Source organism: Felis catus, chromosome B3 (assembly GCF_018350175.1).
Source record: "Felis catus isolate Fca126 chromosome B3, F.catus_Fca126_mat1.0, whole genome shotgun sequence".
NCBI classification, from domain to species: domain Eukaryota; kingdom Metazoa; phylum Chordata; class Mammalia; order Carnivora; family Felidae; genus Felis; species Felis catus.
Window position 1 is genome coordinate 3,988,447 of NC_058373.1, and position 431,002 is coordinate 4,419,448.

Sequence of the window (431,002 nt, forward strand, 5' to 3'; positions counted from 1 at the left end):
TGGGTTGGAGAGCCGTGGAGAATAAGGGAGGGAGTCACGTCGACGGGACTCCAAGCCTTTAGCCCTCTTCCAAAGCTGTGCTGTCAGTGTGGCGGCTGTTAGGCACATGTGGTTACTGAGCACTTGAAATGTGGCTGATCAGTTTTTTTTTTTTTTTTAATGAAAGCATCACGGAAATAAAGGCCATGTTGGAAACACAAAAAAGGTTGAAAATACGGCATAGAATTTGGGGGGGCAGGATAGAAGGAGGTGAGCAAAGAAAGGAAAATGTCAGATCTAGAAGTCAGGAAGGGGCAGTCAACAGATATAACTGGGGTCCTGAAAAAGAACCCCCCCTCCCAAAATGGAGCAGAACAAAGATTTCAAGATAAAATGAAGAAAATATTGAAAAAATAAAATATGAATTTAAGGAATAAAAGGTGCGGTGTCCCAGGGGAAATACGGACAAATGGTTGACAAGGAGATACAACCTAGTAAAGTTCTCTGACTTCAAAAACAAAAAAGCCTACGGCCATCTAGACAAAAAGTTGAAGGCCTAGGAAGGGAGGGGGGAGACACACACATGTACACTCCCATTGCTAATGGGAATGTGAATTGCTACAGTGTTTTAGAAAATGTGGCACTTACTAAAAATACAGGTGTTCTAATCTAATAATCCTTTTTGAGAATGCCTCATAGAACACATAAAAGTGCCAGAGTATATGGGCAAAAAAAGGGTAACAATCTAAGTGTCTGCCTGTAGGAGACTCATCGTATAATCAACAGCAAATCCATACTGTAGAGTGTTATGCTATTAAAATTAGCTTTTAATCTATAGTTACTGACCTGGAGCGATGTCTATATTGCATGAACAATAATGTACGTGTCTGTGTGTGTGTGTATATGTGTGTGTGCACACACACACACATATATAATCTGTAATAAAGGAAAAATACATATCTAATTTATATATGGGTGGGCATGATAAAAGAGAAGTGTACACAACAGGCCATGACTGCTGGGTGAGCGCAGATCCTTCCTAGGTGTAGTGTTTCACTTTTTTATAACGTTTATTATTTTGTATACACACCGAACATATATAATGAAAGAAATTTTAAAATGAGAAAAACAGACTCAAATGAAAAAGCTCCGGCCTTTAGCAATGAGAGCAGCTTCATTTATGTAATTCAGAGCAAGGCGGGAGGGCCTTAGGGAGCTCAAGGCACGGGTGGTGGAAAAAACCATGAGATCATCATCACATCAGCCCTGAAGCTGTCTCAAGAGAAGCTGCTGAAACACGGAGAAAATCTAGCTGGTAATCGATACATAGGGCTCTGTGGGCCCTTAGGGACAGGAATGAAAACACCAACCGAATTAGCCTGCCAGCCCATGGAGACGTTGGCGAAGGACCTGCGAGCTACACCTCTTGCACCCACGTCGGCCCAGAGGTGCCCCACACCCCACTACTACTTCTGGAGGCACACGGCCGACACGGACTCACAACCTGTAACGTGCCCAGCCCCGTGATACATAGCGTGGAAGTGCTTTCACTTAGTCCTGCGAGGGGGCAGTCCGATGACATGTTAGCCTTTTGATGGAAGACGTCCTCATCACTAACCTGTTTCTCCCATACTGTCCGGTAAATCTAAAGATCTGGTGGTATTACCCACATCTCTTTTCCACTTTTCTGCACTGAGGGCACTGATAACCAGCTCCCCAGATCACTGCGCCTTGTGGCTTCGACAGTGTTCCAGGGGCTGAAGCTAATTCCTCTTCATCTCTGGCACATTCCTGATACCATGTAGCCTTATTGATGAGACCCATGCGGCCAGCTTGACCCGGGGCCATTCTCTCCCAGAATGTCCACGGGCTCAAGGATCTCTGTCACTGTCCCTATTTTCCTCAAAAGCTGGTCCTAGTAGAGGTCTAGACTTCTGGAAAGGAGGAAGTACTTGCTCAAGTCTACCGTGGAGTCCAGTGGTATAATCTATTTGAATCTAGTTGTTTATTCGGCTCTGTAATTAGGAGCCAGGAGAAATCTTGGTTTAGGTAATTCAGAATACAGAGAATATATGTGAATTCTGAAGTAGTAATCTAAAAACTAACATCACGAACTCCTACCAATGTCAAGAGTATTTACTCCTGTTGGCCTTAATTCATTCTAAATTAAAAGTGAGAGGACTGTAAAAGCACACATTTCTAAATTCATAAATAGAGGAAAGACACTGAGGGACCCATATAATTAGGTTTTTCACACAGAATTAGCCAAAGCCTATTTACTATTTCAAAATCCTTATCTATCTCAAATATGCTTCTTTGGTCAAAATACAAGATACTGAAAGAAATCCCAAGTAAGGTTTTCAGTGAATGGTTTGTGATAACTGAATTTGTCTAACATTACCAAAGGAAGCACTTTCACAAGTAATCTTTCCAACTGATTGAAGTTATTAAGTGGTACAAGTTGCCTCAAGCTGGGAGTATATTTCCCACATTTCCTAATAAAAAAAAAATCCCTTTCACTATAAACAGTGCTAATTAAAAGAAGTCAAAGGCCAGGGGTACAGATTTCCATACACAGCCAAATCTTGTTTGGGTTAAATGAATCAAACGGAATAGGTCTGGGAAAATTTTAAAGGTGTTAAAATAACTGTATTTGTTTTAGAAACAAAGTGTAGGGCTTTTATTAGAGTTCAGAATTATGATATCAATAATCTTCAGGGCCAAAAATCATTTCCTTCCATTTTAGTATTCTAAACTTAAAACTGACATTTCATTACTCTTAATTCTGTCACAGAGTTCTGTGTTTTCCTTTAGGCGAATCAATTACAAAGGGAAAAATTACATCCTGTTGAACATTATAAGGAAGGCAGCTTTGAAATCCAAAACCATGCTAGAAGTCTCACCAGATCTCTTTTTCCTATCTGGTTTCAAGAACTCAAACTGTACTCGGAGCTGTGACCGATGGTTATTAGTACTCTGGATAACCTCAAATCCCTCTAGCACTCAAGAAAGAAAATAAAAACAACCCCTCCATCTCAAGTCTCCAGCAAGCTGGTCTCAGTCAGTATTAACCTGATGTGCTTCCATCATCAGCATTCGACATTTTAAAATCAGGGATTTCCAAATAGCAAATGCTACTAATGTTTAGCTTAATGTTTATATACATTTGATATTTGAAATTTGTTATTTTCTGAAGCATGTAATTTCTTCTTTTGCTAGTTCGTGTATCAATTCACGTAAGAATCACAAGTCTTCACTCGCAGTGTCTCCTGCTCTTCCCCCATCTTCTGTCAGTTACTCTGCATGCTTCACAGCCGTGCTGTGATTCACCACTCACCACGTCCTTCCCTCCCGTTGACGGAACGAACGTTTATGCGGCACCGGTTACGTACCGCTGGGGGTGTAATGGTCACAAGCTCTGACTTCTACCTTAAGCCCTTGTATGTTTGCTCACTTCTTTTCACGATCACCCTGTGAAGAGTAGCAGGGTGAGTGTTCTCCTTATCCTGACAGGGAAGCAAATAAATAAGCTCCAAGTGTAAGTGATTTTCTCAAGGTCACACACCTTGTGAGAACAGGACTGGAAGCCAGGACTCCTTATGCTAATGCTAGATGCTGTCAACAACAGACGGTCTATTCGAGATTAATTCCACTTGACACGATTTTAATTCTTCTCACTCTTAAATTATCCTTTTTTAAATGTTACTTTCAGTCTCTCCCACATGAAGCAGAAACCGTGTCTATTATTTCCTCTCAGTTTTAAGCATAGAGGGGACAGACTAATGGTGACTGCTGTTTAAAAAAGAAAAAAAACCCACCACCATATAGGCTACTCTAGCAGAATGCAGAAATAACTCGCGTTAAAAGGACTCCTGTTTTCAAGCAGGGCCGAGTCTCAGGCCATCTGTGATCTTACCGTACTAGGATTAAGAGATTTAAATACTATTAGAAAATAACCTTTCCTTTGAGCTTCCTGAGACCCATCCCTCACTCCAGCCCTGCCCCGTGGGCCCATCGGTCTCCCTAATTAGGGCCAGGAGCCGGTACGACAGAGATCCTGTTGTAAAGCTGTGGCCAGTTACTATCCCGGGTGAGTCAGTGCCTGTGCTTTATCAGTTGACAGATATTTTTAATAACCTATCTGCCTTCAGACAGGATCTTGGGGTGCTGTGAGGCTATCCTTAACTCTCTAGGCTAAGTATCTGTGGTATCCAGATAAAGCTGTAACAGCACTGTGCCTATTGATGTAATTAGAGGGGTACAGGGAAAACCCTTATTGCTAAAATTTCATTCACATCTGAATGTGAAGATCTGGTCTTATTAGATCCTTTCCAATAAAAGTTACCTGAAAGGATGGCTCTTCAGGAAGGGGGAGGGGAGAGTTGGCTCCAGAGCATGGAGAAGTCAACCTCAAGGGCCTAGAGTGGAGTGTTAAGAGAGAAGGCAGCATGGCTGGGGCGCCTGGGTGGCGCAGTCGGTTAAGCGTCCGACTTCAGCCAGGTCACGATCTCGCGGTCCGTGAGTTCGAGCCCCACGTCGGGCTCTGGGCTGATGGCTCGGAGCCTGGAGCCTGTTTCCGATTCTGTGTCTCCCTCTCTCTCTGCCCCTCCCCGTTCATGCTCTGTCTCTCTCTGTCCCAAAAATAAATAAACGTTGAAAAAAAAATTTAAAAAAAAAAAAAAGAGAAGGCAGCAGAAGGCAGATTTAGAAGTTTTTTTAAACTTCTAAAGTTTAAAAAGTTTAAACTTTTAAGTTTAAGAAGTTGCCTTTAAATTCCTTTTCCCTATGATGAAACTTCTACTCTTAACATTACTCTTAAGCCAAATAAACTTTTCAACAGACATGAAGGAAAGAGCAATAAAAAACCAGAAGGTTCATCACATCAACTGCCAAAACTTGAGGAAGAAATTGTTTCATCTTAAGTATTTTATTAGTTGAATAACACCATTGTAGTGGCCATTAAAATGATCTGAAACAAAACGATCAGTGTAAAAGCAAGTTACAGCATCACTTTATTTATACAAGGGGAAGCAGCAAAGGTGCACATTTGGAAGTGGATAGAACACTGTTCAATCAGTCCACGTTAAATACCATGAAAGTAGTCAGGATGTAGCGTTATATACATACCATTGGAAAAGAAAGGGTTTACAGAGTTAAACTTTTGTATAACATGAGTTTTCATCTGCTATGTTTAAGTTGGCAAAAAGCCTTATAGTTTGTATGAAATGATCGTGTCCCCTAATCTCACCCACCACTAGATCAAGACACTGAAACCGAGAAGAGTTCCTTATTTTACGGCTTTATTCTTGACATCCCTCTAAAAAGAGACAAAATGATTGTGGAGCTGACTCATACCTGGAGTAATTATAAAGTACCACGGTCATAACAAAGGCCAAAAGAAGTATCTACAATTGTTTTACCTTTCAACTGCTGAGGTCACATACAACACAGTACAAGTAGGCATAATTGTGTTTCATGAGTTGACTGTACTAACCTCTGCAAAAACTTCGGAATGAGCATATCCGAGTAAATGGATACTTGCTTATCTTACAAAATAAAATCAAGGAGGAGTGCGTGGGTGGCTCCGTTGGTTAAGAATCCAACTTTGGCTCAGGTCATGATCTCGTGGTTCGTGAGTTCAGGCCCCGCATTGGGCTCTGTGCTGACAGCTCAGAGCCTGGAGCCCGCTTCGGATTCTGTGTCTCCCTCTTTCTCTGCCCCTCCCCCACTCCTGTTCTGTCTCTCTCTCATAAACATTAAAAAAAAAAAAAAAAAGTAAAATCAGGCATTTTCTACTTTAAAATTTTTATTTCTGTGTAAAACAAAGACAGAACTCCTAGAGGTCAAACAAAGAAAACACACAGCAAGTTCAAAGACTGTTAAGTCATGAAACAAAGAAGAAATCTGAGGTAGAAGTCAGGTAATAAATCCACAACCTTTTTAGAGGCATACTTATTCCCAGCAACCATAATGTCTCTGGTAAGATCTCATTTAAAAAAAAAAAAAAGTCAGAAGTGCCAAAAAGTTAATAATCCAGTCTCTGAAATCAAACGTAAAACTATGACCAACAGAAGATACAAACTTTTGTCATGTTAACAGAGTAATGGTTTTACTAAAAGCTGCTGCCGTTTCCATCAGTAGTAACCATAGGGAGGCCGTTGGTTGTAACCATAGTGTCCGTACTGGTGGGGGTAGTAAGGTTCTTGTCTGTGCTGCGGGTAATTGTTACCCCAGGATCGTCCATGCCACTGATTTGATCGATTGTCACTGGGCCACCCCCGTCTGCTATCCCTACCTCTAAACTGTCTGTTATCTTGCAACCTGCAACAGCAAAACAAAAAGATTTTTATATTTCTCTTTTAAAAAACACAAATGACAACTCTATCCCAGTGCATTTTATTTCAGTCTAATATTCCGTCCACAAGGGGGTAAAAAACATTTTTCTCCGCAGAATGTTATAGCACCAGTTGGTCAAAACATTCCCAAAATTTAAATCATTCTTCCACTATCACACTGGATACGCTTTGCAGAGAAATAGGCAGACCACAGCATGAAACCCAAAACAACAGAATAGTTCTCAAACTGAATTCTATTCGATTGTACAAAAGCAGTATGGTAATCTATTCATCTATTTTGAATTATTACATAGACATAATTTCTATTGTATAAATTTCTTTATCAAGTATAAGCCAAAGACAGTACCTTCTCTATGGAATCTAACAGAGTTTTATAGAAGACTCTGGGATTTTCAAGTATATTTGCAAAGAAAATCAAATGTCCACAGGAAGAACATTTTAAAGAAGAACATTAAGACTCACACAACTGAACAGCAAGGGAAAAATACCTGGTGCCGACAAAATACTAAGGCACACGTTTACTAGCCGCTTGCTCCGTGCAGGCAGGCGGTCGGCACCAGGAGTAAGTACCAAACAAAAACATCGGTCCCTGCCCTCGCTGGCCTCGGGGGCTAACGGATTAAAGCCGTCCTCTCCCACGTCAGCCATCCGCAGGTGTCCTCCCATGATACATACCGATTGCCTCTATTTCTCTGGTTCCCAGCGGCTCTGCTAGTCCACTCCTCGACGATCGGAGGGGACTCAGGAGGGCGCTTCAGGTATTCCTGGTATTCTTGGTCATCTTCTGTGAATCTACTGGCGAACATCTCTTCAAAATTTGGAACAGCTTCAGAAGCGTCTGTCATCCTGCAATTCTGTTGTTTTTAATACAGTGCTCTGAGAATTTTTTTAAAAAGTCACATTATCTTACCAGATAGTGAAAAACCAAGAGATGAACAATTTTAGGCAGGGTATTCATAAACGTCTTTGTGTACTTTTAAACTTCAGATAGTTTTAAACATTCAATTCAGTGTTTCTTGACTTCTGTAATATAGATGTACTAACTGGGCACCCAGGATACAAAGGTGAACAATATATCGTGGTCTCTACCTCCAAAGAACTCTTGGTCTACAGCGTAAGACAGACGTGGTATAAAGGGAGGACCAGTGAATGTCAAGAAATGAAGCTGGAAAAATAGGCAGGGATCGAATTATGAAAAACTGTGTATTCCACACAAACAACTGTGCACTTATTCTGGTAGGAAATGGGGAGTCCTAGGTGGTTTAAGCAGAGAAGTCTCCAGAGCAAGCCGACTATTTAGAAGGATCACTCTTCTAACCGGGCAGAGCACAGATCAGCTTACTGCACTGCTGTAGGGCTCAGTCTGAGGAAGCAACTGTGAGGACAGGTAAGATTCCAGGAGAAATTAATCACTCACTAGATGTTGTGTGGTGGCAGGGGAGACAAAGGATAACTTCCAGGCTTCTAGCCAAATGAGCGCATGGCCTATGGTGCCATGGGAACCGCAGGAAGAAGCGTGGGCAAGGGTACACAAGAGTTTGAGGTTAGTTACGTTATGCCCATCCACACGGAGAGTCAGCTCACAGTTACCTATTTGGGACTGAGAAGCAAGTTGATGATAAATACGGGAGACATCGGCAATTCTGATGGTGGTTAATGCTGTCAGAATGGAGGAGATTCCTCAGGAAGATTGTGGAATAAGAAGAGTATCAAGGAACAGAATCCTGGAGAACACCGACGTATAAGGAAGTTGAAGATAAAGAAGAAAACCGGTAAGAACCAGCAAAGTGAGCTTACCATAGAAGGCAAGACAATAAAGAGTGAATGGTCCTCAATGTTGAACAGTACAATGATAGAACCAAGAAGAGAAAACTAATTGGGTTTAGCCATTAGGAGGTGATTATTTTAGAGTACTAGGGATTGAAACAGGACTGCAGTTAATTGAAAAGTAACTGGAAGGTAAGGAAGTAGAAATCTACACTGACTACGGACTAAGTTTTCAAGAAGTTTTCAAGAAGCTTCGCTGAAAACGAGAAAAAGGCAGTAGCTAAAGGGTTACTGGAAAATTATCTCCTATTTTTCCCAGGACAGAGTACCTGAGGTTAGGTTTATAGGAAAAGAAAAAAGAACCAGTAAAAAAGTGAAAGACCGAAAATACAGGAGAGACACAAAAATGGAAAGGCAAATAGGCATTTAAATGAACAGCTACTCAAGTTTAGGGTACTTTATAATGGCATCCAATGCGCTCCTGTACTGTGACAAAATGAAAACTATAGACACTGTCTAACAAATCTGTATTAGTTGGGTTTCCCAGGCCCATTCTGGACTCGTTCAAGTAGTATTTCCTTACCCACATTCTCTGGGAGCCCTCTACCTCTAAGAAAAGATTTGGCTTAGGTGACAAAAGGCGTCATCCTCGAGACGCCAAGGGACAAAGACTTCGCTTCTTTTTTTTTTTTTTTTTAATTTTTTTTTTTCAACATTTATTTATTTTGGGGACAGAGAGAGACAGAGCATGAACGGGGGAGGGGCAGATAGAGAGGGAGACACAGAATCGGAAACAGGCTCCAGGCTCTGAGCCATCAGCCCAGAGCCCGATGTGGGGCTCGAACTCCCGGACAGCGAGATCGTGACCTGGCTGAAGTCGGAGGCTTAACCGACTGCGCCACCCAGGCGCCCCAGACTTCGCTTCTGTTAAACTTTATCCAAGACCTGGAAGCCAGCCAATCAGCGTGCTGTAGGGAGCTCCCCCCTTCCCAGTCTTCCTTGACCACATACCGGTCAGGACTCCCATCCCTGTCTTTCCTCACCCAGACTTCATCTTTCTACTCTTTGCCTCAAGACTCCTAACACCTGTTTTATGACTTGGGATGTATGTGACATCATACGAAAACTTTCAAATTGGACATCCTGCAATTATTTTTCTTACTGTATTACTTCAACTTACAATAAAACTTTTTGACAAAGACATGTGATAGTGGAAGACAATTTCTTCATTAGTTTGTTTCTCATCCAAATCCCCCAAAACATGTGCAAATATTTATAATTCTACCCTCATCCCAGCAACATTAAACCAAGACTACTGTGTGGATGCAAGAAGCAATACCTAGACGTTTTAATCTTTCTTAGGCTGCTGCTCTCAGACTTTCCACTTTCTCAGATATCAAATTCGCAAACCCAAGGTATGATTTGTAATAATAAGTTCAGCCAATGACCATGATGCCTGGGTTTCTATAGGAATCACAGAAACCACCAGAAGGATGACCCATACCCAACCAGATGGGGAGTAGAAACTACAAGACAAGGCAAAAATGCCACTCTATTTCTATGTTCTCCTACGGTCCCCTTCTCACAAGTAAACAAAAATCTCTATTGTTACTCACGACAATGAAATTTAAATATAATTTTAATCGATCTGAGCTTTACTTACCCCAGCACTTTGAGGCAGTTGTACTGTCTAATGTTTGTGTTGTTTCGATCTGGGGGAAGGGAGAAAAACGCTTGATTCCCTGGAAGGAAACCCTCAAAAGGTGGTGGGGAGGGCGAGGAACACAAGGGCCTCAGTGAGTGAAGGGGCTGTCCTAAAAGCGCTCCGGAGACTTGCCACGCCGGCTGGAAAGCGAGCGCGAGCGCTCGAGTGGCGGCGGAGAGCGCGGGGCCTTCAGGACCCAGAAGCCGGTTCAGGCACGACCGGCACAAGGTACGTGCCCCTCGGTGGAAGGCAGGGGCTCAGCCTTTCGGACCGGTCTCGAGCACAAGTAAAACCGCGCGGCGCAGTGGTGCAGGCGAGCGACCTTGGGGATGAATGACCACTGGGGGCTTCTGCTGCCCGGGGGGACGCGCACCGGCTTCCCAGTCCGCTGTCGGCGCGCACTGGGCTGGTCTCCCGCGGCCCTGGCAGGCCTGCTCCCTCCCCAGACGCGAGGGCGAGGGGAGGCCACTCGGCGCGGCCCGCCCGGCTCCTTGCTCCCCGGGGCCACGATCGCCCGCCGAGGGCTGCGTCTGCCCAGCTCGGGCCGCACCCCGCCGGCCACACGCGCAGGAGCACCCACCTCCGGCCCACAGCGCGGCCACGGGATCTCCCACTACTTCAGCTCTCCAAGGTAACGGAGCCACTCGGGCCACAGGCCGACTTCCGCTTCCGGCAGGCCAGAGCGGGGGGGGGGGGGGAGGGGGCCGGCCTGCCAAGTCTCGCGAGATCTCGGGGCCGTAGTGCAGGTTTCTCCTGGTTCCTCGGTCTCCCGAGCCCCGCGCGGAGGGCGGCGGGTGTCGCGCCGGAGGTGGCGGTGTCCCGCGTGCGCTTTCGGCCCGCTCTCCCTGGACAGGACACCGCTGTGCGTGAGGCCTCCTTAGCGAGGGGCCGGTGGCGGGCGGGGACGGACGCTGAGGAAATGTGCGGGGAGGAGAGGGAGAGGCCCCTTCCGGCCACCTGTTCCCGGGGTCGGGCGAGGCAAGGGCGGCGCCGCGGCGAGGCCACAGCTTTCACCTCCGCCTGGCCAGGTCCGGGTAGTAAGGTGTCCGCAGTCCGTCGGTGCCCGTTTTTTCCCGACACTTCCCCCCCCCCCCTCCCCGCAGCAGTGAAGTCGTCAGGGCCCAGCTCCGGGCGCCGTGACCTTTTCTTCTCGGAGGCCCTGCGGTTCCATCAGTGCCGGGTGTCCCAGACGTGACCCGCCCCCGCCCTCGCGACTGGCTTTCGGAATTGTGCGCCCCGCTTCTGTTAGGATTACCTCCCGTTTCTCCTTGGAAACTTGGACGTCCACAACTGATGCCCTTTTCCCCCTGTACTTGCTCCCGTCAGTTGACAGGTGCCATCGATTCTACCTCCGCAGTAATTGTGGCATCCAGCCACTCTGCGTACACACTGCCTGCACCTCCTCGAGGGTCTCGACCCCTCAACGGGGCAAGTGCAGTACTTTTCCTCTAGCGTCACTCACTCGCCAACCCTGTAGTCCTTTTCAAGCACAGCTGTGATCAGAAATCGTCACGGGCTCCCTGTTGCCTGTAGGTTAAGGACCTGATTTGTGAACTTGGATTCAAAACGAACGATTTTCTGCTGTTCCCCTTTCCTCCTCCCTTGTCGGTGGGAAACCAGACCGTATGAATCTCTCCCGACCTCCCTTTACCTTCTAAAGATTGCTCCTGGCTCTTTCTCCTTAGGAATACTCTTCCTTCCCTATCTTCGTACACTGTTGAAATTCTGCCCGTTGTTTAAAGCCACATAGTGACCTCGCCGTCTGGAAATAAATTTTCTTTCTTTGGAATGTCTGTCATACTTTCCAAACCATTCTTCATGTATTCATTCAGTTATTACCACTTCGTAGTTTCGAATTAAAACGGGGTGTACGATTCCTCCCCCTCCTAGACTGTAAACAGACCTCCATCACTTCTGCATCCTGGAATGTGTGACGCTGTGCTTTGTATAAAGCGAGCACTCCGTAAATGCAGAACGCATGTGGAGCTGCCAGCGTTCCAGGCCATGTTTTAGAAGCACCGACCTAGTAAAAGTGACTAGGACAGCATGGATGAGGAGCTCCGATAGTCATTACTCGCCTTGGATAGTAAAGGTGAGAGGGGAAAGAGCAAGGTTGCAATAACTGAGTAGCGCTCTCCTTAGTGACCGAGTGGATGGTGGGGGGAAAGGATTGTGAGCAACCAGGGAGGACTCCAGTTCTGTAAGCCAAGAAATCCAGACTGAATGCCCGTAGGGTGAATTTTTTAAACATATGTTTATTTTGGGGAGAGCGCAAGCGGGTGAGGGGGAGTGAGAGGGGGACATAGGATCTGAAGTGGGCTCTGCGCTGACAGCAGGAGCCAGACGTGGGGCTTGAACTCGTGAACAGCGTGTGATCATGATCTGAGTTGAAGTCTGACGCTCGACTGACTGAGCCACTCAGGTGCCCCTAGGGTGAGTTGGTTTCAAGGCAGAAAATGAGCTCAGATCTCAAACAGATTTGGAGACTATGAGATGGCTGAAGACAGAGAGGTTATGGCACAGTATACAAGTGTGTGAGTCATCCGTGAAGAAACAACAGTTGAACTCCTCGGTGTATGTGATCTTTCCAAAAGAGAAAGTATTTATAGAGAAGAGCAGAAGGCCAAGGCCTACGCCTCAGGAAATACTCCTATTGAGGAGGCAGGAATAGGAAATATAAACTTGGAAGAAAAGATGAGAATAAATACATGGTAGCAATGTCACAGTTGGAAAACTCAGAAAACTGCTTCCCCACCTGGTATCAGGAGGCAGGGAGGCTATTTGGGAAAAAGAGGGCTGTTGAGCAGTTTGCTGACTTCCTTCTGACTTTATTAGGGCATTACTTCTAGGTAATGAGGACTCGCACCGGAAAGAGCGTGATTTCTTTAATTTCGTAAGCGCTTAGGAGCTCCAAGCTTCTGAGAGTTTCTGGGAAGAACTGTAGATAATTCTGACCAATTTCAAGTGAGACTATTTCTGCGCATAATGTCTTCTTATATTCTGTCTGATATTTTATCAGTTTTATACCTCATTTTCTGGCATCGTTGGGGAATAATCTGTTCCATGAAAAGAAATTTTTCAGATAACGGACATTTAGCCTTTAAGCATTAAAACGTTTTCTCTGGAACCACTTTAAAAAAAATTTTTTTTATTTTTATTTTTTTTAATTTTTCAGAGAGAGAGAGAGAGCATGAGTGTGAGCAGGGGAGGGGCAGAGAAAGAGGGAGACACAGAATGCTAAGCAGGCTCCAGGCTCTGAGCCATCAGCACAGAGCCTGTTGCGAGGCTGAAACCCACGAGCTGTCAGATCATAACCTGAGCCGAGGTTGGGCGCTTAACCGATTGAGCCAACCAGGTGCACCTCACTGGAACCACTTTTGATAGAAATGTACACAAAACGTAGTACTTCTCTGCCATGAACACAGCAAATGGGACATGATTTAAACTACGCTTGGCAACTAAAGCTTACTGTCACAGCATCCGTTATTATGCTCTGCCGAGTAGTAAAGTCCTTGGCCCTGTTGACACATCTGGAAAAGACTGCCCTATGTTAATTGGCGTTTTTTTGGTCTCTGTTATTAGTGTTATATCTCAATGGCTTTTCCTCAAGCAGCTCTGTAAATTAACCTCATTTACCCATAATTTTAAGCCTCACATTGACCCAGTGATCTGGAGGCAAAATACACCAGCAGACATCCCTGGGGAATCCTGGCAGCTAAAGAGTCCTTCATTCAGAGGCTGTGAGTGACCTTGGACAATGACCACTGTATTTTTTTTATTTTAATTTTATTTTTTTAATTTACATCCAAATTAGTTAGCATATAGTGCAGCAATGATTTCAGGAGCAGATTCCTTAATGCCCCTTACCCATTTAGCCCATCCCCCCTCCCACAACCCCCCCAGTAACCCTCTGTTTGTTCTCCATATTTAAGAGTCTCTTATGTTTTGTCCCCCTCCCTGTTTTTCTGTTATTTTGCTTCTCTTCCCTTTTGTTCATCTGTTCTGTGTCTTAAAGTCCTCATATGAGTGAAGTCATATGATGTTTGTCTTTCTCTGACTAATTTCGCTTAGCACAATACCCTCCAGTTCCATCCACATAGTTGCAAATGGCAAGATTTCATTCTTTTTGATTGCCAAGTAATATTCCATTGTGTGTGTATGTATATATGTATACCACTATATATATATATATATATATATATATATATATATATACACATACACATACCACATCTTCTTTATCCATTCATTCATCGATGGTCATTGGGCTCTTTCCATACTTTGGCTGTTGCCAGTAGCGCTGCTATAAACATTGGGGTGCATGTGTCCCTTCAAAACAGCACACCTGTATCCCTTGGATAAATACCTAGTAGTGCAATTGCTGGACTGTAGGGTAGTTCTATTTCTAGTTTTTTGAGGAATTTCCATACTGTTTTCCAGAGTGGCTGCTCCAGCTTGCATTCCCATCAGCAGTGCAAAAGAGATCCTCTTTCTCCGCATCCTCGCCAACATCTGTTGTTGCCCGAGTTGTTCATGTGAGCCATTCTGACAGGTGTGAGGTGGTATCTCATTGTGGTTTTGATTTGTATTTCCCTGATGATGAGTCATGTGGAGCATTTTTTCATGTGTCGGTTGGCCATCTGGATGTCTTCTTTGGAGAAGTGTCTATTCATGTCTTTTGCCCATTTCTTCACTGGATTATTTGTTTTTTGGGTGTTGAGTTTGATAAGTTCTTTATAGATTTTGGATGCTAACCCTTTATCTGATGTGTCATTTGCAAATATCTTCTCCCGTTCCATCGTTTGCCTTTTAGTTTTGCTGATTGTTTCCTTCGCTGTGCAGAAGCTTTTTATTTTGATGAGGTCCCAAAAGTTCATTTTTGCTTTTGTTTCCCTTGACTCTGGAGACGTGTTGAGTAAGAAGTTACTGCGGCCAAGATCAAAGAGGTTTTTGCCTGCTCTCTCCTTGAGGATTTTGATGGCTTCCTGTCTTACATTTAGGTCTTTGATCCATTTTGAGTGTATTTTTGTGTACGGTATAAGAAAGTGGTCCAGGTTCATTCTTCTGCATGTCGCTGTCCAGTTTTCCCAGCACCACTTGCTGAAGAGACTGTCTTTATTCCATTGGATAGTCTTTCCTTCTTTGTCAAAGATTAGTTGGCCATACGTTTGTGGGTCCATTTCTGGGTTCTCCATTCTTTTCCATTGATCTGAGTGTCTGTTCTTGTGCCAGTACCATACTGTCTTGATGATTATAGCTTTGTAGTGTAGCTTGAAGTCCGGGATTGTGATGCCTCCTGCTTTGGTTTTCTTTTTCAAGATTGCTTTTGCTGTTTGGGGACAATGGCCACTTTAAAGATGACAAAACTGAGGCTCCAGAGCTTATGTAATTGGTTCAAGGCCACAGCTGTAAGTGGCAGCAGGATTTGGATCAAGTCAGTGATGATTCAGAAAGCCTTGCTGCTCTTTCCACAGTGAAACAGTTTTCTTTTCGTTCCATACTCCGCACATCATGAGCCACTGCCCAGACTCTTCCGCTCCAGGACGGATATGGAGCCACAGAAGACAGGACTCTGCCCCTGCGGCCTCCCCACCAAAAAGTACAGCCAGGGCTACATACCTATTTCCTCACATTCCTCACCGTTTAAAGAATTTATTTTTATTTTTAAATTTATTTTTATTTTTAGAGAGCGTAGGAGCAGAGAGAGGGGCAGAGGGACAGAGAGAGAATCCTAAGCAGGCTCCACACTCAGCACAGAGCCTGACTCAGGGCTCGATCCCACAACCCTGGGATCATGCCCTGGGCTAACATCAGGAGTTGGATGCTCAACTGACTGAGCCACCCAGGCACCCCACTTTTTTTGTTTTTTTTAACTAATGCCCTGAAAGATGAAATGACTTCTCCAAGCTCAAACTGGTCAGTGGCAGAACTGGAACTGTGAACCTCAGGCATTCTTCATTGGTTTAACAAATATCTTTTCAGTACACACTAGATGCCAGGTACTGTTCTGGGCCCTGAAAACATTCATGAATAAGGATAAAAGCCCTGCCCTCAGGGGGCTTCCATTCTCATGGGGAAGATGAACAAGTGAAAAAGTAAACACCAGGGAGCCACCTAGCCACTGAGCCACTAGCCACTAGCCACTGAGCCACCTAGGCGCCTGTGTCTTTCTATCTTTATAGTGTGTTATTTAAACGACCTTTCCCTGCCGCACTCCAAACCTCCCCACCCCATCCATAAGCACACTGACCATCTTGCACAGAGCCAAGCATATGAATGAAACCCAATAAATAAGTTCCTAAACAAGAATTAAATTATGATTGCCTTCTGCTCACTTTTTCAGACCTGGGGGAACGTCAGCATGTTTCCCTGCCCTGACTTTATCCTCTGCAAAATGGGAATAATAGTCCTCGCTGATTCTCTTCCTCATGAGGTTATGGTAAGAATTAATTAGCATATATAAAGTGCTTTAGGCTCAAGTGAAGAAAGATGCTATGTGGATGCTAGTGACAATTAGTTATTATGTGTTACATAAATGTTTAAGCGCCAAGAAAACATTTCAGGTTATATGAGGCATCGGTTCAGATTCACATCTGTAGCCCTGTGGCTTTAATTACACAGAATTGTTCTGATCAGAGATGACAAGATCCTAATGCAGTTCCGCCCCTCAATGTCCCCCTCCCATGTGACAAGTCCTTTGTGTAGGGGACTTCTTCTGTGGGGGGTAGGGAGCGAGCCAATGTTTGTTTGCTACCTGAGTTTTAAAATATTTTACAAATTTTTTTTAATGTTTACTTATTTTTGAGTGAGAGAGAGACAGAGAATGAATGGAGAGGGGCAGAGAGAGAGACATGCAGAATCTGAAGCAGGTTCCAGGCTCCGAGCTGACAGCACAGAGCCTGATGTGGGGCTCGAACCCATGAATCATGAGACCTGAGCCAAAGTTGGATGCTTAGCTGATCGAGTGACCCAGGCGCCCCTTAACATATTTTTTTAATGTTTATTTATGTATTCTGAGAGAGTGGGAGGGACAGCGGAAGAGAGAGAATCCCAAGCAGGCTCCGTGCTGTCAGCACAGAGCCCGGTGTGGGCTCTATCTTACAAGTCGTGAGATTATGACCTGGCCTGAATGTTGCTTGACATTCAACCAACCGAGTTTTACTACTGCCCCTAGAAGCCAGTTGGTATCATTGAAGAAATCACAGAAGGGGGAAAGACCGGCAATCTGGGGGAAGAAGAGGCTGTGAATTGGGCTTAATAGGTTGGGAGCACAGTCTCTTCCCGTTCTAAGATCTGTGATTGCGACGTGAAGGGTTTCTCCTCTCCTTTTCCTAATGCCTGTTACAGAAACAAGAGCACAGGCTGTGTTTTTCTAAGTGGAGGTGATTGGGATTCCAGTTGCGCAGCATCTGCCTGATTTTACTCCATCTGGCGGGGCCCGTGCAAGACCCCGTGATGGCTCTCGTCTCTAGCGTCCTTCCTTTGCTTTTCCTGGCTGCTTTCTCTGCCTGCCCCCTTGGCCAGCTCTCCTGACCTGCTTCAGGGTCATGTTCCCATCCACCTCTTCATCAGGCATGCATGTTACGCTCCAAAGGGCAATGTACAGAGAGGCCAAGAGACCTGACCAGAATTCACTCTCAACCACTCCTTCCCCCACGCCTCCATATGCTCTTCTCCAGGTAGTTTCCCAGAATCTCTTTCACCGAAGGAAAATCGCAGTTCTAAGCCCCTGGGAGTGGCACGAGTAAGTCAGGATCCTTATCTGAGGGTCAACTTCCGCTGTCTTCCCCATTTTCAGAAGGTCTCCATCCAGGGTCTTGACAAGCTTCTTGTCTTTGATGACAAGGCAGCCTGTTCTGCCCTCATATGAAGCCAGCCTTGTCTAGTGATCTTTCAAAAGAAAGGTCCAGGGGCGCCTAGGTGGCTCAGTCAGTTAAGCATCCAACTCTCGATTTCAGCTCAGGTCACGATTTCACGGTGTATGAGTTCGAGGTCCATGTCAGGCTCTGCACTGACTGTGCGGAACCTGCTTGGGATTCTCTGCCCCTCCCCCGAGTGCCCACGTTTTCTCTCTCCCTCTCTCTCTCTCTTTCTCAAAAAATACACTTAAGGGGCGCCTGGGTGGCGCAGTCGGTTAAGCGTCCGACTTCAGCCAGGTCACGATCTCGCGGTCCGTGAGTTCGAGCCCCACGTCAGGCTCTGGGCTGATGGCTCAGAGCCTGGAGCCTGTTTCCGATTCTGTGTCTCCCTCTCTCTCTGCCTCTCCCCCGTTCATGCTCTGTCTCTCTCTGTCCCAAAAATAAATAAACGTTGAAAAAAAAATACACTTAAAAAAAATTTTTTTAATGTTTATTTTTAAGAGAGAGCCAGAGTGTAAGTGGGGGAGGAGCAGAGAGAGAGGGAGACAGAATCCCAAGCAGGCTCCAGCCTCCCAGCTGTCAGCACAGAGCCTGATGCGACACTGGAACCCACAAACTGTGAATCATGACGTGAGCCAAAGTCGGACACTTAACTGGCTGAGCCACCCAGGCGCCGCCCCCCCCCACTGAAATAAATACACTTTAAAAAAAAGAGAAAAGTCCAAAAAGCCCCATTTTAACATATCTCCAAGTGACATAAGTATCTTCAACCTAAGTGAGTATAACACAGGGAATAGAGCACCAGGCAAGGAGTCAAGACACTTGAGTTAAAATCTTACTCCCCGTGGGTTATTGTTGGAGGAGGTCATAGAGAGGTTGTGACCGCCAGCTGCCCCTTGGGCGGTACCGGAGCAATCGGAGGCCCCTCACCTCTTCCCCAGCCGGGTCGTGTACGTCCTGCCGGCCTTCCCGCAGCCCAAGCTGTTTTCAAGGATGCAGCCTTGAGAGAGCAAGGTGTTGAGACCGTCTGTCCTGAATACGTGGCTGAACTCCTAAGACTCTGGCAGACGGTGTGGAAATCTGCTTGTCTTGCGGCCGCCCAAGATAAGCCTCAAATGTAAGCTCCCGTGTTTCTCGAACCCACCACCCACCAGTCTGGAGCGGCCTGCCTCTTTCTTTGGTCCCTCCCTGCCTTCAGTGTCCCGGGGACAGTTGGCAAACTAGCGGTTGTCATGCAAGTTACCACCTCTCTGGGCCTTACCTTCCTCACCTCGTTTCTCGTTTCACAGGTGAAGTTGAGGCTTCAGCCTCAATTCCCTCGATGTCCCAATCCCGTAACTGTGGTGTGACCACTTTCTGCCCCTTCCCACCTCTTGTCTGCCAGTATCTTGCTGCTGCTGTGTCTTTGGTCAGTGCACAGCCTGCTCTTCCGGTCCATGCTCCTGCAGTCACTCCTTCTGTCTTCTCTGTTGTCAGCTGCCCCCCTTTACCAGCTCCTCCTGCCCCCGCCCCCACCACGTAAATTTGCTCAAGTTTCTAAGTCTCACCGATACCCTGTCCTCAATCCTGTGTCCTCTGAACATCTCGGATCCCCTTTCCCCACACGGTGAGTCCCTGACAGAGAGCCCTCCGCACCTGCAGTAGTACATCACCCCCTTTTCTGTCTCCAGACGGGCCACTGAAACCACTCTGGCAAAGTTCACTGGGACAGAGTTGAGCTGGGGCCAAAGGCAGTGACTTCTCTTTATTCAGTATCTGTGCAGCTTCCGACACTTTCCTCTCCCTCCTCCCTTACACCTTCTCTCCCCTCGTTTCCAAGTTTCTCAGGATCCTCCTTGCCCCAGGTCACTGTTTCCTCTCTGCTTCCTACTTTACTTTACCTGAGCTCTAGACTCATAAATCCTCCTGCCTACTAGAAATTTCTATCTGCTTATCTGACCCGCATCTCCAGCACACGTCTACATGTGAGTTCATCTTTCTTCCTGGACCTGTTCATCCACCTCAGTCTCCATTTCCGGAGAATGCGTCCTTCCCAGTTACCCACACCGGAAGCTGGTGGTCACCCTGGACTTTTCCCCCACACCCAGTCTCCCCCCCATGTCTGGGGGACCTCAGTTCCTGACCAGCTCTTCAAACTCAGAGACTACTGCCACTGGTTCTGACTCTCATCCCTTCCCACGTAGACCAGGCGACAGCCTCTAACTGGTCCCTGTATCCATCTTTGCTCCCGTCAGACATCAGACACTTGTCCACCCTACTAGTGGGTGTTCTTCTGTAATTATTATGGAACATACAGAAAAGAATTGATAACGGTATAACCAATTCTTGTGTACCAGCCAGCTAAGAGTAGGTCCTTTCTATTTTTTTTTAAGTTTATTTATTTTGAGAGAGAGAGCAGGAGAGGGGCAGAGAGAGAGAGAGAGAGAATCCAAGCTGATAACACAGAGCCCAATGCAGGGCTCAATCCCACAAACCATGAGATCGTGACCTGAGCCGAAATGGAGTGTCAGACGCTTAACCGACTGAGTGCCCACAGTAGGTTCTTTCCAAAACAGAAACCTGATTGCATCTGTCCCCTGATCAATTCACCGTTCACAGGTTCCTAATTACTTCCAGGGCACACTCGAAGCTGCTGAGTGTAGAGTTCCAGGGTAAGAGTTCGCTCTGTCCTGTCTGTCCAACCTCATCCCCTGCCACTCTCCCCAAGTGAGCTAAATGCGTGACCATATCACACTGTTTCAGGTTCCTGAAAGACTTCGTGTTGTGTTGGATACTTGCTGTTCCTTCCGTTTACAATGCCCTCCCCACTCTGGTCCACCCGGGAAGCCTTAGCCCGAGACGGCATCCTCGGGTACCTTCCGCAATACACCCCTCTCTGTCCCCACCTCCAAGGAGAGCCGATGATCCCTTCCTGTATATCTTTAATGTATAGAGTCACATCTGGCTAAATTATAAATTCCTTGAGGGCAAAGCTGTCGCTTTCACATCTTTGGCAATTAGCATACAGTCTGGTGACCTGATGCGTCACTGGTGCTCAGTAAATGTTTACTGATCCGGCCCCTACCTTCCTCTCCAGTTTTATATTTGACTAATCTTTTCCCACTTACATTCTCCCCTGCTCAGTAAACACTCAACCATGTATAAAGTCTCCGCCCCCCTCCCGTGCACAGCGTATGTGTCCCTTGGACACCCCTTTATCGGGGCACCTGTGTCACCCTGTAGAATCTGATTTCCCTGCTGGAGTGTAGGTGCCGGGAGCCCCAGGACCTCATGAGCCATCTCTGCCTCCCCAGCACCCGGCACCGGGGCCGACACTCAAGGCGGAGCAGAAGCATTTGTGAGCCCGCAAGTGAAGGAGTTAGGCTTGCTGATTCCTAAGTCCTCCAACTCCAAAACTGTGTGATTTGAGGTTCCGAAAACTGTGACATAATCTGGAAGTTTTCTCCCAGCAGATGGTCAGAACAGTTGAAACACCGATTCCAACAGTTGGCAGATACAAAGGGAAACATTTAAGACAGTGAGTCAGAAGGAAGGTGAACCCTCCAACGGGATCGGGGACATCAGCAAAACAACGCGTGCACGTGGTCACCGGCGCCCGGCTGCACCCGGTGCCGGCCTCCACGCGCTCCCCCAGTGATACGTGCGCCTCGAGAGCTTCTCCGAAAGGTGTTTGGCAGCTTCCCTGTGACTGAGCCCCCATTGGCTGGACATGACCCAAAAGTTCGTTATTTCTCTGTAGTGAAAGTTACTTCCCCCGCCCCTTTGGTATTTCACTTTAATTTGCTCATTTTTTGTGAACTCTAACACAAAGTTTAGTCATTTATTTAACATGTGATTTCTGTTCAGATAGAACTCTAGGAAAAAAAACCCAAAAACCCAGATCTAAAGTCTTTCTTCGGATTTGTGACCTTGCTAATTTTTTTATCACTCCATGAGCATCTATCCATTTCCAGCATATTTCTGGGTTAAATGTTGGGGGGAATGGAGAGAAGTGAAAAAATGCGGAACACGGTCTCGGGATCTCATCGAAGAGTCAAGCAGAAGATGGTCGTGTCGTGGCATACACGTGATGGACAACAGCACAAGGGAACCCGATTGCAGTGCAGGGAAAGATGCTTCCAGCCAGACACCTAAGTGTAGACTGACTTTAGGATGAGGGAAAACTCAGAGCAAGTGAAATTAACCCGAACACATTTAGGGAAGGTGGCGGGTCTCCAGCAAGTGCTCAAACACGTGGACACACACACACACACACATGCACCATGCATTTTGGGTGTGGAGGATGGAGACAGGCTACTCTTTGTTGAATATTCTTCGGAGCAAGACTCCCAATGCTTCTCCATTTCCTTCAGGCCAACTTGCAGACCTCTTTACCACCCTCTGTCCCGAGACACCCCCCACGCCCCCGGACCCGCCGTGTAACATCATCCCTGTCATATTTGGAATGTGAGTTGTGACCTCTGCCGACTTGGGGAAATGCGTGTTCCTCTTCGACTTCAGCAAATTCCAGTTAGACGTTGTTGAGAGTTGACTCTGTTCTCCCTCCAGGCACGTGAGAGTCTGCCTCCCCCGCCAGCAGGTGACTGGAGAGCTTCTGCTCTACAGGGATCTTTAGCTTTTTTTTTTTTTTTTTTTTTTTGCTGTAACTTTTTTTCCCCTAATGTTTATTTATTTAGAGAAAGTGAGCAGGGGAGGGACAGACAGAGGGAGAGAGAATTCCAAGCAGGCTCTGAGCTGTCAGTGCAGAGCCTGACACCGGGCTCGAACTCACGAACTGTGAGATCATGACTTGAGCCGAAATCAAGAGTCGGACGCTTACCTGCCTGAGCCACCCAGGCGCCCTGAGATCTTGAGCACTTTTAGGTGGGAGGGGTACCGGCTTCCCATGCAGGCCAACCTGAGCGACCATCGCCAAGAACGAGGCTCAGCGTCCTTATTTCTAAAATGAGATGATAACGATTGATATTTTCCACCGCGGAGATGATAAGGATTAAGAAATGTTAGTGCCCCCTCGACTCCCTCACTGTTTCCCAAACCGAAGTGAAACATTCTGACCTCCTGGTTTGAGCAGGGACACGTTGTGATGCAAACATTGGGCGACAGGCTTGTGAAACCAGTCATGTCGAAACACCACTACCGTTGCTGTTTACTGAGCACGGACTACATGCCAGGCAGCGGGCAGTGCTCTGTACCTACATTATCTCCTTTATCCTCAGGATAACCCACCGAGGCAGATACCTGACTTGTCCAAACAAGGCTTGGAGATGACGGGTAACTTGCCCAAGTTCGCACAAGCATCAGGGCAAGCGAGATTGGAACCCACCCTCTCCTTCCCAGGGAAGGGGCACCAGAGAAGCTAAGGAACGAGACGTCTGCTCTGGAGTTTTGAGAAACGAGTTGTATGACAGGCCAGTCGAGATTGCCCTCTGTGGTTGAGAAAGGAGCATCCAGATGTTTGTGGCAGTGAGTGAGGCAAATGCCGTGTGTGTTCATGTGAGACACTGCTCGAGCCGGAACGCAGAGTCTGTCGGGTGTTGCGTGACAGTGGAGACATGGTTCATAGTTACTTTTACTTTGGTTTGTTTGTTTTTTCTCTTTGAGAGAGAGAGAGCATGAGCAGTCTCCACGATCAACGTGGAGCCTGACACCGGGTTCGATGTCATGAACCGTGAGATCATGACCTGAGCTGAAATCAATGGTCGGACGCTCAACCGACTGAGCCACCAGGCATCCGGCTTTGGCTTATTTCTGAAGCAGGAGGAAAGCAATGCAAGACGTACAAATGAGGAAAGGAATCAGGAAGCTCTTTTTTTGTGTGTGTTTAATTTTTAATGTTTATTTTTGAGAGAGAGAGAGAGAGAGAGAGAGATCGTGAGCAGGGGAGGGGCAGAGAGAGAGAGAGAGAGAGAGAGAGAGAGAGAGAGATCGTGAGCAGGGGAGGGGCAGAGAGAGAGGGAGCGCAGAATCCAAAGCAGGCTCCAGGCTCTGAGCTGTCAGCGCAGAGCGGGGCTCAAACTCACGAACCGTGAGATCATGACCTGAGTGGAAGTCGAACACTTAACCGACTGAGTCACCCAGGCGCTCCCAGGAAGTTCTCTGATGCCTGCCTCTTCCGTATCTCACCGAGGCGTGTCTTGCGAGCCCACACAAAACGAGATGTCCGCTGGGTCCAATACCTATAGAACCACGTTTACTGCTTATCACCCAGAAACAGCTTGTACCTCCATGTAAAGCTGTCTGTCTGCTACTCGGAGGAAAGCCATGTTACTTGGGCCCGATAGCCACATCCTAGGCCTTGAACTTCCTGTCTTGTGTGCTAGAATTCACAGCAATCTCCCTCTCCCTGCTCCTATACTGCAAGGCCTAACAATTTTCCGTTCATGTCCACTGCGCTGCTTTCCTTGGGCAGGTCTGGTCATGGCCAAAGACAGACACGCAGGCGTGAGGTTACATTCTGTTGTAAAAAATGGAGGAGTGCAGGGGTGCCTGGGTGGCTCAGTCGGTTGAGTGCCCCTCCCCCTCTCACAGTTTCTCTCTCAAACATAAATAAATATTTTTTTAATCTTTTTTAAATTGAGGAACGCAATTTGTATTCTTACCCAGAGGACCACCCCAGCTTCACGTAGAAGTATTTATGGATGGTCACAACCAAAACTGTGTTCTAAAAAGAAGCTCTGATAGAGACAGAAAGCAGATCAGTGATTGTGGGGTTTGGGTGGGAGAGAGAGACAGACTACAGGTGACAATGAAGGAGCTTTTAGGGGGTCCATGGAAACGTCTGAAGGCTGGATAGTGGTGGTGGTTGCACAGGTCCATAACTTTGCTAAAAATCCTGGACCATACAAATACAACGGGTGCATTTTATGGTGCGTAACTTACCCGTGAGAGAAGAAAAAACAGCGGCTTTGGGTTTGTTTGAACAGATGGCGAGCGCTCGAGTGAAAGCCCAGCGTTTAGGACCACAGAGCACAGAAGATTGGGGCCCGGAAAATGTTAGGGGCAGGAGTAAATACTTGGGATCTCAGCGTTCAAACATCCAACCTTGAGTCGTCTGCCTCCGGATGTGTCCCCTCGGAGAGATGACAATCGTGATAGGAATCATGGCTCTGGCAGCAATGGCTGGTTCCCCCCCCCCCCCCCCCAGTTCTCTCTGTCCACAGAGAGGGAGGGTTTTGAGTTCCTGGTCCAGAAGCGAACTGACTTGAGCAGAGTCAGATTAATAATACTAAGAGCCATAGCTTCTTCCAGGAATCCTTTAAAATCCATTTGAATATTTAAATAAATTCTCCACTGTAAGAGTTGTCACATCCAAAGAGAAATGTCAGGGTAAGACATTCTCAGTGCCACAATTACGAAAATTTGAAAAGGGTGTCACAGTAAAAAAAAAAAAAAAGACACCCTTAGTGTCTGTGCCTCCCCAACAGCATCTGTCCACCTCCCTCTGTGTGTGTGTGTGTGTGTGTGTGTGTGTGTGTGTGTCTGCCTGTCTGTCTGTCTCCACCTCCACCCACTCCCTCCATCCCCTGCCCTTGGCCACCACCTGTTCCCTCACCTGGTTCAGGACTGAGGGAATAACAGTGTTAGCACCAAGCACCAAGCACCCTGCCGGCAGGAAGGAGACCCTGGACCTCTTCTACCTGCCCCTCCCGCCCCTCCCCCCACCCAGGGATTTTTAATGACCTGCACCTGCGGCACGATCCAGGCCTCAGCTGAAAACATCCAGAGATCAGAGTTGCTTGCTATTGAGTATTGGCTTCTGTCAACCAAGCTGTGCAAGCTAGCACACCCCACACCGGTTTCTGAGTAAACCAGATGCTAGTTTGTTAATTGACAGTGAACAATACACGTTCTTTGCGAAGGCACTGCCTCCTTCATATCGATGACCCAGAGTGTCCTTTCCTGGCGTACCCGGGGGCTACCAGGGGCCACGGACCGTGGCTCTCCGCCTCTGCATCCCTGGAACACAGCTGGCGCTTGATAAACATTTGCCAGACGGAGCCGCATCCCGCCAGGGAGGAGACTTGTTTATCTGTAGCCATTTTTGGTCAAACGGGAGCTGGTGATGTTTCACTCAACAGACTCTCTCGGTCGAATGCTGCTTCTAACCCACGAGGATGCGCGCAAACACCGTGCGGCAAGATTTATGGAGTGGCCGTCTCGTCCGGTGTTTTCCCCCTGACACCGGGGACTTCGGGAGAAAGACATTCATCTCAGGAGATTTGCCTTGCAAGACAGCACTCCGCTTCATTTTGCATTTCCCCTTCTCCTTTATGTTTGAAACGAATGCTATAAAAGGCCCCGCTACGCCGCAGGTAATAATAGCACACAGCCGGAGACCATCCACTGCCCATCCCTGAAATAGATTCTTCGGCGAAAGAACAACGGTGTTGTCATTTACCGAGTTGTATGGGAAGCAGGGATCGGAACTGAAGACATAAAAAGACTTGTGAGTCAGTGGAGTCCAATTTAGCCGTGGTAGTAGTGTGAGGCCTATTATTAGGTCCATTTTCAGGGGAAACTGTATTGTTAGGGAAGGAAGAGTTCTGTGCATTTTTCAGGTCCCTGGTGATAGGGACCTCTTTTTAGGCCCTAAAACCCTTCTCCCCTGCTCTCCCCTCCCAAGTCCCCTGCTGATCCAGACATCCCTAAAGGTCCCCAAGCCCTCCTGCCAGCGCCGTCCACCCCGGGTCGGGCAGGAAGAGTTTCTGGGGTGGGGTTGTTGACGAGGCCGCGCTCAGAGCCCCGGGCTAGCGTGACACTCCCCACGCTCTCGGCCGCCAGCGTGCCCGGGACTCTGCCCTTGACCTCTCCTCATCCTCCACACTCTTCGCACGAGTTGGGACTGTTCCTGTGGATTCCACTACCACCTGCGCGCTGCAGCCCCTGCCCCAACACGTATGCCGTCCACGAATTCTCTTTCCGCATCCCAGGTGCCTCTCCCTCCGGCCGCGCGCTCCGTCCAACCCAGCAAACGTTTAGTGCCTAGGTTGGCAGGCGTCTCCTATAGTTACTGAGGAGACAGGGCTTCTATTCTATTTAAATAAATGTTCCTCTATTTAATATGCAGGGTTCTTAGCTTACTATCCAGTAACTGTTGGAATCCCCGAAGCCTTCATTATCAGCCACTGGTCTTCTCTTCATCCCCGAGATTATTCATTAATACGGTTTCTGTTTCGTAGAGATAATTTTCAAATATTCATACCTGGTGCCAAGTGTCTTACCTGTCTCATTTGGTGCATGGACTTAGATGTTTCTCTAGCTCCTTAAAATAAACATCTGATGTGGCTTTAGTTCCTGGATCTCTAAGATGCAGAAGTGAAAGCAGAGATAAGTTAGTAAGTTACAGTGTTTCAATGCAATACAGTTTTAAAGTTTATTTATTTTGGGGGGGGGGGAGAGGACAAGTGGGGGAGGGGCAGAGAGCCAAGAAAGGAGAGAATCTCAACCAGCCTCAGCTCAGTGTAGAGCCTGATGTGGGGCTCAAACCTACGAACCATGAGATCGTGACCTGAGCCAAAATCAAGAGTTGGATGCTTAAATGACTGAGCCACCCAGGCACCCCAATGCAATTCAGTTTTTTATTAAGTTTATTTATTTGAGAGAGAGAGAGCGCGCAAGTGAGACAGGGGCAGAGAAAGAGAGAGAGAGAATCCCCAGCAGGCTCTGTGCTCTCAGCATAGAGCCCAATGTGGGGCCCCATCCCACGTACCTCAAGACCATGACCTGGGCTGTAATCAGCGTTGGACACCCAACTGACTGAGCCACCCAGGCACCTCCCAGTACAATTCAGTTTTAAGCAGCTATTAAAAATGCTTACGGGGCGCCTGGGTGGCTCAGTCGGTTGAGCTTCCGACTTCAGCTCAGGTCATGACCTCACCATCTGTGAGTTCAAGCCCCACGTTGGGCTCTGTGCTGACAGCTCCGAGCCTGGAGCCTGCTTCGGATTCTGTGTCTCCCTCTCTCTCTGCCCCTCCCCCGTTCATGCTCTGTCTCTCTCTGTCTCAAAAATAAGCATTAACAAAATTTTTTTTAAATGCTTACAAACAACTCTGGGTAAATTTCTGCTTCTGTATGCTCTTCTCAATTTCCCCAAGAAGTCCTTTCTTTTCTAATCAGGAAAGAAGGGAGGACACAGGTGACATGATCAATTATGTCCTAGAGGCTAAGATGGCCAGCAATTCCCTGCCACCTTCACCAGCAACACCTGGAAGATCCCCTGGAGAACCCTTCCGAGGGCCCGTCTGCGGAGATAGCTCCGATGATGGTCAGCCTGAGGCAGAAGCCTCTGGTTTGTCTTTATTGCCCCCTTATCAAAAGAAAGTGCTTTTTAGACTCTGAGCTGGCTGGGAAAAGAGTTTCCAGAACCCCGAAGCACTTACCGCAGGGTGTGAAGCAGCCTGACCGTGTGGAGTACTATGCAGCTGGGAAAAAGGGAAGGCGCTGTTTGTGTTCTGTTACAGAATGAACCCAAGGTAAGTGATGGGGGAAAGGCCAGCTGCAAAGCGGTGTGTACAAAATGGTACCATTCTGGTGAACCAGGGGGGAGGGGAGGTTTAATCTCTGGAAGGGTGTGTGGGAAACAGATGCCTCTGGAGAGGAAGCTGTGTGCCACTGGGGCAGAGAGGTCGGAGGGAAGCTTTTCACTGCAAACTCTTGTGTACTTTCTGAATTTTATTTTATTTTTTTTCAACGTTTTTTTATTTATTTTTGGGACAGAGAGAGACAGAGCATGAACGGGGGAGGGGCAGAGAGAGAGGGAGACACAGAATCGGAAACAGGCTCCAGGCTCTGAGCCGTCAGCCCAGAGCCTGACGCGGGGCTCGAACTCCCGGACCGCGAGATCGTGACCTGGCTGAAGTCGGACGCTTAACCGACTGCGCCACCCAGGCGCCCCTTATTTTTTTTAAGTGTATTTATTCTGAGAGAGAGAGACAGAGACAGTGTGAGCAGGTGAGCGGCAGAAAGAGAGGGAGAGAGAGAGAATCCCGAGCAGTGTCCGAGCTGTTAGTGCAGAGCCCAATGTGGGGCTTGATCCCAGCACCCTGGGATCATGACCTGAGCTGAAATCAAGAGTCAGTCAGTCGCTCAACCGACTGAGCCACCCAGGGGCCCCTACACTTGTTTTTTTTGAGCTATAATTGACATAATGCATACTAGAAAATGGTTAAAATGGTGAATTTTACATTAAATGAATTTTACCATACTTATAGATATACAATTATATATATTATATGTAATTATATTTTTGAACGAGTGAATTAATGAATAAAATGTCTTTTATATTTACAGACTTACATTAGATGACCTCTCTGTGTAATGAGATGTCTCAGCCGTTTTTTTTTTAATGTTTATTTGCTTTTAAGAGAGAAAGAGAGTGCCATGCAAGTGGGGGAGGGGCAGAGGGAGAGAGGGACACAGCAGATGTGAAGCAGGCAGCTCCATGAGGGGCTCAAACTCATGAACCCTGAGATCATGACCTGAGCCGAAGTCTGATGCTTAACTGACTGAGCCACCCAGGTGCCCATGCAGTTTTATTTTTTTAATGTTTATTTATTTATTTTGAGAGAGAGAGAGAGAGAGAGAGAGAGAGAGCAAGCAGGGGAGGGGCAGAGAGAGAGGGAGAGAGAGAATCCCAAGCAGGCTCCACACTGTCAGCATAGAGCCCAACACGGGGCTTGATCTCACGGATCGTGAGATCATGATCTGAGCCAAAATCAAGAGTTGGATGCTCAACTAACTGTCTGAGCCACCCAGGTGCCCCTTAAAAAAGTTAAAAAAAATTTTTTTTAACATTTATTCATTTTTGAGAGTGAGAGAGACAGAGCATGAGTGGGGGAGGGGCGGAGAGAGAGGGAGACACAGAATCTGAGGCAGGATCCAGGCTCCGAACTGTCAGCACAGAGCCCAACGCGGGGCTCGAACTCACAGATGGTGAGATCATGATCTGAGCCGAAGCCGGACGCTCAGCCGACTGGGCCACCCGGGCACCCCGGCTTAAAAAGTTTTTTTAAGCAATCTCTACCCCAACTTAGGGCTCAAACCCATGACCCAAGATCAGGAGTCTCAAGCTCCACCTGCTGAGCCAGCCAGGTGCCCCGGCTTTGCAGAGGTTTTTTTTTAAATTTTTTTTTTTAACATTTATTTATTTTTGAGACAGAGAGAGACAGAGCATGAATGGGGGGAGGGCCAGAGAGAGAGGGAGACACAGAATCTGAAGCAGGCTCCAGGCTCTGAGCTGTCGGCACAGAGCCTGACATGGGGCTCGAACTCACGGACCGTGAGATCGTGACCTGAGTGAAGTCAGACGCTCAACTGACTGAGCCACCCAGGCGCCCCTTTGCGGAGGTTTTAATGAGAAATTCCAAACACATACCAAAGTAGAACGGTGGAATGAGCCCCACTGACCCCCCAGGTTGAGCAATTAGCAACTCATGGCCAATCCAACTCCATGTCTACACTGATCCTCTTCCCTGCGTCCCTAGATTGTTTGAAGCCAGTTGTAGCTGTTGGCATCTCTAACAGCCAAGGATTCCTTCTCAAAAACTTACTTACAACGCATCAGCATGTCTAAAAAATCAGGCTATTCCTTAATATCATCAAAGGGCAGTGTTGAAATTTCCCAGATTCCACAAGTATCCTTTTTGGAGTTGCCTCGTTGCGTTGTGGTTTTAAAGAGACCAAGTTGCTTTTGCCAGGACCGACCTGGTGAGCTCATTCTCAGCCATGATGAGGTTTGAGGAAGTCCAAGGTTCTTCTCTGAAGTCGCACAGGATGCTATTCCCGCTCAGATGTTTTCTGGAGGGTTTCTGAGGAACCGGTGTGCCTGCGTGGCCCAGTCACTGTGCCGCAGTGGCTGTCCGTCCTGCAACGCCAGTGAGGTGACTGAAATCCTAATTTGAGGGGTGCCTGGGCGGCTCAGTGGGTTAAGCGTCCGACTCTTGGTTTCAGCTCCAGTCTTGATCTCACGGTTTCGTGAGTTCGAGCCCCGCATCAGGCTCTGCACTAATGGTGCAGAAACTGCTTGGGATTCTCTCTCCTTCCCTCTCTCTCAAAATAAATCAATTTAAAAAAAAAAAGAAAGAAAAAGAAAGGGTAATATGAGAGCCCCAGCGAAGTGCTGGAACTCACCAGCAAGACCTCTCCAGTCTCCCTCTCGGTTATTATATAGCGGCCGCCCCGCTCCTCATCTGGGGGGTTTCCAGCCCCCAGCGGACGCTGAAAGCAAGAACCCATATATACCGTGTGCTCTCTGCTAACGCCTAATGTATACACCGGGCCCCGCAGGAGGTGAAAGCGGTAACTCACGGTAAAACAGAGTGATTGCGACAGGACTGAAACACAGGTTATGTGACTGTGCCCTCTCTGTCGTAGTGCTTCCTCCTGGGAGGATGTGAGGTGATAAAGCGCCACGTGAGGAGGTGACATGAGGGCACTGGAGCGGGCACGTGACTAACGTGGCGTTAGGCTGCGAGTGACCCTCTGAGGAGGCGTCAGGAGGACGACCATCCGCGCCGGGAAACCCGCGTCGGCTGCAGGCGACTGAACCCACAGCAAGTGAATTGTGGGTAAGGGCCGGGGTTGGAAGGGGGGGGCAAATGAATTGTGGGTAAGGGCAGCGGCAGGGCGGGGGGGGGGGGGGGGGGACAGTGGCAAGTGAATTGTGGGTAAGGGTCGGGGTTGGGGGAGCAAGTGAATTGTGGGTAAGGGCCGGGGTGGGGGTGGTGGTGGCAAGTGAATTGTGGGTAAGGGCCGGGGTGGGGGGTGGCAAGTGAATTGTAGGTAAGAGCTGGGTGTGTGGGGGGGGGCAAGTGAATTGTGGGTAAGGACCAGGATTGGAAGGGGGTGCAAATGAATTGTTGGTAAGGGCGGGGGGGGGGGGGGGGGGGGGGGGGGGGGGGGGGGGGGGGGGGGCGGTGGTGGTGGCAAGTGAATTGTGGATAAGGGCAGGGGTTGGAAGGGGGTCAAATGAATTGTGGGTAAGGGCGGGGGGGGGGAGGGCAAGTGAATTGTGGGTAAGAGCTAGGGGATGGGGGGAGGGCAAGTGAATTGTGGGTAAGGGCTGGGTGTGGAGGGGGCAAGTGAATTGTGGGTAAGGGCGGCGGGTGGGGGGCGGGGGGGTGGTGGCAAGTGAATTGTGGGTAAGAGCCAGGGTTGGAAGGGGGGGCAAATGAATTGTTGGTAAGGGCGGCGGGGGGGGGGGGGGGGGGTGGCAGGCGGGTGGTGGTGGCAAGTGAATTGTGGGTAAGGGCCGAGGTGGGGGGGGGGGGGATGGCAAGTGAATTGTGGGTAAGGACCGGGGTTGGAGAAGGGGGGCAAGTGAGTTGTGGATAAGGGCCAGGGTGGGGGTGGGGTGGCAAGTGAATTGTGGGTAAGAGCCAGGGGGTGGGGAGGAGGGCAAGTGAATTGTGGGTAAGGGCGCCGGGGGTGGGTGGCAAGTGAATTGTGGGTAAGGGCCGGGGTTGGAGAAGGGGGGCAAGTGAGTTGTGGGTAAGGGGTGGGGGGGGCAAGTGAATTGTGGGTAAGGGCCCGGTTGGGGGCGAGCTACTGTATCTCCATATTTCCCTGTCTTTGCTTAGTGCCACTCTGGATGCCCCTGTCCCCCTGTGACTCCTCAGTGACCTTCACACCCCCCCCCCATGTGGCCAGAGAGCTGTCCAGGTCATCAGCCTCCTAAGAGCGGGGTGATGGATACAGCTGGTGCCGTCCTAAAAGATATTTTGAGGTTTGATACTTTTCTTTTTTCTCCTCTACGTTTTCTTCTCTTTTTTTGTGTGTTTATAATGCATGTATTGACCCGTGTAAGTACATATTTCTATACGCCCTGTCTCAAGGTTGACTTGATTCTTTTCCTCTTTTTGCACATTTTAGGGATCCTTCCCCTCCCATCCCAAGCCCTGTGGTCCTGGCCTGTACGTCCGTATTGCGTCTCAGACGCTCTGGGTTTTTAGCTACAACTCCTCTTCAGTTAATTCTCACCCTTGCGTTTGCCCCTCCGTCCTGGTGTGCCGCACCTTCCAAAGTGACCACTAGTTTATCTGCGGGACCATCGAGCCCAGAAGTGGGCAAGAGGATCTCCCCTCAGGAGACTGGCTCTGTGGCTTGACAGTAATAGCTCAGGCTTTGTCTGTTCCTCACCACCACCTTCAAGAGAAGGTACCAGTGCTGCCCATTTTACAGACGGCAAAGTTGAGGCATAAGGAAGTTAGTTAACACGCCTAAGGCTGGTAAGTGGGGAAGCCCAGGTAAGACCCCAGACAGCCCACTCACTTTACTGTGTTCTATTGCTTAGCCCCAAGAAGTGAATTTTGTGGTTACAGAGAGGGATGCAACAGAGGGAGGAGGTATTCACCAGAGAACAAACAAAATAGCAAGGGCTTATTTCTTATAAGTCACCTCGGCCCTGGGTAATAGCATCTTCTATTTCAGCATTTGCCAAAACGTGGCCTCTGGAAAACTTACTTAAGGTTTCATTGTTAATAAATCAATTTTATTTAGAAAATACAGTCCATTGCATTTACATCTTGGGAGTTTCCTGTCTATACTGACATATTAAAGCTTCCTTTAAAAAAAAGAAAAAGAAAAAGGACTAGTAAAGAAATCTATTTCACTCAGTTTAGTCCAAACCTGTGGAGAACGGAAACTTTTCCTGCATCACACCTGTTGACGTTCCACGGAAACACCGAAACACCGCTTTGTGTAAACTTTCTGGAGTGAAGATAAACACAAAATTTCTGACATAGCTTCCTTGTAACTTCTTTGTTTTCATTTTTTTTTTCATTTTTTTTTTCAACGTTTATTTATTTTGGGGACAGAGAGAGACAGAGCATGAACGGGGGAGGGGCAGAGAGAGAGGGAGACACAGAATCGGAAACAGGCTCCAGGCTCCGAGCCATCAGCCCAGAGCCTGACGCGGGGCTCGAACTCACGGACCGCGAGATCGTGACCTGGCTGAAGTCGGACGCTTAACCGACTGCGCCACCCAGGCGCCCCTTTCATTTTTTTTTTTTTTTTAACATTTATTCATTTATGAGTGGGCAGCAGAGGGGCAGAGAGAGAGGGAAAATTTGTTGTAATGAAAACAAAACCTTCTGGGCTTCATTAACAGGAAGACACCTCTGAATTTCTAGCCTGTTGTGCCCTAACCCGCTCTGACTCACCGTACCCGGGAGTGGTTGTGGGAGAGGGTTGTCCTGTCTCTGTGATGCTCGTGGGCCAGGAGGCCCACCGGAGCCAGTCCAGTGTGCAGGAGCCTCCCAGGCTTGGTCCGGCGGGCATGTGTCAGGAGGGCCCCGAGGTGAAATTTCAGCTGTGACGATATGGTTGGTGTCCAATGTCTCCCTCTGTAAACACTGACCTCAGATTCGGTAGATACGCGCTTTCCGACTTCTTTCCGTGCGATGACCCAGCTGGAGCTAAAGGTGGACTGTGATGTCACCGGCTGTCTGTGGTCAGCCCCTAATTAACACCTGGCCATGACCACCTGGCTCTTTTGTTCTAAATTAGGACTAGGTCTCATTGTCCTCCCTCAACTCTGGGGAACCAAGCCAGAGGACGGAGCTGCCAGAACTTGGGATCGTGCAAGGCCTCGGCACAGAGGAAGAAACGAGAGGCGGCGCGTGGGCCCTGCGTATAGGATGTCGGAAGAGGAAGGCCCGAGCGTTTAGAAGCACCAGGCCCACGGGAGTCTTGGGGACTAGCAGCCTTGGGAAGGTTCTGGAAAGCAGCCTACAGCTCTGAATAGCTCTTGGGAGCATAAAGTAAGTCTGGCTGGGAGCCTTTACCTTCACAGCCCCAGGCGGCTAGGCTGGCCCCACCTTGCTGGTGGAACATTCTAGTTCATTCTTCCCAAATTTGTCTTTCATAAGAATCATGCCAGCCACTATTAAATATGCAGATTCCCAGACCCCACCCCAGAAGTACTGATTCGATCTCTTTAATGGATGCTCTGAGTGATCTCTGTGATGAGCCAAGTTTGGGGAAACACTCTTTTCTTTGTTCAAGGAGTCTCAGGAATAATGGGCTTGTCCATCTCTCCAGGTGCTTTTGTTGGCTGTCTCAGAAGAGAGGACAGGGTCTTTCCTCCTCCTCCCCATCTTCTTCGGAGGTCTTGGACACATAGACCGTTGGCCAGGGCCAGGTCATAGCTTAATGTAGGGACTCATCTAGAATAAACTTCTATATGTTTTCTACCTCTTTGGGAGTCAGTCTTCCCCTTCTTGTCTCAGTAAGAAGTCATTTTACTTATTAAAATTTTTTAAAAAATTGTTTTAACGTTTATTTATTATTGACAGACAGAGAGAGACAGAGCATGAGCAGGGGAGGGGCAGAGAGAGGAGGAGACCCAGAATCCCAAGCAGGCTCCAGGCTCCCAGCTGTCAGCACAGAGCCCGACGTGGGGCTCGAACTCACAAACTGCAAGATAATGACCTGAGCTGAAGTTGGATGCTTCACCGACTGAACCATCCAGGTGCCCCATATTTATTAAAAAAAATTTTTTTTTAATTTATTTATGAGAGAGCAAGCCGGGGAGGCGCAGAGAGGTGGGGGGGCGGACAGAGAATCCCAAGCAGGCTCCATGCTGTTAGCTCAGAGCCCAATGTGGGACTCAAACAAACCTCGAGACCATGACCTGAGTTGAAACAAGAGTCGGACACTTAATCGACTGAGCCATCCAGGTGCCCCAAGAAGTAACTTTAGAAGAGGTGGTTTGGGGCACCTGGGTGGCTCAGTCAGTTAAGCACGTGACTTCAGCTCAGGTCATGATCCCACAGTTCGTGAGTTCAAGCCCTGCATCGGGCTTCGTGCTGACAGCTCAGAGCCTGGAGCCTGCTTCGGATTCTGTGTCTCCCTCTCTCTCTGCCTCTCCTCTGCTCGTGCTCTGTTTCTCTCTCACAAGAATAAATAAAACATTAAAAATTTTTTTAGAAAAGATGGTTTGATAAGCTATTGGTGCCTGTTTGGGGCCTTTTATATTAAACCTCTTGTCTGTTCTAGTCAGCCAAGAGTATTTATAGAACACGTATTATACGTAGAATGAGGAATAAGTCAATTAAACATGTCCCTACTCGCCGAACATCGAGAAACTTGTTTGGATGTACTTAATTTCACCGAAGCTGTAGACCTAAACGTGATTAAAACAGATGTTATGTTACATATATTTGGCCACAATTCGGGGGAAAAAAAAAAAGCCCCAACCTGTTCAAGAGACAATATACCCAAGAGCCACCAAAAAAGGCATTTACAAAGCAATAAACCAGCAAATGTACAGAAGTGGATTTAAAGGGATACTTGAGTGAAGAAAGCCAAACACTCAGGCAGCTTTCGTGCTGGTTTTGAAGGAGGGATGGAATCACGATCCTGGGGGACAGCACAGGTGAAAGAGGTCACAGGGAATGAAGGCAGACTTTTAAAGGGGAGTGTCTGTGAGGAGGCAGCCCGCACACCCCCCCCACCCCAGGCTGGGTGAGGGACGTGTTTGCGGTGAGTGACAGAGTGAGGAATGACCCTGACACTTCTTGCTTCTAGTGAGTAGAGAGGCATGGTCTTGATTGGAAGGGATTTTCTCCTCTTTGGTATTACAACGCTGACACCCCCCCCTCCCCCCCGCCTCCGGGGGCTGAGCTGTTGGAGAGATGGTTAGAAATGGCCAGAAGAGGGGTTCTCACTCATTTCTGCACCAACTGCCGGCTCATACTTCTCTGCCCTGAGCCGCATGGGAAAGAGCCGGAGGTGGGGCCTGGCATAGAAGCCAGCTCCCGCTGGGGAGCCCAGCCCAGGCAAGGGCTTTCTGGAACCCAGAGCCAAAACCCGCCGGGCAGCTGATGAGAAACAGGTGGCTTTCAGGAACAGTGTTACTTGCCAGGAGGACCCCAGATTTGCAGGGGGGCCTCACTTAGAACAACCGGTGGGTGAGCCGAGCTTTATTGGAGGCAGAGGTGCTGGGACCCAGGGTCGCTGTGGCCTCCCCGAGGGGGCTGGGGTAGGGGGGGGGGCTAGGAGTGGGGCTGGGTGTCTGATAAGCTGCCATACCAGCCGAGCCATCTGCGGCTAGTCTGGCGCGTAGTAGGCGTTCGGTGTCTATTTGCTACACTGAAATGGATTGAAAACTCACTTGTTTCTATTTTGTAGGATTTTGCTTTTTGTTTGTTTTTGTTTTGTTCTTCATTTTCTACTAAAACGTTTCTTTTTTTAAAAAACTTAAGATATTTGTTTTTTTTTTTAAGGTTTATCTATTTTTGAGAGAGAGGAAGAGAGAGAGTGCAAGCGGTGGAGGGGCAGAGAGAGAGGGAGACACAGAATCTGAAGCAGGCTCCAGGCTCGGAGCTGCCAGCACAGAACAGGGCTCGAACCCGCGAACCGCGAGATCATGACCTGAGCCCAACCAAGAGCTGGACGCTTAACCAACGGAGCCAGCCAGGTGCCCCCCGCAAAAGAATTTTAAGATACTAGACTCAGCTAAATCAAGCTAAAGGTGGGGGGGGGGTCGGTCCACATCTAGAACAGGTGGCCCCCTGGGTGCTCAGGGCCACTCTTTTAGCCTCCAGGCTCCCCTCCCTCCCCTGGTGATGCCACCTGCCCTCCTCAGCCCAGCTCTGCCCCACCGGCTCAGTGTGCTCCTCCTGGGGTCCTCTGGGTTCGGCTCTCGAGTTCCCCTTCCTTGCTCCCTGCCTGCAGCATCCTGCTTCTCAGCGGGTCCAAAATTGCCCGACCCTCTCTCCTCTCTGCTGCCCGTCTCCCTCCGGGCTTCCATGTGCCCTCGAGAGCCATCGCCATCTGCATGATGTCTCCAGTTAGAAACCTTTCCAACTCACCCTGTCTTGTTGAGTTGGCTCTGAAGGCTGGCCCCACCTGTCTGAGCCTGCCCACCCCAGCTCTCCTGGATGTACAAACGGGCGCCCGTCAGGCTGTCAGGGGCTCCACGGGGCAGCTGTGGGCTTCGGGATTCATTCCTTCTGTCCTGTGCTCAGAGCAGGCGCTGAGCCCCACAAACTCCTTGGGTTTCTTAGTTCCCCTCCGGAGCCCTAAGTCTCAAGAAAGCCCAACCAGTGACCCAGTTCCCGCACCCCGGGGCTCTGTGTGCCACCTATCTATGCCCTCTTCGGGCACCTGAGGCTCAGAGCAGTGGTTCCCAGCCTTGGCTGCACGGTGGGATCACCTGGGGAGTTGACAGGATTACCGATGCCTGGGCACCATCCAGGCCGATTAAATCATCCTCTCTGGAGGTGGGGCACTGGCGTTGGCCTTTTGTCAAGGCTCTCTAGGTGATTTTAATCTTCAGGCAAGGTTGAGAATGACCAGTTTGCAACATATATTTCCACTCTTTTTTTTTTTTTAATTTTTGCAGCTCAATTCTGGGACTATGGGTTGAATTGTTGGGGAATTTACTAATTTCTTGCAATATATGCATGTGGGACCAGAGCTGGGAAGAGAGCTTATCTAAGAACAGAGCACAGTCAGAGCAAGGAAGACCCGGGAGGGATCCCGCCCTTGAAGGCCACTCTCTTCTTTTTTTTTGAAGATCACTCTTACGGGGAGACTCACTTGCAGATTCGTCCCAAAGGACAGTAAGGTGACAGGGTGCTGGCTCCTGGCAGCGAGGCAGCACAGCCTGGACAGCCCTGGGGCGCTTGCAGCTGGCTGGGCTGCCCAGCGGGTCATTTCCAGCTGTGCCTCTCGTGGCTGAACTCTGCTGGGAGGCAGCCAGGGAGGTCCGGCCTCTCCTCAAGGCTGTTGGGCTGTTGGATGACCGGCCCTCCGCCCACACCCGCAAGCGCTCCGTGGTCTCTCGTTTCGGGCTCCTATCCCTTACTGGAGGCTGATACACACACCTCCCCTCCTTCCCCAGCCTCGGCTGAACCCGCCCAACTTGGATCCTAACAAAATTCTGCCCTTAATCTCTGCTTCTCTGGCCCATTCTCCCCGCTGCTGCCAGAGCATCTAAGATGCTAATCTGACCATGCTCCAAAACTTGGATTTGCTTCCCGCGGCCTTCAGAATCAAGTTCAAACTCCTTAATGTGTCCCTAAGATCTTTCCCAGTGTGGTCCCAACCTCCCTCTCATCCCTGGCCACTTCCTACCACACACTACTGAGCCAACCACATGGACATTGCTGTCATTCCCTATGTGAGTCACGCTCTTGTGCTGGTCTATTTGCAGGAACTGGCCTTCTCTCCCATACATCCTTTAAGATCCAGCTGTGATGTCTCTCTTTTGAAGCCGAAGCCAGGCAAAGTCCGTATTTCATGAACTTTATTTATACCTCGGTTACACTATAGTTTGCTTATTAGGTTGTCTGAGGACACAGCCTGGCTTGTTAAGGTTCAGTGATTGAATGAATGCTTTCAGAATCCCCAGCAGCGGCTAGGACGGACAGACTTAGGAAGGCCCTGGATGGGACTGCTGGCAATCAGTTCCAGCTCGCCTTCCTAAGGGCAGGTCCTCGGCTCGACTGGAAACAAGGGTCTGGGCCTGGTGGTCCCACGTCCATCTGGTGTCATCTTAAAGAGATAGCCTGTAGTCTTCTCTGACCCTCAGGTGCCCTGCAGAAGAATCCTGAAGCTATGAGGAGTTTGGGACACAGGGTTGCAAAGTGTTACCGGGCAGGAAATGCGTGAGCTGTTTCCATACAGTTTCAGAATCCCCAAACCAATTCTAAATTTTAGTGTGTTGACTATATAAATAGCATTATAGCAGTATTAATTCAGTGACAATAAAGAATGAAAATTTCTCCCCGGTTCCACCATGATAGCCAGTCAATATAATGGTACTTGCAATGTATTAAGAAGGTACTATTCCAGGGGCTGAGCTAAGCACTTTACATGTCGTATCTCATTTAAGCTTTCAAAAGACTTGATTCTGAAGATTCAGGGAGCAAGCTAAGATCTGGTGAGGTGTCCTCACCTTACAGGGGAGTCAACAGAGAGGTTGGAGCTTGCCCACCAGCACAGAGATGGTCAGCGGCAGAGCCGGGACGCAGCCCGGGTCTGTCTGACTCTGATGTTGTGTTTTTACCCCATATTCCTTCTGCTGCCCCATGAACCAGACTTTTCATTTTCTGTACCTCCAGGCCTTCTCCCTACACACAAATAGCTTTCGCCTAACCAGAGTCCCAATGCAGTGAGTATGGGAACATAGATTCCTGGACTTAACTTTATATCAAAATCTACACCCAGTCCCTCACCAAGTCCTCCTGAGCCTACCTCCAAATACATGTCTGATCTGTAACTCACCTTCCTTCACCTCTGCCCTGACCTTTTGTCTGGGCTTGGTGTGAGAGCCTCTTAACCAGTCTCCGTATTTTTACTCTTGCCCCCTTCTTATCTCTCCTCCCAGTAACCAGAGTGATTTTTAAAATAATATAAACCAGGGGCGCCTGGGTGACTCAGTCGGTTGAGTGTCCAACTTCGGCTCAGGTCATGATCTCACGGTCTGTGAGTTCGAGCCCCACGTCGGGCTCTGTGCTGACAGTTCGGAGCCTGGAGCCTGCTTCGGATTCTGTGTCTCCCCCTCTCTCTCTGCCCCTCCCCTGCTCACACACTCTGTCTCTTAAAACTAAGTAAACATTTAAAAAAATTAAAGAAAACAAATGTAAACCGGATCCTAGCATTCCCCACCTGCCAGTGCATTTGGGCCTCACGAAACTCACACCATCCTAACCACGCTAACCTTGCAGCTCCGGGGAACTTCCTGGGTCTTGTCCACCTCAGCGCCTTTGACGCTCCTCTGCCTGGGACCTCTTGCTCCCACGCCATCCCTGGTCAGTGCCCCTCCAAAGAGGCCATTCCTACCCACGCTTCTCAACCTAAATTAGGACTCTTTTATTCACACAGATCACAGCTTATGTTGTGTGATTATTTGTCATATGTCTTCCACTCGATGTTCTAGTTCCGCGACAGAAGGACTGTGTCTCTTTGGCTGAGCACTTACTTTCTCCCTGATGTCCAGCTCAGCATCAGAGACACGGTAGGTGATCAGTATTTGCAGAAAGAATACGTGTTTTTCTATGTTACTATATGGTCTCCACAAACATAATCTAGTGGCTGTGTAACACCTGACAGATATCCATTTGATTAATGGCTTTAATGAAACGTTTGTTTCCTACGTCAAGAGCTGACCTTTCGTGGTCAGAAGAAAACAAAATGTTTGAGGTCCCTGCATCAGCAATATATAGCACCATATACATGTACACAGTAAACCTAATCTTGCTGTTGAAAGAGAAATATATATAGGTTGCAGGTTTTTGAAACCAGTGTGGTCGGTTGTGAACAGCGCTGCTTTTCAAAATAGAACAGAAGGGAAAACGGTGAACGCTTTGCAGGTGAGGGGGTAAGAATTGTTCTGTGTAACTTCCATACATATACAGAAGTCGTGTTTCCATTTTATGAGCTCTGCTTGCGCACCTCGCACGCACGGCCGGTGGCGAGACGGCACGCAGGCTTTGGTCTACGGGAGGCTCCCAGGGCTGCTTTCTTTTTCAATAAACGTTTTTATTCTGGACCAGTTTCAGATTTACAGAAAAGCGGCAAAGACAGTGCCGAGGTCCTTGGGTGCCTCTCACCTGAGTGTCCCCCGTTGTCAGGGTCTTACGTCGCCACGGGGCGTGTGCCACGAGGAACCGACGAGTGGCTCGTCAGTAACCAAACTCCAGATTTTAGTTTTTCTTCTTTCTCTTCCAGGACCGAATCTAGGATCTCGTATGCATTCAGTCGTCTTGTCTCCTGGGTCTCCTCTGCCCTGTGACAGTCTCTCAGTCTTTGTTTATCGTGACCTTGATGGAGGAGCACTGGTCAGGTATTATGTAGAATAATATTCCTCGTTGTGGATTTGTCTGGCGTGTTTCTCATGATCCGACTGGGGCGATGGGTGTAGGGGAAGAAACATCACACAGGGGAAGTACACGCCTCCTCAACACCCCATCAGAGGGCACGTGATACCAAAATGGCTCATCACTGGTGATGTTAACCTGCACCACTTGGTCAAGAAAGTGGTTTCTCCACTGTAAAGTTACCATTTTCCCCTGTCCATACTTTATTCCTGTTTGTTTAAAATTTACTTATCTATTTTGAGAGAGAGAGAGAGATCATGAACAGGGGAGGAGCAGAGAGATAGGGAGAGAGAACGAATCCCAAGCAGGTGACAGCCCAGAGCCCCAACGCAGGGCTCCAACTCACAAACTGAGATCGTGACAGGAGCTGAAGTCAAGAGTCAGATACTTAACCGACTGAGCCACCCAGGCGCCCACCCCACCCCCATACTCTATTCTTTAGAGGCAAATCACTAAGACCTACTCTCAGGGAGTGGGGGAGTGGGGGTGTTGAACTCTACCTCTTGGAAGGGAAGTATCTCCATATCTTATTTGGAATTCTGTACAGAGGATTTGCCTCTTTTCCACTTATTGAACAATTTCTTTAAATATGGACTCATGTATATTCATTTCTTATGTTGCGTTATAATCCTATACAGGGTCGTTTATTTTATTGTTCAAATCGTTCCAACTCTGGCCATCGGAAGCTCTTTCCTGTGTCCCTCTAACAAGCCTCCATCCTTTTGTTTTTTGAGCAACTGACTTCCTGGCGCACCAACACGTTCTAGCACATCTTGTATTTCCCCTGCCCCAGCCCACAGCCAGCCATCTCTCCAGGAGCTGGCACCTGACAGACGGGAGGCCAGAGCTGTGGAACGTCACCCTCTCAGGCTCAGAGGGTGCAAAGTGCTCTTCTGCCAAGGAAGCTTGGGGGGGTTTGTAGGCAACACAGAGGAAGGGTGTGTTTCCTTACTTCCTCAGCCCTCTGCACCTATAGCTCTCTGGTGAGCCACCCACGGTTGTCTCATCTGCCCTGGTGAGAGTGCAAAACTTTCTCGGACGGACTGTCCGTGCCTGGTGGTCAGATTCTGGAAGCCTCTGCTGCCACACGGACTGACGGGAGTCCCAGGTGCCCGAGTCTGTGCCGGTCAAGGTTTGGCTTCCCAGACTTCCGGGGGCACCTCCGCGCCGCCCACTCCCAACTCTGGATCCACTGACTCTGATCCTTTGACTCTCCCAAGGCTCCCGTTCCACAGCTGGCTTCCCCGCACCTTCCCTCGCTCGTGCATGTTCAGTAGGTGTCCTTGCTTCTCTGAGCGGAATGGAACCTCAACCGCCATCAGTTTTCTTCCCTAGACCCTCTTCTCTCCAAGGCTCACGCCTCTGCCTGGGGCTGGAGTCTCGTGCCCCCTCCCTGGCTCCTCATGCTCAGCCTAAAAGGACACTCGAGTCTCCTGGCCTCGTCTCAGCCTCCAGCCGGCAAGGAGTCTCTCTCCCCCCTTCTTCACATCAGGCCTCTTGCTGAAGAGACTTGCTCAATCCTTTTCCTCGACAACTGGGGCTGCACAGAGCATGTTGCTGGGAGGTTTTTCACAGAAAAGGGGTGACTATTGATTCTGATGAAGCAGGAGGCACTGGTAGGGACCCTGAGGGGCCCCACGCTCGGGCAGATCCCACAATGACAAAGTGCTCCTGCTGGGGGCCACCCCAGGAAGCTTACACACGGCTCTGGCGACCTCAGAAGGTTCCCAAGAGGCAGCATCCAATCTGGGCCTGGAGTTGGGGGCTGAAGGAGAGGGGGGAAGGCACTCCTCGCAGGTCCCCACGGGGTGGCCGCTCAAAGCTGGTGGAAAGGAGGGGTAGCTGTTTCCAGATCTTGTCTGATCCACACGTTTCCTCCTCCCCCCCCCGCCCCTCACCCTGTAGCGAGGGCCTTTGTCCAGAGGGATGGGCATTTTACTCATGGGGTCTTTATTTATATCTTTAATTTTATTTTAGTAGGTTCCATGCCCAATGCGGGGCTTGAACTCATGACACTGAGATCAAGACCTGAGCTGAGCTCAAGAGTTGGACCCTCAACCAACTGAGCCACCCAGATGCCCCTACTCATGGAGTGTTTAGCCTCACGTGGGCTCACACCTCCAGCAGTGCCCTGCTTCCCACTGTCTGTGGGAAGCAGCCCAAGTGATTCAGCAGCCCCACCTGTCTTGCCTCACTGCATCTCCCCGGGGGAATGTGGGTGTGCCCTTCCCATCAGCGGAACAAAAAGAAAGTCTTCTTCAGGATTTGGGAGACTGCTTGGCCCCACCGCGCCGTGAATCTGTCTTCTGATACTCCGACCCCAGCTAAGCTGACCTCTGCCATTCATTCCCCTATGCTGACTTCTCCCTTTGACGCTGCTGAGGGCAACCCTCACCCCCATCCCCCTCATCCCACTCCCCCCCCCCCCGCCCCCCAGCCGATCGATCTTTGGAATTCAGCTCGTGATAGAGTGAGAGATTCGTTTCCTCCCGGACCAAGTACCAGCCCTGGCTTTAAACAGACTCACTTGTGCTTACAGACTCTGGCAAATTTTGTGTGTCTGTGGCCTGGCTTATGCTAATTCATTCATTCAACAGGTATTTACAGAGGACTTTCAGGCACAGCTCTGAGCACTGGAGATACAACGATGAGCAAAAAGATACGGCTTCATAGAGTTTGCAGATGTGCCTGGGAGAACAGATATTAAACTGATAATTTCACAAATATTTATTACAAATAATAAGTGCAATAAAGAAAAAGGATGGGCGTTCAGTTTGTCTAGGGCATTAAGTAAAGTTTCCACAGAGAAGTGACAGTTTAACTGAGATCTGAAGAATGAGTAGGAATTGACTAGGGGCGACAGACACAGGAGAGGAGAAAATCTTCCCAGATGGCCGTAATAGCATGTGCAAAGGTCCTGAGGCTGAAAGGAGGATGGCCAGTTGGCTAAGGGCAGAAAGGATAATGAGAGAGAAAAGGCTGGAGAGGCAAAATGGGGCAGGGCCTTATAGGCATGTTTAGTGTCTTGGTCTTTATTCCAAGGACAGTGAAAAGGAAGCCAGTGAAGGATTTTAAGAAGAGTGATATGATCAGATTTGTGATTGAGAAAATTACTGACCACAGTATGAATTACAGGGGGTGGGGTGCACCCTGAGGAGACTTGGGGAGTTAGCAGGTAAAGTTGTGGTCCCAGAAGAGGTGAGGGTAGACTTCAGATGGTGACCCTACTTCATATGCTTGTTCCTTTACTCCCCCCTCACCCCCTCCCCCACCCCCCGCTGTCCTCAGATGGCAGGCTTATGTGGGCAGTGTGTTCTCAGCAGAAGATGATCTGGTGGGAGGCCCTCGGGGGATGGAGGTTAGCTTAGTCCCAGTGCCAGCCTTTAGTAGGGAATCAGGACACGATGTGTGGAAAGGGGATTAAGAGACTGCTCGTCTTTAAATTCCTCTTTTGCCATCTCCATTTCCCTTGCTCTAAGAATAAAACCAAGCTTAACTAAGCCTCCTTAAAAGCTATTACACTGTAATTGGGAGCCCTGTCCCACCTTCACGCTGGGAAGAGCCCAGAACACCTGCTGCAGGTGCCGGATCCTCCCCGCCACGTTGGCTTTCCGGAATTTCATGGCAGCGGGTACCCTGAGCCACCCAGCCTGGCAATGGGCGGCAACGCCAAGGTGGGCTTCCAGGAGGGGCGTGGCCGTGCCCATCTCTGATTCTGGAGATCTGAGCTCTGATCTGAATACGTGACCTTGCGCAACTCACTTCCCCTCCCGCGGCCTCAGTTCCCTCATCCGCAATCGCAGGGTGGCCCCAAAGTCCCTCCGGCTGCGAGCGGGGCTCCGGGTCGGACCGGCGGGATGCTCGCTGCGGGCACTGCGCCGAGCGCCCGGGGCGCGCCCACGCCGCTCGCCGAGGGAAGGGGGCCTCCCGGGAGGCGGGCGGGGAGCGCGCGGCGGCGCCGGGGGACGCCCCCCGCCCTCTGCCCGGCGCCGCGGCCGGGGGGCCCCCCGAGGTTACGTAAGGAGCCGGCGCGGGGAGCGGGGCGGGACGGGGCGGGGCCCGAGCGCGGCCGCCCAGCCCCCGCCGGCCCAGCCCCCGCCCGCCCGCGCCAGGCGGCGGCGGCGGCGGCGGCAGCGGCAGCGGCAGCCGCGCAGCCCCGCGGCATGGAGCGGCGCCGGGGCTGAGCCGGGCGCGCACGGGCCGCCGCATGTGCGGCGCGGGGAGCGGCTGCGGAGCGCGCGGAGAGCGAGCGCCAGAGGGCCCGTCGGAGCGGCCGCCGGAGCAGCGCCGGAGATGGGGTGAGGGAGCCCCCGGGGGGCCGGCGCCCTCTCCGCGCGTCGGGGGGTCCGGGGGGAGGGGGACGGGCGCGCGGCCGGCCGGGGGTGGGGGGGCCGTCGACCCCCGGCAGGGGCGGCCCGGCCGGGGCGCGGACTTGGGGCCCCCGCGCGGTGGCCCTCCGCCTCCGAGCCGGCCCCGGGCGCGCGGTCAACTCCGGGGCCTGTGTGTGCGGGCGCGCGGGGCAGCGTGTCGTGCTCCGCGGCGGGGTTCGTGACAAGCCGAATGGAAATAGAAGTTTTCCTGGAAGGGGAGCAGACCGAGTAATCCTGACCCCCCCGGCGTAGGAATAGTGGGTTCGGACTCTGCTTGGAGCGGGATGGGGGTGAGGGAGTGCGGAAGGAGCCGGGCTGAGGCTCCGGCCTCGGACCCGACGGAGTAAGAGGCTCAGGGGGAGAAGTTGAAATACTCTGTCGGAGTGACTAATGCTTGTGAGTATATAAAGTAATTTGAAAAAGCAGGATTGATTTCTCCTTGGCGTCTCCGTGAGCAGTAGGCGCTGTGAGTCAGGGAGCCACCGTGCTAATAACACGATTAACTCCTTGCATCTGCTCGCTCGATGGGAGCACAGGGCGGTGAGGGGCCGTCCGTTTTCAGGGAACAGTTATGTAGCCCGATTTACAGATGAGGAAACTGACGCCCTCGGTGGTCGGGCGACTGCCCCCAGGGGGGGCAGCCGACGGGCGTTTGTGAAGGGCCATTTGGTGCCTCCGCAGAGGGGAAGTCACAGCCTGCCGGGGGGCGTGGGGCTGGCGCTGGGGGTCAGGGAACCAGAGTTTCCGCGTCTCTGCCTCCTGCTGTGTGCTCAGCGCCCTCCAGACAGCCCTTCTCGGGACCCCCAGACCGCTGCTGGGTGCGTCTGGAGATGTTGGTTTTCTCTGTGGGATCGGGGAGGAGTGGAAGGGGCCACATGGTCCTGGTGGCCTGACCTAGCTCCCGTGGGTCAGCGGCTCCATTGCGCCTTACTCCAGGCCGTTTCTGGAGTCCTCTTTCCTGGCCAACCTCACCTGTGTGGTCTGCAGGACCCAGAGGCAGGCCAAGAGGAGTTTGGGTGAAGTGTGAGGGCTCTCCAGAGCTCCATGAGCAGGGCGGGATGGGGGTGGGGGGTGGGGGGTGGGGGGGTGGCGAGAGGGGCCTAGAGATTCGCCTGAGACGTTGGCCTCAGTCCAGGAGATTTCCCACACGGAGAAACTGGGGGTGATTTTGCCAGAGGCACGCCGGCTGGGAAGCGGGTTTTCTGTAACATTTCCAGTGACCTCTTGGTAGATTATGAAAAGGCCGCTCTCTGTGCAGTGGGAACCTTTGAGGCTCTCAGATTTCATACTTAAAAAAAAAAAAAAAAGAAAAGAAAAGAAATTGATGGGGAAAAAGGAGTTGGCAAATGTAGGTCTCCAGATAGAAGATAAAAGGGGTCTGATCATTTTAACTCTCTCCCTCCCTCCCCCAGACAGCACAAAACCGACTCAACACACTTGCGCCATCCAGAAACAAACGTTGGAACTCTGTTGGTTGCGATCAAATAGTTCTGTGGAAATGAAAGTGTTTACTCCTAAGAGCTGAAAGAAAATGTCAAGATAATTTTTGTTTGTGGAGCATCGGGGAGGAGTGGCTTGGGGAATCTTGTGAAAATGGAGTGTGGCTTTCACGGAGTTCTACCATCGTTCCGTAGGTGGCTGTTACTCCGTGTAGGTGAGGGCCGGTCTGCAAGTCCTGCCTACTTCTGCCGGTTTTGATATACGCGCTTCTTCCGTAATTGAAGTGTGCAGACAGACCAGGGCAGTAAATTGAAATGGAGCGAAGGCTGGATGAGCAGTTCAGGCAGAGGAGGGTGGAGGGAGCTATTTTCACCCAAAATAGAACCAATGTCATCCTTTCCGAGAGTGGAGTAGGACGAGGGGAAGGAGGAAAGGGCAGCCAGTAGAGAACCTCATCGCGGCCCTCCCCGTAGCCCTGTCGCGGCTCCACTGTGTAGACGTGGCCCAGACTTAAGGGAAAAAAAAAAAAAAAATCTGAGTTTACTTCTCTCACTTCAGATGCTTGTCCTCTTTCAGACACTCACTGTTTCCGCTTCTCTGTGAAGTGTTTTGCGTTAAGTGTGTGGTTTCCCCAGTAAGGTTGCGTTCTGACTCCCGAGGCAGCTGTCGGCACACTCTCTCTCCTCCTCAGACCTCTGTCTGTCCCCTCCCCACCACACCTTGCCTCCCTCCGCGAACAAAACAGGAGCCACGGACCAAGGAGAGTCTCATCTCCCTGTGGCCCCGTGTCTTGCCTCCCACCTGTTTCACCCACTTGTCCCACCGCCCTGTCCCCCTCTCACCTCGTCAGGCAACGTTGCTCTGTTCTTCCACATCCCTCCGCCCAGGCTCTTTCCCATCAGTATACAAACATGCTTTGGTTCAGGGCCGGCCAGTAGAACTTTCCACACTGATGGAAAAGTGCTGTGTCTGCATGGCCCAATTTGGCCGGCCCCAGCCACCTGTGGCTCTAGGGCACTTGAAACGTGGCTAGTGTGACCGAGGGCCTGGGTTTGTAATTTAACTTCCATTGAAATGGCCACATATGGTGGTGGCCGCCATGTTGGAGAGCACCACCATAGCTTCTGTCGTTTTGCATCTCTCTCCTGCTTCTTTGCTTCCCTTCCCCTGAAAACATCTGTCCCAAAGCCACTGCGTCCACTGGCTTTCTTCGCCTACCATTTGATTACCCTCCACACCCTGCAGTCCCACCCCGACTGTGGGGTCGCTGCTAGCCTGTGCCCTTGCCTTAGCCTCTTGGCCGTTCCCTCCCCCCCTGGAACAACTGCCCCACCCCCCTCCAGCCAGCTTCTGGCCGCCACACTCCCCTGCTTTTCTGCTCCCCTTCCTGATGGCTCCTGTCTTGTCTTGCACCTCTGTCTGACCTCTGAATGATGGGCCGCTTACGGACCGGACCTGCTTCCTCTGCGCGGTCAACACTCCCTTCCTAGGTAACGTTATCCACCCACCCCTGCTGGTGACTCCCACGTTTTTATTTCCAACACAGCCCTTCTGGGGGCCTCCGACTCTTGTCCATGAACGAGCTCCTGATGCCCCTTCCAGATCTGACCTTCCCTTTATCTTCTCCATCCCAGTCAGTGGCCCCACCGTCCACCCGCTTGCTACGAATCATCCTTGCTTCTCCTCTCCCTTACCTTCCACGTCCACGCTGTCAGTGGGCCCCGTGGTTCTACTTCCGGGATACTGTCTGGTGTCCACCTGTCCCCATGGTCATAGCCCCCACACGGGTCCTGGCCACCATTGCCTCTTTCCTGGACCAGCTCCCATTCTGGGTATCTCCAGTCCATTCTCCATACGGGGGCCCAAGTAGCTGGCTTTAAAAATTGCAAATCGGATCAGGTCACCTCGCACACCCTGCAGCCACAGGGGGATGGCTTGTGCCTCATCTCTAGTGTCCCCTGTCCATCCCTCACTGCCTTCTGCTAACGTGAGCCTCATTTCTTCTCTTGCCCTGCTCGGGGGTGGGGGGGGGGGTGGGGGGGCCATCTTTGAACTTGCTCTTCCCTCTGCCTGGGAGGTTCTTGTCCTAGCTCTGCAAATACCTTCCTCCTCATGCTTCAGATTCCCACATCAGGGTCACCTGCAGAGCCTCTCCGACCCCTGCCGTTCCTTGCGAACACAGCCACACCTATTTGTCTGCGATTACGATTACTCACCACAGCGCACCTGCAATCATGTGGGGTTTTTTTTCTTTCTTTCTTTTTTTTTTTTTTTTTAACTTATTTACAATCTGTCCTCCTTGCTGGCATCCCGCAAGGGTAGGGGCTTACCTTTGTCACCTGTGTCTCCTAACACCTGGCATAGTGACAGGCCCCTTGTAGGCCCCGGTACTTTTTTGATGGAGTTAATGCTTGAATGTGGTGGGCAGCCTTGCTTGGATGCTGGCCTGGGAGCTGTGATAATTTTGGGATCACCTTTTATATGGCTTGCTTAATTGAGGGTTACAAGGGCCAAGAGAGAAAGAAATCACATTTGGATGCAATTTTCTTTTAATGCTAAAGCAAGCCATTTAGCTTTTCTTATGACTTGGGTTAATTTTCAGGCTGTCAGCTGTCATCCGAGTATTGGGGTTATAAATTATCTTTTTACTCGCCTGCAAAAGGTAACAGAAAAGCCAGCTTGCCTGCTGTTGTGACTCTTGGCTGATTTTGTCAGTGTTTACAAACAAGACCGACTGTAGTCCTGTCAGGCTTTGGTTTACACTCCTTTATTTTGTCCGGCCAAGATTACGTTGCACCGCGCGATAACAATCGCGGTGATCTAATACCTTGGGCCTCCTTTCGGTAACCGATACCGGGTAGCTTTCCTTTGATGTTCATTCCTTCTCGTGTAATTTTCCATTCCTCCCGCAGAGTATGAACTTTGCTTTTGGGTTCGTGTTGACAAAAACAGATACGGTCTCTCAGATCTGTTGAAGGAACTTGTCTTTCTTGGTTCTGTCTTGGGCTTTCTAAACTTCACTTTACTAAGGTTCATTCGATCTGTTTGTCCGTAAGGCATTTATTGGGAGGGTCTGTTGGGAGATTCAGGATGAGCAGACCTACTAGGTCACTCCTGCCCTTAACAGAGATTGTATTTCCGAATCGGAGGTAAAGCCACGTGTAGAAGTACCAGCTTTATGTGTGTGTTTCAACGAGATGTTGTAACGCAAAGGGTGTCAGAGGCAGTGCCCGCCTATTTGGGACATGTAGGACAGATGCCCCCGTATGCTACAGGGACTACCAGGGTGCTGTTAGCATTGATGATCACCGTCCTCACGTACGTAGGCAGCCCTTAGTGTCACATTCCGTGTCAGAGTTGGAAGAAGATACAATGGAGTAGGCACTAACTAGGCGTGTATGGAATGAATGCATGCATGCATGCATGCATGAATGAATAGCAATGAATGACTACTCTTTGGGTTGACCTTCACTTTGGGGGACGTGCCATCATTCTTGCTGGAAAAAGACTCAGAGCAAAGCAGGTGGTTTGTTCTTGTCAAGTGGACTTCATGACTTGTGTCAATAGTGGGTTTATTTTCTGTAACGGCTCCCGGGGAACTAGAGTTAAATGTGCGGTCACCCTCGGCAGACTTAACAGCCCTTGTCCGTTACCTTTATTCCTTGTTCTGTCGGATGGCCCTTCCTTTGCTCTTACTTCTCTCTCTCTTTTTTTTTTTAACAAAATGAAAATAGCTTTGCTTTTCTTCCCCTAATTATAAAAATGTTGCACGTTCATACTAAAAAATAACAGCATGAAGAAGGAAGTGAAAATTACTTGTCATCCCACGTCTCAGGGATAGCCTCCCTGGGCAATCAGATGTCTGTCTTTGCAGATTTCTCTGCATGTACGTGTGTCTCTGTGTCTAGATGTAGGTCTACCTAGAACAAATGTATTTTTAACGAAATGGAATCATCTCCTACATCTGTTTTGTAACATAAGTTTTTCAACTTAAAATACCTTGAGTGGACATCTTTTCATGACGGTGACTATAAATATACATCATCTCTCTTTTTTTTTAACTTTTTATATGTTTATTCATTTTGGAAAGAGAGAGACAGAGCACAAGCAGGGGTGGGGCAGAGAGAGAGGGGGACACCGAATCCGAAGCAGGCTCCAGGCTCTGAGCTGTCAGCACAGAGCCCGACGCAGGGCTTAAACTCACGAACCGTTGTGAGGTCATGACCTGAGCTGAAGTCGGACACTCAACTGACTGAGCCGCCCAGGTGCCCCAAATATATGTCATCTTTTAAATCCACACCTACTTGTAATTTGTCGTTTTGCTAAATTTTATACATCTTTGTAAACTCGCTTAAGTCCTCTGTAGAACAAGGCAGGGTATTAAAAAAAAAAAAAAGACATTTTGACAATTCCTTCAAGCAATCGGTTGCTCTAAATGAATTACCAAAGGAAAGAAATGGTAGAGAAACCAGGATCACAATTAACATCGGGTAATTTGCAGTGGCTGCGTAATTTTGGGTGAGTCACTGCTCCTTAGTGAATCTTGGTGAGAACATCAAGAATTCATCGTTGTTGCTAAGGGTGGTTGGTGGACGAGGACCCAGCTGCTCAAACTATTTCTGCTTGTTTGGAAATATCAGGGCAGAGTGATTCCGCTTGCAGACCTGGACAGGAAGGTTCTCCGTGAGCAGAAAGCACGGTGCTTCAAAGCCCTTTGTCTGGTGGGCACCGCAGCCCCTCCTTTGGAGAATTCCCTTGGCGAGAGGGCTGGCAGGGACATATATACTGGAAGGACGTTCTATTCCCTGCTTCAGTTGTGAGGCAATTAACACACACACACACACACACACACAAGCTGGATAAATCCTGTGACATGTCTCAGCCAACACAGGCAGGGGTGCCTGGGTGGCTCAGTCGGTTGCATCCAGTTCTTTGTTTTCCGTATTTCTAGACACCGTGCACATAGGCTGCCCTCGGTCGTGTTATGGGTTTGGAGGTGAGCACTGGCATCGTGGCCCAGTTTCCTAGTGGGGCGCGCTTGTGTGGGAAGGTAGCGGGTTGGAAGTCTCTGCTCAACTACGGCAGAGTCTCCAGTAGTTCTGCCTCTGAGCGCTGTTAGTCATATGGTATCGTTCTGGGAGAATTTATTTAAACTATAGTTCGAATTAGCTCGTTAGAATAAAAATATGCTTGTGGGGAACACATTTAGACATTTGTCAACGACTAGAGAGATTTAAGGAGAAAAAACACATTTTTATTCACAACCCTGGTTGATAGTCGTATTATTATTATTATTATTATTATTATTATTATTCAGCTGGGGAATTGGGGACCGGGGTGTCACCACCAGCCAAAGAGTTTAGCCTGAGAGATGTGCATTGAGAAATCCCTTGGGGTGGGGGGGGGGCCTTGGGTAGCTCAGTCAGTTGAGTGTCTGACTTCGGCTCAGGTCATGATCTTGCGGTTCGGTTCGTGAGTTCGAGCCCCACATTGGGCTCTCTACTGTCAGCGCGAAGCCTGCTTCAGGTCCCCTGTCCCCCCTCTCTCTGCCCCTCCCCCATTCACACTCTCTCTAAAAAAATAAAACATCAAAATAATAATAATAAAAAATAAATCTCTTGGCGTGCAGGTGTCCTCCAGCCGAATGGAGGCTGGGTCCCGCTAAGGGAGGGGCTCTGGCAGGCCCCTTTCTTTGTGCCTTGTCCTGGGGAAGTCACAGGCAATGGCACCTGAGGCCATTTGGTGTGGGGGGGCGGGGACTGAGACCATTTGTCCTCTGGGTCTTGGGCGGGGGGGGCACTGTCATCTGTGGATTATTGGGTAGGGGGTGTCCACAGGGATCCAATTAGTGAGGAATATTGCAGACCCTGCTGCCTGGGTATTGGATTCCTTCTGGGATCTTTAATTGGGAAAACTTTTAATGGAGTTGCTCAGATACATGGAGGAAAGGAGAGGCGCTTTGACTTGTGTTGTCCTCGGGGAGGGAGGTGACAGAGAAGGTCCTCGTGGGGAAAAGGAGTGGAGCTGTTCTGGGAGGCTCCAAAGGGCCGGGAGAGGAGCTTCTAGTAGAGCACGTGCCCAGGCAGATTTGAGCTCTGAAGGTCGGGGAAGAGCTCTCTGACGCCTCCGAGTGACTCAAGAGAGAACTTTCATTCTTACATGGTGGCCAGTTCACTGTCATAGAGGGCCGCCTGTCGGGGGGGGGGTGGGGTGGGGGGGGACACGGAGGAGGGTTAAATGCAGTCAGATCCCCAGCCCCTGGCTGTGTGAGCTTGGACAAGTCATTTCATCTCTCAGATGTCACTGTCTTCATCTGTTTTTGTTTTTTTTTTTTAATTTTTTTTTAACGTTTATTTATTTTTGAGACAGAGACAGAGCATGAACGGGGGAGGGTCAGAGAGAGAGGGAGACACAGAATCTGAAACAGGCTCCAGGCTCTGAGCGGTCAGCACAGAGCCCGACGCGGGGCTCGAACTCACGGACCGCGAGATCATGACCCGAGCCGAAGTCGGACGCTTAACCGACTGAGCCACCCAGGCGCCCCCATGTCTTCATCTGTTAAATGCACAGTAAAGTGACCACAAACAAGGGAATGTGTGTGAAGCGTCCAGCATAGTGCCCGACACATAAGTACTCAGCATGTGGTGGCCAGGTCTGTGATTACTGTCATCGACATCACCATCGTTTCTGCTTTGGGTGGGGGTTTGGCAGCTGACCCCTGAGGAACCTTCTGGAATATGTGGCCAGAGTGTCCCTGATCTTTGATCCTCTCGGCTGCTTGCTCCCAGTCCTGAGCGGTGCTGGAGGCGTTTCCGTCATCGGGTGACCCTGACGATATGAAGTTTGCCCTCTGGAGCCTTGCTCGCAGCACAAAACCCCACAGGCTGTGTGGGTGGAGGGCAGTCACCGGCAGAGGATGGGCACGGTCAGGAGAGCCGACCCACATTTGCCAACAAGAATGCCAGGCTGCCGGCCGGTTGCTTTCACGGGGAGGTGTAAGCGTGGGCAACGAAATGAGAGGTTGCTCCCCATTGTGGGTTCAGACTAACGACTTACGTTGCTGGTCAGAGAGCCCGTCGTGTGATCATTCACTCGTTCCTTCAAGAAATTCAAGAGGCCATTCACTTTGGGGTGCCAGGAACAGAGTGGTGAATGTTTGTGGTCCCATGACGCTTACGGTGTAGCGAGGAAGGTGGACATTAAACAGACATTACCTAAGGGATCAATATGGGCCAGGGGGCCGTGTGGGCTACGCACCCGTGGGTTTCAGGGCCTGGCGTTTCGTGGCCCTCACCCGCTCCCAGGGGTCTGAACTCCCTCCTCATCCCCCCTCAACTCTTCATCAGATCCTGCCTGACCAATGACCACCACTTAGCTGCTGAGCGGCATCTCTGGGCCAGGAGCCGAGAAGTTAGAGGTTGTAGAACAGGGGCTCTGCCCTCCCAAGAGAGAAGGATGGTGAGCAGGACATTAGGGCAACGAGAGGAGCCTCGTTCTTGAAATACGAACAAGGATAACATGCTTCCCTCTGCGAGAGGTTTGAGAAGGCTTCTTGAAGGAGGTGACCTTCAAACTGGGTCTTGAAGGGTGGGTAGGAGTTTCCCAGGCAGAAGAGTAGGAGTTTGGGGTGGGCGATGGGAGACATTTAGATGGGGAGAGCTGCTCGTGCCCACGGGAAGCGACGAGGCGTGGAGGTCCAGCACAGAGACCCTGGACTCAATCCTCGCGTCCCGTTCGCTCGGCTGCATGACCCAGATGACCCAGAGCGAGACACTGCCTGCCTTCGAGCTTTAGTTTCCTCATCTGTGAAATTAGCATAATAATGGCACCAACATCATAGGGTGGTTGTGAGGGTTAAAGGCAACACATTTTGATATGCTGTAGCCGTGAGTTCTGGGCAGAGAGGGGAGGGAGAACGTCGAGTACACGGCCGGGTCCAGTGCTCAGAAGGTCAGGAAGGTGCAGGCATGAGGGAAAGGCCTTGGTGGCAGGGTGTTGGGACTTAATCCCGTGGGTGGCAAGGAGCCAGCCAGGGGCGAGGCCACAGGTAGGGGAGTCCTGGTACCAAAGAATGAGGCCTGGCAGAGGCGGCAGGCAGGGAGCTCGGGGAGCAGATGACTGGAGGCAGGAGGAGGAAGCGTGGTGTATGCCAAGGAGTTGTGGACTCAGCCTGCAGGCAATGAGAGGACATTTTTAGGCTTGAAGACGAGAATGATACTTGGGTGGAGAACATCGTTCCAGAGACAGTAGTGAGGGGGGCGGTGTGGAGGGTTAATGGATTGGGGAGAAGAGGCTTACCGGACCGAGCCGCAGTCTGCACGCAGAATGTCAGGAGGAGAAGGGGTGGAGGGAGAGAGAAGACGTGACACAGGTGTATGTGGTGTCAACCCCCTCCTGTTCTGTAACGGATCCGGGACAGGCTTGGGGAATGCACGTGATACGAGAAAACAGAAAATATATGCGAGGGGCCTCGCTGGGGCTGGGAGGGCTCGAGGATCTTTCCTAGAGAGTTGTTAAATTGGGGCACAAATGAAGCCATCCGTCCCTGAGATGCTGGTAGGTTGGAACTGTTGTGTTTATACTACATCCCATTGAACTCCTACAGCAGCCCTCGAGTTCGTCGTTGGGGAAACTGGCCTGGGGAGATCCCATGATCTGTTCAAGGTCCCAGAGGAAGGTGGCAGAATTTGGAAATCCAGCTTGAGTCTGAGAGCAAAGTCCGTGTTCTTGAGATGCGCTCCCTGGGGGCCAGATCCCCTGTGGAAGTCATGTGGCCAGTGGACCCACGGCTCTTGATTGCTGGGATGAGAGAAAGGGAGAGGCTGGGTTGCCAGCCGTTCAGATGTTTCTCGACTGTGTGCCATTGGCTGAGGTTGGGAACACAAGGGGAGGTGTACTTTTTTTTTTTTTTTTTTTTTTTGGTGGGGGGCAATTATGAGAGTTTAGTTTTGGGTGGAGATGATGAATTCCCATCTGTGGTGGGTCTTCCACAGGGTGGCCTCTCTAAGTAGAAATTCGGCTCTGGAGCTCAGGAGTCAAGGTAGAACCAGAGGCACAGATTTGGGAGCTGTCACCTCTGGATTCGGTCTCTCAAGGAGAGGACGGGTCAGGGAGATGACCCGTGCAGCTCTGGGTAAGAGTGACAGTTGAAGGGATGGAGAAGGAGCCAGTAGATGAGACAGAGAGGCCAGAAGAGAGGACACTGAGCCGGGCGGCTGCTCTTGGGCGGAGGCCTTGGAAAGCTTGGAGAAGGGTGGGGACCTACGCGTACCCCAACCACCACTGTGTGGGGAATGGTGTTAGGGCAGGGTGGATTCTAAGGGGAGCTCTAGCCCAGAGTAAAGCTCCAATCCATTTAAGGCCTTTCAAGGAGTGGGTATGTGGTGAGGAGTGGACCATCTGGCTGAAAATGCAGGAGAGCTTGTGGGCGAGTCAGGGTGGAAGGAAGCTTGACTTTGTGTGATAAACTGAGCGTGTTGGGAGCTGAGGGCAAAGAAGAGGAAGAGATTGAAGATACTGGAAAAAGCGAGAGCCGGTGAGGCTGGGGGCAGGAGGCAGCTAGAGCAGGAGCCTCAGGGGAGGAGTAAGCCTCCGGAGGGGCCCTGGAGGGTCGTCCCCTGAGACCAGGCGAAGGAGCAGGAGTGGAGGCATCCTGAGGCCACGGCGGGAAGGGGAACGAGGGGCTGGGTGAATCTGGTTGGCTGGCTGTTCCTTCTCAGCCTGAGCTAAGGAACCGAGCGGAGGGCCGGGGTAGATCGGGAAGAAGTAAATGGTTTGGTGCATCTGGTCGTGGAGGTCGGGGCCGGGAGTGAGCTGGAGGCACATCCACATTGGTGAGTAGCCTTGAGGGCTCAGTTGAGGGTCCCAAGAGTGTGAGTCTGTGAAGGTGCCAGTCACCACAGCTAGAAAACTCGCTAACACGCCCGGCGACCTGGGAGCGAGAGCAGAGGCAGGTGGTCCCGGCCCCAGACGGTGGGCGTTACAGAGACCGCCACCCTGTCTGGACTCCTAGTGCCGTGCCGTCCACGGTGGGGGGACGCTGCGCAGACGGAGGGGGAGCTGCTGTGTCCCCATCAGTCACCTTTCTGCCCTCGCTCCTCCGAGTAGCCATTGTTCTGTTGTAATAATTATTCCAGACCCTTTCTAAAAAACGCATTAAAATTCTTGCCAGCATGACCTCTTCGAGTAATGAGATCTGTAAGTTTATTAACCTCTGTGAGAAGTGGATTTCCTTGCTCCACAGGAGCAGATAATCTCTTGGAGGGACGAACATTAATGTGCTGACCCGGAGGGTGAGCTCGACGCCTGAGGGTTTGGAGGAGGGTGGTGGCGGCTTCTCGGTGCCCACTCACCCCCCTCCCAGCCCCCTCCTGGCCTAGCAGGTGTCTCGTGGAAGATGGGCTGGTTGCTCCTGCACGTCAGTCTCTGCTCAGCCCCATTCAGGGAGTCTCACCATGTCCCAGAGCCGAGATGGTCAGAGAAACCGAGTCATAAAAATACCGTGTTGCTTCAGATGAGCCTCATTCTTTAAAAAAGGCTTTTTTTAATGTTTATTTATTTTTGAGAGAGAGAGACAGAGCAGGAGCCGGGGAGGGGCAGAGAGAGAGGGAGACCCAGAATCCAAAGCAGGCTCCAGGCTCTGAGCTGTCAGCCCAGAGCCCGACGCGGGGCTCAAACTCACAGACTGTGAGATCATGACCTGAGCTGAAGTTGGACGCCCAACTGACTGAGCCGCCCAGGCGCCCCTTATTCTTTAAGAAGGGGAGAGGAGGAGATGGGAGCACAGAGTCTTGTGCAGACAGGAATGTCTAGACTGCGTGTTCTTTCACAGAGGACTGGGAATACACCAGAGCTGGCATGGGCATTAGGATATCTGCCCTGTGACCATGTTGAAACACGTCCTCTGTCATCCCGGTGTCAGCCTTCACCTGGGCACATGGATCGAACGGTTGACCTAAGCTCCTTGCAAGGCCTCCGGCTCGGTAGCAGTGGTCCTGTGACTTCTTCCTCCTTAGTTGGCATTTCAGGCCTGCTGTAACCTAGCCTGACCTGCCTGCCTTCTGGGTACACTGAGGACTTGGCCCATGCCCCCCTGTGTCGTTAATCACACAAAACATGTCATTATAATGCAGGGTTATGTCAACATATTACCATGATCTGCGTCTCCCCCATCGTGGTCAACCAGACCGGCACAGTCCAATAGAAACATCAGTGCCACATATGGAATTTCTCATGTTCTAATGTCCGCATTAAAAAAAAAGCAAAAAGAGGGGCACCTGGGTGGCTCAGTCGGTTAAGTATCTGACTCTTGATTTCGGCTCATGTCATGGTCCCAAGGTTGTGGGGTCGAGCCCCACATCAGGCTCTATGCTGAGTGTGGAGCCTCCTTAGGATTCTCTCTCTCCCTCTGCCCCTCTCCCCTGCTTGCACTCTCTTTCTCTCTCTCTGTCTTCTCGAAGATAAAATGAAAACAGTAAACACGCAAATAGAAACAGGTGAAATGAGTTCAATGTATTTTAAGCCAGTATACCCAAAACATCATCATTTCAACATGGAATCAATAATGAGTAAATGAGACCTGGTTTCTCTTACCACGGAATTTACATTTTGGTGAAGGAGAAAGACTCCCGTTGTCTCCCCATTACCAAAAAAGCAAAAACAAAGCAAAAGACCAGTTGTAAATGGATTTGCAAACAAAATGACTACAGGTTGTGCGAGGGAAAGCCGCAAGGGCTGAGACGGACTTGGGAGCGTGTGGCTCCACACGCCTCCCCGAAGACGTGACATTTAAGCTGCTGCCTCGTGTGAAGAACAGGAACAGAGCATTCCAGGTAGAGGGGAGAGCAGGTGTACAGACTGAGAGTGGGCAGGGGCTTCCTGGAGTGTTTGAGAAATTGAAGTCCGTGAGATCGGAGGGTTTTACCAGGGAGGTGACCCACTCCTCAGCTTGTAAGAAGATCCCCCCTGCGCTCTGTGGAGCCTGGACGGGCAGGGGGTGAGTGCTGAAGCAAGAGCTGGGGTTCCTGGGCTCCGGGTGACCGGTGACGGAGGGCACTGCCCGAGGTTAAGAAGGTGGCAGAGGAGAGGGGAAGGAATGGGAGCTTGGAGATGGGTTTGCCGGGACCTTCGGAGGGACTAGCTGTGGGGTAAGGGATGAGAGAGAGGGAGGAAATAAGGGGGACTCCTGTGGTTTCTGGGTTAAGCACCCAGGAGATGTGGGGAAGCCTGGAGGAGGAGCAGGTCAGGAGTGAGGCCGGGGGAGTCAAGGTCAGGGATCCACGTGTCCCGCTTGAGGTGGTGAGCGGAGCTGGGGAGAAGGCAGGTCACTGCACGCATGTGGGGCTCAGCAGACGTCAGGCTGGAGGTGGGACAAGGCCATGGTGGAGGGAGGGTGGGCAGGGGAGGAGGGGGCTGGGGGCCGAGCCCAGCGCACCCCTTGTCTCCTCGCTGGTACTGGACGAGGAGCCGGCCAAGAAGTTGGGGGAGGAGCGTCTCGGGAGGAGGGCTTGGACCCCCCACGCTGCACTGCTGAGAACTGCACTCTGAGCAGATGGCAGCGGCACCTGCTGATGGCCCTGACGTGAGCTGGGTCAGTGGTGAGGTGGGGCTGGGAGCCTCGTGCTGGGACAACGAAGGAGGCTGGGAAGGGGGTTGGCTGTTCAGGGAGCAGAGAGTAGGACGATCTCATAAGAGGCTGCCGGTGAAGGAGAAGTGTATTTAAGGGGCGCCTGGGTGGCTCAGTCGGTTGAGTATCCGACTTCAGCTCAGGTCACGATCTCATGGTTTGTGATTCCGAGCCCCCAGTCAGGCCCTCTGCTGTCAGTGCAGAGCCCGCTTCGGATCCTCTGTCTCCTGATCTCTCTGCCCCTCCCCTGCCCATTCTCGTTCTTTCTCTCTCTCTCAAAAAAAGCAAGCAAACCAAGCAAATGTATCTAAGGTAGGAGAGCCCCAGCACACGTGGATGCTGGCAGGGATGACAGGGGAGCCTCGGCCCTGAGAAGATGGCAGAGGTGGGGTTCAGCACCGGGGAAGGGCTGTGCCTTGGAGGGGCGAGGGAGGCGCCCTGCCACGGGAAGGAGGGGAGGGGACCAGATACAGCAGGTGTGCATTTGGCGGAAGATACCTGGGCTCTGGTGGTGCTCCTGGTTTCTCCAAGAAGCATGGGGCGGGGTCGTGTGCCGAGAGCCAGGGTGGAGGGCAGGGTGTGGGAACATGGAGAAGAAGGTGCGGGTTGTCTGGGAGTGGGTGGCGGGCCTGCTAGAGAGCCCCAAGCTTGAGCGCCATTGCTGACTGACAGTTTGAGGTCAGAGAACCGGAATTTACAGGGAGACGTGTCCGCCCAGTTTTGGGGATGTTGCCCGGTGGCCTGGGTGTGGGCCTGGAGGAGGTGGACGGCAGGGCACGCCAGGCTGGGGCGGAGGGTGTTCACGCGGGACGGGTGGCAGGGACAGACCCCCCCAGGCTGGGTAGGGGGTGCGGAGGGAGAGCGTGAGGCCAGGAGGTGGCTGGTGGAGAGCGAGCCGGGCAGAGGATTGGAGGAGTCTGTGGGGTGGGAGGTACCTCCTGCTGGAAAGTCGCCCTCGGAGGGGGCGTTCTCCCGGTGGCGAGGGGTCCCGCCGACGGCTGTGGGAGAGCGCCCTGAAGGGGCAAAGAGGGCCTTGCAGCGGAGGACAAGGAGCTGAGTCCGGGGCGTTGGGGGTCATCCACGTGTGTGGTGACAGTGACAGGAGGTGGGCAGAGGGCGAAGCTGGGCCGGGAGCTGAAGCCCCTGATCAGTGGCAGGAAGTGACGTGGAGGCTGGTGAGCTTGGCTGCAAGGCAGGTGGCGGGGATGGCCGGGCTCTGAGGCCATGGTGAGAGCCACGTGTGGGGGCCACCAGGGCCCGAATCCTCTGCCTCCCCTGTATTCTCCTTACCTGCAAGGCAAGAGGCACAGAGCGGTGTGGGTGCGGGTGTGTGCGTGGCCTTGCGGCCTTCAGGGACTGGCCTGGTTTCGGGGAAGGCGGGAAGGTGCGGGGAACACCCCTGCGGCTGGGCTGCCGGTGCCTGCCGACCTCAGGACAGATTTCGGGGAGTCCCTGGAGAAGGGGGCGGTGCGGGGAGGAGCCTGGAGCCTGAGTGGGGCCGAGTGGCCGAGAAAGGGGGGAGTGCTCACGTCCTGGGTTGTGGTCGTGGGCACATCTCCCCGGGCCTGGGAGGGACTCAGGGCCTTCTAGTGGGAAGGTGAGCTCCGTGTTGAGTCCGCCCTGAAGATGCATTCGTCCCAAACGCTGATGGACGCTTTGAAGACCTCAGTCAAGTGTGACGCGGCAGGAATAAAGGAGGTGATGGTCTCCTTTGCTCTGCAGCTGGATGCTGGGTTCTGGCACCGGAGTTCATCCCGGTTTAGACATGTGCAAGGATGTCTTCAGGAGGAGCGGAGCGGGAGCGGTCTGGACACGTTCCGAGAGGGGGGTTTGAAGGAGGCTGTCTTTTGTTTTTTAAAGTTTGTTTATTTTTGAGAGAGTGTGTGTGCGAGGGGAGTAGGGGAGGGGCAGAGAGAGAGGGAGAGAGAGAATCCCAAGCAGGCTCTGTGCTGTCAGCACAGAGCCCGGCGTGGGGCTCGAACTCATGAACTGAGATCATGACCTGAGCTGCAACCAAGAGTTGGACGCTTAACCGACTGAGCCGCCCAGGCGCCTGAAGGAAGGTGTCTTAAAGAGTGGTCTCTCCATGCAGCTCGGGGGTCCGTGAACACCCCTTCCCCAAACTCCATGGAGAATTCTACGAATGTGCTTTTCTGGGGAGGTTTCCATCGTTTTTATCAGATTTTCAAAGGGGTCTTTGACCAAAAAGAGATGAGAGCCACTGTTGAAAAGACTTGGGGGTGCATTTAACTGGCGAGGGAGAACTGGGGCCGGAGGGTGAGGGTAGGGGGAGAGGAGAGCACTTTCCATGCAGACAGCCAGCCATCCTTCGGGGCTCGCTCCGTGTGGACTCAGCTGCCGGAACCTGGCTCAGTGAGAGGGAGGCATAGGGTTTGGCTCTGCGGGCATCTGGGGGAACCTGTGAGCACCTGTTACAGGTGGGGTACGCATCGGGCTGGTGACAGAAGCTGGAGGTCGGGGGCTGTGACTGGCAGAAACTCTGTCCAGATCTTCTGTTCTGATGAAGAATGGCTTGGGGTGTGACCGGGTTTTCTCCGTCCTCAGGGAGAGCATCTCATGGGCTGAGCTTTGCTGGGGAGACGAGGCCCCCGTGGGTGCTCAGGTGTGCAGCTCTGGGCTGCAGGGGCCCCCGGAAGCCTGCCTTTCTGGAGCCGCGAGAATTAAAGATCATTCTGGGGAGTGGGCCCTCCACCTGTTCGGGGGCCTCAGCTGGCTCCTCTGTGGTGTGGGGACTGTGTTCTCCGTGGTGGTGTCTGAGCTTACCCCCAAGTCCCATTCAGGGTGGGGAGCCCCCCTCGTGGGCCTCGTCACGCACCCACGCGGTCTGTGGCACTGGGCTCCCTTCCCCCGTGTGGCATCCTGTGGCACTCGTGGGCCTGGGTTGAGCACAGCTTTCTCCCCTAGCGGGCCCAGCATGTCCCGAGGGACGGTTGGACTCCTGCCCTACTTTGGCACAGACAAGTGACTCCTGTGAGACAAAAGTGATGATTAATTGAGTTTGGCTTTGTCAGAGCTTCCTCTTTTTTTGTTTTTATGTTTTGTTTTCTTCTTTCAATCTTTTTTTTTTTTTTTTCCTAAAAGCAGGCATGCCTCACCAAGGATGGAATATTCTGGAAAACTGGAATTGGAATCCCACGAGTCTGATTGAAAGCCATACCACTCGCTTTAAGGAAGGGAGCTAAAAAAAGCCACTCCTTGGCTTCTCCCATGAATTTTAAATGTTCTGGAAGCTTTGCCCACAAAGGAAACAATGTCTCATTCCTTAAATAATTAAGTAGAGTATCCTGAGAATGGGGTGTCACCCAGGCCTGGTCACGCTGGAGCCCTCAAGGGGAGAGCCTGGTGGGCGCCCCCGGAGGTTCTCCTCAGGAGAATCAGAAAATCGGTGCGGCTTCCGACAGCTGCCTTTCACGCATTCGGTGAAATTGGCACCACCCTGGCGATGTCCTGAAAGAGGATGACGGTGGCCAGCTTTGCCCTGAGAGGCTCCGTCCGTCCGTCGTTTGTGTCACGGTCTTATGTGTAGTTGGCCTTCTGTGTCCCCTCACTGCCACGTGACTGCCCACGAGAGAGGACAGTGGCCTCAGGCCAAGCCTGTATCCTCGCAACCACTGTCGTATTGGCACTGGCTTCTGTGTGTACTTGGTAGAAATTTCTGGAAAACGTGTGTAGGGGAAGAGAAGGCTACTCCTGGCGGAAAGCCTTCCCTCCAGGAGCAGCGGTGGGATCTCAGCACTGGCCGGCTATTCCCCCGCTGTCTGCCCCACTCTGTGATCGCCCAGGATCTATGTCACCGAGGCCACAGAATGGCACGTGCCGGGAAGACGTAGGGTCATGCCAGACGGTCATTGTGGCATCTTTGTCTGTTTCTGTAGAAGAGCGAGTTCAGCCAGGGTGAGGGGAACTATCTTTATTGCGTATTTCCCTAAAGGTTTATGATTTATGGGTGAGGAAACCGGGGTTCAGAGAGGTTCAGTTGGTGAAGGGAAGACCGCTGGGCCAGATCTGGTGGGGCTGGTGACCAAGATGTGTCGTTCGACCTCTGAGGCTCACGCTCCGCGAAACTTCTGCAGTTTGGCCAGGAAGACGGCCTTTGTTTCAAAAGCTCAGCTTATGGTGGGGCGCCTGGGTAGCTCAGTTGGTTAGGCATCTGACTTTGGCTCAGGTCATGATCTCGAGCCCTACATCGGTCTCTGTGCTGACTGCTCAGAGCCTGGAGCCTGCTTCACATTCTCTGTGCGTCTCTCTCTCTCTCTGTCTCTGCCCCTCCCCTGCTCACACTGTGTTTCTCTCTCAAAAATAAATAAACATTAAAAAAAAAAAAAGTACAACTTGTGCCCTAAACTTTGGTTTAGAAGGACATGTCCCCGGGAAGTTCTGTCAGTACACCTGTATCTTTTTTTTAGGTTTATTTATTTATTTTGAGAGAGAAAGAGAGAGCAGGCATGGGGGAGGTGCAGAGAGAGAGAGAGAGGGAGAGAGAGAATCCCAAGCAGGCCCCTCGCTTTCAGCACAGAGCCCGATGTGGGGCTCGATCCCATGAACTGCGACATCATGACCTGAGCCAAAGTCAAGAGTTGAGTGCTTAACCGCCTGAGCCCCCCAGGAACCCCAGTGAGTACGCCTTTAAAAGGGAGGGTTCAAAACAGGGATTTGCTCTGATGTGCCCTCACAGCTGTTCACACATCTGTCTGAGTGTTCCACAGATTTCTTCCGCCCAGAGTCTACTGAGCCGTCGTTTTTGTCTTTCCTTCCTCATCCTTCTGCCTCCCACTTTCTCCCTGGGTCCTTTTATTCTCAGATTTCAGTGGACATTCTCAGAAAGATTTAATTCTTTAGTGTCGTTGAAATGAACGTTGTGATCACATCTACCGAGACGGGTTTCAGATCACGCGATAGGAATCTACATTCTGCGTCTCCAATAAGTAAGTCCCTGTGGGCCTCCGTCTACATGTGATCAGTTCTGTGGGCCTCCGTCTACATGTGATCAGTTGTATCCGTATCAATCTCGACAGGAGCAGGGCTGTAAGTTCTGCAAAACCCACGTGCTCACCCTCTTCGTGGCAGCAGGTCAGGATCTCTCAGATTTGTCCGTGGTTCTTGCTGTACGTGGTTGTCTGCTCTCTTTGCCTCAAAGATGCATGAGAGCCCGTCCGCCCTTCCTTCCTTCCTTCCTTCCTTCCTTCCTTCCTTCCTTCCTTCCTTCCTTCCTTCCTTCCTTCCTCCATTCCTTCCTTCCTTCCTTCCTTCCTTCCTTCCTTCCTTCCCTCCTTCCTTCCTTCCTTCCCTCCTTCCTTCCTTCCTCCCTCCCTCCCTCCCTTCCTTCCTTCCTTCCTTCCTTCCTTCCTTCCTTCCTTCCCTCCTTCCCTCCCTCCTTCCCTTCTTCCTTCCCTCCTTCCTTCCCTCCCTCTTTCCTTCCTTCCTTCTTTCCTTCCTTCCTTCCTTCCTTCCTTCCTTCCTTCCTTCCTTCCCTCCTTCCTTCCTTCCTTCCCTCCTTCCTTCCTTCCCTCCTTCCTTCCTTCCCTCCTTCCTTCCCTCCTTCCTTCCCTCCTTCCTTCCTTCCTTCCTTCCTTCCTTCCTCCCTCCCTCCCTCCCTCCCTCCCTCCCTCCCTCCCTCCCTCCATTCCTTCTTTCTTTCCTTCCTTCCTTCCTTCCTTCCTTCCTTCCCTCCCTCCCTCCCTCCCTCCCTCCCTCCCTCCTTCCTTCCTTCCTTCCCTCCTTCCTTCCTTCCTTCCCTCCCTCCCTCCTTCCTTCCTTCCTTCCTTCTTCCTTCCTTCCTTCCTTCCTTCCTTCCTTCCTTCCTTCCTTCCCTCTCTCCTTCTTTCCTTCCTTCCTCCATTCCTTCTTTCCTTCCTTCCTTCCTTCCTTCCTTCCTTCCTTCCTTCCTTCCTTCCCTCCTTCCTTCCCTCTCTCCTTCTTTCCTTCCTTCCTCCATTCCTTCTTTCCTTCCTTCCTTCCTTCCTTCCTTCCCTCCCTCCCTCCCTCCCTCCTTCCTTCCTTCCTTCCTCCATTCCTTCTTTCTTTCCTTCCTTCCTTCCTCCATTCCTTCTTTCCTTCCTTCCTTCCTTCCTTCCTTCCTTCCTTCCTTCCTTCCTTCCTTCCTTCCTTTTCCTTCTTTCCTTCCTTCCTTCCTTCCTTCCTTCCTTCCTTCCTTCCTTCCTTCCTTCCTTCTTTCCTTCCCTCCTTCCTTCCCTCCTTCCTTCCCTCCTTCCTTCCTTCCTCCATTCCTTCTTTCTTTCCTTCCCTCCTTCCCTCCTTCCCTCCTTTCCTCCTTCCCTCCTTCCCTCCTTCCTTCCCCTCCCCTCCCCTCCCCTCCCCTCCCCTCCCCTCCCCTCCCCTCCCAAGTGCTCTAGCTGTGATGTTGTAGCTGAGACTCTCCCGCCTGTAATAGAAGGTTTTGCCCATGAGACCTAACTGGGAAAAGTGCCTCAGTGATGGGGTTTTCAGGCCTGGTTTTCCAATCAAATGGTACTTGGTCTCCATAGAAGTTGAGGGTTTCAAGCCCCTTCATCCTAGGTAAGGGGTCAGACTGAGTCTGAAGTAGTGAAATGTGGTGTTCTCCATGCATCTTGTAAAACTTGTTTGGTTTATTCATCTGCCCCTTTCCCTGGAGCCGGTCTCTCACCCACGAATGGTTAAACTGACCCGGTGAATGGCAGGTGCAGCTTGAAGAGGAAGAGACAGGCTGGAAATTGACCTGATACCTAGATGGGACCTTGTTAAGTGTGGGTTGTTTTTTGTTTTTTTTTTGTTTTTGTTTTTTGTTTTTTTTTTCCCCTAGAAGAAGTTCATGGTGAGGGTCTTCTAGGTAATCGGGTTTTAGAATGAAAATTTTCAAGTGATCTCTGGAGCTGTTCTTGGTAACTGATACCATCAGTTTCCCCTCATCTGTAAGACCACATCTTTGCATGGCAGAGACAGAAACCACTGTATGTGCTCCTGTCTCTGTGTCCAAGGGCTTCTGGTGTGTCCTTGGGTTTATCAGAGCCAACAGCTTAGTTTAGGTCGCCTGGGTCAAGGTGGCAGCCAGCGGGAGCGGAGCTGAGCTCCAGGTGGAGGTTACCTTGTAAACAGCAGTTAGCCCAGCAGTGAGTGCCTTACATCCTACCTGTGCTCCAGCATCCGGTCAGTTAAGTAATATTTGTCGAGTACCTCCAAGAGTGGCTGAGATGGATTTGGCCCTGTCCTTGTAGGGAAAGTGGATGTTGAGTAATTACAAAACAGTTCATTATAATTCACTAATTCAACAAGTATTTGTTTAGTGTCTATATTTGCACTAAGAGCTCTTCACTTATTGAGGATATCGGTAACCAGACAGACGAGGAACCCTGTCTTCATGAAGCTCATGTTTGAACGACACGTACAATAAGTTAAAATAGAACAAATAGGGGCGCCTGGGTGGCTCGGTTGGTTGAGCGTCCAACTCTTGATTTCGGCTCAGGTCATGATCTCACAGTTCAGGAGTTTGAGCCCCACATGCTTTGGATTCTCTTTCCCTCTCTCTCTGTCCCTCCCCTGCTCACTTGCTCTTCTCTTCTCTTCTCTCTCTCTCTCTCTCTCAAAATAAATAAACTTTAAGAAATGAGTCAAATATAACAAGTAAATTTTGTGGTGTAAGGGAGGAATACTTTTCCTCTCTTCCTTTTCAGATTCTTCGCTGGTCTAATAATTTAAATGGACATAAAACAGATTAAGAAGAGAAAATGTTAACTATGTACGGGAGCCCCAAAGATACGGGGCTCGAAGAAGTGACCAAAGCAGGCAGCCTTTTCACCTTTTAGACAAAGAACCAATAAACTTGGGCAGAATTGAGGAGACAGGTTTGAGCTTGGTGTGCTGGATGAGTGAAGAAGTAACAGGGTTTGGTTACACAGCCTTCGAGCCTTGGATTTCCTGTCTCTGGTGATAAGGATGCCCTTCGTCCTCCTGGTCCAGGGAGGACATCTTCACATGGGAGATTCACCTCCTGCTTTTAGGGAGACAAAGAAGACTCAGATTATCCTTCTGGAACCTGATGTTTCTAAAGTAACTTTAGGGGCACGTGGGTGGCTCAGTCGGTTGAGCATCCGACTTGTGATTTCGGCTGAGGTCATGATCTCACTGTTCGTGAGTTCAAGCCCTGCATCAGGGTCTATGCTGACAGTGTGGAGCCTGCTTGGGATTCTCATTCTCTCTCTCTCTCTCTCTCTCTCTCTCTCTCTCTCTCCCTCTCCCTCTCCCTCTCCCTCTCCCTCTCTCTCTCCCTCTCCCTCTCTCTCTCTCCCTCTCTCTCTCTCCCTCTCTCTCTCTCTCTCTCTCCCTCTCTCTCTCTCTCTCTCTCTCTCCCTCTCTCTCTCTCTCCCTCCCTCCCTCCCTCCCTCCCTCCCTCCCCCTGCCCCTCCTCCCCTAAAATAAATAAATAAACTTAAAAAAAAATAAAGTGACCTTAATTAAAAATAACAAGTATGCCAAAGCGTTGTATTTGGGGGCGGCAGGTGTTAAGTGCCATGGGAAACCAGTGGGTAAAGATGGCTGGAAGTATGATAGGCTGGGCTGGAGGGGGTGTCTGCTTGCAGAGGGAGAGGCAGGAAATGAAGATTCTGGATAGGCTGGAATTACAAATACCGGGCAGGTTATGACTGAGGGTTGCGGGGCTGAGGGGAGAGAAAAGGTGGGGGGAGGCTCATCTGTGTGTGTGTATTGAAATGACTGAGAAGGCTGGAGTCATGTAGGACAGAGGGATGAGGCCTAGGAGCTAAAATCATGGAGAAGTGACCAAGTGACACGGGGGTTGCTGATTGGCTGCGCTGAGGGGTGGTGGACTGGGAGGGGTAGGGGGTAGGGTGGACGGGGAGGGATAGGGTGGTGGCTGGGGAGGGGGAGGGGGTAGGGGCGGATAGGGAGGGGGAAAGGGTAGGGGGGTGGATGGGGAGGGGTAGAGTGGTGGACTGGGAGGGGTAGTGGATGACAGCCGGAAGAGGAGAGATTGAAAGCTGGGGAGTTTTGGGGGGAGGGAAAAGGTGTCTGGAGGGGCAGCGAGGAAAACAGTGGTCCGGCCGGGTGCAGTGCTCGAAGGGGGAGTGACAGGGCGGGCAGTCGGGGTCTGGGGGCTGCTGTGATACAGTATTTTATAATAAATATGTATTTGGTCTTCTTCCCATCCCTGGCACAGAGCTCCTAAAACCTTTGGAATTTCCCCGAGCTGAGAGCCAGAAAGGTGTCTTTTGTTATGTTAACGAGGTGGCTTTTGGAAAGGTCTCGAGGAAGGCGGCTGGCGGGGAGGGGGAGGGGGGTGAGCCAGCCCTGTGGGGACGTGGTTGGAACTTTCAGTCCCTGCCCCCTTCGAGGAGTAGACCTGGCTGGAGTCTGCCTCAGCTGGCAGTAGCCAGCGATGTCATCAACTATGCCCACGTAACGAAGCCTCCATGAAACTCCAAAAGGGTGGCTGGGAGGGCTGCTGGGTTGGTGAACACATGGAGATTTTGGGATTGTGGCGCACCCCGAGGGCATGGAGACTCTGCACCCCGTCCCCACGACGTGCCCCGTGAGTCATTTCCATCTGGCCGTTCCTGAGTGACATCCTTCCAGAACGAGCTGGTGATCTAGTGAGTACAGAGTTTCTCCGAGTTCTGCGAGCTGCTCTAGCAGATTGATGAGCCCAAGAAGGGGGTGTGGGAACCTCCTAGGTACAGCTGGTAAGTCAGGAGCACAGGTGACAGCCTGGACTTGCAGTTGGCGGCAGAAGTAGGAGTGGGTGGGTGGTCACGTGGGCTGAGCCCTTGCCCCGTGGGGTCTGAGACTGCAGGTGGACCGTGTCAGAACTGAGGTGGATTGTAGGACACCCAGCTGGTTGTCTCCGAGAACTGCTCGGTGGTGGTGGTGGTGGTGGGGGGGGGGGGGGGAACCACACATTAGGCAGCATCTTAGCTTGCCTGAGGAAGTGCCATTTGAGAGGGTGGCAGGTGGGAAGGTGTGGTCCAGGGACGGCCAAAGGGAGTAGGTACTTTCAGGGCCGCACTCAGAAGGAGGCCTGCCTCACGTTGGCGCCGGGAGTGGGGGTGGGGTGCATGGAGCTTGGGAGAAAAGGAGGTTTCCCAGGGTATTTGTTTAGTGCTGTGGGAAGAAGAGATCTGTTTTGGTATTGGGAGGCTGCAGAGAGACCCTGGGGGGCCCAAGGGAGGTTTTCTGTAGCCACCCAGGAGGCGGGCTATTGAAACAACAGGTGAGCCCCACCTTACTGGTCTGGTGGTTGGTTGATCAACATGGTCCAGACGGGCCTCAAAGGCACCTTTCGGGTCTGTGAGCCCTTGGTCAGGAACTGGAGCTCAGACAGAATTTTCTGGACTCTCTGCTGCCTACTGGGACTTGGGGAAGGGCTGTGGGGATGCTGCAGGAAGGCAGCCTATGTGAGAGACAGATAAGGATGAGTGTGTTTGCTCAGGGACCTGCCGAGTTCCTCAAGAGCGTCTCAGCCTGACCGTGGTGGGGGAGAGAGGGGAGAGTGGCCGGGCCATCTAGGGCGGGGGTCAGTGGAGCACGGGTGTGGGACATCACTGGGAACACGCAGAATAGACTGGCATGAAGGGTGCCTGAAGCCCCGTGTGTTGGGCTCAGGCACTTTAGGTGACTGTCACTTAATGACTATGGCATCGGGCAGGTTACTGTATCGTGCCCCCCTTTCTGTTTTCCTCTGTAAAGTGAGCAGTCAGATGCCGATTTCTCAAGGTTGGTGGGAAAATCAGGTGAGCTATGACGTCAGTGCCCAGCAGGATCAAGGCACACGGTGGGAGACGGCACCTGCTAAAGCCTCCGGAAGTACCTCCAGGAGGTTCTGCTGAGACGGGAGGGGAGGATTGAGGCATTGCTGTGTGACCATGGAAAGGTATTTCCACCTGAAAAAACACACAGAGGAGGGGGGCATGAATTTCGCTCGAGATGTGAGTGTGCACACAAACCCGCGCCTCTGAGAATGCAAGCTTGATGCAGAGCACTTGGAGAAGATGAAAATGAAGTGGGGAGAAGTCTACACACAGCCATCTGGCCCTTTGGAGGAGACGGGCGACGTGTCCTTGGTGCAAGGGAACAGGCACGGGCTGTTCTGGGGCCAGACTCTGGGCCGCACACACGGGCCCCAGCTGGCTGGCACCTGCCGGCTGCCTCATTCTGCTAAAAGCCGAGCATCAGACCTTTTCTGAAAGAGAGAAGAAACCAGAGAAGACCCAGTTCTGTAGTCCCACATTGGGTGGGTTATGACCTGGAGCCCACACACAGCAACCAGAGCATTCCACAGAGTGACGGGGGACACGACATGCTTCTGTTAGGCATTTATTTCTGTCTGTTGCAGACCTGCCGGGACTCTGGACGTTTTCCTTCCAAACCTGAAGAAGTAGGACGTATTTGCTGGGTGCTTGCTCCTGTCCTCTCTTGTTCTCTCTTTCTCTCTCTCTCTCTGTTCTCTCTTCTTCTTCTTCTTCTTTTTTTTAATGTTTATTTTTGAGAGGGGGGGGGCAGAGAGAGAGAGACAGAATCCCAGGCAGGCTCCAGGCTCTGAGCTGTCAGCACAGAGCCCGATGCGGGGCTTGAACCCACAAACCACGAGATCATGACCTGAGCTGAAGTCAGACACTCAACCGATTGAGCCACCCAGGCGGCCCTCTCTCTCCTCTGTCGAGACACATTTACTGCTGCCAGGTTCTGGCTGTGACACGGCACAGAAGGTGTGGTCAGTGGCCATCGAGCTCACGCTGGCAGAGTTGTGCTTTCAGGCCAGGCAGGGCACATCGGAAGAGGTCACCTGTGCCGCACACTGGGGATTAGGGAGGAGGTTGCCGGTAGGGAAGCCGTATCGTATGCTGGGCCTCCAGCCCTGGAGCTGGGGCGGTCGATGCGTCTCGGGCCCATGTGTGTGCGCGTGCCTGGGAGGAGAGCGTTACCTGCCAGGTCTGCTGTAGAGAGAGTTTCCACTGCGGTCCAGCAAGGACCTGCCTTCCTACCCTGTGGAAGTGCCAGGATCCCGCCAGCTGGCAGCTCGTCCCCCGGGCCCTCTGCTACTTGAGTTCACTCAAAGCTCCTGGCTTCAACTTTGAGCTCTTCCTCTGTCAAGGCCCTGCGGGGCCTTTGGAAATGAAGACCAATCCCTGCTCAAGGGGGGCTCCTCCCCCAGTGTGGGGGGTATGGCACACGACTAGGTCCCCCCCAAACGAGACAGAGTGGGAGGGTGCAGAGAGTTGGGCTCCAGGGAGAGAATGCGGTCTGGTGGTGGAACCAGGTGCTTCAGATGGAAGAGGGGACTGGTTTGCACTTTGCCTTGACGGATGAGAGGATTCTGACCGGTGGGGGGGGGGGGGTGGACACACACGAGAGGCATCGCCTGAAGGCACAGGGACTTCTGTCAAGCCTGGAGGTTGGGTACAGGGATCGACGGGGAGGAGACCACAAAGTCAGGTGGAGACAAAGGCTGGTGAGGATTCGAATTCCAGCTCCGGGGGCTGCCTTCAGAGCCTGTTGGTGAATAGCTGGACAGGGCGGACGCCTGCGGTTGGTTTGAATGGGATGCGGCCGACACGGCGTAGTACAAGGGGATCCGGCACAGAAACGGCTGCCTTCATTCGTGGGTCATCGTTTGAGGTCTGCAAGGGCTAACTTTCCGTGGACCGCGGCCTCTCGCTCCTTCCGAGCCCGCATATGCCTCGTGCTGTAAGGCACTGTGGGCGCAGACTATTTCTGCACTCCTTCAAACGCCCGTGTTTATTTTTAAACTTGGGCCTTTGTGAAACAGGGATGTATCCTGCGGGCTTTGCTTTTGAGTAAAAAGGTTCTCTTGGACTGATGGAACCAGCAAAAGATGTGCTCGATTTAAAGCTGTCCATTCTTTTCATTTAACGCCTCCACGCATGCATCCGGCATTAGAGGGAAGGCCACCGAGGCGCTTTGCTTGTTTAAAAGACAAAATCCTGGAAAGAGGAAACTCGCATGCCGTTTCCCACTTCCTCCACATGCACCGGCAGATCTGCGCCTTGAGCAGCGGAGCTGGGACAGGGAGGGCCGGCAGGAGTCGGAGGTCGGACAAGGTGGGCTGTGAGTCTGAACCCTGCTGTACCGCCCCCCCCCCCCGCCCTCCCCACTCAGCTCCCACCAAGAGGAGTCAAGGACGAGGGGCTTAGAATAGAATGTCTGTTATCTCTTCAGCATATGCAAGTTGTAACTGAAAAATTAACGAGAGTAACTCAGCGTCCAGGATGGGAGATTCAGCACACACGACTTCCCTCCGCCTTCCCTCCGCAGAACCCATTAAAATGATAATAAAACGATTACTAGCAGCATAATCCTACGGCAGGGAACTGCAGGGAATTAGCAGGAGCTGAGAGATTGCAGCACATTTCCGGATGATAGAAAGCAGGCTGGGGAATGGTAATGCCAACGGTGTGTCAGAGGAGCCTGAGTACGGGGGCGGGGGCTGGGGGGGTGGGGGTGGGGTGGGGGGGGGGGGGGGGGGGGGCCAGTCCGCCCTGCGGACTCCAGAGGGCCTCTTGACCAAGCCCACAGGTCCAGCCAGGGCAGGAATGGGAAGTCGTGCTAAAAGCTGGAACTTTAACACTTTTTTTAAAATGTTTATTTTTTGAGAGAGAGAGAGCGCAAGCAGGGGAGGTTCAGAGAGGGAGGGAGACACAGAATCCGAAGCAGGCTCCAGGCTCCCAGCTGTCAGCGTGGAGCCCGATGTGGGACTTGAACTCATAAACCCTGAGGTCATGACCTGAGCTAAAGTCAGATGCTCAACGGACTGAGCCACCCAGGCAGCCCTGGAACTTTCCTTGGCACTCCTACAGACACTGTGTTTAGTAGGAGAGAATGAGGATGAGCGTACTTACTGGCAGAGTCCAGGCTGGGAGTGCGGGCCGGTTGGTGTTGTGGGAGTGAAGTCTGCGCTGGTCTGGCGTGGCCCCGGGGCGGGTGGATGGTGTTCCAAGCTGTGGTACTAGGGGTGACCAGCTGGGGCGGGCATGTGGAGTGCCAGAGCATCAGGGAGTCAGGAGTCAGGAAGAGCCAGCGAAGTAAACTTCTCATCAGAACGGAGGCAGGATACTAGTAAGGCTCTGAGCGAAAAGCATTTGTTAACTATTGAAAACAAAAATTTCATATCTGGTGTGGTCGACTGAAAAACGCCCCCCCGCCCCCGGTAGATATTCCATCCCAGTCTCTGCAACCTGTAGATGTGACCATGTATGATAAAAGGGTCTTTGCGGATGGGATTAAAGTAGGGTCTTGAGATGGGGAATTACTTGGAGATGCTAAGCGGAGGGCTTTGAGCCTGGAGGAGGGTGGACATTGGTTCTTCCCCAGAGCCTCTGTGGGGAGCACGGCCCTCCTGGCATTGCAGTTGTAGCCCGGAGACATTGACTGCGGCCGTCTGGCCTCTTCACTGTGAGAAAATAGGGTCCTGTTTAAAGCCACCAAGTTCTGATTTGTTGCAGTGGCCCTAGGGAACTGACACACCTTGCCAAACCAGTCAGGTATAAAGGCAGTTACATTTAAAAAAAAATTTTTTTTCAACGTTTTTTTATTTATTTTTGGGACAGAGAGAGACAGAGCATGAACGGGGGAGGGGCAGAGAGAGAGGGAGACACAGAATCGGAAACAGGCTCCAGGCTCTGAGCCATCAGCCCAGAGCCCCACGCGGGGCTCAAACTCACGGACCGTGATACCGTGACCCGAGCTGAAGTCGGACGCTCAACCGACTGAGCCACCCAGGCGCCCCTTACATTTTTTTTTAGTTTATGTTTTGAGAGAGAGAGAAAGAGCACGAGCAGGGGAGGGGCAGAGAGAGAGGGAGACACAGAATCCAAGGGAGGCTACAGGCCCTGAGCTGTCAGCACAGAGCCCGACGTGGGGCTCGAACTCACAAACCGCGAGATCACAACCTGAGCCAAAGTCGGACGCTTAAACCACCTGAGCCACCCAGCCGCCCCATAAAGACAGTTACAGATGTGCAGGTCCTTAAGGGTTGCTTCCCACTCATTTTGAGTGTCCACACCAGCAAAACAAGGGTGAAAACAACCCTGAAGGAGGCAGTGGGAGGCAGAGAGATTTGGTGGCTTCCAGGAGTCCAGAGAAAAGAGCTCCCAGACAGACGGCTGTCAGCAGGCCTCCGCAGCACCTGGTACAAGTTAGAACTGAGAGTCGTTGGTTCCAAGAATAATATCTTCAGGACAGACACTGAAATGGATTCCAGACGATGGACAGAACGCACAAGAAGCTGGAAGACAGTAGGGTTGTGGGGGATGGGCTATGTTTCTTTCTCTCAGTAGGAAAAAGAAGGCAACAGAAAACCCCACAAAAAAATAAAAACAGCCACCAGCATGTCTTATTCCAAATATGAGGCACACTAAGATATTGCCTGCTTTTATTAAAAAAAAATTTTAAGTAAACTCTCTGCCCAGCACAGGCTTGAACTCACGACTCCAAGATCAAGAGTCGCATGCTCTACCCACTGAGCCAGCCAGGTGCCCCTGTACTGCCTGTGTTTTGAACGGTTGGGAGAGCACGAACAAGCTTCTCTTTGACCTTGATTCTGGGAGCCTTTTTTCTTTGAGGAGCACTTGGCTGTTGACATTGGAACTGTACGGAAGAAATATGAGCCTAGCACATTTCTTGGCTCTGCAGGGAACAATATTTGTATAGTCATAATGTTCTCTTTTTCAGGTGGTTACACCGTACTCTCGTGTTAATTTATTGACTTAACGCTTCCGGGTACTGGCCGTTCCATATAACTTCTGGTTGACCTTTTTGTAAACAAGGCTGGAATCTGAGGTCCACTCGACCCATGGAGCCTCTTTGCTGGAAGAGTTGGAGAACTGAATTGTTGCCCTAGGAATGTATCATCATGCATGGGGAGGGCAGAGGCCTCCCGTGCAAGAGTGGTGGCCCAGTGCTGAAGGGAGGGTGGCTCCTTACTGTGCTGGGCACCAGGCCAGCCACCCAACGTGCCCGTGGGCCTCCCGATCCTGTATTGCTGAGAGCGGCCTGGTGCTTTCCGGAGCAGGGGCCTGTGGGCGAGAAGGAATGTTGGGGGGCGCTTGGGGGCTGACTTGTGGGTCTGCGGGTCCGGTACAGATGGGAGAGACCTGAGCTTATTTATGTACCGACAGAAAGGATCCAGACACAGAAAGACGCTATACTCATCCAGTTTGGCGTTTCCCAGTCTTTTTTTCACGTCACGGACACATGGCATGTATCTGAATGGCACACGGGTAAAAGGGCGAGACCAGTCATGGTCAGAAGTGACCCCCCGGGCATTCCAGTTGTCCCAGGCTCAGCTCTGCACCCGGAGGCTCGAGGAGATCTCCTTGTCAACAGGCTCTTTGCTCTCAGCCCAAGGACAGGCGAAAGGCGCTCCTTTCTTCAGATACCTTCTGCATATCTGCCGTGTGGCAGCTACTGGGCGCAAGCATGCAGGTGTTTCGTGACCACCCGGAGATGGACGCCCTCGGGATTGTACGCTGCACGGTCATTGGCAAGCCGGCTCAGCGCGGCCGTGCCCCGTTTGAGGACACGGCTCGCGAGGAGGCTGAGGGCCCCGGCTGCGGGGTGCCGCGGGTCCCCGGGTCTCTGGCTTGCGGGTGGATCTGCTGGTGGGAGTCCCTGAACAGGGCTGCCAGGAGAGCTGCGGGCAGAGCTCAGCCGAGGCACCTGGGCCGCAGGTACAGATGCCTCTCGATGCCCTGGAGGTGAGCGTGTGGAAACAGTCCCTGGAGAAGAACTGGGAAGGAGCAAGCCCCCTGCTAAGAGGGGCCTGGTACTCGAGTAGTAAACGGAAACGAGGCTGGGGTGGGAGGGCCATCTGAGTGCCCCAACGAGATCGCGCCGCCCTACAGGGTCCCTGGCAAACACCTCTGGTGGCCACACCTGAGTCCCCGTACCTGTACCCTCGGGTGCCGGCTTTCTGTGCTCCGTGCTCGCCTGGAGTGGGCGCGGTGAGCGCGGTGGGGGAGGGTGGTACCGCATTCACGTCTTGTCCCCCCCGGCCAACTGTTGGATCTTTGAAGGGCTCTACGAGCGCAGTGGGGTGGACGTGTGGATGGCGCGGGCTCCAACAGCCCTGCCAGCTCCCGGCCCCCTGGGTTTTCTTTGGGGATTCTCCACGATACCCGCAGGGAGGGTGGTGCACCTGTCCTGCAGGCTGGCTCCCTCCTGCAGAGCTTTGTCCTCAGCAGCTGTCCCAGGGCTGACCCCAGGGACCAGAAGAGGCCTGTTTTGGGGCCCCACCCCTGTCCTTTTGAACCAGACAAGCTGGTTTACACTTTTGCCCTTGACGATTGTGGGACATAACAGGGGTTTTGCCTTGCTGGGCACGAGTGATAGAATTTCCACGTCACATCAAAGCCAGAGAATGTAGTTTAGCAAATGTTTTCGACCTGCCGCACGCGTGGGACTGCAGCAAAGCAAGGGCTGGGGGGGGAGGTGCCCTGTTCCTGTGCATCCATGTGTCCGAATAAGCTCCTGCGGCTCTAGAACAACGGGTTTATTTTTATTTTCTAGATTTTCTTCCCTCAAGACATCCAGTGCTTCAGTCTTGTAGTTAAGTTCCGAAGGTGTCATTTTCTCCCGTGTGTGTGCACACGGGGGCCTTGTTCCTGCCCCCAAGGGACAGATCCACCCCACCCCTACTGCCCCTCCCCCTTCACCCACCCCACCCCTCCCCAGTCCCTTTCCCCTCTCCCTCCCCCTACCCCCACTGCCCCTCCCCCTTCCCCACAACCCTTCCCCTAGTCCCCTCCCCCTCCCCTTCCATTCCCCTTTCCCCCCCTCACCCCTCTTCCCCACTGCCTGCACCCCCTGGGTGCACCTTCAGTGTCCTTGGGCACAAAGGGAAGTGGCTGTCCAGCCATTCCCGCCCGGGGGCCTGGGAGAGCAGGGACAGGTGTCCCCACGTCTCATTATTTCCCCGAGACAAAGGGCAACTGTTCAGCCCTTCCCACCACTGGAGCTGGTAACTAATGTACCTTGTCTTTGGCTGGAATCCTATCAATCCTTGAGGCCACCTTGGTGAAATCCTGCTGATTAGAAAGCTATTTGGCAGTTTTATGTGACTTTGATCAATAAGGATAAGAGAAAACAGATTTTTCTTTCATAAATACTGCCTGGAAGGCCAAAATCTTTCAATAGATGAGGTCCACGGGGAAGATACAAATAATAAATGACTACTTCCTGGTCACGAGGTTGGAAACCAGTGAGTTAACTGTGAGGTAGAATCAAGCCCAAATAATAACGAAAAAATGAGGGCTCTGGCTTTTTCTAGAGCAGCCCATGGTTTGAGAGATACTCAGCCAAACACCTGGGGGCTCAGAGGGCACCTTGGGGGCTCAGTTCCCTTGGTGCCAAATTGCCAACCAGCTTCTGTCATCTCTGTCCCCTTGCTATCTAAACTTTTTTAAAAACCACTTTGTTGGTGGGGCGCCTGGGTGGCTCAGTCTGTTAAGCGTCCGACTCTGGACTTCGCCTCAGGTCATGATCTCATGGTTTGTGAGTTCAAGCCCCAAGTTAGACTCTGTGTGGTGCAGAGCCTGCTTGGGATTCATTCATTCATTCATTCATTCATTCATTCATTCATCAATCTCTCTCTTCTCTCTCTCCCCCCTTCTCTCTCTGCCCCTCCCCGGGTCATGCTCCCTCCCCCGCCCCTGTAAATAAACTTAAACCAACCACTTTACTGAGGTATCATTGACCTGCAAGAAACTGTACATATTTAATGTATACAACTTAATGAGCCTGGAGATACATACACACCATGGAACTGTCACCACTGTCTGTGCCATAAATATTTCCATTCCTTCCAAAAACTTCTTCCTTCGTCATCATCATCATCCTTATTATTTGTGTGTGTGTGTGTGTGTGTGTGTGTGCACGCACACTAAGAAGTTACCGTAAGTCTACCCTCTTTGCAAATTTCCAAGTCTACAATGTCATATTGTTAACCACAGGCGCTGTGCTGTAGAAAGTTCTTGCCTGGCTCCATCTGTCAGCTGGTGCTGGGGCCCTCTCACACCTGTCTTATTTGGTCCACGTGGTTGTACATTTGACCTTTGGCTGGGGAAGCAAGAGACACCATTTCACATTGTGTGCAGTCAATAAACCTGTTCTCTGTCCTGCCAGAGAAGACTCCAGATGCATAGCCACCATGCCACAGTCTTTCTCCTGCGCACACAGGTGCTCCAAACACAGACAGGTAGGAGCTCCCTGGATTCTGAGGCAGTGGCCGTGACTTGTTTCCTGGGGGTATTCTTAGTGCCCAGCCCAGCCCTCTTACGTAGCTGCAGAGTAAATATTTGTTAAGTAAATATGTATTTATATTAGTATTCGTATTTGTAAGAATGGGAGCACAGTATGATGCTGTTTTGTGACCTTGTCTTTTCTCTCAATACTGTGTCCTTAACATCCACAGTCCTAGTATTGGCTAGCTTTTGTGGGAGTCCTGGAACCCATAAGGTTGTTGGGGTTTTTTCCTTAATTTTCTTTTCTCTTCTCTTTTCTTTCTTTTCTTTTCTTTTCTTTTCTTTTCTTTTCTTTTCTTTTCTTTTCTTTTCTTTTCTTTTCTTTTCTTTTCTTTTCTTTTCTTTTCTTTTCTTTTCTTTCTTTCTTTCTTTCTCATTGTTTTCTCTGAAGCAAGAGATTTTGAGTGACATTCAAATCCTCCAAGGTCTAGATAGTTCTGTTCAGAAGGATCTGGGACTCTGCCACAGTTGATGGCCTCCTGATTTTGTAACTTCTGGGTGTAAATCATTGAACTGTGATGAAATAGAGAATGAATCATAATGGATAAAGAAAAAAGGAACATCTTTCCATCTTAGTAAGTAGGCACTTACGGCTTGTAAAGGTTGAATGGTATTTGTTGCATGGATATGTGGTTCTTTATTTAGCGAGTGCCTTGCTCTGGAGCCTGTGGATTATTTACAAGGTTTTTTGCATGTATGTGTGTCTATTTTCATTTTCCATAGATAGTACTTCAGTGGCCTTCCTTTTGCCTGAGTATCTTTGCATACCCTCCTTCGTTGCCCCTGAGCAAATTCGTAGAAGCGAATGCTTGGCTTCTGGAGTGGACAGTTTTAAGGCTTGGGCTGCATGGTGATAAATTGCCTACCATCAAGTTATACGCAAAAGAGACAGATGGATTCCACTCTGACAGCCTGGATTTTTAACAAAATCTTTTATTATTTTTAAAATTTTCTAATAAGTTTATTATTTTTGAGAGAGCATGAGCACAAGCAGGGGAGGGGCGGAGAGAGAGAGAGGGAGACACAGAATCCAAAGCAGGCTCCAGGCTCTGAGCTGCCAGCGCAGATCCCGATGCGGGGCTCCTTAACCATTTTTAGGTGTGCAGTTTGGGAGCGTGACACACATTCATTTTGCTACGTGACCGTCACTACTGCCCATCTCAGAACTTTGCAGCCCGTGATTGATTTTTTTTCCCCTATTCTTTCTAATTTGTCGCTGAAAGGCTCTCGTTTTCATTCACTGTGCCTCTTTGACCGAGAAGGTGTAACTTGTTACCACGCGCTGTGGACGCGTGTCTCTTCGGGCCGTCTTCGGTCCTCGTCCGTGGCTCCGTGGAGCCGTTCGATGCCGTGGGCCATCCCGCCTGGAACCTCCGTGCCCACAGGCGTCGGCCTTAGCCGCCTTCTTCGCTGCTTTCGTCCGCCCCACTCTGCTTGCTCGGCTTCCGCACTTCACCTGCCCGTCGGTGCGCGCTGTTCAGTTTCCTCTGCGACTTTGCGCGGTTCTCCACCCGCTGTTCCCACCCCGTCCTCCTAAAGACACCATTCCCCACCCCTCCAGCCCCCCCCCAGGGGCCGTGCCTCACACTCTGCGGTCATGGCAAAATAGGATAAAGTTCACCATTTTAACTATTTCTAAACGTATTTGCAATTCAGCGCCGTCGAAAACATTCACCGTGCTCTGCACCTGTTACTACCATCCGCCTCCAGGACTTTTTCATCTTCCCAGATGGAAATTCTGCCCCCAGTAAACAGTAACTTCCACCCCTCTCTCCTCCCAGCCTCTGGCACCCACCGTTCTACTTTCTCTCTTGATGAACTTGACTTTTTTTTTTTTAATTTTTTTTTTCAACGTTTATTTATTTTTGGGACAGAGAGAGACAGAGCATGAACGGGGGAGGGGCAGAGAGAGAGGGAGACACAGAATCGGAAACAGGCTCTAGGCTCTGAGCCATCAGCCCAGAGCCTGACGCGGGGCTCGAACTCCCGGACCGCGAGATCATGACCTGGCTGAAGTTGGACGCTTAACCGACTGCGCCACCCAGGCGCCCCTGAACTTGACTTTTTGATTCACATAAGTGGAATCATACAGTTTTGTTTTGTTTTGTTTTGAGAGAGAGAGAGAAAATGAGCAAGGGAGAGGGGCAGAGACAGGGAGAGAGAGAATCCCCAGCAGGCTCCATCCACAGCACGGAGCCTGATGTGGGGCTCGATCCCACCACCCTGGGATTATGACCTGCGCCGAAATCAAGAGTCAGATACTCAGCTGAGCCACTGAGGCACCCCACAGTTTTTTAGCGTGTTGCGTCTCGCTTAGCATAACGTTTTCAGGACTCGTCTGTGTTGTAGCATGTGTCAGGACTGCGTCCCTTTTATGTCTAAATACTGTTCCGTTATATGTTCATCCACTCATCTGGTGGTGGACACTGGGCTGCTGCTTCCTTTCGGCTGAAGCGAATAACGCTCCTGTGAACACTGGAGTACGAGGGTCTGTTTGAATCCCTTCTTTCAGTTCTCCCGGGTGTGTGCCTAGATGTGGAGTTGCTGGGTCCTGTGATAATTCTACGTTTAACTTTTTGGAGCAAACCTTTTTCCACGTGCTCTGCACACTTTGTGAATAAATGGCGAAAAAAGAGATGGCAGCTGAGACCTCCCAGGGCACCAGGCTTGAGGGACTGTGCTGCGCGGGGACCCTGAATGTGGGAGTCTGGACGAAGGGTCCAGGCAGGGGTGGGGGCAAGACCTGGTTCCTAAGGCTGCACAGCTTGACTGTGTGATCGTCTGTCAGTCCTTAGTTTACTCTTCCGAGCAGTGGCTTCTGTGTCTCTAAGGAAGGTGGCCCCTGAGTGCTACTTGCCAGGATGAAATACCAGAAGCGAGGACAGTCGCCGAGATGAGGGGATGGGAGGGCTGTGTGCTCTGGGCTGTGGGTCCCCGCTTAGACTGTTGGGCCCTGCTGGCAGGCACCTTTGGCCAGGAGCAGCTGGGGCATTTCCAGCTGCAAAAGGGAGGTTCTAGAAGGATCTGGAGCTCTCCTCTCCTTGCGGCTCAAGCCTCCACACGATGGTCAGAGTAACTTCGAGGCAAAGTAAGAAAAGTGGAGGTGCTCCCTGAGCACTGGGTGCTTCTGTCGGTCTCCCTCCCCAGGGCACAGGGATATGCTGAGCTGTAACTCTGTCCAGGCCACTCCAGACCAGCAGAGAATGGCAGCACCCGGAAGGGCATCTTCCTAGCCTTGAGATGAGGCCTCCCCGCCGTCTACAGGTTGGCCTGCGTGTCCCCAGGTTGCCTTATGGAAAAACCATTGGCTGCACTGTTTATTCAACTCCTTCCTTGGCACTCTCTAAACCCTGCCTCTCTGTGTTTTCCGTGTTTCTAAAAGCACGCAAAAAAAATTCTCCTGTTAATAAGAGACTTTGAAATAGGCAGTCTGGCTCCTTCCTTGGCCACCAGCAACCAAGAAAGGCAGTGGAGTAGGCACACCTCTGTCTCCTCAGGGTGGATGTCCACGAGTATCCTTCTAGAATGTGCTAAGTATCTGTTAGCCTCTACTCCCACCCACTAGGATGACTGTAATCAAAAAGGCAATAACAGGTCGCCTGGGCGGCCCAGTGGTTCCATGTCTGACTCTTGATTTCAGTTTAGGTCATGATCTCACGGTTCTTGAGTGGGAGCCCCGTGTCGGGCTCCATTCTCTCAGCAGAAGGCTCTCTGAATTGCAAGCTCTCTGCTTGGAATTCTCTCTCTTCCCGTCTCTCTCTCTCTCTCTCTCTCTCTCTCTCTCTCTCTCTCTCTCTCTCTCAAATAAATAAATAAACTTAACAACAACAACAAAAATGATTAAAAAAAACACCTGAAAAAGGCAGTAACAAGTGCTGGGCAGGAGGTGGACAAATCGGAACCCTCCTACGCTGCTGGCGGGGGCCGCAGGATGGTGCGGCCTCTTGGAAGTCAGCCTGGCGGCTCCTCAAAGAGTTAAGCATAGCGTTACCCTGTGACCCTGCAATTCCACTCCTAGATGCGTATGTACCCAGAGCCAAGAACACATATGCGCATGTAAACGTAGGACCCAAGCAATTCCTAGCGGCGTTATTTATAAGGGCCGAAAGGTGGAAACGGTGCAAATGCGCATCCACCGATGAACGGGGAAACAAAATGTGTCCGTGTCCATACAGCGGATGAACGTTCAGCCAAAAAGACCAATGAAGTATTGATGCATGCTACAATATGGGTGAACCTTGGCAACACTGTGCTCCGTGAAAAAAGCCACACACCGTATGATTGGATTTATATGAAATGTCCAGAACAGGCGAATCCATGGAGACAGAAAGGAGATGAGCGGTTGCCTGGGGCTGGGAGGAGGGACAATGGGAGAAGTGAGGACGGGATTTGGGGGGAGGGTGACGGAAATGCTCTGAAATGAAAGAGCGGTGATGCTGTACAATCCTGTGAATCAGCTAAGACCCCTGGAACTGTGCACAGGGGGAGTGTTACGGTGTCTGAATTACAACTTGATAACAATAACGTAAAAACTATCCGTTGTTTATATGAAATTTAAATTTAGCCAGAAATCCTGTAGTGTGTGTGTGTGTGTGTGTGTGTGTGTGTGTGTGTGCGCGCGCGCACGCACGCACGTGCATGTGCACGTGTGCTTGCCAAATCTGGCACCTCTATAATTGCCACCTGTTTTTCTAGACACAGTTTTTTGTAATACACGAAATATCTAATAGCCTGAGAGACCAATTGATAGTATAAATGGAAACATCACAAATGTGCTTTTGAGGTATATCTGCACCTTAATTTTATTTTTTTTAATTTTTATTTATGTTTTTTTAAATTTTTTTTTCAGCATTTATTTATTTTTGGGACAGAGAGAGACAGAGCATGAACGGGGGAGGGGCAGAGAGAGAGGGAGACACAGAATCGGAAACAGGCTCCAGGCTCCGAGCCATCAGCCCAGAGCCCGACGCGGGGCTCAAACTCACGGACCGCGAGATCGTGACCTGGCTGAAGTCGGACACTTAACCGACTGCGCCACCCAGGCGCCCCATTAATTTTATTTTTTAATGTTTAATGTTTATTATTATGTTAAGAATAATGTTATTATTAATGTTTAATGTTATTTATTTTGAGAGACAGAGTCCGAGCGGGGGAGGGGCAGAGAGAGAGGGAGACACAGACCCTGAAGCAGGTTCCAGGCTCTAAGCTGTCAGCACAGAGCCCGAGGTGGGGCTCGAACCCACAAACTGTGAGATCGTGACCTGAGCTGAAGTCGGACACTTAACCGACTGAGCCACCCAGGCGCCCAACCCCCCAGTTTTAATGTTATTTATTTATTTCTTTGTTTGTTTGTTTGTTTATTTATTTCTAATTTTTTTCTAATGTTTATTTTTCTTTTTTTTCTTTTTTCTTTTTTCTTTAAAAAAATTTTTTTACACGTTTATTTATTTTTGAGACAGAGAGAGAGCATGAACGGGGGAGGGTCAGAGAGAGAGAGGGAGACACAGAATCGGAAATAGGCTCCAGGCTCTGAGCTGTCAGCACAGAGCCCGACACGGGGCTTGAACTCATGGACTGCGAGATCATGACCTGAGCCGAAGTCAGACGCTTATCCGACTGAGCCACCCAGGCGCCCCTAATGTTTATTTATTTTAAGGAAATAGAGATAGAGCATGAACAGGGAGGGGCAGAGAGAGACACAGAATCTGAAACGGGCTCCAGGCTCCGAGCTGTCAGTGCAGATCCCAACGTGGGGCTCGAACTCACAAACCACGAGGTCATGACCTGAGTTGTAGTCGAATGCTTAACTGACTGAGCCACTCAGGCGCTCCCCCCCCCAGTTTTAATTTTAAATAGGAGTAAATCCTAAGATAACAATAGCTTTTTTTCTCCCAAACCCGAATTCAGAGGAGTAGCCACACATTCAGCGAGGGTTGGCTTCTTGAGCTGGTCCTAGAATACTGACTTTGCTACCTGGGAACGTGAAAGGGAAATGATGAACCATTCAAGCAGTTTGCCAGGACTCAGACTAATTGACCAGTAAAGGAGAAAACCAGTCTCAGACTCCTACATTTTTTAAACTTGAAAACGTTTTTTAAATTGTGAAAGCACACAGTCACTCTTTTTGAAGACTTTTTGTTGAATTTGATGATCACAGGAGAGACAGCTAGGTTCCGTTTGGGCGAGCGGAGCTAAGGTGGAAAAGGGATCATGTTCCCTGCATCGTTATATTCAGAGTGAGGGGACTCGTCCTAGGTCCCACGGACAGGGCCAGCAGCCCCTGCTCCAGGGCCCTCGCCTGGTCCCCCTCCTGCCCCGTAGGAAGAGAGACCGCCCAGTCTGAAGTTTGAAGGAGCCCCTCTACTTTCTCAACACTGTCCCCTGACGGGACAGAAATGAGATAAAATCCAACGCTATTATGTCCCTGAGACAAATGAAGATACTTAAATCTTTTCAGTCCACCGTTCAGATATCTGTCATTTTGCTTTCCTTTCCCAGAAAAGGTGGGGCGCGTGGTAGCTCTCAATAGACGTGAAACCAAATGGTTGTGGGGTGACCCCGAGGACTTTTTTTGAGCTCCAGGACTTTGCTGCTGCCTCCCTGCTTCCGTTGTCTGTGTCCTCCTTTCTCCCTGTGGGCGTTCTGAGTGCTCTCGTCGACCCAGTGGGCTCCCCAGCGTAGTCTAACCCTGCAGTGTCACCCCGAAAACGGAGCCCGTCGGCCTTCCAGCGTCTCGGCCAGATGGTCCGCGGGCAAGGTGCTCAGCACAGTGCAGACATCCCTCAACTGCCCCAGCCAGGAAACTCGGCCTCTGGGGCGTCCTTCTCCCTGTTTTCTTCCACATTTGATGTTGAAACAAAACCGAACCGATAAACAAACAAAAAAAAAACCCAAAGCAGTGGTATTGCAGTTTGAATCGGGTATGGTACAATTCAGTTATATAAAATACACAATTCATTGATTTTTTTTTTTTTTTTAATATTCAGAACTGGTACAGACATCCACACCATCTAATTTTAGAACATTTTTATCCCTCCTTAAAGAAACCCAGAACCCATGTGGGGCACCTGGGTGGCTCAGTCGGTTAAGTGTCCAACTTCGGCTCAGGTCAAGATCTCCCAGTTCATGGGTTCCAGCCCCGCGTCGGGCTCTCAGATGAGATCTGTTAGCACAGCGCCTGCTGCAGAGCCCGCTTCGGATCCTCCGTCCCTCTTTCTCTCTCTGCCCCTCCCCTGCTTGTCCTCCCTCCCTCCCTCCCTCCGTGTCTCTCTCTCTCTCTCTTTCAAAATAAACTTAAAAAAAAAATGTTAAAAAAAAAAAAAAAGAAACCCAGAACCCATTAGCTGTCACTCCACATTCTCCCCATTTGTACTATAGACCAATAAAAAAGCCCTCAGCATTTAAAATTGAGGACGCTGTTCTTCCCGTCCTTTAAGAAAGATCCCATCTGCCGTGATCGGGCATAATGTTGCCAAGTCATATCCTCATACCAGGTGTGGCGTGCAGCCTCCTGTATTTTGTTTCCATCGCGGTGTAATATGGGACTCTGTGCGCAGATGCATTATAGCGAAGGGAAGAGAAACTGCTGCTTCGGCAGTATTTTGTGCTCTCCTGGATTAGCTGTCCCAGGGTTCATTAATCGTTAGGACTTGGGCAGCTTGCCACCTGGCTTTTTAGAAATCATCACTTGGATGTATTCCGATTCTTGGCTTGGTGTTCGCAGTACATGAATCACAGAACTCTGCTTTTTTGTTTAGAACTCCCTTTTCTCCTGATAGATTCAGACGGGGTGGGTTTTGATAGCACAAATGCTCCCTCGGTATGCCACATAACGGAATAAAATCGCGAATACGTGTTAAAATCCTCAGGCAGTGTTACCTTCCAGAGACAGAATGTGAACAGAAGGTGCCCATCGATGTGAAGGCCAGTTTGCAAGCGGGGGTCGCTCGCTCCCATGTGGTTCCAGTGACGGACACTGCTGCACTCACAGCTCCCAGGTGACGTCCAGCAGTCTGGGGTAGAGAATACCGTTTCTTTTTTTTTGTTTTAATTTTTATTTAAATTCCAGTTAACATACGGGGTAATATTAGTTTCAGATACACAATAGAGTAATTCAACATTTCCATGCACCGCCTGGTGCTCATCACAAGTGCACTCCTTTTTTTTTTTTAATGTTTATTTTTGAGAGAGAGGGAGACAGAGCACGAGCAGGGGAAGGACAGAGAGAGGGAGACACAGAATCGGAAGCAGGCTCCAGGCTCTGAGCGGTCAGCACAGAGCCTCGTGCGGGGCTCAAACTCACTAACTGAGAGATCATGACCTGAGCCGAAGTCAGACGCTGAGCCAACTGAGCCGCCCAGGCACCCCTAGTGCACTCCTTAATCCCCATCACCTATTTTACCCATCCCCTCACCCACCTCCCCTCTGCTACCCAGTAATTTGTTCTTTAAAGTCAGGAGTCTCTGGGGCGCCTGGGTGGCGCAGTCGGTTAAGTGTCCGACTTCAGCCAGGTGACACGATCTCACGGTCCGTGAGTTCGAGCCCCGCGTCAGGCTCTGGGCTGATGGCTCAGAGCCTGGAGCCTATTTCCGATTCTGTGTCTCCCTCTCTCTCTGCCCCTCCCCCGTTCATGCTCTGTCTCTCTCTGTCCCCAAAAAAATAAAAAAAATGTTGAAAAAAAAATAAAGTCAGGAGTCTGTTTCTTGGCTTGTCTCTTTTTCTTTATTTTCTTTCTTTAGTTCCATGTATAAGTGAAATCGCATGGTGTTTGTCTTTCTCTGACTTATTTCGCTTAGCGTAACACTCTCTAGGTCCATCCATGTCATTGCAGATGCCAAGGTTTCATTATTTTTTGTGGCTGAGTAATACTCCATTGTGTTTATACCACACCTTCTTTATCCGCTCATCTGTCGACAGACACTTGGGCTGCTTCCATAGTTTGATAATGCTGCTGTAAACATTGGAGTGTGGGACGCCCGGGTGGCTTAGTCGGTTGAGCATTCGGCTCTTTATTTCTGCTCAGGTCATGGTCTTGGAGCCCGTGGGATTGAGCCCCGTGTTGGGCTCTGCGCTGACCGTGGAGCCTGCTTGGGATTGTCTCTCTCTCCTTTGCCCTCTGCCCCTCCCCTGATTGTACTCTTTCTCTCTCTCTTTTTCTCAACAACAGCATCGGAGTGCATGTGCCCCTTCAAATCAGCATTTTTGTCTTCTTTGGATAAACACCTAGTAGTGCGATTGCTAGGTCGTAGGGTGGTTCATCAGTGTCTTAGAGTTTTCAGAGAGGTGTTTTTGTTTTTTTTCTTTTTTTCTGTAACAAGATTTATTTCTGGGGTATCATCATTTTTGTCAGCTTTGCCTATGACACATTTTTAAAGTAAATTTTTTCAGTTATACATACAAAAAAGTGCATACATAAATTATAAGTGTAAAACCCAGCTCAGGGAGTTTTCACAAAGTGAGCACAACCACACATCCATCACTCAGATGAAGATAGAGAACATCTCTTGCACTCCAGAAGCTTCTCTCGTGTCCCTTGCAGTTGAGAGCCGAGTGAGTTTTGTTGTACTTTCTGTCTTAATCCTGCCCTTGGTCTTGTCTTCCCATAACCTGTTTTCCTGCCCTGCACCCCAGAGAAGCTCCCCACCCTACCCCATGCACACATTTGACTCCCACACCAGCTCTGCTTTTCTGAAACTCTGCCTCTTCTCCTCACTGGCGAGATCCCCACCCGCCGCTCGGGACCACCACCCCTCTCGGAGACTCCTGACCCTTCCCCAGAGTGGATCCGATTGTCCCTCTGGGGCAGCCCACAGCCTGTGAACCAGTCCTGGAACTTCGTCAACCCCACATCACAGGGGGACCCACCGAGAACGTGTGCGGAGAGCCCCGGAAAACCGTCAAGCCCTCGGGGATATAAGGCAGTGTTATTAAGAAAGCCTGCCAGCATTCGTCAGGGTCACTTGCCTCATCTCTGATGTAAATGTGACCCAAAAAGGGAATCCCCAGTCGGTGGAGGAGGAGGGTTTGTGACAAATGTGACTTACATGAGATCTCTCGTTTATCAGGTTTGTTAATCCGGGCAGTTTGGGGGCAGGCAGAAATAACTTGAATAGAATGGGTCCCCTGTGACCCGCTTGTCAGTGCTCAGACCAGGCGAGGACACAGACTTCTGGCTAGCGTCAGCAGGTGCACGTTCACCCCAGGGAGCCCCTAATCCTTTGTCGCCGTGGGGTAACGGGGAGCGAGTCCCATGCCCCCACTGATGAGCGATTCTGCCTGCATCATGCTTAATTCCTCGGACTTCTGTTTCTTCCTTTTAAAAAAAAATTTTTTTTTTAATTTTATCTTTTTAATTTACATCCAAATTAGTTAGCATACAGTGCAACAATGATTTCAGGAGTAGATTCCTTGATGCCCCTTACCCATTTAGCCCATCCTCCTCCCCCCACCCCTCCAGTAACCCTCTGTTCTCCATATTTAAGAGTCTCTTCTGTTTTGTAGCCCCCCTGTTTTTATATTATTTTTGTTTCCCTTCCCTTATGTTCATCTGTTTTGTCTCTTAAAGTCCTCATATGAGTGAAGTCATATGATATTTGTCTTTCTCTGACTAATTTCACTTAGCATAATACCCTCCAGTTCCATCCATGTAGTTGCAAATGGCAAGATTTCATTCTTTTTGATTGCTGAGTAATACTCCATTGTATATATATATATATACCACATTTTCTTTATCCATTCATGCATCAACGGACATTTGGGCTCTTTCCATACTTTGGCTATTGTCGATAGCACTAGCTGTAAACGTTGGGGTGCATGTGTCCCTTTGAAACAGCACACCTGTATCCCTTGGATAAATACCTAGCAGTGCAGTTGCTGGGTCATAGGGTAGTTCTAATTTTAATTTTTTGAGGAACCTCCATACTGTTTTCCAGAGTGGCTGCACCAGCTTGCATTCCCACCAGCAGTGCAAAAAGAGATCCTCTTTCTCCGCATCCTTGCCAACATCTGCTGCTGCCTGAATTGTTCATGTTAGCCATTCTGACAGGTGTGAGGTGGTATCTCATTGTGGTTTTGATTTGTATTTCCCTGATGATGAGTCATGTGGAGCATTTTTTCATGTGTCAGTTGGCCATCTGGATGTCTTCTTTGGAGAAGTGTCTATTCTTGTCTTTTGCCCATTTCTTCACTGGATTATTTGTTTTTTGGGTGTTCAGTTTGATAAGTTCTTTATAGATTTTGGATGCTAACCCTTTATCTGATATGTCATTTGCAAATATCTTCTCCCATTCTGTCGGTTGCCTTTTAGTTTTGCTGATTGTTTCCTTCGCTGTGCAGAAGCTTTTTATTTTGATGAGGTCCCAGTAGTTCATTTTTGCTTTTGTTTCCCTTGCCTCCAGAGACATGTTGAGTAAGAAGTTGCTGCAGCCAAGATGAAGGAGGTTTTTGCCTGCTTTCTCCTCGAGGATTTTGATGGCCTCCTGTCTTATGTTTAGGTCTTTCATCCATTTTGAGTTTATTTTGTGTCTGGTGTAAGAAAGTGGTCCAGGTTCATTCTTCTGCATGTCGCTGTCCAGTTTTCCCAGCACCACTTGCTGAAGAGACCGTCTTTATTCCGTTGGATATTCTTTCCAGCTTTGTCAAAGATTAGGTGGCCATACGTTTGTGGGTCTATTTCTGGGTTGTCTATTCTGTTCCATTGATCTGAGTGCCTGTTTTTGTGCCACTCGGACTTCTGTTTCTAACAATGTTCCGTTGCATCAATGTGTTTCTTTGCTCCATACCTCCTTGTTACATGGGCTGTAACTTTATAATAATATATTTCAATATCTGATGGGGCTGAATCTCCTCATTGCTCTTCATTTTCAGGATCTGCTTGGCTGTCTTCATACGGTGAGTTTTCCACATGAATAACCCTATCTAGTTCTAAATATATTCCTGTTGATAATTGTGACAAATGTGTGTATTAATTTAGGGATGACAGACAGCTTTATGTTCACTTGTCCTATTTAAGAGCAGAACGTGTCTTATTAAAGTTTGCTTTTGTGTGCCTTTAGAAGTTCTTGGGATGCCTGTGTGGCCCAGTCAGTTGGGCGTCCGACTTTGGCTCAGGTCGTGATCTCACAGTTTGTTGGTTCGAGCCCCATGTCGGGCTCTGAGCTGACAGCTCGGATCCTGGAGCCTGCTTTGGATTCTGTGCCTCCTTTTCACTCTGCCCCTACCCTGCTCACGCTCTGTCTCTCTCAAAAATAAATTAAAAATTTTTTTTAATTAAAAAAAAAGAAGTTCTTAATTTTGTTGAGGGGCAGAAAGAGAAAGAGAATCTTAAGCAGCCTCCATGCTTGGGGCAGAGCTTGACCCTGGGTTCGATCCCACAACTGTGAGATCATGACCTGAGCTGAAATCAAGATGCTTAACTGACTGAGCCACCCAGGTTCCCCTAGAAGTTCTTAATTTTTTTTAATACACTTTGTGCATACCTCTTCAATAGATTCCTACACATAGTATGCTTTTGGTTGCTACTGTCCATGGGATCTTTAAAAAAAACCCATTATACTGTGTCTCCCTCTCTCTCTGCCCCTCCCCCGTTCATGCTCTGTCTCTCTCTGTCCCAAAAAATAAATAAACGTTGAAAAAAAAAAAAAAAAGGGGCGCCTGGGTGGCGCAGTCGGTTAAGCGTCCGACTTCAACCAGGTCACGATCTCGTGGTCCGTGAGTTCGAGCCCCGTGTCGGGCTCTGGGCTGATGGCTCAGAGCCTGGAGCCTGTTTCCGATTCTGTGTCTCCCTCTCTCTCTGCCCCTCCCCCGTTCATGCTCTGTCTCTCTCTGTCCCAAAAAATAAATAAACGTTGAAAAAAAAAAAAAAACCCATTATATCACCTATGTGGTAAGGCTGTTGGTTTTATTTTTTGACAATTTTATAATTAGTCATCTTGCTGAATTTTATTATTCATATTCACTTGATTTTCAGCTGATTCTCCTGGGTGTTCTAGGTGTGCAGTCATATTATCTGCAAACAACAATCACTTTACTATGTTATATTTACTGTGGGGCTTTTGTACGAAAGTAGAACCATGGGATGCCCATGAGTTAGAGTCTTTGCGTGGAAGAATGCACTAGAGGGACCTTTTGTCCGTTATCTCCTTTTTTACCCTCTCTGTGTGCTAGGCTTTGGAAATTTGAGACTGCCAGCTAGCGCCTTATGAACCATCTAGAGCAAAGTCTAGGAGCCAAGTGAGCCAGTTCTGCTGGTCCCTGTGACAGATGCTCAGTCCCGAGCCCGTGTCCTGGGGCACAGATGAGCCGTCTCACGGTGCTCTGATGGGACTTGACGGATGAATAGAAGCTTCTGGCCAGCCAAGCAGGGGAGGAAGTATGGGCTCGAGGCAGGTCACATGCACATGCACATTGGAAATGCAGGTGATTCGGAAGTGCCCGCAGGAAAACAGCAGGGCCGTCTGGGGTGGCTCATCGGGGGCTTGCAGACCACGTTAGCACAACTGGAGTGGGTCCGAGGGAGCATAGAACCGGGGAAGGTGTTTGCATCGGGGCAGACCCTACCTTACTGTCCGCTGAGCTTGAGGTCAGGCCTTTCTCTTGGTGTTGTGTGAGTGGTGTTGCAGGGGTTCAAGACCCAAGGTGGCTAAACTAGTTAGGGCATCCTATGAGACTCTGAAACTGTTTAAATAGCTGTAACATAATGCCTGGATGCTTTGTTTTCATTCAAATCAAACAGAAGTAGGAATAATAAGAATCATGAGGTTTTACAGATTCATCTCAGAAAAAAGCTGAGCATTGCCAGTGAAGGATTATGATACATTAAAACATAATTTTTCTTTCTTTCTTCCTTTTTTTTTTCTTGCAAAAACTGGTCCTGCCAGTTCTTTGCAGAATTATCTTACACGGAGCCAGGAATTGTTCAAAGCGGGAGTCTCTGCTGAGTGGGTTTCATATCCCAAACATACATATGTTGCACAGAGTGTCTAATTATTCTTGGGGACAATTACTGTCAGGTTCCAAAATGTGTTCAATGAGCAGCAATTGGTGTTTATTCAGCTCTAAAAAGACTGTGCGAGGGAACAGTAGGTTATATTGTCTGCCTAAAGAAACGTTTTTGCCATCCGGAAACATCTGCTTTCTATTTAAAGCGCTGGAGAACGAATGGGAGTATTTTTGAAATACACTCCCTAACCATGGAACACCAAAGAAAGGAGAATAAAATTGGGTATGAAGGTAGTTTCTGTTCTCTGATACGCACTCCCCTCAGCTTTTCCCTGCTGGGAGGGAAAGGCGGCCTCCCGGGTTGGAAAGTTCTGCTTCTCTTGAATTTTTCTATTTATACTGATTTGCACACTTACAGGAACTGACTTCTGTGCCCTAGTTCCAGCATTTTCGTTTTTTCAGGGATCTCTCAGAGCTGGGGTCTGCATTTCTGAATTCTATGGTCAGGTTTATAGACTCCCCGGATTTTGCCCATAAAGATGTAAGGATTTGTGGTATATAGTAAACTTTCTATGAAGGTCAATGTATTAGTTACCTTTTGCCGTGCAATAAGTTGTCACAAACTTAGCAGCTTAAAACAAAACCCTTGCTCTGGATCTAGAGGCTGGGCATGGCTTAAGTGGGTCCTCTGGGTCTCTTAGGAGATGTCATTAAGGTGTCAATGGGGGCTGAGATCTCATCTGAAGACTCAACCGTGGAAAGATCTGACCTCAAGCTTCTAAGCGGTTTGGGCAGAATTTTAGTTCCCCGGGCATGTTGGACTGAGAGCCTCATTTCTTCTCTGGCTGTTGGCTGAAGGCCACTCTCCGTTCTGCAATTGGGGGTCTCCCCAGCACGGCGACTTGCTTCACCAATGCCATCAAGAGAGTCAAGAGAATCTGCTAGCAAGACAGAAGCTACGATCCTAGGTAGCTTACTTGCACAATGATGTCCCATCACCTTTGCCATATTCTTCTGGTTAAAAGCAAGTCACAGGTTACCCTCCCTCCCCCACCCCCACTGTCCTGTGCTCAAGGGAAGGGGCTTACATAAAGGCGTGATTACCAGGAGGTGGGGATGGTTGGGAACCACATCAAAAGCTGCCTCTTAACAGGGGTGCCTGGGTGGCTCAGTCGGTTAAGCGTCCAAATTCAACTCAGGTCTTGATCTCACAGTTTGTGAGTTCAAGCCCCACGTCAGGCTCTGTGCTGCGAGCTCGGAGCCTGGAGCCCGCTTTGGATTCTGTGTCTCCTCCTCCTGTCTCTGTCCCCCCCATGCTCATGCTCTGTCTCTCTGTCTCTCAATAATAAATAAACATTAAAAAAAAAGTAAAAAAAAAGCTGCCTCTTGCAGACAGCTATTATTTTAGAGAGTGTGGCATAATGATTAAGAGGGAGGGTGACCATGTTACTTAGAGCCGACTTCAAATCTCAGGTCTGCCGCTTACAGTGTAGCCCAAGGCAGGTCCTTGGCCTCTCTCAGCCCCCATTTCCCCACCTGTGCACCGCCCCCCCCCCCCCCCCAGCCAGAGAATTGCTGTGCTCCTAAAGGAGAGGTCACATGTCAAAACCAGCAGATAGTAAGTAGTCATTAATGTTAACTGCTGGCTTTTTTTTTCAATCCTTCCCTGCCCCCCCCCCCCCGCCTTTTTTTAAAATACCATTAGATTTTTGAATTTTAGAAGAATTAAATGGAACTGCCCACTGGCCTCAGGCTTGGTTATTCACGTGGAAATCTCAGTATCGTGGGTAGTTTCCTGGGTGTAAAGCTGCTCCCAGGCTGGCTGGCTTTCCCAGGACTGAGGAAGGCAGGTCCTGGGCTCTCCCCGCTCTGCCCTGCAGAGACCTGACCACGGCGAGCCGGGCTGTGGCCACTGAGGGCGTGGCCAGCTGGGTCCACTGTGCATTTCCGACACACTTGGGGTTCTGGGTGGGGCCCCCAGAGTGACCCACGATGGCTGTGGCCCATCCCCAGAGCTGAGCGGGCAGATGTGGAGTTGGGGCATCTTCCTGTCCGTGTGTTCACCTTGACCTGAATCACGCCACGCACATGACTCTCCTCTGCTTATCCCTGGTCAGGAGCTCTCCCGTCTCTTGTCTGTCTGTCCCTCCCACCCCGCCTCTGTTCGCTTTGCTCTCCTCACTTCCCCTCTCCTGCAGGCCTCAGGGACACCGGGTGTTTGCAGGAGATCACTGCTTGGCCACACAAGCTGCACCCCCATCTCTGCCCAGAGCACTCCTGCCTCACCGTGCATCTCCCCACCCTTTGCACCCCAAGTTCCTGTTCTTGGTGTCACCGTAGTCCCCTTCAGGCTGAGGGAGGAAGTGTTCGAGTCATTCCGTGTCATTCAAAGTTAGCTGTGTCTTTCTGGAGGAGAGATGCCAGCTGTGGGGTCACTTTTTCCATCTTTATCTAGATCACCTGCTATGTCTGATGTGCGTATCTCCCCATTTTCTTTGGGGGTAAAAATCACCTGGAGCTCTTGTTAAAAACAGAGCTACCCAGGGGCGCCTGGGTGGCTCAGTCGGTTGAGCGCCCAACTCTTGATTTGGGCTCCGGTCATGATCTGACAGTTCCTGAGTTTGAGCCTGGCATTGGGTTCTGCTCTGAGAGCACAGAGTCTGCTTGGGATTCTCTGTCCCCTCCCACTCACCCTGTCCCCAACCCCCCGGCTGCCTCTCCCCTGTTCATTCTCTCTCTCTCTCTCAAAATAAACTTAAAAAAGAAATAGACCTACCTAGCTCCTCCCCCTAGAGCCAGGTTTCTGGGGGGTGGGGAGTGGGGTAGGTTGGGGCTCAAGATCTTGGTTTTTTTTTTCATTTTTTTTTTCATCGTTTTTATTATTTATTTTTGGGACAGAGAGAGACAGAGCATGAACGGGGGAGGGGCAGAGAGAGAGGGAAACACAGAATCGGAAACAGGCTCCAGGCTCCGAGCCATCAGCCCAGAGCCCGACGCGGGGCTCGAACTCACGGACCGCGAGATCGTGACCTGGCTGAAGTCGGACGCTTAACCGACTGCGCCACCCAGGCGCCACTTGGTTTTTTTTTTTAATGTGTATTTATTTTTGAGACAGAGACAGAGCATGAACGGGGGAGGGTCAGAGAGAGGGAGACACAGAATCTGAAACAGGCTCCAGGCTCTGAGCTGTCAGCATAGAGCCCGACGCGGGGCTTGAACTCATGGACTGCGAGATCATGACCTGAGCTGAAGTCAGATGCTCAACCGACTGAGCCACCCAGGCGCCCCGGGGATCTTGTATTTTTATTAAGTGCCCCCAGCTAATTTTATCAGAGGTTTAGGAAACACTGGTCTAATGGTGCTAAAGCCCGGACCCAATCCCTCTTCCTCAGTGTGGAGGACACGAGGGCAAGTCTGAAAGCCGAGCCCTTCCCCAGCGAGGGCTCCTGCCTGACCCCCGGGCCCCTGCCCGCTTGTTCCCCCTCGGTGCCAGGGAGGCGCGGACTTCAGCGCAGTGTGGTCATTTTCTCTTATCGAAGTACAGTTGGCATATCGCACTGTGTGAGTTTTAGGTGTATACCGTGACTGGATATGTGTACACATTGCATGATTTCTTTGAAAACCTTTTCTGTGGTTTCTGCCCTTTCCGTCAGCCCCTCTTCTTGCATATGCTCGAGAATGCCGTGTGAACAAGGGTTTTCCTTTATGGTGTCGTGCTTGGATGATTCGCAAAACACGGTGCCGGGGCCGACAGCACAGCTGGGGGATCCAGATGTCAGACTTCCCCACGTGGACGCGATTAGCAGCGCTCGCAGTCGGGTGCACGCGCACACACTCCCCCGCAGGCTGGCCCCTGGTGACAGCAGAGGCGGGAAATTGCAATGAGAATATCCCTTTTGTTTCCACACGCAGTCCCCCTGCCGCTGGAAGGGTGTCGGTTTGGGAATGGGGGTGGGGGGTGAACTTAATCACAGTTGAGGGAAGACAGATGTCCTAGTAATCCACACCCCCAGGGGCACATGTCCTGCTCTGGGATCTAAAAGGGAGGTTTCTGGGGGGGGGACAGTGAATGCTTCTGTTGGTTCTTCTGGAAAGTTGGCCTCTCGATTAACAGGTGCATCGAGGTGGCATGCACAGCATGCCCTTGGCTTTTATTCTCCCAGAACAACAGTCATGAAAATCTTTCTGCGTTAGTCTACAGTCGATGGCCGATGCTGATATTCATGGTGATGTTCTGTATTCTTTGCATGAGGCTCAAGTAGTAAATTGCTTTTCTAGGAAGAAGTTTCTCTTCTAAGAAAGAGCTTTCTTTCCAGTAATGAGCCTTCTATAGGCAGGATGGATTCAAAGCCTGCTTTGCCTGAAACCACTCTGTCTAGAGACCAGACTACTTAAAATTCACTTTCTCCTTTTGATTTTTTTTTTTTTTTTTTTTTTTTACCCATTTGTCACGTCCTACTGTTTTGTGTCGTCTCTTTTGGCATTGTCGGGATTTTGAAAACTCGTCCTAAGTTACCTTTTGGTTTTGTTTTTATCTCTAGTAAATGCTTATTACACTTGTAGCATTTTATGAAATGATGGGGCTATCTTTACATCCTACTGGCTTTTTCCCCCATCTTATTTTAAACACTTAAAGGATTTTTTTTAAGTTTATTTATTTTGAGAGAGGAAAAGCATGTGTGCATACATGAGCAGAGGAGGGGCAGAGAGAGAGAGAGGAGAGAGAGAATCCCAACCCCATGGGTTTGAACCGTGAGCCAAATTAAGAGTCAGATGCTTAATCGACTCAGCCACCCAGGCGCCCCTGAACACCTTAAGGATTTTTGAGCCAGTTTGCCTGAAGACCGTTTCTTTAAAATTAGGTATATTCTGCAATGAGGCTGTGTTTGATTTTTACCTTACTTTGTGAGGCAGATATCTTAAAATATGAATTGCAGTATAATACGTTATGGTTTTTATCCATCTGCCTTATTTCTTGATGCTTATTGTCAAGATCGAATTAATTCCCCACTTGTCAGAAAGAAACCTGGATAGTGTGCTCATTTGGTTAATAATCACATTAGGGGCGCCTGGGTGGCTCAGTCTGTTGGGCATCCGACTTCGGCTCAGGTCATGATCTCGCAGTGCGTGGGTTCAAGCCCCGCGTCGGGCTCCGTGCCGACAGCTCAGAGCCTGGAGCCTGCTTCAGATTCTCTCTCTCTCTCTCTCTCTGCCCCTCTCCCACTCACGCTCTGCCTTTGTCTCTCTCTCAAAAATAAATAAAGATTAAAAAAAACATGCAAAGAATCACATTAAAAATTTACAGACGTGCAGAGGGAAAAAGCAACAACAGTGATACGGAGGCAAGAATAGCAAAAGAGCTGGGTTTCATGACTTTAAAACTCAAAAAGGTTTATAAGTTGGAAACAAAACTTGAAGGCTCAGTCCATTACGAATGAAACCATCATTCATAAAATGCTGCGGATTTGAGAAGTACTCACTAGAAATGTAACAACCAAGCTGCAAGTGGATTACAGAATGCTAAAATGGTGGCAGAATCCCCCAAAATAAATGTGTCGCAAAATCCCCAAGAGGCCAACAGGCTGTCAGGAAAAGAGCCGGCCTGTGGCAGGATGCAAAACACTGGACTAGGAGTGGCATTTAAGGCAAATTGTTCGTTAGGACAGTCGCCCTGAAGCCTCAGTGTGCGGGGTTTCAGTGCCTCCTCTGCTGGGGTCTCTTTTTCCTCTTATTTTCATTGTCCTCATGCATATGTATCTTTGCCAGTAAGCTGTGAAAGTCTCTGGGGGCCACAGGGGGGGCCAGCAGTCACTAGCGATACACGAAGCCGTCTTCCCTCAACTCACGCGCGCTTCTCTCCTCTCGCAGAGAACAGCCTATCTTCACCACGCGGGCGCACGTCTTCCAGATCGACCCCAGCACCAAGAAGAACTGGGTGCCTGCAAGCAAGCAGGCGGTCACCGTTTCCTACTTCTACGATGTCACCAGGAACAGCTATCGCATCATCAGCGTGGATGGAGCCAAGGTACCACCCCAGAGGCTGATTTTAACATCCTCCATTCCTCCCTTCTCATCAAAGGCAGATAGGTTTGAGAGTGGAGGGGAAAGGGTGCACCGGATCCTAATGCTTAACGCAAATGCTGCTGTTAAAATCACGACGTTGGTATAGTCACACAGCCTGCTTTTTTTTTTTTTTCATTTAAAATTATGGTAAGTGAAAAAAGAAAAAAAAAAAGATTTCCCTGTTACCACATTGGCTTTGTAACTGGTGTTTTAATGCCCGTGTAATGGCTCCACTGAGGTCCCGTAATGTTCTCAATCTCTCCCTTTCTGGTTGCATATGTAAGTAGCTTCCAGTTTTTTACTGTTACAGATAATGAGCATCTTCTTTTTTTTTAATTTTGTTAATGTTTATTTATTTTTGAGAGAGAGAGAGACACAGAGTGTGAGCAGGGGAGGAACAAAGAGAGAGGAAAACACAGAATCCGAAGCAGGTTCCAGGCTCCAAGCTGTCAGCACAGAGCCTGACACGGGGCTCGAACTCACAAGCCGTGAGATCATGACCTGAGCCGGAGTCAGATGCTTAACCAACCGAGCCACCCAGGCGCCCCTAATGAGCATCTTTATGCAACAAATACTCTCACTCGTTCAGCACATACCTAGTGCTTTCTTGTGGATATTTCCTTAGGATGGATTCCCGAAAGTAATATTATAGGCCGAGATATTAACTATGGCTTATGATGGACGTGACCAAATTCCTTCTGAAGAGTCCCTTCTTCCGGCACGCACGAGAATGCCCGCGTGTTACACCCTTACCAGCATTGGGTTTCATATCTAGTCTGGTTTTGGTGGTGTTATTCCCGGAAGTCGAATTTTATTATAAGATTTTGTAGTATTTCTTGAAATACATTTTTTTTTCTGGATGCTTGTATTATTCTGCTGTCTTCCTTGATATTTTGGCCACATTGCTATGGGAGCAGGATAAAGAAGGCTTGTCAGCAGTATCACCAAGTTAACAAAAAAAGTAGATTTGATGCTTTGTGATTTTTTTTTTGTTTGTTTTTAATCTCTGTTCATCCCACTGGACAGTTTTAGAATTTACATGATCTGCTGCACCAGAAATTCAGTCTGTCTGGGCGCCTGGCTGGCTCAGTCAGTAAAGTGTGCAACTCTCTCTCTTTTTTTTTTTTTAATGTTTATTTATTTTTGAGAGAGAGAGAGAGAGAGAGAGAGAGAGAGAGGGACAGAGCATGCGCAGGGGAAGGGCAGAGAGAGAGGGAGACACGGAATCCAAGGGAGGCTCCAGGCTTCGAGCTGTCAGCACAGAGCCCGACACGGGGCTCGAACTCATGAACTGTGAGATCATGACCTGAGCCGAAGTCGAACCCTCAACCAACTGAGCCACCCAGGCGCCCCTAGAGTGTGCAACTTTTGCTCTTGGGGTCATGAGTTCAAGCCCCACGTTGGACGTAGAGTTGACTTAAAAATTTTAAATAAATAAAGTCACTTATTAAAAAAAAGAAAGAGAGTCAGTGTATCTGAAGCTGAATTCCCCTATTTGCCCTCTAAACCACCTCTCCATTTTCATTCCCAATCATTTGGGCTAAAAAAAGAAAAGAAAAAAAGTAGAAACTCATTCCCTTTTTAGTTGGTCAAAAGAATCTGCCTTTGAAGTACCTCACATTTATGCCTACTGTTTTGTTTTATGGCCACAACTTGTCCTGAGACCGTCTTTTTCTTTTAATTGAAGTGTAATCAACATACGATGGTGTGTGAGTTTCAGGTACATGACATACTGGCTCACTGACTCCACGCGTTACTTCGTGCTCAGCAGAAGTGTCACCACCTGTCACCAAACAACGTTTTTACAGTATTATTGACTGTTCCCTGTGCTGCACTTTTCATCCGCATGCCTTATTTATTTTCTAACCGGAAGGTTGGGCCTCCTGCTTGCCCTTATGCATTTCGTCCACCCCCCCACACCTGCCTCTCCTCTGACAACCATGAGTTTGTTCTCTGTTTTCTGTTCATTTGTTTTTTCACATTCCACTTGTAAGTGAGATCATACAGTATTTGCGTTTCTCTCTCTGACTTATTTCACTTCGCACCGTACTCTCTAGATCCAATCATGTTGTCACGAATGGCAAGACCTCGTTCCTTTTTTCACGCCTGAGTGACATTCCATCGCGTACACGTACCGCATCCTTACCCATTCGTCTGTGGATGCGCACTTGGGCTGCCTCCGTGCTTTTGGCTGTGGTAAATCACACTCAGTAAACGTGGGAGTGCGTCTTTTTGAATTAGTGGTTTTGTTTCCTTGGGTGAAGGCGGGGGAGGGGCAGAGAGAGAGGGAGACAGAGGCTCAGAAGCAGGCTCTGTGCTGTCACCGTAGGGCCTGATGTGGGGCTCGAACTGACGAACTGTGAGATCATGACCTGAGCCACCCAGGCGCCCCGAAATTGTTTTTAATGTTTATTTATTTTTGAGAGAGAGAGAGAAAGAGACAGAGTGCAAGCAGATGAAGGGCAGAGAGAGAGGGAGACACAGAATCTGAAGCAGGTTCCAGGCTCTGAGCTGTCAGCACAGAGCCCAACACGGCACTTGAACCCATGAACCATGAGATCACGACCAGAGCCAGAGTTGGCGCCCCGATTCTCTATGCTTTTGAGCTGGAATCCCCTTGACTCTGGCCAGGATTCTCTGATAGGGGTGGCCAGTCAAGCTGACCCACTTTATTTTATCTGTAGACACTGTCACTTCATCTGCTGTCCTTGAGCTGGGCTTACCCTTCTGTCAGCTGTTATCCAAGGATATACTGGACGTAAATACAGATAAAACCACTTTTCTTAGAGAAAGTGCTTTAGTCCTATTAGCTGGGCTTTCAGTAATTTGTCAAAGTGTCAGCCACTGTATTAGACAGCTCTGCGGCTCCTGAAGGGCCAGGACGGTGTGGTGGGGAGTGAGCTGGACGTGCCAGTGGTGTGTGAGGAATCACATGGGTGCAGGGGGGCCGACACCCTGGCTGCAGAGTGGAGCCAATTCAGGCTCGGTGCCGGGGACCTGTCAAGTTACGGGGTCCCTTACAGAGTGGGAATTGGAAACCTGGGCCATGGGACACTGCCGGAATTCAGAGACGGAGCCCGAGGATCTTGGGCCACCCCTCCTATGGTGCCTGGCCTCCTGGTGTTCGTAGAGCCCACCCAGGGCTCCCACTTTACCCCTGCGGCACGAGAACCGTGACAGGGCCTGTCCTGCAAAAGGGGGTGTCCTGTGAGGGAGCAGGAGGCCCAGGGTAGTGGGCATGTAGGGACCTTAGTCATTTAATTACTGTGATTAGCGCTCAGGGAAGAGGTGGGGGTGGGGGGGAGGCAAGTTTCCTGCCGTGAGAACTGGGACAGGACACAGATAGCAGTCACTGCTTTGTTTTGGGCCTTTCATCCCAAATGTTGATCCGAACCAAGGTGGCCGATCGGTCAGATGTTTTTAGCCTTTGGGGCTGAGTCTTGGTGTGTGGGTAATTGCACCTCAGACCTCGGGCAGGTCTAGGGCCTGGGTCCTGCCTCTGTCTGTTGGCCTGGCCAATCAGGTCCACAGCCTTGAGCCTCTTATTGGTGCTTGTCAGCCAGCTGTCCCTCCCAAACCATGGACTAGACATGCAGGTGTGGAAGGGACTTGAGGTCGCTGTGAGCAGAGGCCACAGCAGACTCAGCGTCCGAGTGAACCGCGGCCGGCCCGCAGCGCACAGGCCCCATTAAGGGAAGGTGGTGGCTGCCATTCCACACCAGGACACGGCAAGTGCTGGGTCCCATCCAGGCTTTTGTCATGATCCATTTGGGGAAGGATTTGGAAGGCCTCTCCTTCCCCTGAGAGCAGTTGGTGCTGTTCATCCCAGGAAAAACCTGTATTCAGACCCGTTCTTCATTCTTCCAGAAACAGTAGGCCCTTTCTTCTTCTCAGGGAAAAGGCTTTGCGTGTCAGCCCCACCCACTGCCAAAGGCACGGCTGGGCCGGAGTCTGGTGCATCATCTCGGCGTTGCTCGATTCTGGGGGGTCACATGGGTCCTTTTCTGTGTGTGGGCCACCAGGGTGCCACGCTCTATCTGAGGACCGGGGACCAGGACTGGCTCATCGTTGGGGTCCCGGGGCCAAGCCGGACCGGGCCGCACCACAAGGTGGGTGAGATAGTCAGTGGGTGACAAGGCCGGGCCTGGCCGCATCCCCTCTGGCTCTGGGGCAGGTGTGCCGAGAGGGACCCAGGACCCGCACCTCAGTGTCACCTGTGCGTGGACAGACAGGTAGGAGCGAGGGCACCCAGAGCGGCGGCCTGAGCCATTCCATGGCCACCAGCTGCACACCAACAGTGGGACGATTTGCGGGGAGTTTGGGGGCAGAACAGCCACCTCCGTTATGCGGGAACTCCGTTCCCAGAGCCACAAGGGCGCTGGATTTCATTGTGCCCCTGGCCCTCTTTCCCGACCGAGCTCAGCACCGCCCCCTTGTGAGGTGTCGCCTCACCTGTGGGCGGCAGTTGCTCGGAACAGGTGCTTCTCTCAGGTGCTCTGGATGGCTCTGCTGCCCTTGGTTCTGTTATTTATAGGATCACAGAAACCTGTGTCAGAAGAGACCTCGGAGGTCATCCATTCTGCAAGTACTTAGCAGCGTCCGCTGCATAGTGAGGACTGCCTAACCATGAAATTTCGGAGGATGTCAGCATCTGAAGCCCTGACTCGCTGGTATTTTCTCCTGGGAATGCGAAACTGCTTTCAAGAACGCAGCCAGGTCCCCTCCTCCCCCGTCATTATAGTTTCCTCTTTCGGATCCGATCACCTTCTGTTAAAGGAGCTGACATATGGAAGGGTCTCGGCACACAGTAGGTTTTCAATGAACGTTGGTTTCTTTTCTTCCCTGATTGGGGTTGAAAAGAAAAGAGAAAAAGCATCTATTAATCCCTGCTCTGGAAGCAGGCAACATGTCTGTCAGTTGCTGTAACTCGGTCCCAGCCTCTTGTAGAAAATTTGCGGGTTCTTCCAGCTTCCAACACCCTGGATTTGGGGACAACTCTCAATGGAGAGGAATCCAGGGATGTCTGCCATTTTGTGCCACAACAGCATCCTCTGAGATCCAGAGCAAGGCCGCAGGCCGGGGGTTGGGGGCGGTGGACACATTTGTGCCTTCTCCAAAAACGTGGTTCCAGCGACCCGCAGGAGCTGGGTCTTTTACCACGGAGTCTTTTTTATTTTTCTCTGTGCAAGTTCCAGTGATAACTCTCTAAAGAGGAAGGGGGTGGGCGCAGGAGACAGGAGCTCACATTAAAGCCTATTCCCCAAGATGCTTTATATAAAGTATCCTTCTGGACTTCACCTTCTCCCCCCAGACAACCCCCCGCCCCTCACGGAGGCACTGCTGACTCATTCTGCTGCTGCATTTACCACCCACGGGGTACCCTCCTGCCCACCGCCCAGGACCTCATTCTCTTGTTCCCTCTGGATTGTCCCCACTGCCTCCTGCGTCCTTCTCCTCCTCCTCTTGGTGCCACCGGGGCCTCTTCTCTTGTTCTTTTGTCCCCTCCTGCTGGGGACACACCCCACTCCGGTAACCCCACAGTCTGCTAAGCCCCCCTCTCCCCTGAGGCCGGAACCCACAGGCCCAGCCCCTTCCTTTGTCCCCAGCACAATTCCTCAGTGTCCCTGAGTGTAGGGCTCCACCTCCCCATTCGAGAAGCTTCTGCTCACAGTGAAGATTAGCCTCTCTGACAAGTTTAATTTTTTTTTAATGTTTGTTTATTTTTGAGAGACAGAGCATGAGCCGGGGAGGGGCAGGGAGAGAGGGAAACACAGAATCCGAAGCAGGTTCCAGGCTCCCAGCTGTCGGCACAGAGCCCGATATGGCGTTCAAACCCACGAACCGGGAGATCATGGCCTGAGTCAAAGTCGAACATTGAACTGACTGAGCCCCCCACGCGCCCCCAACTTTGTTATAACTGTTTATTGGTACCGTTGAATGTCTGAGGATAGAGCCAACACTCTTATACCCAGCCGCCTGGGTATAAGGATTTTACTGCTCCTTCAGAAGTCCCTTTATGGGCTTGTCCCTAATTATATGCCTTTCAGAAGGTTACCACTCTCCTGAAATTTGCATTAAGCGATCTCTTAATTTTCTTTATGGTTTTGCCCCCTGTGTGTATCCCTAAACCAGAGGTTGGCAAAATTTTACTCTAAAGGGCCTTGTAGTAACTTTTTTAATGAACTGTATAGTCTCTGTCTAGCTATTCAACTTCTCTTGTGGCAAGAAAACCACTGTAGCCCAGTATGTAAATGAATGGGCGTGGCTGTGTGCCAATAAAACTTTATTTACACAAATAGATTATGGGCTGGATTTGGCCTGTGGGCTATATTTTTTTTGATCCTTGCCCTAAATAATATATTATTTTTTTATGTTTTTTATCTTTATATAAATATCCTACTGGTGACCTATACTGTGTATCTCCTTTTGTGACTTCCTTTTTATTATTTTGCTTAGCGTTGGGGTTTTTTTGCCCAATTTAATTGGGACATATCTGACACACATCACTGTGTAAGTCTAAGGCATACAGCATAGTGGTTTGATTTACAAATATATATGTATTTTTTTTAATGTTTATTTTTTTATTTTGAGAGAGAGCACACACAAGCAGGTGAGGGGCAGAGAGTGGGGGGGAAAGAATCCCAAGCAGGCTCTGTGCTGTCAGTGCAGAGTCCGATGTGGGGCTCGATCTCACAAACCATGAGATCATGACCTGAGCCAAAATCAAGAGTCAGACTCTTAACCGACTGAGCCACTAGGTGCCCCATACATATATATATTTTTAAATTTTATTTAATCTCTACACCCAACATAGGGCTTGAACTCATGACCCCGAGATCGAGTTGCATGCTCCTCCCACTGAGCCAGCCAGGTGCCCCTGATTTACATATATCGTGAAATGATTTCCACAGTAGGTTTAGCTACATTGATCTCATATAGATACAATAAAAAGTTTCTCCTTGTTTTTTTTTTCCTTTTTATTTTTTTTTTTAAGATTATTTATTTTGAGAGAGAGAGGGAGAGAAAGCATCCCAAGCAGGCTCTGCACTGTTAGCACAGAGCCCGATACAGGGCTCAAACCCACAAACCACGAGATCATGACCTGAGCTGAAACCAAGAGTTGGACACTTAAACAGACTGAGCCTCCCAGGCACCCTGAAAGGTTTCTCCTTGTGATGAGAGCTCTTAGGATCTACTCTCTGTCTCTCTCTTTTTTTAATGTTTATTTATTTTTGAAAAAGGGACAGAGAGTGTGAGCGGGGAAGGAACAGAGAGAGAGGGAGACACAGAATCCAAAGCAGGCTTCAGGCTCCGACCTGTCAGCACAGAGCCCAATGCAGGGCTCGAACCCATGAACTGTGAGATCATGACCTGAGCCGAAGTCTGACACTTAACCTACTGAGCCACCCAGGTGCCCCAGGATCTACACTCTTGATGACTTCCCCATATATCATTCAGCAGTGTTAGCTGTGGTCATCATGTTGTACCTTCTGTCCCTAGTATTTATGTATCTTACAGCAGGAAGTTTGTACCTTCGATCACCTTCCAGCATTGTTTTTGCGATTCATCCTTGTTGATGCCTGCAGCCTTGGTTCATTTTGACCGTGGGATATATTTCGTTGTAGGAATATAGGAGTTTATGTGTTCTGCTGGCAGTGAACATTTGTTTTTGCAGAACTGGTACTGAGAACATTCTTGTTTCTTTCTCCTGCTAGACCTGTGCAAAGATTTCTTTCATGAGTGTCTTTAGTGGTGCAGTGGCAGAGTGAAAGAGAATGTGCATTCTTCTTTACGTATTTACTTATTTTTAAAATATATTTTAAAAGTTTATTCATTTTATTTTGAGAGAGAAGCAGAGGGAGAGGGAGAGAGAAAATCCCAAGCAGCCTCTGTGCTGTTCAGCAAACACGTCAGATCTCACCACCTGAGAGATCGTGACCTGAGCCGAAACCAAGAGTCAGGCACTCAGGCAGGTGCGCTGAGAAGGTGCATTCTTAACTTGAGAGAGAAAGCCACATTGTTTTTCAAAGTGACTTTGGCAGTCTGTGAGAGCCCCCATTGCCCCATGCCCTTGCCCCACCCTTGGTATCATCAGACACATTTTGGGTTTGGTGAGTAGATACTGGTAATGGGCATGCGGTTTCCATATTACTAGTGAAATGGAGTTTAAACTTCTGGCTGTGAAACTCACCCTACCTCATTGTCTCCAGGCTCACGAGAGAGGGGTCCATTCGTCAGCCCAGAGCTGAGCCTCCCTTGGGGACTGGGTCCTCCCTGCACCCCAGGGCGTCCCTCCTACCCCACAGCTGCGCAGGGCACTCCCCCCGCAGACCCGAGCAGATTGATGGGCTTTTCACGGGCGTCCCCTTCCTGTGCTCCCTCGTGCAGGCTGAGGAGGGCGAAGGAGCCTCGAGAGAAGCAGAAGCATTAAGGTGAATTCCAGGTACGAGACCACGTGGCCAGAGGTGACCTGGGGGCCCAGGAGGAGTACACGCACGAGGCGTGTCTTCCCGGGAGACTAGTCTTGCTGGGCTGCCCCACGTACAGCACAGAATGAGGTTCCCGTGTTGGTGGAAAATGAAGGAAGCAGGCTGGGGGCTTGATCGTGTTTGACAATGTGATTGCTCCCACTGACTCTCGCGCTGGGTGTCCTGGGAGCACAGCCAGCCACTTGTCTCACTGGTTACAGATGGACTCAGCAGTATGGCCCGGAGGTGGGTCAGACCAGCTACCTCCGGGGAGCTGTGGCAGCATAATGGGTAACGTGGAAGTCAATGATAGCTTTCCTTCCCATTTCTTCCTCTCTTCTGAATCTGGAAAGTTCTTTTTTTTTTTTTTTCCTCTTTGAGAGAGAGCGCGTGCCCACGCGTGCACAAGCGGGGTAGGGGCAGAGGGAGAGGCAGACACAGAATCTGAAGCAGATTCCAGGCTCTGAGCTGTCAGCACAGAGCCCGATGTGGGTCTCGAACCCACAAACCATGAGATCACGACCTGAGCCGAAGTCCGACGGTTAACCAACTGAGCCACCCAGGCACCCCAAACATTTTCTTTTTTTTTTTTTTGAGTTTGTTTGTTTGTTTGTTTGTTTGTTTGTTTGTTTTGAGAGGGAAGCAGAGACAGCAAGAGTTTGGGAGGGGTAGGGAGAGAGGGAGGGAGGGAGAGAGAATCCCAAGCAGGCTCTATACTGTCAGCACAGAACCTGATGAGAGGGGCTCAAACTCACAAGACCGTGAGATCGTCACCTGAGCTGAAACCAAGAGTCGGAGGCTTAACCCACTGAGCCATCCAGTGCCCTGCGAGCATTTTCAGTCATTGTATTCGTGATGGTGATCTGTGATCACTGACTCCAAGTCACTGGAAGCTCAGATTATGGTTCACATTTTTAGCAATAAAGCACTTTTTAATTAACGTGTGTACTTTTGGGGGATGCCTGGGTGGCTCAGTCGGTTGAGCATCCTACTTCGGCTCAGGTCATGATCTCACTACAGTTCGTGGGTTCGAGCCCCGCATGGGGCTCTGCACTGACAGCTCAGAGCCTGGAGCCTGCTTCAGATTCTGTGTCTCCCTCCCTCTCTGCCCCTCCCCTGCTCATGCTCTGACTTTCTTTCTCAAAGATAAATAAACCTAAAAAGAATTTTAAAAAATGACATATATTTGTAAGCATAATGCTATTGCACACCTAACAGACTACAGCACGGTAGAAACATAACTTTTATATGCATTTAGGAAACTGAAAACCTCGCTTACCACACTTGATTGTGACATTTACTTTATCGCCGTGGTCTGGAACTGAACCCAAAATATCTCTGAGGTGTGCCTGCAAATACTCCAAAGAATGAATCTCCTAGCGGTTTTCCTTATGAAGGAAATGTTTATTCTCCAGGGCCAACTCAGAACGCTTTTCTTTCATCTGCCAAAGCAGGGAAGAGAGGACACTGAACAGGTACTCTAGAAATAGAAGTGTCGTTGCTGTGCGTGTGTGAACATGCCTACTGGGTTTTCTAGTGAGGCATCAGCTCACGCATAAACCTTGCCTGCTTGGCACAACAGCCTCTAGAAGTTAATACGAAGAGAACGACCGTTTATTGCCTCTGTCAGCTCACGGAGGCCTGGGGCTAGGCTCTCACCTTGATTTCACAGGACGAGAAAATGAACCGGTGAGGAGCACAGTCTAGCGGTAAAACTCAGGTTGTCCGACTCAAAAACCTGTATTCGGAATTTCTATACAACGTTTCTCCTTCTGTGCGTGACGACCTCCCTTCTTACCCCGTCTGTGGACTAGGGACGCCCCCCGCTGCACTCTTGGCTCCCTTCCCATCCACGTGGTAACTCTCCTGGGGTACCAAAGCCCATGTGAGTTCGGACACGTTATCAAGCATTTTTCAGATAACCAAATTTGATACAGCTGGTCAAGAGCTCTGCCTGCTGTCACCGGACGCTGTCGGCGATGGGGGTGGAGGAGGGGAGTGGGAAGTGCGGCCTAAACCAGGGGCGAGTATAAAGGAATGCTTCTGGGGCCTCGGAGGTTGGCTGGGGTCTGGCACAGCTCCGCTTGGAACTGATATGGTGGAATCAGAGCAGGCCTAGGGCTGGTGTGTGGCTGGGCTGCTCGATCAGCGTGGATCCCATGATCCCAGAAAGCCAACCCTGGTCACCTCTCAATTACCAGGATGCTGGGAAGGGCAAAGCCATCACCAGACCCATTCGGAAACCTGATTCATTCTAGATCTTTCTGCTTCTTTACAGCAAACCTGTACCTTGAGGTCAGCCTCCCCAAAACCCTCTTGATAGTCAGAGGACAGAGGCTGAGCAGAGTAGAGGACATACTTCTGAAGCTCACCCCAAACAGGCTCTTCCAGAGTCAGGCTGGAATAACATAGGTGAAGTCCCCTGGTAGTTCTTTAGGATGTAACAGATCCTAAGGCACTTTTTCATACAGTCTTCTATCTAATTCCCATTTTACAGATGGGAAAACTGAGGCTCGACAAAGTCACGTTTATCAAATGACATGTTCAAGGTCATACAACTAGTAAGTGCTGAAAAGGAACGTAATGTGCGTATTACTTAGAAAACAGTGATTAACTGGCTTTAAGAGCTAAATCTGTCTCCTGCTTGGGGATTCATTCAGCTTCTCAAATCTGTGGACTCAAAAAAATTTTTTTTTCTTTTTGATTCTCAACCATTCTATGAATATCGCCTCGCCTCGCCTTCTGGGACTCTGGTTACGTGTCCACTAGACCTCCTGAGTGCATCCAACATGGTTTACATTCTTACCAGCTTTCCACCCCCTGATTCTTGGTTCTGTTTCAATCTTGATATTTTCTGTCAATCGGTCTTCCGGTTCCCTAATCCTGGCTATTGATGTATCCAATCAGTAAACCTACTCACTGAACTCTTAATTTTAGACTTAGTTCTGGAATGTCCGTTTGATTCCTAAAAACAAAATTCAGGGGTGGCTCAGCTGGTTAAGTGTCCGACTCTTGATCTCGGCTCGGGTCACGAGCTCACGGTTCGTGAGATCAAGTCCCAGGCCGGGCTCTGTGGTGGCAGTGCAGAGTCAGCTTGGGATTTTCTCTCTCCCTCTCTCTCTGCCCCTCCACCCTCAAAATAAATACATTAACTCAAAAACTCCTGAGTCCCTGGGGATATCCTTTTTCATCTACATTGTCCATTTTCCCATTTCCTTGAATATATTGAAAAACATTTTTTTAATATATTTTATTTATTTTTGAGAGAGAGAGCGTGCGTGCACAAGTGGGGGAGGGGCAGAGAGAGAGGGAGACACAGAATCCGAAGCAGGCTCCAGGCTCTGAGCCGTCAGCACAGAGCCTGTCGCTGGACTCGAACCCACCAACCGTGAGATCATCACCTGAGCCGAAGTCGGAGGCTCAACCGGCAGAGCCACCCAGGCGCCCTGTGTTTTGCTTCTCGATATAAACGGCAGCCCCATGCGAGGCTGCATGTTTCCGCCGCAGAATGTGTCACCTGAGACACGTGGTGAATTGCAGCCCTGCGAACTTCCCACGGCGTCTGCACTTGCACTTTTGCGTAAGGTGTATAAATTCTGGCAGGCAGTGGCCACGAGCAGAACCTGGGTAAGATGCTTAAAGGCATCAGAGAACTGTAGAAACACTATGGACGTGAGGGACTAATATTCCGGAGAGGAGAGGACCACTGGAGAGGTCAGTGGCAGGTGGCAGCTCTTTCTGTGTCGGGAGCATTTGCCAGGCCTGGCTGCCGGCCGGGGCTGCTGGGGGGAGGAAGGAAGCGCACAGAACGGGGAACAGCGCGCAGGGCCCGGGGGGCAGCCTCGGAGGCCGGCGGGCTTCAGGCCCACGGCTGGCCTCCCCGCAAGACAGCGGCTGAACGGCAAGTCTCTGCGGGTCTGGAGGTAGGCTGGACGTTTGCAAAAGGCCGAGTAAAACTTCCCTCGTGTTTACGGTGCTAAGAAGTGGAGGCCTGCCAAGGGGTCTGGAGAAGAACCGCGAAGGCAGGAAAGCTCCAGAGGGAGCGGGGACTGGCGCTGGCATCTACATCCCCCCCTCCCCCGGGGCACTAAAGGGTGTGGGGAGGAGCTGGAGCCTCAAAGTCCGTGTTTGGCCCCTGGGGAAAAGACAGACCAGCAGAGATGTGGGAGCCTGCGTGACAGAACTGGGGACGAGCAGCCCCAGACGGCACGGCCTGTTTCCCCTTCAAGGTTTGCCAGATTTGAAGGTTAAAATCTGGAAGGCTACGGAACGAAGCTGAAGACCTCAGACAGAATGGGATGATCTCCCAAAGCCTTTCGGGGAAGAGGATATAAAGACGTGCCAGGCTCACAGCTGAGCGCCGTGGAGGGCCTGCCCTAGAAACAGAAGTGAAGCAGAGGGGGACTGAGCCTGACCAGAGCTGGAACTGGGCCCCGACCCAGTTCCATGCCTGCATGGAACATGGATTTACTATACTCCCCGCTTGCCCAGCAGACGAAGAGGGGAACTTTCTCTTGTAGGTGATAACGTCACGTGGAACCCTAACAGTGTGTTCATACCCATTTCCCACCATACAGTGGAGAGTGAGTAGACATGCTCAGTCGGTTAAACGTTCGACTTCGGCTCAGGTCATGATCTTGTAGTGTGTGGGTTCAAGTCCCGCGACGGGCTCTGTGCTGACAGCTCAGAGCCTGGAGCCTGCTTTGAATTCTTTGCCTCCCTCTCTCTGCTCCTCCCCCACTTACACTCTGTCCCTCTCTCTCTCTCTCTCAAAAATATTTAAAGAAAATTGTTTTAAATAATTGAAAACATTTGCAATATTGCAAGAATCATCAAAATGTGACACTGAAGTGGGCAGACACTGTTGGAAAAATGGTGCCGATCGACTTGCTTGACGCCGGGTAACCACAAACCTCCAGTTTGTAAACAACGCAATTATCCGTGACAGGCAGTAACGTGAACCCCAGCAGAACGAGGTGCGCCCCTACTCAGCATGCTGCCGTTCCTGCTCAGATCATCAAAAGCTATTTGATGAGGAAGTCAGCAGCAAGTTTTGTCACTCCTGCCTGTTAACAAACGTCCAAAAATCCCTTATTTCCAGGGACCTTTTTCTTGATTGTTTCTTAGAGCCTCAGGGCTTTGAAGGATTTCTGCCAGAGTGAGCCTTAGTTGCTATTTCCTAACACTTCTCAGTTGTTCCTTGATTATTTATTTACATGTCTCCACCCTCTTCCTGACTTCCTGCAACTAGAAGATGAGGAATCTTGACTCATTCATCTCGTATTCGGTTAACAGAATGCCTGACAAGTAAATGCTCAGTATATGAATGTATGAATGTAGCGTGTGCTGGGTTTATCATTCCAGGTTCGTTCTCTCCCCTTCCTACCCTGCTGTGGCCTCCCAGAGGCTGATCTGCAGACCGCAGCATGGGTCCCCGGGGGCCTCCGGCTTCTGGTTGGGTCTGGCCAGTGGCAGGAGATCAAGGGGAGAAGCGAGGGTATTTGTGCCCCCGGCTCCCCTCTGGTGGGAAGCCATGCGTATCCTGGGATGTCTCTCAACAAAAGGTCACCTCTCTCCTCCAGGCAGCCAGCTCTACGTGACTCTGGCCTTCCTCAGTCTATAGCCTCTTCCTCCCTGATCCTTTGAGCCAGAGAAGGGGGCCACATCAAACACCAGGTCCCCCGCACCACCCCCTACAGCCTCCCTCCACCCAGCTCATGCCTGTATTGTTACCTCCTTTGTAAATTAACCCTCAGCAAATTACCCCCATTAAGTATACCTTCACCTTCTTGTTGGGAAACAGCAAGCCCCAATAGGTTACGGAGATTTTAAGTTGTTGGAGCTGGATGCTGGGGCTCCGGGTGCTTAACAAGGGGCACAGCGCTGGTCGTCAGAGTGTGTGGTGTGGCTGGCCACGAAGGGCCGTTGGATGCGCGGCAGCTTTGAGGAAATAAACAGCAGTTTTGGAAACTATTCTCCACTCGGGGCAGACTTCTCTCCCACTAACTTGTACGATCTTATTTTAGACCGACGGTCTGTTTTTAAGTCTCTGAAATTACCCCTTATCATGGTTTGTGTATCTGACTCAGCACGGAATGTGCCAGGAGAGGAGGAACTCGGGACCAAAAAGAACAGAGTGGGGACGCGTACGTTAGGCACCAGCCGTGCCAGATGAAGACTTTGTAAGGAGTTCCGTTGGCGTCGAATTCTGTGGTTCACTTCCTGCTCTCCTGGGTTTTCTCCTGCAGGTGATTATAAACAGCACCATCACACCCAACATGACCTTCACCAAGACGTCGCAGAAGTTTGGGCAGTGGGCGGACAGCAGAGCCAACACGGTGTTCGGCCTGGGGTTCTCCTCGGAGCAGCAGCTGACAAAGGTAACGAGGTCCCCTCGTCCGGACACTGTCACCCAGTCCCTGGGTGCTGAGGGCCTGAGTGGCCCCGCTGGTGAGCACGATTCCTCTTCAGCCTTTGATTTCACCCTGGCTGGCCCCGCAGGGCTGCCCAACCAGATGGATGACCTTTTAGAAATCCCAGGTCCCTGGAAATGAAGCTGTTGTTGGGGAAGGAAACTCACAGGACACCTGCTCCTGCAGAGCCTGAGATCCCAGCCCCAGTGCGCGGCTCTGCAGGCGGTTCCTTCCCCGTGTGTCACCCCAGGCCTTGTGCCCAGAGTGCATGCGCCTGGCGGCCACCAGCGTCAATGACCCCCTGGTTGGAGCCCTTAAGGAGAGAGAGGTCCTGCTGACTACTCACTAGCAAATAGCTCCTAATCTGGAGGCACTGTGCCCCTTAAAGCGTCACACCGTGTTTTGTCTCACGGTTTCTGGGGAAAGGATTCGTAGCTTAGGTTTGATTCTCCGAGGGGCCCAGGACATGCTCTGTGGACAGTCAGAAGGTGTTGAGGAGCACATCGTGGCCGACCACAGGCTTGGAGAGCCCCAGGGTCTGCGGGAACAAGCTGACTACTTCTGAGAGGCTCACCCGCTGATGGATGTGTGAGCAAGTGGGCTTCCCTGGAGGATGGGGAAGGAGCCCTGTGTGCGTGTTCAGAACGCATTGCTTGAAAGCGAGACTGGCTAGTTTACATGACACAGGAACTTACTGGAAGGTCAGAGGGCCTCAGGGAACCCCGGGGGAGAGTTGAAAGGGAAGGGCTGGAGCCAGGCTGGCTTCAGGAGGCTAGGCTCTGGGAGTTGTGTCTCTCTAGACCATTGCTGTGAGCATATTCATTGAGCTATGGCTGGGAGGACCCCGCGCGAGGCGCTGAGCACGTGGAGCTGTGGTCCCGTCCATCCCCAGAGGCATTTACAAAATTCCAGGTTCGGGGGACTTGACAGGGCCACTTGGTATGGACTGGGATGCTTGGATTTCCTGAGTACACGGGGGACAGCTTTCAGAGGAGGTTCAGACGAGCCAGGAAGCCGCCCCGCAGGGGCCCACGGATTTGTACCTCTTCTCTGTTCAACGTGTGTGCGTGTGCTGTGGACACACGCACGCACACCTCGGCACACGCACGTGCACACTCAGGCACACACGCATGTGCACACTTAGGCACATGCACACGTGCATACTTAGGCACACGCATGTGCACGCTTAGGCACACATACACGTGCACACTTAGGCACACACACGCATCTCTAAGGAGGCGTGCAGCCCACAGACCCAGCCATCCTACCTCCAGCCAGACATGCGACCCCGATGGAGGGCACCCCAGGCCCTCTGTATCCCCAGGTCCTTACATGGACGCCACTCCCTAAGAAGCCTAAGAGACCCAAAATGACCTGGTGGCACTTTGAGCATCTCTTTTTTGCCACCTGCTCACAGGAGCATTCTTTCCTGGGTCCCAACACGTCCAGCTCACCAGGGCTGTGAAGCACAGGGAAAATCCTTGAGTCTAGGTCATCGGGTATCATCGTGGGAGGCGATGTCCCTTGGTCCCCGGACTCGCATGCTGCGCCTCTGGGGAGAAGCACCACGTGCTCCCACCCGGAAAGCCTGGTGCTCCCGCAGGCAGCACAGCAGGCGGGAGGGCCCACAGTCCTAAGGTTATCGGACACTGCTTCGTTTCGTCGGCGCAGAAGCGGGTTGGCTGGTTTCGGGCTGTGTTGTGTGGCACAGGAGACCTTCAGGAGGCCTCCGGGCGGCGGGGCTGGCCTAGCCACGACAGACCATGGCATCTGTCAAGGGAGGAGGAGTGCTCCGGAGGAAGGGCCCCCGTGCGATCCGCTTTCCACCGAGCCGCTGGCCGGTGGCCTGAGGGCGCGGTGCAGATCTGGGGGCTCGGGGTGGATCCCTGTTGTTGGCAGTTGGCGCTCAGCAGGTCAGAGGGTGGGGCGGCCCTGGAGTGCAGGGGTATGGGTCATCTAGGTCGCGAGGGGCCTCTCTCTCTGGTGCCCGGCGAGTGTGTTGGCAAGCCTTGTGGGTGAGCACTGGGCTGCCTGCAGGACCAGGGTGGGGCGTCTGGTTTTAAGGATTCTCTCTGGTGTGAAGGTGGGGACTTTGGAAGAGCATAGTCTGTTCAGGCTGTTACAGCAAAATGCCACGTGTTGGGGTGGCTTACAGGCAACAGAAGCTGACTTCTTGGAACTCTGGAGGCCGGAGGTCTGAGATCGGGATGCCGGCACGGTCAGGTTCAGGGGTAGGTCCTCTTTCTGGTTGTATCCTGGCAACTTCCTACTGTGCTCTCACGTGGCCCAAAGAGAGCAAGAGAGCTCTATGGGGTCTCTTAATAACTTCTTATTTAGTGTTTTTATTTGAGAGAGAGAGAGAGAGAGAGAGAGAGAGAGCGCGCGCGCACGTGCGCGCGAGTGGGGGAGGGGCAGAGCGAGAGAGGGACACAGAATCATCGGAAGCAGGCTCCAGGCTCCAAGCTGTCAGCACAGAGCCCAGCACGGGGCTCGAACCCACAAACCGCGAGATCATGACCTGAGCTGAAGTCAGACGCTGGACCAACTGAGCCACCCCGGCACCCCAATCAGTGGGGTCTCTTATAAGGGTACTAATCCCTTTTATGAGGGAGCCACCCTCATGACCTCATCACCTCTCAGTGGCCCCACCTCCTAATCCATCACATTGGGGGTTAGGACCTCAACGTAAGAATTTGAGGGGGGCACAGGCTTTCAGCCAGTTGCAGCCATTCATGCAGAATATGAATCTTTCAGACTTGGGTTCCCTCTGGGCTCAGTGGGTTCCCCTGATGTAGCCGTTCCCAAATCTTTGTCACTAAGCTTCCCACTTTGTTTCTTCCAAGTCCCTACCCAGACAGCGAGGCCCCTCACCATTTCCCCAGGGTTCAGTGTAGACCCGACTCCAGGCGACCTGCCCCGTGCACACCGGACAAGGAAACACTCCAGCTCGTGCCCACAGGGAGGATTTTCCTTTTCCATCATGGTCCACGTCACGGGACCCGCATGGACAACCCCATGACAGCGTGTGCCGGGGGCTGGTCATGCGGCGTGCGGCTTTGGGGGTGGGCCGGGCTGGTAGAGGCCGGCCCAGACGTGAAACCGCAGCCTACGAAGGGTTTCAAGCCAAGGATGAAAATGGTCGGATCCGCACCGCAAGCAGATCTTTCCAGTGTTGAGGGAGACGGGGTTGTTCTGGTCCAGAATGGAGATGGCGAGGACCTGCGTGAGTGGACGTGGGAGGCAGGGGCTCTGGGATGAGGGCGGGCACATGGACGGATGGACAGAGCTGCCATTTTCTGAAACGAGGAAGAAGAGGGGCTGTGAGGATCAGAGAGGATTTTTGTGAATTGGAAGCAAGTATGATCGTGGTTTGGTGAATGAATGATTCCAGAACCCCTGTCTGGGGTGGGCACCACGGCTGCCCGGAGGAGGCGGGGTGGGGGAGTTGGGAGCAGCCCCTGCCCTGCCCCCCATGCCCCCTTCCCACACCCGCTGGGGTCCTCAGACCCCTGGGGACGCAGCGATACGGGGAGGCTCCTGTGGGAGGCAGGGCGTTGGCGGGGCCGTGAGGCCTTGTGTCCCTGACCCCGCCCGAGGCTCCAGGCCTCCTGGAAGCCCAGGCAGAATCCCTCTCAGCTGCCCGGAACAACTTCTTCAATCTTTGGAGGAATCAGAGTTGCTAGGAAGGATAAACAGGAGAGAGTTTAACGGAAAGAATCGAAGGAAGGGGGAACTCAAAAATCAGAGCAAGTTGAGAAAGTTCACTTCTTTGTCCGCCGAGACCTGGGGGGACCTCAAGCCATGCCTGCCTCCACCCTCGGCCACTTTGCATCCTTCCCAGGCAGAAGAAAACGTCCTGTCATTAAGGAGCAGTGTCTGGTCTTCCCGAGTCACTTGGTCTGTTCCGGCAGCGGAGTCTCGGCTCTGTGACTGTGACCTGCCCTTGTCACAGAGGCTTATCAAAGAAGCCCTCGGATGTCTCCTTTGTTCAGAATGTTTCCAGCCAACTTTTCCCCTTCCCTGTGAAGGGAACGATTAACCACACACGGATAAATTACCATGAAGTGCGGCTGGAGGTCTCGACAAGTGGCAATTAGCTAGCAGAAAGGAACTTGGACCTGAGGGGACAGCTGTGGCCGAGTATTTCTGACTCCACAGAGCAACCACCCACAGTCCTGAGACAGGAATCTGTAATCAAACCCTATAACTAGGCTAGAAAAAGGAACAGCAGCGCGGCTATTTTCATTTGAGAACACTTTCTACGCACGTCTCTCTCTACCCCCCGGAAGGAAAATAGAAACCTTGGTCTCCACTGTTCCCATTATAAGGGCCACTTTACACCACGGTCCCAAAAGTCCTACAGGGGCACTTTCTGCTCTTTAGACAGGCTTTCCAAAAATAACAGCAGCTGTGTAGTCCCAGAGGTAAGCTGGGACTCGGCTGTCCACCCACCCGAGGGGACGTGACAGCGGCCTACTGAACGTTAAAAGGGATTTGCACATTCTGGTAGAAGGAGGAGCTTCGGAAAAGAGACAAAAAGGAAGGAAACCCAAATGTAAAAGTGAGCCACTTGCAAAAGTTCAGATTCTTTCTGGTATCTGACCTTAGATGTCACTGTTCTGAGTTTGGCTCTGAGTTTGGTGTCATTTATCCCAGACAGAAGGAAGCACTTCCTGCCACGAAGGCAGTGACCCAGGGTGGGGTTGCTTGTGCCCTGCGATTGATTCGTCTGAACCCTGACACACACACACACACACACACACACACACACACACACACACACACACAGCATTTGCTCTTGACCCTTTTTAATTATTTCATCTGTAATTCATATTTGTATCCTTATCCTCACTTAAGTCTGTGTAGTTGTAAGAACATTGCTCTATCTGCCACCTTTCTGATTTAAGGGCAGTCGTTTTAAAGTAGGAGATAGTAGTCATTCATTCTTTTGATGTTTTGGTGAGAATGCCTTTGGCTGCAAGTAACAGGGAACTAGTCACAAGGCTGAAACAAATAGAGTTCTTCTTTACACACAGAAGAGAAGTCCTAAGGCAGACAGTTGCCAGCAGGATGCAGTGGCCCCACGATATTGGGTGTGAGAGCTCTGCATGTTTGTTTCTTTTATTGGCATTTTCCTCATGGTGCTAAGATGGCTTCTCAAGCTCTATCCATCACATCTGCATTCATTGTAAGAGGGAGAAGGTAGAAGGCGGTGCTACAAGACCTTCCCTGTGAGGTCCTTTGCAGACTTCTCCTTGGGTCCAACTGTCAGTCCCTGGGCCACCTTCCCACAGGGGAAAAAAAAAAAAGAAGAAGTAGGTCACTATGGCCAGCTCAGAGTGGTTCTCATTCTCTCTCACCTTGGAAATTTCCTGCTCCAGTCAAATTTGAGATTTTGTTAAGCCAAGAGAAAACAAGAAATGGATTTTGAATGGAGCAAATAGTGTCTGTCACAGAGTCTTCACTGGCCAAGGCCGAAAAAACAAAAAAGCCACAAATAAGATAATAGTCTTTCATTTTCTAGCAGGATAATGATGAAAAAGATGATGATTTTAACTTTTAAAAAACTATTACTGCAAGTTTAAAAACTGCAGAAAATGATGAAGCACCTGGGTGGCTCGGTTGGTTGAGCACCCGATTTCGGCTCAGGTCATGATCTTACGGCTCATGAGTTTGAGCCCCGCATCGGGCTCTGTGCTGACAGCTTGGAGCCTGGAGCCTGCTTCGGATTCTGTGTCTCCCTCTCTCTCTCTGCCCCTCTTCCACTTGTGCTCTGTCTCCCTCTCTCTCAAAAATAAATAAACACTAAAAATTTGTTTTAATTTTAAGGGGCTCCTGGGTGGCTCAGTTGGTTAAGCATCCAACTTCGGCTCAGGTCATGATCTCGTGGTTCGTGGGTTTGAGCCCCGCGTTGGGCTCTATGCTGACAGCTCAGAGCCTGGAGCCTGCTTCGGATTCTGTGTCTCCCTCTCTCTCTGCCCCTCCCCCGTTCATGCTCTGTCTCTGTCTCTGTCTCTCTCTCTCTCTGTCAAAAATAAATAAAAAACATTTAAAAATTTTTTAAAAACTGCAGACAATTATCCTAACAAGTAAAGACGTGAGAATTTGGCATACATTTTAGAAAGCTTTATGCTTGGAATATCCTTTGATCCACTGTTTTCATTAACTGGCTTTTATTCTAAGGAAATAATTATAACTGAGTACAGAGATTGAGCTTTAAGAATTTGACTTGAAATATCATTTATAACGGCAAAAGCAAAAAACCAAGACACCAGCCAAATGTCCAACAGTAAGAAATTAGGTGAAATACATTCCAGTGTATCCTTCAGGGCAAGATACTGCATAGCAATTCACATGCGGTAATAGAAAAGCATATAATTGCATGGGAATATTAATGTCCTGTTAATTTCAAAAGTGGCTATAAAACGAGGTGTACCATATCATTCTGTTTCAAAGATAAATGTGTGTAATGGATGCATACATAGAGATAGGAAAATATTGGAAGTTTATGTGGTGGTGGGACCATAGGTTTGAAGAATATTTTTTTCTAAACTGTACTTTCTACATTCAGAAGCTTGTGCTTTTTTTTTTTTTTTTTAAATGTTTATCTTAGGGAGAGATCCAGCGTGAGCGGGGGAGGGAGAGAGAGAGGGAGACACAGAATCCGAAGGAGGCTCCAGCCTCTGAGCTGTCAGCGCAGAGCCCGACGCGGGGCGCGAACTCGTGAACCGTGAGATCATGAGTTGAGCCGAAGTTGGATGCTCAACCGACTGAGCCACCCAGGCGCCCTGCGTGTTCTTTTTTATAGTAAGGGGGAATGTTAGAAAACTTAAGCCTTGGAGATAAGATTTTTCACCGGTGGACAATCCCCTGGCTCCTTGGTTGCTTCTAAGTTTCCATTATTGTATTGAGGCCTTTTTTTTTTTTTTTTCACGTTCTCAATTATTTTCGTAGAATAGTTTCCCTGAAGTGATATCACTTAGGTCAAGGGGTATGAACGCTGTTTTCACTGATGATCTGGAAATGTCTTGCCCGCCCTGGGTATTGTAACTGTATTTACTGTTTGCTAATTTAGCAAGCAAGAATAGTACCTCATTATTTTGATTTGCATTTCCAGTGGGACTGAACAATTGTTTTTATCAATTGCTTACTTACTGTGTTTTATATTTGTGCATTTTGCTGTTTATCTACTGGGGTTTTCACGTTTTCCTTCTCAGTGTGTACGAACTTCCTCTACTAAAGATATTGGCCCCTTCTCTGTGATACCAGCCTAGCAACGGATATTCCCCCCCAGGCATTTGTTTCCCTACTGATTTAGTTTTTCTTCCCCTTTTCTGCTGCAAAGCTTTCACCTGTTTTTTTAGACAAATCTGTCTCTTCTGTGATTCTCTTTTATTTCTTCCAAGTTGAGAACATTACGTTCTTACCCCTCAAGCAGAAGTTTGGTGAACGTTCAATTCTGTTTGCATCCAGATTTTTAAAAAATGCCCCGACCCCGTTACCTCACTGATCATGTATCATGCCCTTCTTTGTAGTAAAGGTTTAAATTCATTTCCCCTGTTTACTAATGTTGTGTCACTCCATCTCTGTGGGGTAACCTTCCCTATCAGTGTATCGATTCCTCGTTTGTCACAAGATGATGTTTATATAAGAGGTAGGGCCTGTTTCCCTTACGCGGCTACTGATAACACATCTTTTAAGATGATTATTTATTAAATTTTTTTTAATTTAATGTTTATTTATTTTGAGAGAGAGAGACACACACACACAGAGTGTGAGCAGGGGAGGAGCAGACAGAGAGGGAGACACAGAATCTGAAGCAGGCTCCAGGCTCTGAGCTGTCAGTCAGCACAGAACCCGATATGGGGCTCAAACCCACGAGCCGCAAGATCATGACCTGAGCCGAAGTCAGACGCCCAACCGACTGAGCCACCCAGGCACCGCCCCTACAATGATTATTTTTGTTCCAAATTGGTCCTATAGGGTTTATCCTACTTGGTTGCATTTTAGGCTTACTTTGTGAAATTTCCTTTTTTATTCTCACCCATTTGAATGTAAAACAAAATCCTCCAAAAACTCAGAGTTTCTCTGAGGACAGAAACCAAATCTTAGGTATTTCAGTGTCCCCGGCACAGTCCCAAGTACATAGAGATCACCACTTCCTAGTTCTGAGTGAATGAATTCACCCTGTTTTGGCACTCTTTTACTAACGTTCATGGTTTCCAGGCTCTCACTTTTCTTTTACTTGAAGAAACTAGTCAGATCGAGGCCAGAGATGCCACAGTTCCCTGTTTGAACCCCTGTCACGTGCCCAGCAAAGCCCTGTCCTTTTTCTCCAGTGATCCACAGGGGTAGTGTTATTGCCCACATTTTATAGATGAGGAAACCGAGGTTCAGAGTGGCTCATTTCCCTGCATTTGAAAGGCTGATGAGCAGCTCACCCAAGCTAGCAGTTAAGCAGGTAAGTCTTAGGACGCTGTAGTGTCCAGTGCTGGTGTCAGATGGCCTGTGTTCAGTCTCAGGGTGACCGTGGCGGTTACGAAACCCGTGTGTCCCCATGTGGATACTGAGCACCTAAGGGTCGCTGGGAGTGCACGGCCGGACGAGACATTCCAGCTGCTCTCCTCTTATCCCCGTGAAGCCAAGAATAGGTGTCCTTCTTTTTCTGAGATGTTCTAGGCCGTTGTTATTTTTTTTTTTAATTTTTAATGTTTATTTACTTTTGAGAGAGAGAGTACAAGTGGGGGAGGGGCAGAGAGAGAAGGAGACACAGAATCTGAAGCAGGTTCCAGGCTCTTCTGAGCTGTCAGCACAGAGCCCGACGCGGGGCTCGAACTCACGAACCACGAGATCCTGACCTGAGCCGAAGTCAGATGGTCAACCAACTGAGCCACTCAGGCGCCCCAGTAATTTTCTTTTAAAGAGGGTGTGTGTACAACCGTGTTTTACATCTTAAGGTAATGGAGTTCTCTCTGCAAGTGGAAAACCTAATCAGTTAAGTATTTAACAACTGCCTTGGGCAAGACTCTTGGCATTCTTGTTGGCACAGGAAGGTAACTGGGTGTGTGGAAGACAGATCTGCGTCCAAGTTCAGGTTTATCATAACTAGCCGTGTGACCCCGGGCTTTAACCAGCCTCCCTAAGGCTGCATTTTCTCATCGGAACACTGTAGAGCTATCCCGCCATACAGAATGGTGGGGAGGAACCAAAAGAGAGAACGTGTGTTAAGAAGCCATTCCACTCCTTCACATATAGATGTGTTGTGCTCAGGGCCCAGGGGAAGTGGGGGGTAAGTACGCCTACCCAAGGCAGCGACTGTGGGACCACTGAGGGGCCGCCATGATGGGTGTCAGGGGACAAAGAAAGAAGCCGCCACTGGAATGGAAGGTTTGCGCCTTAGGCTGAGAGTCTCCAAGAGCAGAGCTAAGGTCTTCACCAGTTAGGGATGTTAGAGACAGAGCGAATGGAGGCCCCGAACTCATCCAGAAGTGACTTGGTCTGTCAAAGCCTGGAAGAACTTTATATACTGACTTGGTTGCCACTGACTTCTGTTACTCAGCTCTTGGCCTTCTGGGAGGCAGAGCGGTTTCTGGTAGCTGCACCAGATATCTGAGTATATCTGAGTATATGAGTATATCTGAATATATGAGTATATGAGTGTATATTGAGTATATGAGTATACCTGAGTATATGAGTGTATCTGAGTACATGAGTATATCTGAATGTATGAGTATATCTGAGTACATGAGTATAGGAGTATATCTGAGTATATGAGTATATCTGAGTATATGAGTATATGAGTATATCTGAGTACATGAGTATATCTGAGTATATGAGTATATCTGAATATATGAGTATATGAGTATATCTGAGTATATGAGTATATCTGAGTATATGAGTATATATCTGAGTATATGAGTGTATGAGTATATCTGAATATATGAGTATATGAGTATACCTGAGTATATGAGTGTATCTGAGTATACGAGTATACCTGAGTATATGAGTGTATCTGAGTATGAGTATATCTGAGTATATGAGTATATCTGAGTATATCTGAGTATATGACTATATGAGTATATCTGAGTATATGAGTATATGAGTATACATGCCTCAGCGCCCAGCTTCCTGCAGGGCCCAGCTCACACATGGTGGCCGGGGGGGCGGGGAGGGGAGGGGTACCTCTTCACCGAAGGGCTGAGTGCTGCTTGGACCATGTGTTTTTGACTGAATGAGTATGACGCTGGCTAATGACATTTCCAGTCTAGTTTAAAAACAGCTTCCCGTGAGACAAGGGGCAGAGACAAGACAGAGACAAGAAAGGATCCATGAGAAAGAGTGCCCATTTGGTTTGGTAGCCTGGCAGAACATCGGCCTGCTTGTAGGGAGAGAGGCGTCCCCCTCCTTACTGAGTGCAGCACGGGCGAGACCCGGCAGGGCTGTCTGTTGGGAACAGTTTTCTTCACATCACATTTGACTTTTAATGGATACTGGACAAAAGCACTTAAAATGATGCGTTTCGAAAATAGAATCTTTGAGGGGTGCCTGGGTGGCTCGGTCCCTTAGGTGTCCGACTTCATTTGGCTCAGGTCATAATCTCCTGGTTCATGGGTTCGAGCCCCACGTTGGGCTCTGTGCTGACAGCTCAGAGCCTGGAGCCTGCTTCGGAGCCTGTGTCTCCCTCACTCTCTGCCCCTCCCCCACTCATGCCCACTCGCTCTCAAAAATGAATAACCGCTAAAAAAATTAAAAAATTGAATCTTTTAACGTCTTAATAGGATTGAAAGGTCTTTATGGTGCCTACACAAAATCTCTTCTGGGATAACGCTCATATTCTGAGGGATGCCCCACCTAGTTGGGTAAGCGTAGGAGGCGGCCAGATGGGGCAGGATGCCCCCAGACGCTCACCGCAGTTCCTCGCAGAGTGTGCGCTCATTGGTCTAGCAGAAGAGAGCTGTGCCTTTCTCAGGCTCCACTAGCACCTTGGACGTGATTTGTTTTTCAAGTGGCCAGAGGGTGTGTGAGTCTGGAACCCAGAGTTCATTCATTCACTGAACAAACTGATTTGTGCCTGCTCTCTGCAGGTGCTGGGTAGGTGCTAAGAGAAAGGCATGGACCCTACCATCAAGGAGTTCTGGCATGATGTTTTGACTTTAAGAGTCCCCTAAGAGGAAGCAGGGAGGGGAGGGCTTTGTCTCAGGCTGGACCTCACGTGGTTTTTTTTTTTTTCTTTTTTTAATGTTTATTTTTGAGAGACAGAGCACGAGCTGGGGAGGGGCAGAGAGAGAGGGAGACACAGAATCCGAAGCAGGCTCCAGGCTCTGAGGTGTCAGCACAGAGCCCGACGCGGGGCTCAAGCTCACAAACCGTAAGATCATGCATGACCTGAGCCGAAGTCGGATGGATGCTTAACCAGCTGAGCCACCCAGGCGCCCCTGGACCTCACATGTTTTAAACAAGTAATGTGATTTTCCTCTGATTGCTCTGGGATGGTTAAATATGAAGCCCCGTGGCTGGGCTTTATTTATGGTCCTGCGGGAGCAACATCGGCCGGCACAGAAGGGCTGTCCTTTCCTGCTTCAGCCGGGGTGCTTTGTTCACAGTGTCTGTCATCTGGCAAGGTTTTCCCCAGCGGGCCACTGCTGCCTGCGTTGTAAACGTGCTCCCAGAGTAGCCTGTGCTCCGAAATTAACGTGTTCTCAGCAAAAGCCTCCTCGCAGCCTTGCAACTTGCTAGCTCTTTGTGTTTTGCAGCGAGCACATTTAGCTCTCTCTTGCTTTGTAATGCCAGCTTTATCACAGAACGTTCTCTGCTTGAACAATGTATTTGCTAATTAAAATCAGTTGCCTTGTCAGTGACTATAAGCCAGTGATTGATTTGATTGCTCCGGCATTGTAAGAAATGTTTTATTATGAAAATATTAAAACATTTTTTAAAAGTAGAGAGCATAGGATAAAAAACACCATATACACGTCACCAGACTTAACCCTTGTTTTGCCACATTTCTTCATCTATTTAAAAAAAATTTTTTTTTAATGTTTATTTTTGAGAGACAGAGACAGAGTGTGAACAGGGGAGGAGCAGAGAGAGGGAGACACAGAATCTGAAGCAGGCTCCAGGCTCTGAGCTGTTAGCACAGAGCCCAACGCGGGGCTTGAACCCACGGACTGTGAGATCGTGACCTGAGCTGAATTTGGACGCTTAACCGACTGAGCCAGCCAGTCGCCCCCTTCATCTATATTATTGTTGCTGAAGTATGTTGCAGACATCCAGACATTTTAGGATTTATCTCTAAAAAAATAATGACATTTTCCCTCATAACCATGACATCACGGGCATTTCTAGTAAAATGAGTAATTCCTTGATGTCATTTAAATCCAGTCTCTGTTCCCATTTCTTCTGTTTTTTGCATTTTGCTGTTTTACGTCTTAAAGTTTTAAAGTCTAGACCAGTTCCTTCTCCCCAACTCACTGGATCTTCTTCTTCCTTTCCATCATATCGTACAAGTTCTTGGACCTTTCAGGTCTTTTGATAGAGGTGAAGTTTTTCATGGACTCCTTCTGTGGTATAGCTACATTTTATTTTCTTGCATTTGTATTAGTTACTTTTAACTGGAGGTGTTTGTTTTTAATACTTTAGTATTAACGTTTATTTTTGAGAGAGCAGAGCGTGCGTGAGCCTGAGCAGGGGAGGGGCAGAGAGGAAGATGTAGAATTGGAAGCAGGCTCCAGGCTCTGAGCTGTCAACACGGAGCCCGACGCGGGGCTTGAACCCACAGACCGCGAGATCATGACCTGAGCCAAAGCCATATATGCTTAACCAACTGAGCCACCCAAGTGTCCCAATACTTCAGTATTAAACTGGCTTCAGCAGCTTAGAAAATTATTCCGATCTGACCTAGGCCGGGAGTTTACTGGAGGAGGCATTCCTTGTATCATTTCTTTTTAGTCTTGAATAAAATTATTCTTCTGGATTTATACAGATTTTATTGACTTGAAATGAGTGCAAAGTCCCGAAGGTGGGTCCTGGAGACCAGCTGTGTGTAAGGTTGAGAACAACCTCAGTAACTCCTGTTCACGTTCAGTTTGCAGAGAAATTCCAGGAGGTGAAAGAAGCCGCCAGACTAGCCAGAGACAAGTCCCAGGAGAAAACCGAGACTTCGAGCAATCATTCCCAAGTAAGTGATTTGTCCACAAAATAAATCTGAGTGTGATCAGTAATTGAGCCTCTTTGTTCCTTGTCACTTGTGACGAGAAGTAGGGACTTCCAGCATTAGGGGCGTTGTGAAGGCTTTTTCCACTCTTAGCCTGCTCGCACTGAGGTGTGAGGACGTGTTTCTCTGAGAGTCTTGAGTTTTCCAGATGTGCTGATGTATTTTTGGCGGAAAGCACTAGATGAGGTTAGAATTACCGCATGCCTCTGGCCCCTAAGAGGCATTCTTTGTCATTGTGTTTAAATACCAGAGGCAAAGCACCGTGTTTCCCTTCAGTGCTGGGGGGCGAGTCTGCGTGAACGATGTGCGGTGACAGTACCGGTGGGTACCTCGTGCCCACAAGAGAGAAAACTTGGCTGATGCCGGAGAACCCTTGTCTCTGCTTCTCTGTTTTAACAAAGTCAGATGGGAGATGGTATTCCAACGGCTCTGGTTTAGCAAAGGAGATACGGCTTTGCCAGAAATTGAGTTGTCTACTTAAAAGTGTGACGATTGGGGCGCCTGGGTGCCTCAGTCGGTTGAGCGTCTGACTTCGGCTCAGGTCATGCTCTTGCGGTTCGTGGGTTTGAGCCCCATGTTGTGCTCTGGGCTGACAGCTCAGAGCCTGGAGCCTGCTTCGGATTCTGTGTCTCCCTCTCTCTCTGCCCCTCCCCTCCCCCAATAAATAAAAACATTAAAAAAATGTCTAGTTTCTGAGGTCTAGTTTGGTGTATATAATGGTGGGTGGAAGCCTTGATCTCGTGGTAAGGTTATGTGCACAGAGACAGGGAGAGGAGACGTCAGGGGCAGGATTCGGGGTTCGGAACAAGCACGATGCAACAACCAACACAGCCGGGAGTCTGCCTGGCTGGGAACAAGATGCCCTGTGAGAGGAATTGGAGCTGCACTTGGTGATCCTGCAAAACACCTGGAATTCTTGACTAGCAGTTTATTATTTGTTGTCTACTTATTGTTGGGTTGTTGTGGTAGACGTTGGAGGTGTTCCCTGACTGTTTCTCTGGAATTGATGTGAGGGTTGTACTCACATGGGGAGGAAGTCAGGGAGCCACAGACGGTCGGTGGATCGGCGAGGGCACAGCTGCAGGGGTGAGGAGGAAGGGAGGGACGTTGAAGACAGCCTGTAGGAAGAGAACCAGGGGACTGGGCATCTTGAGCTGTCAAGACTGACATTCTAGACTTGACAGTCAGCCTCGAAGAAGTAATAGCTGAAGGCTTGGCCTTTCCAAGAAGCTTTGGGGAGAGGAGGGCAAAGCTAGAGCCTTGTTAAATTTGCCCAGCTATGGGAAGGGGCCCAGCGAGGAAGACAGAGGAGAAATCTCCCCGTTACTGACCTGAGGCAGGCGCGTGCTGAGGGAGTCAGTGCTGCAGAGCGGAGGGCCCCGGGTTTGGCCACCGGGTGACTGACCCTCAGGACCGGGATTTCCCAGTGCCGGTCCCGGCTCATCGTATGAAAGATGCCCCGTGTGAATTTATGGAAATGAATGCGTATTAGACTTCAGGTGGGCAAGAACTTTCCTGACTCTTTCTGAATAATCTTTAATGTAATCTGAGTGATCCTGTTAATTTCATATACTGATTACCATAAGTAACCACTGAGCACCTATGAAATTGGACCCTGAAGTGAAATTGGACCCCCAAAATGGTCCACAATCTAGAATTTCTAATATACAATCTTTTTCTGGACACCACATATTATAGCTATACCTTTAAACTTTAATATCAGAATTTCTTTATATAAGTGTTTTATTTTAATCTTTGTTACCCACCCCCCCACAAAAGGTATTTTAAACCTTAAATCATGTATACCCATCAGATGCTATATTATGTGTGTGTATTAATTACCTATCAGGGTTTTGTTTTGTTTTTTATCTCTAAGGTTTAGTTTTTATTTGTCCTTCTTGATGTGTCCCCAGATGTAGAGACCACTGTACATTTTCTTTCCATTTTTATTAGAAGTCATACAATTGCTTGCTTTCCTGAATCTCCTGGGGAATGAACACTTTGGCCCAGTGTTCCAAATATTTGAAGATTTTAAACATTTAATAGGGGTTTCATCCTGACCGTGAAAGCAGTATGTATTTATTATAGAAATCAAAACATTGCCATTCTCTAAAGAATAGAGTCCGCACCACACAAAGATATATGTTAAATATCTAGTATATATTTATATTGTTCTTTTTAACCTTTTTTACTTTATGTTTCGTGATCATTCCCCTGTGTTTTCAAATATCCCTTTTCAAAACTATCTTAATGGCTAGACAACATTCTAGTATTTGTCTGTATCACACCTTACTCCATTAACCTCTACTTTGGGACATCTACGTGGTTTCTGATTTTTCATGAATACAAATGACACTGTGATGAACGTCCTCGCACATCTTTGTGCGTTTGATCATTTCTGCAAGATAAATTCTTGGACTGGAAGTACTGGGTTAAAAGGCAGGGACATTTTAAAAGGTTTTGATAAATACTGCAGACTTAGCCCACAGAAATGGATGCTTCTCACTACCCCCAGCAGTGACTGAGAGCGAGTTTTCCTCCCACACTCTCACCAGCAAAGCTTTGTTGACTTGACAGAAGAAAAATATATTCTCTTGGCCTTTTCTCATTTTGTATTTCTTAACAGTGAGATTAAATATTTTTTGTGTTTATTGATTCTATGCATTTCTTTTTCTGTAAATGTCAATTATGTATTTTTTCCTTTTTTTTTTTTAAAGTTTATTTATTTATTTTGAGAGAGAGCATGAGCAGGGGAGGGGCAGAGGGGAAGGCGGAGAGAGTCCCAAGCAGGTATGATCTGCTGAGAGCGACGAGCCCGATGCGGGGCTCCAACTCACAAACTGTGAGATCATGACGTGAGCCGAAATCCAGAGTTGGATGCTCGACTGAGCCATCCAGGTGCCCCTTTTTTTCCTTTTTTAAAAAACATTAAAGTGTTAATCTTTTAGTGTAGATTTCTAGGAATTTTATTTTTTTAACGTGGACGTTTTTGAACCTGTTCACAGCTTGGCAGAATTGTAAAACGAACCTCCGTGGGACGCATAGGTCAGCTTTAACGATTAAGAATTTATGACCTGTTGTTTCATCCATCCCCCCACCCCGGACCCTCCTCTCCCCCTAAATTTTAAAGCAAATCCCAGAGATCATTTCATCTGTAAACATGTCAGTGCGTGGCTCTAGAAGACAAGGCCTCTGAGAGTTTTCCAGCACAAGAAAAGTATTAACATCTTGTTTTTCATATATGCAAATGTTCAGCAGCAGATATGTTCCCACATTTCTTGTGTGCATTTTAATTTTGTTTATAACACTTTTTTTTTTTTTTTAAGAGAGAGAGCAGAAATTTAAAGTCAGATGTACACATCATTCCCTTTCGGGTCCCTGCCTTTGCCTTTATGCTTATTGGAGGCTAAATAAGGTCTTATCCTAGACCAGATGAGATGTCACCCACGGTTGGTATGACTTGTTACACAAAGCAGCTCAGAATATTCATGTTCATAATAATGCTGACAGCAGTGGAGGCCACAGCCACATCCGAGTTCTGCATGTTTAAGGAGTGTTGGTCTCTCTGTGGCCCCAGGGGGTTTTAAGTTCCAGCTTCTAATACTTTCTCCTCATTCCCTCTTTCTTGTTCCTTGTTGTGAATCCCTCCCCCTGTTTTCGTCCGTGGCTTATGTGTTAAATAAGGGAGCCCCGGTGTGCAAGCTTGTTAGGTTTATGTATAAAGTTGAGTAAGTGATCCTGAGTCAGGGCCCCGGGTGGACTCTTTTTCTCTGTAAAGTGCACAGACTTTCTGAGCTTTTGAGGAGACTCCTCTGGGCCTTTTCCTTTGTTCTTTTTTTTTTTTTTAATGTTTATTTATTTCAAGAGAGAAAGAGTGCAAGTGGGGGAGGGGTAGACAGAAAGAGGGAGAGAGAGAGGGAGAGAATCTCAAGTAGGCTCTGCACTGTCAGCACAGAGCCCGACGCAGGGCTTGAACTCCCAAAGCCACAAGATCATGACCTGAGCCGAAATCAAGAGTCGGATGCTCAGCTCGACCCACTGAGCCGCTCAGGCGCCCCTTCCTTTGTTCTTGATATCTCTCCACATGCTAGTCTTTGCCGCATCCCGGTCCCATGACTTGCTTCTCCCCCGCTCACTAACACGCTTTCTCGTTATGCCCGATTTGCTGCTACTGTGAACAGTAATGTGTGAAGGGAATTCACTTTGGCCAGGAATCTGGGTGTGAAAGCCCGTCTTCTACTCAGGCATCCAGCGTCAACGGGACGGACGATGAAAAGGCCTCTCACGTGGGTCCTGCTGACACGCACCTGAAGTCTGAGAACGACAAGCTGAAGATTGCTTTGACGCAGAGGTGAGGGTGTTTGAAATCCAGACGCTATTTTCTCCCGGCTCAGTGCCTCCCTGCAGCCTTTCCTGCTGCGCAGGGTTTCCTGAGGAGACGGGGTCCTGCTCAGAGTGTCTGGTCTTGTCTCCGGGCCAAAGGAAGGCCAGCTGGCTCTGTGGCTATTCTCCGTCTGGCTGACCAGACTGGTGTCAGTTCATGTGTGTGAGTGTGCAAGTGTGTGTGTGTGTGTGTGTGTGTGTGTGTGTGTCTGCTTACGGTGAGAGCACAGAGAACGTGAAAGAGGTTTGTGTGAGTGTGACAGAGATGTGTGCCTGCGCTTGTATGTGGTTTTTTTTGTGTTTTTTTTTTTTACATTTTTTAAATGTTTACTTAGTTTTAAGAGAAAGAGACAGGGTGTGAGTGGGGGAGACAGAGAGGGAGACACAGAATCCAAAGTAGGCTCCAGGCTCCGAGCTGTCAGCACAGAGCCCAGCGCGGGACTAGAACTCACAAACCTTGAGATCGTGACCTTAGCTGAAGTCTGACACTCAACCGACTGAGCTACCCAGATTTCCCTGTTTTGTTTTCTAAGGACCCAAGTTTATCATTTACTTGTATATAAGATTGCATCTTGAACACTCAAGAAAAACCTGTGAAAATCTAACAAACTATGAAAAACTATGAAAAATAATGTAACATCTCACAAAAATCAATAGCTTCTCTATATACAAACATCACATAGAAAATATGTATTTGAAGAAGAGATTTCCTTTAACAATAGGAGCTAGAACCATAAATTACACGAGCCAGAATCATAAAATACAAAAACTTCAGAAAATACAGTATCTCTGTAAAGAAAGCTTTAAAATGATTTTGAGGACTATAAAGAATAATTAAAAAATATATTTTCTGTTGTAAAGTAGTAGGAAGCCTTGATATTTTAAAAAGAATCAATTTCCAGGGCGCCTGGGTGGCTCAGTCGGTTGAGCATCCGACTTTGGCTCAGGTCATGATCTCGCAGCTCGTGAGTTCGAGCCTCGCGTCAGGCTCTGTGCCGACAGCTCAGAGCCTGGAGCCTGCTTCTGCTTCTGTGTCTCCCTCTTTCTCTGCCCCTAACTCACTTGTATTCTGTCTCTGTCTCTCTCAAAAATGATGATAGATAGATAGATAGATAGATAGATAGAAGGAATCCATTTCCCCTAAACTGATGTATAAATTATTTAACACAATCCCCATAATAATATCAACATGACTTTAATTTGTAATGACTACACAGGCTATGTGTATGTTTTTGTATCTTGAGATGGCCCTTTTCTGGAAGGCTGGGCTGATCTGACCCCGTGAGCATATTCAGAGCTGCTATCCTTGGGAATCATCCCGTTCCCCCGGCGGGGGGTTTGGCCAGCTTCCCCCAACCTTCCTGTGGCTGAGAAGGTGCTCTCCTCAGACTTGCCCCCATTAAAAAGCTGGGTCATATGAACTCCATTTTACAGATGAGGAAACTTAGTCCCAGGTGGTAAAAAGTGAGTCCTTGCCTGAGGTCCCATGGCTAGTAAATTTTTCCATCGTGCCACCTGCTTTTCACTCTTTCGTGGTTTTAACACAGCACTGCCTGGATGAAAACGTTTCACCCCTAAAAATAAATGTTTTTAAATCCCCACTTAATGAACAAGTGAATTATAGGAAGAGAGCATGAAACCATTTCTCTAAATCAGCTTACATTCTCGATCATTACCTCTGAAATTAATCAGATTATATTTTACCTTTTTTTTTTTTTTTGCTATGGTGTTTGAAAGCTTATCTTTTCCAGTGAAGTTCCTAGATCCTTGAGACTAGGATGAAAGGTGACACAGATTATTGAGATACAGTCCTATTTATTTACTGAAAAAAAAAAAAATCTCCCCCCCCTTCCCCCCATCAAAAAGCATTTAGAGACAGAAGTCTGGTTGTTCACCCAGGCAGGATTGATAAGAATCCCGGGCTTGCCCTGTGTGTCCTGTGCGGCTCAGCCCTCGGGGCACCCACGACACCCCACGCTGGGCTCCAAAGCCAGGAGACAGAGGAACATGAAAGCCAACAGTACCTGAGGGGAACCTGATTCCAGTTTGCTTCTGGTTTTTTTGTTTGTTTGTTTGTTTTTAAATGTTTATTTTTGAGAGGGAGAGACAGAGCGCAAGTGGGGGAGCAGCAAAGAGAGAGGGAGACAGAATCCGGAGCAGGCTCCAGGCTCCGAGTTGTCAGCACAGAGCCCGATGTGGAGCCCGAACTCGTTGAACCACGACATCATGACCCGAGCCAAAGTCAGATGCTCAACTAACTGAGCCACGCGGGCACCACCCTCCCGCCAAGTTTGTTTTTTGAAGCTCCTTCAGGGAGCACAGAGGATGAAGGGCAAGCACGAGGTTGTTTTGGTCACATGGAGGTGTCCCGCAGACCTGTGGTCGTCCTCTGCCCCTGACGTCAGGTCAGCCTGGGCCCCCTCTCTCACACGGTCCCTGTGTCCTCTGCCCTCTGGTCTCTGGCTCTGGAGTCCTCTTGGGGCCTGGAGGGGACACAGGGGCCTACTATGGCCCGGAGCCAGTGTCTGTCATACCTGGTGTCCTCAGGTGTCCGGGATTGCTGGAAAGGGCCTGGCTGTCATGACACTCCTTCAGGAAGGGACGCGACAGGACACGACGCAGGGCTCTGGGGCCAGGGCCCAGGAGGGAGCGAGGGGGTCTTGCCCGCACTGCCGGGGTGGCAGGTGGGGTGGAGCGGGGCGGAGGGCACACGGCCACCCGGTCACCTCCCGCGCCCCCGCAGCGCCGCCAACGTGAAGAAGTGGGAGGTGGAGCTGCAGACCCTGCGGGAGAGTAACGCCCGGCTGACGGCAGCGCTTCAGGAGTCGGCCGCCAGCGTGGAGCAGTGGAAGCGCCAGTTCTCCCTGTGCCGCGAGGAGAACGATCGGCTCCGGAACAAGGTGGGCGCCGGGACAGCGGCCGTGGTCGCGGGCTGCTTTGTTAAGTTCAGGACCGGGCGGGGGGGGGGGGGGGGGGGATCGCACGGAGGCCGGTGTTCACTTGGCTGTCGCTCCCCCGTTGGCCCCCTGCCCGCCCGGCCTGGATGGACCCGCAGAGCCGCCCCCCTGTCCTTTGGTACGGGTGGCGCGGAGCCCTGCCTCGTGTTGTCTTTTTCATTCCGGCGCCGTAAGTGCTGCTGGCCAGGGCGCCAGGCCAAGTGCCACTCCGCGTTCCCTCCCGAGGCCTGGCCCAGTGGCCTGCCAGAGGGATCGGTGGCCCTTTGCTGCTCTTTCCAAGCAGGGAGTTGGTTTCTGTTTGCGTCTGAGTCTCAGACCCAAACCCGGGAGGAGTCCGCTCCCCTCAACGAGAAGCATTGGGAACCTCCAGGGTGCAAGGTAGAAGTCAGTGGGGTCCCCAGCAGCTCCTGTGGCTGGGGGTTCAGACCCCGAGAGCTGGTGTGCCGGCCACCTCTGAAAATGTCCTCGTGGTGACCGCCCAGTGCCCTTTGCCTCGAGGCCTGCCGCTTGTTTGCGGGACCCCGTCGGTGTGGGGTTCTGTGTTACCAGCGGGTTGCGTTTCTACTGCGCACGTGCGCTCTGGCCGCTGGGAAGCACTCAGCATCAGACACACAGCAGTGCCAAGGTGGTGAGGCCTTTGCGTCCCTTCTGAGGGGGTCAGGACTGGGAAGGGGAAAAGAATGAACTCTGGGGACTCCCCAGTTCAGTCTGCACGTCTCCTGTCTCCAGGAGGGGGCTCGCGGGCCAGGCCCTTCCTGCCGTGCACCGGTAAGGAAAGGTCACCCTGATTTAAAATGTTGGCAATGTCCCTGTGTCCCATTTGGTGGCCATTGTCCCACACGGCTGATTGGTTCTCTTCCCTGCTGGCTTAAACCTTTGAGATGAAACAGAATGATCCAGGACCTGGTTAAACGATGTACCGATCATTATGGGGAGAAGTAGATAGATTCATGGGACATCCGGCCCCTATACTTGTGAGGAATCCTTTAAAGCAAACCTGAAGTTCCTATCCCGTGGCTGAGAGAGAGAACCGGAAGTCTGGCTCGTCCTGAAGCCAGGTTTGGTGACGGGACTGGGCTCTGCCAGGGGTGAAGGAGGGCAGCCGCCCGGAGTTGGTTCGTAGACGTGAGGAAAGATGCGAAAGGGGGTTAGTTTGTGGTTCTGTTTGGAAAGACAGCATAAACAGCCGTGGTGACCTTCTGTTTCACCACCGAAGTAACGTCGCATCCCTGCTTTGTTAAAGATTGACGAGCTGGAGGAGCAGTGCAGCGAGATAAACAGAGAGAAGGAGAGGAACACGCAGCTGAAGCAGAGGATCGAGGAGCTGGAGTCCGAAGTGCGGGAGAAGGAGACGGTGAGTGGGCCGGAGGGGCCGTCCATGCCTGGGACACGGCAGGTGTCTGGGGAGCACGTGACTTGCCTGGCAGCTGCCTGGGCATCCGCGGGGGACCGCCCAGAGCTGCATCGAGGCACAAACGCTCAGAGCACGGGGCCGACCCTGCCCTGCGCAGCCCCCACACCAGCTGTGTCACCAGGCCACGGCTCCAACCCGTGGGGGAGCTGGACGCTTACGAAACACTCGGAAACTGTGACAGGTGATCTGCGATCAGGCAGTTGGGGCGGGGGTGGGAGGGGTTGGCAGGACAGCTGAGGTACCAAACCTCCCAGCCTCAGTTTCCCCATCTGCAAGTTGGGGATCGTAAGAGCACCTGTCTTTTCTGTGGTGGTGTGCAGACTTCACGCGATAACAACACCTAACACACCCGGCCGCGCGTTACGTGTTAACTTCATCCCCGTTGTCGTTACGCAGACGGTCCGGACTCAGCACAGCTGCCTCCGTCGGCTGCACACGGGTCGTGGACGTTCACGAGGGCTTTTTTTTTTTTTTTGATCTGACTTGCTTTCACGATTTTTTTTCAAACCTCTGTCCCCCGTAGGAGTTGAATGACCTCCGCAAACAAAGTGAAATCATACCTCAGCTCATGTCAGAGTGCGAATACGTCTCTGAGAAGTTAGAGGTAAGGAAGGGCGCATCTGCCTTGGCTCCGACTGGAAGGTGTTCGTGGGGGCTGCCCGTTTCTCCAGGCTCCCCCTTTTCACACCTCCCTCGGTAAAGAACAGTGACTTTCTAGTCCTGAAAAGCCGTTGGTAACCACCTGCCAGATGCCATCTGTGACCCCTCCCCAGGGTGCAGACTCAGCAGTGTTTGCCTTCTGGTTTTTCCACTTCTGCGAAGGTGTCTTGTGAATAATCATCGTGCGGTGACTGATTCCCACCCACAGAAGTCTCTGCAGAGTCTTTGGGCGGTGAGGAGCCCAGCAGAAGGGAGGGCGGAGAATATAAGACCCCGGTGCTAGTCCACCTTGCCCGTGACCTTGGACTTAACCTTGGGCACCCATTCCCCCCCCCTCCCCCCCGCCACCGCACTGGCCTCAGGTTCCCGATCCACAGAGAGGGGTTTCCACATCCCCTTTCACCTCCAAGGGTCCCCCCACTTCAGGAACGACCCCCATATTAGTCGGTGGTTCCTGTACACGTGAGCAGAACACTCCTGATCACGTCCATAAGATGAAGCTCTTACTGGATGTGAAGAGCACAGGCTTACACCTTGTTTAAGGACTCGCAGCCACCAGACCCTTAGGAGCTCGACTGCCCCCTTGGTCACACCACCTGATGCCGGTGCCCAGACCGCTGTGCCTGAGTCTGGCACGGCTCCGACCTTCCTCATGGACCCCAGAGGCTGGCCCGGGAGCCTCTCCGTAGAGCCGGGGAAACAAGTCACTGTCCTGTTGGACCTGCTTCTCTGTCTCAGAATGGAACTAGCATGTGGTCTCTGCTGACCGTTCTGGGACTGGGGCGGAAAACCCCGTGTGCTAGGCCTGCGGGCTTCCTCCCCTGGGCACTCTGTGAGAAGGCCCTCTTGCCTCAGGCTCCCCCAGGCAGGACCCAAGCTCTGCGTCCTGTGTGGAGCCGCCCTTTATCAGCTCAGGTGTTGGTCACGCACTCTGCCAGGGAACCATCAGGAAAGAGGGTGCACCGGAGAGCCCCGAGTTCTGTGCTGACGTCAGCAGGCACAGGCGTGGGTGCTGGGGGACTTAGCTAGGGATGCGGGCCCCCCAGAGGGAGGGGGTCTCGGTGACCGGTCCCCTGGTGTGTCTTCCTTCAGGCGGCAGAGAGAGACAATCAGAACCTGGAGGGCAAGGTGCGGTCCCTCAAGACGGACATTGAGGAGAGTAAGTACCGCCAGCGCCACCTGAAGGTGGAGCTCAAGAGCTTCCTGGAGGTGCTGGACGCGAAGATCGACGGCCTGCACGACTTCCGCCGCGGCCTCTCCAAGCTGGGGGCCGACAGCTAGGGGCCGTGGGCCGAGGGCTGGGGCGTCCTCTCGTGTGCGTCGCTCTGTTAGTGCAGGTGTGGTTTGTTGCGCCTCCACACCCGTGGTGCCGTCCACTCTCCCCTCCGGAACACACGCCTCCTCTCGCCTCCCTGACCTCGCGAGGCTGCGGACATCTGGAAGGTTCTGACTCAGGAATCCCGCGCTAGGTCTCCCTTAAACGTTTACGTAGTCAGGGCAGGGATGTTTGTATCTTTCTTAAGGGCTGTTGCGACCATACCAACTGAGCAAAGGATTTTCTATTACAAACAGGAACACGCTTTCCACCTCCTTTTTTTGGAAGAACGTTCAGAGCATTTGAACGTCCACCAGGCACCCGTGCGCGGGGCATGGGGGTAATGCCTTCCCTCTCGGTAAGAATCAAGATGCTTTAAAGCAGCCGCTTAGTAGAGACTTGTCCGGAGAGAGCAAACAAGTCTGGGTGGGCTCACAGGCACTGCCTGCACCCACTCTGCCCCCCTTCCACCCACCCCCAGTTCGTAGGGTTGCGACAGTGTTCCTTTCCTGGGTTTTAACTTCTGAGCAGATGACTGTGCTGTGGGGACAGCGTGCAGTGAGGGCGCCTAGCACAGTGCCTGGCACAAAGGTGCTTAATAAATATTTGTTTAACTAAACAGATAAACAGCACTTAGTGTTTTAATCGACACCCCCCCCCCCCCCTTCCCAGCCTCCTGCCAGCAGGGTCCATTGGATCCTGTTGAACAATCCTTCCTTTTGCTGATCTGGGCGAGTATCAGATAGGAATTTGACTCACTGTGTGTGGTCAAGCTTCTGGATGGGCTCGGGTGGCCCTGGGGCAGGGCAGGTGGCCACGGAAGCAGCAGGAGCTGGTCTGAGGCCCCCCAGTGGTCCATTCATGGTGCTGTGTCCCTGGGCCCTTTTGAACTGGGACCACCCTTCTTCTCCAGGCTTGGGATGTAGGCCAGGACCCTGTGTGGGGAAAGTGCTCGCCCAAGCCCACGAGGGAGAGTCTGCTCAGCCTGGCTGAGCCGTGACCTTAGCAACAGGGGAGCCCTGCCTGCCTCCCTTCCTGCTAAGGGAGGGACCAGAGACATTCAGCTCTTCTCTCTTACAGAGTTTCTCGGCGGGGCCAGGGACATCTGGGTGCCCTGCACGTGCCTTGGCTACAGGCATTTCGAAATGCCTTTCGGGATGTTGGAGGCCTTACTGCCTCCTTGCCTCCCTCTGCCTGCTTTGAGAACCACCAAGAGAGCATCCCCTTCTAGAAAGAGTTTCTAGAACTACCCCCTGGTGAATCTGGATAAACAACAAAACAGCCCGAGGAGGCAGTGGGACACACACACACGCACGCACACGCCCACACGCGCGCACACGCCCACACGCGCGCACCCTATGGTGAGTCCTGCCACCGAGACCGTCTCTGAGCAGAGAGGTCTTATTTGGGAGGAGGGAAGGCCGGTCGTCTGGAGCACCGAGGCACCTCGGGGCAGTGGGGGATGGGGGCCTGCAGGCCGAGTGGGGCAGCTTTGCCTGAGCATGCCGGGCTCGTGGCGCACGGGCAGTGGCAAGCGTGGGCAGCCCTCTCGGTGACAGGAGGTAGGGTGCTGCCGTCCTGCCCTCCCCAGAGCTCCGGATGGCACAGTGGGTAGCAGCTCCCTACTGGTCAGGAGACCAGAAAGCCAGGCTGGCCGTGGTTTGGCCCAGCAGTGGCTGAAAGGGGGTTCTTCTCAGGCCAGGTCAGACCACCTGGCTGCAGACTGGACCTGGGGCTGCCTGGGAGCAGCCGGGATTCCGAGACCTCAGCCTGGAGCCTTCCGATGCCCAGCACTCCTGCGTGTTAGGTCACTTACTGGTCTGGAAGGGACCCTCTTGACTGACGGGAGTGTGCTCGGGTGACCTGTTCACAGGGAGGTAGAGTTGCCGAAGCCCCTGTGCATTGCATCTTGCCGTTGGTAGGAGACGTTGGCAGAAGTTGCACCACGACCGCTGTGTCCCTCCCTGGTCAGGCCCCACGATCCCTGCCCAGCCATCCCTGGGGAGTTGGGTGAGGACCCTGAAGGTGGGAGGTGAGGACCCGCGAGTGGCCTCGTGCGTTGCAGCCCAGGAGCTAAGAGCGGGACGGGCTCCTCAGAGAGCGCTGGGTTTAGCAGGGAAAATACAACAGCCGTACAGAAGCACTAGCCTCGCCCCTCCTTCTGCTTTTCTCGGAAGATCTCAGTGCTTCTTCACCGACTTTATTTAAAAAAAAAAAAAAAAAGTCCTGGGGACAACCTGGAGGGTCCATGAAGACACTGCCTGGTCACTCACCCCTGGCACTGTGCGTGTGGGCTCTGTATAATGAAAATGACCTGCTCAGTTCGCCCCAGTCTCTGCCTGAGCCGGTGTAACACGTCCTCACTTATGAGGGCGTCAGCTCCACTGATGTCCTGTGCTTGGCATCATGGAAAGCCAGCGTGGGCAGCTCAGCTCGCCCGCCTCTCCGCCCCCCCCCCCCCCCGCCCCAGCCCCATGAGCACGTGGCCCCGCCGTGCTGCTGGGACACGTATCGCCAGCCTGCCCTTCGTTTCCAGATCAGGCCTCCTCTGATTCCAGCACGTCCAGGGCTGGCTGCCCAAACCCGATTGGCTTTTGTCTGCGTCTGTTAAAGCTGGGGTCCAAAGCGGGGGACGTGCAGCACAGAGCCCTGTCATCGTAATGGGCCTGAAAAATAATTTTCCTTCTGAGTAGAGACCCAGTTGGCAAGGGGAGGAGAGGTCTTCCTAGTGACAGGTTGGGGCAGTATGGTCATGCCGTGAAGGGAGAGCGAGCCAGCATCCACGTGAGACCTGGAATGTGTGTGGCGCGTCAGTCCCACGCCGTCCAGCACGCTGTCACATTAGACTTCAAGTGGGTGAGAGGGTCTCTCAGGGTCATTCCCCACTTTGCAGACAGTGACACGCCTGTCACCCAGCTAGCGATCAGCCCCAGGGGGCGCTGCATCCAACTCTGCCAGACCTCGGTCCCGCCTCTTTCCGGGAGTCTTGCCACTCTTCTCCCTTGGTGACCTTTTGGCGCTAAGAAAACAAATTCTCTTGTGTCCTGATGAGACCACACTGTGGTCATATGGTCATATTATTTTAACGTGAGTCCACAGCAAGCGATGATTTATAAATGAGCGAACTAGAATTACATTTGCGTTCATTATAGACAGTAAGGTCCATTTGGCAAAGCCAGAGTCATTCCGAGACACTCCTGGTTACAGTGATGTCCGTGCTTTGAGAGGCCGGATCTAGGAAACACGAACACGTCGAGTTCTTTGTTGATGGCTCTAGTGGAGACAGAGCAGTGGGTGCACAGCAAGCGAGAAGCCCTGAGATGTTAGAGCGAGAGGTAGCGCTCTGGCTGGGAGGTCCCCCATGGGAAACGTGGACTCAGGGAGGACAGAGTATAAGTCGCGTGCTCCCAGAAGCATCGCCATCTGCCCGTTTTAAAGGACTGCTTTTCTGTAGAAGTCGGGGCAACGCGGGATGAGAGCCAGCCACGGGGCACGGCAGGGACCGTACCGGGGACCTCATGTGTGGCCAGGTGCACCCTTGGAAGGCAGACTTAGCCTAGGCCTTCGAAAGACGCTGCCCTGTGAGACGGAGCCAGCCCCGCTCTTTGCTGATCCCTGAAAGTGGGTTGTTGTGCCATCGGTCCTTCTAAAAGTTACGATTCTTTCTTTGAAATACCATTGGATTTTGAAGTGCTGACCATTTAAACTAGAAGCTTGTAAATCAATGTCCGTACATATTTTTAAATGATATGCATGGTTTAAGAGGAACCTAATTCTGGGTACGTGGTTTCCTCCAAAAGAAAACATTATCTATTCCGGGGGTGGTGGGGTGGCATCATGGAGAGGGAATCCTGTACAGAAATGTATGTTCTTTAAGTGTCTTTTCCATACACCTGCCTCAAGGATTGTTACTCTTTAAATGCCAGCCAGGCAAGAGGGGGACTTTGGTGATAATTTGGCAGCTGGATGGAACATTCTAGTGAACTTAGGAGTGTGTGTGTGTGTGTGTGTGTGTGTGTGTGTGTGTGTGTGTGTTGGGGAAAGAGATGGGAGAAACTACAAAGAACAAGGTTTTAAATGAAAAATACGTACACCTAAGAAAGAATAGCCTTTAACACTCCTGGTGGTGATACTCCGTGTTCTGGAATCTATGAGAAGATGAGTTTCTGGGTCTTTCGTTTCGAGTGGGGTTGTACAGTGCCCTGCGCTCTCTGATGATGCAGAGCCTTGTAAAGAGGGGTCCCCCCCCAGTCACACAGACCCCTGGTGCCCCTGGCCGGAGCCCAGAGAAACCACAGTGGAGGTCAGACTGGTACATTTTGGCAGGTGGTTGACAGGTCTGATGATACACAGCTGCGGGGCGTGTGTCACTGTTGTTAGGCTGTTGTCCCACTTTCGGTATCAGGTCCTGACTTGAAATAGTCGTAGCGATGTCTCGTGATGTAGCAGGCCATTAGGCATTTCTTACATCGAATGTAAGAATTTAATCATTAGTATGAAGTGGTCAAGTGGGCTCTCCCAGGAGTACTAGGGTTTGTTTGGATTTTTTTCCTTTTTAAGTGCATTTTTGGTACATGAATAATCTATACATTTTTTTTAAAAAAAGGAAACTACAGATGAGTGAAAAGAGAAAAAGTCACCTATCAGACCATCTGATTATAACCACTGTTAACATTTTGATAGATATCTTTTCAGACTTTTTTCTGTGCGTTTATATGTTTTATTACTTTTTTCGTGAAATACAGTTATGTTATACATACTGTCTTAGCACTTGCTTTTTTCCCTTGTGGCAGCGTATTGTGACTCGATTTCTATATCACTAAAGATATAATTCCATCATTTTTAATATCTATAGAGGTTGTCCCTTAGGTTACTTAGGTTTCTGAATTTTTACTGTCACAGTTGATGAAATCCTTCATTCTAACATCTTTGTAAACTTTTCAGAATATTTAGGATGATTTTCTACAGTTGGGCTTACCAGCTCAACAGCGTGGTGGGCAGTCCACCCAGTACTGCCCTGTGCCTCCTCCTGTCCTTCCTGGGCGTGTGGGAGACTACTTTCCAGCCCCCTTAAAGTCACGCGGGGTTCCATGACATTCTGGCCAGTGAATTGTGAGCAGAAGTGACGTGCGAGACCCCCAGGCTGAGACTGTGGGATGCTCTAGCCTCTGTCCCCTCGCCTCAGCACGGGGTGATGTCCGGCGATGGGGCCTCTGTCCGCCTGGCTCCTTGAGTGACTGTGGAAGAGCCCCCGCTCCCCTCAAGACACCCACCCACCTGCATGGACGTGGGGTGTGGGTAGACAGTAAACCTTAGGTGTTGTGTGTGCCCCTGGGGTTTCAAGGTTGATTTGTTACTGCGGCATAACACGTCCTATGCTAACAAAACACGGTACGCATATTTTTAGGACTTTTAATATGTATTGCCTCAAATTGCCTTCCAGAAAGACGATACCAAATTAGACTCTTACCAGCAGCGTGTGAGAATGTCCTACTCCCCCTTCAACACTGGTGTTACCGTGGGGGCTGGTGGCTAGTTTTGATATGCATTTTTTCATTAGAGTGTGACCCTCCCTAGCAAAAATATTCACTGGACAATATACTTTTGTACTTTACCTATTGATCCCTTCTGGCCACTTTTCTCATTAACATTCCATGGTAACGATACTAGAATTTTTAAAAAGTAAAAATAAGTAAACTAGGCCAATCAATAAGGAATAAAAATAAAATGAAAAAAAAAGGTTAAATCTATGACCCATCTGGAATTTTTTTACTTAAACTGGGAAATCTGTCTTTTCTCTACAGATATGAAATTCCATTTTTACTCTGTCCCCAGTCCTCACACACGGTTCAGTGCTTCTGAACTTTCGTTGTTCACGTCCTGGCACTGGTACGACACTGTTTGATCATCCCATATTTAGAGTAAATGCCTCCATTAATTAAACCTTTTCAAAAAAAAAAGTCCCTTTTGTATATTACTATTTCTAAAAGAAATTTGCTATCGTTTGTAATGTTTTGAAGAATCAGAAACTGGATCATGTAAAAATTTATAGGTTACTCCTACAATTCTTCAGCGAGAATTAACATCTTTATAATATTTAAACTCTGACCTCAGTAAATTTATGAAATCGTATGTTCCTCAGTATATTTCTTCTAGTGTAGATAATTTCTGCGCCTGTGCTTGTAAATGAGCTCTCTTGTTCATTATATTTTCCAACTGCTTATTCATATAAAGCATTAAGAAAAATGAAAATTAGGTCCATTGATTTTTCTGATCTAAAGTATTATAGGAGAGTTGTATAAAGTGTACCCATTAGGAAAAAACATAGACTGAAAGTCCCCCATAATGAAAATCTCTCTGCCCCAAGATAGTCCGTATTTACAGCATGTGCCTCATTTTTTTTCTAAAAGTCTTTTTCTCTTTTTTCTCATTTTGACCACATGCTACAACTCTTGAACTACTTGAGTCTTTTTTTATTTGGCTGTAGATCTCAGGCGTCTTCCTGTGTCAGTCCGTATCAATCTACCTCATTGGTAACTGTGCACAGAGAGCAGCGTGTGTGTGTATTGGTTTATTTAACGTGGCAGTTGGTGGTTTATTTTTTAACTAGCCAATCACTGAGTTTTCTTTTGTTCTCATGTTTTTCTGGTTGTTAATTCTTTTGCCTTTCTCAGGTAGATAATAGTTGTGGGTGGTGATGATAATTTCACCTCCATATTTTTATCTTATTTCACTTCCTTATCATATTGACCAGCACTCTTGAAAGAACATTAAGTAACACATATTTAATTGTGCTGGCATTTTACATTCTTTTATACATACATATATATATATAGATATAGATATATATATACACACACACACACACATATGTACATATATGTATTTGTATATATATATATATATATATATATAAAGATATATATATACACACACACACATACACATGCATATACTTAGCAAGAATACTTCTAGTGTTTGTCTAAAAGTACAAATTTGAGGGGGCACGCGGGTGGCTCAGTAGGTTAAGCATCTGACTCTTGATTCCGGCTTAGGTCATGATCTCACTCTTCACGGGATGGGGCTCTGCACTGACAGTGTGGAGCCTGCTTGGGATTCTCTCTCTCTCCCCTCTCTGCCCCTCCCCTGCTCGTGCACACACACACTCTCTCTCTCAAAATAAACTTAAAACAATTTTTTTAAAAATAAAAGTACAAATTTGACTCAGTGTAAGATATTCTTAATTTATATATTATAAAGTTATATCTTCTCTTTCTAGTTTGCTGAAAGGTTTATCAGTGATGGATGTTAGGATTTTATTAAATTTCTTTTCTGCACATCTGTCGAGATGATGAAATGGTTTTTATCATGACCTAAGATGAATCATTTTAATAGACTTACTGATGTTGAGCCCTCTGTGCATTTCTAGAGAAACCTGGGTTAGTCATGGTATATTACTCTTTTAATGTAGATCTGCACTCAGTGTTAACAGTGGTTATTTATGATGGGTTAGTTTATGGTAGATTTTTGCTCTGTGTTCTTATCTGTATTTTCTGATTTTTCTACAAGTCTTGTGTATTGTTTGTATAATAAAAATAAGAGCTTTAAAATAAGAAAAATATCCCAAACTTGGTTTGCTCATATCTTGGAATTTTTCATGTGTTAAGATGGATAGTTGTATAATTGTTTTTCTCCTTTGTCAGGTACTGGTGTTGGGTTTATGTTAACTTCTTTTAAAAACAAACAAAATGGCGCCTGGCTGGCTCAGTGGGTAGGACATGTGACTTGATCTCGGGGTTGTGAGTTTGAGCCCCACATTGGGCATAGAGCTTACTTTAAAACAAACAAATAAGAACTTGGAGAGTTCTTGCTCTCTTTTTTTTATGCCCTGGACACAGTTTAAATACTATTTAGGATTTTTTGCTCCTTGAAGTTTTTATAACCTGTGTAAAACTGTCCCAAGTCTAGTGCCTTTTTAGGAAATAATTCTTTGACATTTTTTCCAGTATTTTCCAGGCTCATGGGTCTCTTCAAACTTTCTTCCTATTCTGTGAGTTTTGGGCCATTTAACTCCTAAATAAAGATTGTTAAGATTTTCCTATTTGCCAGTGTGGAGTTGTTGTATTCTTCTTTCTCATTCATGACGTTGGGTGTCTGTTCTTTCCCTTTATTTGTACGCATGTTCCCAGGATTATTCTATTTCATCAGTCTTTTCAAAGAACTTAAATCCTAATTTACTCCACCATTTTATGATTTTTTTGTTATTTCCTTTATTTTTTCACCTCATGAATGCCATTTTAATTTTTTCTTGTTTAAATAATGGACACAGGTACTAGCAGTTGTAAGGCTGTGACTTCTCTTCTGAATATTTCCTTATCCATATCCCTCAAATTTTTAGGCAGGGTGTTCTAAGGTATAAATAATTTGTAATTTCAGATTTGACTTTATTTTTTACCGGAGAGTTATTTGAAATTATGTTTTTTTAATTTCCAGATAATTTTATATTTGCTGTTGTTGTTTTTAACATTTGTTACAAATTTCAAGTTTAACTGCTTTGCTGTCAAAGAGGGGATGGCCTGTACAATTTCCGCATTTTGGAGTTTTATTGATATCTTCTTGGGACCCAGCAAATTGTCAATTTTAATATTCCTAGGAAAATGGAAAAGAAGGTATGTTCTCTGAAGGGAACAAAATTCAGTCTGTATGTGTTAATTTGACCTTATTACTTATAATATCATGGACCATTAATTTTTACTTGATTCATTAAAGACTAAGGAAAATGAGTCTCCCACTACTGTCGAATTTCTATTTTTCTTCTGTTTCTAATGGTTTTTGCTTTATGTATTTCAGTATGATGTTATTCGGCAAATTATCTTTTTTATATTTAAGGGGGAATTTTTCCCTTTGAAGACTTCTATACCTTTGTGAGTTTTACCTGATTTTGTTGTAACGGAGTTGTTTACGTAGAAATACATAGTTCAGTAAAATGTTTGTGTCTGTTTTTCAGTCAACAAAAATCTTTCAGGATTTCAAAAATCCTTTGTGTCTTCAGAAGGTATTTTGGAAGCTCTTGATCTCCCCAAGGATAGGTTTATGTTCTCCGGGGTCAGAATGAGAGCTTTTGAGTGCGCCAACGTTTCCGATTCTCGGTTTGGGGCAAACGCATACTTGGATATGCTTAGCAGACACCTTCCCTTCAGGGGGTCACATTTTGCCTCCATGGGGCCCCTAGCACAGCTGTTCTCAACCCGAGAGGCACGTTTCTTCTGCGGGGCTAGCCTTCGGAGCAGAGGGCAGCAGAGAGTAGAGACGCTTGTGTTCCTGGCCGTTTGGGGGGGCGGGGGGTGGGGGGCGCGTGCTAATCTCAGAGACTCATTCTGTCAGAAAAGATTTTTCCAGAGCAGTTTGAACAGATTACTCACATGGCAAAGTCTGTGTCAAGCAGAGAACCAGCTTTTCCCAAACAAACGTAGGAGGTGTGGATCTCAACCCACAGCTCAGGAGCGAAATTAGTAAGACCTTCTCTCTTTTCCCTTCATTCAAGTTAATGAATTTCTGTTTTGAGTCCCCATTCTGTCGAGCCCATGCAATTTGATCTGGGTCAATTCCGGGACCCCCTTTGCTCCAGTTTGAGTCTTCAGAGGTTTTGGGGGGGGGGGGCTTGTGTATCTTTCAAGGTACTGGGGGGGGGGCTAGTGTTCCTGCCCCTGCCCCACTCTGCCGCGCACCCCGCTCCCTCTGTGACATGCTTGCGTGCTCGGGAGTTCAAGAATTACGCAGACGTTCCTGTGCGGCAGAAGTCTCCCCGAGGCTGTCCTGGGCCCTGTCTGCAGCCATCCTATTTGACAGCCAGGGTTTCGGGTAGAGGGTGGCTGAACGTGAAGGGTCCGCAGGACAGGCCAGACGTGTTGGCACGGAGTGCGCTGCCGAGCGGAAGCGGCTCTGTGGCTCCTGGCGCCTGCTTGTTGGCTTGACGGCCTGTCTGCAGGCACCGGCAGTTAGCTTGTGGGTTAGCCCGAGACCCTGACCGTGACCAGAGCCACCTCCCGGAGGGGCCTCCTGCTGCCGCATCAGGTCCTGTGTGTTCTCTCTCTGGGGCGTTTGGCCAGGTTGGCCTTGCTCTTGACTTACTCCTCCATGACTCTGAGGTTTTCTCTCCCGATCCTGTCTTAACTTCTCACTGTTCTACCTCCTTCCTCTCCTCCTCCCGCTCTGGAGTGTTGGGGTCTCCACGGATCTGGCCCAGACCATCTTCCCTCGAGACTGTCCCCCAGCGTTTCAGGGCGTCCGTGGTTGATTCCGTCAGCCGCTGCTGTGCACCTGGCCTGTGTCCCCGTGGCCCCTGCACAGGTCAGCTGCCGTCCTCCAGCACCGCCATCCTCCCCTCCGTCCCGGCCCCTCTCATGATCTTGGGTTCCTCCCTCGGGCCAACCAGCGTCTTCACCCCTGCCCTGCTGCTGGTCTCCTTTGGCCCAGAGCTCCTTCATGCTCCGGTTTCTCACATGGGCAGGTGTCCAGAGGCCTCTTCCCAAAGCTGGAGGCATCGGTTCTTACCCCACCTCCCCACATCTGCAGGGCCTCCCCGGGCACCTGGCCCGCCTAACTGTGCTGTTCCTGTTCTTCCTCTGCTGCCTGGAACCTTCCCTGTGCCCACCCCCCTCTTCCCGTAGCCAGCCCGCAAACTCAAAGGTGGGACTCACAGACCTCCCACAGGTGTTCCCCCTGGTGGAGGGAAGACCATGTGTTGCGGTGCTAATGGAACCCAGCCGATGGGGGGTCTGTGTCGTCAAGAACAGGGGCAAGAGCACAGCCAGCTTGTCTAGAAGCGGAGGGCCCAGGCCACTCTGAAGACCCTCAGACCCCTGAGACGTCAGGCTCGAGGGCTCCCCGCTTGGAAGGAACCCGCAACGACTACACCTGCTGCACGCCTCCCTCCCCACAGCCTGTGAGCGCTGGCCGCCTGGTTTGCAGACCGCACGCTTCTGGGCTACCTGGGCTGTCCAGGCCATCCCAGAAGAACCTCCTGGATGAGCACCTTTGCAGTCTGGGCCTGGCAGCGTGCATTCCAGCAAGCTCCTTGTGCTGGACAAGACGCTGGCTCCCCAAAGACGGCCTCATCCTAGTCCCTGCCACCTGTCACTGTGTGGCAGAAGGGACCTTGCAGATGAACCTCGGATGGGGAGATTCTCCTGGACTATCTGGGTGGGCCCAGTCCCATCCCACGAGGTCCTAAAAACAGAGACCTTTCCTGGCTGGGGTCAGAAGGAGACGTGATGGCCAAAGACTCAGATGAGGTCCTGCCGGCTTCGAAGAAGAACGAAGGGGCCACAGCCCGCGAGCGCAGGTGACGCAGGCCAGGAAACAGCCTCCCCTCTAGAGCCTTCGGAAAGGAACACGGCCCCGCCGACACCCTGGTGTTAGCCCGGCGAGGCCCCTGTCGGACTTGGGACCTACAGAATGGTAAGATGCCCTGTCTGTGAGTCTCCAGGTTTGTGGGGGTTACGGCAGCAGTTGGTATACTCCTCCCGTGAGTTTCCTTAGAATTGAGAACCTTTGCTCTATACATTCAGTCAACTGCATGGTTTCGTGTGGTGGGTGCTCCTTAATCAAAAACCTCTTGATTCTGGCACCTGCTGCCACCTGCTTGAGTCCCTGCTCAAATTCCAGAGAGGAAGCGAATGAACACGTGAACAGGTAAGTCTGGCCCAGCTCCTGTTTCGCTGCAGGACAAGCCATGGGATGCTTGTCACCAGGATGGACTGGCTATGGGACCAGCTGTGGCCAGAGGGCCCATCCCGGGTAGAAAATGTGGCCTCGGTGGGCTGCCCGTGTAGCGGGGGCTCTGGATGTAGAGGCAGCATGACTGGTGTCTGGGACCTGTCATCTGGGAGGGAGGGGGCAGGGAGGACTCAGGAAGATTCCTGGGGCTGACTCTGCAGGATGGTGCGGCCTTGCCGGCAGGTGGAGGCACAGAGTTGAGGCAGCCGAGCACTTAGGCTTTGGTCGGCCTCTTGGTGCTGGAGTGCAACCCGCCGTGGCGGAGGGGCTGCCCAGGGGATGGAGGTGAGGTCCCTGAGGACTGGGTGCCCAGCGCCAGAGGGGCTGGGGAGCTGGGAGGGACTCTACTTGGGGAGGGGGGAGAGTGACGGGGGGCACTCAGGAGAATGGGTTGGAGTTTGGGACTTAGGCCCTGGGAGCTAACGCTTGTCCTCCTCTACGGTTCTGAAATCCCTGAGGGCAGTCTGGGCTTCATTCAGCAGCTCGGCTGGAAGAACGGGGAGAAGGGAGGGTTGGGGGGTGGGGGAGTTCGGGAGAAGGAGAAGGTTTGATGCACAGAAGACAGTTGAGTGAGGAGCTTTAATTGGCAGAACTCTCTTCCGAAAAGGATCCTGTTTCGAAGGCTCTTTGGCAGACCTTAGAAAGCAAATGCTGAGAACTATCCAAGCCCGAGTGCATCTCAGAATACTGAGATTACAGTAATGACCACAGTACTGATCTGCAAAGTAAGCATAGGGAAGGCCAGTCAAGCTCTGACCTTGCCATTTTTTTAAATATCAAATTCTTGGGGCGCCTGGGTGGCTCAGTCGGTTGAGCGTCTGACTTGGGCTCAGGTCACGATCTTACGGTTTGTGAGTTCGAGCCCCGCGCCGGGCTCTGTGCTGACAGCTCAGAGCCCGGGGCTGGCTTCAGATTCTGTGTCTCCCTCTCTCTCTGCCCCTTCCCCACATGTGCTCTCTCTCTGTCTCTCCGAAATAAATAAATGTAAAAAATAATAATAATAATAATTAAAAAAATAAATAAATGTCAAATTCTTCCCCGAGAAACGTTCTGGGACTGAGCCCGGCCTGTCTGTGGTGGGGACGGGGCTGAGGCAGATCCGGCTGCAGAGGCTGCACGTGCGTGCGTTCACAGTTCTAGATTCGGGGAAGGAAGGACGGGTGACGGACCTGTGAGCCACCTGGCGGCCACGCTGAAATGTCTCCAGCCACTCGTGGAGGTCCAGGCTGCAGCAGTGGAAGGAGGTCCCGGATCCCTCCCGGCTGCAGCCCCTCGGGCCAGACTCACTCGGGGTGTAGTTAGTGAAGAAGAAAACAGAAGTACAACAGGTTTTGGTAAATCGCTTTTCTCTGGAAATAAAAGGAGGTCGGTTCATATTGTTCTGTGGAAACCCTGGACTGCTGTGGCCACGGCGAGGGTTTGAGGTTAGTGCGGATGCCCTGCGGTCTGAGAAACGAGCAGACGGACCGCCTTGCGTTTGCCCTTCCCCTTCCCGATTGTAACACGACGTGAGGCGGAGGAAGGATTCCAACGTGAGACTTTAGTTCCTGAGGCGAAGCATTATTCCCTCATCCTTAGTATTTGCTTAAGCAAATGTTTATCTAAAATCTTGTTAAAGACTTGACCCCCTCCTGCCCCCTGCCAGGCAGGGCCAGCTGTGTTCAGACAGTGTCTCATTTCCTCATGAATCACACTGATGCGTTATAAATAGTTCTTTATTACAAGTTTATATATGTGCTTGATACATAAAATATATTTCATTTAAAATATTTAAAAGAATTCCTGAAATGAAGCGGTTTATTCTGATTCTTGCTAAAACCATCTTCACATTCGAGCCTTTATCTCGTTTTGTTTATTTATGAGAGAGTGTGCAAGTACGTGAGCCGGGGAGGGGCAGAGAGCAGAGAGAGGAGGAGGATCCCAAGCAGGCTCCATGCTGTCAGCACAGAGCCCGGCACGGGGCTTGATCCCGTGACCTTGAGATCGTGACCTGAGCCGAAACCAAGAGTCGGACGCTCAGCCGACTGAGCCACCCAGGCGCCCCCACGTTCAAGCCTTTAAATGTGGGGAGGCCACTGCTCCACACAGACAGGAGGACACGGTCAGTAGCACAACAGCGCCGCTAAACGTAGTAGCATCACCTTTTTTTGGAAGAAGGGAATGATTCTAGATCACCCTCGGTGAAAAACAAGTACTCTTCTCTTACGCCGCTAATACTGTGGGTTCTTAGATCCCAACAGTTTGGTGTGTGCATGTCCCCACGTCTCTACGTCCCGCCCTGATTTTAGGAGCCACAACATTGAAGAAAGGCCGCAACGTCACACGAAGCCCCACTGGTCTCTGGGGCTGTTATGTGGCCGGGCCACCTGTTCACATGCCTTTACAAGAACAGACCTTGGGCCTGCGTCTCATTCAGGCGCTCGGGCGGTGCCGTTGGCCGTGGAGGAGAGCTCAGCGGTCCCACTCGCTGCCGGGGCTCGGCTCGTCACCGTCCTCCTCCTCCGAGTCAGCAGACACTCTCTTGATTCTCTGGAGTGCCGCCTTGATACTTGTCTCCAGGTCACTGGTTGGTTTGCTGCTGGGGCTCAGGTCGAGGCCGGAGTGAACTTTCCTCAGTTTGACCCCCTGCCTTATGGCAGCCAGAAGTTGCTCGTTGAACGAGGCGCGGGGAGGGGGCGAGGCGGTCACCTCCGTTCTCTGCAGAGGGGTCCTGCGGCTCCTTAAGGAGGCCAGCACTTCGTCCATAGATCCTGAAATTGAGCGGACAGAGCAAGGACCGTCAGAACCCACACTCTCTCTCCCCAAGGCGCCAGGGCGTTTTTGTACCAGTTATGGGTTACGTCGCACATAGGTTAATGACGCGGTTTCAGCAGATAATCATTCCGTGAAACAAATGCTTTGAGCACCTGCGAGAAAGGTCAACCGCTAGCTGCCTATTTGAACACAGGGTGGCTTAATCGCTAATATTTCACTTCGGCCACTCGCTGCCCGCCACTCCCTCAGAGTCACAGCAACTCAGGCACAGTCACGCACACCTTTCGTCCCAGTGGCTGTTTTACAAGATGCAGGTGTTGTCTTTTTGTGTGATCCTGAAGAGGGGTGAAAACCTAGGGTGCAGATAACCTGATCCAGTAAGCACGAGAGCTGCACACAGTTTCATTCAGTAAGTTGTATCTTCTCCGTGTTCCTTCCCTACAGTGGACCTGCTGTATTTCTCTAATTTCACCACTCTTTTTAAAAAATGTTTTAAGGAGTATTCATTTTTTCAGAGATAGAGACAGAGCACGAGCAGGGGAGGGGCAGAGAGAGACACACACACAGAATCCCCAGCAGGCTCCAGGCTCCTGGCTGTCGGCACGGAGCCCGACGCGGGGCTTGAACTCCCAGACCACGAGATCACAACCTGAGCTGAAGTTGGACGCTCAACGGACTGAGCCCCCCACGCGCCCCCTGACTTTGCCACTCTTGGATGTTAGTCAGCGGTGACTCATTCTGTGGCGGTGACGGGGGGAGGTCTACGCACAGGAAAAGGCTGGAAGTAGACTTTAGTCAGTGGCTCTGTGAGCCTGATGGGGGCCATGCTGGTGCATCTCTGCTGGTACCGGATAACTGCACCCGAGCGAACGTATGCCTTCTACCTGAGGGTGCACAATGCTGTCAAAACACAAATTCAATCAGAGTTTCAAGGCCTGGGTGAGGAGGAGCTATTTTCTCCTCAGGCACCTTGAGACCCCCGAGGGGGTAAAATCTTTGACCTCTACCTGCTGGAGATGGGGGCGCGACCGTGGTCACTAATGTAGAGGTGTCCGGGTGAGGCTTCAAGACGGGAGTCGTTTCTGGTTCAGGATTGAGAGGCCGTGCTCTAACAAAATACTAGTTCAGCCTGGATTTGAACCCACGACTTCTCATCACAGCTCCCTTCCAGGAGTGACAAAGCCTCACACTTGGTCAGTTCGGGTACTCACACTTTTTTATTCTTTGCAGTGAAACGGGGCAATGTGTGGGTGTGTCGAGGGCCTCCCAACACGGTGTGCGTTAACCCTGAACCGGGATGAGTCCCCCACAGAGGTCTGCTCACATCCAAACTCCAGGCCCAGGCATGTGAGCTCTTGCTTTCGCTACACTACGTTGTTGCAGACCCTGTGGAAATGGGCCAGCTGGGTCTCCTCCTAACAGTGTGGACGTTTTCATTGGTACCTGGTTCTGGATACAGTGACCCGTGAACTCCAAATAACCAGAATACCGGAACCACAGTTTGGAACCGTTTTTTTCCCACAATTCCCATCACCTACTGCAGAGATCTTGCGCGTTCTAGGTGGGGGCGCTCAGGCGTAGTCTTTGTAACAAGCGCACACGTTTGTCTAACACCCCCCCTCCCCTAAGCCGTAGGTTCTGAGTCTGGGCAGATTTAAGCCAGTCTCAACGGTCAGTGGATCAGACCAAACGAGAGCTGCAAGTCAGAGCTTCAGCCCTCCTTAAACAGAAGATTCGTGTATTCAGTGTACTGTACTTGCAAAGGCAAGACGTGGGCTGCTTTTTTTTTTTTTTTTTTTTTAACCACTTCATTTTAGAAAGCTCTCCCTAAGTAAGGTTTCTCAGTCCACCAGTCTGTGGAACAGCCAGGAATATTCTAATATTCCTCTGCAGTCAGTGCCAACCAATATTCTACTTAAGCCGCGACAATTTCATTCTGTAAATGACTCACAGACTCAACAGGAACACGGAGAATTCCAGGGGCCGAAGTCTTAAGAACCTGAAACAGGTGATGCGGCAACAGAGATCCCAAGTCACGTGACCACGGAATGTGTAGACCTGGTTTCTTCAAGGCGAGTTCGCATTTGTGAAACTCAGACTGTGCTGACTTTGCAGTCAGACAGCGACACTAAAGGCAGCGAGCACTGGGGAGTTTTAAGACCGGAGAGAATGCTGACAAAGCCTGATGGGAGGGGGACTGATTGCTTCCCCCGCCCCCCACCCCCACCAGCGCCGAGTGGGGGGAGCAGCAGCGGTTACCTGGGCCTCGGGGACCGGCTACGGCTGCGCAGTGGCGCGCGCTCACGGCAGGCGGTTCGCCCCGCAGGGGAAGCGGCTCCTCTGTCCCCGGAGTCCTCAGGGCCAAGTTCTGGCGATCTGCGTACGGACCAGGGAGGGGCGGCGGTGGCGGCGGCGGTGGTGGTGATGGTGGTGGTGGTGGTGGTGGTGGTGGCGGCAGCGGCGGCGACAGTTCCTCACTGGATTTGGAGCGTGTTTGGTCACCAGCTGGAACAGAGCTCTGGTCGGTATTTCCAGAACAGTCCCGATCCTCGCGGGTTTTCGCATCGCTGCCATCAGGTGTCTCCCCTGGGGATGCAGCCGTCTGCGGGGCGAGCCCAGCTGGCAGGTGCAGGGCCGCAGCCCCCGAGCACGGCGACGTTGCTGCAGACCCGCCCGGGCGCCTCTGGGGAGGAAACACGGGGTCAGAAAGCGGCCGCAGACTCGAACCATCCGAAGGGTGACGCTTGGTGCAAATGCTCTCGTTCAGAGTGGCTCCTCGTCACCCTGGATGGCCAGCCTGCCTACGAAGGCCGTTCTTACAGAGGAAGCATCCACATCCCTTGATAGATAATGCTTGCTCTGTGACAAAGACAGGCCAGTGTACATGCAGATGAAAACACTCCTAGTGTTAGTATGAACAATAAAACTCGAAAGAGCAACAACAGGAAGTTACTTCAGAAAACTATGGTGAACTTATTTAAAATAGTAGGCAGCAATGAAAAACCGTAAATAGTATGAAGTCATGAAACATCCTAAAAGAATACAGATGACGCGGTGTTAAATTCACAACCACGTAAAACAGCTGTCTGAAAAACTCCCCTGGAGTGGACCTCAAAGTGATGGTTATCACGTGTTTCTTTTCTCTAAGTTTTAGGTTTACAGTAAACTTTATAATTTAAAAATGTGAACTTAAAATGTTCTGGTCTCAGGGCACCTGGGTGGCTCAGTCGGTTAAGCGGGGGACTTTTGATTTTGGCTCAGGTCATGATCTCACGGTTCATGAGTTCGAGCCCTGCATCAGGCTCTGCACTGATAGCACAGACCCTGCTTGGGATTCTCTCTCCCTCTCTGCCCCTCCCCTGCTCATGCTCTCTCTCTCTCAAAAATAAAACAAAACAGGGGCGCCTGGGTGGCGCAGTCGGTTAAGTATCCCAACTTCAGCTCAGGTCGTGATCTGGTGGTTCGTGGGTTCAAGCCCTGTATCAGGCTCTGTGCTCTCAGGACAGAGCCCACATTAGATCCTCTGTCTCCCCCGCTTTCTGACCCTCCCCAACTCGCCCTCTCTCAAAAATAAACATTAAGAAATGCTAAAAAAGAAAAACATAATCTTATAAACGAATCCCGAGTGGTGGGAACGTGGTCCCTACTGTAGGCACTGACTAGCCAATAAAACACATAAAATGTTAATACTATGTAGCCATTAAAATGAACTAGATCTACCTATCTATCTGTAAATAAGAACACATCTCCAGGTAATTTAAGTGAAAAAAGAAACTGGCAGAGCATGTATACAATGGGATAATACTAATGTAAATTTAGTAGTAATACACCAAAAGGGCAATTCATGACAGAGTACAAGCATACCTCATCATATTGCCCTTTATTTTGCTTTGCAAAAATTGCATTTTTTTTTTAAATCAATTGAAGGCTCATGGCAACCCTGAGTCGAACAAGTCTGTCAGTGCTATTTTTCCAGTAGCACTTGCTCAGTTGGGGTCTCTGTGTCACATTTTGGCAATTCTTGCAATATTTCAAACTTTTTCATCGTTACGGTGATGATCTGTGATCAGTGATCTTTGCTGTTACTATTACAGTTGTTTCTGGGGCGCCCAAACTGTGCCTGTATAAGGCAGTAAACTTCACTGTTGTCTTATTCTAAGAAATGGCCACGGCCTCCGCCTTCTGCAGCCACTGCCCTGATCAGTCAGCAGCCATCGACATCGAGGCAAGACCCTCCACCGGCAGAGATGTTACAACTTGCCAAAAGCTCGCCGGATGGCATTTTTTAGCAATAAAGTATTTTTAAATTAAGGTATGTACTTTTTTGTAGACCTAATGCTATTCCTGCACACTTAATACACTGTAGTATAAACACAGTTTTATACGCGCTGAGAAACCAAAACATTCATTCGACTCGCTTCATTGTGGTGGTCTGGGGCAGAACCTGCACAGTCTCCAAGGTGTGCCTGCATTTCTCTCTCCTCCACATTTTTCTTCTTTTTTATTAAAAAAAAATATTTTTTAATGTTGATTTATTTTTGAGAGAGACGGAGCGTGAGCGGGGGAGGGGCAGAGAAAGAGAGGGAGACACAGAATCCTAAAACGGGCTCCAGGCTCTGAGCTGCCAGCACAGAGCCCGATGTGGGGCTCGAACTCGTGAATCACGAGATCACGACCTGAGCCAAAGTCGGACGTTCAACAACTGAGCCACCCAGGCGTCCCTCTCCTCCACATTCTTCTAAGCCTTTCCACGACAGAAGAGCGATGGCGGTAAGCCCCAAACCTCACGGATGCGGCTGCTGGTCATGCAGCCACCACACTGTGCCTTTCCGTCACCACATGCCGGGAGAATCAGAATCCTGGAGACCCTGCGCCAGACTCGGGAGGTCATCCAGCCATCCCCAAACCCCGAGGACCCCGCCTCGGCATCCGGGCACCGGCATGTCGCTGTGACCCTGGCCTGCTGAGTTCTGCCTCATGGTGCTGGGCAGTCCGTGTCCCCAGGGCTCACTCAAGACACACTAAATCCTTGACCTCCTAAGAGCCCAACCTATCTGGGCTCAACAAGTGTCACATAGCAAGTGATTCACTTCCCGTCTTCTCCCTCTCCTACTTTCCCCCTTCCAAATGTGCTCAGGTTGGCTTTGTCCCTTTGAGGGTGGCACTTCTTGGTAAACAGACCCCCCTCATTCTACAGAGGACTCATCTGTTCGTACATCTTAAAAAGTCCCGGGCTTTTCTCGAACTTCTTCACAAGTGACTGCTAGGAGGCTGGAAGAAACTCCATTCTCGAGGTTCTTGCCCCTACGTTTAAAGCCCACACACTCCATCCTGCCACCCTCTGGAGAAATCCACACCTCCAAAGGCCAAAAAACCCTCAGCTCGCACACCTTGGAGACAGGTTCCGTTCCAGACCACCACCAGTGTGAGGTCAACGTGTTAGATTTTTAAATTCATCCTTCTAGTCTATTGAAAGCACAGGTGGCCTGATTCTGTCCCCTTCCTTCGGTCTATCCCTCCCAACTCCAGATTTGAAAATTTGACCCTGATCGGATGCTTCGGGGCTAAAGAGCCGGACTTGCACCCCCAGACCCGTCCTCCATCCAGGCTCCATTAACCAGTGCCCTCGGGCGAGAGCTGACCAACCAGCTGTCCTGCGCCCATTCGCTCTACCTTCACCTGGTTTCACACAGCGTCCCTCCGGCTCACCCTCCCTCCTTCTGGAGGTGGGGTCTAGGCATCAGCAATTCTGATGTGCTGCCCAGGCAGGAGAAGGCCTCTGCGGCTCCAGAGTTAGGAGACAAGCGGCCGCACACAATCCCGAGCGACGCTGTGCCATCACGCGGGCCGCAGGGTTAAGAATTAAATGAGAAAGAACGGGAAATGTCTAGCACCGGGCTGGTATGCAGTTAGGCGCTGGTTAATGAGCACATCAGAAAACAAGTTGAGGTCAGCATGTCATGATTTATCACTCCAGGGGCCCCATTCCTTGGTAGCACAGCACACCTTCAAGACCTTATCCCGGAGTCCTGCCTGGGAGTGGGATGTTTTCCCTTGTGGGGCAGCTACGAACGTGGATCTGTGTGATGCAAACAGATTTATGTTTTATATTCAGCTAGTTTAACGTTATTTTTAAATGAGTAGCTACTTGTTTTTAAACCTATACACTTTTAACAGAGTACTTAACTATACCAGGTCACAGGGATTCCTTGGCTGCATTTCATTAAATTTTTGTTAATGTTTATTTTTGAGAGAGTACACACAGGGGAGGGGCAGAGGGAGAGGGACAGAGGATCCGAAGCGGGTCTTGCACTGACAGCAGTGAGCCTGACGTGGGGCTTAAGTTCACAAACCGCAAAATCGTGAGCAAAGTCGGGCGCTTAACCGACTGAGCCACCCAGGTGCCCCTCCTTGACTGCGTTTTACAGAATGTTAATAAAGTCAGGAAAAAGCAAGCGAAGGCTGAGGGCAATGTAACTGTTTTCAGTTTTTCTGGCTGGTCAACAGCATGGTGGGCAGAGTCAGCACCACTGGGTCAGGAGGAGAGAGCAAGAACCCTGGTGTCTTGCAATGTCAAAAATGTTAACATTTTCATATTCTTGTTTTTTACTTCTATACTAAAAATGATGGCATCTGAGGAACATTTTGTGTTCCAAATTATCGGTTCATAATACTTTATACTTTTCTCCTAGGATGGGCGGTCTTCATTTCTCCAGAAAATGGAGGTGAGGGGTAATTATTTGTAAAACTTACACCTTTATTTATCTTTTAATGTTTATTTTTGAGAGAGACAGAGAGAGAGACAAAGCTGAGCAGGGGAGGGGCAGAGAGAGGGAGACAAGAACCCGAAGCAGGATCCAGGCTCCGCATTGTCAGCATAGAGCCCGACGCGGGGCTCCAACTCACAAACCGCAAGATCACGACCTGAGCCGAAGTCAGACGCTCAACTGACTGGGCCACCCAGGCGCCCCTAGAACTTACCTCTTTAAATGCTCTCAATCGTTGGAGTGTCTTCTTGCGTTCCTGGTTTATCCATTCTTTTTTCTTTTGCTCCTCTTCTCTTATCTTGTCTCTTTTCTATATTTAAGCAAACGTGTATTTGTAAATTTCTCAAACTAAAAGTGTTGAGAAAGACAGGGTGTGTGATGCAACGTTACCCCCTCCCCGGGTCTCACCCCCATGTCCCCTCCCCAGGCTGCAGGACTGGACTGCAGTCTCCCCAGGATCAAGGCTGGCACCTGCCAGCCCCGGGCAGTGGAGCCCCAGTTTCTAGAGATCTAAGCCAGTGTGTCACATTATGCAAATATAAACCATGTTCTCTACAGCCACTTACCATCTGGATACTGTGATGCTGATGAAAGTGTTTCATACTTTCTGCAGCCAGTTGTAGTCGGAGCCGATGATTCTCTTTGCACTGATCCTGGGAGAATAATACAAGTCACGTACATGGTTTTTAATATTACTGTGGGCTCTAGCAAAGAAGTTTAAAAGAAGGCACTGTATTTGTGCTGTCACGTAAGGCGTTTGTTAATACGAGTTTCTGTGGTTCCAGGATCCTGCCTCCGCTAGCCTTGTGATATGTGCTGACGGGCGCCTTACAGGAGTCCACGGTACCCACTCATAGGACCACAGCTGTGATTCAGCGCCACGAAAGATGAAAAAGCAAATCCTCCAAGTGGAAATGAGAGGACACACAGGCAGTCCCCCGTTCTTAAATGGCACGTGTCCTAAGAATCTGTTTCAATGTGATTATTTTAAACTCAGCTCCTCATATTACAATAGTATTTCCAGTCATAACTGCATGACCATATGCAACCTACAAACACCTGAAAAATTCTACTAAAAACTGTATTTTAACTAAACTTAACCATTCTTAAGGTGTGTTACCTTTTTTTTTCCCCTTTTTTTTAATTTTAGAGAAAGTGTGAACAGGAGAGGGACAAAGAGAAAGAATCTGAAGCAGGTTCCATGTCAGCACAGAGCCCGACTCGGGGCTCCATCCCACAACCCTGGGATCATGACCTGAGCCGAAATCAAGATCAGACACTCAACCGACTGAGCCACTCAGGTGCACCTTTTATGTATTAATGAAGTTTTGGGCGGTTTTTGTTTTTGTTTTTTTAAGTTTTATTTTTGTTTCTTTTGAGAGACAGAGCACCGGGGAGGGACAGAGACAGAGAATCCCAAACAGACTCAACACCATCAGTGCAGAGCCTGATGCGGGGCCCAAACCTCCAAACGGTGAGATCATGACCTGAGCCGAAATCAAGAGTCGGATGCTTAACCGACTGAGCCACCCAGGCACCCCATATCGCAGAGTTTTTAAAAATTAAGAAAAAAAAAAAAAAACACTCACCAAATACAAGGATTGAAATGAGCTGAATATTATTTCTAATATTCTACAATCAACGTTTACAATAAATTTTAGAAACAAATTTTAGAATTTACTCCAGCTGATTATGAGAAGCTTCTACCTATTGTGATTTTAAAAATACCTGTGTATGTAACAGGTATTCAACAAACAATTGTTGAACAGATCGATCAAAATCTAGAGATTGTGGTAAATGCTTAAATCCCAAAAGACACAGAATCCTTTTCAAAAGGATTATACTTTTAAAAAGTATACTTTTAAAAAGTATACTTTTAAAAAGTATTTTATTATACTTTTCAAAAATATATATATTTTTTCTTTAATTGCAGCCATTGGTATCTATATAAACACGCAAGAAATGAATCACTGTGTGGTCGAGAGCCTTATCTTGAGTGGAGGAATCCTTGAGTGGGGAGAGGAGAGCCGCCGGGCTGCCCACCCGTCTGTTCCTGAGACAGGCCCTCCGGGCGCAGATCCTGCCCCGCTTGCGCTCCAGGCGCTGGTGCTGCCGCCTCAGCTCTGCCGCCTCCAGGTCCTCGTCGCCAGGCAGCCCCGCCACACAAGCCACGGCCTCAAGTTCCTCTGCACTCTCACATGGGTCGTAATAGACAACTTCCCCCTCTTTATCTAGAAACATAGTGGTGACATTTAAAACGTGTTTGGTATAAAAAATAACACATGAAGATACCTTCAGTGTAAGGGAAGTACGGGAGACTTGTAACCCCGCCACCCAGGGAGAGCTGCTGTTAGCACCATGTGTGTGTGTGTGGGGGGGGGGGGGGAGGGGGTGTAGACAGACAGACACACACACACACACACACACACACACACACACACACACACACCAGTAACAGTGCTAAGAGGACATTTTCCATGTGATGGAAAGAGAACTTCAATGGCAACACAGTATTCTCTCATTGAAGCACTCTGTATCGTTAGAAATATTCCAAGTTCCATTCTTATCAAATTCACCGTGATGAACATCTGAACATAAAGTCTTTGTGTACATTTTTATTACTTCCTTAGAGATGAATAGTCAAGGCTCTTGGCAGCTAGCACTCGATCGCCCTCCAGAAAGGAAACCCACATTCTGCCAGCAGTGTCTCATTAAGGTGCCTTAAAGACATTTAATCGTGATTACGTACATATCTTTTAAAAATACACGCTAATTGTGACAAATCCTAGCTCTGCAGAACTAAATAAAATAGAAAGTGAAATTTTCTTCTTCCTTTCCCAAACCTTGGGGAGCCCATTCCCAAAGGAAAACATTATGAACAATTTGGCATGCATCTTTCTGGATTAACTCTTTCGGTAGGATTTTTTCCTAAATATGTAAAATGCTTATAACCTGAAATTACTGCAAAGTTTTTTGAATACTCAGGATTCAATTAAATGTTCAGATTTGGTATGGCTTAACCCAGTGAGCCACCCAGGAGCCCCAAAGAGATTTTTTTTTTTTTTTTACTCACAAACATACTAAAAGAAAACATAAGTAAAATATTGATATAATTTGGGGATGAGGAGCATTTTGCCAAACATAACAACAAACACGGGAAGACTTCACCAAAAGCAGATAGGACTTCATAAAAATTAAGTATTTCTGCAAGGCAAGAGAAAGCAAATGACAAGGAGAAGTTTTTGGCAACATTTGACAGACACTAGAGTAATAGCCTTAGTACAGAAAGGGAACATTCCAAGAAAAATGGGCAAAGACCACGGATAGGCAGTTAATGAAAGAAATACAGACAGCCAGTACACATACAAAAATGTGCCTACTATACTTTTTTTTAAAATTTGTTATTAAGAGACAGAGTCAGAGCATGAGCAGGGGGGAGGCAGACAGGAGGGAAGACACAGAATCCAAAGCAGGCTCCAGGCTCTGAGCTGTCAGCACAGAGCCTGACATGGGGCTCAAATTCACAAACCATGAGATCATGGCCTGAGCCTAAGTCGGAAGCTTAACTGGCTGAGCCACAGGCGCCCCATGCCTGCTACACTTACAATTAAAGAAATGAAAACTACAAGATGCCATTTTCTTCTATCAGGGAGGCAAGAATTGAAAAGAATGCTGTTAAGTATGGGGAAACAGGTGCTTTCATAATCTGCTGCGGGGAGCGTCTTTCTGCACAACCTCAACCCACAAGGCCATTGTATAGTATGGAATTTAGAAGTCAGAAAATATTAGAGGCCAGGAAAAAATGTATACTGAAGGACTATTACAGTGTAAGCAGGTACGTGTCAAGATGTAAAATTTGCACTGTCCTTGACCCAGCAATTCCATCTTAGGAAATTTATTCCAAAGAAACTCTCTCTCTTACATGCAAAGACGTGTAGAAGAAGGCTCCCCACTACACTACCGTTTGCAAGAGTGAAAAACGAAATCACGGTACGTACACATAATGAATGCTGTGCAGTCATTAAAATTTTTCATGTTTTTCTTACTCAAATGGAAAGATGGTTTTTAGGCATTAAATGAAAAGTGGCTACTCTACAGGGTATATACTTTTGGTTTAGAAATTGATATTTACTCCTACACATCAGCATATAACCAAGGCTATGTCAGGATCTATAGATGATGGAACTGGGGTGATAACAGTTTCCTTTGTTTTGCTGTGTGTTTAATGATGAATTTATCATCTGAAAAACAAAAATGCTAAAAGGAAACTTCAGGAAATTTCAGCAGATGTTTTAGACAACTTATAAGAAGTGGTAACACAGTCTTGGTATTTTCTTGAAGGCGTGATTTAAACATTTTCACATACCCATTTAAGTATAAATCTTACCTCTTATAAGCCTTTTAATTGAGTCCAACTGTGTAATAAGCAGTATTTCTTCATATTTTAATATCTCGAATTTAACCTCATACAGTTCTAATTGGACTTCATAATACTGTATTTCTAATTCATCGACAACGTCCGTATTTTTTTCTTGTTCTGGAAGATCTTCCATCTGGTTTTCATGGAAAAAGTAAGAGCAGGTTAAAATAACTAGCACATTAAAAGCAAACGTTAGATGCATTTGAGCAATATTCTATTCTTTGCTTAATACCAAATATAAAACTAACAGAGAGGAAACCTTTTTCCATTTCATTTAATAAAACAAAAATGCCTTACTTGATGTTTGTTACAAATATTTTAACTTACCCTTGAAACATATGAAAATATTTAGGCTTTTGAAAAAGTAAATGACCGTGAGGCATTTGCAGCGTTTCCTGCTTCACACTCCTACCATTAGAGGAAGAAATTTAAGTGGCTATGATCCTGGGATAAAGTACCTTTTTATTACCCTCAAGTCATGCTGAAACACTGCTTGATTGATTTAAGTATCTCATCTACTTCAGGGCTGAGCTCAGTGTTATTATCAGGAGCACCCTACAATATATTTCAAAAACATCTTGACCGAAAGGAAGTTTCCTGCCAACCTCCCACGGTCTACATTCACAGCCAGTAGAAGATGTGCAGTCAGTGCAGCCAGGAAGCTCTAACCGTGTTTGGAAAGAAAGGCACTATCTCAAAGTGTTTTTCTGTTACTTTAGATTTTTTTTAAGTTTATTTATTTTTGAGAGAGACAGAGCAAAGGAGCGAGGGGCAGAGAGAGAGAGAAAGAGAGAATCCCAAGCAGGCTCTGCCCTGTCACCAGAGGGCCTGCCGTGGAGATTGAACCCACAAACTGCTAGATCATGACCTGAGCCGAAACCAAGAGTCAGACCGACTGAGCCACCCAGGCGCCCCTAAAAGTATGTTTTTTTAAACCAAGTTTCATTTGTCTTTATCTTACCTTTCCCTGAATTTCAGCTCTTTTGTGATTTAAACACAACTCCTTGGCCCTCATGAGCTGCAGGGTCTCTTGGGCCAACATCAACTTGAGTTTTTCTAACCTGGGAGCTGCCGTGGCCCAGGCAGCTTGGCCAAACCTCTTCTCATCCTGTTCCATTTGTTTCTGCATTCCTGTCGGATTGGAATTAATAAAATAAAACATAATTACAACTCACCAAAAGGAAGAAAAATGTATCCCGAGCTAATTCTTTGTTTACTGCCTCCCACGTCACTTACAAAACATCCCTTTTAAAAGAAAATTTGTTTTATTTTAATGACCTTTTATTGTCACAAAAATAAAACATACATAAAAACTTTAGATACTTCATTTTAGAAAAAGAGAAAAATAATAAATCCTGAATCTCACCTAGTAGAGGTGATTATTTCTTACATTTTGGTGCATATACTTCCAGACTGTTTCTATGTCTGTCCGGCTAGACAGGCAATTTGAACCAAAACCAAAAAATAAAAACACCCCACGAGATCATCATTCCTTTTTGTATTTTATTTATTTCACTTGATAGATAGTGGAAGTGTCACCATTCACAAAAAACAGATCTAGAGAAGCATGCTTAATAGCTACATGGCATTTCACTTTACGGATGTAACTTAAACTGGGAGACGCTCGGTGTCCCGTCTGGAGCCATCATCAGCGACTTACAGATGAGACAGAAGTCCTTGTCCCCCACCCCCATCCCTGCCGTCTGCCGCATTCTTTCCCACCATGTTCCCCCGCTCATCTCTGCTCCAGCCCCGAGACTCGACGTTCCTCACACTTGCCAAACTCCCTCCAGCCAGAGCACCTCTGTGAGTGCCCGTTCCTCCTCCTGGAACACTCTTCCCTCACTGTGACGCTCTCTCCGCTCCCACTGACCCTCCAGATATCAGGGCAAGGGCTATTTCCCAGAGGCCTTCACTGACCTAGTGAAGGAGCCTCGTTCCTCTCGGTGGCTCTCAGAGCCCCGTGCTTCTCTCCTTCATGTGGCCAGTTGTTAACTGCCATTCTCCATGTGTTTGAATGAATATATAAATAGGATTTCTCTGCCCTCACCAGACTGTGCAGTGTCTGTTTATACTTCTCCTTACACTGAATCCCCAGCTCCTAGAAAACACAGCGCCTGGTGTTCAAGAGGCACTCAAATGTTTTTTGAACAAAATGAAAATGACACACGTCTTAGTATTTTAAATTGTTACCTGCTAGCGCTTTTACTGTTTCTTTAAAATAATTCACTGTGATGTCCTGAATAGAGACGACAGCTTCTTCAGCCCTTCTGCTCCATTCTTTGGCTTCCTTCTGCAAGGCCACTATCCTTTTAGGACCCAGATCATCCTCATTCAAGGATTTCTACAAAAGAAGGGAAAACTGTATCAGTAAGAGAAAATAGTAATGTAGAGCCGTAGGAAATTGAAGGGAAATTGGACACATGGATGATTTCAGCTACTTTTATTACCACTACTTAGTTGATTCAATTTCATTCATTCAGCAATTCCTTACTGAGTATGAATAAGGCTCTAAGCTAGGCACCACCTGGAAGACAAAAGGATACTCTGGGGCATAAAGAAAAAGAAAAACCTACTTTCAATGTGCATTACTAGAATAACATTTTCTGGAGAGGCATGCTATCAAGTTATGTTTCTCTAACACACAATTGTTTAGGGGCGCGTGGCTGGCTCAGTCAGTGGAGCATGCAACTCTTGATCACGGGGTCATGAGTTCAAGCCCCACGCTGGGCGTACAGATTACTTTAAAAAATAAAATAAATGTGGGGCACCTGGGTGGCTCAGTTGGTTAAGCATCCGACTTTGGCTCAGGTCATGATCTTGCAATCTGTGGGTTCGAGGCCCACGTCAGGCTCTGTGCTGACAGCTCAGAGCCTGGAGCCTGCTTTGGATTCTGTGTCTCTGTCTCTGCCCCTCCTACAGTAGCACTCTGTCTTTGTCTCTCTCTCTCTCTCTCTCTCTCTCTCTCTCTCTCAAGAGTAAATAAACACTAATAAATAAATAAATAACACCTTGATACAGCCCCACTATCATCTAAACAGAAGGGTGAACCCAAAGTGCAAACACAGACTGAAATCTTAAATGTGATGAAAGAAACAACATGTGACAAATAGTAAGTCTGATAATATAAAAATATAAAGAAAACATACCAAAATATCAAGCTTACATAAGGTTGCAACTTCTCTCATATCCCTAAACGGCTGCAGCAAATACTGGAAGAACATGGTTGCCACCGTAACTAATTCCTGGTAGCCTTCATCTTCCTCTCGATAGACTTTCATTAATGCCACCATGGTGTGGGCTTTATCATGCTCCTGAAGAACCTAGAAGACAAAATGTAAATAAAGCTCAGTATGGACAGTATTTATAAGCTCATAACAAACAAACAAAACTAAAGAAACCTTAATGTCCTAAAGTTTAACTTTTTTTTTAAGTTTATTTATTTATTTTTGAGAGAGACCGAGACCACACCAGTGGGGGAGGGTCAGAGAGAGAGAGAGAGAGAGAGAGAGAGAGAGAGAGAATCCCAAGCAGGCTCTGTGCTGCCAGCGCAGAGCCCAACTCAGGTCTTGAACTCACGAAACCATGAGATCATGACCTGAGCCAAAACCAAGAGTCAGAAGCTCAACCTACTGAGCCATCCAGGCGTCCCAATGTCCTAAACTTTAAAAATTTAAATACCGATTAAATATTAAAAAGCTATTGTCCTCCAACCAAAATGCCCAATAAAACAAGAATGGGTAAATTAAGCCATGGTATATCCACGGTAGAATATCATTACTGTAATCATCCAGTAGTCGACACCACTAACAAACTCCTTTTATAAAATCATTTTAATTGTAAAAGTTCATTCTATATGTAGCTTGAGAAGATGTAATTAAGATTTTGAAATGGGACTGAATTCTCCTCTCACACCCCTCTTCTGCAAAAGAATGCACAGAGAGGCCGCTCAGTCGGTTAAACTAACCTTAGGCTCTTGATTTTGCTCAGGTCACATCCTCACTTTTCCTGGGTTTTAGCCCTCCCTCCCACCCCACTGGACTTTAAGCTGCCAGCCCAGAGCCTTGTTTGGGATTCCCCCCCCCCTCCCCCTCCCCCGACTCACTCTCAAAATTAGACATTAAGTAAAATTCAAGAGAAGGCACAGAAAAATCATCCAGATTAAGAATGGCCTATAATGAGAACGGACAGGGGGTCGGAGCACTAAATCTTGGCTACCCACAGTAAATTGTGGATACACACGCCACATTGTCTCCTAAACCCTTTGGTGAACTCGTGTCCCCCTCCCCTTAAGTTCTGTAAGTCTGCCAAAGAATGAATTCTTCGGTTTCCCAAATGACCTCCTTCAAGCTTAGAACAGCACTCCTGTTGCTATTCCAAATCGATGAAGCTCACACACACCCCCACCCCCCCCAGCCCCGCTTTCCATTTGACCGAGTCTGCGTTATTTTCACCACCTGTCTCCTAGAGGCCCCTTGATCTTCTAAAACACTAGGTCTCTGTTATTCCTGTTCCCTCTTTCGCAGAACCTGAAAGTGGTTACATCTAGTCCGTGTTGTCGCCTCCCCCGTGTACTAAGGGACGTTCCCAGTTCCGCTTTCGGTATTCCCCGAATACGACCGCCGACTCCGCCAGCGATCTCAGAGAACTGGCTCCCCACCTGGGATGAACCCCGACCCGCCTGCGCACGCCCGCTCCCCGAGCCTCGCTGCTCCCCTGCAGGTGACGCGCGCCTGCACACCTGCGCGCGCCCCGCCCGGTCCCCGCCCACCGTCAGCTGGCTCCCCCGCAGCCGGGCTCCGGGACAGCCCCCACCCCCACGCCGGCCGCACCCCTGCAGCGACCCCTAACCCAGCGCGGCGGGAGGAGGCCGGCGCGTACCTGGCACAGCCGCGCGCCCGCCGCGGCCCACCGCGCGCGCAGGGCCCGCTCCCGGAAGTTGCGCGGACTCTCGCAGTCGGCCGCGCCGCCCTCCGCCGGGAAGAGCGCGTCGCGCACCGTCGCGCCGCCGCAGCCGGTGGCCGCCTCGCCCAGGTAGCGCTCCAGCCGCGCGCACAGCTCCTGCAGCGCCGCGTCGCCGGGGCCCGCGCGCGCCGGCCACACCAGCGCCCACAGGCCGAGCCCCAGGCCCCAGGCCCCGCCGGCGCGCGCGTCCAGCTCGGGCGGCAGCGGCGGGAAGCAGCGCTCCAGCGGCGGCCACAGCGCCGCCAGCTGCCGGTGCGCGCCGCGGAGCCCGGCGGCCGACAGCAGGCCCGACCAGCTGGGGGGGGACGCGGCGGGCTCGGGCTCGGGCCGGCTCCCCTCGCGCCGCCGCCGCCGCTGCGCCGTGCGGTCGTGACAGGTCACCGCGAACTTGCCCTCCGCGTCGTTCCAGGCCACGAGGAAGCGCAGCTGGTGCCGCTCGGGCACGGCGAAGAGGTCCTCGCGGACCGGCACCCAGCCCTCCAAGCTGTCGGGCTGCTCGTCCTCCATGGCCGGCGGCTCAGCGGCCGGAGGGCTCGGCTCGCGCGGGCCCGGCCTTCCCGCACCCCCGGCGGCCCGCCGCGGACCGCGACATTCTTCTCCAACTGTGCTGGCGTCAGCTCCCCGACGCGCAGCCCCCTCCCCCTGCGCCTCTGATTGGCTGTCGGCGGCCTGGGCGGGTTCTCGGCAGCCAGTGAGAAGGTCAGAAGCCCGTGTCTGTCCGGGCGGTCGGAATCCAGCCCTGTCGCAACCCTGCCCGGAGCCCGAGAATTACCTATCTTGCCTCACCTTTTCCACCTTTGTACACAGTGAATTAGGAAAAGCGACCGAGTTATCGCCATCGCCTCCTGCGGTAAACTTCGAACCCGTTGAGAACGGGGACCGACTGTGGTCCTCGCTCACCAGGGCGCTAGAGAACACACGCGCCCAAGAACGGTGCAAACTTGCTGGAGGCCACACGTTACATCAGACGTTAAGAGTTATTTACTGAGGGCCTCTGAGCGCCAAGCACTGAGTAGCAGCCACACATTTGTTATTATCAATTCAACAAGCTTTCATGGAGCGTGTGCTGTGTGCAGGTTTGGGGGCGGGGGCGGTGCCGTGGGGCATACGCAAAAATCTCTCTCTCTTTCTGTCTTCAAAGCATCCCATCTCCCAGCCAGCATGTTTAACTACGATCTGCGTTCCCACTCTTCATTTTACAGCCAAGGAGACAGACCCAGCAAAGAAACTTGTCCTAACATGCACAGTCAGGCTGGTAAGTCCACCCGGCTACCAAAGACCTGTTTAAGGAGGTCGGGGTGTCTAATTTGCACGTGGGGATGGGATGTGACCTGGAGCTCATGCAACAGGCAACAAGACGGCCCTGGTCTCTCTGTCCAGGAAACGCACAGTGTAGACGGAGAAACAGCGTCTGTCAGCTTCCATCCTGTGAGTGCGCCAGGAAGAGGGGGTGGTTGGGGAGGGGCGGGGAGATGCCCCGGAAGCCGCGAAGCCGCGAGGAGGAGCCCTTCGCCAAGACAAGGCTCCTGCGGGCTAGATGCGGGAACCGGAGAAAGAGCTTTGAAGGTTGCGAGCTGGGAAAGCATGGAATTAGGTTTGCACTTGCTGTTATGCCCAAAGGAAAACAACGACGAACCAGGGCCAGCCTGAAGCAATGGTTAGGACATCTCTCCCCACGAAGATGATCCAGGGTTATCTAGAAAACCGTGTGGAATGTAGCTTTAAGGTCTAAAGTTGCCTCTGTTCAAGCTCCTCACCTTGACTGCCCCGGTAGACTCACAACCGCTGGGCTTGCCATTCTTCTTGGAGAGAGGAGGGATTTGTTTTTCCTCAAAGCATTTTTAAGTATATTATCTTAGTTAATACGATTTACTTACAACTCTTTTTTTAATTTAAATTTTAGTTAACATGCAGTGTAGGTTTCAGGAGTAGAATTCAGTGATTCATCACAACAATAATTCTTTAATAGTCTCTTTTAATATCTTGTATATTCTTTACAATATGTCTTTTCACTGCATTTGTTTTATGCTATTTTATCCTTTTGAGTAGCCTTTCCAATTTATTTGCTTTGTCAAAATGACACTAGCAGGCTTTCTAATTATAAGAGTAATTTCTATTTTTGTGTGTGTGAGGGAAGGATGTTTGTATATTCTTAGAAAAAAATATGGACAAACCTAATAATTGTTGTTACCAGGATACATGCCTGCTTTATATTCACTTTATGGTTCTTTTGGAGTATTTACCTTTCTCTGAGCCAAATATCATATATTATTAATAAAAAATGAAGATTCCAGGGGGAACCCGGGTGGCTCAGTCGGTTGTGTTGGACTCTTGATTTTGGCTCAGGTCATGATCTCACGGTTCTGAGTTCCAGCCCCTCGTCTAGCTCAATGCTGTCAGTGTGGAGCCTGCTCAGGATTCTCCCTCTCTCTCTGCTCCTCCCCTGCTTGTGCTCTCTCTGTCTCTCTCAAAAATAAACATTAAAAAAATATATATTTTAACTATATATATAATTGTTATTAAAATAGGTACCATCAAAGACATAAAGAAAAAAGTAAAATAGTTCAAAAGAGATAAACCCTGCTCTTATTTTTTGTGTGTATCATTATATATAATGTCATATGTATTTCTATATTATGCTACGTATTCTATATTCATGTTATATATCGTATATTTATATATTTATATTATAGATTATATGTAGCATATTTGTATATTTCTATGATAAATATATATCATCTGGATAATATATATATGATATACTACAATGAGATTTTACAAACTCTTTTTTCTAATTACAGATATATTGTGGATATTTTCCACATAAAAAGTAGACATCTACATTATTATTTTTTTTACAGAGAAAGAGAGAGAGTGCACATGGGGGAGAGGGGCAGAGGGAAAGAGAGAGAGAGAAAATCCCAAGCAGGCTTCGCACCGAGCATGTCTCAATCCCCCGACCCCGGGATCACAACCTGACCTAAAATCAAGACTTGGGCCAACCGAACCACCCAGCCACTCTACGTTATTTTTTTTACTACTTGCCCAAACTGAGTTGAGCCAGGGGAAGTAGCTGCACTGGGTCCCTCTGCATCCCAGAGTTTGCCGGGACCAAGGATGGGCCTGCCCCCTAAGATCCAGATGGGAGCCAGCATGAAGACAGCATCAACAAGGAGTCATCTAGATCCCGCCTAAGAGAGCCAACTGCATGGGTGAGGAGACCTCATTTGAGAGCTCTTGGAGGTGGCTCACCGGGGCCCAGAAGGGGAATGCAAGGGACCCCCCGGAACAGAAGGGTTTTCAGCCTGGTTGTGGGAACTCAGGAGAAAGGTCTCCGTGATGGGAAACTCCAGAGATGTACAAAAACTCCCCATGAGGGAGGGAGGGGGTGCATGGGAGAGAGAGGCGTGTACATACAAGTGTGCAAGAGAGAGCTCTAAGCACCTGCCAGCCCAGAGAGCCTGACATTAGCACTCACTGTGGCATCAGCTCCGATAGGAGCTGTCTTATCACCTTGGCGCCTCCGGCCCTGGCGTGCCACCAGCAGCTCAGGGAGGAGGTGCGGGGAGAAGAGGCAGCCCTTGTTCCCCCTTTCCCGGGGCAGACTTCCAGCTGAAGAGGCCCAGGCTGGGTAGGAGAGAGGATTCTGGTACTGGCTAAATTAAGTTTGACTTTTCCATCAATATTCCAGACTGTATCTTCAGTTACCCAATGAAGACTGTGCCTTCAAACGACCCTAGGACTGAATGTCACCGAAGAGAGAGCAGAAAGTTCTGGGTCTGCTGGATTTTTAGCCGGAGAGGGGAATAATTCCCACCATGAGTAAACGGTAAAGGAATGGCGAGAGGGGAACAAAAACGAAATTGCGTCCGATTACCGTCAGAGTTGTGCTTGTTCAAAACATTTTGGACAAAGACCCTCAGCCCGCGAGGAGGGTGCACAACACGAGGGCTCTCGGAAGCCCCCCTTCTCTGTAGGGCCTGTGGCGCCCCCAGCGCTCTGTACGTGACCAACCACCTGAGCAGCTCGGTGGGGCTGCAGGCCTCAAGTCCTCACAGTAAACGAAGAAGCTGGGGGGGACAGCACGTGACCTCGCCCGGTGTCACTTGAGCAGTAAGAAGTGGCAGGACAGCCGGGGCAGGTCTATATTTGGGCTCTCGCTCACGGCAGGCGTTGCTATTTGCAGTGGGAGTCAGCTCGTGTTACCCGGCTTGCAGAGTCCCCGCTGTAAAACGGGGCCTTCGGGCACGCAGAGGTCACCCGGAGGGAAATCCCATCCCCACCGAAGGCAGAGCAGTTTTCTAGCCCTTCCCCGGAGTCCTCAGAGGTAAAAAAAAAGAAGAACTACGGACCCTTAAATCAGCAGGCAAGTTTTTGGATAATCGTTATTTTTCTCAAGTGAAAGGTATTATTAGAAACTCAGCAACTTAATGCCACAACGTGAATGCAATATCTTTCCTTCAGGGGAAAGAGGTATCATCTTCAATTGCAGGTGTGTAAATGACAGTAAACAGTGTGAATATTTCCTGTGCCTTCCTGTGGCGTAGACTCGCCTTTACTGAATGTGGTATTGGTACAGGGTGTGAAAGCCACTCGTGCAGATAGAGGCTGGCGATGCTTGCAGTGTGTCCTTAGGGTATTTTTAGTGCAGGGGCCCGTTTGTAGGACACTTTGGAACCCTAAATAGTGTTATCATCTGGCTGTGGTAGCGGGAGGATAAATACATTTAATTTTAATCTGCATGCGCCTCCCAACAAATCATAATTTCGTGTTTTGTTTCAAATAGGGAAAAAAAAACGGTATTGTAATCGTTTTTCACTCACTATTGCAAACCCCCTCCTCCCACAGAAAGTTTCCGGGTTTGGACTACGTCTGTAAAAGCTGGTTTGAATTATTTTGCATAACCGTACGGCCAACACTTAAAAGCAAGTTTCTGAAATTATAGGCAAAATTCTGTTTGTGCCCTTCTGGGCTCCCTTTGGGGGAAAGAATTCACAGCTTTCCGTAGATTCCCGGAGGCGCTCAGGTCCCACAGAAGGTTAAAAACCATTTTTGTTTTTTTAAATTTTTTTTTTCAACGTTTATTTATTTTTGGGACAGAGAGAGACAGAGCATGAACGGGGGAAGGGCAGAGAGAGAGGGAGACGCAGAATCGGAAGCAGGCTCCAGGCTCCGAGCCATCAGCCCAGAGCCTGACGCGGGGCTCGAACTCACGGACCGCGAGATCGTGACCTGGCTGAAGTCGGATGCTTAACCGACTGCGCCACCCAGGCGCCCCTAAAAACCATTTTTGTAGGGGACTTTTCTAATTAATGCACACCCCCTATCTAAGATTTAAGCCAAAGTCTTTTTGTTGTTGTTTTGACCGCAGCTCTATGGCAGAGAGTAGAAGATGTCTAGCCACCGTATTCTTTATAGGCTGCGACTTCCTGCTTTCTCTAAGCTTCCATTTCATCATTTATAAAATGACAATTTAGTGTTACCATTCCTTTCTCCCCAAATTTTAAAGGTTTTGTTAAGAAACTGGAAGAGTCCGGACGCTGAGGAGGAAAGCAAGTGTCAGCTCTGGGGGTGTGTTGCAAACTCCTGCTCTGGTGCAGAGTGCCCAGACCGGTGTGTGTGTGTGTGTGTGTGTGTGTGTGTGTGTGTGTGTGTGTGTGTGTGTGTGTGTGTGTGTGTGTGTGTCTAAGGGGGAAATGCTGGCATGGAAGAATTCATCCCCATTAAGATTTATTCTCAATGTTTTCCAGTCTTCTTACTTGTGTAAAAGTCCAATTTGGTGTTTCAATCTCCAGCTTCCGGTTGACAGAAGTTGTCAGCATGATTTATTGGCAATACAGAATTCTGGTTTTCTCCCTTTAGGTAGCACACAGAAACGTGTTATTTTTAGCCAGCTGATCCGGGGTCTGTAGGTGAGATGGTTTAGTGGAAAACTGGGTCTGATCCAACTCTTTATCTGCCTGGCAACATATCCAGCATCCAGCCCCGGGGCTGGACACAGAGGAGCCCCAGATCACCCCTTGTTAAGTGAAATTGGCCACGGCAAGTCCTTCATGTTCGCGGAAAGTCAATTTTGCCATCCTAAAATCAGGGAATTGAATTAGATCCTCTCCAAGGAACCCTCCATCCCTAGAGTCCTACACCTCTCCCTAGGCCCCTTGGAGGCTCTCGCTGTGAGGACAGGCAGCCTCACAGCCAAGGTCTGTGCCTGGGTATGAGGCTGTCCTGCGTTCATGCCTTCTCCTAGCTTTTCAAGGGACAGAATGATCCTACTGTGGCTGCAGGTGGCTCCACCAGATGGCTGACCCTGGTCCTCACCCTTTGTGAGTGACCAGGTGCAGGACTCCTAACCTCACCCAGATGAGAGAGGCCGAGGTCCAGATAATGATAATAGCAGCCACCACCACAATAATGACAACAGGTGACCTGTACTGGGGACTTACTTGGAGCCATGTGCTATGGTAAGCATTTTACATACCTTATGTTATTTCTTCTAAATGCTAATTTTATGACATAGGAACTGGTAATAAACCCATCTCATGGGCTCATGAACGTAAGGCCCAGAGAGGTGATTTTCCCAAGGCTGCACTGCTAGGACGTAGCAGGGACAGAACTTTCTGAATCCAGAAGGCAGTGAACTTAGAGAAGGGAGAAGGGTGGGTGTGGGGAGTGTTATCAGGAGATTGAATTGGTAGAACCAGAATCAGCATTAATTGGGCATTAATCACATTGGGTGATGGGGCGCCTGGGTGGCTCAGTTGCTTGAGCGTCCGACTCCAGTTCAGGTCGTGATCTCACTGTTGGTGAGTTCGAGCCCCACGTTCTGCTCACTGATGTCAGGCACAGAGCCCGCTTCGGATCCCCTGTCTCCCTCCTTCTGCCCCTTCCCCGCTTGTGCTCTCTCTCTCAAGAATAAAATGAAGTAAAACATTAAAAAAAAAAAATCACACCGGGTGATGTCAGGGATGAGCTCCTGGTCTCTGGTTTGGGTGCTAAAGGGAATAGGCGTCGTGCTGTGCTTTATGGATGTTATGCGTGCGGCAGCCCTCGTGAGGGTGTGACAGGCAGTGGCCACGGTGCAGGTGCAGTTGGGTGGGGAAGGGCAGGTGGCCGTCAGGAGGAAGGGCAGCCCGCCAGGGCCTCAGATGGGACTTGCATGGGAGAAGCCCGGGCGCGGTCAGAAGCAACCGTGGTGTCCACTGCGGAAGGCGAGGCTGTTTGGGGACGTGGAGCTAGGGCATGGGGGGGGGGGTGCCCGGTGCCCAGGGGAGTTGAGACTTGGCAGTAATGGAGCCCTCAGAATGCGGGACATGCCGACTTACCACTTCTGCCAGAGTGGCGGGCAGGCAGCTATGCTCACGCTGGGCTGCCATGCTCCCGAGATGCTGGTGGGACACACGGCCAGCAGACGGTAGAGACGAGGTGGCTTTGAGAAGATCCCTGCCTACGAGGTGGCACTCAGCTGTGACAGCGGGGCACCACAGCAGGAGTATTTTATTTAATCCACACAACAAGTACCCTCCACTTACAGATGAAGGAGCTGGCTCAGAGACGCTGAGAGATGAGGTCAACGTCGCATCCTGAGACCGGCATTGACCCCAAAGCCCGTGACCTTTGTGGCCCGAGCCGTTACCGCCTTCAAGCGCTTCCCCTGCCGGGAACTTTGCTGGGCGTTTACTCATTCAGCGTCTGCTGTAGCCAGGCTGCGTGTCAGACACCCCCCAGGCCCCAGCTCCCTGTAGCAGCGGCACGCGCTTTCCATATTCCCCCCGCTTCGCTGAGATGCAGCTGACAGGTGACCTTGTGCGAGTGTGAGACAGACGCTGCGGTGACGCGATGCGCGCGTACGCTGGCAGATGGTGACCACGACCAGGTCGCTTGCCTTCAGGAAGGTCCTTCACCTCCCGTAATCACCCGTCTCTGGTGCACGGTGGGAACATGAAGCATGCGGCGCGGTGTCGTCGACCACGGTCACCACGCGGCAAATCAGGTACCGCAACTCACTCGTCTTGCACCCGGAAGTTTGTTTAGTCAACATCTCCCCGTTTCCCCCACTCACCAGCCCCTGGCAACCACCGTTCCAAGCTGTTTCTGTGGACTCAGCTTTTCTAGATTCCGCACGTAAGTGAGATCATACGCTCTCTGCTGTATTTCTCTGCCGACTCATCTCCTTTAGCTTAATGGCCTCAATGTCCATCCGTGTTGTTGGAAATGGCAGCATTTCCTTCTTTTTATGGCTCAATAATATTCCATTGTGTATCTTCTTTTTCCATTCATTTGTTGGTCGACATTTTGGTTGTTTCTATGTCCTGCCTATTGGGAATAGCGCTGCAGTGAACATAGGAGTAGAGATATCTCTTTGAGATCCTGATTTCACTTCCTAAGAAGTGGGATTGCTAGAGCATGTGGTAGTTCTGTTTTTAATTTTTTGAAGCCCTTCCGTACTATTTTCCATAATGGCGGTACCAGTTTATATTCCCACCAACAGTGAACAAGATCCCGCCATTGTTTCTGATTGTTTTTCTGATCCCGCCATTCTGCCAGGTGTGAGGTGCTTCTCATTGTGGTTCTGATTTGGGTTTTTCTGATATGAGTGATGTTGAGCATCTTTTCATGCACCTGTTGGCCATCTTCGTGTCTTCTTTAGAAAAACAGGGCGCCTGGCTGGCTTAGTCGGTTAAGCGTCCGATTTCAGCTCAGGTCACGATCTCAAGGTTCATGGGTTCGAGCCCATGTGAGGCTCTGTGCTGACAGCTTGGAGCCTGGAGCCTGCTTCAGATTCTGTGTCTCCCTCTCTCTCTCTGGCCCTTCCCTGCTTACACTCTGTCTCTCTCTCAAAAATAAATAAACATTAAAAAAAAAGTTAAAGGAATGTCTAGAAAAATGTTTACTCATGTCGTCTGTCCATTTTTCATCAGATTATTGTGGATTTTTGCTTTTGACTTGTATGAGTTCCTTACATATTTTGGATACCAACTATCGTGTAGACAGCTTGCACGTATTTCCTCCTATCGCATAGGCTGCCTTTTCATTTTGTTGATCGTTTCTTTTGCTGTGTGGATGTTATTTTCAGTTTGATGTTGTCCCACTTGCTTATTTTTGCTCCTGTTGCTTGTGCTTCTGCTGTCACATCCAAAAAGTTGTTGGCAAGACAAACGTCGAGGACCTTTGTCCCTTCTTTTCCTTTTCTTCTTTTTCTTATTTCTATTTTTTTTTGGTCCCTTAATTTTTTCTAGGAATTTTACAGTTTCATGTCTTACATGTAAGTCTTTAATCTATTTTGAGTTAATTTTGGTGGGTGGCATAAAATTGGGGTCCGATTTTACTTCTTTGCGTGTGATTGTCCAGTTTTCCCAGCCCTGTTTACTGAAGATGCTGTCCTTCCCCACAACGGGATAGTTCGGATTCTGTAGGCAGCCAGACGTGCGGGAGAGCGAAGGCAGTATTCCGAGCCCCCGAGGACACAGGCCCTGGCTGTTTTGTTGACCTGTAGAGGATGTGGGGTCACAAGACGGATCGGGACTGGGAAGAAGGCAAAGTGGTGCTTCCATAGCTGGACGGCCCCATTGGCCTTGGGAACCATTCCAGGGAGACGTGAGCCAAAGTAGGGGCAACGCACATGCTACTCGGGAGTGTCTCGCACACGTGGGTGCGGGTGTGGAGGGAAGGCTTCCTGGTCCACCTCAATGCTAGTTTTGCTAGGTTGCAGACTCATTGTAGGGAGATGTGTCCGACTTCACTTGGAGCCACACCCTTCTCTCTGTCCCTAAAAGAAGCCACGTTGTGAGGACATGCCAGGACTGCCCCCGCCAGTGTGATGGTGGGCAGGTTCTTACAAGTGACCCAAAAGAACATCCGGGCTCTGGGGTCTTCATAAATCATGGATGCTAAGGAGGCAAAGCCCCGGCCCCGGAGCCTCTTGCTTTGTGATGCTGCCTCTGGGCGCAACCTTCGTTCATCCCCTCCCCCAACCCAGGGGGTGGACCAGGTCCCCACGGACTTGTGGGTCGTTCAGGACATGGTGGCACTAGTGCCCTGTGGGGTCATGGTTGGTGCTCAGCCTCCGCAGACGTTACTGAAGTGATGCTTACCATTGTCTTCGGTGTAAGAGTTTTGGAGCATCAGAGAATGGGACTGAAGCTTTCGTGACCCTTCAGTGTGATGTGCCCAGCGTTAGAGCCTCTGGAGTAAAGTTTCCTTAGGCGGATCCCAACCCCAGAAACTAATCGCCTGCATGGTATGAGGTTAGGATAGCAGTGCCTTTGTCCCTAATGGCTGCCCAAAGTCTGCCTCTCCGTGTGGTGCTGAGGGCCAGTGGAAAAACAGCATCCTGTGTGAACTTCAGAGAGAGAGAGGGAAGAGGCTGGATTCCCAGGGGCTCCCCAGGGCCGAGCCTGTGTAGTTCACGCCACACAGAAGGCCAGCAGTTGTTGTGTTTAGTCTTGCCATCAGCAAAAGCCGAGGTGAGCCCGCTGGGGGATGGGTGAGGGGCTTGCAAGGAGGGTTATGGCTAGGATTCAGTTGGAAGAGTGACGTTTGTTACAGAGCCCAGATGAAGAGAGGTGGTTGGGGGCTTCCCCAGGTTAAAGGTAGAGCAGGTCTCCATTATTGGGATCCAGAAACTACTATTAGCCTTCTTTTTTTTATTATTATTAAGTTTATTTTAGAGAGAGGGAGGGGCAGAGGGAGAGAGGGAGAGAGAGACTCCCAAGCAGGTTCCATGCTTAGCATGGAGACCGACATGGGGCTCTATCCCATGACAGTGAGATCATGACCTGGGCCAACATCAAGAGTTGGACACTTAACTGACTGGCCACCCAGGTGCCCCCCCCCCAACCTTTTAGTAATTTCCACGCATAGTGTGGCTTGAACTTACAACCTTGAGATCAAGAGTCACATGCTCTGCTGACTGAGCCAGCCAGACACCCCTACTGTTAGCCTTCCTAACACAAGGCCAGATGCAGGACAGGGTCAGTCCTCTGCGTCCCTCATCACCACCCTTGGCCTTTCCCTGTGCTCACAGGACAGAGCTGGGAGGACGTGAGGCACACAGCACGAGGAGTCTGGTGGCCGTGTCCATGAGTAAGGAGGGAGGACTGGGCCACGAGGGGCAAAGTGGCCTCTCTGACCAGAACACGGGCCGAGTTCTTTTCCCTGGGGGAATGGGAGAAGAGCTCAGTGATCCTTGGTCTCTGCAGACAGAGGCTGAGGAACAGGGAAGAAACTGAAAGCCTAGAGCAGGATTGTGCAGCGAGGGGATCGGGACCAGACAGTCATCACAGGCGTTAAAGGTCAGAGCACAGAGGGGCGCCTGAGTGATTCAGTTGGTTAAGTGTCCAGCTTTGGCTCAGGTCATGATCTCAAGGTTCGTAAGTTCGAGCCCCACATCAGAGTCTATGGCGTCAGTGCAGAGCCGGCTTCGGATCCTCTGCCTGCCCCACCCCCCTCAAAAATAAATAAATAAGTAACAATTAAAAAGGATAAAGGCCAGAGCATGGAGAAGCAAAGGAAAGTGGGTTCTCCGGTTGTGTTCCAGGCCACTGGGCCTTCAGGCATCTCCTGGCGTGGCCTGTGAGGCGATGGCAGGCATGTGGCTTGGGAGATAGGTCGCGTGTCCCACCACACATCAGGGTGGAGAAAGCGAGAGGCTCTGAGCTCCACGGGGCAGTGTCAAGTCTGGGGAGGCCAGCGGTGTTCAGGAAGGCTGCGGCCCCTACAAACCTCTGCCTGTGCCTGGAGCAGAGATTAGGGCCAGAGATGAGGATTTGGAGCCACTGGCAGAGAGGGGGCCGTGGAGCCGAGACAGTGGACAAGATCACCTGGGGCAGGTGGAGGGGGAAACAGGCGCTGGGCTGGAAGTCTGGGGAACGCCGGCGAGAGGAGCGGCCGCGGGTGGGTCTGGGAAAGAGGTCAGCCGTCCCACAAGGAGGTGGCAGGCTGAGCTGGGTCAAAAGGATGGAATGTCACAGAACAGCCAAGAAAGCGCGGGCCAGTGTCCATGGATTTCACAATCAGGCCATCAGAAAATGCTCTGTTTTTAAAAAGGCAATCAAAAACGGAGAAGGAAAGAAAAACGAATGGCATTTCAAAACAAATTTTTTTTTGAGAGAGAGAGAAAGAGAGAGAGTGCATGAGCACGTGTACAAGTAGAGAGAGGGTCTCAAGCAGGCTCCATGCCCAGTGCAGAGCCCAACGAGGGGCTCAGTCCCACGACCCTGGGATCCTGACCTGAGCCGGAATCCAGAGTTGGACCCTTAACCGACTGAGCTACCCAGGCGCCCCCAGCATTTTTTACCACTTGGAATGGTTATTAAAAGAACAGTCTGGGGGCACCAGCGCGGCTCGGTCAGTTGAGATCTGACTTCGGCTCTGGTGGTGATCTCATGGTTCGTGAGTTTGAGCCCCGTGTCGGACTTCTCACTGTCAATGCAGAGCCCGCTTCGGATCCTCTGTCCCCTTCTCTCTCTGCCCCTCCCTACTCATGCTCTCTCACTCAAAAATAAATAAAACATCTTAAAAATAAAAAGAGCGGTCTGTCAGCAGAGGTCACAAAGTCCCTCACTGCCGAAAGACGAGCACTGCTTATAGGGGAGGCCACTGAACCTGACTCCTGGGCGCAGCTGCGGAACAAGGACTTAGACAAACAGCTGGCAGCTGGCTCTGATCCCACAGGTGGACATGGCAGGGGCTGTTTGGATCGTAATAAACGTTATGACTGGGGGACAGGGGAGAGGGAAGTGCTAAACTGTGTCTTTAAATTTGTGTTTGATTTTGTTATTTTCCTCAAAGACTGATGGCATGCGTGTCATGTTGGAATGTTTAGTAATAGTAGTTTGTTAAAAAAGGCATTAGGTTTACCACAATTCTTTTTTGTTTTTTAAGAGAGAGAAAAAGAGAGAGGGCACAAGTGAGCAAGGGGCAGAGAGGGAGAGGGAGAGAGAGAGAAGCAGGGCTTGTGCTCACCCAAGGCCGGGCTCGAACTCTCTCTCTCTGTGTCTCCCTACAGACACAGACTCCGAAGCAGGCTCCAGGCTCTGAGCAGTCAGCACAGAGACCGATGCGGGGCTTGAACTCACGAACCGTGAGATCATGACCTGAGCTGAAGTTGGTGGCTTAACCGACTGAGCCACCCAGTCGCACCCCCCCACACACACACAATTTATTTTTAACGGAGGCATTAGGAACTGGATTGTGGTGATAGTTGTACAACCTGGGGAATTTACTAAAAATCATTGAATCGTGTACTTAAAGCAGGTAAATGTTATGGTATATAAATTATATTTAAGTTATTTTAAAAATAGATTAGAGAGTAAGATAAGTAGCTCACAGAATTCCTGGTTTTATGTAGGAATATGTTGTTGATAAAGCGCATTGTGGGTTAATTCCAATAGTAGAACAGTCTGGTGGATAGACATTTAGGCCGGTATTTGGACATCAACTGCACCCGTTGTGATTTGTGCCGTTAAATGAAACAAGCAAAAGCTTCTCTAAACTAAAAAAATGATGCTTTTTTCTTTTTTTTTTTTTTTTATTTTTTTTTTTTCAACGTTTATTTATTTTTGGGACAGAGAGAGACAGAGCATGAACGGGGGAGGGGCAGAGAGAGAGGGAGACACAGAATCGGAAACAGGCTCCAGGCTCTGAGCCATCATCAGCCCAGAGCCCAACGCGGGGCTCGAACTCCCGGACCGCGAGATCGTGACCTGGCTGAAGTCGGACGCTTAACCGACTGCGCCACCCAGGCGCCCCAATGGTGCTTTTTTCTGTGTGGATTAGTGGTATTCAAACTTTTTTTGTTCGTGAACTCCCTTAGAACATTAACATTATCTAAAAATTTTCATCAAAAATTTAAATAACCTTGGATTAGGTAAGTTTCTCTGATATGATGCCAGAAATACAAGCTAAAAGGGAAAAAAAAATAGATACATTGGACTGCATCCAAATTAAAAACTCCTGTGCTTCAAAAGACACCTTTAAGAAAATGAAAAGATCGGGGTGCCTGGGTGGTTCAGTCGGTTGAGCGTCCGACTTCAGCTCAGGTCAGGATCTCGCAGTTTGTGAGTTCGAGCCCCACGCCGGGCTCTGTGCTGACAGTTCAGAGCCTGGAGCCTGTTTCAGATTCCGTGTCTCCCTCTCTCTGTCCCTTCCCTGCTCATGCTCTCTCTCTGTCTCTCAAAAATGAATACACGTTAAAAAAAAATGAAAAAAAAAATGAAAAGATCATCTACAGAATGGGAGAAAATATTTGCAAGTCATACATCTGGTACAGGACTTGTATCTAGAACATGTAAAGAACTCTTACAATTCAACAATAGACAACTCAATTTAAAAATGGGTGTATTAGGTTCTCCAGGGAAACCGAATCCAGTAGGGAGGTGCGTGTAAGTGTGTAAAGAATGCGAGAGAGACATTTATTTTAAGGAACTGGCTCATGCCGTCGTGGAGGCTGGCAGGCGCAAAATCTGCAGGGAGGGTTGGCAGTCTGGAGACCCAGGGAAAAGCCAGTGCTGCAGTTCAAGTCTGAAGGCCATCTGCTGGCGGAAGTCCTTCGTGTGTGAGAAAGAACCACCTTTGTTCTGTCAAGCTCTACAGCTGATTGGATGAGGCGCACTCACGGTACGGAGGGCAATCTGATTTACTCAGAGTCCACCAACTTAAATGTCAATCTCATCCCAAAAACACCCTTCCAGAAACATCCGAAATACTATTTGACTAAATATTTGGACACCATGGCCCCACCATGTTGACACATAAAATTAACTATCACAATGCACAAAGGATTTGAATAAACATTTCTTCGAAGATAATCTACAAATGCCATACGTGCATGACAAGATGCTCTACATCATTTGCCATATGGGAAGCGCCCATCAAAACAACAATGAGCTATCGCTTCACATCTGCTAGGATGGATCCAATCAAAAAGATGGGCAGTAGCAAGTGTTGACTAGGACATGGAGAAATTGGAACCCTCCTACACAACTGGTGGGAACGCAAAATGGTGCAGCCACTTTGGAAAGGAGTTTGGCGGTTCCTCAAAAGTAAACATATGGGGGCACCTGGATGTTTCGGTTGGTTAAGTGTCTGACTTCGACTCAGGTCATGATCTCACAGTTCGTGAGTTCGAGCCCTGTGTCGGGCTCTGTGCTGACATGTCGGAGCCTGGAGCCTGCTTCATATTCTGTATTTCCCTCTCTCTCAGCCTCTCCCCCCCCATCAAAAATAAATAAACATAAAAAAATTTCTTTAAAGGTTAAACATAATTACCACATGACCCAGCGATTCCACTCCTCAGATACACCCAAGAGAAATGAAGACATATGTCCATACGGAAACTTGTACATGAATGTTCGCAGCAGCATTATTCATAACAGTCAAAAAGTAAAACAACCCCGGTACCCATCAACCGATGAGTAGATAAATAAAATATGTTATAGTCCTACAATGGAATATTATTCAGCTGTAAAAGGACACGTTGTACAACATGGATGAATCTTTGAAGTGTTATATTCAGTGACAAAAAGCTAAACACCGAAGACCACGTATTGTGTGATTCCATTTACATGAAATGTGCAGAATGGACAAATAGAGACAAAGTAGATAGTGTTTATCAGGGGCTGGGGGAGAGGGGAATGAGAGACTGCCAAGGGGTATGTGGTTTTTTGGGGGGTCATGAACATGTTCTGGAATTGGATAGCAGGGATGAACACGTAACTCTAAGTTGCCTGAAAATACTAAATTGGTAACTTTAAAAGTTTAAACTTATGGTGTATAAATTATATCTTAATAAAGCTGTTAATTGGGGCATCTGAGTGGCTTAGTCGGTTGAGCGTCCAACTCTTGATTTCAGCTCAGGTTGTGATCTCAAGGTTATGAGATACAGCCCTGTGTTGGGCTCTGCGTTGGGCGTGGAGCCTCCTTAAGATTCTCTCTCCCTCACTCTTCCTCTCCCCCCGCACTCACACACCCACTCTTTGAGTCTACAGCATCTGTATGTAAGGGCTTTCCAAGGGGTACATGGACAGTGATAATTTTAAGAGCATTAGATTCCAGATGCTTAACATAATAATCTAATCTTTCCCAGAGCTGCTCTCCTTTGAAATGGGCCAGCAGTTGAGACTTCATGCAGGTTCCGTGTTCACAGAATCCCTTCCTCTCTTTGTTACAAAAGTGAACCTGCCCCTCTCACTTCTCCTGAATATTGCATTGCCTATAAGATTTCATGGCCTTGGAATTTAAAAACCTCCAGGGGCCTAAAGGGAAGGACAGTTTGAAGTATTGGTATCAGTGTTACTAGGGATAAACAGAGGCATTTGATAATGATAAAAGGGGCCAATCCAGCAAGAATATATGACAGTTACATATGCACCTAACAACAGGGCACCAAAACACATGAAACAAAAACTGACGTAAATGGAAAAAGAGACTAGTTGGAGATTCCAATACTCTACTTCTGATAACTGATAACAGATAGAACAACTAAGAAGAAGACCAACAAGGAAATAGAGGACACGAATAATACTATAAGCCAGGTGGACTTCACAGGCATCTAGAGAACACCCCCCCCCCCAACGACAGCAGAGTGCACATTCTTCTCAAGGCAATAGAACGTTCTCCAGGATAAATCAAATGCTAAGGCAAACTTCAATAAATCTAAAAGGATAGAAATAATACAAAAACATACTCTCTGACCACAACAGGACGCTATCAGAAATCAATATGTGGAAATTTAAAGTACGCTCCTAAACAACCAACATATCGAAGAAGAAAGCAAAAGGAAAGTTAAAAAATAGTTCAAGGTAAATAAAAGCAAAGATAAAACACACGAAAAGTTTTGCCGTGTTATTGGGATGTAGCAAAAGCAGTGCTTAGAGGGAAACTTATACCTATAAATGCCTGTATTTAAAAAGAGGATCTTAAATCTGGGGTTCCTGGATGGCTCAGTCAGTTGAGCATCCAACTTGGGCTCACAGTTCGTGAGCTTGAGCCCTATAAAGGGCTCACTGCTATCAGTTCAGAGCCTGCTTTGGATCCTCTGCTCTGTTCCCCCCCTCTCTTCCCCTTCCCTGCTCACACTCTGTTTCTCAAAAATAAATAAACTTAAATCAATAACCTAACCTGCTACTTTACACTGAAAAAAGAAGAGGAAACTAAACAAAGCAAACATAAAGCAGGCAATCATAAAGATTATAGTGGAAATTAATGAAAAAGCGAATAGAAAAACAGTAGAGATCAGCAAAACTGACAAGCCTTGACTTCGACTGACCCAGAGAGAAAGAGAGAAGACTCACATCACTAGAATCAGAAATGAAACAGGGGACATTATTACCAGCCTTACAGAAATAAAAAAGATTAGAAAGAATACTATGAACAATTGTATTCCAATAAATTAGATCACTTAAATGAAATGGACAAATTCTTGGAAGGATACAAACTACCAAAACTGACTCAAGAAGAAATTGACAATATGAATAGGCCTATAATAAATCAAGAGACTGAATTAATAATAAGGAAAAAAAACCTCACAAAGTCCAGATACCTTCACTGGTGAATATTACCAAACATTTAAAGAAGAATTAATACCCATCCTTCACAAGTTCTTCCAAAATATAGAAGAGAAGGGACATTTCCCAAATTATTCTATGAGATGAGTATCACCCTGCTACCAAAACCAGCCAAAGATATTACAGGAAAAGAAAACCACAGGCTAATCTTTCTCAGGAATCTAAATGCAGAATTCCTCAAAATTTAGTAGCAAACTGAACCCAGTCACATATAAAAAAAATTCTATATTATGATCAAGTGGTAATTATCCCAGGAATGCAAGGTTGGCTTAACCTCAGAGTTGGCCATGAGTTCTTAGATACAACACCAGAAGCACAAGTAACGAAAGAAAAAATAAAGTAGACTTCATCAAATTGAAAACCTTTTGTGCTTCAAAGGTCACCATCAACAAACTAAAAAAGCAACCTACAAGATGGGAAAAAAAATCTGCAAATTTTTTATCTGATAATGGACTAGTCTCTAGAATATATAAAGAAATCTTACAAACAACCAATTAAAAATGGGCAGACTATTTGAATACACATTTCTCCAAAGAAGATATACAAATGGCCAATAAATACATGAAAAAATACCTGACCTCATTATTCATCAGAGATCTGCAAATCAAAACCACGAGAATTTATTTCACACCCACTAGTATGGCTACAATAAAAAAAAAAATCAGAGGGGCGCCTGGTTGGCTCAGTCAGTTGAACATCTGACTTCAGCTCTGGTCATGATCTCATGATTCGTGAGTTCGAGCCCCACGTCACACTCCGTGCTGACAGCTCGGAGCCTGGAGCCTGCTTTGGATTCTGTGTCTCCCTCTCTCTCTACCCTCCCCTACTCGTGCTCTGTCTCCATCTCTCCCAAAAATAAATAAACATTAAAAAAGTTTTTTTAATCAGATAATAACAAGTGTCGACCAGGATGTGGTGAAATCAGAGCCTTCATACACTGCTGTAGGAATGAAAAAATGGTGCAGCCCCTTTGGAAAGCAGTCTGGCAGTTCCTCAGAAAGTTAAACGTAGAGTTACCATTTGACCTAGCAACCCCACTCGTAGGTATCTACCCAAGAGAGATGAAAACATACATCCACACAAAAACTTGGACACAAGCATTTTAGAAGCGTTACTCATAATAATCAAAAGGTGAAAAACGACCCAAATGAAAAGAGAAACATGCAAACAAGCTGATGCACGTATAAATAAAATACGACATACCCATACAATGGAATATTATCTAGCTCTAACAAGAAATGAAGGGCACTTGATTCACACGCTACAACATGGATGAATCCTGAAAACATGATGCTAGGAAAGAAGCCAGTTACCAAAGACATATATGATTCTATTTATGTGAAGTGTCTCGACAGGAAAATCAATAGGGACAGGAAGCGGATTAGTGGTTGCTTAGGGCTCGGGAAAATGCAGGAATGTGATGGTAGCTGAAGGGTATAGCGTTTCTTTTTGAGGTGATGAAAATGGTCTAAAATTGACTATGGTCATTGTGGCTCCTTTTTTGTGAATCTACTAAAAATCGTTTGAATTCTACACTTCTGACAGGAGAATTGTAGGATACGTGAATTCTGTGTCAGCAAAACTATTATAAAAAGTAATCTAACATAATGGCGGTTGTGCAGCAAGAAGAAAGCAGGGACTTTGGAGTCCAATAGACTGTGTAATCCAGGTCCTCCTAGAAGCAGGTACCATATGGGATTGGATAGATAAGAATTTTATTAAGGGAAGCACTTGTGTGAGATAAAATGGGGAGGGAGCTAGGAAAGGTTGAGAGAGCTGTCAGACCATGATGCAAGTCTGACCCCGGGTGACGGAGACAGGGAAGGATGGTTTAGAGGAATCACCCTAGTCTGCCATGCACCCCAAGAAAGTTTTGGCAAGGCCGTCGAGGAGTCTTCCGGCCAAAGTTTGCCGTCTGAGGAGTTTTGTGTCACACAGAAATGGATCTGCCTTAGTGTCCCTGCTACACTTTGTCATTGGACGGAGATGCCCACGGGAGATGTGCCCTCCATGCAACTGTGATGATGGATTGAAGAGTGCAGCCGAAACATCTGGTCAACTGAGCTCCCCTAGAGTTGGACATGTGTCAGGCACTGTCTCACGGCTGCCACACAGACTGGGGTTCAAATCCCAGTTCAACAACTTACTAACCATATGACCTTGCACAAGATACCCTCTCTGAGCCAGTTTCCTCATCGGTAAAATGGAGATAATAGCAGTGCCTAACACACAGGGGTATGTATATAAATTGCCAAGCACAGAAAAAGCACATAGTAAGTGCTCAGTAAGTCGTAGCTGCTACTAATATTGTATTTACTACTTCGACCATTATTATTTCTCTCTAGATTTTACATACCTCCACTAAATGATAAATATCACAGTCTGTATATAATGAATATTCTGTTTATTTTACTTAGTATCATATTGTAAGTCTTCTTCCAAGTAATCATTTGCTCTCCCTAACATTTTAAAGTTTGCATTATATTCTGGAGAGTATACATAACCTAGCTTACTTAACTCTTCTCCTAATCATTAGGGGTTTACAATTATTTTTTTTGGTCATAAAATATCTTGTGGAGTACACGGGTGGTTCAGTCAATTAAGCATGGACTTCGGCTCAGGTCATGATCTCTCAGTTCATGAGTTCAAGCCCGGCATTGGGCTGTGTGCTGACAGCTCAGAGCCTGGAGCCTGCTTCGGATTCTGTGTCTCCCTCACTCTCTGTCCCTCCCCCACTCAGGTGCTCGCTCACTCGCTCTCTCTCTCCCAAAAATAAGTAAACATTTAAAATTAAAAAAAAAAAAAAGAATATTTTGTGATGGATATTTTTATATAGAAATATTTTTGCCCCTGTATTTGATATTTTCCTTCAGGGTCCTGATGAGGATTATTAGCTTAAAGAGTGTGAACATTTTTAAGGCTCCTGATCCACATCGTGCAGTTTGCTGTGCAGAAAGCGGGGGCTGGTGTACATTCAAACCCACAGCATGTGAGAGTACTGACTTCTTTGTACCCTTCCCCAGCCTTGGGTCTCGTTCTTATATTTCTAAATATTTGCCTACTGGGAAGGCAAAATGGCATCTTATTTGTTCTCTGTGACTCATAAGGATGAGCCATTTCCCAAATGTTTTTGCACAAGTGATTATTTTGTGAATTGTCCTCGCACGCTAATTTATTGAGATCTTAATTTTTTTTCAATCCATTTATACAACTTGTCTGATAATAATTGCCTGAGACGCTTCCCATGATTTTGCCTCTGTTTTAACCGTGAGGAGTCTTGTGTGGGTGAAACCTATTGGCATTTCTTTATTTCTGGTCTCCTTTAAGCCTAGAAACCCTCCTTCCTGGAGAAAGCAAACCTCTCTTTGCAGATGGTGCAAAGTAAAACCACGGCTTAGCTGCTCAGATGATTTTTTTTTTTAATTGTGAATGAGTCGAGCCCAATCTAGTGAGTGACCAATTGCTGGGATGGCCTTCTCAGAAACAGGGTTTCCTCCTCTTTCTGTGTTCTAGGACCCAGGACACCCACTAGGAGGCGCGCGTGCGAGGAACTCTGTGGGTGCAGAGGCGCGATGGACGGGGAGGCTGGGGGGGCGCCCGAGGTGCACAGGTCCCCGGCTCCCAGGGACTTCCACTTCTGTCCCACGGATCTGTATGACTCCGAAGGCCGGCTGCGGCTCTTCCCAGAAGAACACACGCGGACGGGAAGACAAGTGCCCGCCGAAATGACCAGCGAGCCGGGGGGGGCGGCCCCAGGTAAGGCCCAGAGCGACCTGGAGGAGGAGGTGCAGGAGCTGGTGGATTTGTACGCGCTTGGAGGTGGTGGCGAGTGGGGCGCGGAGCTCGTGGATGGAAGCGCGCCGCGCGTGGAGGTCTCGGAACCCCGGCTGCACCTGCCCGCGGCCGGGGCGCAGAGGGACTGGCGGCTGGGCGCCGAGGCCGAGGACCCGGGCTGCTTGGGCTGGGGCGCGGCCGGCCGGGACCTGCGGGAAGCCTACAGGTACGCGCACGGCCGGGCCAGCGAGGAGTACGAGTGCTACGTCATCCCCGAGGAGGAGGACGAGGACGAGGCCGCCCTGGTCTTCTGTGTCACTTGCAAAGCCCCAGTAAGGGCGTGCGAGGTTTCGGATGCGCACGGAGAGCATGAGGTGACCCCCCTCAGCAAGGCCCTGGAAAGCGCCAAGGTAAACGGGACTCCTTAGTTCCCCTGACAGTGCGTTTGTGTCTCAAGTAGGCGGGCAGGGAATGAATTTAAAGCGCCTCCTACGGAAGAGAGCAAAGAGCATTAATGTCTCCTTGGGATCCTCTGTTTGCTAGGACGAAATTCACAAAAACATGTTCAAACTGGAAAAGCAGATTATCGAGATGGAGAATTTTGCAAATCACTTGGAGGAGGTTTTCATCACCGTGGAGGTAAGAGCAGGCGCCGTGAGGCCCTCAGACACACGTGGCTTCCGCCACGGCTGGGTCAGCAGCTGTGACTGGTGTGGGTTAGAGAACTGCTCGCTTCTCGCCCTTTCCCCTGCCCTCCTAGGGGACCTTGGGCATCTACCTGGTGGAAACTACCTGTCCTCATCCCCTGCTGAACCGGGAGCTCTCCTGGGGAGGCAGGGTCTCCTCTGTCTTTCTATCCTCAGTCCTGCTGCGAGGGTGGGGCTCCCGCATGGCCCAGCCTTGACGAGGCGTTGCAAGACACCCGCCCTTCCTGATTATTTTCCCCAGCTGTTATGTTTCTCGTAAGATTAATACGCTTCTGTGCCTGTCACCCAACCCGTCACAGTCCCCTGGGTGTACCGAGTAGCATGTCGTACACTGCTGTGATGCCTGCACTCAGCCTCCCCGTCCGGATGAGGCTAAGGACCAGGACTCTGCACCTGCCTTCTCTGCCTGTGGGTGCTCTACCTCTATTAATACAGCCTCGGACTGTATCTCCAGGAACACCTCGTATGAATTAGCTAAGCCCCAGGCCCCTGTCCCAGGAAGCTGGAATTTCTTCATCCCCAGTCTTAAGAGGGAGGACTATCCCTAATCCCGTCTGCAGGGCACAGGGACGGAACGAGGGACAGAGGTACAGCCACCCGGACAAAACTCTTTACACTCTGCCCACTCATCTCAGGTCAAAGTACCCTCACCCTCGGTGAGGACTCTGACTTTTCCCTTTTACACCAGCACTGGGGAGTCCCGCACTGCTTTCCTTCTCTGCTGCCATTCTGAGCAAGTCTTGGACATGTAGATGTTCAGCAAATACTCCCTGAGTCATCGAGAGAGCCTCTGCTTTGGAAATGTCTCCATTACCTGGCGAGGGTGACATCAGTCACAACCCACGAAGCTTTCCCAGGCTTCGAATCTAAGAGGACCAGTAGTCGACAGGATTTAATTAACATTGCTCATCCCCTGTGCCCCTGGATTAAGTACCGTCGCATGGCTCCCTCTGCCTCCCTACGTTTTCTCATCTATTGGGCGGGACCATCTGGCCACGGCCCCCACTCCCCTCCCCCCTCCCCTTCCCCCTTCACCTTTCTCTTAGTTGATGTGAGGATCTGTGTGATCCTGGCGTTTGTAGGATGCAGGCATCAGGAGGTGGAGGTGAGTGTCGTGAGATGCTGGGGGCTCAGGAGGGAAGGCTAGGTAGGGCTTGCCCAGGACAGACATCTCCGTGGATGTCTGCAGTCCAGGGATACGGTGGCAGGTTGACTCATCTCTGACCATCTTCCTGGGAGGTGGCCACGACGGAGGTGGCGTGGGGCTGGGGACGGGGCGGGGGAGGGGAGGGAGGATTGCAAAGTGCTGCCAGGAGTGAAGGCAGTGCTTCTCGTTAAGGTTATCCCAGGGGCTCGGGTGCCTGGGTGGCTCAGTTGGTTAAGCGTCTGACTCTTGATCTCAGCTCAGGTCTTGATCTCAGGGTTGTGAGTTCAAAGCTCACAACTCTGTTGGGCTCTGCGTTGGGCTCCATGGCTGAGCGTGAAGCCCACTTTAAAAAAAAAAAAAGATTGGGGCGCCTGGGTGGCGCAGTCGGTTAAGCGTCCGACTTCAGCCAGGTCACGATCTCGCGGTCCGTGAGTTCGAGCCCCACGTCAGGCTCTGGGCTGATGGCTCAGAGCCTGGAGCCTGTTTCCGATTCTGTGTCTCCCTCTCTCTCTGCCCCTCCCCCGTTCATGCTCTGTCTCTCTCTGTCCCCCCAAAAAATAAATAAATGTTGAAAAAAAAATTAAAAAAAAAAAAGATTATCCCAGGGGCTCTAGCCATAGACTCCTGGTCCCAGCTCCCGCTGTACCCACCCCAGCATCCTGGCAAGCGATGATAAGAAAAGGGTGGGGTGACTAAAACATCTCTGGGTAGGTATATTTTCATGCCTCAAATGACTCTGTAGTCGACACACCACGTTCGCTAAAATAACGGCTGAGGTCAACCGTCTTGCAGGAGAACTTTGGAAGACAGGAACAAAATTTTGAGTCACATTTCAATGAGATTTTGGAAACACTTGCTCAAAAATATGAAGAAAAAATACAAGCTCTCGGAGAGAAAAAGAAAGCGAAGTTGGAAGCCTTGTATGGACAACTGGTCAGCTGTGGGGAAAACCTGGATACCTGTAAGGAACTCATGGAAACCATAGAGGAGATGTGTCACGAAGAGAAAGTCGACTTCATAAAGGTCAGTCAGTCATGAGGTGAAATGAGATCATGAACCGAAGTGACAGTATGGCGGGGGTAGGTTAGATTGTCCCCTCTCTGTCTGGAGGTGTTGCAGTTGACCTCTGTGGGTCAGCATCCATTTGGTTCCTGGATGTTCACGAACATCCATTTTGTTCCTGGATGAGGTGGTCACCCGTGTCTCTGTGCGCTCCGCCATGAGTGGCCGAGCAGACTCACGCACGGCTGACGCCTTCCCTCCACCATTACTCAGACAACACCAGCCTTCGTTCCTCTGTCCCAGAGACCTGTCCCCTCGCCAGGGAGCTGAGCAACATCAGCGCTCTGAGAGTTTTCTGGTCACCTCAGATGGCCTCTCAGAGCTCTGAGGAGGAGGCAATCCAGGCTAAAAAGGCACCTCCAACTCTCCAGTTACCAGGGCACCAATTTTAAATCTTTGTAAAGTCAAACATGCAAAAAAAAAAAAAAAAATTCATTTCTTAATTTTCTTGAAATCCAATTAAATCTGACCTCAAGGCCCCATGCTGCTGGGATGTGGGAATTTCGATCTCAGTCAGAGCTGAGGTCCTCTTTCTTCACCATGTCCCACAGGAATATGGCGCGGTTGTGGTGTCCAGGATGTGAGGGAGGGGCCTTCAGCCTCTGGAGCTGCCCCGTTGCCAAATATGGCTTCCACACTGACCCCGCCCATAGTGGTCCCTCAAAGCCCAACAGCGCTTCCTTCCTGCCGTGCTTGGGGCAAGGGACCCGTGACAAGCTGGAAAGCAAGTGTGCAGACACCATTAGAGCCTTCAATACTCAGACCTTCTGAACCACTGGTCCCACAACGTCGCTGTATCCCAGAGACATAACCCCGAATGTGGAGAAAGTGATACGTGTGAGAATGTTCTTCTCACTGTTATTTGTGATGATGAAAAATTAGAAACAACCAAAATGTCCCTCAACAGAGGAATGGTTAAGTAAACGATGGAACTTCCATTCCGTGAACGGTTCTGCAGTCTTTCGAACTGGTGGGCCGAAAGACCATTTGTGACGCGGGGGTGCTTCCATAACGTCCCTGGGGGGACGCAGTCGTCCGGAAGAGACCCACAGGCAGCCTGAGAGTGGTTTTGTTAGTGGGGGATATGGCTGTTACTTTTTTTCCCCCTAATTTCCAAGTTTTAAAATGTGCTTATATCACTATATAGTTTGAAAAATAAATTTATTTTCAAAGTCAACTGAGTATTTTCTCCTTCCCCTCCTCCTTTTTAGGATGCCGTGGCTATGGCTGACAGGTAATGCTTTCGTTCTGACGCACATCTTCTTTCCCGTCTCTTGCTCCTCTAGATACAGATAGACTCAGCTCCCCTTGGGAAGATGCTCCCGGTTACAGTTTTCATGTCTGCCCCTGCGACCCAACAGCACTGGCTTCGGGGGGATGATGGTCACTAGGACCCGCTAGTACCAAATCTCAGACGGCCCAGCCAGCAAGCCTGTGGCCAGGTCACCCCGAGAGCCCCTCCTTTCACCAGGAGGAACCAGGGTCCGGTGCCTCCCCCATCCCCGAGCTGTGCCAGGACCCAGACTGTGTACTGCAGAAAGCACACACGTTGTAGAGTCAGACAGGAGTTCAAATCCCGTTACCCCCATGACCCTGGGCAAGTCCAACCAGTCTAGGACTCACCTTCCTTATCTACAGACAGGGATAGTTTTATGGGAATTAAACGAGACAGTGTCTGTAAAGCCACATGAACATTGAAGCTTGATGACATAAGGGGTAAGAAGCAAAAGACAGACCTGGTTTCAGAGTCCGCCCCTGCCACCTATAAACCCTATGACTGCCAGGAAGCAGGTGCAAGAAAACTCATAGCCCCAGTCTACCGTCAGCGGGTTGAGTACGCTCGGCCCCACGGAGAAGAAACCCCAGAGTGTGTGCGTGTCGGGGTCTGGGGCGGCGGGGGGATGGCAGCTTCCAGGTCAGCACCGGAGAGGTCTTCCAGAGGGTGGAGATCTGGAGCTGTTAGGCACTTGCCCCCCAAATGGCCCACCCCTCCCCCTCCCCTCTAAGGCACAAACCAATTCCTCCATCCCCACTGGGGACCCCCTGGGTCAGTCACCAAAGCAGGTGGCAGCCAGCAGCCAGCAGCATGTCAAAGAAATAAAACTTCAGCAAAGAGGCCCTTCGCATTTATTACCGGTGACCCAGCACTGTAGACACACACCCTAAGGGGCATGTCCCTTCGTTCTTGTGAGCATGGCTTTTTATACCAACAGACTGGGAAAATTCTTGAATACGGAAACAGACGTGGAAATCTCTGCGCAGCCTGACTTTGAAGACCAGACCTTGGACTTCTCTGATGTGGAGCAGCTAATGGGCTCCATTAACACCATCCCAGGTGCATATTTCGCCTGTGTGCATACTTCATAGAAAGTTCCAGGTCCCTGAGCTTTGAGTTAGAAATTTTGATGGCTAAAAAAAAACCCATAAATATTTAGAAACAGGCTTTTTCTTTTCTTTTCTTTTTTCTTTTCTTTTCTTTTTTTTTCTTTTTTTCTTTTCTTTTCTTTTCTTTTCTTTTCTTTTCTTTTTTTTGCTCTAATCTCATGTCTTCATAGCTTGCAATGGTGAGCACAGAGGTGGAGACCCCTCCCACCGGGGGGGAGGTGCCCACCCTCACTTTCCAGGGAGCCAACATCTGGCGCTGGGCAACCTTGAAATATTTTTTATTCATAGCCTGCCCAGATTCATAAACCCCTGTTCTCCTGGCTGAGTTACTCCTGGCAAGTAGCCCGAGTACTTATTTACTTAGCACAGTGGCTAAGAGATGAGCTTTGGGATCCCATGGAGCTGGTAAGAATCCCAGCCCTTCCACTTCCTAGCTGTGTGACTCTGGACAACTTACCTAACTTCTCTGAGTCTTGGTTTCCTTGTCCACATAATGCCTCATGGGGATATGGTGGGACTTGCACGAGGCAATGCATGTAGAGCACGTCACGTGGTACAGGTAGCTCTTAAAATATTATTGTGGAGGCGCCTCAGTGGCTCAGTCAGTTAAGCATCCAGGTCACTTGGTTTCAGGTCAGGTCATGCGTGATCTTGTGGTTCATGAGTTCAAGCCCCGTGTTGGGCTCTGTGCTGACAGTGCGGAGCCTGCTTGGGATTCCCTCTCTCCCTCTCTCTCTGCCCCTGCCCTGCTCACTCTCTCTCTCTCAAAATAAACTAATAAACTTGAAAAATATTCTTGTGATTACTTATTTTTTTAAAAATGTATTAATTTTTTAAGTTTATATATTTATTTTGAGAGAGAGAGAGAGAGAGAGAGAGAGAGAGAGAGAGAGAGAGAGCATGCTCAAGCAGGGGAGGAGCAGAGAGAGGAGAGAAAGAATCCCAAGGAGGCCCCACACTGTCAGTGCAGAGCCTGATGCTGGGCTCAAACTCACAAACTGTGAGCTCATGACCTGAGCTGAAATCAAGAGCCCAATGTTCAACTGACTGAGCCACCCAGGTGCCCCTACTGTGATTACTTATTTCTAAGAATAATACTGGAATTCAGCTTTTTTTTTGTTGACTGCTCACCATTTCCTCATCAACACCCAACTACATTGTAAAAATGTTGTACGTATCATTTTAGATACAGATTTTTATACAGATTTTTTTGAAATAGGGAATTTATTCTGTTTTGTAACCTGCTTTTTAATCAAAATTTTGCTTAATATTTCTTGTACTGTAAATCCTTCTGTAACATCATTTTAATGGGTATATACCTTAGTTTGTTTACTTGATTCTCAACTGGACTGGCTGCTGGGATGTTTCTAGGTTTTTCACCACTAGAAACCACACTGTAATGGATGTCCTCAATTAGAAACCTTGGAGGCCACTCTTAGACTCATGATTCACAGAGTGATCTCACTGAACTTCGATGTCCATTGGATGATCCTTCCCCTTCTAAGGGGTGGTGCTGCCCAGATAACCAGGCCCAGGTATTTGGAAGGAAAGGCATGATCACCCAAGTCGGTGCTTGAGAGATGCTTACACGTCTCTTCACCGCCCCCCCCACCCCAGGTCCAGGTCTTGTGCAGACCATCACCTGGAGCCTCCCGGTGGGCTGCCAAGCCCAGGGCCACCCCTCTTCTCACCGCAGCTCCCACCCTTCTTGCTACAGGGCTGTCCCTTGAGGGTATAGACGGGCACCCTCTGTACATCCTGGATTTCGTCGTTAGGTTCTTTCTCTTCCTCCTCTCCTTTGTCCCGTTAGGACCTTCCAGGTCCTGGCCAGAGAGGAAAGGCTGAGCTGCAGCCAGGAAACACCTTCAAGTTTAGTTGTGCTCTTTCTTACCTGGACGGAGCAATGTCAAAATCGGAAGCCAAGGTTGTTCCGTAAAGTCTGGGTTGCAGGCAGGCGCTGCCGCGGGAGAAGAGTCCGTAGAGGAGAGACAAGGAGGGTTTCTCGGTTGTGTGTGAGTCTGGGGAGGCTGAAGTATTAACCTACAGAGAATAAAGGAATTAACTCGGGGTGCCTGGGTGGCTCAGTCAGTTAAGCCTCAGACTTTCAGACTTTGGCTCAGGTCATGATCTCACAGTTCGTGAGTTTGAGTCCTGCATTGGGCTCTGCGCGGACAGCTCAGAGCCTGGAGCCTGCTTTGGATTCTGTGTGTGTGTGTGTGTGTGTGTGTGTGTGTGTGTGTGTGTCTGCCCTTCCTCCACTCACACTCTGTCTCACTCTCTCTCTCTCGAAAATAAATAAACATTAAAAAACGTAAAAAAAAAAAAAAAAGAATTAACTCAGTAGGTGGATTCTCAAGATGGTTCTCGGGAGCACATTTGGCCCAACCCAGTCTTCTCCCCTTATAATGAAGACATGGCTGGTGGACGGTTCCACCAGGGAAAGCAGAGTGAGCTTTCCCCGTGAAGCTTCTGCTCTCCTTTGTTCCCCCCGGGGCCTGTGGGCGGCACTGCTGTGGTCCCGGCTGCCTCGTCTCTCCGGAAGGCGTGGAAGGGGTCAGAGGACCCATGCCTAGGGCAGGTCTTGCACACGCCCCCCAGCCCGAGTCCCTATCACTGACCCCTCCTCCCCCAGCTTGCGTGGGTTTGTCAAAGCAGGAATGGACATGCTGGTTGTCACCTGCAGGCTGGCCATTAGGAGGTGTGGCCTTCCTGACCTTGTCCAGTCTGGGCAAAGCCCACGGATGCCTCGGGGGACAAGGAGTCCTACAACAGGGGCCGCTGCATCCCACACCTCTCCTGGAGGCTCCTCACTCGGTTTTGGTTTTCTCCCTTCTCCTCGTTCCAGCTCCTTCTGCTCCAGTGATAAACCCACAGGCCCCCAACTCGGCCACGGGCTCCTCTGTCCGCGTGTGCTGGAGTTTGTACTCTGACGACACGGTGGAGAGCTATCTGCTGTCCTACCGGCCGGTGCAGGACGGCTCGCCTGGGAAGGACCAAGCAGGTGAGACTCTGCCAAGATCACACGCACGCTCTGGAACGGCTAAGGGCCCTCAGAGGCCAGGGAGCAGTTCCGATTGCTTTCCCAGTAATCGGGAGGGCAGAGGTGGGATGAATCTACATATTCAGCTCCTTGGAGATGTCATGATCTGGGAACTACCTGGAACATGGGATGCCGGCAAGTGAGCACGGCAGAGAGGCAAGATGGGGCCTCATTGGGGAGGGCCACAAGGCCAGGCTAAGGTGCCTGGAGTGTAGATATAGCCCTCAGGCCAGAGTTGTCCATGGGATGAGTCCCTGGCGGCACTGTGTGCAGGAAGGGTGGGGACGCCCCTCCTTGAGGAGGCCTGGCTGAGCTGTCTGGATACTCGTGGGCTGGGCACGTGAGGGCAGGCTGGGCCTTCTCGGAGCAACCTCGTGTCAGGAGAAATTGGAGGGTTAACCTGCAGACCGCTGTGAGGGGTGATGGGGCCTCTGCAGCCTGAAAGGGCTACAGCTGATCAGACCCACATGCTCAAGTCGAGCAAGCTCCTGGGAATGTCCCCGAGCCTCCAGCATGGGCAGCTCTGGGCCCATCCCCTTCCCAGAGAAATGGAGCTGGCTAGTGTGGGGCCAGGGCTGGGGGCAGCTGCCTCCCCCCTCCCCACATGATAATTAAGCCATTCACCTCTTGGGAAGAGAGGGCCTTGGGGATTTCCACTTCATGCAGAAGGAGACTGAGACCCGGAGAGAAATGAGCTGTCCATGGGGACACAGCGGGTGATGGATGGCAGAGCAGGACAGGAAGCAGGTCTGCATGCTCCCTGCACAGAGCTCACTGCTGCACCAGCCTGGGCAGGGGGAGGGTCTGTGTGCTGAAGGTAAGGGCAGATTTTCTGTGCAGGGACCAAGAAGGAAGGGAAATGCTTGAGAAAAGTCAGAGTAAGTTTAAGTGATGCTGAGGGAGGTTGTAACAAGGTGAGCAGATGATGAGGGTTATCTGAACAAAGACTAAAGGGGGCACCACGGGGAAGGAGGAAGATTGTAAAAGGGAGGTCGAGGGGGTGCCCGGGTGGCTCAGTCGGTTGAGTGTCCGACTCCTGGTTTCAGCTCAGGTCATGATCCCAGGGTTGTGGGATCGAGACCTGTGTCAGACTCTGCACTGAGCGTGGAGCCTGCCTGGGATTCTCTCTCTCCCTCTACCCCCCTTCCCTGCTTGTGTGCCCTCTTTCTCTCTCTCAAAATTAAAAAAAAAATTATGAAAATAAAAAAATAAGTAAAAGGTTGGTCAGGGTCCAAGAGGCCAGGTCTGATTAACCACAGTCCGTGTCATGAATCAGCCCTGTTGGCACTCTCTGCAGACACACAGAAGAAGCCATTGCGTTTGGGCTGTGTCATGACACTCTATGAAGATTTTTTTTAATGTTTATTTATTTTGAGAGGCAGAATATGAGCAGGGGAGGGGCAGAGGGAGAGAAGGAGAGAGAGATTCTGAAGCAGGTTCCAAATTGTTAGTACAGAGCCCGACCTGGGGCTTGAACTCACGAACTGTGAGATCATGACCGGAGCCAAAATCAAGAGTTGGACTAACCAACTGAGCCACCCAGGTGCCCCTCTATGAAGATCTTTTAAATGGACCCCTTTGTGATAAAGGAACTGATATCAGAGGGTGGGTTAGTGAGTTATCACTGCCTTTCAAGAGTCTGAGGAGGTTTAGAGGTGTATCAGTTAGGTGTTTCTGGGTAACAACACCCTATCCTGCCCTACTCTGCACACATATACGTGACTTATTGGCTTAAAATGACAAACATTTCTTATTTCTTATAATTCTGTGAGTTGTCTGGACATTCTTCTGGTCTGGACCAGCTTGGCTACAAAGAGCTGGATGGTGTGGGATGGCCTCACTTACAGATGTGGGGATACGGCAGGGAAGGCTGGGGCCTCTGTCTACTGGGTCTCATTGTCCAGGACCCTGGCTCGGGCTTGTTCACATGAAAGTGGAAGGTGTTCCCAGCAGCAAGAAGACAAGCCCCTGTGCACTAGCATTTCCCAGGCCTCTGCGGGCATCATGTTTGCTGCTGTCTCATTGGCTGAAGCAAGTCACATGGCTCAGCCCATCAATGACGGGAAAAATGAACCTCTTGAAGGAGTAGTAAGCCATACTGCAGAGGACGCATACAGGGATGGGAGGAATTTATGGCCAATGTTGTGATCTACTACAGGGAGATTCGACACAACTAACTCGGAGCCACTTGGCCTATTTTTAGGGTTGAATTCTTGTCTTTTTGTTTGTTTGTTTTTCAGAGTTTACAATGACTGTCAAAGAAACATATTGCTCAGTGAGAAATCTTGTGCCAAACACCCAGTATGAATTTTGGGTCACAGCTCAGAACAGGGCCGGCCGCAGCCCCGCCAGTGAGCGTGCAATGTACATGACAGGTAACGGGGGCCACAGGAGTCACGGCTTTCGAGGTGTGGCAGGACACTTGATTTCATGTGGAAGGGCAGGAGTAGCTGTCCGTTTTTCTCTGTTAGTACACCAAACCAGTGTTCCTAGGATGGAAGGGACGTTTGCTCAGAGTTGGTCTCAAAATGCCCCAAATGACTGCTCACGATCGTAGCGTCATTTAACCTTTCAGCCGCCTTCTGCTCCAGGAACGTCTGAAAGGCGTTCCCGGCGTCTTAGTCCATGTGGGCGGCCATGACAGAACACCATAGACCCAGTGGCTTATCAATGACAGAAATTTAATTCTCACCGTTCTGGAAGCTGAAAGGGGCCTCCTTTTAAGCTGCCAGCATATTCAGCGCCTGATGTGAAGCCTTCTGGGTCCGTAGACATCTGGCTTGGTTTCGGCTCTGTCCTCACACAACAGAAAGAGGCCCAGGGCTCTTTGGGTTCTCTTTGACGAGAGACGCCCTCCTCTTCATCTCCCAAAGACCCCACCTTCCGCCACTTTGGGGCACAGGCTTCAACACACGAATTCTGGCGGGGGGGGGGGATGCAAATACTCAGTCTCTTGCACCTGGTTTCCTTTTTACGGCATCGAATGTCTTCTGTGGGCAGACAGTGGTCGTGCTGGGTTGGCCGTGCTCTGGACAAACTGGCTGGATAGGAGCAGAATGGTCATTCCTTCCCCCCTTTGTCCCACACCTAGCCCCCTCCCCTCCCGTTATAAAAAGCAAAGAGATACGGAGCTGCGAAGAGGCTGCACTGATCTGCTGGGAGTCTGGGAACCTGAATCCCGTGGACTCGTACACAGTGGAGCTGACCCAGGCGGAAAGTCCCGAAGCCTCGGGAGTAACTGAGTAAGTCATAGTCATGGGGCGGGGGTGGCATGACACCTGACACAGTGACACAGCGCAGGAAATGCACGGGGTCTGGAGAGAAGGTCAGCGTTTGGAACCTTAATTTCGGGTGCTTGGTTTTCATGAGAAGTTTCTTGAACACGGTCACTGAAGGTGCGTGAGGCGTGAGTAAATGGTTTAAACCTCAGGTTTGCTTTTCTAGTCCAGCGAAGGTTTACCGCTCATTCGTTCAACAAGTGTTGTGGGCCTGGACCTGGGCCCGGGCTCTGGGCGACTAGGCAGGCAAATTCCCTTCCCTACGGAGCTGACCGTCAAGCAGGGGCAAATAGAAAACAAGAAGACAAACAAATACATAAAATGCAAGGGGCTCTGAAGGAGAAAGAAATGTAAGAAGGAGGCTGGGGTGGAAGTAGGGACCTCCGTGGATGGAGTGAACTTTTCAAATGAGACCCGGATGGGTAGGAAGGACTGAGCTCTGAGGACAGTGGGTCAGCGGCGTGGCCCCGGGGCGGGAGCGAGGCAAGACCCAGGCAGTCCGGGAGCAGCCCCCACGTCCAGGGGCTGCCCAGAGGCGGAGCACAGAGGGCGCCCGCCTGGCTCTGGAGAAATGGAGGAGGTGGGCTTGGCGTCACCTGTCAGGGACGACAGATTCTTCTGTGCTCAGGGCTGGGCTTGGAGCCTGGCCGTCTATCCCACGCACCCTCTGTTCCAGGTAGAATCCACGTGTCCACGGCCACATGAGGGCCGACCTTGGTTATTTACTCCCACGACACTCAGGAGTGGGGCAGGGGAGTCCAGTGGTTCTGGCCACCTGATGATCCAAATTTCCTTTGCGCTTTGTGCTGATGCTTCAGGAGCGCCTGACACCTGGGACCATAATGATGGGGGTCACCGGGAGGCTGGTCAGTGACGTGGGGTAGCACCTGCTCTCCAGATCTAATCATCTTGAAGAGGAGAAAATTCCTTCCCAGACCGTACCCCTCTCCGGCTTCTCTAGCTCATGCCACACCGGCTTCCCCTCCCTGTCTGGCTGCAGCCACACCGGTCGGGTTTAGTTCCTCCTGCTTCCCGTGTTCCTTCCTGCCCCGGGCTGCTTCTGTGTAGGAGACTCCTGTCCCTGCTTCATCCGGTTACTTGCAAGTCATTCTTGAGAGCTCAGCTCCAAACTCACGTCTCCGGCATCATCCACTCTGCGGGGTGCCTCTCTACCCATCTGGACCATGAGGTCTATGAGGGCAGAGACTACATTCAGTTCTCCCCAGAGCCCCCCTCTCCAGTGTCTGGAACCTAAGGGGCTTGGTTAATATTCATTGGACGGATGCGTGAAAAGCGCCCCTCTGGCCTGGAGCTGCAGCCTTCGGGATCACCTGGACACTCAGGCTTGTGTAATGGGGGTGTTGCATCCGTAAACGGGCATCACCCCAAAAGCTTCTCCTTTCCCCTGGACTGAAAGGGCTTTAGCAGTTGCAGGAACAGACAGTGGCAATTACAGGCTTGTACTCGTGTGCGGTAGAATTTCAATAAGTTAGGTTCCCAGTGGGCTTCTGCGCTGCCCTTCCAGCTCTTCTAGAGATGTCTGTTCATAAACACAGGCCGAGGTACCTGCTGCGGGCTCAGCGCTGGGCTGAGGCAGGAGGTACTCAGCCGCTGCCCTCGGAGAGGTTCTCAACTGTCAGACAGCTGGGGGCAGAGCGGGAGACAGACGCCGAGCATGGTGCCGGGTGCCGGGGACACCAGGGTGGGGAGCCCCGAGGCCGGAGGGCCACGGACACGAGGAGTAACGAGGGAACGAGGAAAGTGGACCTGCGGGAGGAAACCCACTGGCCGTGCCGCTGTGGGTGAGAGGCTGGGGGTGCGAGGGTGAGTTTAAAATCCCAGCTCTGGGAGGCCCGGTGCCGGGGCCTGGCTGCCCGGCCCCTCCCCTCATGACTGTGGCTCCGTTTCTTTGCCCAGGTCGGTCGTGGGCATCCCGACCCGCGAGGCCTTGGTGCAGCTGCAGCCCAGGCAGCGCTATACCATCTACGTGCGAGCCCTCAGCGTGGGGGGCCCCAGTGCAAGGAGCGACCCTGTGACCGTCTACACCACAGGTATGTTCCCCGGGCCACACGCTCCCCGGGACCTCAGGGAGCCACTCTGAGGCAGACCAGCACTGCATAACTTCTCTGGAAAATGGACCAAGTCAGGCCGGGGAGGGGCTCAGGGGAGATCAGGGCCCTGTGGTCCCATTTTACAGACAGGGGGACTGAAGGCCCAAGCCAGATAGCAGTCTGGCGGCAGAGTGAGAATCAGAACTTAGGGTTTTTCTCCGCTCCCTCAGGCAGACCAGAGGCTTGTCGCCCTGGACCTGGGTGGCCCAGACGCCTCGTGGCTCACACAGGCTGCACGCCACCCTCGGGATGATGTCTTTACGAAATTCCCAGGAGGGGTTGTTGGCTTTGCTCATCTCCGTTTCTGCTATCAGCCCAAGCGTCTCCCACCCACAGGCCCAGTTTGGACCCGGCTGCTCAGCCTCTTCCCAGGCCCTGTCTGGCCCTGGCGGGCGCCCGCATCCCTAGGTCCAGCCCCTTTCCCTTCTCCCTTGCCGTCATCCGTACAACGGTCACACATCCTGTCCAGACCCTGCATGAGCAGAGACATCACCAGAAGCTTTGCATGCACCCACTTTCCTGGCACTCCTGGCACTGTGGGTGTGCGCTTTGTCACAGCACACCGGGGGCCGGTGACCCCTCCCCCACCTCACAGCCAGTCCAGCTCAGGCCGGCTGACGGGTGGAGGGCAGGTAGGACACAGAGGCAGGGAGTCTGAGCCCAGGCTCTGGGGACGACGTATTCTTAAGTGGGGTCGTTTACTGAGGGACACTGTGTCACTTTGTCCTCATTTCCAATGCCAGGAGCAGAGGTGTGTGATTAATTCCCACTGTGTTCCGTCCACACAGATGGGAAAGACAGGTTGGGTGGCCACCACAGGTCCCAGAGGGTGGGGGCTAGTGCTGGGATTAGGACTCAGGTTTTTCTTTCGTATTGAGCCAGGGCCTGCCTTTAGTTGGCTGGCACTCCTCATTTTCTGTGCTCACCTGGTGTTTTGAAATGTTAAATTCCGGCAGTTTCAGTCAAAAAAAAAACAAAACAAAACAAAACAAAAAAACAGAGCCAAAGGTACAGCCAGCTCTTGATTATTCAGTCATCTTGGAATTAATTTGTTCATATGATTTTTTGAAGAGTGTATTTATGAAGGGGCGCCTGGGTGGCTCAGTTGGTTGAGTGTGTCTGACTCTTGGTTTCGGCTCAGGTTGTGATCCCAGGGTTGTGGGATGGAGTCCCGCGTCAGGCTGTGCACGGAGCACGGAACCTGCTTTGGTCTCTCTCTCTCTCTCTCTCTCTCTCTCTCTCTCTCTCTCCCCCCTCTGCCACTTTCCCCCCTTGCATGCTCGTTCTCTCTCCCTCCAAAATAAATCAAATGGAAGAAAAGAGTGTATATATGAAAAACTTAAATGAACACAAATCAGCAAAAATCATTATATTTTCAAAAATGATCCTCGGTGGGAACTGGCGAGGGCCCACGTGTTGCATCAGTTAGGTGGTGGGAACCTGCCTGCCCCCTTGCCAGTCAGCGCAGACAGCGAATGAAATTTCCGGCAGCATCAAACTGTGACAATAATTGTGAACAGCTTGATGGCGAAGCTTGAACCCAGGTGTGAGACAAGAGAAGTGACAGAATAGGAACTCGAGAAAAAAGCACTTAGCTAGGACACAGTAATGAGAATGAGTTATTATGTTCTTAATTAATGGATTTTTTTACTAAATAATTTTTTTTTTACTAAGTAACTTTGTATTCAATCTATTCTGTACCATTGTTGGATGAGATTTATTTTAACCATGATTTGGCTGCAACATCCTTCCCTCTCCCCCGCCCCATTGCCCTCATTGAAATGTTGAATTCCACTTCCCTTTGTCAGATTGGTCCTTAAGAATCTCAATAACTATTTCCCTTGGCAGGTGGGTTAGAAATTCTTGTCCGTGTGCAGGCACTTATAGCCTCCCAGCTAAGAGCAAAGCCTGTGGAATCAGAGAGTTTTGGGGGTTCAAATGTTAGTTCTGTCATTGCCAGTTGATTTTTTTTAAGTTCGTTTATTTTTTTTTTAATTTTTTTTTAACATTTATTTATTTTTGAGACAGAGAGAGACAGAGCATGAACAGGGGAGGGGCAGAGAGAGAGGAAAACACAGAATCTGAAACAGGCTCCAGGCTCTGAGCTGTCCGCACAAAGCCCGATGCGGGGCTCCAACTCACAGACCGTGAGATCATGACCTGAGCTGAAGTCGGACGCTTAACCGACTGAGCCACCCAGGTGCCCCACATTTATTTATTTTGAGAGAGAGAGAGTAGGAGGGGCAGAGGGAGGGAGTCACAGTATCCCATACAGGCTCTTTGCCGTCAGCACAGAGCCCGATGCAGGGCTCGAACTCGTGAACCGTGAGTTCATGACCTGAGCCGAGATCAGGACTGCACCACCCAGGTGCCTTGCCAGGTGATTTTTTTTTTTTTAACCACCTGGTGCGTCAGTTTTCTCCTCTCCAGATGGAAATAAGAACGCGTTTCTGAGGGTAACTGTGAGGCTTGAACGAGGGCAGACTTGCAAACCGCTAGCTGGGGGCGAGGGACAGTGGCTCCCAGCGCATGCTCGCTGCCACCATCATTAGTGGCAGGAGGGGTGGGGCTTTGCGAGGCCCCGGGCTTCCGGCTGGCGCCGGGGTGGAGAAGGCAGGGGGACTGGCGGGGCTCCTCGTGTGTTCTGCCCGCACAGGCAGCTTCTTCCACCTGAACCAGCACACCTGCCATCCCGGGCTGACCATTTCTGAAGATGGGTTTACGGTCGTGCGGAGCGAAAGGAAAACCCCAGCAAAGGAGCCGCTCCCTGGCAACACCCGGTTTACCAGGTACTTGGGCAGCCGCTCGCTAGAACATTCCGCGGACCCCCTCTAAGACACGTTGTTGCTCAGATAAAAAGTGGGTTATGACAGACGCTGCCTTGAAGAGGTCCCAGAGATGGATGAGAGGCTGGGGTGGGGGTGGGGGGGGGTGGGGAGAGGAGGCGGTGGGGGCGGAGGGGAGGCTGGGGAGCTGGAGTCGGGGGAAGAGTCTGGCTGGTGTGGACGGAAGATACCTGTTGTGGCTTCTGAAGTCGGGTCCCCCGCCGCTGGAGGAGTCAGACCCTGAAGCCACGATGAGGGGCACACTGACAGGCGTCGGGAGAACGGAAACAAGGCTGTAGGTCTCCCAGTGCTTGGCCCGGCGCTCCTCTCCTCCACGGGGAAGCCCTGTTTAAAAACCCCTGCTGAAAACCGGTGGGGTTAGCCTGTGCGGAGCCGGTGGGGGGTGGTGCTAGTGCATGACCTGAGGGAGGGGTGGCCCCCGCAAAGGCGTGTGCGCCGTCTGTCTAGAAATGTAGCTATTTCCAGACCTTGGTGCTCAATCCACATTGAAACGATTTATCTGTGCCTCACTTCTTTCCAAAGACTTAAAGACTTAAAATAAGGCGCAGATATACACTGCTGAAATAGAAAAGTCAAAGCAATGGGAGAAAAAGAACACAGATAGGTTAACTCCAAGAGCGCATTCCATTTCCGGGATTACAGGTGGCTCTCAGCTTCCTGGTCTGGTCAGGACAAGAAGAGTTCTCGGTCGGTTGGTTTTAGAGTCAGAAGGATCTTCTAAGGAGAAAAAGGGGCTCTCCAACGGAGCTGCAAGGGCCACGGATAGAAACTTCATCCAGGGGCGCCTGGGTGGCTCAGTCTGTTAAACATCTGACTTCAACTCGGGTCATGATCTCACGGTTCGTGGGTTTGAGCCCCGCATCGGGCTCTGTGCTGACAGCTCAGAGCCTGGAGCCTGCTTCGGATTCTGTGTCCCTCTCTCTCTCTGCCCCTCCCTTGCTCGAACTCGCTTGCTCTCTCTCAAAAATAAGCATTAAAAAAAAAAAAAAAGCTGAAAGAAAGGAAGAGAAGAAAGAAACTGCATCAGCCTCCCTGCCGGGGTCCGAGACTATCCCAGAGCTGGCTCTTCCTCTGACGTTGGCTCCCTGCCGGCCTTTTTACTGTGTGTGTGTGTAGCACCTACTGTATGTAAGTGTTAGCATGCAGTAGCCCAAGTGCGCAGGGTACAGTGGAAAGCAACTTGATCCTTTCCCACCTCTGCCCATTCTACCCAGGGTTGCAGGGCATGGTGAGGGACATGGAGAGATAAAGGCCTTACCTGTGTTAAAAAAAAAAAAAAATTCAACTGAGTAGAGTTTAAAGATCTTATGGCTGTATTCCAGGAGTTATGAGCCGGGCATCATCCAGTCTAACAGGTAGACGGGAGCCCTCAGGAGCTGTACAAGATGAAAGACGCTTATGGGCCAAGTTACAGTAGGCAAAGAAGCGGGCGGTTGTGGCGAGGTTCCTTTCCTGCAGGGGACAGCAGGGTCTGCGAGGCACATCACCTCCCTGGTGCTCGTCAGGCGATTCCTGATTGGTTTAAGATCCCATTTCTGGGAGAGTCGAACTGTAACAGAGGTGTCTCGGTTTGGAGACGTGGGGCTTAGCGTGACGGGCTCCATTTGGGGGCCTGTTGTCCTGTTTTTAGCCTGGGGGTACCTGACTGGTACCAGTGTGATGTGGGAAGCTGACTCTCTCTCCCCGGCGGTTCCCAGGTGAGCCCCTCACAACCCGTCCACCTCCGCACCCAGTGCTATGGTTCTCGCTCTTTCTGCCGAGCCCTCCTGGGCCCTCACAGGCAGCTCTCTTGGACAGGATCCCCCCACAAACAACGCAGAGGCAGCTTTCCTGCAGTGGGTTCCGTTCACACCCGGTCCTCTGAAGGCACACACCTCTGACCAGGCCACTGCTACCTCACCGTGCCTGTGAACGCTCTCTGGGCAGACACAGCCTCGAGCGTCTTCAGCCTCGGCCGCTTGGTGTTGCACTAAAAGTTACAAAATGAGTTTTTGGTCACCAAGTCCCGCAGAGGTGGTCCAGCACGTCACCTGGAAATATGGGAGAACTCACCACCTGTTGTTGTGTTCTTGGCTCTTTGGGGTCCAGCCAAGTTAGTCCCATTTCAATATCCTGTCACCAGTATATCCATTGTCCCGTGAGGACCATGCTGTGCCCTGGAGGTAAAGAGAGGAAGATAGTGTCCCTGCCCACCTGACTCAGACCAGGCAAGTGGGGGAGATGCATGTGTCAAAAACACACCTGTGAAAGATTCGGTAGAAGTATGGCCAAGGCATCGTAGGAGCCCCCAGGAAGAAGGCTTTCTGGGGAAGCAAGGGCTTGAAGGATAAAAGGGAGTTCTCCAGGCCGACCAGGCAGATTAAGTGCCTCATACATGTACAAACGGCGGAAGCCAGGGAGACCACGTGTTTGGAGAACTGCTATCGGTTAGTGTGTCTGTGGTGTAGGGTCCATAATGGGAAGAAGGGGAAGACGAGGCAGGAAAGATGGAAAAGTTCTAGGGCAAAACAAGTTTGGATCTTATCCTTGGAGGGGTGGGAATTTTTGGAGGATTCAAGTAGGGGAGGTGACCCGATCAGATTTACATTTCAGAAGGATCACACTGGAGGGTCAAGTGTGAGCTGGGGAGGAGGGGGAGAGGCAGGTGGGGAGCCAGGAGACCAGAGGGGAGGCTGTGGACGCCTTGAGTAAATCAGCAACACACAAAACTAACAAGGAGAGAGGCCAACTGGTTAAGGGGCGAGCAGGGGAGGGATGGGTCAGGGACTGTAATTTATGGCGTGTTTACCAAGTGCTAGACATCTTCCAAGTGTTTGACATGGATTAGCTCATTGAATCATCACGACAGCCTGTGACATCCATATCATTATCAGTCCAATTTGACAGATGAGACCATTGAGGCACAGAGAAGTAAAGTAATTTGCCCAAAGGCACACTGCTGTTAAGGGCTGAAGTCAGATTTAAGCTAGAAGTTGAGCGTGTAACCACTACATTATCCTTGGGTTACTGTTTTCTGCCTTGGGTTACTGGGTAGATCATGAATCTATTAACCAAAATGGAGAAAACACGGGGAGTAAGTACTCCTTCCCACCACAGGCAAAACACTAAGTTTGGTCGGCGGTGGGAAGGGTAGGAATGTGGTAAGTTCCGTTCGGGACATTCTGAATGAGAGACAGCAGGTGGGTGGAGATGTGGGTCCGACCTAAGAGTAGAGACGGCTTCATTTTACAAAAGAGGAGCTATTTTCTGCGCAGTCTCCTTCCCAGAGCTTTGCTTGGCCTCCAGAACTTGGGGTTTGAGAGTAGAGCTCTCGTGTTAATAACAGCTAAACAAATCTGCCCAGGGGTTTGGCAGGGGGTGGGCACTCAGTTTGGCTAATGCAGAAGTTTCCTGCAGGAGGCAGACTGTTCATTTCGGAGATACTGATGTGGTCTGGTTTCCCACGAGAACCTTCCTCTGAAGAATGCTGTATTGTTGTAAAACAAAACATAACTGTGACCTTTGTGAGTGTATTTGTTTCCAGTGGCTTCTTGGAGGTCGATTTTGATCATTGGTGAGGGATTTGCTATTTGCTGTTCTCAGGTTTGCTTCTGAGATTCAGATCCTCGTCTTCTGCCTGTAGCCACCCCGCAGATATGCGTCACCTCAAAGCCCCCCATGCTAGTGTAGTATCAGCAGTGCTGGCTGGTTCCTGAACTTCAAGTACATGGTTCCCTTGACTGTGCTGAGTTTCTGTGAAGTTTCAGTCCTTTTTGTTTGTTTTAATGTTTATTTTTGAAAGAGAGAGAGAGCGTGAGCAGGGGAGGGGTAGAGAGAGGGTGGGGGGAGACACAGATCCGAAGCAGGCTCCAGGCTCCGAGCTGTCAGCACAGAGCCCGACGTGGGGCTCAAACCCACAAACAGCGAGATCATGACCTGAGCCGAAGTCAGATGCTTCACCCACTGAGTCACCCAGGCACCCGGAGTCCCTTTCTTTTTTTATGAGCAAGTGAACCAAATCTTTATTTTTGTTACCAAAAAAAAAAAAGAGCCCAATCATTTACAAATGCCAATAGAGCCTTTTCTAACTCGCTCCCATTACCGGCAGGGTAAGAACCCTCCCACAAACTTCGGCATCTGTCAGGTGAGCTGAGGGCGAGCCGCTTCTCAAAGGAGGTGTTCGGAACACCGTTGGGCCGACCCCCACGGCTGTCCCCCCCCCCCCCCGCCCCCGCACGGCCAGGCTCGGGTCGCCCCCGGTGACGCATGCTTCCACTTTCTGAACCCAGGTGTGTTGCCGTCATGGGGAATCTCATTCCAATCCGAGGGCGCCATTACTGGGAGGTGGAGGTGGACGAGAGGTCCCACTACACGGTGGGTGTGGCCTTTGAAGATGTCCCTAAACAAGAGGACCTGGGAGCAAACTGCCTGTCTTGGTGCATGAGGCACAGACTTGCATCATCACGGTAAAGTAGAATCTGGATGCCTGATACTAAAATTGGCCCTGAAAGAAGAGAGCACGAGGTTTCACTGGCAATAATTAAGGCCTAGAGTAGGTTTCATAAAATATTCTAAGATACCTCAGGGCTCTTTTCCAGCCCTTTCCCCTAAAGTCCAAATGAGACGAGAAAAGAGCAGCTTTGGGTACTTTTCTTTCAGACAGAAATAGCTACAATTCACGGAGAGCTTATTCCGTGCCAAGCGCTGCTCCCATGTCCTGTTCTGTTTACTTCTCACAATTCTATCACCCCATTTTAAAAATCAGCTATGCCTCCCAGCAGTCGGATAATCCGTTCAACGTGGATTTTTGGAGCTTGGAATCCAGTCCAGGCAGTCTGGCTCCAGAGACAGCATTCTTAAGCACTAAGTGATTGGCTTTTCGTTCATGCTCAACTTGTGTTATTAAATGGTTACAGTTTGATCTGAAGCCCCAATTCCATCTTTGCAAGTAGGCAGTGGCTTAATAGTCATGGCTCATTCTGTTTTGCTTCTGGTGCCAAGCACTCTGTCCTCTACGCGTGGATCAGTTCTAGAAAGCTGGGAAAACCTGATGAGGTGCAGTCCCGTGGACGTATTCAGACTTGGGAAGCCACTGTTACAACCTCCCTTCACCTCAAAAATTACAAAAATTCACACCGTCTCCCCAGCATCTCTTGTACCACGGGGCCTCTGACCCTTGTTGGCTTGCTGTATCTTATGCATGTTTGATCCTGTGTTCTCTGCTGGTGAACCTCCATCGTGGTTAATTAAACACTACCCGTCATGTCCGCGCATACGTGGGAAGACCCCCCCCCCCCCCCGTACGGTAGTTGGACTAGAATGGACTCTACCAATCCTCAGACCCAGTCTGAGAAACACAGGAAATAGTAGGCACTGAGCCGAATAGTTTATTTGGAGATTCTGCCCGAAGTATAATGAGGCTAAAAATCAAAGTATCCTCTCCTAGAGAGGGAAGAACGAAGGGCAGAGGAGAACGGGGAGGATAAAGGAAGAGTAGGAGTCTGTGTACGGTGGGAGGGTTGGGAGGTCAGAAGACAGAAGAGGATGGAAACCTGAGACAGCGTGAAAAAGGATGGGCAAAAAGCCAGGCACTAGGCCTGGCCGCTTCTGTGGCCCCACCTTGGAAAGACAGAGGACAGACAGGATACGGAAGGTATCCTAGCTGACTTGCAGTTTTTGCTTTCGTCTGGTGCTGTAGTGGGAAGAAGGTGGAGGGCAGGGCCTTCCTGGCTTCTGGCGGCTGCTTAGCTAAGGAAAGGAGCTGAGGGGAAGATGAGGCGAGCAGGGCCGGAGCCAGGCTGGCTCTCTCTGACACCGAGACCGTATCCCAAGTGCTCCTCCCAGGCGTGTGGCCCAGCTTGCCGGCACCGTGCTCTGCAGACGTCTGTAGGTAGCAGGGGTAGGAAGTTCCCGTGGCTGCTTTGGGTTCCAGCCATTTTTTCAAAGCACCCAGGCTACAGAGCACGGGGAGAGGGTGCTGGGCTAGGCTGCGGGGGCGGTGACGGCCCCGGCTGGCCCTGCTGAGTCGGAAGGTCTAAGGATCATGCCTGAGTACCTGTGCCCAGGTTATACCAAAAGGCACATTTTATTACATGAAAGATCGTGGGGGCTCCCCGGTTCAAACATCTTTATTACGAAGGCTTTATACATTTGAACCTTAAAATCCCAAGTTTTAAAACACCAATTTCTATACAAACTTTGATGCAGTAAGAGTGTATGTAAGTCTCTTAGGTGAAGAAATTGATCAAAAATAAACGGTGTTTAAAAAGAGAGGTCTCTTAGGACAAATTTTAGAAAAGAGATAGATATGTTGGGAAATGAACCGTTACTTTGGTAGCCAATTAAAAAAAAAACACGATCGCAGCATTATTTGAAAACTAATATGAAATGTTCTGTAAATAGCGCATCTACAGAACTTCTGAAGCTGTGTCCTATCAACATTTAATTTCTAGGCATAAGTATGAGTTCCTGCACAACGGGACGACTCCAGATATAAGAATAACTGTCTCCCCGAGGAAGATCGGCATTCTGCTAGACTACGAAAATTCAAAATTGTCATTTTTCAATGCGGACATTTCTCAGCATCTGTACACATTTAGTTGTCAGCTTCACCAATTTGTGCATCCCTGTTTTTCTTTGGAAAAGCCTGGGTGTCTGAAGATACATAATGGCATTTCAATGCCAAAGCACGTCACTTTCTACTAGACCATTCTGATGCCAGCTCCCTCTCTTCTGTACCCACCCCTCCAAGCCGGCCACCCCTCAGCTGGTTGAACTTGGCGTTCAAGCACAGGTTTCTAGCCCTGCGCACTGCCGCCCGTAAGATGTTAGGTTAGTCATTAGCAGGCGCGGCTGTAAAATGAGGGCTCAGACAAAATGAACTCCAGGCCTTTCAGGTGGTCAAACTGTATCGGTCTGTTTGTTTATATGCAAAGTATCTGAAAGTCCAAGGCCTACAGAGCGTGGGGGCAGGGGCAAGGGAGGGAAGAGATACATAAGTACTAGTGGCCGCGGCACACCCGGGACATCTCGCGAGTCAGCCGGGAACAGACTCCAGAAGGCAAGAGGCTGTCCACAGAGAACCAGGGAAGCCACGCGCCTTCTGTTTTCCCGGGAGTTAATGGCACTGTGATGCGGTTTCTGGCACTGAGCACGCTGTCACACCTGTTCCCCTCGTTCACAGAACTTACCCCACTCAAACTTTGAAATGACCTCTACCGTGCGCCCTTCCATGAAGGCAGGGACAGTGTCTGTCTTGTTCATCATTCGGTCCCTAAGGACTAACATGCAACAAACGGTACACACCAAATACTGAATAAATTAGTATCTTCCTCATCCCACCACCGTTGTCGGGCTCTCTGCTCTCCGTGCGAGGGATGGTGGGGCTCTTTCCAAACTACAGCAAAGGACGTACGGCAGGGAGATGGAGAAAACCTGGAGGGGAGGCAGTCTGCAGGAACAGAAGGGCACCTGCGGCTTGACGGCAAGACTGGGCAAAATGGAACGCTCTACTGCGCACTTCACGTCCCGCAGCGGCCTACACAGAAACGTGGCACTTTCAGCGCGTCGGGAGAGGGAGCGGGGGCTAAAGCGGGGAAAAAACAGAGAACGTTAGTCACAACTGATTCTAGGAACTGTCCTGTCACGTGGAGAGAACCAGACTGGAAATCAAAAGACCGAGGTTTGATTGCTCCTCTGTAGCTACTCTGCAAGGAGTCACATGGTCTTCCAGAGCTCCCGTGTCCCTTTAAACAAAGAAAAAATAGCACTAGCCTCAATAGACTAGACTCAATAGACTGGGAGATTTAATGATGAACACGGGAGCGCACGATATAGAACGTATGGCAAATGCGTGGCAGTTTCGGGAGAGAGAACCTCGCCCGCCAAAGGCCAAAGCTGAGCACCGGTGTGCAAAGCGGCCCCTGGGCCAGCAGCTCTGGGGCCTCCTGCCTCTCTGCTGTCATGCCCTCCTGTGCCCACAGCACCGGCCCCGCGGGCTGCCTTCCTGGTTCTCCGCTCGGCTCTCCAGCTGCCACCTAAAGCTCTGCACGCTGCGTCTTCGAGCTTGGACGTGTGGGTCCACAGAGCAGGGGACTCTGCCTGTGAAGCAGTTCTCAGACCGTTTTGTTCCGCCCCGCGGATGCCCCTCTGCACAGATACGCCCGTGTCTCATCACTCATGGTTTCGTGGGAACTGAAAATCCCGTGATCTAAAACTTTAGTGTTTTCCAGCACAAAGTCTGATGCGATGAACGCCTCTCAAGTCGCCTGTCTCAAAACCCTGCCTGTTGATACACATGGCGGCTCGGATTCCTGAATTAACAACTTGACAGTCTTACTACCCTGAGATAAGGAAGGGACGGCCAATGTAAACACAAAGATGGTTCAAGTTACAAACAGAACATACATGTGTGCATATTCAAAATCAAGCTTAGCCACTGCAACAGAAACTACCAAGCAGGAGGTAGGCTATCACGGATACGGCAAATTTGAATTCAGCACTCTAAAGGCTTTATGGAATATTTCACATGTAACCTGAACGTGGATAAAACGATTAAAAACTCGACACCTGTAAGGTTTGAGTAAAAGTTTTATTGATCAAGGAAAAAAACATCTAGAATTTGTGTTGACATATAAAATTCACTTACTTTAAAATGAGGCAGATGACCAACTTAAAGCATCATAGTTCTTCAGCATAGTGAAGTTTTGTTTAAACATGGTTCTTCTAGGAGAAGAAAAAATAAGTCTAGAACAGAACCAAATGAAACTTTTTTTTTTTCTGTAAAATATTCCAGTTCCTAAATTACCATGAATAATCTGCTGAAATCAAATTTCAACAGGGGCAGGATTTACCTCAAGGCCATGTTCAGCTGCAACCTGCTGATATATCTGTTAAAAAACAAAACAAAAAACAAAACGGATCTTTAAAAAGTCAGAATATTGTAGCCACAATCCCTGACGCTGCAGATAAAACAAAAGATACCAATCTGTTCTTTTCCTAGCTTTACCTATATTACTTTCTAACTCTTGAGTAGGTTATTAACATAAGTTTTGGCTTCCATCAACAAAGGGGAGACTACGTAAAATAACCACAGAATCTTAGTGTAAACTAACATGGGCTTAGTAATTCAGAATAATCAGAATTTAAGGCACCCTTAGATGGGACTGGAAAGTTGGTCAGAGACACCGGTTTCCGATAAAATGAAATTGCCTTTTATTTGGAAAAGTGTGTTTAATGGACTTCCTGCTGATTCAGACAATGATATGCAATCATTGCTTGTACACACCCAATAAAATCTTTCTGAAGCACAAGCATGGTGACCAGTATAAAGCAGAGTGATTGCATGGGCAATGAGGCCTTTTCCTTAATGCTTCTCATCCTCTCAATATTTGTCAGAATCATGGCTCACACTGGCAGCTGCCCGCAGCACAATTCACCATGACATGGCATTCTGTAAATGAGATCCGCTTGTCTCTGTCCAAGGAGGCTTAGCTACCAGAGAACCTGCTGGACCCTCCGAAGGCTGCACTACGGGAAAGGTCCCGTCCTCCGCTTTCCTGAACAACTTCTCCAATTTCCAGCCACCTTCCTATCAGTTAGTACAGGAAGAGTCTTGTGGGTTCACTGCCTTTTCCCACCCTTTCTAATCTCTCAATTTACTGTTCCTATTTTCCACAGCAAGACCACACTATACGTATAAATGCTGTTGGTAGATAAGTAGGTCTTGAATTTGTTTTGTAAACAAGACCTGTTCTATCTACCTTTTCATTTAGGAGGCTAACAGCAGAGTCGGCTTGACTTCAAGGACTCTATTTTCTTAGTCTCCAGAAGACCAAGTCCAGCCTTTGAAACACTGTCCTCTAGCACGTCAAGACACGAAAGGAATGCTAGTTGATTACTTTTAGATAACTAACTACTTTTCGAGTGTTCAGAGACTGGAACGCTAGCATACACGTGCTTCACTGCAATCCAGGGTTAAGGAATCTAAATGCAAGATGAGAGTTCAGGATTTGCGAAGAAGCTTCCGGCCAGTCAGCACCTTCTCCGTCAGCAAGTCTCCTAGAAGGAGCGTGATGATGAGCTGGGCACGATGGATGCCCCGAGTGAGTAATTACTTTAGAGCTGCTAGTGCACAGGCGCCAGTTCTTGTCACGCCTGTCGCGTCTTCCGCTTCACTGCTTGTTTTCTGCTAGTCCCAGTCCCAGAAAAAAATTAAGCCCGATTCACTGATTGATTGCTTTTTCGTCATTCTCCCCAGACTTTGACAGAATCAGGTTTTTCTGCCTAGTTCCACCTTCATCGGATCCTAGTGGAATTAAACTATCATTGATTTGAATGACAATTCAACTACCCAGCTTGCAGGTCAAACAACACGCAGTCACTCAGTTATAGCCAACAAAAATGCTTTTGTAGTATGAACTTGGGTTCTGATTTTGCTGCCTCCCCCATGCTCATTCCTAGGCCTAGATGTGGGCTTAAGAGAGGCCCCTAAATTCGAAAAGACTGGATTAGAGACAAGAATATAACCCATTCACTGGGAAAGCAATCAATCAACAAAATTGAGGTTTCCCAGCTGTGCATTTTAACGAAGCAGGAACGCAGTTTTTAGAGATGGATTTCCTGAGTACAATCATTATTTCTTGGTAAACCTGTCCTATTGCTCTGCCACTCAGAAAGATGCCTCCCCTCTGACTTCTTTTCTATCCTCAACATCCATCTAATTAAGGGGAAGAAGGACAGGGAGAGAGAAGGAAAACAAGAGGAGCACTATCCTCAGAAGGACAGACCTCTGAAGAAAGGCAGAAGACACTTGACCCTGTCTTCTGTGTAATTCACAATTTGTAAACAAGCCACAGATCACAGATCCCTAGGTACCTGGAATGGACCTACCCTTTCTTGTCCTCCTAATGCCTGTATAGCTCAAAAGTCACTTCCCGGAAGCACTTAATTCCCCCCCCTCCCCGGCCTAGTTAAGTTGCACACACTCACCTCTTCTTGAATGCTTAAGTGGCACACTGACCATTGACCTGTATCTGCTCGACTTAACTGTATGCAAACCAAAGGGAGGAACTGTATCTTCATAATCTCTGATCAGATCATGGAAGCAAAGGCATTCTGCTTTCAAACGCTCACATCCCTGAAAAGAGATAAGAGGCATCGAATTGTCGTCCAAATTAAAAGAAAATTTCTTCATCAGAAAGCAAAGCACTTTCATGGGGCGCCTGAGTGGCTCGGTCGGTTAAGCGTCTTTGATTTCAGCTCAGGTCACAATCTCACTCATGGTTGGGCTCCACACTTGCATGGAACCTGCTTAGGATTCTCTCTCTCTCCCTCCTTCTGCCCCTCCCGCTGACCCTCTTGCTCTCGTGCTCACTCGCTCTCTCTCTCTCAGAAGAAAAAAAAAAAGCAAAGCACTTTCAAATTGTGTGTTGAGTGGGGAGAGGGAGATAAAAAATAGCGAGTGATTCTCAGCCTTTCTTCTGTCCCCATACACTTGAGAGATCTACCACAGAACCCTGTTAGTAACAGTGACTTCTAACTTGGGAGGAGTGGGAGGGGTTTATGGGAATCTGAGGAAGATGTATGTGGTTTAGCATGTTTCCTTCCTATCCCTGCAAGAGATCTTTAACACATTTAATATTTATTATAGTTTTGATGATTCTCGAGAGAGCCCAAAGTGTACAACATACATATTTTAAATGTTCTCAAACTTCAATCTGGTTTATATGTTTGGAGGCTGATGAGTGGAAGTTACCCCTTGGCCCTGATAGCACGCCACACCATGACTCTCTGCTGGTCTTAGAATCTAAGACTTTCATGGAGGAAATCATATGCTGTAAAGGTAATGACAAACTCAGGTGATACCTGAGAAGACCACCACAGGTGATACCTTCTCAAATGTCAAGTGTCTTTAAAAAGTCATTTTATGGGAGAGGCTTCCTCACCCCACCCCCCAAAATTTTACCCAAAGTTCCATATCAGATGTAGGGGAAAATACTACATATATGGAGGCACCTGTCATTCTTGAAATCTCATCCTTTCCTAAACAGTTTATGGAATTTTCAGAGCCTAGGCTTCATTATTTTAAATCAAAAAAATATGTTCCCAGCTCTTCAAAGAACCTCAAGCCAATCTCCCCCAAATAACCATATAGAACTACCTACCAAGGATTTCTGTAAAGTATAAGGCATTTTAAACACCTACTCATGTAGCAATAATAATAAATTCAATAGTGGGTCCGTTTCTGTGCAGTTACTAATCCACTGAAAAGTCTCGAGTTCTAGAAGTGAGAGAAGGGAGATGTGTAGCCTGCTGTGGTCACTGATGGAAGCAGGAGTTAAATGGTCAAGAGGAGTGAGTGAAACAGAAACTGCCTACAGGGGCGCCTGCGTGCCTCAGTAGGTTGAGCCCCTGACTTGGGCTCAGGTTACGATCTCACCGGCTGGTGAGTTCAAACCCGGTGTCAGCCTCTGTGTTGACAGCTCAGAGTTGGGAGCCTGTTTAGGATTCTGTGTCTTTGTGTCTCTGCCCCTCCCCCACTCACACTCTCTCAAGAACATTAAAAAATTTTTAATAAAAAATAATAAAATGTAAATAAATGACACATTTCTAATTCCTGACTTTCAGCCTGTCTCCTCTCACTATGCTTCCATTAAAAACTGAACCGTGGGGGATGACCCAGATGGCTGTCCCTCCTCTGACACCCAATGACTTGGCTGGCAGATTCAGGAAGCTTGAAAATCACCCGCCTGTGTGCATGTTTTCAAATTAATGCAACAGGTGCTGCTGCCTCAAGCAGGAGTCACCGATTCAGAGGGCCTGGCTATGCACAGGCCCCGGAGTCACATCCCTTAAGGGACCACTTATGTTAAATTCACCTCCTGAATTATTTTTCCTTAAACTTTACTCCTCCCTTCCACATATATTCCCCACCGCACCTCCGTGAACTACCAGGCTTGTTTTTTTAGACGGGGTCGAAAAAGCTGAGCAAGAGTTAGGTATGAGACGGATATGTGGTTGGGTGACGAGGACCCTCGCGACAGATACGCCGACCTCTCACCTCTACTCCGGGTCCCCGCCATACTGCCCGAAACCCGACACGCCAGCCAGCCAGCCTGCCCACTAGGACGATATCGTCGCCCGCCCCGCGGGTGGCCCGAGATCAGCCTTGCTCTACGCCACAACCACACCCGGCCCTCCGGGATCCGACCCCGACAGCAACCGCACTCTCCTTCCGGCGGGAAAGAGCTCCTTCCGGTTTCCGGGTGTGGGGAGGAAGTCCCTCCCCCCATGCAACAGCGTAACAGAGCGGGACGCGTCCGCGGAGGTGAGGCGGCGGCGCGGAGCGGGGCAGGAGGGGCTCCTGGACTGGAGGTGGCAGTTGCTGGGTTCCCGGCCGTGGAGGGTGGGGAGAGGACTGGGCTGTTCGGCGGGGTCTGGAGAGCGGCTCGGAGACTCCCGTCTCGAGAACTGCCTTCCTCCCTGGTCGCTCTCCGGGGAATCGAGGCTCTTCCTTCTCCGGCTGCCGCGTGTTTCATTTAGTTTCTGGCTTCCGTTCGTCTGCGTAGCCGCTTGTCTTACAGTCACGGTGCTTACTTACCACTTACGAGCATTGGCCGTTGGTCGCCTCCCAGCAGGAGCTCATAAGGTCTGGCAGTTCCTGACTGCTGCTGCCGGAAGCCCACTCGTGGAAGGATTTGAGTACCTACATAGTTCTCAGCTGGACTAGGGACATAGCGCTGTTGGGGTTAGGAAGATAAATTAGAAATTTAAATTGCCCTTGCTTTCGTTTCCTAGGGCTGTGATAACCAAGTATCGCAAATTGGGTGGCTTAAAACAACGCGTTTATTATCTTACAGTTCTGGAACCAGGAAGTCCGAATTGAAGGTGTCAGCAGGATCACGCTTCCTCTGAAACTCTGGGTAAAATACTTCCTTGCCTTTTCCTAGTTTCCGGTGCTGTCCACCCATCCTAGGAGTTCTTTGACTTGTAGCTGCATCTTTTGGATCTCTTGAAGTTTCTCCTATGGTGTTTTTCTCTGTGTATCTGTGTTTCTTCTTAAAAGGACACAGCCCTCTTGGACAAAGGGCCTACCTTACTCCTGATCTTAACTAATTACATTTACAATAACTATTGCCAGATAAAGTCACATTCTAAGGTTCTGGGAAGGTCGTGAATTGGGGGAGGGGGGCGTGACACTGACCAACATAGTACAGCTGTCAGCTTAAGGAGTTGGCAAGCCAAAAGCTGACAGTAATTTGCTGTATAGCACGTGTGAACTCAGACATAGTTCAGTTGGATCTGAGAACTTTTCATGGGTATTTGAACTATTCCCTTGATAGGTGGGTAGGATTTGGATGTGCCATTGTAGATCATATATAGCATTCTAAGCAAACAAAAATCACAGGAAAGCACAGGTTGAAATGTAAAATAGGTTAAAGTTGGAAGGATTTTGGGGCGCCCCGGGTGGCTCAGTCTGTTGAGCGTCCGACTCCAGCTCGGGTCACGTTCTCACGGCTAGGCTCGTGAGTTCGAGCCCCAATTCGGGCCCTGTGCTGACAGCTCAGAGCCTGGAGCCTGCTTCCGATTCTGTGCCTCCCTCTCTCTCTGCCCCTCCCCCGCTCGTGCTCGCGCGCGCTCTCTCTCTCTCTCTTTCAAAAATAAACATTTAAAAAATTTGTAAAAATAAAGTAGGAAGGATCTTGAACGTTTGGAGTCTGTTCTGTATGTAAAATGAGCAGTATATCAAAGTGTTTGGCAGAGGAGTTGTGCTTGAAGATTAATTAGCAACTGGAGTCAAACCTACTTGGTGTTACTTAGTCCATTTTAAGAAGTCTTGAATCCTGGGGCACCTGGGTGGCTCAGTCGGTTAAGTGTCTGACTTCAGCTCAGGTCATGATCTTGCGGTTTGTGAGTTTGAGCCCCACATCAGGCTCTGCTGACGGCTCAGAGCCTGGAGCCTGTTTGAGATTCTGTGTCTCCCTCCCTCTCTCTGCCCTTCCCCCACATACGCTCTGTCTCCCTCTCAAAAATAAATAAACATTAAAAAAGAGAAAAAGAAGTCTTAAATCCTATTCTCTGAGCATATCCTGTGCTTTTTCATCCTGATCTTTGCTCATGCTGCCCCTTCTTCCTGGAGTGCTTCCATTAAGGAGAGTTGTTCAGCTCATAATGTTAGCATCCCCTTAATACCAAAACCTGACAAAGATAGCACCAGAAGAAAAAACTGCCCAACTCCCGTCAATACAAAGCCCTAAAATAAAATAGTAGCAAATTCAGTCATGCCCTCCATCTGGAATGAAAGATTTTTATCCCAGGAATGATTTAACGTTAGAAAGCCTGTTGCTATAAATCACTGTATTAATAGTTTATATGAGGTTAAATCTGTATGATCTGTATGATCATCTCGAGCGGTAAAGTGTTTTTTGCAAATATTCAAAACCTACTTTGATTTCAAAGAAAACATTGAGCAAAATAGGAGGGGTGCCTGGGTGGCTCAGTCAGTTAAGCGTCTGACTCTTGATTTCCACTCAGGTCATGATCTCATGATGGTGAGGTTGAGGCCTGTGTCAGCCTCTGTGCCGGAGCCTGCTTAAGATTCTTCCTCTCTTTGCCCCTGCCTGCTCGTTCTCTCTCCCTCTCTCCTTCCCTCTCTCCCCCACCTCCCAAAAATAAATAAATAAAACACTTAGCAAAATGGGAATAGACAAACAGCAACTTGATAAAAAGCACGTAAAAGAAATCTGTGGTAAATGTCATACTTAAATGATAAAACAATAGAAGCATTGTCTTTAAACTCAGGAAAAAATGGAGTATTTACTTTCACTTCTAATATTCAACATGGTGCTAGCTTTCTAGCCAAAGTAATAAAACAGGGAACAGACAAAAATGTTAGGAAAGGAAGAAGTGAAAATATTATTTTTGGATAATGTAATTTTGTTTCTGGAAAATGGAAAAGAATGAAATTACAAAATTATTAGAATTAAAAGGTTCAGCAAAGTGGCTAAATGAATACAGAAACTTAAATTTTTTTGTATATCAGTTATAAAATGGCGGGGGGAGAACCCAATATGAATACACTGCACAAAAGAGACTTCTTTATGAGAAATATGAGATATTATTAAAAGACATTAAGGGCAAGTAAATGGACATTTCATGTTCCAGTATGGAAAATTCAGTGCTTTTAAATATATCAGTGTATCATAAATTAAAAGGTTTTGGTACAGTACCTGCTAAAATACTGATAGAATCTCCAAGTAATTCTCTTTGATCCAGTATATTATTCTTTTGATACACTGTTGGGTGCCATTTATTGATATTTTATATAGAATGTATCTTTTATTAGTGACACTGACACGAAGGGGAGCTTTTTTTGGTACTGTATTAATCAGATGTTGATATTTAAAATTATACTAGATCCCTTAAAATAACTTGAGGGGGCATTTTATATTTTACTACGTTCTGAAATAATTTAAGTGACTTTGGAATTATCTGCTCTTTTAAGACTGAGTAGAGAAATCAATTGCAAAATCCTATTATATAGTTTTACATGGTAGAATTTATATATAATGTGTCCACTCTCTTCTGTGATCATTTAAAAAGTCAACTTTTTGGGTTGCTTGGGTGGCTCAGTTGGTTGAGCGTCTGACTTGATTTGGGCTCGGGTCATGATCCCAAGGTCATGGGAACGAGCCCCATGTCAGGCTCTGTGTTGAGCATGGAGCCTGCTTAAGATTCTCCCTCTCCCTCTGCCCCTCTCCCCAACTTGGGCACGCGCTCTCTTTCTCTAAAAATTAAAAATTAAAAAAAATTAAAATTCAACTTTTCTGTGGGGGAGGGATCAACCTTAATTTGTATTTTGCTTGGAAGTCCTCCATTTTCAACAGATTTTCCAAATTAGTTGTCATTGTATTGTGTATAGAATTCTCTTGTGATTCTTACAGTCTGCTCTGCACATGAGGTTGTTTTCTCATTCCTAACCTTACATATTTTTGTTTTCTTTTTTCTTGAACCAGGCTTGCAAGAGGATTTGTCTCTTTTTGAATGCTTTTCAACTCTTACTTACTGTCTTCTGTTTTCCAGTTTAAGTTTTTGTCACAGTTCCTCTTCCTACTCTCTTGTTCTTTTCCCATTTCTTAATATTAGTCTAAGAGCTTTTATTTTTTTAAGTTCTTTTTTATTTCATTTTTGATGAAGACATTTTAAGGCTATAAATTTGCCTCTAAATACAACTCGTTCCATAGTTTTTGGTATAAAGTGTTCTCTTTTTCATTGCTTTTTACATATGTTGTCATTTTTTTCTTTGACCTAAGAGTTATCCAGGATTGGATGTCATTTTTTCAAATACTTAAGCTTTTCAATCCATTTCTTTCTTCAGTTTTATTGAGAGATAATTGACATACATCACTGGGTAAGTTCAAGTGCACAGCGTGATGGTGGTCATGTTTGTATTATTTTCCAGTTTTGTGGTGACCAGAGAATTAGATTCAGTATGTTTTAGTTAAGATTTTCTTCTTTGGCAAGTACATAATCAATGATTACACATTTCATGGGTGTTAAAATATGTATATTTTCTACTTAGAATTAAAAGGTTCTATGCTATAAATAAGTATGTACATAAATAAATAAAAGTTCTATGCGGGGGTGCCTGGGTGGCTCAGTCAGTTAAGCATCTGACTTGGGCTCAGGTCATGATCTTGTGATCTGTGAGTTCGAGCCCCCTCTTGGGCTCTGTGCTGGCAGCTCAGAGCCTGGAACCTGCTTCGGATTCTGTGTCTCCCTCTCTCTCTGCCTCTCCCCTGCTTGTGCTCTGTTTCTCTCTCTCAAAAAGAAATAAACATGAAAAAAAAAATTTTTTTTTTTAAGTTCTATGACTCTGTTTCATCAGGTTTACTGGTTTTAGTATTCAGGTTTATTGATTTTAGAATTTAGTTCTCTGATACATTTCCTAGGTCAGTCTAATTCTAGAAGAGGTGTGATTAAGATTTCCACCTTAAATGTATTTTAAACAATCTTTTTTGCATTTCTGGAAGATCTTTTTATGTATGTAACATTACATCACTGGTTCATACAAGACTGTGCCCTGTCTTTGTAAATTATGCCTTCTATAAGATCCTTTTTATCCTGTTTAATGCTTTCAACTTATGTCTGACCAATATCCCTTTCTCTGATGTTTTTGTTTTTTTGTTTTTTAATTTGAGAGAGAGAGCAAGTGGGGGGGGGGGGGATACGCAGAGAGGGAGAGAGAATCTTAAGCAGGCTCCACACTGTGGAACCCAGCACAGGGCTTGATCCCATGACCCTGGGATCATGACCTGAGCCAAAATCAAGAGTGCACAACCGATGCTCAACCGACTGAGCCACCCAAGTGCCCCTCCCCGTATCTGATGTTAATGTTACCATTCCTTCTTTTGTTTACTTCTGTCTGGTAAACTCATAGCTCACCTCTTTATTTTAAATCTGTTCGTTTCTAGTAAAAGAAAAAATTGTACATGTAACAAATGATCAATCTGGGTTAGTTTTTCCACCTAAAAGCCTAGCAGTAACTATGCAGAAGCCAGCTGCTGTGCTGAGAGGATCTGCAGGTGCATGGAGGCTTAGAGCTTGTACAGTTTTACGTTTCAAAAGGAAACTGAATGTCACGTTGATGTCAAACAGTAGTTCGCCATAACATGATAGCGCTGTTGTCAAATACTAATTTTATTCGAGGAAATCACAAGCGGATTTGCGGGAAGTCGTGGATTATTGGACTTGGCCTTAGTAAAGATTATTTTCCTTCCATAAGTATTTCAGGTGTCCTGGGAAAGGTTCTGAGGTTACTAAAACCCAGGCCCGCTATCTCCTTGCTTTCCCTTTCTCCCCTGCCAGAAATCAGCCTGCCTCTTCACATCCTGCCTCTGGGCTGCCCGCCTATAGTTCTGAGTTACCAGAAGCTAATATGGTCTGAGGCCCAGCTGGGGCTTTTGCGGTGCAGGAGAGGAGGTTGTTATTTGTACTGGAAGCCTGGAGGCGAGAGGGTGAGCTCGGGAGGGCTGAGAACAGGAGGCAGAACATCTCCATTCGTGTTAGTCTCCGGTCCTCCCAGAGATAGCCGGCTGGGACTTCCGGGACCAAAAGCGCGTGGGCCCTCTTCACAGCTTCCCTCGGTTTCCCACGGAAGAGGCTGCAGGTTAGGACCAGTGCCGCTTCCCTCCCTCCCGCGGCTCTTCTTTCTACTTCCTGCCTCCGTCGGGAATCACGTGGTGGGGTTTGAGTTCCTGTGATCCACCTCCCTTCCATCCTCTGTAACTCAGAGACTTGGAGTGGTGAGAGAAACGTTGGCATCAGGCTTAGAAGACTTGCTTTGTAGAGAGCAAAGCGGAAACGCAGAATTACCTCTACCCCGTGACTGCGTGAGCTTTGTGGAAAGTGTTCCCATAATTCGTTACCTGTAAACTTGAATCAGTGTTTGTGTGATTTCCCTCAGTGCTGAGTAGAATCTGAGAACAGGAGTGACACCCGGATGAGTAAAGGTGGTGCAGACGGGGCGCCCGGGTGGCTCGGCCGGTTAAGCGTCCGACTCTTGGTTTCGGCTCAGGTCACGATCTCGCAGTTGAGGAGTTCAAGCCCTGCGTCGGGCTCTGCGCTGATGCCACTGAGCCTGCTTGGGACTCTCCGCCTCCCCTGCCCCTCCCCCACTTGCACGTCTCTGTCTCTAAGTAAATAAATTAACTTTAAAAACATTAATGAAAAGAAGAGCACCTTTCCCCGTGTGAGAAATACTGGGGATGGTGCCCGGATGCTTGGTGTGTGACAGTGTTTTTCAGATGAATTTCAGATACTTGTGTAAACGTGGGGGCGTGAGGGAGACGAGAACAGAGCCCATTTTGACAGCAGGTGCTGCCAGTGCGTGGGAAGAGCACTCAGGCAAGTGACTTAAGTGCCGCGTCCTTGTTGCAGTGATGCTGAAGACGGGCGACTCCCGGCAAGCCGCCCCTACCCTCCCCTCACCACGAGAGGCAGCCTCTGCCTCCCCTGGGATTTCAGTGTCGCACCCGCTGTCTACGCTGCTTCCACACACACCCTTCCCTCCTTCACCCTGTCGGAGGGTAGTGGTCTTCTCTCCGTCGGAGGCTAGCTTTTCCTTCCATGCTCAGATCCGCTCCTCGCCCTTGCTTCCTCATTGGGCTTTGTTTCCTCACCTAATACTTATTTTCTTGTCCTCCAAGCCCCATCCAAAGAATATCTCTCTCTAGATTTCTTTTAGGCATTCAAAGTGACTAATCCCTCCTTTAAAAAAAAATTATTGAGGGGAGTGCCTGCGTGGCTCGGTCGGTTGAGCGTCCGACTTGGGCTCAGGTCATGATCTCACGGTTGGTGGGTTCAAGCCCCGCATCGGGCTCTGTGCTGACAGCTCGGAGCCTGGAGCTACTTTGGATTCTGTGTCTCCCCCTCTCCTCCTCTTCCACTCATACTCTGTCTCTCTCTCAAAGATAAACATTTTTTAAAACTTTTTAAAAAACTCTCTCAAAGATAAACATTTTTAAAAAATTAAAAATCTCTCTCTCCCTCTGCCTCTCTCCCCCACTTGCACTCTCCTCTCTCTTTCTAAAATAATAATAATAATAAACGCTAAAAAAAAAAAGCCCATCAAGAGTTGATTCCAATATGCTCTTCATGGAGCAAAATACTAGGCATTCATTAAAAGTGACATGAATCTATTTTGGGCATCAATAACTTGCCAAGATGACTTTAAAAAAAGTTACAGGGGTGCCTGGGTGGCTCAGTCAGTTAAGCATCTGACTCTTTGTTTTCAGCTCAGGTCATGATCTCCTGGTTCATGGGATCAAGCCCCACATCAGGCTCTGTACTGCCAGTGTGGAGTCTGCTTGGGATTCTCTCTCCCTCTACCCCTTCCCTGCTTGCGTACTCATACACACACATGCTCTCTCTTGAAATAAGCATTAAAAATAAATAAGTTACAAAGCAACGAGTTATGAAAGTATAGGTATATATACGTGACCGAGAGAAGAGCCCAATTATAACACTGGTTAATTCTGACAAGTAATATCCAAAGCTTTTTGTTTCTGTCTCTTTAAAAATCTCTGTGTTTTCTCAACTTTTTAAAAAGTATGTTTTACCTACCAGAATATATATAAATTGATCTGTGAAGCAATATCATGACTGCCCTTATACATAAACTTTTGCGTACATCTTGACGTTTTTAAGTAGCCACGTTTACTTGCTGAGGAGAACACATACGAGAAGCTTTAAACATGTATTTTCAGATCTCCTCTCTGGAAGGAATGCAGATAAATATTCACCAGCAGTATTTGACCATGCTGGTTCCCTAGGCCCTCACTGGACCCTGGGAGTGATAGATACATCACTCGTCGTTTCCCGCTTGGCCAGTTTGATAGGTCATCACTTCTGGTTGCTTTCTGTGATGTGTGTCTCATCTGATTGGCATTCAGAGAGTCACCCCTTCCACACTGGTGTTTGTAAACTCCTCAGAGTTGTGCTTTCCTCTTAGTCTCTGTTGTCTGCATTTTTTGGGGGTGGGGGGGTGGGGTCTGGTTTCTTTTTTTATTTATTTATTTTAATCTTTATTTTTAAGAGAGACAGAGACAGGGTGCAAGCGGGTGAAGAACAGAGAGAGAGGAAGACACAGAATCCGATGCAGGCTCCAGGCTCAGAGCTGTAAGCACAGAGTCTGACACAGGGCTCGAACTCAAGAACCTCGGGTTTATGAAGTCGGACACTTAACTGACTGAGCCATCCAGGCGCCCCTGTCTGGTTTATTTTCTTATGAGTAGTTATAAAAAGAATCATTTTGATATTTGGAGCCCTTCTGTACCCAGTTCAAAAGTGTGATAACTAAAATAGTAAATTCCTGAATTCACTTGTTCAGATCTCAAAATCATTTTTCCTCTAGTTAAGGCAGAACAGGGAGAGAATTAGGAGTTTGAGCTTTACTGTTAGGCTGCCTGGGTGAAAATCTTAGTGCTACGACAGCGTACCAGCTGTGACCCTAGTCTAGCTAAAGAACTACGCCCGGTTCCCTCACCTGCATGTGACACAGTGCCGGCACAGAACAAGCTCTCGAATTATGTTTGTTACTGCAATCATTACTGTTATAAGAAGGGACACTCTTGAGTAGGTACAATAGACTGGAATGTGCCCTCTCCCCCAAAAATGTATATGTTGTTTGTGTGCTTGCTTGAAATGTTTTATTTTATTATTTAAAAAAAAATTTTTTTTAGCGTTTATTTTTGAAACAGAGAAAACAGAGCATGAACGGGGGAGGGTCAGAGAGAGAGGGAGACACAGAATCTGAAACAGGCTCCAGGCTCTGAGCTGTCAGCACAGAGCCCGAAGCGGGGCTCGAACTCACGAACCTTGAGATCATAACCCAAGCTGCGGTCCAATGCTTAACCAACTCAGCCACCCAGGTGCTCTGGGAGATAGCTGGTTTAAATGAGGTCAGGAGAGGGGGGACCTTATGAAGGGATTAGTGCCTTTATGAGAAAAGACACCAGAGGTCTCTTCTCCGCAACCTTGTGAGGAGACAGGAAGGAAGCTGTCTGCAAACCCGGAGGAGAGTCCAGCAAAACTCAGTGATGCTGGCCCTCTGATCTTACAACTTGCAGCCTCTAGAACCGTAAGAATTAAGTGTCTGTCGTTTGAGCCAGCAGTTCATTGGTATTTTGTTAGAGCGGCCTGAGCTGATTAAAACATACAGTTTTGTAGGGTGCCTGGGTGGCTCGGTCGATAAGCGTCCAACTTGAGCTCAGGTCATGATCTCACTGTTTGTGGGTTGGAGCCCTGCGTCAGGCTCTGTGCTGCCAGCTCGGAGCCTGGAGCCTGCTTTGGATTCTGTGTCTCCCTCTCTCTCTGCTCCTTTGCCGCTCGTGCTCTTGCTCTGTCTCTTCTCTCAAAAATATAAGTAAACATTAAAAAAAGAGAAGTACAGAATTTCCTAAATCACAAAATCATCTTTCAAAAAAAATGTAAAAAAAAACCCCAAAACCCCATACAGTTTTGTTATCACTGAGCGTGCAGCCTGGAGTTGTAGGTGAGAAATAAAAGGAGTAATGATGATAGAGCACGAGGTGTGTTTGGAATGCAGGTGAAGTACAGAACACACAGTGACTGACCTCCACGCTTCTCTTGTGCCTGTGTTTGCCTTCTAGACTGTTCCTCATTGGAAAACAGCAGTGAACTAGTGTTTTCCCAAGGAGCAAGAACTTGATCCACCTGAATTTGACTGCTAATTTTGTGGAATATTATGGAATGAAGCTCCTGTGAGGCTTTGAGTCATTTTGACTATAAAATGCAGGATACGATGCAGACTGTGTTCTGCAGCGTTGCATCTAGGTGGCATTTAGAATGTAGGGATTCTGTTAATGGATGAGAAAGCTGGAGTCCGTATCTATTTAGAAAAGGTTCAGTTCTGAATGACGCGTTTTTTCTAGTGGAGTTTTGAATAAGTCTTTTTATTTTTTTTTTATTTTTTTTTTTTTAACATTTATTCATTTTTGAGAGTAAGAGACAGAGCATGAGCAGGGGAGGGGCAGAGAGAGAGAGAGGGAGACACAGAATCCAAAGCAGGCTCCAAGCTCCGAGCTGTCAGCACAGAGCCCGACACGGGGCTCGAACTCACAGACTGAGAGATCATGACCTGAGCTGAAGTCAGACGCTCAACCGACTGAGCCATCCAGGCACCCCTGAATAAGTCTTGTCATCGTTCTAATACTAGTTTTTCTTCCACCAAATTCCCCCTGATTTTTTTTTTAATTAAAGTTTTTTTTAATGTTTTTATTTATTTTTGAGACAGAGAGAGACAGAGCATGGGCAGGGGAGGGGCAGAGAGAGAGGGAGAGACAGAATGTGAAGCAGGCTCCAGGCTCTGAGCTGTCAGCACAGAGCCCGACGCGCAGCCCAAACTGGACTGTGAGATCATGACCTGAGCTGAAGTTGGATGCTTAACCGACTGAGCCACCCAGGCACCCCAAAGTCCCCCTGATTCTTGAGAGATTTCTTATTGTGTAAAAGTGCTTCCTTTTTGGTTAGTAAATCAGTATTAGAGTATTATGAGAAAAATTAAAATGTTTCAACCCACAACTTCCTTAGATTAATACCAACTATTTTAAGGTTTATTTGTTCTGTATGTGAACAATTTCATACTCTTGTTTATTAATATTATTGCAGTGACTCATTTTAATATTTCTGTGTAAAATATCCATATAATCTATAAAGCCACATTATCTCCAAAAGAGTGTTGGTAATATGCAATATGTGTGGCCAGTGGGTGCCAGTCTGACCATTCAAACCAGGGCCCAGGAGAGGATCTGGTCTGTCCACCAAAGTCTAAGGTCCAGCCTTCATTTTTAGGCTAATAAGCTCAAGGTTTACAGTTATTAGAGGGGATTTTATTTTGAGAGATTGATTGTAATTAAACAATTTGGCAAGACAGGTGTAAAAATTCTAGACTATAAATGAATGTAAATAGAAGGGAGAGGAGATTTGGGATATTTTAATTTTCTGATTAAAGTCATTTTCCTCTGGAAGGAAAACCTCCTGGGAACTTTGGGGTGACTAGATGATCATTTACTTAGGGGGAGAGTTTGATGATTTAATTTTATTTTTTTTTTAATTTTTTTTTTCAACGTTTATTTATTTTTGGGACAGAGAGAGACAGAGCATGAACGGGGGAGGGTGAGAGAGAGGGGGACACAGAATCGGAAACAGGCTCCAGGCTCTGAGCCATCAGCCCAGAGCCTGACGCAGGGCTCGAACTCCCGGACCGCGAGATCGTGACCTGGCTGAAGTCAGACGCTTAACCGACTGCGCCACCCAGGCGCCCCTGAGTTTGATGATTTTAAACATAGGCCATAAAACTGCAACATACAAACACATGTAATAAAGACTGTTGATCAGAGACTCTTGGGGTCTCTTCCCCCCCTGCTGCCTGAGATGTTCACCAGGATTCTTCACTACTTCCTGGACTGATTGTTTTCCCCACAGTGGTAATGAGTTGGGAACTTACTAGGAGATACACTAGAGTACAAACTATAGCCTGGAAGTTTTACAAGTGTGAACTTAGCAGGTGTGAAGTCTTTCTTCCCAGGAATATCTCCAAGAGGGGCAGACTAAGAGCGGCAAACGAAGCGGCAACAGGATTAATAGGAAAGGGTAACTGAAGGACAGGACCTAGAGCCAGTGTGCTGGTTGATGCAGAATGACCAGGTTCGCTGCAGCCATCACTCAACTAAGCCTACATGCAAACAAAAGCTGGAGGACTGTTCCTGGAGGAAACGTGAATGAGCCGCTTGAGGAGGGCCCCAGTTTGCAGCAAAGGAAAGCCCTTCTCACTTGGGCATTTGGAAGGCTCCTCCTTCCTGCTCTCTGCCCGTGTACCCGTAAGTGAAGTCCCCCATTTGATAGTCCTGTATGAGTGCGTACCTCACGTTGTCCTTCCCATTCCTCGAGGAGGCCCGCTGGAGAATTCTGGAGAATTTGAACTCCCAGTGGCAGAAGAGACTCAGCCAGCCACCCAGAAGCCGGGTCCTTTGTTTTTATGTAATTTCTTTTAAATGTTCAACTGAGATTTACTACACCTGAAGAAAACCAATGGCAGGTAAGAAAAAGACCTTATTGAGCAAAGAGCTGGCCCAAGAGAGTAAGTGAAAAACTTTAGTATCTACAGAAAGATTTGAAGATACTGCACCATAAATCAAGAATAGGTTACCATGGAAAAGGCATAATGAGAAAGAGTGGTTAGAAATTTAAGATGATTGTCAAAATAAACATTTACTAGTACTGGAATAAAAAATACAGTTTTCCCAAAAAGATAATTAGAAAAAAGATAAGATGTCAGTCTATAAATCTACCAAATAACTGAAAGAATTTAAGAAGGAAAAAATCGGGAAAAAATGGAGGAAAAGAAATCATAGAAGGATGATAGTTTGGATAATTAGAGATACACATCTTTTTTACTGAAAAGTTGCTAAGCATAGTGAATTTAAGCATTGTCTGTCTGTCTCACACACACTGCAAATCCTTGCAAGATTTTGGAATACTAAAGATAATAGCCTGAAAGCATCCAGAGAAGGAAAACAGAAGTTACCTAAGAAGGAGTGAGAATCAGACTGGCATCTGTTTTCTGGTCAGAAATGTGTGCTAGAAGATACTGCAGCAGACGTTCAAAGTCCAGACAGAAAGGGTTTTTGATACAGAATTCGACACCCAAACAATTAAGTAGAAAATTGAAAAAGATATCTCAGATATGCAAAAATTCACATTTACTTCACATCTACATCTTTGTGCAATTACTTAGTATACTTTGGAGAGAATAAGACATCTAGTAAAAAGGACTCCACCCTAGGAATGCGGTGGAAAAAAAGTCCTAGGATATCGGCTATGTAGCAAGCCTGAAAAATAATGGGTTCACATTAGAACAGGATACCAAAGGATCAGAATTCCTTGAAACAAAAAGCGGATTCCTGTTAAACAGTAAAAGTAAGAGGCTGGATGATCATCACCAAAAGAGGAAATAGCATATGCTTCGTTTTGTCAAATAAAAGGTTATTAGAAACTCCAGGGAAAGCAAAGTTTTATAAGGACATGTTAGTCCGAGTACAAAAACTAAAGTGTAGCATGATTATCAGCAACTGCTAGAGTGTAAAAAGATTTCGATTTGACCTTGATCCTTGAAGTGGTCATTTTTGTGCATGTGGCACAAGTTTAGTGACAGAGGATTACATTTCTTTCTCTATGGATCTAATTCCTTGGTTCTGCAGTGAATCATACAGAAGTACAATCTCAAATGCTATACACTCAATTTGAAATTTCAGAATCTATATATAAAATACAGGAAACAAAATGACTCCACTGTGTAAAGATCAAAGTAACATAACCAATAAGGATAAAAGAGGTGCACAAAAGTTGGAAGATGATTTCCTCATATAGAAGTTGACAGATCCAGGGCACCTGGGTGGCTCATTAGGTTAAGCGTCAGGCTCTTGATTTTGCCACAGGTCATGATCTCATGGTTCATGAGATCAAGCCCCACAACAGGCTCTGCACTGACAGCATGGAGCCTGCTTGGGATTCTCTCTCTCCCTTTCTCTTTTCTCTCCCCCCTCTCTACCCCTTCCGCCCGCCCTGTCTCTCTAAATAAATATTTTAAAAAGTCAAGAGGTCCATCTACTGTCATATCAAACTGAAGTATTGAAATGAGAAAAGCAGTGTAAAATAGTTTGGGGTGGGGGTGGGGGAGCCTCAGTGGACTCACTGAGTTGAAGACACGGTGCTGAGAGTCTCAGGAGACCAAGGCAGCCAGATTTTACGGGACCGCGAGCCATGGAGGAGAGGACTGGGTAGTTAAATGTAGAGATCGGCAGACGGTTCATACTGAGTGTTCACAGTACTGATCAGCTCGTGTGTGAGGAAACCTGATGCCAGAAAAAGAACAACCTGAGAGGGTTTGACATCAGTGCTACAGGGCCCAAAATAGCACCTGTTCCCACCACCAAGACTGGAAAAACCCATTAGGCATTGGGGAGAGTACTGAAAGTCTCGCTTTGGGGCACCTGGGTGCCTCGGTCGGTTAAGCATCCAACCCTTGATTTTGGCTCAGGTCATGATCTCACAGTTCATGAGATCAAGCCCTGTGTCAGGCTCTGTGCTGACAGCATGGAGCCTGCTTGGGATTCTTTGTCTCTCTCTCTCTCTCTCTCTCTCTCTCTCTCTCTCTCTCTTATCTTCTCTGTATCGTTCCAATTTTAGTATATGTGCTGCCGAAGCTAGCACTGTCTCTCTCTCTCTAAATAAATAAGCATTTTTTTAAAGGTCCTGCTTCATTAGTGGAGAATAATTATCCTTAGGCTAAATACAGTTCTAGTCCCACCCAACAAATCTTAAAAATAAGATCAGAAAAGGATCAGTTTCCAAATAACTACATCTTAAAACTGCTTCAAAGCTCTAAAAATTTTGTAGGAACAAAAATATCCAGCAGTTAATGTAAAATTCACAATGTCTGGCCCGGCTGGCTCGGTCAGAAGAGCACGTGACTCTTGATCTCAGGGTTGTGAGTTCAAGCCCCACATTGGGTGTAGAGTCATTTGGGTGATTCAGTCTGTTGAGCATCCAGCTCTTGCTTTTGCCTCAGGTCGTCATCCAAGGGTCATGGGATCAAGCCCCCATTGAGCTCCATGCTGAGTGTGGAGCCTGCTTAAGATTCTTTCTAACTCTGCCCCTCCCCCACTTGCACATGCTCTCTCTCTAAAGTAAAAATAAAATTCACAATGTCTAGCATCTTATCAATGATTAACAGGCTGAACAGTATCAGCTATCAGATAACTTTGAATGGCCTAATATACTTGTAATTTGAATTCCTAAAAGAGATAAGAAAGAGGGGAGGATATATTTGAAGAAATAATGACCACAGTTTTCCCAAATGGATGAATATTATAAACCTATAGATTGAAGCTCAGTGAGCACCCAAGAACAAGAAATACACAAAAATATATACCAACCACATCATAATCAAAATTTTTAAAACCAGTGAAAAAAATCTGAAAGCTGTCGGGGTCAAGGGGTGTGGATAGGGGCAGATCCTACATATAGAAGAACAAAAGAAAATAGCCAAGTTAGACTTCTATACCAATTCTATACCTTATTTCAAAAACAGGTGAAATGAAGACTTTAAATTTTTTTTTTTTTTTTTTTTTAATTTTAGAGGGCACATGTGAGCAGAAGAGAGGGACAGAGAGAGTCTTAAGCAGGCTCCATGCTGCCGGTGCACAGCCAGACACGAGGCTCGATCTCACAATCCTGGGATTATGACCTGAACTGAAATCAAGAGTCAGACACTTAACCAACTGAGCCACCCAGGTGCCCCAAGACTTACTCAGACATACTAAAGACATAGCAGCATACCCTCCCTACGACAAATATCGAAGTCATTCAGGCACAAGGAAAATAGCACCAAATGGGAACCTAGATCTCCTTGAAGAAATGGAAGAGCATGGCAGCTACGTGTGTATTTTTTTCTGAAACAAAACCTGACCTTTTTTTAGAAAGAGCCAAGCTGTTCATATGTCACTACAAAACTGAAACAGGGTTCTTCTTGATTTCTGTTTGGAATAAGGTATGGATCATTGTATCCTGTGGTGTCACCTCCTTAACTGAGCAGAAACATCTAGAAAGTCCTATCTGTGACTTCAGCTACCAGTTAGTGATACCCACCCCTTCATGAACCTGGAGTATAAATAGTGGTGGGAGGCAAATGTTTTCTCTTAATATTTTTTCATTGTTTTAGTTAACTTGTTTCTGTGATAACGAAATGGACAAATTATCTCCTCTTCGCTCCCAAGTGATAATTTTTTTAATGTGTATTTGCTTTTGAGAGAGAGCAGGGGAGGGACAGGAAGAAGGGGGCACAGAGGATCTGAAGCAGGCTCTGCGCAGTCAGCAGAGAGCCCCACAGGGTCTCAAACTCACAAACCGCAAGTCATGCCCTGAGCTAAAGTCAGATGCTTAACCGACCGAGCCACCCTAGCTCAGATAAAATTTTAAAATAATCGGTTCTGCAACGTTTCTGGGACCCCCAATCTGTTCTGTCCGTCATTTTGTTTAATCTTGCACCAGTACCATACTGTCTTCATTACTATGGCTTTGGACTTGGTATCCAGTGGGATAAGTCGTCCAACCTTATTCTCAAGAGTCCCTTAGTCGCTCTTGGCCCTTTGCTCCTCTGTCCATGTTTTGTTGGAGTCTGACAGTTTTCACAAAACAGAGGTGGAGTTGTGAGTTGTGTGTCAAATAGGATTAGAGGGAAATTTTCTGCTTAAACTATTTTTTTAATGTTTATTTTCAAGAGAGAGGGAGAGAGAGCATGAGCAGGGGAGAGGCAGAGAGAGAGGGAGACACAGAATCCGAAGCAGGCTCCAGGCCCTGAGCCGTCAGCACAGAGCCCGACGTGGGGCTTGAACCCACCAACCATGAGATCATGACCTGAGCTGAAGTCGGACGCTCAACCCACTGAGCCACCCAGGCACCCCTTAAACTGTTTCTTAGGTGCAAATAGTGTATGTGTACTATAAGCTTTATTTATTCTAGGTTTGTCTTTTTTAAGATTTTCACAGGGTACTCCATTTTGGGTTCACATACGGTTTTTCTGATTACTTTCAAGACTTTATTTTGGGTCATTGCTTACCTGTGTGTCTTCACTGAATGTTTGAGGGACGTTTTGCACTTCTGATTGTGACAAGTTTGCCTCTGTTCTTAACCACAAACAAAAATCTCACAAATACAAAGGTGGCCCAGAGTACCTTGGAGCCTGAAAGGCTGGCACATTTGTATAAGGCTTTGAATCGCCCAGAGTGTAACCTGTGCATACTCAGGTAAGTCCCAGCTGTTGCCTCTGGAGAATGTCTCCAGTGAAAAGGTGGTCACAGTCTTACAGCGGCCCGTCATGCTGACGGTGTCCTCTGGGGGTTGCAGTGGACAATCCCCTCCCTTTGTTCCTCCCTCCGGTAGACTGGCCAGTAAAGCCAGGTCGATAACAAATAGTTAATGGGCTTTAAGAAGAGGAGATAAACTTATTAAACAAATGTAAAACCTACCTCTCAGACTCCAGGATCCCTCGTTTCACTCAAAACCCAAACATTCAGAATTTTAGCATTCAGATGTTCTCATATGTGTGCAGAGAAGATCCAGGATGGTAAAGAGTTCTCTGTCCTCCTGAGACCTCAGAGGCACAAAAGCAAATGCAGGAATTCCACAGAAGCACCCTGAAGGTTTCCCCAAGTTCAACACAGATGAATCAGTCTATTCAGATACACATACATTCACGGTGAGTTACATACAGATAAAAGCTCATTCTCTTTTGAAAAGACCAAGTGACGGCAGTTGTTTGTGATATAACACTGTTGTAGAGGAAAGGTGGTTTTTAGTTGCTTTAGCTTGTTCCTTGGCTGGGCAGTGGGGGGTTCCTGGCATTCCACTGGAGGCAGGAACCAACGGTGGGGTGAGGAGAGTAACTCAATCAAGATAAGGGGATAGACAAATCCTCTGTGCTTGAGAGGCTATGAGAAGGGTCACTTGGTGAGAACAAACTCCGCAGGTTTGTTTGGATGCTGTGAAGTCCCACCAGGGTGCCTGGTGAGTCAGTTGAGCGTCCGCTCTTGATTTCAACTCAGCTCATGGTCCCAGGGTTGTGGAATTGAGCCCCGAGTCAAACTCCACACTGGGCATGGAGCCTCCTTAGAATTCTCTCTCTCTCCCTCTGTGCCTCTCCCCTGTTCATCCTCTCTCTCAAATTAAAAAAAGAAGTCCCACCTGACTATTGAGGAAGATACTGGTGATGATCTTCCTGATTTGAAGGCCTCTAAATGTCTTCTCTTGGAATGATTCTGGATAGAGATGAAATGAAAGCTAGAAATGAAGCTTTATCTGTAACAAGCCAGGACCGAAACCTCATGAAGGTGTATGTTGTGCTCTCTCAACAGCCCGATCAACCAAATGGACTGTAGTTGCTCTGCATTGTTACCCATGAGGTTCAACCATCGGAACATTTGGGGTTTGGTCCTGGCTGTGCCCTTCGAACCTTGAAAGAGACCCTTTAAAGTCATTCTAAAATGCTTGCCTGTACTTACTCTTTGAGAGGATCAAGTAAGTTAATGTTCTAGCACTTTGAAAGAGTATAAGGTGGTATTTACCCTTGGACATGAATCAAGAACTGGAGTAGAAGAAACTTTAACCCTTAACCGACTTTGATTAGGAAGGGAGATTTGAAAGGATGTCCGGGCACAACCCAATTACAAGGATTCTCAAGTGTCAGTCACCTCAATCTCTCCTTTATGTCTCTTTTTATTGTGCCTGGCACGGCCTTAGTTAACACATTGATCTCTTAATCCATTTGCCTTCATCCAGCCATCCCCAAAAGCCTGCTTTCCCAGTTTCCATTATCTTTCACACTGGCCACTAGTAATTCTCTAGAACTTATTTAATTACAAAATTCCTATTCCAGTAGCTCCTTAGGGGACTACGAGATAGATCACATTCTCTCCGTGGTATATAAGGCTTCTTCCCGTCTACCTGTTGGGTAGTTACAAACGCTAAGTTAATATGTCTGACACCTAGGATTTAATATATCTAGTATGATGACTTACATAAGAGTAATAATGATTTGTTATAAATGATTATAGGCATATAGAGAATATATACTTTAATATACAAAAATATATAATATATAAATTATGTTAAGTATAAATATATTTTTAAGTTTATTTATTTTGAGAGGGAGAGGGAGAGAGAACAGGGAGGGGAGGGGCAGAGGGAGGGAGAGAGAATCCCAAGTAGGCTCTGTGCTTGATCCCACGAACTGTGAGATCATGACCTGAGCCTAAATCAAGAGTCAGATACTTAACCTGCTGAACCACCCAGGCACCCCTAAATATAAATATAAATATTTAAAAATTTTTTTTCAACGTTTTTTTATTTATTTTTGGGACAGAGACAGAGCATGAACGAGGGAGGGGCAGAGAGAGAGGGAGACACAGAATCGGAAACAGGCTCCAGGCTCTGATCCATCAGCCCAGAGACCGACGCGGGGCTCGAACTCATGGACCGCGAGATCGTGACCTGGCTGAAGTCGGACGCTTAACCGACTGCGCCACCCAGGCGCCCCTAAATATAAATATTTTAAATAAAAATAAGTTATATATATAATTAACTCCATTTTCAAGCCCTTTCCTCTCTGTGGAGAATGAGAGATGGGGCTGAAATGTCCAAGCTTCTAACCATAGCCTGGTCTTTTGGGGTGACCAGCCCCCCTCCAGAAGGCCACCAAGATTCACCTCATTAGAACAAAAGACATTGCTATCACTTGTGAAGGGATCCAAGGGATTTAGGAACTGGAGTCAAAGGCCAAATATCAAAACAAAATACTTGTAGTTCTCTCACCACATAGGAATCCACAAAAGGATTTTAGGAGTGCTGTGTCAGGAATGAGGGACAGGGACCAATATATGTCCTTTCTGTTATCTCACATTTACCGTTTACTAACACTTAGCCCAAATCCCTTTGTCTTGTCAATTCGTGACAAATTTAGTATTTCTTTGTCTAAAAGACTTAAAGCTTCCCTCCCTGGTCACTTTTTCAGGTCTCCATTCTTTTGTGAAGGCCCCCTTGTACATGTAAAAATGTAATAACGTTTGTATGCTTTTCTCCCGCTAATCTGTTTTATATTAGTTTTAATTTTTCGGTCCAGCCAGTGACCCTAAGAGGGTAGAAGAGAATTTTTTCCTCCCTTACACTAACATCTTCAGTACATTGTTGACTAGAAGCAGTGATAGCAGGCATCCTTGTCTTGTTCTGATTTTGAAAGGAAGCTATATTAATTCGCTGCTGTAACGAGGTACCACAAATTGGGTGGCTTAAATAATAGGAATTTATCATCTCGCATTTCTGGAGGCTGGAAGTCCAAGAGCCGGGGGTCAGCAGGACTGGTTCCTTCTGAGACTGTGAGGGGCAATCTGTTCCATGCCTCTCCTGTAGCCTCTGGTGGTTTATTGGCAACCTTTGGTGTTACTAGGCTGTAGACACATCACCCTGACTTCTGCCTTCATGTTCATGTGACGTTCTCACTGTGTGGTTGTCTGCCTCTGTGTCCACATTTCCTCTTTGTGAGGACACCAGTTCTATGGGATTAGGACTCACCCTAATGGCCTCCTATTAACTAATTACATCTGTAATGACCCCATTTCCAAATAAGGTCACGTTCTGAGATATTGGTTTGAACTTCAGCGTATTAATTTTTGTGGGACACAATTCAGCCCATGAGAAGCTCTGACACTTTGCTATTAAATGTATTTGCCACGATAACCTTTACTAGGTAAGTTCTTTTCCATTTCCAGCTTGCTTAAAAGCTGTTATCATAGATGTTAACCTTTAGTCAATGTTTTTATGTAATGAGATTTACTATATGGCTTTTCATAATCTGCAGTGATTTATTCTAATAGCTTTTCTATTTTAGTCCATGCCTGACTTTTCAGAATAAACCCAAATTGATCATGATTTTAATACATTATTGCTAATAATATTTTAGAAGACAGTTTCTGCATCTATGTTCATAAGAAAGATTGGCCTATAAGGTTTATTGTTGTTATTATTGTTATTGGATTGCCTTTGCTTTTTATATTGTTAAAATGGCCTCATGAAGTGAGGTGGGGACTATGACAGAGATTGTTGGTTGTTTCACGTTGGGATGATGAAAATGTTCTGGAGATGGATGGTGATGATGGTTGCATGACAGTATGAATGTACTTCATGCCACTGAACTTACACACTTAAAAATGGTTAAAATGGTGTGGTGCCTGGGTGGCTCAATTGGTTAAGCATCTGACTTTTTTTTTTTTTTTTTGGCTCAGGTCATGATTTCAGAGTTCATGAGCTCAAGCCCTACGATGGGCTCAGACAGCATAGAGTCTGCTTGAGATTCTTTCTCTCTCTCTCTCTTTCTCAAAATAAATAAACATTTAAAAAAATAGTTAAAATGATAAATCCTATGTTATGTATGTTTTACCACACACGCATACAAAAACCCTATCCACAGCTAACATCCTACTTAATGATGAAGGACTAAAAGCTTTCCTCTTAAGATTGTGAATAAAACAGGCACGTTTGTTCTTGCCATCCTTATTCAGCATTGTACTGGAGATTCCAGGCAGGGCAATTATGAAAGAAAAAGGCATCTAGATTAGAAAGGAAAAAACAAAACTGCCTCTATTTAAAGATGACATGGGGCGCCTGGGTGGCTCAGTCGGTTAAGCGTCTGCCTGTTGATCTCAGTTCAGGTCTTGATCTCAGTGCTGTGAGTTCAAGCCCCGCATTGAGCTCCATGCTGGGTGTGAAGCCTACTTTAAAAAAAAAAGTGACCTGATTTATATATAGGAAATTCTAAAGACACACACACACCCACACACCTAATAGCTAATAACCAAATTCAGCAAGGTTTCAGGATATAAGATTAATGTACAAAAATCATTTGTATTTCTGTACACTAACAGTGAAAAATTTGAAAATGAAATTTAGAAAACAGTTTCATTTACAGTAGTATCAAAAAGAATTCTTAGGGATTATCTTTTTACAGAGAAGTACAGGACTTATACACTGAAAACCACAAAATATTGTTGAAAGAAATTAAGGAAGACCTAAATAAATAGAAAGACATCCCATTTTCATGGATTGGAAGACAATAATAAGATGGCACTACTCCCCAAATTGATCTAAAAGTTCAACACAATCCCAAGCAAAATCCCAGATGCCTTTTTTTTTTTTTTTAAAGAAATGGACAAGCAGGGGTGCACGGGTGGCCAGGCCAGTTGAGCGTCTGACTCTTGATATCAGCTTGGGTTATGATCTCAACACGTTCATGAGTTTAAGCCCCACATCAGGCTCCATGCTGACAGTGCAAAGCCTGCTTGCGATTCTCTCTCTGTCTCAAAATAAGTAAACTTAAAAAAAAAAGGACAAGCAGATTTTAAAATTCATATGGAATTGCAAGGGACCTTAAATAGCCAAAACAGTCTTTAAAAAGATCAAAGATGGAGAACTCACATTTCCCTATTTCAAGCCTACTACAAATCTACAATAATCCAGATAGTGTGCTATTAGCATAAGGATAAACATGTAGATCAGTGGAATAGAATCGAGATTCCAGAAGTAAACTCATCAACTATGGCCTATGGATTTTCAACAGAAGTCCCAAGATCACACAATGGGGAAAAGATGATTTCCACAAATGGTGCTCAAAAAACTGAAAATCCACATGCAAGAGAATGAATTAGATCCCTGCCTTATACCATATACAAAAATTAACTCAGTGGATACAAGGCCTAACTGTAAGAGCTTAAGTTAGAAAACTCTTAAAACATAGATGTAAATCTTTGTGACTTTGTATAATGCAATCGTTTCTTAGCTATGACATCAAAAGCACAAGCAACAAAATAAAAAATAGATCAATTGAACTATACCAAAGTAAAAAAACTTTTATGTGTCAATATGTATATCAAGAGAGTGAAAAGACAATACACAGAGTGGGAGAAAATATTTACAGACTACAATTGGATAAAGGTCTAGTATCCATGATATATAAGGAATTCTTACAACCTAAAAATTAAAACAGCCTAATTAAAAATGGCGAAAGGTATTGAATAGACCTTCTCCAACAAAGATCTACAAATGGCCAGGAAGTACATGAGAAGATGCTCAACATCATTTGTCATTAGAGAAATGCACATCAAAACCACAGTTAGATACCACTTCACTCCTACTAGGATTGCTGTAATGAAAAAAGACAATACAAGTGTTAGTGAGAATGTGGAGAAACTGGAACATTGCTGATAGGAATGTAAGATGGTGCATTTGCTTTGGAAAATAGTTGGATGGTTCCTCAAAACGTAGAATTATCATATGACGCAGCAATCTACTCCTAGATATAGATCCAAGAGAACTAAAAACATATGCTCCAACAAAAACCGGTACATGAATATTCATAACAGAATTACTCATAATACTCCAACAGTGGGAACAACCCAAATGCCCGTCAACTGATACATGGATAAACAAAATATGGTATAGTCATACAATGCAATATTATTTGACCATAAAAACAAAGGATGTTCATAAAAACAAATGCTACACATGGATGAAATCTTGAAAACATGCTAAGTGAAAGAAGCCAGACACAAAAGGTCACAGATTATATAATTCCATTCATATGAAATGTCCAGAATAAGCAAATCCATAAAGGCAGATTAGTGGTTACTGGGGAGCTGAGAGGGGAGGGGAATCAGGAGTGACTGTTTCATGGATATGAGGTGATTTTTTGTTAAGTTTTTTTTAATGTTTATTTTGATTTTTGAGAGAGAGAGTGCGAGTAGGGGAGGGGCAGAGAGAGGGAGACACAGAATTCAAAGCAGGCTCCAGGCTCTGAGCTGTCAGTACAGAGTCCGATGCGGGGCTCAAACCCATGGACCAAGAGGTCATAACCTGAGCCAAAGTCAGACGCTTAACTGACTGAGCCACCCAGGCCCCCCAATATGGGGTGATTTTTGAGGATGATGAAAATGTTCTGCAGTTAGTTAGTGGTGATCGTTGCTCATATTTACGAACAATCTAAAACCCACTAAATTGTACACTTTAAAATGGTGAACTTCACCAAAGAGATTATATAGATGAAAAGTGAGCACAGGAAATATGTTCAACATATTAAGGAAATGCAATTTAAAGCCATTGTGATAGGGGCACCTGGGTCGTTCAACCAGTTAAGCGTCTGACCTTGGCTCAGGTCATGATCTCACGGTTCGTGGGTTCGAGCCCTGCGTTGGGCTCTGTGCTGACAGCTCAGAGCCTGGAACCTGCTTCGGATTCTGTGTCTCCCTCTTTGCCCCTCCCCTACTCACACTCTGTCTCTCTCTCTGTCTCTCTCTCTCTCAAAAATAAGTAAACATTAATAAAAAATTAAAAAAATAAAGCCATCGTGATAAGAAAGAGGAGCCCAAAAAGATAGGATGCCTAAATGTTATATGATGTCTGGGAAGGGATCCTGAAACAAAAAGGACCTTCGCAAAAATCTAAGGAAATCTGAATGAAGTATGGAGCTTAGTTAATAATAATGTGTGAGTTTTGGTTCATTAGTTGTCCCAAGTGAACCATGTTAAAAAGGGTTAGTTTGGGGGGATGATGAAACCGTTCTTCATCTTGACTGTGATTAATCTATACATGTGTTAAAATTCATAAAAATGCACAACAAAAATAGTGAATTTTACTGAATGTTAATTAAAAAAAAATAAAATGTTTAAATGGCTTGGAGTAATTGGAGAGTAACTAAGAATCAGTAGAACCCAGACATTTGATCCTTGAAAGAAGTGAACTGCACTGGATGAGATCCGTCTTTCCAAAGCTTTCTCCTTAGGACACTCCCCAGTCCGCAAGGTGTGGGATGGCTAGAACTCATGCAGAAAGCCACAGACTTCTTGGCTTAAGATAGAAGTGGACTTGGTAGGGGAGGGGTGGGGGGATGGGTGAAGGTAGTCAAAAGGTACAAACTCCCAGTTATAAAATAATAAGTCCTGGGAATGTAAAGTACATATGGCAACTATAGTTTTTTAAGAAAAGATATTGGTGGATAAAGTTCAATGCTGCCAGAGCAGCCGGATATTGAGGGAGAAAACCCAGAGAGGAGGAAGCTGAAGAGAAGAAATCCCCTAAATCTGCATATGAAATCCCTCAATTCCTTGTCCAGTGGAAAGCAACAGCTCAAAGGCAGGAAGCAAAAGGCAGATATTTCAACTGCTGCCTGCCACAAGAGAGACAGAATTTGTAGTTTGATTTTCATAAACTCAGAAGAGCTTGGACTGTCCACTGAAATCCCAAAAGGGCCATGTTCTGGAAGACCAAGTGGCAGGACTAAGAAATTCACTTTAATAACAATAGGGAAACTTAAACTACCATGACGAAGGTTGAACCAAAACTATACAAATACAAGGTCAAGTTCAAGCTATTTTTTTTAATTTTAATGCTTTTCTTTTTAAGTGTTTATTTTTGAGAGAGACAGAAGTGAGCAGGAGAGGAGCAGAGAAAGAGGGAGATACAGAATCTGAAGCAGGCTCCAAGTTGTCAGCACAGAGCCCAATGCAGGGCTTGAACTCACAAACCATGATCATGACCTGAACCGAAGTCAGACACTTAACCGACTGAGCCACCCAGTTGCCCCAAGTTCAAGTTACTAATTTGACTGTCTACTAATACAAAAATCAATGTTCTTCAGAAGATAAAAGAATCCAGAATCTGTGTAATGTATCATCCCCAATGTCCAGTATAGAATTTTTTTTAAATCCTAGACTGCTCCCCCCCTGCAAATGTAATTCAGTGTTAATAGAAAGGTCAGACAGTAGCAGTAAATACTAAGACCACCCAAATGTTTGTGGGGGAGAGGTGCCTTTGAAGCAGCTATTATAAATATCTACAAAAGAGTTTAAGGAAAAGAGTGTTAATGAATACATGAATGAGAAATTTTAATACAGAAAAAAATATTTAAAAAATAGAAATCAAGAACTGAAAATAAAATTAAAAATTCAGTGAGTGAGTTTAACAGCAAATTAACGATGTCCAAAGAAAGGGTCAATGAAAGAAAATATTGAGAAGAGACTGAGAAAAAAATATTGAAAAAAAATGACCTATCAATATTTAGGTGATGGCATTAATTGGAACTCTGGGAGGAGAGGAGAAAGAAATCAGGGTAGAAAAAATGTGATGAATTAATGGCTACATATATAGGTATGTATGCATATATAATTTGTTTCCCTATATCTTGTAGACAAAAAATTTCAGATTCAAAATCTCAGGGAAGCATAAGATAGATAAATATGAATAAAACCACTCTTAGGCATGTCACAATCAAACTGCTGAAAAGAGAGATAAAGAGAAAATATTGAAAGTGGCCTAAGATGACAACCACATGACATGTTGGAGAACAATGTTTTCCGTTCTCATGGACTTCTCACCTGAAACCATGAAGGTCAGGCGATAGTGGGGGAATCTTCAAAGTTCTGAAAGAAAAACCCATTAATACGGAATTCTGTATCCAATAGGATGAATGAAAATGATATCAGAGAAAACCTCAGACCGTCATGAATGAATAAAGAGGACAAACAAAAACCAGAACAGTTCCAGTGGCTACCAGAGAAGAGGTGGATGGAAGGATGGGTGAAATAGATAAATGCGATGAAGAGTATACTCACCTTGACGAGCCCCGAGAAAGGCACAGAATCGTCGGATCATCATGTTGTACGCCTGAAACTAATATAACATTGTATGTTAAATATACTTCAATGTGGTATATGTCTGAGTAAATATAGAAGACTATTTTTTTTAATGTTTATGGATTTATTTTGAGAGACTACACGCATGTGCGTGTGCTGTGCTGTGCAGGGCTCGATCTCACGAAGTGTGAGATCATGACCTGAGCCAATATCAAAAGTGGGATGCTTAACCGGCTAGGCCACCCGAGACGCCCCAAGATAGGACACTTTAAGGCAAAAATTATAACATTACCTTGTGGCTTATAAAGTATGTAAGTATAAAGTATGTAAGTATAAAGTATGTAAACTATAACATATATAACAAATACAGCATAAAAAATAAAGTAGGGGATAGTGGTATTGGACACTTATGTTTACAAATCTACATTTTATATGAAGTTGTTTGATATTATCTCTCAGGTAGTTTGAAAAGTTAAGTAGATATGTAGCAATACCTAGAGACACTACTAAAATACAAGACAAAGGTAGAGCTATTAATAGATAAAATGGAATTCTTAAAAAATACTTGAATATGTTAAAAGAAGACAGGAAAGGGAAAACAAAGGAACAAAAATCAAAAGGAGAATTAAAAAATGGTAGACCTAAGTCCAACCATATCAATTATTATATTAAATATCTATGGACTAAACAGTTTAAAGGCAGAGATTGCCAAAATGAATTAAAACAAGACTCACCTATATTCCGTCTAAGAGATACACTTTAAATATAAAGACATAAATTGAAAGTAATAGGATGGTAAAATACAGAACCTGCAAATAGCATATCAGATGAAATAGACTTCAACACAAAACGTATTAGCAGAGATAAGGAAGGACATTCATAACGATGCAAGGTCAAGTCATCAGAAAGACATCACAATCATAAAATGTTTATGTATCCAACAGAGTTTCAAAATCCACAGAGCAAAACTCAGCAGAGCTAAAGGGAGAAGTTGGAAGTTTTAATGTTCCTCTCTTAGCAATCAGTTGGAAGTTTTAATGTTCCTCTCTTAGCAACTGGTAGAAAAACTACACAAAAAATCAGTAAAGATATAGATGATCTGAACAGCATTAATCAGCCATGTTGACCTAACTGATATATCTAGAATACTGTACCTAAATGTGCAACATAAATATTTTTTAAATGCACATAGTATATCCACCAAAATAGACCATATGTTAGTGGATAAAGCAAGTCTCAATAAATTTAAAGGGAATATATAGAGAGTTTCTCAGACCGCAGTAGGGTGGGGATGGGGCACTTGGGGACCCTAGAGGCCAGTGAGGGGATAAGTACAGGTCAGCTGTGGGGGGAGGGGCAGAACACTGGGAAGAAGAGAGAGAAGGTGAATGAGGGCACCAATAACCCACCCCAGACCCCAGCCTCCCAGTCATTGGCTGCCACCTGCCCCCTGCGTTGCCAAGGGGGCGAGCTGCCATCAGACTGGCCAAGGCCTCAGTGCGCAGAATGGGGTGCCAGGGCTTCCTGCTTGGCTCCCTTCTCTGCCGGAGGGACAGACAGCTTGTCCACTCTGCTCTGGCCGCAAAGGAGAGCGCCTAGCGAGGTGGGTGTGCCTGCAGGGTAAGCTGCTTGGGCTGGGGGCTGGGATCCAGGTGGGATTACTCTGTGCCAAGAGGGAGGGGAGTGACCAAAGCCTTTGTGAGGGAAGGGTGGCCTGGAGCAGAGTGTGCTGGGGGCTCCAGGGAAGGGCCTGCTCGGCCCCAATAAGGAGCCCCGACCCTTGTTCTGACTGAGATGGCCAGCTGAGGGCAGTGACCCCAAAACCTTGCTTCCCACAGAGGAACTCTGTCCAGGGCTAGACTGAAGGGGGATGGGAGGGGCCAGGAGTTCACAGAGCCTAGGGCCACCACGATGGCCCCACAGTGTCTGTGCTCAGTGACAGGACCCCGTTGGGTTGAGGTCGTGAAGGGGCCTCGGAGAGACTGCCCGGTAGGCCCACGTCCAATTGCAAGGCTAACATCCTCATTCTGTCTCCCCGAAGCCTCAGTGGGGCTGAAAGGAGGAAAAGCTCGGGCCCCCAGCAAAGCCCCCACGGGGCAGGCAGCGTTGTTGGGAAGGTGCCAAGAGACTGAGCTGTTTTGTGCCCTGGGCTCTTGCTCACAGCTCCAGGGGCCTTGCTCCTTTCTTCTCCTACGGAGAGAATGGTGGCGTGGCTCTATGAAAGTCAAAGGGAAGGGCGGCCGCTTCTCCAGCTCAGGAAGCACACATGGGGTCGGTACATCCTGGGGCAGGGGGAACACTCGTGCGCAGCAGCTCGAGAGAGGTAGTACTGTGCAGTGGTTAAGGTCAAGGGCACTAGACCAGATCATCTGTGGTTGAATCCCGGTTTCTCCACTTACTAGCTTGTAACCTTGACAATCTTTGCGAGGCTTGGACCCCCCATCTGTAAAACGGGAACGAAAACAACAGTATCTATTTTATGACCGTCGTTAGGGCTAAATGGGGCTTTAGCACAGGTTTTTAGCAATAGATATTTATTATTATTATTATTATTATTACTATTACTATTACTATTATTATTATTATTGATGGAGCACCACATGTAGACCCAGATCCACTATCTGAAGGGGCATCTCCTCATCCAGACCCTGACTCAAATTCCAGGGCCTGGCTGATGGTGGCCAAAGTGTCCCCATCCTTCCCACCACCGCCACCACGGGGAACTTTTCAGAGGGAGAGTCAGAGGTGGGGCCCTGCTCGCCAAGGACTTTCCAGCCGGGTGATTCCCTGAGAGCTCTGGGGCAGGGGTCACGGGGAGGCAACAGCCTCTGAGGGCCCATTGTTCTCCTCTGAGCCGAGAAAAATGCATTCTCTCCACCTCTCTACCCCTCACGCCAAACTCTGCACCCTCACGGGCGGACCAAAGAGAAGCCAACACTGCCCGGCTCTCCTCGTCCGGCTCACAAAGAGCTCTCTGTGCCTCACAATGGTCCTGTGAGGCCCAGCCTTCTGGGCTTACTATCCCCAGTTCACAGATGAGGAAGTTGAGGCCCACAGGGAGGAAGTGGCACACGTGATGTCCCACATAGAGGTGGCTCAGTCGGGACTCTGCCTCCCAGTCCCAGGACTGCAGCACAGAGCTGTGGGCACAAACAGGGCACAGCCTAGGGGGATCTGTGGGAGGGGCAGTGGCCTGGCCCCTCCCTCCTGAGCGGCCAGGTGGTGATAGCTGGGTTTTGGGTTTTTTCTCCCTAGATGAGCTTCACATCCCAGGTAACTGGAGCAGAAGTCCTCAGCGTGTCTTGTTTTCTCCCCAGGTGGGATGTCTGCTGTCCCAATAGGGGCCAGGATCCAGCTGTGACGGCTCCTTGGCCTAATGACAAAGCGGGAGAGGGAAACAGGAACCACGGTGCCTTCCCTGTTAGGAGGATTGCAGGAGAGCATGACCTAAGGCCACAGACTGTGCACATGACTGTGGTCTCCTGAAGTCAAGGCAGATGGAAAGGGAGAGACCTGAACCTAGGGTGATGAGTCATCCAGGTTTTCCTGGGTTCGGGATGTGTTTTAAAACCTGGAATGGGGGCGCCTGAATGGCTCAGTCGGTTAGGCGTCCGACTTCGGCTCAGGTTATGATCTCACCATTCGTGGGTTCAAGCCCTGCATCAGGCTCTGTGCTGACAGCTCAGAGCCTGGAGCCTGCTTCGGATTCTGTGTCTCCCTCTCTCTCTGCCCCTCCCCCACTCACACTCTATCTCTCTCTCTCAAAAATGAATAAACGTTAAAAAAGAAAAAGAAAAACAAAAAACAAACCTGGAATGTTCCAGGCAAACTGGGATGAGCTGGTCACCTGACTCTTTCACAGCTCCCAGTCTGGGAAGATGAGACTCACCCAGGAATAAGTATAGGAGACTACAGACTGGGACCAGGAAGGAAATGAAGTGTTGGGGGATGGGGAGCCATGGCCACATTGTGGTTGGCACTACATAAAGCAGCCTGGGGCAGCCCGGCTCCTCATTTGCATATGAGTCCTTCCTCTCCAAGTCAAATCTGTTGGAGTCAAGTCCCTCCCTTCCAACGAAAATACCCAGACATGGGGGGTAGGGGAGCAGAGGGGGAGCTGGGGGCCGGGTGGGGAGGGGTCTACTTCTTTCTCCCAGGGCTTCTGCAGCTGGGACCTCTGGGCACTCACCAGGCCCTATTTTCGCCCCCTTTCCAGGCACTCTCTGAAGCCACATCTCAGGCACAGTCCAGGGGGCCATCTTTCCAAGTCCCCAGGGCACTCTCTTCCCAGTAGATAGGACAAATCTGAACTAAATGGGTTTCTTACTTCCTTCTAGAAAGGAAGGTAAAGGTGATCAGACACATACAGTCATGCACACCTACATTAAGCTGTGTGCACTCCAGCGATGTGGAACCTCCGTGGACCTCAGTTTCCTTATCCTGGAAACAGGGATCCTGTACCTATCTTGTAGAATTGTAGTAAGCATCAAATGAACAGTTGCTCCATAGATATTTGTTGCTGGAGGGGACTCGGTCCACTCAGGCTTGGGAGGAGAGGCCTCTCTTGGGTCCAGATGTCACCCAGGTTTCTGTTTCTTCAGGGCTTCTGCTCAACTCAAGTACATGCAGTTCTTGGTGTTGCCTCCAGGGAATGGCAAGGTGGGAGATGTTTGAGGAAAGGGGCGGAATGGAAAGGCTGGAATTTAAGAGGAGAAGAAAACATTGGATGAGGAGGAGGTCCCAGTCGCTGGGAACTGAGTTCTTAGTGGTGGCTCAGGGCAGGATTTGTCCATCGGCGATGTCCAGGCCTCTGGAGTTCTTCAGCACATGGAGGCAGGTGTGGGTTAGTGAAGCCTAGCCCCTGGAGCATAAGTCCTCAGCGTGTCTTGTTTTCCCCCAGGTGGGATGTCTGGAGAAGACAGGTCTCCACTGATGACCGGCAGAAGGAACTGGCACCCCCCCCTGCGCAAACAGGTCTGGTCCCTGTTTCCTCTCAGGCCCTGACTGGGGCGGTCACTACCATCCAGTCCTTCCTCTCTGAGGCTTTCCTGGGGTAGCACTGGGAGGCTGTGGAGTTAGAGGGCAGCGAGCCTGAACCGCAAGACCTCTTCCTGTTCAGGCTGTTGTCCGCTGCTGGACACTGGTGCGGGGCCCACGTGGGCGTGTGCTGTGGCCATGGGGAGATCGTCCGCCTCGAAGGTGAGCATCTCTGGCTGAAACATTGGCCCTAGTCTGCCAGAGAGGCCGCCCATCCAAGCCCTGTTCTACCAGTGGGCAGGGCACACGAGAATGAAAACTGCAGGCCCCCAGCTGGAGGGGTGAGTCTCTGAAGATGGGCGCTTGGGCACCCAGGGAATGGGGCTCAGGGCCCCGGGGTCCTGGGAGATTTGGGTGCAGGATCACGGCACTGGAGTCACAGGACCTAACTGGCTCTGACTTGCACCCATCGGGTGATCCCTGCAGGCAGGAATGTAATCAGCCACAGGCTTCACACGTCTCTGTGTTCCTGCAAAGCCGTTGTATCTAAACGGGCAGTGCCTGCTGCTACACCCCCGCTCTCTGCTGTGGCGTGTGCTGCGTAGACGTGGTGGCCTTGACCGTGGGTGAGGCAATGGACTCAGACCCACCCCCCCATCACCCCATGCGCAGCAACTGCTGCACTTTACACTGGGTCTGCTCCGACTCCGGGGCCCATCCAGATCCCTACAGATAGATGGCAGTCCTATTAGCTGGGTGAGTCTGGCCCAGCTACCCACGTATGATCCCAGCCCGCCTCCAGAGCTAACCAGTGTGCTCCTGCAGAACTGGTACTGTCTCTCCCCACCCAGGCTATGCTCGTCAAACTCAAGATCCACTTTACTCTGGCAGACCCAAAGCACCCAGAAGCACACTAGCCTGCCAACTTGGTGAGCTTCTACTTCTCTGAAAGTCTCTTGGGACCATCCAGGAAGGCCCCAGCTCACAGATCCTAGGCACATCTATTTCCTTCAGCCTACCAACTTCCAAACCTAGGCACTGCCCTGGTCCTTGTTAACCCCCATGCCCATTCGCCCAGTGGAACCTACCTATAGAGCCCTCTTTCTGTGCCCACAAATTCTGATTCCGGAGATGCTGAGATCCAACACTCAGCCCTATAAACTCTTCCACTTTCCAGGTCAAGCCCTCTCACCTCCTCCAAGCCCAGTCAAGAGACCCAGCCATCCAACCTGATGTGCCAAACTCAGGGCCAACTAGATCCCATCCCTTTCTCCAGCCTGGCCACTACTTTCTCTCTAGATCCAGGCAGCCTTTCCTCAGGGAAAGTGTGTGTGGGGGGGGGGGGGGTGTGCTTCACGCCTTCGGATCTGAGTTGGAAGCCTCACATGATCCGGGAGTCCTGGCTGTCACACCAGACCCTAACCCAGCCCTATCCCTTTCTTCCTAGGTGTCAGTGGACCTGAACTTGACTGTGGATAGGTGTGACCTCAGGCCATCCTGAGTGGGCATGGCGGCTTCAGAAATGGTCATTAAACTATATTGCAAAGCTGGATTCGGGGTTCACTGCCCCTTTTATTCGGTGTCTATTTCTCTACCCGAAGCCTGCTGTACGCTCCTCTCTTGGGCCAGACTTAAATTGTCACCTCCAGCTAGCCTTCTGGCTTCCTGATAAGAAAGCAAGACACCATCAGAGGGGCCCAGATTTTGTAGGCAAGATGGAGCTGGGAGAGGGAGCGTCTTTGGTCTCCGAAGCGGGTCTCCCAGTGCAGTGCCTCCTTCCTGCTCTAGGACCCCCAACCCTGTGGCACAGCCTTCTCTTCAGTCCCCTGCTTTCCTTCCACTGCGTGGGTGAGCATCGGTGACCGTGTCGGGAATGAGCGGAGTCCCTGGAGGCCCTTCCACCGAGACCCTGTGGTCGGGGGTGGGGGTGGTGAGGGAAGGCGTTGTGCGTCTCCCGGAAGGCTGTCCCATCCTCAGTCCAGCGGCCTCCACCCACCCCCGGAACAGTCCCTCTAAGGGACAGGAACCTCCCTTACCGGGAGGGGGAAGGAAGGCGGGGATTTCCGAGGGATTCGGGCGGGGCCAGACCCTGCGGCACCGCCCCGCCCCCTCCGCGGACACGCCCTCCGCTCCGCAGGCGCCGGTGCCTTTAAGAGCCTCCCCGCGCGGCCCTGATTGATAAATCCGCGCGCTGCCTCCGCCCGCGCAGATTGCGGCCTCCGCGGAGCCGGGCCTGCGCTCGCCTCCTCGGTCCCAGCAGCACCCCGGCCGCGCGGCCTCCGCCCCCGCGAAGCGCTCTCTCCGGCAGCCCCATGTCGGCCGCCCCCGCCTACGGCGAAGACAAGGGCGGCTCCGCCGGCCCCGGGGAGCCCGAGTACGGCCACGACCCCGCGAGCGGCGGCATCTTCTCCTCCGACTACAAGCGGTGAGGGAGCGCGCGGCGCGCCGGCACCATGGACAGCGGCCCGGCCGCGCGGCCCGGAAGCCCGCCCTGCCCCCTCCCGCCGCCGCCGCCGCCGGGCCCCCGCCCCGCCCCGCCCCCTCCCGCCGCGGCCCGACCCTCGCGGCCCTGTCCTCCCGCGCCGCGCGCCGCCCGAGGGCCCACCCGGGACCCGGGGAGGGGCTGGAGGCTGGCGGGGGATGGGCGCACCCTCCCGCCCCAGGCGTGCCCGCTGGGTGTGGGTTTGCATCACCGGTTCCCCGCCTTTTTCGCGCGGGGCGAGCGGGCTCCTGAGGACCGCGCGGGAGGGGGCAGAGGCCGTGAGGTCCAGCTTGGGGCCTCTCCGGGAAGGCCGGCCCGGGGTGTGCACCCAGAACCTCCACGGCCCGGCCCCTCGTGCAAGTCCACGTCCCTCATTCTGGCCCCACGCTAGCACCCCCAGGCCGCACCCTGCTTCCCACTTTGCCCCTGTACTTCAACCCCACCTGGGCTTCCCACTCTTCCCCTCCACCTTTGGCTCATTCGTTGGTTCATTCGTTTATTTGTAAATCCTGAAACAAGCATTTTTCAGGGACTGCTGTGTCCGTTCTCATCCCAGTCACTGTGAATACAGGCGTGAACCTGAACCGGTCCCCACCCTCTAGTTGCTCTGGAGGGTTGCCCCAGAGGGAGAATCTGTGTTGGGGGGTGGACAGCCGGACGGGTGCGAAGAGCTGGTCTCTGGCCCTGGGGAACAGGGAGAGGGGGGAGTGAGGAATGTTCCAGGCAGAGGAAAAGCTTTTAGGTTTTGTAGGTGCTAGTACGGATGGCCAGAATCAAATCGGATGGCCAGAATCAAATCGCTGCGCCAGGCCTCCGAGTGACCAGAAATGAGGGTGGGAAGGTGCCAAAGTGTCGAGGAGTTCTAAGCAGGGGATATCAGATTTGCATTTTAGAAGGATTCTAGGCTGGATTGTGGAGAGGAGATTGGAGGTGTGCTGGTTTAAGCAGGAGACAAGGCCTGGGGAGGGGGGTTGAGTGTTGGGGGAGGGAGACATGATGGTGGGCTAGACTATGGTGGGGGCAGAGGATCTGAGGGCTCTTGAGGGGATAGAAGTCACAGACTGATGATTAACTGGGGGGAGAAGATAAGAATAATACTCAGGTTACTATTTCTTGTAACTGGATAGATGGTGGTTGCTGTACAGTGTGATTGGAAATAAAGATGTTACAAGCAAATTCGGGAAAATAATGGTGAGGCCAACTTTTGACAGGCTGGGATTATAAACCCTGAGGGATATTCAAGCCTAGGAGGTAGCTGGATTTTAGGATTTGGATTCCAGGAGAGATTATTAACATATGTATGTTAATCAAAGCCACAGAAGGAAGTTAAGATAACCCAGGGAGAGTATATAAAATGAGTTCAGGGGCGCCTGGGTGGCTCCGTGGGCTAAGTGTCAGACTTCAGCTCAGGTCATGATCTAGCTGTTGGTGGGTTCAAACCCCGCGTCGGCTCTTTGCTGACAGCTCAGAGCCTGGAGCCTGCTTTGGATTCTGTGTCTCCCTCTCTCTCTCTCTCTGCCCCTCTTCTGTGCACTCTCTCTCTCTTTCTCTCAAAAGTAAAGATTAAAAATTAATTAATTAATTAATTTAAAAAATGAGTTCAGACGGCACACGGGTATGAACCCTAAAGACACCTCAGGGATGACCAGAATGCAGGGGGAAGTGTTTCAAGGTTACTGAGAAAAAGTAAACCAAAGGCTGGAGGGAAACAAAATGTTTCAAGAAGGAGGAAGCAATCAGCAATGTCCACTCAAACAAGGGAAGACGACCACTGATTTGACAAAGAGAAGGTCAACCCCTCCTTGCTCCAGGTCCCACCTCCTGTCCTGGGGGACAAGTCTGACAAAATCAGAAGAGGAGGAGCTAGATTATTTTTCCCCAACATTCTATCATGAACAGCTTAAAACATACAGAAAAGTTGAGTGTGTAATGTGAGGAATACGTACGCCCTCCACCTAGATCCAACTGATGTTGACGCTCTGCTGTATTTGCTTTTTCTAACATCGAGCCATACAGATTTTTGGCTGAACCATGTAACTTGCAGACATCATGGCAGCCCCTCAGCCTTAAATTCTTTTTTTTTTTTTAATTTTCTTTCTAGTGCTTATTATTTTTTTGAGAGAGAGAGAGAGAGCACAAGAGAGACAGAGCGTGAGTCGGGGAGGGGCAGAGAGAGAGAGAGGGACACAGAATCCGTAGCAGGCTCCAGGCTCCGAGCTGTCAGCACAGAGCCTGACGCGGGGCTCGAACTTACCGACCACGAGATCACAACCTGAGCTGAAGCTGGTCGCTCAGCCGCCTGAGCCACCCAGGCGCCACCTCTTTTCTTTTTTTTTAAGTTTATTTATTTACTTTGAGAAAGAGAGTGAGTGGGGGAGGGGCAGAGAGAGGGGGAGAGAGAGAATCCCAAGCGGGCTCTGTGCTGTCAGCCCAATGCGGGCTCGATCCCACGAACAAGGATGAGATTGTGACCTGAGCCAAAATCAGGAGTCGGACGCCTCCCAGGCGCCCCAGCCCTGAGTTCTAATCAGCATCGAAAGCCAGATTGGAGTGAGTAGAGAAGCAAATAGTCGGTGAATAAATAAAACCCAGAAGTTGGGAAATTTGCTTTCAAGAAGTGTGTACAGGGGAGAGAGAGAAAGAGTTGCTGGAGGAGAGAATTCGTTCAAGAAGCTTTGTGTATTTTATTTGTGTTGTTATCTGTCTTCACTGTGAGGGTGGGAGGAGCTGGAACAAGTCTAACTGCTGGTGGGAAGGAGCCAGCAGCCCGGAGAGGGAGAGGGCGAGGCTGAAGGGAGCTACGGGGGCCTGGGCCGCTGGGTGATGGGAGCACCACCTGGCTTGGAGGAGGATCACTCTGCCCCGGCGGAGGGGGGCAGGAGGAGAGGAGACACAGATGCCTGGAGCTGCAGGGGATGTTATCTAAGGCCTCTCATTTTCTGTGAGACGCAAGTGGTAAGGTACGAGCCAGGCCGTGGGTGGGAATTTGAGGCGCGTCGAGGGGATCTGAAGCCACCTGCTCCTGGCAGGGGAGGGGCGGTACGGACGGAAGGCCAAGGGTGTGAGTGAGAGGGCAGCTGCAGGGATGGACCTGGGGGGCCTCGGCCAGGGAGGGGGGAAGCAGAGGGAAGACAAAGCTGATAGGAAGGCAGGAGTCCGGGACCTGGCTCTGGCTTCGGTCCGAGTGGGGAGCAGGCGTGCAGGATTTCTGAGGAAGAGCGGTTCTGGGGAGGCAGAGGTCCAGATGCGGCCGGAGAGTGGAGGTGAGGAGTGGGTCCCTCACCCCTGTCTGGATCAGCTCCCCTGACCACGGCCCCCCCGCCCCCTGGTGGGAGATTGGGGTGGCTTAGTCCCCCGTCGCTGCCTTCCTCCCCCTCTCAAGTCCTCGTCTCTGAGCAGTGAACGGGAAACCGGAGCCTCCCTGCCTGCCAGTGTCCGGTTACTGAGTCTGGGAGGCGGGCCGTCTGGTAACAGGGACAGGCGTCCCCAGCTCCCTGGTCAGCTGGGTCTCATCTCGGAGCAGGACCTGGTGCCCGATGCAGCGATTCCTGCAGCTCCCGGGGGCCGTGGTGAGGCCGGGGGGCCGGGGGGCCTGTGGAGCTGACCGGGAGGCTGCCAGCCCTGTGCTGGGCCCCGAAGGCGGCCCCCCACCCTGGTACCAGGCCTTGCAGCCTGAGGAGCTTCGGTGGCTGCAGGCCCCAGAGGAAGACACGGCCCCAGAAGCACCTCTGGAAGGGTCTTGCCCGGAGCCTGGCCGGAGCGAGAGCCAGAGCCAGAGCCAGAGCCAGCCGCTAAGGTACAGAGGAACTCCCGGCGACCCTCACCCCGACGCCCGGAAGGCCAGAGGCCAGGCTGAGTCCTTTGGGTCCCACCTGCTCCGGAGGAGGACCGGGCCGGCGTTGGGGTCCAGGCTGGAGGGGGTGGCAGGGGCACCGGGTGGGGGCTGAGGGTACGAGGGGGGCGAACTTAACTTAAGGGAGCTGCGGGCTCTCTGGGGAGGAGGGTAATGAAATGTTTGAGGGTCCAGGGCCACCTTGACTTTGCCCGAGGTCCTGGCTCCAGTGGGCTCTGAGTGGGGTTTGGAGACCGGCTAAGGCACAGGGCTTGGCCAGCCACCCCCGTCAAGTGGGCTGGGACCCGACTCGTATGGTGAGGAGAGGGACTCGTATGGTATCGGGGGAGGTGGGCCTGTCTGGCCTCCGTGCCATGTTCTCCCCCGTGACTGGCTCTGGCCACCCTCCCCACCTCCCCAGAGTCCCTCAGGCCAGGCTGGGGGGTCAGGTGGGAGCGATTGCGGTGTAAGGGGATCTGACCGCGGGAGGCTAAGGTTTCGGGGCTTTAGAGCATTGCCCTGTATCTCCCGCTTCCTCTTCCTCTTGGGCACACAAGCTGGTGGAGACACGGGACCCGGGGCGGTCACATCCCAGGAGGGAGCTGCTCCGTTAACGGGCATTTGACAATCCAGCCTGGGCTGTGCGTGCTGCGTACCCACAGTCCCTCCACCCCTGGTCCCCCTCTGCCCAGGGCCCTGGGGTGTATGCGCTAGGCTGGGAGGGTGGGGGTAGTGTGGGCGCCCCCGTGCAGGCCCCGGGGTGTGTGCGTTTGACACAGGCCTGTGGCATTTCTGGGAGCGGTGAGGACGCCCAGGTGTGAGCAAGTCTGCTTTAGAGAACACCCGGAGTCAAAAAGGACCGGGCAGACTCCCGCTGCTCCCCGTGAGGTCACCCCAGGCTGACCCCAGGCTGATCCCTTAGAAGGTCGGAGGATCCACGAGGCTGCATATGTATTGGATCCTAGCAGCCTACACTCGCCCTCCAGAATCGCAAATAGGAGTCCCCTGGACACTGGGGAATGAGACCGAGTGACAGCTCTGTCCAGAGGGTGTATGTGTACGTGGTGTGTGTTGGGGGGCGGGGTGCTCGTGCAGGGTGTACATGTCTAGATGAAGACGTGGGGGGCTGTGGAGAGGACTTGTTGGCGATGTGTGTGTGTTTGCGGGTGTCTGTAGGGATGTGTAGTTGAGGTGTGTGTTGATGGCTGTGTGGGTTTATGTGGACAGTGTCTGAATGGTGTATGTGTCTGTGTGTGTTTCTCTGGAGGTTGTGGGCATGTGTCTGCTGGGGCTTTTTTGTGGGTGTGTGTGGGTTTACGTACAAATCCTATGTGCCTGGGAGATGCAGGCGTGTCTGGGGGTGTGCGGGGGTGTCTGTGGGGGTGCAGGTGTCCCTGTGGGGGTGTGGGGGTGTCTGCGGGGGAGATACGGGAGTGTGTGGATGGTGCTGGCGTTTGGTGGGGATGTTGGGGTGTGTCGGTGTCCCTGGGTGTGAGTTGACTGTGAGGTGTGTGCGTAGGGGCACCTGGCAGTGGTGTGTGTTGTAGCCCGGGGGTGGTGGTGCCCGGCTTTCATTCTTCCTGCAGCCCCAGTGCCTCCCAGGCCCGGCTGACGGTCTGTACCTCTTTCCATAGACAGTTCCCCCCCCCCACCCTGCCCTGTCCTGAGCTCCGCCCCTTAGGAACTGGCCACAGGGTGGGTGTTGGGCAGAGTGTTGGGGGCCCTGGCTCGGCCATGGGAAAATAGCCTCTGATTTTGCAGGCATCTCCCAAGTGATCAGCATGACCGGGGCTGGACATCTTCTGCCCTCATCTAACAGCTAGCACGTCCGCTGTGTTCCAGAAGGCATCATCTTTCTGCTTTGCTTTCCATCAAAAAAATCTGTTCGGGCAGGACGCTTTCTAAAACCCTTGGAACCTCCGTTTCTTAGCAGCCCTTCCGTCCCTTCTGAGTGTGTGTTAGGCACTCAGGCATCTGCAAAATGCAGCCCTAGGAATAGGCGTGTGCCGTTCCGCGTTCTCCTCCTCTTAGCCTCTGCCGCTCACTCGTCTCTCCACGTCAGCCACACAGTCACGTTTGCCTCTGTGACTCTCGTCACGCTCTTCCCTGCTGACACTGCTCCTTCCGATTTCTGGCCGTCTGTTGTTTCTAAATGTTTCGCTGCCTTTTTCTTTTTCTTTTTTTAAAATTTTTTAACATTTATTCATTTTTGAGAGACAGAGAGAGACAGAGTGTGAGTGGGGGAGGGGCAGAGAGAGAGGGAGACTCAGAATCCAAAGCGGGCTCCAGGCTCCGAGCTGTCAGCACAGAGCCCGACGTGGGGCTCGAACCCACAAACTGTGAGATCATGACCTGAGCCAAATTTGGGCGCTTAACCGACAGAGCCACCCGGGCGCCCCTAAATGTTTCACTGCTTTTCAATTTCTACTGTCAGTGATACCTTTCTAGACTGGGTTCTCCTGCCTGGGCCAAAAGTTGTGGGTTATCCGAGTATCATCTGGGAAATGGGAGAACCGTGCAGGACTGCACACACAGCTGCTCACCATATTTTGGAACTGTCTTGGCAACACATGAGTGTATCCCTTGTCCCACAGCTCTCTGGGCTGCGGATAGACACATTTTTCCATGGGCTCATTCACAGTTCTCTGTTCACTTCTTTGACCACCAGCCCCTGCACCTCTGAGTATGGTTGGGCAGGTTGTTCATTGCACAAGGGCACCTGGCCGAGGAATAGCAGACTGTACTCCGCTCATTGAATGGGGAGCAACAGCTCAGGGCTGTGTCCACCTGGAGGGACAAGCAGATGGTGGATGTGCTTGCAGCAGCCCTGACAGCGAGTGCTAGAAACAGATCTTAAATCAATAGCAGTACTTAATTTTGAATATTGAACTTGTATTTGCCACATCCCAAATAATGTCCTCTCTGTTGCTATTATAGGCTGGATTGTGTCCCCTTCAAGTTCCTATGTTGAAGTCCTAACCCCCACTGCTTCAGAATGTGACTATTTTGAGTAGGGGTCTTTAAAGCGGTGGTTATGTTAAAATGAAGTCATTAGGGTGGGCCCCAATCCTAATCCAATCTGGTGTCCTTGTAAGAAGAGGAAATTCGGACACGGGGACACCTGGAGGGGAGACCATGTGAAGATACAGGAAGCTAGGGGTGCCTGGGTGGCTCAGTCGGTTGAGCGTCTGACTTCAGCTCCCGTCATGATCTCACGGTCTGTGAGTTCGAGCCCCCGGTCGGGCTCTGTGCTGACAGCTCAGGGCCTGCAACCTGCTTTAGGTTCTGTGTCCCCCCCCCCCTTGCCCCTCCCCTGCTGGTGCTCTGTCTCTGTCTCTCTCTCAAAAATGAATAAGCATTTAAAACAAATTTTAAGATACAGGAAGACAGTCATCGGTGAGGCCAGGAGAGAGGCCTCGGAAGAAACCATGCTTCCTGACACCGCCTCGACTTCTAGTCTCCAAAATTGTGCGAAAATAATATAGGTCGTTTAAGCCTTCCAGTCTGTGGTACTTTGTTACGGCAGCCCTAGGGAACAAGTACAGTCGCCTTATTTGCTTTCATTTTTATTTTATTTTATTTTTTTTAGTTTTATATACCAAAGTTAAAATAAAGTTGAACCCAGCCATCTGGTTACTGATAACTTTATGAACTTGAATGTAAAAATTTCCCCTTTATAACTTATATATTTAAAAATAATGTCACTAAACAGGGTGCTTGGGGGCTCAGTCGGTTAAGTGTCCAACTTCAGCTCAGGTCATGATCTCACAGTTTGTGGGTTCGAGCCCCACGTCGGGCTGTGTGCTGACAGCTCAGAGCCTGGAGCCTGCTTCGGATTCTGAGTCTCCCTCTCTCTCTGCCCCTCCCCCACTCGTTCTCTCTCTCTCTCTCTCTCTCTCTCTCTCTCTCTCTCTCTCTCTCAAAAATAAATAAACATTAAAAAAAAATAACCGGTGCAGGGTTTATTTAGGTGTGAGATGCATGTACAAGTTAAAATCTTTGCTGCATAGCAGTTGTCCCAGCGGTGTTTATTTACAGGAAAAAATGGTTCTCCCTTCCATTGGTGAGTTCTTGTTCCTAATGTATCCATTTAGATCCATTTGTGAACTTGTCCCCTATGACCTTTGACTTTCTATCTTTTAACCTGGTACCACGGGGCTTTTGGTCACTGTCATGTTGTTTTGTATCTTGAATTTCAGGAGGGTGTGTTGTCTGTCACTGTGGCCTTGTTCTCTTCTTTCCCCAAACTATTCTTTGGGGTTTTTGCTGCCATTTGAGGAGGTTTGACCAAGTGCCTTCACTGAAATTTCAATGGACATTGCATGAAATTTGTGTATTGGCCTGAGGATTACCTGTATTCCCTTCAGCCACGTGCAAGGGGACATTTGTTCAGATCTTCATTTATTTCTCCCATTAGGGTTTTTTTCACTTCCTGTAATCACTGTTGAATGTTAAGTGACGGGTCTGGCTTTTGTTGGGAGGCCATCTCAACAGATTCTGGAGTGACCGGGACCCGTCCAGTCCGGTCCTGGAGTCGGGGCCTGGGAACACACTCGTGGGGCAAGGACAAGGGCATCCTGCTGTTGTTCTGACACCGCCTCCTTTGCACTGGCTCCAGATCCTTCCCATCTACCCAACTGGCCCTTCTCTGGGCGGAGTCCACACCTTTCCCACCCCGAACCCTTCCTCTTGTCTTCTGGCTCTGGGTCACTGGCTGTATGGGTGTCCTAGGGCCTGCTGTAACGAAGTATTGCCAAGTGCATGGTTTAGAACAACAAAACTTTACGGTCTCACAGATCTGGAGGCCGGAAGTCCGAAATTAAGGTGCCTGCAGGGCCGTGCTCCCTCTGAAACCTGTAGGAGGATCCTTCCTCGCCCCTTCCTAGCTTCTGGTAGTTTCCTGGCAATCTTTCATGGATCACTCCAATGCTCCGTCTTCACGTGGCATTCTCCCTGCGTCTCTGTCTCTTCACGTGGCTGTCTTCTTACCAGAACACCCGACAGACGGGATTAGGGGCCCTCCCTACCCCAGTGTGACGTCATCCTAACGAATTACAACTGCAGCGACCCTATTTCCAAATAGGGTCACATTCTGGAGTCCTAGCGGTTAGGACTTCGATATATCTTTTTTGAGGAGGACCCAGTTCAACCCATACCACAGGCTGGCCCGCGTTTCTCCTGACCCCAAGTCCCCTGCCCGTGTCCCTTCTTTCTGCCTGTATCCTCCCGGTGGATACCCCAGCCCCACCCTCGTACCCTCCGCTGACCCCCTGTGCCTTCCCCACCCCCAGGCATGATGACCTGAAGGAGATGCTGGACACCAACAAAGATTCCCTCAAGCTGGAGGCCATGAAGACGATTGTGGCTGTGAGTGGGGGAAGGGGCCTTCCTGGTCTGCGGGAGGGGTCGAAGAGCAGCCCTTCTTGGCTCCCGATGGACCTTCTCCTAATAAGTGTGGGCCTCCTCCCTTCTCCCCCTACTGCGACCCCCCCCTCAGATGATCGCCAGGGGAAAGAACGCCTCCGACCTGTTTCCCGCCGTGGTGAAGAACGTGGCCTGTAAGAACATAGAGGTAGGCAGCGCGGGGTGAGGGGGCTCACGTGCCCACCCCCACCGGGAGTAAGCGCCAGCCGGTTGGGGTGAGGAAAGGCACCATCCGGCCCCCGGGGGCCCGACTTGCTCGGGATGCCCTCGGCTCAGGAGAAGACCCTGTTTCTGCGTCCCCCAAGCAGACGTAGATCCTAGTGAAGGACCCTGGGGCGCACTCGGGACCTCAGCTGGCCAGGCGGTGACGTCTCATTGGGTGGGGGCGGCAGTCCTGCTGAGAAGCCCTTCTGCTCCCAGGTGAAGAAGCTGGTCTACGTGTACCTGGTGCGCTACGCCGAAGAACAACAAGATCTGGCCCTGCTGTCTATCTCCACCTTCCAGCGCGGCCTGAAGGTCAGTTCGCCCCCCGGGCCGGGTCTCGCGGGCGCCACGTTGGAGGGGCAGCCCAGGGAGAGGCCTGTGCGTGGGGGACGGTCTTGGAGGCCCTTTCCTGTCCGCCTAGACTTGGGAGGGTCAGAGTCAGACAAGAGGACCGGTGCTGCTGTGGTGTTAAGTGTTGGGGGTGGGTGGTCCAAGCCAACGGCCAGGAAGGAACTCTTGAGACGTCTTTGGTGCAAAACGGTGATTTTATGAACACACGGGGACAGGACTCGTGGGCAGAAAGAGCTGCACTGGGGCTGTGAGGAGACACTGGTTACATACGAAGAAGTTGGGGGGGTTTGTTAAGGAAAGAGGGAGGTTTCCAAACGGACTTTCCTATGCTAAAGAGGACTCTTCAGATACTGGAGGCCTTGCTATTGTTGAGCTGAAGTTATTTTTCCCTCTAGCAAAGCATTCACATTAAGACAGAAGGGAGTTCCTGCAGGAATGTTCTACTCTGCCTGCCTCGAGTATTTGTCAGTGGGCTGCAGGTTGTAAAGAAATGTAATTTTATTGGGGCTCCTGGGTGGCTCAGTCCGGCAAGCATATGATTTCTGTTCAGGGCATGACCTCACGGTTCCGGGAGTTCGAGCCCCGCATCGGTTGAACACGAGCCCCACTTTGGGTAGAAACAGAGGCCTGCTTCTCTCTCTTTCTCTCTCAAAAAAAAATTAATTTAATTTTAATCTACATTTTCTTCTTGTCTTTGTTTCCCCCATCACCATGGAGGGGAGGGTGATGTTAGGGCTCCAGGAAATTGAGTCTATAGGATTCTGGAGACTGCCCTTTTTTCTTATAAATCATTAAGACAGTTGCAGACTGATGGAGACCCACGTCCCGCGGGACCGTGATCGCCATCAGTTAGCTATTTGTTTTTCCCTTTCCTGTGTCCTCGGGCAGCCAGGAGTGTCTGAGGAGTGTCACACGTGTCCCACCTGGTGGGGAGGGGGGATGGCTAGCTCTAGCTCGTGCTTTGCTCTCAGCTTGCCTTTGGCTCCCTCATTAGTGGGACCCCCAGAGGGTGGAGGCCAGCTCAGAAGGGGCTTGAGAGATGAGGTGGCTGCCCAGAGACCGTGTCTCTCCTCCTCTGAGGAGCCTGTGATAATGGCCGCCTCAAACATAAACCACTTGCGTCCCTGAGAGCAGAGAGCCCTGGGTCTTGCCCCCGTTGGTGTGAAGGAATCGTGGTCCACAACCGGGCAGAAGTCGACGTCCTTCAGACAGGGTTCTGGGCAGGGGACAACTGACCTGGGTTCCTCACCTCCGTGTGTCACAGCCTTGGCACTAGGAGGTTCACCAAGTCTGGGTTTCTGTGGAGAACGATGACTTTGGAACTTGGGGAGGACAGAAGGGTTTACTGAAAACAAATGAGCTCTGTGGAGAGGAAGACACCAAGATTCACCCTGCGGGAGAGGTTGGGTTCGAAGGTCAGCGCAGACGCCATAACACCCGGCTGCCCGTTTTCAGTGAGTTCAGTACAGCGGATTATTCCTCTAGAGTTGAAACAGGTGATGAGTCTTCCGTTTGGCACCAGAAGTAGCTGACTTGTGTTAGATGCCCCAGTGTCTGCAAAACACCCACTTTGAAAGACTGTTGTCAGTCTGTTGTACTGAAAGGCTTTTTGGAGCATGTCGAAATTGAAATCACTTAAGGGAAGGGGCAGGAAGATTTAAGTCCTTTAAATCTTTTTTTTTTTTTTTAAGTTTATAGATTTCTTTTGAGAGAGACAGAGACAGCGTGAGTGGGGGAGGGGCAGAGAAAGAGGGAGAGACAGAATCCGAAGCAGGCTCTGCCCTGTCAGCACAGAGCCTGATGTGGGGCTCGAACTCACCAAATTGTGAGATCATGACCTGAGCCGAAACCGAGATTGGACGCTTAACCGACTGAGCCACCCAGGCGCCCCTCAAGTCCTTTAGAATAGAGTGGGGGCTGAATCCCTTCTCACTATTTCAGCTGAATATCCTCACCTTTTGTTTTGCATATTAAACGTATGCTTGATGGTCTCCGCTGTGTGCCCTTCTGGTCTGTATATGTCAAGGATACAGAAGCCAATATCACTGCCAGATGTCAGATGTCAACCACTAACTCCCCTCCCTAGACTCTCCACATATTTGGTTCACATTCCTTTGAGAGTGTCTCTGAAAGGTCCAGCTCAGCTTTTCATGTCCAGCTGGTTCTGTGGGTTGCTGAGCAGGGGGGAGGATTGACTGCCCCCCTGGGTCACTATGCTTGCTATATGGCGAGCAGGAGAGGCCGACAAGGTCTGCTTCTCTGAGGTGGGGTAGGAAGCGCAGGCACTTGAATATACCCATCATTCATTCGGCAATACCGGGGTCTCTTTAGACCACACGTGGTGCTATGTTAACTTTTAAAGTCAAAACCACGGGATCAATCCATTGATCTGTCTAGATTGGCAAGTAATCTTTTGGTTTGAATCAGGGTTAAATCATTTTGGAAGAACCATTCTGGAATTAAAAAAAAATTTTTTTTAATGTTTATTTATTTTTGAGACAGAGAGAGAGCATGAGCAAGGGAATGGTAGAGAGAGAGGGAGACACAGAATCTGAAACAGGCTGCAGGCTCTGAGCCGTCAGCACAGAGCCTGATGTGGGGCTCGAACCCACAAACTACGAGATCATGACCTGAGCTGAAGTCGGATGCTCAACCAACTGAGCCACTCAGGAGCCCCCCATTCTGGAATTTTTGGCACAGGTTTTACATTTAGCTGTAGTTTCTACAGTCTGCCCCTGAATTTCCCCTTTGAGAAAACCAGAGGGGCACCTGGGTGGCTCAGCCCATTAAGCGTCCGACTTCGGCTCAGGTCATGATCTCATGGTCCGTGGGTTCAAGCCCCACGTCGGGCTCTGTGGTGACAGCTTGGAGCCTGGAGCCTGCTTCGGATTTTGTGTCGCCCTCTCTGTTCCTCCCCTGCTCGTGCTCTCTTCCTCCTCTGCTTGTGCCCACTGAGCCCATTCAATGAAATGATTTTTCTAGAACAGTGGTCAGCAAACTTTTTCTGTATCCTGCCAGAGAGTAATGTAGACTTTTTAGGGCCATACAGCCTCAATCTTGCAACACTCAACTTTGCCCTTGAAGTGTGTAAGAAGCCATAAATGAGTGGGCATGGCCAGCTTCCAATGAGTCTTTATTTTTAAAAAAAGGCAGAAGACAGATTTGGCCTGAGGGCTGTAGTATGCCAACCTTTGCTCTAGAACATGACCCTCTGACAGATCATCTCTAGTGATAGAGACGTCACCCCTTCATAAGGCAACTCGCCCCATTTTTAGACACTACAACTTTTTTTTAAGCATTATATCGTGTCAAAACCTCCAGAGCTATAATTTTTTTAAATTTATTTCAGACTCACAAAAGGCACAAAGAATAATAAAGTGAATATCTGTATACCCAGCATAAGAAATGAAACATTTATCAACAGCCAAAGCCCCCTGTGTATCTTCTGTTTATAATTCATGTGCATGTATTTATTCTTTTATGGCTTATTTACACATTTGTAAATAATATACAATATTGTTTTGTAAATGGTATCATATGGTAGATGTGTTCCTCCAAAACTCATTTCCTTTCTGTTGTTGTTAATGATTTGGGGCTCTCCTGCACATTAGAACCATTCATTTCCCTCCAGTTTTCCCCCTTCTTTTAATCAAGCCAGTCTGAGACTGTTTTCTTAGCAGCCCACTAATGTGGTTGGCTCAATTCAGACAAACCTCCAGTGAGCAGCCAGATAATCTAGGTCTCCCTACATCCTGTCTTTATGCAGTTGGTCCCCGGAATCCCTTATGAAGCCCTATTATATTTCATTTTATTGGTTTAGCATAACATCCAATTCGGGGCGATTCTAAATCTTAATTTTGTCCTCCTGATTTTGTGTCTTCCAACATGTTGATAGATGGTACAGACCAGGGCATCAGATTGTGAGTCCCCTGGCATATCATGTTTCCAGGTTGACACCGATCTGTTAATCAACCTTCCCCAAGCACAACGTTTTACCAAGTTGTGGATCCATCTAATTATTACAGTCAGCTGGCACTTTCTTATCTTGTTAGAAAGGATCTTATTCAATAGCAGAAAAATTTCTTAACCCCTTTCATGTGTAAAGGGCTGTGGTGATACAGAGACAAAATAGATATGAATTCTGCTCTTAAAATGATTATATATTAAGTAAAACACAAGGCCTGCATCAAAATGGCAATCTAGGCAATGCTAGGAGGCTCCCCCCAGTGCCTTGCTGAAATCGACATACACAGTGTTAATATCGACCAGCCCAGTTACCCTATCAAAAAGGAAAAAAGAATTTTTTCTAGTAGCCTCCTGTGAATCCATAATCACTTCCAAATAAAAGGGGGGAGAAAAAGAAATACAGGTTATAGCAGTGGATATGGTATGATTTGACTCTGAGAAAATACAGACTCCTGCCTTTTAAATACGTGCTTCTAAAGCATGTGTTTAAAAATCAACTGTAGAATTTTGACAGGGGTTACCATCATCTTCCCCTGTCGTTTTGTGGATCTTCTCCTTCTCCATTTTAGAACATCAGTGAAGTGTCTGCTCTTTAGTGTCCAGTTACCTCTCCCCTTGCCCAGCATTCTGTGAGATTCACAGCAGGGGCGCCTTGGGGGGCTCAGGTGGTTAAGCTCCGACTAAAGTTCACGATCTCGAGGCTTGTGGGTTCAAGCCCCGCGTCGGGCTCTGTGCTGACAGCTCGGAGCCTGGAGCCTGCTTCGGATTCTGTCTCCCTCTCTCTCTGCCCCTCCCCTGCTCATGCTCTGTCTCTGTCTCTCTCTCTCTCTCAAAAATAAATAAACATTAAACAAATTTTTTTAATAAAAAAAAAGATTCACAGCAATTTACAGCTACTGCTGCCCCTCGTGCACGATTACAATACACTGTGTCTAATGCTCTTCTCAGGTGTGGATTGGAAGCATAGGAACAAAGAGAAGGGGCCTACACACCTATTCTGTTTTAAACACTGGAGGAAGAGGAAGAAGATCAACTTTTGGGAGGTTGCTGGGAGAAGGGAGTGTTAACCAACTCTTTGGAAGGCAGGCCAGCTTGCATTTGCTGGCAGTCAGCTCTCGCATCAGCACAAAGACCGCCCCACCCCCACCCCCACCCCCACGCAGGGACCAGGAGGTGTTTCAGGAACTTTAGGTATTCTGAAAGATTCTTACCCTTCCCGAAAGTGAAGCAACCCATCGCCCTAACTGTTGGGGCGTCAGATGTCTGCAACAGGGGCCAACAGTTCCCTCAAGTAGTACCCCCCTCCCACCCCGGGTACCTAGCAGGGGCACATCACTCAGGGAGTCAGGGAGGCAAGAACGGGTGGTAGGTAGCTAGGGACAGTGAGTTCCACGGGCGTGGCCTTTCCATCAGGCCACTGTGCCCTCTCATGGCTCTGCCTCCACCTCTGCCCTTAGGACCCCAACCAGCTGATTCGGGCCAGTGCCCTCCGCGTCCTGTCTAGCATCCGGGTGCCCATCATTGTGCCCATCATGATGCTGGCCATCAAGGAAGCTGCATCGGACATGTCACCCTATGTACGGAAAACAGCTGCTCACGCCATCCCTAAACTCTACAGGTACGCCCCAGCCGCGCCCCTAGCTCCTCAGGGGAGTGTTTCCCAACCCCGGGGCCCACCCCTGGCCTCTCCCAAGCCTTGCAGATTGCCCCTTTTTTGTACTCAGATGGTTGAAGACGGTTTGGGGAAGTGAGAGAGATGGAGAACTGCGGTGGTGGCAGCTCACACTTCTTAACGAACAGGGTTGGGGTAGGGGAGGTGACCACAGTTTGGGCAAATATTAAGAAGGTGGGAGGTGGGGGGGGGGCAAATCCCTCTTAACAGTTTCTCCCACAGTTTGGATTCGGACCAGAAGGACCAGCTGATCGAGGTCATTGAGAAACTTCTGGCCGACAAGACCACGGTGTGTACATGGGCGCACAGGGATGGGTGGTGGAGAGGAGACGAGGCAAGCACCCTCTGCCCTTCCGGCTCACCCTCTTGCCACCGACCGTTCCCCAGCTGGTGGCGGGCAGTGTGGTGATGGCCTTCGAGGAGGTCTGCCCCGAGCGCATCGACCTGATACACAAGAACTACCGGAAGCTCTGTAACCTGCTCATCGACGTGGAGGAGTGGGGGCAGGTGGTCATCATCAGCATGCTCACCCGCTACGCGCGCACGCAGTTCCTGAGCCCCACCCAGAACGTGAGTGGGCCCGGGGCCGGGCCTCGCTGTGGCAGCGTGCGTAGGAGGGCGGCCAGGAGGAGGTTTCCACTGCCCCCGACACCCCCTCCCCCTGTCTCCGCCTGCAGGAATCTCTGCTGGAGGAGAACCCGGAGAAAGCCTTCTACGGCTCGGAAGAGGACGAGGCCAAGGGCCCGGGCTCGGAGGAGGCGGCCACCGCTGCGCTGCCCGCCCGCAAGCCCTATGTCATGGACCCCGACCACCGGCTGCTGCTGCGCAACACGAAGCCGCTGCTGCAGAGCCGCAGCGCCGCCGTGGTCATGGCGGTGGCCCAGCTCTACTTCCATCTGGCGCCCAAGGCGGAGGTGGGCGTCATCGCCAAGGCGCTAGTGCGACTGCTGCGCAGCCACAGGTGCGCGTCCCGCCCCGCCCCGCCCCTCCGACACAGTGGGCGGACTCACCCGGCCTCGCCCCGCCCACCCCGTGGGCTGACCAGTCCGGCCCCGCCCCGCCCACACCGTGGGCTGGCCTACCCAGCCCCACCCGCACCGTGGGCCGATCCGCCCCGGCCGCGCCCCGCCCACACGGGGAGGGGTGGGTGGGCTAGCCCGCCCCGCCCACACCGGGGGCTGACGTACTTCGCCCCGCCCTGCCCATGATGGGTGGGCTGGTCCTGCCAGCTTCTCTCAAACCCTGGGCGTATCACGCCCCGCGCTTTCACCCCACCCCTCCACCCTGTACGGACCCCAGTCTTGCCCTCCTCCGACCGGTGCCCTCCCCGCCCTCCTGTTTGGCCCACCTCTCTTCCCTCCACTCGCTGCCCCTGGGCCCCGTCGAGGGGCCCAGATACCTCTTTCCTGTCCTCTCCGTAGTGAGGTGCAGTACGTGGTGCTCCAGAACGTGGCCACCATGTCCATCAAGCGCCGGGTGAGCAAGTGACCTAGTCTGCCCTCGCATATTCCGAGGGGTGGCTCCTGCGAGTGCAGGGCTGTGGGGGGGGGGGGGCATTGGGGACAGGCAGGATGGGGAGTGCCTTCGCTGTGGAGAGAATGCAAACGGGAGACCCCCAAACACGGAGGAGAAGCAGGGTCTGGGTCCTGAAGGCCGCCGAGGGAGGAAAATCTGGCGAAGAAAGTCCTGGTCAGATCTGAGAGGGGAGTGGGAAGGGCAGCGATGAGGCAGGAAGGATTCTGGGCCCCAGAACGGGAGAGGTGGGGTAGCTCTGGAGAAGCCCCAGTCTGGGGCTGCGGTGGAGCTCCTTGGGGCTGCTTCTCTCACAACAGGGTATGTTTGAGCCCTACCTGAAGAGCTTCTACATCAGATCCACTGACCCCACCCAGATCAAGATCCTGAAGGTGAGCGATGGACAGAAGTGCCTGCGGCCTTTCCTCCCCCTTCCTGCCCCCACCGACCCTCTGGGATATCCACAGTGGCCACCTTGGGGCCTGCCTATTTCTGAACCTGTGGCCACTCCACCCAGGAGTATTGGCCCAGGAAGCTGGGCTGATGGGGGCCGGGGTGGGGGAGGGAGCTGCCCTTTGCCTGTTATCCAACAGATATCTGCCACTTTTCATATGTGAAGTAACCTGATTTTCATAATAACCTCAGGAAGTGTGCATTTTCTCCATTTTATAAAAATGCAGACCCCAGGAGGTGAGGTTGCTACCCCAGAGTCAGTCCTGCCGATTCCAGAATTCATACTTTGCTAGCTACGGTCTCTTGTCTTCCACCCACGGTGTTCTCGCCCCCACACATCTTCCCCCTCAGGCTTTCATGCAAACATACACCCACAGAAAAAGTGTCAGAAGCCCATACCCACATTCCATTCGGGCTCTGCCTGCTCTTATGGAGTAGTTTTCATTCAGCACCAGTTAATCGCGACTCTCTGAACATCTACTCTGTGTCAGTTACAGCTAGATCTAGGGGTACGAGCCGTGGCAAACTCATCAGACACCTTGTCTTTGGGGAGCTGACGGTCTAGTTGGGGTGAGAAGGAGACACTGAGCAGCCAATCACAAAACAAATGTAAAAAGCCACTTGAGAAATACGGTAAGAAAGAGAAGTGCAGAGGGCTGTCAGAGCATAGACTAGGACGGCGTCTAGTCTTGTGTCAGGGAAGCTTTCCTCTAGGAAGCAAGGCTTGAGCTGAGGCCTGAGAAATGAATGTGAATTGTCTATGCAAGTGCAGGGGCAGGAATGGCAAGAATTGCTCCCCACAGAAGAAACAGTATATGCAAAGGCCCTAGGCAGGAAGAGGTCTGACAAGAGGCCAGTATGACTGGGGCATAGAGGGCAAGGGGGAGAGTGGTGTGAAAACAGAGGTGGACAGCGGTCAGATCCCACAGGGGTTTATAGACCATGGTAAGGACGTTGCTCTTTAGCCTAAAAGCAACAGGAGGCTTTGTTTTCCATGGAGGTGGAGAGGTGACAGGATCATTCTATAAGCGTCCTCTGTCAGGGCATTCATTTAAGAGACAAACTGGTCCTCCTGCCTTTTGGGAAAGTTTCCCAGTCTGTCATCTCCTTCATCAGTTTAAGGATGACGCAGGGCCGTCCGTGGGATTGTTTTCCGGTCTGTGAAGTGTGTTTGGAATGAGGGGTTTGGGGGCACAGAAACCCTGCGGGCCACCCTGCCCGCTTTCTGTCTCCCTGCAGCTGGAAGTGTTGACCAACCTGGCCAATGAGACCAACACCCCTACTGTCCTACGGGAGTTCCAGGTAGGGCCGGGGCCCAACACCCCTACTGTCCTAGGGAAGTTCAGGTCGGGCTGGGGCCCACCTGCCTGCCGGAGGGTCCACGAGAGGTGCCCGCAGCTCCTTGTGCTCAGTGAGAATCGTCCCGATGGGCCAACTTTCTCTTATGAGCCCAAAGTGGAAAAAGTGTTGTCTTAGGCTCCCTCCCAGAGCCTTCTGCTGGCTCTGGGCTAAGGGACACGCACAGTGGCTGAGGGCGTCACTCTCTCTCCCAGAGTTTAGTTTCTAGCATGATGAGTGATTGAATGAGGGGTGACAAGCTTCCCTGAAGGTCACCCGCAAGCCGGCAGAATCACTGAGGGTCACCGCCTGCTGGGGATCACTCTGTTGTGGTGTCCCACAGACGTACATTCGCAGCATGGACAAGGACTTTGTAGCAGCCACTATCCAGGCCATTGGACGCTGTGCAACCAACATCGGCCGAGTCCGTGACACCTGTCTCAACGGCCTGGTGCAGCTGCTGTCCAACCGTGACGGTCAGTGCTTGTCTGCGTGTCCAACTTGGATGACCAGAGGGTGTGCGCCTATCCGTCCAGGCACAATGCGTGTTCGTCCCTCTGTCCACCTCCATGCGTGTCTTAAGTGTTCCTGCGTCCCCGAGGGCCACCAGAGGAGTGCACAGGGTTGTGGAAGAGAGCCAAGGGTCTGGGGGCATTGCAGGGGTGTCCGTCTACCTGCGTGTGGTCATGTGACCGCCCCGGGCCCACACTCTCCCTTCCCGCTCCGCAGAGCTGGTGGTCGCAGAGTCGGTGGTTGTCATTAAGAAGCTGCTGCAGATGCAGCCCGCGCAGCACGGAGAGATCATCAAGCACCTGGCAAAGCTCACGGACAACATCCAGGCGAGGGAGGAACCTCCCGTGTTGCCCTCCCATCCCGGCCTCCTCCCCATGATTTTAAAACCCCGCGATGAAACACGCTAGCCCTAATGAAACCAACTTCCACACCTTCCGTGCTGGCTCTGAAAGGGCCTGCAGGTGGAAAAAGGGAAAAGATGGGACCAGGCAACCCTGACTCGTTGCCCAAGATTCGCTTTCCCCTTGAGGGTCCCTTGCTGAGCTCCCTGACCTGTACCGCCGCTCATGTTTTCTCCAAAGCTCTGGCCGAGGGTGGCCGATGGTGCACTGGAAAAACCTAGCGTGTTGCTGTTGCACCAGTAACTTGAAGCACTAAGATAAGGTATTCCTTGGAGGTTCGGGAAGAATAGCATGGAACTAAAGCACGGAGGGTACAACGGATCTAGGAAATCGGTCTTTTAGACAAAACCAGGACGGACTTTGGGGTTTGGAAGCTCTGCGCTTGCTAGCGAACCCCCAGGGCAGAGGGGGGGATGCTGCTTAGGAAACGTTCACCTTCTAATCTGTCCCACGGGACAGGGGTGTGAACCCTGCAGTTCCTGGCCCAGCACACACGGGAGGAATGCCATTTCCCTGGCAGGCCACATGCCCACCCACATCTCCACACGAACCCCAGTCCTGACTCCTCTTACGCACCCACAGGTGCCCATGGCCCGGGCCAGCATCCTGTGGCTCATCGGCGAGTACTGCGAGCACGTCCCCAAGATCGCGCCTGACGTCCTGAGAAAGATGGCCAAGTCCTTCACGGCAGAGGAGGACATCGTCAAGCTGCAGATCATCAACCTGGCAGCCAAGCTCTACCTGACTAACTCTAAGCAGGTAAGGCTTGAGAGATGCCCCCTAAAACACGCCGGGCCCCAGAAATGGCCCAGGGAGGAGTCAGTGGACCCTCACCAGGTAGGTGTGAACTCCAGCCTCTCTTTCTGATGAGAGAGTTCAGGGCAAACGTCTGGTCTCTCCCGATAACCAGTGTCCCCGTGTCCACGGCTACTCTCAAGGGCTGGGTGGGGGTGGTGGCCACAGGTGAAGAGGCTGGGTGGGGGTGGTGGCCACAGGTGAAGAGGCTCTCTTACGGGGACCTCCAGTCCACCTGTGGGAGTGTTCCTACCTGCTGCCTTTGGAACAATGGGGCCCTAAAGAACCACAGCTGAGTGGGAGCGAGGGAGGAGCCAGCGATGACACGCGCCGGTGGGAGAACATGTGTTCCACGAGATGTGATCTGTCCTTACTCCCAAAGCTTGGTGATGTTTGGCCAGTCTGTGCCAGGGATATGAGGGCAAATCTCTGCATAGCCAAGGGCATGGCTCCACTAAGCTGGAATATCAGGATATAAGAAGCTTCTTGGGTGAACTCCTGAGATGGTCCCAGGAGATTCTCCTAAGAATTAAGTGTAACGTGCAGAGCTTACAGGGGTTGGAGACACCAAGGGCCAAGACCATTCCCACACTCACTGCCCCACTCAGTTAAGGGAAGTGGAGGCTGGCAAACTATATCGCCCGTGGACCAAATCCAGCCTGCTGTCTGTGTTTGTAAATAAAGTTTCATTGGGGCACAGCCATCTTCATTCACTCATTTATTGTCTATGGATGCTTTTGTGCTACAACAGCAGAGTTGACTAGTTGCAAGAGTCTATATGGTGCACAAAGCATAAAATAGTTACTCTCTGCCCTTTCTAGAAAAAGTTTGGCAACCTGTGGAGCAAAGTATCTGCGCAGGTGGCTGGGGTCAGCAGCTTGGCTACACCCTGGAGATTGTGACGTCCCTGCTGGCCTGCAGGTGGCCTCTTTGTCGTCCCATGGAGTCTTTGGATGGGGGCACCTGTGCTTCTTCAGTGTTTCCTTTGATCCGTGGTGACAAGGGTGGGCCCAGGGATTCGAGCTGGGGAGGCAGGGCCATCATGGGCTGGGATACTCATCAGGAGTTGGAATAGGCACCAGTCACCCATGGGAGCAATGAGGGACCTAGTCTGCCAGCATCAGTATCGTGGGCGAAGCAGGTTGCAAAATGGCTGTGGGGAAGCATTCAGTCACTGAACAAATATTGGTGTGCCTCCTTTCTTCAGAGGGGAGGAAGTAACAGGTGGGAGGAACATTTGAAAAGATGAAGCCGTATGGGCGGGGAGCCACCCAGTTAGGCTGAGGACCCAGCAGGAATCCTGAGCCCCAGAGTGGCGATGTGTGATGTCCGCGTGTTCTCATGAGTCTGGGTGTGGCCCACGCGGCGTTTCCCCGAGTTGTCACTCTTAGCTATGTGTTCACCTTTTCATTGCTTTATCTGGTGTGTATTTCCTGAGTGCTGACCTGTGAGTTATATGCCTGGCACTGAGCTGTGTCCTGGGATAGTGGCCATCAGCGAGACATGTTTACTGACCTCCAAATGCTCACAGCCAAGTAGGGAGAACAGTACGTAACGCAGAGCAGTGAGAACTGTCATCAGGGTTGGCACAGAGAGTTCAGGTGTGTTCAGCTGAACCCTTCTCCTCGACGGGCCACAGGGGTCCCAGCCCCAACAGGGCACCCAGGGTAGGCTGTTCAGGCAAATGGATACTGACCTTCAGGCACCCTTTATCTGAAGGTGGGTCCTCCCAGGCACAGGCCCTTTAGAATGGTTCTTGGATTCAATAAAGAGAGTTTTCTCCTCTCTCCCACCCTCCCTTTTTCCATTTTTGCTTCCCAGCCTGTTCTCAGCGCGGTGGAGAAAAGGGAATCCTTGGCATTCTGGGAGGATGTTCTTGCAAAAACGGTGGTGATGCTTCCCCCTGCCAGTATTATGGGTGACATTCTGGGCCTGCTACGGGCCACAGCAATCCCAGTCATTCCCAGCTTACTGACCCCCAGCGCATACCAGATCCCGGCCCAGGCTGAGGCCTGGGCCGTGGCCAAGATGAAGTTCTGCCCCGCTCTGATTCAGCGGATAATCCGGTTCCAGGCCAGAGGTCACAAAAGCTCTGATAATAGATGGACTGACAGAAGGCTTGATGTGAAGGTGGTCATTATAGCACCTGGGGGTGTGGCACCTGGGGGCAACTGCCTGGAGTTCTTTTGGGCGTGAGTTTGCTTTTTGTATGTCAGGTGAGATGTGTGGGAGGAGGCCTGGTGGGGGCCTGGTGGGGGCTCAAATCTGTAGTGGATGGAATGTTTTGATAAAGTTCTGCAGAATTAAAAAAAAAAGGTTAACTTTTTAAAAAAATATCATAAGCGTAATGCATGGTCATCATAACACGTTTGGAAAACCCAGAAAAATAATAATTAAAAGTTTAAATTAGCCATAGGTCTACCACTTAGAAAAGACCACCATCAATCTTATAATCTATTTCCTTAGCCTTAGGAAACATTTCTGGTCCCTGTATATAGTCATCCAGAAGTTGCACATCTGTGTCTCCTTTAATGTGTTAATTTTTTCATTTCTGTTTCCGATGGCTTCGTATTTACAAAGTTGTTTCCCCATTCATGTGTCAATTAAATACTTCCCATATAATTTCCTCTAGATTTATTTTCTATTTTTGTATTTTTTTAATCCATCATAGTTTTCTCTTGCTGTGTAGTAAGTTAGCATAAACTTAGTGGCTTAGAACGACACGCTTATTTTCTCGTGACTTCTGTGGGCCGAGAGTCTAGGCCTGTCTTCACTAGGTCTTTTGAAGGCTGTGGCTGACCTTTTGGTAGAGGCTGGACTCTCACTGGGGGCTTTGCAGGGAACGGTTCGCTTCCGAGCTGGTTGGTGGCTGGATGCAGTTCCTTTGGGTGGTAGGATTGAGTCGGTCACTCAACCAACTGAGCCACCCAGGCGCCCCTAGAGCTTGTTTTTATATGTGAGGTCAGGAGGTATTTTGGTTCAGGTTTTTGAAGAGCCGCTTTCCCAGTATGATTTAACAGGTGGTTACAAGGTAGCAGGTATGTTGGCATCAGTTCTTGAAAAGGAGCCCGTGTGGGGCACCTGGGTAGCTCAGGCCTGTTGAGGGGCCAACTTCAGCTCAGGTCATGATCTCACGGTTCGTCAGTTCGAGCCCCACATCAGGCTCGCTGCTGTCAGCCTGTCAGCGCAGAGCCCGCTTTAGATCCTCTCTCCCCCTCTGTCTGCCCCTTCCCCACTTGTACTCTCCCCCAAAATAAATAAATATCAAAAAAGAAAGAAAAAAAAAGGGAGTCCATGTTCCTCACTTAAAATTCTCCCCTGGAAGAATTCCCACCAGTCGTAGGAAACTTGTTCTGTTCTTGGTGCACTGAAGCGTGTCTCACAGGCCCTCTTGAGCCACCCATAAATCCTGCACATCCTGGCTGAACGAGGTGAGGGTCTGGGTGGTGCAGACTGGATGCCATCATTTCTGGTGAATGGGTTCTTGGGATGGAGAAGCGTAATGAACTGTTATAAGCAAATGCTGCAGTGTTGTGGGTGAACCAGCCCCTTCCTATGTTGACTGCTGATATGCATTTAAGTCTGTGCACAGATGGAGGCAGATCTTTAACACTTCTTTCCAGAACTAGCCAAGGACTTGGGGGAGGGAGAATGTCTGATCAGCCGGCTGGGAAGTCTGTAGAGGGGAATCAGCAGCATCTTGATATCAGACCATGTTGATAAGGACATCTGCCCGCCATGACTAGTCAAACGATGTCTGGCCCAGGGAGGGGAAGGTCTGTGATGAAGTCCATTGCGAGGTGTCCTACGTGGGAGAGTATGGAGTTGAGACTACTTTCCTGTGATGGGAACAGTGTCGCAGGTGCTCCTATTGTTGGACGGGACTGAGCTGAAGGCGAGGCCGCTGAGATCCCTGCGGGCCATGTTGTAGGCACCTGAGAGTCACAGTGGCTCTCTAGTTTTGCCACAACAGCAGCTCTGATTCTGGGTCAGCAACTGGGGGCTAAACCCCTCCTGGACGTCTTTCTGACGCTCCCCCTGGGTTACCTGAATCAGCCATGTCCGTGGCTGGATGTCCATAAACCTCAGGAAGACCAAGGTTGGTTCCAGACTCCTCCTTTGGGTCCTGCTACCCCAGGCACTCTGGCTGCGCGGACATGAGATGCATGTGCTTGGTGGAGACCCGGATGGGGCAGCCCCCTATGTCAGCAGGTAGGCAGTGTCGGGAAGCAGGTGGATTGCCGGCTCAGGCGGGCCCAGGTCTAGAAGCAGCACTGACTGGCTCCTTAATCTGAGAGAAGTCACTTCTGACTCTGCTTCTCTGTAAGTGGGAGCAATTGCACATACCTCTCGGGAGAGTTGTGGACATTACACGGGATCGTGTGAAGCTCCTTACATAGCACACAGAGCTAGAATGACAGCTGCTACCTGTCATGTCATAAAGGCAGGTTAGAGCAGGCCAGGATCAAGGCAGAAATCAAGATTTGGGGTTCTAGGATGTGGCCGCCTTGATTGCAGACAGTGGACCCATAGGCAGTTTGCGCTCTAGAACCTTTCAGGGGAGGTCATGGCCTCTGAGACTCTGGGCTGCTCAGAATGTACCACGTGGATCAATGGGCATGAGGACAGCCCCTACCAATGGGATCCCCATGTGCCCCTCGCCAACTCCTTCTGTTGTCTAGTTTTCCTCTGTGTGGTGGAGGCTGAAAACTGTGAGATTTCTGGCAGAATGTTCTAGACCTCCTTTCACCCTAGCATCCTAAAGAGGCTGGCCCTCCCTGGAATGGGGGTAGGAGCTGGGCCTGGGACAGTGGGGACCACGGACTCAGGAAGAATGAAGCTCACGGCCAAGAGGGAGGAGATTGCAAAGGGGCGACCTCTCTCACCAGGCCCCCGGCAGCTGTCAAAGCTGGGGTCGGGAGTCAGGGCCAGGGAGGGGAGAGGAAAGGCAGGGTGAAGGGAGGGCAGGTGGGAGAGGAAGAGGGTGGAGGCAGCCGCCCGTCAGCTGGGAGAGAGACACCGCTTGAGGTGGGGGCTTACAGAATCTGCTGCAGGGCCCCCTGTGTCCCCGCCGTCTCTGACCGCTGCTGACCCACCTCTCGTCCCCCAGACCAAGCTGCTGACCCAGTATGTGCTGAGTCTGGCCAAGTACGACCAGAACTATGACATTCGTGACCGAGCGCGCTTCACCCGGCAGCTGATCGTCCCCTCGGAGCAGGGTGGGGCCCTCAGCCGCCATGCCAAGAAGCTCTTCCTGGCACCCAAACCAGCCCCAGTGTTGGAGTCATCCTTCAAAGGTGGGAGCTGAAGTCAAGGGTAACCTCCAGGGGCGGGGGGTGGGGGAGGCGGGGTGGAAGGAGGGGAACTGGCCAGGACCCCATACCCAGATCTTCCCCCTGAGGTCCCAGTCTTAGCCAGACACCAGGACTTCGGGAGAAATGCCAGTCTCTCTGCCCCTCACCCCACCCCCGCCCCCACCCACAACCACCACCAGCATCATCTCACCTGAGTCCCTGCCCTCCCAGCCAGCATGGCTCCTGCTCCTCTCTTGTCTGGTGCCCCCGTCCACCTCCCTCCCTGAACCAGCACTATGTATCCAGATTTAAATACCAAGGACCCCAGAAGGTGGGAAGTCAAACAGCATTCAGAGGAGAGGTATAGATTTGTTAAGAGTCCTGAGAAAGTTGCCGGTGCTCTGGGCTGCCACTGGAGCTCTGCCCAAAGGCTGGGCCTTCAGCTTTGCCTCTGTCCTTGGGCTCGTGTCCTGTGATAGGGGCCCTGAGAGAGGCTGGGAGGGGACAGTCCGCCAGCTGGCTCCCTGGACCTCGGAATCCTGAAGGGGACCTGGCTCCCTTACAAAGCTCGGTTCTCCTGGGTGTCTTTTTGTTCATTTTTTTTCTCTTTCCTGGACCTCAGGAACAGGGAAATTCTGAGGGATGGGGCGGATTTGAACGTCTGCCAGGAAGGAGGAAGTCCCTTTCTCCTTCCCAACCCATCCCCGCTCACAAGTCTCCAATACACAGCCTGGACCTCTGGCCTTGACTTCTTCCCACTCCCGTTCAGACTGCTCACCTCTCCCCACGGGGCCTGACCAGGCTGCCTTCCCCTCCTCGCCCCGGCCTGGCCAGCCTCTTCTTCACAGGTGCTATCCTCATACCATCTAGGCCTCCTTCCCAAGCCTGGCCGTGCTGAGGCACACAGCCCCCGCTGCCTTGGAAGAGAAGCCTCACTCACATGTCTGCTTCCCCGTTAGGCAGAACCAAATAGATGGGCCTGCAGCCTCTCCCCACACCATCCCCCTACCCTCCCTCGCAGTCCCACCTGCCCCATACCTCAGCTCCTGCTTGAGCCAGGCCAGACAACCTGACCCTCTGGCCTATCTTCCTGAAGGTGGAGGAACCCGTACAGGACACACCCACCCCTTTTGTCTACCTCGATAAGGGATCCCAGCCAGAATCACCACCCCACCTGGGAGACAACTCCCAGGACATTTCCTAACACCTACTCCTGGCCTGACCTCTAACCCTACCCCCAGACCGGGACCACTTCCAGCTGGGCTCACTGTCCCACCTGCTCAATGCCAAGGCCACAGGCTACCAGGAGCTCCCAGACTGGCCAGAGGAGGCTCCAGACCCATCTGTGCGGAACGTGGAGGTCAGCGGGGTGAAGGGTTCAATTGTGTGTGTGTGGGGGGGGTTGGGCACAGATAGCAGAGAGCCCTGGCCGTGCTGGCCCAGCCCTCCTGACACCCTCCCCCCATGCAGGAAGAAGATCTGTCCCTTATCGAGACCCACGTGGGCCTGTTGGGCGAATACACGGAGGTCCCCCTGCCCGTGTGCCGTGTGCCCTCTGCTCTGTGTGCAGTGCTCTCTCTCGTACCCTGTGCTGCCCCTCCCCTCCACCTCATCATTCCCTCTTGGAGACAGGGCCAAGCAGGGCCCAAGAAGAGGCAGGGTGAGAGGCAAAGAGGCCCTGTGCTTTCCTTCCTCCTCCCCAGCCATGATTCAATGCTCCTCTCACCCCACCCCCACTTCCAGGTACCAGAATGGACCAAGTGCTCCAATCGAGAGAAGAGGAAGGAGAAGGAGAAACCCTTCTATTCTGACTCAGAGGGGGAGTCAGGCCCCACAGAGTCTGCAGACAGCGGTGAGGAGAGACCAGAGCTGGGGACTCTGTGTGCTTCACATGGCCTCATGTGCCCACGGGGGCATGCACCAGTTTGTGGGCATCTGTGTGTGAGTCGGTGGTCCGGAGGGATTGCACGTGCCATACACATCCACCTGTGTCCTGGTTGGTCCGGTTGGTATCTGGGGCCAGGGGCAGCTCAGGGGGCTGCAGCTTCAGTGCTGAGTCAAGCTGGGACCCCAGGGCACCTGCTCTGGACCCAAGGAGGTCTGCACCCAGGGAGGGGGTCTGAGACAGTTCCTCCACAGACCCTGAGTCCGAGAGTGCCTCGGACAGCAAGAGCAGCAGTGAGAGCGGCTCTGGGGAGTCCAGCAGTGAGTCTGATAGTGAAGACCAGGAGGAAGAGAAGGGGAGGAGCAGTGAGAGGTAAGAGGGGAGCCAGCCAGGTGGCTGGTGGGGTTCAAGGGTCTCCTCTGGAAAAGGAGGGGGAATGCTCAGCCTTAGCCACTCCAAGAGCCCCTGATCTGGTGGGGCCTTCAGACCCCCAGTGCATTCCCATGATGGCTGCTGTGGCTGGCTACAGGGGGTCTCTGTGCTGAGCCTGCCCCCTCATGGGAACAGCAGGGAGAAGCATTGGGGGACCAGGGACCCAGGCCTGTTTAGAGTTCTTACTGGAGCCCAGACATAGGAGCCCAGCTGGGCTCTACTGGCTCAGGCTCCCTCCCCTCCCCCCACTTTCCTGGTCTTTTCTTGCTCTTCTGTGAGGCAAGGGCAGGTGTGTCCGGGCCGGGCCTGAGCCCCATTCACCCCCTCTCCTCCAGTGAACAGAGTGAGGAGGAAGGTGAGAAGAGGAAGATGAAGAAAAAGAAGAAGGTGCCCGAGGGACAGGGAGAAGGTTCATCCTCAGAGGAGGACAGTGATTCCAGCAGTGGCTCATCAGAATCTGAGAGAACATCAGAGACGGAGGAAGAGCAGGTGGAACCTGCCTCTTGGAGGAAAAAAACAGTGAGAGCCTTGGGGCAGAGAGGGGGGTGGGCTCATGGGGGCTCAGGGGCTTTCCCACATCCTGAGGCAGGCCAGTCGCCTCCCCACCATCTAGAATAGACCATGGCATCATCTACCCAACCCAGAACAGGCCAGGTGCTCTCCTCCTGCACCTGTATCCCATTTTTGTCTTTCAGCCTCCCAGTGGCAAAAGCGCCCCGGTAGCCAAGGAGATCTCCCTGCTTGACCTAGAGGATTGTGAGTTTGGGTAGAAGTCACCGGGGGGGGGGGGGGGGGGGGGGGGGGAAGACCTTGGGAAGGTGGCTTAGGAAGGTCCCTAGGAGCTCTGGATTAGGTTCCCCAGGGCTCCGGGGTAAGGAGAGCAGACGGAACACACTTTTGGGGCCAAGAGGACAGAGGGACAGCCTCCCCAGGTGTGGGGGGTTGGGATGCAGGACCTGGTGTTCCCCTAAGAGCCCCCAGGATGCCACGTGCTTCGCTGTCCATGGTGCTGAACCGTCTCCTTCCCTGAGCTTTGGGTTCCCTGCTCAATCCAAGCTGATTCCACGTTGCCTCCCTCATCGTAGCCTTCCTCATCTGCTCCCACAGTCACCCCTCCCAGTGTCCAGCCTGTGTCTCCCCCCACGATCGTGTCCACCAGTCTGGCTACTGACCTGGAGGGCCTGACGCTCACAGACTCCCCGCTGGTGCCCTCAGTGAGTGGGATGGGGGAGGGACACATGTCTGGGGTGCATCTTACAGTGTGGATTTGTGTGTGTGGAGGAGGGGTGTGATGTAGGGGATAGCTTTGAGTCCCCATTGCTGGGTGACCCCAGGTGAGGACAAGGCAGGGACAGGCTCTCTCCTTGTTCATTTCCATACTGGCCCTCCTCCACCCCTCCAGCTGCTGAGTCCAGTGGTAGGTGTTGGGAGGCAGGAGCTGCTGCACCGTGTAGCCGGTGAGGGGCTGGCCGTGGACTACACCTTCAGTCGCCAGCCTTTCTCTGGGGACCCCCACATGGTATCTGTGCACATCCACTTCTCCAACAGCTCTGATACCCCCATCAAGGGCCTGCACGTGGGCACCCCCAAACTGCCCGCCGGCATCAGCATCCAGGAGTTCCCTGAAATCGGTACGGAGGGCCTTGGACATGTTGGAGGAGGGGGCTCCTGGGCAGTGTCAGTCTTTCTGTGGCTGCTGATGCCCCCTCTGTGCCAGGCCAGGCCATGAGGGCACAAAGAGGGCATCTAACATGATCGTGCCCTTGTAGATAGTACAAACTAGGAAACCAGCACGGTTGTATCAGGGCAGAAGGTGCTTGAGGCAGACAGTATGGGCCTTGCTTGTTTCAGGACTGACTTACATGGGGTAAGGGTGGGTGGGAAAAGGGTGTTTAGAATTCAGAAGAAAACCAGGAAATACTCCAGGGACCTAGAAAGCCAGGAGGGCATAGAGGGGTGGTCAGCTCTGGCAGTGGAGGAGAGAATGGGTCTGGGTTCCAGACCCATCAGGTGACAGTATCTTTCCCTGTCCCCCTTTCCCTGCCTCATACCACTGCAGAGTCACTGGCACCTGGAGAATCTGTCACTGCTGTAATGGGCATTAATTTCTGTGACTCAACCCAGGCAGCCAACTTCCAGCTGTGGTGTGTATCCAACTCAGGGTGGGAGGGTGGGCTGGAGAGGGGAGGGGGCAGAATGTCAGGGATACATCGTGACCTGCTGGGTTCAGAAGTCATCCCAAGCTCTCAGATCTTCTCTCACTCTTTGTTGCCTCCAAAGTGGGAGGTGAGGGGAAAAGGTGCCTCACTTCATTTCCTCTCCCTCCATTTCCTCCCACCCTTCCCAGTACCCAAACCCGGCAGTTCTACGTCTCCATTCAGCCACCCGTTGGGGAGCTGATGGCTCCCGTGTTCATGAGCGAGAATGAGTTCAAGAAGGAACAGGGTGAGTGCTCCCCAGGGTGGAGAGGGAAGGGCTCGGCACCACCCACTGGGGCCCCGGAAGCTCGTGGTGCAGTCCTGCTGGAAGGGCCTCGGCATCGTCAGAGCGTGGGCCTCTGGCAAAGGCTTCACAGAGGGTAGGACACTTCAGTGAAGCTTTGGAGAGAGCAGGACTCAGCCAGGCAGAAAATTCTAGGCCCGCATTCCAGCTTGGGAAAATATCATGAGTACGTGTTGGTAAAAGTTTGCAGGAACTGAGGAGAAAGACAATTTGGTTTGGAGCTTAGGAGTCTGTAGTACACAGAGGTAATGAGAACAAAGCTGAAAATGAGATGTTTGGTCCAGCATCTGGAAGTCTTGAATGCTGTGCTAAAGCATTTCAGTCCCAGAATTTCAGAGCTGGAAGGGGTCACCAAAGTTATCAGGTCCACCTCTGCTGTGAGAGAGATTAGGACTTCATTAGACTTCATCTTCCTAACAGTGCAGAGGTCGCCAAAGGTGTCTGTCTGAGGAAGGGGCCAGCTTCAGGCCTCTGCCTCAGCAAGGGGGATCTGGCAATACCCACAGCAAGGACTGGACTGGGGGGAGCCTGCAGTGGGGAACAGAGGCGGGACAGCCTAAGCAGGAGAAACACGGGGCTTTGTGAGTCCTGGCTTGAAATTCTGACCCCACCACTCACTTGGTGTGTGACCTTGGCCTAAATTCTGTGACTATAAGGCTATTGCAGTAGATCTGGTGAGAGAAGGTGGGAACCAGATGAGAGCCACAGCAGAGGGAATGCGGGGCTGGGTGGGTAGGGGGAAGGGGGCGGCCGTGGGCAGCTGCCCTGAGAAGAAGAGGGAGGCATGTGGGGATGGCAGGGAGAACTCGGTGCCCTTCCCCTAGACCAGGACTCGGCAAACTTTTCTCTGTAATGGGCCGGAAAGCAAACGTTTTAGGCTTTGTGGGCCACGTGGTCTCTGCTACAATTACTCGGCTCTGCTGCTATTAATGCAAAACAGCCCCAGATAACGTGTAAATGAACGAGCGTGGCTGTGTTCCAATAAAATTCTATTTATGGACACTTAAATTTGAATTTCACATAATTTTCATATGTCACGAAATATTAATCTTTTGATTTTTCCCCCCAGTGTTTTAAAAATATAAAAACCACTGTGGGCCGTACAGCTGGCAGGCTGGATCTGGCCTGTGGTCTGTAATGTGCCGAGCCCCGATCTGGAAGAAGGAGGAATGGGTTAGGCAGGGGAGGAGGGAAGATCATGGTTGGTTTCAGATAAGAGGACTGTGAGGTGCATTTGGGAAATTCAGGAGGAGGTGTTTAATAAGCCACTGAAGATGTGGGTCTGTGCCCCAGAAACACCTCTAGGCCAGAGTCATGAGTACAGAGGTGATGGAGGTGACAGCCAAAGCTGTGAGTATGAGTCAGATCCCCCTGGCAGAGAGATGGGTGGGAAGATAGGAAGGCCAAGGAACTTCCTTGTGGGAAACCCGCATGCTTCCGGAGAAGAAGGAGGGGAGGGATGAGAGAAGGAACAGAGCAAGAGGTGGAAGGGGAACCAGGAGAGATGAGAAGGCACAAGGGTGCCCTGGGGTGGTCTACAGGCCAGGATGACCCAAGACCTTCAGCTCCAGCAGACAGGAGGCCGCCCACATCAGAGAGCAGGCCATCGCCCAGGGAGACAGAGGCCATCTGCAGCGGGTTGGAGGAGACCAGGGCTTGAGGAAATGGAGCCCTCTTGGGAGGACTTTGGCCACGCAAGGGAGGGATGCACGGCAGTGGCATGAGGCGGGAGTCTTGCTTCCAGAGGGGACTTTTTAGGGACTTGGAGACTTGGACATGGGGAGAGTGAAGGGATGGGGCAAGGAAATGCCACTAGTCTGGAATTAGGAGAGGCAGGGGCAGCAGGAGAGGGATGTCCGTTCTCAAAAGGAGGAGAGGGGAAGCAGCAGGGAGGGGACAGAGGGGGTGAAGAGGAGGTGGCAGGAGGGCAGACAGGGTGTCGCACGGCTGGCCTAGAGTGTGTGAGTGGAGAGGAGAGGTCAGCCCTGTAGAGGAGAGGTTGCGGATGCTGGGGGCTTTGGGAGCCCTGGCCAGGTACGGAGCCGTTGCCTCCTTGAGCTCCTCTCCAAGCTGACTGGCCACCACGTCCACTGGTGCCTCCCTCCCAAGGGGATGGTCGCCCGGATGTCTGACGCCGGGGAAGTGCCAAGTCAGTCTTTGGTCAACAACACGGATAGAGCCCTGGGTGGGGTGGGCTGGGGAGGCTGGCTTCCCAAAGGAGGGTGCGGTCCAGGAGGAAAGTAGCCCCTGCTCAAGACAGAGAGAGGTTCACACCTGCTCTTAGCATGAGACCTCCCAGCCTGAGGAGAACTTGGTGAGGATACCCCGTGGTCAGACTCAGGAGCCAGCCTCTGGACCGTGTGGCCTCCGCCCTCATCATGACCTCTGTCCTCAGGAAAGCTGACAGGCATGAGCGAGATCACAGAGAAGCTCACACTGCCAGACACCTGTCGGAATGACCACATCGTGGTGCAGAGAGTGACTGCCGTTGCCAACCTGGGTCGTGTCCCTTGTGGGGCCTCTGATGAGTACAGGTACTCAGCCCCCAGCAGAGGGGAGAGGCGGGCTTTAGGGAGGCCTGCTTTGCAGGAGGGTCGCATGCCCAAAGGCCGAGACCCTTCCTCTACCCTCACCGCAGATTTGCGGGGAGGACGCTGACCAGTGGGAGCCTGGTCCTGCTGACCCTGGACGCCCGGCCCACTGGAGCCGCCCAGCTGACCGTCAACAGCGAGAAGATGGTGATCGGCACCATGCTGGTGAAGGACGTGGTGCAGGCTCTGACCCAGTGATTCCCGAGGGCTGTGACCTCTTTGACCCCTGCTTCTCTCTCCCTCGTGACATCTGGGCTGTTAGCCCCACCTGTCTTTGCTCTCTCTCTCTCTCTCTCTCTCTCTCTCTCTCTCATAGCAGTTTCCTCATGCCAGAGAGCATCGGTGGGGGGGGGGACTCTTGCCCTCTAGTCACTACCAGGCTCCCCCGCAGCCCCTCCCCCGCCCTGTGGGTCCCCTAGCGGCCTGTGTGGGGGGAGCCGCTCCCTCCAGTCTTCCTGGCTTTCTGTAGCTATTTCTGCAGCAACATCCCAATAAAGTGTCTTCTCCCTACGTGCTGGCTCAGCTTTCCTTCCTTCTGAGGGGATCCAGGGGAGACAGCTGCTAAGTGTGACCATGTGACCCTTGTGAAAGATCATTACTTTCTAGGGACGGCTGTGACTGACTCTCATAGGTGACTCTGGTTGTACCCCAAGGTGATGATCCCTTAGTCCCCAGGCATGTGTGCGGAAGAGACATCCAAGCAGGGATGGGAAGGCCAAGCCGGAAGAACTCCTTGGTCCTGCAAAAGCAAGGCCTTTCCGGTGATTATTGGTCCCCCTGGATTTCCCTCCTGGGCCTCTCTTTGGGAGAGACTCATAATGTGGGGGACTCCGCAAACATAGGTGCGAAGTTCAGAATATGTCAACTGTGGAGCCCCCACCTTGCTGGGGAGATGACCCGACCAGCCCTCCCGGAAGGGGAAGAACGGGAAAGAGATGGAAAGTGCTTCTCAAACAGCCCAGCATCAGATCACTTGCAGATTTCGTTAACATGCGGATTCTGATCAGTGTCTGTGGTGGGGCCTGAGAGCCTGCATAGAGAGTGCACACGGGTGGGTGGGGGGAGTGCAGAGAGAGAGAGAGAGGGAGCCAGGATCTGAAGCAGGCTCTGCGCTGACAGCCGACAGCCGGATGGAGGGCTCGAACTCAAACCATGAGCTCATGACCTGAGCTGAAGTTGGAAGCTTAACCGACGGAGCCACCCAGGTGCCCCCAGATTCTGCATTTCTAACAAGGTCCCGGTGGCAGATGCCGTCGCTCTGTGGATACACGTGTGCGGTGAAGATGTGGAGGGAGCCCCTGCCCCTGGGACAAGCCTTCTGGAGGTGGTCGTCAGGGTCATGGCCCACCTCGATGCCTTTCCTGGTGAGGAAAGAGGCCGAGTGAGCAGGGGTCCCAAAAGGTGTAAAAAACAACACAGTAGTATGTATTCCAACAACAACAACAAGAGTCTGTGATCAATAAGTTTCAGAATAATGGGTTTAAATGAAACAAGGTTACTTCCCACAGGCCTTCTCAGAGCCTTTACCATGACAATTTGCACTGTGACCTAACCATCCCCAAAGGGGCTAGGAAAGTGTTACCCAAACTCAGTTCTGACTTTGGAACACTCTCCTCCCCGCCCCCCCCCCCCCAGCACTGTGACTGCCTGGGTTACAAGGAACACACTCAATGATAGTTTGAGACGTGATGCCTCAGCTTCTGATCCTCTGTGCTTCAGACTCGTCCCTTGGCGGTATCTTCTCACAGCCCTGTTGCCCCATCCCCGAGCGAGTCTCTGCAGGGTAAAGACAGGTGCGGCAGGTGTTCCATCCTCCCATAGGGGACACCCAGGGGACACCCCCGCCTCTGTCTCTGGGGACTTGCCGGGCTCCATGGCACCAGAGAGCAGCTGCAGCCACTGCTTCGTGAGGAGCCTTGGAGCCCCACAGTCTCCCTGGGATCACTGTTTTTTGTCACTGCAGGTTTGGAGATGGGACTGATCTGCCAGTCAAGGGCCACTCGAATGGTCTTGTTCTCACTTCTGTCACTGAATCAGCACTGCCCACAGCATAAGAAGGTGAGAGCAGTTTCCCAGGGAATTTGAACAGGACCATCAGAGAATTACCAACGATTCTGTGCTTTACAACAAAGGTCCCAGAAGGACTCTGTTAGGAGCCGGAAGTGTACCCCTTGACCCCTCTCCAGGAGCTCACAGCCCGGACTCCCACAGCCTCTGAGAAAGGGGAGCTCCAACCCTGAGCGAGAATCCCGAATGCTGGAACTTTTAGCAACCACACACCTTCCCAGCTTCTCCCTGGTACCTGGAAAGAAAGAATGCTTGTCTTCTGTCTGCGATCTGGGAAGACGCAAGACACATACGTCCCTGTCTGTATTTTTAAGGGACTGTTTTAAAAAATACTATTTGAGAAATGTAAATGTAAACATAATATTCATGTAGAAAATTGTACAGATCACAAGTGTGCAATTTGATGAATAACCCGTGTAAACAAGAGACTGAGTGTGACGGCACGCCCACCTCAGGCTGCCTTCCGGTTTGCGGCAGTGTTTTGTTTTGCTCGGAGGTCACAGAGCTTCGAGACGGTCTGACACCAGACTCCAGTTGTCAGTGGGATCCCAGAAGGCCGGCGTGGACTTGTGTCAGGCAGTGCCGACGTGCTGGCCCGTGCTGCTCTCTGGGGCTACGAGGGCACCGACCACCCCCCGTGGCAGAGGCACCGACCACCCCGTGTATGTGGAAATAAGCCGGATTGTCTTCTTGCTTTAACTGAGGGAGAACGTGAGGGAGCAGCTCTGGGAAAGAAGGAACTCGTCAGGGCTTGGGCAAGGTGACCTTGATCTAGGCCTTTATGTGCCAGAACCCCAGCACCTGCACCTGCAGAGGGAAGGCACGGAGGAGGGGAGGGTGGGCGAGGCTGAGGCGTGGTCCTTCTCCCCAGGACAAGGCCAGACTGAGGCCCCGGGATCCTGACAAGAGCAGCTGCGTTCTCGCAAATAAACCCCTAAACTTGGTTTCCTTAGCTGGAAACCAAGCCCAGGGCCTCTTGGGTTCTCCTGGTGCTGAGACCCCGGGCATCTCTGACCCATTTACAAGTGGCTCAGGACAACCAGCCCTCAGTGTGATCAGTGTGGCCGCTGACCTCCAGGACGGCCCCCAGGGATCCCTGCTTCCTGGCATCCTCGCCCTCGGGCCATCGCCTCCCACCTTCCATCAGGCTCCGTGCGCGTGCACGCCAGCCGGGATACTGCCGCAGTGACGGTACGTCCTTTCTGAGATGAGGTTACACAAGTCAGCACGCCTCCATCCCCGCATCTTTCTCTCTTTCCCCATCTGGTCATTTGCTCTGGAGAGGGCCGGGAGCCATGTCTTGAGCTAAAGCCAGCAGCCCTGTGGAGAGATCCACGTGACCAGGGACTGAGGCTTTGCCAGGGGCCGCTGGAGCGAGCCACGAGGCAGACCTGCAGCTCCAGGCACAGCTTCCGATGACTGCGGCTCTGGCGGACAGCCCAGCTGCATCCCTGGGGCGGGGGGATCCCGAGCCAGAACCACCCAGCTAAGTCATCCTCGGATTCCTGACCCGCAGAAATTGTCCGAGGCCATACACTCTTGTTGTTTCAAGCTGTTGTTTGGGGTTCACTTTACAGCCACACATGAAGACAATCCAACCCCGACCCATCTCCTAGGGCGTTGGAAAAGTCCTTAGAGGCGGCCAGGGCTCCGGTCTCTGGCCTTCCAAGCACTTTGCTCTGACATTCAGCGTCAGTGCTGTGCTGGAGCAGGCTGGCGCTGGCTCAGAGCACCGACTGTCACGCCTCCAGGAATTCTGTGAGCTGGGTAGTGTCACGCTGGTAGTTTGAAATCAGCTGTGGTGGGAGTATTTACGCCACAGAAATAGGTGAATACTGCAGATCGATGGCCCTCCCCACAGCCAATTGTCAGACGTCTGCCAGCACACCTCTGCCTTTAATAATCTCTGTCCCTCACTGCTTTGAAAAAGTGTGATATTTATTTTTTTCATGTTTATTTTTCAGAGAGAGAAAGAGCACGAACAGGGATGGGCAGAAAGAGAGGGAGAGACACAGACTCCGAAGCAGGCTCCAGGCTCTGAGGTGTCAGCACAGAGCCCGATGCGGGGCTCAGACTCGTGAACCACGAGATCATGACCTGAGCCAAAGTCAGATGCCCAACTGACTGAGTCACCCAGGCGCCCCCCCAAAAACTGTGCTGTTTAAAGACTAAAGTAACAACCACTAGTGTACTGATTCCTGGCCTTAAGGACTGAAACATTTATCAATCCAGGCAATACTTCTCATACTCATTTCACAGACTCTTCCCTCCTCACCGATTTGGAATTTTCCATTTACCAATGCCATGCATTTTTGTTTTGTACTTTTACTACATATGGATGTGTCCCTAAACAACATGTGATATGGTACTTTGTGATAACAGTGTACTACGTGTTTTATTTTTTATGTTTTTTTATTTATTTTGAGAGGGGGGGAGAGAAAGAGAGAGAGAGAGAGAGAGAACAAGCAGGGGAGGGGCAGAGAGAAGGAGACAGAATCCCAAGCAGGTTCCGCACCATCAGCACGGAGCCTGGTGTGGGGCTTGAACTCACGAACCATGAGATCATGACCTGAGCCGAGATCAAGAGTTGGATGCTTAATCAACTGAGCCACACAGGCGCCCCTAAATTTTTACATAAATGGCATCGTAAAGTATGTATGTATCCTTCCTCCTGCTTTGTTCACTCAATATTATTTCTGAGTCATTTCTGTTTCTGTAACTGGTTTTATTTCATTTACTTTTCCTTATATATGATATTCCATTGTATGACTATACCACAACTTATTGGTCCATTCTCCTGCTGGTGGGCATTTAAGGTGGTTATTTTATTTTTGCAATTGTACATGATTCAGCTATTGGCATTTTTACTCCTGTCTCCTTTAACACATGCAAACATTTCTCTATGTTTCCCTAGGAGTAGAATCGCTGGGTCATAGAGCTTACACACCTGCAGCTTCACAAATCATCAGAGGAGCTACACTTGACGTCAAGAATGGTCACAGCACTTCTGTTCATGAGTCCCCAAACTAGAAACAACTCAAATACCAATCAACAGGAGAATGGAGAAACAAATTCAGTATAGCCGTACCAAGGAATACTACTAAACAATACAGAGGACTGAACTATTGCCACATGCGACCACATGGGTGAATCAATCGCACAGATATCACATTGAGGGGAAGAGGCCAAATCTTATATGAAGTTCTACAACAGGCAGGATGAATGTCAGGAAGTCAGTAAGAATAATAGTTACCCCGAGGAGTGAGGTATAAAGTGGGAAGAGCATGACGGAACCGTATAGGGTTCTGTAAAGATTCCAGGCCTTGATGTGGGTGATAGTTACCTGTATATATGTAGGTAAAAAATTAATGAGCTGTACACTTAAGATTTGTGCATTCCATACAATCCGTGTTATCCCTCAATTCAAAACATGTAGAAAAGAAAAACAAAAATCAAAGTCGGGAGCCAGTTTATATCCTCACTGGTGGTGATCCTGCCACTGGGATAGTGAAACTTTGTCACTTGGTCTGTGTGAGAGGTGTGAATGGTATCTACTGTGGTTTCATTTGCATTTCCCTGGTTATTGCTGAGGGTACACATCTAGTGATGTGTTTGTTGGCCATTTGGGTTTCCAGTTTCTGTCCATTGCCTCTTCCCATCTTTTGTCCTTTTTTCTATAGGGTTGTCTTTTTTCCCCCATTGATTGTAGAAGTTCTTATGTATTCTGGAAACTAGTCCTTTATAGATCTCACATTGCTGATATCTCCTTCAAGTCTATGACTTGTTTTTTTAAATTAAAAAAAAAAAACTTTTGTTAAATCAAAGTTTTAAATTCCAATGTGGCCAAATTTATCAACCTCCCTTTATGTCCTGTGGTTTTTGTTTCTTATTTACAAAATTCACCCATACTCTGAGGTAATAAAATATTCTAATATTTTCTTCTAGAAAATTTCCAGTAAAGCCTTTCACGTTTATATCTTTAACCCACTTTAAATTTACATTTGTGTATGATGAAAGGAGGGGCTGATCCACATTTTTAAATCCCACTTTAAAAGACATAAACGACAGCGACAACAAAGAACATGCTTACTTCTGCGCGGAGCATGGGAAAAGTCTAGCAGAGGCCTTGTGCTTACGTTGTTACCTCATGGTCTTGAGTTCCTCAGTAAATCCCCCTCCTGATCTTTTGCAACCGGAAAAATTGTTCTTCCAGCACTGTCTTTTGTTCTTTCAGCTCTCTGCTGTGGAAGCACTGAGCACCTGAGCATATAAAGGACTGGAGGGTCCCTCCTGTCCTCCTAGCATACGCGTTTAAAACTTAGTCCGGCCAATTACCGTTACACTTAAAACCTGTATTGTAAATCTTGGGCTTGACTACAGAGACGGTGCCAGGCATAGCTAGGCTCAAAAGCCTGTTTGTTGACTCTGAGAATGGATAATGCTGCCTATTTGTTCCTGCTACTTCTGCCAGTGACCAGCTGTGGAGACTTAACGGAGTCATTTAATATCTCCACCTCTGCTGCTTTCCACATCCTACCCTGTGGATCGTGGACACCTTCCAGTCAGAGGTACTGTTCTTCCTGTTCTACCTGTAGGCATGGCCAAGTGTGGGCAGGGAGCACAGGGGCATGGCCACACCTGAGGCCATGACTGTATTTTGACTCAGCCACCCCTTCCTTCACTATGTAAGGAGGTCTGGGGTCAGTCTGAAGGAAGCGCACACATCAGGGTGCTGGGAATCTTGTTCTCATCTGGTAGAGACTTCAGGCTCTGGAGCAGGAAGGCTGTCTGGGTTTGAGCTCCCACTCTTCCATTTCTAGCTGGGAGTCCTTAGGCTAGTTACTTCGTGGTTTTTTTTTTTTTTTTTTTTTTTTTTTTGCTTCCATTTTCTCATTGAACACAGGTAAAACACTTAGAACAGTGCCAAGTGCACAGTGAGTGCTCAGGGAAGGTCAGCTCTTATTATTGCAACAGCAAGTTTAGGAAGAGGGATTTTAAGCAGCAGCAATTTCTGTTCCAAGTCACCTGAAAGATGCATTCATTTTCTTATGGCTAGGAGCTTTAAAATATGAAAGAGCTCCCAGATACTTATTCCCTTGGGCACTAGCCCAGGTTTCAGATTCTTATCTTGTTCAGCTTTGGGCCAAGGAGGAGGAAGGATGCACACAAGTTTGCCGCAAGAGGGCTGGATGGGACCCCTAGACGTATTGGGCTTGGCTCTTTTAATTTGAATTAGTGACCAAATTTAAAATTGGGAAGATTTCACATTAAAACAAAAAACCTAAGACAAGCCGGATTGTCCTAAAAGATCCAGCTAGGCTGGGACCTCCTTCCTGCATGGTATCCACCAGCGAATTGCCCCTTCGGATGTGCCTTGGGCCTTTCCGGTGCTCTCACCCGCCCTTACGTGGGCTCCTGTGATATATATATGTAGGTGTCTAGGTTGGCATCCCCTAAGACAAGCAAGATACACCACTTCAGACCAGCTGTCCTATGTTGTCGGCCAGAGTAAAACTTGGGGGCGGGCTGCTCCCCAAGAAGGAAGGGCTCCAGGAAGGAACCCCTGAAGGAAGGTCCCAGTGCCGCTGAATCACAAGGTATGGTTTTCTGGGTAGCTGGAATGGGCTGCCTTGAGGATGGGGGCTGGTGGCTAATCAGGAAGAGGGTAGAACAGTTATGGGTAGGGGAGGCCAGGGCCCCCTTTTGTCCTACTCCTGCAGCCATCATCCTCTCTGCCCGTGACCCCAGCAACCCAAGGAAGCTCCCCGCAGGAGGATGTGTCTGAGACTGGCTAACTTTCACTGTCACTGAGTCCTCCTGTGCGCTTCCACTCCATCTGTTCTTACCCTGGCCACCTTCTAGGGTAATCCTCCTGAAACACTAGGTTAGGCCCTTGACTTCCTCTCCATCCACAGAAACCTACTGTTACCTACCCCCCCCCCCCCGCCCCCGCCTTAGCCATTAGATCTAGGCCAGCCTCACCAGCCTGCCAGGAAGGCAGCAGTCCTGTTTTCCCAACTGCCAGGAGGAGCCTTGTGCATAATAAATGCTTTCTAAACAGTGTTAGGACGATGAGATAACATGTGAAACACTCAGTAATGTTCTGCGAACGCTGGTCCCTCTCCTCCTCACTCCAGTCCCTGTTTCTCCCCAGCCGCTGCTAAGTCTCCAGTAACATCTTAAGAGACCTGATACTGCCATTCTCCTGTTTACAATTCTTAATAGTTCCCTGCTGTCTGCAAAATAAAGGCACTTCACAAACTGGGCCCAGGCTTCCCTCCTGTGGTGTCGGCACATATTCCCCTTAAGTCCTGCTCAAATTGAGCCTCTCTGTTCCATTCTCCTCCCTGCCTTTGCTCGGTCTCGGTCTCCCGCCTGGAATGCCATCTCCGCCTCTGCGCTTGCTTGGGGGCTCCAGACCGCTCCTGCACCAGCTACCCCAGGTCGCCTTTCCTGACGACAGCCGGGATCACGGTGGTTTCTCCTGCCCCGTGGCCGCCGCCCTGTCCCTCGTCCCCACTCCGTCAAGTCCCATCACAGTCCGGCAGGAGCGTCGGGATTGGTTTCCCCAGGGAACTGCGGCCCAAAGAGGACCCCGAGTGTCTTAGGAAGTTTCCGGAATCCCCCGACGCGCCCCCCTTCCAGCCCCGGGAGCAGCCGTTCTAGTGTGAGCACGCGCCTGCCTGAGTCCGGGAACAGGGGCAAGGGCACGGGCTAGGGCAGGGGCGCGCAGGGCCGGCTCCCGCCCTGGAGGGGTCCTTGGAAGAACAGGAGCACCGGCACGGGGCTCTCCTGACAAACCACACCGCCGCCGCGTCGCAGCGGCTTGTAAGTCCCACACGGGGAAAAGTGAGGCCCCGCAGAGAAGTGACTTGGGCAGGGTCACTAGGTGAGTAGCGCGCTCAAGCGTGGGCCTCTGGCCTCCCGGTCCTGGAGCCCAGCTCCGGGTGGGCGGCCGAGCCCTCGGCCGGGCCTGCAGGGAGGGGCGGGGCGGGCGGAGGCGGGGGCCCGGGCGGGGCCGACACAGGTGCTTCGCATCCGGCCGGGGCGGGGGGGGGGGGGGGGGGCGCGGCTCCGCGGGGCTTTATAAACGGCCCGGGGCGCGGCGCTGTGTGCGGCTTGCTGCAAAAATAGTGCCCACGTGTCTGCGCGTCCTTTGCCGCGCCGGCTCGCCGCCCGCCGGCCGGCCCGTCCGTCCCGCAGGGCCACGCCGGCCCCATGGCGTTCCCGCTGGTAAGAGCCGCCTGCCGCCCGCCGGGGCGGGGCCGGGCGGGGCGCGGTCCCGGCCGCTGCAGCTAACGGTCCGCGCGCAGCCTCGGCCGGCTCGGCGGTCCGCTCCTCCCCGCCCCCCTCCCCCCCGCCGAAGGAGCGCGAGCCCCGGGCGGGGCGCGGGTCACGTGCCCGCGGGCGTGGGGCCTCGTGGAGGAGTGTGTGCGAGGGGGGGGGCAGGGAGCCTCCTCGTGACTCAGGGCCTTTGGGCTTAAAGGCGCCGCGGCCCTCCGGGGGCGGCCGGCGGGGCCTCAGGCTGCACTGCGGTCGCCCGGTGGCCTCGAGTGTATGTCCAGACGGGAGCCGACCGGACGGAAAGGCGCCTCGGCGCCGGGAGCACTTCCTTCTCCCGCAGCCGTCGCACGTGAGACCCGAAGCCGCCGGCGCAAGGAGCTCACGCACCTCGGAGGGCCCCACGCAAGTCTCGTTCGTACCCAGTGGGCGGCGGGGGTGAGTGGCCCGGTGGGGCGGGGCTGCCGGCGGTGGAGACCCCCCCCCGCGCCGGACCTACGCCGATCTGAGAGTGCCACGACGGCAGCGGGCACGGCTCCTTTAAGGCGGAGGGATCAGGCCCCTCGTGCGGACCGCGCTTCCCGGCCCGGGAGGTCACGTGGCTTCACACGTTCGATTGTGCCGGAGCCGCGTTCTGGGGGCGGGGCTGGCGGGGTAGGGTCCCACGCGGGTGGTCGTCGGGCACGTGCGCCCGGGCTTCGCGCCGGGGAGGCTGGCGGCTCTGAGGTGAGGTGGGTCCTGCGGACGCCGGCGGGCGGCCGTGCAGGCGTGGGGGCGGCGCGGCTGTGGAGGGAGCGTAGGCCGCACCTGCCTCGGCTTTCCCCAAGGGCGGCCGGGGGAGAGAGGCCCCGGCGTGCCTGTGGCGCCCCGGTTCTGTCATTCTCTCCTCAGTCCAGGTTCGGGCCAGTTGCACCAGCTGGGGGGAGGCGGGGGCGGGCAGCTGGCTAGAAAGGCCCCGGTGGGGCCGACGGGACCCAGACCGAGGACAGGCCACTCACCCCCTGGCGGTCCCACTCGGCGTCGTTCCCCGGGCTTTTTCGCGGAGTGGGCGTTGTGTGTCGTGCGGCCGCCCCTGACTTTGTAGCCCTGTTCCCGGGGGGCGGGAGGCCGGGCCGGAGCCCTCGTGAGCCGCCCAGCGCCGCCCGAGGGCCTGCGACAGGCCGAGAAGCCGAGGCGCACCCGGGCCCGGGAGCGCAGCCCGGTTTCGCGGCCGCGTGCACCTTGCAGGCCTCGCCCCGCTGCGCGCGCCCCGCGGGAGCCTCGCGCCTGGGGAGGGAGGTCGGCCGCCGCACCCGTGAGGACCCGGCGGCGGCCCCTTTCCCCGGCCCCCCCCCCCCCGGTCCCCCCCCACCGCCGGGCGCCGCAGCTCCGCGGCAGCTGCCGCCTCTGGTCTCCCTGGCTACCGCTCCGCCGCCTCCCCGCCTGCCCGGGCACCGAGTAAACTCTGCGTCATCCGTCGGGGCGAAGGGCCAGCGGGGCGCTTGGCGCCCTGGGAGGCGCAGGTGTGCGGCCGGCCGCTCCCGGAGCGCAGGTGACGGCCAGCTTGCGCCCTCGGGCCGGGCCCGGGGACGCGCGCGGCTGACGGGGAGGAAGGGCTCCGTACGGGCCGCCCGGAACCCGGGAAGCTCAGGTCGGTGGGGGGGGGGGGGGTTCTGTCGGGGTGAGGAAGGGAATGCCAGGAGGGTTGGTTTCTGGAGCTCGGGGTGCTCCGGGCTACGTGTGGCGGGGGCGGTGAGGACGGGAGCGCCCAGGCCCCCCCCTCCCCTTCCCCCCCCCCCCCCCCCCCGCTGCTCTTCTCCCCTTCCCGGTGGCGCTGGCTTTGAGCCGCACGTGCTCCCAGAGCACGTTGCCGTCGGGGTTGGTTTTTGTCCCAGCGATCGAGTTCGAGCCCGAGTCGGCCCGGCGGGGGGATTTGGAAGTCGGCTTCCCTACGTGAAGGGTGCGTGTTCGTGAGCGCAAAACGCTTGCCATCCCTCCCCCCGAGGCGCGTTCTCCAATCCTCGCCCGGGCCCCCCGTGTGGAGGGGACTTTGGGCCAGCTGTACGCGAGCCGGTGCGGTGCACGGGGTGGGCGACCGTGGAAGCACGCCCAGGGCACGCGACGCGGCCGTGGTGCTGTGGTTTCTGCCGCCGTGGCACGCCTCCTGGCAGGGTTCACGAGGCAGAAAGTGGAAGAAGACCCCAGGCTTAACGCCCAAGGTGTTAGCCAGTGAGCTCTTGCTAGTGGCTCGGTATCCTCATGAGTCATCGAGCTGTTGGTTTTGTTTTAAATCCTTAAAGCTGGTTGTGTGCTCCCATCCCTCCAGGGGCCCGAGGTAATGTAAAGGAGCGAAGTGGGGAGAGGAGGGAAAGAGTTGTAGTGCGTCCGGAACCACAGAATTTCCGTCTCTCTGAAGGGAGCAGCTGGTTGCTGCCACGCAAAAATGTGGGCCCAGGTTGATGGATCTTTGATTTTTTTCTTGCTAGCTAAAGCTGCCGGTCTGTCTTAAATGCAGCAATTAAACTGAATAGTGTAGGACCAAAGGTAATCTGTCTCTGAAGAGCAGATTCAAGGTGAGGACTAGACTAGTTTTGGGATCTCGGTCTTCAAATGTTCCTTTTAGGTGTCCCCCCCCCCCATTTTGTAAATGGGGAAACAGGCTCTGAAATCACGTTACAGGGCTATTAAGGAATAAAATTCAAGTGTGAACCTAGGTCTTTCTGGTGCCGTAGCTCAACGTGATAGTCTGTGTATTCCGGTATGTCCGAGGGGGTCAAGGCTTACTGGTGATGTAGTTTGTAGAGAAAATGCGGTGCTTTATGCTGGAGCCCCATTTGCAGGCAAAGTGAGCCTTACTTAACTGCGTTGGAGGGAATGTCTGGTTGTGGAAGTCAGTGTGGGTCTTCTGAGCATTAGTGCAGCGGCGTTGCCGTCGGGAGGAATGTGCTGCGTCTATCATTCCACCATGTGTGTCAGAGCGGTTCGCTGATCTGAGAGAGCCTGAGGTCTGGAGAAATCGGGCTCCTCCCACTGGGGCGGGGGTGACCCTCCCAACCCTCTGCACAAAAGACTTTCCTTTTTCAGGACAGCTAAAATTCTAATAACTTTTGAGATTAGGCAAATGTGAAATTAGATAATTGTTTGAAGACTCCAAAAGGAGAATGTGGCTTATTAAGTCTCACCTTTTCTCTCATAGCTAAGGTTCCCAAAATCATGCCTCCTAGATTTCCAGGAAGAATTAATAGGGGTTTTAGCAGTACTTACTGAGATCTTCTTGAATAAGCTTCCAGGGCGTAAGATGCCTCTCTTTGCCAGGAATGAGAGACTGGGTTTTCATTCTGGGTAAAACTGAGTAAAATTTAGACTGGCAGCAGTGTACAGAGCTACACTAGCAGAGGTAAAGGGATTTGTACCTTTTCTGTATTTTATTGCCAAAGGGTTTAAAGCATAAAGCAGTAAAGACCATTTTGCCAGAGGGATTTTTCTGTGAAAATTCACAGAGAAATATAGACTTGATAGCCTTTTTTTTTTTTTTTTTTTTTTTTTTTTTTAAACCTGTGGTCTGGACAGTTTTTGGAAGGTTGGAAGCTTTAAAATGTTACCTGTTTCCAGCTGCTTTTCTAGCAGACCTTTTTAGCCCAAGCACTCAGGAGTTTAGTGTTTGTGAATTTGGGGGTGGGCAGGAAGAGGGAGATGACTAAAGTAGCTTTCTGCTGGTACTTTAGTGTTTACGTGATAGGCAGTATCTGTGCAGATTTTCTCATTCATTGGTTTCAGGTCCCTTGTCTAAATGACCGTTCCCTAAAATTATGTGTTTGTTTGAAGTGCAAATTAATTAGTGGGCTTGTACCTCTGGCTTGAAGTTTGGGACAGGAATGCATACCAAACCTGGATATTAAGGGTAGGCTGTTATCTTCAGTAGCTAGTGGTGGAGTGAGTAAAAGAAATCATAGGATCAAATAACAAATTATTTTCTTTCCTATGGGAGAGCTGTGCTAATCCCATCCTGTTTTGCAAATCTGCTTTTCCTAGGCAGTATCTAAGCTGTACTGACTCTGGGGAGAACTTGCCAGAAAGCCTGGGGATAGAGGGTGAGGGGGTTAGTAAGGGGGTTGGACCCAGAGGTTGGAGTAGAGGAGGCTACAAGAATTTTTGCTTCAATCTGTTGTTTGATTTAAAGCCAAGAATCCTTGATCGCACCTGCCTCCTTGGCCCCCCACATTGCTGCTTTGGAAGTGCTTTGTTTTCTTTCCTGCCATTGTTGCAGGCTGCTTTGGTTATACCTCCTCATGAGAGCTCAGCCACTTCAGTGAGCACAAATTTTAAGTGCTGAAAGTTTTTATGTTCAAGGTAGGAGCCCCCCCCCCAACAAGACATATCTGTTATAATAAACTATCTGAAAAGGTGGAATGAACCAAGGTACATAATGTGTGTTAATATTTCCTATATTTTATGGGGAAAATTATCTGACTTTCCATAAAAAGTCCGTAACTAAATTTCAGTATTAAATTTGCATTGTAAATATGATTTTCAGTAAGTTTTCTTATTTGGGATTTAAAAAGCCTCCAGTCAGGGATTATTTTGCTTCCTTAACGTATAATATGTTTTTAAATAACAGGCGTGGGGGGGGGGGGAGGGAGAAATTCCTGACTAGTTGGGGTAGAGCTTTGCTTTCAGTAGCGCAGAAGAACCCTTAGGCATGGATAACGTTTGAATTCTACTTTGTTTTTTTAGTATTGCTGTATGGTTGGAACACTTGTTGGATTATAGTGAGTGAACACTCTTTGTTTTGATTTTTAAGGCATTTTGTGATTACTTGCCTTGAGGTAATTGTAGAATCCCTAGAGGGCAGGTCTAAAGATTGATTTGTGTGTGAAAAATGGGTCACGGTTGTATCTAGCTGTTGATTCTGGGAGTAACTTAGCTGTAATAGCGTTACCGGTTTCTTTATTCTTGGCCAGCGTTATATGCTGATATGTGTACCATCCTGACGGATTTAGCACGATGGCCAGAAGTCTGTCTCCTTGGATAAAGGTATGGGAGTAGCTTTCTGTTGGAGGAAAGCAGTTACCTTGAGCTGTTTTTGTGTTTTTTGTTTTTTTCCTTTTGACAGAACACTTAATCTCTTACTACTTAACACCTGTGCTCTCTGCATTCTGGCTTTGTGCTCCTGGCTTCTGGCTCTGATACCATCTGTCTCCCAAGTCTGTCCTTTCTCCTGAGACTGTTGTGCTTGTTTGTTTGTTTTAAGCTATAATTTTGGAATGGTTTTGAAGCTTAGAAGATATTAGAGACCTGTCGGTCTCCCAGATGTAACTTGGAGTTGACAACGCAGATCCTTATGGCTATTTTCACGGATGAGAGAATTAAGCTGAGAATGAAAAGTGGTTGTTTTAAGTCCATTCAGCGAGTGGATGATAGAGCCAGAACTTGAACTCTGGTCTCTTCCTTTCCAGATGGGTATTTCTAGAATTCAGGCACCTTGACCTTTGCTATATTGGTCTCTGAGACTTAAAATCTCAGTCTCATGAGACTCTATAGCTTTCCCCTTGCCCTGTCTGGTCTTTTCTTGTCCTGGCACTTACAAGCTTTCTCATCCCCCTGAACGCCACATTCCTTATGGTTCATTCTGTTGGCTCTTTCTTGTCCCTTTATACAGAGGGCCTGTATATTCTTGCAGCACTAGTTCTCTCTCTGTGTGACCAGGTTTGAGGTTGTTCTCCAACTGTAATAGCGTTACTGGTTTCTTTATTCTTGGCCAGCATTATATGCTGATATATGTACCATCCTAACAGGTTTAGCAGCATGGCCAGAAGTCTGTCTCCCTGGATAAAGGTATGGGAGTAGCTTTCTCTTGGAGGAAAGCAGTTACCTTGAGCCCAGCCCTGATTGTTCTCAGAATCCATAGTTCTGACTGGCTTACTGAATGAGTTCTATCTTGCTGAAGTACCGTGAACCCAGTAGTTTTAAAAACAGAACCATTTTTTTCCCCTTACTTCATCTCCTGGGGCCAATCTGATTCTATCCCCTCTACCCAATTAGTCTCTCCCCCCGCCCCCCCCAACTAGACTGTAGTATCCTCTAGGGGGAGAGAATGTGTTTGGGTGTTCTGATTTTTGTTAAAAAAAAATTTTTTTTTAACATTTATCTATTTTTGAGACAGAGACAGCATGAACAGGGGAGGGTCAGAGAGAGGGAGACACAGAATCCAAAACAGGCTCCAGGCTCCGAGCCGCCAGCACAGAGCCCAACGCGGGGCTTGAACCCACAGACCGCGAGATCATGACCTGAGCCGAAGTCGGACGCTCAACTGACTGAGCCACCCATGCGCCCCTGATTTTTATTTTTTTAATGTTGATTTATTTTTGAGAGAGAGCACATGCAGGGGAGGGGCTGAGAGAGAGAGACAGAGGATCTGAAGCAGGCTCCACACTAACAGCAGCAAACACCATGGGGGCTCAAACTTAGGAAATGTGGGACCATGACCTGAGCCGAAGTTGGACTCTGGAACTGACTGAGCTACCCAGGCACCCCCTTTCTTTAAAATTTTTCAGTTACTGGAGGCCCTAGTACAGACACTAGGTAAATACATATTTGCAGCTTTCCTTTGGAAACTATAAAGCCTTGATGTGGTCTAACTCTGTGTCTCTCTTAGCCCCTGCCACCTTTCCTTCCTTCTCCCTTACCATGGCCACTGCTAGTTCAGGCCTCCCTTCAGTATTTTCAGTCTGGTCTTTACCTTTTTCCTCAGTTCTTGGCTGCTCACACCCACCACTCTGGAGCGCTACTATACTAGTGGTCCTGTTGCTCCTCAGACCTATCCTCCTGGGATTGCAGAGCAAGAAGAGTAGAGTCACTTCTAGTACAGTTTATTGGCATTGCCTTGATTCCTGCGAAGGTGCCAGTTTTACCCACTCGTTACTTTTGTATCATCGTTGCAGATGTTAGCATAGTGAAAAAAGAAATTGGTATTTTAAGGTTATGAAAGTAGTTTTAGCCGTGTGGGCTTCTGAAAGGGCTTTGGGGACCTTCATGAGTGCACAGACCTCACTTGGAGAACTGCTTCCACACAGTAAGGGCCAGTCCCCTTGGTAGCGTACGAAGCCCATCATGGTCTGGCTTCAGTCTAGTGGTCTACTGGTCTCCTCCTTGAATCTTTTTAAAATTGAGAGAGAACGTACATATGGTAAAAGGCACTAATTGTAAGTGTATAGCTTGGTTAGTTTTTACGTGTTGATGTTATTTTTATATACCTAAGAAACTGCCACACAGATGAAGATCTAGAATGTTCCCTTCACTTGTTAAGATTCCCTGTGCCCTTTGCCATTCTGTATCTCACCCTTGACCCCCCCCCCCCCCCCAATGAACTACTGTTCTGACTTCTGTTGTCATCGATTGGTTTTGCCCATTTTTGAACTTACAAATGAAATCGTGTAGCATGCACTCTTTGGTGTCTGACACCCCCCCCCAGCTTAATTTAATATCTGAGATTTCTACAAGTTGCAGTGGAATCCCGAATTGATTGCTATAATCCTACCATTTCCAGAATTAATAGAGTGAATTACTACACCTAAACTGTGCAAGCAATGTGATTTATGCTGAATACCTGCTTCCCTCCTGGAGTCTGGAATTTGGGTGTATTCCAGGCAGAGGCTGCCTTTGTGACCACCCCTCAATAAAAAACCCTGGGAGCCAAGTTTCTAGCAAGCTTCCCTCGTTGGCAACATTTCAGGTGTGTCGTCACAACTTGTTGCTGGGGGGAGCTAAGCGATTAAGTTTATCTTCTATGACTCTCCTGTAAGAGGACTCTTGGAAGCTTGTACCTGATTTCCCCCAGACTTTGAACCATGTGCCCTTTCCCTTTGCTGGTGTTTCTCTGTATCTTCTGGCTGTAATAATTAGCTGTATGTGCTGAGTACCACTCTATGCTGAGTCCTGTGAGTCCTCTTGGTAATTGATCAAATCTGGGGGTGGTCTTGGGGACCACCAGCACTGTGGGTGTTTTGTTTCTCTTCAGAGTTTGAGTATAAAACTGCTGTGACTATTGTACCTGCCTTTTTATAGTCCTGCATACTTCTTTCTCTTGTGTATGGGAGCCTGAGTGCAACTTCTGGGTCATAGCATAGTGTCCCTTGCAATTAAAATTCTAGCAACAGCGAACTTCTAGTTGCCTGAAAGCACCCATTTCATCCCCCCTTGCCCTTGTACATGTTCTTTTTTTGCCAGACTGCCTTCCCCACTCCTCCTATGACTGTATGGTAAAACCTTTCAATATTTTCACCTCCCTAATACCCTTGTTATTTCTTTATATATTTATTGTTGAGCTTACAAAATAGCATGTAACATACTCGATGTGCTTGTGTTCCCATTAGACTAACTCCTTGGGTGCAGGGATTGTCTTATTTACCCTCTGTCTCCAGAATGGCTCCTGGCATATGATGAGAATACAATCAGTAAATGTAATTGTTTTTTTTCCCAACATTTATTTATTTTTGGGACAGAGAGAGACAGAGCATGAATGGGGGAGGGGCAGAGAGAGAGGGAGACACAGAATCGGAAACAGGCTCCAGGCTCTGAGCCATCAGCCCAGAGCCCGACGCAGGGCTCGAACTCACGGACCGTGAGATCGTGACCTGGCTGAAGTCGGACGCTTAACCGACTGCGCCCCCCAGGCGCCCCCCAATAAATGTAATTGTAATCTTTGGGTCTGCAATCACCAGGTTATGTTGTTATGGGTTCTTTATTTTTTGTTCATGTAAATTGTCTCCGGTCTGAGGGGTTTAAAACTCCCAACTGCTGAAATGACTTTGAGTGGGTTGGGGCTTTGACAGTGACAGAGCTAGAATTGGTGACTAAATTTTTATTTTTCATCCTGTCTTAACATTGAAGAAAGGAGTCACTACCATTTATGGAGGTTGTGATTGAGGTGGTCGAACATGCCTGTGAAAGGCATGTGATATGGGTCTGCCTTCCTGTGGTGTCTGAATTGAGTACCTGCAAATGTGGCAGATATGATACTGAGTACTGCTTCAATGAAGGTTTTTGAGGGCCTTACCATTTATAAAATGCAGAGCTAACAGTGCATATGGCTAACAGTTTGATAGGTAAGGGTGACAAGAGCTACAATTTTGGTGGCCATGTGTTCTCTATATTCTTGAGCAGTCATGGTATTAAATATTTCCTTCATGTTCTCATAAACCTGTCCTGGAAATTGTAGGATTTCCTTTTCCAGACTGAGTTTATAGTGTGTGTGTGCGTGTGTGTGTGTGTGTGTGTGTGTGTGTGTGTGTGTGTGTGTATGTATGAGAGAGGGAGAGGGAGAGAAAGGGAGAGGGAGGAGGGAGAGAGAGATGCATTAGATATACTCTGTGGAAACTGAAAACTAATCAGAAAAGAGAGATCCAGAAGAAAGGGGTTCCTGAAGTAAATGAGTGGAGAAGAGTTAAGGATCAGATCCCCCCAAATAGCAAGTAAGATGAACTTGAAATGTTGGTTGGGTTTGGCAACTATGAAGTCCTTAATTTAGGAGTTCTGTGGTGTCTTTTTGCAGCTTTGTGCCAGCAGGATATCGTGGGTTCAGGGGACAAATGGGTTAAGAAGTATAGCACCTTTTTAGAAGGTTGGTAGTAGAGCAAAAGAAAGAAGGCAGTGACTTGGGAGGATGTTTTAAGTTAAGGAAGATTTTTTTTTTTAAAGATGAGAGAGCCTTGGGCATACTTACAGATTGTTGGGAAAGAACCAGTGGAGAAGAGAGGAAAGTCAGGTCATGAAGGAGAGGAAGAAGGGGTGGTATCTTGAATTTTGTATCTGGTGATGGATTTATTTTGTCTCTCTGTAAGGACCTGCAGCCATTTCTCCTTTATTACTGGTGAACCTCCCTATCCAGCCCTATTCCTCTGCTTTCTTTCATTGAATTTACTGTGTTCTGTATCCACTCTGTGTTTATTCTCTGCTTGTCTGTTCTTCCCACACTTACGGAAATTCTGATTTTTCATTAGACTCTAGCTTGAAAGTCTGAATTATCACACTATTCCAGGTACCTTAATTTATTTTTCTCCTGTGTGTAGCATTTTGTGCTTACCTCAATCTCCATTTACCTAACTAGATTTTCTTCTCCCACTTAACTAATTCTCCTTTGGGCAGGGATTATGTTTTATCTGTCTGTAATCTCAAAATCTAATGTAACAGGCTTTTAGTACTTATGAAATACTAGATTGAACTCTGTGAAGCTGCCATTTTGTTGGTTGCAAAAGGTTGAGTATTGGCAGTTTTGTATGGACCAACATAATAAATTTTAATTCCTTCCAGTGTTGCACAGAAGACTCGAGGTGGAATTTCAGTTAAGAATGGACAAGTAAGGGTCAAGGAGAAAGTCAAACATAGAGAAGCACTTCTTAGCTACAGACTCATTGAAGTTCAACCAGAAACTGGCTTTGAGTGACCAGGTGACCAAAGCAAAGGTGGAAATTTGGCTAGATGATTTACATTCTTCATAAAGATAACCTGTCAATTCCTCAGGTGAAACTGTAGCCATTTCCTAATCTTTGGTCTGAATAACATTTTTGTAAGTGGTTGTTCATATAAGGACTGTTCAGAATTGTGGTTAAACAGTATCCTCAGAATCATGAGTGTAAATCCTATAGAGGTTTTTTTCAGCTTTATTACTATAAAGATAAAAGCAAATCGCCGAAGTACGTCTGTGAACTAGTTCTTCAGGGGCATCTAAGTATATTGCCCCCAATATACTGTTGGTGTATCTTAATTAAACAAAACCTAAATGTTCAAGATGAATGCTTTCAACTAAAAAAGATGTAATTAGAAAATCTTATCCTCAAAATTTTTTTTAATCTTAATTTTTTCAACCTAACGCTTTATTTTGTTTTAATTTACATCCAAATTAGTTAGCATACAGTGCAACAATGATTTCAGGAATAGATCCCTTAATGCCCCTTACCCATTTAGCCCATCCCCCCTCCCATACCCCCTTCAGTAACCCTGTTTGTTCCCCATATTTATGAGTCTCTTATGCTTTGTTCCCCTCCCTGGTTTTATATTACTTTTATTTCCCTTCCCTTCTGTTCATCTGTTTTGTCTCTTAAATTCCTCATATGAGTGAAGTCATATGTGTCTTTTCTCTGACTAATTTCACTTAGCACAATACCCTCCAGTTCCATCTACGTAGTTGCAAATGGCAAGATTTCATTCTTTTTGATTGCCAAGTAATACTTCATTGTATGTATGTGTAGATATATACCACATCTTCTTTATCTGTTCATCCATCGATGGACATTTGGGCTCTTTCCATACTTTGGCTATTGTCGATAGTGCTGCTGTAAACATTAGGGTGCATGTGTCCCTTCGAAACAGCACACCTGTATCCCTTGGATAAATACCTACTGGTGCAATTGCTGGGTCATAAGGTAGTTCTAGTTTTAATTTTTTTGAGGAGCCTCCATACTGTTTTCCAGAGTAGCAGCACCAGCTTGCATATCCACTCAGAAAATTTTTTAATGTGAACACAGTTTTGTTGGAAGCTTAGTAGATTGCGATCTGTGGACCCCAGGTTAAAATTCCGTCTTGAAGAGTAAAGTGTGTGCCCTTCAGAGAGTCTTCCTTAAATCTCTCAACTGGCTTTCATGAATCCATAGTAAATGATTAGCAGAAATGGTCTTGAGGTCTGCAATATAGGTATTGTGTTTTTGATTAAAGGCAAATTATATCAACCCAGAGATGGTAAAGTTGGCATTCATTATGACCATTAAATAACCCCAGACCAGGATTTTGACCTAAAAGAATGGCCATCCTATTACCATGTTGATCCTGGATTGTATGGCATCTGAAGGCAAGATCAGTATTTCCAATTAGACTGTTCTAGCATACAAATAAGTATAAAATTTGGGCATACTATTCTTTAATTAGAACACATAGCTATGTGGTATGGGTTCAGACTTTTAAAGTGTTATGAGGGACAGTTTCAAACCACAAACGGAGAAAAACCTCCAGTTGTGTGCTAAACAAGTAAATAAGCTTCTTGGTGAATTTCATTGGGATGAGCCTATCCAGACGCTTTATAGATTTCTCATTACTACAAAGTCTGCGAAGTAGGTGGTACTCCACTTGAATACCCAAGACAACCAAGGCTCCTAGAACATACCTAAATGGTAGATTTAGTATTTGTACTCCAGAGGCTGTCCTGTGTTCTGCTTTGTGAAACAGTGATTCAGTTTTGGGGGAAGATTCTTCCCTTCTGGAAAAAATGAATGCTTTTTTTTTTTTTTCTGTCGTCTCCCTGTCCCAACCAGTTGAGAATTACTGGTGTAGGAGACCAGTGTTGGTTCATGATGGGAGTGTCCATTTTCACCTATTGACCAGGAGAACATTGAGGCCTGCTATAAAATAGCTTGTATCCATAGAGATTCATCATGAGCCGTTCATTCTGACAGTAAGTAGGTACAACTAGTTTTATCTTGACATCAGTTTTAGTCTCTGACAGTAAGAATTCCTGCTTTTCATTTCTAGCTTTGCCAAGTAATTTGCTCCGTTGATCCATAGTTGTCAATAGTGTTAAGATTTGCATTCTAAGCTTCTGATCTGTCTTAAAGCCTCCTTTCCTGTTCATCATGAAAGACCAAATAAAGGTTTTAAAAAAAAAAAAACACCTAGCAAATGGTCCCATTTAAGGGCAAAATATGCCAGAAGTAACTGAAAACTACCAGACAAGAGTGGTATAACCCAGGGAGAAAACTGTTTGTATTTATGGTAAAACATTGGTAGGAACTCAGACCTATAAAGTGATCAGTCAGGATAGAATATACAGAGTAATGGGTGTGTAAGTATGGGTGTGGATAAGAGATATGTGTTTTGAAGATGAGACACTGAATTCATTTAGCTGAAGAGTTTAAAGGATTGCTAAATTCTGCAGTAGGTACAGGTTTTGGGCAGTTTGATTTGTGTCTTGTCTTAAGTCCTTTTAATTAAGCTTTCTGAATCAAACGATTAGGAAAATTAGGCATAGAAGGGCCTGGGGTCTTCAAAAGAGTAGTTTGCCTGAGTCTTTAGTACATTATTCTCTTTTAATGAGCAAATAGTCTTTTATTCAGGGATCCTTGTGGTGGCCTCTGAGCCCTTGGTGCAGTAGTGATACTACTGATAGTGAACATTCATCTGTTCAGCACATAATTATGTTCCAGGTACTGTGGCAAGCATGTTATATGCATTAATTCACAAAGAGCTCTGCGAGACCTTGTTACTACTTTTATCCCTATTGTACACATAAGGAAAGTAGATCTGTTCCCCATATGATATTGCTGGCTTTGATTTTTTTTTTTTAATTTTTTTTTCAACGTTTATTTATTTTTGGGACAGAGAGAGACAGAGCATGAACGGGGGAGGGGCAGAGAGAGAGGGAGACACAGAATCGGAAACAGGCTCTAGGCTCTGAGCCATCAGCCCAGAGCCCGACGCGGGGCTCGAACTCACAGACCGCGAGATCGTGACCTGGCTGAAGTCGGACGCTTAACCAACTGCGCCACCCAGGTGCCCCATGATTTTTTTTTTTTTTAAACCCCCTTCCAAATTGGTTATTCAAGGCAAACCACTGGTACTTACTAATTAGGCAGTTTGGGGTATTAATTGAACACTCCATTTACTTGTGTTCTGATTACCTGGACTCCTCTAGATAACTGGCTTGGCAAACCTGAGAGGAGGAGAGGGAGGGAGACATTCCAGATAGCATTAGCCTTGAGTTTCAGAGTTACGGTGCATGTTCGTAACGGGATTGGGAGTGGGGCAGAGTTGGGTCAGGCCTAATTTTTTTTTTCAGGCTGCTTGAGATGGTACGATTCTTAGACCTTGCCCTACTCCTGGGGAAGCAGGTTTCTCCCAGAAGGCCTGTGGGCCTGCATCATCCCCTCACCACAGTGGCACTTTGCTCACAGGCTCTGCCTCTCTTGTTTCACATAGCTGCTTGAGGTCTTCTGAGACTATTAGGGTGCTACTTCTTGTAAGTGTGGCCAGGATCTGGGAATCCATAGATCTACAGCACATCTGTACTAGTAAATAAAAATCAGATTGTGTATTAAGAGAGGCCCTTTAAAGTTTTGAAACCTTTGATATAGGAGGTTGTTCTAATCCTGAACCTGGCATGAGGCCTTCTTTCCAGTTTGCTGTCTTCTATACCCAGTGCCCCACCACACTGGACCGCTTCTGATAATGCCCTTCTGTTCTCTGTGTGCTTCACACCTTCTTTCTACCTTTACTTTCAGGCACATTGTCTTCTTCTGAGCTCCCTTGGCTGAGAGGACAGTATAGGATTACAGCCAACTGTAGCTTATGTCGTAACTGTTAACAACACGACCAGATCTTAGCTCCCTTTCCAGACTTCAGAAATCTCTTTTTGGTTGGATCTCTAATCTGCCTCCCCTTTGGGTGCTCACTGTACATAGCAGGCAATTGGTTAAAGTTTATTAGGCAGTGAATGAGGGAGGCATGTAGCTTTAAGATCTACAGATTGATTGTAAATGCTTGCATCTTAGCCTTTGTGATGTTGCCTTAGTGAGGTTGAGAATCATCTTAGAAATCTACAGTTGTGAACAGGGCCTTGTGTCTATGGGTTTAGCTGTTCTCAATGGTGGCTTCTGGAAGGTTTGGGAAAATGACCCAGGGAATATGCAGGACTGTGTGTTCTGGTCATCCTCACAGCTTCCAACGGATACAGTCTTTTCAAGAGCTTGAGAATGATACGGGATTCAAGTTTGTCCCTTTAAGACCATCCTATAGAGTTGATAAATTCTGTGCTTCTGCTCCTTCTCCTGCTTACCTGAACATTAATAGGCACCCAGCTTTTTAGAATTTTGTTTTGAAGTGACCAGCTGTGAGATCCTAGGTGCTAGTTTCCTTACTTGGTCTGCTTTTTGCTGATTTTCCCCAAGATCATTGGGAATCCTAGAGCTGGTGACTCTGTCAGCCATTATCTCATTGCTTACTATGTCAGGCATCACATGTGGTGAGGGAGACTGAAGAGTGAAGAGATTTCTGTCTGGGACACCTAGCAGATGGTGGTGTTATCTACTGAGATACCACATAAACCATTCCCTTTGGATGGTGTTTGGTGCTTATTGTGTCTTCTGTAGTTGTATCTTCAGGTGTAAAAATAGCAGCTACCATATACCAGGCTCCATGCTAAGTGCTTTAGATATCTCATCAAAAGGTTGGTAGGTACTCTTCCCATTTCAGAAATAGGGCAACTGAGGCACAGAGGTTAAGCAACTGACAATAAATGGCAGAACCAAACTCTTTAACTCTATTGAGATACAATTCACATAAGCATAAAATTCAGGAATTTTTAGTGTACAGTTTTGTGATTTATCACCCTAATCTAATTTTAGAGTATCTTCATTATCTCATTATCACAAACCTTGTACCCATTAGCCACCATCCCCAAACCTTCTTCCCTGTCCACCCTGAGATGAAGACAACTCATCTCCTATAGATTTGTCTGTTTGGAACATTTCATATTAATGGGCTAATAATAGGTGGTCTTCTGTGACTGACTTCTTTCACTTAGCATAGTGTACTTGAGGTTTATCCATGTTGTAGCATGTATCAATATTTCCTTTTTTTAATGTTTATTTTTGACAGCGAGAATGAGTGCAAAAGAGGCAGAGGGGGGAGACAGAGGATCCGAAGTGCCTCTGAACTGACAGGGTAGAGCTCTGTGAGGGGCTTGAACTCACTAATAGTGAGATCATGACCTGAGCTGAAGTCAGACGCTTAACCGATTGAGCCATCCAGGCGCCCCAGTCCTTCATTTTTTTAAATTGCCAAATAGTATATAGATCAGCCTCCAAGATGTGAATCTCATATTTCTGGTTCTAAAACTCCTGCTGCTGCCACACCATGCTAATTCCTATACATGTCCTATTAGATTAGAAAGTTCTGGGGCAATATCTTGTATTTAGGTGTTTTGTTGTTGTTTTACCCCTCTTTTAGTTCTCTCAAGATACCTCACTCATAATAGGACTCCTCAGGTATTTTAGTATATAGGTAAGAAATTCAAGTCCTTGTTACTTTATCTAACTCACAGTGTTGGATTTAGGAGTAAGGGAGTGTAGAAAAACCTAAGTATCTTTTCTGGTGTCTAGGAGGAAAACCTAAATACCTTTTTTCTGTGTGTAGGAAGAAGAAGCTGGAAGGATAAAAGATTGTTGGGACAACCAGGAAGCACCCGCACTCTCCACGTGTAGCAATGCCAATATCTTTCGAAGGATAAATGCCATATTGGATAATTCTCTGGATTTCAGTAGAGTCTGCACTACACCCATAAACCGAGGAATTCATGATCATTTGCCAGGTGACTTAGATTTGAAAATTTAGTGTGTGTATGTATGTATGAAAACCTACACTAGGCATGTATGTAGAGCTGTTTCTAGGAAGCTTTCTTGTGAAGCTTGTAAAGAATGACCTTGAATCTCTGGTGATACTTGCCCCTTTTCATAGCTTACTTTGTGGATTGGGTTCACTTCTGAGTGAAGACTGGCTTTGATTTATAATGTACAAGTCTATTTTATGACACATAAAAAGATAAAAAAGGATAGGTCAAAGATATCAGGACTATTTGTATATAGAATTATAATAGGAGTCATATATGTAATTAAATTTTCTGGTAGCCACATTTATTTATTTTTTTTTAATTTTTTTTTCCAACATTTATTTATTTTTGGGACAGAGAGGGACAGAGCATGAACGGGGGAGGGGCAGAGAGAGAGGGAGACACAGAATCGGAAACAGGCTCCAGACTCTGAGCCATCAGCCCAGAGCCTGACGCGGGGCTCGAACTCACGGACCGCGAGATCGTGACCTGGCTGAAGTCGGACGCTTAACCGACTGCGCCACCCAGACGCCCCTCTGGTAGCCACATTTAAAAGGTTTTTTTTTTTTTTTTGAAGTGACATTAATATTTACCTAACCTAACAAAATATGTGAGTATGTAATCAGTGTAAAAACTGTTAATGAGATATCCTATTTTGTTAGTACTAAGACTTCAGTATATATTTCACATTTACTGCACTGCTCAGTTCGAACTAGCTGCATTCCAAATGCTTGTGGCCACATGATTAGTAGCTGCTGTATTGGACAGTGCATCTCTTGAATAATTGCTTTTACACATGAATGTGGGTCAGCAATCATTGAGATTTTTTTTTTAATCTTATTTTTGAGAGAGAGAGTGCAGGTAGGGGAGGGGCAGAGAGAGAGGGAGACACAGAATCTGAAGCAGGCTCCAGCTTCCAGGCTCCGAGCTGTCAGCACAGAGCCCAGAGTGGGGCTGGAACTCACAAAACGTGAGTTCATGATCTGAGCCGAAGTCAGATGCTCAATCGACTGAGCCACCCAGTGCCCAGCAAGCATTGAGTTTTCATGATATTTAGGATATTCCATGGGATAGTGGACGGAGAGGGCAGCATCCCCTGAAGGTGGTATTTCACAAGGAGACTCGGATGTCCTGACAGTGCTGTGTCATAATCATTTGTAGAAGTTGCAACATGTTGATGGAGTGTTTGTTGTTGGGGTTATTTTAGTTGAAAGTTGAACATATTTTTAATTCTTTAAGTGGATCTTGAAGAAATTTGGCAATAGTGGGATTTGCAGAATAAGAACTGGCAATTGCTGCTCTTTCATTATAAATTCTTTGATTTACTTCCTAAGTTGACGTTGGAAATCATTCCCATAAAGATGCAGGCATATTGAACATAAAGTAGCTAAATGTCTGAAGGAGAGATGTCCTCACAAAGGAGTCTGACCTGTGGTAACTATAGAATTTATTTCTAGTACATTGTTCTAACTGGAGGGCAAATGGGAGAAGGACATAGGAGGAACTAGGAATGCTGGTAGGTCTGGTCTCTTCAAACTTCCAATAAAGTACATGTGTATTTTATATTAATTGGTGTACATCATGAGCTAATAACAACCCTTACTCTCCTGTAGCTTATGTCAATTTAAAAACTCAGAAAATCTCGATTCAACGTATGTGTTGTTTTTCTTCTTTGAGAAGATTTCATGAATTATATTTCAATATGAATGACCCTCAACAATGGCATAAATTTCACTGGGTTGCCTCAGACATGCTGGGAACTTAGGCATACCTCAGAGAAATTGTGGGTTGGGTTCCAGACTGCCACAGCAAAGCCGATACTGCAATGAAGTGAGCCAAAGGAATTTTTTGGTTTCCTAGTGAATATGGAAGTGATATTTATGCCATTCTGTAGTCTGTGATGTGTGCAATAGCATTATATATGTAAGAAAACTGTTCATACTTTAAAAATACTTAATTGCTAAAAAAAAAAAAAAAGGCTAACCATCATCTGAACTTTGAGTGAGTCATAGTCTTTATGCTGGAGGAGGGTCTTGCCTTGAGGTCTATGGCTGCTGACTGTTCACAGTGGTGGTTGTGGCAGCTTCTGAAAATAATATCACCCTTCTTTTAGGAAGGATTCGGTTCCATTTTACGATGAGAAAACGAAGTCTCAGCTAGGTTAGAGGACTTGGGCAAGGCTACCTACTAAGTGGCTAATCTCAGGCTTAAATCAAAGTCTGCTGTCACTGTGGTGTTTGGTCACTTTCTAACACTCAGCTCCCACAAACAGCACATCTTCAGGTGCATGCAGGTTTATGCCCAGGTTTTGACTCCTGTGTCTGGTGTGGTCTTGGTTTTATTGGGGCTCCAATGGATGCTGTGACTGCTGCAGCTCAGATTTCTCTTGAGCCAGGCACGCCATAGATGGAGTCCTGGCCTTAGAGCCTAGATCATGCTGCTCTAACACTGGGATGATTGGTTGTCTGTGCAGCTAAGCAGACACTGGTATTTCATTCTGAGATGTGCACAGGTTCCAGGGATGAAGACATGGACATCTTTGGGAGACCTTTAGCTACCACATCAAGGAAAGCAGATGAACCCAACCTTGAATCTGTAGCTCAGGTCCCTCCCTCCAAACTCTGTCTTTAGATTCCTCCTACTTAGATTACTAAACACTTGGTCCCACTTCCACAGTTAGCCAAATTCGCCAGAAATTCAACAAATAGTTATGGAATGCGTACTTCATGCCAGTCACTGTTGTTAGGCTTCAGGGAGTCCTGACTTTATGTGGTATTCTCAGAACCTGCTCTCCCATCATGGATAATGGGAGAAACTCAATAGAGAAATAAGTAAAATCATTGCAAGTTTTAGTACTATGAAGTAATGATGTTTTGAGTGACATGGTCAGGCAAGAACTCTCTGGGGAGGTATGTTTAAAACAGTACTAAAGGAGGAGAAGAAGCTAGATCTTGTAAAGAGTGTGGGGAAAACATTTCAGACAGAAAAGGTTGGACTAAGGCTTCTTAGAGAGCTTGGCATGTTTTAGGCACAGAATGGGGGAGTAGGGAAGGGGGAGTGCCCACACCGTGGCTGCAGGGGTGTTGGGCTAGATGGGGTGGATGTTGTGGGCTGTGCAAAGTCCCTGGATGTTCTTGTGAGAGTTGTCAGAGGTCCATGACCAGTGACATTAAGGAACTGGTTTGTCCTCCAAGATCTGATTACCAGTTTCTCCCAACAAGATGGAGAACAAAGTGGAAGTCAGACCTCTAAGCGGGCTGCCATCCCATGACAGGAAAGGGAGGATCGACTCACCATTCATCTTTGCACTCAGGAAGGGTTCCTGGCATTGCTCCTCTGTTTGCCACTGCAGCTTCTTCACAACTCGGCCTCAAAGATAACTTCTTAGCTTTTAGAAATCATCACGCTCTTTGACTCAGTATGTCGAGATCTGAGAATCTCTCCTACAGAGTAGTAATCAGTGCAAATAAGGATTTATGTAAACGGATACTTAGAGCATCGTTACGGTGGTGAAAATTTGAAAAAGCTTAAGTGTCTCCCAAGAGGGAAATATTTATACTGTATATTCAAGCAATGGAATGTCATGTAGTTAATAGAATAATACCTTTCGAGAATAATCTTTTTACATGTTTAGCTACATAAAAATCTTTGTAATGTAATATGTGAAGATAAAGTATTAATACATATGTATGCATATACATACATACGCATTCTTAGTTTTTCCTGAGACCTGTAAAATTCTCAAAAACATTTACAGTGGGGGAAAAAAATTGGAGTCCATCCTCTCAAACCCTGCCTCTGCCTTCTTATCAACTGAGTATAGGTAATATTCTAAATCCTTTGTTGTCATTTCAGCAGTCTTCCCAGCATCTCCACTTTCTATGCTCATCCATAAGAAGCAACCCCCCGTCTGTTACAGTTTGATCGTGAGATTTCATCAATTGAGTCCCATCTTCAGGCTCCATTTCTAATTCTTTTTCTCTTGCTGTTTCTACCACATCTGCAGTGACTTCCTCTCCTGAAGTCTTGAACCCCTCAAAGTCATCCATGAGGGTTGGGGTCAGTTTCTTCCAAACTCCTATTTATGTTGGTATTCTGACCTCTTCCCATGAATCATGAATGTTTTTATTGGCATCCAGAATGGTGAATCCTTTCCAGAAGGTTTTCAGTTTACTTGCCCAGATCCATCAGAGGAATCCCTATCTATGGCAGCTATAGCCTTACAAAATATTTCTTAAATAGTAAGACTTGAAAGTTGAAATTACTTCTAGATCCATGGGCTGCAGAATGGATGTTGTGTCAGCAGGTGTGTAAACAACATCGATCTCATTGTACATCTCTGTCAAAGCTCTTGGGTGACTAGGTGCATTGTCAATGAACAGTAATAGTTTGAAAGAAATCCTTTTTTTCTGAGCAGTAGGTCTCAACAATATTTGGGTTTGCAATATTTAGTGTACCACATTGTAAACAGAAGTACTGTCTGGACTTTGTTGTTCCCTTGACAGAGTCCAGGCAGAGTAGGTTGAGCATAATTCTTAAAGGCCCTAGGGTTTTCAGAATGGCGCATGAGCACAGGCTTTGACTTAAAGCCAGCAGCTGCATTAGCCCCTACCAATGGAGTCAACCTGTCCTTTGAAGCCAAGCACTGACTTCTCCTCTCACGCCGTGGAAGTCCTAGATGGCATCTTCTTCTGATTTAGGCTGTTTCATGTGCCCTGAAAACCTTCATTAATTATCTCAGACCTTGTGGGTAACTTCCTGCTTTATTTTGCGGTTTTATGGTATAAAAATGGTGTCTTTCCTTAAACCTCATGAACCAATCTCTGTTAGCTTCATATTTGTCTTCTGCAGCTTCCTCCCCTCTCTGTCTTCACAGAAGTGAAGATAGTAAGGACCTTGCTCTGGATTAGGCTTGGCCTCTGGGAAGGTTGTGGCTGGTTTGATCTTCTCTGAAGACCATTAAGACTTTCTGCGATCAGCAGTTAGGCTGTTTGTCTTACGTGTTTGTTGACAAGTAGCACTTTTAATGTCCTCCGAGAACTTACCTTTTGCATTTACAACTTGCCTGTTTGGGACAAGAAGCCTAGCTTTTGGCTTATCTCTGCTTTCAACACACCTTCCTCACTGAGCTTAACCATTTTTAGCTTTTGATTTAAAGTGAGAGACGTGTGACTCTTCCTTTCCCTTGGACCCCTAGAAGCCACTGTAGGGTTATCAGTTGGCCTTATTTTGACACTGTTGTGCCTCAGGGACTAGGGAGGCCAAAAAAGAGGGGGAGAGCAGGGGAACAGCCAATTGGTGGAACTGTGTGAACACATAACATTTATCGGTTAAGTTTGTCATTGGTTAAGTGGGCGCAGTTTGGCACCCCAAAGCAATTACGGTAGTAACATCAAAGGTCACAGGTCACTGTAACAATTGCAATAATCATGAAAAGTTTGAAATATTGCAAGAACTACCAAAATGTGACTGGGAGACACAAAGTGAGCAAATACTGGTGGAGAAATGGCAGCGATAGACTTGCTAAATGTGGGGTGGCCATAAATCTTCAGTTTCTGAAAATGCAATAAAATACTTGGAGTACCTGACAAATGCAATAAAATAAGGTATGCTTGTATTTGCCATTTTCCATGTATTACATTTGCAGTGTGTCCATATTGACATTTTAAAGTCAAATCAGTGGGTTTTAATTACTGTATAGTAGTAGCATTTTACATAAATGTTATTTATCTGATCCTCTGTTGGAAAATGATTTTTGCTGTTAAAAACAGTATTTTGGTGAACATCTTGTTTGTATCTCCTTATGTGCATATAACAAGAATTTCTTTAGCATATGAACCTAGAAGTGAATTGCAGAGTAATGAGTATATAACTGTCTTCAAAGTGATTTTTATCAGTTTACAGTCCTGCCAGATTTTCATGAGAGTTGTCCTCTACATCTTTGTAGACCCCAGGTATTGTGATACTGCAAAGTTCAGTCAGTCTGGGGGCACCTGGGTGGCTCCGTTGGTTAAGTGTCTGACTCTTGATGTCAGCTCAGGTCATGATCTCCTGGTTTGTGAGATTGAGCCCCAAGTCAGACTTTGTGCTGACAGTATGGAGCCTGCGTGGGGTTTTCTCTCTCCCTCTCTCAGATCTGCCCCTTCCCCACTGACGTGCGCACACTCTGAAAATAACTAAGCATTTGAAAAATTTTTCAGTCTTGGTGTAAAGCCTACTTAATTTTTTGTCTCTACTGTGAAAAATTTTCTACAGTTAAAAGAATACATGAGGCATATATGGTCTGGCATCATCCAAGGAAAGATCCCTAGAACTGGGCCCCAGGGGTCTTTTCTTTTATCCTGTTCTGTCTGGTGTGTTTCTTGAGATTCCATTATATAATTAAAGTCACTGGCTTAGATGAAATCATGCAGGAAATGCTGTTCTGCTACATAGCTGAACTGTTAAGCAGGATACTAAATTGAATATTCCCTGCCTAGAAAAATCCTTGTCTTGTTCAAGAATGGCTTGGTTATCACCTCTGAAAACTTTTTCTCACATTCTCCTGCCTCTGTTACCGGTAGCGAGATCATTCTTGGCTATTTCAGATTGTTCATTGACCTGTGTGGTGGTCTAAATGTATTCTCAAAACAGAGTAGATAAGAAGAAGCCTATTCAATTTGCCCATTTCATTATAAACCTACACAAAAAATGCAGGCTCTGGATGCAGATGAACTTGAAAATAGATCCTGGATGTGCACCTTGACCTAATTTTAGCTAATTCTCTGAGATTAAGTTGCCCTAACTATAACACAGGAGTAGTAACAGTACCTGTCTATAGGATTTGGGGAAGGTTGAATAAGACATGTATCTTGAATATGTAGAATAGTGCCTGAAACTGCACTTACTTGTTATGTGATGGTACTGATTGTGATGGTGTGGATATATAAAGAACACAGTTGTGTGAGAGCATTGCTGGGGTCATGATTTTTGAAGTTGAATTCCTGGTTTCTGGTCTAGACTACAAAGGACAGGGTCTTAAATATCCTTGGGTTCCTAATCGTCAGTACTGCGTCTGGCACGTGGTGGGGGTCATTGTACAATTGCTTGATGAATACATTCTCACAAACTGGGTACTGAAACTGAAAGAGGCCCTAATTTTAAGTTTAAATAAGTTCTCTCCCCCACATTCTCTCCCCCACATCCCCTACCTATTAATGTCTAGGATATTTCTTTATTGTAAAAGAAAATTTACCATCATAACCATTTTTCTAGTGCACAGTTCAGTGACATGATGTACATGCACGTTGTTGTGCAGCCATTATCCCTATAATTCATCATCCTGTAAGGCTGAAACTCTGTACCCACTGAACAGTAACTCCCCATTCTTCCCTCATTGCCACCCCCTGGCACTTGCCATTACACCTTATGTCTTTAAGATTTTGACTGTTCTAACTAGAACATGTAAATAGAATCCTACAGTATTTGTCATTTGTGACTAATTATGTCACTTAGCCATGAAGGTTCATCCACGTTGTAGCATTTGTCACGATTTCTAAGTGAATAATATTCCATTATGTTGTATACATTACATTTTGCTTATGCCTCATACATTGGTGGATACTTGGTTGCTTCCACATTTTGGCAGTTGTGAATATTGTTGTTATAAACATGAACGTACAAATCTCTTCAAGACTGTGCTTTCGGTTCTTTCAGGTATATGCCAAGAGGTGTAATTGCTGGATCACATGGTGGTTCTGTTTTTAATTTGAGGAACCACCATATTGTTTTCCACAGTAACTGTACTGTTTATATTCCCACCAAGAGTGCACAAGGGCTCCAGTTTCTCCACATCCTCACAAACACTTGTTTTCTGTTTTTTTGTTTTTTACAGTAGCTATCCTCATGAGTATTAGGTCTGGTATCTTATTTAGTTTTGATTTGCATTTCCCTAATGATCAGTGATATTTAGCATCTTTCCATGTGTTTACTTGCTATTTGTATATCTTTGGAGAAACATCTATTCCACTCCTTTGTAGGTTTTATTCATTAGGAAGGTAAATAGTTTTTTTTTTTTAATATAATTTATTGTCAAGTTAGCTAACATACAGTGTACATAGTGTGCTCTTGGTACATTTTTAAATCAAGTTGTTGGTTTTTTGTTCTTGTTGCTAAATTTTAGGAGTTTTCTATATGTTGTAGATATTAATCCTTTATCAGATAGATGACTTTTGGGAATATTTTCTCCTATTCTATGGGTTGTCTTTGTACTCTGGAGTGTGCCTTTTGATGTACAAAACTAAAATTTTCATGAAATCTGGGGCGTGTGGGGGTAGCTCAGCTTGAGTGTCCAACTCTTGATTTTGGCTCAGGTCATGATCTAACAGTTCATGGAATTGAGCCCTGAGTCAGGCTCTACGTTGACCGTGCGGGGCCTGTTTGGGATTCTGTCTCTCCTTTCTCTGCCCTTATCCCCCTTGTGCACATGCGCACGTGCTTTTTCTCTCTCTCTCTCTCAAAATAAATAAACTTTGAAAAAAATTGAAAAATTTTCATAAAACCTAATTTGTCTTTTCATTTTAGAGAGAGTGAGCAAGGGAGAGGGGAGAATTTTAAGCAGCCTGCATGCTTAGTGTGGAGCCCAATGTGGGGCTTGATCCCATGACCCTGGGATCATGACCTGAGCAGAAATCAAGAGTCAGATGCTCAACCAACTGAGCCACCCAGGTGCCCCTAATTTGCCTATTTTTTTTTTTTTTTGCCTATTACTTGTGCCTTTTATTTCATATCCAAGAAATCATTGTTACATGCAGTTTCATAAAGCTTTTTGTCCTGTGTTTTCTTCTAAGGTCTTAAATTTAGGTCCTTGATTTATTTTGAGTTAATATTTATAAATGGTCTTAGCTAAACATCCAACTTTGTTTATTTGCGGGTGTATATCCAGTTTTCCCAGCACCAGACCATCCTTTCCCCATTGAGTAGTCTTGGCACCCTTCTCAAAAATCATTTGACCATCTATGTAAGGATTTATTTCTGGGCTTTCTAGTCTGTTAGTTTATAGGTCTGTATGTATGCCAATACCACACTGTTTTGGTTACTATAACTTTGTAGTAGGATTTGAAATTGGGAAGTGTGAATCTTCCAACTTTGTTATTTTTCTTGAAGATTGCTTTTGTTTTTCAGGGTCACTTGAGATTCCATATGAATTTTAGGATGCCTTTTTCCATATGTATTTTGGACAATAGCCCTTTATCAGACAAGATTTACAAATATTCTCCTTTGGTAGGTTACCTTTTCATTTTGTTGATGGTTAGATGGTTTTTAGTAATGTAATCCCACATGTTTATTTTTGCTTTGGTTCCTTAGCTTTAGCGTCAAGGGTTTTCTACTTTTGCAACAATGTCACTGGGATGTTTAATAGGCATTGCATGGAATCCATAGATTGCTTTGGGTAGTATTGACATTTTAATAACATTAAGTCCTCCAGTCCATGAACATTTTTTTTATGTCCTCTTTAATTTATTTCATCAGTGTTTGTTCATTTTCATTGTGTAAGTCATTGACTTCCTTAAGTCAGTTCCTAAGTAATTTATTCATTTTGATGCTATCGTGGATGGAATAGTTTTTGTAATTTCCTCTTCAGATTGCTCATCGTGTATAGAAGTGCATCTGGTGTGTATGTGTGTGTGTTGACTTTGTTGCCTGATACTTCACGTTTAATTTCATTTATTCTAATAGGAATTTTTTCGTGGACTCCTTTAGGGGTTTCAGCATACATTCATCTACAAACAGGGATAATTATACTTGTTCCTTTCCACTTTGGATGCCTTTTATTTTTCTTGATTAAATACTCTGGCTAGAACTTCCATTATATTGAATAGAAGTGGTAAAAGGTGGGTATCCTTGGTTTTTTTGTTGGTTTGTTTTTCCTGATCTTAGGGGAAAAGCTTTTAGTGTCCCCTCATTGAGTATTATGTTTGCTGTGGGTTTTTCATGTAATGCTTTTATTATGTGAAAGTTTTAGTTTCCTCTTATTATTTTGGTGACTGATTTTTATCATGAAAGGTGTTGAATCTTCTCACATGCTTTCTCTGCATCAATTGAAATCATCATGTGGTTTTTTTCCCCCTTCATTTTGTTGATGTGGCATATAAATTTTTTGTATGTTGAACCATCCTTGGATTCCATGAACAGATCCTATTTGGCCACAATGTATAATCATTTCAGTGCACTACCTGAATTCTGTTTGCTAGTATTTTGTTGAGTATTCTTGTCCAACTTTTGTTTTTGATCAGTGTTCATAAAGAATGTTGGTCTGTAGTTTGCTTGTACTGCCTTTGGTGTCAAGATAATGCTGCTTTCATAGAATGAGTTGAGAAGTATTCTCTCTTCAGTTTTTGGGAAAGTTTGAGAAGGGCTGGTATTAGGTCTTCAAATGTTTGGTAGAGTTTACCAGTGAAGCCATCAGATCCAGGGTTTTTCTTTGTTGGGAGATTTTTAGTTTTGATTCAGTCTCCTTACTAGTCCTATGTCTATTCAGATTGTATATTTGTGATTATAGTCTCAGTAGGTTTTGTGTTTCTTGGAGTTTGCCCATTTCATCTAGGTTATTTATTTTTTTGGTGTATGGTTATTCATACTCTTATAATCCTTTTTATTTTTGTGGAGTACATAGTATTGTCCCCACATGTTGCTGATTTTAGTAATTTGAATCTGTTTTAATTTAGTTCATTTAACTAAAGATTTGTCAATGTTGTTGATCTTTTCAAAGAACCAGCTTTTAGTTTTACTGACTTTTTTTCCTTTTGTTCTTTATGTTATCTCTGCCCTTCTTTCCCTCATCTGCTAGCTTTGGGCTTAGTTTGTTCTTTTGGTTCTTACCTTGTAAAAAAGTTAGGTTGTTGATTTGAGATCTTGATTTTTTTTTTTTTTAACATTTATTCATTTTTGAGACAGAGTGAGAGAGGGAGGGAGGGAGGGAGGAAGGGGCAGAGAGAGAGGGAGACACAGAATCTGAAGCAGGCTCCAGGCTCCGAGCCATCAGCCCAGAGCCCGACGCGGGGCTCGAACTCACGGACTGCAAGATCGCGACCTGAGCCGAAGTCGGACGCTTAACCGACTGAGCCACCCAGGTGCCCCGATCATTGGTTTTTAAAAAAAAATTTCATTTCCAGTTATGTGAATTTTCCAGTTTTCCTTTGTTGCTGATTCCTAGCACCATCTTGTTGTGTTGTTTTTAATCTTTTGAAATCTGTTGAGGCTTAATTTGTGGTTTAACATATGGTCTATCCAAGAAAATGTCCTATGTACACTTGAGGAGAATGTGTATTCATTGTTCTTGGGTAGAATGTCTGTATATGTCTGTCAGATAATTGGTCTATTATGCTAAGTCTTGTATTTCATTGTATAAGTAGCTTCTTTCTGGTTGTTCTATCCATTATTGTGAGTATGGTATTAAAGTCTTGAACTCTTGTAGGACTCTGTCCTCAGTTCTGTCAGTTTTTGCTTCACATATTTTGATGGTCTGTCATTAGGTATGTAAACATTTATAATTTTTCTATCTTAATTTATTGAACCTTTTATTTACATATAACATTCTGATCTCTTATAACCTTTTTGGGTTTACATCTCTTTTGCCAGGTATTAGTAGAACCACCCTGCTCTCTTTTGGGTACTATTTGCATGGAATATATTTTTTTCTGTCATTTCACTTTCAGTCTGTCTTTGTGTGTTTGGATCTCGAGTGAGTCTTTTGTGGACATCGTATAGGTGGGTCACGTGTTCTTATTCATTTTGCCAGTCTCTTTTGACTGGAGAATTTAATCCATTTATGTATCTTTTTTAAATGTTTTTAAATGTTTATTTTTGAGAGTTAGAGACAGCGTGCAAGTGGGGGAGGGGAAGAGAGAGACAGGGAGCCAGAATCCCAAGCAGGCTTCATGCTGTCAGCTCAGAGCCCTACATGGGGCTCGAACTCAGGAACCATGAGATCATGACTTGAGCCAGAATCAAGTGTCGGATGCTCAACTGACTGAACCACCCAGGTGCCCCATGATCCATTTACATTTAATTAATTATAAGGAGGGACTTCTGTCATTGTGCTGTTTTTGTCCTGTGTGCCTTACAGCTTTTTTTGCCTCTCGTTTCCTGCATTAATGTCTTCTTTTGCGTTTAGTTGATTTTCCTTTTTTTGTAGTGAAATATTTAAATCCCTTTTTTGTTTCCTTTTGTGTGCATCATATAGCCTTTTTTTCTTTGTGGTTACTACTAGGGGGGAGTTACATTTGACAACATAAAGTTATAACCCTCTACCTTGGATTTATACCAACTTAATTTCAATAACATACAGAACCTCTGCTCCTTTACAAGTCTGTACTCCTCCCTTCCAGTTGTTGTTGTGACAAGGTTTATATCTTTACATAGAATGCAAGATGACAGTAATACTAGCTTTTACATTAATAGTGTAATTTCTTTAAATGCAGTAGCCTTTGAAATCATGTAGGAAACAAAGCACATTTACAAACCATTATTAAAATGATTCCTGCTTTTTTATTTTAAACTGCAGCATAGTTAACATACAGTGTTGTATTAGTTTCAGGTGTACAATGTAGTGATTCGCCGATTTCATACATTACTTAGTAATCGTCATGGTAAGTGTAGTATTAATCTCCTTTATGTTTGACCCATTTTCCCCAGCCACCTCCCATCAGGCAGCCACCAGTATATTCTCTGTATTTAAGTCTGTTTTCTTGTTAGTCTTTTTCTTTTTTAAATTTTTTTCATTGTTTCTTACATGCCATATATGAGTGAAATCCTATGTATTTGTCTTTCTCTGACTTCTTTTATTTAGCATTATATCCTCTAGCTCCATCCATGTTGCAAATGGCAAGATTTTGTTCTTTTTTATGGCCAGATAATATTCCATCAAAATGATACCTGATTTTGTAATTGCCCACATTACCCTTGTGGAGACGTTCATATCTCTGTGTAGCTTCAGGTAACTGTTTAGTGTTCTTTGATTTCACTGTGCAGAACACCCTTGAGCATTTTGCAGGTCCTACCTAATGGCCGTGAACTTCCTTAGCTTTCATTTGTCTGGAAATGTCCTAATGTCTCCCTCACTTTTTCAGGACAATGTTAGTGGATACAGGATTCTTAGTTGGCTTTTTTTTTTTTTTTTTTTTTTTTTTTTCTCCTTTAAGCACTTTGAACTTACTGGCCCACAGTTTGCTGGCCTCAAAAGTTTTTGATGAGACTCTCTTACGATCTTCCTAAGGATCCTTGAATGTGATAAATGGCTTCTCTCTGCTGCTTTCAAGATTCTCTTTGTCTTTTGAAAGCATTATTATAATGGATCTCGGTGTGGGTCTCTGAGTTCATCTGACTTGGGGTTTTTTTTGTGCTGCTGCAGGATTCATATTCATTTTCATATTTCAGAAATTTTCAGCCATTATTTCTTCACATAATCTCTGCCCCTTTTTGTCTGCTCTCCGGGAGCTGCCATGATGCATATGTTAGTCTTTCAGCTGGTGTCCCACATCTGTCCCTGAGGAGCTGTTCTCTGAAATCTTTTTTCTTTCTTGGGCATCGATAATTCCCATTGCACTCTTAAAGTTCACTGATTCTTTCTTCTGCCTGCTTGAATCTGCCTTTGAATCCCTCTAGTAAAATTTTCATTTCAGTACTACATTTTTCAGTTCCAGAATTTTCTTTTTAGTTTCTCTGTAGCTTTTCTGTCTCTTCATTGACATTTCCATTTTGTTCACCCATTGTTTTCTTGACTTAAATCCACCTCTTCCTTTGATTTCTTGATCATCTTTAAAACCACTGTTTTAAAGTCTCTGTGTAGCATATATACCAGGGTCTTTTCAGGGACAGTTCTTGTTGATTTCTTTTTTTCCCTTTGAATAGGCCATACTTGTTTCTTTGTATGCCTTTTGATTTGTTTGTTGAAAACTGGATAATAATGTGGTAACTCTGGAAAGCCTTTCCCAGCATTTTCTGGATTTTGTTGTTGTTGGTGTTGATGTTTTTGATGGGTTAAAAAAAATGTTCTTTTTTGTTTTGTTTTGTTGATGCACACGGTTTCTGTGTTGAGGATCAGCCTGAGACATGTTTATACTTGGACATCTTCTCAGGTCTTTCCTGGGCGGTTACCTGGGCATCTGCAGTCAATTTATAATTTTCTCCATATGGGGCACCCAGGTGGCTCAGTCCATTAAGCATCTGACTTCAGCCCAGGTCATGGTCTTACAGTTTGTGGGTTTGAGCTCCGCATTGGGCTCTGTGAGACAGCTCAGAGCCTGGAGAATGCTTTGGATTAGGTGTCTCCCTCTCTTTCTCTCTCTGCCCCTACCCTGCACGCGCACGTTCTCTCTCTGTAAATAATAAACATTAAAAAACTATAATTTTCGGGGCGCCTGGGTGGCGCAGTCGGTTAAGCGTCCGACTTCAGCCAGGTCACGATCTCGCGGTCCGCGAGTTCGAGCCCCGCGTCGGGCTCTGGGCTGATGGCTCAGAGCCTGGAGCCTGCTTCCGATTCTGTGTTTCCCTCTTTCTCTGCCCCTCCCCCGTTCGTGCTGTGTCTCTCTCTGTCTCAAAAATAAATAAACGTTAAAAAAAAATTAAAAACAAACAAACTATAATTTTCTCCACATATGTGATTGTCTTAGCATGTCCTAGCCAGTGTCTGACTCCTGTAGGGGGAAAATGGAAAATGAAAGGGGGAAGTGGTACCTGCCCTCTAGGGGAGGTGCAACAATAATGGTTAACTTTCTGTGTGTGCATCTCTGTGATCAGAAGTAATAATCAGTGATCAGAACACACATCCCCAATATTTGGAAGATTGGGTCCTTTTTGCTTGCCTTAACTCCCCTGTAGTAGGATTCTTGTATAGAGAGTGGTGACCCTGAGGCTTTTTTTTTTTTTTTTCCTTCCAGGAAGCAACTTTTTTCCTGCTGGCACCACCACTCAGTTGGGTTTGTACCCAAAGAACTGAGCCCCGAACACCACGTGGCGTGGTTCTTTATATATTTTTTACTTCTTGGTCTGCCATGTATAGTAACACACAAACATGCAGTCTGATTAAGTAGTCTCGTTACAAGGTCATGAGGGATGTTGTCACATGCACAGATAGCCAGGTTGCCTTGAAGTTTTTTTTTTTCTTACCTTAGGGAGGGGACCCTGCCACACCCCAGACCCTCTGCAGGCTGCTTCAGGAACGAATGCACAGCTGATGGCTGGGCTGAGGGATGGGTAGCTGCTAGCTGCTCCGCCTGGAGGTGAAATTGACAAAAATTCATGCAGTTTACTCTTAAGTTTTCTCCTGGAATTTGCAAGCTTGCAGCAGACTCCAGAGTTCTGAAATAGTTGCATCCCACAGATTACGCCAGTATAATTTCTGGTGCTTTCTACACCTCCATTGTTCCAGGATCCTCCTAGTATCTAGGGTTTTAGTTTTGTACGTTTACATGTCATCACTTATTTGAACTTTATTGGTTTCTTAGGTTACTGTTGTTTTTTTTTTTTTGACTAGTTGGCTTGACTTTTCAAATCACTAAGCATAGCATACATGTACAGCAAGTTGCTAAACATGTAGTTTTACTCTGATAAATTATATAGTAACCCCCCACATTACCATTACCTAGGTCAAGAATTCTTTACCTCAATACTCCAGAAGTTCCCCATGTTTTCTTCAGTAATCCTAGCTCTGTTTCTCCAGATATGGCCATTGTCTTCCTATGATTTTCTCTAATGTTTCATCCTTATGTATATATCCGTAAAAAGTATATACATTTTGAACTTTATTCCATACCGTATTTTTTCCAGCCTTATTTATGAAATTCATCCATGTTGTGTGCAAGTATAGTTAAAATTGATGGATCTATATTATATCATAAAATACCTCATGATGTATCAATTCTAATGTTCAGCATTTGAATGGTTTCTAGTTTTTGGCTGTTAAACAGTGGTGAAAATCTCTAATATCTAGGAATGAGTATCTCCAAAATTAATAACTAATGCCCAGCCTTTCCCAAAGAGGTTGTACCAGTTTACTTTGCCACCAGCAGAGTATATCAGTGCCAGATGCTTTATGTCCTAACCAACTATCGGTACTGTCACTCTTCCATGGAGCTGTTCTTATGGAGTGTAGTGATACCTTGTATGGTTTTATTTTTTGTATCTTCCTGATTTCACTGAGGTTCAGCATTTTCAGATCTTTATTGGCCATTTTGAATATTATTATGTAATGTGCTTGTGCAGGTTTTTGTGCCTTTTTTTCAGTTGGGAGAAACAGATTTGTAGGCATTACTTATTACGGAGTAGAGCCCTTTGATCTGTGCATTGCTAATACTTTTTTTTTTTTTTTTTTTTTAGTTTTCTAGCTTTGTCTTTTGACGAACATAAGTTCTTGATTTTTAAGATTGTTCCAATTTATTGAGCTGTTTTTTTTTTTTTTTTTTTTTACCACGAGCATTTTCATGCCATAGTTAAGAAACCATTATCTTTTTTTTTAGGAAATGATGATACTATGAGAAGTTTTCTTTTTTTTTTTTTTTTTGATAATTTCATAAATGGAATTAAATTCTAATTGTTATTACATAGAAAGAATAGCTTTTTGTGTATCAGTAATGTATTCTGTGACCTTGCTGAATTTACTGACAGTAAATTCTAAAGTGTCCTGTAGATTTTCTGTATAGACAGTTGTCTGCAAATTATGAATGTTTTGTTCTTTTTTTCCAGTCCTTCTACTTTATTCTTCATAATTTATTTCGTTGGGTTTTTTGTAATGTTTATTTTTGAGAGAGAGTACAAGCAGGGGAGGGACAGAGAGAGAGGGAGACAGAATCTGATGCAGGCTCCAGGCTCTGAGCTGTCAGCACAGAGCCTGATGTGGTGCTTGAACTCACAAACTGCGAGATCATGACCTGAGCTGAAGTCTGACCCTCAACTGACTGAGCCACCCAGGCACCCCTTCAAATGGTTTAGATTACACAGTAGAGCGTTGAATAGAAATGATAATACAAGCATATGTGTCCTATTTCTAGTTTTGTGGAAGAGGTTATAGGAATGGAAGTCTTCGGCATTTCATTGTTTTCGCTGAAAGTTTTGAGATATTCTTTATCTGATTAAGGAAATTCTTTTCAGAGTTGGCAGAGAATGTGTTTAAAAAATTGTTTTTAATGTTTATTTTTGAGAGAGGAGAGTGAGAGTAGAGGAGGGGCAGAGAGGGAGGAAGACAGGATTTGAAGCAGGCTCTGTGCTGACAGCAGCAAACCCAATGTGGGGCTCGAACTGTTGAACTGTGAGATCATGACCTGAGCTGAAGTCAGGTGCTTAACTGAGCAACCCAGGTGCTCTGTGTTCTTTTTCTTCTTCTTTTTTTTAAATCATGAATGGGTCCTAAATTATTATATTTTTTTTCTGTCTCTATTCATTTGACTTTTTGCATTTATTGTATAAACATGGGGGATAACATTCAGGAAAGAATACCAAAGTAAAATCAACTTGGCATTCCCAGCATAAACCAATTTTGGTCATAGTATATTTAGTATATAAATAAAATTTAGTTTGCTGGATTTGGTTTACAAATATTTCTCTTGGGATTTTTGTATCCATACATGTAAGAGATAAGCTTGTAATTTTCCTTCCTTAAAATATCCTTGGGGGGCGCCTGGGTGGCGCAGTCGGTTAAGCGTCCGACTTCAGCCAGGTCACAATTTCGCGGTCCGTGAGTTCGAGCCCCGCATCGGGCTCTGGGCTGATGGCTCAGAGCCTGGAGCCTGTTTCCGATTCTGTGTCTCCCTCTCTCTCTGCCCCTCCCCCGTTCATGCTCTGTCTCTCTCTGTCCCCAAAATAAATAAACGTTGAAAAAAAAATAAAAAAAAAAATATCCTTGGTAACAAGGTTATGCTAGCCTCTTGAAACAGGGAAGTTTTTTTTGTTTTGTTTTGGTTTTTTTTTCCCTGTTCCTTGGAAAAGCTTTTGTAAAACTTCAGTGTTACTCCTTAAATTTTGGTATAATTTACTGGTTAAGCCACATGGGCCTGGAGTGCTTGTTTTTTTGAGGAAAGGGTTTAAAATTATGGGTTCAGTTAATAGGTATAGATGTAAGATAATTTAATACAGGATTTTTAATTTTTTTTAATTAACAAAATTTTTTTTAACATTTACTTATTTTTGAAAGACAGAACATGAGCAGGGGAGGGGCAGAGAAGAGGGAGGCACAGAAACTGAAGAACTGAAGCAGGCTCCAGGCTCTGAGTTCTCAGTGCAGGGCCTGATGCAGGGCTCAAACTCCTGAACCGTGAGACCGTGACCTGAGCCAAAGTCAGAAGCTTAACTAACTGAGCCACCCAGTCACCCCTAGAATTTTTAATTTTAATAGATATGGGATTATTGATACTTTGTTTCTTTTAAGTTTTGGTAAGCTGAATTTTTCTAGGAATTTTTCCATTTCATTTAAAGTTTCAAATTCTTTGGCATAAATTTATATGTATATAACAGCATCTTAATGTTTTAGATAAGTTTTTTTTCTTTCCCTTTTTTATTGAAATACATTTGATATATAACATACTAGTTTCAGGTGTACAACGTAATGATTTAATATTTTAACATTGCAAAGTGATCACAGTAAGTCTAGTTAACATGCATTACTATACATAGAGTTTTTTTTCCCTAGTGATGAGAACTTTTTTTAAAAAAAATTTTTTTTTCAACGTTTATTCATTTTTGGGACAGAGAGAGACAGAGCATGAACGGGGGAGGGGCAGAGAGAGAGGGAGACACAGAATCAGAAACAGGCTCCAGGCTCTGAGCATCAGCCCAGAGCCTGATGCGGGGCTCGAACTCCCGGACCGCGAGATCGTGACCTGGCTGAAGTCGGACGCTCAACCAACTGCGCCACCCAGGCGCCCCGAGAACTTTTAAGATTTACTTAACAATTTTCAAATATGCAGTACAGTATTAACTATAGTCCCCATGCTGTACATTATATCCCCATGACATTTTTTGCTTTATATATGTCATTGACTTTTTTTCTTTTCTTCCTATAGCTTTATTTTGCTTTCATTTACTGTTCTTTTTCTAACTTCTTGAAATGGAAGTGCTTAGGCAATTTTTCTGGAGGTAAAATTTATATACAGTATATCTATCACTTAAAACTTATACAGGGGGCGCCTGGGTGGCGCAGTCGGTTAAGCGTCCGACTTCAGCCAGGTCACGATCTCGCGGTCCGTGAGTTCGAGCCCCGCATCGGGCTCTGGGCTGATGGCTCAGAGCCTGGTGCCTGCTTCTGATTCTGTGTCTCCCTCTCTCTCTGCCCCTCCCCTGTTCATGCTCTGTCTCTCTCTATCCCAAAAATAAAAACAAAAACAAAACTTTTACAGTTTAGTGGTTTCAGTATATTCACAAAACTGTGAAACTATCACCACTAATTTCAGAATCTTTTCATCTTCCCACAAAGAAAACTCATACCCATTAGTCATGACTCCCCTCCACCATTTCCCTGTTCCCTGGCAGCTAACTAATCTTTTGGTCTCTATGGATTTGCCTGCCTTGGATATTTCATGTAAAAGGAATGATGTAATATGCAGTCTTTTATGTTTGACTTTTTTTTTCCACTTAGCAAAGTATTATCCATATTTACCATGAATCCATACATAATTCCTTTTTCTGGATAAACAATATTGTATTATATAGATATGTCACATTTTTTTAATCCATTCATCAGTCAGTGGACATTTGGGTGTTTATATTTTTTTGGCATAATATTATGAATAATACTGTTAACATTTATTATGGAGGTGCGCGGGGGGGCTCAGTTGGTTAAGTGTCTGACTCTTGATTTCTTCTCAGGTCATAATTCCTCATTTGTGAGTTCAAGCCATGCATCAGGCTCCACACTTCAATGTTTTTTAAACATTTGTTTTTTGATTTAGGAAAAAAATTGACAAGTCAGTCTTAAAAGTGATTAGGAGTTGTGAATGACTATGAAACAATGACTATAAAACAGCCTGTGTTGGAATACTCAAACTTCCTGATTTCAAAACTTAAAACACAAAGCTATCATGGTCAAGACTGTGTGATACTGGCTAAGGACGGACATAGATCAATGGAACAGAACTGAGAGCTCAGAAATAAATCTGTACATTTACGGTCAGCTGATTTTCTACAAGGGTGCCAAGAACATTTAATGGGGAAATAATATTCAAATAGTTCTTGGACAACTGAATACCTAACAAGCAAAAAAAATGAACTTAAACCCATACCTCAGACCATATATGATAATTAACTCAAAATGAATCCTAGAGCTAAATGTATAACTGAAATAAGAAAACTCTGTGCTACAGGGAAGACACTATCAAGAAAAGCTAAGAGACGACCCACAGAATGGACAGAATATTTACAAATCATATATCTGATAAGGGTCTAATATCTAAAGTAAATATGGAATTCCTATAGCTCAGCAATAAAACAACAACAAAAAACCAAATTACCCAACTTTTAAATGAGCAAAGGATTTAAAGACACATTTTCCAAGGAAAATACACATGGCCAATAGGTTAAACATCATTAGAGAAATGAAAACCACAATGTAATACCACTTCACCAACCACTAGTTTGGCTATAATCTAAAAGATCATAAAAACTGATAAGGATATGGAAAAAATCCAAACCCTCCTACATTGCTGGTGGCAAAGTAAAATGGTTGCAGATGCTTTGGGAAGCAGTTTGGTAATTTCTCAAAAAGTTAAACACAGATACCACATGATCCACAAATTCATTCCTATGTATGTAACTTCCATAATATTTTTTTAAGTTTATTTTATTTTGAGAGTGAGAATGTGCTCACTTGCAAGGGGAAGAGGGGAAGAGAGAGAGGGAATCCCAGTCCATGCTGAGCTTAGAGCCTGACATGGAGTTTGATCTCACAAACCACGAGATCATGACCCGAGCCAATATCAAGAGTCAGATGCTTAACTGACTGAGCCACCCAAGTGCCTCTCGACCTGTCAATTAATTTATGAAGAAAAGACCATTGAGACTTTGAATCTGTAGATCAGTTTAGAAACTATTGCCCTTGTAATCTAAGTCTTTCAGTCAGTGAACATGAGGTGTCTTTCAATTTATTTACTTTCTGTCAAGAATGTTTGTTTTGGAGTTTACCATATACAAGTCTTGTACTGTTTGTAAGTATGTTTATTCTTTTTGATGCTGTTGTAAGTTAAGTTGTTTTCTTATGAAAGTTTATATAAAAATATCATTGATTTTTGTTTGTTGATCTTGTACCCTGCCACTTTACTGAACTCCTTTGCCTGTTTCATGTGTGTGGATTCCTTAGGATTTTTTTTTTATGTCCAGTATTGTGTCTTTGAGTAGAGTTGAATATTTTTCTTTCCAATCTAGATGGTTCCTATTTTTCCTGTGTAGTTTCCCTGGTTAGAACCTTCATACCGTTTTTGAGTAAAAGTGACAAGAGTAAAGGCGGGCACCTGGGTGGCTTAGTTAAGCCTCTGACTTTTGATTTTAGCTCAGGTTGTGATCTCACTGTTGTGATATTGAGCCCTGCATGTCGGGCTATGCAAGTAGGAGCTTTCTTGGGATTCTCTCCCTTTCTGTCTGCTGCTTGTGTGCACTCTCACCTCTCTCTTAAAAGGTGACGAGAGTAGACATTCTTGTCTTATTCCAGATATATGGGGAAAGCTTTCAGTCTTTGATCACTAAGTATGATGTTAGATACGAGGTTTTATAGAAGCCTTTCATCAGGTTGAGATTGTTCCCTTCTGTTTATTGGGTTTTGTTTTGATCATGAAAGGTTGTTTGAAAGGTTTTTTTTCAAAGACTTTTTATATGTCTGTTGAGGTAATCATGTAATGTTTGTCATTTATTAATACGGTGTATTTAACTGATTGAGTTTTCTATGTTGAACCAGTCTTGCATTCTAGGGAAAAGTCTCATTTGGTCATGGTATGTGCAATCCTTTTTATATACCATTGCATTTGGTTTGTTAGTATTTCATTGAAGATCTTAATTTATATTGATAAGGCTATAGGTCTGTGATTTTCTTGTGATGTTTTCATCTGCTTTTGGTATCAGGGCATTCCTGGCCTTATGACTGAGTTGTAAAGTGTTCTCTCTTGCATTTTTTTTTTGGAAGATTTTGAAGAATTGGTAGAATTTATTTTTTTTTTTTAAGTCTGGTAGAATTCACCAGTGAAACCGTTTGGTCATGGACTTCCTTTGTGGGAAGTTTTTGATCATTTGTGTCAATCTTTGCAGTTTGTGTTTTTGTAGGAATTTGTTCATTTCACCTAAGTTTTCTAGTTTGTAGGCATAAAATCTGCCCCTTTTTTTTAAAGCTTATTTTGAGAGAGAACACAAGTTGGGGAGAGGGGCAGACAGAGAGGGAGAGTGAATATGCCAAGCAGGCTCTGTGCTGTCAGGACAGAGTCCAACGTAGGGCTCGATCCCTTCAACCATGACACGATGCCCTGAGCTGAAATCAAGAGTTGGAAGCTTAACTGACGGAGCCACCTAGGTGCCTCTCTCCTTTTTATTTTTGTAAGGTTGATAGTAATGCCCCCACTTGAATTTCTGATTTTAGTAATTTGAGTGATTTTTTTTTTTCATGTTCATTCTAGCACAAGATTTGTTAATTTTACAGATGTTGTCAAAGAACCAACTTTGGGTTTTGTTGCTATTTCTCTATATAGTTTTTCTAGTCTTTATTTCATTTATTTCTACTTTAATCTTTCTACTTGGCTTTTTGTTTTTACTTATTTTTTTTCTAGTTTCTTAAGGCAGAATGCTTAGGTTATTGATTTAAGATCCTTTTTTTTAAATATAGCCACTTACAGCTCTAACTTTCCTTCCAAGTACTGCCTTGACTGCATGTCATATATTTTAGTCTGTTGTATTCATTCATCTCAAAGTATTTGCTAATTCTTGTGTGATTTCTTCTTTGATCCATGATTATGTTAATTTCCACATATTTGTGAATTTTCCAGTTTTACTTCTATATTGATTTTTTTTTTAACGTTTATTTTTATTTTTGGGACAGAGAGAGACAGAGCATGAACGGGGGAGGGGCAGAGAGAGAGGGAGACACAGAATCGGAAACAGGCTCCAGGCTCTGAGCCATCAGCCCAGAGCCCGATGCGGGGCTCGAACTCACGGACCGCGAGATCGTGACCTGGCTGAAGTCGGTCGCTTAACCGACTGCGCCACCCAGGCGCCCCTATTGATTTCTAATTCCATTGTGATCAGAGACCATACTTTGTTTGATTTCAGTCCTTTCAAATTTATTTAGACTTGTTTTATGGCATTACATATGGTCTGGCTTGGAGAATATTCAATATGCAATTAAAATTGTGTATTCTGGGGCGCCTGGATGGCTCAGTCAGTTAAGCATTCGATTCTTGATTTCGGCTCAGGTCATGATCTCACGGTTCATGAGATTGAGCCCTGCATTCCGATCTACTGACAGTACAGAACCTGCTTGGGTGTGTCTGTGTGTGTCTCTCTCTCTCTCTCTCTCTCTCTCTCTCTCTCTCTCTCTCTGCCCCTCACCTGCTTGTGTGCACTCTTTCTTTCTCAAAATATATAAATAGTGTATTCTGCTGTTGTTGGATGGAGTGTTCTATAGATGTCTTTAGTTCTAGTTGGCTGTTTAGTGTTCAAGTCTTCTGTTTTGTTGCTTATCTTGTGTCGTCTTATTCTATCCATCATTGAAAGACACTTGTTTCCAACTATTACTGTTGAAATACCTGTTTTATCTCATTAGTTCTGTCTTTGTATGTTTTGACGCTCTGTTCTTAGGTTCACCTGTGTTTATAATTGTTACATCTTTGTGGATTATTTCTGGGGACAGTTTTAAGATTTATTTTGTCTGATACTAGTATAGCCACTCCATCTCTTTTGGTTATTGTTTTCAGGGTATGTCTTGTTCTATCATTTTACTTTCAACCTATTTGTGTCTCTGAATCTCAAATGTATCTTCTTTATAGCATGTATTTGGATCATGGTTTTTAAAAAATCCATTTTGCCAATCTCTTCCTTTTTAGGTGGAGAGTTTAGTGTATTTACACTTAATGTAATATAAAATGTAAAATGTAAAAGCATTTTAATTTATAACAGTCTGGTTCAGATTAATACCAATTTAATTTCAATAGTATACAAAAACTTGGCTCCAGTACTGCTGCATTCCCTACCTTCTTTGTGCCAATAGTGTCCAACGGATGACCTCTTTATACATTGTATGCTGATCAACCCAGATTTATAATTAATACTTTTATTTAGTTCTTTCAGTAATCTAGAAAAAATTTGTAAACAAACACACGTTTGTATTGTCTTCATTTACCTGTGTGGTTACCTTTTGTGGTGGTGTCTTTGTTACTTTGTGTGGATTAAATTATTGTTTTATTGGCCATGTAATTATTTTTTTAATATTTATTTATTTTGAGAGCAAGCGAGAGAGAGAGAGAGAGAGAGCGTGAGCAAGGGAAGGGCAGAGCGAGAGGGAGACAGAATCCCAAGCAGGCTGCACACTGTCAACACAGAGTCCGATGCAGGGCTCAAACCCATGAACTGTGAGACTGAGACCTCAGCCCAAATCAAGAGGAAGCTTAACTGAGCCACCTAGGTGCCCTTGGCCATAGAATATGTCCCAGTGTGACTCTTTGTATTTATCCTACTTGGACTTTTTTGAGTTTCTTGGAGGTGTAGATTGATGTTTTTAATCAAATTTGGGAAGGTTTTTTTTTTTGTTTTTTTTGTTTTTTTTTGTTTTTTTGCCATTTTTCCTTCATATACTCTTCCTTCCCTTTTTTTTCTCTTGGGACTTTTAATTGTGTATATTGGTACACTTGATTATATCCCGGAGGTATCTGACACTCCTTCACTTCATTCTTTTTCTTTCTCTTCCTCAGACTGAATAATCTTAACGTACCTGTCTCTTGGTTCACTCATTTCTTCTGCCTATTTAATGCTGAGATGCTGTACTGATTTTTCATTTCAGTTACTGTACTTCTCAGCTCCAGAATTTCTAACTGGTTCTCATTTATAATCTTAACTCTATTCTGTTTGATGAGACATTGTTCTCCTACTTTCCCTTAATGTTTGGGATGTGGTTTCCTTTAGCTATATAAACATACTTAAAACAGCTGAGGGAAGTCTTTGTCTAGTACTTGGAATGTCTAGTCTTTGTCAGGTAATTTCTTTTGATTGCCTTCTTTCCCCTGTGAATGGACCGTATTTTCTTGTTTCTTTGCGTATCTTATAAATATTTTGTTGAAAAGCAGGTACCTAATTTAATATGAGAGGTGTGGAAATCTGATTATCCCTCTTTCCCAGGGTTTGTTCTGTTTGTTGTTGTTTAAAGGCTTTCCTCAACTACTTTGGCAGAATCTCTACTTGGTTATGTTTTTGCTGAACTAATGTTTGCAAAGAGATTTCCTTATATGCTTGGAAGCAGTAAGTTTCTAGCCTTTGCTTTTAAGGGATCCAGTGTATCTTCCACACTGAGCCATACAGTTTAAAAGGACTCTATAGTAGCTTTCGCTTCCCTACTACTTCCCTACCAGTGCAGAGCCTTAACCTTAACCAGAAGTGAGATCTCAGGGCCGCCTTAGGTCTTTTCTGAGAATGCATGTGGCCTTCTAGATGCCAGAACTATGTTGAGCTTTTTAAATCCCCTTATAGGTATCTCATTCCCTAGTTTTTCCTTGTAAGCATTTTTTTTTTTTTGTAATCTGTTGTTTGCCCAAATTGTTATTTACTACCTGAGGCACCAGATATGTAATAATTGACTTTGATTGTTGAATAAGCCTTCCCCTGGAGAAAGGCTGTTAATACTGGTTGAGATCCAAGGCAAGTCAAGCAAAGATAGCTTTAATAAAAAAGGGAACTTGCAGGGAAACACCAGAAAGGTCAAGTAATGACAGTCTCTGGGGATGGGATCTGAGCTCCAACCTTATTCTGCTTCTTCCAGTGGCTGCCAGGCTGCTAATTTTCACTGTGATTGTGGGCTGTTCATTTTCAAGGTTACTGCAGAGCTAGGGAGGAGATGGAAAAGTGCAAGATAAAAGGCCATAAAGCATACTGTTTTTACCAGGATCCAGCTGATGTTCCCCAATTACTGTAATCCTTTGTTTAATTCACAGAGTCCTGAAAAAGTTCATTCTGATAGTTTTTGCCAGTGTTTTCACTGCTTTGATGGAGGAAAGAATTTTTTAGAGGTCCTTAATTGACCATTTACCTGACATCACCCTGGTCATTGATTTTTTTTTTCTTTTTTTTTTTTTTAGTCTTTCCAGTACATGCAGAGACTATAAATTTCCTTCTCAGTATGGATTTACGTGCATTCTATGACTCGTGATGTCTTTTTAATGATTATTTAGTTAAAAATATTTTCTGATTTCCATTTAGATGTCTTGACCACTGAAGTGTAGGGTTTATTTTCAAAATATTTGGGACTTCTTGTTTTTTTGGAATGGACTTTTTAATCTTCATTCGATTATGATTATAGAACGTTTTCCATATGATTTCAGTCTTAAAATATTTTGAGGCTTTCTTTATGGTCCAGCATATGCCCTAGTTTGTTAAATGTTCTGTGTATACTTGCAAAGAAACTTACATGGGGCACATGTTGATGCCTTGTTTTTGTTTATGTGAGTCATGTCCAGTTCGTTGGTTTTATTTTTTTTTATTTTTTTATTTTTTTAAATTTTTTTTCAACGTTTATTTTTTTTTATTTTTAGGACAGAGAGAGACAGAGCATGAACGGGGGAGGGGCAGAGAGAGAGGGAGACACAGAATCGGAAACAGGCTCCAGGCTCCGAGCCATCAGCCCAGAGCCCGACGCGGGGCTCGAACTCCCGGACCGCGAGATCGTGACCTGGCTGAAGTCGGACGCTTAACCGACTGCGCCACCCAGGCACCCCTAGTTTTATATTTCACATCTTCTGTACTTAATTTTGGTCTTCTTATCCCATTAGTTACCAAGAGAAATGTATTTTTTTGTTTTATAGATTTTTGCAGATAAAGATTTAGAATTACGGCCTTCTTATGGATTGATTGCTTTATACTTAGAAAATACTCTGATTTTATAAACTCTTCTTTTACCTTAAAGTTCACTTGGTTTAATTACAACAGCTTTCTTTGATTAGCTTTGGGATGGCCTGTCTTTAACATTTTTCAACATGCCAGTGACCTTATATTTTTAAGAACTGACTCTGATAAGCAGCAGAGAGTAGAAATTTTGATTTTTTTTTTTTTATCAGTTCTGCCAGTAATTGTCATAATTGCAGTTTTGGGTTGTTTTTTTTTTTTTAAACCTCTGTTAATGTTCTTATGCTTAAATCTGTCAAGTTTATTGGGTCTTCTTTTTGTTCTTCATGTCTTGTCTTCATGTCTTTTAGATTAGGCAGGTATTCTTGATTCAGACTTCTTCCTTCTGTTGTTTGATTAAACATTCTTCTGTTCTATCCTAGTTTTTTCATCACTTGCTGGAAAATGCAGGAAGCTTCTAGAACACCAATTACCCTGGCCCCACAGCTTTTGTGGTATTGTTCCTATGCATTTTAATTGTGTGTTTATATGTTTTTAAATTCCAGAAGGAAATTATTTTATATAATTACTATTTACTTAGTCTTACTCACATACATCTTTTTTTAATTGTTCTTGTTGGAATATACTTGGGTTGTCTTTTCTTTTGCCTGACAAATATCTTCAGTGTTCTCTTTAGTGTGAGTCTCCTGGCAAAGAATTTTTAAAAATTTTCCCTGAAAATGTATTTCACTTCCATTTCTTAGGACACAATGGTTATAGGATTCTTGGTTAGCATTTATCATTCCACTCTGTAAATGTTGATTATCTTAAGGCTTTTCAGGTTTTCGTTTTTGTTTTGAGAAATCTGTTGCTCTTTTGAAATCTTTTGTTATTTGTCTGTCTCTCCTACGGCTTGTTCTAATTGTCCCTGTGTTTTCTGCTGTTTCACTCTGAGTCCACATACAGTATCTTTTTTTTTTTTTTTCTTTGTGAGTTCTTGGGCTTCTTATATGTATGGATGGGTATTTTTCCATGCTCAGTTTATAGTCATTCTTCATATATTTCCTCTGCTTCATTCTTCTTTTTCCCTGTGACTCTAAATAAACATTTACTCTACTCATTCATTCCATCATTTGTCTCTCATCTTCTCTCTGGTATTTTCTGTTTTTGTTTTTGTTTTTGTTTTGTCTCTCCCCTTTGTTTTGGACATTTTAGCCTTATACTCTAGTTTACTTCTTGTCCTGTACTGTGCCTCATTTGCTGTTAAGCTCCACCTTTGAGTTTTTAATTTCTGCCATTTTGGCAAGGGGTTTTGGTCCCTGACTTCATTCTGGCTCATTTTTACCTTGAGGTGCACTTGGAGTCTAACAGGACACCCTGTCGCTAAGGTAAGACTCCTTGCTGGGCATGCTAGGAATTTTAACCTCTTTCCCTTTGTTTCTTCAGGTCTTAGAGCCAGACCCCAACGTTGTTGCTGAACAGGCAGATACCTTCAGAGGGTTAGTGATTGTGGTGCTCTGGTATTTTGCTTTCTCTTCTGGGTTCCTGCTTTCTTTCAGAACTAAACTGGTAGTTCTCTACCATCTTCTGTGATCTTAGATGCTTGTAAGATCATGTCATCTTTCTTATTCAGCATTGTTTATTTTCTGGACTGTTAGTCTGAATAACCTTGTCAGCCACAACTGGAAATGAAACTTGAATGGTTTTAAATTTTCATTTGACCTTTGGTTTAACTCTTCTCTAGTACTGGTATCTACCGTGAACGGTTGCTGTAAAGAAATGGAAAGCGCTGGCACATGTAAAGAGCTTAGGATGCATCCAGTTGCACAGTAGTGAGTAGTTTTTCCAATTTCATTTTTCAACATTTTTGTCCTCAGTATAATTCTGGGAAAACTACTTTTTCTGCTTCAATATCAAGTTTTTTAGCTGTGTTACACCAATCATACCATTTATTGGTTTTATTTACATAATCAAATTTTAACTTTTAAGGTCTCTTCTAGTTTCTGGGCATATTTATTTTAAAATCTTGTTAGCCTTATTAAGCCTTTATTTCCTCAAGTATAGGTTTTATGTTAAGCTTGCTGCCTCATGATTCTGTTGATCTTTTGAAAATATTTGGTCAGTATTAGGTGTAAGTTTTTATTTTTTTTTAATGGCTTTTATATTTGAGATTGCTTGACAGCCAATGTGCAGATACTGTAGAAGTTTACTCCAGCCTGCCCTTAGGATGGGAGAGCACTTCTTGGGTGATAGTGAGCACTTCTGTAAAGTGGCCATAGGCACCACTGATGGTCACCACCTGGATGCATTAATTCATTAATGGTTGCCAAAGAACACTTTTCTAATTCGTGTGCCTTTATTAGCTGATAGGCTTTATAAGTTTACTTTTACAAAAGCAAACTTAGATTCATTAACTATTTGATTTACCTGGAAGAATAAAACAGTAAACCACATAAATGCTTGATTATTTTTTTCATATACTTATTTTTTAATTATTCAGTTTTGAGAGACCATGAGCTGGGGAGGGGCAGAAAGAGAGAGAGGGACAGAGAATGTGGAGCAGACTCTGCACTGACAGCAGCGAGCCTAATGTAGGGCTTAAACTCAGGAACCATGAAATAATGATCTGAACCAAAGTTGGACGCTCAACTGATTGAGCCTCCCAGGCACCCTCATATACTTTCTTTCATAACTTTGAGCTGATTCTCCAGCATTGTCTGAGGCTGGTCAGTAAATCATTTTCCGTTATCACTGTGAACTCAAGGATGTGATGTGTTTGATGTGTCTTGACCTGTTGCACTTAACCCTTTTTGTTCAGATTGTCAAGTCTTGAACAGTTGAGCTGCTCAGACCCAGTAGGGTGGCTGTAAGAAAATAAAGCAGGCAATAACACTTGTAGACAAACTAGAGCCTTCATGCATTGCTAATACGAGATGTTACAGCTGATTTGTAAAACAGTTGAGCAGTTACTCAGAAGGTTAAACAGAAAGTCACTACTGTAGGACTCAGAAATTTGCTCCCAGTATAGACCTAAGAGAAGTGAAAACAAGTGCACATGGAAATTTGTACATGAATGTTTATAACTTGTTATTCATCATATCCAAAACGTGGAAAACATTTAGATGTCTGTCAACTGATGAGTGGGTAAACTAATGTGGTGTATCCATACAATGAACTATTTATTTGGCAATAGAAAGGAGCAAAGACCTGCTTGATGGTAAAACATGGATGAACTTTGAAAACAGTAAGCTGGGGGCACCTGGATGGCTCAGTTGGTTAAGTGTCCGACTTCGGCTCAGATCATGATCTTATGGCTTGAGTTTAAGCCCTGCATCAGGTTCTCTGCTGTCAGCATGGAGCTTGCTTAGGATCCTCTGTCCCCACCCCCTGCCCATTCCCTGCTGGTGTGCTCTCCCTCGCTCTCTCAAAAAATAAATACTAACAAAAATTTTTTTCTAAAAAAAAAAAAAACAAAAACAGTAAGTTAGAGTGAAAAAAGCTAGCTAAAAAACTTTGTGTTACATAATTTCTTTTCTGTGAAATGCCCAGAATAGGCAAATGCATAGATACAGAAAGTGGATTATTGGGTTTCTTTGGGCTGGGAGAAGTTGAAGGGAAATGGGAGTGAGTGCTGAAAGTACCCATTTCTTTTTGGGGTGATGGAAAGTTCTAAAATTGTGATTGCACAACTCTGGAAATAACAAAAACCATCGAATTGTGTGCCTTTGGTGAGGGAACATGTGAAGAGAAGGGAATATTTGCAGTACATAACAGAGGTTAACTTCTTAAATTACAGAGTGTTCTTATGAATTAGACTAAAACCTGTTTTAAGATGGTTAGAACACACATGAAGAGACCATGGTTTTAGTCACCATATAATAAACTGCTCTAGGTGCTGGGAATACAGATGTAGAAAAGATCTGTGAACTGTATATGTAACTACAGGAGTGTAGCAGGGAACACCAGCAGATCTTCAGACGGTGCTGGCTGAAGCAAGGGAGCATGATAGAGAAGGGCAGCATGAGGAGGGCTTGTGATTGCATGGTTTCCCCACATAGGATTAAAGGAGATCCTCTTTCTCAGGAACTGGCACTAAGCTTAAGACCCGAATGATGAGCCAGCCATACAGAGGAAGTGGTTTAATACCAGGGTAAGATTGTTGTAAGCAGAGCAAACAGGAATGAATGTCCTGGGGTAGGAGGGCTGGGTCTGAAGTTAGCAGAGTTAAGGGGTGGAACTCTTAATGGGGTGGGAAGTGTTAAGTGGTAAAGCAGAGTTAACAGGAAGCTATTTCAGTAGTCTAGGTGAGTGAGAAGTGTGTTGGCTTGGACTGGTATGGTAACAGTGGAGACCAGGTAAGTGAACAGATTTAGTGTGAATTTTTCTCAGAAGTAGGTTTACTAGCACTTGCTGATTGTGGCGGATGAGGGAGAACAGAATCAAATTTGTTTGGCAAACTTAGATGGAATGGTTTTCTGAGATGGAAAATATTAGGGGGGAAAGGGGGACAATGAAAGAAAGCATGTTAAATCTTATAAAATTAAAGAGCTAGGATAGGTAGACCTTTGTCATTCAGTCTCAGAATTTTATCACAAATTTAAACAATGGGTTCTAATTTTTACCTGTTAGATGCATAAAAAGTAAAGTATGGTAAGGATGTAGAGCAATAGCCCTCATATAGTTAGGAATTCAAACGAATTACTCTTGGGGCAGTTTTGGCCAACATCTGTCAGTTTTAAAATACTGGATCATAAGGTATATGCCCTTACCAAGCATGTTTGTCTAAGAAGGTGAAAATAAATGTAGAAGGATATATGTTGCCTTACTGTGTGTAGCAGAAGAAGAAATAACTACTAGGAGAAACCCAAGCATCCATCAGTAGAGACAGGGTGAAATATATTAAGCGCATGGAAGGGGCTGCCACAAAAACAGTGAAGTTGATGTGGGTGCACACATACGGACGTAGGGACAGATCTCCAAAACACAATACCTGAGGAATGATGTGAAATATTGTATCTGACTCTGTGGACACTTTTTAAAAAGCTGTGCATTTACATGCTTTGTGCACATGAAAGAATCTTCTAAAGGTGCCTCCAGGCTCAGGAATTTGAGGAAAGAGATAATTCTCACTTTATGTTTTCCTTTCTTACTTGAAGGTGTGCACACTGCTTTCATTAGCTTTGAATGTGGCAGTGAACTTCTGTGTAGGAGAAGTTTTATTTTTCTTTAAGAGGCAGATTGAGAAAGCATGAGTAACGGGAGTGGCAGAGAGGGAGAGAGAGAATCTCAAGCAGGCTTCATGCTGTCAGAGTGGAGCCCGACGTGGGGTTCACACTCATGAACCAAGAGATCATGACCTGAGCTGAAATCAAGTGGGCTGCTCAACCGACTGAGCCACCCAGGGGCCCCTATGAGAGTCTTTGACCATGTCTCCTTCTCATGATAGCATCCTACAAGGACTGGACTGCTAACATCTGTATAGGGTATAAGCACAAAGAGACTCTTGATGCATGTGACCAAGAGTATCCCAGAAGGTTTACCAGATTCTTTTCTTAAAAGACAGTTTATTTTTATTTAAATACACTGTTGTTGAATGTATCATGAATTCCTTTGACAGAGAACATACCCAGATTTTAAATTCTTAAAAACCATTTTCTGAATTTTTTCTGTGTGATTTATATTTGTTACAGAGGATTTGGGAAATTCAGTACCAGTTTATATATTCTCCCTATAGTCTACTTGGGCTGTTTGGATGACTGTTTGTCTCTGTGTGCTTCTGGACATTTTCACGCAGTTGTAGTCTTGCTTTGTGTGGTTTATTCTCCCTCCCAAACTTCTTACGCATTCACCTGTATCATGTGCGGAGAAAGGAATATTACTGGCTAAGTCCCTACCTCTTCATGAGAGAAGTAGTTATTTTCAGCTTCTCACCATTAATAGCTTTGTGACAAACATCTCTATAGGCAGGCATTTCCCTGCATTAATGAGTATTCACTTAGAGATTCTTAGCAATACAGTTACTAAGTTGAACAGTTTTAATTTTTTAAGCTCTGATGATTTATGGGAATGCTTTCCTTTTACGGTCCCTCCAGCAATTGGAGACTACTTGTCTTATGTATTATGCAGAGAAGAAGATTATCAAAGTGACTCCACCACTGCGTATTATACCTTTAATTTTTCTGATTTGGTAAGCAGAATTCTTAGTTGAATTCCCATTTGTTTTAAAGTGGAACAACTTTTGTTTTTTTTTTCCCTAAACACAGTATTAGTCTTTTATCTTTTCTCTTGTTGAATTTCCTACTGACCTTCTTTTTCTCTTTCAGTGGAAATTCCACCAGGTACTCTGGAAAAACCAAAGGGCCTGAAAAACCATTGTCATTCCTTTCTTTATAGTGAAGTTAAAAGAAAATATGTAGCTTTTTAATTCATTGTCACATAGTTCCTGTGAATAAAGTCCCGTGAGGACATTAAAATGGGCTTGGAGGGGCACCTGGGTGGCTCAGTCGGTTGAGCGGCCGGCTTCGGCTCAGGTCATGATCTCGCAGTCTGTGAGTTCGAGCCCCGTGTCGGGCTCTGCTGACCGCTCAGAGCCTGGAGCCTGTTGCCTGTTTCAGATTCTGTGTCTCCCTCTCTCTGCCCCTCCCCCGTTCATGCTCTGTCTCTGTCTCAAAAATAAATAAACGTTAAAAAAAAAAATGGGCTTGGAGTGGCAAACACTCCTTATAGGCAGTTTTAAACTCTTGAGGACATGCTGATGGCTAGGAATAGGAATAGTAATTGACCTGAATTCACACTTGTGTCACTCCACATCTCTGCCTAGGAAGGTGTGTGTGCAGGTACAGATCCAGATTTGGGATAGCTGTGACCCCACTTTGAACCTCTGTCCTTGGACTCTTTCCCACTGAATACAGAAGCACAGGCTAAGGGTCTCTTGGGCAGCTCAGTCAGTTGAGTGTGTTTAGGTCATAGTCTGATTGTTCGTGAATTCGAGCCCTGCATCAGGCTTAATGCTGTCCGTGCGGAGGCTGCTTCAGATCCTCTGTCACCCTCTCTGCCTCCCCCCCATGATGCTCTCCCTTCCTCTCTCTCTCTCTCAAAAAAAAGTACAGACTAACTTGTAAGTGTTCATCCTGAGGCACATCAGTTGACTTTGTGGTTTTACCAGCAATCCCTCTGTTTTAGACAAAATTTAACTTGGATAACTTCTTACTGTGACCAAAATTCGGAGAGATTTGTTTAATGTGCCTTTTTTCTTTTTAAAGGAAAATAATACGTGAAAGTAGAGGTCTTTACAAATGGTGCCATGGATTAAAGTGCTTTAAATCTTTTTATTTTTTTTGTTTTTTTTGTTTTTTTTTTTTTTGAGAGAGAGAGTGAGTACAAGCATGGAAGGGGCAGAGAGAAGGAGGGAAAGAATCCCAAGCAGGCTCCACACTATAAACACTGGCTGGCTCAGGTGCCCAAAAAATAGTCTTAAAAAAAAAAAAAAAAAAAAAGGTTCCTGTCCCAGTAGGGGAAGGTTGGTTAACATTTCCCTGATGAAGGATACTTTTCAAGTGTATTGTTAAACTGATTTACAACGTGAGCCAAAACCTGAGAGTTGGATGCTTAACTGACTGAGCCACCCAGGGGCCCCTAAAAATTCTTATGAGGGGCACCTGGGTGGCTCAGTCAATTAAGCACCTGACTCTTGATACTGGCTCAGGTCATGTTCTCACAGTTTGTGAGTTGGAGCCCTGCATTAGGTTCTGTGCTAACAGCGCAAAGCCTGCTTGGGATTCTCTCTCTCCCTCTCTCTCTCTGCCCTTCTCTCAAGCATGTGTGCACACTCTTTCTAAATAAACTAAAAAAAGTTCTTACTGAGATATAACTGATGTATAATGTATTAGTACTAGGTGTATAGCATGATTTGATATACATTTATTGCAAGATTATATGCAGTTTATTCTAATGACCTACATTAGATTTCGCATTCACAGCCTGTCTTGATTGGAATGTAAATTCCCATCAGAAGTAGTTGATGTGTACTTAGGTTTCATAATACATAGTCAGAAATGTAGATTTACATCCTCAAGTTCTGAACCTTACTTAAAAATGTTCCAATAACACCCAAGTTACCAGAATTTTTATTTATTTATTTATTTTTATTTAAAAATAATCTCTACAGGGCCTGTTGTAGGGCAGGATCACAGATGTGGAGTGGAGAGCAGGCACACACTGGATGCCAGCACCTTTATGTCTGTCCCTTACTGTGTCCAACTCTGCTCCCTCCTGCTCTTTTACTTTCTCAGCCAGTTCCAAGTGATACTGTCTGCAGAGAGAAGGCAGAACAAATGCTTGGACTTGAGGTATAGAGTTGAGTACAGAGGTGCTCTGCTGAGAGGGGGAAGCAGCCCTGACACTCCAGTCCGTGGAAGGAGAAAGGTCCTAGGAGAGTGTTCTAGAGCCTGTCCATGAACTCTGCTCTTCTTGTCACTTTATGAAGTAGGGAGTGTGACGTTTCATTTCTGCAAGGCTTGGCCTGTGTGCTACCATCCCCATCTGCTGGAGGGTCAGGGCTTTGCTGCTCAAAGCTAAGTCTCCATGATGTTTTGATCACAGGCAGAATTACTCCCACTGTAGTGTGTGCATCCCAACTTCTGAATGTAGGTGTTGTACTCATTTCTTATTAAAAAAGAAATACAGCTATGGTATGAAAGGGAACTGTGCAGAGGTGAATGGTTAAAGCCAGAATTCACACTTGGAGAGAATGTTACTGCTGTGAAGTGAGGGGCTTGGACTAAGTGGATTCCAAAGTCCCTTATATCTTTAATGTTCTATGGCTTATTGTATTTTAAATTATCCTAATTTTGTATTGTCCTCGGACTCCTAATGTCGAATTTAAAATCTTTTAATAGGGATTTTTCTTTGTAAAAATTCTTAGAAATTTTTTCAAATTTATTTAGGGGATATTAAATTTTAAGTTACCTTTACCCTGTTTAATAAGCTGTATGTTTTCCTTGTTTAAATATGTTCATTGTAAAACATTTTGAAGGAAACAGAAAGAAGGAAAAGAATCCTGTGTAATCCCACTAGTCAGAGATAACGGTTAACATTTTAGCATATCCAGTATTTTTCTAACATAGATACAGTATATGTTTATTAAAACGAAAGCTTTCTGAATACACTGTATGGTGATTTGCCGCTTTCTATTTCTTTTTTTTTCCTATTTCTTTTAATGTCATTAATTTTCTATGTCTCTGTCAAGGTTACATAGCGTTTTACTGTGTAAATAGATGCAATAGGAGATTCTTACCCTAGGTTCTTGGATAGAACTCATGGAGTCTAGTAACATGGACAGGTGAATAGATCTTTATTTTCACCAGTGTTTATCTGAAATGTAGCATTTCTTGCTGTTGTAAATGTTGGCAACAAATCGCAATAATATTAACAAGGCCTAATACTTTGGTAATGATAATCTTCATTAGGATGGTCAGACATTTTATATTTGACTTCTTTACAGTCACTGAACATATTTTAAAATGTTTTTTATATTCATTACTTCAAAAATTATCACTATTTTATATATTGAACAACATTAATCTTAGTATCGATAGGCTTTAGCAGACTGCCAAATTGTTCATTGTATGCAAAAGTTAAGAATTTCGAACTATTAGAGATCATTTGCTTAAATAGGTGTCTGTTTTAAACACTAGTAGAAGTGCCTAAAGTTAAATCTTTTGTCTGTATCCGTGGTTATTTGGACACAGAATAAATAAATCTCTAGAAGTAAAATTCTTTAATCAAATAAGTATCTTTCAAAGCTTTGAGTGCACATGTCAGATTACCTTCCAGAAATGTACCAGTTTACTTTTCCATAGTATATGAAAGCACATGGTTCTTTTCACATCACTAGCTTTTATATTTTCTAGCTCTGTTGTGGTTTCGCACTGTAAGGGGTCTCCAGTCTGGTGTCATGTTTAAGGAACTTAAGGTAAACCCCAGATTTGAACAGTATAGCATCATTTCATCGTGTTTACATGAGGCTAGTTTTATATACAGTTGGACACACCCTCTGGCAGCGTGTGGTATTCTGGACTCAAGCCTCCGAGAGCTGGAGCACCTGCCAAACTGGGAGCCATAGATGAGGTGGAGCTGGATTTGAATAAGGTGGCCTCTTTTCATTGGGAAGAAGCTAAATTGTCACTTTCAAAAATAATACACACACCTGGCAGTGGAATCTTGGATGCACCAGAATGTGACCTTGACATTTTGCTGAAGAAGTGAGAGATTGGGGGAGGGGGATGGTAATAAGAGCCGAGAGAAGCTAGTTGTAAGAATTGATCTCTTGATAGGAAGAGGTGGCTTTAGTACAAAACTCCACAGGGGCCTAAGTGGAAAATGAGAATACAAGTTGTTGTTGTTGTTGTTGTTGTTGTTTTTAATTCTCTTTTTCAAAAATTTTTTTAACGTTTTTTATTTATTACTGAGAGAGCATGAGCATGGGAGGGGCAGAGAGAGGGGGAGACACAGAAGCCGAAGCAGGCTCCAGGCTCCAAGTTTTCAGCACAGCGCCCGACACGGGGCTGGAACCCACAAACCTTGAGATTATTACCTGAGCCGAAGTCGGATGCCCAACCAACTGAGCCACCCAGGCACCCAAGAATTTGAGTTGGGACATGTATGAGTGCAGACCTGGGCCTAAGGAAGTGCCCCAGGGTAGGAGAGAAGCAGTAGAGCAGGTTCATCCCGGATTTGGATCCCACCTCTTCCACTTAGTAGCTTTGTCACTTTGACCCTCTCTGGGGCTTGTTTGCTCTCCAGTTGGGGGGTGGGAGATTTAACCAAGTGTGCTTTTAGATCCTTTGTGATTGATTCGCTCTCATCTGGTGGCAGGGAATTGGGGGCATTTGTCCCAGAGTTCTCATCCTGCATGTAGTAATTATTTGTTTGGTCAGTCCTTGATAAAGGACCTGAATTATGCAGAGCACTCTTCTTAATCTTTTTTTTTTTTTATTTTTTATTTTTTTAACATTTATTTATTTTTGAGACAGAGAGCATGAACAGGGGAGGGGCAGAGAGAGAGGGAGACACAGAATCCGAACAGGCTCCAGGCTCTGAGCTGTCAGCACAGAGCCGGACGCGGGGCCTGAACTCACGGACCGTGAGATGATGACCTGAGTCGAAGTCGGACGCTCAACCGACCAAGCCACCCAGGCGCCCCTTCTTAATCTTTTTTAAATTTAAATTTTTATTTTTGAGAGTGAGAGATTGAGAGAGCATGGGCAGGGGGAGTGGCAGAGAGAGAAGGGGACAGAGGATCTGATGCAGGCTCTGTGCTGACTGCCCGATGCGGAGCTTGAACTCACGAACTGTGAGATCATGACCTGAGCCGAAGTTGGATACTTAACCGACTGAGCCACCCAGGCATCCCTGCACGGTGCTCTTATTTGCAATGGATCAAACACCTGATTAGAACTAACTTTGGCAAAATTTGAGAATTGTTGGAAGTCTTTTGGTATATACTTCGTGGAATAGGAAGAAATAACTGGGAAACGAAGTAAGGACACTGAATCCAGGGCTTTCAATCTTGCCAAGATCCTGTCTGTCTGTCTCTCCCAAGTGTGGGTTTTATTTTCTCCTTTTGCACAATTGCCTATTACCTGAGTAAGGGGTTATGTTCACATCCTCTAGCATCTTGAAGCTAGGAAATGGTTCTTCCTCCGCTGTATCTAAATAGGAAAATTCAAAAAAGGACTCCCAGTTAGCTTGGTGTGGGTTGTCCCTCTGCCTGGACTCATCTGTATGTCCTAGAAATGGGTTATTCTGGCCCAGATTGGGTCACATGTTCATCTATGAATCATCTCTGTGATCAGTGAAGCAAAATCCTGTAGGAAGATGGCATTTGCCTTGAAGGACCACTTGGTTGGCATAGGAAGAAAAATTGTTCAATAAAATCCTGGTGTGGGGGAGATTTTTTTTTAAACGTGGTCTAAGGGATTCATGAACTAGGCAGCAACAGCATTCAAACAATTGTTTATACACATCCCATTAATTAAAAATGGTATACCTCACAATGAGATACCATCAATTCATCCCCATAAAGATGGTTGTTGAAAGAAGGAAGGAAGGAAGGAAAGAAAGAAAAAGAAAGAAAGAGAGAAAGAAAGAAAGAAAATAGTGTTGGTGAGGATGTGGGGAAATTAGAACACTTGTGCACTGTGGAATGTAAAATGGTGCAGCCACTATGGAAAATAGTATGGTAGTTCCCCAAAATAAAAAAATTTAGAATTACCATATGATCCAGCAGTTCTACTTGGAGGTATATACAAAAGGAAATTGAAACCATATTTGTACACCAGTGTCCGTAGCAGTGCTATTCACGATAGCCAGAAGGTGGAAATAACCCAAATGTCCTTTGACAGTTGAGCAGGAAACAAAATATGGTCTCTACATACACTGGAATATTATTCAGCCTTAAAAAGGAAGGAAATTTTGATACATGCTTACAACATGGATGAACCTGGCACATCATACAAAGTAAAAGAAGTCAGCCACACCAGGACAGATAATCTGTGATTCCATTTCTGTGAGGTACTGAAAGAGTTGAATTCATACAGACAGAAAGTAGTTACCAGGTACTGGAGATGGGGCTAGTGGGGAGTTGGTTTAACAGGGACCGAGTTTTAATTTGAGATGAAGTTCTGACAATAGATGGTGGTGGTAAATGCATAAAAATATGAATGTACTTAACTGCCTCTGAACTGTATACCTAAAAATGGCTAAAATGGTAAAATTTGATGTATAGTTTACCACAGTAATTATTTAAAATAATTTAAAGTACAACATACAAAAATACAACAAAAAAATTTTAATAATTTAAAATACAACATACAAAATGTAAAAATACAACATACTTCTTGCATGTTTAATTTGATATCTAAGTAATCATTTAAGTGAAAATGTATCCAGTGGAAATCAAAGGTATTTGATACTTCCTCTCTATTTAAAAATGTGTAAACCCATTCTTTAACAGTAGAAAATTTTTCATTATTCCTTTTCTCCTTTCCTCATATTTGTAGTCTGCTTCTCCCACAGAATTTTATCCTAATGTAATATTGCACACTTACGGCTCTTTGGCTGATTACATTATACTTGTCTGCAACAAAAACAGTACATAAATAGAAATCTTAAATTATTTTCTGTGAGTAAAAGGCTATAGGTGTTCTGGATTGCTGTGGCCTTTGATTGCTGGGGCAATTAAGACCATCTAAATGTTACAAATTTTCATAAAATTTTCTTTGTTTATTGGAAATGCTTCTTAATGAGATAGATGGGACATTTAAAAACCCATGTAATTTTGGACGACTCACTTATTGCTGGAATGACTCAAGGTTTTCAACACGATATATATTCCTATTTTTTGTTTTTCCAGGTCTGTGTTCTGAGTAAACTTGTTCACATAAATAGATGGGAAATGAAGGAGTTAATTGGAGCAGCATGTCTCAATTGTTTGAACTCCTCAAGTTCCAAGCAAAAAGTTAGACATCTGTCATTATTTTTAGTCTTGTACTTGCTGGCAGTTCGATTTACTCCTTCATATTTGTGACAAACAAGGAACTGGAAACCATCTAATTTGCAAAAAGATTTACCCAAGTCATCAGTCACTGAATTTCTCAGTTTTTTGAAAGTGTACCAAGAGAGCTTCATGAAGATTTTAGGTAACAACTATGTCTATCATGCTTTGACTTAGAGACCTTGTTTACCTTAATTTACCTAAAGGATTGAGAAAATTAAAATAATGTTAATTTAAAAATACACCTTTGCCAGCACAGTATCTTAAGATGTGTTTTACCTTCTCACATAAAGTATGTATTGTCAAAAACTTTAGGTCTGTAGATTTTAACTTGCTGTACTTACGGAAAATGTCAACCATAAAATCTAATGAAGTCTGTTCTTATTGTCAAACCAATCAGTTCAATCAGACTTGGCCTTTTGTCAGAAAAAGCCTGACTTTGCTTTCACCCGGTATTTTTATGAATATTTTCCAACATACATAAAAGCTGAATGATTTATGAAGTGAACACCCATAAAGCCCTTCACCTAGATACTATGGTAAACATTTTGTCAGTTGGCTTTACAACGTATTCGTTTATTTACCCCCTTAACCATTTATCTTTTCACCTGTTTACCTTTCACAATTAGTTTTAAAGTAAGTTGCCAATGTGAATATAATTCACCTCTAAATACTTCAGTGTGCAGGGGCGTCTGGGTAGCTCAGCTGGTTAAGTGTCTGACTTGGGCTCAGGTCATGATCTCAACAGTTGGAGTTCGAGCTCCATATTCGGCTCTGTGCTGACAGCGTGGAGCTGGCTTCGGATCCTCCGTCCCCCTCACTCTGCCCTTCTCCCTCCCTCCCTGCCTCTCTCAAAAACACTAAAAAAAAAAAAAATACTTCAGTGTGCATATCATTAATGTTCAGTATTTGCTGATCATATTTTGAGGTAAAATTTATACACAAATGCACAAATCCTCTGTGGATCATGAGATTCAGCCTGACAAATAACACACACCCGACTTGGACTCCCGTCAGTTGTAGTGCATTACCCTCCCCTCACAAAGGTCATCCTTCCTACCTTTTCCCAGTCAGCTCCTTCCACGGCCCTGCTGCCTCTCCCAGAGGCAGCCATCGGATTTCATTTCATCATATGAGTTTTGCCTGTTCTAGAACTTCAGGTAAAAGTACATTTACGTAAGGCTTCTTTTAGTGTTAAGATTCATCTATGTTGCATGTATCAGTCGTTTATTCCTTTAGATCGCTGAGTCATATTCCAGTATATACATGTGTCACACTTTATTCTTCTGTTGATGGTCACTTGGGCTGTCTCCAGGTTTGGTGATTATGAATAAGACCATCACCATTCATGTACAGACCTTTTTGTAAAAGCATACTTTCATCCCACTTGGTTGAATACTTTGGAGTGGAATTGCTGTGTCCTAGAATAGTCTGTTTAGTTGTGTAAGAAATTCACAGACCTTTCTCAAAAGTGATTGTACTGCATGTATGATGCATGAAAGATCTCATCGGCAACACTAAATGTTGGCAAAATGTGGAGCCAGTCTTTCTAAATTTAGCTGTCTGGTGGGTACGTAGTGGTTTCTTGTGGTCCAATTTGCATTTCTTTGACTAATGATGAGCACTTTTTCAAGTGCTTTCTGACCTGTTGATTATGTATCTTTTTGAAATGCCTTTTCAATATTTTATGCCTTTCTGAAAATATTTTTCCTTTACTTTTGAGTTAAGATTTCTTTTATATTGTCCATACTAGCTATTTATCAGATATGGTTGTGGATATCTTCTCCCATTTCATAGCTTGTCATTATTTTCTTAATGGAGTCTTGATGAGCAGAAGTGTTTAATTCTGGTAAGACCCATGTATCAAAAGTTTTTTCTAATGACCATTACTTTCTGTGTCTTCCTTAGGAAACCTATGCATCTGTGTACTCCTCAACCCTAAGTCACAAGGACAGTTGATGTTTTCTTAGAGTAGCCTTATGGTTTTACCTTTTTTAGATCTCTTGGATTCATATTGAATTAATGTTTGTATATGGTGTCAGGTAAGAGGTTAAGGTTCATTTTTTCTTTTTTTTTTTTTTTTTTTTTATCCCATGTGGATGTCTGGTCAGTCGAGGACCATTTGTTAAAAACTCTTTCCGTACTGGGGCGCCTGGGTGGTGCAGTCGGTTAAGCGTCCGACTTTAGCTAGATCACGATCTCGCGGTCCGTGAGTTCGAGCCCCGCGTCAGGCTCTGGGCTGATGGCTCGGAGCCTGGAGCATGTTTCCAATTCTGTGTCTCCCTCTCTCTCTGCCCCTCGCCCGTTCATGCTCTCTCTCTGTCCCAAAAATAAATAAACGTTGAAAAAAAAATTAAAAAAAAAAAAAAATCAGGCCAATGTATCTTAAAAAAAAAAAAAAAAAAAAAGTCTTTCCGTACTGAATTGCTCAAAGGCCAGGTATTTCATTGGGATTGCACTAACCACATAGATCACTTTGGTGGGAATTAACTTTTTAACAATATTGAATTTTCTACTATGTGAACATGGTATATGACATTTTAGAATCTAAACATTAATGTTTAAGGAATATTGTAGAAATCACTTTTGATTATTGAAACAATTTGTGGAATTTGAAGATTATTAAAGACAGTCAAGACTAAAATAAGCCAATGATCCTATTTTTCTGATGGGTCGTAGAAAGTAAATCAGTTGTCTCTCATACTTTCATCTGTAATGTAATTTAATGCATAGGTAAGATCATGTGTAAGCTTTTCCAGAGTATCCTAGCCATCATGCAAGCTCTCTCATCTGACCTGTTGTTTCACTTATCAGCACATAGATTAACAATAAATTATTTTCTGAAGTGTGAACTTCTGAGGAATTGTGATTAAATCTAGCTTAGCCTTTAATGTTTGGTGACTAGTGTAAGAGAAAGTTAATAAGCCAGGGCCTGAAGATTGGCTTTGATACGAGAGGCATTAGGGAGCCAGTGAAGGTACTTGTTTAGTAGAATGAACACCATGAAGGAAAGTGGTGTTGGGTAAGAATGGGGTGAGTAAGAATTACTTGGAAGAGACCATCTGGAGTAGAAAAACCCTCTTAAAATTGTACTGCTCGGAGTGTGGCCAGCATACCAGGAATGTCGACATAATATGGGAGTTGATTAGAAACGCATATTCTAGGCTTGACCCAGACCCACTGAACCTGAATCAGTGTTTTAAAAAGATTCCCAAGTCATTTAAAGTTTGGGGAGTGCTGCTTTGCAGAAGCTTGCAGTCTCCCTGGCATACGAGTAGTTAAGGGCCGAAGTACAAACAGAGCAGTTGAAATGATCTTGACAGATGTCTGACTTCTTGCACGTTTGTTCTTTCTCTTGAAGTTGCCAAGATGGATTTCCAAAATCATCATTTTGGTTTTTTTGATTTTGTGTGAGAAAATTGTCTTTCAGACAGTCTTTTTAGAAATACATTCTTAGAAATGCTACTTTATAGGCTTGTTAAAACCTTAAGAACCATAAATCATTGATTTAAGTAGATTCAGCTGACTATAAAGCTAGTCTTTTGAAAGAATCTAATGGGAACAAATAATGCAGTGTCCTATCTCTGCTATTCCCAGAGCCTGGAATTTGGGGATAAAGTTGAGATTTTGTAAAAGAGCTCGAGTGTGGTTGCTAAACAAACTATAATAGTGTGCTGCTTAGGTTGAAAGAGGGAAAAGACAGGAGAGGATGGATTTTATTCTGCATTGTTATAATTGTACACTAACTAAAGGAAAATCCATTAGTAGTCTGCTGACCTTATACAGTAGCTGTTCATATTTTTCTGTTTCTTTACCAAAATTTCCATCAATGGACAGAATTTTCACATTGTTCTAATCATGGTATAGATAGATGCAGCTTTGTAGTCTGCTTGTGCCATTTAACATATTTCCCTTCAGCTCTTCTTCCCTCTCATCCCTGGCCTCCCTGATGGGCCTTCTGAGCTCCGATCTCTGGTTCATCTTGGACCCTTCAGCCTGTTATTTCCTGTTTAAGAGTCCATAGACATCCTTCACTTGGTGCCTTGGTTCCACTGGTACAAACACACCTTGCTGACCTTACCTCCTCATGGAACTAGATCTTTTTCCTAGGATCAGCTTGTGATTCATCTGTTCTGTGAAGCCAACCCAGGTGTCCCATGGGCCTCAACCAACTTCTGGCAGTCACCATCTGCCTTTGTACAGTGGAGCCTCCTAACTTAACGGCTTCACAAGTGAGGGCCTCATAGCACAGTTCTTGTCTTCCCTTAGTCTCCAGATCTCAAGAATGGTGGCAGCAGACGACCCTGAGCAATGCTGTGCTGAGTTTTGCTGGCAGAGGAGTCATCAGAGGAATGACAGCCTCTTACGAAGATGGAAAAGATAAGAGATGAGGCCACTTTGAGCCCTGGAGCCAGGGTCCCTGGTTCACCTCTGCATTTTGAGTCTGCCAGGGGATGCTCTAGTTGAGATTGTGGCTAACTTTGAACTTTGGGTCAATTTACTTATTTCCCTGAGTTGTTTGCCAGCTAAGAAATTTGGGGGATTAACTGTAAAGAAGATAACTGATAGTTTCAAAGGGAAATGATTTTTAAAATTTTGAACTAAATTAAGAAACTTAAGTCAGAAGCTTTGTTACGGGTATGGATGAAGGAAACTTGTAGGAAAAAGCGTTTAAACTGAGAGTCATTGTTCATTAGATTGCCTTAGAATAAGAATTATCACATCATCTTGTGCCAGTTATCAGCTTTTAGTACTTGAGAGTACGTAGATGGAGCTGGACAAAAGATTATAAATAATATCCTCCAGTAAAAAGGGTCACATCCCTGTCCAGCATCTGCTGTGAGCTTGAGAAGCAAAGAAAAGCTTTTGCTCAGTACAATTAGCCTTTGCTTTTCAGACCTCTTACCTCACTGCATGTTAGGCTGTGTTGACAGTTTACTTCTCAAACTTTCTTTCAATACACGGAGAAGAGGTGGACAGCAAGGGGTAAATTTGGATAGAAGGGATCAGTTAGTCATTGGAAAGGAGCGTTTTTGGGTAACCTGTTTCTGGAGGGGCAACTGGATGGCACAGTTGGTAAAGTGTGTGACTCTTGTTCTCGAGGTCATGAGTTTGAGCTCCATGTTGGGTGTAGGGATTACTTCAGAAAAAGAGTCTGTTTCTTGAGTAAAATGTTTCTGAACACAAAGGCTACAGATAAGAGTGATCATGCCTACCAGGTCTACCATCTCTGAGATTGCTGTCCTGCTATGATTTTCTTAATTGAAGCGTAGTTTAACGTACAATATGATGTTAGTTTCAGGTGTACAGCATAGTGATTCGACAATTCTGTATTTGACCCCGTGCCCACCACAGTAAGTATAGTCACTGTTGGCCACCATATGACATTACTACAGTATCACTAATTCTTTACCTTATGCTCTTTGTGCTTTACATCTCTGTGACTTCTTTTAGAACTGGAAGTTTTGTCCTGGTACGATTATTAAAATTTGCCTCCTTTCTCTCAAAAACGTCTTGGTTTGGATGATAAATTACATGGTCACCCTACTGAAAACTGATAAAATGCTTTGTGTTAGACAGTGTACCAGATGTTTTATGTGATCCTGAAAGAATCAGGATCTGCTGTTGCCACCTTACAAAGATGCTCAGAAGCTAAGTAACTTGACCGAGATCACACAGTGGCAAGACTTGGTGAGCAAAGTAAGATCCTCTTGGACTTTTAAAGCTACTTAATTTTTCCCAGTCTGCTACACTAAGCATTTAATGGGTATGGCCTTCATTGATTTTAGGATCTAGTGAAGGAACCCTGCAGTGGTTGTGAAAGCCTTTTTCTGGAAGAGAATGTGGGATGGGGGATGTCTGGATAAGGATAGAGGTGATGTGATGCCTATGGTGGGGATGCTGGGAGTGAAAGTAGAGTTGTGTTCAGATCACAGAGCTGGATGCACGTAGCCATCAGTATCCTTAAACAGCCCTGCTGCTGAAGCCTGGGTCTGTCAGCTTGGGATGGGAAGGTTATGGAAGTTGTATAGATACTATTGCTCAAACTGGTGTGTGCATACATATCAGCTGGTAATCTTGTTAAAATGCAGGTCAATTCCATAGATCTCGGGGGTGCTGAGATTGTGTATTTATAACAAACTCCTGGTGATGCTGATGTTGCTGGTCTTCCTCACTAGACTTTGGGCAGCAAGAGTACAGTCGATGATTAGATCCTTCCTGCCAGAGGCTTGGGGGTAGTCATGCACACAGATACCCTCATTTTAGAGGTCAGGGTGGGGTGGGGGCAGTTGTGTCTAGGCAGAGGTGGCCTCGCTGTGGGGTGGAAGGGACTATATAGATAGCTGGTTTAGTGGGCACAGGTACTGAAATATAGATGTTTTTAAAGGCAGCATTGTTTTTGTAGTTAGTACACGTAGATTATTTTTAAAGTTTGTCCTTAGCTTGTGTGAGGGTGGACCTAGAGAAGCAGGAGGGAGTGTTCTGGGGTGGGGACAATGCCAACATGGTGCAGTGGTGAACAAGGTTTTAACAAACACAGACAGGGAGCAAGCAGAGTATCTATAGCCAGACAGGAATAACGTGGATGGATGACACAGCAGCAAAGCTCTAAAGAAAAAGGAAGGGAAAAAGAAAAAGAAAAAACCACCTCTAATGGGAGGAGTCTCTCCCACAGACTGGTCATTTCTCCCCTCTCAGCTCTGCCTGAGTGCCCAAGGACATAGGGGTATGTACTGCAGGTGGTTCTCGCTAGTTTATCCTGTGGCTAATGGCATTTTTCTTGCCTCTGCCCACCTGGGACCCTGTCTATATTGGTCACTGCCCGTATGACATGGGAGAACAGGTGAGGCGGAGTACTGCCACCAGCATGGTTTAGGTGTGAGCAGCCTGCCTGCTGAGGCTGGGACCTTTGCTCTCTACCCTCTTTTCTGGGGAGGAGGCCTTGTGACTACAGGTCATGATGGCAGAGGACTGATACGGGAGAGCACGTCACCAAAGAGGAAATGGCGGAGGTTCCAGAATATCTGGGCAGAACTGTACTTTGTTGCTGGAGCTGTGAGTGGTCACAGAAGTGGGGCCTTGGTCCTGAGCAGGACCCCTGAGCGAGGGCCCCCGCAGCCAGAGGCATCGGTGAGCCTCCCAGCTGGCTAGCTGGGAGGCTCAGAGTGCTCCTGGAAGGCCGGAGACAGGGCGTTGGCGGGGCCGGCTGGTGGGAGCTCCTGAGCACTGGATTTCTGAAGGGGCAGAATAGCACTGGGACTGTTGCTTTTCTTTCTGTTTGTCTGAACTGTTTAGCAGTGTTGCCTCAGTCTGTCCCTATGTCCGGCCGCCCGAGGGAAGGGAGGCTGGACCTGACAGAGCTGCTCATGACTCATGCCCATCCTGTTGGGGCGAGAGGAACCAGGGACAGGGATTGTCCTGGTCAGGGCAGAGCTTACTCTGGCCTGTGGGTGGTGGGACATACGAGGGCAGCCTGGCGACTCCATTCCCTCTGCTGAAGCTGACCCCTTTTCTCTGTGATGTGCTCCAGACAAGCCTGGAGCACCAGGTGTTGTTTCTCAGGGTCCAGTATGCAGTGTTTTCTGAAGGTTACTCCATCCCTCAGTGGTAAACACTGCTGTGTCAGGGTGCTGCTCAGGGGCCACTTGGAGCACATAGATTTTTGCTAGCAGGATTGTGAAGCTTTGCATTGGGCTGCAAAACCAGGGCTTGAGCAAGCAGCTGGAGAGAATCCAGGACTAGAGTGTTTTTGGGTTTGGGGGTGGAGAGCAGAGGGAGGGGAAGGGAGGGGCAGGAGGGCAGAGCTACACAAGCAGGCAGTCACTGCTTTGGCTTTGCTGTCAGCGGAGAGGACTTCAGTCGTGCCTCAGGGCCGCTTGGCCACCATTGCTGGAGACCGGAGGGCGCTGCCTCGGAACCCTGACTTACCGGCACTGCACCCGGACTGTTCCAAGTAGCTGTTGTGCTATCTTTTCCCGGGGAGGCAAGTCTCCTCCCTGTCGTCCCCTCCTGCTCCTCCCCCATTCTGTGAGGGATGATGCCGCTTTCTATTGCACAGCTCAGCCGGCTGATGTCACTGGCAGCGGGAAGCATCAGCAGCCTGATCACATGCTGGCCCAGTCTGTAATGCAGACGGGATAGGGGTGTGTATGTGGGGAGGGGGGCTGTATGGCAACCGCTCTTGCTCTGACGCCCCCAAAAGTGCAGAGGCAGCGGCCGCAGCATCCGGCCGACTTGGATGTCTGCTCCTTGAGCTCGGGGAAACTATTATTATTAATATTTATTGTTGATAATACTGGGGAAAACAGCCCTTAACTCTGGGGTTTCTGCTGTCCTCCTGTCCAAAGCAGACTTCCAGGACTCAGAAGAAACAGTTACGAGCAGGATGCTTTTCCCCACCTCTGCGCAAGATTCTTCCCGGGGCCTCCCAGATGCAAATGACTTGTGCCTTGGCCTGCAGTCCCTCAGTCTCACAGGCTGGGACCGACCCTGGAGCACCCAGGACTCCGATTCCTCAGCCCAGAGCAGCACACACTCGGGTGAGTGCCAGAAAATGAGTTGGCTGGGGGAGGGGGACGCATGGGGTGGTGAGCAGAGACATCCACAGCAACAGTTGTTCTCTTCCCCTTTGCATCACCTCCCCCCCCCCCCCCCAATACAACATGGAGCTGTTTTGCAAGAGATGGAAATGCTGGCTGTGAGCGTGGCAGGACAGATGGTTGCTCGTAAAGGCAGGCATGGCTTTTCCACTTACCCTGATAAATTCCCTGGAGTTGTTAGTGTGCACCTGGGGTGGCCCTGAGAAGGGTCCCCAAGGTGACAGTCTTATGCAGAAAAGATCCAGCTAACCCCCCGAGTGCCCAGGCCTGTTTTGGAGATGATGAAGCAAAACACTTTTCAGTGGGGGAGGGGACTTCAGGGGCTGATCCCTGGATGTCCAGATTCTGTTTCTCAGTGGTTTTTATAACTAGGGACCTGTATATGAGGATGGGTGAGTCCCTAAATCATGGCAAGGGAGTAATTTTAACCTCCAGTGTGGCTGGGTGGTATTAGAATATTGGAATTGGCTTTAACATACGGGTAAGAACATTGACCCTGGAAAGGGACAGGCAGGGTCAGTGGGGTGGAGTAACTCTCAGCTGCGGAGGCTTTGTTTTTCTTTGTGTGAAGGGTAACCAAATGGATGGAGGAAGAGCCACTCCCCTTTAGGACCCCTTGTTGCCTTGGGAGGATTTGATGGGGACAGCCTGAAGGGGCTTCCAGGCCAACCCCGTGAACTGCTTCTGCTGAGAACTTCCCAGTGCCCGTTTCTTTCCCTCTTGTACACGGGGGAGGGTTGGCCAGACCCAACCAAATCTTGGAGTGTTCAGGAAGAAATGGGAACTTCAGAAATACTATAGGTAACTTAAAACCCATGTATTTTGCTTTATGTACATTATCCCTTAATAAAAAGAATAGCAGCAGATACTTAGGGAACATGGAAAGTTAGTGGGGGGCAGCCATTTCCTATTGGTGCTGACCGTGGGATTCACTGAGCCTGCCATCCTTCCCTCACCTCCTCAGCTCCAGAAACTGGCAGTCATGGTAGCCAGGTACCGTCTTGCTGATTTCTCTGGCCTCCACCCTATTTGGCCGCAGGTCTTTTTTTAGAATGCTTTGCAGAGCCCGGGATTGTTGTCTGTTGGCATTATCCCATTTGATTGGGGGTAGGGGGTTGGATTTTTTTTTTTTTTTTTTTGATTTGAGGATGGGGAAGAGCTTTGTCTAAGTAACTACCTCTGGGTTAAGGTAGAATTTCTTGAAGTACTGGCCTTCAGTTGACTCAGGTTTTTCCAGAAAGATTGGTAACTGCCCTGGGGCAAGGAAGTGTGGCATCCTGTGCCTGGAGATCTTGGCTGGAAGGCCATGGTTGCTTCTTTTATGTGGTACTCTGAAGTTGACCCAGATGGCCTGTGAAGCTGACCTTGTCCTCATTCCCACTGTATCTGAGCAGAATAACAGAAGAGCTTATGTAGGAGGTGGGCACCTGTCTGTGGTGACCAGTGTTTGACTAAGGCACTATCTCTCACTGGTTTCAGATTGGGGCGTGGCCCTTCTTTGGCTCTGGTCTCTGTTAGCTACAAGGGTCCTTCTGAAAAGTACTACTGCACACAGGTTGCAGGAGGGCTCAGGTTGGGGCTTGGAGAGCGTAGCCTGAAAGTTACTGTGAAATTAGGCTGTAAAAAAACAGCTTGGACCCAGTCGTAATTCCTCCAGCTTCCTTGCTGCCTGAAAGTCCTGTGCTTGTAGCTATTTGTCTCCAGAGTGGGGATGAATTTATTTCTTCACCTTTCATCTCAGGCACATCAGTGATAAATATCACATGATTTTGTGGATCAGGGAGGGACTGCAGTCTGTGGCCCTAGCATTCACAGGGACCAGAGGGCTGCCCCAGTGCTGTCATCTGGCTATGGGCAGGGTTAGTGTGGTCGTGTCTTCCTTTCTGAGGGTTAAGGACACACCCATCCCTCACATCCATGATGTCCTCGAATTTTGGAGCTATGATGACGGCCATCTCTCTTCTTTTCCCTGAGCTCTGGGCCTTCTCAGCCCACACGAGGGTACTGCCTACTGGAGTAGGATGCAGCCCTCCCACCAGCCAGCTGCAGTGCCAGATCGGGCACCCTTGCCAGCAATGCGGGAACATGCGGCCCACATTCCAGTGCCTACACTGCCTTCCCTTCTGAAGACCAACTAGCTCAGTTTCTTTAGGGAGGGAGGGAGGTGTTTCAACATCTCTGGGCAGTCTGGGAGTTATCCATGCTGTGTTTTGTGGAGCACAGGTGCAGCCTTGCTCCTTGGGCTCTGCTTGGTGACACATTGCCCCAGGCAGCTGTGGCTTCACCACTGACCACCTTATGCCATCGTATGTGTTCATCAGTGTTGGGGGTAGGGGAGGAAGATGGCAGGGCCCTTGCCTGAAAATCTTGGTTAAATGTATTCAGCAAGCATTGAGCCCTGGCTATGTGCCAGGTACTAGATTAGGCTCTGGAGGTCCATCGATGAATAAAATTGTTGCCCTTACAAATCCCTGTAGCTACCAAGGGTAAACAGATGAGAAGGTATACCAAAGGCAGTGTGATAGTTGCTACAACAGGGGCTTCCATTTTTTTCCACTAAGGATTTTTTTTTTTTTTTTTTTTTTTTTTTTTTTTTTTTTTTTTTGCACAGGGACAACTTTTAACTGGGTTCTCAGCATAATACTGGTACATGGAGACCTTTCTTAGGGGGCTAGGATCCTTCTGCTACATGGGCTCCATTGGCCTCAGAGGCCTGCTTTTGAAGCCCCTGGGGTGGAATCTGGTTTTGAGATTAGTGCCTGCAAGGCCAGCATCGGTTTGGTTATGGAGCTTTGTGGGGTCCCTCCTTCTAGAAAGACTGGGCCTACCCTGAGGCCTCACCTCTTGCTGGGAAGAAAGCCTTTTGGGGAAAGATGAATGTTAGACATTGGTTTTTCCCTGAGACCCCAGTGGCATGTGTCCAGCACTACCTTTGTTGTCCTTGTAGTGTGTCTGAAGTCCCGTAATAGAACAGTAGAACCACGAAAGCTGTCCTCAGTATCTTGGGATGGGGGATGGAATGACTAATAACTACCAGTTGTTGACCGCTTCCTATGTGAAGTCCATCATGTGACTTTAATGCTTGTACAATCCCATGAAATGGGTAGTCATTACTTCTATCATAAAGATGGGTAGGTAAGGTCACAGGTTGTTAAGTACCAGAAGTCACACAACTGCCAGAACTCAAAGTGCTCTTTGGTTCCAAAACTCTTGTGCTTTCTATTATACCTGTGTTCCTATGAGCAGAACTCTTAACGTGTTGGACAAGAACACCTATGTTAAGGTATTTCCACATACTGCCCTGGGGCTGTCCATCCAGGGGTGATGTATTCCCTAGCTGAGACCCCTCAAAGCTACAGTGTGCCGTGGACAGTTCTGACTCCCCTCTACCTGAGTCTCAGCTCATGAGCTGTGCCCACCCAATGGATCTGTCTCACTGACTTCCCCCTGGGGACTCTGTTGCAGGCAGTATTACTCAGCATGAAGGGGGTGACTGAGAATCTACTTTGGGGAGGCCTGGAAGCAGGGACTCTTAATGACTGCCTTGTATCGAAGCCCAGTGGGTAGACCAGATGTTCTGTCTGAGGATGCCAGAGGCCATGCCCTGTTTTCTCCCACTGTCCTCTAGAAGTCCCCAGGGGATTAACCTGTCCACCTTCTCTGGTTTCTGCCCTGACTGCTAACCAGTCAGGTTATGAATGGTATGTTCCCATGCTTTGTTACTTGCAGGCTCCCTGTTGGTGGGCAGGCTGGATCAGCCTGGAGTGAGAAGGGGGACCCTCGGCATTTTGATTTTGCTGCTGCTATACTTCCAAAACAGCCTTTCTGAGGTGATACTCAAAACAGAGTTGGGCTCCTCATCTGTGGAACATGGACTTCTTGGCCTGGACCAAGTTCCGCTCCTGCAGATCTCCTTCAACCATCCACTTCTCCACTACTGTGTCCCCAGCATGCAACACAGCACCTGGCTCATGGCTTTTTAATAAGTATCTGTTGAATGAATGATGAATGTCGAGCCACTGTGTTGTTAATCCTGGGTAGTTTTGAACTGCAGAGTTCAGTCAAGGTCCTCCCATTCTTCTGCCTCCCACGTGTTTTGATCAGCTGGATGGATGGATTCTTCAGAGATCAGTATCTCTGAACCTCCATAGCTTCTAAGGCACGAAGATGCATTTACAGAAAATTTTGTCATACACTGGAACAGGAATTCTATCGTGGACTCAGGAAGTCTACTGAGAAATAGCATTTAGTGCAGAGATGAGGGAGGGCCTGGGAAGCAGTATGATAATAGGGTGCCTCCTAGGCAGGAAAGAAATTGGGTACAGGGGGAGCATGTGTGCTGACCTTACGTGGGACTTGGGTATGTCGTTTCTTCAGGTAATGAAACTTGTGCAGTCATCTCCTCTCTCTAGAGGAGAAAGGCTCTGTTGGGTGCCACATTGGGTCTGTGGGATCCAGGGTCAGTGAAGGCAGCTCACACTCAAACGATAGCCTACCACCTGAATTGGAGTGTGGTGTAGACTGCAGGGTTGGGGTTCCAGGCAAAGAGCAGTCTGTTGTTATACCTGGAATGAGTGCTGCCCCCCCACTTCCTATCTGTGTGCCTTCAGATGGATTTTGAGCACAAACAACCTAGAGCTAAGGGTTGGGAGAAAGAAGGAAGGGTTCCAAGTATGTGGCCCTAAATCTCAAGCTAGAAATAATGGCTCCTGGTGTGGGTTTTTTTCCATGATTACTCCCAGGAGTTAGCAGGCATCTGACTCTGATGTCTTGGGCCTAGTCTCTCCCGAAGCTGAGCTCGAACTCAGGGTCTTGGCAATACCCACATACAGTTCCAAACTCTTGCTGCTGCCACCATCAGGCTCTGGGTGACTTTGTACTCTTGGGGAAGGCTTCAGAAAATTCGAACAGTGACTCAGCTGTAAAAACCCACAGGAGCTGGCATAGAAGGGTGAAAGTGGAGAAAGTTAACAATCGGTCTAAAAATATTCCTGCTGATTTGGTCTCTTGTACCCTCTGAGGTAGCATTAATGAGCTGGAACCCTCTGCCAGGTCTTCTCTTCCCCGTGACTTCCCTGAGAGCTGTCTGTAGCTGATCCTGATTCCTGCCAGCATGTGAGTGGTGAATGGTGCCTCTGCTCCAAGAAGAGCACACTGCTTTTCTTAGTCACTTTTGGAAGATACAAGTGCCATATGCTTGGCCACCAGGGCTGGAGGTACTTGGTAAACGCCAGACTTCCTACGGTCCCTGAGTTGTGGAGTTCAGGAGTAGAGCAAAGGTCTAGGGCCCTGGATCCCATTGAAAAGTGACTGTGGACTTCTCTCCACACTTACCAGCCCCCAAGCCATATAGGTTAATGCTTGACATCTGGCCTTGGGGAAACTCTGTGCCCTGTGATGGGGAGTGGACTTCAAGATACTGACCTGCAGCATAAATGACCTAGCACTTGCCGTGGATTTTAGATTGTGTAGCTTAAAGAGCGTGCCTTTCTAGTAGATACGCTTACTACTTCAAGTTACGAAGAGGGAAACCATGGATTGCTAGCTTTTTGGCTCCTTCCCTCCTGATTCCCAGCTAGTGGGAATCAGTGCTAGTCACACCAGGGGAAGTATGGTGTCATGGGCTGAGCCAGGAGTAGGACAGGTTCCATCTCTTGAAATGAGGTTCCATCTTCCCTAGAAGCTTTTCCTTTGATCTGTAGATATTCAAAGAACTACCTGCTCAGGTGCCATGTGAGTAGACTGTATAGGGACACTCAGGTCACTCTAGGGAATCTGACCACAGGTGACAGTTTCTAGAAACCTAGCTCCTTCTTTGGGTTGAAGGAAATTTCAAACCACGTGGAAAATCATAAGCCTGTTGATACTAGGTTTTTTTTGTCTTCCCCATATCTTCTAATCAAACTCCTACTGTATTCTTGGCCCTCCCAATGTAACATTTGCAGGAAACTGCTGCAGTGGAGGTTCTGATGTGACCCAGGTGTGTGAATCCTGGGGCATCCTGATTTTTTGTCTGCTAAATGACATTGTCCCTTTCCCTTTTTCTTCTGTGTGGTTAGGATAGTTTTCAGTGAAGCACTCTTTCCTGCTTTTAGTACTTGAATGTGGAAGTATGTACACATAGCTGTGAGGATCCCAGCAGGTTACCGGGAGGATTGAGCAGGGAGGTCCTTCTTCTGTCCTGCCCTTCCTCAAGCACAGAGTAGGCTCTCTTCAGCCTGTGCCTATATGTACTTAGTTCTCTTCGAAGAAAGTATTTGAAACTAGTGGAAGCAGTATTGTCACAATTTGATGTGACAAGTAACTCTACTTCTCTCAACCTCTGTTTTGGTGATGGGCTGGGTTGGGATGAGCTAAGATTTTTTTTGCTCCAGTTCTGAGTTGCTGCTAGGTCAGTATTGTGTCCTTGAGTTGAATAACCTTGATCGAAAGGGTGCGGCCTCAGTGAGCATACTGGCTGTAAGGGATGTGATGTTTCTTTCCTTTTAGTACTGCCCAGCAAATACTGATCACCTGCTCTCTGCCAGATGTTGAGTTAATTACTGTCGGAGTGGCTTGGCATGGTTGGTTGAGAAGGCAGAACTTTGTCCACATGTGTGCCTGCAAATATCCATACAAATGTTTTTGAGGCTTTAAAAAGCTTGTTTAAAAGAAGATTATTTCTTCTTATAGGCAGAGACTCCAAAGGTACTTAGTTACCATTCCCCACCCCCTGGGGATTCTAGGCCCTGTTACTTGTGCTTGATTCTCCTTTTCCGGTTAGATCCGGTTACCTTGAAAGAGGCAGAGAAAGTCAAATGGGAACGGACTAGTTTCACTTCGTGTCATTTAAAAAAGCCTTTTTGTTTGGGAATAATTTCACATTTACAGAAGTTACAAAGTTATACCAGGAATACATGTATTTCCTTTATCTGGATTCTCCTATTATTTTTTTATTTTTAAGTTTGTTTATTTTGAGAGAGAGCGCTAGCGAGCCTGCATAACCAGGGGATGGGCAGGGAAAGAGAAAATCCCAAACAAGCTCTGTGGTATCGGCGCACAGAGCCTGACAGGGGGATCAATCCCATGAACTGCAATGTGAGATCGTGACTCGAGCTGACCAGCTGACTGACTGAGCCACCCAGGCGTCCCCAGATTCTCTTATTGTTGACATTTACCTTTATCATTTGCGCATTATTGTACTTAAATATGTTCATAAGTGACAAAACAGTTCTCAACTCCATTCAACTTAAAGTTGATCTAATAAACTGTTGTTCATAGTCCAGTTTTGTCAGGTAACCCAGTTGATCCTTCATAGCACTTTCCTCTTCCTTCTTCTGTCTTAGCAGGTGGTGTCTGCCCCAAGCAGTAGGCCTTACCTCCCTTGGTTTTTGCTCAGTATGAGCTTACAGAGAATTTTGGTTGTCTTGAATATTTTTCACAATGTTCGCCTTGTTCCGGTCATCACTCTTTCTGAGACTATATTACCACAATCTATACCGCTCTTTTATACTCTATGTTTGTTCCTGCTTACTGTCACTCTCCCTCTGTCCTCCCTACTCACCCTGTACCCAACTAGTGTTTCCCGAGACCAGACTCTTTGGGAAATGTCCTATAGCCGCCTTGCTTTTTTTCTTTTAGGTATTAGTTGCCATTATGCTATAAGAGCTGTGTTTAAATAACCTGCAGAAATAATGATATATCAAAGGTTTTTGGGGCATGGTAAGGGGAACTGATTAGAAGAGTGATGTAGCAAGCCTCAGGTTTTTCTAGATGAGTGCTTCTCACACTTTAATGTGCACACCGACCTCCTGGGGATCTTGTTCAGAGCACAGGTTCTGATTCAGTAGGTCTGGAGTGGGGCCCACGTTGCATTTTTAATGAGTTCCTACAGTGGCAAGGTTCTAGAGAAGTTTCAAGGCCTGGATGATTTAGATCCCAAGGCACTGACCTTTGGTAGGCGAGAGAGCTTTGTCAGTAGTTGATGGTCTTAAAAGGAATTTGAACAAAGAGAGGTGTCAAGAACATGAAGACAAAAAGATGTAAGTCCTGAGTATTAAAGGTAGCTAGTGAATGGTGCATTATAGGAGATACAACTCAGAATCAGAATTAGGTCCCACTCTGTCATTCACTAGCTGTTACTTATACAAATGCTTGCCCTTTGAGCCTTGATCCTTGATCCTCTCTTTAAGATGGGGTAATAGTACTCACTTCTTAGGATTCAGTGAAGATTATTTACCTTCAGGTAGAAGTGCTTCTAACAAAGTGTCTAGCACATGCTATATGTGCAGTAAATGGAAGTTGCTATTAGCAAGTAGTAGGAGCTTGATGGAACCTGGTCCAGACTGTAGAACAGACGATTGACTATGAGCCACGGGCATTTAAGGAAGTGGAGTTCATTAGTGGCCAACATGGGTTGTCATGCCTTTATCTTTTTAGACAGGTATATTATCACATTTAGAGCAGTGCTATAGACCTAATTCCTAGCTTTGACATGGGAATTTGACCAAGCCTCCAGATATCTTTGTGGGCATGGTTAAGAAAAAATTGCATGTGAGTTGAGGTGGATGAATTTGTGGCTTGTAGAACGGAGGCACCACCACAGTAGTGAACGGAAATTGACATGAATGATGAAAGTGGTCTCCAGTGGCACCCAGTTTGCTTTTTGACTCTTTCAAATGCACGTGTTTTTTTTTCTTAAAAACCTTGGGTGAAAGACTCAGTTACTATGGCCTCGATTTGTTGTCCTTGATAGCCCCAGACACAAGACCTCTGGGCCAGCCATCCTCCCTTGAGCTTTTTTCTGCGTGCTGCCTTACTCTGCATTTTCCCTTGACAACTTCTAGAGCTCCCTGCCGTGCTACCCCTTTTCCCAGGGTTAGCACACTGCTTTCTGTCTTGTTGCTCTCTGGTGAGTGCTCCTTCTAACCTCTGCACTTGCTGAGGGCTTTTCCTTGAGGGTACTGCTTTGTCCAGTGGAAGATAGGCATTCTTCCAAGCTGAATTTACCATTTATCTCAGGGTCATTCTTTCTGTTCCTCATTACTAGTTTCCCAGTCCTTTTGTTCTCTGAAGATGTCAGTATTTGTTTTATATTTGTTTATTTTAACCCCAGGCTCAGTTATCACCATGAGTCCCTTTGATACCCATATGGGCGACCTAGCCAATTTTTTAGACTCCACACTGCACGTCAGCCAGTCGGTGGTCACACATTATCTTACCATCCTGAAAGCTCAGTCCTCACTGTTCATCCTGTCTGCCGCTTCACCCCTATTGTAGCTGTCAGCACATTGAAATTGCTGGTTTTCCATTTGCTTCAACTCTGTTGACCTGCTTTGGTCTTTCACCTGTACTACATGACCCGTCACTCACCTCCTGTGTTGCTATTTCCATCAGCTCTTGTCTTGTTTCCTCCTTCATAGCCCCGTATGGGTCCAGTGGAGAGAAGGGCCCGTCGAGTTTAAGTGCTGTCTCTCTGGGTTGGGCCCTGGGTGCAGGTGTGGCCTTGCTGAGTTTACCCGATCAGCCTCCTTTGTCATCCCCCTAGAAGCTCTTCAGTATCTGCCAGGTGCCTTCAGGATGAAGTCTCAGTGCTCTAACTTGTTTTTCAAAGGTCTGTGTAATTTGATTACTACCTCATTATTCAGCACCCTGTGAACTTAGGTTTGTAAAATGTGAAGAAAGAGGAGATCCTCCAGGACATTGGTACCACGTGTAAGGCCGATGTATATGATCCGTTAGTTTCCAGAGGTTTTATGCCAGGTTTTGCAGCACCCGGAAGGGGCCTGGAATAAATCTTCACACCTCCTGCCTTCTCAGGACATGAGCTCAGGGGCTTTGATTTTGTGTTTCAATGAGGGAGGGGCTTGTCAAGAGTATTTGAGAATTTTGACAAGGACTATTTCTGGTGGATGTCAGAGTCCAAGCATTGAGAGACACTTTCAACATACAGTTATAAGCTTGTGCTTAGGAAACTGCTTTCAAAGGCCTAGTTAAAAGAATGTTTCCTTAAAAACACAAAGTAATAAAGTAATGGACTCCTTGCTGTATATGGTACAGCTTCCCCCATCCTCAACACACATGCCTATTAAACTGGCTAGAATTAAAAAGACTGGTCATAACAGGTATCGGCCAGGATGCGGAGGGACTGAAACCCTCATCATTGCAGGGGGAAATGTAAAATGATACACCCCCTTTGGAAACCAGTATAACAGTTTCTTTAAAATTCAAGGATGTATTTGTCAGAATAAAACACACACATCCGCAGTATCCTCTGCATTTAAAGATACACTTGCCTTATCTTTATCTGAAAGGGAGGCCATTTGGCTAAAAGAGAGCGGGCTGGTGTCATCTGGCACATGCACTCTGTCCTGAATGGCATGTGTGTCTGGTTCCCTGAAAGCATGCTTTCACTTTGACTTCATGTTTGGAGAGGTTTATTCCTGCCTCTTGGGACTCAGCACAGCCCCCAGCAGGCATTCAGCCTAGCTTGGAACCGGAGAGGAAACCCACCCTGGTGACCAGTGAGGGGAGCCAGTCACAGCCACCATCTATGAAGCACTTATGCACACTTCAGCACGTTACTTTGGTTTCACCTCACAGCCATTTGGGGTGGATGTTTTCCCCTTTCTTCAGATGGAAACAGTATCGGATTAATGCTTCTTCCCTAGCCTTCGTGCCACCATGCTCCGTGGCAAACGCGTTTATTCCTCCTCCTCATGGATAGAAAGGTGTGCTTTCCTTTGGATTCCTTAATTCTTCAAGGCCATGGGTGGAAAAATGTTCTCTTCTGTCCACTTTCCCTCTCTCATCTCTTCTGGCCTTTGCTTCACTCTTTTTTTTTTGATGTTCGGTATTTAAATGTTTACCGTGTGCTGGGCACTGCTCTGCTGAGCACTTGCCATCTGCTGTCTAGTTACTGAACCTTCCTGATGGTATTATGAAATAGTTGGTGCTCCACTCGTGATGGCTGTGAGAAAACGAGGACTCTGCTTCCCCAAGCACACAGCCATGGAGAGGTGGTGCTGACCTCGGGTTCCATTCCAGGTTTATCTTAAGCCAGAGTGGGCTTAACCATCTGTCATTCTGCTCCATCCTCAGTGTCTGAAGTTCAGGGTGTAGAGGAGAGAGTCTGTATATGCAGGAACATGGCATAAGGGAACTTCTCTGACAAGAAGACATGCTCCTTCTGAACCAGACTTGTGGGATGTGTCCTGAAATTGTGTATTTTAGCTATATAGTGTTAGGTAGGAATTCTTGGGGCGCCTGAGTGGCTCAGTTGGTTAGGTGTCCGACTTCAAGTCATGGTCTCATGGTGCGTGGGTTCAAGCCTCACATCAGGCTCTATGCTGACAGCTCAGAGCCTGGAGCCTGCTTCACATTCTGTGTCTCCTCCTCTCTGTGCCCCTCCCCCACTTGTGCTCTCTCAAAAGTAAACATAAAAAAAAAAAAAAAGGTGGGAATTCTTTGAATAAATGTGTTGGCAGGCAGTAAGGAGGGAGTGTGGCTTGGGCTTCCTAATGGTTCTGAAGGTGTCTCCTGAGGCAACATGGATGTGTGTATTCAGATATTAATAGCAGCTGTGACCAGGGTCCCCATTGGCACATTTCCCAGATACTGTTACTGACCCTTAAGTCTGGGTGGCAGAGAGCAGTTTTGCTGCTGCTGTCACAGCAAGAACTTTGGTCTTCAAAAAGCTGTCCTGTAACTACCTCTAATGGGCCCTGGTTGGCCGTGGTAGGTGTTGGAGATTTGTCTACTTGTTATACTCTAGTGATGGTTCTGCCATGTTTCCAAGGTTGTGCCTTTGTGTATCTTGTTGGGTGGGAGAAAAGGGAAGGACTGTTGACTGGGAAGAAAACGAAGAGGTCATGAGACCTCCTTATTTCTTTTTCTCCTAGTACTGAGCATGCTCCACAACCCACTGGGCAATGTCCTGGGGAAACCCCCCTTGAGCTTCCTGCCTCTAGACCCCCTTGGATCTGACTTGGTGGACAAGTTTCCAGCACCCTCAGTTAGAGGATCCCGCCTAGACACCCGGCCCATCTTGGACTCACGTTCTAGCAGCCCCTCTGACTCAGACACCAGTGGCTTCAGTTCTGGATCGGATCATCTCTCAGATTTGATTGTACGTAACTTGTTGGGGAGTGGGGTGGGCAAGGCAAGTGAGTGTAAAAAGGGAAGTGTGTCTGCCAGAATGCAGGCAGGAGGTGGAGGCCACTGTGTGCGTGTATGGAACTTCTCAGTGGAGAGGAGGATGCCTGTGTGCTCACGGAGCGATCCGTTTCAGGACCCCAGGTGCCAACTCTTTTCACAAGATACTTCCAAGAGTTTGGAGAAATAGTTAATTTCAAAAGTTAATTTGGGAGTCTTGGCGTTGCTCTGTTTCTTGACCTGCTTGGTCATTTTCTTTAGCCTCGAAACTATGTGTATGGTTTATGTACTTTTACATGTTTTACCTCAAAATTTTTAAATGATGGTTTTAAAAATTGCATTAGTAATTATCAGCTAGGATTTCCATCCAGATCAGACTGACTGTAGCTCCCACATTCTCTTTACTGACCCAGGCCACGTCTCAATCTGAGGCTGTGATGAATCTATTAAATGTTGCCTTGAGTTAATTTATGTACTACATGCTCCTTATCCATGGCTACGTGTGACGTGTGTGGCACCAGTGCTAAGTGGAGCTGGCAGGTGGATTAGAATAGATGAGGAATAGGGGACAGTAGAAGTAAGTATATGGGCATGGCAGTGAGAAAGCATCCTAAAATAAAATGCAATATCAGGAGCCTTCTGAGCCTGACTTTCTGTGCTGCCAACCCCACTCCCCACCTGACTGTTGAACAAATAAGAAGGCTTATTTTCCTGCCCTCTGCTCTTCTCTATCCAGGATTGGCAACGTTGGATGTGGCTAGTTTCCCATCCATAGCATGACCTTTTAGGAGGACCCACCTTGTCACCTGTCAGCCTGTCCTAGAATATGAGAGCTGGCCTTGTTTCCACTGCTTGTTGGTTTTATGTTTAGGCCATGTTTCCAGAAGGGGAACCACAAGCTGGTCCCTTCAATGATCTGGGCTGTAGTTTATTCCCCTATAAAATGGGGTTAGATGCTTCTAGTTCTATTTATGTTAATTTAGATGGAGCTCAGTCTTGGAAATTTACTTCATAACTGACTTAATAGTTTGGGATTTTGTTTGAAGCACTTTCTCAGATACCTTACCCCAAAGGCTGATGAAGGGATACGGGCAGACAGCTCACAGAAGAGGTAACTAGAGGCAAAGCCTCTATTTAGGAAATATTGAGTCATTTGGTTTTTTTTGATAATGCAGTATTATTTTTACCTGCTTAAGTTAGTAATAGAGCCTTGACACAGGCTTATAGTGAAACCCGTACTCTTCCACATTTCTGATAGAACATGGAACCCTTATAGAAAGCATTTTGGCATTCTCCATGTAGGAATTGGACAAAAACAAAACCAACACAAAATTAGAAGAAGCTATACATACTTCAGGTTTTTATTTATAATCCTGAAAACTTGGAATGTGTCTGAATGTTTAACAGGGGAATAGGTTAGTGAAATTGTAGCTTGTTCCCTAAATAGAATATCATAAATTAATTAAAAATTGTTATGAAGACTGCCTGGCAATATGAAAAAAAAAGTTGAGTTGGGAGAAAAGAATTTGTTTAAATTCAGTATAATCTTAAAAATGCATGGGAAGAAAGTCTGAAAGAAAATGTCAGAGCTATATGGTATTTTTTTCATAATTTCTGTAGTGTGATTATTTTATAACAAAACTGTCCTTTAAAAACCTGTATCTTCCTTTTTCCTCCCCCAGTCAAGCCTTCGCATTTCCCCTCCTCTGCCCTTCCTGTCCCTGACAGGGGGTGGTGCCAGAGACCCTTTAAAGATGGGGGTTGGGTCCCGGATGGACCAAGAGCAAGCTGCTCTCGCTGCAGTCAGCCCCTCCCCAACCAGTGCATCAAAGAGATGGCCTGGAGCTTCTGTGTGGCCATCCTGGGACCTCCTCGAAGCTCCCAAAGACCCCTTCAGCATAGAGAGAGAGGCCAGGCTGCACCGGCAAGCTGCAGGTGAGTGTGGCTGTCACCCTGTGGGGGCCTGCGGCCTCATTCTGGGCACAGAGAGTAAGTGACCTTAGTTCACAGACTGAACTGTCCAGAAGAGGACTTGGTCGTGTGTTGAGGTCTCTGGATCTGCAAAGAATGGTCTCTTCTGTAGAGTGAGTGCTAATGGGACAAAAACTCAGGAACTTCTTTGAGGCTGAGCAGAGAGGAAAGAGGCTGTGCTCATACAGAGTTGGACCCATTTCCCAGTTGCGCTCTTTTGTGGAGACTGGCTGAGTACTAGTGTTGCTTTTGATTGTTTCATGGGTGGGTGTCTTCAGGAGGAATCCTGGAAGTGATGCCCAGAATTTTGTCTACCTCTCCCCTTTCTAATTCAAAGACCTGTCAGACATAACCCCTGCTGGAGCTCTCTTCCCCTGAGGGATGCTCTGTTGGGTAATGGGTCCACATGTCAGCCTCTAAGGTAAGGAACCCTTAGGTTCTCTCAGGAACCCTTAGCTTCTGTCAATTAAATGACCTTAAACATGTATTGAGTCTATTCTTCATCTTTTACCAGTAGTTCGGAAGTAAATGGGTCTTAATAAGTCATTCTTGACTGAAGCTTCAGGGAGGTGTTGTTCACCAACTGCTCTTCTAAGGTTCTGGAGTTGAGGACTATGAGTGAGTGCTGAGTTTCTCCATCCATTTGTTTCTGGTGGCTTCAGATGTCTGTCTTTCCAGTCATGGAACTGGGCCTGATCTCATTCTCCTCTGATAGTCCTGCTGCCCTGTTCACATAATGGTTTTGGCAACCCATGTTTGTACTAATGCCATTGTTTTTGGAATGACATTACCTTACTCTTGGATGAGGCCATTATATTGATTTATGTTTTTGTTTGCGAAATATTGCTGATGGTGCCCAAGTTCTTGGTGTAGCAACACATTGGCCTTTTAAGGAATGAGCTTCCACGTCATTGTCCTGAATGGAAATGATGGTTCATTTCACTGGCTATCCGCCCCATTGCCGAAGGAGTAAAATGGGCAAGGATTAGCCAGTCCCTACTGAGACTAGTCCCTGATCTGGAAAGGCACAGACTGAGTGGGGGGCATGATTAAAGAGAGAAGGCTGAGCTGAGAGGCCAAGAACAAAGAGGCCTCTAGAAGTTACCAGAACAGGCCACACAGAAGATAGTTCCTACTCTGTCCAGCAAGAAAGGTTTCTTAATGGGGTGTTGTCAGAGAAACTTCACAATGGGTTTAGACAAACTTGGATTTGGTATAAACAGGAAGCAGAGTAGTTGGGGAAAAATCAACATTATCTTACAGTGTTGGCATCAAGGAAGGCCCAGTGTCTGTCCAGGTGCCATGGAGACAGCTCTGGCAGTGATGGGACATGGTTCTGATGCAGGGAGCAGTTGAGACGTTCTTGTCTTTTGGGTTGCTAGTGGTGGTTTTTACTGGCAGTGGTCCTGACTTCTGTGACTGATGAGTTCAGAGTGCAGACAGGAGAACAATAGAATGTTCCTTATTTGAATATTTAGGGAGAAGGCCAGTTTGGACCAGTAAGTCTGTAGAACATTGTATACAAGATTGCTCTGTTTATTTTAAAGTAATTAGAAATTTAAATCAATTAGTGTTGTAAGCCATGACTAGGTAAAACTGCTTTGTGGTTAGCTTATCAGTTATATGTTTGAAAATAGCTTGGGTTGTGATCATTTTTACCCTACATAGCTGCTTTGCCTTTCCTCTCTGTTCTAGTGGAGACAGAAGTAGTGGTTTAGAGTTGTCCTACTGGGCCAACTGGTTTGATGAGGCGTAAGGTTCCTTGCCTTTCCGAATACTGGTGGATGTTCTCCCAGCAGCCAGGCTAGGACTGTGGCCTGTGTAGCTCTCCCCAGATGAGTTCGTCCCAGAAAGGAGCAATGACTTTGTTGACTCTGACCGGTTTCTTTCTCTCTTTGTCGTCTCTGTTGTCAACCAAAGCTGTGAATGAAGCAACCTGTACCTGGAGCGGCCAGCTTCCTCCCCGGAACTATAAGAACCCCATCTACTCCTGCAAAGTGTTCCTAGGAGGTGTTCCTTGGGATATTACGGAAGGTGAGCTGCCTCTGAGACCTCCTACTTGAGGGTGGGGCATGTCTCTCTAGAGCATTAAACTTGGACCTAAACCTGTGGCTCCCATATTGCTTCTGTCTGGTGCTTACACCCATCACCTGGGACCCGAGATCACTTCGGAATTGTTTGTCAAGGGAGGGAAGTCTGGGGGAAGAAGGCCGGTGATCCTGTGCTTGGACCTTCCTGGGGAGAGTGGTGCCTCAGTTTCTGCCATTTTCCATCTCTTTGCAGCTGGATTGATTAACACCTTCCGTGTGTTTGGCTCTTTGAGTGTGGAGTGGCCTGGTAAGGATGGCAAGCACCCCCGGTGTCCTCCCAAAGGTAATATGCCTAAAGGTAATACAGACATGGTAGGAGATTTTTTTTTCCCCTCCCTAGTATGTAATTGCACTGAGGGATGCTGGTATGTCCCAGCCGCATGCTGGTAACATGGTTTGGGCACTCCCGAGCACAGAACTTTGGGCTGACAGCACTTCTCTTCAACCTGGCACATCCTTCTGCTTCCTCTGAGCTAATGTTCCATCAGTCCACATTGACACTGCAGTTGGAGCTGTCTGGGAAACTTCCTCGTGCACTTCCCTCCAAACCTGAACCCCGGCAGCTACTTTCCTCTCAAAATGAGGCGTCTGAAAAGCTTTCCTTTGCCTGCCTTTCTTGCCCAGTTACATTGTTGCCTGACCTAATTCTGAGATCCCTTTGGAGTTGGCAGGAATGAGGACCAAGCATCTGACTCCTCACTGGTCTGAAATGAGATCCCTTCCCTGTAGAAAGGAGCAGGTGCTATTTTCACTCTGCCCCATCTTCACTGAAAATGTTCCGATGAACTGAACCACTGGTCTAACTAGGCTTTTAAAGCAATATCTCCATGGCCCAGCAGGCTGGCCACAGACCTGCCCTCCATCCTGCCCCCAGGACAGCCTGACTCTGCTGACCAGAACATGCTGTGTGCCCTGGGACGGATGGCTGCGTGGTTATGATGGGATCCTGTGTCCCACCTTGCTGGTCCTTTCCTTCACTTGGGTGGGAGACGATGTGCTTCTCCCTCCCATGGCCTGGCCATCTGACACAGCAAAGTGCTTCCATTCAGAGACTCTGCAGGAGTGGGACAGAAATGTGTTTTACACGTGAGACACTTTCTCCTGGACAAAACTCCCTACTGCAAAACCAAGACTGAGGAGTAACCACCTGAGGGATGTTAATGCAGTTTCTCTTTTTATTGGAAATAGGGTATGTGTATCTGGTCTTCGAACTAGAGAAGTCTGTCCGGGCCTTGCTTCAGGCTTGCTCTCATGACCCGCTGAGCCCAGATGGCCTAAGTGAATATTACTTCAAGATGTCCAGCCGAAGGATGCGCTGCAAGGAGGTGTGTTAGCCCGGGGTCCTCTCTGGGTCGGGGTAGTTGGTGCATGAGGCAGTGGGTCTCCCACAGGTGGGTGAATATGCAGGCTGCTGGATGAGGATTCTTGTTGCGGCCAAAAGGCTGCTCCTCCTGTTTTACAGTAAATACAGCAAGATACTCTGTTGTGTTAGAAAAACAAAAATCTTTGGTCCTCAATGGTGTATGTGTGCTCCTGCCTGTGGTGATCAGGCTGTGTCCCAGCCCTTACTCCAGCCAACACTTCTGTCCCAAACCTCTAGTCTTAGAAATGAAAACAACAGCTTTCTCCACTTGGGTTTAACTGATAATCTACAGCTGTTTCTCCCTAGACCTGCCCTCAGGCTGTGCCTTGCAACCTTCCTGTCTCTGGTGGGTAAATTCCTCTTCGGCCCACACCATCTGTGGATCACCTCTGCACTCCCATTCGGGGCTTCATTAGCTGTGTACGTTCCTCCATACACTTCTCTCTCCTTTTGCCTCTCCTGCTCCTGGCCGTGTCTGCCTGTGCCCTGAGCATCATGGGTCTCTAGCATAGGTACTCTACCTGCAGCCCTCACTGCACGTTCCTGAGCCCTGTCTCAGACTTACTGAATCAGTTTGGGAGGAGCTACAGATTCTCCACTTTGGACCACGCTCCCCAATGGTTCTAGCAGTTGATGCTTGAAAACCACTTGTCAGAGGAAGTTTGGCGTTGAGGAATCAGTGTTGTTGCTTTTTTGTAATGTGGTTCCAGAGAACATCACTTTCGTGACACTGGACTAGATATTTAATATATCTGAAACTTCATTTCCTTGTCTATACAAGGGAAACGTGAAATGCCTATTTTAATAAAAAGATCAGCAGTTGCCAGGGGTCAGGGGGAAGGGAGGGATGCATAGGTGGAGCACAGGGGATTTTTAGGGCAGTGAAACTACTCTGTTGTAATGGTGCAATCATGTCATCACACATTTGTGGAAACTCCTAGAATGTACAACAGACACCAAGACTGAACTCTAAACCATGGACTTGGGAGCTAGTGATGTATTGATAAAGGTTTACTGCTTGTAGCAAAGGTACCTCTCTGGTGGGGGATGCTAATATCAGGGGAGGCTGTGCATGCGGTGAGGCGGCAAGGATATGGGGACTCTGTACTGTCAGCTCAATTTTGCTGTGAACCCTAAAACTGCTCCAGAAAGTAAAATCTGTAGGGTAAAGGGCGGAGGGGGAGCTACTGAGATGGTCACATCGGATTTAAAATAAATAATGGAAGTAACAAAGCTGACTCTTTGTTTTATAGATGTTTCCTGGTATTAGTTCACATTCTTAGTGACAGGGTAAGTTTGTCTTCCTGCTGCACAGAGACCCACCACACTGCTTTCCTCAGTGCGGCACTGCTGTCTTGTCGCTGTGTGGGGCCTGTGTTGCTCTCCCACCTTGTTACACTCCAGGGCTTGGTTAACACGCTCCTTCGTCCCTGTCCCCTGCTTTCACAGGGAGAGGCTGCCACGGCCATACCACAGACCCCCTGAGCCGCCTCCGTGCCTCTGCTGACAACTTCCTTGTCTCCTGTTCTGCCGCATCCCCTTGCAGTGATTACATGTCTGTCTTTGATGTGCTGGCTGTAGGCTGTCCTGGTTCTCCTTTGCTCTCAGACACTAAACTTCCTTGTGTCTCCTCCCTGCCCCCAGTGCGGTCGGCATTGAACTCCCTCCTCTTCTCATCTCTCCCTGTCACTTAAACGACTCACTCCTGTGGCTCTCTTCTCACTTTTAGACCCAGACTCATGTCCTCCATGAGCCCCACCTTCCCATGGGGCCTTTCTTGAGGATGCCCTATAATCCTAGACTCTTGTGTTCAGTGTAAGGAAAAGCTTGGAAAGCTTGCTGGCCCTTGGGATATAGACCAAGACTGCGATACTTGTCCATGGGGGTGGAAGAAGCAGAATTGGCTTTTCATCTTCCAGTGAAGTGAGCTCCCCCCAGTCAGATGCTCATTAAGGTCTTTTAGGCCTGGACCCCATCAGCGCCGATTCTTCGCTTTCCCACCATGCCCAGGCGGCCTGACCCCTCTGTTGAAGAATCTTCTTGGTCTTGGCCTGTTGTGTGCCCAGTGCCACCAGCCTCCTCCACGTCTTTCTCAACCTGTCCTCCCAGCTACTGGTTTCTGCCTCCGGTCTCTTTCTGCTTTGAGACTTGTTGGATTTTCACAGATCTACCTTTCCAAAAACAGCATTCGTCTGTCCGCTCCCTTCCTTGTGGAGTTCTCTACCTGCTATGCCAGAGTTTGTTCTAGGCTCAGGGGACTCAGAGGTAAAGGACCCAGTCAGCTCTTGCCCTGGTGTGTCGCTGCTCTGTTAGACTGCCATCTGCATCTCTCTGGTCACTTCACTGCTCCTGGCACGCCTGCTGATGCGCACATTGGGTCAGGAGCTGTCTCACAGTGGTACCTCGAGTATCCCCACTCCCTGTCCTTCCAGCTCTGTCCTTCAGTTTCTGAGTCCTTCATGATCTCTGTTCATCAGTGACTGTGGTCCTCTGCTGGAACCACACGGTTGAAGGTTGTGACAGAGTGCTAGGTTCCTGGGTGTGACTGTTGGGTACCATTGTGCTTGTTCTCCAGGGTGAGTGACTGCTCTTGCGCTTCTTTTCCCCATTTTGGACACAAAGACTCAGTAAAATGCAGCTTTGGTTGGGTCTGGTGAGGTGACTGCCAAGTGCCTGTGTGCCTGGGACTGGGCAGTACACCTCCCCCACTAGATGGGTCTTGGCAGTCCGTTTGAGCATCTCCCGAGCATGCGCCTCACGGTACAAGAACCTGTCTCTCTCTGGCTCCTGGCCGGGGCTGATCCACCTTTGGGTGGTTTCCAGGTGCAGGTGATCCCCTGGGTCTTGGCTGACAGCAACTTTGTCCGGAGCCCATCTCAGAGACTTGACCCCAGCAGGACGGTGTTTGTTGGTGCCCTGCACGGGATGCTCAACGCCGAGGCCCTGGCAGCCATCTTGAACGACCTATTTGGTGGAGTGGTGTATGCTGGGATTGACACAGATAAGCACAAGTATCCCATTGGTAAGTGTCCCACTTCTGTGTGGGAAAGCTTGGTGGCCCCTGGGACTGTGCTAGACCAAGACTGTAATACTTCCCATGGGAATGGAGAGGGAGCCTGACCCAGGTCTGCAGATGAGCATAGATGAGCAGCATAGCATCTTTTTCTAGATAAGCCACCAGTACTGACCGTCTGTGCCTACCTCTCTCCCTACCACTTCCCTTGAACGGGGAGAAAGCGGTAGGGGAACATAGGAAGTGATAGGAGGGGAAAATGACATAGGAGCTTTACTTGGAAACTAAACCAGTCTGGGACAGACAACAGGTAATCTTTCATTAAAAGGCCAGGACTTCCCTGAACTTGCCTGTTTTTGTTGTTGTTGTTGTTAAGAGTTCTTGAAAAGTGGCCTTGTCTCTAGGGTCAGAGACCAGGGTCAGGCTGAGGGACGACACCGATTGACTCGAGCAACAGCATATAGTCATGGCCTGTGGCGTCCTAGCTTAGGGGAGTCTGCGGGCCTAAATGCTGGGTTTTGGGTCAGCCCCCCTGGGAAAGGAGATTCATTCCCCAGTCCTAGCAGAGTGACCTTGGTGGTGGAGTTCGGAGGGGGAGCAGAGCCTGAACTTTTTGATCAAGACCTGGTTAACCCACTTCCCCAGATGCTTAGTCTGCCCACCCACACTGAATCTGATCAGGAAGGAGCACCGTGTGCTCATCAGTGCTGTGCTGCAGACTAAGGACAGGGAGTCAGAGGCTGCGGGGGCAGGGGCAGCATTAGTCAGGATGAGGCTGCCTCCTGGACCGGAGGGGTGCCTGCTGCGTCACCTGTACACAGGTGTTCTTTGTGTATCTGCCTGTGCCAGAGGGGTCTCTTCCTTCCCGCTTCTTTTTGTTTGTTTTCTTGTGAGTTTTGTTCTTTTTGTTGTTTTTGAGAGAGATGTGTGACTGGGGTGGGGCAGAGGGGGAGAGAGGGAAAGAGAGAATCTTACGCAGGGTCCACGCTCAGCATGGAGCTGGATGTAGGGCTCCATTCCACAAACCTAGGATCCTGACCTGAGCCAGAATCAAGAGTCAGATACTCGACCTACTGAGTCACCAGGCGCCCCTCTTTCCTCCCCAAAGCAGTCTGTGAATCCCTCCCCATTCCTGAGTGGTTTGTGCCACCGTGGTCTATAACTACACTGTCCGATAAGTGTGGTTGCTGTGTGTTTAAAATACAGCTAGTGCCACATGTTGAAATGATAATATTTTGGATATATTGGGTTAAATAAATTATAAAAATTCCACCACTTTTCACTTAAATGTGGCTTTTGGAGACTTAAAATTATGTATCTCCTATTATATTTCTGTCTCACGGCACTGGTCTAGAAACCGGGTATCTTCAGTGTTGACAAGCAGCATTTGGGAGAATTTGGGTAGAAGGGAGGTTTGTTCTCTTGTTCTAGGATCTGGTCGTGTGACTTTCAATAACCAACGCAGTTACCTGAAAGCAGTCAGCGCTGCTTTTGTGGAGATCAAAACCACCAAGTTCACCAAGAAGGTGAGTGTGCTGGTCTGTACCTTTACTCTGAGCCTTTACTTACTACCCAGGGCAGGCCTGAGACCAAAGCTGTTTGTGTGCTGTGGGTGCCCAGGCAGTGGGTCAAGCTCCTGGGCACTCAGGTGAAGGCTGGGGTTGGGAGTAGCTTGGCGATGGCAGGCTCAGGAGGGAGAGAAGCTGGGATTGTTGAGCCTTTTCAGTATGTGGGGTGTCTTCCCTCACTGAGTATTTGACTGGCATCTCTGGGCAGCTGGCTTCCCATTCTCCAACCTGACCTGCGTCCTCTGAATGCTTACCTGTTGCTGGGTGATCAAATGCTGGCGTATAGTTTCAGAGACTCATGTTGTGGAGCCTGCCAGCCAGCTCTGGGGGACGTGTGAATCTGTCCTCTGGTGGCTGTGTTTGTACACTCTCTCCCTGCAGTTCTCACCTTTAAAACAGTAAACATCCTGCACTACTGTTGCCCGGTAATGTCCCTTCTCCTCTGGCCCGTTGGCCTCCTGGTGAGAAGAACCACTTCGTTCTCCTGGTTTGCTTTGTGCAGGTTCAGATTGACCCCTACCTAGAAGATTCTCTGTGTCATATCTGCAGTTCTCAGCCTGGTCCTTTCTTCTGTCGAGATCAGGTGAGTCCCCTGGGGCACTCCAGATGTCTGGGAAGTCCCTACCCTCAATTAAAAATTGTCCTGTAACATTTGTCACTAGAAGGTTGGTGCTCTCAGGTACCTTGCGGTTGTCTAAGAGCACAGAAGAGGCAGCGGTAATGTTCTCTGATGGTGAGAGCAGGGATACACTTTGATAGCTTGATGGAAAACTCTTGGGAAAGCTTTTGAGTCCAGTCTTGATACGCTGGCCTTCCCTGTGCCTGGGGTGTTGTGTGCAGTGTCACCCCGAGGCCAGCAGGGGGTGTTGGTGGATGAAAGGAAGCTGGGTGGGTGTGGTCAGCAGCACCTGTGACCAGGTACCATAGTTCTAACACAGGCCTTCTCGACTGATTTTTCCCTATTCAGGAACCCCTTCTGTACTTGTGAATCTCTGCACTCTTGTGTTTGTCCCTGGTTTATATTCACAGTTGTGAGAAATGGGCAGCTTTCTGTTGAATGTTCCTGGGTGGGAGCAGGGATGTGGATGTGTTGGGGTAGTGTTGCTCAGGTGTTAATGAACACACATCACTTGAGGATCTTGTTTACTTTTATTTTTTGAGAGAAGAGAGGGAGTGCAAGAGGGGAGGGGCACTGGGGCGGGGAGAGAGAATCCCAAGCAGGCTCCTCATGGTCAACACAGAGCCCATCGCGGGGCTCATTCTCACAAACTGTGTGAGATCATGACCTAAGCCAAAATCAAGAGTGAGGAGCTTAACTGACTGAGCCACCCAGGTGCCCCAAAAGAGAGAGAGAATCTTAAGCAGGCTCCATGCTCAGGGTGCAGCCTGATGTGGGGTTTGATCCCACGACCCTGGAATCATGACTTGAGCTGAAACCCAAGAGTTGGACGTTCAACTGACTGAACCACCCAGGCGCCCCCAGGATTTTGTTTAAATGCAGATTCTGATTCAGTGGGCTTGGAGTGGAACCTGAAATGCATTATTCCTGACGAGTTTCCAAGTGGTCCAGTGTTGCTAGCTGGTACCATACTTTGACAAGAGTTAGGGTAAGTCGGACCTGTTGAGATACCCACAGTCAGTCATGCTTGGGCTTTTTTTTTTTTTTTTTTTTTCCCCCAGTGGTGCTTATTGCTCAGGCTCTTAACCAGGGGATAAGAGTTAAGCTGGAGGCTCCAGAGTGAGGGTGTGAGGTAAATTTGGGTTGTTGGGTAAAACCTAGAACAAGTGAGCAAGTATTGCTGACATCAGCCTCTTCTAGCAGACTTGTATGTGTCCGTATCGTTAACAGATGATCCCCATTTTCAGGTAATTGTTGAAAAGTTGGTGGGCTGAGGTGTCACAGCTAGCAAGAGGGGGGCCGAGACTGAGGTACATACCCAGTCACCTGCCCTCAGTGTGAAGAGAAGCATGTTGCCTAGCACATTAGGACACGGAACCACGTAGGCTACAGCTGCTCTGTAGGAGGTGGAGGGGCGGGGGGGCCTGACGAGCAGCCCTGGCGGTAGGAGGGGTGAGGGGAGCCAGCAGGGTCTCTGTGCACAGTAGGAGCTGGCATGTCTGATCGAGTTGGGCACTTAGTGGATTTGCTACGGTTGGTCCAGCCTGTGTGTTAGAGGTGAGAAGGTTCCCCAAGACCGTGTCTTCTAACTCCACGGAGACCACCAGGAATCCCCTCCTCCATCTCCAGGGCAGACAGGCGGCACAGGCAGCAGCTCCCGCTGGTGCCAACACAGCCGTGGCTTCTCTTCCTGTCCCCCAACCAGGTGTGCTTCAAGTACTTCTGCCGGAGCTGCTGGCATTGGCGGCACAGCATGGAGGGCCTCCGCCACCACAGCCCCCTGATGCGGAACCAGAAGAACCGAGATGCCAGCTAGAGGAGCCGGCCGTGCCCGGTGGCCTGTGGCGCCCAAGGCCGGCGGGTCAGGCAGCGGCCTGCACCATCCTGCCCCTGGCGACCAGGGAGCTGGCTTCCCAAGGACAAGGGAAAACCGTAGTCACCTTTGCACTTGCTGAATCTGTCTTTGTTTCTGCACTAATTAATGCACAATGAGTTTTGTCGGGTTTTGTTTTCAGGGGGTGCGCCAGGGCAAGGACCCTCCGGCTCACCCTCCAAGCGACTCTGTAGTTTTCCCAGATTTTAGTTCCTCATTTTGCCGATGAAAAGCAAAAAAAAAAAAAAAAAAAAAAAAAAAAAAAGGAAAAGGAAAAAAAAGAACTACGTGTCGGGAAGGTATTGACACGATGCCTACATCTAGGTTTATTTATTAAAAGCGCTTTTTTACATTCCTTGCAATACTGATGGTGATGGTGTGCAGGTCTCGTTGGGTTTGTTCTTGCAGTTGCCATACAGTGCCTTTCCATTTATTTAACCCCCACCTGAACGGCATAAACTGAGTGTTCAGCTGGTGTTTTTTACTGTAAACAACAAGGAGACTTTGCTCTTCATTTAAACCAAAATCATATTTCATATTTTACGCTCGAGGGTTTTTACCGGTTCCTTTTTACACTCCTTAAAACAGTTTTTAAGTCGTTTGGAACAAGAGATTTTTTTTTCTTTCCTGGCAGCTTTTAACATGATAGCAAATCTGTGTCTGGGGGACTGCTGGTCACTGTTTCTCACAGTTGCAAATCAAGGCATTTGCAACCAAGAATAAAAAAATTTTTTTTGGATTTGAAACTGGACCGGATAAACGGTATTTGAGCGGCTGCTGTATATAGTTTTAAATGGTTTATCGCACCTTCTTAAGTTGCACTTCTGTGGGGGGGAGGGTTGATAGAAGTTTTTAATCACAAAGTCACAGGACTTTTTTCTTTTGTAACTGAGCTAAAAAAGGGCTGCTTTTTGGTGGGGGCAGATGAAGGCTCACAGGAGCCCTTTCTCTCAGAGGGGACAAGTACACTTTCCTTATTTCTTTCAGTTGAGAAATGTATGAAGGGACAGTTGCAGTCACTGAAATGCTACTGGAGTTGAAAACTTGACTTTTTTTTTTTTTTTTTTTTTTTTTTTTTAAAAACAAAACCTACTTGCCCCTCTTTGGGAAGCTGTGTGCCAAAGAACCAGTGTCATACCCCCCCCCTCCCTCCTGCTGAGCTGACGTCGCATTGTTGCATATCCCAGCTACTCTGTGGGTTTTGTGAAGCTGTGTGTGAAGTCTCTACCTCATTGTAGTATATGCAGGCAAGACTGCACTCTCCTACAGACGTGTGGAGTAAGCTGTGGTGTAGTTTTTTTGGCACATAATAAACACGTTGCAGCAGAGTTCTGCTTCTGTCTCTGTCTCAGGTGTGGGAGCAGTGGGGCCGAGGGGCTATATGACTGGAGAGTAAAAATCCCTGTTTCCTTGGATTTACTGTGGTGGTATTCCAGCCCGGGGTGAGGGCGGGGCCGTGTGGGAGACCTGCCCCTGTCCGTACTCCTTGGTCGGTTCACGGTCAAAGGCACCTTGGAGATGCCTCTGCAGCAGGCGGATAGCTTTAGTCCAAGCATAAAAAGCCCTCACACATAGCTTCTTGGAGCTCCTCTTCTCGCAGCCTCAGAGCCAGCTTGGAGGAGCCGGAGGCACAGCTCGGGCCCCCTGTTCTCAGCTGCCCCTGTAAGCCTCGGGCTAGATTTCTTCTTGGGAGGCTTCCCATCCTCTTGGACTCACCTGTGCTGACCCAACCCCTTTCTGAGAGGGAGAAGCTTACTTTTTGCTACTCTTCAAGAGCCCTGTTAATTTGGACTCTTTATCACAGACTCCCAGGATTTGTGAGACAGTCTGCTGATGATTTTCCCAGGTAGGTTGTGCCTGGGCCCTGCTGCCGGGCCGATCCTTCGGAAGATAACCCGGCACGCTGAAGCAACCCTTCTGCGAGATGTGCAGGGATTCACTGTTGGAGTGGGTGGCGGGAGTCCCTGGGCCAAGAATGCGAGGCCTGGCTGGCAGCAGCCTCCCATGAAGTTTGCCCTTGCTGGTAAAGCTCCTGCAACTCCCTCAGAGGACCAGACACGTCCACCCTTTTGGTGTCCTATTCCATATGGCATAGAGGCATCTCTTCTCCCCTCTGTGCCCCTCTTCTCAGGATAAGAAAGGTGCCACGTGCAGGTAGAGGGCTTCCTGCCCTGTATGGCCTTCCGTTCCCATCCATCCAGAGTCCGGACTGGCCAAGGTGACCAGGAAGGGAGTTGAAGGCGGGGGCCCAGCCTGAGGCCCTTTACCTCCTACCACCTGGCCAGCCCAGCCTTTCCTTAGGTGGGGGCCTGGGGCTGGCCTCAAGAGTTGGGGGGAGCAGAGCCAGAGGAGGGGGCAGGGAAAGCCGGGGGATGTCTGCTCTGGTGGTTACAGAAGGGCCTGGTTTGGGAATGGGTGCGGCAGGAACAGCCTGAAGACAGATGGTTGGAGGACGTACCTCGGTGGCTGGGAGCACTGCCCGTGGGCTGGGTCCTCTGCATGTTTGAGAGCTTGCGGGGCGCTGGGAATTAGCTAAGCAAAATGGCCCTATGCTGAGGAAACAGCGCTTGTCATGGTGACTTAAATCTTACAGTAGCTTTAAGAGGCTTTGGTGCTACTTTAGGTTGGAAGGAAAGGCCATGATAAGGTGACACTTGGGCAATGACCTGGAAGAAACGAGCTCGGCCTCTCCCAGGTGCAGCCCCCGCCCCCAGGCTAAACCCACATGTCTCCGACCTAGGGACGGCTGAGGGTCCTGGGAGGGGAGGGGCACCGTCCCTGCTTCCTTACCTTTCCGCACTCCCGAATCGCCGTTCCCAGGACGCTAAAGCCTCCCTCCGTCTCGCTGGCGTGTGCAGAAGACACGCACCCCTTCTAGTCTAGGCCAAGTAAGGCGATCCAGTCCCAGAACCGACGAGCAAGAAGCAGGGAGCCCAGAACAAACCGGGGCGGGGCGGGGCGGGGCAGGGAGCGGAAGTCGCGCCCGCAGGGGGCGGGCCAAGCGCTCGTCCCGCCCAGCGGCTGAGGATGGGCCGCCTGCACTTCCGCCCCGCCCCGCTGGGAGTCGCTGTGGAGCTCCTGAGGAGGACTCTGCGCGGCCGAGGTTAGGCGGAAGCGCCTTTCTGGCCGGCGCTTTATAGGCCTCTCTGTTGCTTCCTGTTTCCTCTTTTACTGTACCCGCCAACATGGTAGGTATCTTGGCTCCACGCCCCGTCCCCCTCAATCGTCCTCCATCCGCGGCTTTCCGCGGCCCCCAGCCCTCGAGGCCGGGCGCCGGACCCCGCCAGGTCCTGGCCTCCGCGGGTCCTTGGCCTCCGCGCTGAGCCCCGCGCTCCAGCGCTTCCCGACCGGCCGGCCCTCCTCTCCCCTCGGATTCAGCCCTAGCCCGCAAACCCTGCTCCCGTCGGAGCGGGACGCCGCACTTTTCCCCGGAGGGCTGCTCTGGCTCGCGAATGACCCAGTGTTGTCCAACCCGCAGGGCCGCGTCCGCACCAAGACCGTGAAGAAGGCGGCCCGGGTCATCATTGAGAAGTACTACACGCGCCTGGGCAACGATTTCCACACCAACAAGCGCGTGTGCGAGGAGATCGCCATTATTCCCAGCAAGAAACTCCGTAACAAGATTGCAGGGTGAGTTGACGGGCCTGGTGGAGGACGGGGAGCCGCGGCTCAGGGTCCGCCGAGCTCCCGACTCGGGAGCGGGCCGGGTGCCCTGCTGCTGGCGTCGGGACGAGTGTCACCGACGCGGCGGGTTCTCCTGCGGGCCTGCCCTCCCGGACGGGGCTGGCCAGGCAGAACCCCCGGGAGATCCTGCTCCTCACCGCGAGGCCTGGCCTGGTTACACGCCGGGTCAGGGACTTTGGAAGTCGGAAGGAAGGAAAAGGGAGGCGGGCGGCGGCCGAGAAAGCTGGTGGTGGAGGATTGGGTGGCTCAGAAAGAACGGGAGCCGAGAAGGGTGTGTGCGAGGCGGCGGAGCTGGGTGTGCGCGCTCGGAGCCCGCGCTCGGTCGCAGGGTGGTGAGTCCTGCCCCTTCTCCCGGCGTAGCAGGAACCGCAGCTGCTGTGCGTCTCTCCGGAGACGGCCGGGACCGGCGGGGGCCGGGGTGCGCGCTCAGGGTTCTCACTGGCTTGTGCACTTTGCAGCTATGTCACGCATCTGATGAAGCGGATCCAGAGAGGCCCGGTGAGAGGCATCTCCATCAAGCTGCAGGAAGAGGAGAGAGAAAGGAGGGATAATTATGTACCCGAGGTAAACTTCCTGGGTCGTTTTTGGGCCTCTGGCGCATCGTGAAAGATAAGCAGGTGCCTGGTTTGCCAAGGGACCTCCACAGAGTCTTAAAAAGGAGGTCTTCTATCCATCTATCCCTCAACCAGCTCTAGGTGCCCACAATCCATGTGCCATAGCCTTGTTTTGCCCTGTTGGGTCCGCTCTGGTTTTTCACGTGAGAGCCCTTAGTGGTGTGTGTTGAATGATTGCCGATGGCCGTTTGTCCGGGTTTGAGTATTTGCTTTAGCATAACATTCCGGAGGTGTGCACCTGGTGTTGAGGTTTACTGAAAACTGGTTGGATGTTCATGAGGGTAAATGAAGGTAAAACCGGGAGAACTGATCCTTGGGTGCTGGGATCCTTAAGCACACTGCTCACCTTGCAGGATGCCCTCCTCCCTTCTTCCCCCTCCCAACCCCCCCATTTAAGAATCTTGGGGAAAAGGTGGGGAAAGAGAGAACTCACTCATTGATATTTGGGGCCTGCCTTGTTACTTCTAGGTCTCAGCCCTGGATCAGGAGATCATTGAAGTAGATCCTGACACTAAGGAAATGTTGAAACTTTTGGTAAGTGTGCGCTGAGTTTCTAAATAGGATTTCGAGAACCATCAGTAGCTTTCCATGATCTCTGTTAAGACTAGCAACCAGGCGTTCTTCTCAACATCCTTCATACATGATTTCCTTTTGTCCTCCCCATGCCCCAAGAGACCCATTTTGCTATTTGCGTTTCCTACTTGAGGAAATGGCAGCTTGAACACTAGTGGGTGGAGGGTTGGGAATCCCATCTACGCTTCCGACCACTAGACACACCGCCTCCAACATGGGGTTCGCTGGTTAGTGAAGATGGAGATTGCACTCCACCGGAAGGTAACTCGCAAAGGCAGTGGCCATTCTCCCATGGCTTCCAGGACACCCCTCCTCCCTTCTTTCCTTGTCTTCTTGTCTCTGGCCGCTCCTTCCCTTTGCCCCTTGGTTCCAGCTCTGGTTGTCCCTTCATACTTCGTGCTTTCCCTCGGGGATGTCATTCCTCCTGTGTCTGTATGCTGGCCACTCGTAAGAAGTGTGGTCTCCTCTGCACATGCTTACCAGGCACATGCGTGTGGCAGTTAAGATACCTTTGTGTGGCTTCTCTTAGTTCTCCATGGTTTGATGAGGGTAATCTGGGCTTCAAAGTCCAGTACACAGTGATTCAGAGCAACTTCATTTTTTCTTTTTTATGATCGCAAAATGTGTAAGACATTTGGAAAGGTAGGTAGTGAGCAGAAGGAACTGCGTACCTACCACCCAGTTTCAGAAAAATGTTACGAGCATAGCTAAGGTCTGCTGTGGACCATTTTCTCCAGAAATAACTACTATCCTGAATGTAGCTTTTTAGTTTTTTCTATAAAATTGGTTTTTGAGGATGAACCGGGGCACGAAGTTCCAGGTGTGTGGCAGGCTCTCGACAACTGTTTGAATTAGTGAAGCTTCCTACTTGCGTGTGGCCCTGTATGTGGCCCAGGGTGGTGATCCGGACACACTTAGCTGCTACAGCTAGGGGATGCTAGCAGACATGAGTGGGCAGAGGCCAGGGATGCTGCTAAAAATCCTACAGTGTCCAGGACAGCACGCTGACATCTGGCTGTTGGGAGTGCATGTTCCTCCAGATCTCAACTAGACCCCCTTGTGAGTTCATTGTTCTGGGGCGGGGAGAAGGCCCCTCTTGGCTTTCTGACCCCAAGCTGGTGGACGCCGATAGGCCAGGCCTGACGGTAGTACTGGGACTTCGATCACAGACCTCAGCAGTACGGCCACACTGAACCCACTTTGTTGTTTTCCAGGACTTTGGCAGTCTGTCCAACCTGCAGGTCACCCAGCCTACAGTTGGCATGAATTTCAAAACACCACGTGGAGCCGTTTGAATCTTTGCTGTGCTGTAATACCTTCAATAAACCTTGGACAGTAACCTTGCCTGTGTCCTATGTGGGTTCTGTGCCAGTAGCGCTAAGGGCAGGAGTCTTTCTCAAGGCAGAAATCCTGAAGAGCACTCTGCGGTGGCAGCATCTGCAAGGGGCCTCTGGGCCGTGGGCGTACGGACGGCGGACATCCTGGAGAGCTGAGCCCCATGGCCACGTTGCTTGCCAGCCCCACCCTGCCTGGCCCTGGCAGGCCCTGAGCACTAACCTTGGCTTCAGGAAGAAGTCGGGGAGATGCTTTCCCTCTCCTCACCCTGCCTGCCCTGGGGTTCGATCCTTGGCCTCTCCTGGGTACACACAATCTGAGCTAATGAACCTGTCTTGAAAGGGTAACACTCCTCACATGTTTGAAGGTTGGGCTTGGTGGGTAGGAGGTTGGATGGGTGGGGTCTGCCTGGTACCTGGAACAGATGAAGTTCAAGTGTGTGTGGAGGCGGAGGAGGGTCAGTGACACTGGGGTGCATGGGTTTAAAGAGAGGCAGAGCTGCTGGCTGTAGCCCAGATAGGTGGCTCTGAGCTGAGGATCAAAGGGTGGGCAGGAGGAGCGTTAGGCTGGGCTGGTGCCTGTTGAGTAGTGGGGGAAAGGAGCCCTTCAGTTGGTGATCCACACATTTGACCACTTTTTTGTCCCCGGCAAGTTGGGCATGTTTGCGAACATGGGTGTGTCCCAATCTGCAAGGTGGCAGAAACCAGACCAGCCTGGCTCTGCACTGGTCCTGCCCATCCCTTCTGTGGGGCCATAGCTACAGCAAGCACTGTAAAAATGTGTAACAATTTTGATACAGTTTGCCTTGCAGAAAGCTTGCAAAAATAGTACGAGGAACTTCACCTACCCAGATCTACCAATTGTTCGTTTTGCCCCAGTTGCCTTACAGTGTCTAGTTCCTAGAAACAAAGACACTTCTATAACCAGTGTACATTTCAAAATCAGGAAAGTTGACATCGATACACTGCTGTTAATCCATAGTCCATTTTTGCCAGTTTCCAGATTATGTTTTTTATAGTTCATTCGTTTCCCCTGTTCCAGGATCCATCCCAGAATCACTGACTGCATCTAGTCCCTTGAGGCTTTTTGTGTCTTTCATGACTGACATTTTTGAGTAAAAGTATTGTCTGACTTTGTAGAATGTCCTTGAGTTTGGATGGTTTTGTGTTTCCTCATAATTAGATTTAATTTAGTTTTTTCTGTAGGAAGGCCCCAGTCTTCATACTGTGTTCTTGGCGCATCACAGCAAGAGGCAGGATCTCCGCTCCTCACATTTGTGGTGATGTCTATGTTGAGCCCTTGGGTTAAGGTGCACCTGTCACCTTCAGGTGTCACCTTCAGGATGTCTCCATCCTGAAGTTGTCTTTTCCTCGTAATTTATAAACTTGTGAGGAGATCAGTGATACTTTAATTCCAGAAGGAAGCTTTCATTTATTCACAACCAACTTGTTTCCATTTTCTGGTGTGGGGTCGGGCGTCCCTAGCAAATATTGCCTTCTAAAATTTTTTTTTTTTTTAGCGTTTATTTATTTTTGAGACAGGGAGAGACAGCATGAACGGGGGAGGGTCAGAGAGAGAGGGAGACACAGAATCTGAAACAGGCTCCAGGCTCTGAGCTGTCAGCACAGACCCCGACGCGGGGGCTCGGCATGGCAGGATCATGACCTGAGCAGAAGTCGCCTAACCGACTGAGCCACCCAGGCGCCCCTATTGGCTTCTAAATGCAACCGCGCTTGAAGCCCCCTCCCTCACCCACCCCTTCCGTGTTTGGTCAATGGTGGGGAAAGGGTTGGGCGCTCTGCATGGAGGATTGAGAGGACCAATAAAAGGTGAAGCCAGTAGCCGGGCAGTTTGCTGTGACGTTTGCTAACCCCCCACCGGAGGCAGCGTCATTGCTCCTTCATTTGTGTGCGGCCCCTGCGGCCCAGGGCCTCGAGCAGGACTAGGTCACTGCGGGTGCGGGCCTCGGGCTGGAAGCGGGCAGCTCGCAGAAGCTGCCGGATGCTTCGGCCGTGCCGATGAGCTTCGCCGGGCCTTAGCATCTTTAGCCGAAGACTGGGCTCATCCGCACTTCTGGCGGCACTGGGTGGAGGCAGGGGGTCAGGCCCCGCCCCCAGGGGCTGGGATTTGCGCTTCCGGAGATGGGCGGGGTCACGCAGGTGTTGGCCGGGTCAGCGCAGGTGTCCGGCGCGTTCTGCCGCGCGTTCTAGCACCGCGTTGCTGCGGGTCTGGGTCGGTCAGTGCGCTCGGCCTAGACAGACTGAACAGCCTTCCGCCTTCTGCGCCAGGGATGCTCTGCTCCTTAAAGATTGAAAAGTGCTCCAGAAACGTACGGAGGTACTTTTTTCCTTTTCGTTCTATATCGTCCTTGGTTATTTATGTTAAAGGTTCGTTTTCAACGCACACAAAGTGAAATGACTCTCATACGGTTAGATACCAAATGAACACAAGATAATAAGCATTGTTTGTTGTTGTTTGCTCAGGGAGGGAACTGAGAACATGTCACTATTAGTTCAAAGGAGAAAGAACCACAACTGTGGAGTCGAATGTTGAAATGACTTCATAAATGGACGCGACACTGATTTTCTCCGCAGTCGGGAAGTAAATCAACCGACTCTTTAGCCAACAGAACTTATTTATGTGCACATCTACAGCTCAGGACTGTTTGCTTGCCATCAGGTATTGGCAACTTACACAGCTGTGAGTCGGCTGCAGGGCAGGTGGAGGTGGGCACGGACAGCGTCTCTGGAATCCCAGTAGAACCCAGAGGGTTGTTGCTTCCTAACAATGCGGAGCCTTGCACTGAAACACAAAATTCCCCTCTCCAACCAAACATCCTTATTCTCTACGATCTCTGTCGGCTTTACCAGGATGGTCCGTAACTGTGTTGAAATGAGAAAAACTCCCCGTTTATTCTTGACCGTTTTCAATACTGTGCTTTCTTTCTTTGAGAAGTTCAACTTGTCGGATGTTTGGCTCTTTTATCGATAGTTTCAAAAAAAACAGCACTTGAAGGTTTCCCCTTCTTTCTGCTTTACTTGAGTTTGCCTCCTTTTCCTCACTAGATAGTGGGAAAAACAACCCAACCGTGAGGGATGTGAACAAAGCTTATTTTCTCTTTTTCAACTGCAGGGGTCAGCAAACCATGGCTGGGCCTGTTTGTGTGAGAGTCGTGAATGGTTAGGAATGCTTTTTACATTTCTAAGTGTTTTAAAGCAACTACCACAGGAGAATAATATGAGCTGTGAAACCTATATGAAATTCACATAAATGTCCCAACGTCCGGTAACGTTTTATTGAGATACAGCCATGTTCGTTTACATATTGTATACGGCCGATTCCCTAATACAATGGCTGAGTTTAAACCAATGTGACACAGACAGTATGGGGCACCCAACACTTTGCACCATACATTGCAGTCACACACTTATAACGCAATAGTGTTTTGAGGGTCACACCTATCACCATATCGTGACACTTTATTTTGTAAAAATTATTGGTGCATACTCAACTTTAAAAAAAAAATGAGGGGCGCCTGGGTGGCTCAGTCAGTTAAGCGTCCGACTTCAGCTCAGGTCAAGATCTCACGGTCTCACGGTCTGTGAGTTCGAGCCCCCGTCAGGCTCTGTGCTGACGGCTCAGAGCCGGGAGGCTGCTTCGGTTTCTGTGTCTTCCTCTCTCTCTGCCCCTCCCCTGATCATGCTCTCTCTCTCTCTTTCTGCCTCTCAAAAAATAAAATAAAAACATTAAAAACAGTTTATTAAATAAAAAAAAAATTGAGAAAACTGAGCTTTGAATGTTGTACTTTTCAAGATGTGAGTAGCTTATTCGTGAACCAAGCAAGGAAAGCAGTTTATTCAATGGTGAGTTAATTTCCCTGGAAGAAATATATCCGGGGAACATAGTTATTTTTTAGGACTACTAGCCTTTGAATGCAAATAGCAGCTTGAAGAGGTGGGAACACTGGGAGCGACAGCAATAGAACATTTAAAAACTAGGCAAATGCTTTTGAATGGTTTTCCTTGGCTCTGGACGAATCAGAAAAATGTTATCAGAAAAATGTTATCAATACCGCTCAGGTGTTTATGCAAGAGGTGATGCTAAGTTTGAAGAGCCGGAGGTATTAGCCTCTGTGAAGAGTTGGCTTAGAATGACTACAGGGGAGAATATTTTTAAGGACGAGGAATAACTAATTCAGTATAACGTGAAGTGGGAATCAGCTGAGCTAGTGTTACAGCTGTTGGTTGTGGAAATCTACGTGGAGCAGAAAAAGGCTACTTTGGACAACTTGCAAAGCTTGCAAAATTGTAAAATGTTTAAAACCCATGGCTATTCAGTATGTTATTCATCAGTATGTGTTTTGCAGAACATATCTAAGTCTGTTATCAATAAATTTCACTTGCTCTCATAGACTTAACCATCAGTTCCATGAATGTTGTATTTAATTGTGATAACACATGGCGTAATATTTATCATTTTAACCACTTGTAAGTGCACGCGATAACTCCCTATTTCCCTCATCCCAGCCCCTGGTGACCTTTATTCTGCTTTCTGTTTCTATGAATTTGCCTATTCCAGGTACCTGACACAAGTGGATTCATACAGTATTTGTCTTTTTTGTGACTGGCTTATTGTACTAAGCAAGCACGGTCCATCCACGTTTCTTTGTTGCTGGTTTTTGTTTTCGAGGATGGCCTGTGAACCAGCCGAAACATTGGATAATTTGGTAAATGTTTGTGCCTTAAAAGGCTGTACTTCAAGCCCTGACGACTCGTGAGGGGCTAGACGGTGCCAGTGCAGAAGCAGACCACAGTGCTGGTCTGCAGTGTTTTGGCGTGTCACCTAGGTGTGTCTAAAGAGAGCTAGGTCTGTTTCCTTCCAGTGCCTTTATCTGAGCAGGGGACAGCCCTTGAGTCTCCAGAGAGGTTTTTCTGAGCCCAGTTAAGTCGCAGCAAGGAGAAGAAGAGTGATACTGTTGTTCCGGTCATGGGTATCGCATACTTTCATCCGGCTCTTTTTTCCCCGCCAAGTGCCCGTGTCGGCAGCAATGAAAACCGTAGTTCAGGTCCTGTAATGCTATTTCGGCGTTGGCCGAACCAGCCATCCGATTGATTAGTGAGTGTGGCCAAGGGTTTTAAAAATTGGTGTGAAGGAATGTTGGATTTGTGTGTGACTTGTTGAGAAAACAGGCTTACCAGGAGTGAGGTACGGCTTGAAAATAGCTCATTGTGGAGGGTCACGGGGTAAATAGGGTAGACTGAGACAACAGGCAACGTCCTGTCTTTGAATAAACAATGAGAACGTGAGGTTGAATTCAATGATTCTTTTTTTGTTTTTTGTTTTTGTTTTTTCACGTAGGGCAAAGAGACCTTTTAAGGGAGGAGAATATAGGTGGAGGTGAAAGTTTCTGAGATGTGATTTTGGGATGTGTGCACTTGGTGGTGCTGTCTGCTTCCAGAACCTGGAAATTGGCTCTGGAAATCCTTATTTTGAGGTCATCTCATCGTGTTGGGAGGAATGATCTGAGTCTCGCTTGGTGTGGCTCACACGAATCCCGGAGAATTTTTGTTTAATTTTGATGGCACTGTAGGTTTGCAGTATATTTAAAAAAAATTTTTTTTAACGTTTATTTATTTTGAGAGAGAGAGCGTGAGCAGGGGAGGGGCAGAGAGAGAGACACACACACAGAATCCGAAGCAGGCTCCAGGCTGTCAGCACAGAGCCCGGCACGGGGCTCGAACCCACAAACCGTGAGATCATGACCTGAGCTGAAGTCAGACGCTCAACCGACTGAGCCCCTCAGGCGCCCCAGGTTAGCAGTATTTTGTATGTTCTTTCCCAATAAGATGACACTCAATGCTTCTAAAAAATCTTCGCGTACATCCAGTCTCCCGGTTGGAAGGGAAAGTAAGGCTGGTCAGTCAGTGGAGTTTCTGTCTTTTTTACCTACTGACTCGTTAGTTCTTGCATTGAGCTAGTCACAGCATTAAGTTGTTCACTGATGTCCCCACAATGTTCACTCAGTCTAGGAACGGAAACCTTAGCGATGCCAGTAGGCACAGGATGATGAAAAACTATTTCGGCAGGGGTTAATCCACGTCTGCTATTTAGAGGATTCTAGATTTTTATCGAGGACAGAGTTAATGCTTCTGGTCATTCAAGCCCTTTCTTCGCAGCTTTTTCTAGAGCCCTTTTTTTTTTTCTATCAATTTTTAGATTCCGCTTGCCTTTATGATTGAGAATGGTGTGAGGTATGAAATCGTAATGAGAAGCTCAGAGTTTTTGTAAGCAAGTAGTTTGTTTCTGCAATGAAGTAAAGCACTTTGGTATGATTTATTCCGCAAAGGAATGCCAGGACAAACAGTAATCTGTTATAATTCCTTTACCGATGTTGTGGGGTCTGTATGTCTAGTTGGATAGCATTCTATCCGTTCACGAATGACGCAATGACCCAACTGTAGAAACAGCCTGAAGCTGGTGGTAAATCTATAAAATCCATTTGGAGTGTGCTGCTGGGTCCAGGGGGAACCTCAGAGGGTGAATTTGGGTTCTTTGATGTTCTCTTGTCTGTACATATGTCCCATCTGATGGGAGGTAAGAGCAAGCAGGAAGGCCGAAAGGAAGGGGGTAAGGATGTCCATTTGGCCCAGGGTGCCTTCTGTCTGGTAAACATTTGGCACTCTTTTATACATCAGTTTGTCTTTTTCAGACTGCAGGATATTTGCCTGATAGTCTGTAACATCACACAGGGATAAAGCAGGTTTATAAATTGGGGAGAGAAAGGATAGGTGGGTCTATTTTCAGCTGTATGTTACCAGTCTTGTCAGCCCTGCTGTTTCCAGTGATAGGGTATCAGTCTCCTTAGTATGGGCTGGACCGCGAACAATAGTAAGTTTGGTAGTGAGACGAATAGACTGTAAAAGAGTAACAATTATATGCTTGTCGGTGATGGTAGTGTGAACAGAAGAATCCACAGGATTTCCAGATTGTGCCAACAGTGTGGGAGGCTCCAAAGGCATCCCTGGCTTTGTAAATGGCGGCCCTGTTACCTTTGCCAACATGCAGACTCTGAGTTCAGTGGCTTGGGCTGACATTAGAGTGGAAACCAAGCATGCCTTCGGCGTGTCATGTGGGAAAACTGTGGTACAACCAGTTACATTTTCCTGGGATTTTGTTTAAGAAAGCCATCATAAAATTGAAGGACGTTTGCGTTTATCTGGATGGATATAGAAGAGATCTTTGGCTTTGAAACCATTTTTGTGGTTGCAAGGCAGTCTTGGAATGGAGTGGGGCTCTCCATCATCAGGGATTTAAAGTGTTAAAACAATGAATGATGATAGAGGGATTGGTTAATAGAGCTTGTTCGTAGGTTCTCTGCCTCCACGTAGGCAGGGCCTTTTGCTGACTTCTTTTTCTTAAAGTCTATTTATTTTGAGAGAGAGAGAGAGAGGGAGAATCTCAAGCAGACTCCACGCTGTCAGTGCAGAACCCAGTGTGGGGCTCGAACCCACGAACCATGAGATCATGACCTGAGCTGAAACCAAGAGTCGGATGCTTAACTGACTGAGCCACCCAGGCGCCCGCCCCTCCTTTTGCTGACTTTTACCAAGTGTCCCCAAGATCTTGGCTGTAGTCTCCCAAGTGAGCAGGGGGTCCCAGCCAACGATATTCTATGCTCATTATGATAACTGTAGGGGAGAGCAAATAAATTTTCTCTACCTTCTTACGTTCCATGGTCACAGCCTACGTGTTGAATGGTCTGTAATTCTTGCAGGTTTTGTTGATGTTATGCATGGTAGCCGCAGGTGGTGATGTTTTTGCTTGTGCTGTGTGATGTTTACAGGTTTCAGCTTCAGGTCAGCCTTCCTCTTTGTTCCTTTTCTGGCGTTGCAGCCTTGGGGAGATTGTTTGCTTGGTCATTAATAGCTATAAACATCATTTAAAGTTTTTGAGAGAATATAACACACCAGGGAGATTATTATTACTCTAAGTGGGTAATTTCCAGTGTTTGGAGTGCACTGTGAAGCCATGGTCCCCAAGACCCAAATCGATCAAAATCAAATAAGTCAAAGAAAGTCCGTGTGGAAGGAGTCACCTTTTTAAGTCACGCGGCGTGTTTTATAATCTTAGATAATTGGGTTTCAACTTTCCCAGAAGTATTAATCCAGGTATAGCGCGTGGTGTTGGTCATAGCACAGATACCTCCCTGCTTTGCTAAAAGATGATCAAGAATGATTCTGTTATCAGGAACAGCTTTAGCCGGAGAGTCTTAAGGATTTTCTTTGGGCAGTTGTTGTTTTAGCAGCAGATTATGCAGTAACTTTAAGAATTGAGAGGGGCACCTGGGTGGCTCAGTGTGGTTAAGCATCTAACTCTTGATCTCAGCTCAGGTCTTGATCTCAGGGTTGTGTGTTTCAAGCCCCACACTGGGCTCCACGCTGGGCGTGAAGCCTATTTAAGAAGATAGTAGTAATAATTAAGGAGAGGTTCCTGATCACAGACTCGTTGGCTTTTATCCCCAACCAGATAAGTAGGAACCTACCAAAAGGAGTGAATCCTCAATTAGGAAAGCCTCTTGGCAGGTTGTTTCTTTTTCTTTTTTTAAGTTTTTTTTTTTTTTTTTTTTTAATTCTAGTTAGAGAGGAAAGTGGGTGATGGGCATGGAGGAGGGCACCTGTTGGGATGAGCACTGGGTGTTGTATGGAAACCAGTTTGACAATAAATTATATTTAATAAAAAAATAATAATAAAAATAAATTCTAGTTAGTTAAGTATACAGTTTATATTCGATTCAGGTGTATGATATAGTGATTCCACATCCACACATCACCCTGTGCCCATCATGACAAGTACACTCCTTAATCCCCATCAACTACTTACCCCATCTCCCCAGTGCCCCCTCCTCTGGAAACCGTCTGTTTGTTCTCTGCAGTTAAGAGTATGTTTCAAAAAAAAAAAAAAAAAAAAATATATATATATATATATATATGTTTCTTGGTTTGTCTCTTTTTTTTCCCTTTGCTTGTTTGTTTTGTTTCCTAAATTCCACATCTGAATCAAATCGTATAGTATTTGTCTTTCTCTGACTGATTTCACTTAGCATTATACTCCCTAGCTCTACCCATGTCATTGCAAATGGCAAGATTTCATTCTTTTTTATGCCTGCATAATGTTCCTCTGTGTGTGTGTGTGTGTGTGTGTGTGTGTGTGTGTGTGTGTGTGTGCATACACACACATTGGGCTCTGTGCTGACAGTGCAGGGTGTGCTTGGGATTCTCTCTCTCCCTGTCTCTCTCTGCCCGTCCCTTGTTCACTCTCTCAAAATAAATAAACCTTAAAAAATCCTTTGGCCATAAATGTATGGGTTTATTTTGGAACTCCCAGTTCTGTTCCATTGGTCTATAAGTCTATATGCCAGCACCACAGTATTTTGATTACTGTAGATTTGTAGTAAGCTTTTAGGTATGAGTCGTCCAGCTTTGTTCTTTTTCACTTTTGTTTTTTGTTTTTTTGGCTACTTGGGTTGTATTACTTTGCTAGGATGGCTATAAGATAATACCAAAGGGGGCACCTGGGTGGCTTAGTTGACTAAGTGTCTGACTTTAGCTCAGGTCATGATCTCACAGTTCGTGGGTTCAAGTCCCGCGTCGGGCTCTGTGCTGACAGCTCAGAGCCTGGAGCCTGCTTTGGATTCTGTGTCTCCCTCTCTCTGCCCCTCCACCACTCATGCTCTGTCCCTCTCTCTCTCTCTCTTTCTCAAAAATAAACACTTAAAAATTTTTATTAAAAAAACCCAAACAAAACAAAATACCAAAAGACTGGATGGATTAAACAGATACTTACGGCGTTACATTTCTGGAGGCTAGAAGTCTGAGATCAAAGTGTTGGCAGGTTTGGTTGCTCCTGAAGCCTCTCTCCTTGGCTTGTAGATGACCGTCCGGGCATGTGCATCCCTGATGTCCTCCCATGTGTCCAAATCTCTTCTTGTAAGGACACCAGTCACAGTAGACTAGGGCCTACCTTAATGGCCTCACTGTAATTTAATCACCTTTTTATTATTGTATTTTATTTTTTTAAAGAAATTTTTAATTTTTTTAAGTATTATTTTGAGAGAGCGCGAGCGAGTGAGCAGGGGAAGGACAGAGAGAGGGAGAGAGAGAGAGAGAGAGAGAGAGAGAGAATCCCAAGCAGGCTCCATACTGCCAGCACAGAGCCCGATATGGGGCTCGAACCCACAAACCGTGAGATCATGACCTAAGCCGAAATCAACCTGAGCATTGATCAGGACGCTCAACCGACCGAGCCACCCAGGTGTCCCGATCACCATTTTATTAAAAAAAAAAAATTAACAATTTTTTTCAAAGTTTATTTATTTTGAAAGAGAGAGAGAGAGAGCACAAGAAGAGAAGGGGCAGAGAGAGAGAGGGAGAGAGAGAATCCCAAGCAGGGTCCAAGCTGTGCACAGAGCCCAACGTGGGGCTTGAACTCACGATCTGCGAAATCATGATCTGAGCCGAAATCAAGTCAGACACGCAACTGACTGAGCCACCCAGGCACCCCATAATCACATTTTTAAAGACCCTGTGTCCAAATATAGTCACATTTTGAGGTACTGGGGTTTAGGACTTCACCATATGAATTTAGGGGAACACAGTTGAGCCCAGGACACGGACTCCATGCAATTCCGTATGATTTTGATTACCAGCTTTTCTATTGCTGCAAAAAAGACCATTGGAATTTTGATAGGAGTTGCACTGAATTTGTAGATGGCTTTGGGTAGCACTGACATCAAGTCTTCCAATCTATGAGCCTGGGATATCTTTCCGTTTATTTAGGTGTTCTTTAATTTTTTTCAGAACTGTTTTTAGTTTTCAGGCAACAAGTCTTTCACTCATTGGCTAAATTTATTCCTGGGTATTTTATTCTTTTAGGTTGTGATACTAAGATGTAATAAGAAATATGTATTTGGTTTTTGTCCCCAGTTCTTGGCACAAAGGGTTCTAAAATGCTTGAAATTCCCTGAGTGGTAGGGGTGGAGGACCATCTTTTTCATTCATTATAGGTCTCTTTTAACCATACCTGAATTTATGCTAATGAGGTCACTCTTGGGCTTGTAGATAGTGTGGGGGCTGGTTGCTTGAGGAACCCATCATGTGACTAGAAAATTGGAGCATTCAGCCCTACCCCCTGATCACTGGAGAGGGGAGAGGGGCTGGAGATTGCGTTACCAACAGTCGATGATTTGATCTGATTAGTAGTGCCTACATAACTGATCCTCCATAAAAACTAAGTGACATGGTTGGAAGAGCTTCTGGGTTGGTGACCACGGGCAAGGAAGAGTGACACGTCCCCAACTCTGAGACAGAAACTCCTCTACTCAGGACCCTCTCAGACCTCACCCTATGTACCTCTTCATCTGCCTGTTCATTTGTGTCCTTTATTTTTATTTTTTAAAAATGTTTATTTTTGAGAAAGAGAGTGCAGGGGAGGGGCAGAGTGAGAGGGGAGGACAGAGGATCCGAAGCAGGCTTTGCACTGACAGCAGAGGGCTCGACACAGGGCTTGAACCCATGAACTATGAGATCATGACCTGAGCCAAAGTCGGATGCTTAACCGACTGAGCCACCCAGGTGCCCCTCATTTGTATCCTTTATCATAAACTAGTTATTGTAGAGTTTTTCCTGAGTTATGTGAACCACTATAGCAAATTTTTGAACCTAAGAAAGGGATCATGGGAAGCCCCAGTTCGTAGCCAAGTCAGACAAAAGTGTGGGTAACCTGGGGACCCACTGCTTGTGATTGCTGTTTGAAGTAGGGCGAGCCTTGTGGGAAGGAGCTCGTAACCTGTGATGTCTCTGTTAACTCTGGGTAGTTAGTGTCAGGATTGAACTAAATTGTATGACACCCGCTTGTTACGTACAGAGAAGTGGAGAATTGCTCAGTGGTTTTGCGCTGGTCTTCTGGGTGATGAGCCCAGAGGGCTCAGGTGGGTGAGGCTTGGTGTAATAGTTCCGTTCTCCACTTGGTGGCGCTGCTTAGCTTAGTGGGGGGTCAATTGTGTGTGTGTGTGTGTGTGTGTGTGTGTGTGTGTGCGCGCGCGCGCGCGCATGCGCGCGCGCGCGCACGCACGCACGCATACACGTGTGCTAGAGGTGAAGGTGCCCTTGCCTAGCCCTCTAGTCTCTGGAGCGGGAATTTCACACCCTCACAGACACGTGGTCATGCACCCCTCCTTTGTCTCAGGCTCTGTCTGCTCCCTACCTTTACCCTGTCTGTGTCTAAGCTGTGTGCCTGCCGGGTGATGCCTCCCTCCAGAGTTTTATCTCAGATGGGCTATGTGTCAAAACCCCTCACTTCAGAGACCTCTGCGGCTTGGACCCATGCTGACTCTCTGGGGGAGGGTCTTCCCAAGCATTGGCCGGGTGCCAGCCTGTCTCAGAAAAAGTTTGCTTGATCACACAGCAGCAGAGTTTATGGTAAATAGCGACACACAGCTGGCACCAGATTTTGCCGCAGTCTGGCATCTCTGTCCAACATCAGTAGATGTGGCCCCTCTCCCAGGTCCCCTGGGACCTTTGACCATGGGGAGGCCATATGGCCTCTACCAGATGCACTCCAAGCAGGGGAACCGCTCCTCCCGTGTGGCACACAGACCCTTCAGACCCCGCTGCCGGCTCCTGGGGATTCACCCTGCTACCTAACCAAGCACCATCAGCACTGAGCTCTGAACATTCAGATTCTGCTCCACTGTTCATAGAACCTGGTGGTATTGAAACCCTCTTCTTTCTCCCCGTCAGTAGTTTTGGGGAACAGATTTTTTTTGGTCCAGTCCCCTGTGAGTGTTTTTTCTCTTCCTCTCTCTCTGCAGCTACTTTGGGGGGAGGTGCTTTTCTTGCGTGATCCTAATGTGCTGCACTGTCCCCTTTCTCTTTCTCTCTCTCTCTCTCTCTCTCTCTCTCTCTCTCTGTCCTCTCTCTGCGAAAATGGCTCCCTACCCTCCGGGGCTCTGCGGCTTTTCTCTCCCCCAGTTCACCTCTCCACACCGTGTGCCTGACAAGTTCTGTAGCTCAGGCTGTACGGATTTCTGCGTTTATCCTCAGATCAGTTTCAAAATGGTTTGATACTGAGCTAGCTGTGTTTTAGGAACAAGACAAGCTCAAGGTCCCCATACTACTCCGCCATCTTAACTCCTCTCTCATTGTCTGCTGATCTCACTGAGGATCCCTTGTATGCAATGAGTCCCTTTCTTGCTGCTTTTAAGATTTTTTTCTGTTTTTGGCTTGCAGCAGTTTGATTAGGATGTGTCTCAGAGTGTGGGGAGCCTGGGTGGCTCGGTTGGTTGAGCATCTAACTCTTGATTTCAGCTCAGGTTGTGGGATTGAGCCCCGCACCTGGCTCTGTGCTGAAGGCACAGAGCTTGCTTGGGGTTTGTTCTCTCTCTCTCTCTCTCTCTCTCTTTCTCTCTCTCTCTCAAAAAAAAAATGTGGGGCGCCTGGGTGGCGCAGTCGGTTAAGTGTCCGACTTCAGCCAGGTCACGATCTCGCGGTCCGTGAGTTCGAGGCCCGCGTCGGGCTCTGGGCTGATGGCTCAGAGCCTGGAGCCTGTTTCCGATTCTGTGTCTCCCTCTCTCTCTGCCCCTCCCCCGTTCATGCTCTGTCTCTCTCTGTCCCAAAAATAAATAAATGTTGAAAAAAAAAATCACTTCAAAAAAAAAAATGTGTGTCTCAGTGTGGGTCTGTTTAATTCTATCTTACATGGAATTTATTGAGTAGATTCATGTTTCTCACCCAGTTTACCACTCAAGCCTTTTTAATTCTTTTTTGTTTCTTTTTCTTTTGTTTATTTTAATAATTTTATTTTCTGTTGAAAATCGCTGGGGGATTCTTTATGTTTCAGGACCTAAACATTTTAAATACAACTTAAATACAGTGAATACTTTTGTAATAGAAGTTAGAGGTTCTTCATTTCGTACAAATAATCAAATAATGACATGTAACCTATTGGGTTAGCTCAAAACAGATTTACTTTTCTTTCTCTGTTCATTAGAGCCAACAAGTTCTCATTTGGAAGAGGAGAGTAACTGCTTTTTTTTTTTTTTAATTCTATCTTCTAGGGTGCAGTGTTTTCTTTGGGTTGATGGGACCCTTGTCAAGTGCTCCTTTCTGCCTACTGTCCTCGAACCCCATGATCTTCCTGTGCAACAAAGGCCTCGTGCCATCTCTGAATCTTGCAAAATCGTGTCGTTTTCACTTGCATCAGCTCTGACAGTATCTTCAGAAAGCTATAAGGTGGTCATAAGCAGGAGTGTCCTGTGGGATGGGAGAGCGAGAGCAGCCAGGGCGCTCAGGTGCCTGATGAGGCAAGCTCTACTTGGTTGCCTGCTCCCCTCCCGGATCTCTTTCACTCCAGAACCCCTAGCACATTCCTGGATATTTATGAGAAGACCGAGTCAAAGGCCATTTTCTCAGCGATTTCTGCCTTCACGGGTCAGACTTTGGGTCTGTCTGGGGGCTCTTCATGAATCAGCCAAAGGCTGGTCTCTCAGAAGAAGGTGTTTTCATGGTACCTAAGGCTGTGATGATTCATTCAAATGATGTGTCTTAGGTACGAGGCACTGGGAATAGTCTCAATGATGAGCAGGAGTGTGTATTTATTGAGCACATACTGTGTGCTGGGCATGCCACTACGTGATCTCTGCATGTTATTTCATTTTTTAAAAATGTTTGTTTACTTTTGAGAGAGAGAGAGATTGAGAGCACAAGCTGGGGAAGGGCAGAGAGAGAGGGAGGCAGAGGAATCGATCCAAAGTGGGCTCCACGCTGTTGGCCCAGAGCCTGATATGGGACTCGAACTCAAGAGCCGTGGGATCATGACCTGAGCAGAAGTCAGGCACTTACCTGACTGAGCCACCCGGGTGTCCCTGCATGTTACTTCATTTGATCTTCACTACAACCCTATGCATATTTACTATTTATTGAAGTATAGTTTCAGATGTACAACATAGCGATTCCACAACTGTACTTGGTGTGCTGTGCCCACGGCAAGGGTAGCTCCCATCTGTCACCAGACAGCACTGTGACAGTCCCATTGACTGCATTCCCTGTGCTGTGCCTTTCATCCCGTGACTTATTCTGTCCATAACTGGAAGGCTGGGCCTCCCTCTTCCCCTTCATCCATTTTCCCCATCCACCTACCCCCTTCCCTCTGGCAACCACCAGTTTGTCCTTAGGGGTCTGTTGACGCTGTTTCTTCGTTCCTTCCTTTGTTCATTTATTTTGTTTCTTTAGATTCCACATATAAGTGAAATCATATGGCATTTGTCTTTCTCTACCTGGCTTATTTCACTTAGCATAATACGCTCTAGGTCCATCCATGTTGTCACAAACGGCAAGACCTCGTTATGGCTGAGTAATACGCCATTGTACATATCACATCACATTTCCTGTATCCGTTCAATTATTGATGGACACTTAGATTGCTTCCGTATCTTGCCTACTGTAAATAATGCTGCAGTAAACATAGAGGTGCATAGATCTTTTCGAATTAGTGTTTTTGTCTTCTTTGGGTAAATACCCAGTAATTGAATTCCCAGATTGTATGTTAGTTCTATTTTTAATTTTCTGAGGAAGCTCACCACTGTTTTCTACAGTGGCTGCTCCAGTGAACGTTCCCACCAATAGTGTACGAGGGCTCCCTTTCTGCCACATCCTCACCAACACTTTTTTTCTTGTCTTTTTGAAACCAGCCATTCTGACAGGTGTAAGGTGATATCTCACTGGGGATTTCACTTGCATTTCCCTGATGCTCCGTGATGATGAACATCTCTTTAAGTGTCTGTTGGCCATCTGTATGTCTTTTTTGGAAAAACATCCGTTCGGGTCCTCTGCCCATTAAAAAAAGTTTTTTTTTAATGTTTATTTATTTTTGAGAGAGAGTGAGAGTCAGGGAGGGGCAAAGAGAGAGAGAGGAGGAGACACAGACTCTGAAACAGCTCCAGGCTCTAAGTTGGCAGCACACAGCCCGAGGTGGGGCTCGAACTCATGAACCGCGAGATCATGACCTGAGCTGAAGTCAGACGCTTAACCAACTGAGCCACTCAGGCGCCCCTCCTCTGCCCATTTTTAAATCAGATTATTTTGGGTGTTTTTTTGTTTTTGTGTGTGTGGTTTTTTGTTTTTTGTTTTTTTGGTTTTTTTTTTGGTGCTGAGTTGTAGAAGTTCTTTATATATATTGGATATTAACCCCTTATCAGACACGTCATTTGCAAGTATCTTCTCCCATTCAGTAGTTTGTGTTTTCATTTTGTTGATGGTTTTTTTCACTGTGCAAAAGCTGCTTGTTTCGATGTAGTCCCAGTCATTTATTTTTGCTTTTGTCTCCCGTGTCTGAGGAGACATATCCATAAATATTTTGCTAAGGCTGATGTCAAAGAAATTACTGCCTGTGTTTTCTTTTAGGAGTTTTACAGTTTCCTGTCTCACATTTAGGTATTTCATCCATTTGGAGTTTATTTTTGTGGATGGTGTAAGAAAGTGGTCCAGTTTCATTCTTTTGCATGTTGCTGTCCACTTTTCCCAGCACCGTGTATTGAAGAGACTGTTTTTTCCCTACTGTATATTATTGCTTCCTTTGTCACAGATTAATCTTGACCCATTGATCTATATCTTTGTGCTGCGACTGTACTGTTTTGATTACTACAGCTTTGTAGCATCTCTTGACATCTGAGATTGTGATGCCTCCAGTTTTGTTTTTTCTGAAGATTCTTTGGCTCTTGGGGTCTTTTGTGGTCCCATACAAATTTTGGGATTATTTGTATTAGTCCTGTGAAAAAGACTATTAGTATTTTTATAGGGATTGCATTGAATCTATAGATTGCTTTGGGTAGCATGGACATTTTAACAGTATTAATTTTTCCAAGCCATAAACGTGGCATACCTTTCCAAATGTGTCATCCTTAATTTCTTTCATAAATGTTCTTTAGTTTTCAGAGTACAGGTATTTTACATCCTTAGTTCAGTTTTTTCCTAGGTCTTTAATTCTTTTTGGTGCAGCTCTAAATGGGATTGTTAATTTCTCTATCCGCTACTTGGTTATTAGTGTATAGAAATGCAAAACATTCCTGTATATTAATTTTGTATCCTGCAACTTTGCTGAACTCTCTTATCAGTTTTAATAGTTTTGGGGGGGGTTGCATCTATGTTCATTTTGTGCTGCCTTTGGTTTTGGTATCAGAGTAATGCTGTCCTCACTGAACGAATTTGGAAGTTTTCCTTTTCTATTTTTGGAATAGTTTGAGAATAGGTGTTAACTCTTCCTTAAATGTTTGGTGGAATTCACCTGTGAGGTCTGGTCCTGGACTTTTGGGGTGCTTCTTGATTACCAATTCAATTGGATTACTAGTAATTGGTCTGTTCAGATAATCTATTCCTTGATTCAGTTTTGGGAGAGTGTATGTTTCTAGGAATTTATCATTTCTTCTAGGTTGTCCAGTTTGTTGGCATACAATTTTTCACAGTAGTTGCTTATAATCCTTTGTATTTCTGTGGTGTTGGTTATTACTTCTTTTTAATCTGACTTTATTTAGGTCCTCTCTCTCTCGATGAATCTTGCTGAAGGTGTATCAGCGTATTTATCTTTTCAAATCAAGGTTTCACTGAACTTTTTCTATTGTTTTTGTTGTTGTTGTTTTAGTCTATTTTCATTTATTCCTGCTCCAATATTTATTATTTCCTTCCTTCTATTAACTTTGGGCTTTGTTCTTCTTTTTCTAGTTCTTTAAAAAAGTTTTTAAATTAAAAGATTTTAATTCCAGTGTAGTTAATTTACGGTATTATATTAGTTTCAGGTGTTCAATAGAGTGATTTAACAGTTCCATGTATCAGTGTTCCTCAGATAAGTGTACTTTTAATTCCCTTCACCTATTTTACCCATCCCTCTTCCCACCTCCCCTCTGGTTATCATGTTTGTTTTCTTTTTTTCTTTTTTAATTTTTTGTAATGTTTATTTATTTTTGAGAGAGAGAGAGAGAGAGAGAGAGAGAGAGAGAGATAGAGCGTGAGTGGTGGAGGGGGCAGAGAGAGAGGGAGACACAGAATCCAACCAAAGCAGGCTCCAGGCTCTGAGCTGTCAGCGCAGAGCCCGATGCGGGGCTCGAACTCATGAACTGCGAGGTAATGACCTGAGCCGAAGTGGGACGCTTCACCGACTGAGCCGCCCAGGTGCCCCTCATCTGTTCGTTTTCTTCAGTTAAGAGTCTGTTTGTTGGTGTCTCTCCCTCTCTCTCTTTTTTCCTTTTGCTTGCTGTTCTGTTTCTTAACTTTCACATATGAGTGAAATCATGTATTTATCTTTCTCTGATCACCTTCTTTCACTTAGCGCTGTACTTTCTAGCACCATCCATGTTGTTGCAATTGTTCTTGCTCTTTTAAATGTAAGGTTAGGTTGAGGTGTTGTTTCCGGAGACAGGGCTGTGTCCCTAGAAGTTTCCCTCTTAGAACAACTTTTACTGCATCGCAAAGAGTTTGGATGATTGTGTTTGTATTTTCATTTGCCTCCATGCCTTTCTTGATTTCCTTTGATCTCTTCACCGGCTCACTGTTTAGTCTCCATGTGTTTGTGGGTTTTTTTCCCTCAGTGTTTTTTGTTTTTTGTTGTTTTTATTTTTGGTAACTGATTTCTAGTTTCATACTATGGTGGCCGCAAACGATGCTTGATATAATTCAATCTTCTTGAATTTCTGAGTCTTGTGTTGTGGCCTAACATGTGATTTACCCTGGAAAATGCTACATGTGCACTTGAAAAATGTATTCGGTTGTTTATGGATGGAATGTTACATATATATCTGTTAGGTCCATTGATCTGATGTGTCATTCAAAGCCACTATTTCCTTGATAATTTTCTGTCTGGATGACGTATTCATTGATGGATGTGTGGTATGAAATTCTCCTATTACTGTATTACTGTCAATTTCTCATTTTACATCTGTCAATATTTGCTTTTTTAAAACAATTTTAATGTATGTTTATTTTTGAGAGATAGAGTGTGAGCTGGAGAGGGGCAGAGAGAGAGGGAGACACAGAATCCGAAGCAGGCGCCAGGCTCCAAGCTGTCGGCATAGAGCCTGACGCGGGGCCTGAACCCACAAACCCCAAGATCCTGACTTGAGCCTAAGTTGGATGCTTAACCGGCTGAGCCACCCAGGCGCCCCTGTTACAGTCTGTTTTAAAGTCTATATTGTCTGACAGAAATATTGCTAAAAATAGCCTTTTTTTTTCACTTTCATTTGTGTGGAATATGTTTCTCCATTCCTTCATTTTGAGTCTATATGTGTCTTTAGGTCTGAAATGAGCCTCTTCTATAAGCATAGAGCTGGGTCTTGTGTTATTCTTAATCTATTCAGTTACCCGGTGTCTTGATGGGCCATTTACACTTAAAATAATGATTGAACGGTATGCATTTATTGCTATTTTGTTAATTTTGTTGTTATTGTTTGCAGTTCTCCTCTGTTCCTTCCTTCTCTTGCTCTCTTTCCTTGCGATTGGTGACTTTCTTTAGTGCTATGCTTGGCTTTCTTCCCCTATTTTTTTGCATTTCTATTATAGGTTTTTGGTTTGTGGTTACCACAAAGTTCATATATAACATCCTAAGTATACAGCAGTCTATATTAAGTTGATGGTCATTTAAATTCAAACACATTGTAAAGGAACTACACTTTTCCCTCCCCCTCCACATTTTATGTATATATTTTTGTATTTATATCTTTTTACTTTGAGGCCCCTTAACTAAGTTGTTGGATATGATTCCTTTTACTCCTTTTGTATTGTATCCTTTACATTAGCTTTATAAGTAATTGTCTTGCTATATTTACCGTATGCTTGCTTTTACTCACAAAGTCTTTTCCTTTCGTAATTTTCATCTAATTGTGGCCTTTTCCATTTAAAGAAGTCACCTCCACATTTCTTGGGAGGCTGGCTTAGTGGTGATGGACTCTTTTAACTTTTGTTTGACTGAAGAACTCTTTCTCTCTCCTTCTATTCTGAATGATAACCTTGCCAGGTAGAGTATTCTTGGTTGTAGGTTTTTTTCCTTTCAGCACTTAAAAAAAAATTTTTTTTTTAAGAGAGAGAGAGAGAGAGAGAGAGCGAGCAAGGCGAAAGGGGCAAAGGGAGAGAGAGAGAGAGAATCTTAAGCAGACTCCGTGCTCAACATGGAGCCCAATGCAGGGCTTGATCCCATGACCCTGGGCTCATGACCTGAGCTGAAATCAAGAGTCAGATGCTCAGCCCGTTGTAACCTCATTTCTTTCCTAATGTTTGCTTTGGTTTAGTTTGTACATATTTTACTAACTTGTGATGGTCAAAGTATTGATTTGAGTTCCGTCTTCTTTTTTAATACATAGTTTACAGATAAAAAATTTGTTATAGCTTCTTTTAGTACATTTCGTAAATTTTAATTTGCTATGTGATTGCTTTCATTCATCTCCAAATATTTTCTAATTTCCCTTGTGACTTAGTCATTGATCTATTGGTGATTTAAGATTCTGTTTAATTCACACATATTTATGAATATTCAATTTTTCGGGTTGTATTGATTTCTATTTTTTTTTTTCCCATCTTGGTTAGAGAACATACTTTGTATGAGTTCAATTCTTTTAAACTTACTGAGACTTGTATCATGGCTTATCATATGTTCTATCCTGGAGAATGTTTCATGTGTACTAGAGAAGGTTTATTCTTCTGTTGGTGGATGTAATGTTCTATAAATGTCTTAAAAAATTTTTTTTGAATGTTTATTTATTTTTGAGAGAGAGACAGAGCATGAGCGGGGGAGGGGTAGAGAGAGAGGGAGACACAGAAATGGAAGCAGGCTCCAGGCTCCAAACTGTCAGCACAGAGCCCGACACGGGGCTCGAACTCACGAGCTGTGAGATCATGACCTGAGCTGGAGTCAGACGCTCAACTGACTGAGCCACCCAGGCGCCCCTAGAAATGTCTTTTAAGTGTAGTTGGCTTATAGTGTTGTTCAGATGTTCTATTTGCTTGTTGATCTTTTGTCTGCTTATTGTATTCATAATTGAAAGTGGGGTATTGGAGACTCCCAACAGATACTGTTAAATTGTTTAATTCTCCCTTCAATTTTGCCAGTTTTTGTCTTATGTATTTTGATATTCTGTTTTTAGGTACATATGTTTATAATTGTTACATCTTCTTGCTAGATTGTCCTTTTTATCATCATAAAATGTCCTTCTTTGTCCCTAGTAACAAATTTTTTTTTGTTCCAAAGTCTATTTTGTCTGATACAAGTATAGACACTTCAATTTTATTTCAGCTACTGTCTGAATGGTATATCTTTTTCCTGCCTGTTAGTTGCAACCTTTCTGTGTGTCTCTCGGAGATAGCATATAGTTTGTTTTTAACGTTTTTTTTGTTTGTTTGTTTGTTTTTGTTTTTATTTTTTTTATTTTTGGGACAGAGAGAGACAGAGCATGAACGGGGGAGGGGCAGAGAGAGAGGGAGACACAGAATCGGAAACAGGCTCCAGGCGCCGAGCCATCAGCCCAGAGCCTGACGCGGGGCTCAAACTCCCGGACCGCGAGATCGTGACCTGGCTGAAGTCGGACGCTTAACCGACTGCGCCACCCAGGCGCCCCTATAGTTTGTTTTTAAAACTGCATTCTGACAATCTCCACCTTTAATTGTAGCGTTTAATCCATTGAAGTTGAATGTGATTCCTGATATTGCAGAATTTATGTCTTCCTTTTCACTACTTGCCTCCTAGATGTCTTTTGTCTTTCTTGTTCCTCTATTTCTTCCTGACTGCCTTCTTTCGGGTTAAATAGATATTCTCTACTGTACCATTTTAGTTACCTTGTATCACAATTAACATTCTTTTTAAAAACTGAAGTATAGTTGATACACATCGTTATATTAGTTTCAGGTGCACAACAGAGTTATTCCACCCCTGTATACATGATGCTGTGCTCACCACAAGTGTAATTACCGTCTGTCACCATGGCGCACCATTACCTGACCGCTGACGATATTCCCTATGCTGTACTGCTTTATCTCCATGGCTTATTCCGTAACTGGAAGCCTGTACCTCCCACTCCCTTTCGCTCATTTTCCCTCCTCCCAACACCCCCTCCTCTTGTAACCACCAGTTCTCTGATTTATGCATCTGTTTGTTCTTATTGATATTCATTTGTTTTGCTTAGATTCCAACATATAAAGTGAAATGATAGGGTATTTGTCTTTCTCTATCTGACTTATTTCATTTAGCGTAATGCCTTCTAGATTCATCCATGTTGCCACAAATGGCAAGACGTCGCTATGGCTGAGTCATATTCCATTGCATATATATGCCACATCTTTTTTATCCATCCATCTGTTGATGGACACTTGGGTTCCTTCCATATCTTGACTATTGTAAATAACACTGCAATAAACCCAGGAGTATTTGGGGTTTTTTGGTGTTGAGTTGTGTAAGTTCTTTATATATTTTGGGTCTTATCCCCTTATCAGATATATCATTTGCAAATATCTTCTCCCATTCAGTAGATTGCCTTTTCGTTTTTTTAATGGTTTCCTTTAGTGTGCAAAAGCTTTTTATTTTGGTGTAATCCCAGTAGTTTATTTTTGCATTTGTTTCCCCTGCCTGAAGAGACACATCTAGAAAAAGGTTGCTAACGTCGATGTCAAGCACATTATTGCCTATGTTTTCTTTAAGGCATTTTAAGGTTTCATGTCTCACGTTGAGGTCCTTAATATATTTTGAGTTTGTTTTTGTGGATGGTGTAAGAAAGTGGTCCAGTTTCATTCTTTTGCATGGAGCTGTCCAGTTTTTCCAGCACCATTTGTTGAAGAGACTGTCCTTTCTCCCATTGTACGTTCTTACCTCCTTTATCATAGATTAATTTACCATTAGGTATAGGTTTAATTCTGGGCTCTCTGTCCTGTTTCATTGATCATGTCTGTTTTGTGCCAGTACCATACTGTATTAATTATTAGAGCTTTATGGTTAATATTGACATCTGGGACTGTGATATCTCCAGATGTGTTCTTTTTCAAGATTGCTTTGGCTATTCGGGATCTTTTGTGGTTCCATAAAAATTTAGGGATTATTTGTTCTAGTTCTATGAAAAATACTGTTTTAGCAGAAGAGGATCCTTTGGATTTAAAAAAAATTTTTTTTTAATTTTTTGAGAGAGCACACACACACACAAGTAAGGGAGTGGCAGAGGGAGAAGGATGGAAAGAATCTTAAGCAGGCTCCACGCTGAGTACAGAGACCAACTCGGGACTCAGTCTCACGATCGTGAGATCATGACCTGAGCTGAAATGAAGAGTCAAGATGCTTAACCAACTGAGCCACCCAGGCGCCCCACTGCACTGTTTTGATTGCATTGAATCTATAGATTGCTTGGGGTAGTTTGGACATTTTAATAATACACTTTGTATCTTACGACAATGTAGTTTAGGTTAATTACCAATTTTATTTTCATAATATACCGAATTTTGCTCCTTATAGCTTTGTTTCTCCCTTCTTTCATGTTACGATCGTCCACATTAAATCTTCATACCTTGGATGTCCATTTCCATCTCAGTGCCACCTCGCTGCCTTCTGGCCTCCAGTTTATGATAAGAAAGCTGTGAATCTTTTTTTCTTTTTGACACATCGAGCTTAATTGTTAATGGTGAAGAACACCATGCACACACATCTATAAACATGGAAGTCAAAGCAACATAGATGATAGGAATCTTAGCAGAACAGGAAACATAAACGGTCATTTTTCTATCACAACCAAGGGAATGTGAAGGAAAGCTGTGCATCTTCTTGAGGATCCTTGTTCGGGCTATGGGTTGAATTGCTTCTCTCTTCCGGCTTTCAAGATGCTCTCTCTCTGTCTCTAGGTCTCCACAGTTTGATTATGATATGTCTCAGTACCGCTCACTTGAAGCGTGCCCTGCTTGGAGTTCACGGAGCGTCTTGAGAGTGTAAATGAATGTTTTCATCACATCGGGGAAATTTTCTGCCATTATTTCTTCCAATATATTATTTCTTCCAATATTCCTTTTGTCCCCTTCTCTTTCCTCTCTCCTTCTCTGATCCCCATTATGCATATGTTGGTAGGTTTCTTGCTGTCCCTGAAGTATCTGAGGTCCTGTTCAGTTTTCCTTATTCTTTTTTCCTTCTATTTCTCAAGACTGGATACTCCCAAGTGATCTGTCTCAAGATCACAGATTCTTTCTTCCAGTTGCTAAAATCTGCTGCTGAAACACTCCAGTGAGTTTTTAATTTCAGTTACACGTTTCAGCTCTAGAATTTCTGTTTGGTTCATTTTTTATTTAGAATGTCTACCTATTTTATTGATACTCTTTCTTTGGTAAGATGTTTTTGTATTTTACCTTAGTTGTTTAGATATTGCTTTTTTTTTAGGTCTTGGAACATATTTTAAATATCTGATTTAAAGTCTTTGGTCTTCCTCAGGAGCCCTTGTAACTGACTGCTTTATTCCCCTCTGTGTGGATCGCGCTTTTTTGTTTGTTTGCATGTCTCATAATATTTTGTGGAAACCTAAACTGGACACTTAATAGAATGCGGCAATTCTGGAAATCTGATTCTTTTCTTCATCTCCTGCAGGTCTTTGTGGTTGCTTGGGTTATTTATTCTTTCTTTCTTTTTTTTCTTTTTTATTTATTTTTTAATTTTTTTTTTTTAGTGTTTATTTATTTTTGAGACAGAGACAGAGTATGAATGGGAGAGGGTCAGAGAGAGGGAGACACAGAATCTGAAGCAGGCTCCGGGCTCCGAGCCGTCAGCACAGAGCCCCATGCGGGGCTTAAACTCACGGACTGTGAGATCATGACCTGAGCTGAAGTTGGCCGCCCAACCGACTGAGCCACCCAGGCGCCCCGGGTTATTCATTCTTTAGTGATTTTTCTGAGCTAATTCTGTAGAGTCTGTGTTCTTTTTCATGTGGCCATTTGAAGTCTCTGCTCAGTTAGATTAGGTCAGCTAATGATTGGTTAGAGACTTCTCTTGATGCCTAGAACCAATAAATCATTGCCGGGGGGTTGCATGCTCCTGGTGACATGCCTTCAGCACCCAGCCAGGCACTTGTCATCTCTGTCACAGACTTCACTTAGGGCGGGTGGAGAGCTTTGCTGTCGGCCGGAGGTGTCAGGGACTCATTAGCTTTCGTCTGAGTCTGCACACGATATTACACATGCATCAGCCTTCTGGATTCTCTGGAATATGTCAGAGATTTTGAAAGCCTTCACCGACATGTCCTTTCTTAAATTTTACTTTTAAGCTTTTTGGGCCGCCTATTATTTGCCCTAGTTGTTATCCACTGCCTACAGCAGCCACAAAGTCAAACATTTGTCTCTAAATGTTTGTACCAGTAGTTGTAGGGAAGAGGTTTTTCGCATCGGATGATCTCCAAGTCTAGTAAAAGCCACCCTTGCAAGTGGAGTGTTCCAGGGTGCCACCAGACAGGTCACAAAATGCCAGTTCTGTGCAAATGAGGCTTTCAAGCACTTCCAACCCCCGGATTCCCCCTACCTCCCGCCTCACTGTCTGCCAGGCTGTTATTTTTCACTGTGATTAGCTCTTGGTTTTCAAGAGTATCTCAGAGCTGGTGAGAGGAGGTAGGAATGGGACAAGTTAAATTGCCACAAAGCGCACTGTTCTGAGATTCAGCCATTTTTCTTGATTGAAAGTCTCTAGATTGCTTCAGTCCCTCGGGTAATTTCTGGAGTTCTGAAAAGTTGGTTCTGAAAACCATTGCCTGTTCTCCTATGGTCTATCTCTGAAGGAGAGAATTTTTGGAGGTCTTATTTCTCCATTTTCACTGATGCCACTCTCTGGTCAACATCTTGACTGTAGCCACATGAGGGGCACTGAACCAGAACCACCCCACTAACCCACTACCAAATTCCTGACCCACAGAAACTGAGATAATAAATGTTTGTTTTGTATTAAGTTGCTAAATATTTGAGCAAGTTGTTGTGCAACACTAGATTACTATACCATATGCTATATACATATATATTTTTTCCCTCTCCCCCTCTTTAAAGTTTTTATTTATTTAAGTAATCTCTACACCCATTGTGAGGCTTGAACTCACAACCCTATGATCAAGAGTTGCATGCTCTTCTGACTGAGCCAGCCAGGTGCCCCTCTCTCCTTTTTAATACATATTTAAAAAAAATTTTTTAATGTTTATTTATTTATTTATTTATTTTCTTAAATGGTAACAATTTTCTTTTTTTTTTTCAACGTTTATTTATTTTTGGGACAGAGAGAGACAGAGCATGAATGGGGGAGGGGCAGAGAGAGAGGGAGACACAGAATCAGAAACAGGCTCCAGGCTCTGAGCCGTCAGCCCAGAGCCTGACGTGGGGCTCGAACTCCCAGACTGGGGAGATTGTGACCTGGCTGAAGTCGGACGCTTAACCGACTGCGCCACCCAGGTGCCCCAATGTTTATTTATTTTTGAGACAGAGAAAGACAGAGCGTGAACGAGGGAGGGTCAGAGAGAGGGAGACACAGAATCTGAAGCAGGCTCCAGGCTCCGAGCTGTCCGCACAGAGCCAGACGCGGGGCTCGAACTCACGGAGTGTGAGATGATGACCTGAGCCAAAGTCAGATGCTTAACCGACTGAGCCACCCAGGCGCCCCTCCTTTTTAATACATATTGAAGCACACTGTACACAGTTTTCTCTGCTCTTTTCACTTAGTGTAAAATTTCTTTTTTTTTCATACAGGTGCCAAGGAGTCTTTCCCATTCTTTTTTTATGGCACTTGGAGATTCCATTGTGCATGTATTTGACCAATAACTTGTGATGGATATGTGTCCATTCATTTAATGATTGATATTAAGATTGTATCCAGTTTTGTGTTCTTTCAGACAATGCTGGGACGAATAGCCTTGTATATGCAACATTTCTCTCGTGTGTAGAAAGTTTTCGTTTCTAATTTTGTATTTTCCCTCCCAAAGTTGGGTTTTTACATTTTGTTTTTGTAAAAACGGAAACCGGGAACGAACCTAGTTGAAACTATAAGGACAGGGTTTTATCTCACAGAATCAGACAGAAAGTCCAGAAATCGGTGTGGCAGTTGGGTGATGGCACTGAACACCCAGCTTTCCCCCATCCTCCCGCACTGTCCCTGTTGGAGGTAGCTTCATCCTTCGGCTGGTAGCAATATGGCTGCAGAAGCTCCAGGTGTCACATCCAGACCCAACCCACCTGGTGGGAGACGTGTCTGTCTCTTTCCCACGGCTGTCTAGTGGGATTGAGAACTTGAATCAGAACTGCCCCTGCAGCCTTCTCTTCGTGGCTTCCTGAGCAGAATAAGGTCATGTGTCCATTCCCGAAGCAGTTACTTCTACTTACCCACCCACTGGTGGGTACGGGATAAGCATCTAGAGGGAGTAAACCATACTGTCACTGAAGCGAAGATCGTACCCTTCCTGTAGACAGTAAGGGTCCACATGAAGGCTGACGTTGGAGTTCTGTTCTAAGGGTCTTGATATCACAGTACAAGTACAGCATTTAGTCAGAAGTCCCAGGACTGCCTTAGAGAGTATCCCACAGGAGAAAATCTTCTGGAATATCTACCAAGAAAAGACTTCTGGACCACTCGGCTTCTTGTGTTCTTGTCATTATTGAACTGATCCTGTTTTTAGTTTGGCTGCTTGGAAACCCCGAGCTAAATTTGCTACTCACTTGTAGCAATTATGGGACATATTTTATCCTTGATTTAACTTGTTTTTTTTTTCCTCGTTTTGAATCGTGTGCGAAAATGCTGGGAACTACAAATTCTTGGAATGGAGCGTGTTAACAATATTTTTAACTTTGAATTTTCCAAAGTTAATCTTAAGGGAGAACTGAATCTTCACTATATATAAAGCAATTTAGAAGAAAAATCGTTGTTTTCCTTCTGAAATAATTTTCCTTTGGGGAGTTCTGTCCCACCTGCATGCCCTGGTCCGTGGCCCTGATCCGTGGCCGAATCTCTTGGTACTACTGTGGATTATTTACGCTGAACCATGAACTAAAAAACTGATGCCTCGTGTGAGGTCAAGCTCTCTGTCCCGAAGGAAACTTATTTTCAATATCTGAAAATGCTCAGGGAGGTTCTTAAAGCATTACTTCTGTTTTTAGAAACCACACACTCTGTCTTCCACTTGTGTAATTTACACTCAGAACTCCTTTCCCTCCTAATGACCATGACCACCAGGCTAAGCTGCCGCCATAGCCCCCAGGCCCTTCTTGCGTTGTTCTCAGGTTGCAGTGTTGACTTTGGCCCTTAGATTAATGCTATTGCTTCCTGACAGCCGAGTGTGTTTCCTCTTTCTCTAGATTAAATAGGATCTATTCCGTGGGACAAGAATGGCGCCTTTCCGCAAGCTGGGGCTTGAGGCTTTGGCGAAAGGGGTGGGTTGAGAGGAAGTAGGAAGAGCGGCTGGTGAAAATGCCTCTTTGCAGGGCCCGTTGATTGAGCAAAGAAAGCATCCGTGAGTCCACGCTTCTCAAACACCGGTGCGCACATGGTGTGAAATGCTGGGGTCCGGGAGCGAACGGTCAACAAAGAATTCTTGAGACGTCTTCGGGCCAAAAAGGTGGTTTTACTAAAGCACGGGGAGAGGACCTGTGGACAGAAAGACCCGCACTGGGGTTGTGAAGAATGACGGATTATATACTTTCAAGTTGGGAGGAGGTTAGGGACAGCGTGAGTCTCTAAGGAATTTGGAAGCAAGGGTTTCCAAGACTTTGAAGGGTCATTTACCACTGTCTAATAAAACCTTAGTGGTGAGGCCCTTCAGATGTATATCAGTGGGTCATATGTTTGGAGGATGATTGCTAACATATATCCTAGGTGGGGAGTAGAGATAAAAGAAGTTTCTAGGGGCGCCTGGATGGCTCAGTTGATTAAGTGTCCAACTTCAGCTCAGGTCATGATCTTGCGTTTGTGGGTTTGAGCCCTGCATCGGGCTCTGGGCTGACAGCTCAGAGCCTGGAGCCTGCTCTGATTCTGTGCCTCCCTCTCTCTCTGCCCCTCCCCTGCTTGCGCGCGCTCTCTCTCTCTCTCTCAAAAAAATAAAATAAAACGTTAAAAAAATATTTAAAAAAAAGTTTCCAAAGGGATTTTTACCTGTTAAAGAAGACTTCCAGGATCCTAGAGGTCTGGTGAATGTCAAGGTGAGGTTGCCTTTTGCCTCTAGCAACATATTAACATCGAGGCAGTTGAGTTCCTCGAGGAGGGTCACCCTGCCTGTCTCAAGGACTTGTCGATGGGCTGCAAAGGGAATTCAACTTGTCCCCCCCCCCCCCCCCCCCCGTATTTCTTTTGCCTTTGTTCTCCACATCACACAGACCCCTCAGAGACGGCTGGAAGCAGGCTCTGGGTGGCTGTGGGCGGGCACATCCAGCCCGCTCCTGGTGACGCCCGTGCTGCTGGTCTACTGCCCCCACCGAGCTGTTCTCGCGCCCACGGGCACGAGGGAAGGAGCAGAGACACATTCCTCTTTCTCTCGTGACGCAAGACCGTGTCGGTGAGCCAAGGGGCGTGTAACTGTGTACACACGAGAGTTCTCAACTTTCTGAAATTTCCTTTTTGTAGCAGGATGAGACAAATTGTTCAAAGTTTATTCAGCTTCTTCCTGAGCCTGTGCTGCGCTGATGGCTTTAATAATTCCTTTCCCCATTGTTTCTGACGCCAGTCCTTGGGGAGAAGGCTTCCTTGTGACTCAGAAGCCAGTTTTAACACGTCCAGTTATCTCTTTGAAGGAATGGGAGAGCAAAACCGTTTCCTACGGTTCTGTGACCTTTTCCTCTCCTTCCTGGGAAGGTTCAGCTCAAGTGAGGTGGGCAGACAGACCTTTTCTTTTTCCAGGTTGGTGACTTTTGCTTCTGTTTGAAGTTTCGTCGTTGGGCTTCTCTCCGTTCCGGACGGACTCCCTGGCACAGCTCGTGTGCCCCTGTCCTTCCCAGGTGGAGGTCCGTCCCCGGAAGACCTGGAAGGCTGGCACTGCTCTGCCCCGAGGGGTCCTGTGCTTGTCGACGGCTGTCATGTCAACCCCAGCAGCTAGGGACCCCAGTGCCCTCCACCCGTCCCCTCGCCCCTGACCGCTTCATATCTCCACGGAGCTGAACATGGCCCGGGCTTCGTACAGAGTCTGGGGTCCGTTCCCAGCTGGCCCCTTTGCATGGGTGTCCCCAGGTCCTCAGACACAGTTACACAGAGACCTGCACAGGTGGTCTGCCCTGGTGCGTCCACTCCGTCTCCACATTTCCTAGTTAGGGCGCTCAAACCACCTCGTCAGTTGTGCAGATGTCAAACCTTAGGACTTGGCAACTGCAAGAGTGATCAAATGTGTTAAGTTCAGGGGAAACCCGGAAAAGCACAGGGCAGGCACGAGAGCCCCAGGAGCCCCGGCCTCCAGAGATGAGCCCCACAGGTGTTCCACTGTATCTCCCCCCCCAGTCTTTAATCCTAGTCACATGTATCTCCCCCCACACCCCCAAAATGGGTCACTCCATGTATTCTGTTCTTCAACCTGTTTTCACTTGACAGCAGTCTTGAGGTGTCCAGTTTCACTGAATGGAATTTTCTAAATCATCATTTTTAGTGGCTGCAAAGAACTCTATTTGGAATCACACACGAAACTTTTTCTTAACAATTACCTATTGTGGGCATTTTAGGTTGTTTCTTTTTTTAAAATTTATTTTATTAATTTTTAAATGTTTATTTTTGAGAGAGAGAGAGAGAGAGAGAGAGAGAGAGAGAGAGAGAGAGAGAGAGGCAAAGGTGCAGAGAGAGGGGAGACACAGAATCTGAAGCAGGCTCCAGGCTCCGAGCTGTCAGCACAGAGCCCGACTCGGGGCTCGAACTCATGAACTGGGAGATCATGACCTGAGCCAAAGTCGGACGCTTAACCGACTGAGCCACCCAGGCGCCCAGTTTTTTGGTTGTTTCTAACTGCTCAACCTTGTAAACACTGCTGTAGTGAGTACCCGGGAGAGTCCTGCGTGGTCCCCACCTGCTGCGTGTTGAGTTAGTGCCGTGTTCCGACTCCAGCATCCCCTCTCTACCCCTCCCAGCCTTGGCCCGGGCAGGTTGTCTTTTCTCCTAAACGTAGGTGAACTTGGCAGTTCCTTTTCTTTTTTCTTTTTATGAACTCTGGGTTTCCTGTCATGTGTTTTCCACTGTGAGATGATAAAGTCGTCACTGTGAGACGAGAAACATTTTCTTCATGGCTTCCTGATATTCCTGTGCTTTTTGTTTACTTTTATTTTTATTTTTTAAATTGAAATATAACACGCAATGTTACATTGGTTTCAGGGGTACAACATATTAGTTCGACATGTCAATCTATACATCACTCGGCATGATAAGTGGAATCTGTTGCCGGATGACGTTATTACGATATCACTGACTATATTCCCCATGCTGTGCTTTTCATCTCCGTGAATTATTTATGAGTGGAAGTTTGTACCTCTTAATTCCTTTAATCTATTTCCATCTGTGTTTTCTGTGAGCAGTTTTATGGCTTCAGGTCCCAGATTAGGGCTCTAATCCATTTTGAGTTTTGTGTGCGGTGTAAGAACGTGGTCCAGGCTCATTCTTCATGTAGCTGCTCAGTTTTCCCAGCACTGTTTGTTGAAGAGACGGTCTTTTCTGCATTGTGTATTATTGCCTCTTTTATCATAGATTAATTTGCCATTAGGTGTGTCCTTTCTATTGATCTATGTGTCTGTTTTTGTGCCAATGCCATACTGTATTAATTATTAGGGCTTTGTTGTATATCTTGACATCTGGGATTGTGGTACCTCCGGCTTTGTTCTTCTTTCTCAAGATTGCTTTGGCTATTCAACTTTTTTTGTGGTTCCATACAAATTTTAGGATTACTTGCATTAGTTTTGTTCAAAATACTCTTAGTATTTTCATAGGGATGCATTAAATCTATAGGTTGCTTTGGGTAGTATGGACATTTTGACAATATTAATTCTTCCAATCCATGAGCATGGTATATCTTTCCATTTGTTTGTGTCATCTTCAGCTTCTTTCATCAGTGTTTCCTAGTTTTCAGAGGACAGATCTTTAACTTCCTTGGTTAAATTTATTCCTAGATATTTCATTTGTTTTGGTACAATTGTAAATGAGATTTTGTCTTAATTTTTCTTTCATCTACTTTGTTATTAGTGTACAGACATGCAACAGGTTTCACGTCTCAATATTAATTTTGTATCCACAACTTTACTGAATTCATTTGTCAGTTCTAATAGTGTTTTGGTGGAGTCTTTGGGGTTTTCTATATACAGTATCATCTCATCTTCAAATAGAATTTTACTTCTTTCTTATGAATTTGGATGTCTTATTTCTTTTTGTTGTCTGATTGCTGTGGCCAGGACTTCCAGTACTGTGTTGAATAAAGGTAGTGAGGAAGGACATCCTTGTGTTGTTCCTAATCTTTCAGCTTTTCACTGTTGATGATGGTGTTAGCTGTGGGTTTTTCATATATAGCCTTTATTATGTTAAGGTATGTTCCCTCTAAACCTGCTTTGTTGAGAGTTTTTGTCATGAATGGATGTGGTATTTGCTTTTTCTGTATCTATTGAGATGATGATGAATGTTATCCTTTCTCTTGGTGATGTTGATAGATCGCCTTGATTGATTTGTGAATATTGAAATCCCCTTGTATCCCTGGAATAAATCCCACTTGATTGTGGTGAATGACTTCTTTCATATATTGTCGAATTTGGTTGCTATTTTGTTAAGGAATTTTGCATCTGTGTTCATCAGAGATACTAGCCTGTAGTTTTTTTCTTTTGTACTATCTTTATCTGGTTTTGGTATCAGGGTAATGCGTGCCTCATAGAATGAATTTGGAAGTTTTCCTTCCTCTTCTATTTGTTGAAATAGTTTTAGAAGAATAGGTATTAACTCCTCTTTAAACGTTTGGTAGAATTGGGCGCCTGGGTGGCTCAGTCAGTTAAGCGTCCGACTTCAGCTCAGGTCATGATCTCACGGTCCATGAGTTCAAGCCCCACGTGGGGCTCTGTGCTGACAGCTCAGAGCCTGGAGCCTGCTTTGGATTCTGTGTCTCCCTCTCTCTCTCTGCCCCTCCCCTGCTCATGCTCTGTCTCTCTCTATCTCAAAAATAAATAAAACATTAAAAAAATTAAAAAAAAAATAAACGTTTGGTAGAATTCACTTGTAAAGCTGTCTGGTCCTGGACTTTTGCTTTTGGGAATTTTTTGGTTACTGATTGGATTCATTAATAGTAATTTGTTCACAGTTTCTGTTTCTTCCTGATTCAGTTTTAGAAGATTGTATATTTCTAGGAATTTATCCATTCTAGGTGATTTCTGCTAATTTATCTAGGTCTTCTAGGTTGTCCAATTTGTTGGCATATAATTTTTCATAAACTGTCTTATAATCCTTTGCCTTTCTGTCATGTCAGTTGTTATTTCTCCTCCTTTATTTCTGATTTTATTTATTCGAATGCTTGAATAGAGAACCCAGAATTGGACCTCATAAATGCATGGCTAACTAATCTTTGACAAAGCAGGAAAAAGTATCCAGACAGCCTCTTTAGCGAATGGTGCTGGGAGAACTGGACAGCAATATGCAGAAGAATGAAATTGGACCACTTCCTTATACCATACACAACAATAAACTCAAAATGGATGAAAGACCTAAATGTGAGACAGGAAACCATCAAAACCCTAGAGGAGAACACAGGCAACAAATAACCTCTTTAACCTCAGTCACAGCAACTTCTTACTCAACATGTCCCTGAAAGCAAGGGAAATAAAAGCAAAAATGAACTATTGGGACCTCAAGATAAAAAGCTTCTACACTGCAAAGGAAACAATCAACAAAACTAAAAGGAAACCGACGGTGTGGGAGAAGATGTTTGCAAATGACATATCAGATAAAGGACTAGTATCCAAAATCTATAAAGAACTTACCAAACTCAACACCCGGAAAAAAAAAAAAAAGTAGTCCAGTGAAGAAATGGGCAGAAGACACGAATAGGCACTTTTCCAAAGAAGATATCCAGGTGGCCAACAGACACATGAAAAGATGCTCAACATTGCTCATCATCAAGGAAATATAAATCAAAGCCACATTGAGAGGCCACCTCACACTGGTCAGAGTGACTAAAATTAACAACTCAGGAAACAACAGATGTTGGTGAGTATGTGCAGAAATGGGAACTCTTTTGCATTGTTGGTGGGAATGCAAACTGGTACAGCTGCTCTGGAAAACAGTGTGGAGGTTCCTCAAAAAATCAAAAACAGAATTACCCTGCAACCTAGAAATAACACTACTAATAATTTATTCAAAGGGTACAGGAGTGCTGATTCATAGGGGCACATGCACCCCAATGTTTATAGCAGTGCCATCAACAATAGCCGCATTATGGAAAGAGCTAAAATGTCTATCAACCGATGAATGGATGAAGAGGATGTGGTTTATATATACAATGGAATACTAATTGGCAATGAGAAAGAATGAAATGTTGCCATTTGCAACAATGTGGATGGAACTGGGGGTATTATGCTAAGGGAAATAAGTCAGAGAAAGACAGATATATGTTTTCACTCCTATGTGGAATTTGAGAAACTTAACAGAAGACCATGGGGTCAGGGAAGGGGGAAAATAGTTTCAAACAGAGAGGGAGGCAACCAATGAGACTTACATACACAGAACAAACTGAGGGCTTATGGGGGGAGAGGGGAAATGGGTGATGGGCATTGAGGAGGGCACTTGCTGGGGTGAACACAGGGTGTTGTATGTAAGTGATGAATCATGGGAATCTACTCCCGAAGCCAAGAGCACAGTGTGTACACTGTATGTTAGCTAACTTGATAATAAATTACATGAACAAAAAAGATTTCTTATAAAACCAGGTTAATGGTAATGAGCTCCTTTGACTTTTGTCTGGGAAACTCGCCTTCAGTTCTGAATGATAACTTTGCTGGGTAGAGTATTCTTGGTTGCAGGTTTTCTTTCTTTCAGTACTGTGAATGTATCAAGTCACTCTCTTCTGGCCTGCAAAGTTTCAGCTGAAAAATCAGCTGATAGCCTTATGGGGTTTCCCTTGTATGTAACTGTTTCCTCTTGCTATTTTCAAAATTCTCTCTCTGTGATTACATTTTGCCATTTTAATTGTGTGCCTTGGTATGAACCTCCTCGGGTTCATCTTGTTTGTAGCTCTCTGTGCTTCCTGGACCTGGATGTCTGATTCCTTCCTCAGATTAGGGAAGTTGTCAGCTATTATTTCTTCAAATAAATTTTCTGCCCCCTTCTCTCTCTTCTCCTTCTGGAATCCCTGTAACATGAATATAATTACACTTTATGGTGTTGCTGTTAACCTATTCTCATTTTTTATTATTTTTTTCCTCTTTGCTGTTTAGTTTGCTTGCTTTCCATTACTCTGTCCTCCAAGTTGCTGATCTGTTCTTCTGCTTCCTGTAATTTGCTGTTGATTTCCTCTAGTGTATTTTTTTTTAAATTTCAGTTGTTAAATTTTTCATCTCTGACTTTTAATATTTAATACTCTTTTTAACATTTTCTGTCTCTTTGTTGAGGATTTCACTGAGTTCATCCACTCTTTTCTAAGGTCCAGTGAGTATCTTTATGAACATTGCTTTGAATTCTTTATCAAGCCTATTGCTTATCTCCATTTTATTTTGCTCTTTTGCTGTGACTTGTCTTGTTCTTATTTTTTTTCTTGAGAGAGAGAGAGAGAGAGAGAAAGAGAGAGAACGCTTGCAAGTGGGGGAAGGGGCAGAGAGAGAATCTTAAGCAGGCTCCCTACTCAGTGCAGAACCTTACATGGGGCTTGATCCCACAAGCCTGGGATCATGGAGCCAAGAACAAGAGTTGGACTCTCAACGAACTGAGCCATTCAGCTGCCCCTGTGTTGTTCTTTCATTTGGGGGCATATTCCTTGGTCTTCTCATCTTGTCTTTTTTTCTGTGTATTAGGGGGGCCACCTATGTCTCCTGGTCTTAAAGATAGTGACCTTGTGTGGAAGAGGTCCTGTGGTGCCTTACCGTATAATCTCTCCTGGGCACCAGAGCCAGGTGCTCTGGAGTATCTCCGTGCGGGCCGTGTGCCCATGTTTGCCTTCAGCCCAGCGGCTGCAACGACCTGCTTTGCCTGCTGTGGGTGCGCCATGTTGGGTTTGGTCCATGTGCTGTCGAGAGGCCTGAGGCTGCTGTGGGCTCTTCGTGGGTGGGGTCAGCAGTGAGACTAGCTGTCCGCATTTAGCCTGTCTGCTGCCATCACGGGCACACCAGACAGCAAGGCTTGCTCCCTGTGTAGCCAGCGAAGAGGCTCGACTTCTAGAACCGCAGGCACGCTGGGGTGGGAGATTATTTCCACTCTTCCTAGAGTAGGAGTCACTTTGGAGCGGTGTCGGTCCCTGCCAGCGCTGCCTGCAGGGTTGGGCAGCACAGGAGCTGCCTGCAGAGGTGGTGGGTTGGATGGGGCAGGTTCACGGGAGAACACGGGAGTGGGGCACGCAGTCCTGGCAAGACGGACGGAGAGTGTTAGCACTGACTCCCACAAGTGCCTGGCTGTCTAGGCTGGGGGAGGGAAGGAGAAATGGTGGCCACCAACGGTGTTGTTCCTGGAGAAATCTGAAGATCCCTGCCCCTCCGGCGCGTGGTCTGAGATTAGTCAGTAAATCTCCTTCGTATATACCCCCAGGCACTCTTCAGACTGCTGCTTCTGTCCTGCGGCTCGGCCAACTTATGTATTATGCTGGCCCTTTAAGGGCAGGGACTTAGTTTCCTATTGCCCTCCAGCTCTTCTGGAGTTAAGCCCTTGTGGTTTTCAAAGCCAGATGTCATGGGGACTCATCTTGCCGGTGCCTGGGGTGCCTGGGGTGGGGTCTGATCCTCTTGTTTCTCTGTGCTTGTGGTTTCCTTCCCATCTGTGGGTGGGGGTTCTCACTGGGGGGTTTGGTTCCCAACTGTGTCTCTACCCTCCTACCCTTTTCAGAGTGACCTCCTCTCTAGGATCCACTGCGGAAGGTCTGTTCTTCCAGTCTTCAGGTTGTCAGAGTTAGTTGCAAATATGCAGCTGGTACCTGTGTGTGTGTGTGTGTGTGTGTGTGTGTGTGTGTGTGTGTGTGTGTGTGTCGGGGGGCGGGGGAAAGTGGGAGCCCAGGGTCCTACACCATCTTCCCTAAACGCCCTGCGCCCCTTCTTTGACTTTTAAAGCACTTGTGCATACTTCTCAGACAGCTACCTAGTCACCCAACACCATTTCCTGAGCAAATCCATTTTGCCTTCAGTGATGTGAAATGGCAACTTGTATCATTCACTAAACGCCTGTGTGTGTTTGGGCCTATTTCTGGTTCCATTTACTCATCTGCATAAAGGTCATTGCCTCCTTGTTTTAATCGCGGCAGTCTGTTAACGTATTTCCATATCTTGGCCTCTTCTTCTCTCTCTGCTGTTCATATCCAGAATTTTCCTAACTTTCCTTCACATACTGTAGGAAGATTAGAATGACTTAGCCAGATTAAAAAGACTGAAAAAAAAAAAAGGCCTTTTTTTTTTTTTTTAATATTGGGAATCATGCTAAATTCATAGAATAGGGGGAAAATTGCATCTTTACAAAGTTAACTCATGAAAATAGGGTGTGCCTTTTCATTTATTCAAGTCTTTTGCATTCTTCGGGGAGACAATTGAAAATTCAAAAGGGACAATGGACACACAGTGAGAAGTCTCCCCTCTAGCCATGTTCCTGAGCCACCATTGCCTTCTCCATGGGCAGTGTGGTGTTTCTTGCATGTTTAAATGCGTATTTAGCATTTAAACAATGCTAGTTGTATATATATAATTTTATGTTGTCTTTTTCCCTCCACTTATCAATACATCTTTATAATCTCTCCATCTAAGCAACACAAAGAACCTTCTCATTCTTATTTATATTCGCATAGTGTTCTATGGGGACATACCATCACGTATTAACTTACTCTTTCTAAATGAGAGACATTTAAGCTGTTTCCAGTCTTTTACACGCGGGGCTGTTGTAAATAATTCTGTGTATGTGTCGTTTCTCGCAAATGTGAGTGTATCTTGCTATGTCTGGAAATAGAATTGCTACATCACAATGCACATAGATTTGTGATTTGGATCGATGTAACAAAGGTGCCCTCCTTGGATTTACACTCCGGTTGTGTTTTACACTCACTTGTCACGTATCGAAGTGTCTGTGTCCAC

At 47.9% G+C, this 431,002-nt stretch overlaps 7 protein-coding genes, 5 long non-coding RNA genes and 1 other non-coding gene across 45 annotated transcripts; 7 read left to right on the plus strand and 6 right to left on the minus strand.

The window, feature by feature from the left end:
• Positions 1–5,767: 5,767 nt before the first annotated feature.
• On the minus strand, positions 5,768–11,598 carry RAMAC (RNA guanine-7 methyltransferase activating subunit). Of its 5 annotated transcripts, none has more exons than XM_023254859.2 (4): positions 11,459–11,598; positions 9,766–9,814; positions 7,011–7,189; positions 5,768–6,300 (listed from the first exon to the last, which is right to left on the minus strand). In XM_023254859.2, the coding sequence occupies exons 3-4, from the start codon at positions 7,178–7,180 to the stop codon at positions 6,114–6,116; spliced, it is 357 nt and encodes a 118-aa protein (XP_023110627.1). In that variant the 5' UTR covers positions 7,181–7,189; positions 9,766–9,814; positions 11,459–11,598; the 3' UTR covers positions 5,768–6,113. The 5 variants fall into 5 exon arrangements, with proteins under 5 accessions (XP_023110627.1, XP_023110630.1, XP_023110628.1 ...); XM_023254862.2 differs by lacking the exon at positions 11,459–11,598 and adding an exon at positions 10,388–10,504 and having other exon boundaries at positions 7,011–7,181; XM_023254860.2 differs by lacking the exon at positions 11,459–11,598 and adding an exon at positions 10,388–10,479 and having other exon boundaries at positions 7,011–7,211.
• Positions 10,535–21,545, plus strand: LOC111560774. The gene is made up of 4 exons (XR_002742760.2): positions 10,535–10,669; positions 10,911–13,547; positions 16,151–16,246; positions 21,116–21,545. It is a non-coding gene; the product is annotated as an uncharacterized LOC111560774 (long non-coding RNA).
• LOC123385789 lies at positions 21,473–23,542 on the minus strand. The gene is made up of 2 exons (XR_006598799.1): positions 22,486–23,542; positions 21,473–21,796 (listed from the first exon to the last, which is right to left on the minus strand). It is a non-coding gene; the product is annotated as an uncharacterized LOC123385789 (long non-coding RNA).
• Positions 23,543–23,649: 107 nt separating this feature from the next.
• Positions 23,650–31,112, minus strand: LOC109500473. Its single transcript, XR_002742763.2, has 3 exons — positions 30,972–31,112; positions 26,888–26,968; positions 23,650–24,736 (listed from the first exon to the last, which is right to left on the minus strand). It is a non-coding gene; the product is annotated as an uncharacterized LOC109500473 (long non-coding RNA).
• Positions 31,093–146,801, plus strand: HOMER2 (homer scaffold protein 2). 6 transcript variants are annotated; one of them, XM_045058742.1, is made up of 13 exons: positions 31,093–31,231; positions 32,243–32,388; positions 32,535–32,890; positions 34,170–34,423; positions 41,343–41,457; positions 99,001–99,157; positions 113,912–114,043; positions 127,161–127,253; positions 131,501–131,640; positions 134,416–134,572; positions 135,873–135,983; positions 136,567–136,647; positions 137,796–146,801. In XM_045058742.1, exons 5-13 carry the CDS (start codon positions 41,363–41,365, stop codon positions 137,982–137,984), a joined length of 1,155 nt encoding a protein of 384 aa, XP_044914677.1. In that variant the 5' UTR covers positions 31,093–31,231; positions 32,243–32,388; positions 32,535–32,890; positions 34,170–34,423; positions 41,343–41,362; the 3' UTR covers positions 137,985–146,801. The 6 variants fall into 6 exon arrangements, with proteins under 6 accessions (XP_044914677.1, XP_044914676.1, XP_023110631.2 ...); XM_045058741.1 differs by lacking the exon at positions 32,535–32,890; XM_023254863.2 differs by lacking the exons at positions 31,093–31,231; positions 32,243–32,388; positions 32,535–32,890; positions 34,170–34,423 and adding an exon at positions 35,071–35,133.
• A 4,692-nt stretch (positions 146,802–151,493) lies between these two features.
• Positions 151,494–169,332, minus strand: WHAMM (WASP homolog associated with actin, golgi membranes and microtubules). The gene is made up of 10 exons (XM_023254878.2): positions 168,619–169,332; positions 166,887–167,060; positions 165,931–166,081; positions 164,699–164,868; positions 163,705–163,870; positions 161,361–161,548; positions 159,884–159,970; positions 159,532–159,627; positions 154,810–155,233; positions 151,494–152,546 (listed from the first exon to the last, which is right to left on the minus strand). The coding sequence occupies exons 1-10, from the start codon at positions 169,207–169,209 to the stop codon at positions 152,248–152,250; spliced, it is 2,346 nt and encodes a 781-aa protein (XP_023110646.2). The 5' UTR covers positions 169,210–169,332; the 3' UTR covers positions 151,494–152,247.
• Positions 169,333–173,875: 4,543 nt separating this feature from the next.
• FSD2 (fibronectin type III and SPRY domain containing 2) lies at positions 173,876–213,935 on the plus strand. Of its 2 annotated transcripts, XM_019831817.3 has the most exons (13): positions 173,878–175,163; positions 189,780–190,450; positions 190,584–190,679; positions 192,687–192,917; positions 194,168–194,190; positions 195,170–195,291; positions 198,187–198,342; positions 200,622–200,756; positions 201,473–201,623; positions 203,577–203,710; positions 206,427–206,559; positions 210,885–211,061; positions 213,048–213,935. In XM_019831817.3, the coding sequence occupies exons 1-13, from the start codon at positions 175,154–175,156 to the stop codon at positions 213,298–213,300; spliced, it is 2,292 nt and encodes a 763-aa protein (XP_019687376.2). In that variant the 5' UTR covers positions 173,878–175,153; the 3' UTR covers positions 213,301–213,935. The 2 variants fall into 2 exon arrangements, with proteins under 2 accessions (XP_023110645.1, XP_019687376.2); XM_023254877.2 differs by lacking the exon at positions 210,885–211,061 and having other exon boundaries at positions 173,876–175,163.
• On the minus strand, positions 212,706–219,794 carry LOC105260607. Of its 6 annotated transcripts, none has more exons than XR_006598805.1 (5): positions 219,656–219,794; positions 217,585–217,732; positions 215,448–215,483; positions 215,243–215,319; positions 212,706–214,180 (listed from the first exon to the last, which is right to left on the minus strand). It is a non-coding gene; the product is annotated as an uncharacterized LOC105260607 (long non-coding RNA). The 6 variants fall into 6 exon arrangements; XR_006598804.1 differs by having other exon boundaries at positions 215,243–215,340; XR_002158035.3 differs by having other exon boundaries at positions 215,243–215,483.
• On the minus strand, positions 216,297–216,423 carry LOC111561223. The gene has a single exon (XR_002743578.1).
• LOC123385790 lies at positions 219,786–251,889 on the plus strand. 2 transcript variants are annotated; one of them, XR_006598800.1, is made up of 7 exons: positions 219,786–219,922; positions 220,455–220,517; positions 238,089–238,251; positions 246,237–246,457; positions 251,308–251,381; positions 251,527–251,606; positions 251,871–251,889. It is a non-coding gene; the product is annotated as an uncharacterized LOC123385790 (long non-coding RNA). The 2 variants fall into 2 exon arrangements; XR_006598801.1 differs by lacking the exons at positions 251,308–251,381; positions 251,527–251,606; positions 251,871–251,889 and having other exon boundaries at positions 246,237–246,510.
• A 1,172-nt stretch (positions 251,890–253,061) lies between these two features.
• Positions 253,062–287,541, plus strand: AP3B2 (adaptor related protein complex 3 subunit beta 2). 4 transcript variants are annotated; one of them, XM_045058745.1, is made up of 26 exons: positions 253,062–253,232; positions 262,990–263,065; positions 263,196–263,270; positions 263,543–263,638; positions 269,101–269,261; positions 269,538–269,604; positions 269,703–269,885; positions 269,993–270,276; positions 270,737–270,791; positions 271,148–271,219; positions 272,520–272,582; positions 272,962–273,094; positions 273,348–273,457; positions 274,115–274,291; positions 279,438–279,624; positions 280,863–280,981; positions 281,365–281,473; positions 281,761–281,878; positions 282,274–282,457; positions 282,634–282,694; positions 283,046–283,152; positions 283,341–283,569; positions 283,998–284,082; positions 284,286–284,383; positions 286,836–286,974; positions 287,079–287,541. In XM_045058745.1, exons 2-26 carry the CDS (start codon positions 263,009–263,011, stop codon positions 287,227–287,229), a joined length of 3,120 nt encoding a protein of 1,039 aa, XP_044914680.1. In that variant the 5' UTR covers positions 253,062–253,232; positions 262,990–263,008; the 3' UTR covers positions 287,230–287,541. The 4 variants fall into 4 exon arrangements, with proteins under 4 accessions (XP_044914680.1, XP_023110635.1, XP_019687374.1 ...); XM_023254867.2 differs by lacking the exon at positions 253,062–253,232 and adding an exon at positions 253,509–253,809; XM_019831815.3 differs by lacking the exon at positions 253,062–253,232 and adding an exon at positions 256,675–256,826.
• Positions 287,542–295,842: 8,301 nt separating this feature from the next.
• Positions 295,843–387,866, plus strand: CPEB1 (cytoplasmic polyadenylation element binding protein 1). 14 transcript variants are annotated; one of them, XM_019831822.3, is made up of 12 exons: positions 295,843–295,987; positions 312,535–312,709; positions 361,661–361,849; positions 373,789–374,015; positions 375,724–375,976; positions 377,933–378,046; positions 378,296–378,400; positions 379,291–379,427; positions 382,289–382,487; positions 383,910–384,004; positions 384,549–384,629; positions 386,371–387,866. In XM_019831822.3, the coding sequence occupies exons 3-12, from the start codon at positions 361,696–361,698 to the stop codon at positions 386,479–386,481; spliced, it is 1,476 nt and encodes a 491-aa protein (XP_019687381.1). In that variant the 5' UTR covers positions 295,843–295,987; positions 312,535–312,709; positions 361,661–361,695; the 3' UTR covers positions 386,482–387,866. The 14 variants fall into 14 exon arrangements, with proteins under 14 accessions (XP_019687381.1, XP_023110647.1, XP_023110651.1 ...); XM_023254879.2 differs by lacking the exon at positions 295,843–295,987 and adding an exon at positions 296,195–296,331 and having other exon boundaries at positions 361,658–361,849; XM_011282774.4 differs by lacking the exon at positions 295,843–295,987 and adding an exon at positions 296,624–296,817 and having other exon boundaries at positions 361,658–361,849.
• Positions 387,867–389,566: 1,700 nt separating this feature from the next.
• RPS17 (ribosomal protein S17) lies at positions 389,567–392,748 on the plus strand. Its single transcript, XM_003986784.4, has 5 exons — positions 389,567–389,726; positions 390,017–390,168; positions 390,681–390,786; positions 391,305–391,370; positions 392,624–392,748. Exons 1-5 carry the CDS (start codon positions 389,724–389,726, stop codon positions 392,702–392,704), a joined length of 408 nt encoding a protein of 135 aa, XP_003986833.1. The 5' UTR covers positions 389,567–389,723; the 3' UTR covers positions 392,705–392,748.
• Positions 392,749–431,002: the final 38,254 nt, after the last annotated feature.

Bases quoted from the DNA above. Each gene is read 5' to 3' on its own strand.
- RAMAC (XM_023254859.2), bottom strand. From the start codon at position 7,180: ATGACAGACGCTTCTGAAGCTGTTCCAAATTTTGAAGAGATGTTCGCC. The intron at 6,301-7,010 runs GTATGTATCATG...TTGCTGTTGCAG, and splicing joins CAGAGAAATAGAGGCAATCG to GTTGCAAGATAACAGACAGT.
- WHAMM (XM_023254878.2), bottom strand. From the start codon at position 169,209: ATGGAGGACGAGCAGCCCGACAGCTTGGAGGGCTGGGTGCCGGTCCGC. The intron at 163,871-164,698 runs GTAAGATAAAGA...CATGAAAACCAG, and splicing joins GAGCTGAAATTCAGGGAAAG to ATGGAAGATCTTCCAGAACA. The intron at 161,549-163,704 runs GTAAGATTTATA...CTATGTTTCTAG, and splicing joins AATTAAAAGGCTTATAAGAG to ATAAAGAGGGGGAAGTTGTC.
- FSD2 (XM_019831817.3), top strand. The intron at 200,757-201,472 runs GTAACGGGGGCC...TCCCACACCTAG, and splicing joins GCGTGCAATGTACATGACAG to CCCCCTCCCCTCCCGTTATA. The intron at 211,062-213,047 runs GTAAAGTAGAAT...TTTAATTTCTAG, and splicing joins CACAGACTTGCATCATCACG to GCATAAGTATGAGTTCCTGC.
- AP3B2 (XM_011282781.4), top strand. From the start codon at position 257,403: ATGCAGCGATTCCTGCAGCTCCCGGGGGCCGTGGTGAGGCCGGGGGGC. The intron at 269,886-269,992 runs GTGAGTGGGCCC...CTCCGCCTGCAG, and splicing joins TCCTGAGCCCCACCCAGAAC to GAATCTCTGCTGGAGGAGAA. The intron at 273,095-273,347 runs GTCAGTGCTTGT...CCCGCTCCGCAG, and splicing joins GCTGCTGTCCAACCGTGACG to AGCTGGTGGTCGCAGAGTCG.
- RPS17 (XM_003986784.4), top strand. The intron at 390,787-391,304 runs GTAAACTTCCTG...TGTTACTTCTAG, and splicing joins GGGATAATTATGTACCCGAG to GTCTCAGCCCTGGATCAGGA. The intron at 391,371-392,623 runs GTAAGTGTGCGC...GTTGTTTTCCAG, and splicing joins AGGAAATGTTGAAACTTTTG to GACTTTGGCAGTCTGTCCAA.
- HOMER2 (XM_023254863.2), top strand. From the start codon at position 35,109: ATGCTTCACCGACTGAACCATCCAG. The intron at 41,458-99,000 runs GTATTATGTAGA...CTCCTCTCGCAG, and splicing joins GATGGAGGAGCACTGGTCAG to AGAACAGCCTATCTTCACCA. The intron at 134,573-135,872 runs GTGGGCGCCGGG...GCTTTGTTAAAG, and splicing joins ACGATCGGCTCCGGAACAAG to ATTGACGAGCTGGAGGAGCA.
- CPEB1 (XM_011282774.4), top strand. From the start codon at position 296,656: ATGTCCAGACGGGAGCCGACCGGACGGAAAGGCGCCTCGGCGCCGGGA. The intron at 296,818-312,534 runs GTGAGTGGCCCG...TTCTGTGTGTAG, and splicing joins GTACCCAGTGGGCGGCGGGG to GAAGAAGAAGCTGGAAGGAT. The intron at 378,047-378,295 runs GTGAGCTGCCTC...ATCTCTTTGCAG, and splicing joins TCCTTGGGATATTACGGAAG to CTGGATTGATTAACACCTTC.